The sequence below is a fragment of the Molossus molossus genome, unplaced genomic scaffold (genome assembly GCF_014108415.1).
Source record: "Molossus molossus isolate mMolMol1 unplaced genomic scaffold, mMolMol1.p scaffold_m16_p_13, whole genome shotgun sequence".
NCBI classification, from domain to species: Eukaryota; Metazoa; Chordata; class Mammalia; order Chiroptera; family Molossidae; genus Molossus; species Molossus molossus.
In genome coordinates, this window is record NW_023425348.1 from 91555608 (window position 1) to 92036751 (window position 481144).

Sequence of the window (481144 nt, forward strand, 5' to 3'; positions counted from 1 at the left end):
TGAAGTCAACATAAAGAGGATAACTTTAAAAAATTTTTTTTTCTTTATTGATTTGAGAGAGAGTGGAAGGGAGAGGGAGAGAGAGACAGAAACATCGATGAGAGAGAACAACAACTGGCCGCCTCCTGCATGCCCCCCACTGGGGATTTGTCTCACAACCTGGGCTTGTGCCCTGACCGGGAATCGAACCGGCAACCTCTTGGTGCATGGGTTGATGCTCAAGCACTGAGCCACACCAGCCGGGCAAAAGGATAACTTTTTACGGTGCTTGATGGTTTACATAAATGATTTTATTTGCTCCTCCCAACACGGACTTGCAGACAAGGAGAATGAGAAACGCAGCTATTCAGTTAGTGACTTCCTATTCCTCAAACAGGCCAGGCGCACTCGCCACTCAGGCTCTGCCCTGCTGCCCGCTCGCCTGGAAAGGACTTCCTCCAAACAGCTGCTTCTCCCTCACCTCCTGGTGGGCCCTGCTTTGAGGGTCCCCTCATCAAATAGGCCTTCCCCAACCACCCCATCTAAAACATGTCCAGCCCTGGCCGGTTTGGCTCAGCGGTTAGAGCATCAGCCTTTGGTCCAGAGAGACCCGGGTTCAGTTCCCGCTAAGGACAGGTACCTTGGTTGCGGTTTGTCCCCGGTCCTGGTTGGGTCGTGGGGTGGCAGCCACTTGATGTGTCCCTTTTACATCGATGTTTTTCTCTCTCTCTCTCCCTCCCACTCGATCTGAACCAAAAAAAAATTAAAATAAAAGAGCATGTCCACACACTCCCGTCACAGTCTCTTCCTTATCCTGCTTGTCTTTCCTTAAAAATCCTTAGCTCAGCCCTGGCCGGTTTGGCTCAGCGGTTAGAGCGTCGGCCTGCGGTCCAGAGAGACCCGGGTTCGGTTCCCACTAAGGGCGCGTACCTCGGTTGCAGTTTGTCCCCGGCCCTGGTCGGTTGTGTGGGTGGCAGCCACTCGATGTGTCCCTTTCGCATCGATGTTTCTCTCTCTCTCTCTGTTCCTCTCTCTCCCTCCCACTCTACCTGAACAAAAAATGGAAAAATGTCCTCGGGTGAGGATTAAAAAAAGAAAAAAAAAAAAATCCTTAGCTCGTTACATATTGACGTAAGTTTTCTGTCTCCTTCCACAATAGCATAAACTCCAAGAGATCAGGGATAGCTGTCAGATTGATCTCTGTTATAATCCTGACATCTGGAATAGTGCCTGGCAAATAACAGGTGCTAACTAAATGTTTGTTAAATGAGTAAGTCAGAGAATTGTACCACACACTTGGCTAGACCTTCTAGGGCAGTCCGGGCTTTTTAGGCCACGCCACAGAAATGAAATTATAATGTGCCTGAGATAAAATACCAGTTGTTAAGGTGCTGTAACAAAGTGCTACCTTGTTCACAAATCAGTCCCTGGTCCCCAGGGCAGGGTACTGTCTGTAGTATCCCTGGCTCTCAGCATGGTGCTAACCATGTACTATTAGGCATTTGTCTATATAGCAATAAGAAACAGTGCCGCCCTGGCCAGTTTGGCTCAGCGGTTAGAGCGTCGGCCTGCGGTCCGGAGAGGCCCGGGTTCGGTTCCCGCTAAGGGCACGTACTTCGGTTGCAGTTTGTCCCCGGCCCTGGTTGGTCGTGCGGGTGGCAGCCACTCGATGTGTCCCTTAACGTCGATGTTTCTCTCTCTCTCTCCCTTCCTCTCTCTCCCTCCCACTCTATCTGTAAAAAAAAAAAAAAAAAAAAAAGAAACAGTGCCTTTTGAGCACTACAGACGCGAACAGAACTGGCCATGACACACTTCCAGGCCCCACCCTTGGCGTGCATATCAGGGGTGGGGAGTCTCTGAGGAGGAGAAGGAGGAAGGAGAATGTTCTGGGCAGGGGTCAGAGTCCAAGCAGCAGCAGAGTGTGGCCTTGCAAGCAGGTGTTCTATACAGAAGTGGCTCTGGGGCCATATTGACCTGCAATGCGAACCTTGTACAATTATTTCTGACTCCCAGGGGAAAGCTGGCAGGGTTGGGCTCTCGAAAGTTGAGTCAGTGTGATCTGACAGGACGAACACCCTTATAAGATGAACAGTGAGCCTCTGAGACCAGTGGCCTCTAAGAAATGTGTGGCCCAGCAACAGCTGCCGCCTTCCTCCCTTCCCCAAATCAGGGAGCCAGGCTTGATGGAAAACTGGTGTCACACAGGAACCCAGATCAGGAGTCAGTCCTGAAGCCCTGATGTCAGCTTTCTTTCTTTAGAGAGAGGGGAAGGGAGAGAGAGAGAGAGAGAAACATCAATGAGAGAGATCATTAATTGGCTGCCTCCTGCATGCCCCTCACTGGGGATTTGACCCACAACATGTGTCCTGACCAGGAATTGAACTGGCATTCTCTTGTTGCATGAGTCGATGCTCAACCACTGAGCCACACTGGCCAGGCTATATCTTTTTTTTTTTTTTTTTTTTTTATCCTCACTCGAGGACATTTTTCCACTTTTTGCACAGATAGAGTGGGAGGGAGAGAGAGGAAGAGAGAGAGAGAGAAACATCGACATGAAAGGGACACATCGAGTGGCCGCCACCCGCACGACCAACCAGGGCCGGGGACAAACTGCAACCGAGGTACATGCCCTTAGCGGGAACCGAACCCAGGTCTCTCCGGACCGCAGGCCGATGCTCTAACCGCTGAGCCAAACCGGCCAGGGCTATATCTTTTTTTTTAAATCCTCACCTGAGTATATGTTTTTATTTTTTTTAATTGATTTTTTTTAGAGAGAGAAACATGGATGTGAGAGAGAAAAATTGATCAGTTGCCTCACAATCAGGGATTGAACCCACAACCTAGGTATGTGCCTCACTGGAAATGGACCTACAACCTTTCGGTGTATGGGATGATGCTCCAACCAACTGAGACACACCACCAGGGCATCAGATCTATTTCTTTTCTTTTTTTTATCCTCACCCGAGGACATTTTTCCATTTTTTGTTCAGGTAGAGTGGGAGGGAGAGAGGAACAGAGAGAGAGAGAGAGAAACATCGACGTGAAAAGAACACATCGAGTGGCTGACCAGGGCCGGGGACAAACTGCAACCGAGGTACGTGCCCTTAGCGGGAACAGAACCCGGGTCTCTCTGGACTGCAGGCCAACGCTCTAACCGCTGAGCCAAACCGGCCAGCGCTCAGCTCTATTTCTTATACCTGTTTGAACCTGTGACTCTAAGTGAGATTTACAAATTGCAAACAAATTCACACTAGCATAAATTCCATCATTTGTCCAACTTGACCACCCATGAGTGACTGTTATGTCTTAAATGTAACAAAATACTTAATAGGGACAAATACCTATTTGCCATCCTGTGCCTCACATTTTAACTTAATGTACAGAAATAGGTTTGCAATATTCAATAAATCATAAAACTTTAAAAAATGTTCTGAAACTGAATTTCTGCAGAAAATTTCAAGCTATGTAAGCTATAGTACACACAAACAAAAGCATACAAACATGCACAAGTATTTTCCCCAAAAGCTTCCTTATAATACGTCCAAAGTACACAGCTCAAAATTTAAGCAAATGGCTTATTACAAAACAAATTAAACAGAAAAAAAAATCACAGCATGATTTGTACAGCTGCCACTACTTTTGCCATTTTCCATGGTACAATTGGTATTCATTTTAATTGGTGTTGGTTACACCAAACCTAAGCCTCCTCCCTGTGGGCACTCAAGCATGGGTAGGTATTTAGCTTTTTTCAATTCTCACAGTATTTAGAAAACAACAACAAAACACATTGTTGTTTTTAACTTATACTGCATTCCCTAAAGTTTAAAAAGAGTATTTAGCCATCATTGGAGGCATGGGCTTGACACAAGACTAAATGCACAAGCACAGCCTGGCATCAAACTGGACCAGCTGGTCATCAAGAGATGCAAACTTGGAATATGTGCACCCCTATGTTCATAGCAGCACTATTTACAATTGCTAAGATGTGCAAACAGCCCAAGTGTCCATAAAAAAGCTGTGGTACATGTGCACAATGGAATCCTATGCAACTGTAAGAAAGAAAGATCTCTTACCCTTTAAGATGACATGGAGGGACCTGGAGAGTATTATGTCAAGCAAAATAAGCCAATCAGAGAAAGACAAATATCACATGATCTCGCTTATTTATGGAATATAATGAACAAAATAGGCCCAGAGACATAGAAGTAGGGTACAGACTGACAAACCTCAGAAGAGGGGCACAGGGGTAGGAAAGAGATAAACCAAAGAATTTATATGCTTGGGAGGAGAGGCAGGGACAGGAGGAGGGTGTCAATGGGGGAAAAGGAGAAACATCTGTATCAAAAATAAATCAATAAAATAAAATATCACGTCAAAACAAAAAGAGGGATGCAAACTTGGGCACCTCAGAGGTGGGCAGGGACCCCAGACAGGCTGGCGGGCTCTTGGCAACTGGGAGCAGAGGTCTCGGTTGATGCAAACATAGACAGGCAGCAGGGGTTGCTATATGGGCCTGGTGGGGCCAGATCTCACTCTTCAAGAAAGCCAGAAACTCAGGGTTTTTTTTGTTTGTTTGTTTTAAATATGTTTTTAGCCCTGGCCAGTTTGGCTCAGCAGTTAGAGCACTGGCGTGCGGACCAAAGAGTTCCGGGTTCGATTCCTGCCGAGAGCACGTACCTCGGTTGTGGTTCATCCCCAGTCCCAGTTGGGGTCGTGCAGGACGCAACCAGTGTGTGTGTATCTCTCACATCAATGTTTCTCTCTCTCTCTCCACCCCCCCCCCCAATGTAAAAATATCCTCCAGTGAGGATAAAAAAAAAGAAAAAAAATGTTTTTATTGACTGGCCAGGGTGGCTAACTGGTTGAGCATCGACCCATGCACCAAGAGGTTGCTGGTTCGATTCCCGATCAGGGCACATGCCCAAGTTGTGAGCCCAATCCCTAGTGGGGGGCATGCAGAAGGCGACCAATTGATATTCTCTCTCATCGATGTTTCTGTCTCTCTCTCCCTCTCACTTCCTCTCTCTCTAAATATCAATAAAGAAAAAGTATTTTAGAACTTCCGGTCAAGAGGGCAGGTAGGTAAACGCGGTATCTGTCCTCCCACAACCACATCAAAGTTACAACTAAACTACAGAACAAACCATCATTCAAAACCGCCTGAAATCCAGCTGAGTGGAAGTCCTACAGCTACGGAATTAAAGCAGCAGCCACATCCAGACTGGTAGGAGGGCGGAGGGGACAGGCTGGTCCCATACCCACGTGTGGCGAATAAAAATCAGGAGGCTCCCGCGGCTGGGAAGGTCCTTCCTGAGGACTGAGGGGTCCCCGTCCCACACCAGGTGCCCCGCTCAGGGTTCCAGTGCCAGGAAGAGAATCCCCATAACTCTGGTTGTAAAACCAGCGGGAACTGAGGCTCAGGGAGGCTGAAGCGGCTGGAGCCCCAGGCAGCTCCTCTTAAAGGGCCCGCGCACAGACTTATCGGACTCTCTCCCTCTAAGCTCGGAGGGGAGGCAGCTCGAGGGGCGTCAGAGACACACAGGGAAGAACTGAGCTGTTTGGCGCTGGAGCGAGGGCTGGAGAGGGGGCTTTCTCCGGGACAAACGTGCTGTCAGAGGCCTTTGTTCCTTTGGTGAGCCCTTCCCTGGGGTGGCAGACAGAAGCCATATCTGGGACTCCAGCAATCTGGCTCACACTGGTAGCCCCGCCCTGGTGACTCCCTGAGGCCCCGCCCACCCAACTTTCAGGCCCACCGAAGCTGTTGCCACTTGCTTAACCATAGGATTGGCCTGACTTGGATCCTGCTTCAGGTTTTTCCTAAATTCTTTCAAACGAGCAGCATCTGGTCTCAGCTAGCCCCATACCTCTCGTTAAGTAATACACTGAAACAAACACAGGGAGGCAGCCAAAATGAGGAGACAAAGAAACAGGTCCCAAATGAAAGAACAGAACAAAACCCTAGGAAAAGAACTGAGCAAAATGGAGATAAGCAACCTAACAGATGCTGAGTTCAAAATACTGCTTATAAGGATGCTCAATGAACTTAGTGAGAACTTCAGTGAACTTAGTGAGGGCCTCAAGAGCACAAAAAAGGACCAGTCAGAAATCATGGCTGCACAGTTAGAATTGAAGGAGGCATTAACTGAAATAAAGAATAATTTACACAGCTTCAATAATAGAGACCGTAAATCCAAGGAGCAAACCATCGATTTGGAATATAAGGAAGCAAAAAATTGCCCAATCAGAACAGCAAAAAGAAAAAAGAATCCAAAAAAAAGAGGATAGTGTAAGGAGCCTCTGGGACAACTTCAAGCGTGCCAACATTTGCATCTTGGGGGTGCCAGAAGGAGAAGAGCAAGAACAAGAAATTGAAAACCTGTTTGAAACAATAATGGCAGAAAACTTTCCTAACTTGGTGAAGGAAATAGACATACAAGTCCAGGAAGCACAGAGAGTCCCAAACAAGATGAACCCCAAGAGGCCCACACCAAGACACATCATCATCAAAATGCAAAAGGTTCAAGACAAAGAGAGAATCTTAAAAGCAGCAAGAGAAAGGCAGCTAGTTACCTACAAGGGAGTTCCCATAAGGCTGTCAGCTGATTTCTCAAAAGAAACTTTGCAGGCCAGAAGGGAGTGGCAAGAAATATTCAGAGTGATGAAAAGCAAGAACCTACAACCAAGATTACTCTATCCTGCAAAGCTGTCATTTAGAATTGATGGCCATATAAAGAGTTTCCCAGACAAGAAAAAGTTAAAGGAGTTCATCACCACCAAACCGTTATTATATGAAATGATGAAGGGTCTTTTTGAAGAAAGATAAAATATATGAACAAACAAAATGGCAATGAATACATATCTATCAACAATGGAATCTACAAACAAAATGAACAGGTAGAACAGAAACATTCCCATAGATACAGAGAACATTCTGTTGGTTGCCAGTTGGGAGGGGGATTGGAGGAATGGGTGAAAAAGATGAAGAGATTAAGAAGTATAAATTCATTGCTAGACTGACAAACCTCAAAGGGAAAGGGGTTGGGGGGGGGGAAATAAACCAAAGAACTTATATGCATAACCAATGGACACAGACAATAGTGTGGGAAAAGGCAGGAGGGGAGCGGGAGTGGGGAAGAGGGGGTCAATGGGGGAAAAATGTGGAACATCTGTAATACATTTTACATTCAACAATAAAGATTTTTAAAAATTAAAAAAAAAAAGAAAAAGTATTTTAAAAATAAATGTTTTTTTCTGATTTTTTAGAGAGAGATGAAGGGAGAGAGAGAAATATTGATGTGAGAGGGAAACATCCATCAGCTGCCTCCTGTACACACACTACTGGGGATGGAGCCTGTAACCGGGGCATGTGCCCTGACCAGGAATCATCCTGGGACCTCTCAGTCCATAGGATGATACTAAAATCACTGAGCCATGCCCTGGCCAGTTTGGCTCAGTGGTTGGAGTGCCAGCCTGCGGACCAGAGAGTCTCGGGTTCGGTTCCCACTAGGGGCACATACCAAAAAATAAATAAATTAAATTAAATTAAAATAAATCCATTGAGCCACACCAACCAGGCAGAAACCCAGGTTTTATTGCGAATCTCTAAATTTTTAAATGTTAGCAATTAATTCTAAAAACTGTTTAAAATATTCTATGGGCATGTACACCTGAAACTAATATAAAATAATATTGCCCTGGCCGGTTTGGCTCAGCGGTTAGAGCATTGGCCTGTGGTCTGGAGAGACCCAGGTTCGGTTCCCGCTAAGAGCACGTACCTTGGTTGCAGTTTGTCCCCGACCCTGGTTGGGTTGTGCGGGTGGCAGCCACTCGATGTGTCCCTTTCATGTCGATGTTTCTCTCTCTCTCTCCCTCTCTTTCCCTCCCACTCTATCTGAACAAAAAATGGAAAAATGTCCTCCAGTGAGGATAAAATAATAATAATAATGATAATAATAATATTGAATGTCATCTATAATTTAAAAATTAAAAAAATATTCTGTGGGCCAAACACGACACTCCTGTGGCCGGATGTGACACCCGGGCAGCCTGTGTGTGAGCTCTGGGAAGCAGTGGGTCCTTCCAGTGGGTTCCAGGCCCAAAGCTGCCATGTGTTAACCGCTTCTTAGGGTGGTCACTTCACCTCCCAATCACTTGGCACTGACATCCAGTCAGCTGCCGAAACTACCGAATAGTGGCTGAGGATGCTGATTCCCTTGGGTCCATATCCTAAATACAACAATATACCTGCCTTGTCACTTTGATTGACCACCCTGGGCTTCAACTTCCTTATCTATAAAATTCAGATAATAATACAACCCCTCTCCTAGGGCTATTATGGGATTAAATGAGATGCTACATGCAAAGCACCTAACTGCAGGCTAAGGTTGATGATACTGATCAACTACTGTTATCTGTAAGCTTGGTGCCTCCCTCCTCCTCATCCATTCACAATTAATCAGGAAATTCTGTTAAATAGGACATGAAAACCCTCTCCAATCTATCCTCTTGTTCTCATCCTCATTTCTCTTCCTTAGTTCATAGCCTCATCCTCTCTACCCTGAACTATTCATTGTGATCTAATGATTGTACTTCCTGCTTTACTGAGCACCTGCTCTGTGCCCGACAAAGAGCACCACTCAGTGCCCCACTCTGACCCACTCCCATGCTATACCAGTTGATTAGGATCTCTCCGCTTGGTAAATTATGTAAAGCAAAGATCTGATGGTGTCATTCTTTCTGCCACCCACAGAACAAAGGCTAATTTCCTTAATTCAAGGCTGTCCCTAGGCTCTGCCTAAGTTCACATCCTACCAGTCTCTATAATACCAGTCTCTGCTCCAGCCACACCAAACTACTGCTCTTGTCTTTTCCTGAACAAGTCATGCAGTCCTGGTCATTGTACCTTGGCAACACTATTCTTTATGCTCAGAATGTTTATTTGTCCTCTTCTCACCCAACGTTGACCCTTCTTGCTTTTTTAAAAAAAATATTTTTTCTTTATTGAGTTTTAGAGAGAGAGGGAAAGATAGATAGAAACATCGATGAGAGAGAACATCGATTGGCTGCCTCCTGCATGCCCTCCACTGGGGATTGGGCCCACAACCTGACTGGGAATTGAACCGGTGACCTCTTGGTGCATGGGTCGTTGCTCAACCACTGAGCCACACTGGCTAGGCAGACCCTTCTCACCTTTAAGTCCAGCCCCAAATCGTCACCTCCACCACAAAGTCTTCTCTGATCACCTCCCTAACCAGCCCCACTGTGGTCAGGCCCTCCCTTCCCTGTGGTTCCCACCACACTTAGTACATAGTTCCCTGCTAACCCATCTCACAATGCGTGGTAATCTGCTTGAGACATCTATCTCAGCGTGAGAAAGGAGGCCAAGGGCAAGGACCTGCCCCTGCACCTTGGTTGTTTTGCCAACTGGCACAGATTGCATGTTCACTGTTGGCTGAATGAATGAATGGGACTGACTAAGAGGGCATTTGAATAAAAGCCACGCAGTAATGTCACTCTAAACACATCTTGTTGCAAGAAACAGGAATTTGGGGGAATAAGCAAAAAAAAAAAAAAAAAATAGGATAATAAAAATACATAAAACCAATCAGGAGCCCTCAGTTTCCTGAAATGTGTGCATTTTGGTTGATTTTCGTAAAAAGAGATATTATAAAATTCTAGCTATCTAGGCGATTGAAAATATCTATATTTACAAAGTGGCTGCCATTTATCACGGTGTCTTGATCCTTACTTTTTCTTTCTGTGGCTTTGGTGGAATGCATCTGATATCCCAAGAGAAATGTAATCTGGCCAAAGAAAAAGTTGGATTATTTGGTTCATAATTTATATACTGTTGCAATGCCATCTAAAAGACCCACATAAATGAAAACTGTCTGTCTTGGCCTCATGCCTGTACCGGCCTCTTCTAAGAGAGGCAACAACTTCTTGGTGCTCAGAGAACCACCAGAGGAGGTTAGCAGTGGATGATCTCGGGAAGGCAGAGATCTAGGAAAGAAAATAAACATCTTTGTTTTTTTGCATTTATGGTCTTAAAAACTTGCCACTGAAGCGCTCATTCAACAAGCATTCACTGAATGAATGGAAGGGTTGTTGCACAGCCTCCCCCATGCCCCCACCCCAGCCCAGGCAGGATCAGAGCCCCAGCTTTGTCATGCTAGAAAACTGAGGAGGCCATCTAGCAGAGGAGTTTTCAGTGTGGCTCTGGGGTCAGGCTGCCTGGGCTCAGGGCCTGGCCCTCACAGTTTCTATATGGTCGAGTTGATAGAGTAATAGTTCCTATCTCAGAGTTGTTGGCAAGATTAAATGATAGAGAACATGTAAAGTGCTTAACATGGTACTTATGAAATTACTCTGATTATTACAAGAACTCAAGTAAATGCTAGCTATCATCATTTGTCAAAAAGATCCTACTACTAGACTTGAGCCTTCTGTAGCTTATCTTTCCAACTCTGCCCACACCCAATATCTCTACTTTATTGTCCAACTATGGGATCAGAGTTCCTTGAGAAGGGAAGAAAGAACAAGCTATAAACTTCTGACCAATAAATAAGCAGAAATATGGAGACAAGTAGAGAAAATAGGCACGTACACAGAACATCTGGTCATGTACAATGGCTCAAGCATAAAAATAGATCTGGACTCTCAACGGCTATGTTTGAACAGATAAAACAAAGGGGCATGCCTTCAAACTGCTGAGGGAAAATTCCATACCTAGACAAAGCTCAAGTATGGAATAAAGACTTTTTAGGCATTCGAGGCTTCAAAAAATGTGAGATATTCTAAGGAACAGGGTAAATTATTACAGCAATTCCTCAATAGATGTTTAATAGTATTGAGCCAGGTAAAGTCACTGAATGTGACAGACTATTTCATACCACAAATATATGCTGAGTGCCTACTATGTGTCGGATTGACAGTGACTCGACCAGGTAACCTAAAAGACACACATTGATTCCCTCATGGAGCTTACATTCTAGTTGGGGAGAGATAGAAAATAAACAACACCAGGAGGAAAACTCTGAGTCAGAGAGTGATGAGTGCTATATGGAGAAAGAGAAACCAGGGCTTATAATCCCAGCTTCCAGTATACAGGAACTACAGCAGATAGAAGAATGGACTATAAATAACACCATCTGGACACATACAGATAAATGCAAAATGTTGGGCATGTATAAGAACACAGGCCTAAAATTATTTTTAAAATAAAGGTTGTTAAAACAAAATAAGAGGGAGATTAATGTAGACTAAAAGATTTAACAATCTTATTTTTTAAATGAGTCCTGATTGGATCTTGGGCCAAGGAAAAGTTATAAAAGATGTTTTGGGGACAAGGAAGGACATTTGAATATAGACTGAATATTAGATGACATAAGGAAGTTATTCTTTTTTTTTTAATCCTCACCTGAGGATATTTTTTCCATTGCTTAAAAAAATTTTTTTTTCTTTATTGATTTTAGAGAGAGAGGAAGCCCTGGTCAGTTTGGCTCAGCAGTTAAGTTGGCCTGTGGACCAGAGAGTTCGGTTCCTGCTAGGGGCATGTACCACACACACACACACACGAAAATAATAAGAAATAAATAAATTTACCTATTTAAAAAAAAAAGCCCTGGTCGGGTTGGCTCAGCAGCTGGAGCCACGGCCTGCGGACCAGAGAGTCCTGGGTTCGGTTCCCATTAGGGGCACGTACCAAAAAAAAAAAAAAAATCCTGATTCTCTAGAGAGAGAGGAAGGGAGAGGGAGAGAGATAGAAACATCGATGAGAGAGAATATCGATTGGCCACTTCCTACACACCCTCATTGGGGATCTGGCCCACAACCTGGGCATGTGCCCTGATCCTGACCGGGAATCGAACTGGCAACCTCCTGGTGCATGGGTCAACACTCAACCACTGAGCCACATCAGCCAGGCGATTTTTTTTTTTTTTAGAGAGAGTGGAAAGGAGGGAGGGAGGGGGAAAAAGGAAGAGAGAGAGAGAAACATTAATGTGAGAGAGACACATTGATTGGTTGCTTCAAACCTGCAACCCAGGTACATGTCCTTGCCTGGGAATCAAACCCATGACTCTTAGGTGCAAGGGCTGAAGCTCTAACCATTGAGCTCACCAGCCAGGGCATTCTTCTTTTTTTAATTCTCACCTGAGGATATTTTTTTCTATTTATCTCCAGGTAGAGAGAGAGGGAGAGAAAGGGAGAGAGTGAAAAACATCAACGTGAGAGGGACACATCAACTGGTTGCCTCCTGTATGACCCCGACCAGGGCCAGGGTCAAACCGCAACCGAGGTACATGCCCTTGACTGGAATCGAACCCGGGACTCATTGGTCTGTGGGCCGATGCTCTACCGCTGAGCCAAACCAGCCAGGGCCAGGGCATTATTCTTAATTATTATTTATTAAATTCGAATTTTATAAATATAGCCTTGGCTGGTTTGGCTCAGTGGTTGGAGCGTCAGCCTGTGGTCCAGAGAGATCCGGGTTTGGTTCCCGCTAAGGGCATATACCTCAGTTGCAGTTTGTCCGTGGCCCTGGTTGGGTCGTGCGGGTGGCAGCCACTTGATGTGTCCTTTTCATGTCGATGTTTCTCTCTCTTTCTCCCTCCCACTCTATCTGAACAAAAAATGGAAAAATGTCCTCAGGTGAGGATAAATATATATATATATATATAAATTTTTAAAAATGTATTTAAGTATTATGGATATGTAGGAGAATATCTATATTCTTAGGAGATATGTGCTGAAGTAAACAGAGATAAAGCAAATAGAACAAACTTATCAACTGTTGAATCTAGGTAGAGAAAATTTAGTCGTTCATTGTTCTAGTCTTTCAACTTTTCTATATATATATTAAAATGTCCAATGTAAAAAGTTAGATAAAAAGGAAGGGAGGAGAATACTTAAAAAAAAGTGTAAGTATGACAAATATTTAGAGGAACTCTGCTGTAAAGGAAGGATCTTAGTTTCCTAGAGCTTCTTAATAAATTACCGCCAACTGAGTGGCTTAAAAAAACAGAAATGTATTTTCTCACAGCTCTGGAGACCAGAAGTCCAAAATCAAGGTATTGGCAGAGGTCCACTTCCTGCAGAGGCTCTAGGGAAGAATCCATTCTTTGCCCTTTCAACTTCTGGTGGCTATCAATATTCCTAGACTTGGGGCTGTGTCACTCCTGTCTCTGCCTCTGGGGTCATACTGCCTCCTCCTCTTCTGTGTGTGCCTGATCTCCTTCTGTCTCCCTCATATAAGGACACTTGTGATGGCCTTTAGGTCTCACCCAAGTTATCCAGAATAAGCTCCTCTTCTCAAGATCTTTAATTAGACCACATCTTTTGCTATATAAGGTAATATTCACCTGTTCCTGGGATTAGAAAGTGAATATATCTTTGGGGGGCCACTTTTGCACCTACCACAGGGAGCAGGAAAAATAGGGCAGTATATAGAGGGGAATGTGGGGTCAAGAGAGGTTTTCAGTTTTTTTTAGATGACAGAAGTTACAGCATGTGTATAATAGCATAGTACACTACAACAGTAGGGCAGCAGTCCAGTGTATTTGTTCATTGTGTTAGACACTTTAACATAGGAAAATCCATAAAGTTACTCTCAAGATGAAAATTGGGGTTACTCTTTGAGAATTCCATTAAGAAAAATAAAAATGTAACGAAGGAGACATTTTGTCAAACATGGAAGACTGAACACACAATGTTTATCTCCAAACCCCACCAGATGAAAATAAACAAATATGGTATAAAACCATAAAAACACAGAAGACAGGAGAGCAAGCAACAGAGAATCAGAGAGGTCAACAAACTAAGAGATGAAGTGGGAACTAAGCAGACAGAATGCAGGAAGCTGGGACTTAAATGCTCAAAGAGGAGAGCACAAACAAGAAGATTAATATGCTTACTCTACTTATCTCTCCAAAACTTCAGGACCTGGAGCAACCAGATACTGCAGGTAGAAGGAGAAACGCATGTAACCAAAAATAGGGTAATTGTTTATAAGTCTGTATATAAAACAGTTCAACTCACAAATCTCCTCTCCAACCTATTTTAGCCTGGCAACACCCCCCTGCAGGATACCAGAGGGTAGAGCAACTGGATCTGCAAAACACTGGCTCAGGGATACTGGGCACAGCTGAAGGTAACAGTGAGCAATGAGCTGAAAACAAACAAAAAAAAAACCTGGGTGAAAATATGCATGCTAAATGTTGGATCCACAACCCTATTCCCCCTACCCTGCTGCCAGAACCTCAACAGTGGTCGCCATGCAAATATTCCCCAGATAGGAGACTGGAGAATTCTTCTCTGGGGAAACTGAATAGGTCCTGCAATGTGATCTACAGAATCTGATGTTTGAGGGTACCCAATAAAAAACTCTGCTTGCTCTAGTCACCTTAGAATGAAAGCCATCAATTAGCAAGCCCCATCTGTGCACATAGAGTTTCCAATTATCTCTGCTTATTGCTTTATTCTTAAATATAATAGATAGTCAGATATCCCACATTTAAGGAAAACCTTCAACAACAACAACCACCACACACACACACACACACCAGATAAGGGGACAGTTCAGAGGAAACAACATAAAAAACAGAAGAAAACTTAAAAATAGGAAAATTCCTCGGAAAGATAAAAGACATGTACATGAAACAAAAACAGAAATTATATATATAATTATATATAATATATATTTTATATAATATAAGATATATATATTTATATATAATATAAGATATATATATATATACTTATGAAGCAATCAGTGAACAAGAGAGTTAAAATGAAACATTCGATAGAAAGGATAAGAAGATAAAACTATCCAGAAAGTTAACAGAAAGAAAGGGACAAAAGTAGAAAAAAGTAAGAGTTATAATTCAGGCTCCAATATCCCGTAGTAAACCACAGAAAATGGGATGAGAGTGCAGACTGAGCCATGGAGTAGTAGAAAACAGGTATATGGGAATTGGGGAATAGGTCATATCCACAGAATAAAAATAAAAAGAAGAACAAAACTTCACTTATAAACTGCAACACATGGAAGTTAGAGGATAGTGGGGGAATGCCTTTAAAATTACGCCCTGGCCGGTTTGGCTCAGCGGTTAGAGCGTCGGCCTGCGGTCCGGAGAGACCCGGGTTCAGTTCCCGCTAAAGGCACGTACCTCGGTTGCAGTTTGTCCCCGGCCCTGGTTGGTTGTGCGGGTGGCGACCACTCGATGTGTCCCTTTCACATCGATGTTTCTCTCTCTCTCTCCCACTCTACCTGAACAAAAAAATGGAAAAATGTCCTCAGGTGAGGATGATTAAAAAAAATTAAATAAATAAATAAAATTCCAAGGAAAAAATATTTCCAACCTATAATCCTATACCCAGCTAAACTATTAATAAACTATTAAAGAATAATCAATACTTTCAGACAGATAAGGTGTCATAGAGGTTACTTTCTCTGGAAGCTATTAGATAATGTTCTTGACCAAAATGAGCCTGTAAAACCAGAAAGAGAAAGAAGATATAAGATCCAGGAGGTAGAAGATCCAACACTGAACAGAGAGAAGTTAATGGTTTTATTGATTTTCTTTTTAGAGGGAGAGGGAGAGGGAGAGGGAGAGGAAGTGAAACATCAACATGAAAAATAAACATTGATCAGTTGCCTCCCATATGCACCCCAACTGGGGATTGAACCCACAACCTGGGTTTGTGCCCTGACCAGGAATTGAATAGGTGACCTTTACATGCATGGTATGATACTCAGCCAACTGACCCACACCAGCCAAGAAGAGGTCTTTTTTTTTTTTTTTTTTATCTGCACCCAAGGACATTTTTGCACTTATCTTCAGATAGAGCAGGCGGGAGAGAGGAAGAGAGAGAGAAGCATCCATGTGAGAGAGACACACCGACTGGCAGCCACCCACATGACCCCAACTGGGGCCGGGGACAAACCACAACCGAGGTACGTGCCCTTAGTGGGAGCTGAACCTGGGCCTCCCTGGTCCTCGGGCCGACGCTCTAACCGTTCAGACAAACTGGCCAGGGCAGGAAGAGATCTTTTTGTTAATTTTCAGAAGCCCAGGAAAGCTGCTGTGGAGCAAACCTAGAACACAGCCACCTTACACTAAACCTAAAGGATAAAGGACTCCAAAAAATTGCCAGTGGAAAAAATGGAATTGCTACCTTATCTGTTAGGTTTGACTATATGAACAAAAATATTGCATGGGGCCCTGGCCAGTTTGGCCCTTGGACCAAATAGTCACAGTTTCGATTCCAGTCAAGGGCACATACCTTGGTTGCAGTTCAGTCCCCGGCCCTGGTCAAGATCATTCGGGAGGCAACCAATCAATGTGTCCCTCCTCTCTCTCTCTCTCCCTCTCTTCCCTCCCACTCTATCTGAAGATAAATGGAAAAGTATCCTTGGGTGAGGATTTAAAAATAAATAAATAAATAAATAAATAAATAAATAAATAAATAAATAAAATTATTTTAAAAAATATTGTGCCCTGTCTGGTTTGGCTCAGTGATTAGAGCATCGGCCTGCGGACCAATGAGTCATGGGTTCGATTCCAGTAAAAGGCACGAACCTCACTTGCAGTTGCAGTTTGTCCCCGGCCCTAGTTGAGTAGTGCGGGAGGCAACCAGTCAATGTGGTTCTATCACCTCGATGTTTCTCTCTCTCTCTCTCTCTCTCTCCTTCCCACTCTATCTGATGATAAACAGAAAAATATCCTCAGGTAAGGAATAAAAAAATATATATATATTGCATGAGGTTTACAGATCATTTGGATATTTTGAGGAAAATTAGTAAAGGGTATGTAGAAAACTTAATGATTAAAAACATGAAGCTGGCCCTGACTGGTTTGACACAGTGGTTGAGCATTGGCCTGCGGACTGAAGAGTTCCTGGGTTTGGTTCCCGCTAAGGGCACGTACCTCGGTTGTAGTTTGTCCCCAGCCACAGTTGGGGTCTTGTGGGTGACAACCAGTCTATGTGTCTCTCACATCAATGTTTCTCTCTCTCTCTTCCCCCGCTCTCTCCCTCCCACTCTATCAGAAGATAAATGCAAAAATGTCCTCGGGTGAGGATAAAATACAAACAGCCCTGGCCGGTTTAGTTCAGCGGTTAGAGCGTTGGCCTGTGGTCCAGAGAGGCCTGGGTTCGGTTCCCGCTAAGGGCATGTACTTCGGTTGCAGTTTGTCCCTGGCCCTGGTTGGCTGCGCGCGTGGCAGCCACTCCATGTGTCCTTTTTACGTCGATGTTTCTCTCTCTCTCTCTCTCTCCCTCTCCCTTTCCCTCTCCCTCTCCCTCTCTCCCCCTCCCGCTCTGTCTGAACAAAAAATGGAAAAATGTCCTCGAGTGAGGATAAAAAAACAAACAAACAAAAAACCATGAGGCTGCCCTGGATGGTTTGATTCAGCAGTTACAACATCGTCGGCCCGTGTACGGAAGGGTCACAGGTTTGATTCCAGTTAAGAGCATATAATTGAGTTGCAGGTTTGATCCCGGCCCTGTTCAGGGTCATTAGGGAGGCAACCAATTGATGTGAGATGTCTCTCTCACATCAATGTTTTTCTCTCTTTCTCTCTCTCTCCCTCCCTCTCTTCCACTCTCTCTAAAGATCAGTGGAACCCAGCAGGTGTGGCTCAGTGGTTGAGCATCGACCCATGCACCAAGAGGCTGCCAGTTCAATTCCTGGTCAGGGCACATGCCCAGGTTGTGGGCCCGATCCCCAGTGGAGGGCATGCAGGAGGCAGCCAATCGATGTTCTCTCTCATTGATGTTTCTATCTCTCCCTCTCTCTCCCTCTCCCTTTCTCTCTCTCTAAAAGTAATAAAGAAAAAAAAATTTTTTTAAAAGATCAATGAAAAAATATCATTAGGTGAGGATTAACAAAATATAACATAAATAAAAAACATGAGGTGCCCTGGCTGGTTTGGCTCAGCGGTGAGAACTTCGGCCTGCAGTCCAGAGAGACCTGGGTTCAGTTCCCGCTAAGGGCAAGTACCTTGGTTGCAGTTTGTCCCCGGCCCTGGTTGGGCTGTGTGGAAGGCAGCCACTCGATGTGTCCCTTTCACATCGATGTTTCTCTTTCTCTCTCTCTCATCCTCTCTCTCCCTCCCACTCTATCTGAACAACAACAACAAAAATGTCCTGGGGTGAGGATAAATAAATAAATAAATAAATAAATAAATAAATAAATAAAATAAAATAAAAAACATGAGGCTATTATAAATGTGTGTTATGATACCTGTGCTATATGATGATATGAAGTTTCTACCCCTTAGATATTTGGCAGACTTTTAGAAGTACATGGAGGAGAAAGGGGAAAGCTCCCTTCCTCCCTCCCTCCCTCCCTCCCTCCCTCCCTCCCTCCTCCCTTCCTTCCTTCCTTCCTTCTTTCCTTCCTTCCTTTCTGGTACGTGCCGCTAGCAGGAACCGAAACCAGGACTCCCTGGTCCACAGGCCGACACTCAACCGCTGAGCCAAACTGGCCAGGGCGGTAAAGCATTCTTTCATCTTAACTATCCATGACTGCTTTTTGTCACCTCTTACATCCCTATACAAAAGACAACAGGATGTAAAAGTCTAAGTCTTGACATTGATGTCTTGACCGTGGGCAATCAGGGAGTCTTCTCTCTTCCCTGGGATGACAGTAGACAAGAGGTAGCATGTGGAAGACATAAAAAAAGCCCCAAAGGACACAGACACAAGGGGAAAAGTCCATGTGATTATGTGAATAATTAAAAACAAAGATGAAAACAACAATAATACAAATAACTGAAACAACTTTAAATCAAGTATAAGCAATTCACATTTGATGTGGAGGTGAGGGAAGTCTTTAGAAATGGTGATCCTGGTGAAGTGATTAAAATAGTGGAGCCCAACAATTAATCTGGGAATAACTAGAGGGAAGATCAATGAGGATGGACTTGGTTCAGACATATAGGCCCTGTAAGAGGCCTGTCCCATTAGACTATAAGATTGGCTACATGGGAGAGGAAGGTATAAAAATAGTAAAGAAAATAACTTTAAAATAAAGCTATTATGAAAGTTGGCTTCTTTTTTTTTCCACTTCTTTATTTTATTTATTTTTTTATCCTTACCCGAGGACATTCTTCCACTCTTTGTCCAGATAGAGTGGGAGGGAGAGAGGAGAGAGAGAGAAACATGGACGTGAAAGGGACACATTGAGTAGCCGCCACCCACACGACCCAACCAGGGCCGGGGACAAACTGCAACAGAGGTATGTGCCCCTAGCAGGAACTGAACCCAGGTCTCTCTGGACCGAAGGCCGACACTCTATCCGCTGAGCCAAACCGGCCAGGGCAACTTCTTTATTTTCTTATCTCTTCTCTTGCTTTTATCACCTTAGAGCCTCTCGTTCATCTTTAGGATCCTCTTTCAGAAATTTTCTTTGCTTGCTCCGGCCTGCATCTTCTTCCACAACCTTCATTATTTATCCTTTATTGTGCTGTAATTTTCCATTTTTCTCACTAAGCATTCTCACTATGCAAACCAAATCCTTCTAGGCTATCTTAAATCCATTTCTCAAATATTTCCCTACAAGCTCCTCGGTAACAGCTCTTCTTCAAGAAACTGATATCCAATTTTCCTTTACCTATCAACACATTATGAAACCTTTTCTTTCTCCTCAAAATGTTCCCATCTTCCACTTTATCACTCTTCTTTGTTTCCTTTGGTCTTGGTTTCTGCCTTCACTCCCAATAGCTCTTTTCCACTGTCTTCTCTTAGGCTTAGATGCTCTCTTTTCCTCTCTCATATTTACCCTTTCAGGGTGAATAATGTTCTGTTTGACTCTAATTTCTTCTTATTGACTTGCAATACTTCCTCTGTTTGCTTCTTTCCTTCTTTAGCTTCAATCCTTCATCTGCCTCATTCACCAGTACCTTCATCTATGAACTCTTTCTTTTCCATAGAAACAGGTTCATCAGTAATAACATTCACTTCACCTAAAGCATTCTCCTCAACTTCCACTCCTTCCTCATGTCCCCTCTAGTTCTTGATCATTCTTTTCTACCCTTTCAAAAGGAATTTCCATCTCAGCATCAGTAACTTCTATTGCTCTTTCATCAATAACTTTTACCACTCTTTCAATTTTCTCTTCATTTATGCGCCCTATTCTTGAACCCTTCAACTTCTCTCCACTAGTCCCCAGCTTCTCTGTACTGGATCCCAGCTTCTCTGCACTTGACCGCAGTTTATCTCCAGTAGATCTCAAAACCTCTCAGCTACTTCCCGGCTTCTTTCCACTTGATCCCTGGATCTCTGCTTCTCTCCACCTGACCTCAGCTTCTCTCCACTTGTGCTCAGTTTCTCCTCATTCTGCCCTGCTTTAGTTTATATCCTCTGGATTTCATGTCCTCCCCTCTGGTCCCCACCCCAGTAAATCTCAACATATCTTTAAACCCAGACTCCAGATCCTGTTTTAGTCCTTGTACTCCCAGATTCAACCCTTGTTTTGCGAATAACTTCTTGCTTTCCCCACACTTGCTTGGGGCTGTCCTTCCTCACACCTGCTGAAGCCTGTAATGCACTTGCTACCCTGTGCAGTAGCTCCAGTCATCCTTTCCTGACTCAGGCCCGACTTCTCTTTTAAGAGGTCTTTTCCACATTTCCCAGTCCCCAGTACTCAGAGTCGGGCTTCGGGGCCCACATCCTAGGCTTCTGCCTGTTTCTACAACAGGAGCTCCATTCTCTTCCCAATCACGATGAGCCCATTCCAGGGCACCCACATTTTGTTCTCACAGCATCTGTGGCCCCTCAGCTTCCTGGCTCCAGTAGAAACCACTTGGATGCCCTGGCCGCGGGCCTTGTCGCACCCCGTGCCTCCCTGTGCGGCTTACAGCGCCGCTCCCTCAGGTCCCAGAGCGAAGTCCAAACGGAACCCCTTTCTCTACAGACACTAGTCCTTGCCCTCGTCCGCAGTCCATCATTCCCTCCCCAGCTTCCCTTTACCCCTCACCCCACCCACTCTTCCATTCAGCCCACGCGCCCGTGGCCCCGCCCACCACCATGGGGCCGCGAGACGGTAGTGCGCACGCGCAGACCGCGCGAGCCCTTTGGAAGGCGCGTTCCGGGGCTGAGGCGGGCAGCGGGCAGCCAGCCTGGGGGCGGGGCTGACACGGCACAGGATCTCTGCGACCGGAGCCGGGACCCCAGCGCCCGTGCTGCCGCTGGCTCCCGCCACTCTCAGTTCCGCGACTCCTCTTAAAAGTTGAGGCCTGGACACAGGAAATGACAGGCGTTGAAGCCAATGGCGTCGCGTACCATAAACTCAGTACCCAATCAAAAGACAAGGCTGTGAGGGAGCGGGGTGGGAGCCACGCCCGACTTCAGGTGACTCCTTGGCTGGGAGGAAAGAATGTCTCCATCCGCTGATAGAATCCCCTCTTGGGCCGTTCCTCGGAGCGAGTAACTGGGGACCAAGCTGCGAGAGCGCGCAGGCAGTGGCCAGCCGCGGAATCCTTGTGTGCAGCAGTCGAGGAGCGTGATGGAGGCTGGGAAGGAGAGCAGGTAAAGTAAGGATGCAGACCTCCTCCCAACCTCCACCTCACTCCTTGATACCAGTTATGCCCAATCAAGGGAGCGTGTGTGTGTTCGCGCGCATGCGTGAGCAAGAGCGTAGGGAGCCTCTGTGGCACTGGGGGGGACTGGTGAGGATGCCAAAGGAAGCAGGGTTTACCTTTGTCCTGACAGATGGGAAGGGACCCGGCACTGTCACTCCTCACCTCCCTAGGACAGACTCATGCTGGCTTGATGGAGAAGAGGAGGAGGGAGGGATGGTAGGGGTGGAGGAGGGACTAGAGTACCCTTCTTCTTTACCAAGGTGGGGAGAATCCTGTTCTGCACTAATAGCTTGTGTTCATATAATCATAAGACCATTCGATCTTTATTATTTTCTCTTGACTTCATTCAGCAAATAGTTGTTGAGCATCTTTCTGCCAAAGATGCACACAGGGTGTACACTTTTGGGGGTTGGAGGCATGTACATAGTGAGCTGTGAGGAATAAGGATGGAGCAGCTGTGGTCTATCCTTGAAGTCCCATCTTCCTCAAGCAGTTACCAAGCGGTGCAGGTCAAAGGTCAGAAAGTAAGGCAGCAGGAAGGAGACAGGGAACTTAGGGGCCTACTGCACCAATGAGCTAGATTGTGTATGTTGTGGTGGGGAGCAGTTGGACAGAGAAAGAGCTTTACCTGGGGGTGTCAGAAAAGCCAAGAAGTAAGGAGTTTGGACAGGTGAGAGGGGCTGAGAGACATAAAGCATGGAACAGAAAGTATCTGTTTCAATGTTTATCTATATTCATACTCACGGTTAAATTAGTTAATATACATAAAATGGTTAGAGTAGTGCCTGGCATATAGAAAGAGCAAATATAAGTATTAGCTATTATATTATTATTATTATTATTTTATCCTTACCTGAGGACATTTTTTCATTTTTGTTCAGATATAGTGGGAGGGAGAGAGAGAGAGAGAGAAACATCGACGTGAAAGGGACACATAGAGTGGCTGCCTTGAGCACAACCCCAATCGGGGCTGGGGACAAACTGCAACCAAGGTACGTGCCCTTAGTGGGAACCAAACCCGGGTCTCTCTGGACCGTGGGCCGACGCTCTAACCGCTGAGCCAAATTGGCAAGGGCAGCTATTATATTATTGTTGTTGCTATTGTTATTACCGTTATCATATGGGACGCTATATGCTCTGAACATGTGCTGGGCTAGCAAACTGATAGGTGCATCCCCAATCTTTCTAGGAGTCGGCCTCTAAAAGTCCACTATTACACCTTGTATTCTATAGTAAGCATTACCTTCTCTAAAATTCTCCTTTTTTTTTTTTAATCCTCACCGAAGGACATTTTTCCATTTTTTTGTTCAGATAGAGTGGGAGGGAGAGAGGAGAGAGAAAGAAACATCAACGTGAAAGGGACACATCAAGTGGCTGCCACCTGCACGACCCCAAGGGTCATGTAGATGGCAGTCACTCTATGTATCTCTCTGACATTGACATTTCTCTCTTTCTCTTCCCTCGTCTCTCCCTTCCGCTCCATCTGAAGATAAAATGCAAGGGTGTCCTCGGGTGAGGATTAAAAAAAATAAAAAAACAGAAAAGCAAGATGACAGGGTTTATAGCCAAGTATATCAGTAATTACAGTAATTATGAATGGACCAAACATTCCAATTAAAAACCAAATATTTTCTGATTGGATTTTTGTTGTTAATCCTCACCTGAAGATATATTTTCCATTGATTTTTTTTTTCTTTATTGATTTGGTAGAGAGAGAAAGAAAGGGAGAGGGAGAGAGAGATAGAAACATCAATGAGAGAACATCAATTGGCTGTCTCCTGCATGCCCCCCACTGGGGATTTGGCCCACAACCTGGGCATATGCCCTGACCAGGAATTGAACCAGTGTCCTTGTGCTGCATGGGTCAATGCTCAACCACTGAGCTACACTGGCCAGGCGATTTTTTCTTTTTTCTTTTTAGAGAGAGTAGAAGGGAGGGAAGTCGGGGGGGGAGAGGAGGGGTGAGAGAGAGAAACATCAATGTGAGAGAGACACATTTGTTGGTTGCCTCCCTCAGGCATCCCTAACTGGGGTCCGGGATGGAACCTGCAACCCAGGTACATGCTCTTGACCAGGTATGTGCTCTTGACCAGGAATCCAACTCTTCGGTGAGTAGGCCAACACTCTAATCACCGAGACACATCAGCCAGGGCAGGATTGCCTGTTTACTCGCTTAAGGCTAAAAATCCAATCAGACCCTGGCTGGTGTGGGCCAGTGGTTAGAGCATAGGCCTGCACACCAAAGAGTTGGATTCCTGATCAAGAGCACATATCTGGGTTTCAGGTTTGATCCCCTGCCACAGTCGGGGTACATGTGGGAGGCAACCAATCGATATGTCTCTTTCACATCAATGTTGTTGTTTTTTCTCTCTCTCTCACCTTTCTTCCACTCTCTCTGAAAAGCAATGGAAAAATATCTCCTCCGGTGAGGAATAACAACAACAAAAAAAGGCAACCCATAGAGTAGGAAATATTGTCAACACATAAAACTGACAAAGAGTTTGTCTCCAGAGTATATAAAGAGCTCCTACAAATCAATAAGAATAACATTTTAGCCCTGGCTGGTTTGGCTCAGCGGTTAGAGCATTGGCCTGTGGTCCGGAGAGACCCAGGTTCGGTTCCTGCTAAGGGCGCGTACCTCGGTTGCGGTTTGTCCCGGGCCCTGGTTGGGTCGTGTGGGTGGCAGCCACTCGATGTGTCCCTTTCACATCGATGTTTCTCTCTCTCTCTCTCCCTCCCACTCTATCTGAACAAAAAATGGAAAAATGTCCTCGGGTGAGGATTAAAAAAAAAAGAATAATATTTTAAAAAGGAGAGTAGGGGAGGAACACTTGAAGAGGCACTTTACAAAAGATATCCAAATAGCCAATGGGTACATAAAATGGTGTTCAATGTCATTCCTCCCCAGATAATACAAGTTAATATTACCATACTACCACCAGTATGGCTAAAATTAAAAGGACTAACAATTCTAAGTATTGGCAAGGATGTGGTGCAACTGGAACTTTCATACAATGCTGGCAGGAATATAAATTAGTACAGTTATATTAGAAAACTCTTTGGCATTATTGATGAAAGCATTTTATTTATTTATTTATTTTATCCTCACCCAAGGACATTTTTCCATTTTTTGTTCAGATAGAGTGGGGGAGAGAGAGAGAAACATCGATGTGAAAGGGACACATCGAGTGGCTGCCACCCGCACGACCAACCAGGGCCGGGGACAAACCGCAACCAAGTACGCGCCCTTAGCAGGAACCGAACCTGGGTCTCTCCGGACCGTAGGCTGATGCTCTAGCCACTGAGCAAAACCGGCCAGGGCTGATGAAAGCATTTTAAACACATGCCTATCTTATGGCCAAGTAATTCTCACACCCAACAGAAATGAGTACTTGGGTCCTTCAAAAAACATACAAGTATATTCATGATAGCTTTATTCATAATAGCCCCAAACTTGAGCAAATGTAGAATGGATACATAAACTATGAAGTATTAATATTAATGGAATACTACACAGCAATGAAAAAGAACTGCTGCACCAACATAGATGGATCTCATTAAAAAACATGGACACAAAAAAGTGTATAACATGCATGTATATGAAGTTCAAGACCTGTGGTGATAGAAGTCAGAATAGTGGTCCCAGAGTGTGCCAAAGCCTGGGAGGAAAGAGTGAGGCCTCTGGGTGTGAGAGGTGGGCAGTTGCCTGTTTATGTACTGGTGAACAATGCTTGAAAGTAGAGTGGCTTCTAAGCATCTTCCCTTTTTAGCATCACTTGGCACAATGATGTGGACCAGTAAGTGTTCAATAAATGTTTGTTGAATAGCTCAATGGAAGAATGAACTAATAGCTTGATGCTTCATGAATCTTTTCACTTAGAGAAATACAGTTGTTTTGCCTATAAGCCAATGCCTCTTGGCACTAAAAGTCCAACTCTATACCTGGTGAAAGTGTATCTGAGTTAACCAGCTGGGGAAGGGGTGGGCAGGTAGCTGAGAAAGTGCATGGTTTGGAATTGAGAAACTCTGCCACAGCTGTATGATCTGAGACATGTATTTCACCTCTCTGGGGGTCTCAGCTTCCACATCTATGAAATGGGAAGAATTCTGCCTGCTCCAGAGGAGGAGAGGGTGGGAAAGTGTTGTGGTCATTGTAAATCCCTAAGCAGTGACTCCAGGATCCCTCTGGGGCCAGCCTGTGACCCTGGGGCATTATGGAAGTAATGCTGCTTAGGTGGAGCCAGAAACCTGCATCGAGGATGGGCAAAGGGGCCATGGTTAGTCATGTCAGGGACCTCCCCTCCCCTACAGCCCTCTTCCATATCCGTGAACCTGCAGGGAGACAGCTTCTTACAGGTGGAGAGCTCTGATGCAGTGCGTGAGCAGGACAAGGTGCAATTCACCATTCAAACCAAGGTGAGGCTGCATAAGGAGTGAGGGGACAGTTCAGATGGCCGCCACAGAAAGCTTCAGGAGCTGGAAGAACCTGCTTCCCTCAGCCTCTGCTACCCCAGGGTTCCTTAACCTGGTTCCTGTTCCAAACCCCTCTGACAAATCAGGCATCTTTTTGGGGGGCCATAATCTTGTCTCTGCTTGCCTTTGCCTAAGGCCCCAAGTCCTAACCATCCTCTGTCCTCTAGCTTGACTGAAGCATGGACACTGAGCCCCAACTGGGCCTTATCTGGGATGTGGGATTGGGGAGGCCTAAAAGTAGGTGCCCAGGAAGCTTGATGCAGGGTTTGGGGAGGGGAGGAGAGCCACCTCACACAGGCTTCCTGGCCTCCAGAGCTGCCTTCCTCACTTCACTTCGCCCAGCATGAGTTTATCTGGCTACATGACGTCTGTGGAAAACAAGGAGCATGCCGGCCTGGGCGCTTAGGTGAGGACGGATGGCTGAGCCAGGCTTCTGGGTGTGGGTGATGGCCTTCTCAGCAACAAGGTCTCCCAGCTCTATCCCTCCTTTAAGCAGATCTCCCCAGCTCTTCCAGAGCCAGACTTTGAGGCTTCAAGAGAAAAGCTGCAGAAGTTGGGTGAAGGAGACAGCTCCATTTGTTTGCCAAAACAAAGCAGGAGCTAGAAGTATGAATGCTACCTCCTTTCCTTGTCTATGACAACGCCCCAGCCCAGCCCAGCCCAGCGCCCCCTGAATATTCCCTATGGATGTTAAGGGACTCTGACCCCAGGGCTGCTGAGGGGGCAAGGGGCAGGATGATCAGAACTAAGCAGTCCTTGAGCTGCCTGCCATTCTCTGCATGGAGTACTTGGCTATCTTCAGGAAGACAGTTGCTATGCATGAAGTCTTTCTGCAGCGCCAGGCGGCTCACCCTACCCTGTGGCAAGACCACAACTTGTCTTTTTGGAACACAACCAGGATGTGAGCTGAGCCAGAGTGCAGGGGTCACCCCTGGGGGTGGGAGACAGGGCTCTAAGTGGGCTCAAGCCTCTGTCAACACCTCATTGGCAAAGTGCCTGGGGTGGGGGGTACAAATGCCCACCTCATCATACCCTCTCCACGTGTGCCTCAGCTGAGTGTCTGAGGAAAGAACCGGAAGGAGATCCTTGGGGGTTTTCTGAGGAATATTGTGAAGTCTGCAGATGAAGCTCTCATCACTGGCATGTCAGTGTTCAAGGTGACCCCTGGGCCTGCTCTCTGGATTCAACCCAGGGACCCAAATCCATAGCAAAGATTGAGGCTCAGGATGGCTGTGGGAGGGAAGCCTCTAGTAGGGCCTGGCCTCGAGAAAGATTGTGCCACCCTTGGTTGTCTGTGGTGCCATGTTCCTGGTGACTTAGTGTAAGTGAGTCTTGTCTTAGGAGGTGGATGACTTTGAGCATGAGAGGACCTTCCTGCTGGAGTACCACACCCAAAGGCAGACTGAATCATGCACTCCCACAATTGTATTCAGTGCCCAAGGGGCCCTGGATTCCCTGCCTTCTCTTCCTCGTGGTCTGATTCCCCAGAGAGGAGAGAGGAAATGCCTTGTGTCTGTCCACGGCCACAAACACCAGGGGTGGGGCTTGGCATGCAGACCAATGAGCTCTGATGGAGGCCTGTTCCCCAACAGGCCTGGCAGACCATTATATCCCTCTCTCAGCCCCACTGAGCAGTCTGGGAACACATACGTCAACCAGCTAAAAAAGTGAGGATTCTTTCACCTCTCCTGCCCTTTATGCCTGTAATACTGTGTTGTGCCCACAAGGGGTCACTGTGGAAGCCTATCTACCTGCTCTAGGTGGGAATTGCAGAAGTGCCTACCGGGATTTGGGAAACAGATTTCCCCAAGGGTGGTGTCAGAGCAGGGAGGCTTTAAACACCCACCTAAGGCTCCTTTCCTACCTCCCCACTCCCTCCTCTTAGGCGCTTCCTCAAATTGTCAGAATTTTTTGAAAGACTAAGGGTGAGTACTGCCTTCTGTGTTGAAAGGCCATACAAAGATCCTTTGCAGGGAAGAATCCTGGGAAAGGGTAAAGCTCCAGGATAATTTTGGAATCCTCATGTTCACGATACCCTGGACTTATCCTTCAGACTAGTTTAATAAAGAAGTGGAGTGCAGACGGGGATCCAGTCTCAAGTGTGTGTGGTGTGACGGGAGGAGAGTGAGAACTGGGCTTGGTGAGCATTTACAAGGATGTGCCACCTGCCTCTGGCAGCCTGCACTGTGCTTCCAACATCCTGCCCCAGACCCACTCTTTCTGAATTCTTCTCCAAGAAAGACACTGGAGTGTGCCAGTCTTTTTAAAATGTGTTGGACCTCATTTCTTCCCTGCTCAAGACTCAATGATCCTGCCCCTTCTAGAAACTGCCCAAGACACAAAGCAACAAAGTCCTTAGCTTGCACTTTAGCCTTTTGTGTTCTGGTCACTGCTGTCCAAATGTCCCCACTGAACCTCTGGTTCCCTGAGCACATACCAGGCTTACACACCTGGCAAAGCCTTTGGCTGTTGTTTCATTTCTACTCAACCCCCAAGTCTCAGATCAGATACCACCTCCTCTGTGAAGCCTTCCCTGACCTACTCCCATGAACATCAGGGCTTGACCTAGAGTGGTTATCAAGTGATGCTAGATATTTAAATGAGCAGCAGCCCCACAACCCTTAGCTGCTCCTCAACAAGCTCCCTCTCCTGCCTCCACCTTCCTGATTCAGAAGCTAGAGGGCTGAGTAGCCTCAGACCAGGACCTGAAGCTGTCAGACATGCTGAGATACTACATGGGAGACACAGTCAGCCAAGGTGAGAGGTAGGCAGACCTCAGGACTAGAGGACAGTAGGACAGGAGCAACCAAGGAGGGAAGGTAGATGAGGGTGGTGGGCAACAGTGATCCTGTGTCCCTACTGGCCCCAGGACCTGCTATACCAGTGGCTGCAGTCCCTGGCCGATTACGAGAACGCCAAGGCTTTGGACAAAGCACACACCAGGAACTGGTGTGCGTGTGCCTCTCAGCCAAGCAGGGTGTGATGCATGGCCCTGGAGACCCTGCCACTAGGCTGCCTACCCTATCAGGGTTCCCATTCCTCTTTTCTCTCCAGAACTCATTAACTTCAAGTCTTCATTAACTGCCATGTCTTCCTTCAGCAAGAACCTCATCAGGTGAACCCTCTAGCTTCACTAAGCCTTCTTGCTACCTCCCCAACTCCTACCCTGGGTTCTTTTCAAGTGTCTGAGTGTTGCTGGGAGGGGTCAGGCAACCTTGAGAAGTCCCAGCTGAGGTTTAGCTGTTTCCTCATCTGGGCCAGGACCCTGCCCTTATCAACAGTAGTTATGTCCTCAATAGATGGCAGCTGTTACTGCCGAGGGCAGGGATGAGAGAATGGGGAGTTATTTGAGGCACATGAAGAGCAACACGGTCTCAGGGAGCACGGTGGCACAGGCTGGGGACATCCAGGACCTTTCTCTTCTGCAGGCTATCACCCTGCTTCTCTGGAACATCCTTGTCACCCTCAAAAGGGAGCCTTAGAGCGGCCAGAGACTGCTCTGGGACAACGAGTAAGTCTCAGACCTCCTGTCACACTGGCAAGATGCCTTCTTCCCCACCCACAGCAGCCTCTAGCCATGCCCATAATCTCCCAGGTCAAACCCAAGGCTCACTCCAGGTGCCAAACCCTGCAAGGGAATACAGCAGCATGGGCACCATACCTGTCCACAGGTAAGCAGAGCCCCAAGGCCCTGACCTCACTCCCCCGGGGACAGAAAGGCAGCTCCCACCCACCTTCTGGCCCCAGAGTTCAGTTGTCCCCAGCCTGTCCGAAAATAGAGCCTGGTTTTGTAACAAAGAAGCCTGCTTCACTCTGGCTGGTTTTGCTCAGTGGTTAGAGCGTCAGCCTACGGTCCACAGACCTGGGTTCGGTTCCCGCTAAGGGTGCGTACCTTGGTTGCAGTTTGTCCCCGGCCCTGGATGGGTTGTGCAGGTGGCAACCACTCAATGTATCCCTTTCACATCGATGTTTCTCTCCCTCCCACTCTATCTGAACAAAAAATGGAAAAATGTTCTTGGATGAGGATTAAAAAAAAAAAAATTTTTAAGGCCTGCTTCATCCTCACTTCCCAGTTTCAGGACCCACCAGGCATACCCTGTACCAGGAGACCAGATCCTGGGGGAACATGGGGAGGACCCTACAGCATCCTTAGTCATCTTCCAGAGTACCAACTGATTCTTCATGGGAAGGTGCAAGACCCAGAAGTATTCAAGGCATGGACCACATTAAGACGAGTCACAAATCCTCTACACCTATTTCCTAAACAAATGGAATTACCCCTTTCTGCCTCTCACAGATACTGCCATCTCCAGGAACCAGCTAACTTTAGGCTATTTTAGACTGGGGTGGGGGTGGGGTACAGGTGGGTATAAACCCACATTACCACCCCTGGAGCAAGAGTTCTAGGATACCTTTACCTGCCGGGCAGGTTAAAGCCTGAAGTACAGGTTGGAGTGCCAGCAGCAATGCTGGCAAAAGGCTGGAACCTCTAGCCAACACCCCCTTGATTAAACACGGGGGGGTGGAGCCCAAGACACCTGGGTCTGAAGTCCTGAGCTCCTCCTGGTTAGCCCCACCCTGTACTCCAGCCACACATCTGCAGCAGGCCAGACTCAACTTGGCTTCTGACTCACAGCAGCTACTGGACCCAGCCTGAATAAATGAGTCAGCCCTCCAGGGAAGAAGGTAGTGGCTGGAAGAACTGAGCAGGGCACCAGAGAAGGGGCCTCACTGCCCTGCTGCCTACTAAGGTCAAGGCTACAGAAGAAAACAGTTCAGTCATAAAACCCCTTCTGCTGATATGCCCTAGCTCAGGTACCGCCTAAATAGCCAATCTGGTGCCAACTGTGGCACTACCCATGGAATGAATGGCAACTATCAGAAGAGACTTGGCCAGTCACTGAGGCCACATAATGGTATTGGGCTGGTTGAAGGTAAAGCACAGAGAATGCTGCTCATTCTCCTAGCCTACCACTCTCCACAAGTTCCCCAGGGCCCCAATTCTGAAACAAACGTCCTATTAAGTGAGCCTTTTTATTGTTGTGTTTTTCTTTTCTTTTTTTTAAATTGAGGGTCCCTTACTGGTCCTGTTTCCATGAGCGACCATGACTGGGTGGAAAAGGGGAGGAAACCAGGTGTCATGGGGAGGGGTCATCTCCACAACATTCCATTTATACACAGAACTAAACAGACAAGCACAGAGTCACTATTGCGGTTAGAAGTTGGCAGCATGGGAGAGGGAGAACAGGTGGGAAGTTGGGGTGTCGTTAAAAAAAATACAGGCCCTTCCCCAAACTGGGGTGCTTGGGGTAGGGGGGATTGGTCTGCTTCAACCCAAGAGGAATCAGAAAATCAAAAGCGGTTTGGGAAGGCCAGAACCGTCAAGGGTGGAAGGAGAAGGAAGGTCCAGGGGGTGGGAGACTGTTTGGCAACTGGGTGAAGGGATTGCCCTCCCCCTGCTAGGATTCCCCCAGCCCCTCCGGTCTGGCAGGAAGGGGGGCAGCCTGCAACCCCCACAGGCAGGTCTGGGGCTGCCAGATGCTCCAGGCAGGGGGCTGGAGGGGGCTCACAAAGGCTTGCCCTCCAGGGAGATGACAGCACTGCCCCCCAGCTTCTCCGCAAGAGTGCAGCGGTCCTTGACCTCCTCGTAGCAGTTTGCTTGTAATTCATGCTTGATCCCTGTGGGGAAGAAGGGGGAGTGTCTGTGAGCAGGAAGCATTAGGGTGGTGGCTGGGATCTGGGCAGTGTTATGGCTGGGAAGAAGCCAATCAGAGAAGATAAAAGGGACAAGGTTACCCTCCAAACAGGCAGGGAAGAGGGGACAGAACCTCCTCTGCCACACCAGTCACCCCACCCTGCAGCCAAGGACTGAGCAGAAGCACATGTGGCACCACCAATGTTGGCCCTTACCTGTCAGCTTCTTCTTGATGGCATCCTTGGAGCTGGCATAGATCATTTTGCTCTTAAGGGGTGCAGACTCAGGGGCCCTGGAGAAAAAGAGAGAACTTGCAGCAAAACTCACCTCCAAGACTAGGAAGTGTCCTCAAGTTATAAATGACTCCCAGAAACACTTGGCTTGGCCCCTAGCATTCAAGCTTTTATCAAGTTCCTCATTAACAAGTGTTCTGTTATAATGTACTCCCCTACAAAGAATACACCTCTGGTTAATCAGGAGCTACAGAGTTCCCATCCTGAGAAAAGGGGTTAGGGCAGAACTGGGACAGGTGACAGGAAGTGGTGCCTGCATGAGGAGCTCACCAGAAGATAAAAACCAAATCTTCCTTCTTGCTCTCCTTGGTCTCATAGGTCGCATCATACAGGGCGTAGCGGCAGTCTTTGTCCGGCAGCATCTTAACAAAGGTGGCGTAGGGGTCATCTACTGTCTGGCCTACATCGCCTACCAGGATCTCCTTGCCCTCCTCCAGAATGATGTTCTTCTTGTCTTCACTCAGGCAGAAGAGCACCGCCTTCTTGCGCTTCTTCACTTCCTCTGGTGTTGAAGACTTACGCACCTTCATGTCATTGAACACTTTGATGACTCCATCAGAGACAGCCACACCAGAGGCCTGGGGGACAAGCCACGCGTATCTCATAAAGAAAAGGTTTCTAGAACCCCTCCCTCAAACTCCCTCCTTTGCCTTCTCAGGAGGTCCATTAGTAGTCCTCAGCCCCAAGAGGTCATTAATCCCCTTCCCAAAACAAGTGACCCCATTTTCCCACCCAAGCTACTGTCAAAGAACCCGATGGGGCACAATCCCAGAATGGCAGCTGTGGAAGAGACCTCTGATCACCTAATTCAGCATCATTCCTCCCCACCCTGATACCTTACAGGCTAAAAATTAAAGACTGGTAAGAAGCAGAGCCTTGTCTGAGAAGTTAGCACAGAATTAAAAGACTCCACGGACTACTGACTTGTTTCCTACTCAGCCTCAGCTTTTTGCATAAAAGTGCTGACGCAGAACTTCAGAGAGGCGAAAGGCACATAGGACACTCCACAATGCTAGATGGGACACCAAATGTGCTCAAGAGCTCTAGCAAGCTCATCAGAACTGCTCAATACAGTTATTACACAAATTATCCTCTTCTCTGTTGGGGTCTTCCTCATCCAAAGCAAGACGAGGAAGACCTCTATAATTAGACAAACCCTATTCGACAACTTCCCATTCTTTGGAAAAAACATAGGCCCTAAAGGTCGTTGATACAAATCAACAGGCCAAACTCAAGCGCCACGGTCCTTCAGAGCCCTTTCAACTTTTATTACAGTTCGTGTTGGGGGACACCCGGGAAGGCAACGACAGTCCACGACGAAATCTTCCGCGGCCCCCCTCCCGGAACTGCAGAGGAAGTGGGCCACGTGACTCCGCCGCTTCCGGAGTAGGCGGGGAAAGGAGATCGGCTAGACTCGGCCTCCCTCACCAGAAAAACTTCTAACTAGAGGCCTCAACCTCAAAGACTCGCCTTTACTGGCTGCCATATCAGCCCTTTCGGCTGCAGGCCCGAGCCCGGGCAAGTTACACGACCTTCGGTTCTCGCAGCCCTAGGGCCGAACGCAGGGGGCGGGGTGGTTTCCGGGCGGTGCCCGCCTGGGTCACTTCCCTAAACTCGGCTCCACCCTCAGGCCCCATCCGGGAAAGCCTACGGCCCCGCTCGTCCAGGGTTTTGGGCCCAGCGGCCGGGCCTGAACGTGTGCGCACGCGCCGACGGACAGCGCCGTTCAGCCTTTGCCGGGTGTACAGGGCGGAGAACCCAGCTCGCTTTATGGGCTCGCTCGCTCTGAAGCAGGGCCACGGCCCCTGTGCTGCACGCTCCGTGCAGCGCCGTGCAAGTTCCTAATCCCAAGTGCCCGCGCCCAGACCCCGCCGCCCCCACCCCTCCTGGACGCAGGCATCCCTACCACCTGCTCTCGACACTGACCCGCCTGCCGAGGGAGGGTGACGCGGAGACAAGAACAGCCCTTGGGTGGGGCGCGCGCGCCAAGACCGCTCGCGCGCTTTTCCCTTGCCGCCCCCGGGGTGAGTTTGGATACCGCGTGCTCCGTCGAACGCGCGTTCCCGTGAACCGATTCACTTCGGCCCCACTGCAGCGCGCGACACCGGCTGCTCCTCGAGGGACGAGTACGCGCGCGCCTCGGACCCCTCCCCCACGGTCGGTGTCCGCGCGGGCGCACCAGGGGGTGGGGGAGGGGAGGGGAGCCCAGGGGGCGCGCGAGCGACGTTCGAGGCGGCCCTCCCCGGCGCCCGCGGGCGCGCACGCGCATCCCAGCACCGACCGCCCCTCAGCATGAGACCCTCATCCCGCTCGGGGAGCTGGGGGAGGGGGTGCCGACGTCGCTTCCCCGTTACCTCCCGCGCGCGCAGACGGCCGATTCGCAGCCGCCTCCCCTCAGGCACCGTGGCCTGGCGCTCACCATGTTTCCGGAAGCGAAAAGGAGAGAGTAAGAAGAGCCTAAAAAGCCGAGAGCCGCTGCAGCTGCTGCCGGGATCCGACTGAACGCGGCCTCTCCCGGCCCCTTCCGTTTAGTATGAGCCGCACAATGAGGGGCGGGGCGGGCTTCCGGCGCTCCCACTACGGGCCGACGGGTAATGAAGTCCGAGGGTTCTGCGCCGTCCTCTGGCTCGCTGGGTAGCAGTCTTTTTCGTCAGCCCGCCACACTGCACACCGGGAAATGTAGTCCGAGAAAGGCGGGGCTATGGCACGGAGCGCGCGCCCATTGGCCGGGTTTCCCAGGAAGGTTCTGAGCTGAGAAAGGTGTCGGCGTTCGGCCCTCGGTAATAGACCCGAAAATGAGCCCAGACTTTGCGGCTCCTCGGCTCGTTGCGAAACGGTTTTTCCTAAGAACCATTTTGGCACTTCTTGGGTCACTTGGTCTGAAGATTTTAAGTGAGTTAATATTTTCTTTTCTGAATTGAAGCAAACTATTCATTAACTTGGAAATCAGTCCTTGAGCAAGGAGAATTCCAACTATAAGGCGCCTTCGATCTAATAAACATTTATTGAGTACTCTCCATGTGCAAAGCCAGTCTTGTCTCCTGAGAACATATCTAACTTGAATAAAAGAACAAGAAAATAAGGGAAAGGCTACAAGGAAATTTTTTTAAAACAGAGCTTTGTTCTTGTTTTAAATATTTGGCAAATTCACGAGGCAGGGGTTTGTGCATTTAGTCCAAGGATTATATGCCTTTTACTAGACAGCGGAAAGAGGAAATAGATATTAAATCATACTTGAATCTCGTTCTCGAGTTAATAACCAGGAATATGGTTCACTTAAGACCTACAAAAATTGAGACAAGCTCTGCGGGAGCATAATGCTTCACAAAAAAAACGGATGAAGGACTCTGGAAGATTTTGTTGGCCTCGAACAAAGACCATGGCCTCACACTGTGCAGGCAGAGAAAACAGGATGGCAAACAAGGGAACTAGAGCTATAGACTCCATATGTGGAATAAAGGCTGTAAATGAAGAGCTGGAAGCCCGGTTTTCGCGATCTGGGAGTAACGCCCAGGAGTGGGGTACCTCGCAGAGCATGCCGGGGGTTGTAGTCAGGGACTTTGAGCCGCACCGCCCACCAACCGAGCTTTGGGGAGCCCCAGGTGAAGGCCACAGGCGACCCCCGCCTTTCGCTAGCGACCCTGCCAGAAGAGGCTGGCTCCACCTGTTTTCAGCCTTGGAGTTTCCCAGAGCAACGGGGAGGGGGAGGGGGAAATCGAAGTTACCCTGGAGACGCTCCCTCCCGCCCCTAGCCACGGGATGGCCTAGATGTCCTTATTAGGACAAGAGACTGGAGGGGGCGGGACCAACCCTAACGCTGGCTAGAGGCTCCTTATAAGGCAGCGTCGTGAGGGAGGCGGGAATTCTGAGTAGGCTGGGGGAGCTGGGTCGAGGCTGGGCGGAGTCTGAAAGGCCTGCAGATTCAGACCAGCACCTCGAGACTTCCGTAATAATTGCAGGTAGCTGCCCCAAGTCCCTGGCTGAGACCCTTGTGCTCAACTTCTTGTGATTTTGCTACACGTTTCAAACAAGACCGTATTGCCCTGGCCAGTTTGGCTCAGCGGTTAGAGCGTCAGCCCGCAGACCAGAGTGTCTCGGGTTCGGTTCCAGTTAAGGATAGGTACCTCGGTTGCAGTTTGTCCCCGGCCCGGTTGGGGTTGTGTAGGTGGCAACCACTGGATATGTCTCATGTCGATGTTTCTCTGTCTCTTCCTCCCTCTCTCTGTATCTGAAGATAAAATGTCCTCAGGCGAGGATAAAAACAAAAAAAATAAACAAGAACGTATTGTCCCTCAACCTGGGACCTCTGCGTAGATTTCATCTTAATGAGTCGCTAAAACGTCCAATTGTTCCTTTCCACCCATGTCCGGGCTTCTTACCTTCAAACTGCTCCTCCAAATCTAACTACCGGCGGATCTCAGCCACCCCCCCCCCCCCACCTGACAGGACGCGCAGCACCTCTGTCCCCCTCCCTCCGTCCTTTGGCCTTCCCTGCACGTCCTAGACTTCGCACCACTTCCCCACTGCCCTGTGTCGTTTTCTCCACCCCCTTTTCCTTAGAGGGTCCTTAAGCTCCTCCTGCGTCACCTTTGTGTCTTTATTCCCTGTACACCTTCCTAGATATCTCTACTGAAAATGTAGCTGCACCTGTTTGCCCCCCACACCCCACCTCTCGCGCTCTTCGCAAAGCCCAGTTTCTCCAGCCTCCTCCGCTAGGGTGAGGCTGAAACTGACAGCTTCAGGTTACTTGGTTAAGCACAGCCCCAGCCAGCCCTCCTGGCCACTGGGGGCGCTGTCCCCCTTTCTCTCGCTTGCACAAAGAAGACCGCTCCAGAATCTGTGGTGAGAGGAAGGGGCGGGTTAAGGCTCCGGGGGCCGCGTCCAAAAGACTGGAAGTGGGTGGTGGCTGGAAGGCCGTCGGGACAGCACTGTATGTCTTAAGAGTTGTACAGAGACTGGGAGGGCAGCAGGAGACTATCTTCTAGTTAGTGACCCTCATCAGACCACGTGTTTGGAGAGGTCCCTCCCTCACCCTCTGAACCAGGTGTTGAATCCTTTGTCCAGAACTGGTGGCGTCCCAGTCCCACCGGCGTGAGGCGCCAAAGGACCAGTCCTGGGGCCCATGGCGGTGCCGGTCCGCCTGGGCCGGAAACGCCCGCTGCCGATTTGCCCCAACCCGCTCTTTGTACGTTGGCTGACCGAGTGGCGGGACGAGGCAGCCAGCAGGGGGCGACGCACACAATTCGTATTTCAAAAGGTGGGTCCCAGCCGGGCCTGATGGAGCAGGTGCTGGCGGAGCCAGACCACCAGGCCCGCCCTGACTCGGTGCCGTACCTTGTACCCCAACCTCCCAACCCCCCGCCAGGCGCTGCGCTCACTCCGGCGTTACCCACTTCCCCTGCGCAGCGGCAAAGAAGCTAAGATCCTACGGCATTTCGGAGACGGGCTCTGCCGGATGCTGGACCAGCGGCTGCAGCAGCACCAATCATCAGGCGGTGAGCGCTGGGGGCAGGGGTCGGTGGTTTCCCGAGTCTCCTCCAGGTGCATCCTCCATAACCACCTGGGATACCTTAATTACCCACTCCTGTCCAAGTTGCTGCTTGACCTTGGACCAGCTAGAGGCTCTCAGAGTCTCGCCGCTCTCAGCTATCATATGAGCTGGCAGCGTCCCGGACCCTCCCACCTGCTGGATTCCGTGCGATCTGGGGTTGACCTTCTTCTGCTTCCGCAGGTGATCATGCCCCAGGTTCATCTGGAGCAAAGAGTCCAGCCCCGGAAGAGCCACCTGCCGGAGTCCCGGACTCTTCCATGCCAGTGAGGAGGGGGCAAGGAAAAGTGGGAGCACTAGCAGTAAGATGTTCTGCCTTGGGGGATTTAGCAGGCTTGGATCCAGATTTCCCCACCAGTAATGCCTGGCCGTGGGCAAATTAGTTATTCTTTCTAATAGTTTTTGCACCCGTAGATGAGTATGTTGATTGATAATAGAGTCTGTTGGGAGAGTTGCATGATCAAGCTATTTAGCAGGCCAAGGCCAGTAAATTGTGGGGGTTGCTGTTACTGAGTTTTCTTGTGTTATCACCTCTGTGCTTCAGTGGGTGGTAGAATTGAGGCTGCAGGTCGATTACACAACTTCCCACAACTCTCCATAGTCTCATTTCAGCTTTGCAGGGGATCATCCCATCATCTGGCCTATTTTACAGATGTGGAACCTGAGAGGCAGCTCAGTGACTTATCCAGGGCCATGCAGCCTGCTGAGATAGAACCTGAACCTCAGCCCAGCTAGGGTTTTGGTCTACAATGCGTGTCTCTCTGGCTTTTGTGTTCCAAAGTCCCTCTGTACCTTTCAGGTGCCATCCCAGCCCAAAGTGGGAAGCTCTAGCAGCTACTGGCCAGCTCGGCACTCGGGAGCTCGAGCAGTACTGCTGCTGCTCTACAGAGAACACCTGGTGAGTGTGTGACTACACCTGGAGCCAGGGGAACCGAGGCAGCGGGGCATGAGGTTCTTGGAGGAGACTGGCCCAGGCACTGAGTCTCCTTTGGTTACAGAACCCTAGTGGCCACAGCTTCCTGACCAAGGAGGAGCTGCTGCAGAGGTGTGCCCAGGATGTTCCTGGGGTGAGCACTGAGGTGTGGACGGATGGGGTCAAGTGGCTCTGGATCTGACCCTGAGCCCCCCAGAGGCTGCCCTTCTCAGGAGCAAGCAGTGGTATGGGGCACAGGGAGTTGGACACGTGGCAGCACCAAGGGCTTTCTAAGAGTGTCCTACCCTGTGGACAGGTAGCCCCTGTGAGTGCTCGACCCTGGCCAGCCCTCCGCTCCCTCCTCCATAGGAACCTGGTCTTCAGGACACACCAGCCAGCCAGGTGGGATCAAATACAGGGGTGCAGGAGGCAGGGAGGGGGACCATGCATGGTGTTCTGAGTAGGGCCTGTAGTCACTCAGCAATTCCTAGGCTTCATAATGTTGAAGTTGGGGGAGGCCTTACCCCTAGGAGCCACCAGGAGGATCTGAGATGGAACAGAGAGGGGAGGTGCCACAAATTATTGGAAGAGCAGAAAGGCTTTGCTGAGGACGTGGCATTTGACACGTCTTAGAATTTTGAGGGTAGAGATGCAGAAAAGATGCATTCCAGGGAGAAGGCAACAGTATGGATGAAGTTGGGAGGAAGTCAAGTTTGTCTGAGACATACTTATTGCAGACTTGAGAAACAGCCCTGGGCAGGTCCAGAGGAAGCGGACTTGAGTGGCGAGAACACAGCCTGGAGTGTTGGGGGTGGAAGCCACTGGACTTATATGTGCAGGGTCGCCAAGGGCATAATGAGGCCAGCCTGGCTGGGAGCAAGCAGGAGAGCCTGCCAGGTATGAGTGAAGGGAGATCTGTGTTCATCTTCTCCGCCTACCAGGTACTCACTGACCCCGGAGGGTCTGGAGCTGGCCCAGAAGTTGGCCGAGTCAGAGGGCCTGAGCTCGCTGAATGTGCCCATTGGGCCAGAAGAGCCCTCTGGGGAGGAACCAGAAGTGCCAGGATCAGCCTCAGCTGAGCTGTGAGGAAGGGGGCAGGGAGAGGGAGGATGGAAAGAGAAGGGAAGCAGGAGTACTGGAAATGAGGCCAACACCCCACCCGTCTCCATCACCTACAGCTGAGCTGTGGCTGCACTTCCACTGGGTTTGGAGGGAAACTGCCTTGGCACTGAGGTTCTGGCCTCATACCCTGCTCTCCCTCCCCACCTCCCTGTAGTGGTGCCAGCGAAGGCAGAGTCCAGCAGCCACTACTGGAGCTGAGGCCTGGAGAGTACAGGGTGGTGTTGTGTGTGGATGTTGGTGAGGCCAAGGGGTGAGTGAGGTGGGGGGAAGTGAGGGAGAGGATGCTGGGGGGTGTTACTGACCTACCCTGACCTAAGTCTCCACCATGCAATTCCAGAGCTGGGCACAGGCCAGAGCTACTCCGCCAGCTGCAGCGGCTGCACGTGACGCACACAGTGCGCAAACTGCATGTTGGGGACTTCGTGTGGGTGGCGCAGGAGACCAGGCCCAGAGACCCGGGTAAGGGGTGTGGATATTCAGGTGGGTGTCAGAGGCAGGGCATGGTGGGTGGGGGGACGTGAGCCAATGGGATCCTTGGCCTCTTGGCAGCAAGACCTGGGGAACTAGTCCTGGACCACATTGTGGAGCGCAAGAGGCTGGATGACCTGTGTAGCAGCATCATCGATGGTCGCTTCCGGGAACAGAAGGTACCTTTATCAGCCTCACCAAACCCACTATTTCCTGCCTGCTCTGGGGTCTCCTTCGCAGCAGGGAGGAATCCAGGGGGCACTTCTGGGTATCCTCAAGGCAGAGTTCCCACAACTCCAGCCATACCCCATTAGAGCTGCTCCAGGGCAGCCCCAAAATCAGACCCCTTCAGTCCCCTCCAGGGGCACAGGGTGCCTGGCTGGGTTGAGGAGCATATTAAAGACCCCTGGAGTGTCCAGCCCCTGCAGACTGCAGAACAAGGTGCAAAGATCCAGAAGTGGAATCGCTGTTTCTCAGTACTGGCTTCTGGGCTGGCCCCATAATTAGACCACGTACAGGATGAGGGAGGCTTGAAAAATGGGCATAGCTAAAAATGTTGGATGGGCTTTCCCTGCAAGAGTGACAGTATGAATGAAGGTGTGGAGGCCACTCAGACAAGTAGGAAGACTAGGACAAGAAGGTGAACTGGTGGGACCAGTGTCCCATGAGGATATTGAGTGTGACATGAGAAATGGCCCGGCCTAGGGACATCCAGGCCTGACCCCAACCCCCCACCCCTCTGTTTCCCCAGTTCCGGCTGAAGCGCTGTGGCCTGCGGCGCCGAGTGTACTTGGTGGAAGAACATGGCTCAGTGCACAACCTCAGCCTTCCTGAGAGTACGCTGCTGCAAGCTGTCACCAATACTCAGGTGAGCTGAGAGGGCAGGGCCAGGCTGGCAGGGACTCTGTGGTCTGAGGCTCGGGCCAGGAGCTATCTCTCTCTGTTGGGTCCTCTTCCCCAGGTCATTGATGGCTTCTTTGTGAAGCGCACAGCAGATATTAAGGAGTCAGCTGCTTACCTGGCCCTCTTGACACGGGGCCTGGAGAGACTCTACCAGGTAAGCAGGTGCACATGTCTGACACTGGTCCCTTTCTTGGGCCCTGTGCTCCCTCAAGAAAGGCAAAGTGAGTAAGAACCCAGGTTGGCCCACTCCTTGCCTAGGATCCGGCAAGAACTGGCTGGGGGGTTTTCTCTAGAGCTCAGGCCTGGCCTCAGTCCCCTCTCCCCTCAGGGCCACACCCTACGCAGTCGCCCCTGGGGAGCCCCAGGGGACTCCGAATCGGGAGCTGGGCCCTCCCCAAATCCTCTCTGCTCACTCCTCACCTTCAATGACTTCAACACGGGAGCCATCAAAAACAAGGTACTGCCATTGCCCAGGTCCTCCTCAATGTGGTTCAGCCCCAGACAACCCCTAATACAGTCCTGCCGTGACCCCAGGCCCAGTCTGTGAGGGAGGTCTTCGCCCGACAGCTGATGCAGGTGCGAGGAGTGAGTGGGGAGAAGGCAGCAGCCCTGGTGGATCGGTACAGCACTCCTGCCAGGTAGGCCCCCACAGAGCCCATTGGGGTCCATTGCCCCTGCCTTCCCTGCATGGAATTCAGCTTAACCAGTGCTTTGTGGAAGCCCTGGTTCTGTGAGGGCTGTACAGACCTCGAGATGGACAGACTCAGCTGGATCCTGGGTGTTCATGGAGGTTGGGTGGTAAGGAAGGGTGCTAGCCAGGACCACACAGTGTCTCAGGTACTGGGGAGCCCACAGGAGGGAGGGAAACATTCCACTTGGTGCAGCAGCAAAGGCAACCTGGAGGGGAGGGGTTGGGCCATGAAAACTGGGCCAAGAACTTAGAGAACATTTGCAAGAGCAGGAAGGGAGGGTGAGCAGGATGGGGCAGGGCCTTGAATGCCAGGTTCAGGAAGTACACCAGTGGTTCTGATTCCCTTTAATCAATGCTGACCCCTTCCTGCCTCCTATGACTTTGGCCCAAGCTGCTCAGATGGGCCAGCAGTTAGCCATCGTCAAGCCTTAGAAACTCAAACGCTCCACTCCACCCCTAGCCTACTGGCTGCCTATGATGCCTGCGCCACCCCCAAGGAACAGGAGATGCTGCTGAGCACCATCAAGTGCGGGCGACTGCAGAGGTGAGGCAAGGGACAGAACTTGGACTGAATGGCTGGGACCAAATCTGCTGTAGTCCAGGACCTGACCCTTGTTAGCCTCTCTCTTCATGCAGGAATCTGGGGCCCGCTCTCAGCAGGACCTTGTCCCAGCTCTACTGCAGCCACAGCCCCCTGACCTGAACTATGCCATGAGATGGACCCCAGCCCCTATCTTTCCAGGCTAGCCAGCCTTTTAACCAGAATCTTTTGGGCTACAATAAAAATCTAAGTTTGCAGCTTAATGTGTTGTGGAGGAGATGCCACGCCCCAGGGCCTTGTAAAATACCCAGGTGGTTTTTAAACTGAGCTACTCAGGACCCTGGAGTTTCCTGGTGGAGCATTGAGACTGGCAGGGAGATGGATGGAGTCTGAGGTGTTGCAACTTTGAATCTAGTTTATGTCATCAGAGGGTCCCTAATCAAATAACATTTCCTTTGCTAAAAGGTTCTGTAGCTTGGAAAAGAAAAGTTTAAAAAGCACTAACAGTCCAGTTGCCCCATTTTATGGATTGGAAAACTGAGGCCCAGGGTTTGTCCAAATTGTTAGTTTGAGGCCAAAGTAGGATTGAAACCCAGAGCCTCCTGGTACTATCTAGAGCAGGGTCTCTTAGGCTCCCTGAAAACCAGCCAAGACCAAACTTCTGAGGCCTGGAGTCTGCAGCCTCATTACCTTCTCCCTTCTCAGGGTGATGCTGATGCCCATGGTACATAGACCAATCCCAGCTTTGGGGACACAGGTCCCAACTTCTGTCAATAGGTCGGACCCCCACTTTAGGCAGACTTGGCCCACCTCCCACAAGCCTGGCCCCTTCCCCAGTCTGGGGTTCTCTAGTGTTACCCACCCACCTCAGCCACCAGGACTCCTTCTTTCTCCCTTTATTGCCTTTCTCTCTCTACCCTTCACAACAGCATCTTCCCTTTTAGCAGAACACGGTCATCCCTGAGCCCCAGGCTCCTCGGCTGCAGGGATCTCCCCCTCCCTGAGAACTCTCCCCACTCCTCAGAAGGTGTAGGCCCCCACGAAGACGGTGAGTCTCAGTACAGAGCTAGCCCGGTAGCTCATGAGGGAGTTCATGGTTACCATCTCGAGGTCCAGCACATACTCCCGGGGGCCCGTCACGGGCCGGGCGAGGACCAGCATGGCGCTGACATTGTTGATTTGCTGCAGGGCACAGTGGGTGGGGGGACATGTAGATTGCATCAACATTCATGCCAGGATCCTCCACCAGCACCACCTCCCTGCTCCATGTTTTGTACCTACAACCAGTTGGCTACGAAGTGAAATTGAGCCCTGGCCAGGCTGTGACACCAGGCTGTCATCCGGCTCCATGACTCTTACATCTCATCTCCTGCACCCAAGCTCCTGCCTTCAGAAATCTATTCTTCCCACTCTTCCAGCTAGTTCTTGTCTAACCAGGGTCAACTGATGATTCAGGGCCAGGTGTGAGATTTTGGAGAGTGGTGGGGCCTTTGGTGACCTGGAGCAGGCTGACTCCCCTTCAGTTTTCAATTTCAGAAAGAAAACCAGCACTGATACCAGACAAACCCATGTGCCCTTCTCATTGAGTCACAGCTGGACCCCTCCCTCCTAACAGCTTTACCAGCAGAGTTGACTTTCTGACCCTAGTCGGCTGTACCAACCCCCACTACCCTGCTAAGGCCCAGCTCCACTTGCTTGCCCTTCATGGACTCTGCCTGTAACCTCAGAAGGCCTCTCATGTCAGTTACTTGTTCTAAGGCTAGAAAAATTGGGGCCAGATAGGAAACCAGTAGGGGGACTCTAAGCCCAGATTCTGAGTGTCTTGTTAGAAGTACATTTAACAATCTGTAGTTTGTTCCAAGGGAATTTAGAACTCCTCCCTACCTTTCTACAGAAATCTCGCCTCCCGGGGGTGGGGCTTTGAGAAGAGGCGGGGCATGGTGGCATAAACGAAATCTCCCATTTAAGGTTTCCTGGAATTCAATTTTGGATTATGCATGTCATTTGAGGAGTAGGGTTAGGGGAAAGCCTTACCCTAATGTAGAAGTCCCCCTGTGAGTTTCCCGCACGGATCTGAAAGGCATTGTAGGCGCCAGGGTAGACGGAAGTCGCTTGGATCTGGAATACATCTGCGGGCACACTGCGTTCCGAGGTGATACTCATGTAGCGGTGCACAATGGATGAGGGCTGCTCCCGGCACAGGGGGTTGGAGGCTGGGCAGAGGCAGCGACTAGGGGTCCCGATAAGGGGACATGAATGAGGTCTTTGCCCCTTCCCCAAATTCGGCCCACCTCCAAAATTAAGGATCCCAAATGGATCTTCCCACTCTGTAACAGTGTATATGGTTGTCATGGACTACAATTCCCACCAACCCTTGGGGACTCTTGCCAACCACAGCACCCAATGGGAGTTCTAGTGTGTATGTGGGGGGGGGGGGTTGACTCACTTGTCAGACACTTGGACATAGGGCTCCACGCAGCGGTTGGTGTCCACACAGCGGTAGCCCCCATAGAAGTTGACACAGGTTTGGGCCTCAGAGCACTGGTGTGCGCCGGACTCACACTCGTCAATGTCTGTGCCAGGGGAGAGAGGCTGGAACCTGAACATCAGGCCACTAACCCCTGACACCACCCTGCCCACTCCACCTGGGCAACCTGTACCTTGGCAGAGGCGCGTGGCCAGCAGCTGGTAGCCCTGTGGGCAGTGGCAGGAGAAGCGGCCTGGCTCGTTGACGCAGCGGTACTGACAGAGGTAACTGGAGTAGCTGCATTCATCAATATCTGTGGAAGAACAGGGATGAAAACTGGGTCAAGGGCAATTCTCTCAATTCAGTCCCATAAACGTATATAGAGTCCAGCCCCATGTTAGGCTCCGTGTGGGAAGGCAGAGGGGGGTGAAAGAGCCAAGCAAAGCACAGCTGTGGTACAGAGAATTAAAAAAAAAGGTCTGGCCCTGGCTGGTTTGGCTCAGCGGTTGGAGCGTCTGCCTGCGGTCCGGAGAGACCCGGGTTCGGTTCCCGCTAGGGGCATGTACCTCGGTTGCAGTTTGTCCCCGGCCCTGATTGGTCGTGCGGGTGGCAACCACTCGATGTGTCCCTTTCACATCGATGTTTCTCTCTCTCTCTTCCTCTCTCTCTCTCCCGCTCTATCTGAACAAAAAATGGAAAAATGTCCTCGGGTGAGGATAAAAAAAAAAAAAAAAAAAAAAAAAGGTCTGCCCAGACTGCCCAGCTTGCCAACTGTAAGATGAAAGTAAATGACAGCACTAGAGGCTTGATTTTAAATCCTGCTGATTGAGTTTTGGACACCTCAATTTCCCTGTCAGTAAAATGAGTAGGTTAGACTAGCTGAGCCCTGAGAGCCCAACCTTGGGTTGCCCAATTCCTGCAACCCACAACCACCCCAAGCACACAGTCACCTCCTGCCAACTGATCTGCTCCAGCACAAGCCAGGTTTTCTACTCAGGTTTCCCTCATGCTGCCTAGTCCTGAGCCAGGTACCCTGGGGCCTTATTCGGCAGCAAAGCATAACATAAACAGGGTACGTGGCCAGTTGGCATGGAATGAGAAGTTGGGATGGAGACCTGGCCCTGGCTCACCCTAGTGTGACCTTGGGCAAGTCACTTAACTTCTCTTTGTTGAAGGACTTCACGCTTACTATTTTCTTGTGAGCCTCTCAACAAACCTTGAAGGAGATATTAACATCCTTGTTTTGCAGAGAAAGGAAAGAATTATATTTACCTCATAGGATTGTTGGTAGGATTGAATAAGGCCAAGTAGGTAAGGGAAGTGCCCTGCACAGGGAAGGTTCTGGATAAATGGTATTCACTTTAAAGTGTTTCTGCTTGGGCCCTGGTTGGTTTGGCTCAGCGGTTAGACTGTAGGTCCATGGACCAAAGGGCCTCAGGTCTGATTCCCAATCAAAGGCACATACCTGGGTTGCAGGTTTGATCCCTGGCCCTGGTGGGGGTCGTGCAAGAGGCAGCCAATCGATGCGTCTCTCTCACATCGAAGTTTCTCTCTTTTCTCCTCTCTCCTTTCCACTCCAGAAAACAATAGAAAAATATCCTCCAGTGAGGATTAAAAAAGAAATGCCTGGCTAGTGTGGCTCAGTGGTTGAGCATCAACCCACACAGGAAGAGTTTCCTGGTTTGATTCCCAGTCAGAGCACATGTCCAGGTTTCAGGCTTGAACCCCAGGAGGGGGTGTGCAGGAGGCAGTTGATCGATATTTCTATCTCCCTCTCCCTTCTCTCTGAAATCAATAAAAACATTTAAAATAAAGTGTTGCTGCTTGGGACCTGGTAAAGCATGTTTGTTCTCATTTTCCCACTTAGCTCTCAATACAACCTGTTTTACAGACGAATAGATGGGTACAGAGAGAAGAGTGACTTTTCATAATCCAGGATTCAAATGCAGGTCACCCTGATTGCCAGGGAGTCTCCCCACTGAGCTTCAGAGGGGACATGACTGCTCCCCTCTGTGCCTTCCCCACCAGGCTGGGAGTTGTGATGGGCAGGTCTGCAGGTGCCCAGAGGCCAGCTGGAGGTGGAGTATACAGTAGGTACATGGGTGCAGAATCAATGGGACATGGAGGTATCAAATAGAAGACTGTGTGGCAGGAAGCACAGCATGATGCAGGAGGACCAATGGAGGAACACTTGGCAGGAGCGGAACTCACCACTGCAGGAAAAACCATCCCGGTGTAGCTCGTAGCCCTGATGGCAGCGACACAAGAAGGTTCCATAGGAGTTGAAGCAGCGCTGCTCACATGGAGCCCCCATGTCACATTCATTCACATCTGGGGGTGCCAGAAAAAATGGAGTGAAAGCCAAGGAGCAGCCCAGAGCCCCCACTTCACTTGTTCACCTGGGCTGGTCAGGAAGGGAGCTTCCCACCCCACCTTGCCCAGGACCCAGGAGCCTGGCCCAGCCCAGCCCAGCCTCACCCACGCAGGAGCGGTTATTGGGCCCCAGCTGGAAGCCTGGCTCGCACTGGCAGCGGAAGGAGCCTGGCAAGTTCACACAGCGGTGCTGGCAGTAGCGGTAGCGGCACTCGTCTATATCTGGGATGGAGGTAGGGGAAGGAGGGCAGAGGGCAGAAGTCAGGTGGGGCCCAAGCTGGCTGGGACTCAAGGCCTCAGTATCCATAGTTCCGTCTGTGTATGGGGACTGGGCGGGTCAGATCAGCCAGGACTCACATACACCCAGACAGTGCTCTGTCTGGGACAGAGGTGGTGGGGCCTGGGGGTGGGCTGGAATGGGGATCAGGTGTCAGAGTGAGAGCCAGGGCAGGGACACAGAGCAGAAACTAGCCAGGCTGCTCCTGGACTCACCCACACATTCAGGCCCAATCTTGCGGTAGCCGTCAGGGCAGGTGCACTGGTAGGAACCAGGCAGGTTGTGGCACTCCTGGCTGGGGCGGCAGTCGTGCAGGGCCTGGGCACACTCGTCCACATCTGCAGGAGACACCACTCAGCCCCTGTCTGGGAGCCCATGCACTACCCCACATGACAGACACCACAATGTTTAAGTATACACAGGTCAGGAACCACTCACATGCATGCATGAAGGTGATGCACCCCCAAAATAGAAACACATGGATTAGACCCTCCCAATAGCACAAATAACAGTCCACCAGCCTGGGAGCCAACAGGAAAGGCACCCCTAACCTGTGAGAGCCCGTGCCAGGGAAGCACAGGAAACAAAGCTCTATCCATATTCCTAGGAGCACTGATTCCAGGGCCTTCCTCCAAGGCCCATGGTGCCCAGGGATGGGGTCAGATCAGGAAGGGGGTAGGGAGCAGAGACTAAAAGGCAGAGTTCTTACAGTGTGTCTGCAGCAATGGAGGGGAGGGTCCCGAAGTTTGGCTAGGGTAGTGGGACAGGAGCTAGAGACACCTGTGGCAGGTCCCACACAAAGTGAGGGTCTGGGCAAGGCTCCAGACGTTATCCCAGTGACTCTGAGGAGGCTTTTGAGCAAGGGAGGAACATGAGGTCTGAGTTTTTAACATGCAGTAATAGACGCCTGGTAGGAGGACTGTAAGGCTCTGTGCCAGAGTGACCCTTACCCACACAGCTCTCTTGGTCATCAGGTTCATAGCCTGGTGGGCAGGGGTTGGGGTGTTGAGCAGGGGGCACTGGCGGTGGTGGTCCCTCCCCATGCAGGTCGTTGATGACGGCAGCTGAGCGGGGCAGGCACAAGTAGCCCCCATAATGGTTGATGCATTTCATTTCCCCCTTGCAGGCCTCAGGGATGGTCAGGCACTCGTTGACATCTGCAGAGAGGGGCCTGCTGGGCACAGCCAATTTTCTGGGCTGGCCGTGGAGGGGGTGGGAGGCAACAGCCCAGCTTGGCCTTCTCTAAGCTGTGTGACCCCTGCAGGGCCTTCCCTCTCTACTCAACAAGCTAAGGTTTCCTGCCCAGGACCCCTCTCCAGGACCTGCCAGGGCTGATGACTGGGTGACTGTGGGAACAGCCACCCCATTCTCTTGTCCCTAAAGGAGTTTCTATCCCTCCCCAAAGCTCTGGCCTTGGCTCAGCCCACGAGTGCTAGTGCAGGCCTCCTTACCCACCCCCGCAGACACTGCCCTCCTGGGATGTGATAGGACACAGCTGGGTAGGAGAGTGATTAGAGACGTGAGAAGGTGCTCCTCAGGGCAGTGCCCTGTAGCTCTCCTGCTTATTTAAAGGTGGGGGCAGGGTGTCCTGGGTTTCTCTGAGAAGGAGGGGCCTGGATGGCTTCTCCACCCCTAGCTGAGCTGGCCCCCAGAGAACCAGAGCTGGCCTTGGCAAAACAGAGCTGGGCAGAGGACAGGCCATTGGCCTCCTGCTGCAGCTCTTACAGCTGGGGTTGCAATCCCTTTCCCAGTTCCTGGGGGTGGGTCAGTCCCCCAGACACACTCACCCCGGCAGTGCTGGCTGTCAGGGTCCCACTCATAGCCATCTGTGCATTCCTACAAGGGGACCAGCGGTGGCCAGTGTTCACCCCCTGTCCCCTCCAACTGACCAGGCCAAGACCAGGGCCCTGAGCCTAGCCACCCTCCAGGGGCTGCTCCAAACAATGGCCCCAGTTGCTCCACCAACCAGGGGAGGGGAGAATCTTCCCCAGCAGCAGCCACCCCAGAATCCTGGTCTCTGTGTCCCTGCCCAGCCCATCCCAGGCCAGTGGCCCCACGGTCCCCACCGTGTAGCTGTCGGGCTCCTCCGAATCCTGGGGAGACGCTGCCCCCAAGAGCAACAGCAGCAGCGCCCAGAGCAGTAGAGACCCGGGGAGGCAGGAGGCGAAGGGGAGCATCCTGGGGCTGGGAGGTGGTGAGCAGGGGTCAGGGCGCCTCTGCCACGGCAGCCCCATTCCCTGTACCAGGACTCGGAGCCCTGGCCCCAGCCGCCTCCCGCTCGACACCGCACTTAGGACCCCGGAGCCTCCCAGGGCGGAAGGCTAACTCCTCACGCAGGCCGGGGTTCGGGGCCCTCCCGCCCAGGGCCGCCCCGCCCCCGCCCGGTCCCACAGTGGTGCGGGCAGAGGATCGCGGGCCTCTCGCTCCTCACTGACGCCGACTGGGCCGAGACTCCGGCTCGCGCCCTCCCCCCACGGACGGTCACTCACTTGGGCCCGCGACGCCCCCGCGGCCCGCGGCTCCGGCGGCTCGGCTGGCTCCGGCAGGGCCTGCGAGCAGACGGACGGGCGGACGGCGCAGCTCCCTGGACGCGCGGCCCCAGGAAGCGCCCCCCGCCCGCCCGCCGCGGCGCGGCCCACCCCGGCGCCTCCGCCCGCCCCTCAGCGGATTCCTGAGCCCGCGCCAGGGGGAGGGACCCCGACCCCCCGCTTCTCCGCCTCTGGCCAGCCGCAGGCCCCCACCCGGTCCCCCGCGGCGCCGCCCGGAGCCGCCTCCCGGCTCTGGGCCAAGGTCCTCTAGAGCTCGTTCCTGGGGGCATTGGCCCTGATGCCAGGCCCCCAGACTCACTCGAGAGTCCCCAGGCCCTCACTTTGTGCACCCCAGAATGTCATACTGCGCACCCAGACCCTATCTAATCTGCGCCCCCAGAATTACATCCTGTGCACCAACATTTTAATGTCGGGGCCCCCAGACTCTTTCTGCGCCTTCCAGAATGTCATCCTGGGCACCTACACCTAACGTCACACTGGGTCTACCATGTCCTCAATCTAGACCCTTCAAATTTTTATTCTGTGCACCCAGCCACTCTGGAAATAGCAAAACCTCCTTCAGGGTCCCCAGACCCTCGCCCGAGGACAAGACGCTCTCATCCCCAGAACCGTTCATCTGTCCCCTCTCTCCTCCATCCCCAACGCTGTCTTGAGCAAGGTGGTCCCTTCTCTCCACTCCAAGCCAGCCCCCAGGAGCCCTCAGTCCTGGAGGCTACAACGGTTTGCGGGCGGGGGCTGCAGTTGCCTTTTGGCCCAGAATGAATGGAAGCCCCTGAAAAGGCGGACAGGGCCAAATCGGGCGTGCAGGACGCCAGGGTCTTGCGCCAGCGCCTTCCCCGCCCTCCTCCTACCCGCGTACCCCCGGGGTTTCTGCTCCTCCCCCAAGCGGAGGGAGCGCCTTTGGGGGAGGGGTTTGGGCGGAGCTGGCTCCCAGGAAAGGGCGGGGCCTCACCCTGCCCACGTCTCAGGGCAGAGCCAGACGGGAAGGGCTGCGTGTCCAGGGATCCCCCGCCTCGGGTCAGACGACATGCGGGAACTGAGCCCTCCCTTCCTTTTTCCACCCCAGTTTATCCTCACGATCGCCCCGAACACAGCCCTGCCTGGGAGGGTGTGCCTAGAAGGGGACGTGCGTAGGAAGGGAGGTTTCGATGGGTCCCAAGGTGAGCCCTGGGTTTAGGGTAAACTGGAGACTCTCCCCCATCCTCAAATACTTTCCAGCTGCTTGGGTGAGGAGGCTAAAAATAATAGCTGTTTAAAACCAAAAAGACAGACATTAACAAGTGTTGGCGAGCACGCGGAGAAATTGGAACCTTCATACAATGTAGGTGGGAATGTAAGATGCTGCACCCACTTTGGAAAAAGTATGGCAGGTCTTCAAAATGTTACATGACCCAGCAATTTCTCTCCTAGGTATATACCCAGGGGAATTGAAAACATGTCCACACACAAAAAATCTGTACACCCTGTTCATAGCAACACTATTCATGAGAACCAAAATATAGAAACAATTTCCATCGACATATGAATGGATAAACCAAAATGTTTATGAATGGATAAAAATAATGATGGAGCCCAGCTGGTGTGGCTCAGTTGGTTGAGCTTTGTCCCATGCACCAAGAAGTCACTGGCTCTGTTCCTGGTCAGGGAACATGCCCAGGTTTCAGGCTCAATCCCCAGTAGGGGGTGTGCAGGAGGCAACCCATCAATGTTTCTCTCATAAATGTTTCTCTCTCTAAAATCAGTAAAAAATATTTTTTAAAAATAATGGAATATTATTCAGCCATAAAAAAGAAATAAAGAGCCCTGGCCGGTTTGGCTCAGCGGTTGGAGCGTCGGCCTGCGGTCCAGAGAGACCCGGGTTCGGTTCCCGCTAAGGGCACGTACCTCGGTTGCAGTTTGTCCCAAACCCTGGTTGGTCGTTGCGGTGGCAGCCACTCAATGTGTCCCTTCACATCGATGTTTCTCTCTCTCTCTCTTCCTCTCTCTCCCTCCCGCTCTATCTGAACAAAAAATGGAAAAATGTCCTCGGGTGAGGATAAAAAAAAAAAAAGAAATAAAAAACTGATATGTGCTACCACATGAACGAATCCTGAAAATATTATACTATGTGAAAGAAACCAGGCACAAAGGCTACATGTTCTGTTTATGTGATAGCCAGAACAGGCAAATCTGAGAGACAAGCTAGATTAGTATTTGCCAGAGCAAAAGGTAATGGGGAGTGACTACTAAGGGGTATGGGGTTTCTTTGGGGATGAGCAGAATGCTCTAAAATTAGATAGTGGTGATGGCTGCACACTTATACAGATACACTAAAAACCACTGAATCGTACCCTTTACAATGGTGAATTTTATGGTATATGAATTACATATCTCAAAAAAGTCATTATTTTTATTTTTTTGTTAATTCTCACCGGGGGATATTTTTTCCATTGATTTTTAGACAGAACGGAAGGGAAGAAGGGAGGGAGAGAGAGAAACATTGATGCGAGAGAGACACATTGACTGGCTGCCACTCACAGAACCCCGGCTGGGCTGGGGATTGAACCTGTTACCCAGGTATGTCTGCAACCCAGGTATGTGCCCTTGACCGGGAAACACACCCATGACTCATTGGTCTGTGGGCCAACACTCTAACCACTGAGCAAAACCAGACAGGGCAAGCCATTATTTTTTAAATAATAAAAATAGCTTTGCACAGTGGCAATTTTGTAGCCAATTAGGTTTATCTGAGGCACAATTATTGCTAAAAATAAATTAAATAAATAAATAATAAAAATATTAGTGCTTGATTATCAAGATCTAACTATTCCAGACATCAGGGTGTACCCTCATGCAATCCTCCTGCCAAGCCAGGGAAGGGTACCATTACAACCCCATTTTACAGATGAGAGAGGCTGAGATCCAGAGTGGCACATCCAGAGTGGCAGAGACAGGACTCTAAGACTTCTGGGCTCTAATAAAACATACAACAACAGACCAACCAACCAACCAACCAACCAAACAAACAAACAAGACTCTCTGGGCTCCTTGCCCCACAGTAGAGCATTAAGGACCCACCATTTGAACACCTACTCTGTGCCAGTCAGGGTCAAAGGTGCTCCACAGTGTCATTCTAGTCAAAGGAATTGTCACTGCCACTTAGAGGTGAGAAATGAAGGCCCAGAGGGGAATGGCTGGGTGCACACTTAGGGTCTCAAATTTGGACCTGAACCTCCATCTTTGCACTTATAGGCCTGAGTGCACCTGCCATTCAGCATTGTCTCTTCAGAACTTCTCCTGACCTCTGTGACCCTAACAACTTTCCCTGCCTTCATCTCTTCTGCACTGGGTCACAAAGCCTCATCTTGGTTGGTGTCTCTCTCCTAACAAGTCATGGGTTCCTCCCAGGCAGTGAGCCCCTGAGGCCCCTGGGCCCATGGTCTAGCCTCATTGGGTGTCAGCCAGGAATTACAGGATGAGCAAGTGAATGAACAAATGAGTGAGTGTAGTTCATTCATTCAACAAATGTTTACTGAGTGGCCAACACTGACCAGTCTCTGTGCTAGACACCAGGGACACAGCACTGATCAAAAAAGCTAAAATCTCCTGGCCTCATGGTGCTCACCTTAAGGTAGGGGAGGAGTGGACCAACAAGAAAGACCACCCAGCTCCACACCGTTTCTCCTCCCCCAGTCTCCCCACCACCCACCACCACAGAGACAGAGTTTATGACACCCCCTTTGGTGTCCACACTGGGAACTCCAGCTCTGAGTCTGACACATGGGGTATTAGTCATAGGTCACACACAGTCCAAAACTAGCTGGGAACATATGACTGGGGTCTAGAACCACAGAGCCAGGTGCCCCTCTATGGATGGTCTCTCTACTGAATTTTTTTTTCTTTATTGATTTTAGAGAGAGAGGAAAGGAGAGGGAGAGATAGAAACATCAATGAGAGAGAACATCGACTGGCCGCCTCCTGCATGCCCCCTACTGGGGATTTGGTCCACAACCTGGGCATGTGCTCTGACCAGGAATTGAACCAGCGACCTCTTGGTGCTTGGGTCGACACTCAACAGCGGCTGGGCTGTCTAATGAGTTTTTAAAAAGATAGCATGGCCCTGGCCGGTTTGGCTCAGCGGTTAGAGCATTGGCCTGCGGTCCGGAGAGAGACCTGGGTTCGGTTCCCGCTAAGGGCGCATACCTCGGTTGCAGTTTGTCCCCGGCCCTGGTTGGGTCATGCGGGAGGCAGCCACTCGATGTGTCCCTTTCACGTCGATGTTTCTCTCTCTCTCTCTCTTTCCCTCCCACTCTATCTGAACAAAAAGTGGAAAAATGTCCTCAAGTGAGGATTCAAAAAAAAAAAAGACAGCATGGCTGTTTTTCCAAATAGAGGAGTCCCTCGGCTTACTGTCTGGGGTGGGAGTGAGGGTGGTGCAGCAAAGTGGGGCAGATTCCTAATGAATGGAGAAATGTAGTGAGCACATGAATAAATTAATCCCAGCATCAGAGCCCTCCTCCTTTCCCCTCTCCCACACCTATGGCACCCCTAGAAAGCCAGTTTTCTCCCCCAGCTCTGGTCTTCAGCACTGGTCTGGGGCCCTGGTTCCCAGCCTGGAGACTCATAAGGGAGAGCCCCAGCCTAAGGACCCCTCAGAACTGAGGCAGCAGTGACAGGTGTTAACACCCCTGCCCGGCCCTTGACCTCACAGGCTTTGGCCTTGCTGCCTGAGATGCCAATCCTCCCATCTCTCTGGCCCCTCATCCCCACCCAGACTGTGACAGGAATGAGGAACAAAAGGAGACAGGAGCTGCCACCTGCTGTGCCCTGGACTTGAACTTTCTTGTTTGAAACCCATGAGGTAAACACATGATGACCACTTGCTCAGCCACCCCCACCACCAAGCCTGCTGTGCACGCAGCCACATCCTGGGCGCTGAGGACACAGGCGCCTCAGACAGCTCAGGTGTGGGGAAGCAGTCCCCAGGGGCTCGAGGGGCCGCGGGTTCCAGCAGAGGAGAGCGGGGAAAGCTTCTTGGAGGTGAGCCTTGAGCTCACTAAGCTTTGAGGGATGAGCAAGAGTGTTTCTGCAGGGGCACTGACCCTCCATCCACACCCAGTCATCAGGAACGTGTGGCTCCCATAGTTCCCTGGGCTTACCCATGACAGTACTGATGGCTTTATGTCACTGCCCTCTTAGGACCTGTCGCCTCCTTTCTCCTTGAGGACAGATCCATCTCTGTGTCCCCAAAATTACCCAGAACAGGGTGGGCCGAGAGCCTCTGTTGAATAAAAAAAAGGGGTGGGGGCGGGGAATAGGCAGGCAGAGGGCTGTGTAGGGCCAAAAGCCTGAATGCCTCTTGCTTGAGGGGTTCAGCTCCCCCCCCCTCCCAGCCTGGTTTCCCTTTGTGGTTTCTCCAGCTCCACCCTCTCAGCCCCTCTAGTTTGGTCTCACAGCTTCCTGTCCCCACCACTTTGGTCTGCAGCAACATGGCACCAACTGTCCTTCTCTCCTGCCTCCTGGCCCTGTTGGTGGCAGGTCTGGCCCAAGGCACCAAGGATTCCTTCAGGGTCCAGGTAAGAGCCCACAACTGCTCCCCATGCCCTTCCCTTTGCAAGCCCCATGCCTGGGGCTCACCCCTTCAGAAACAACTGCTTTGTTCCCATTTCTCAGAGGGAGCAACTGAGGCTGAAATGTGATTGATATGCTGATGCTCATACAGGGAGACAGGACAGGTTAACTGGCTGATCCCCTAGCTCAGTCCTTGCTGGAAGCCAAGGTGTGGTCCCAGCAATGACTCCTCACTTAACTCCTTCCCCCCCAGGATCCAGGTCCCCGGCCACTGGAGCTGAGAGAGGTCTTCACTTTGTTCCAGATCCAGTATAATCGAAGTTATTCAAACCCAGCAGGTATCATGGGACCCATACATCTCCAGTCCAATCCCACTCCTCCCATTTAACCAAGGAGGAAATCAAGGTTTAGGGTGGGGTGTGGGCTTGGCTCAAGCCACTCAGCAGAACAGCAGGGCTTGAGGTGTCCTACGTTTCCTGCCACGTCTGGAGGGAGGTGGCAGCTGTTAGGGGTCTGCTCAGTCCTAGAGGACCCTTCGGCTCCACAGCTACTTTCCTGTGACTCCTGGCAGCATGCAGACTCCCATCTAGTCATGAGTTCACTTAGCAAACACCTAAGGCTACCCATTTTGTCCTCAAGCTGGGACTACCTCTCCATCCCGAGTTGCCAGCCCTGTACCTGCCCTCTCTCTAGGTCTCATCTTTAGAGGGATAACCTCCGGGTGTCTTTCAGCCCGTGTGATGCATCTGTATGTCACCCTTCCCCACCCCTGCCATATTCCAGCCCCAGACCTGTGGTCAGAGGTGTGAAGGAGGTGACCTGGCAGCAGGAAGCCTGCCTCCAATCGTTCCTTTCTGAGTCACTCTGCCTTCAGACCCTTTACTTGGCTTCCCCCCAGGTGGGCAGAGAGGCCCCACTTCCTGTCTCCTGGGAAAACCCAACCCCAGGTGGGCTGGGAGCCATTTCCTTGGCCCAGGTATCTGCATCAGAGCCTGCAGGGCCACAGGAAAGGGGCCAGTGCTCATCAGGGTAAGAGTGGGTGGTAGGACACCCAGCCAGTGGCCACTTCCTGCCACCACGGGCTTGAGAGCCAGCCTAGGAAGACCTTCTTTTGATCCAGAGCATGCTCGCCGCCTGGATATCTTTGCCCGCAACCTGGCCCAGGCTCAGCGGCTACAGGAGGAAGACTTGGGTACAGCCAATTTTGGGGTGACTCCTTTCAGTGACCTCACAGGTAATGGGACACCTCCTGGCCCCTAAGTGGTGGGTGGGGAAGCAGAGCCTTGTCCAGGGATACTGGCAGATGGACAGGGCAGACCTTTGGAATTCATTTCCCAGGACCAGAAGCCTGGGTTTATCCCAAATCACTGAGAGCAGGGACAGGTACTCTGGAGGCCTGTGTCCCAGCTCAGCTCAAGGCTGAGGTAGCAGGTGCAGGGAAATACACCTCAGCAAGGAACTTGGTCTCTCTCTCTGCCTCAGCATCCCTGCCTTTGTGTCTCCCAGGGCACTGTGGGGACTCTAATGGCCAAGGATGTGGAAGCCTGGAGTGGGAGAAGGGGTCAATATTGTGATCTTGGTGGTCCCATCTGTCCCCCAGAGGAAGAGTTTGGCCAGCTGTATGGGAATCAGAGGGCAGATGGAAAAGCCCCCAGTGTGGACAGAGAGACAGGATCTGATGAGTGGGAGGGGTCAGTGCCCTCAACCTGTGACTGGCGGAAGGCACCGGGTGTCATCTCATCTGTCAAGTACCAGGTATCTGCTCCACCCAGCCTGCTGCAGTCCAGCCCCAGTGGTGGTAGGGAGAGAGGGGGCAGGGTCGGCAAGGCCCCGCCCCCTTACCCAGCTCCCACCCTTTCCCACTAGGAAAACTGTCTCTGTTGCTGGGCCATGGCAGCAGCGGGCAACATCGAAGCCCAGTGGGCCATTAAACACAAAGAGTCTGTGGAAGTCTCTGTGCAGGGTATGGCTGGAAGAGGGCTCATGTGTGCCAGTGGGGGGTTGGGACCTGGGGCTTGGTCACTCACATTGTCCCTACTTTCACCAGAGCTACTCGACTGTGGCCGCTGTGGGGATGGCTGCAGGGGCGGCTACGTCTGGGATGCGTACATAACTGTCCTCAACAACAGTGAGTGCTGGCCTCTGGGGAACTGTGGGGTGGGGGTGTTCCAGAACTCAGTCCCCTCCTGGCCTTGCTTACTTCTAGGTGGCCTGGCTAGCGAAAAAAACTACCCATTCCAGGGGGTGGTCGGAAAGAAGTGCCAGGCCAAGAAGTACAAAAAGGTGGCCTGGATCCAGGATTTCATCATGCTGTCGGACAACGAGCAGAGTGAGGGCAGGGTGGAGACCCAGATGGATGTGGGGGGAGGCGTGGGAGGAGGATAGACAAACCAGGACAGAGGCAGACAGATGGGGCTATGGACAGGGACGGAGGTATGGGGAGGGAGAGAGGTGGAGAAAACCATGAGCTGAGAGCAGGGGAAACTGGGCAGGCACGGCCTGATGGCACCTCTATCCCCAGAAATTGCCTGGTACCTGGCCACTGAGGGCCCCATCACTGTGACCATCAACATGAAGCTATTGCAGGTGGTATAGGGTAGGGAATGGGGGAGGAACACATAGGGGATGTGGCCCCAGACTTAGCCCCTCTGTCCCTGCCCCTGCAGCAATACAAGAACGGTGTAATCAGGGCCACACCAACCACCTGTGACCCTCAACATGTGAACCATGTTGTCCTGCTGGTGGGTTTTGGTAAGACCAAGTCAGTGGAGCGGAGGCGGGCAAAGGCAGTCTCATCCCAGTCTCATTCTCGTCAGTCCACCCAATACTGGATTCTGAAGAACTCCTGGGGGGCCAACTGGGGTGAGGAGGTGAGTGTAATCTATTGGGGGGGAGAGGACAGGCCTCTCCCCACTTCTGGCCCTGATGTTCTCTGACTTCCTAGGGTTATTTCCGGCTGCACCGAGGGAGCAATGCCTGTGGTATCACCAAGTACCCGATTACTGCCCGAGTGGGTAAACCAGACAAGAAGCAGCGAGTCTCCTGCCCTCGCTAAGCCCGCCCCTCAGCTCTCTCCTGCTATGCCAGCTGCCTCCTTGCTGGTTGAGCCCCAAAGTCTTCTCCTGTCCTCCCAATCTTCTTGCTAGGAGTTGAATAAACAAACATAAGATTCTGTATTCCAAGTGGACTCCGCTGGGTGGGGAAATGGAGAGGAAGAGCAGATACCATTCCTGGACTCATTTTAGTCCCTGCAGGACCAGCGTACACACAGATCCTTACACACCATGACACTTACGATACATATGCATGCACACCTCTCACACATGGACCCCTGGGTGTACCCATGCACAGGCTCCTCCGAAGTCACGGCAACTTTATTGTCAGTGTGAGTAGAGTAGTGGGAGGGGGCCTTAGTCATGATAGAGGCGCAGGAGGCAGCCACGGAGGGTGCCCATGTAGCGGTCCCAGAGGGCCTGGTGCCTGCAATAATAATGGTGACAGTAGTGGCCGAGGCTTACCACAACCCACCATGTCATGGCGTAGCTCTAAGTGCTCTCTACACCTTCACTCTTTAATCCTCACAATATTCTCATGATCCTTACCATTATCATCCCCAGTTTATATATGAGGAAACTGAGGCATGGAGAGATTAATGAACCTGCCCAAGGTTGTCACAGCGTCTTAGAGGTGGACAAGGACTCTGGTCCACAGAAAATTTCACCCCCAGGGAGGCAGAACAGGGAACCCTGCGTCTGCAGGAGGGCCAGACCCTAGCAGGAGGCTGGCTGGGACAAGGCCACATTGAGCAGGAGGCCGGGGTCACTCACCGGAAGCCATCCAGGGAGTGGACTGATGCTGAATACTGATTCAAAAAGAGCCGCACGTCATTCAACTGCCAGTGGTCAGAGCGGCAGGGCTCCACGAACTGTGGGCCCAAGGGAACATCTAGCACTGGGACAGCTCAGAGACAAGCTAGGCTGGGGATGAGTGGCAGTGGGTGGGACAGCTCACCTTCTCCACCAGATCCACAAACAGGTCTCTGACATCCTTATTGTGGGTCAGCTTGGCAGCCACATTCACCAGCCCCCGGGACAGGTTCTGTGAGGCAGGGAGCTTGGGAGTTCTGCCTTCTGCCCCAGAGGCTGGGGGAGGGGCAGGCCCTTCCCCAAATCTATTCACCTCCCTCAATTAAGTAACTCCCCAGTGTTTAGGAGCTAACCCCTCCCCCCATCACAGATGGGCAGAGGGAGAAGCAGCACCACCTGCTGGTCAATCTAGGGCATGAGCAGAGTTGCCTGGAGGCTGAAGATGCCCAAGGGACATATGGGGGCTTGGGCCACAGACCTTGAAGTTGGCTTCCATCTCAGAGAAGACACCAAGCTTTCCCCGGAGGGCAGTGCACACCAGGCTGCAGAGAGATAGCGTCAAGCCTAGAGCTGGTTGAGCCCCCACTTCAGGCCCCACCCCAAGGACACCTCCCAGAGTCACCTCTTATGCAGATCCAGAAGGTCCTTGTCAGCCACCAACACCTTGAGCTCCTTCAAGTCCTGGAGAAACTCTTTGTCTAAGTCCACATCCATGTCATCCACCTGGGAGTCTGAGTAAGGCCCATGAAAGGAGTTGGGGGAGGAGGGATAAAATGCTTTCCTGTGATATCCCAAGCCTTCCTTATGTATCACCATTGCACCCCCATAAGACAGAAGAGAAATCAGAGTGTCAGGGAGGTGGAATGCTTTGTCCCAAGCCATAGAGAAGTAGAGAGCCCTTTGTCTGCAGACAAGGTGTATATGGGGACACTGGACTAAACCGAGGCGGCTGGTGAGGAGCCCTGAAAAAGAGAGGATGCTGGGAACTATGGGCCTACAGAAGAAACTACTGGTGGGGTAGAAGGCCCTGAGAGGGTGGGGAGGTGTCCAGGCACCTGGGTCAGTGGGGGCCTCACCGACGGCTCCAAGGGTCCAGTTCTGAATCATGAGCTCAGCGCAGAAGGCAAAGTCGCCAAAGCTCAGATACTGCAGTTTTTTCTTCCCTGTCTCAAAGCGGTTGTTGGCAAAAAAGACGATGGCTGCATAATCCCTGCAGGTAGGGGAAAGTGAACCTGTCAGAGCTGGAATTCCTTCGTAGCAAGCAGCTCCCACCTGCAACATCAGTTGGGCATCAGAGTTCTGGCCTCTCTCTGCCCTAATTAACTGTGTGACATGTTTCAAGTCACTTTTCTCTGGGCTTCTTCATCTGTGAAAGAGGTTTCAACCCAGGTCTCCTAAGGGATAGAGCGGGAGACCACAAGGGTAACCATTACCATTTACTGAGCACTTTCCAAGCCCCATGGGCTGTGCAATGTGCTTTACACGTGGAACCTCATGACAGCTCAGTTGGTAAATGGCCAGGCTGGGATTTGAAACCAGGCCAGTCTGATCCAATTTACACACTAGGAGTGAGATAACCATTCCCCCAACACAGCCAGGAGATCAAGGGGGTTGGGGTGGGGAAGGTGGACCAGCCTCAGGGTCCAGGGAAGGAGTGTGCAGAATGGGGGAGATAAATAGCTCCTTGCCTGGTCCCTCACCTGGCCAACCGATCGGAGAGAAGGAAGTGTTGCTGGATGTTATCGACCAGGGAGCCCCGCATTTCCTCCACCACCTTGAAGACTCGTTTAAAGTTGTCAAACTGCAGGGCAGTTAAGGGAGGGAGGACTGGTCAGAAGTTGTTCACTCAATAAACTGTTTATTGAACACCATCCCTCACCTATCTACCTATCCAATCAACAGATGCTATATCAGATGCTCATATATATAGCATCTGGAATTCCTTCAATAAGTTATCGATTCAACAAATGTCTACCCGCTTTTGCCATCTTGGTTAGGATAAACATTTACTCACTCCTACTTCTGAATTCACTCCTACTTTTTAGCATCACACGCTCAAGTTCTTCACGAACTTGTGCCGGAAGTGACCCTCCTGGCTAAGGCCTAAAAAGTAAAAAATGAGCAAATGCGAAGCTATACGCAGGGAGCTCACAGGAAACACAGAGAAAAGACAATGAAGGCCCAAAAAAGGGCTACTTTTTCTGGCTGGCAGAGACCAGATCACAGGAAAGTATGAAGGGCAAGGTCAAAGAGTGTGGCTACTATCCAGAAAGGAGTGGAAGCCAATGAAAGTTTATGGGCAGACCCTGGCCGGTTTGGCTCAGCAGTAGAGCATCAGCCCGCAGACCAGTGGGTCCCGGGTTCGATTCCAGCCAAGGGCATGTACCTGGGTTGTGGTTCGTCCCCAGCCCTGGCCGGAGTTGTGCGGGAGGCAACCAGTTGATGTGTCTTTCTCACATTGATGTTTCTCTCTCTCTCCCTATCTCTCTTTCTCTCTCTACCTCAGGTGAGGATATAAAATATCCTTGGGTGAGGATATAAAAAAAGAGAAAGTTTATGGGCAGGAAAAAGCTACAGTTAGATCTGGGACTCCGAAAGATCACTCTGGCTGAAGAGTAAGGGATGGTTTGGAAGGGGCAAAAACAGGGGAGAAGAGCACTGGCTGGCTGGTTTGGCTCAGCGGTTAGAGGGTCAGCCTGCAGTCCGGAGAGACCCAGGTTTGGTTCCCGCTAAGGGAATGTGCCTTGGTTGCAGTTTGTCCCCAGCCTTGGTTGGGTCGTGCGGGTGGCAGCCACTTGATGTGTCCCTTTCACATCGATGTTTCTTTCTCTCTCTCTCCCTCTCTCCCCCTCCCACTCTAACTGAACAAAAAATGGGGGGGGGGGGGGAAACAGGGGAGAAGAGACTAGGTATGAAGTTTCTGCCACAATCAGAGGTGGGAGAGGAAGCTGGAGCTAAGGCAGTGGCCAAAGGGATGAAGTGAAGAGGTGGACTGTAAGACAGAATGTTGTATTGGTGAGGAGGGGGCTGCAGTGCCCACCTGTCTTCGGCAGCTCTTAAGGGTAATGCCGGTTTTGGTGCTGATGTCATCCAGGTCTTTCTTGGTGCCCTTGGACAGCTTCTTGCCCAGAACCTCTCGAACAAAGGCCTCATCAAAGGCATAGTACCTGCGTGGAGGCAGATGACACTACTGACTTTCCATAAAGGAGGGGAAAGGGGGCCTGGCAGAGCCTGAGTTTGGCCCCTTCTGCTCTCATCTTTCTCACGGGCCTGGGTAAGCCCTGTCCCTTCCTGACTTTAGTTTCAGCCTGCAAAATTGGTATATAGTCAGTGAAGATGGCATCCCCACCTCTCGATGAGCAACGCCTGTCGGGAGGGCGGGATCTGGAAGATGAGTTGGTGCAGCAGCTTGGGTGGTGCATGTAGCAGACGCTCCAGCATAAGGAAAGTTCGATAGTGGTCCATGGTGTCACTCTGCAGCACTGCTGCCGTGGCGCCCGTCTGCTCCAGGATTCCCGAGCGCACCCTCAGGGCCACCGCGTCGCTCACTGGGAAGTAAGCGCTAGCATCAGGTCCCGCCCCGCCGACCTCGAAGACCCTCCAGGAATCCCAGGCCCGACTTCCATACATCCCTTACTCTTCCGCCCACTCCCTCTGATGGCGAAGTCCAGGCTCCGCCCCCTCACTCCTCCAAACCCACCGCTCCGCCCGACTGGCTCCCCTAGACGGCCCCCCACAGACCCGAGTAACCATCCAGCCAGAGGCGATACACGTCCTCGTCGATGAGGGTCGTGTTCCCTACGAAGATATCCAGCTCGCTGGTCATGGCGAGGCCCGGACCGGGGAGCAGCCGCAGCGCCCCAGGAGGAGCGAGAACCGCCTGGACCGAGCGCGCCACCGCCGGGCCACTTCCGGGAGCGCGGCGATTCCGTTCCCGGCACCCGGAGCCACGGAAGGACCACTTCCGGGACAGAGAGGGTGGGGCAGGAGCTGCGAGGGAAGAGGCGGAAGCGGTAGAGTAGCCCCACCTCTTCACAGGAGAGGGAATCCCAGTCTCCTCTGTCCCCACACCCATCCCTATTCTGGCCTGCCCAGTCTCCCCTGCCCTGGAATCCTTCCCTGTCACTTCCTCTCGATCGCCACCCCTTCCCGCTTTCTCAGCTCTTTTCCGGGCCTCCCTACTTGGACCTGTATCCTAAATTTTTTTAAAAATTTTTTTTCTTTATTGATTTGAGAGAGAGAGGAAGGAAGAGAGAAACAGCAACATCGCTGAGAGCGAACATGGATTGGCCACCTCCTGCATGCCCCTACTGGGGATCGGGCCCACAACCTGGGCATGTGCCCTGACCAGAATCGATCTGGCGACCTCTTGGTGCATGGTTCCAAGCTCAACCACTGAGCCACACAGCTGGGCTCAGTGTCATACCGGCTGGGCTAGGAGTTTCATAGGACTCAATCCTAAATCTTTTCTGAGCAATAAAGATGTGTAGCTGACTTCCAAAGGCCCTTGTTGGGAGCCCCTCAGTCTTTCCTGCTGCTGAGCATCTCCCCTGGGGTGGAGCACTTGCTCCCATGTTTTTTTGTTTAATTTATTGATTTTAGAGACACACAGAAAGAAATATCAATTTGTTGTTCCACTTATTCAGCCCTTCTCAACCTGTGGGTTGTGACCCCTTTGGGGGTTGAACGACCCTTTCACAGGGGTCGCCTAAGACCATTGGAAAACACATATTTCTGATGGCGATTCATAACAGTAGCAAAATTAGAGTTATGAAGTAGCAACGAAAATAATTTTATGGTTGAGGCTCACCACAACATGAGGAATGGTATTAAAGGGTCGCAGCATTAGGAAGGTTGAGAACCACTGCACTTATTTATGCATTCTTTGATTGCTTCTTGTATGTACTCTGACCAGAGATCCAACCACAGCCTTGGTGTATTAGGACAATGCTCTAACCAACTGGGCTACCTGGCCAGGGCTTTCCCATGGTTTTAACACCCTCCACTCCTCTCCCCACCCCACTCACCACCACCTGGCCACTAATTAATGACCTCTCTTATTCTGCAGCCCAGAGCTCTGCCTGGAAGTCCATAGCAGGAAGGCTGCTTATCTATGAGTCTTTCCACACCATCTCTGCACAGCCCCCCCAACCCCCCAGCTAGATAGACCTGTCCATCTCCCCAGTCTGTTTCTCTCCTGTATTATTATCTCAGTGACAGCCCCATCATTCACCCAGTTCCCATATCAGAAACCTAGGCTTTTTCTCAGACTCCTCTCTCTCCACAGTTTGCTGATTTGCCTCTTGAATATTTCTAGTATCTCTTTTGTTCTCTCTACCCCCACTAGAACTGTCCCAGCTCAGTCCTTTTTCATAGCCTTCCTTGCCCAATGACACAATGTTCTTACTAATCTCCCTGCCTACATCTCCTCCCCATTGTCCATCCCACACAGAGCAGCCTGAATAATCACTTTAAATATATATATTTAAAAATGTTATTCCCCTGATTAAAAACTTTACTGGCCTGTGAAAATGTGCCAGCCTAGTATTGAAAGCCCTTAAGAATCTGGCTTCTGACTACCCTTGTTTCTTCCCTGCCTTCCTCTCGTACCACTTTCTCCACGCCTGCCTTTTAAAAAGAAATCAAGTTACCCTCACTGTTCCTACAGCAGCTAGGCCCTTTCAGACCCCAGATTCTTTCACCACTGTGATTTCCTCTCCCTGAACTAGCTCTCTCATTATTTGACAAAACTATGCATTTTCCAGGGACCTTCAGATATCACCTCTTTTGGAAAACCTTTTTTTTGGGGGGGGTCCCTCAAACCGTGTACCTCCTCCATTTGCTTCTTGTTTAACACAGCTTGTCTACCCTGCCAGATTATGAGTTCTTTGAACCCAGCGGGTGTGGATCAGTGTATTGAGCGATGATGTTCCATGGACTGAGAGATCCCGGTTTGATTCCCGGTCACGGCGCATACCTGGGTTGTGGGCTAGATCCCCAGAGGGGCTCATGCAGGAGCTAGCTGATCGATATATCTCTCTTTTAAAAAATCAATAAAGACATATTTTTTAAAAAAAGACTTCTCTGAGGACAGGATAAGAATCTTGATCAAGTTTATTTTTGTTTGGGTCTTACTCATAATAAAGGTTTAGTGAACAAATGAATCCCTTTACGTTCCGTCGACCCCCACCCCACCCCCCGCTCCCCACCCCTGGGCAGGAAATGCCCCCTGAGAGAGAGTAGGCTAGTGGTAAGCCAGAACGTTTGGAGAAGCTGGAGCGATGCTCAGTGAGCCGAGAGGCTTCGAGCTTAAACTAGTAGGAAGGATGGAATGGGGGTCTGTATGGGTTCTGTGGGGGATGGACGGAAGAGTTCCGGGGCAGTTTTGGTTCTCAGAAAAAGTCAAGAGCCCTAGGCTCGAACCTGAGGACGTTTGGAACCGGGAGGTACGAAGCATTTAGTTTTGGGTTGACAAGTGCGGGTGCAGGGACCCAGTGTCCCCGACTATCAGGGACTCTGCGGTCTAGAGTGGGCGGGGAAGGGGAGCTCACTGCGCTCAGGACCCGCCCCCTTCGGGGAGGCCTTCCCGGATTGGCTGTCCTTCCTTAACGTCAGGCGGCCCCGCCCTGGCGCGCGCCCTGCCGCGTGCCCACCCCCGCGAGGCTGCTGCAGCCTACGCTAGCCGGCCACAGCCTGCCACTGGCGAAGCCCGATCCTGACCCTAAGTCGCGCGGGGCTCGACGTGGGGCACCTGGACCGCGGCGGCGGGCAGGCGATGCTCCAGAGACCTGAGCAGCCATGGAGGCCGAGGCGGGCGGCCTGGAGGAGCTGACGGACGAGGAGATGGCGGCGCTGGGCAAGGAGGAACTGGTGCGGCGCCTGCGGCGAGAGGAGGCGGCGCGCCTGGCGGCTCTGGTGCAGCGCGGCCGCCTAATGCAGGAGGTGAATCGACAGCTGCAGGGTCACCTAGGCGAGATCCGCGAGCTCAAGCAGCTCAACCGACGCCTACAGGCCGAGAACCGTGAGCTGCGCGACCTCTGCTGCTTTCTGGACTCAGAGCGCCAGCGCGGGCGGCGCGCCGCTCGCCAGTGGCAGCTCTTCGGGACCCAAGCATCCCGAGCTGTGCGCGAGGATCTGGGCGGTTGTTGGCAGAAGCTGGCTGAGCTGGAGGGCCGCCAGGAAGAGCTGCTGCGGGAGAACCTAGCGCTTAAGGAGCTCTGCCTGGCGCTGGGCGAGGAGTGGGGTCCCCGCGGCGGCCCCGGTGGCGCGGGGGGCTCAGGCTCCGGGCCGACACCGGAGCTCGCCTTGCCCCCCTGCGGGCCCCGCGACCTGGGGGATGGAAGCTCCAGCACCGGCAGCGTGGGTAGTCCTGATCAGTTGCCCCTGGCTTGCTCCCCAGATGTCTGAGGGCGCAGCTTCCTTCGCTTCGAGGCCCGCCGGGACAGCTCCGCAATCTCCCATATTGCGGTGGATCTCGGGACATGGAAGCCGTCGGGGCTGCATACGAGGGGCCGCTGGCATGGACTTAGACACCCTGGCACTGAGGAGGGCCCCTCGTCTCGCTGGCTGGGCAACAGGGGGACTGGAGGCTGGAGCGGAGGGACTTGCAGGGGCTGGGTGGGGGCTAATAAACTGGGACGGAAGCAGAGCCCATGGGCAGCGTCTATTTGGGACTCGCCGGGGTTAGGACAAGGGCGGGGACGTTGAGACGGGGTTATCCTCATCCGGATGGGCTGCAGAACTAAGGTGTCTGATACCCACCCCCCATTACCTCAAGTCAGGGGCGATGTGGGGCCATGGTAAGTTGCTGGCTACAACTCCCTACCCCCTCTGCCCGCGCCGGCAGGCACCGGGACCCTCGGTGATCCGGCCCTGAAATGGCTCCAGCTCCCTTCCCGGCTCCTTCCTGTCCAAGACAATGGGGCAGGAAGCAGGTGTTGGGGGCCTAGAACCCACTCAGCTGCCTCCTCTCAGGATAGAAGGGGCATAACAGCGCCCTCCTGTGGTACACGCAGGAGCAAGGTGGGCCCCCACCAGGAGGAGGATGACAATCCTCTTGGCTTGCATCCCACAGCACTCTTCATCTCAATGTTGGAGATGAGGCAGAGCAGATGTAGCTTCATTCGTCAGATAAGATAATGGAGGTCCAATAATATCAAATAATTTGTCCAAGGTCATGCAGTGAGTCTGTGGAACTGAGGCCTGAGCCTAGTACTTCTGGATCCAAATGTTCTCCCTTTATCCTCTGAATCCAATGAAACCAGGCCAGAGCTTCAAGCCTTTTATTCCATTTTGGCAGGTTTGTATAAAAATACTCTCTTTAGGAAAATAAATAGCAGCTGCCCTTGCAGTGGAGGCTTAGATTTCCTGGAGCTAAAGTCTTCTCAGAGCCAGGGGCTGCAGCTCAGCTCATCACAGAAGTCTCTGGCACCATCTTGAGCTGAGCCATTTCTGGGAGGACTGGCAGAATGCCCTAGTTCAATCACCTGGTGCTGCTGGCATTGGGGCTGGGTGAGTTAGTGTTCTAGGCTGGAACATATCACCTTCTGTCTAGGGGTAGGGTTGGGTGGATCACTGGAAGAGGGAAATGAAGACTTAGGGGAAGTCTGGAGGGGGTTTGGGCTCCAGGAAACCTCTAGGGATCTATAGGATCTATAAAGTCCTTTGGAGCTGCCAGGAGTTCTCTGGCACAAATGGGAAGTATTCTGTCTCTGATTTAATGCAAATTGTGCTAGAGAGGCCAGCTCTAGGGAAACAGTGGACAGCTTTGGTGGCCCCCAAATATCTCTGCCAGGAGGCAAAATAGGCTCAGTCTCATCTGGAGGGATGGAGAACCTGCTGGGGTTGAGTATGGGATATAGCCCAGGCCAGCTGGACCAATGGATGAGGAGATATTGGTTAGGGTGGCACTGGCAGGAAGGAGGGCCAGAGTGCCTCATAAGGCCAGGAGGGTGGGGGAGCCAAGGGGGTCAGAGGAGGGGTCCCCACTGCTGCTGCTGCTCCTTCGATGTGCTGAGGCACAGGGCTCAGGAGTACTGGGGTAAGTGAAGACCAGACTAGGTGTGAAAGGAGTCAGAGAGGGTGTGGTCATAAGCGTGGGGGTGTGCAATGCTTCGGGTTCAAGCACAGACCCCGGGGAAAGGGAGATACAAGGCACAGGGCGGGAGGGTGCTGGTGGGCTGCTGGTACCGCCTGTGCCTCCAGTGTCGTTCTCCTTGGCTCCTTCCGGGATTTTGCAGATGGGGCGGTGGGCTTCGAGTACCAGCTCTAGCCGCTCTTTCTGCTTCTGCAGCTCCTCAATCTCTCGCTGCAACCCTGATTTCTCGTCCTCCAGCTTGTCCGTCTCCTGTAGGGAGAAGGTCAGGAGGGGAGTCAGGAAGATGAGGGCCGACCACCGCGTCACCTATCGTGGTGGTGGTGGTTGGGCGTAGGGTGAGTGGGGAGTCGCCAGCAAGTCTGGACTACAATTCCCATGAGTCGTTGGGAGAAAAATGTGCATGACTCCAATCAGGCCCGGGGGTATCTTAGGAGTTGTTGGCCGAAGCTTCAGCTCTGCTGTGCTGTGCTCCGAGTACTTTTTCCTGGTCCTTTTCTCCGGAGGCCTGCCTCTCCAGCGCCTCCTGGGGCCTCACAGGCCCACGGGAGCCCAGGCCCCTCGGAGGTTTGGTGGGCCCTCCACTCCGGCCGGTGCTCACCGCCTGCAGGAAGTCGGTCAGTTCCTTCCTCCGGTTCCTGCACTTGGCCGCGGCCAGCTTGTTCCGCTCCCGCCTCACCCGACGGCGCTCCTCCTCCTCCGGGCTGAACTGGGGGACAGAGGGAGCAGTGAGGTGGATCGTGGGCCACTGGCTGCCGGGCACTCACCTAGTGCGGTGGCTCAGTGGTAGGATCCTGATGGCGGGCATGGCAGGGCGGGGGCGCCCTACTTTTGCACTTTAAGGACCACAGCACCTGGCCAGGTTCCTCGAACTCACGCTTTAGTAAACTTGTACCAGTCAAAAACCCAGCTTTTGCCTCCTACAATTCCCCTCTTGAAATGCCCTACCCCGCCCCTCCACAAATCTTAACCCTCTTCATTCCCAGGATTCAACTAAGATGCCTCAACCTCCAAGAAGCTTTCTCTCATCCCCCGGCCAAAAGTGGCCTTTCCTCTTTGGAATCCCTGGGAGCCAGCCACTCTTTTTTGAAGGACTCCTTTTCAATTTCTTGATAACCAAGTCTGTTCTCCAGGAAATGTAAGCGCTGGGGGGGCTAATGAGTGCTTCTAAGCATTTATTTATTGGAAATCTGTGTGCCAGCAAAGTGCTTGTCTGAGACTCTTAACACAACTTTCCATGTAAGGAACTGAAGCCCAGGGAAAAAGAATAACTTGCTTATGATTCTAGAGCAGAAATTAAAATCCACTCACTCTATTCAACGTTGAATGAGAGGCCAGCTGATGGAGAGCATCTCCCTCAAAAGGAACCTACTCACAGCTCACTGCCCCAGTCTAAGAGTGCCCAGGATCAAAGCACCCTCAGGACAGGGCTGAAGGCAGAAAATCCAGAAACCTGCCACTGGGGCCAACACCACAGTGCTCTTCCAGCCATGCTGTGTCTGGGCAAGCCTCCCCTGGCCGACAGCACATCTTTCCTAGGATCCCAGCCTCCCTTCCCCATCCTCTACCCTGCTGTCAGAACAGTCTGTTTAATGTACAAACCTCACCCACTACCGTCTCATATACTAAAATGCTCCAGAGAAAGGAAAGAGGCATCACTCCCTTAAAGACTTTCTATTTCTTTATTTTGGTAAGGACTTTATTAGCAGTGTGCAGGTAGGAACCTTGGTTGGGGAGGCAAAAGTTTCCAGCTCACTCTTCAAGCCTTCTCTTACCTCTGGATGAGACAGTGTGGCTTGATGGTTAGGATCTAACTTTAGAATTGGACAGACCTGTCTCATTACTCACTACTTGTGTGATCTTTGGCAAGTGACTTTACCTCTCTGTGCCTTAATTTCCTTGGCTGTAAAATGGGGAAAACCAGAGTACATACGCCAGAGGGTTTTTGTGAGATTTTAAATGGGATAGGGAAACTGAAGCCCAAGAGTAGCGAACAGGAACCATCTCCTTTCTGTTCTCTCCCCAGCTGTCTAGACATAGATAGCATAAGCCTGCCCTCTTCATACTAGTTTTAGTCCACCTTCATTTTTGCTCCTGCCATCCCCTCTACCTGTAACATCCTTTCTTTTAACTCTATGTATGCAAATCCTACCCTGCTTTCTAGGTTATTATGCCTCCACCTCCAGGAAGCATTCCATGATCCAGAAGTGACCTCTTTGCCTTCTGGATCTCCCTAGAGGCTCTTCTACTTTCCACTTTAGTCAATAGTGACTGGTGGTGCTACCTTCTCCCCACTTCTAAGCCTGTGTTCTCTTTTTGGGGAAGAGCTATCCTCTGCACCTCAGCACCCCTGTGGGTATCAGAACTAGTATAAGGCTTCCGCTTCTTACCTGTTCACAGGGCCGGCGACGTACCCCTGGAGGTGGTCCTACAGCCCGGATGACTCCTGGCCGAGTCTGTGGGTAGCTGTACTGGGGATAGGCCAGAGGCCTGGGGTAGCTGCTGGGTCCCAGGAAGTGAGGCTGAACCATCCACTGCAGTTCTTGGCTTCCACTCACAGCATTGATGCTTGGCACAAGGTGGAACTTCTGAGGGATAAGAAATGGAAGGCCAGGGGTGAGGTCTGTGGGAATTGAGGGGCTCCCAGTGGACAGAAGCCACATTGCTATCCACCTTCAAAACAGGTGCTGAGATACCAGAAAGAGCACAGCTTGGCAGTTAAAGAAACTGAGTAAAGTCATACTGCTCCTGAGCCTTGTGACATTAGGCAGGTCACAACTTCTCTGTACCTCTATTTCCCCATCAGAGCTAATACTTATAAAGTGTGAATTCCAGGCACTGTCCCAACTACTTTACAAATACTGACTCATATAATTTGCACAACAGTATCTTCTTTTTCAGACAGGAAAACAGTTGTTCTTAGACACACAGCCGGGAAGTGTGATGTGGGCCCAGGCAGCTAGGCTCTTTCCCATTGCTGCATCCTGCCTGAGTCCCATTTGCACAAAGAGGATAATTATAGCCCCTAACTCGAGGGTAGCTGTGAAAATCAGGTGAGAGAATGTATGTGACAGAGCCTGGTAAAGGTTGTAGAGGTCAAGAGCTACTGCTCTGGGTTCAGGCTGTCCAGTTCTAATCTTAGCTTGGCCACTTACTGGCTGTGACTCTGGACAAGGTGAGGATTATGGCATTTCACTGATGCTAAGAAGTGCCCTTTAGTAGCTCTGAAATCAGTTTAATTGGTAACTTTTTAAAAAATTTAGGGGCAGCCAGGCTGGTGTGGCTCAATGGTTGAGCTTTGACCCATGCACCAAGGGGTCGCTGGTTCGATTCCCAGTCAGGGCACATGCCCAGGTAGTGGGCCCAATCCCCAGTGGGGGGCATGCAGCAGGCGGCCAACTGATGTTCTCTCTCATCAATGTTTCTATCTCTCTCTCCCTCTCCCTCTCTCTCTCAAACCAATAAAGAAAAAAAAAATTTTTTTTAAATTTAGGGACACAAAATAATGGTGGTTTTTGTTTGTTTGTTTTTGTTTTTTAAATTAATGGGATCTTAGATTCTGGGAAATACGGTAAATAAGGTGAAAACCACCCAGCCTGATGCCTGGCTATACTGTATGCGCTCTAGGTATTACCTGCCACCATTGTCTTTCAGTTAGAGATGTGAGGAATGGGTTGAGATGTGGGTTCAGTGTTCGTGAGCACTGGGTTCAAGCCCTGGGGCTGGGCTCTGGGTGTGGGCGCCCAGTCCTCCGGGAAGAGCCGGCTCAGGCCCAGGCAAGTCCGTACAGTGGTGCCCCTGGCCCAGCTCTGGGGGCCCAGTGACCCCAGTTCCCGGATAGAGGCACCGCCGGCGGCATCTCCCGCTCCCGAGGTTGTCCGGGCCCGGGCCAATCTGGGCCAGGAAGGGAGGGGCGCCCCGGGTGAGTCACCCACCGTGACTCGGCCGCCGTGACTCGGCGGAACAGATGCCGCTCCTTCCCTCCCCTAGCGACACGTGCTCAAAGCCCCTCGACAGGAAATAGGCACCTGCAGCCTCCTGGGTACCCCCAGCCGCCAGTGGGCGCCATTTGGTGCCGAGAGTCGGGGTTGCAGGACTTGCCCGCTTCATGACCCGCACACGTTCTGGCACCTACCTGTAAAGAAAGGTGCCAGGTTGACCCCAACCTGTAAAGGAAGGGGTCAAGAACCAGTCTCCCGGAGCCCACCAGACTCCACTGTTCCGAGAAGGGTTCAGGGATTTGGCGACGGGGTAGAGAGGAACAGACAAACGGACGGACACAGACAGTGCCGAGGATTCCCGGTCTGTCGCGGCTATCCTGCCGATGGATCCCTCCTTACTCCTGTGCGGGCACGTCTCCGCCGCAGTCCGGACTCCAGAACCCACCCCGGGAATTTAGTCCGAGATGAATCAGACCCTGTGATCCTTCAGCGCTAGGACTAGGGCAGGTGCCCGGCCCCCTTTCAACGCAGATGGGATAAATCAGCGGCGGACAGGGGGAAATAAAGAAGGGAAGGACAGAAGGAAAGAAAGACGGAGGGACAGACAGAAGACAGCGAGGGGAAGGGGGACGAGAGGGGGGATATTCTCAGATTTTTGTTGCGCCCCCCGCGCGCGTTTCCCTGGACGGTGGGGAGAAAGTGCCACCGGACGGCGGAGAGTGGGCAGCACTCGCGTCCACGGCCACCAGATGCGGTCCCTACTTCTGCTCCCGACCCCAGTCCCAGCGCGTGCTGGAGCGGGCGGTAGCGTCCCAGGCGCTGTCCCCCAGGAGACCCCAGGCGTCCGCTCCCTCTCACCTGCTGGCCTATCGCCGGGGGCTGCGCCGGGCCGCCGTACGCACCGCCGGCCCCGGAGCTCGGTCCGGGTTCCCCGAAGTCTCGGAACATGCCCTGGGTTGGCTGCTCTATGGGGTCCGTGTCAGCAGCTTGGGTTCTGAGTCACCCGCTCCTCGCGGAGTCTTTTCTTTTTATGAATGAAAATTCTCGGGGCTGAACCACTTCAACTAGTGGGTGGGGGCGTTGCGCAGCGGCGCCGGTCACCTCGGGGCTCCGCCTCTCCCGACGCGCCACCTTTGCCGGGCCGGCCCGAACGCCTCCTCCAGGGCTGCAGCTGCCTCTTCGGGGGGAAAGAGAGGACTCTGCGTTCCCCAGCAACGTCGGTGGGTCCGCCCCTTCTGACGTAGCTGCCCATACATGGTGCAATTTCCTCGCCGCGCCCAGGTGGAGCCGAGGATTCCCTCGCGTCGCTCGGTACCTGGGAGCTGTCAGGAGCCGGCTCCGCCCCGCCCAGCGCCCTGCGCAGACCTGAGGCTGCGCCCACTCTGGGCTGGAGCCCACTGCCCTCTCACCGCCTGCTCGGGCTTCGGTTTCTGTATTCGTGGAAATGGGACGAAATGTTCACGTAGCTACCCTACTGCGCGTGGGAATTGTGATAAAGAATATGAAAGGGGCCCTGGCCGGTTTGGCTCAGCGGTTAGAGCGTCGGCCTGTGGTCCAGAGAGACCCGGGTTCGGTTCCCGCTGAGGGCATGTACCTTGGTTGCAGTTTGTCCCCGGCCCTGGTTGGTCGTGTGGGTGGCAGCCACTCGATGTGTTCCTTTCACATCAATGTTTCTCTCTCTCTCTTCCTCCCACTCTGTCTGAGCAAGAAATGGAAAAATGTCCTCAGGTGAGGATAAAAAAAAAAAAAGAATATGAAAGGGTTTGGAAATTGTAAAGTGGATTATAAATGTGATGGGTATTATTATTATTATTATTGTTATTGTTATTAATTGGGTGCTTATTTCATGCTAGGAACCGTACTATTACCGTCCAAGGTTTCACGTAGTGGCGTGGAGCCCTACTGCTCATTGTTTTAAGGTTCAAGTATAATAAAAAGTGACTAAATGAGGAACCAGAGTTACAAAAATGGTAGTTAATACAAATGCTTACATTGAATAAGTTAATGCTTTGAACTACCCATAAATCCAATGCAAAATAATTGTGCTACTCACAGGACAATTTCAGAAGCTGTAACAAGTTTTAATTCAGAGCTCCTATCAGCATTCAGAGCTCCTATCAGCAGTGAGAACCTGCAGTGGAACACAGGTGCCCTATGGCCTGAAAAACACCATCTTCTTTAAATAATGTCTGTGCCCTTCCAGGCTGTGGCCATCCGCTTTGTTCAGAGATTGTGTCAAAGGTCTGTGTGACTTCCATGGCCTGTGTGGTTGTTGGTTGGAGCATTATCCCATGCACCAAACAGTGGTGGGTTCGATTCCTGATCAGGGCACATACCCAAGTTGCAGGTTTGATCCCCAATTAGGGCATTGTGCTGAAGGCAACTGATCAATGTTTCTCTCTGACATCAATGTTTCTCTCTCTTTCCCTTCCTCTCTTCTAAAATCATTTTTTTAAAAAAAAAAAAAGAAAAAAGATGTCGCCCTGGCCGGTTTGGCTCAGCAGTTAGAGCATCAGCCTGCGGTCCAGAGAGACCCGGGTTCGATTCCCGCTAAGGGCATGTAATGTACTTTGGTTGCAGTTTGTCCCCGGCCCTGGTTGGGTCGTGTAGGTGGCAGCCACTCGATGTGTCCCTTTCACATCAATGTTTCTCTCTCTCTTCCTCTCTCTCCCTCCAGCTCTATCCGAATAAAAAATAGAAAAATGTCCTCGGGTGAGGATTAAAAAAAAAAAAAAAAGATGTCTGCCATTAGAAAGAAAATCAAAAAAGGTCTGTGTGACTCTGAGGCCAGGGTCAAATGTCAACAACCAAAGGAAAACAGCCCTGGCCAGTTTGGCTCAGCAGTTAGAGCGTCAGCCTTCGATCCAGAGAGACCAGGGTTCGGTTCCCGCTAAGGGCACGGTTGTAGTTTGTCCCAGCCCTGGTTGGTCGTGCGGGTGGCAGCCACTCGATATGTCCCTTTCACGTCGATGTTTCTCTCTCTCTCTCTCTTCCTCTCTCTCCCTCGCACTCTATCTGAACAAAAAATGGGGGGAAAATGTCCTGAGGTGAGGATAGAAAAAAAAAAAAGAGGAAAACAACCCTGGGAGGTAGGCACCATCATCATCCCATTTTACAGGTGGGAAACAGGCTGAGAGATGTTGAAATGAAGTGCCTAAAATCACTGAGCGAGTGGCTGAAGCAGGCTGCCAAATCAGAGCTGTGGGAGCTCCAAGCCCAGGCTCAGGCAAGATTTTTCAAAGCTTCACAGACATCTTTCTTTTTTCTTTTGTGGTACGTGCCCTTAGCGGGAACTGAACCCGGGACTCTCTGGTCCGCAGGCCGATGCTCAACCGCTGAGCCAAACTGGCCAGGGCACAGACATCTTTTTACACATGCAGAATGTCAGGGCTGAAAGAACCCCCCCCCCAAAAAGCTTTTTCTCTGCTTCTTCCCATTCTGCTAAGGAAACTGAGGTCCAGAGAAGAGTAAGAGCTGTCAATGTCACACAGCTATAGAAAGAGAGCTGGGCTCTCCTGCTTTCCAATGGTACCTCCTTCATGTGATCACCTCCAGTTTTGTCCTCAGGGGAGGAAGATTTCAGGGAGGTGGGATTCCAGGTGGTCTTCCTTGGGGATAGAGGGCCAGGTGGGCTCCGTGGGTGCACGCAGAATTTAGAACCAGAAGGCCAGCTTGGCCCTAGGCTTACAGTGGCAGAGCTACCATTTTCTGTCTCTGTGACCCTGGTTGTTGACCTTTCCCTCTCAGTCCCAGTCCCTGGGGGAAGAATTGAGCCTCCTGATGACCTCACAGGGCTGCTGTGGGATCAAATGAGGTTACAAATGTGAAAGTGCTTTATAAGCTGTAAATTGCTGCATACTCAGAAGGTGGTTACCAGCCTGGTGCCGCTCCCTCGTCCTTGTTTTACTCAATGCTTATCTTTCTCTAAAAAGAAAGATACCAACAGCAGTTTACAATGAATGAGAGAGAGAGAGAGAGAGAGAGAGAGAGAGAGAGAGAGAGAGAGAGATTTTTGAGGTAGTGTGACCCATGGAAAAGAGCATGCATGCTGGAATCAGACAGCTTTGGGTTCTGGGTTTGAATTCTGTCCCTCATCAGCTGTATGACCCCGATGAGGCACACAATCTCTCAATACCTCTGTTTGTTCATCTGTAAAATGGAGACAATGATAATTACATCTCAGGGTTGCTGGATAATAAAAATAACAATGTCACGTGCTTAGCACAGGTCAGGGTGACACAGGGGACCAAGTAGTGGCACATGCAAGGCTTGTATCGGGTCAGCCTTGACTATACCCATTTGCCTGCTCCAGATACACCCTGCCCGATACCCAAGCAACCTGGGGCAGTGACTGAGCAGAGGCTTAGGTCTCAAATATGTGTGTGATCGCAGTGTGTGTGTGTGTGTGTGTGTGTGTGAGAGAGAGAGAGAGAGAGAGAGAGTGATTACATGACTCTGAAAAATCCCTTCCTGCTCTAACCGTCTCTGTGGAGCCACAAGGAGGTCCTTTCAGAAGCAGCACATTCCAAGCTCCTCAGTCACTAACTCCCGCCTCGTGGCTGCAGACACGTTCCCGGCCCCTGACTTCACCAGCTTCCACCCAGGGAGGTCAGACAAGAATCTCAGGGGGCCACTGATTGGGGGAGCCTGGGTACCAGGAGTTCCCAGAGACCCAGCCCTGTGAGCTGGGCTCAGTCACCCCCCACCCCATCTCTTGGAGCGGCAGTGAGGACAAAGGAGGCACTGGAGGATTGTGCTTTGCACCCAGGGCTTTGGAGGTGATGTTTATATATTTCAGTTTCCATTTACTTTTCAAATTGAGGTTTATTGATTTTTAAACTTGAGGTGAAAGCCACATAACATACAATTCATCATTTTAAAGTATACGCTTCAATGGACTTTTGTGCATTTACAATGTTGTGCAACCACTGCTTCTATTTAGTCTCAAAACTTTTTTTATCATCCCAGAAAAACACCCCATACCCATTAATTAATCACTCCCAACTCCCACCTCTTCCCCATCCCCTGGTAACCACTAATCTGCTCTGTCTCTATGGCTTTGCCTATTCTGGACATTTCATATAAATGGAATCCTTTAAGAAGTGATTTTTTGTATCTGGTTTCTTTCACTTAGCATAGTGTTTTCCAGGTTTATATACACTGTAGCTGGTATCAGTATCCTTTTTACGGCTGAATAATATTCTATTGTATGGATATACCACAATTTATTTATTCATAAGTTAATGGGCATTGGGTTGTTTTTACTTTTTGGCTTTTATGCATAATGCTCCATGGACATTTGCTTACACGTTTTTGTGTGGACATATGTTTCCATTTATCCTGGGTCATATGGAAACTTTTTTAACCTTGTGAGGAAGTGGCAGACTGTTTTACAAGGTGGTTACACCATTCTACATTCCTACCAGTGTGCATGAGGGTTCTAATTTCTCCACATTCTTGCTAACACTTATTATTTTCCATTTTTTAAATGAAAGATATCCTAGCCCTGTCTGGTTTGGCTCAGCAGTTAGAGCATTGTGGACTAAAGAGTCGTGGGTTAAATTCCAGTCAAGGGCATGTACCTCGGTTGCAGTTTGGTCCCTAGCCCCCCTGGTTGGGATCATGCAGGAGGCAACCAATCAATGTGTCTTGCTCACATCGATGTTTCTCTCTCTCTCTCTCCCTCCCTCCCAGACCGCTTGAAAATAAATGGAGCCCAGCCAGTGTGACTCAGTGGTTGAGCATCGACCCATGCACCAAGAGGTTACTAGTTCGATTCCTGGTCAGGGCACATGTCTAGGTTGTGGGCCCGATCTCTACTGGGGGGCATGCAGGAGGTGGCCAATTGATGTTCTATCTCATCGATGTTTCTATCGCTTTCTCCCTCTCCCTTCCTCTCTCTCTAAAAATAGAAAAAAAATTTTTTTAAAGAAAATATATCCTCCGGTGAGGATTAAAAAAAAAAAAAGAAAAAAGAAAGACATCCTACTGGGTGTGAAGTGGTATCTCATTGTGTTTGATTTGCATTTCCTTAAACCCATCATGTTCCTTAATGATCAATGAATATCTTCTCATCTGTTTATTGGGCATTTATATATATATTTTTTGATAAATGTCTATTTGAGTCCTTTGCCCATTTTTATTTGGATTGTTTGCTTTTGTTGTGGAATTTTATGAGTTTTTAAATATATTCTGGCTGCCAAACTCTTATCAGATATATGAAATTTACCCCTATTTTTCTTCTAATAGTTGCATAATTTGGGTTCTTATAGTTAGGTTGTTGACTAAATTGAAGTTTAACATATATACAGTAAAGTGCACTCATCCAACATGTTCAGCTCAATGACTTAAAAAAATTTTTTTTCTTTATTGATTTTAGAGAGAGAAGAAGGGAGAGGGAGAGAGAGATAGAAACACTGATGAGAGAGAACATCAATTGGCCACTTCCTGAATGTCCCCCACTAGGGATTTGGCCCACAACCTGGGCGTGTGCCCTGACTGGGAATCGAACTGGTGACCTCTTGGTGCATGGGTTGATACTCAACCACTGAGCCACACCGGCCGGGCCAGCTCAATGACTTTTTACATGTATGTAAATCCATGGAGTTACCTCCGTGATCAAGACATAGGACATTTCCAGCAGCTTGGAAGCTCCTGTGACCCCTCCTATCCTCACCCTTATCCCCTACCCATAGGTAACCACTAGTTTGACTTTTATCATCATTAATTAGTTTTGCCTGTTCTTGAACTTCATAGAAATGGAACTGTACCATGTGTACTAACTTGGGTTTGGTTTCTTTTACTCACCAGTCTGAGGGCTTCTTCTACATCACTGGGTGAAGCTGTAGCTTGGTCTTTCCTCTTGCTGTGTAGATTCCATTGCACAGACATCCTACATTCGCTCCCTCCATTCTCCTGATGATGACATTGAGAGCTCTTCTAGTTTGGGTCTATTATGAATAAGGCTGCTGTGAGCATTCTTGATATGTCTGTCCTTAGGCAGCCAACTGTACTCACTTCTCTTGGATATGTGCCCAGGGGTGGAATTGTTGGGTCATCGGGTACACATTTGGCTTTGATTTTCTCCAACAGTTCTCCAAAGTGGTTGTTCCATTTCACATCCCACCAGCAGTGGATCAGACTTCTTCCGGTTGCCCCATATCTTGAGGTGACATTTCAATTCACTGCAACAGTTTTCCCCCTTAGTTCTGGCCCTATCCTTCTCTCCACAGCCTCCAGCCCACCTCCCCTCTCTCCTAGCATTCTGAAGGATATTTAAAATCTTGACAATGTTCACAGAGGAATCTTTCAAAATTCTGACCATTTCATCCTCGGACTTAGACCCTTCCAAGCTGTGGCACTTTTTGCATTGCTACACAGGAGGGCCTGACGCCTGGGAAGGGGTATGGTGGGGATGCTTGACACCCCCATTTTCTTTTAGGTTTCATGTTGACTGCGGGGCTTAGCAGGCCACGAGGGTAACACTAGTGACTTACACTCAATAAGCTCTTATGAACCAGACATGGTTCAAAGTAACTGATTAATCTTCACAACAACCCTGTAGAAATAGATAATGTTATACCCATTTTACAGATTCGGCACAGCAACTTGCTAAAAGCCACACAGGCAGTATTTGAATGTAAGCGGCCAGTCTCCAGAGCCAAGCTTCTTGCTGCTTTGTTAGTCTGTCTCTCAAAAGAGGCCAGAATCCTTAACATGGCATTCCAGGTCCTTCCAGCCCTGGGCCGCCTGCCCAGCCTCCTTCCTCATCAGCATCTGGTTACTCTTTCTGCGCCAGGCTCCCTTCTGGACTGAGCTTCTCACCTTTGCACAGGCTGTTCCCTCTGCCTGGATGTCCTCCCTCATCCCCTCACCTGGCCACCTCTCTCTTCCAGCAGGTTTCATTATCCCCACCACTTCCTCAGGAGGCCTTCCTTGAGTCCCTACCTAGGTTAAGTCCTTCATGCAATATAATCCCATACCACTATGCAGGATATTATCTTAAAAAAAAAAAACCTGCTTAGAATAATTGTTTAAGATTTTGCATTTTGGCGAGATCACATATATAGTGTGTAGGAGAAGAAATTATTTTTAAATGTTTTTATTGATTTTTAGAGAGAAAGGAAGGGAGAGGGAGATATAGATGGAAAAATCAATGAGAAACATTGATGGGTACCTCCTGCACGCCCCCCACTGGGGATCAAGTCCACAACCTGGTCATGTGTGCCCTGATCAGGAATTGAACCAGTGACCTCTTCATGCATGGGTTGACGTTTAACCACTCAGCCACACTGGCCTGGCAGAATAAATTATTTTAAAACATGATTTTTATTTTTTACTGTGCCTTATATTTTTAACTTTGTCATTGTATTTCTTTTTCAAGTATAATCCATTTCCATGCTTCAAGATCCAGAGGCTACACGAGGGGGTACAGTGAAAAGCAGCCCCCTCTGTACCAGTGTCTTACCTATCTTTTCACCCGGGAGGCAGCCTCCTCTCCCCCCTGTTTTGCTCCTTGCTTTTTTGTTTCTTATACCTTGGAAATTTTCCACCAAGTGCATATAGATCTTCCCTATTTAACCCCCCCAATCCCAATTACTTTGTTGAGGTATATTTTACATTCAATAAAATTCACACCTTTTAAATGTACTGGCCATATGGCTGACTATGGTACACACCTGTGTAAGTACGTTCCAATCAAGGAACAGAATATTTCCATCCCCCAGAAAGTTCTCTTAAGTCTCTTTACAGCCCCCAGGAAGGAACCACTCTTCCACTGGGGTGGGGTGGGGAGCAGGCTTACTGGCAGAGGAGTATTTGAGGCTGGGGAGACATTCCTGGGGTTGGCGTCAGTGGGCACAAAGGCCAGGGGTAGGGGAAGGGGAGACCTGGGTGCCCCTGTGGTCCAAGGGCATATGATGGAATGTGCTGGAAGGGTAGGCTGAGTGAGGCCTAAGCCAGGGCCCTTAAATGCGAGGCTGAGGATCTTGACTTGGGCAGAAGGAAAGGAGCTGGCTACCATCTCCCCACTCCTTCCTTGGAGTGTCCTCCCCTTACCAGCCACCTCTCCAGCTGGGGCAGCTGGAGGAGCCTCAAAGACCTGATCCCAGCCCTGGCCACCTCTGAGTTGTTACCCCATCTCAGGTCAGCCCCTTTCCCTCTGGGAGCCTCTCTTTCCCCTCCTTGCAGATTAGTGATTTCCATACTGTGACCCCTGAAACCAGAGGTTTCAGTGGAGATCCAGCAGAGGAGGGGCCGGTGGGATCTGGGGCCCCTCACGCCTGCTCCAGCCAGCACAGCTCAGGGAGGCAGTAAGGGACAACAACATGAAGTATGGAGTTAAGATGGCCTGGTGTTGAGTCCCAGCTCAGCCACTTCCTGGCTGTGTGACCTGAGCTATTCCTTTAACTTCTCGATGCCTCAGTTTCCCTACTTATAAAAAGGATATGATAATGATCGTGCCTGTTTTCAGGACTGTTGTGGGAGTAAATGAGATAAGATGTGTTTGGTGCTCAGCACAGGATTGGTACAGTAAGACGTTAATAAATGTTAGCGAGAATTTTCTTGTCGCTATGTTTTGTGCCATGTAGACCATTTCCTCTGAATGGAGGGCATCGAGGGCTCTCTGTTTGTGACCAGGATGGCTCTGCCCACTCAACCTGGCTCTCAGGTTTCTTGGGAGCAGCTCCTGTTCCCTGCAGACCCAGGCCTAGGGCAGTTGGGGTCTGTCACCCAGTTGTTGGGTTCTCTCTAAACTCCCAAACCTGAGGCTTTCCCCCACCCCTGGCCTCCAGGGTGCCAGCTCCCACTCTGGGCAAGGAGGGGGGAGATGGAATACTCATCCTGGGATGAAAGGCTGCAGGGCCTGGGTTGGGCCAGTAAACCGCCCCACCCTCCCTGGGAGGACCTCTGGGCACCCGTGAAAACTGAATCATGGGGGGTGAGGGGGTGAGTCATACAGCCTGTGAGTAGGAGCCAGATGGGGCAGAGTTTGCCTGCGTGGGGCCCTTGGCCATGTCTCATGGAGCCTCAACTCCCTTGCAACACCCAGCAGGCCTCTGCAGGGCCTGGAGGCTGAACGCGTGCATGCGTGCGCCTGGGTGTGAGTGTGTGTGGCGTTGGGGAGGGGTGTGGTGGACCGGAAAGGGAGGCTCTGACTCTGGGAGCAAAGGATTGGGTTTGGAAAGGAGTCAAAGCCCTAGATGGGAACATTTTGGCGGGAATGCTTCACTGCCCTCTTCTGGCCTCTGCAGGTTCAGCTGGCCGCACCCCCAGTCCCCCTTTCCAAAAGCCAGCTTTCTCCTTCTAGCCTGGGAGGAGCCAGGGCCCAGAAGGTGAGACAGGTCTGACTTCTAGGGTTCCGGGAGGGCCAGAGCTGCTCAGGGACCAGGGACAGAGCTCCCTGCCACAGGGGTGTACAAGCGCTCCTGGGAGCTGTGCAGGCTGCCAGAGCATGTCTAGTCTTGGCCATGGCCAAGTTACTAACCTCTTTCTGCTCTAGTTTCCTTCTCAGTAATAGGAGGGCTGTGAGGACTAAAATGAGGACAAACTGCTTAGCGTGGTGCCTGGTGCAGAGGAGGTATGTGTATGTGTTTGCTCTTACTATCTGAGCCTGTTTTCTCATCTAAAAAATGGGTGAGGGGCCCTGGCTGGTTTGGCTCAGCAGTTGGAGCTTCGGCCTGCGGTCCAGAGAGACCTGGGTTCAGTTCCCGCTAAGGGCACGCACCTTGGTTGCAATTTGTCCCCGGCCCTGGTTGGTCGTGCGGGTGGCAGCCACCCAATGTGTCCCTTTCACATCGATTTTTCTCTCTCTCTCTCTCTTCCTGTCTCTCCCTCTCACTCTGTCTGAACAAAAAATGGAAAAGTGTCCTCGGGTGAGGATAAAAAAAAAAATGGGTGAGGGGAGGATGCCAGAGGTGCCCCCCGCCCAGCCATTGTTCTGGTTCCAGTCTGGTGTTATCGCCAGGAAAGCTACCACCTATGCCCTGCAGCCCTTCCCAACTCTGTCCCTCTTTTGCCTGGGGCATTCTCATGCTCTGCCGGGAGGCCAGTCATCAAGGAAAGCTGGGTTTGATGGGTTTCTGGGCTGGGTGCCCTCAGGTTACCCCTTAGTGTCTGTGGGATACACGTCAGAGGAGTGGGGAGTTTCCCTTCTTGGATGAATCAGCCGTGTGACCCAAGCCTCTGTCCCTGCCACGGCCCCTCCCAGCAGGCAGGAGTGGGGTGCAATAGTCCTGCTGGGAAAATCCCCAAAACCTTGCCAAAACTCGGGCTGAAGCTTTCTCCAGATTCAGCTACTGCTTGTTCTCCCCAGTCCAGCGCCCCGTCCCAGCTGGGATCAGGAGTCAGAGAGTCTCCCCAATCCTTGCCAGTCCCTCTTGAGCCTCCTCCCTGGGCCTTTCGGGTTCTCAGTGCCTGTGAGAGAAGGTGAAGAATGGGGGGGTGTCTCCTCTCTCTGACCTCAGTCTTCCTTTCTGGGTTTTGTAAACGAGAGCTTGTCCAAATCTACCAGCCTAGCCCACCCTGGACTGGGCTACTTCCTTATCCCCATGTGGGAAGGGGCCAGCCAAACAGGGCAGAATGTCTTATCAGCTTGAAGGGGTGGGTCTTGGGGAGCCCTTGGCCTGGCAGGAGAGTAATACCCATGGTAGGCCTGGGAGATCCTTCCTGCCCAGGTAGGCTAAGTCACTACTCTCTGGGCCTGTTTTACTACCAGTAAAATGGGACTCTCAGTCCTGGCCCAGCCTCTCTCCCAGGTGGTTCTGAGGACCCAACCTGTGTGCTTTACAAATCAGAGCCCAGGTCCTTTCTGGGTCTTGTTTATTTTTGCAGCACCTCCCCCAACCTCAATAGCACTTTCTGATAGTGGGGATTCAACAACGCATCAGGTACTCTGGAGTTGGATGACCTGGATTCAAATCTTGTCTCTGCCACTTATGGCTCTGTAACCTTGAACCAATTACTGAACGTCTCTGGGCCTCAGTTTTCTCTTCTGCAAAATGGCAATAACAGTAGAGTCAGGGAGGCTTGGGTGAGATAATGCATGAAAACACTTAGCACAGTGCCTGGTTCATGTTATGAACAGAATGAGGACACAGGCCCAGACAGGAGTAACTTTCATCCAATCACTCATTTATTCAATACTGTTCATTTGGCATTTGTGCTAGGCCAGGGTCCTTTGCTGGACACTGAGGCCACCCTGAGGGATAAAGCGCAGCCACTGTCTTTGAGGTGGCCCAGACACACAGATGAGAGCCACAGGTGGGTAGGTGTTATGGGAGCCTGGGGTGCAGAAAGATGGGGGAGGAGAAATCTCTGAGAAAATGAGCCAATGGTGGTGGGACTGAGAAGCAGAGTTAGCCAGGAATGCAGGCAAGGGTCAGGTACATCAAGAGAGATGAGCCCCGCCGGTGTGGCTCAGTGGTTGAGCGTTGACCCATGCACCAAGAGGTCACCGGTTCAATACCCGGTCAGGGCACATGTCCAGGTTGTGGGTCTGATCCCTAGTGGGGGCCATGCAGGAGGTGGCCAATCGATGTTCTCGCTCATCAATGTTTCTCTCTCTCTCTAAAAATCAATAAAGAAAATATATTTACTTTTTTTTAAATCTTCACCCGAGAACATTTTTTTCCCATTTTTGTTCAGATAGAGTAGGAGGGAGAGAGAGAGAGAGAAACTTTGATGCGAAAGGGACACACGGAGTGACTGCCTCCCGCAGGGCCGGGGATGAATTGCAACCGAGGTACAGGCCTTTGACAGGAATTGAACCCGCGACTCATTGGTCTGAGGGCCAATGCTCTAACCCCTGAGCAAAACCAGCCAGAGCAAAAAAATAAAGATGCCCTGGCTGGTTTGGCTCAGCAGTTAGAGCGTCAGCCTGCAGTGCAGAGAGACCCGGGGTTCAGTTCCTACTAAGGGTGCACATCTTGGTTTCAGTTTGTCCCAGGCCCCGGTTGGGGTTGTGCAGGAGGCAGCCACTCGATGGGTCCCTTTCACATCGACGTTTCTCTCTCTCTCTCTTCCTCTCTCTCCCTCCCACTCTATCTGAACAAAAATGAAGAGATGTCCTTGGTGAGGATGAAAAAAAAAGAGAGAGATGACAGCTTGTAAGCAAAGACAAAAGTGAGAAAGACCAGAATATGTTCAAGAAAACCACAGGCAGCTCCTGATTCTGGAACAAGAAGAGTGAAGCTGGGAGTGGAAAGATGGGGCTGGAGGGACTGGCAGGGGCTGGATTTGAGCCGTGTACTCAATTCAGTTAATAATTTATGGAGAGGCTGCTTCAAGGCCAAACACTGCTAGGCTCTGGGGATAGGGCTGAGATTTAGACATTGTTCCTGCCTTCACTGAGTTCACATTCTGGGCATGTGGCTTGGGGGCCAATGGGAGATAGACAGCAATCAAATGATTACATAAGTAACCTCTCCATCCTTGCTGTCCAACAGGTGTTCATGCAGAAGGAACAGCCTGCGGCTCAGGGCTGTGTGCCAGGGGGTGAAGGAAGTGCCAGTTGGCTCCAGTGGGGTGAGCATGGGCAGAAAGAGGCGCCTGAGGGAAGCTGGGGCAGTTGGGAGGGGGGCTAGGTCATCGCCGGCCCAGGAGAGTAGACTCTATATTACAGTCCGAGGAGCCACAGAAGGGCTGTGAGTAGGAAAGGGATGCAGGCAGCTCTGCAGGAGAGCTGACTGGTAGGGGGTGCAGAGGGAGACGTGGGAAGAAAACGGGGCAGAGGAGACAAGTTACAATGGTTTGGGACCATGAGGATGGAGAAGGGATGAGTGTATGAAATGATTCGTTATGGAAGAACCAGGTGGTGCTAACATTTTTTTGTGGGACCCGAAGGCCTAACCAGGATTCCCACAAGCCTTGGCTCACGTTGGTCAAGTGCAAAGCACTGATGCTCTGAGAAAGGCAGGGCACCAGGCTCTAATTTGGAGACCACCCAGCTCTGGGGACTTTCCAGAGTTGGGCTCAGGGGGGATTCAGACCTGGGGGAACTGGGGGTGGGGAGCAAGTTGGGGAAGGGGCCAAGCCAGCATCTGACTCATCCACTTCCACCTAGTCAGCCCAGTGGCATCTCCGCTCCCCTGCTCCAAATTCCAATTTGGTGAGGATGCTGGAGGCTGAGTCAGCTCCGGCACGAGAGCAGTGTCCCAAGGAGCTTCCTGCCAGACACTTTGGCCAACAACCAAAGCCAAGGCCAGGGATGGGGTTGGGAGGGTGCAGAGTCAGGTTCTGAGGCTACCAGAGCCTCAGCCCAGCAGAATCATGTGAGTGAATGTGCCTGGTGGGTTGAGAAGAGATCACTGTGGGAGAGGCCAAGGGCCACACTATGACTGAGGAAGCAGCAGGGATAGGAGTACAAGTCCCAGCTCCAACTGGCTCACAGCATGGCCCAAGGGAATTCCCTTCCCCTCTTTTTTTTTTTTTAATTTAAAAAAAAAATTTCTTTATTGAGAGAGGAAGGGAGAGGGAGAGAGAGAGAGACGTCGATGAGAGAGAACATTGATTGGCAGCCTCCTGCATGCCCCCCACTAGGGATCAGGCCCACAACCTGGGCATGTGCCCTGACCAGGAATCGAACCGGCCACCTCTTGGTGCATGGGTTGATGCTCAACCACTGAGCCACACCAGCTGGGCTCCCTTCCCCTCTTGGCTTCAATTTCCTTGACCAGAGAATAGTGCCAACATCTCCTAAACAAGTTGTGAGAGTTCAATAATGCATGTGGAAGTGCTTTGCAAACTATCCAGTACCCCGTGATGTGAGAATGGTGGAGGGGTGAGGATAAACGGGAGGGCTCCCAGGGCTGCTTATGGCTGTGCAGGCTGTTCACTGCACAAGGATGTCCAGCCCATCCTCTGTTCACCAGACCATGCGCCCTGACCTACGACTGCTAAGACCAGGAGTGTACCTGTCTCTACAGGCACCCTGGGGGCTAGTAGTGGCCCATTGGACTTTGCTGGGCCAAGCCCCTGGATTTATGGGAAATCACTGAGAAACTGATTCTGATTCTTGGGATGGAGGGGAAGCAGGGCTGGCTTTGCAGAGGCTCTCAGAGAGGTTCCCAACTTTGGCATCCAGGTGTATCATATTACTGGTGGCAGTTAGGAGGGCCCAGTCAGGGCAGAGGTGCAAGCTTTCCTGGCCCCGCCTCTCCAATAACCAAAGCAAGTAACCACTAACACAGTATTTTAAAAAACACTCAAGACACAGACCCGAGCTGGGTTTTATTGAAATGCCAAGAGCAGGCACATGACAAGGTAATGAAGGAAGGAGGAAGGGTGGTGCGATTGTGAGGTGACAGGAAGGAGCAGACCCCATGTCCATGGCTCTGGCATCCCCTTTCTTTGCCAGAGGCTAAGTGGGAACAATCACCACCCCCTCTAAAAAATGGCATGCTCAGGCCTGCAGGGCTTCTGCACCCTGGACTGTGAAGGCTCCAAGGAGAGGGACTGGAAGCACTAAGTTTTCAGTTTTCTCTCTTGTGAGGGAGAAAGAGAGGACGGGGGAGGGATACAAGAGGGGAAGGTAAACCCAAGGCTGAGGATGGCCAAGGAAGGTTCTCCTTCTGGGTGTCTGCACCCAGACTGTGGTCCTGGATGGCAGGGGGGAGCAGCAGCAAAGAGAGGCTGAGGGTCCGGCCCTCAGAGAGCCAGAGCCTCCAGTTGATGGGGACTTGAGTCAGCTCTGAACAGAGGGCAGAAGTTCAAGGGGATTGAAGATGCAGGCAGTTCCAGCGTGACCTAATCCTCAGAGCTGGGGGACTTGTCCTCCTTGGGACAGGAAGGAGGAAGACGGAGGGGACGCGGAGGATGGTCTTCCACACATAGCCCCACTAGGTCAGTTCCACATTGTTGGCGCGGTCCAGCACACGGGAGCCACGAGCACTGCCCCCTAGCTGGAAACGACTCTCATAGAGAGTGGGGCAGAGGTGCCAACGGTTGGCCCGGTAGATGCCCAGATAGGTGTAGACATCAGGCTTGTAGGTGAGCAGGCACTTAATGCCCGCTGCACGGATGGCTGCATCTGCCTCCAGCACACCCAAGCGGTCCGTGAAGTCGTCCGTGTAAACACAGATGACCTGGCGCCCACCCTCCTTGGCCCGTGGGCTCACCTTGGCCACCTGAAGCCGGCCCTCAACCACAGCCCGAGCAATGCCAGCCCAGGCATGGTCCAGCTTGAAGCCAGGTGCCAGGTGCATCAGCCACTTGCCCGAGAGCACGTGGTGGGTGATGGCCAGCTGACGGAGGGTACCCGGGGTGATGGGCCGCCCACTGGTCTGCAGAGCCTCCCAGGCTGCTTGCAGGCCCTGCACATCGCCAGAGTTGGGGATGTAGCCCTGCCCATATGCTGCAATCCAGCCCACGGGCTCAGAGTTGGGCGAGCTGGGATCCCCGTAGCGGGTAACTTGGGATGGTGGGTACTTGGCTAACCAGGCATCCAGCTCGGAGGCAGGTGTGGTACGGGCATCAAACACCAACCAGGGGTCCATGTCAGCTGCCATGGCCTCCGCAGCCAGGTGTTCAGCAGTGAAGCCATCCTCACGGCCGCCTGGAGAGTCCTCCTCCTCCAGCTCCTCACCTGGCTCTATCCTGCTATGAGGGAACCGAAGTAGGGTTCATAACAGATCTATAGCTTACTGGGCCCTAGTGGGTGCCAGGCACCGCATTAAACTGTGTGGCCTTGGGCAAGGCTTAATGTCCCTGTGCCTTAGTTGCTTTATGTTTACAATGGATAACTTCTGTTCCTGGCCCATAGTGCTGTTGACAATTAAATGCCTGAGATGGAATAAGTGCTACATAAGGGTTGTTGCTAATGTTATTACTATGCTCCCTGATTTACAGACAGAAAAATGAAGCTCAGAGAGAAGAGACTTACCCAAGGTCACACCTGTAGTGAGCGACTGGGCCGAAATGTGAATTCTGGTGTGGGAGCAATTGGCCCAGCTACACCTCCTGGCCCCGCTAGTGACTGGCAGGTATCCCGAACGCTGGCATTTAATGCAGGGAGGCGAAGGAGCCCTCGTTCGCGCTGCACGGAGGCAGGCCCTACAGGGCCAGGCCTCCCGGGCGGGCGTTATCCGGTCCACTTAAAAATGAGGACACTGAGGCCCAGGAAGGGCAATGACGGGTCCGAGGCTAATGGGGCGATGCCCGGGCTCGAACTCCGGCTTATTAGAGCCTACGGGAGGGCCAGCTTCCGGTCCCGCCGCGCCCCCCGCCATTAGCGCCCACGGCCAGAGCTTGGCCCCCGCCCGGCCCTGCCCCCTCCCGCCGCCCCGCCGTCACCTTCGGCCTTCGCTGCGCTCGGCACCGGCCCAGCCCCGGGCCCGGCTTCGCTCCTGCCGGGGCTCCGCGCCGCCGCCGCCGCTGCCGCGCCCCGCCCCCGCCACGGCCGCCGCCGCCGCCGCCATCTTAGCGCCCTGCCGTCTCAACAACAACTTTATAGACAAGCGCAGTACGGGGCGGGGCCACCGGGCCGGAGCTGCCGCGCCGCGGGGCGGGGCCAGCCAGAGAAGAGGCAGGTCCGGTGCTGACCTCGGGGGCGGGGCCAGAGAGAACGAGGGAGGTGCGGGCCGGCGGGAGGCGTGGCTAACGTTCGCTCTTCTGGCCCTGGGGACGGGCGGGGGCTGTGGTGCTGTCCGGGACTGACGCGCACCGCCTGGGAGGCTCCGAGGGAGGGCACTCGGGCCCTGAGAGCGGCGTCTCTACCGGCGGCGCTAGGACCCAGTGGGGAGCGGCGGGTGTCCAGCGGGCGGCACCAGGACCCAGGGGAACCTCGGCGGCGGGCGGCGAGTAGGCCCCGGGGCCGGGTGGCTGCGGGCGGCGGCGCTAGGCCCGGCACGGCGAGAGAATCCCGGAGATGCCGAGCAAGAAGAAGAAGTACAACGCGCGGTTCCCGCCGGTGAGCACGTGGTCGGGTCCGTGAGGAGAGGGCTCGGCCCCGGGGAGGCTCGGGCCCAGGCCCCGCTGGGGGGCGGACGCAACGCGGTGTTTGGGGGCCTAGACGCCCCGCCCCCTTCCGTGCCCACCCCACATCCTGGTCCCCCTCCCCCGCCCCCTTTCTCCTGGGATACCCGCTCGCTTTCCCCAACTCCCTTTTCTGGGATAGAGGCGATGGGGTCCGAGCGTTCCGCCTTCTCCCCAGGCGCGGATCAAGAAGATAATGCAGACGGACGAAGAGATTGGAAAGGTGGCGGCGGCTGTGCCTGTCATCATCTGTATCCTCTCGGGGACTGGCTGGGTTGAGGGACGTGGGGGGGGGGAGGCCGCCCGGGGTTGCCTTGTGTGGCCTAGGGCCCCACTCCCGCGTTCTCCTTGACGCCCCTGAGCCCGAGCGCTGGAGCTCTTCCTGGAGTCGCTTTTGAAGAAGGCCTGCCAGGTGACCCAGTCCCGAAATGCCAAGACCATGACCACATCCCACCTGTGAGTGGCCGCGGAGAAGGAAGGGCCCTGTGGGGCTCTGCCCCAGGAGTTCACACACTTAAGAGAGGCTGTCCTAGGAGGGCCACTGGCAAACAGGCCCTGGCCGGGAGGCTGCAGGTGGGAGGCTACTGGGAGACCAGCAAGGCCTTAGAGGCTGGTGGGTTTCAACTTGGAGAGAAAGGGTTGGGCCTTACAGCAAAGGGGCAAGGTGGGATGGTGGAGATGGGGTGGAGGTTTTCCAGGCTGCATTCTTCTGACATCCAGAGCTTCTCACTGCCCCTTGCTGAGAGCCCAGACATCTGGGCCCTGCCAGATGCCATCCTCTCCCCACCTCTTTCAGGAAGCAGTGCATTGAGCTGGAGCAGCAGTTTGACTTCTTAAAGGACCTGGTGGCATCTGTGCCTGACATGCAGGGGGATGGGGAAGACAACCACATGGATGGGGACAAGGGTGCCCGCAGGTGGGGAGCCGGGGCCAAGTGTCCAGGTGTAGAAGGCCAAGGCCACAGGGGTTGGAGGTGGCTGGGGGTTGGCAAAGGAGCAAGAAGATGGACTGTACCTTCCCAAAGGGGCCGGAAGCCAGGCAGCAGCAGCCGGAAGAATGGTGGGATGGGGAGCAAAGGCAAGGACAAGAAGCTGTCAGGGACAGACTCAGAGCAGGAGGTAAGTGAGGCCCCTAGCCCTCTGTCCTGCTCTAAGCTGGCTGGAGGCCTGATCCCATCCTCACCTGTGACTTGTGTGTATTTCTGTTTCTTTATGAATGGGGACTGTGGAGGTCAACCTCCTGTCCCTGCCATTCCCAGGGATCTGGGCTCTCCAGTGATGGGCCCATGCCTTTCTTATCATCTCTGACCCCTGCCTTGCTCCCAGGATGAATCTGAGGACACTGACACCGACGGGGAAGAGGAGACACCGCCGGCCCCACCCCAGGCCAGCCACCCCCCTGCCCACTTTCAGAGGTAAGCCGCTCAGTGGCTCCAGGAGGGTGCCAGCAGACATGTTCTTCTAGGCCTCCCTGGCCATTTGCTTCATTTGATGGTGGCAGATTTGGGGAATGGGAAGGGAGGAACTGAGGAGGGCTTAAAGACAGGAGACTGTGCTCTCAGAAGGTCCCTTTCTCTCCTGGGAGGGCAGTGAATGGAGCCTGGGTGGGTGCTGTGGGACTTGCTCTGAGCTCTTCCCTTTTCTGTGCTTGGCCCGCCTTTGGTACAGAGGGTGGTGGGCTCCATGCTGCTTGTGTGGAGGGTGGGGTGGGACGCAGTGGGCACTGGAGAGTAAACTGATCTTTCTCTCCTGCTTTCTGCCCTGCAGCCCCCCAACACCTTTCATGCCCTTCACCTCGACTCTGCCTCTGCCCCCAGCACCCCCAGGCCCCTCAGGACCTGATGCAGAGGACGAAGAGGATTATGACTCCTAGCGCCCTCTGCCCCCCAGGCCATACCCCCTTTTAGTTGGTTTTAGTTGTTCTGGGGGGAGGAAAGAAGGTAGAGCTGTTCTTAAATTTATTAAAAAATAAATAAATAAAAGGGAACATCAGTGTCTGTCCCAGCCTCTGTCCAGGGCTTTGTGGCCACCTTCCCATCCATCCACTTGACTTTCCACACTGAGCAGTGGTGAGCTGGGCAGTGGCTGAGTGAAGGAGGGGCTGGAGGCCATGGATCTGCTAGGGCAGGACCAGGGGTGCTGATGGAAGAAAGGTGGGTGGAGCGGTAGAGGGCCTGAAGCTGCAGGTGCTGGTCATGTTGGGGCACAACCTGTTTCATGCTGTGTGACCCTGGGCAGGTTCCTACCCTTCTCTGAGCAGCCTTTTTTATCTCTCTGATGAAGATCATTTTGCTCACTCTGGGCTACTGTGAAGAGATAGACGGGACGAGTAATAGGAACTGGACAGCTATGCCTGGTGCCACGAAGAGGGGAGGGGCAGTGGGAGCAGAGGTAGGTAGATGAGATTGTGGAGGGCCTTGAAGGCTGGCTTGTGAGCAAATCTGTTACCCAGTCTACACCCATGTCTGAGCAGTCTCTGGAGCTGCAGTGTCCATGAACACGTGCTCTCAGAGCGTGGCTCGGTGAGGCTGGGAGGAGGCCTGGGGAGCATTGGGCAGACTCGACGTCCGTGTCAGCAATGACACCAGGTGGCCGACTGGACGTGGGCTGAGAGGGAGGGAACCCTCAAGGACTCTCAGGTTTCTTTCTGCAGCAACTTGGGCAGGAGCCTTTTCTAGCTGGGGACACAGGAGGAAGAGCAGGGTATGACCTGGCGATCACAAGTTTGGCTGTGATGAATTTTGGGGTGCCTGGGAGGCTGCTGAGGAGAGGTGTGGAATGGTACTTGGATGTAGGGGTCTAGAGAGTAGGTGACCTAGCTCCACCAAAGGAGACTGAAGCCAGACCAAGGGTCCCCAGGAGCCACTGGTGGTGCCCTCCCAGGGGTGTCTGGGAAGAGGGAGAGGCCATGAAAGCCAGGACTCCTAGCGGGCTTTAGGGAAGCCTTTGCCAGAGCTGCCTCGGTAGCTGGTTGGTGAGGAGGCGGGAGGGCTGGAGGCGAGCAGCAGGTGAGCTGAAGCAACACTGCTCAGGGCTATGAAGTGGAGATGAGAGCAGCTCAGTGCAGGGGAGAAAGTATTTGCTTGTTTTTCAAGATGGTAGAAATGCAAGCTTGTGGTGCGGGAGGGGTGAAGAGACAGGATGGAGAAGAATTAATGGAGTGAGGGAAGGGGTGTCCCAGGCGACACCCCCCTGACGAGGGAGAGTTCGGTGGGTAAGTTTGGGTAGGAGGATTGCGGTATTGAGTTTTTTTGTTTTTGTTTTTTTTAATCCTCACCCGAGGATATTTTTCCATTTATTTTCAGACAGAGTGGGAGGGAGAGATAGAGAGAGAAACCTCCATGTGAGAGAGACATGTCGATTGGTTGCCTCCCACACCATCCCGCCCGCCCGGGGCCTCAGCTGTGCCCTTGACCGGATCGAACCTGTGACTCCCTGGTCTGAGAGCCAAGGTTCTTTTTTTTTTTTTTTTTTTTAGTTTTTTTTATCCTCACCCGAGGATATTTTTCCATTTTTTGTACAGATAGAGTGGGAGGGAGAGAGAGTGAGAAACATCAACGTGAAGGGACACATCGAGTGGCTGCCACCCGCAAGGCCAACCAGGGCCGGGGACAAACTACAACCGAAGTACGTGCCCTTAGCGGGAACCGAACCCGGGTCTCTCCGGACCGCAGGCCAATGCTCTAACCGCTGAGCCAAACTGGCCAGGGCATGAGAGCCAAGGTTCTAACCACTGAGCAAAACCGGCTAGGGCTTGAGGGGTTTTTCCCCATTTATTGATTTTAGAGGGAGAGGAAGAGAGAGATAGAAACATCAATGAGAGAAGACATGGATTGGCCACCTCCTGCATACCCCCCACTGGGGATTTAGCCCACAACCTGGGCATATGCCGTGACTGGGATTCGAACAGGCGAATGCTTGGTGCATGGGTCAACGCTTAACCACTGAGCAACACCGGCCAGCCTAGGGCTTGAATTTGTATCTGCGATGCCTGACTTCTGTGAAATAGGAGGCTGCTGGCTGCTGTGGACTGGCCAAGGCAGCTGGAGCATGGGGCCGTGTGGGTCTCGTCTGCCTCCTTTGCTCACCCTCTGGTTATAGTGTCCCTGCTTTCTTTGGAAGAAACATTTCTCCTCTACTCAACCTGTGGTGTGTGTAGCAGATCCTACTCCCTAGGGAGATGGGCGAGACCTTCGCACCAACCTGGCCAGTCACAGCTTCGCACATGCTCTGGCCATGGTGAGTGGTGCAGGCAAGTTGCTAGGATTTTGGGTGGAACTATTTAGAAAGGATCACTGGCTTCTCAGTGGCTCAGGGGACAGTAGGACAGTCCAGGTGAACCCTGGCTGGTGTGGTTCAGTGGTTAGAGTGTTGACCCATGCACCGAAGGGTCACAGGCTTAATTCCCAGTCAAGGGTACGTACCTGGGTTGCAGGTTCTATCCCTGGCCCTGGTCGGGGTGTGTGCAGGAGGCAACCAATCGATATGTGTCTCTCACATCTTTTTCTCTCTTTCCCCTCACCCTTCACTCTCTCTGAAAATCAATGGAAAAAATATCCTTGGTTGAAGAATAAAAAGAAAAGCCCAGGTGAGGGTGACTGTGGCCACACTGGGGTAGCAAAGCTGGCAGAATGCAGGCTGGGTGCAGCTGGCAGCTGCTTCTGGCCCTGGGGGCGATCTTGGCCAGGCCAGCACAGGAGCGGCAGTCATGATGTCTGATGACATCCGAACACCTGTCTGAAGCCTGTGTGCCTTAGCCACGCGAGCCAATAAACATCCCCCCTTTAAAGTCAGCGGGGTTCTGTCACTGGGAACAGCTCTGCTGACAGTCCACGGGAGGTGGTTCCTGCGGGCCCAGGAGCGGGAGCGCTTTTCCCTAGCAGCACACTGGGCTGTCCCGGGGAAGGTGGGCCCCGGGCCCACAGAACTGAGCACACCCCAGGAGGCTGTGAGGAGTGGGGGTGGGAGAGGAAGAGACCCTGTGAGCCTGTTGCTGGGGTCTTTTGAAAAGGAGATTCTGAACTGAGTGTTCAAATGACGGTTGGGTGACGACTGTGGAAGGTGAGGAGGCCAGGGTGCAGGGAGCACCTTCATCCAGGCACGTGTCAGGGAGGCGTGGGTGGGGGTGGGGGTGAGACGGCCAGGAGCCCTCTGCTTCTCGGCCTTTTGGCTCAGTGCTTATGAGTGGAACCTCTAGAACCAGGCCCCGGGTTCAGATTCCGGCCTCTCATTAACCTCAGACAAGTTCTGTTTTCTCATCTGTAAAATGGGGGCTAGTTATTACCTATGTTAGTTATATGTACTATGCTATATATTCTCGTTATACCTATTAGGGCCAAGGTGTGATGTAACAAGCTCAAAATATATAGGCTCAAATGAAGTGGAACTTACTTTGTGCTCATGGAAGATTCGTAATGGGGTTTATTTGGTCACTGGGCGATGCTTCGCCAAGAGGGACTTGAGGGCCCAGGCTCCTTCCATCTTGTGGCCTCCTCATCCTCCACCCACGACTTCCAAGGCTACTGTGGAAACGGAAAGGTCAGGGTCCACGGAAGTTTTTCTAGGCCAGGACTGGAAGTGACCCCATTGCCTCTGTTCGCCTCTCATTGGACTGTCAGGGTTCAATCTGCAGGAGGCTAAGAAAGATGGTCCACCAACCTCGGTGCTTGACAGTCAGTTTCTGGTGCAGGACTTCACAGCTGCTGGGAAGGGCTTGACTCAACCTTGGCCAAGTGTTAGGAGTACAGCCTCCTGCCTAAGAGGACGGGCCCGGGGAGACAGTGCTCCAGGCTGGCCCAGCCTCTGAGTGCCTCCTGGGAGTGGGGAAGAGGGCTCTGCCCGGTGGACACCACTGGGCACTGGATCGGGGCGCCTGTGAATACCCCATCTGCAGAGCTCCTGGGAACCAGATGCATTTCTTTCTTTGTTCTCTATAGTTCAAGAGCCTTGAGCCTCAGGCCAAGTCCTGTCTGAATGCCTCAGCCTGCCTTGGCTGCACCCTAGGGTGAAAGTGTGACCAGTGTATGAAGTGGGGCAGCTTCGGAGGCCAGTGTGGGAGTTGGGGACCTTGACCTTCATGTGAAGGGTGTCGGCCCACCACCCCTGCCAATGGAGAGTCTCCCTCTGCAGCCCATCCAAAGATTCACCCAGCAACCGTTTATTGAGCACCCTGCACCCAACACCATATTGAGCACTCAGCAGGGAAATGAGATGCCCCATCACCAGCCAGAAGACCACAACTAAGAAGTCTGTCTGATCACCAGGTGTTGGAGAGGAGGTCACAACTCCTAACTCACACTGTTGGGAATGTCAGTTGGTGTAACCACCTGAGAAAATGGTTTCTCATTGAGTCTATTAACATACATTTCCCTGTGACACAGCAGTTCCACTGGTAGGCACACGGCCACTATGAGACCCGTACAAGAATGTTCATATCGCCCTGGCTGGTTTTGCTCAGTGGTTAGAGCATCGGCCCGCGGACCAGAGTCCCGGTTTCAGTTCCCGCTAAGGGCACGGACCTCGGTTACAGTTTGTCCCCGGCCCTGTTGGGGTTGTGTGGGTGGCAACCACTCGATGTGTCTTTCTCACATTAATGTTTCTCTCTCTCTCTCTTCCTCCTATTCTATATAAAGATAAATGAAAAAGTGTCCTTGGGTGAGGGTTAAAAAAAAAAAGAAAGAAAAGAATGTTCATATCCCCCAAATGGAAAAGCAAAATGCCCATCAACAGGAGCATGGGTAGCTGGGCCGGTTTTGTTCAGTGGTTAGAGTGTTGACCTGTGGTCTGGAGAGACCTGGGTTCGGTTCCTGCTAAGGGCACGTACCTCAGTTGCAGTTTGTCCCCGATCCTGGTTGGGTCGTGTGGGTGGCAAACACTCGATGTGTCCCTTTCACATCGATGTTTCTCTCTCTCTTCCTCTCTCCCTCTCACTTTATATGAACAAAATATCAAAAAAATGTCCTCGGGTGAGAATAAAAACAAAACAAAACAGGAGCATGGGTATATTGGTGGTAGAATGATGTGTAACAGCAATAAAGAAAAATGAACCACCCTGGCCTGTTTGGCTCAGCGGTTAGAGCATCGGCCCGAGGACCAATGAGTCGCGGGTTCAATTCCGATCAAGGGCACATACCTCGGTTTTGGTTTGTCCCCTGCCCTGGTTGGGTCATGCGAGAGGCAACCAATCAATGTGGCTCTATAACATCCATGTTTCTCTCTGTCTCTCTCTTCCTCCCACTCTACCTGATAAAATAGAAAAATATCCTCGGGTGAGGAATAAAAAAAAAAAGAATGAACCAGTCTTACACATCATGGGTGAATCTTGCAGACATTATGTTGAGCAAAGAAGCCAAGCAAGAGTACACACTATGACATGGTTCATTTACATGAAGTTCAGGGACAGGTGAAGCAAATTCATGATGATGGAAGTCAATATAATGGTTACTTCAGGGGTGGTGGGGGTTGATTGGTGGGGCATGAAGGAGCCTTCTGGAAATGTTCTAAACCTTGAGCTGAGTGGCCATTTGATATAAAAATATATTAAGCTGCACACGTAAGATGCATGCACTTTTATGATACCCTTGTAAAATGTTTACTTATCTCTCTATTGAGATGCTAGTAGGTAGTGGTGATTATGTGAACAAAATGTTCTTGGGGCTTATTTCTGATGGGGAGAGAAACAGTATGTTAAATAGCGTGTCAGAGGTGATTTGTGCCCTGGGGGGAATAAAGCATATTGAGGGAGGAGTGGGGAGTCCTGGGCAGGATGAGTGGCTCCAGCCATTCCACACAGTGTTCGGGGAGGATGATAATTTGAGGTTTAAGTAGAAAACCCCATTAAGGGAGGATGGGCGGGGCACACAGCTGTCTGTGGGGAGAGGCCTCCAGGCAGAGGGTCATGGAGGGCAGAGGCCAGGAGGGTTGCTATGTGCTTCTATCCAATTTCCCTCTGGGGTCCCCTGACTGCCACTTCCTCAGGCACCATGCAGGCGCCCAACTGCAGCCTGCCTCGGTTGAGGGTTGTGGCACTGGCAGCCCCTCAGGACCCCAGAAGCTTCATGGAGGAGAAGAAGGTGTAGGAGGAGCTCCTCCCCACACCTGCCCCAGGTGCTGCTTGACTTGGAGGCCCCAGGGACTGGGGGGCGGGAGTTCAGGGGTGGAAGGTCCTGGCCTGCCATTCACTGGCCTGGGGGTGTGAGATGCCAGCTTTGGGACTTGTGTGGCCTGTGTGGCTTCATCTAGTCACCTCTCCAGGCTTCTCCCTCCACATCCTCTGTCAGATGGGGCTAGCAGTACCGCCTCTCGTGGTTTCTGGGTAGGGCGAGTGGGTCGCCCTCTTCTAGGAGAGGTGTCCTCATCACCCCCATTTTACAAATGAGGAGACTGAGGCTCTGAAAGGGAGATGAGTGGTCTGAGTTTGCTCATTGGCCCAGGGAGGGCAGGGGCTTGTACACAGGTGGGGGCAGGGGGGGTGTCCAGTGTGTGTGTGTGAGGGGCGGAGCTAACAAACTTCCCTGCCTGAGGCTCCTCCTCTCGTCTGTTCCCATGTGCCGTAGGCTTGGCTCCAGGACATAGATTGGACAAAGTTCCCACTCTGCTAGGCTATGAGCTCTGTGGCAGAGGAATGACACATGGTCCACAGGGGCCTGGTCCCTCCTCCTAGGGCACAGCTTTGGGCGAGAGTGTCAGGTGGCTCCGGACTTTCTCAGGGGGCTCCTTGTAGCTGGGGAGTGGGGCAGGGATTGTGTGACGCTGACCTTCCATCATCGGAGCGAACTATCTTTACTCTTGAAATCATGTTTGTGTGTGCGCACATGTTCAAATAAGATTTCTGCATCCACCCCAGCAATCAGAAAACTGCAGAGATCCAACATGACACCCATCAGGTTGGCCAGAACAGGAAGTCAGATAAACCCGATCGCTGGTGGGGAGGTAGGGGAATGAGTCTGGTGTCCGGGGTGGGAATGTAAACTAGCGGGGATGTTTGAAAGGGCAGTTTGGCAGCTAAGTGCCCCCTGGCAGTGGCACTCCTTGGTAAAACCTCTCACAAATAGAAAGACATGTCTTAGGAGTGGTTTGGGGTGGCAAAGAGTTGGAGGCTGGAGGTGTCCATCACCGGGGAACACATGGCAGACAGCAGTGTGGACAAAGCTTAAATGCATAGTGTCAAGTGGAAAACAGAAAAAGACAGAACAAGATCCACAGCACAGCGGTGTTTACGACAACTAAAAACAGAGAACACTATAATCCTGTATATTTCTGTCACTTACTCCGTGATCTTGAGCACGTGACTGAAGTTTCCTCATCTAACAATAACAGCACCTCCTCCAGGGACAGGTGATGATGAGATCTGACACAGAGCTCAGCACAGTGCCTGGCGCAAAGGAAGCGCCCCGTCAGGGGCACCTCCCACTGCTGGCAGGTATGGGAAGCGGGTTGAAAGGGCATGAGTTAAACAAACAGGAGTGGGGACTGGGGAGCAGGAAGAGTGTTGGGGATGGGATGAAGGGGAAAGTCCATATTAAAGAGAGGTTTTTGGGGGACCCTAATGATGCATGGAGTGCCCCAAACCATGGACTGCTCAAGTCTATGTACCCCATGGTTACTGCCCGGCCGGTGTGACTCAGTGGTTGAGCATTGACCCATGCACCAAGAGGTCACTGGTTCGATTCCCGGTGGGGGGCATGCAGGAAGCAGCCAATCAATGTTCTCTCTCATCGATCTCTCTCTCTCTCCTGTTCCCTTCCTCTCTCTCTAAAATCAATAAAAAAAATTTATTTTTTAAGTAATAGTAAAGAAAAACAAAACAAAAATACTGCCAATTGTCTTCCAGAATGGGCTAAATCAGTTTATCCTCCTAGACAGTGTCATAGGACAGGTAAATAGTGGCCCTGTAGTGTACATAGGGTCATATGTGTTTTCTTGGTTCACTCACTCAACAAATATTTCCTGAGCACCTGTTCTGTGCCAGGTGCTGTTCTGGACTCTGGGGAGAAGAGCGCAGAAGAACCCATCAACCTGCTCCCCCAGGACTTCCATTCTCGTTGTGGTGGGGGTAATGGGCAGGCCAGCAACAAAGGCACAGACACCTGATGTCAGGGGCAGTAAGTGCTTTGGGAGAGGGGACAGGGAAGGGCAGGAGTGTGCCTGCTGTTCTAGCAGCATGAGGAGGCCAGGGGCTCTGGTCATTTGAGTTCCACCCCTTCCTTGTTCCTGTGGGGGGTGGGGGGTGGGGGGAGGTACTGCCCTGTTTCCAGCCACAGATTCTCTCCCACCCCCTGCCCTGGTGCTGGGGCTGGTTTCACTTTCCTCTTCCCCTAAGTTCTTCCGAATTTTGTTTCTGCCTTGTGGGTTTCCTGCTCCACCCACCACCTTTGTCTGGAGTCACCTCTGATGTAAAAGGGAAGTCCATCAGCTTGGGCGTGGAGGGGCTGATCACGGGGTAGGGACCTGGGCCCTCCATTCCCCCTCAGAATGCTCCACTCCATCACTCATTTGGTCTGCTACCCGGGGATCCACCTGCTGCCACACTCAAGGGGGCAGAGCACCCCGGCTCAAGTGTGGGCTCTGAGGCGACACTCCTTGTGTTTAATTCTGCCACCACCCTCTGTCAGCCTGGGACTTTGAATAGATAACCTGACCTCTCTGTGCCTCAGTTTCCTTATTATCAATGGGCGTGAAAATAGGGTTGCTAAGGGTTACTTGATATTTACAGAGATCTGTTGACCACTGGTTTTGTGCCAGGCTCAGTTCTAGGCACTGGCATTCGGCTGTGAATGAACCTAGTCCCCCCTGTACTTGACCTTTGGTGAGGGAGGGGTTCGCACCCTGACACATTGGAATCACTGGGGAGTTTGAAGGAGACTGATGTCCGGGTCCATCTCCAGAGAGTCTGATCTAACCGGCTGGGAGGCCCAGGCATTGGTGCATTTTATTTTTAATAGTTTTTCTTTATTGATTTAGAGAGAGAGAAAGGGAGAGGGAGACAGAGATAGAAACATCGATGAGAGAGAACATCAATTGGCTGCCTCCTGCATGCCCCCACTGGGGATTGGGCCCACAATCTGGGTATGTGTCCTGACCAGGTGCATGGGTCAACGTTCAACCAGTATCTACACTGGCTGGGCGCAGGGCACATGCCCAGGTTGTGGGCCTGCTCCCCAGTGGGGGGTATGTAGGAGGCGACCAGTCGATGTTCTCTCATCAATGTTTCTGTCTCTCTCTCTCCCTCTCCGTTCCTCTCTCGCTAAAAATCAATAAAGAAAAAAAATTGTAAAGGCCTCCTAGGTGATTCTGAAGAGCAGCCAGGGTTGAGAACCACTTGGCTAATAGAAGCCAAACAGTGCCTTGCTCCGGCCTCTAGTAAATGATGCTGTTTTGTCAATAATCATTCTAACATTGTCACCTGAATTATCCTAAGAGACTCATCACTGGCCACCCGGAGTCTTTCTCTACTGTGGGGCCAGATCTATCTGTCTAAGCTCATATTTAATCTTGTAACTGCCCTTATCTCCTTGAGTTTGAATCCCATTGCCCTGCAATCCCATTGCCCTGAAATCTATGCAGCCATCACCACTATCCATCTTCATAACCTTTTCATCACCCCAACTGAACCTCTGTCCCCATTAAACACTACCCCTCATTCTTCTCTTCCCCATAGCCCCTAGCAATCATTGAGCTACTTTCTGTCTCTGTGTCTTTGACTATTCCAGGTATCTTAGATAAGTGGAATCATATAATATTTATTCATGTGTCTGGCTTCTATCACTTAGCATAATGTCTTTAAGGATTGTAGCAGGTGTCAGAATTTTCTTTCTTTCTTTTCTTTTCTTTTCTTTTCTTTTCTTTTCTTTTCTTTTCTTTTCTTTTCTTTTCTTTTCTTTTCTTTTCTTTTCTTTTCTTTTCTTTTCTTTTCTTTTCTTTTCTTTTCTTTTCTTTTCTTTTCTTTTCTTTTCTTTTCTTTTCTTTTCTTTTCTTTTTCTTTTCTTTTCTTTTCTTTTCTTTTCTTTTCTTTTCTTTTCTTTTCTTTTCTTTTCTTTTCTTTTTCTTTTCTTTTTCTTTTCTTTTCTTTTCTTTTCTTTTCTTTTCTTTTTCTTTCTTTTCTTTCTTTTCTTTCTTTTTCTTTTCTTTTCTTTCTTTTCTTTTCTTTTCTTTTCTTTTCTTTCTTTTCTTTTCTTTTCTTTTCTTTTCTTTTCTTTTCTTTTCTTTTCTTTCTTTTCTTTTCTTTTCTTTTCTTTTCTTTTCTTTTCTTTTCTTTTCTTTCTTTTCTTTTTTCTTTCTACATGCCCCTAGTGGGAACCGAATCCGGGACTCTCTGGTCCGCAGGCCGATGCTCCAACTGCTAAGCCAAACCAGCCAGGGCTCTTTCTTTCTTTTTAAAATATTTTTTCTTGATTTTTTTTAGGGAGAGACAGATAGAAACATTGATGTAAGAGAGAAACATGAATCTGCTGCCTCCTGCACGCCCCCTACTGGGGATCGAGCCTGAAACCCAGGCATGTTCCCTGACCAAGAATTGAACTGGGACCTCTCAGTCCATGGGGAGATGCTTAATCCACTGAGCCACACTGGCCGGGCAGAATTTTCTTCCTTTCTAAGGCTGAATAATATTCCATTAATGTATATACCATATTTTAAAAAAGATCTTGTTGTTGTTAATTCTCACTCGAGAATATTTTTCCATTGATTTTTTTTCTCATAATTTTTAAATCTTTATTGTTGAAAGTATTACAGCCCTGGCCAGTTTGGCTCAGCGGTTAGAGCGTCGGCCTGCGGTCTGGAGAGACCCGGGTTCGGTTCCCACTACGGGCACGTACTTGGGTTGCAGTTTGTCCCCGCCCCTGGTTGGTCGTGCGGGTGGCAGCCACTCGATGTGTCCCTTCACGTCGATGTTTCTCTCTCTCTCTCCCTTCCTCTCTCTCCCTCCCATTCTATCTGTACAAAAAAAAAAAAAAAAGAAAGTATTACAGATATCTTCCCCTTTTTCCCCCATTGATGTTTCCCTCTCTCTCTCCCTTCCTCTCTCTCCCTCCCACTCTATCTGTACAAAAAAAAAAAAAGAAAGTATTACAGATATCTTCCCCTTTTTCCCCCATTGACCCCTCCTCCTCCTCCTCCCATCCCTTCCATTGATTTTTAGAGTAGAAGGGAGGGAGGGAAGGGGGGGTGGGCAGAGAGAGATCGAGAGATCAATTGGTTGCCTCCTTCATGACCCCAACGGGGCTGGGGATCGAACCTGAAACCCAATGTGCCCTTGACTGGAATTGAACCTGCGACCCTTCAGTCCTTGGGCCAATGTTCTAACCGCTGAGCCAAACTGGCCAGGACATTTAAAAATATATATATATTTTTTTATTGACTTTTTTTAGAGTGGGACGGCAGAGGGAGAGAAACTTTGATGTGCTGACTCCTGCACGACCCCTACTGGGGATCATAGGGATCAAGCCAGCAACCCAGGCATGTGCCCTGACCAGGAATCAAATCTGCAATCTCTTGGTGCACTGGACAGTGCTCAACACTGAGCCACAATGGCCAGAGCTGTACCACATTTTGTTTATCCATTCATCTGTTGAATAATCCATTCTACTGTGAATAATGCTGCTGCTAACACGGGTGTAGGATATCTATTCCAGTCCCTGTTTTTAAATATGTTTTTATTGATTTTTTTAGAGAGAGAGGAAGGGAGAGAGAGAAACTTTTTTTTTTTATCCTCACCTTAGGACATTTTTCTATTTTTTGTTCAGATAGAGTGGGAGGGAGAGAGAGGAAGAGAGAGAGAGAGAGAGAAACATCGACATGAAAGGGACACATCGAGTGGCTGCCACCCGCACGACCAACCAGGGCCGGGGACAAACTGCAACCGAGGTATGCACCCTTAGTGGGAACCGAACGCGGGTCTCTCTGGACCGCAGGTCAACGCTCTAACCCCTGAGCCAAATAGGCCAGGGCAAATATCTCCAAATCTTCACTAACACTTGTTTTTTTGTTTTGTTTTGTTTTTTGCATTTCCCTGAAAGCTAATGATACTGAGCATCTTTTCATGTGTTTATTGGCTATTTGTATATGTTCTATGGGAAAATATTAGCACCCCAACTAGGGCCAGGGATCAAACCTCAACCCAGGTGTGTGTCCTTGACGGGGAATCAAACTCACAATGCTCTAACTGTTGAGCCAAACTGTCCAGGGTGTCTTTTTACTTTCTTTTTTTTTAATTGATTTTTTAGAGAGAGAGGAAAGGAGAGAGAGATAGAAATATTGGTGTTTCGAGAGAGAAACATTGATGGGCTGCCTCCTGCATGCCCCCTACTGGGGATAGAGCTTGCAACCTGGGCTTGTACCCTGATTGGGAATAGAACCAGGACCTCTCAGTCCAGGGGACAACACTCAATCCACTGAGCCACACTGGCTGAGCATCTTTTTACTTTCTTGATGGTGTCCTTTGAAACACAATTTTTAATTTTGGTGAAATCTTATGTATTTTTTTTGTTGTCACTTGTGCTTTTGGTGTCATATCTAATAAACCATTGTCAAATCTAAAGTCATTCCTATATGGTTTTTTTCCCTGAGTTTTAGCTCTTACCTTTAATCTATGATTCATTTTGAGTTAATTTTTGTATATGGTGTGAGGTAAGGGTTCAACTTCATTCTTCTAGTGTGGAAATCTAGTTGTTTCAGCATCATCTTTGGAAAAGGCTATTCTTTCCCATTGAATTGTCATGGCAGCCTGTCTGAAATCAACTGTTCTTCTTTCTGGACTCTCGGTTCTGTCCCAAGGATGTATATGACTGTCCTAATGTGAGCACCACACTGTCTTGATTATAGCATCTTTATATACGTTTTTAAATTGGGAAATGTGAATCTTCCAACTTAGTTTTTTACTTTTATTTTTTATCCTCACCCGAGGACATTTTTGCATTTATCTTCAGATTAAGCAGGAGGGAGAGAGGAAGGAAGAGAGAGAGAAACATCGATGTGAGAGAGACACATTGAGTGGCTGCCACCCACACAACCCCAACAGGGGCTGAGGACAAACTGCAACCGAGGTACATGCCCCTAGCAGGAACCGAACCTGGGTCTCTCTGGTTCGTGGGCCAACGCTCTAACTGCTGAGCCAAACCAGCCAGGGCCAACTTTGTTCTTTCTCAAGATTGTTTGACTATTCTGGGTCCCTCAACTTTCCGTATAAATTTTAGGATCAACTTGTCAATTACTGTAAAAGGCAGCTGAGATTTTGATAGAGTTTGAGTTGAATCAATTTGGAGAGTATTCCCATCTTCTGGGTTTGTTTTTACTGACAGGTATTTTCTCCTGGTTCTTAATCACATTTTGCTCCTTCTTTGTATGTATATTAATTTTTTATTGGATGCCAAACATTGTGAATTTTACATTATTGATCTGGATTTTATTAAATTCCTTTAAAGAGTGTTGGACTTTTCCTGGCAATTTAGTTGTGATGTGTGGATTAGGTTGATCGTTTTAAGATTTGCTTCAAGCTCTTTTATGATGGGTCTAGAGTAGTCTTTATTAAGGGCTGATTTAGGCCCACTTCTAAGGCATGGCCTTTCTGGGTTCTCTACTGAGTTTTCTGTGTATGCAGGGAGGTTTCTCAACTCTGACCACAGAGAATCTTCTTACAGAAATGTCTGGTCCCGCCCTGGCCGGTTTGGCTCAGCGGTTAGAGCGTCGGCCTGCGGTCCTGAGAGACCCGGGTTCGGTTCCCGCTAAGGGCACGTACCTCCGTTGCAGTTTGTCCCCGGCCCTGGTTGGTCGTGCGGGTGGCAGCCACTCGATGTGTCCCTTTCACATCGATGTTTCCCTCTCTCTCTCTCTCTTCCTCTCTCTCCCTCCCACTCTGTCTGTACAAAAAATGGAAAAATGTCCTCGGATGAGGAAAAAAAAAAAAAGAAATGTCTGGTCCCGTGTGAGCTCTGGGAATTATTTGTCTTACAACTCTGCGGTAATTGTTCTCATGACAGGTGCTCTTGTCCAGCTTTGAGGGGTTTCACCCTATGCCCGCACAGATTATATTCCTCCCAAAGCTCAGGTGGGCCCCTCTGCGGCACTTGGAACTTTCTCTATGTAGGTTCCTCCTCTTAGATATTCTACCCCACAAATTCTACCTGCACTTTGCCTCTCCAAACTCTGGTCTCTCTCTCCTTAACTCAGTAAAGCTGACAAATCTTATCTGAGTTCCCTTCCCTGCACTGCAATAAGGCAGTTATATTACCTCTAGGCCAATGGCGGATGGAGGTGACCTGGACAGTGGTAGGGCTCACCTCGTTTGCTTTCCTTTTCTATTTTTATACAGTTGGATTTCTTTTTTAAAAAATTATTTTCTTTATTGCTTTCAGAGAGAAAAGAAGGAAGAGAGAGAGAGATAGAAACATCGATGAGAGAGAACATCGATCGGCCGCCTCCTGCTTGCCCCCCACAGGGGATTTGGCCCACAACCTGGGTATGTGCCCTGACCAGGAATCGAACCGGTGACCTCTTGGTGCATGGGTTGACAATCAACTACTGAGTCACATTGGCCAGACATTTTCCTTTTCTTTGGGATCACAGTCCTGGCTACCAATCTTCTAACATCTGAAAGTAATTATTTCTTATATTTTGTCCAGTCTTAGTTGTTTGGTAAAAGGATCATTTCAGTCCACATTACTTCCTCATAGCCAGAAAAGAAATCCCTCTCACTCCTTGGAACTTCCCAAGTCCTTTGTTCCTTTTTCGAGGTTTTTCCCATGCTCTGATTTGGATTATAATTGTGAATGCACCTCCCCCGTTCGACTGTTTCCATCTCGGGGTAGGGGCTTGTCTTATTCATGTCTGCATTTCCTACCATGTGCCCGACCGATAGGGTCTGACACGGGGTAGGATGTGGCGGGCATGTTTTGTCTGCCCTGCCCTTCTTCCTTCAGGCCACCTCAAATCACATCCCCATCTTTTTTTTTTTTTTTAATTTTTTTTCTTTATTGATTTTAGAGAGAGGAGGGAGAGGGAGAGAGAGATAGAAACATCGATGAAAGAGAACTTGGTTTGGCAGCCTCCCTCATGCCCCACACTGGGGATCGGGCCCACAACCTGGGCGTGTGCCCTGACCCAATAGGTGACCGCCTGGTGCGTGGGTCAACGCTCAACCATTGAGCCATACCAGCCAGGTGGGCACATCCCGTCTTTAGAGAACTGCTCCTCCTACTCCAACCAGCTGCTACTGCCAGGACTGCTGTCTAAGGCCCCTCCCTCCAGGTCCCTGTGATTGGCCCAGAGATGGCATAAGACTCAAAACAGACCATGTCAGGGTCCTGCCCTGGGGTTTTTCTACCCGACGTGGGAAGAGTCCTCTCTTACTCTGGTGGCAAAGGTACAAGGACGGCAACCTGGCGCTGACTGCAGCCAACATTCCCATCAGACAGGGTGAAGCAGACAGAGAAAAATGGAGATAAAATAAGGAAGAGTAAAATACACACTCACACATACACACGCACACGCAAATGACTCAAGTTCCTCCATCCAGACAAAAGTAAGGTCAGCGACATCCCTTATTTTTTTATGATTTAGTAAAGTAAGCCAGTCATTTATGTTATCATTTTTGGCTTAATTTAGTTCTGTCAATTGCAAACCAAACTGACTAGTACAAGGTATTTTCATATATTTGCTGAAAGCGTGGAATTAATTAATTTGCATACCTGCCTCATTCCCAATGCAGCTAAGGTTGCTTCCAATGAGAACAAGGAAGGTAAAATAAAAATAGAAATGGAACTCAAGAATATGAAAATGTAATTAAAAAGAGAAAATGAAAATCAAGAGCAAGAACATAAATGTATAAATCTGCAGCCCGTCAAGGCCTATAAAGTGCTCTATTAGTTGAATATCAAATTTGGCTCTGAGCTTCCTGGCAGCCAAAGCAAAAAAGGGAGACATAGTAATTTAGCTCCCCCTCCACACCCCCAGAGAAAACAGAGCCTACATGTTCCCCAGGGGAAAGAAAACTTCCCCTAGACTTTGGCTAATTTTTTCCTAAACTTTTCCTTTGAGCTCCAAGGGGGAAGTTTCAGATGGGGCTCTGTGGGAAGGTGCTGAGCGGTGTGGTGGAGGCCAACCCCAGCCGCACTGCAACGGCCCGTCTGTAATGAGCCTCCTGTGTTTGATCCTTCACATGTGGGCCCAGGGAACAAGTAAGATTGCCAAATTTAGTTGTTAACTGTCAACCTTGCCTTGACCTCTCAGTAGCTCTTATCACAGTTGGTCACTCCCCGCTCTTTGAAACACTGACATCACTTGGCTGGCTGCCCTCCTTCTCTTGGCTCACTTCTTGCCCACTGGCCTCTATCTGGCCTCCGTGACCGTGTCTCCCTGACCCCTCCTGACCTCCAAGTGGTAGCAGGCCCGGGCTCAGTCTCCAGATCTCTTTTCTTTTTCCTCCCTCTGCCTCACCTGGCCCAAGTCCAACAGACCCTTTCCTGGATGACCGCCCTCTCTCCACCCTGGCCCTCCAGTTTAATCTCTGCACAGCAGCCTGAGGGATCCTTTTTTTAAAAATTCTCACCTGAGGACTGAGGATATTTTTCCATTTATCTTTAAATAGAGTGTGAGGGAGAGACAGAGAGAAAGGCATCTACTGGTTGCCTCCCGCACGACCCCAACCAGAGCCGAGACCGAACCGCAACCGAGGTATGTGCCCTTGACCGGAATCGAACCCACAACTCTTTGGTCTGAGGGCCGATGCTCTAACCGCTGAGCCAAACCAGCCAGGGCCAGAGGGATCTTTAAAAAACATAAATCAGCTCACATCACTCCCCTCTCAAAATTCTCTACTGTAATGGCTACTTTGACCAAACGAGATTCCTGGGCTGTAATAACAGATGACTATTTCTGTCTCCCAGTGTCCCTCTACAATCCATAAGGAAACTTCTCTGCCCCTGAACGAAACCATGACTTTCTGCGCCGTGTGTCCTCAGTGCTATGATCACCTGAAGCCACAGAATAGGTTCCGTAGGATGTTCAGTTTTGTGTAGCAACCAAAACAGTCTCCACAGCCCTCTGGCCCCTGCTGACCGGGGAGGTCAGGTGCGCGCTGCTCCTCCTGCTGCCCCTGGGGGCCCTCTGCTGTGGCAGTGCCCAGAGGACTGAGGGGACCCACAGGGCTGGGCACACAGTTCTTCCTTTGGCCTGGGTAAGATGGCATCTTGCTGTCTGGGTGGCGTCTATTTAAGGCGGGTTCTGGCTCTGTGGGAATTTTTATGGCTCCTTTATGGGCCAACCCCTTGACTACAAATCCTGGGAAGAGGGCAAGGCATCCCTTTTGGCTGGCTCTGGTTTTCTTTCTTTCTTTCTTTTTTAATCCTCACCCGAGGACATTTTTCTATTTTTCACTCAGATAGAGCGGGAAGGAGAGAGAGGAAGAGAGAGAAACATCGATGTGAAAGGGACACATCGAGTGGCTGCCACCCACACGACCCAACCATGGCCGGGGACAAACTGCAGCCAAGGTACATGCCCTTAGCGGGAACCAAACCCAGGTCTCTGTGGACCACAGGCTGACGCTCTAACCGCTGAGCCAAACCGGCCAGGGCTGGCTCTGGTTTTCTTTTGACTGGCACACACAGACCCACAGTGTTGGGTCCTCCCTGCCAGATAACGGAAACCCTCTGGGCAGGACCACCTGCTAGCTTGCCACAGGCCTGTTCCCACTGTGGTTCTGCAGCCTTTTCTGAGGGCTTGTGCCCCTGACCCACTGAGCTGCCACTTTGGGAAGCTGGTCTCCAGCCCTAGAAGCGGCCCCTAAAGCACTTTTCCCAGACTTGGGATCAGAAGGCAGCCCCCTACCCACCCCTGACGAGAGTGCTGAGCTCAGTGTGACACCAGGGCCTTCAAAATCCATCTCATGGCGAAATTCCCCTTTCAGAATCCCTCCTCCACCCCTTTAGACTCTTGAGGTGGACCCGGGGTTTCCAGAGTGGCAAATGGCTTTTTTCCATTTTCTTTAAAGTGTGGATCTTGCCAGCAGCAACTCAGCAGCTCAGGAGCTTCATATCCTTTCTGTTCTGAAGCCCAGCTGCAGCTTCCAACAGCCCGCCCCACTTTCCCCCTGCTTCCGCGGATCCGGTCCTTTCCACGGCCCCCGGGTCCCGGTGACCACTGAGCCCCACAGTAGTTCAAATATAAAACTATCAAAGAGTATTTGGCAATTGCATGTTAGTAAATATAAACATTCAATCAAAGTGAATGCCTTCCCAGAAAAATATGAAATGCCAAAATTGGCCCTAAAATATAAAAACTTCATCAGATCAATAACCACTGAATAAAATGATCCTCTAAGCTGCCAACGTGCAAAGCCCTGATGGAGACACTCTTACAGGGAAGTTCCACCAGACTCCAGGAACAGACGGTCCTTATCTTGTACAAGTTGTCCCAGGACACGGAGAATGGGAGAAAGCGGCTCAGTTCCTCATATGACTCTCAAACCAGATAAGGATAGTAGCAGAGAAGGAAAGTATGAAGCATTTCACTCTGAACACAGATGTTAAACCATGATCTCATGAAATAAATGATAGGAGGGTGCCCACCTAGGGATGGGAAAGGACCGAGTACATCTAAAACACAAACCTGTATTCACAACATTTTAGAGCTATGTCAATATTAAGGATCTCTCTTCCACAAGGCCCTCAGAGAGAATGTTGGCAGGCAAGTGGTTGCGATCTAGCGAATAAAGAACTCCTGCGAGTTAATTGGAAAAGACGAGAAAACGACAGAGAAATGGGCAAGAATATAAACAACCAACTCACATAAGGATTGGCCCAAATGGCAAAAAGAATTAATGAAGGTGTGCTCAAAGGAGTAGTCCGTGCACTTCAGTTAAAATTTAAGTGAGATATCACTTCATAACCACCAGGTGAGTAAAAACTCCTAAGGTGGATTATACCTCGTGTGGTGAGAGTGTGGGCAGATGCAACTCCCTGGTCACCCCTTTAGACATGTAAACTATCAAGCCTCTCTCTCTCTCTCTCTCTCTCTCTCACACAGTTGGAAATGAGGCTACGTTTGTTTCAAGAGCCTGCACACTCAATCCTTGGTAAATCACCCACAGAAGCTCTCGTGCAGGTGTACAAAGAGGCATATTCAAGGGCGTTGACTGCAGTGCCCTTTGTGGAACCAGGAGGTGGGGCAATCTTGGCATCCATCCTTAGGAAAATGGCTTAGTAAAGTGTAATGGAGGCGCACTACGGAGCACTAAGCAACAATCAGAATCAACAGGTAGCTTTCATTTATTTATTTATTTATCCTCACCTGAGGACACTTTTGCATTTATCTTCAGACAGAGGGGGAGGGAGACGGGGAGGGAGACAGGGAGGGAGAGAGGGAGGAAGAGAGAGAGAGAAAAATCCATCTGAGAGAGACATATTGAGTGGTTGCCAACCACACAACCTCAACCGGGGCAAGGGGACAAACTGCAGCCAACGTACATGCCCCCAGAGGGAATCAAACCCAGGACTCTCCATTCCGTGAGCCAATGCTCTAACTACTGAGCCAAATTGGCCAGGGCAACAGGTAGCTTTTAAAAACACAGTGTTCGCCCTGGCCGGTTAGAGCGTCAGCATGCGGTCTAGAGAGACCTGGGTTCGGTTCCCGCGAAGGGCATGTACCTCGGTTGCAGTTTGTTCCCGGCCCTGGTTGGGTTGTGCAGGTGGCAACCACTAAATGTGTTCCTTTTGCTTCATTGTTTCTCTCTCTCTCTCTTCCTCTCTCTCCCTCCCACTCTACCTGAACGAAAAATAGAAAAAATATCCTCGGGTGAGGATAAAAATAAATAAATAAATAAAAACACAATGGTCAGCCTGGCCAGTGTGGCTCAGTGGTTGAGCATCGACCCATACACCAAGAAGTCACTGGTTCAATTCCTGGTCAGGGCACATGCCCAGGTTGTGGGCCAGTGGGGGGCATGCAGGAGGCGGCCAGTGGATGTTCTCTCTCATTGATGTTTCTAGCTCTCTCTCTAAAATTAATAAAGAAAAAAAGATTAAAAAATAATAAATAAATAGAAACACAATGTTCAGCCTTGGCCAGGTAGCTCAGTTGGTTAGAGTGTTGTTGTGATACACCAAGGTTGTGGGTTTGATTCCCAGTCAGGGCACATACAGTAATCAACCAATGAATACATAAATAAGTGGAACAACAAATTGATTTTTTTTTTTTCTCTCTCTCCCTCCCTCCCTTGCTCTCTCTCTCAAATCAATAAATTAAAAAACCACAATGTTCAAAGAAAAGAGTAAGGAACAAAGATGAGATCGATAGCATAATACCCTTATATAAACGGAAACCACAAATGTGATATTAGATGAGGATCCGTTCACATGTGAGTGGGATGGTGATGGGGGTGGGGGTGGGGGTCAAAGCTAAAGTAGGCAAAAACTAAACCAAAAGGAGAGGATGGCCTTGCATTCACTGACGATTCTTCACACTGTGAAATAAAGAATACAATAAACTTAGCTCTTTGCTCCCAAGGATCCAAGAAGTGTGCAAAGCACACAAACAGGCAATTCACAGAGGAAGCACGAGTGGCCCAGAAAGACATGAAAATACACTAACTAATCTCACAGGTAATGAAGGGAATGCAAGTTATAGCAATGAGATAATGTTTTTTCATTTATCAGGTTAACAGCAATTTTTTTTTAAAAGGTTCTTTATAAATTTTTTTTTCTTTATTGATTTTAGAAAGAGAGGAAGGGAGAGGGAGAGAGATAGAAACATCGATGAGAGAGAACATCAATTGGCCACCTCCCACATGTCCCCCAACAGGGACATGTGCCCTAACCAGGAATCGAACCGGGACCTCTCAGTACATGGGACGATGCTCAACCACTGAGCCACACTGGCTGGGCAGGTAACAACAATTAAAAAAATTTTTTTTTCTCTTTATTGATTTGAGAGAGAGAGAGAGAGAGAGAGAGAGAGAGAGAAAGAGAAACATTGATGAGAGAGAACATAGATTGGCTGCTTCCTGCATGCACCCCACTGGGGATGTAGCCCACAACCTGGGCATGTGCCCTGACCGGGAATTGAACCGGTGACCTCTTGGCGCACTGGTCAACACTCAACCACTGAGCCACACCGGCCGGGCTTAACAACAATTTTTAAAAATTATAATATTGATTGAGCCCTGGCTGGTTTGGTTCAGTGGTTAGAGTGTCGGCCTGCGGTTCAGAGAGAACCGGGTTTGGTTCCCACTAAGGGCACGTACCTCGGTTGCAGTTTGTCCCCGGCCCTGGTAGGTCATGCGGGTGGCAGCCACTCGATGTGTCCCTTTCATATCGATGTTTCTCTCTCTCTCTCTGTTCATCTCTCTTCCTCCTGCTCTACCTGAACAAAAAAATGGAAAAATGTCCTCAAGTGACGATAAAAAGAAAAAAGAAATCTATATTGATTGAGCATCTGGAGGAAGCAATTGGGCATTATCAAAAGGTATAGTGCTGCCCCGACAGGGTGGCTCAGCTGGTTGGAGAATCATCCCGTACACCAAAAGGGTTGCAGGTTTGATTCCCGGTCAGGGCACATCCCTAGGTTTCGTGTTTGATCTCCAACCAATTAGTGTTTCTCTCACATCAATGTTTCTCTCTAAAATCAATAAACATACTCTTGGGTGAAGATTTTTTTAAAAAGGTATATTGCTTAGAGCCAGCAAATTTGCTCATAGGAACTTACGTTTCAGAAGCACCCATGTGCAAGAGCTCATTTACGAGGCTGTCACTGCTGCAAGGTCTGAGGGAGGGAAGCTGGCGGAAGCCATGTGCGTATTTGATGGGAGGGGATAGGTTTAGTACACTATGTTGGTCAGACTATAACACTCAATGAGTGCATGTACTGACATGGAAAACTGAGCAGAACATACTACTAAGCAGAAAAAGTATGATCTCGCTTATGTTGAGAAATATATACAGTCAGGCCTCACTGAACGACGGGGATATGTTCTGAGAAATGCTTCACTGGGTGATTTTGTCGTTGGGACCTCAGGGTGCACTTACACAGACTGAGGTGGCAGTCTGCTTCTCACCTGGGCTTGGTGGTAGAGCCTACTCTTCCAGGCTCCTAGCCCGTACAGCACGTTCCTGTGCGAAACGTGATTAAATCAAGCACAAGAGAAACGGATGCACTCTGAAGGCACATTGTACACAAGATGTAGGAGGCTGCCACCGCTGGATCTGAGTCTGACTTCGTGGGAAAGGTCAGGGCTGAGACATGCAAACTTGGGGGTAGCAGATGGTTTTTAAGGCTGTCAGATTGAATGAGCTCACTTGAGAAATGAGTGTAGCTAGATGAGAGGTCTGGATGCCCCTTATGAAAATGTTGACCTGAGAAGCCCAGACCAATCCTCCGCTAAGGAAGGAAGTGGCCCGGACTTCATCTAGGAAATCAGTTGGGTTGGGGTCTGCCAGGGGCTTGTTCTCTGAAAATGAAACACCTGTGCCTTCCACCTGGGGTCCAGTGGGCGACACTCAGCAGAGGAGGGGGATGGGGGATGGGGTGACCACCGGAAAGAACAGTTTCCTGTTTCGAGTGACAATGGATCCTCTCTGGCAGCGGTGTTCAGGCTCTCGGTTGGTTGTGCTCATCGCAGAGATGTTAACTGGGATGATACTGGGACGCAGTCCGAGAGCAGAAGAGGGGCCACAGGCACAGAGGGCTGAGAAAGACATGCCTCTAGGCCCTAGCGTCTGGGGCATCTGCTGGGATTTACTTCCATAATCCATCTCGCTGGGCTGCGTGGTTAGCTAATGAACGACACTCCCATAGCAGTTCGGAGCTGTGGGAATGTTCTGTGTGGATCCGTGTACAGTCGGATTTAGTCCTCGCGGCGGCCCCAGGAGGTAGGTACAGTTATCACCAGCCCCACCTCCCTCGGCGGAACCGGCTGTGAGAAGGCACAACAAGTACAGGGGCTGGGACTCGAACTCCTTTGTGCTCTCGCCCGTTATGTCCCTGCCTCCCGGTAACAGCTGGTTATTGTTACAGTGGTAAAAGCAGATGTTTACTGAGTGCATTGCCTTTGTGATTTCATTGAATTCTTGCAACAAACCTATGGGGTGGGCAGTTTTGCAGAGGGGAAGAAGTGACTTGCCCAAGGTCACAGAGCTGGTGAGAGGCCACTCCAGGGCCTCAAGTTGGCACCATGTCCCTATGCTGCTGGTGATGGTCAGCGCCAGGTGTCCTATAGGGATTTACCATATCAAGGCCTTTGGGTGCTGCTTAGAAGTTTGAGATAAGATTTAGATGCTCTAACTCCCTCCAGAGCTTCCTCTGGGCTCCGGTTTGCCTGCTGCCTCGCTCCTGGACATGGCAGTTAGCTTCTGGGCCCTTCCCACCCTGCCAGGGCCTGGGAGAGCAAGTGGTTTGAACAGATCTTGTGAGTTCAGTTTGGCTCCCATAGGCCTCAGCCAGGGTGGGGCAGCCCCGGAGCCAGGCAGAGTGAGAGGGCCGGCCTCAGGTGCCGCCTGGCCTTCTTCACGGAGTGCCAGGGTCCTTCCAGATGGCTGAGTAAACACAGGCCAAGCAAAGGCAGGGGACTCACACCAGGTCACCTATGAGGCCTGCAGAGGCAGGACTTGGCCCTGGGTTTCCGAACTCCTAGGCTTGGACTATTCCTCAGCATCCTGCCGAACTCTCCCTTTGGGAAGGAAGTTGGCCTCACATACCCTGGCTGACCCTTTGCCTACTGTTTGCCAGAGCCCTGGCTGAGAGCTGGCTGAGGACTGGTTGCCATAGAGATGGTGGAGAGGACTGTTCCAAGGCTGGCAGATGGGGGTGGGGGATGGAGCAGGACACCAATCTGCTAAACACCCACCAACAGTTGGTCAGAACCAGGTCGGTGAGAGCAGGGCAGGACCCCGGGCTCCAGACTCCAGGGATGGCCACAGGGCTGCTCAAGCTTCTGTCAGGCATCCCCCTGGCTGAGCAGGTGAGGGAGGCCCCACCAGGGGCTTCCAACTGCCCAGAGGCAGGCTGGTTACCTGGGGTCAGGGGAGGCCACGATGAGGTGAGGGAGGACTTTGAGACTGAAGCTGAGGCCCAGGTGAGAGTCAGGGAGGCTCGAGGCGAAGCGGGAAGGGACCAGAGGGAGGTCTATGCGGATGGGCAGGATGACTCCCAGGCTCCGGATGGAGCGATTTAGGGAACACTGCGAGAGGAGCAGGTTTGGGGAAAGGTAGTGAGTTTCTTCTGCCTTGGCTTAGCAAGTCCGGGGCCCTATGGGGCGTTCAGCATTACTGTCCAGGGCCCAGAAGCAGCATAGTGTAGTAGTGACAAATCTGGGCTCTGGGGACAGACTCCACATGTTGAGGTCCTGGCTCCATTTACTGGCTGTGTGACCTTGGTCAGATAATTTTACCTCTCTGAGCCTCAGTGTTCTCATCTGCATGATTATCTACCTCACGGCATCCTTGGGAAGGTTAAATGAGTTCATGGGTAAAAGTCCTGAGCATATCCTAAGCTGTTGCTATTTTAATATTATGAATGGAAGTAGCCATCAGTCTGTTTCAGGGGCCAGCCAAGGTGCAGAGAAGTGGAGGGCCCCCTGGTGGAGGTGTGAAGGGGTCTAGGAGCTGGGCCTTCTCTCCTGTCTTTGCCTAGGGGAGTCTTGGGAGTGGTAATAGTGTAATTCGGAGCCAGAGGCAGAGATCTCAAAGCACAGGGCAGAAGGCAAAGAAGGACCGGACACCCAGGGGCAGGAACAAGAAAGGGCATGGCTCTGCTGAGGCTGAGGAGTAAGCAGCGGTGGGAAGGCCTGGGGGGGATGGCAGCAGGCCCCGCTGGGGGCCAGCCCCCTAACCCTGACCTCTGCCCCCTGCCCTCTCCCTCCTCAGTCTCCTTCCCTCTCCTCGGAAGCCCTCTTTCCCTTTCCAATGGGCTTGGGAAAGCGTCATCACAGGTGGCCAGGCTCCGCTTCAGCTGCCTGGCTCTCCCTCCACCCCTGGCCACGGGGCCCTGCCCTTGACCCCAGCGGTACCCCAGCACAAGTCCAGCCGTAAGTCCACAGCCAACTTCCTGGAGGCCCGTGACTTTTGCTGGAAGATGAAGTTGCAAAACCTGGAGAGGAGACAGCAGTTCAGGGCCTGGGGCTGCATCTCCATCCCTTCTAGTGAAGGGGAGGAGCAGGAGCTGGAGCTGCCCAGGGAGCGTGGCCTCCAGCCACCTGGGAAAAGGTCAGGATCAGGATCGGAGTCTGAGGAGGCTGCTGAGCTGCAAGCCTCGGGTGCCGAGGAGGCGGAGAGGGCTCTGAGCCCTGGGGATCTGCTCCAGCTCCCTAGGAGGGGGCCGATCTTGGGGGAGGAATGGTTTGCAGGGGAGGCAGAGGAGGTTGAGGAGGAGAAACACAGGGCCCCCCACAGAAGGAAGGCAGGTTCTCGGAGAAAAGGGCGGAATTCCAGCGAAAAGGCCTCCGAGGAGGGTGAACTGCAGTGCCAAGGGAACAATCCCAGCTCCAACCACCCCCAAAAACCACAGAGGAGGAAGGCAAGGGCCACGGAGCCAGAGGGGCCGTGGGACCTGGGGAAGCTGCAGAGACAGTTACAGCAAAACTTGGATTGTGGTGAGTGTGGGGCTCAATGCCTGGATTCCCTGGGAGGTTACACAACGGGGAGAGAAGTTGGGGAGCCCGTGACCTGGGCCAAGAGTTCAGACAGGGCCGGTCTGTGCTCCAGGTGCTGGGTGGGATTGCCCAATGGGCCAGGAGAGAGGGCAGTCCCTAAATCTCTCACTGTGGATAGGCCCCCAGAAACATCCCTGGAAGGCTTTGCGGGCTGCTGCCCAGGCCTCCAACAGGAGTAGGAAGGACCTGGGTAATAATGAGGCACTCCAGTCTGCCAACTTCCCTAACCGCACCTTCCACAAACGACAGGAGGCCACCAGGTAAGGTGGAAGAAGGAGGGTGGGAGCCAAGGGCAGGGACTAGAGAAGGAGCCAGTTCTCCAAGAGACACTTAGTCATTCATTCTTTCAGTTTTTCCTTCCTTTATCCGTTCACCAGTCTTCTGATCATCCAATCATCTATTGATCCATCCATCCATCTCTCTGTCTATCTGCTTGGCCAACTGTCTATTGACACAAGCAACTTTTCATTCACTTCCCATCTTCTATCCATCCATAATTTATTAACTAAGTGATTAATGAATATATATTGGGCATATCCTCATGTGTCCTCAGGATATAAAGATTTAAGAAGCTTGGTCCAGCCCGGTCGGTGTGGCTCAGTGGATGAGCATTGACCCTTGCACCAAAAGGTCACCAGTTCAATTCCCAGTCAGGGCACATGCCCAGGTTGTGGGCCAAATGCCCAGTCGGGGGGCACTGGAGGTGGCCAGTCGATGTTCTCTCTCATCAATGTTTCTATCTCTCTTTCTTTAAAGACCAATAAAGATAAAAAGTAATAATAATAAAAAACCCAGCTTGGTCCAGACCCAATAAGTTCAAGGTCTGCTGGAAAAGGAGACAGATGGGCAAAGCAGCAACAACGGCAGTAGAGTTAGATAACTGCCGTAACTGGGGCTTCAACAAGAGACAGTGGGAACAGAGAGGGAAGACTGGGTGGGGGCTGGAGGGCTCTTGGCATTGTCTAGGTGAAGGATGATAGGACCTCAAACAGGTAGCCATGGGAGTGGAGAGAGGGGGGTCCATTTGGAGGCTGTCAGTCGGCCTTAGTGACTGATTAGAGGTGGTAGGTGAGCAACCATTCAGCATTCTGATAGCACCTCTCAATTCTTACCCTGTCACCTTTCATGTTTCCCTGTGCCTTTGGGGAAAAGCCCAGATTCCTTGGTAAGGAGGCTTCTGTCACTCATGCCAGCTGGTCAGAGTGGCCGGAATGCCCCATGCTCTCCCTCCTCCTCTCCTGGGACTACCCCCTCCCTCATCTGCCCAGCTGACTCAGAGGCACATTTCAACTCTTAAGTCAAGGGCCCTTCCAGGAATTTCTCCTCTGTACTTGCCTCCATCATCGCTCTAGCCACACCACATTGCCCTGGGCTGTCTGTCCATCCCCGTGTACAGCCTGAGGTCAGGTGCCCAATATTATTCATCGCGGCCTTTCTGGTTTCCTACACAGGACTGCAGCTACCCCTTTGTGTATCTGTCCATCTTTTTTTTTTTTTTTTTATCCTCACCCGAGGACATTTTTCAATATTTTGTTCAGACAGAGTGGAAAAGAGAGAGAGAGAAAAACATCAACATGAAAGGGACACATCGAGTGGTTGCCACCCGCCTGACCCAACCAGGGCCGGGGACAAACTGCAACGAGGTACGTGCCCCTTAGCGGAAACCGAACCCGGGTCTCTCTGGACCGCAGGCCGATGCTCTAACCGCTGAGCCAAACCGGCCAGGGCCATCTTTTTTTTTTTAATATATGTTTTTATTGATTTTTTTTTTTTTTTTTTTTTTTAGAGAAAGAGGAAGGGAGAAAGAGATAAAAACATCGATGTGAGAGAGAAACATCGATTTGCGGCCTCCTGCATGCCCCTGGGTATTGAGCCTGCAACCCAGGCATGTGCCCTGACCAGGAATTGAACTAGGACTTCTCAGTCCATGGGACAATGCTCAACCACCAGTCAGGCTATCTGTCCATCTTTCTATCTGACCATGATTCAGTTATGCATGATTTCACCAATATTGAGTTTCTGTCTATGTTAGGTACTGTTCTAGCTGCTGGGGATACATTGGTGGTGAATGCATCAAGACAGACAAGAAACTTTGCCTTCACGAAGCTTACATTCTACTTGGCATGGATAATTAATACAGAAATGAACAGGGTGTATAGCTAGAGCAGGAAAATACCTGAGAGGTAGATGGGTTGGTCAGGGAGTCTCTTTCCCTGACATTTGAGCAAAAATCGGATTGATGAGAAGGAACTGGCCATGAGACCTCGGGGAAGAATGTTCCAGGTCGATCGAGGTGTTGTCTATTCCACCACTCACACCATCCATCCATTCCTTCATACATCCATTGATCACATCACCATTTTGTTTCTTTTTTCTATCGATTCATCCACCTGCCTGTCCCTCAAGACAAAATGCATTAACCTAGCCCTATATTCTCCCATCTGGGCCCTGACCCTCCATGAGCACCCTGTTCCCCACAGACTTCTCCCATCCCTCTTCTTCCCCCCACCCAAGAAGCCTGCTGCAGGCCTGGGAGCAGCAACAGGAGGAGGAGCGGCAGCAGGCTGAGCAGCGGCAGGCCCGGGAGCAGCGGGTCCAGCATCAGGTGGCCCGCTGCCTGGCAGCCTATGCACCTGCAGGGAGTCGGGGGCCAGGGGCCACCCAGCGCAAGCTGGAGGAGCTGAGGTAGGAAGCTGGGCTGTGGAGGGCCTGGTGGGGACACGGCAGGGAGGCAGTGCTGAGTCAGACAGAAGGACCCAGCAGACCCAGCCCTCACCTTTGCTCACTGCCATCGTCCACCTGGCGGGCAGGCAGGCCGGCCACTTTGCTGTACTGCACAGATAGAGACAAGGGCGCTCAGAAGAAGGGGCTGGGCCCAGATCACCCAGTAAATAACAAGCTCTGAAGATGTCAAACGCTCAGGTTAAATGTTCTACATGCTTTATTACAGTTTCAAATCTTGTTCTTCTGACTTCAAAAACTTTTTACTTACTATAAAAAGTCAGGTATTACAAAATAGTTGATGTAGAATGTGAACAACACCCATGGTTCTCTCCTGGGGACAGCCATTGTTTGCAGTCTGGTAAAGAGTCATCTGTTTTTTTCTCTTCCTATATTTTCACCATTAAAAAAATAAACCACAGCCTAGTCAGTGTGGCTCAGTAGATTGAGCATCGTCCCCATGGACCAAGGGATCCCAGTTCTCCTGGTCAGGACACATGCCTGGGTTGTGCCCTCGATCCCCAGTATGGGGCATGCAGGAGGCAGCCGATCAATGTTTCTCTCTCACGTCGATGTTTCTATTTCTCTCTCCCTCTCTCTCTAAAAAACCAATAAAAACATTTTTAAAAAGTAAATAAACCACAAATGCATATTTAAAAGAAAATCTCTTTTAGACTCATAGCAGATCCATGAGGCAGGCATTATCACCATTCCCATGAGTCTAAAGATGAGGAAACCGAGGCTCAGAGAACTTAATTTGCCAAAAGTAACAAGTGAGCTTCGAAGCTGGGATTCCAACCCAGGCAGCCAGTTAGCAGCCGCCCTGCTACACTGCCTCGGAGGGCTCGAAACCCAGGATCTTCCCCCAAAGCCCTGCCTGGTGAAACACGTAACATTATGATCACCGATGCCATGGATATCGAACACCTACGGGCCCGGGAAAAACTGCAGCCGAGGTACGTGCCCTTAGCGGGAACCAAACCCGGATCCCTCTGGACTGCAGGCCGACGCTCTAACTGCTGAGCCAAACTGGCCAGGGCTCAAGTTCATTGTTTTTCACTAAGGCAGGAAGCATAAGATTGCAAACTCCAAGGGGCAGACGGTGAGAGGAATATTTCAAACATGTACCTTTTACTTTATTTATTTTTGTTAATCCTCACCTGAGGATGTTTTCTCCATTGATTTTTAAAGAGAGTGGAAGGGAGTGTAGGGGTGTGGGGAGAGAGAAAGAGAAACACGGGATGTGAAAGACACATCAATTGGTTGCCTCCAGCATGTGCCCTGACCGGGGCCAGGGATTAAATCTGCAACCCACTGTAGCTTTTATTTTCTACTTGGGAGCAGGTTTTCCCCACAGGGTCTCTCAGCCCTCACAGCCTGTGGACCTCCTCCGCCTGGGCTGCCCTGGAGACCGCCCGGACCGGGAAGGAGGTGCGGAGGCATGCCTTCCTTGCATTCCACGATGAGGAGCACGACTGACATCCACTGACACACTGCCTTTTTCACTCGGGCTCCCAGACACATGCTTTCTCTCAGTGCTAACAGAGCTCACAGAATCAAGCAGGAAAGTGTTCATGACGTCATGGGCAAGACAGGGACCGAATGCCAGCTCACCCCCGCCCCCCGTAACCGATGTCAATTCCCTCTTGAATGGCAAAGACTCCTTCTTTCAGTAACATTTCAAGTCTATCTCTTTTTCTTTCTTTTTTAAAATAATTTTTCTTTATTGGTTTTAGAGAGAGAGGAAGGGAGAGGGGGAGAGAGAGATAGAGATGCTGATGAGCGAGAACATCGATTGGCTGCCTCCTGCATGCCCCCCAGTGGGGATCGAGCCCACAACCTGGGCATGTGCCCTGACCAGGAATCGAACCGGTGACCTCTTGGTGCATGGGTCGATGCTCAACCACTGAGTCACACCAGCAGGGCCGTCTCTTTTTCTTGAATGGAGGAAGATTCCCTCCCTGCTCATAGCCAAGGGTCCAGCAAGGCAGTCTTCTCCAGGGCTCAACCGTCTTGCTGGAGGTCCCAGCACAAGTTGGAGTCTTCTCCCCTTCTGTACTGTCTGACGTGTTGCCATGCTGTCCTCTGCCCCCACCCCCGGGCCTCTCTTATGTGTCTCACAGAGGATGCCTGGGCCTGTGTGTGACATGGCCAGAGGGCCCCTCTACCTGCCAGGAGGCCCAGCTAGTCGAGCAGACACATTTCCGACGAGTGCACGAATTGGGTTTTGTAAATGGATTTGTGCTCCTCCAGTGGAACCTTGATCTTTCCGAGATGTGTTCTTTTTTTATCTTCACTCAAGGACATTTTTCCATTTTTTGTTCAGATAGAGTGGGAGGGAGAAAGAAGAAGAGAGGGAGAGAGAGAGAGACATTGATGTGAAAGGGACACATCGAGTGGCCGCCACCCACACGACCCAACCAGGGCCGGGGACAGACTGCAACCAAAGTACATGCCCCTAGCAGGAATCGAACCCGGGTCTCTCTGGACCGCAGGCTGACGCTCTAACCGCTTAGCCAAACTGTCCAGGGCAAGGGGATGTGTTCTTTTATGTGCAACACATTTTTTAGTTGCTCTGTCCCATTTTCTAAGCTGTCTGCTTATAAGAACCCCAGCAAATGCTGGCAAGCTCATCCAATCCCTGCTATAGTACAGAGAAGAAAGCAGCCCAGAGCCCAGTGCAGGGCTTTGCCCAGAGCCACAGCCGACAGCCTCCTGCTCACAGGTGCAATGTGAGAAGGTGCAGGGTGAGGACATGGGGAGGGGAGAAGCTGTGGAGCAGACACCCAGTAGCTCAGAAGCCAGCACTGGCCCCTCTCTCTTGTGGGTGGCCAGGAGGATGAGTGAGCACTGGTTGCACAGCCTGGAGACTCTGGCTCATGGCTCAGTCACTCATATCTCAGCTGTGCAACCTTGGACAAGTCCCTCCACCCTCTTGTGCCTCAGGGGAGTCATGGGTAAAATGGGGCAAATACTAATTCCTACCCCACTGACCTCAGGAGGAAGCCAGGGTGAGGATGGGAATGAAATGACTTTGTAAAGGTAAGGGCGGGCAGACATAAGGTCCTTAGTGAAGACAAGTGGCTCAGAAGTGGGGATGGGTTTTGTCCATGTCAGCTGCCCAGAGGCCATCTCCCCACAGGCGCCAGGAGCGACAGCGCTTTGCCGAGTACCAGGCAGAGCTGCAGGGCATCCAGCACAGGGTGCAGGCCCGGCCCTACCTGTTCCAGCAGGCCATGCAGGTGAGGCCTCCCCCCGAGAACACAGCTTTTCACTGGATAGGACCCCAGGCTGCTGCCCATCTGGAAGCCCTGACACCCCCTCAGTAATCAGGCCACTTGTCCTGTGGCCCTGGTACACAGTGGGACTCCCTCTCCTCAGGCCAACGCCCGGCACACTGTCACCAGGCGCTTCTCCCAGGTGCTGTCGGCACTGGGACTGGATGAGGAACAGCTGCTGGCTGAGGCAAGAAAGGGGGACCTGAAGGGCACCTCCAGGAAACCCAGGTGAGGCCGTCTAGCCGGCCGATTAACTGGCTCTGTCCAGCTGTGGGGAGAAGAGGTGCCACCACCAACACTCTGGGCCCACAGGGTCTCCTCCAGCCATCTCCCTGCCCCCCTTCGACTTGTGCTAGAAGTCTGGGGAAAGGATGAGCAACCAGGAGCAGAGCAGGGGTTCTGAATCCTAATTCATAAGAAGGGAACTGAGGCTCAAAGACAGAAAGTTACCTCCTCAGGGTCACACAGTGTAGGAGTCCGATTTGAAACCATATCATCAGTGACAATGGCCCTTCCCCTCCTACAGCCCAGGTGTCCTTGGGTGTGGGGGTTGGGGAGCTGCCCAGTCCAATGGCCTCTAACTTTGCCTTTGTGTTTAAGGAGCCACAGGTCAATAGGAGAAAGGACGGAACACTCTTCTCAGAGCCCTCCCCAAGGACAGAACCTACCAGCAGCCAGCCTGAGAGGCACTCCACCCCAAGCCCAGACTGGGAATCCAGTCCCTTAGATAAAAATTAAAGGCTTTTTGGAAAATATCGTGTGGGATTTCTGGTGGTAGTGGTGGTGGGAAAAGACTGCGGGTTGGGAGTAGGAAGTGGCAGGTGGGTAGACAGCAGGTTTAATTTGTCCCCTCACCCCCATCCCCTAGGGGCTCTGGCTGTTCCAGCCGCCAGTACCCAGCACCCACAGCCTTATGTCTGGGTGTATGCTCTTTCGGAGTGGGGCATCTCAGAGAGCAACAGCTGACACTTCACCCCCCATGTCCCCATCCCCAGTCTCCAGCATATATGCTGGGTGCTAGAAATTCAAGAGTGAATAGGACAGGATGGTCTCTGCTTTTGAGAACTCCCAGTCCCATAGGGGAGAAGGGCGGACCTTTAAAGGGGCACACACATCACACTGTAGCAGATGGACCGCACAGGTGCCCCCAGATAGAGCAACTGGGTGACGGGGTTGGGGGTCAGGAGAGATTGTGTGAACTGGGCTTTCAACTTTAAGTAACTTCAAGTTATAGCCCCTCTCCTCAAGAAACAACAACAACAAAACCCAAAAAGCTCACACACACAATTGTGCCAAATTTTGCACCCAGTTTCAGGATGTTCAGACACAGCTCTTTTGTAGCTCCTTAGCCGTTCACAGATCTCAGGTTAAAAAACTCAACCCAGAGAACGTGGGAAAACAGCACTTGCTGACAATACTGGTTAGAGGGACTCGGAGGCTGGGCTGTGGAGCTGGGGGTCTCGAGGAGAGCACGCTGGGTCGTCCAGCACCCGAGGGAGGCACGATCCCAGGGAGTCCATTAGGAGGACGCCTTATTGGAGCGGCGGGAGCTGTCCACGGCAAGTCCGTGAGACAGTAAGCGTCCGGTAGCGGGGGGTGTGCAAGCGAAGGGAGGCCGGGGAGGCGCCTCCAGTTTTGGGGATGCTGGCTCAGATGCCCTCTATGGTCCTTATCGTTCTATGACCCAGTCCTCTCCAGACCTTGTCCCGACCAGGATCGCGCACCTGAAGGAGCGCACGCGCAGTCGGACCACCGGCTCCAAGCCCTCTATCCAGCCCGAGGCCGCTGCGATTGCGCATTCGAGCTCCTTCCCATGAGCCTCTGAGGCAGGCTCCGACGCGAACGACGGAAGCAGCCACTCTCGGTTTCCGGCAACACTACAGCGGCTCCAGGGCGACCCGGAAGTTTTCCCATTTTGCGTGTCGAGGCTCCGTGGCGGCTGGGCTCGGGGCAGACGCTCCACCATGGGGTCATCAAAGAAGCACCGCGGGGAGAAGGAGGCAGCCGGGACGACGGCGGCGAACGGTACCGGGAGCGCCACGGAGCAGCAACCGCGACACCGGGAGCATAAAAAACACAAGCACCGGAGTAGCGGCGGCGGCAGCAGCAGCGGTGGCGAACGACGGAAGCGGAGCCGGGAGCGGGGAGCCGAGCGCGGGGGCGGGCGGCGCGGGACCGAGACCGACACCCGCAGCGGTGCGCACGGGCGGGAGCGCAGCCAGGTCGAGCCCTCCGAGCGGCGCGTGAAGCGGGAGAAGCGCGATGAAGGCTACGAGGCCGGTGAGGGGCGGGGCCTGCGCAGGGGCGGGGCGGGCGGCCCGGGAGTCCGGGGCGGCGGGGGTCCTTGGGTTTGGAGGCGGTGCCGGCCCAGCACTCCAGGCGGAGGCATCCGCAGGCTCCCCTTGTCAGCACTTTTACAAAGGTCTTAAGGGTATTTGGAATTTAAAGGTTGTCTTCCTCTACTAAGCTCTGTGAGGGCAGAGATTTCGTTTTGCTCGATTGGAACATCACAGGCCCTTAATAAATGTTATGAGTGAATGAATGTACGAATGAATGAATGAAGTGGTACCAGCATATACCAGGGGCTGGAGAAAACCCGGTGTGGGGCGGGCGAATTGTGTAGAGCTCGCTTTAGAGACACGAGGCTGTAAAATAGGTAGGGGTCCGGACACAAAGGGCCCGCTAAGCCCTGTTAAGTTGGAACTTTGTCCTGAGGTAGTAGAGAGCCATCCATGCATTTGAATTGGGGCGTGAGTTGATCATATTCATATTTTGTGACGATCACGGCACAGAACTGGGTCGGGGTAGTGAAGACTGGAGGCCAGGTGTGGCCTGCACCAAAGCAGCAGCCTTGTGATGGAGAGACTTGGACAGGTTGAAGAAGTCATTTGGAAGAGGAATTAATACACTTGAATGATGGTGGGAAGGAAAAGAAGGAACTGAGGATGACTGGAAATTTGTCTCGAGCAACTAGGTGGTTGGTGGTGTCATCCACTGAAGTTGAGGAGTTTGGAAGAGAAGCAGACTTTTGGGGCAAGATAATGAATTCAGATTTGGAGAGTGTTGCACTTGACGTGCATAGCAGAAACCTATGAGAAACCCAGGGTCTGGGCTGCCTAGAGCAGTTTGGGAGAGAGACGTGTGTAGCTGGCAAATGAAGTCTCCTGAGAGAGCAGGGAGTGACAAGCCAGGGTCAAGAGTACCTGAGGCCCTGGCCGGTTTGTGTCAGCAGTTAGAGTGTCGGCCTGCAGTCCAGAGAGACCCAGGTTCAGTTCCCGCTGAGGGCATGTACCTCAGTTGCAGTTTGTCCCGGGCCCTGGTTGGTCGTGCGGGTGGCAGCCACTTGAGATATGTCTCCTTCACGTCAATGTTTCTCTCTCTCTCTCTCTCTCTCTCTCTCTTCCTCTCTTTCCTTCCCACTCTGTCTGAACAAAAAGTGGAAAAATGTCCTCGGGTGATGATTAAAACAACAACAACAACAAAAGAGTAGAACTTGAGAAATGCTAATATTTTAGTAGCAGGTGGAGCAAAACACTACAGGAAAGGAGGTAGAATAGCCAAAAAGGTAGAAAAACAATAGAATCTTGTGTCATGGGATTTGTGGGAAAAGTGTATTGTGAGAAGAAGAAAGTGATCAAAGGTGTCACATACCACAGGAAATCAAGTACAACCAGGAAAAGAATCCATTGGGTTTAGAAATAAGGAAGCTGATCACCTTGAAGAGTCTGGAGGGGTTGAGATCCAGGGTCCAGGTGGGATAAAAGGGGAAGGGGGAGGCAGGGAGGATGAGCAGGTGGAGGCAGCTGGTTGGAGGAACTCCATCTGAGGGTGTCCAGCTTCTGTTTGTGTGTTCAGTGAAGTTAGTTTGCTGTTTGTGAGGTGGTTGGAGAAAGTTTGAAATGCTTCTTTATCTCTGTGTTCCCAACATCCAACACAGAGCAGGCACCAATAAGTGTGTTTCTTGATTACATGAATTGCAGAGCACATGGTCATGCTGCCAACACAGTCCCTGCCTTGTGGGGAGTAACAGACCTGGAAATGACTGACCATGCTGTGGAGTTTGAGGAGAGCAGTTCATTTGGATCAGTGTTTGAACAGGACTTCATGAAGGAGGTGTCATTTGGATAGGACTTTGTCAGTCAGAGTGAGGCCAGAGAGGGCAACACGTGTTGAAAACACAGCATACAGACAAGGGAAGAGGCAGCAAAGTGAGGGATGCAGCACATTGGGCATTTTGGGTCAAGACAGGCAGGTATGTGGAAGAGGTGTGCTTCTCAGAGAATGGGGCTCAGGTAGAAGGAGTTACCGGGGTGGGAGGATGCTGCTGTTTTCTGTATCTCAGCAAGGCCTGGTGCTGGTGAGGGGCCCTGCAGCTGGGGCCAAGGATGTGGCTACTTGGCTTTGTGTTCGGCTCCTGAGCCATGCTTCTTGTTGTTCCAGCGGCCAGTTCCAAAACCAGCTCAGGAGATGCCTCGTCACTTAGCATCGAGGAGACCAAGTAAGTACTGTCTTCTTTGTCTCCACTTTTTCCTTCTGAAACAGGTAGGTCTGCAGCAGCTGCTTTAGGGAAGCTTTCACACACTAAGGTGTTCTGGCTGGAATTGGAAGTGCCATATAAATCATGTTAGCCAACCATTCGGGTTATAGAAGAGGAAGGATGGCATTCCACTGGTTAGGGGCAGGCCCGGCCCAGTGCCCATGTTCTCTGATTTGGAGGCCAGTGCCCTTCCCAATGCCCTGGACTGCCCGGGTCAGACTGTTTGGGACCCTTAGGACCACTCAGTCCCGTCCAGTTTTCAACCCCTGGCTATCCAGAAATGCATTTGGTGCTCCATTGTTGTTTTTTTGACAGCTCTTTACACTTGTATCTTTTGTCCTCAGTAAACTCCGGGCAAAGTTGGGGCTGAAACCCTTGGAGGTCAATGCTGTCAAGAAGGGTGAGTGTGTGGCTGAGGATGGGGGTGAGGGAGGACGTTTGGGTGGAAGAGAGGGGGTTAGAGCCCAGGTTCAGTACCAGCTAGTGGTCTTGTGTTTGTGTATGTGCTGACAGACATGGGACTTCTTGCTTTCATAATGGCACTTAGTTTATCTTCCCTCCTTCCTTCCTTCCCTCACTCCCTCCCTCCCTCCCTGCCAAGTTTAAAGTGAAAGAGATTTTATTAGTGAAGCGGTGAGACTCAGAGTGGCTACTCCACAGACAGAGCAGCTCAGCTTATTCTTTAAGTTGGGACAGTTGGCACTGCCGCCTCCTCTGGCTGTGAGATAGCATTAGATGGGCCGAGAGATGTGCACAGTTGCTACACACAGATTGGGGGCTGTGTAGGGGTGGGGTTTTTTAAAGTATGATTTGAGGGGCTTTGGAAGACATGGAGGGTCCCATCATGCCGTGTGGGTGACATGGGAGTGTGGCGATAAAGTGGGAACAGGAAGGTGAAGGGTCCTTCCCCTTTCTCCTGGCCCCTTCTGGCCCCCTGAGCTGGAAGGGGCAGGGTGAGTGGCTCCCTCCTCTCCCCACCAGCCATGGGCAGGCATAGCCTCACGTCTGGGCCCCCCTTCCAGAGGCGGGCACCAAGGAGGAGCCCGTGGCAGCTGATGTCATCAACCCCATGGCCTTGAGACAGCGAGAGGAGCTACGAGAAAAGCTGGCGGCTGCCAAAGAAAAGCGCCTCCTGAACCAGAAGCTGGGGTGAGGGGTCCCAGCCAGAGCGGGCGAGGGAAGGGCCTGAGGAACTGCCAGGGAGCTCTGCGGTCGGGGTGGGCTCCCAAACGGTCCCTTTTTCCCTCTTCAGGAAGGTAAAGACTCTGGGGGAGGATGACCCTTGGCTGGATGACACTGCAGCCTGGATTGAGAGGAGCCGGCAGCTTCAGAAGGAGAAGGACTTGGCAGAGAAGAGGGTGAGGACCTGGGCAGCTGGGGTGGTTGCCCAGTGCCCCTGGTGGCCTGACTCGCTGGTGAGGCAGGACGCTGGGCTGAGAGGTAGGAGGTTTGTGGTCAGTGGCGTCTGCTTTGGGTTCTCAGCAGCTAGCCTGCAGGGCCTGCCCTGTGCACTCCCACTTGATAAAGCCCTGTGTCTTCAGGTGAACCTGAATGGCCTGTGGTCATAGGTCACCCCGCTTTGTTCCACAGGCCAAGCTGCTGGAAGAGATGGACCAAGAATTTGGAGTTAGCACTCTGGTGGAGGAGGAGTTCGGGCAGAGGCGGCAGGTGAGGTTGCTGTGGCAGTGGGGTTGGGGTGGCACTGCTGTCCTTGGTGCTGGGATCCTGGGGTTGGGTGGGTCATAACTCCTGACTTGGCCGGACTTTCCCCCTCCCTCCTAGGACCTGTACAGTGCCCGGGACCTGCAGGGCCTCACCGTGGAGCATGCCATTGATTCCTTCCAAGAAGGGGAGACTATGATCCTTACCCTTAAGGACAAAGGTGGGTGGAGCTGGGGTCCTCTGGTTGGGGGCACAGTTACTGCTGACTTGAGGGCACATGTGAGTTGGCACTGCCCCTGCCCTGTCTCCAGGTGTGCTGCAGGAGGAGGAGGATGTGCTGGTGAACGTGAACCTAGTGGATAAGGAGCGGGCAAAGAAAAATGTGGAGTTGCGGAAGAAAAAGCCCGACTACCTGCCCTATGCGGAGGGCGAGAGTGTGGACGACTTGGCACAGGCAGGCGGCAGCGTGGGAGCTGGGGCAGGGGACCTCCGCAGTGGGGGCTCTGAGGAATTGGTGGCTCTGTGGCTTTTCAGGAGCCAGGCTGGTCCCAACCTGTACCTCTTGCCTTGCAGCAAAAACCCCGCTCTATCCTGGCCAAGTACGATGAGGAGCTGGAGGGCGAGCGGCCGCACTCCTTCCGTTTGGAACAGGGCGGCATTGCCGACGGCCTTCGGGAACGTGAGCTGGAAGAGATCCGGGCCAAGCTGCGGCTGCAAGCTCAGTCCCTGAGCACCGTCGGGCCCCGGCTGGCCTCCGAGTACCTCACGCCAGAGGAGATGGTGAGCCCTGCGGCCACTGCCCACACTGCCCACGCTTGTCACGGGCAGTCCTGCCTCCCAGCAGAACGCGCTCAGAAGGGCGATCTAGTCTTCTGGTGGTGCTTCTCGTGGAGGAGCAGTGATTGGTAGCCCCGGGGAGATGCTGGGGGCAGTGGGTATAGACAGAACAGGGACTGTGAGCCAGATGGACCTCCTTTATGTTGAGGCTCTGCCACATAGCCAGCCTGTGCCTTAGCTGAGTTATTTCACTGCGAGGCCCCCCATCTGAAATGCGGATTGTGGGAGCCACCTCTTACGGGCTGTTGCAAGGTTGATGATACTTTGGTGAGTGGTAATTTTACAGCTGTATGTGGATTTGGGATGACTGTGTGAACACAGATTCAGTAGATTGCGTGGCTAAGTGGCTGAGAGCAGGACTCTGGGGCCATGCCCCCCAAGATTCACAATCCCAGCTCTCCCCCTTAGTTGCTGGGTGACCTGGGGCAAGGTACTCAACCTCTGTGCCACAGTGTTCCTCCTCTCAGCGCACGCACCGCACGTCTTGTTTCTGTGTAAGAAGTGTGCGTTCTTGTGGGCTTGTGGCTGCCCACCTCTCCCCTTCCTCCTTCATGTCTCTCTTCTCCCCTTAGGTGACCTTTAAAAAGACCAAGCGGAAGGTGAAGAAAATCCGCAAGAAGGAGAAGGAGGTGGTGGTGCGGGCTGATGACTTGCTGCCTCTTGGGGACCAGACTCAAGATGGGGACTTTGGTTCTAGGTGGGTTTGGACACAGGGGTGAGGTGTGGGGGCTGGGCTGGCCTAGGGGCCAGTGCTCACTGGGGAGGTCTGTTACACCCAGACTGCGGGGCCGGGGTCGGCGCCGAGTGCTTGATGGAGATGAGGAGGCCCAGGAGGAGGAGGAGGAGGAGAAGGAGCCTGTGCCTCAGCCCTCACAGTCAGATGACACTCGAGTGGAGAACATGGACATCAGCGATGAGGGTGAGGGGACCCCGCCTGCCGAGGGTGGGCAGGAGGGGCAGGGAAAAGAGCCCAGGGTCCAAGAGGAAGAGGATGACCTGAGCAGGCATCTCCTGTGTTTCCACCAGAGGAGGGTGGAGCACTGCCACCTGGGTCCCCAGAGATGCTGGAGGAGGATGAGGCGGAGCTGGAGCTGCAGAAGCAGCTGGAGAAGGGGCGCCGGTTGCGGCAGCTGCAGCAGCTACACCAGCTGCGAGACAGCGGTGAGAAGGTAAGGGTCCCTCGAGGCTGTGCGTGGGCGCAGGTGGGTGTGGGCCTCAGCAGGACTGAGTGACAGGTGTGTCTTTGCTGATCTGTTCTTTCTTTTAAAAAAAAATTTTTTTTTTCCTTTATTGATTTTAAAGAGAGAGGAAGTGAGAGGGAGAGAATGATAGAAACATTGATGAGAGAGAACATCGATTGGCCGCCTCCTGCATCCCCACTGGGGATCCGGCCCACAACCTGGGCATGTGTCCTGACTGGGAATTGAACCGGCGACCTCTTGGTACATGGGTCGATGCTCAGCCACTGAGCCACGCCGGCCGGACTGCTGACCTGTTCTTTCATTTTTGTTATTTGCAGATTTTTAGATATCCGCAATGTTTTCACTATATGATGTTTTAGCTTTTTTTTTATCCTCACCCGAGGACATTTTTGCATTTTTTTTTTGTTCAGACAGAGCGGGAGGGAGAGGAAGAGAGAGAGAGAAACATCGATGTGAAGGGACACATCGAGTGGTTGCCACCCGCACGACCAACCAGGGCCGGGGACAAACTGCAACCTAGGTACGTGCCCTTAGCGGGAACCGAACCCGGGTCTCTCTGTACCGCAGGCCGACGCTCTAACCGCTGAGCCAAACCGGCCAGGGCTCACTATATGATGTTTTAGTGGTCAGGTTTTCCCTGTCTGTCCTTCTGTGAATACATGTTGCATGCCTGCTGTGAGTAAGGCGTTACCCTAGGGGCTGGGAGTCACTGGTAAGCAGCGCAGCCAAGAGGCTCTGTGCTCAGGGAACTGACTTTCTAGTTGGGGGCTAGGGGAGAAACCTGAGTGAACATGAGCAAACAGTAAGTTCTGATAGTAATCAGAGCTGGACAGACAAAACAAGATGGCTTGGGAGAATAAGTGGAGGGTTGGTATCTTGGGCCGGTATTCAGGGAAGACCTTTCAAGGGGTGCCATTTGAGCTGAGACTAAAGTAACACAAAGGAGACGCCCTTGCAAAGATTTGTGGTTAGAGGTAGGGTGGACTAGGTAGGTGGAGGCAGCCAGGACAGCAGATGTCTTTTGGAAAATGACCTTAGCATGCTTGAGGACCCAATAGGGTAGAACAGAGTGAGGGTAGAGCTGAAGTGGAAAGATGGTCAATGGGACCTTGAGGCCAAGGTCACCGCTGACCCTGAAAAGGCACTAACATGTGCCAGGCACTGCTTATGTGCTTTATGTATTGATTCATTGAATCCTCATAGCAGCACCCTATGAGGAAAGTTTTGTTATCTCCATGTTACAGATGAAGAAACTGAGGCACAGAAGCATTAGGCAAGTTGCCCAAGTTTACATGACTGTTAAGTGGCTCAGCTGGGATTTTAACAGCTTGACTCCAGAATCCTCATTTTTTTAAAAATATGGTTTTTAAATTTTTCTTTATTGATTTTAGAGAGAGAGAAACATTGATGCGAGAGAACATCGATTGGTCGCCTCCTGCATGCCCCCAACTGGGGATCAGGCCCACAACCTGGGCATGTGCTCTGACTAGGAATCAAACCAGCGACCTCTTGGTGCATGGGTCGTCGTCAATCATTGAGCCACACCGGCCTGGCTGTAATATGTTTTGATTGATTTTTTAGACAGGAAGGGAGAGGGAGATAGGAACATCGATGTGAGAGAGAAACATGGATTGGCTGCCTCCTGCACGCCCACAACCCGGGCATGTTCCACGACCGGGTATCAAACTGGGACCTCTCAGTCCATGGGACGATGCTCAATCCACTGAGCCACACTGGCCAGGCCAGAGTCCATACTTTTAACCCTACATCTACCACCTACGGGGGGAGAGAGGGGTTGGAGAGAGGCTGGAGCAGTGAAGCAGGGTTGCCTCCGGGGTGGGTAGAGGCGGAGTCCCTGCAGAAGAGTCTGGAGAAGCAGCAGCCCTATGGTGGGAGGAAGACCACAGGAGTGAGGTGTCACAGAAGCTGGAAGGGGTTTTGAGGAGATGGAATAGGCATCTTCTGACACCACTGAGAGGTGGTCAGATGTGGCAGTTGAGACAGTTCCAGTGATTCAGGAGGACAGGAAGAGGTGGGGGTTGCAGAAGTGAGGGCAGCAACTTGAAACACTTCCTCAGAGCAGGAGTTGGCAGGCTTTTTGTTAAAGGGCCTGAGATATATGAGGCTTAAGGGCTTATGGTCGCGGTCAGAACTAAGATTCTTGGCCATTGTGTCAAAAGCAGCCACATACGGTTTGTAAACGAATGGGCATGGCTGTGTTCCCATGTAACTGCACTGGTGAGACAGGTGGCGGGCCATGGCTTGCCCTCCCCTGCTCCAAAGAGAATCAGAGAAATGGGGCAGTAGCTGAAGGGGCTGTGAGTTGAGGAAAGTTTTTCTTTTTCACACTTCATGATTTATAGCATTAATATTAAACAATTATATTCAAGAATCACAGAGTTTATGGCTGAAAGGATTATAAAGGTTATGGAGCCTAGTGATTCTCAGCCTGGCTATACATTTATAATCACCAAGCAAGTTTTTTTTTTTATCCTCACCTGAGGACACTTTTGCATTTATCTTCAGATAGAGTGGGAGGGAGAGAGGGAGAAAGAGAGAGAAACATTGATGTGAGAGAGACACATCGAGTGGTTGCCACCCACATGATCCCAACCAGGGCTAAAGACAAACTGCAACTAAGGTACGTGCCCTTAGCGGGAAACGAACCTGGGACTTGCTGGTCCATGGGCCGACGCTCCGACCGCTGGGCCAAACTGCCCAGGGCCCAAGCAAGTTTTTTAAACTTACCTGAACCATGCCTTGGCTGAGTGGCTCAGTTGAATATTGATTCAAAGTGCAGTAGGGAGCCAGTGATGGTTTTGGAGCAGAGGAGTGATCTAATGAGATTGATGCAGGAGCAGAGTAGAGAGCTATAAAGGTCAGGGAGGATGTGGAGACCATCACAGGTCTGCTGCAGGCAGTGGGAATGGCTTGTCTTGCTGCTACCAGGGAGGATCTTGGGTTCCTGGGTCTCAATGGCACTGCCCTAGAAACTTCTGGGTTTGCCCACAGCTGTTCCCTCCTCCAGGTGGTGGAGATTGTGAAGAAGCTGGAGTCCCGTCAGCGGGGCTGGGAGGAGGATGAGGATCCCGAGCGGAAGGGGGCCATCGTGTTCAACGCCACATCGGAGTTCTGCCGCACCTTGGGGGAGATCCCCACCTACGGGCTGGCCGGCAACCGGGAGGAGCAGGAGGAGCTCATGGTGTGTCTCCAAGCAGCACCTCCCCCACTGACCTGTCTGCTTTTGGCTGAGGACCTGGTGTGGGCAGCAGTGCTGGCCCCAGTGGTCCTCAGTGATGAGCCTGTGTCCAGATGGGCCTCCTGGGCTGACACTGGTCTTCTGTCCTTCAGGACTTCGAACGGGACGAGGAGCGCTCAGCCAATGGTGGCTCTGAGTCCGACGGGGAGGAGAACATTGGCTGGAGCACAGTCAACCTGGACGAGGAGAAGCAGCATCAGGATGTGAGGAGGGGGAAAAGTGAGCGGGGGCTGGGAGGATGGAAGGGACCACACAGCCTCGTGGAGTTGGGGCTGGAGGCAGACCGCCTGGGCTCCAGCCCCAGCTCTGCCCACTCCTAGCTCTGGGGCATTGGGCAAGTTACCAAGTGTCCCAGAGCCTTAGTCTCCTTGCCTGTAAATGGGGCACACAGGGCCTGGGCATGGAAGGGACCGCAGTCGTGTGTGGTGGGGGTGACTGTTGGGTAGGGGGTGAGAAGAGTCCATGTGGCCCACTCACCACTGTGTGCCGCCCCCCAGTTCTCCGCCTCCTCCACCACCATCCTGGACGAGGAGCCCATCGTGAATAGAGGGCTGGCAGCTGCGCTGCTCCTGTGTCAGAACAAAGGTAGGGGCTCCGGGCCGCCATGAGCCTTGCTGGGGCCTGGGTGCTGTGCCAGCCAGGTGCCAGCATGGCTTCCTCTGGTCCCTTCCGCTGTCTTCCTTTTGTTCCCAGTGCTGTGAGCCGTACCCCCAGGACCCACGAGCCTCTCCTTTTGCACCTGGCTGGGGGGCAGTCATGGGAGTGTCTGGCCTGCTCTCCATCACCCTATTTGTTATGGCTGCTCACATGTCCCCCTACGAAGCACCATTTATCCCTCAAGGCTCAGTGTTCCTGAGGAAGAGTGGGGGACTTGAAGCCATTCAGGCTGTGGCACAGAGACCCTGGCATTAGGGTCCCAACTGTGCCATTTACTTGGTCAGTGGCCCTTGACAAGGGCCTGATTTCTCTGAGTTTCTTTCCTCTGTCTGCAAAACAGGCCTGATGCCTCTACTCCCACAGCATGGCTGTGAGGGACCCACAATGCCTTCTGAGCAGTTGGGGGTGTCAGGCTTGCCCTGGGCTGTGCCCCTGCGATGGGCAGGACGGCCTGGCATCTCACTGCACCCTCTGCCCAGGGCTGCTGGAGACAACAGTGCAGAAGGTGGCCCGAGTGAAGGCGCCCAACAAGTCCCTGCCATCCGCGGTGTACTGCATCGAGGACAAGATGTAAGTGTGGCCGGGGAGGTGGAAGGCCAGGGGCTGGCGGTGGCTCAGAACTACCCAGAACCCAGGCACAGTGGGCGGGGTCTGGTCCTGAGGCCCTGTGTCTGGCTCCAGGGCCATTGATGACAAGTACAGCCGGCGGGAGGAGTACCGGGGCTTCACCCAGGACTTCAAGGAGAAGGACGGCTACAAGCCTGATGTTAAGATTGAGTACGTGGACGAGACGGGCCGAAAACTCACACCCAAGGAGGTGAGGCTCTGAGACGGGGCTCTGGTGATGTCACAGGGTCTGGACTCAGTTGGCCACTGGCTAGGGGCCTGGAGAAGTGTCGGGACCTCTGTGCCTCTGTCTCCTTTCTGGTGGGCATAGCAGTCCCCCCTCAGGCCTGGTGGGAGGGTGAGGCAGGTTCCTTGGTTCCTTTGCTCACCTGCCCCCTCAGTGGCTTGACCTGCCTCGGGGCCACCGTTCTGGTGGGCAGTGTCCTGGCCCTGGACTGATCCTGTGCTTACTGACACCAGCTCCTGCTGGAGGCCTCGCCTGCCTCCTGCCTCCCCAGTCTTCCACCCTCACCCCACCGTGCCCTTCCCCACACTCCCTGGGTTTGCTGGCCTCCTCCCTCCTGCCTGTGTCCTGGCCCAGCCTCGGCCCAGCGGATGTCCCTGGAGGTCCTGAGCACCCCCAGCGCAGCACATCCATCTCCTGTGCCCGTCTCCCCTTCTCTCCTCCCCTTCCCACCATCCCAGCTCAAGTGGGTCACCACTGCTCCCCGCACGGGGCACAGGCGGCTCTAACGTGGTTCCTGCCATGTCCCCAGGCTTTCCGGCAGCTGTCGCACCGCTTCCACGGGAAAGGCTCAGGCAAGATGAAGACGGAGCGGCGGATGAAGAAGCTGGACGAGGAGGCGGTAGGTGGCCCGTGGGGAAGACGTGGGGGTGGCTTCCACATCTAGTGTGGCTGCTGGGCTGTGGCTACTCCTTCCTAGTGCTGACTGGCCGTGACCCCACAGCTCCTGAAGAAGATGAGCTCCAGCGACACGCCCCTGGGCACCGTGGCTTTGCTTCAGGAAAAGCAAAAGGCCCAGAAGACCCCCTACATCGTGCTCAGCGGCAGTGGCAAGAGCATGAACGCGTGAGTGGGCCGGGGCGAGTGGGCCGGGCAGGCGGAGGGCCCGGGGTGCCGCACTCCAGCCTCATACCCTTCTTTTCTCTGCAGGAACACCATCACCAAGTGAAGCCACCCTCCCTTCCGATGTCCCCAACTTTAATATTAAATAAAGTTCCTTCCTTATTTTTTCCTCGCTGGTCATGGTGCAGATTCCAGGGTTAGACCTGGGAGGAAAGACAGGCGCTGCTGGGAACATCGACAGCACCACAGGCAGGCTCAGTGGTCAGCTGTGTGACCTCAGGCAAGTCACTGAACCTCTCTGAGCCTTAGTTCTGCCGTTTGTACAGGATGTCTTCTGAAGATTAAATGAGCTCATTCATTCATTCATTCACCTGGAAATCAGGTGAGCAAGACCCCTCTGAGGTGGCTTAGAGTCTGGCCTCTGCAAGGTGAGACTTGATCATCAGACGAGACACGAATAACTAAACAAGATGAACAGAGAACTAGCCTGGATCTTCTAAGACAGTCCTTCACCCCCACCCAGGGCACCAACCAGCAGAAGAGAAGCCAGTGGTTTATCTTCTTAATCCCCTGTCCACACCTCCTGGCCACTGTCGGAGGTCCCGCCTCCCTTACCTCTTACTTACCCTTGTCAGGCTTTCCCGTAAGAGATGGAGGATGTTTTAGAGACGTGGGCACCCGGGCTCTCCTAGCGTCCAGCGCTACACCAGCCGCTGCCCCCAGGGCCCGGGACTGCTCAGCCTGGCAGGGAAGGGACTGGGCTCTGCGCAGGATGGAGGTGCCACCCCATGGTCCTTGCACCCCCTTGTGTGTGGAGGAGAGAGCGCCTTGGGGCGGGAGGTCCTTACAGTGCCTCCCAGGACTGGCCCCAGGAGCAGCTTCGGCAGGGAGGGTGAGTCCTCCGAGTGGACTCCGAAGGCTTGAGGAGCTGCTGAGGGACGAGCCAGAGCCCTGGAAGGGAAGTGACGTGGCTCCCATGGGTGTTGGACAGAACTGGCGTCCTGCCCCCACCTGCACCCAAATATGTTCCGGGTGGTGCAGATTTTTTAAAAAATGAATCCAAAAAATAAGTAGGAGAAAAGAGTGAATTAAAGAAAAAATAATTGGGTGGAAAAATGTAAGCAAAGAACAAAATACAGTTGCCTTAACTAATTGCTTTTGATGACAGTTTTTGCATGACAAACTCACCCAGCACAGACTCTTGAGCTCGGTGCCTCCCCAGCTCCCTCAGGGAGGTGCCCACAGGGTATCTAGACTGGGTATAGGATTTGGGGAACCTCAGTCCATTTCTTCCAAAAGCCTGTGAGGCCCATCAAGTGTTGACAGGCAGTCCAGTGACCTTGGCATGGTAGCTCTGGCTCTGCCAAGCTCATGTTGCAGCTCACGTTTATCTGTAGGAAATGGCTCATTAGGAGGCTGTCGCCATCATCAGAGCTAGAAATGCCTAGAGCAACAGTGGACCAGGGTTGAACGACCAGATTTGGCCCAGGATTCCTCTTAACTGACCCTAGTGACTAGGGTAGACACTAAATGGTGAGTCAGGGACTTGGAAGGTCTTTCAGAGATAGAGGCCTCCTCCAGGAAGTCTCCCAGTTTGGAACCATTTGCCAGCTTCCTGTCCTGTGGCTGCCAACCCCCAGGCCATGTGCTTGCCCTTCCCCGCCCTGCAGGCTGGTGTGAGGGTCAGTGAGCTCTTAGCTGGGGCTTGGGGGCGAGCCAGCTGGGCAGTAACTCAGGGTATTTTTCCATTTACTCACTGGCTGACCGGAGGCAACAACTTGCTGCTGAATCTTGGTGTTTTTCTCTGCAAAATGGGGAATGTGATTTCAGACTTGTGGGGCTCGTATAAAGCATAGTTGGGAACGTTCGTTCTTTTGTTACTTCAACACGTTTTACTGAGCATCTGCTGGCTGGGCCTGGGGATAAGGAGCAGAGCCAGGCAGTCAGCCCGGGCCCACGGGGCTCTGATGGGAACAGCTGTTGAACAAGGACATCACCAGGTGTGAAGGGGTTGGGAGGCGGTCCAGCCCATGGCCCTCTATGTGGCCCCTGGCCCCTCAAAAGGGCTCTAAGAGCCCAGATTTAAGCCACAGAAACCCATTAACCTGCCCTCTGTGCCACCAGCACACAGGGAACCCCCACTGATAGGGCACCTTCTCTACTCCCTGCCCTGCCTTCCCCACCCAGGGAGGCCATTCTGGGCCTGGTGATGCCAACTGTCCAAAGCAGGCGTGGCCTGGGCATTGAGCAGGGGCAAGGTGGGTCCTGCCCCCTCTGGCTGCCCACCCCTTCCAGGTCCTCCAGACCTCTTCAAGCCCCAAGGGCCACACAGCCTGTGACTCCACCTGTCAGCTAATGGTCCCTGTCTGTGTCCCCCCATGGTGTGGGGAGGACTGGCAAGCCCACGGGACCAGGAACCTGCCTCCCCCCACACACACTTCTCTGGTGCTGGCGGATTTAAGACAACCTCTCCAATTCATATCCTGGGTGCCCAGGCAGGGCCCTGCATCCTAGGTCCCCTGGTGCAATTGGAAAAAGGTGCCCCTCTAGACAGCCCCTCGGAACATGGCTGGTGGGCTGAATTCCCACCCATCTGCAACCAAGGCGCTATTCTATTATTATTATTATTATTATTCTGGAGGATTGAGAGGAGAGAAGTGGACTGAGAGGAAGGAAGTCCCAAGGTGCTATTATTGGCGCCCCTCAGTACCAAAGCCACAAGAGCCCCTAGGACTGAGGCCCCCTATCCTGGCTTCCCCAGCTGGTCCTGTCTTTGTCCCATGGTGAACTCAGAAAGGAGTCAGCCAGATACAGACTTGGGGTAACTGAAAGCCAAGCAGGGTGAGGGGCTCGCTCTGCAGGGTCAGGCTTCTAGGGTTGAATGTCATGGGCATGGAGGGGGCTGTTCCCTAGAGGAGGGGGGATGTGGCACAGGAGGAACACTCAAGTTCCCTTTCCCTCCTTGGTCACTGGGCTGGGTCTCCCCCCACTCACCATCTGCACATTCCTGGCATGTGCCCCGTCTCTAGAGCCCTACTTCCTTGGCTCCCACGTGGGGGTGGTAGCTGCTGCTTCCAACTGCTCAGTGATATCTCATGTTCACTTTTTGCCTTTACAATTCTCAGAGATCATATTAACAATTCTTTAGATCAAATTCTCAGTTAAATAACAGTTTCAGTCTGCTGACTGGGCTCTGACTGATACCTGTATGTCTTTATGCTGAAATTGGTTTAAAAAGAAGAGGAAGAAAAAAATCAAGAATTGTCCTGCCTCTCCTGTACTGGTTGTATTTCAGAATAACCAAATAGCTTGTAATGGGAAGCTCTTATAGAAAAATTCCAACTAAGAATACAGAGCTAAGGATATAATTTGGAAATCACCGTACTGCAACGCCTCTTGAATGAAGGATGTTGGCAATAATGATCAACTGCTAACCCTTCCCGTAAAAATTGATAGGAAACTTGATAACAAATGCATGTTGCCATCGATTCCTGAGGCCACGAATCACCTTTCACATCATTAGAAGCAGAACAAGCCGGTCAGCCGTGTGGCTCAGTGGCTGAGCATCGACCCATGCACCAAGAGGTCGCCAGTTCGATTCCCGGTCAGGGCACATAATAAATAAATAAAAGCAGATCAGGCCTCCTGATGTGATGCAGTAGCACCAGCACCTCTGAAACTTTCTGTCCAAAATAATGGCCTCTAGGTTTACCTACCAGATTCCAAGAATGATGGGGGACAGAGGAACATGCTAGATGTCACCACTAGGATGCAATCAGCCAATCAGGCATGTGGGAGATTCTACAGGCAAAGGAGCTGATTTTATAAAAAATAAAAGACATAAGACCTGGCCAATGTGGCTCGGTTGGCTGTTGCCCATGTACCAAGAGGTCTTGGATCCTGTTCGCAGTTGGGGCACATGCCCAGGTTTCGGGCTCAATCCCCAGTGGGTGGTGTGCAGGAGGCAACCAATCGATGTTCTCTCTCATCGATGTTTCTCTCTCCCTCTCCCTCTAAAATCAATAAAATCATATTTAAGCAAAATAAATAGCTCTGGCTGGTGTGGCTCGGTTGGGCATTACCCTGTGAACCAAATGTTGCTAGTTCGATTCCCTGTCAGGGCACATGACCAGTTTGTGAGCCCGATCCTCAGTGGGGGGCATGCAGGAGGCAGCCAATTGATGTTCTCTCTCATCGATGTCTCTAGCTCTCTCCCTCTTCCTTTCTCTCTCTAAAATCAATAAAGAAAAATTTTAAAGAAAAACATTTTTTAGATAATCAGGGAAATTTGAACAGACTGGCTATTAGATGGTATTTATTTTGTTAGGTATTTTGTTAGGTACTGGCAAGGTGGTTAAGAAAAAAAATCTTTATCTGTTAGAGATACATGTATATATGAATGTAATCTACATACTACATATATATATTATCATATATACAAATATTAGAATGTAATGAGATCTGAGATTTGCTTTAAGTTACTCCAATATTAAAAAATAACAAAAAAAAAAAAAATATGGGGAGTGGGTATATATGAAGCAGGACTAGCAAGATGTTTATAGTCACTGAAGCTGGGTGATGGGTACAGGGCAGTCATTATTCCATCCTTCTACTTCTGAGTATTTCAAAATGTCCATTATAAAATGTTGTTTCAAGAGAGCTAAAAAATGTTGGCTTCGCAACAGAACAATGTACATATGTTCAGCCAAAGACACGAACAAGAATGTTCAGAACACCACTATTTATAACCATCCCAAACTGGAAGCAACCCAAATGTCCATCAACAGTAGAAGGGATAAATGATGGCTATTCCTCTAACAGAATGAATAATATGGATGAATCTTGGACGTGATAGAGGTAAAGATCAGACATAAAATTATACACACTGCCTGCTTCTGCTTCCATTTAATACAAAAACAGGCGAAATTAATCTATGCGATTAGAAGTCAGCACAGTGTTTCTCCAGGTAGAGCCTGAAAACGAGCCAGAAGGGCCTGAGGAGTGATGATGTACGAGGGCAGAAGATGGATGTCCCTGCTCAAACACTAGTTTCTTCCTTCATAATTTTTGTTTGTTTTGGTTTATTTTTCCTATTCCTATTCAGGCTCTCAACAGACTGAATGACGCTTACCTGCACTGGTGAGGAGGACTTTCCTCAGTTGCCGACTCAATGCTAATCTCTTCCAGAAACACCCTCACAAACACACCCAAGAAGTACTGTTTTACCAGCTCTCCGGGCATCCCTTAGCCTAGTCAGGTTGACGTGTAAAATTAACCATCACAATGAGTCACCTAAAATGGTCTAGAAAATTACTTTTCTGCTTAAACAAAAACAGAGTGGTCACCCTGGCTGGTTTGGCTCAGCGGTTGTAGCGTCGGTCTGTGGACCAGAGAGTCCTGGGTTCGGTTCCCGCAAGCGTCACGTACCAAAAAACAAAAACAAAAACAGAGTGTTTCTGTTCTATACAAGCAATACTTTTTCTTTCTTTTTTTTATCCTCACCCGAGGACATTTTTGCATTTATCTTCAGATAGAGCTGGAGGGAGAGAGAGAAACATCAATGTGAGAGACTCATTGAGTGGCTGCTGCCCATGGGACCCCAACCAGGGCTGGGGACAATCCGCAACCAAAGTACGTGCCCTTAGGGGGAACCAAACCCGAGACTCTCTGGTCCGCGGTCCGACCCTCTAACCGCTGAGCCAAACCGGCCAGGGCATATATAAGCAATACTTTCTATTTGTCCTGCCTTCTATTGTTTTTCTCCTTCCTTGCTTTGAGTTTTTACCACCTTTTCTTTTTACTGGCTTGGAAGTTATGCACTCTATTTCTGTTTTCCAGATCACCTGAGCATTTTGACATATGTATTAACAAAGTCTAAACTTAGCCAGTAGATCTTTTTACCTTCAAATTACACAAAACTTTCTGAACCCTTTCATTATAACCACTCCCTCTAGTCCTGTTTTGTTCTCAGAACTGTATTTTGACTTTTAAGAACTGCCCCTGAGTCAGCAGCATCATCAAGAAACTTGCTCCTCGTTCCTTCTTGCTTCTCAGGTCTCTCCTCGGGTCATCTTCATTCTTTCTGAAGTTCAGCTTCTAGAAGTTCCTTCTGTCTGTCGGTGATAAACTCCCATATGCTGCTGGCTGGAATGCCTTCACCTTGGCCCAGGATGGGAATGGCTGACCTCGCTCATAGAGCTGTGGTGAGGACCAAAGTGGCCCCCTTTGGCCATGTCTCTGAGGCGCAAACACCCTAGGAAGATGGAGGTGGCCTCACTCGGGGCCTCCGCTCCGGCTGGCTGGGTCCCAGCCAATCCCGCAACACTCCTTCCCTGACTCTTGAGGGACCAGATCCTGCCATCTCAGGTGATTCTCATCCCCAAATCCCTTAGCGTGGCATTCCAGGCCCCGCACCTTCCACACTTCACCTGCCCGACACACACCACATTACCTGCCCGTCTCGGGACTCCTGGCCTTTCCTTCCTCTGTGCACCTGCTCTAGGAGACAATTAGAGAAGCCAGTTTCCCTCTGTGCCAATATATGCTCCATCTTGGGGAGTGAGGAAGAGAGACAGGAGGGGTCCCCAAAACTGTGTTAGCTCTGGACAGAAAGGAGGGACCAAAAAAAGGGGAGGACCTCACTGCAGAGGCCTCCTCTCACAAAGCTGTGGCCAAGGGTGATGTGTAGGATTGATAAGACAGACCTTGATTGTCAAGATGCTAACTTAGGGGAGATATACGGTGACTTGGGGGCCGACGTGAAGGAGGCAGGCATTGAAGTTTCCGTGACAAGGCAAAGATGAATCTGAAAGCTTCAGCAGTTTCTAGAAGGGAAACAGTTGAAATAGGGGGGTGAGCAGGTCCCCGGGAAGAAGACCCCTTTAGAGATTAGAGTTCTGAGGTCTCAGCCCCTCTGCCCAAAATACAATGTCCCACCGCTTTGAGTCCCATGCTATTTTCTGAAACAGGGTTTCTGGAGGGGACACACACAGCCACCGACACTGCCATGTGAGGCCCCCTGCACCTGGTCTGGGTACTTTAAAATGGAGACTAGGTCAGGCCAGTGTGGCTCAGTGGGTTGAGCATCCTCCCATGCACCAAGAAATTACTGGTTCGATTCCTGGTCAGAGCACATGCCCAGAGCACAACCGCACAACCCAGCCAGGGCCGGGGACAAACTGCAGCCGAGGTACGCGCCCTTAGCAGGAACCGAACCTGGGTCTCTCCGGACCGCAGGCCGATGCTCTAACCGCTGAGCCAAACTGACCAGGGCGGAAAAATTTCTTAAATGGAGACTAGGGCAGCCCCTGCCTCACTCCTAGAGTTCGTGAGCACATGTGGGTCTGTATATGCCTGAAGGGAGGGGACTGGTAGGGCCTGTGGAAGTGAATTCCCCTTGGGGGTGTGGAACGTGTTACCAGCGGTGGCAGTCACAATTGCTGTTAGACCTTTGGTTGGACAGAGACTTGCTTCTGGACTGTATAACTGGGATGGATGTTTTGGGATGCTGCAGCCCAGGGCAGTTGCTGACTTGCTGGTAGAACGTGCTTACTGTGACCCCTGCTGGTAGCTTCTATAAATGAGGACTATAGAGCCAGGAACTGATGCCACCTCACACCAGCCAAGGTCCTGCGGTTGGAACTACCGTGCATACCAACCACAAGGAGTGCCCTTCTCTGAGAATGAATGAGAACAGAGCCAGCCCAGCACTCCCTCCAGGCTCGCCAGCCTGGGATGCTAGTGACAAAGGTTTCTGGTACTTGGCACGTCACAGTGAACAAGCGAGGGCTGCACAGCAGAGTGGATACTTCAGCACTCTCAGGCCTCACAGCAGTAACTGTCACAGGACGACATTGCTGCCACCAGTCCCTGGCACTCGGTAGACGGCCTCGGCCATTGCTAATGCTTTATTCCCGGGTCGCCCAGCAAGGCGTGCGACGTGCCTTTACAGATCCCATAGGGACTTTGGTTTCTCTTATGTCAGTGGACCAAATTCAAACACTGTATGAGCCACTGTTGGTGTCCTGACTGTCCATGACATTGGGAATACTCTGACCGTGGTTCCTGCCCAGGAAACAGCCCCCACTGCCTTTCATGCCCCTCAGATACCGATTGGTAAGCAGAGATGATTGGGCCTTGCATGAAGACAAAATCCAGGGAGATGCAACCCAACTCACCTCCTTGGGGGACATCCGGGGCAGCTACTAAGGATCCACTGCTGGCCTGAGCCTCCAACTACAGAGAAGAGGCCTTACACCACTTTGACTTCTTTGTACATTGAAGATGACATACTCCACATTTAAAAATTTTACAAAAGCTGCCCAGTTGGTGTGGCTCAATGGTTGAGCATTGACCCATGCACCAAGAGGTCACCGGTTGGATTCCCAGTCAGGGCACATGCCCAGGTTGTGGGCCCAATCCCCAGTGGGGGGCATGCAGGAGGCGGCCAATTGATGTTCTCTCTCATCGGTGTTTCTATCTCTCTGTCCCTCTCTGACTTTCTCTCTAAAATCAATAAAGAAAAAATTAAAAAAACAAAACCCAAAGAGTGCCAAAAAGAGAAGAAAGGAATTATCCACACCTACATACATCATAAAGAATTTAAGAATATCAGAGATAATGCTTAACAGAGAGAAAAATCACATCATATACAAGGGAACAAGAATTAGACTGACATTAGGCTGTTCAATAGCAACCCTAGATGCAAAAATATTTTCAAAGTATTGAAGGAGCCCTGGCCGGGTAGCTCAGTGGGTTAGAGCGTTGTCCTGATGTGCCAAGGCTGGGGGTTTGATCCCCAGTCAGGGCACAAACAAGAACCGACCAATGAATGCATAAATAAATGAACAGCAAATTTATGTTTCACTCTCTCTCAAAAATCAATAAATAAAAACTAAAAAACAACAAAGTATTAAAGGAAAATAATTTAGAATCCAGAACTTCATATCCATCCAAACTGTCTTTCAAATATGACAGATGGGTCCCAATATATACCAATGATTATAATGAGTTGAATGAATTAAACATATCAATTAAAAGACAAAGAGTGATTCAATCTTTAAGAATCCGGGTAACACCCAGCAGCATCTAACGCATGGGGATGTGCACTGATTGAAAGTCAAAGGATGGTTGACTCATGAGGCAAAAATACTAACCAGAAGAGATCTGGGGTAGCTATACTAACATCAGGTGAAATAAACTAAGATACAAAGTATCTGTAGGGATGGAGTCACTCTTTCCTATCTTAAACATGTTTTACTTAATAACATAAACTGTAGATGTATTAAGCAAAAACTGAGACTACAGGAAGAAATCATAAACCCACCTCAGAGATCCACTGTCGGTAGATGTCAATAGGCACAGCCACTTTGGAAACATTTCCCAGCACTGTCTGAGGTTGTGACAGCGGAAGTGCACGCCTAGGAACTGTCACAAGAGAAACTCTCCCACACATACAAAAACACATACAAGAATGTTTTACAGCCCAGCCGGTGTGGCTCAGTGGTTGAGCGTCAACCCATGCACCACGTCACCGGTTCGATTCCTGGTCATGGCACAGACCCAGGTTGTGGGCCCGATCCCCAGTGCAGGGCATGCAGGAGGCAGCCAATCGATGTTCTCTCTCATCGATGTTTCTATCTCTCTCTCTCTCCCTTCCTCTCTCTCTAAAAATTCATAAAAAAAAAGAGAATGTTTTACAAAAGCAAAAATGTGGGAAGAACCCAAAGGCCATCAACAGAAGAGTGAATGGATACAATGTGTTACAGACCAACAAAGAAATAATATTGACAGTCAAATCAACTACAGCAACCTACAATAGGGAGAGACAAAAACGTGCGATTAAATGAAAGAAGTCAGCTCGCAAATATGACATTCAGCATGTTAACCTTTTCGTAAGGTTAAAAAGAACTTTAAAAAACTTTTTAGCCCAGCTAGTGCGGCTCAGTGCACTGAACTTCATCCCATGGACGAGAGGCCCTGGTTGGGTTCCTGGTCAGGGCACATGCCAGGGCTTTCAGGCTCGATCCCCAGAGGGGGCGTGCAGGAGGCAGCTGATCGATGTTTCTCTCTCACATCGTTTCTCTCTCTCTAAAAAAATCAATGAAAACACATTTCAAAAACTCTTTAAAAATATGTTTCGATACAAGAAAAAAATATAAAAAGAGATCAAGGGCATATAAAATTCAAGACGATGATTACCTTGGGTAGGAGAACAGAGGATGGGATGGGGGGGGTAGGGGGAGGTATATGGTTGACTGGGTTGTTGTCAAAATCCTAGCTTTTGTGGTGGTGGGTCTGAAGGTGCTTACACTATCAAAAATAACCAACTAAATACTTAAATACATTTTATAGGCCAAAAGAGGAATCATAAGAGAAATCAGAAAACACTCAAAACCAAACTATAATAAAATTCTAGATACCTCACGCCAATCAGGATGGCTATTAAAAGAAAAACAAATAAACAATCAGAAAATAACATGTTGTTGAGGATGTGGAGAAACTGGAACTCTTGTGCATTGCTGGTTGGAATGTAAAATGGTGCGGCCCCTGTGGAAAACAGGATTGCAGTAGCTCCTTAAAAAATTAAACACAGAATTACCATATGGTGCAGCAAATCTGCTTCCAGGCACATAACCAAAAGAACTGAAAGCAAGCTCTCTAGGAGACATTTGTTCACCCATGTTCAAGCAGCATTATTCCAACGGGTAAAGGTGGAAGGAATCCAAGTGCCCACTGACAGCTGAATGGATAAACCAAATGTGGCATATTAATGGACATACAGTGGAGTTCAGCCTTAAAAAGGGAATGAATTCTGACACATGCTACAATACAGATGGACCTTGAGAACTTTATGGTAAGTAAAATAAGCCAGACAAAAGGACAAATACTATATGATTCCACTTCTCTGAGGCTACCTAGTCAAACTCATAGAAACAGAAAGCAGAAAGGTAGTTGTCAGGGCCTGGGGGGAGGGGCACGAGTTGTTGGCGGGCATAAAAATGTTCTGGAGATTGGGTGCACAGTAATGTAGATGTACTCAACACTGCTGAACAGGGCATTTAAAAATGGTTAAGATGGAAAATTTTATGTGTATTTTAATACAATTTTTAAAAAACAAGATACAAATATACACAGAGCTGCATCAAGGGAGATTTTAGCCTACTCATAGCTTACCTTCTCACAAAGGGGAAACAGTACCTTTAAAGGAAAACAATCTAGAAACTGTCCCTTTCACCCAGTGATCAGTTTGATACCTGTACCGCATGCCCTGTGAACTGCAGTAAGTGCACATCAGCTCTAGGCTGTTTGCTAAAGCTGTTCAAACCAAATCTGAGCATAAAAAAGCAACCACACGAACCAAAATGAGGGATAGACTTTATTTTTATCCTTACCAAAGGGTATTTTTCCATTGATTTTCTGATAGGGGTGAGGGGGACCGCGCGGGGAGGGAGGGAGAGAGAGAGAGAGAGAGAAACATCCATGTGAGAGAGACACATTTATTGGCTGCCTCATGCACGACCCTGACCAGGGCTGGGGATCGAACTGCAACTGAGGTACGTGCCCTTGACTGGAATCAAACCCGCGACTCTCTGGTCCTCGGGCCAGTGCTCTAACTGCTGGGCCAAACCGGCCAGGGAGAGGAACAGACATTTTTATAACATAATTGGCCTGAACTTGCCAAGAGACCATTTTATAAAGAACAAAAAACAGTGAGGTGTCTTCTGTTTTAAGTTAAAAGAGGCTAAAGAGATGTAACAAATGTAAAAACTGTGTGTTGTGTCTACAGAGAGAGAATATGGCAAATGTTACAAAACTGGTGACCCCGATGAAGGGTATCACAGGGACTTACCTTACAATCCTTTCACCTTTTCTTTAAGTTTGAATATTTCCTCAACAGTTTGGGGTGGGGGAGGAGGTAAAGGTGAAAAATATGAGCTAAGCACCCAACCAAAAGGGTTAGAAAACCACAAAATAAACCCAAAGGCAGTATAAGTACAGGGGAAATATGGCAAGAACAGGAATTAAAGAAATACAAGGAAACTAACAATGGAGAGGAATAACGACAAAAGTTAGCATTTGGAAGAGATTAATAAATAAACTTCTGTCAGACAGACAGGATAAAAAAAAAGAGGGAATACAAATGAATAGTATATATAAATAAGGGAACATAATTTTGGATACTGCTGAGATTACAAACATAAGGCAATTCTATAAACAATTTTGTGCCAGTAAGTTTGAAATCTTAAATGAGGAAATATGGAAATATTTTTCCTTGAAAATATAACTGATTCCAGAGCAGACACCTGAGCAATCTATTATTAATAAAAATCTACAGTTAAAAATCTATCCACCGTCCCCCAAATGCCAGGCAGTTGGTTTCACAGTAAGTTGTACCAAAAGTTTTGAAATGCAAAATTCCAATCTCATACAAACACTTGTAATGAAATGGAGAGAAAACACGCTCCAAGTCATCCCAGGAGGTTGGCATAACTTTAGTGTACACACCAGACGAGGGCAGCACAGGCAGAGAAAGCTCAAGCCATCTCACTCAGGAATCTGGATGCCAAAATCCCCCCAAATATCAGAAAACCAAATCCAGCAACATACTGGAAAATGTATCACGACTCCTATTCTAGGAATGCAAAGATGTTTCACATGAGAAACTATGTCAAGATATCTCAACACACACCCTTCACATTTACAGGTTAAAGGAGAAAAACCACGTGGTTAGCGTGGATGGTCAAGTGTGCTCCTTGGCATATATACAGGGTAGGGCAAAAGTAGGTTTACAGTTGTATGGAAAACAATACAATAATTAATAACAAGAATACAAGAATAAACTTCGTGTTTTGTGTCCTCACAGCTGTACACTTACTTTTGCCCCCACTTTATATATGGGTGGCTGAATGACCAGGGAAGAAAGTGAGCTGGGCTGCATAGGGAAGCCCTAGTGGAAATGACCTGGCTGAAAAGGTTGGTCCTAAAGGGACAGAGGTACAGAGTCTGAAGGGCCACAATTCTCAAGCCCGACTGCAGGAGGGGTCAGTACTATCAGGCGGCCAATCACAAGGGCTGTCCACAACATCAGGGAGGGAAAAAAGCGCTTAGAACACTGAGCTCATTCTGGGAGATCTATTCACATGGTTAGATTCCACCACTGAGTTGGGAAATACAGAATTCAGCTTCAGAGGATGACAAAGGGGAGAAGCATGCAGAATACAAGGACCCTACCTCCATCAGGATTATGAGCTACAACCCCCAGGAGCTAAATGGCTGAAAAGAGAAGAAGTGGAGATGAAAAGGTTCGGGGGCGGGGAGGTCTATTAGATAAGTTGCAAAATTGCTGAGAGTTGGAGGAAAATGTAAGGCCAAGCATCACACACACACACACACACACACAAATCACACACAGTGGGTAACAGTCAAAAGAGTACTTCGAGGAAAACTTATAGCCCTAAATATATTAAAATACAAGATTGAAATTAAATTAAATTAGCAAAACATATAACTCAGAAGCTAGTAATGAGAAAATAAACCCAAAGAAACAGAAAGAGGCCAATGAAGTTGACAGATATTTTGCAAAGCTAGTCAAAGAAACTACACAGAAACCAGGACAGATGCTTATTGGTTTGATTTGCTTTCACTCCTTGTCCCTTTTGTGGTATAAGAACCTCCTATTCCATGGCAAACACATGTCATGGATCAGGGGTGCTCATCTTGCCTCCTCCCAGCCTCCTAGTCCCCTAGCCCCCTACTCAGCTCTGGCCACAATGATTGCTTAGGAGAGGGCAAGTGACTGGGCAGACCAAGTGGTCTCCCCTGAAACACAGGAATCCTGATGAAGGAACTCTGTCTGTAAGGACTGAGTGGAAACGGGAGCGTCTTGTAAAACACACTTGTAGGGAGAAAGGGATAGATCAACTGAGAGACAATGCAAGAAACAAGAGGAGAGAACTCAGATGGAATCATGCCGGCCCCGGGTCAGCTGTCTAAAGCTTTCAGACCTCAGGCCGACGAGCTTGTTTGCTTCTGCTAATTCAAATGAGATTCTGTCACTTATAAGAAAGTCGCGAATGCAAATTATTACGCATGACTTTTTGCCACCAAAACTTTAAATATACATTAAATATATGATTCTAAAAAAAAAAAAACTTATCAAAATTGACTCAAGGACAGAAAATTTGAGTAGATAAAATGCCACAGAAAAAATTAAAAGGCAAAGATCCACCCCTAAAAAAAGGCATCAAGCACAGATGTTTTAATAAATTTTACAAACAATGAAGAAACAAAATTCCTTTTCTATATATTTAAACCCAAAGAAAAAGATTAAATGTTTCTAAACCCATTCCAAATGGTAGCATAATTCTGTTATCAAGGTGGGATAGGGAAATCAGCTCATTAAAACAAAAAGTGAGCCCTGGCCAGTGTGGCTCAAGTGGTTGGGCATCGTCCTGTGCACAAGGTCGCTGGTTAGATTCTCCACCAGGGCACATGCCTGGATTTCAGGCTCAATCCCTGGTAGAGGTGTGCAGGAGGCAACCGATGGATGTTTCTTTCTCTTCCCCTCTTCTTCTCTTTCTAAATATCAATTTTAAAAAAAAATTGCCCAGAGAAAGATATAAAAATCCCAAATAAATAAATACTATTTAAAACTAAGCAGGGTTTACATCAAAACATGAGCATGGTTCATATCAAAACATGAGCATGGTTCCACATGAGAAAACCTATTAATGTAAATCAGTACAATAAAGTAAAATTTTTTTTATCTCAATAGATGTCAAAATTCATTGTGATGTGTTGAATAAACAAAAAACCAGCCCTGGCCGGTTTGGCTCAGCAATTAGAGTGCTGGACCGCAGACCAATGAGCCGCGGGTCCGATTCCAGTCAAGGGCATGTACCTCGGTTGCGGTTCGTCCCTAGCCCTGGTCGGGGTCCTGGGGTAGCAACCAGTCGATGTGTTGCTCTCGAATTGATGTTTCTCTCTCTCTCTCCCTCCACCTGACTCTATCTGATAATATGAAAAAATATCATCAGGTGAGGATTAAAATAAATAAATGCCCGGCCGGTGTGGCTCAGTGGTTGAGCATTGACCCATGTACCAAGAGGTTGCCTGTTTGATTTCCAGTCAGAGCACATGCCCAGGTTGTAGGCCTGATCCCTGGTGGGGGGTGTGTAGGAGGTGACCAATCGATGTTCCTTCTCATCGATGCTTCTCTCTCCCTCCCTCTCCCTTCTTCTCTCTCTAAAATCAATAAAGCATAAAAAAAAAAAAAAAAAAAAAACCCGCAGCAAGCTAGAACAGAAGGAAATCTTTTAGCCTACCAGAAGAAATGTAGAAGAATAATCATATTTCTTTTTTTGTTGTTAATCCTCACTGGAAGATATTTTTTTCCATTAATTTTTTTAGAGAGTGGAAGGGAGGGAGGAGAGAAAAATAGATGTGAGAGACACATCAATTGGTTGCCTCCCATACTCACCCCTACCTGGGCTGGGGATCAAATCTACAACCCAAGTACCTTCCCTTGACCGAGAATCGAACCCACTATCCTTTGGTATATGGGCTGATGCTCTAACCACTGAGCAACAGAGGCAAAGGCCAGGAATAGTTTATTTTAAAAGGCATTTTTAAATCAATGAGGAAAGAATGACCCATTCAACAAATGATACAGGGACAAGTGGCTATACCTTTAGGAAAAAAGTTAGCTATCTCCCATAGAAAATAAACTTCAAACATGTTAAAAATAGATATACACACACCCCTATATCTCTCTACCTCGTCTGAAGTTTACTTTTTGTGTGTATATAAACATCTTCAAATGTATGTATATACACATGCATGCAAATATACACATATATGTATATGTTTAAAGGTACACTAAGCAACGTAATAGGAAGTGAATGAGAGCAGATAAACGGGACGATTGAAGTCCTATCGGATTACAATAGAAAGTAAAAAGACAGAGAGATCCACGAGGACATTTGTAGGGTTGGTAATGGGAGGCGTGAGTTCTTACCAATGGCCTATTATTCTTTAGTGAAGTGTAAGCTGTGGTCACTAGCAGGGGAAGGGGGAATGGGTAGACAAGGTAAGTGTTGAAATGCACCCGAGGAGATCTGCTAGGTAGTGCTGAGAGTTCATTTGAGGTTTGTAGTTATAAATTTAAGGTAAAACTAGTGAGCCCAGTTGGCGGTTTTCTCTAATAGTTATAGGCACAGAGGTGAATAATTGGGTTGGCTGGGGTTAGGTTTTAATAGCTGAATACAATGGAGGAAGACCAGGGAGTGGAGGTGTGGGTCATGGAATCCATGTTGCAGAAGGAGGAATGTGAAGATAGGAGAATAATGGTGAGAATGTGGTGGGACCGAAGGATGAAGATAAAGAATTTTTGCAGAGAGGTAGGTGAGCAAGTAAGCAAGAAAGTCAGGAGGTGATGACTGTACGGGTATTTGAATTCAAAAGGTGCTGTAATTCCTACTGATGTCAGGGCTCTAGGGAGGAAAGATGTAGGCAGCAGTGATGGAGATACCAAGGAACTAAAGGGTCACAGTGTTGAACAGGCTCATCCATATGATGTAGAAAATAATGACTAGGCAGAGGTAAAAGACTCTAATCCAGGAAATAAACTCTTCAATGTCTGAGCAGTGACCACAAAGACAATGCCAGCAATGAGGGAGAGTGTACAGGCAGAGGTTAAAAAAAAGGTAAAGCGGGATGATGTGGTTTACAAGAGGGCTGAGGGGTGATGGTCTGAGTTGCCACAGGGTCTGGCGACCAGGGGATGTACATTGCAGCCTGGATGTAGCACGGGTGACTAAAAAGGTAGGGAAAACAGCTTATGAGGCACTACAAAATTCATCCTGAGTATATCTTAGAGGCAGCTGGAGACTGGGTCCTATGGCTGTGATCCTGAATGCCTAAATTTGTATTGAATGTGAGCAGGCAATAGGGGGAGTGTTCCCATTATAAAGTACATGCAAGGAGAACAGCACAGGGCCCGCCACTTACCCAGTGCCCAATGAGAGAACCTGGGAAAGACTCCAGTCATTCCCTGTTTCCTGTGCAGTCAGCCCACGTGCCCATGGGGCCTCTACCAAGGAACAATTAAAAAAAAAAATTTTTTTATCCTCACCAGAGGATGTTTTTGCATTTACCTTCAGATAGAGCAGGAGAAAAGTGGGAAAAAGAGAGAGAGAGAAATATCGATGTGAGAGAGACACATCAAGTGGTTGCCACCCACACGACCCCAATGGAGGCGGGAACAAACTGTAACCGAGGTACTTGCCCTTAGCAGGAACCGAACCCGGGTCTCTCTGGTCTGCGAGCCGATGCTGTAACTGCTGAGCCAAACTGGCTAGGGCCCAAGGAGCAATTTTTAACTTCACCACAAGTCCCTCCTCCTTCCAGAGAGCCACTCAGACACCAGCACAAGTGACCACCCACCAGGGGTTTAATTCTCCTAGGTCAGAAGATCAGTTCAGAGAGGAGTCCTGCCTTGTCCCCATCTGGGGGAGGGGATATCTGCAGAGCACCCTGGGAATGTCCAAGGACTAGTCTCTGAGCAAGAGGAAAAGTGGGTCTGGGGCCTCAGGCTGTCTCCTCCTCTTCGCTCTCCTCGTCACTCTCGTGATACTGTCTGCGGTTGGTGTTAACAAAGAGGTCAGAATCATCATCAGAGCTGGACTCTTCTCCTGATGACTGTGGCTCAGCTGGGAGTTCTGGCTGAGTCTGTCTTCATGGGGTAAAAGGACAGAGTTAGCCCAATGCCTTCTGGGAAAGCCCAATCTGCAATCAAGGAGCCTACAAAAAGAAAAACCTAGGGCCAAGCAGTCAGGGTTCAGCAAGTCAGACAGGGACAGTCACAGCAAATAGCAGGAAAAGTTGGCCAAGGAAAACAGGCTCAAGACAATCCCCCACCCTCAAAAGTTCACTAGAGCAACTGATTTTAATGATAATGATTCTACCAACGCGCAATGGACCCACACTGCATACCAGATACTACATTAAGCAATTTTATAAGCATCAGCTCCTTTAATCCTTACAAGGCTCCCATTTTTTAATATATACATATATTTTATCCTCACCTGAAGACATTTTTGCATTTATCTTCAGATAGAGTAGGAGGGAAGAAGGAAGAGAGAGAGAGAAACATCGATGTAGACACATCGACTGGTTGCCACCTACACGACCCAACCGGGGCCGGGGACAAACTGCAACTGAAGTACATGCCCTTAGCGGGAACCGAACCCAGGACTCTCTGGTCCATAGGCTGACGCTCTAACCGCTGAGCCAAACCAGCCAGGGCAAGGCTCCCATTTTATAGGTGAAGAAAGCCAGGCTTAAGAGATTAAGGAACCTGTGTAAAGTCCCTCATTTATAAGTGGCAAAGCCAGTATTTTAACCCTCAGCAATGAACTTTTAAGCCATACCTATAACCACATATTTAGAAGTCTCACCAGGGAGACAGGAAGGCTCTATTTCCCCCTACAGCATTAAAGCTTGAACCCTTTTTTCTGTCTTCCCTACCCTGAGGCTTGAACCTCACCTGTTCCTGTTGTTGTGTTTCTCAGCCACTTCAGAGAAGGCCTCAGGCCTGTGTCAAGATAAAAAACAAGGGTCAGAAAGAACAGAGAAATCTTTCAGCATAAAAGCTGTTTCCAGCTATCCCTGCCTGGGATGCCAAGATATTTCCTCCCCAGTTTCACAGCTAGGAAGTCAATCCCCCCAAAAATCAGGCAGCCAATGACCAAGAGCACCACCTACCAGAGCCCCTCCTTCTGCAAAGAGCGCACATGGTCTTTGCAGAGCACAAAGGAGATCTCGGCCTTCACCTTTTCTCCCTCTTCAATAGGGTCAACAATGAGAAAGTCCCCTGCAGGTAGAGAGGACAAGAGGTACAGTCAGTCCAGCTTGCAGTGGTGGAAGCCAAGGCCACAAGAAATGGTCCTATCTTCTAGAGGGCCGCCTCTCTCACCTCTCTTGATCCAGATGTTCTTGCGATATTTGGAAGGCATGCTCACCAGGAAACGCTGCCCCTGGGCTGTCTCCACTTCATGCAGATTGTTCCCTGGGGTCCTGAGTACCTATTCCAGGAGACCAAGAACCAGTTGGTCTCATCGGCCAGCTCAAAGACCCACTGAGCTGTACTGTACCCTCCCCCCACTGCAGGGGCCCAACAAGAGTGGAGGGGTGGGGGCAGAGCAGCTTGTGTTCAATGCTACTCACCCTCACGATCTGCTGCTGGTCAGAGGGTACCATATGCTCCCCCAACACCTCCTTCACTACATGCTTCCTCTTGGTGGCCTGAGACATGCTGAGTCCTGTCCCAATGTGGTGAGGGAAGCAGAGGCCGTCAACCCGTCCTCCCGAGTTTCTTGGATGGCAGGCTCAGAATCCAGGACTGTTTTGAAAATGGGGAGGGACCTTTTACTGAGGATATAACACTATATCCTGGTTAAGAACGAACGCTCTGAAATCTAATGCCTTGGATTGAAGTCCTACCTTGACTATTTCCTGAGGACAAAAAAAGGGGTTCTATGGAAAATGACCTCACAGGGTGATCTGATAATAAATTCCTAACTGGGCAGGTCATGATGGACAGTCATGCCCCAGGCCTGTAACTTTTTTTTTTACTTAACGATTGATTTTAGAGAGAGAGGAACGTCGATTTGTTGTTCCACTTAGTTGTGCATTTATTGGTTGCGTCTTCTATGTGTCCTGACTGGAGATCGAACCCACAACATTGGTGTATGGGGATGAAGCTCTAACCGACTGAACTACTTGGCCAGGACACAGGTTTATAACTTCTTTAGTGAAAGGTTTTTAAGGCATGACCAACCTCAAAAGAGCATGTAAGCTCATTAACATCCTGTAACCCAATCCTAGCTTTGCCTTCTCTCACCCTCATGTAATCATCCTTAGCTCCCTCCTTAATTTCAAATTCAAAAAAGGAACTGCAGAACCGATCATCTCCAGAGCGTTTAAGTTCTTGCTCCCTGGCATATGTTGCCACTTTGGCTCAAACTCTTATAAAAATTCTCCACAGGTTTGGAGGTTCTTAGGCTGACAGCCCTTACTGTTCAAATCTCTAGACCGCTGAGAAAAATAATAGCCAACGCAGAACACTGTTATTAGGATGAGATGATAGAAAAGCACTTAGCACATCGTATGGCATGTAAAAACAATTCACGTTATCATAAGTACTGGTATAATTATAAATACTACAGGAAACCATTCTGGCACTCGCTCGGGAAGAAGGGGTCAACTAAACCGTGTCTTACTCAATATGCTTGACCATCCCAGTGTAGCACTGCCACACGCCACAGACGCTCAATCCCTCTCAACACCCTACGGGGAGAGACCGGCCAGGAGACCACCCCAATGGGCCGCGCCGGGAACGAGCTCCCTAACGGGAGCGGCAAGCCGGGTCGGTCGGGGCATCTGCTATATTTCTGACTTCGGTTCTGAGATGACGAGAAAGAGACAGACAGACAGACACCCCGGCACCTACCTTCTGGCCCTCTTCTCCCACGGGCGCTGCCGGAACGGCCCCGTTCTCCAGGCTGGACGCTGGAGTGGCTCGTCCACGACTCACTCCGCAGCTGCGACAATGAAAGCACAGACAGTGAACTTGCCGGTGGTGACGACGGTGGAGTTTGCTTGGACTCAGTTCTTCGGCACCCCCGGTTCCAACACGATTGCTAAAAACCCGACACAGGTTGGCCTGAGTCGGACCCTTCGGAGAGCGTACTTCCGGTGCTCTGTGGTTAGCCTCCGGCCACCCTCCTCCCTCCTAGTCCGTGTGTCTTACTCTTCCCACCGCCTGGTCGCCCAAGGCTAGGTCCTTGAGTTCCGGATGTCGGGCGGCGGGGAAATGAAGTTTTCTCCACCGAGGCCTCTGCTCCCTGTGACTGGAAATGCTGCCCGAGAAGCGAGACCACATACAGCAGCCCAGCTTCCTGCGAATCGGCTGGGAAGAGGGCCCACTAAGGTCGCCGTGGAGGTCCAGAGCGCCTCATCTCTATGGCTCTAAGCGGCTAGAAGTGCCAAATTTGTGTTTTTTAGGCGACCCGGAAGCGGAAGTGGAAGAAAGTTCTAGTGGGTTGAGGCACGGCGGGAGCAGCCGGGCGGCGGGAGGAGCCGTTACGGGAGCTGGAGCTGCCGGTGAGCGCCAGCCGCGGAGCAGGGCCCGGTCTGGGACACAGAGGAGGTGCACGGAGGAGAGGAGAAGGGGTAGCAAGCGCTGCGCCCTCGGAGAGGGCTCGGCGGCGGGACGCGGCGCGTGGGCGCGGCAGCGCGTGGAGAGGCGGGGCGGGGCGGCGCGCGTTGGGGGCGGGGCTGGCGGGAGCCCAGGCGTGCATCCGGCAAAGCCGGGTGGCTGGTGTGCAAGCTCTGCGCCTGTGAGCGTCTCTGAGGAGGGTGGGGCAGGGGCACCTTTTGTTTGCCTGTCATGCCTGGTAGCCGTTCCAGGCTGGGTCAGTGCTTTTTTCTCCCAGCCAAGGTCACAGAGGGCGTGACACCTTCGGGGCGAGCCCTGGCCAGTGCCCCGCGTGCGCCACCTGATAGGGCCGGATAGTCTGTCCTTTAGGGCAATACCAAAACCCACTTCCCGCAGGGAGTGGAAGAAATTTGTTTCTCTCAAATAGTGAGGGAAACTCTTTTTGAACCTCAGTTTTCTTATCCGTGAAATGAGGGAAATCGGGTATGCCACCATAATGGCTGGTTTAGCTTTCTCTTAATATGAGACGGGCCAGTGGGCCTTTGGGAGTTTCCAGGTTTTTAGCCCTAACCTACTTTTCTTGGAATTCCCAGATTAATCCGTATCAAGATGACAACCTCACAAAAGCACCGAGACTTCGTGGCAGAGCCCATGGGGGAAAAGCCAGTGGGCAGCCTGGCCGGGATTGGTGAAGTCCTGGGAAAGAAGCTGGAGGAAAGGGGCTTTGACAAGGTGTGGAGTAGTTGTGTGCAGCTGGGGAGGCCTGGGGTTGGCCAACTACAGTATTGCCTGGCAGTTTGGGGGTGAGGAGAGTGAGTTTACCTAGTCGGGGTGGACAGTGGTACATAACTTGAGGAGATAGCCAGATCCTGCTTTCTCCTAGGCTCATGTGTTTTGAATGCCACATAAGTGGTTATATTGTTTTTGGTCTCACAGATCATTGAGCAGCTTGCCCTTTGCTTTTCCTGTCTTGCAGGCCTATGTGGTCCTTGGCCAGTTTCTGGTGCTAAAGAAAGATGAAGACCTCTTCCGGGAATGGCTAAAGGACACATGTGGCGCCAATGCAAAGCAGTCCCGGGACTGCTTCGGGTGCCTTCGAGAGTGGTGTGATGCCTTCTTGTGATGCTCTCTGGGGAGCCCCCAATCCCTAACACCAGTCTTGAGTCTCCAGAGTTTGCAGCTGAGTGGGGGCTACTCCCTTGTCCTCTACAAAGGAAACGATTGCTGTCTACACACCTCTGATGTCCTCCAGGGTCTTTGGGGGAGTTCTCTCCCCTCACCATTTCAACTTTTTTGGAATTCCTGCTCTTGCATGTCCCTTCTCCTTCCCCTGCCAGTTTTAGATCAGTTGTTAACCAGCTTTTCTGAGTGAATTTCTGGCCCCCACCCTCACCCCCACTCTCACCTCTGGTCTGTTTTATGCCATTTGGCTTCTCTTTTGGCAGGACAGTCACTGTCCATATAAAGTTTTTTAAGTCAATAAAGTCAGTGGCCTTCAAGACTGGGCTTTGTGGTTTGAAAAGCAGGTGGGCTGGGAGTCACTTCTTTCCCAAGGGCTGATCAGGTCTGCCATACTCCTTATCAGTGCAGATCGAAACTGGCAGCTTCCTCCTCACTGAGGGACAGTCACCCTAGCCTTGAAAGCCTCAGGTGCCTTGGAGTGTCTCAATCCCTTAGTAATGTGGGAGAGAGTGTGGGTTGATCTCTTCCTGGGATCCAGATGGGCTGTGGTGTTTCAGATGTCAGTTGAGTCAACAGCTGGGCTAGGCAGCACCTGGTGGAAAAGTCAGTGGGAGTCAGATACCATGAAGGAGGGGACCCAATATGGATAAAAGTTCATCTGCTAATTGTCATGTCTCTTGGCCTCGGAGGAGTGGGCAGGGCTCTTGCTGTGTGCCTTGCCGTCTTTGGGAGGCAAAAAGAGCATGGGTACCACAGCTGGGAGTGAGTTACACTTTTACCTGGTACATTTTCATTCTGTTTTTGCTTGAACACTTAGTGAACCGGGCCCACAGCTAAGATTTTTGTAAACATTTTTCAGTAATAAGTAATTGTTTTCTCTTACAGGTGAGGGAACCAGGGGCTCAGAGAGACTAAGTAGTGAGGAATATGCTCATGGACTTACTGGTAGGAAGTACCCAGACTGGCCCTCAAAACAGCTTGGAAGCCCATGTACCTGAGAGCCCTATGTTCCTTGGTCATGTCACTCAGCCTCAGTTTCCCCACTTGGAAGTGCAGTTGTAATGACCGGATAAAATGCTAGCTGTGCAACACTCAGCCTTATTGACTTTCAATCTCAGTAGAGCAAGAGGAACTACTCACAGATTTTCTGAGTGTTACTGTCAGGTTCTTGAGTGCCAGTGTCATGGGAAGGAGGACGGAACTCAGTACAAGACCAAGCGGATCGAGTTTATTGAAAAGAGCTTGTGCACAAGGGAGTCAACCAGAAAAAAGTCGAGCTTCCCAAGGGATTCTTGTGGGTGGTATATGGGGGCTTGGGGTGGGTGTAGGGCTTGAGAATGAGGGTGAGGCCAGTTGTCCCATGATTGTCATCTGGCAGTGGTTGATTCTGAGGGGTAGTCATGAGATGCTTTCTATGGTCAGTGGCCACTTAAAGGGCCTGTGAAATAACGTTCATGCAGATGTTCTAGTTACTATTTAATTGACTAAACAACTATTTTGCAGAATATGATGTTAAGGGATGTTACAGCACTTGATACTAACCAAGCTATCTGTATCCTAGCCTGTGGCAGAGGCTTGTGATGTGTAGTGATAGCTGGGTTGAAGAAGTGCAATATTAAAACAAAAGCCTTGAGTCTTTAAGCCCAGTGTGTAAAGATAACACTCTGAGTTATAACTCAATGGCACAACTGGAGAACAAAGGATGTTATCGTACATTCTTTCCTGTAAGGATGTGGTTAGGTTAATTTCAACTACGGAATTTTACTGAAAGCAAGGAGTCATAAGCAGGCCTCTAAGATGATGTCGAGGTGGAGTCCAGATGTTACCCTTGTACTGTCACACGAGGGCTTACAGTCTGGTCAGGAGAGACTGGCAGATACTAAATTTAAAAATTGAGATAATACGATCTCAGTAGGGAAATTTTAAGAAAAAAAATTGATAAATTCAGTTTCATTAATAGAAATTCTTTATCTAAAGATACCATGAGCCCTGGCCGGTTTGGCTCAGAGGTTGGAGCATCAGCCTGCGGTCCGGAGAGACCTGGGTTCGGTTCCCACTAAGGGCACGTACTTCGGTTGCAGTTTGTCCCCGGCCCTGGTTGGTCGTGCGGGTGGCGGCCACTCGATGTGTCCCTTTCACGTCGATGTTTCTCTCTCTCTCCCTCCCACTCTATCTGTACAAAAAATGGAAAAATGTCCTCGGGTGAGGATAAAAAATAAAGATACCATGAAAAGAGCGAAGGGATATTTGCAACACAACAAAGGGCTGTTTCCAGAGCACGAACAAAACAGTGAAGAAAAAGCAACTAACAGTAGAAAACTGGGTAAAAGACTTGAAAGGCTGCTCTGAGAGGGATACTCAAATGATGAATAAGCCTGGGAAAAGGTGTTTAATTACACCCAAAATCAGAAATGCAAGTGGTGCTGTTTTGCTAATCACTGGATTAGCAAAAATTTTTGTCAGACTGTACGGAGAGCTGATGAGGGAATGGAACCACAGGAACGGGTATCTAGCTGGTGGTGATGTGGAGTGGTGTGAACACCGGGCAGTACAGCTGGGTGTTTTCTAGTAAAATTGAAGACCCACCCTGTGACCCAGGAACTCTATGTTCCTGGGGCCGTGGCTGAGGACTTGCTCGTCTACCTGCTCGGGCACCTATGTGGGCCTTCACTGCAGCTTGTGACAGCCCCCAACTGCAACAGCCAATGGCTGTCAACACCTGCGAATAGGAACTTACAGTACAAGGGTAGAATCTCAATACCAAGCAATCAGAAGAAACATCAAGCAATGTGATTCTGTCCTGTAAAAGCTGTCAGTTCTTGCTTGGGAATCTCTACATAGGTAAAACTAGAAAAAGGCTTACTGCAAAAGTGCACAGTGGTTGCCTTTCCGGGAAGGGGGTGGGTGTGGTGAGTGGGACAGCCTGGGGGTGGGAGTGGCCGTTTCCATATCTTGACCTGAGTGGTGATAACACAGGCACTGACTAATTATTTGTTAAAGTGAACAGTATGTTCTGTGTACTTTTCTGAATGTTAGTTGCACTTCAGAATAGTAGAAAGGTGAAAGGGAAACAAAGACCTGGGGGTACAGCAACTATGCGAGTAGTTGGGAACTGATGGTTATTAGGGGTGAGGATTCAGTGCAAGGCTGGGTCTGGGAAGTGTGAGTGGCTCATTGGAAGGATACCCACATGGCCAGAGCAGTGCCCAGCTTGTGTTACAGGCCACTTCTTGAAGGTGCCAGTCTAAAGCCCAGGCTGAGGTCATATAGACTGTCCCAGGAGTTTCTGGCCATACTGTGTTTCTGATGTTTTCCTGGGTGGGTTCAGGGTCACTTGACCCTTGTGCTGTGATGCCACACAGGCCTGGTGTGCTTTTCGGAGAGGTGCTCAGCAGGATCACAGCTCGGCCCTGACTGCCAGATTGTTTTTGGCACTCAGAGGTAACTAAGACTGGCTCTTCATGACTTTTGCCGCCCATGGCTCTAGCACTGGGGCCCCAGCAGACTGATGTGCTGCCTGCTCTGCTTCTGCTTCCTAGCCCTGGGCTCTTCCCTCCGCCCACAGGCTTTGTCTCCAAGGGGCTGGAGCTGTGGAGCCGCTTTCTCGCCTCCCTCGAGACTTGGCCGTACCTGCCACAGGTTGGAAAGGCCCCAGACTATCTGGCCTTTTAGTACATCCCACACCTTCCTGGATCAATCCTGGAGCAGCAGGACAGAGGGCATCTAGAATGGCTGTTGTGACAATGTGTCCTTTCAGAGATCCAGCCCCAACTCAGTGACAAAGGGCCCCAGGCCTGGGATGTTAAGAGATAACAGACCTAGGTGGGGATGGGTAGAAATCAGGTTATCTAAATGTCAGCCCACATTGCCCAATGCCCAACACGGGTGCTTTGTTGGAGGGCATGGGTAGGCCTGGAAGTCAGCAGGTACTGATGCAGTGTCATTGTCCCACTGTCAGAGCTTGACCCTCTAGGCAGCCAGTCTAGTCATGAGTGCTCAGATCAGGCCCAGAGCTTGGGGTGAACCCAACCCATGCACTCTGGGGTCCTGAAGGAATCCTGCTTCCAGAAAGGAAGGGGGAGGCTATAGGATGAACCCAAGCCCAAGACATCTGCCCTGGTGGTAGCTCAAATAGTATGAAAGGCTCACAGTACGTGTTTATGACTGTCAACCCCCTTCCACATTGCCCCTCTCCTGCAGGGACCCAGGCTCTACTGTCAGTCCAGACCTTGACTGGTGGTACCCTGAGAGAGCCAGCTAGGCCCAGTTCTGGTCTCAGTTCCTCCTCTCTTCTCTGGAACGGGAAGCAAGCCTCCTTGCTCTGAGCCTCAGTCTCAGCTGTGCAGCTTGGTGAAGGTTCACCGGCCGCTGACTAGAAAGCCCCTGCACTTAGGAGAGTACCTCCCCCAGGGGAGTTTTCAGCTCTTGCTCACCCCTTTCCTTGCCACAAGGTCTCTTTTCCAGGGTGTGGTCAGACAGGGAAAGGGGAACAGAACCCTGGGGAAGAGAACAAAGGTTAAAAGTTCAATGAAGAGGATTTGGCTTGGTGGGCAGCATGAAGGCCTTATCTCAGGGTAAAGGGAATGGCAAGGGCCCACCCTGGTCAGTGAGATCCATTGGCCAGGGGCTAGAGTGTGGTGCCACGGACAACTGGGTTGGGATGTCTGGGCCACAGCAAAACGAGGCTGTGCCCTGTGGCCAGTGGGGATGGCCCACCCCGAGCTCACCTGGTTCAGGCCTTCTGGAAGCAGAGTGGTCCAGACAAGGTGGAATCCAGGCTAAGGGCTCTTCTCCAGATGAGACCCAGCCCTGGAAAATCCTCCCAGTTACCCCACCTGCAGAGGTACTCCCCTGCCCACACTAGGACACTGGCACATGGTGCTACCCCAGACCCCACCCCCACTGGCCCTTCCCCTCTCACCCCTCCCCCATTTCTTGTAAAAGGAGGAAATACTGCCTCTGCAGAGCTGTTAGGATGAGAAAACACATGCTGAGTCCCTGGTACATAGCAAGAGCGCAGGAACTACTCGTTTCTCTACCCCCATTGCTCTTTTTTCACCAAATCACTGTCAGCTATATGACCTGAGACAAGTGTCCTGACCTCTCTGATTAACTTTCTTCATCTGCAAAATAAGGATGATGCTTACTACTTTGTGGTGCTGTGAGAATAGAACAGTGCGTGAAAGGTCTGGTAATTGTTAGGTTAAGGTGCAAAAGACTCATCAGCATCACACAGAGAAATGACAGGAAAGGTAAGGGCAGCTGAACTGGGGACTGGGCCTTGGCTAACTTTCCAGGGAGTTGTGGGGGAAAGTGTGGTCATGGCTGAACTCCAGGTGACAGGAGAGCAGACCTGGGAGAGCCCAGGGAGGCTGCTGGCCCCTTGGGGCTGCCTTTCCTCTCCCTGTTGCTGTCCTGGGCCTTTTACTGTCCCCCCTCCTGGCTTCTCTCGGGTCAGGTTCCTTCGTGGCCTTGCCCTCTTCATCAAACTAGTCAGCTCTCCCACAAACTGGAGTCTGTCCCTTTAAGGCAGATGCCCGAGCCTGCAACAAACTTGTGACAGTTCCTTGGAATCCCAAGATTGTTTTCACACCTGGGCTGAGAGGGTGGAGTAGCAGCTGGACTGGGCAGTGACCACACTCTGGTCCTGTGAAATGCTGGATGCTTTACTCATCATCACAGTACAGCTGATCCTTGGACAATGCAGGGTTAGAAACAGTGACGACTACCCCCAGTAGAAAATCCACCCATAACTTTGACTCTCCCAAACTAATATGTCACTATTGACCAGAAGCCAATAACACAAACTGTCCATTAACACATATTTTGTATGTTCTATGTATTATATACTGTATTCTTACACTAAAGTGAGCTTGAGAAAAGGTATTAAGAAAATTTTAAGAGAACATTGTATAAGTAGAAAAAAGTCATGTATAAGTAGACTCATGCAGTTTGAACTTGTGTCATTCAAGGGTCAACTATAATAATTACCACTTATTAAGCACCAGCTGTTTGTCACATACTATAAACTACCTCTTCCAAGTCCCAATTAAGATCCTTGACCCTAAGCACTGACCAGATTTTAGTGTCCTAAAGGCAAAAAGCCTGCCCCCCCCCCCCTCCGCAGCATGCTTAAAAGTACGGACTGTACTGATTGCTATAATGCAGAGAAAGAATCCCAACAACATCCAGACTCCCATGTTTACTTCAGTGCTATTTTTTATGTTATCAGATTATTCCCCCAAGTTATAGTACCCTATTTTGTTGGTACCTCCAGCATGTGCACAGGGTTCCCTATGGGTGACTCAGTCTCTGGTCATTAATAGTATAACCTTAGAAGATAATAGTTGTCCCCTTTCTTCAGATGACACTGAAGCTCTGGGGAGCTCGAGGACTTGTCAGAAGTCACCCAATTAGTAAGTGGCAGAGCTGGTATGACACACACCCCTCCTGGCCTATTCTCATCCTTTGGTCTCAGTCTGGTTTAAGAGCAGAGACCTGAGTGAGACTGCTTGGGCACAAAAACCAGCGTCGCCATGTACCGTTTACCAGCTGCGGACCCTGGGCAGATCAGTTGTCCCCTGTGCCTGCTTCCTCCTCTGTACTGTGGGAATGTAGATTCCCACTTCGTGCTGGCTATGAGGGCTACACAGCGCCCAGCTCAGCACAGCAGTGTCCCTACTTACCTGCCGTTAACACAGTACCAGGCCTCCTCTAAGCACTTTACCTATGGAATCCTCACAGCACCTCATTTCACAGGGCAGAAAACTGAGGCAGTGAACCGAGAGGTTACCTTCTCCAAGGTTAGAGTTAGTAAATGGTGGTGATGGTAAGAGCTTGCCCATAGCTGCTGTTGGTATTTCATACTGGATGGGCCTCCAGTGAACTGTCCTGATGGTGGCACTTATTGCTGGGGACTGCCACTGCCCTTTTCCTCAGAAGACTGGGTGTGTCCTGCAGGGTAGGGCTTCCAGCATCTTGGTACACAGGTGTGCTGGGGCCTGGCTGCTGCTCCCATTGGTTCTGGGAAGGGGGCCTGGCCAGACTGCTGACGTCAGTGTTTCCTCCCCGAGCAGGCCGGGCGCAAAGCGGCCGAGGGGCGGGGCCGAGGGTGTCGGGCGGGGCCGCGGAGCCCGGAGAAGCCCGTAAAAGCGGGCGCTGGCCACCGGGGCCAGGCATCGACGGCTATCCACCATGGCACGTCTCAACCTCTCGCTGGCGCTGGGCCTGGCCCTGCTCGCGTTCTGTCTCCTGGCGCTGCCCTGCGACGCCCGGGCCCAGCCGAGGGAAGTCCTGTTGGGAGGACGGAAGGACCTGCAGCCCAGCGATCCACAGGTGATGAAGGCGGCGCAGGCGGCCGTGGCCAGCTACAACATGGGCAGCAACAGCCTCTACTACTTCAGGGACACGCGCATCCTCAAGGCGCAGAGCCAGGTGCGTCTGGGCTGGCGGGACACAGGGGAGGGAGGCATGCCGCCGGGCGCCAGATTAAGGGGGAGTCACAAGAGTCATCAGGGTATTTTAACACCATATATGTTTTAAAATCGAATTAATGCAAAAATTCACAACGAAGTAAACATCTAAATTTCAAATAGACAGGATCCAACCCTGACCTTGCACAGCTACCTCACTAATCTTTGCCCTGCCCAGTTAATTGGGGAGGGAAGGATGGAAGGGAAGGGAGATGAGGCAGTGGGCTTCAGGTTGGTGGGTGCACTTGGGTCAACCTCCTGCCTGGCCCAGAACTCTGCCTCTCCCCCCAGGGATCCCCACCAGAGTGCTCCTGTCCCAGGTTTGAATCCCAAGACCACTGTGCTGGTGTCCAGGGGAGGGGGAGGGGGGATGGGAGGCTGTGAAGACAGGTGAGGTCTGGGTCAGGGGTATTGTCCCAGCACCCGACCTGCTCCTGCCCTTCGTCCCAGCTGGTGGCTGGCGTCAAGTACTTCCTGACTGTGGAGATGGGGAGCACAGCCTGTCGGAAGAGTGCAGTGACTGGAGACCGCATAGACCTCACCACCTGCCCCCTGGCAGCGGGAACGGAGGAGGAGGTAACAGCCCGCACGCACACATACCCCACCCCGTCCCCCAGCACCCGAGGCCCTCAGGTTGCCCAGCTTGAACTGGTCGGGCTGGCCAGTCTGAGGAAACTCTGAACCTGTCCCTGCCTTCCGTATGAGTCAGCACCAGGTCAGGGTGGGGTGCAGAGAGGAGATGGGCTTCCCCCTGGAGTGAGAGAGTTGACTAGAAAGATCTGGGATATAGTCTTGGCCATCTGACTTGTCCCTTGGGCCAGTGGTTGCCCCTCATTGTGGGCCAGTGCTTGACTGTTGGGACGAGGCAGGCCTGGGCCCGGGTTCACCCTCCTTCTTTCCCCATGATTTGTCTGCAGAAGCTGCGCTGCGACTTTGAGATCCTAGTGATTCCCTGGGAGAACTCCTCCAGCCTCCTAAAGCACCACTGCGTGCCCGCGTAGAAGACCTGCAGTGCACCCTGCGGCCATGGGAGTGGGAGGGCACAGGCCCATCAGTGGAGGGCACTTCAGGTGCCATATTGTTGCAATAAATTGCTAACACTGCTTCTTGCATGTGTCTCTTCTGAGTGCTTCACTCCTCCCTCTCTCCCATCCTCCACTCCCATTCCTGGCAGCTCGTGCCCCTTCCTCCCCAGCTGAGCTGCTGAACCAGCCCATTCAGTGCTGAGGGGTACAGGGCTCAGCCCCAAATCTAGGGTCCTCCAAACATCCCAGTATCACAGATGTAGAGGAACAAATCTCCAGATTCTCAATATCCTTAGAGTTCAGAGGTGAGAGACAAAGTCACAGAGAGGATGGGGCGCCCGAGAAGAAAGGGTAGGAGTCAGTGAATACTCTGAGGAGCACCTGAGCGCTCCTCCTCCTCTGCCCCCAGGACAACTCAGGGTGGCATTAGGAGGGGGTGTCAGCAGGGCCCCAGGACTCTGAGCTTCCAGCCTGTGAGATTTCTTTACCCACATGTGGCCCAGAGATGCAGACCAAGAGAACAGGAGGGCTGGGACAGTGACTCTCAAGTACACATTGTGGGCCACGTGCCAGAGGGAGTCCCAGACTTTGCCCTGGGCAGGATCCCAGGAAGGGACTGGACAAGGAGCTCGAAGGGGCTGAGGTCAAATATGCTGCCAACAGGAGAGACGAGGGTTAGGTATGATTTAAAGAAAACAGTTATGATATTTTTTGCACACCTGAATTTGCAGCTGCAATTCATACTCGCCACACACACATACACACACACACCCAGAACTCCTTAACACACCAGACACACACATACAGAGAAACCCAAAACACACACACACACACGGATGTTCCCAGACACCACAAACATCCAGAAAAACACAAACACAACCTAGCAACCCAGAAGCACAGACACAACACACAGAAGCACCCCCGCCTAGAAACAACCTGGAGATGTATACATGGATCCCCACACAATCCCAGAGACCCACATGCTCCACCCAGAGTTGTCCAACCACCCACTCCGGGACAGGATGGGCAGTGACTGGATCCCTTGGGAGCACTAGGTGTGGGCACCATCGGCCCAGGCAGGCAAAAGGCGGTGGCTGTGGAGAGCGTCCCTCCAAGCAGGGCCTCATACCCTGCTGTGCCTGCCGGGTCCCCTGTCCAATGCTGGGACCTGATGAGGAACAGGCTCAGCTCCCAGGCCCTGCCCTGTGCCTTAGAGTTAGAGACGGAGGTGAAAAGTAGCCGCGACTTCCACAGGGAAGACTGAGGAGCTGAAGGCTGGGTTTGACAGGAGTTAGGGATGCAGGAGAAACTTCCAGTCCTGCTTCTGCTCAAGCCTGTCAGATGCGGCAGCTCAGACAACCCAGGGACATGTGGTGGGGCTGCTGCTTGGAAGGGCTTCCATGTGCCGCCAAGCAGGAGCTTCCAGCATGGGACTGGCACAGGGTAGGTGGCAGGAAAAATGCTTGGTGAATGAATGTGTGAGGTGGTGGAGGGAGGCGAGGTCTGGAGATATCTGCCAGGTGGCCTCTTCATCCCCGGAATCTGTGCCCAAATCCCAGATGGCATTTTCTTGGCACAGCCTCTTCCTGGGCCCTGAGCTAGCCAATGCCCTCGGCCAGGCCAGGGAGGGGAGGTGCTGCTTCTGTCCTGAGGCCTGGAGACATTGTCACTATCATTTCCAGCTTAGAGGTACAGGGTTGGTTAGTAAAACTGTGACTCCTCAGGCCCCACCCTGGAGTTCCACTCCTGACACCCTCCAGCCTGTACTGCATGATGGCTTCTATCTACTAGAGGTGGTGGGTGTTGCAGACAGTGGAAGACCCCTCCCCTGGATGGGAGTCCCCAGGGCCAGGGCTGGGCTTATGCTGGACTCGGTGCTAGGTCTCCAGCACCTAGCACAGGCCCAGGCACTTGGGGACCTTTGGGTTCATGATATCCTTATCACGGATGCTGAAGGTGCTGGTCGGCCTGAATTCCTGCGCTCCGAGCCCTTGTTTCTAGAGCCTGCTGGTCCCCCACATCCTGAGAACAGAGGGCTATTCCAGCTTCTTCTTTCTCTCCTGACTCCTGGGCCTGAAGGGCCTTCCTCCCAGAAGCAGAATGACTGCCCACCCTCCCTCCACACTGAGCCTGGTCTGCTTTCCAGGTCCCCCTTGGGCTGCTGCCAATGCGCTTGCTGGGCTGAGCTAAAATGCCCAGCCCTGGTGGGCTGCAGGGCACCACGAGCAGTGCCTTTCACCTGCAACACTCACGCTCACACGCTCGGGTGTGCACACACGCACGCACACACACCAGTTCTCCTGCCTTGTGCCTTGGCCTAGTCAGTGAGGAGGCAGGGCCTGCTAGGGTTTTAAAACTCTCTTGGGGCCCAGCTCTTCAGGCCTCAACAATCATTCCAGCAGGTCAGGGGACTTGTCCCGACCCCCCACTAAGCAGCTTGCCAGAGACTGAAGTCTGTCAGCTGTCCCTGTCCAGGGATCACTTCCTGAAGTCCTCTTCTCCAGCCTGCAGGGTGGGATGAGAGGGTGGCTCTGCCTCATCCAACGCCATGGTACTGTTGCTCAGGGCCACTTCTGAGCACGACCCTCCTGCCTGGCTTTCCCGTGTCCCTCCTCCACCCTGGCCCCGCCTTCCTGGTCCTGCCTGGTTCACCTCAAATGCAGTGTCCACGATCTCATCAATGACGGATGCCTGGGAGCGGAACTTCTGTTGATAATGCTCCACCCCAGCGGACAGCTGCAGGAAATGGAACAGGAGCTCCTGCTGTCTGGAGGGTCAGGGGGCAGAGGTGAGCCCTGGCTGATCAGCGGTTGCACCTTTGAGCCCTCAGAGCCCCTCTGATGACTCTTGTTGCTTGCCTCCCCCCACCCCCCATACATTCACATGACCTAGACTCCATTTCCAGCCACGGCCCTTTTCTTCGTGTGGCCTCGCCCCCCACCCCACTCTGCCTGTACCACAGAGGGTATTCATTGTGTACCCCCCCAACCCTCCATCCCTCCATGCGTCTACCACCTGTCTGTGGCTCCCGCTACCCCATACCTCTCCACACCGACTCACCGCCTAGCCATCCATCCTCCCATCTGTCTAGCCATCCAATCACCCCACACTTTCACTCACTCACCTATTCCTCCTCCTGCCCGCTCTTCCCTGGACCCCATTCCACCCCCTCACCATGCCGTGCGAATGTTGACTACCCACATCAACCCCCACCCATTCCCCCACCCTACCAGTCATTCGTTACTGCCTTCGCTGCTGCCTGTCTTACCAGCCCGCCTATGAAATGACACCGAGTCAGTTACACTGCAAGGTGCTCCAAGAACACAGAAATGAACAAGAAACAGCCCCTGCCCTGGAGAAGCGCATTCTGCGGCAGAAAGCAAACCACGTGTGTTTACGCTGTAAGCGTGAACACGGCACTGAGGAAGGGCTTCCCGAGGAAGTACCACAGCTGAGTTTAGAAGATGCAGGCCCAGGCAGGCCTCCCGGTTCCCTGTTCCGGAACAGCAGGGCATACACTGGGGGCTGGGGCAGGCCTCAGGGAAGGGGGTTCTGGGGTATGGTGGATTGGAGGTGGAGACACCCAGGAAAGGTCAAAGCAAGGTGCCTGGACCTTACCCTCGGGGAGGCAGGAGCCCTTGTAGGGTTTCAAAATCAGAGGAGGGAAAACAGCCCATACTGCTTTTAACACAGACCACTCTTTAAATAAACAGGAAAAAATGATGTAAACAAACGAAAACAACACAGAGCACTCTTGGTGGAGGTGGACTAGTGGAGAATTTGGAGGCCAAGAGACCCCCAAGGAAAGTATAGCAGAGGCACAAGGGCCCAGACTAGGCTGGTGGCCAAGGAGCTGGCCAGGAGGTGAAGTAAGAATGACTGGAACTCAGCTCTCCCAACTCTTCGTCACTTGAGCCTGGGATCGGCAGCCAGAGAACATTCCAGGAAGAGAACAGAGTGCGCAAAGGCCCAGAGGTGGAGAACTATGCGCTGTGCTTGGGAAACAATGTGAGTGAAGCAAGGACGCGAGGGGGTGGTAGAGGCTGCGACGACATGAGAGAGGTTGGCAAAGGCTTGGGCACGAAGGCCTTTGGGGCTTGGGCTCTGTTGGTGGGTGAGGAGAGCCCGAAGGGAGCCAAAAGTCAGGCGGTCTGTCCCCTGTTTTGGAGCCAGTCTTATGAGGTGGGGTGAGGCCTGGTTTTCAGAGAGAGGGCTGAGCCAGGCCTGAGACCTAGGCAGCAGTAATCTGTCCAATGTTCCCCTGCCTCGAGCACAGCCCTCAGCCCCTAGCTGTCCTGGCTTAGACGACCACTCAAGTCAACAGAAATAGGGTATTGCCCATCAGCCTTGACCCAAGCTGTTCCCTGACCCACCCTCCTCATCCCTCCACTGAGCTAAAGTCCACCCACCCTCCATGACCGTGCACAACTCTTTAGAGGTGGAGCCCTCATGGACAGGTGCTAGACTGTGTCCTCTTTGTGTCCCTGGAGACCTCACAGGCCTGACCCAGAGCAAGGGTCAGGATGCTTTTTCAGGAAGAAGATGAACAGAATCACTGCTGCCTCTGCCCTTGGCCCTTGGCCTCCGAAGGGCTCTCATGGTCCTATAGCTGCTGCTGGTGGGATTCTCTTGGTGGCACAAAATAACTCTTGGTGAGCAGAAGCTATTCCTGTTCTCCACGTCTGGCCCGCAGGCCTTGGTACTCCACTCCCTTCCACAGAGGTGCGCAGTGTCCCTTTTCCCACCAGCCCAGCTGTCAGGCCCCAGAACCCTCCCGAGACCCGAGGCCTCCCCGCTCCTTTTGGATCTCCTTACTTCTCAGTCATGGTCCCAAATTTTTTCTCGATGAGGTGTTTCTGTTTAGAATGTTCACTCATCACCTCTTCAGGCTCTGGGTATAGAGAAAGAAGGGAGAGGTCAAGGAGAAGCCTGGATTGAGCGGGAGGAGGAGAATCCCATGTGCCATGGAGCTATTTATTTATTTATTTATTTATTTATTTATTTTTGTACAGATAGAGTGGGAGGGAGAGAGAGGAAGAGAGAGAGAGAGAGAAACATCGACATGAAGGGACACATCGAGTGGCTGCCACCCACACGACCAACCAGGGCCGGGGACAAACTGCAACCGAAGTACGTGCCCTTAGCGGGAACCGAACCCGGGTCTCTCCGGACCGCAGGCCGACGCTCTAACCGCTGAGCCAAACCGGCCAGGGCTTTTTTTTTTTTATTATTATTATTATTTTTTATCCTCACCCGAGGACATTTTTCCATTTTTTGTTCAGGTAGAGTGGGAGGGAGAGAGAGGAACAGAGAGAGAGAGAGAAACATCGACGTGAAAGGAACACGTCGAGTGGCTGCCGGGACAAACTGCAACCGAGGTACATGCCCTTAGCGGGAACCGAACCTGGGTCTCTCTGGACCGCAGGCCGATGCTCTAACCCCTGAGCCAAACCGGCCAGGGCATCCCATGTGCCATGGAGCTATTTAAACAGGGGCTAGCACGTTTTGCCCAGGACGCCCTCAAAGAGATCGCTTCTCCAGGCATGGAGCGTATAGCAGCTTTGTATGTTCGGCTCAGGGTTGGCCAGTCAGAACAGCCTATCCTTTTTTTTTTTTTTTAATTTTTTTTTTTTCTTCATTGATTTTAGAGAGAGAGGAAGGAAGAGGGAGAGAGAGATAGAAACATCGATGACAGAGAACATCGACTGCCCACCTCCTGCATGCCCCTCACTGGGGATCAGGCCCACAACCTGGGCATGTGCCCTGACCAGGAATCGAACCGGCGACCTCTTGGTGCATGAGTCAACGCTCAACCACTGAGCCACACCGGCTCGACAGAACAGCTTATCCTTTTAACTATAGTGATTGGTTCAGAGATAGGCAGGTGATCAACTGGAGCAAAAGAGACTCATTTCTGGACTTTGTTGGAACTTCCGGTTGAAGAGGACCTCTCCGCTGAGAGTGCTAGAAAGGGCTAAACTGTGAGGATTTGAGATTGGAGTTGTAGCTGGTCATTTTCCCACCACAAGAAAGGAGCTGCCCTAAGCACAAAACCATGCGGCGGGCTACAGATCAGAGAGGTGAAAGGAGACCAAATTCTGATCGTCATTCAAGTCCTGGATCCAGCCATTCCTGAAAGCCCACGAACTTTCAGTCTGCTAAGTAATTTGAGCCAATTCATTTTTCTTTTTGCTTAAGCTCTTTAAAAGATTTTTTTCCTTTATTGATTTGAGAGAGAGAGGAAGGGAGAGGGAGAGAGAAATAGAAACATTGATGAGAGAGAACATCGATTGGCCGCCTCCTACATGCCCCCCACTGGGGATTTGGTCCACAACCTGGGCATGTGACCTGACAGGGAATCGAACCAGCACCCTCTTGGTGCATAGATTGACGCTCAACCACTGAGCCACACCGGCTGGGCTGCTTAAACTCTTTTGCACTGACTGTCTGTTTCTGGTGGAATGGGCAGGTGAAGGACCAGCTGACCCTCAGGTCCCTTATTCCTCTGGTGTTAATGATCCTAAGAGTGGGAGTCTGGAGCTCAGATTCTAAAGTTCTGAAGATCTTTAAGCCAAATCAATTGGCTCAAAATCAATTCATCCAGAAAGACTTATGTGTAAGTATGAATATATACAGAAAACTTCATTTTTGTAGACTCTCGATCCACTTTGAATGACTCTGGACAAGTATGTATCCGATTTTTTTTTTTATCCTCACCCGAGGACATTCTTTCTATTTTTTGTTCAGATAGAGTGTGGGAGGGAGAGAGAGAGAGAGAGAGAGAAACCTCGACGTGAAAGGGACACATCGAGTGGCTGCCACCCACACGACCAACCAGGGCTGGGGACAAACTGCAACCGAGGTACGTGCCCTTAGCGGGAACCGAACCCGGGTCTCTCAGGACCGCAGGCTGACGCTCTAACCGCTGAGCCAAACCGGCCAGGGCCCGATCTTGACAAAACCCTCAGACAGCTGAAACTATCGCATGTAAAACCACTGCTATAAACTTAAGTTATTAGCAGAAATGAGTGTTTGGTAAATCATAATTTGGCTAATTAGTCATTTTGCCAACTGGTCTTTCAAGAATTGACTCTAAGTTTCATTGACTTTTGGAGGATTGTCTCTGTGCTATTTGGACCAAAGTGCTAAGCTTTGAAGGTTCTGCTGAGTCTCAGACTCTAAAACTTTAACACTGAGCCAGGAATCCTGGGTGTGGAAGGAGGGCCAATACCTGTTTTGCAGAGATCCGTCAGCGATTCAGCCAGCAGCCTCTCATGGATCTGGGTGGCCCTCTGGGAAGAAGAGGCCTCAGTCCTGTCAGCCCCATGCCTGCCTGTCCCTGGAGCAGCCTCCTCCCTTCCATCCAGCCTCTGTGCTCCCTCCTTGTGTTTCCGGGTCCGTCCACCTGCCCCACCCGCCTCTGTACCTCCTGCTTCACTTTCTCCAGGCCTTTGAGCAGGGCCATCTGGAAGTTATCCACCAGGACAGCAATCACCAGGCTGGAGGTGGGGGGACAGTGGGGTATTCTCAAGGAGGAGGCTGTCGGAGAGGCCGGCACCCTTCTCTGGGTTCATCATAGCAAGGCCAGGGTGCGAGGGCTGGGAAGGGGTTGCCCCAGGTTTGGATGGGAGAAGGGAGTGAAGCTGGGAGCAGAGCTGGGGCAGCATCCTCACTTGAGGAAGATGAAGTACTGGATGATGATGTAAATCATGAGAATGGGGATGATGTACCAGGCGCCTGGGAGAGACAGGGTAGTGGGAGCCGTGAGCTCCTTGCCGGCCCTCACCACACTGCTGCCAGCAAGCATCAGAACCCACAATGGAGATGGGGTCACCAGCCCTCAGGGTCTCCCCCCCAGCCAACCTCCATCCTGCCACCAGCCTGGGGCTTTTCCCACCCTGGGCCCGGCTGTCCAGGTAGATTAGGGACCAGTCGTCCAGCGTGAGCAGAGTGAAGAGGGTGAAGATGGTGGTGAAGATGTTCTGGAAGTGCTTGGGGTCGGAGTGGCGGAACATCGCCCGGAGCACCACGGAGAAGAGGACTGGCTGTTCAGGCCAAACCAGGCTCAAAGGGCCTATCTCACCCCGTTCCCTGCCCCTGGGCCCCCCCTCCTTTCACCACAGGACCTCAGGCTCCCGCCCCAGACCCCACAAGCCAGGATACAGAGGCAGGTAAACATGAGGATGAGGATGGCGGTGATGGATGGCAAGGACTGAACTAGGGTCCTGGTCACTTCCTGGAGGCTGGTCAGGAAGCTGTGGACAGAGGTTGACAGGGAGGCTGAGTCTAGTGGTGGTGGGGGTTGCGGAGATCTGTGCCCAGGAGCCAGAGCTGATGCTGAACACAGGAGGTCCCTGACTTACAAGAGTCCCAGCCCTTCTCTGGAAAATGAAGAGAATGACCTGGCAGGAAGCTTATGCAGCCTCCCCTCCCCCACCCCTGCAACAGCTCACAGCAATTACTTGGGAGTCCAGGCCTGTGTCCCCTCTTCCTTCAGAGTCCCCATACCAGGGTGGGCAGCTGTGGCCCAGCTGACCTGAGCCTCCGCAGGACCCGAATGGCCCTCAGGGCCCGCAGGCTCTTGAAGATCTTGAAAATCCGGAAGACACTTTGGTTGTAGATGGTGCGCTTGAAGGAGCGTGAGTTGAGCTGCACGAGCATGAACTCCAGCACGGCCATGACCATGATGAAGAAGTCTGAGGGCACAGGGCACCTGAGTGTGACAGGTTCCTGCCCAGGTCCCTAGCCCCAGACCCATACCCCTCCCAATGCCATCACCCCCTGCCCCGTCCCCTTTTGTCTTCAGCCTCCCCTAAGCAGTTCAGTGGCTCCCACCATACACACACACACACACACACACACACATATGCATACACACACACGCATACACACACAGGCACACATGCACACGCACACACACACACATGCACGCACAGGCACATGGACCCCATCCCCACACACCCAGAATGTTCCAGGAGTCATAAAAATAGTCGAGGCCCATAGTAATGATCTTGAGCATAGCTTCCACCACGTAGATGCAGAGGAAAATGGAGTCAAAGGCCACGAAGTACCATTCTGCGGAGACACCAGGGGCTTGCTCAGGCCATCCCCTGAATGCTCTCGCCTCCTCCCCCTGGGAACCTTCACACGGCCATTTAGGGAGAGCCTGGCTTTGCCCAAATAGCTGTGTGTTAACTGCTCTGTGCCTTAGTTTTCTTGTCTGCAAAATGGTGATAATAACAGCCTGCCTGATAGTTTCCATGAGCATGAAAAACACTTAACGCAGTAAAATACTTAAAATGGAGCCTGAACTAGTGACTATGCAGGAAACATCAGCCACTCTTCTTCTCTCCTTAGTTTAAGTCCTTTCCTTCACCCTGCTCCCCAGGGCTTTAGGGGCTGCCTTCTCAGGTTTTCCCCTCCCATCCCTCCTGGGTGTCCTCAGAATCTCCTGGCCCTTCTAGCCCACCTGAGTTCCTGGCACCCTGCCCAGCAAAGCGGCATATTTAGAGCAGATACGCCTCCTAGTGGCTGTAGTCTCAAACAGCACATCCTCTAGTTTAGCGGACCTTTCTCTGGCTGCCTGGCTGACCTCAGCATCAACTCTGAGACTCATCTCTCATACCGGGTAATGTCATCTACTTCCCAGGGGTGAAGAACAAATAAGTTAAGTTATATAAATCATTCAGCACTGGGTCAGGTCGACAGGAGCCCTGAAACATCAATAGCCTTCTCCACATGAATGAGGATCCCCAGCTCTTACCACCCCGGATCTCTACTTCGGTGAAGGTCTGGGCCACAAGCATGATGATGTTGAGGCAGACAACAAGGAAGATGAAGGCATCAAAGATCAGGGACTCAGTCAGGATCCTGAGCATTTCCCGGAGGCCATGAAAGAGTTGGCTTAATTTTTCCCACAAGTCCACATTGTGCTGCTTCTTGTGGGCTCTGCCAGCTATAAGGGGGTCAGAAAGTCAAGTCTGTGTGGGAGTGGAGCTTGGGGATCCCAGGCCTCCTCTCAGGCTGGGTAAGGTGCCTCTATGTTAGCTCTGTATTGGTACTGGGGCCTCCAGCCTGACTCCTTCCATGGTAGATGCCAGCCTTTTTGGGATTTGTGATCTGCTTGAACACACCTCGAGGGCTCATGCTCCTACATCTCCATGCCTTTCTTTCTTCACACGGCAACCTATGTTTGGAAAACCCGATCCTCCACACCACCCCACCTTCTTGGTAAACTCTCCCTCTCCCTTTAAGATTCTACTGAAACATCTTCTCTTGTCTGCTTTTCCTACCCCATCCATTAGATGTTACCCCTCTCTGCTTGTTCATGGGGCTGTTGCCATGTTTACTATACAACTAGGGGTTAAGTTTGGGGGATTGGTGCATTAAAGCCAAGGTCCCTCCCTGCCCTCGAGCAATGCCCTCACCCAGCCAGTGTGGCTCAGTGGTTGAGCGCCAACCCATAGACCAAGAGGTCACCAGTTCGATTCCTGGTCAGGGCACATGCCCAGGTTGCAGGCTTGATCCCCAGTAGGGGTTATGTAGGAGGCGGCTGATGGATGTTTCTCTCTCTCTCTCCCTCTCCCTTCCTCTCTCTCAAAAAAATCAATGAAACCTATTTTTTAAAAAGGCCCTCATTCAGGCACTGCTCCCCCGGCTCTGCCTCGGGAAGCTCACAGTCTAGTGTGGGAGGTATGAGCAAATAGAATCCACAAATGTTCTGACGTGGCGGACAGGCCTCCATCATGGGACAGTCTGGGGTTGGCTGGGTAAGTGACCACCCCTAGCCTTAGAGCCCTCGGGGGCTGGTCTTCCCTGTGCTGCCAGGGCCCAAGTAATCCAGGTCCCATATTAGATAAGAGGAAATGGTTGAAAATTGAATGTGCGAATGAATAAAGCAGTGACCGAGCGAACAAAAAACTGATGGCCTGAAGGGGTGCCCAATTCTGGAAAGGAACGAGCAGATGATGAGCAGTCAGGTGAGTGAGTAGCCAATGAAAAGTGCCTGCAGGTGAGAGTCCAGCCTCATGATCTGTGCAGGGTTGGTGCAGGGCCTGAGTTAGATCTACAATCTGGGCCAGGCAGTGAGAGTTGGGGGTGGGGGAAGGGTAGGCAAAGACTCACTTTTGTGCTTCTGAAACCGTGCCTCTTTAGCCAAGGTTTCTGAGGTTTTAGAGGAGGAAACCTGAGGATGGACTTTGTTGGAGCTCCTGGAGGTATGTGGCTGAACTGTACTGCGGGAACGAGTCAAGCTGCCGGCCACGTCCACTTTGCACACACTAGGTTGAACGGCTGCTGCGCGAGAGTGTTGTGAGCTGACCCTGGCCTTGCTGCGGGGACTGTGTGGGCCAAAGACTTGGGAGCTGCCGTGACGGTTCTCCCCATAGTGACGATCACTGTGGGAGTAATGAAGATGACGTGCGCCGTGGTGGTGCTCGCTGGGTGTGCTGTGGTCGGGGGCTTGATAATGATGGTGCCTGCTACGGTCATAGGCTTCATAGTGGTGGGGCGCACTATGCTCACTGGCCTCACTGTCATAGTCGGACTCATTATGGAGCCCACTATGGTGGAAAACTTTACTAGGGTGGTGAGACTCACCGTGGTGGTGGGACCCCCTATGGTGGTACGACTCACTCTGGTGGTGGGGCCTACCATGATGTCTCCTGCTGTCACGGTGGTTCTCATCATAAAATAAGTCCTCATCATTAAAGAAGTCCTCATCATTGTAATGGTGGGAGAGGACAGTGCCACGGGAAGCATCCAGGGCAAGGGATATGGAGCGGTGGGCTCCACCATGATGGGGGGTGTGGCGGTGGTGGGAGGAGACATTGTCAGGGAAGTCTTGGAACTCATCATGGTGATGAGATCCATCACGATGATGGGACTTCTGATGGCCGTGGACTCCACTACGACCTGGCCTTTGTGGGGTTGATAAGCTGGGGTAAGAGAACACATCCAAGTCACTGGTGTCTGCCTCATTTTGAGCCTTTCTGGCCACCGAAGGTTGATCCATGACTATGCTGGGAACCCTGGAACAAGAAGACTCGAGACATAGGCCCAGCAGGCCCCTACCTGGATTGCCCTTCTCACCTTAGCTCTGGCAATGGGGCTTCCAGGAAAGCCTGATTCTTCTCACAGAATTCTCCCCTCTATGATGTCACCAGCTGGCCCTCATTCTCAAATGCCTCCTACTGGCTATACAGCTCAGAATCAAGGATCATTGTGTCTGACTCCTTTATTGTAAAATTAGGAAACCAAGGTCAAGTAAAGGGAAGGGAATGGTCCAAAGTGACCCATTAGGTCAATGGCAAAGCTGGACAAAGAGCACAATAATCTCTTATCACACACACAAATCTAGTGGCTTTGCCCTTCCCATGGGTCCATTGATAAAGCACCAATGTGCTTGGAGAAAGAGGCTGACCGAATCTGTAGGATGGGTCGTCTTATCTAGTGAGGACTCCTCCGCTGATTGCCTCCTGATGGGCGTTTACATGAGACATGAATAGCTTCCTATTCTGTGAGCACTTGAAGAAGCCATCCACAGCCCTGGCCGGTTAGAGCTTTGGCCCGCAGGCCAGAGAGACCCAGGTTCGGTTCCCATTAAGGGCACGAACCCTGGTTGCAGTCTGTCCCCGGCCCTGGTTGGGGTCGTGTGGGTGGCAACCAGTCGATGTGTCTCTCTCGTGTTGATGTTTCTCTGTCTTCCTCCCTCTCTCCCTCCTGCTCTATCTAAAGATAAATGCAAAAATGTTCTCGGGTGAGGATTAAAAAAAAAAAAAAGAAGCCACCCACAGACCTCTCTCCTAGACCATCATGTCACCAAGTTCCCAGTTATGTTCTTTCCAAGTCTCTGCAAGTAGCCAGCCCATCAGATGTTGCTCCTGAGTTCATACCATTCTGCACCACAGGCCTTCTTTCCTTCCACACCAAGTGGATAACACATGCACTGCCCAATGTGCTGCCTACTGGGAGGATTTTCCTTCACCAGCATCTTTCAGGGCCCCCTTGGAATGGGGCTGTATGCAGCAGACGTCCGATCCTGCTGGCAAAGCCTCCCATAAATCAGACCTGTCCTTTTTCCTCTTCCCCTTGAAGCTGTTGAGCGGAAACTAAGAGAGAGGAGGTGAAGCCATAGAAACAAATGCGATGGGACTCCCAAGCACCTGCTTGGGAGTTGGGCGGTTCATTTGTGCTTTTGGGCTCTGCTCGGACCCGGCGTCATATACACCACTCCAGTTTCTAGTGAGCTGCAACTGTACAAATACAATTTCATGATTCTGTGGCTCAGATAACACTCAGTTCATGAAGAACATGTGGGTCTGATACTTACTTGGTGTTTCATAAGTCAGGCATTCAGTCTTTACCAAGGTCCAGTAACAAGCCAGAAGCTGCTTTTTAGAGTTGGCAGAGGCTAGCATAGCCAAAACTCTAAGGGGCATAGCTATGATACTCCTACTGGGACTTGCCAGAGGCACCACAAGGCATCTTTGGCAGACACCTAAGTCAGGCACGTGGATCTACCAGGCGTAATGCCAAAGTGGTAGAGCCACTTGTATCATGGCCTGAACTTTTGAAGAGCTTTTTCTTTTTATATCCAGACCTAACATTGTCAGATTTATAGGTTACCTAGTAAATGAGTCAAAGCACTTTGTCCAAAGGTGATACGTGTTGGCTCCAAAATCCCAAAGACATACCATACATCACTCCTCTTTCTTTATGGTGTATGGTGTAGGGGACAGCATCTTGTATCTCACAGAAGATATCTGACATCCCCCAGACCTCTGGTCCTCTAGAAACTTTCCTGATGTGGCAGGCCCTTGAACTTCACAGGGTTCACCTCTGACTCTGGCACACCTATGTCCAAGGCACCTAGGATGCTTGCTGTTTCCTGCTCAGAGTCCACTTAGCATAATGGCATCAACTGAATGTATCAACATAGTGTTCTCTGTTGTCAAGACTATCATAGTCCCTCAGTTTGCAGGAGAATGGCAAAACCCAGGGGCAAGACAGTGAAGGTATGCTGTTATCTCTACTATGCAAACTGAGTATAACTTACCATACTCATGGGAATGTAAGAGAAAGCACTAGTTCAATAGCCACACACCAGTTGCTGGATTTATATTGATTTTCTCCAATAAAGATATCAAATCTAGCCCTGGCTGGTTTGGCTCACCTGTTAGAGCATCAGCCAGCCAACTGAAGAGTCTCAGTTTAGCAGTCAAGGGCATGTACTTTGGTTTCAGGCTCAATCCCCAGTCCTGGTCGGGGTCATGTGGGAGGCAACCAATCAATGTGTCTCTCTCACATCAATGTCTCCCCCCCCTCCCCATCTCTATCTGAAGATCAATGGAAAAATATCCTCTGGTGAGGATTTAAAAAAAAAAAAAAAGCCTTTGATGCTAATTGGTCTTCATGGGTATAATATTCAAATTAGCATCTGAAGCTGCAGTGAATTTGTAGAGTGTCATTTTAGCTAAGCTGGACCTGTTTACCTGAATTCTCTTCCCTGCAGTCCTGACTTAGTGAGGGCCACAGGTGACATTTTGTGCAAGATTTGGAGAGAAGTGAAACAGAAGTTGTATCATTTTTGCACTAGAAGGTTGGTGTAGGGCCAGAAGCAGTTGCAGCTCATTCACAATGACCCTCACTTGCTAGCTCACCTTGTTGGCGTGTGACAGCAGCTGGGTCCACAGCTCCTCTTTGCTAGATCCTCCAATTTCTGTCAGTCCTGTTCCAGGTGTATGTGTAGCTCCCTGAGGATGTGCCAGCTTCTCCTGTAGGTCATGTGCATCATCAAAGTTGGAGTCTCAGATGCAGCAAGAGACAGATGTGACTTCTGGTCCATCCTGTGGGTTCTAGCTCATCTTCACAGGTACAAGCATATTCTTGCTTCCCTCACCCCACATCCATCCCAACTGTTCGCCCGCTGCTTTAGCTCCAGCACCAGCTAAAAAGACAACAGTCTCATATAATTAGTTCTTGCAATTTTTTAGGGTCTTTTTCCTATAATACATCTTTACCATATATAATCACTCCCAATAACTTTGTTTCTCTGACCAAATCCTGGCTGATACAGTAACTTTAAAAGACATACAAACTGCCAGTTTTCTTTGTTAGAAGAACTTGAGAGCTCCATCCATGTCTTTCGTGCCCTTCTGCACAAAGACAAATAAATCAATGTTTCTGGTAGATTCCTTATTTTAACAAAGTGCTTATGACAGGTTTGGTTTTGCTTCTCAGCAGTGCTGTTTGAACACTGAGTCAGGAGCTGCTTCATTGCTTGAGGAAAGGGGAAGGTAGTGAAAGAGTGAATATATAAACAGCCCAAATTCTGCCCAGCCTTTTATCCAGAATGCCCCTTGAAACATGACTTTGCAGTACCTATGTCCCACTTTTCAAATCTAGACTGGCTGTGACTTGCTTTGGCCAATCAAAGTGGCAGAAGTGATGCAGTGTCTCTTAAAAGACTTGAGAAAGCCCTGGCTGGTTTGGCTCAGCGGTTAGAGTGTCAGCCTGCAGACCAGAGGCTCGGGTTCGGTTCCTGCTAAGGGCACGTCGTACCTCGGTTGCAGTTTGTACCCGGCCCTGGATGGGGTCATGTGGGTGGCAGCCAGTTGATGTGTCTCTATCACATAGATGTTTCTCTCTCTCTTCCTCCCGTCTCCCTCCAGCTCTATCTGAAGATAAATGAAAAAGAAAAAAAAAGACTCGAGAAAAATTGCCTGTTTTCTCTCACTCTCTTGAACCCACACTTGGCCAATGAGAACAAACCCAGGTTCATCTGCTAAAGATAAGAGAGACCGTGTGGAGCTCAGCTGAGTCATCTCGCTGAGACGGTCTTAGACTAGCCAGGCCCCAGTCACCCTGCCAGCTGATCATGTACCATGAGTGAGTTCAGCGCAGTGAGGTCAATCAAGCTCACTATGGGACACCAGGATGACCCACAATGTAGTGAAAAACAGTAAGTTCTTTAGCCCAGCTGGTGTGTGTCAATGGATTGCGCATCAGCCCATAGACCAGTGGTTCTCAACCTGTGGGTCGTGACCCCTTTGGGGGTCGAACAACCCTTTCACAGGGGTTGCCTAAGACATAACAGTAGCAAAACTACGGTTATGAGGTAGCAACAAAAATAATTTTATAGTTGGAGGTCACCACAACATGAGGAACTGTATTAAATGATCGCGGCATTAGGAAGATTGAGAACCACTGCCATAGACTGAGAGGTCCTGGTTCGATTCCCGGTCAGGACACATGCCCGGGTTGTGGGCTCAGTTCCCCAGTAAGGGGTGTGCAGGAAGCAGCCGATTGATGCTTCTCTCTCACATCGATGCTTCTATATCTCTCTCCCTTCCTCTCTCTCTAAAAATATAAATCAAAACATATTTTAAAAATAAGTTCTTTAAAGCCATTATGTGTTGGGGTATTTGTCATAGCACATAGCTGACTGGTACAGGCAGCATGGGAAAAGGGACATTTGAATTGGGTTTTGAAGAACAGGTAGGAATTCTCCAGGTGGACAGAATTAAAAAAAGCACTGTGGGCAAAGAATGCAGGTGTGAACGTGCCTGGCACCTTTGGGCAGTGATATACAGGTAAGTATTTAGTACCCATCACTCCCTGTGTAGCTCTGATGTGAATGCTGGTTGGTATTTTTGTTTTTGTTAATGAGTAACAAGCTTTTCTCATGAAGGGTCAAGTAGTAAATATTTTAGGCTTTGGGGGCCATACAGTCTCCATTGCACTACTCAACTCTGCACTGTATGTAGTGCAAAATGCCTCAACAATAAGCAAATGAAGAAGTGTGGCTGTGTTTCAGTAAACTTTATTTACAAAAACAGGTGGTTGGCCACATTTGGATTGTACTGGGCTAGATGACAACCAAACAATAAATCAATCTTTGATTCATAGTGTTTGTTGACTTGTAGTATGATGACTCCCACCATGGCTGATTTCACGCCACCAATGTAAGATCACTGAACACTGTTTGGATGAGACGCGTGTAAGTATAGGATTTCCACCAGACACATACAATAGATACAGATGCCCTTAAGAGCAAAAATAATAGTAAAATCTAGCAAACTAATTAGAAAGTAAGAAATTGTATTTATTACCTTAAATGGTAATAAGTACAATTTAATGGTAAGTTTAGATAATTTAAGTGAATAATACAACTTTTAATTTTTCATATAATTTGTGTTCAACAACTGGCTGGTAAAATTCAGCTTTCAAGAGAATGGTGCGTAATCCAGTGTGGTTGGAACCAATGGGGGCTGGGGGACAATGGGAGATGTAACTGAAAGGTTTTTGGGGGTCAGGCTAGGCTGGCCCTGTGGGCCTGGTAAGAGAGGGCAGTGTTTCAACAAGGAAGCGATAGGGTCAGATGGCTTCAAGAGGGCCATTCTGCACACAGAGAGGAGAGTGCATTTGCTGTGGGGAGCCTGATGCAGGTCGGTCAGGTAGAGGCTGTTGATGTAACCAGTAGAGAAACTCTGATGGCTTAGACTAAGGCAGATGTTGTGGGGAAAGAGAGGTGGTAGATGACAGTCATTTAGGAGTCAGAATGTACAGGACATGGTGTCAGGTAGGTGGCGCTGGGAAAAGGGTGAGGGAGACATTGAAGAGACACCATGAATTGAGGCCCGAGTGTCTGCTTGAATAGGGGTGCCAGTCCCTGAAACTGAGAGCACTGGAGGAGCTGGTTTGGACAGAAGATGAGGTGTTTGGTCTTGAACACAGTACTTTTTATTTTTTTAATTGGTTTTCTTTTTTAGAGAGAGAGGAAGGGAGAGAGGGAAACATCAATGTGAGAGAGAAACATCAATCATTTGCCTCCTGCATGCCCCCTACTGGGGATGGAGCCTGCAACCTGGGCATGTGCCCTGACCAGGAATCAAACCGGGACCTTTCAGTCCATGGGAGCACACTCAATCCACACCGGCTGGGCTGAACACAGCACATTTGATGAGCCTGGGGAACACCAGGAAGAGAGCTCTGGGCTGGAGATACAGTTAGAATAAAGGATCCAGAATCTTGCCTCTTGCAGCTCCAGTTCATGGGAGTGTCCTCACTCCTGTCTCCGGCCTAGCCCTAGGCCACCACTGGAAGCCACATCCCCTCTCTGGGACTCAGTGTCCCCATTTGTAATGGGGTACTGGGCTCTGACTCTGGTGCCTTGCCAGTGTTGTGAAAATCCCATGAGATTGGTATGAAGGTGGAGGAGGCTGTTCCTGCCCTGTCCTTTGCCCACTGGAGCATGCCAGGGAACTCTTGGGGAGGAGAGGGATGACTGGCTGGGGTCCTCAGATTCCTGCAATCCCGCTGGTTCAAGTCTATGAGATTGAGAAGGGCTGTGTGCTCACCTCCCTGCATCGCATCCCTTTTCCCCTCCATCCCCTCCTCTGGATGGCCAGCCCCCTCCTCAGGAGCTTTTGCCCTCCAGTTCCCTTTCCACTCCACTAGCACCTCCTGGGAAGCTGCAGATCACCAGCTTCCTCTCTCTGTGCCCTTTCTTACCTCTGTCCCTTCCTCCCACTCAGCCCACTCTCAGGGGGCTTATCTAAGAAGGCTCTTTAATAATGAGCCTGCAGGGGCTGCTGGGTGTGTGTGAGAGGTGGGACAATGTATTGCAGTGGTGGAAATGGGGGCTTGGGAGCCCGAGCACTCTGGTTTCTGTCCTTGCTCAGCTTCTCCCAGGTGGGTGGGCCAGGGCTCTTCACCTTCTTTGTACCTCAGTTTTCCCTTCTTTGAAAGAAGTACAAGAATAATACTTATCTCACCAGGTTGTTGTAAAAATCAAGTAAGTTAAAATATGCAAAGCACAGAGAAAAGCACCTAACACATAGCAAATGCTCAATAAATATTATCTGGCATCATTGCTCTTATTAATGTGCCTTCTCCCAGCAGCACTTGCACTTTATTAAAGGTCTTTCTCCTGCCAGCTCTTGTAGATGACGGGGAGTCACACGTGTCTGTACCTCGGGTGCCGCTGTGTCAGGAGTGGGCTACAGATGAGCTAGAGATGGTGACCCCCTCTGCTCTGGGGACAGCATGGCTTCCCCTGCTGGTCATCTCTGGCCATTCCATTTACTCCAGGATCCCATGCTGAACACTCTGAACTTCTAAGCATGACATTCAAGGCCTTTCATAATCTGGTGTTGGCACCTCTGGAGCATGCTTGCCCGTCCCTGTTCTCAGCTGGGACATCCTTCCTCCAGAGAGCCACTTCAGACACTCCTGTCCTCCTCTTTGCTCCCACCACACTGCACATCCTTCGATAACCATCAATAATCACGGTCGCCTATACAGTGCCTTTTACCTCAAAATGTTTTCCTCTACCTGCTGGAAAACTCTTGGAATGGATGTGCCACCCCATAACATCTACAATGTGAAGGCTGTCAGTCCTGGGGGAGTCCTGACAACATCAGAGCTCTGGGAACATTTCCATGTGCCAGGCACCGTGCTAGGTGGCTTATGTCAAATACTGTTCACTCCCCAGGAGGGAAATGGTTCATTTCAAAGGCGAGCAAAGTGAGGCCCAAAGGCTAAGACCAAGGTCATGTAACCAGTAGGTGGCAGAGCCAGGGTTTGAACTCGAAAGCACCTGTGGAGGTAACCGCCTCTGTCAAGTTGTCATCCCGGTTGCTACTTACACATCTGTCTGAGATGTCAGTTTGAGCTCCTGCAGGCAGGGACCACGTTTCACCCACTGCCAAACCTCTGGTAATGTGTAGAGTGGGCAGAGTGAGCAGCATCAGGATGGAAGTGGCCTCTTTGCAGGGCATTGGGGTTCCAGGGGCTAGAGCCTGTTCCCCTGGGATGTGGCTGAAGCTGGAGATGTTTGGACCAGGGTGTCCCAGGGGGCCCCTGCTAGCCACTGAAGGCTAATATTTGATTCAGTGCTTCCTGAGGGTCTGTCCTTGCTCCTACGGCATACAGAGAAACCATCTTCCAAGGCCTGATGTTTCCAGTTAGTCTCCGAATCCAGATATTTCTGAGTCCAGAGTTGTGCCCTCTGCTGAAATGGGGCAGGTTTGTAAAGGACAGTCCACCTGCCTGAGGGTCAGGGAAGGCAGGAGAGACCTGTCAAGGCAAATCTTAAAGGAAGGTCTGAGTTTTCCAGGAGGATCCAGAGCGACGTGAAGGATGTTCCTGGCAAAGATATGACCAGAGGCTAGGGCTGGAGACAAGGACAGGGGGAAGAGTGGCAGACAGACATCTTCTTGTCTATGTGTAGATGATTTTGAGTCTAGTAAAAATTTTTACCGCTGTTTAATGCCGGAAACCTAATTATGCATTTGCATGTCTATAATTATTGCTATTTTTGCCTTTCCAGAGCTCTGCTGCTAAAAAGTGGGGTGCTATCAAAATAGCCCCCTTTCAAGCCCAGGGAGTGTCATACAACCTGCCAACCAACCACTGCAATCTCCATTGCCCACACAGGTCATGACTCTCCACGAAAAATAAAAAGGAGCTGATAGCAATGGCAGTTTCTTCACTTGACATTCTTTTGGGGGAAGGCCCTGGGCATCAGCCTGGCCTGGGGCGTTTGAACTTTATTTGCATGGCCATGTGATAGCACTCAGGCGCACAGACTCTGAAGCTACGCTACCTGGGATCAAATCCTAGTGGCCACTTTCTAGCTGTGTGACCCTGAGTGTCACATAATCTCTCCAGGTCTCAGTTCCATCACTCATGAAATGGTACCTATCTCACAATATATATAAATCCCTTAAGTGTTGGCTGGCACATAGCAGACCATGTTGGCTATGTTTACTTGTCCAAGTATGTCAGTGTAGCTGTACATTGTAAAGTAGAAAAGAAAGTAACGGGAAAAGTCCTGAAGAGAGGTTTCATTTGAAGGTGCTGGATGCCTTGCTGTGCGCTTAAGGACATCAGGGGCAGGAAATGGTCCTCATTTAAGTCAGGATCGTCTTCTCTGTTTTGGGAAGGAAGGACAGTGGTAAAGTCAGTGACTCAAAAAGGAGAGGTAAAATTCTGAGCTCAGCATCTCCTTAACCTGGAAAATGATCCTCCTTCTGGCCTCCGCTCTGTCCAAGGGGCTGCTGTTCTGTTCAAACGCCCTGTAGTCCTTCCTCTTTGTTTACTGTCTGCTCCAGTTTCAGTGCTTCCCCATGAGCTCCATGAGGAGAAAGGCTCTAGCTGCTTGGTTCCCCTGTGCCCCGTTACAGAGATGATGCTCAGTAAGTGTTGCTGAGTTGAATGAAAACGATTTAGATGTTCTCAAAGGAAATGAGTGGGGCTGAGGTGGCTCAGTCAATAACGTTGCGCCTCTGAGTAGTGGAGGAAGGTGATGGAGGCTGGGTCCTGATCCCCATGGTGACCACAGCTATTCTTGGGCATCTGCCTCATCAAATGTGGGCAATCTGGCTTTCAGTGACTGACATATAACTTGCACATTTTGTTGTTGTTAATCCTCACCTGAGAATATTTTTTTCCATTGATTTGTTTTGTAGAGAGAGTGGAAGGAAGGGAGATGGAGGAGAGAGAGATAGAGAGAGAGCGAGACATCGATCGGTTGCCTCCCACTTGTGTACCTACCATGGCCCAGGATTAAACCTGCAATCCAGGTACCTGACCTCCACCTGGAATCAAACCTGTGACCCTTCCCTGGCCACTGACGCTCTATTGATTGAGCCACATCGGCCAAGGCTAACCCGCACATTTTAACGATATTTTATTTAAAAAAAAAAGAAAAACCAAACAAACAAAAACCCCAACCCAAGAACTCGTGGTTCTGGGAGTCTGGGAGCAGCTTAGATCTGTGGTGAGGGTGGAACCTGGAAGACAGATGGTTTGGGGACTTTTGAAGAGCGAGAGCTCGGGGAGGCTGGCAGGCAGAGCCCCTCTCTGCGGCCTGGGTTCATCCGCCTGGAAAAGAGGGCTCAAACCCCAGAAAAAGGCAGAATGGACAGTTATGGACAGGTCTCAAACCTCCAGTAAAAGTCACCAACCAATTAGGAAGGAGAGGATGGCCCGGGGCTCGATCGGGCCTATCAGCACCCTCCCAGAAGGCGGGGTTCAGCCCACCGTAGGGAGGCTGGCTCAGATAGGGTGATGCACCCCCAAGTACTGCGAGGCGCTTAAGCCCCTCCGGAGTAGGGTCCTGGATGAGGCAGGGCTTGGAGGTAGCCCCAGGTCTGACTACCAGGGCAGACTCCCGGAGTTCAGTGGCCCGGGGGGCCGCGGGGCAGTGCCCGGATGGGCCGAGGCGGCGGGGGATTGTCCAGGACCGGTTCGGGCCGGGCCCGCATACCGATCCGGCGCTTCTGCTTGCGCAGCAGGTAGTTGGAGTACTGTACCTCGGGCATGGCCAGCTTGAGGCAGGCCTCAGTGGCAGGGCCGGCGCCACCGCTGGGCAGGTCGTAGCCCATGATGTCCACCTTGCGGCTGGGCTGCCACGGCTGCAGCTGCTTGGTGCGGATCTGCGCGGCCGGCCGTAGAACAGGCTCGTCGCCGAAGCAGCGCCGCAGCAGGCGCTCTCGGGCCTCACGCAGCTCGCGCGCCTCGCGCTCCACGCAGGCCCGGCCGGCGCGCGCCACGCGGCGCCAGAAGGTGGCGTTGAAGTAGTCGTAGAGGCCGGCGTCGAGCGCGTTCCAGGCGCGCGCGGCCCGCGCCAGCGTCCCGGGGATGGCGGCCAGGCGCGAGCTGGCGGCGCGGGCGTTGAGCTTGGCGTAGAGCACGTCCTCCAGGTCCCAGGCCAGCAGGCGCCGCAGCAGCACGAGCGACTCGTCGAAGTACTCGGCGATCATGACCAGCGAGAAGACCTCCTCCACCTGGCGGATGAGGCCCGCCAGGTAGGCGGCGTCCTCGCGCGGGCTGCGCTCGTGGTCGCCGCCCAGGTCGTAGGCCAGCGTGTTGTGCGCGAACATGGCGAAGTGCTCGCCCGCGCGGTAGTAGGCCTCGGGCGCGCGCAGGAAGGCCTCGAGCGACGCGTTGGGCACGCGCCGGAAAGCAGGGCAGTACTGGTTGTAGTAGCTGAAGAGGGACTCGAACATGGCGGCCGGCTCACGCAGGATGGTGATGTAGACGGTGCCCGGCGGCATGAGGCGCTCCAGCTCCGAGCGGTCGAAGCGCAGGTGGCTGGCCAGCACGTGCGGCGGGCGCGTGGCCGGGTGCACGAAGTGCACCGAGAAGTTGCGGGGATAGCAGAACTGGTGCTCGCAGCTCGGGTGCGGCAGGGCCACCGTCAGGTTGTGGCGCTCGGCGAAGCGGAACAGGATGTTCTGCACCGTGGTGCCCGCAGTCTTATGCGTCTTCAGGAAGGCCACGGTCATGTGCTTGGGGCGCGGTGGCGAGTCCCGCAGAGGCGGGCAGCTCAGAGGGAACAGCTTGGGGTACCTGCAGGGTCCAGGGAGGGGTGCAGGGAGGAGGGTGTGAGAGGGTGTGACCCCTGCCCCTTCCCAAGGATGGTGGGGTGGGCTACAGAGCAGCCCATTTTGGGCTTTACCCACAGAGCAGTAGAGGGCTATGGTAGGCGGCCTCTAAGATGACCCACGTGATCCCTGCTGGCCTCCTGGTATTCATGCTCTTGTGTATTTCCTTCCCCTTGAGTATGGACAGGACTTATTGATGCCTCTAAGGAATAGAATAGGGCAGAAATGATGGATGTCACTTGTGAGATTACATTATAGCAAGGATATGGCTTCTATCTCTGTGTCTTTCTCTAGAACAACAAACGCAGGGGGAAGCAAGCTGCCATCCTGTGAGCCACCCTATGGGGAGGCATCACGTGGCAACAGTTCCCAAGGAACTGGGCCTTCAGTCCATCCCCCTGCTTGAGGAACTGAAGTCTGACAACCACATGAGTGAGCTTGGAAGGGGAGCCCTTCCAATCAGACCTTCAGATGAGACTGTAGCCCCAGGAGAGACCATGAGTCAGAGGGACCCACCTAAGTCCCACCTGGATTCCAGCCCCACAGAAGTGAGATAATAAATGTTTGATGTGCTCAGCTGTGAAGTTTTGAGGTAATTTGGTTACATAGAAATAGATAAATAATAGAGGGACAGTGGCCCTTGGAGATCCTTGAGGAAGTCCACTTTACAGTTGTAGAAACCGAGGACCAGAAGGAGAAACATAAATCTGGCAACCCAGATAAAGTCACCAAATCCTCCCACTCTCTTCTTTTTCATTTTTACATTTTCACTGGCTCCTCACCTTGTGGATGAGTGGCATGGGCTTTGAGGCAACCCATTTGTCATATGATTCTGTTAAGACCTCTGCAGCTTTATTCATTCATTCAGACTATTTTTTTAGCATCTCCTACGTGCCAGGCACTGTTCTAGGCTCAAGAAATATGATAGTGTAAAAAACAGATAATAATCCTACTCTTCATGAAGCTTTCGTTTCTGTTTCCTTGTTCCTGAAACAGGGTGTTTGGGATTACAGGTGACCTGTAAGATCTTTTCAGACTTTGAGTCACTCTTCTGTTTCTTTTCTACCATCCCAATCATAATGTAACAAGGACAATTCTAAGCAGCTTTGAAACACCATTAAGAGTTCCTATCTGTGGCTGATTTGGGCTCAGAATAATGTCTACACAGATGCCTTTTCAAAGACCAGCAAATCATCTGGAAAGGGGGATTGGGCCCACTCACACCATTCTCCTAGGAGGACCATGTAGACAATGGGGAAGTTGAAGCCCTTAGGGGTGCAGGGATTTACTGGGTTCACACCGGAGCCAGGAGTAGGATCAGGATTCCTATTAGTTGTCACATGGTATCTTTCGTCAGGGTGACTAGCTGGGTCACACATACCATCATTTCTATTTTACAGATGAGGAAACGGGGGCTCAGAGAAGTGAGAGGACTTGCTCAGCACGACAGTAGTGAGAAATTGTTTGCAGTCCTTTGGGAGGCACCCTGAATGTGATGCCGTGCAGACTTGGGCTGGGTTAGAGTCCAGCTTAGTCACTGACTAACTTTGACTTTGAGCAAGTCACTCCCATTTCAGTGAAGATCAATCCCTGCCCCGGGAAGTTGTGTGGATCTAAAGAGGTGTATGGAAAGCACTTTCAGGATGGAGGGAAGTAACAAAGCCCAGCAAAAAACAGACTCTTCTGGCAGGTGCAAGAATGGGAAGAAACGCTCTCAGTTCTGGTGCTAACCAGGCAGCTAGCTAGCTGCCTGAGGACTGCAACTCCCCTGGGCCCCGCCCCCCTCACCGAGGCCCCAGCCCCTTACCAGCTGAGTTGTGCACCCTGGTGGATGAGGAGGCTCAAGGTGCTACACCCTAGCACCAGCAGCAGGATTTTCCTGCGGCTCATCATCTTGGTGGCCTGCTGTAGGCGCTGGAGGATGGGTGGCATGATGGAGTAGCCACCCCTGGACTAGCCAGGGTCTTGCTATCCAGGACACCCTTCGCCAGCACTCATGGGGGCTCCTGAGGCTCTGGTAGCAGGGCCAGTGTTCCTGAGAGGCCTGGCAGAAGAAGGAGGCAAACAGGTTTGTAGTGGGCAGAGGAGATGGGCTCCGAGCCCCAGCAGAGTGCTGCAAAGGAGAGCTCCCAAGAGTGGGGTGAGCAGAGAGGCCAGGGAAGATCAGATTCCTACCTCCCGTCACCAAGACCCTATCTCCACACTGCTCCAGATAACTTAGTCTTGGGTGGAATTACAGGCTCTGGGGTGTGGCCAACCCTTCAGGCTGTAGCCACTCCTCCCTTAAACCCTGTCTCTGTTTCTCTGCCTGCCCCTAACTCGTCTTTGTCTCGTGTCCATTTGTATCTGTCTCCCAGATTTGCCTTAGCACCAAGGCTTGGCTCAGAGCACAGAAGTCTCAACTCAAGGTTTCCCCTCCTCTAGGACTCTTTACCTGATGGCTTCAGCCAAGGGTTGGTCTTGACACCCCAGAAAATGAGCCTTTCAGAAACACTGACCAAGCCTTCCTTCACCTTCTAGTCTCTGACGTGGGGAGGGGCCAATACAGCAGGCTTACTATTATATACTTAATTCTGTTTAATCACCTCAACCCTAACAGGTATTATCCCCACTTTACAGACAAGGTAACTGAGACTCTAAAAGATGATGTCCTTGCCTGGGCCACACAGCTGATCTTAGCAGAATCTGGGGTCAGACCTGCTCTTTCTGGCCCCAGAGTCCACACCCTTCGACAGGTGCGCTGCTTCTACGGAGAACTGATTTCCACAGCCTGCCTGGATTCTGGCACTTCTGAGCCCTAAGCCCTCCTCCCTAGGCTCCCGCTCTGAGGGTCCAAGACCAATAAATCCATGAGGGAAAGAAAGGAAGGACATGAAATCCTGGAACCCTATCTGGGTTCCATCCCCAGACACCTGAAACCCTGACCACCCCATCAGCTTACTCTACAGTGAGAGACGGGTGCCTGGCCAAGACAGTGGAATGGCAGCCTGGGAGTGAGCAGGGGTGTGGGAATGCAGAGGGGCTTCCCCTTGTTGCCCTGCTGAGAATCTGGAGAAGGTAGGCCTGCATCCCAGGTGACTGACAGGTGTAAGAGGCAGAAGGGCCTGGTTTCCAGCCAGTCACCTGTCCCCACCCATGAATGCCTTGGCTCAAGGGCAGCCCAGCCCTTGGCAGCTCCTGTGGAAAGTCAGCTTCAGTAGCAATGCCTGTACTGTCCCCTAGCTAGGGTGAGGTCTCTGCCCCAGGGGCCTTGATCTCCAGGTTCTGGTTCAGTTTTTGCCTCATACACCCCTTTGTCCAAAGGGGGGGGGGCTGGAACTTTGTGGGCATGTGCATATGTGGAACTAGGACACCTGGGTCCCAGGAGGGGTGAGGTAATGTGAAAACTCTTTGACCATCCCCTTCCCTGGGGGCCCTGGGCTTGGCTTACAATCCTTCCCCCCACCCCAATTAATCCTGGATTACATTTAAACCTGTTTGGGTGGAAAGATGTCTTGGTTATGCCTTTCCCTTTTGTCCAGGCCCCATCACCTTGTTTCCTAGTACCCACGTGCAGACAGACTTAATCTGCCTGGAGCCGAGGGGGGTGAAGAGTCCAGCCACAAAGGACAACCAAGGGCATAGCAGAGAAAGCCCGCCCCCTACCCCCGGCCTGGCTAGGGCAGAGGAGGGCTGGCTCTGCCTTGGTGGGCAGCCTTCAGGAGGAAGTCAGAGCCAGTGGTCCTCAGGATGCAGGCCCTCTCCTTTGTCATTTATCCTGCCTAGAGGATAGACACATCGACTGGTTGCCTCCTGCACGACCCAACCAGGGCTGGCGACAAACTGCAAGCGAGGTATGTGCCCTTGACCAGAATTGAACCCATAACTCATTGGGGCTGAACCCGTGAGTCACTGGTCCGAGGGCTGATGCTCTAACCACTGAGCAAAACCGGCCAGGACCAAAACCACTCTATTTTTTCCCCCTCACCCAAGGATATTTTTGTATTTATTTTTTTTTTTTGGTACGTTCCCCTAATGGGAATTGAACCTGGGACTCTCTGGTCCGCAGGCCGACGCTCCAACCGCTGAGCTAAACCGACCAGGGCTTTTCTATTTATCTTCAGATAGAGTGGGAGGGAGAGAGAAGGAGAGAAAGGGAGAGAAAGAAACATCAATGTGAGAGGAACACATTGGCTGGTTGCCTTTTGCACAACCCCGACCAGGGCCAGGGACGAACTGCAACCAAGGTATGTGCCCTTGGCCAGAATCGAACCTGAGACTCATTGGTCCGTGGGCCGAAGCTCGATTGTTGAGCCAAACCGGGCAGGGCACCACCCTATCTTTGAGAGGACTCTGGGTCACCCTAAGATGTCAAGCCTGGAGGGAGCTACAGTGGAGTTTTCCCTGGGAGACGCTTCAACCAGGCCACACAGAGGGTGATGGGCTGCTAGGTGGACCTCTCCAACCCATTCCCCTTAGCCCCAGGGAGCCAGCCAGCCAGACTCCAGTGTGAGGCTAACGTGGAACAGCGCACCTTCAGCACAAGAATTCCCCAGGCACCAGTTTCTGCTTGGCCACCGTCAATGACGGGATGCTCATCATCTTCAGATACAGCCTGGTCCATTTCTGAGCAGCCTTGGCTGTTCAAAAGTTCTTTCTGGGATGGCTAGGATCCTCAGCTTGTCCCCTTCTACCTTCCACTCTGTATGGTTGCTAGTGCTGCCCTCCCTGACCACATGGCCAATTTTTCTCCATGACAGACTTTCAGGTGTTTGAAATCAGTAACCCTGTCTTCTCTGGGTGGCACTCGGCCAGGATCAACATTCCAGGGCCCGAGAGAGTGCTGCTTGGACATTGGAGGCAGCCTCCCTTCCCTCGGCAAGTTCACTCCTGGGTGTCTCTTCTGGAGATGGAGTAAGGGTACTGGTGCCCCAGGTGGGACTGAGTTTTCCTCTGTCTCCAGGCTGGTGTGGGGTGGGTCTGCTGGAGCCAGGCCCTGGCTCCTGCCTCTCTTAAACATCAAACTACTTCCCGGCTTCCCCTGTGTCTTCTCCATGGAGAGTTTCCCTCAGGAATCCCATACAGGTCAATGTGCCCAGCCTCATCAGAATATCAGTGCTAATTTTAGTCAGAACAACCTACCTCGGGCTGTTGCCCAGGTTTGCAAATTGCTTTCCCTTCTCCAGGGAACCAAAGAAGAAATGGGATAGCTAGCCAGAGCTCTACAAACTGGCTTGGATGCCACCCACTCCCAAATGAGCCCCTTTCTCTCTCCCCTTCCAAGCTCTAGGGCTGATACTGGTGCATGTAGAGGAGGGCGCCTTGGCCTGGACTGCCTGGACCTGAGGACCTGACCTTTGGCTGACCTGGAAATTTCATCTTTACTTGAGGATGGCACAGTCCAGTAAACAGGGAAACTGCCCAGGGCACTAGAGAGGAAGGGGCCAAAGGATGAGGAGGCTGCAAATTAGTGTCCTAGGAGATCAAATATCTTTCCACCTCCCTCCTTTCCTTCCTTGCCCCACCAGCCTGCACCAAGTCCCTCCAGTCCCCTTTCCCTGTCATCCACCCCAGCGTCATCCCTGCCTCCGAATTCCTCTTGCCTTCTTTCTCTATCACGACCTACCTCCCCCACCTCCATTCCCTGTTTCATCCCAACCTCCCCCAGGGATGTCACCGGAATCTGTTCACCATAGGGGATAGGCCAGATTCGTCCTCTCACCCAGTCTTCTCCCACTCCCCAGGGGGCAGGGTGCCCCCTCTGCTCTCCAGGCACCGGGCCCTCAGGACACTCTCCCGCCCACCCTTCGTCCCCCATCCTGGACTGGTCCACCCCGCCTCCCAGCTCCAGGTTGGCTACCGCAGTACTCACGCACGGACTCTGCCTCAGACTCGGGTGGTGAGTGGTCGCCGCTACCTCCCAACCCTTCTCCTGAAGTCCGCTGCGGGTCCGAGGGCGCCGGGGCCCTGCGCACGGAGTGCCCGTCGCTCTCCTCTCCGCGCCTGGATGGGATCAGGTGGCGGCGTCCGCCCCGGCTTCTCTGCTCCGGCTCTGCCCGCTGCCCGCCCCCCATCGCATACTGGAGGCGGGGCGGGGGCGGGGGCCCAGAAGCAGCGCAGGGATGGGGGAGGGGAAGGGGAGTGGGAAGGGGAGGGGGCAGCCCTGACTCAGAGGCTGCTGAAGAACATTCTCTGGGTGGCATCTTTGGATGCAGGCATCTTCCCCTGGCAACATTGCTGAGTCGGGACACCAATGTGGCCAGCTCCCTGCCCTCACTCTACAAAGGGGAAACTGAGACCTGGAAGTTATCTGTATACCGTGGCATTGCTGGACATTCCTGGGCCCCTCTGGTCATCCTTGGGCTGGTGGGTCTCGGTGGAACTAGTGACATAGATACATTTACAAGCACCCACATGCCCCCTCCCTCCTCTTCTGCTCCTCTTTCCCCCTCCATCTGAGAACCACAGCTCCAGCACAGCTGGTCCAGTCTGCCCTCACACTCCTGGGGCCCCCTTCCCCTCCTTGCCCCTGAAGCAACCCCTTGCTGCTGACCCACTCCATCTCTCCACCAGGACCTCAGACCAACTCACTCCTGATCAGAGCCTTAGTGAGCCTGGGGCCCCTGCCCAGGCAAAGTTGCATCCAGCTGATTGATGGGGAGTTGTTCTGAGACTGCAGAGACCATACATGTGAAGGCTCTGTGTGAGCTATGTGTGGGGGCTGGTCTTGAATTTCCTACTGCTGTCTTAGTTCCTAGCTCCTGTACCCTGGGAGCTGGGCAGCAGCACCTCCCAAAGTTACACCAGACACCAAGAGCCTCACATTTAGTTCTATGGCTCTCATGGACTCCTGCTTTCTCTTGCCCTCTTGGCCTGGTATGGCAAGGCTCCTGGAGCTGAGGCAGCCACCCAAAGCTGCAACTTGAAGGGACTAGATTCCATTTTACGCCCACACAGGTAGGTATTGTGTGAGGGTCCTTGTTAAGGAGGAGAAGGGAATGGGGACACTCAGAGTCAAAAGAACTGCTTGTCCCAGATTGGCTCCTCAGTCTTCTCCTCTGAACAATGGGGGTCCTAACCCTGCCTGGGTCCCAGGGCTTAGGATAAAATGGAGCCTTTCTTGGGCTGTTGCTTTCTGGCCTAAGCTACACCATCTCCTCACCCATCAGCCTTTAGTTTGTCTTGCCTCAGAGAACCCCCATCTGCTTCCCCAGCACATACATATGCCTTGGGGTTTCTAGCCTCAGATGACCTGCCATTGGCTCTCCAGTTACAGGGAGCAGAAACACACTTCCTTTGTGTCAGGAATGGTTCTGCTTGAGTGGGTTGACAAGCCAGAGGGGCGGGTAGCACTCTTCTCTCTTCTGTCCTTTCTGGGTTTGTCCTCTCCTCTGGGAGTCTTAGGAGACTGGGATGGTGGTAGTGATAGAAGTGGGAAGGGTCAAGCTTTGGGCAGCAGTGAAGAGAATTTCCTAGCCAGTCTTTCTTCCTGGCCCAGTCCTCTTCTCTGTCTCTCATAAACCTGGCACCCCATTCTTTTTTCACTATTCCCAGCTATTTCTCTGTTGGAGGCAGTTGGTGAAATGGAGCATGCCAGAGATATGAAGGGTGTGGGTGTGTGGGGGAAATGAGACCATTTCACTTGAGTTTCTTGGCTCTGTCAGCCAATGTGCAGGCGCTCGCTCGCTCGCGTGTGTGTGTACACACACACACACACTCACACTGAGCCAGTCAGTGCAGAAATAGAATGACAGAGGGACCTCGATGCGAGTGGCAGAGGTAGGGTCAGGAAAACAGTACCTGCCCATTTCTCCCTCAGGAGCACAGGCCACTGGTGGGGATGGGGCGGGAGGGTAGGGGGCAGGTCGACCTGTCCCCACCTCTCCCCCAGGAGACTGGTGGGGATGAGGAAAGAAAAGGTCCTGGGTTTATTTTGGAGACTAAAAAAAGACCCAAATCCTGTGGCTAGAAAGACTTCCACCCTGCCTCCCCCAGTAATCATTGATTGAGCGTCTCTTGAACATCAGGCCCCTGCTCACGTTCTTGGGGACTGCGATGGAGAGGAGCAAGAAAGACTTCAAAACAAATGGAGGTTTGAACGTGTTATGGGAGCTCCAAGGAAGGAAAGGAAAGCGGGAGAAGGTTTAGCGGAGACGACATTTGAGCCGGCCTGGAAGATGGAAAAAGGGGCTTTCAGTGTGGCCCTTCCCCCAGTCGGGAGCTGGAGTTCAGCCCGGGTGGGTCCGCTCCTCTCCTGGCTCCGATCCCCTTTCAGCGCATTCATCCACACCTGGGCCGGGGCTGGGCCGGAGCTGGGCGGGCAGACAATCAGACACGGTTTTATCACAGGCATCGGCGGCAACCTTCCGCTCTGGCGCCCGCAATGCGCGGCCGTTGGGGAATGAGTCCTTCGGGACTTCCTGAGGACGTAAGCGTCCGGGCCTCTCACGCTGGATCAGGGAGTCTGAAGGCAGGAGGTCGCGCTCGGGCCTGTCAGACGCTGAAAGCACGCCCTCCAGGAGGGACCAGCTTTCTCCGCAGCCCCGCCCCTGCGCCCGTGCCCATTGTTCTCGGTGCAGTGGCCGGGCACCGTACTACAACTCCCAGGAGGCTTCGCGTCGAGGCCTCCTTGGGACCATTGGAGAACGACAGGGGGTGGGACTCTATCTGATCAGCCTTCCAACCCTGGAAGGGACGTGGCGTACGGCGCTGCCGGAAGTTCCGGGAAGTGGGCCCCGAGCCTGGCGCGAGCTTCCGGGTTGGTCGCGCGCTTGCTTTTGCTAAGATGGCGGCCGAGCATCCAGAGCCTCCCAAAGGAGAGTTGCAGCTGCCGCCGCCGCCACCTCCTGGGCACTATGGCGCCTGGGCTGCCCAGGAGCTTCAGGCCAAATTGGCAGAGATCGGAGCTCCGATCCAAGGTGAGTAGCACTGGAGGTCAAGAGCCAGCAGCGTAGCCCAGCGGGGAAGCGGAGCCTGGTTACCCCGGAGACCCGAGGGCTGGGGGCGGAGGCGGGCCGCTGGGGCCTGACTTGGACGGACGCGCCTGACTTGGGTTCCCTGGCGAGCTCGGCCTGACCTACTCATTGCTCCTGTGCTTTGCCCAGCAGGGAGTCGCGAGGAGCTGGTGGAACGGCTGCAGGGCTACACCCGCCAGGTAAGTGTTGGCGGCGGGATGTTGGGATAGGCCGAACTTCTGGAGGAGGCCTTCATGACCTCTCAACTCGGCCTTCATTCTTTGTGTATCTCGTCACAACTAGCGGGTCTTCATTTTTGCGTGTTATTGTCGTGCCCTGTTGTAATCGTTTCTGTACACATATTGGTCCTCCCCAGTGCCCAGCCCGAGGTCGGGCAGACAGGCACTGGGTATATTTTGTTGCATGAATGGGAGCGAACGTCGTTTAGTGGAATAGCTGCTCTTGGAATGACCTAGCATCCTGTCTCTTTTGTAGACTGGTATCGTACTGAATCGGCCGGTTCTCAGAGGTGAGGATGGGGACAAAGCAGCCCCCCCTCCCATGTCAGCACAGGTAAGGAGGTTGTTCCACTTTATAAGATCCCTTCTGCTTAGGGTAGCCTCTTCTCACAAATAGTGTATTGAGGATACAGCTAGCAGATAGGGCAGGGAGGTGCTGCAATGACAGAATTAGGAACTCTCCAATTCTCCCTTGGTCCTGATCCTTGCCTCCTTCCCCAGTGTGTCTGCTCCTCTAAATTCTGCTTATCATTTATTTTTTAAAAATGTTTTTCTTTATTGATATTTTAGAGAGAGAGGAAGGGAGAGGGAGATAGAAACATTGATGGGAGAGAACATTGATTGGCCACCTCCTGCATGCCCCCCAATGGGGATTGGGCCCATCAGCTGGGCATGTGCCCTGACTAGGAATTGAACCAGCGACCTCTTGGTGCATGGGTCGATGCTCAACCACTGAGCCACACTGGCCAGGTGAAATTCTACTTATCATTTAAAGTTCAGCTTGAATATCTGGAAGCCTGACTTGATCCACCTCCACACCCCTACCCCAGTCCCCACCCCCATCCCCAAACTGGCTGGAAGTAATTACTGTCTTCTTTGTCCTTCTGGGACATAGTTCCTTTGTTATTCATTGGGACATTAGGGCTCACTCCTTGATTTGATTTCATACCCTTTACATTTAGTGAGTCATTGGGACACACTGTCTCCTGTTTATTTAAATCCTCAACTTGAGTGTCCTTTCTGATCCAGGATATGACTCTTGTTCTGTAGAGCAGTGGGTCTGACCTGGGGTCCATTGACTTTTGTGTAAGATGAGGAGTCCTTAGATGGCTTTTAGAGGTGTCCCTGAATCTCCTGAAATTGTATGCAAAATCTGTCTTCATGATATTTTTCTGAGGAGAAAATCAATAGCTTTCATTGGTTGGTGTCTCGAAGTTAACATCTTCTCTTGGTATTGTTATGGTATTGTCTTAAGTGTAAGGACTGTATATCATTTGACTTTGAATCCCAGCACCTGCCAGATAGTAGATCCCCAGAAAATGTCTGCAGTAGATAAATGCTTCCTAGATTATGATCATGTATTTTTCCACAGCTCTCTGGAATTCCCATGCCACCACCACCCATGGGCCTCCCCCCTCTGCAGCCTCCTCCACCACCCCCACCGCCTCCACCAGGCCTTGGCCTTGGCTTTCCTATGGCAGTTGGACCCCGTCCACCAAACTTGGGACCCCCGCCTCCTCTCCGGGTGGGTGAGCCTGTGGCGCTGTCAGAGGAGGAGCGGCTGAAGCTGGCACAGCAGCAGGCAGCGTTGTTGATGCAACAAGAAGAGCGCGCCAAGCAGGTAGGGCAACTGGCATCCTGGGTCTGGGTCCTGAAAGGGGAGGAACCTCAGAGAGAACTGGATTCTGGAGCCAAGCCTTCTAGGAAGGTCTGTACCAAAGACTATAGAACTTAGGCACTAGATTATAAGAGGACGCCAGGAAGCAGAATGTGGCAGACTAGCCTGTGAGGTATTGGTGCTGGTATGAGCTTGTTTTCTTTTTTTAGCAGGGAGATCATTCACTGAAGGAACATGAGCTCTTGGAGCAACAGAAGCGGGTAATGCCCCTCATTTTAAATGCTTTTTTTTTTTTTTTTTTTTTTTTTATCCTCACCCAAGGATATTTTTCCATTTTTTGTACAGATAGAGTGGAAGGGAGAGAGGGAGAAACATCGACGTGAAGGGACACATCAAGTGGCTGCCACCCGCACGACCAACCAGGGCCGGGGACAAACTGCAACCGAAGTACGTGCCCTTAGCGGGAACCGAACCCGGGTCTCTCCGGACCGCAGGCCGACGCTCTAACCGCTGAGCCAAACTGGCCAGGGCTTTTTTTTTTTTTTTTTTTTTTTTAAATGTTTTTATTGATATTTTAGAGAGAGAGGAAGGGAGAGAAAGAAACATTGATGTGAGAGAGAAACATCACATTAGCTACCTCCTGCACGCCCCGCACTGGGGACCAAGCCTGAAAATTGGGTTTGTGTCCTGAGAGGGAATCGAACCAGGACTTCTCAGTCCGTGGGACCACGCTCAATCCACTGAGCCACACCAGCTGGGCAATGCCCCTCATTTTAATCTTTGACCCCATGGTCCAATTCGTTGGCTGTTACTTCTAGTGCTTAGTGTCCAAAATAAGATGCACCATTTAAGATTACTTCATTCTCAACTAAGTTTCAGTATCTCCCAAATAATTTCCTCTTTCTTATAGCTGAGGGGTTGGTAAATTGTAGACTGCAGCCTGTTTTTTTACTATGGCCTGCAAGCTAAAAATGGTTTTTGTATTTTTTTTTTTTTCCTTTATTGATTTTAGAGAGAGAAGAAGGGAGAGGGAAAGAGAGATAGAAACATTGATGAGAGAGAACACAGATTGCCCACCTCCTGCATGCCCACCACTGGGGATTGGGCCCACGATCTGGGCATGTGCCCTGACTGGGAATCGAACTGGCGACCTCTTTGGTGCATGGGTCAACGCTCAACTACTGAGCCACACCGGCTGGCTATTTTTTGTATTTTTAAGGGATTGTTAAAAATATAAAAAACAAAAACCTAGAGTATGCAACAAAGTCCATACAATGGCTCATAAAACCTAAAATATTTACTGTCTGGCCCGTTACAGAAAACATTTGCTGATCCCTTCTAGTCCTATATGATGTCATTTTAGGTACCTTAGAGAGGACTCTGGGCTAATTTAGTCATTTGTATCAGATTTAGATTAAATGTGATGGGATGTAAGGTAGGGAATGATACATAGGACATTTAGCCCCACAGGTACATTGTATCAGTTACCTAATGGCTTACTCAGGAGTATTAGAAAATAGGCATTAACAGCACCAGATGTGGAAATATTTATGAAATACTATCTTTGCCTAGATTGTGCTAGATCTCAAGGGGGAGATATAAGAAAAGAATTCACTGTTTCTTAGAAATAACTATCTTTTGGGAAGAAAACCCTTGTTAAAAATAGAAGTTAGTGTTTATACTAAATAGTAGATTCTCTACTAGGAATCCAGGCTTTTTCTTGGTGTTATTTCCAGGGTTTTGTGTGTGTGTGTGTGTGGTGAGAGGGGCTCCTGTTTGGATCAGTATTCTGGAAGTGTGGAGGAGATAGGGATGTCAGAACTCCAGTGATACCTGCTTGTTTTTCTCGGGCCTGTTACCTGGCTGAAAGAATGCATTTGCCAGGGGCTGTCTGCTTAGTGGATTTCCAAGCTGTGTTTCCACTTCTCTCTTGTAGGCAGCTGTGTTACTGGAGCAAGAACGGCAGCAGGAGATTGCCAAGATGGGCACCCCAATCCCTCGGCCCCCACAAGACATGGGCCAGATTGGTGTTCGCACTCCTCTGGGTCCTCGAGGTAAGACCTCAGAAATGAAAGGAAAGGGCAGGAAGGTGATGGAAATTTTACTTTTTTAAGTATATATCAAAAGTATACAGTTCAGTGAATTTTCATAAACTGAACACACCCACGCAACCAGCACATGGACCAAGAACCAAAACATTACCGGCACTCCAAAAGCCCCCCTGGCTCCCTTCCAGCCACCCCATCCCTCTAAGGGTAACTTTTACCCTGACTTTTAGCAAGGAAGATAATTTTTAAAATCAGTGTTTTTGGTGGTGATTGTTGTCTCTTTTGACATTGGATTTTTGGATTTCTTAGTTGCTGCTCCAGTGGGCCCTACTCCCACAGTTTTGCCCATGGGGGCCCCAGTTCCCCGGCCTCGTGGTCCTCCACCGCCCCCTGGAGATGAGAACAGAGAGGTGAGATTGGTGATTTCTTCCTAGAGAGAGGAGAGGGTGGTTTAGAAGGGGACTATCTGGATTTTTAGAGAAGGACTCTGAGAGAAGATGGGAGACTTCTGGGGGTGGGGGTGAGGGTGAGGGGGCATAGGTAGTTCAGACACATTTAGGTAGGACAGGAAGACATTTCTGGGGCAGGGTTCCGTGCTTTACTTTTAGGGATGCTGAGGGATGATTGAGTCCAGTTGGTGTTGTCCGCTCTCTGCTGTTGACGTCATGTGGCCAGCAACCTTTCTAGTATAAGAGGTGGAAATCGTTGGGAAAGGGGCACTGAGATTACCCCCCTCTGCCTGGGTTGTCTCTGTCAGATGGACGATCCCTCTGTGGGCCCCAAGATCCCCCAGGCTTTGGAAAAGATCCTGCAACTGAAGGAGAGCCGCCAGGAAGAGATGAACTCTCAACAGGGTGAGTGTGCTGTTGTGTCCTGAGGGCTGCAGGGACAGAGCCTGCAGAGGCTGAGGCCAAGTCTGCTTTTCTCCCTCCTGTTCCGGAGGTAGGTTTAGAGAGAAATTGGCTGTTGGTCAAGAGGGGTTACAGTGAGCAAGTAGCAGGGCAGTGGCCATGAGGGGACACTAATGACCACCTTCCTTCTTTACAGAGGAAGAGGAAATGGAGACAGACACACGCTCATCCCTGGGCCAGTCTGCATCAGAGACTGAGGAGGACACAGTGTCCACATCCAAAAAAGAGGTATGGGATGGAGCTGGGTCTGGAAGGAATGGCAGGAGACAGGATTTGGGTGCTGAAACAACTCCCATTCTAAGTTTTCAGGGAGCAGCAGCTGCTGTTTGTGCCAGTTGCTGTCCCCAGCATCATGTAGATATTTTTTATTTGATCGCCATAAGTCTTTTGAGTTCTGAGGACAATGCATGCCTGCATTTTAAAGCTAAAATAACTGCCCTGGCCAGTTTGGCTCAGCGGTTAGAGCGTCCGCCTGCGGTCCGGAGAGACCCGGGTTCGGTTCCCGCTAAGGGCATGTACCTCGGTTGCAGTTTGTCCCCGGTCCTGGTTGGTCGTGCGGGTGGCAGCCACTCGATGTGTCCCTTTCACATCGATGTTTCCCTCTCTCTCTCTTCCTCTCTCTCCCTCCCACTCTGTCTGTGCAAAAAATGGAAAAAATGTCCTCGGGTGAGGATTAAAAAAAAAATAAATAAATAAAGCTAAAATAACTGATTTTCTGACAAGTATGGTAATTTACACAGAGACACAGAACTTTGAAAGGAGTAAAACTTTGGAGTCTAATTTCAAGGCCTTTGTTCTCAGCCTCTTGGGGGAGATTAGAAGTTGGGGACAGGCATGGTGCTTGGATTCTCTGATCCAATTGGTTTTACTTGCTTTGGCAGAAAAACCGGAAGCGTCGGAATCGAAAGAAGAAGAAAAAGCCCCAGCGGGTACGGGGGATGTCATCTGAGAGTTCTGGGGACCGAGAAAAAGAGTCAACCCGGTCCCGTGGCTCTGAGTCCTCAGCTGCTGATGTTGAAATTGAGTATGTGACTGAAGAACCTGAAATTTATGAGCCCAACTTTATCTTCTTCAAGAGGATTTTTGAGGCTTTCAAGGTACAAGGGGCAGAGTTGAACAGGAAAGGGGCATGGACGGGGAAAGGTGGGGTGGGGAAGGAGGACATCTTTTCAGGGTCGGTTTCAGGAACTAGGGAGGGGCACGGGGCTAGGGTTTCCCCGTTGTCTGCCTCCTCAGCTCACTGATGATGTGAAGAAGGAGAAAGAGAAGGAGCCCGAGAAACTCGACAAACTGGAGAACTCTGCAGCCCCCAAGAAGAAGGGCTTTGAGGAGGAGCACAAGGACAGTGATGACGATAGCAGTGATGATGAACTGGTGAGGCCCGCACGCTTCTGTCGGGAGACAAGGACTTGGGACGGCTGGTTGAGGCATCCAGCCAGGGACCATGGGGAACTCTGGCAGAGGAGAATTCCTTTGGCAGCTGAAGGTTTGGGGTAAGCTGGGCAGTCTGAGTGACGCTGATGAGTCCTGCTCAAGAGATAATTGTTCTATTCTAGGAAAAGAAACCTGAAGCCCCCAAGCTGTCCAAGAAGAAGTTGCGCCGAATGAATCGCTTCACTGTGGCTGAACTTAAGCAGGTGAGACCGAGTTGATGCAGCTGGCCCTGGAGTTCCTAGACCCCCACAGCAGGGTATGCTTTGGGGAGCAGAGCTTTGAAGGAGGTCTGGGTGACTTAGTTATGGGTCCTTTGAGAAAGAGAAAGAAAAAGCTGTTGGCTGGAGAAATTGGGGTTCTCTTGAGGTGTGTTGTTATTTTTCAGCTTGTGGCTCGGCCCGATGTTGTGGAGATGCATGATGTGACAGCACAGGACCCCAAGCTCTTGGTCCACCTCAAGGCCACTCGGAATTCTGTGCCTGTGCCACGCCACTGGTGTTTTAAGCGCAAGTACCTGCAGGGCAAACGAGGCATTGAGAAACCTCCCTTTGAGCTGCCGGACTTCATCAAACGCACAGGCATCCAGGAGATGCGGGAGGCCCTGCAGGAGAAGGTGAGGGCCTGGCTGGGGCTCAGATCTTCCCTGGGGGAGCCACATCTTTAATAACAGCCTTCTTCAAAATGAATCTGGTTCCCCAAACCCACCTTCTTGATTGTCTAATTATCCATTCTCCAGTTTAGAAGTCAGAGCAGGAAGGGCAGTCATCTCCTCTGTCCTCCTGCCTCACTCGGAGACTTCTGGTTCTGAGTGGCTCCATTTTCCCCCTTTTCTCCTTGCCCCCTGGCCTGCACTTGGCCAGCTATCTTTGATCTGCACATGGTGCCTCCTTTCTCTGCAGGTTGCTTTTGACTTTGTCTGTAGTTCTCTTTCTCTGATGTGAGCCTGATACACTCTATGGCGAGAGATTTGTGGTGGTTGTGTGATTTCTCAAATTAAAAAAAGTTTTTTTTGCCCAGCCAGTGTGGCTGGCTCAGTGGTTGAGCGTCGGCCCATGCGCCAAGATGTCGCTGGTTCGATTCCCGGTCAGGACACATGCCCAGCTTATGGGCCTGATCCCTAGTTGGGGGCATGCAGGAGGTGGCCAGTTGATTTTCTCTCTCATTGATGTTTCTGTTTCCTCCCCCTCTCCCTTCCTTTCTCTCTAAAATCAATAAAGGAAATAAAAGTTTTTTTTTTCTTGGTTAATCCTCACCCAAGGATATTTTTGTCATTGATTTTTAGAGAGAGGAAGGGGGAAAGAGTGAGAGAGGGAGAGAAAGAGAGAAACATCGATTTGAGAGAGATACAGCTGTTGGTTGCCTCTTGCACCTGCCCTGACTAGGACCAGGGATCGAACCTGCAACCCAGGTATGTGCTCTTGACTAGGAATAGAACCTGAAACCCTTTGATGTGCAGGCTGATGCTCTAACCATTGAGGAACACTGGCCAGGGCTAAATTAAAATTTTGTAATTAAATACTTTGAGTAGGCAATAGTTGCATGTCCTGCAAAAACGCAGGAGGTACAAAAGTCCCAGGTGGAAACTCAGCCTCCCAGTTAGACTCCAGTCCACCAGTGCTCTCCAGAGGCAACTTATGAGGTCAGTCTCTGGACGAGATGGCTTTAAGACATTTATTGACATAAGGATAACTTCATATAATACATATATTTTGTGCAAGACAGAATTTGTAACTTTGAGGAGTTTGAGCAAGAAGGATTTTGGTGACTTTCTGAATGAGATAAATGAGGTTTCACTTTAGCTTTTTTGGGAGTGGGGAGCCAGATCTACTAAGAGTTGAACTTGCTAAATCCCTTTTATAGTGTGTCTTGCCATTCTCCACAGGAAGAACAGAAGACTATGAAGTCAAAAATGCGAGAGAAGGTTCGGCCCAAGATGGGGAAGATCGACATTGACTACCAGAAACTGCATGATGCCTTCTTCAAATGGCAGACCAAGCCAAAGCTGACCATCCATGGGGACCTGTACTATGAGGTCTGGGAGTCGGGACTGGGGAAGCAAGGCTGGGCCTTTGGTCACGGCTCTGTAACTCTTGGGTGGAAGGGCTTTTGAAGCCAGTATAGTGGCTCCTCAGCCTCAGAGTTGTCCAGTAACTCTCCTTGAGTGAGATGGAATTTGAAATCTTCAAATGAGGTGGTTTTTTTTGAGAGGTGAAGACCGTATCTTTGAAGTGATACTTGTTTATGATGGGTGTTTAGGGATAGGGGCAGATGCTTTTAGGGAACATTTAATACTGGGGGTGGGAGAAAAATTTTTTTTTCCTGGTCCTTAAAGTATTAATGACTGTACCATCCTGGAATTGTTTTTTTTTATAAATAGGTTTTTAATTATCCAGTTACACATCAAAGAGTTCTTCTGATTTTTTTTTTTTTAAATCCTCACCCGAGGACATTTTTTTCATTTTTGGTTCAGATAGAGTGGGAAGGAGAGAGAGACAGAGAGAGAGAGAGACAGACAGACAGATATTGACGTGAAAGGGACACATCGAGTGGTTGCCACCCGTACGACCCAACCAGGGCCAGGGACAAACTGCAACTGAGTTACATGCCCTTAGCGGGAACCGAACCCAGGTCTCTCCGGACCGCAGGCTAACGCTCTAACTGCTAAGCCAAACCGGCCAGGGCTATCCTGGAATTTTTGAGGTGGAAGGATCTTGGCTATCATCCAGTTGAATGCCCTTATTTTACAGATAAGAAAGCAGGTCTGGAATTTGCCCATGTTCTCATAGTGGGTTAACGATAGGACTGGGAGTCTTGCTGTTCCCCTCCTTCCTGGCCTTTATTCCTTAACCTACTCTAGCCAGGAAAGAAGCGATGGGAATCAGAGTGGGAACTAGGCAGCCCTCAGCGGGGTTGTATATCTGATGTGGATTGGGACCTCATCTTTGTTCTCATGTCTTCTTGCCATTGAGCTCCCAGTGTGTGTCTGGTGTTCACAATACAACGTGCTCTATTTTTTCCTCAGGGGAAGGAGTTTGAGACACGTCTGAAGGAGAAGAAGCCAGGAGATCTGTCTGATGAACTAAGGATTTCTTTGGGGATGCCTGTAGGACCAGTGAGTGCCAATACCTGACGAGAAGCAGAGAAGAGGGTGGGAATTGGAAAGGAAGGGACATTAAAGGATAGGGCTGGGCAGATGGTATTTTGTTCTCTTTTTCCTGCAGAATGCCCACAAAGTCCCTCCCCCATGGCTGATTGCCATGCAGCGATATGGACCACCCCCATCGTACCCGAACTTGAAAATCCCTGGGCTCAACTCACCCATCCCTGAGGTGAGCGCTGTCCTTTTTCATTCTCTGCGGCCTCTACTGTTAATTATAGGATGGCTTTGTTTTCTCACATTCTACCATGAGTATTTTTTTTAAGAAAAAAGAGTAAGGGGTTTTATTTTTTAAAAAACCTGAAATGCCTTATACAAAATAATCACCCCCAATTTCACCACTCAGAAATACCTGGACTTAACATTTGGTGAATGTGTTTCCAGATACCTCTCTGGTTTATACATGGATGGACATATAGAAAAACTTCATGTCAGGAATGATATTAAATAAATTCATTCTTATTTTTAAATAAAAAGTAGTACATTTAAAAAATGATCAGACAACAAAGTCATTGAAATGAAAACAAAATAATTGTTAAGCTTCAGAATTTCTTAAGAGAAATAGATTCTAAAAGCTTTACAAAGGTTAGGAAAGAATCCGTAAGAAGTGAGAGTCACTTTTACAGAGCATGTTTCAGTTTCAGACAGTATGGGTTCTACCACCAATGCTGAGGTTATTCACTTACTTTCTGACTCCCATTTCCCCGTCCTATAGCCTCCAGATTTTTGTTGCTTATTACTTTTGCTTTTATAACATTTAATTCTCTAAAATCCTGTTTTTCAGAATCCCCAGTGTTAGTTCTATACTTTGGAGTGTGACTTTTTTCTAGGGCTTCATTGTTTCTTTAGGAGCTTAGGAGTAAAATTGACTTCCATTTTCTCTCTTGTAGAGCTGTTCCTTTGGGTACCATGCTGGTGGCTGGGGCAAACCCCCTGTAGATGAGACCGGGAAACCACTCTATGGGGATGTGTTTGGAACCAATGCAGCTGAATTTCAGGTATGGGCCATGGCTGGCAAGTTTGATTTTACTTAAGGTCATGAAGTTGAGCTGGGTGTTGTGAGTTTTCAAAGTCTGAAGAAGGGCATGCATTTTTCTGAGCTGTGATGTAAATATAAGCTCCCCACTAGAATATGAGCTCTCTGTGGGCAGACATTGTCTGTTTATTCTTCTATCAGTATCAGTTCCCCTCTAAAAGAGCTTGATAGATAATAGGTAGTAAATATCTGTTGAATGAACGAGTGATCTCTTTCAGACCAAGACTGAGGAAGAAGAGATTGATCGGACACCTTGGGGGGAGCTGGAGCCATCCGATGAAGAGTCTTCAGAAGAGGAGGAAGAGGAGGAAAGTGATGAAGACAAGCCAGATGAAACAGGCTTTATCACCCCTGCAGACAGGTGGGAAAGCAGAGTCTGCCTCTCGAACTGGTCTGTCTTTGGGAACCTTCTCTTGATTCTAAGTCTTATTCCTCTCTTCACAGTGGCCTCATCACTCCTGGAGGATTCTCATCAGTGCCAGCTGGAATGGAGACTCCAGAACTCATTGAGCTGAGGAAGAAGAAGATTGAGGAGGCCATGGATGGGTGAGGGAACCAGGCAGGACCGAGAGGGAGGACTTTCTCTTCCCTTCAGCTTCTAGGTTGACTGGCTGACATTTGTCATTCCACATAATTATTTTATTTTTTATTTTTAAATATGTTCTTATTGATTTTTTAGAGAGAGATGAAGGGAGAGAGAGAGAAACATCGATGTTAGAAACATCAATCGAGCCCTGGCTGGTTTGGATTATCGGTTGGAGTGTCACCCTGCGGACCAGAGAGTCCTGGGTTTGGTTCCCGCTAGGGGCACATACCAAAAAAGAAAAAGAAAAAAAGAAACATCAATCGACTGTCTCCTGCACGCCCCCTACTGGGGATTGAGACTGAAATCCAGGCATATGCCCTGATTGGGAATTGAACTGGGACCTCTCAGTCCATGGGACACTAAGCCATACTGGCCTGGCTGCACACACATAATTATTGAACACCGACTCTGTGCCAGGCTCTGCTGTAGGCATGGGGACTCAGCAGTGAAAAAGATAGGCAAGATACAGTCATTAGAGAATTAGGTAATGTCTGATGTGGATAAGATGAAGCAAAGGAAACAGGGTAATGGGATGTAGAGGGATTGGGTGGTGGGAGGCCTTTGGGAAGGCCTCACCGAGGAGGAAGAAGTATTTGAGCTGAGAGCTGAATATTAGGAGCCAGTCATAGGATGATAGGGGGAGAAAGAACTGTAAGTGCAAACAGTGTGAAGGCCCTAAGACAAGCACAGATTTTGCTTGTTCATGCATTTTGAAGCTCTCTTATTAGGTATATAAACTTGTGGGATTGTTTTTTGTTTTAAATTTCTCTTTTGTTTTTCTTCTTTATTGATTTTAGAGAGAGAGGAAGGGAGAAGGAGAGAGAGAGAAACATCAATGAGAGAGAACATTGATTGACCGCCTGCTGCATGCCGCCCACTGGGGATTTGACCCAAAACCTGGGCATGTGCCCCGAATAGCGATTGAACTGGGACCTCTCAGTCCATGGGATGATGCTCAGTCTGCTGAGCCGCACTGGCCAGGCTCTCTCTTTTTAAATTTTTTTATCCTCACCTGAGGACATTTTTTCATTTTTTGTTCAGATAGAGTGGGAGGGAGAGAGAGGAAGAATGAGAGGGAGAGAAACATCGACGTGAAAGGGACACATCGAGTGGCTGACTCCCACATGACCCAACCAGGGCCAGGGACAAAATGCAACCGAGGTACGCGCCCTTAGTGGGAACTGAATCTGGGTCTCTCTGGACTGCAGGCCGATGCGCTAACTGCTGAGCCAAACCAGCCAGGGCCAGGCTCTCTCCTTTTTAAAAAAAATTATTATTTTTTTAATTCTTACCCAAGGATATTTTTTCATTGATTTCAGATAGAGTGGGAGGGAAGGGAGGAGGGAAACATTGATGTGAGAGACACATCAATTGGCTGCCTCCTGCAGGACCCCTACTGGGGCTGGGGATAAACCACAACTGAGGCCCTTGACTGGAATTGAACCTGAGACTCTTTGGTCCATAGGCCGATGCTCTAACTGCTGAGCCAAACCAGCCAGGGCTAAACTTGTGGGATTATTAAGTCTTCTTGATGAATTGATCTGTTTTCATGAATTGCACTTCTCTTCTGTTCTTTCCTTTTTTACTGTTTTCCGACTTTTTGGATTATTGAACATTTTTTATTCCATTTTATCTTCTTTTTTGACTTAGTAATTGTAAGTCTTTGATTTATTATTCTTTCATTTTTTTATTTTTGTTAATCCACACCTGAGGATATTTTTCCATTGATTTTTAGATAGAGTGGAAGGGAGGGAGGGAGAGAGAAGTGAGAAACAAACATCAAAGTGAGAGATACATCCATTGGTTGCCTCCCGCATGACCTCTACCAGGGCTGGGGATTGAACCTGCAACTCAGGTACGTGCCCTTAACCGGAAATCAAACCTGTGACTCTTTGGTCTGTGGGCCAGTGCTCTAACTGCTGAGCAAAAATGGCCAGGGCTGTTTTATTATTTTAGTGATTGCTTTAGCATTTAGAATATCCGTCTTTATCACAATCTACCTTCAAGTCATATACCACTTCCTGATAGTGTTAAGACCTGACAAAAGTACATTTGCATTTTTTCCCTCCTGACTTTTGCATTATTGTCATATGTTTTATGTATGTCAGAAATCCTATACTGTGTGGTTATTAGTTTTGTTTCAATGGTCAGTTGTCTTTTAGAGAGATTTATATAAGAATCATTTATTAACCTACCTAATTAACATTTCCAGTGTTCTTTCTGTTCTTTGTATATATCTAGATTGATGTCTAGTATCATTTTCCTTCTGCTTGAAAGTCTTCCTTCAGCATTTTTTGTTGTGGGTCTGCTGGTCGTGAATTCTTTTAGTTCTTGCAATCTAAAAATCTTCAGTCTTCATTTTTGCAGTCTTGCAATCTTCATTTTTGAAAGATTTTTGTCAGGTATAGGATTCTAGATTGATAGTGTTTTTTCTTTCAAGGACTTTAAAAATGTTGTTCTAGTGCAGTGGTTCTCAACCTTCTTTTCTTTTTGTTTAAATTTTTATTATTTATTTATTTTTTTTTTATTTTATTAATTTTTGTTACAGATGTTTCTCCTTTTTCCCCCACTGATTCCCCCCTCCCTCTCCCTCCCTGCCCTTTCCCCAGATTGTTGTCCATGTCCACTGTTCATGCATACATGCATATAAGTTCTGTGGTTTATCTCTCCCCCACCATCCCCCACTTTGTGGGATTATCAGTCTGTACCCCGCTTCCGCGTCTCTGGGACTACCCCATTCCTCAGACTGTTATGTTCATTATATTCCACAAATAAGTGAGATCATATAATACTTGTCTTTCTCTGTTTGGCTTGTTTCACTAAGGATGATACTTTCAAGGTCCCTCCATGTAGTCTCAAAGGATAAGAGATCTTTCTTTCTTACAGCTGTGTAGTACTCCATTGTGTATATGTACCACAGCTTTTTGATCCATTCGTCTATTGATGGACACTTGGGCTGTTTCCAGATCTTAGCGATTGTAAATAGTGCTGCTACAAACATGGGGGTACATATATTCTTTCTGATTGGTGTTTTATGCTTCTTAGGGTATATTCCTAGAAGTGGGATCACTGGGTCAAATGGAAGATCAATTTTTAGTTTTTTGAGGTAACACCATATTGTTTTCCATAGTGGCTGCACCAGTCTGCATTCCCACCAGCAGTGCACTAGAGTCCCCTTTTCTCCACACCCTCGCCAACACTTGTTTGATGATTTGTTGATGGCTCTCAACCTTCCTAATGCCGTGACCCTTTCATACACTTCCTTATGTTGTAGTGACCCCCAACCATAAAATTATTTTTGTTGCTACTTCATAACTGTAATTTTGCTACTGTTACGTCTTAGGTGACCCCTGTGAAAGTGTCGTTGGCTCCCCAAAGGGGTCGTGACCCACAGATTGAGAACTGCTGTTCTAGTGTCTTCTTTTATTGTTTCTGATGAGAAACTTTTCATCCTTCTTCTGTTCCTCTGTACATGTTACTTTGGCTGCTTTTAAGATTTTTCTCTCTGGTCCTAGCTGATTTGGTTCAGCGGTTAGAACGTTGGCCTGTGATCCAGAGAGACCTGGGTTCGGTTCCCGCTAAGGGCGCGTACCTTGGTTGCAGTTTGTCCCCAGCCCTGAATGGGTCGTGCAGGTGGCAACCCCTCGATGTGTCCCTTTCACATCGATGTTTCTCTCTCTCTCCCTCCCTCCCACTCTATCTGAACAAAAAATGGAAAAATGTCCTCGGGTGAAAATAAAAAAAAAAGATTTTCTCTCTGTTTTGGACAATTTAATTATGCTGTGCAGTGTAGGGCAGTATATTGTGCTTTTTTTTTTTTTTCATGTTTCTTGGAGTTTTTTAAGCATCTTGAATCTGGATTTATAGTTTTTATTAATTTTGGAAAAATTTTGACCATTATTTCTCCAAATAATTTTTTTGTTTTATTTTCTTCTTTGGGAACTCTAATACATCTGTTAGATCTCTTAAAGTTGTCTCATTGCTCACTGATGCTCTGTTTGTTTTTAAAATACCTATTTTCTCTTTTATTTTAGAAAATTTCTGTTCCTATGTCTCCTAATTTTTTTTCCCTGCGGTTTCTAATGTGACTTTAATTACATCCAATGCAGATTTTATCTCTAGCAGTATGATTTGGGCCTTTTTATATCTTCTGTGTCTTATTTAACTTTTGAACATATGGAATGCAGTTATAATAACACTTCAGTGTACTTGCCTGCTAATGCCAACATCTGTGTCAGTTCTGGGTTGATTTAAATGGATTATTTTCTCATTAAGGATTGTTTTTTCCTGTTTCTTTGCATGCCTGTTAGGTTTTTTTGTTTGTTTGGTTGGTTTTGTTTTTTGGAGAGAGAGAGAGGGAAACATTGATTGGTGGCCTTCTGCATGCACCCTGACTGGGGCTCAAACCTGCAACCTAGGTATGTGCCCTGACCTAGGTATGTGCCCTGATTGGGAATTGAACCCACTACTGTTCAGTGTACGAGATGGTGCTCCAACCAACTGAGCCACCTGGCCAGGGCATGCCTGTTAGTTTTTGTTTTTTTTTATCTTCACCCCAGGACATTCTTCCATTTTTTGTTCAGATAGAGTGGGAGGAGAGTGAGAGGGAGAGAGAGAGAGAGAAACATCGACGTGAAAGGGACACATCGAGTGGCTGCCACCCGCACGACCAACCAGGGCCGGGAACAAACTGCAACTGAGGTACATACCCTTAGCGGGAACCGAACCCGGGTCTCTTCGGACTGCAGGTCGACGCTCTAACCGCTGAGCCAAACCGGCCAGGGCTGCCTGTTAGTTTTTGATTGGATGCTAGACTTTGTGAAATATACCTTGTTAGGTCTACGATACTTTTGTATTCCTATAAATCTTTTTTAGCTTTGTTCAGGGATAAAGTTAAGGTACTTGGAAACAGTTTGATTCTTTCAGGTCTGGCTTGTCAGGTTCATTAGGGAGGACTGAAGCATTGTTCAGTCCTCTTTACTACTGAGGCACAAGACGAGGTTTTTCAGTCTGGTGGGACTAGGCACTGCTCCCTGTCCCGAGTAAGTGGCAGGTGTTGTTACCACTAACCCTTTCAGGTGGTTCGCTCCCTGGCCTGGGTAGTTCCTCACATGCAGTATTCACCTGAGTACTTGAGGAGGGTCCTCTGCAGGTCTCTTGAGTTCTCCAGTCTCTGGGCTGCTTTTTCTTCTCCAGTACTGTGTCCTATGATCTCTAGCCAACTTGGTCTCCCTGTAGTTTCAGCTTCATCCCTTCATCTCATGGAGTCCTCTGGCTTCTACATGGGTTACTCTTTGTTTTGTGGTCTGCAGACTCTCCATGTAGTAGGCTGGGTAATTGAAGGATTCACCTTTTTCTCTCAGGAAATCACTGTCCTTCATTGTCCCATGTCCACTGAGTTGAAAACCACTATTATACCACTTCCAGATAGTATTACGAACCTTACATCTATTTTGCCCATTTTTTATTTTTTGGTTGTCAGGTGGGAGGGTACATCTAGTCCCTATTGCTCCTTGTCAGGAAGCAGAAGCCTCAAGTTTTACATATTCAAGAAAGAAAAAGAAGGGTACTGTGGCTGAGTGTAATGAGCGGGAATTAGATAAGGGGCTGGCTTATGAACCCTTTAGGCCATAGTAAAGAGTTTGGACTTGATTCAAATCATGATCAAAAGCCTCAGTGGATTTTGAGCAAAGGATGGACAGTATCTGAATTCCATTTTAAGGCGTTTGCTCTGGCTGCTGTGTGAAAATAGATTGTCACCTCTTCTGGGGAAGAAGTGGGGATGAAGCCATGTCTGGGTTAATATTGGTAGATTTTTTTTTTTCTTGTTTCAAATGGCATCCTTGAAATGGGTGGTGAGGCTGGCTGTGGATGGTTTTTGCACCAATGGAAGGGCTGAGAGTTTGAGTTCTGTATGTTAAAATTTCAAGCACAATGTTGGGGAGGAACTGCTATAGCTTCCTCTCCTGCTAGCCTCTCTGTACCAGAGATCTTTTGGAATCTTTCAGTCTCTGACCCTTAGCCCTTCTTTTCATGTGGGAGTCTTGGTCTCTGATACCCTAAACTTGGTTCAGGGGATCCCTTAACTCAGTCTCTGTACTCCTTCCAGGCTGTATTCCCTGGAATTGGCACCAACCCAGTTCTATCCTCTCAGGTGTTTCCATGACCTGCAGAGGCAGCTTGGGCATCATTTTCCCCCTTGGGTGACTTGGAATCTCTAGGGTGCTGGGTGGAGGTGATGTCGTGTTCCTTTTGCTTCCCCTTCAGGAGACTCTTTCATCCCTTCCATTTTTGTCTTGACCCCTTTGTTCTTTGCAGAAGTGAGACACCTCAACTGTTCACTGTGTTGCCAGAGAAAAGAACGGCCACTGTTGGGGGAGCCATAATGGGATCGACCCACATCTATGATATGTCCACAGTGAGTACTTGGAGGACACTGCTTTTGGGGGCAGAAACTAGGACTTTTGAGCCTCTTTTTGGAGATGACAAGGCTCTGATCCCTTTTCTAGGTTATGAGCCGTAAGGGCCCGGCTCCTGAGCTGCAAGGTGTAGAAGTGGCCCTGGCACCTGAAGAGTTGGAGTTGGACCCCATGGCCATGACCCAGAAGTATGAGGAGCATGTACGGGAGCAGCAGGCACAAGTGGAGAAGGAAGACTTTAGTGACATGGTGGCTGAGCATGCTGCCAAACAGAAGGTAGGAGCTTACACCAAAAGCCAGGGCTGGGGACTGGGACTCCTTTTTCAGTGGAGTGGTGTCCTCTAGTGGTGAGAGAGAGGGAGGACTCAGTGCCTGCTGTCCTGAGCTTCCTTGGTGCTGGAAGCCTTAGAAATAAATGCTCTGGTGCGCTGCTCTCCTTAAGGATGATGAAACAGGCATAGGGAGGGGAAGGAACTCATCCAAGTCTGAGAATCCAGTTTCAGCACTTTTTCCACAGACCTATGTGGCTGTGTCAGGCTGTGTCCACCCTTGTTTTGGGGATCATTGGGTTGTTGAACCTGTTGTAACCTGTTTCTCTTTCTCTCCTTTAGCAAAAGAAACGGAAAGCTCAGCCCCAGGACAGCCGTGGGGGCAGCAAGAAATACAAGGAGTTCAAATTTTAGCCCCCCCGCCCCATCCAAGTCCTCCTTTAGGCCCCCTGCCTGGATGCCTGGGCTTCTCACATGGGTCCCCAAGAGCCAGCTCTCCCACATTCCCAAGGGCTTGTAATTTCATGTTCTTATTTTAGACCTGTTTTGTAAATAAAGCTGTTTCCCAAGGGAAGAGATGAATATGTAGCACTCCTGATCCTCCTTCTCCTTTTAGTCCCCTCCCACAAAAGAACTAAAACAGCCTTTTCCTCCACCTTCGGGACTGCCCCAGTGAGCAGGGGCACGCACCTGGATCAGATGTTGCACTTGAGATGTGTGGAAGCCAAAGTGTGTGGAAATTGTGTTTTCCTACTGCCTGCCTTTGTAGGAAGGCTCTGGGGGAAGTACCTGAAGGTCTGGTTTAACCTTACTACTTTGTCCTTGGGGGCTAAAAATAGAAAGCTTAGCACCCTGGCTGGGCTGAGGAAGTTCAGTGGGCTTGGGAAGTAGGCCAGGTCAGGCCTTCCTAACAGACTTTGTGGTCAGAAGAGTCAAAGTCCTTACAGCTCAAAATCTAGATTGCCCTGAGTCTGTGTGATCCCATGCGAGGTTTTAATCAACCCATCTCCAGGTTTTAGTGCGTGTGGGGGCCGGGGCCTTGCTTTCCCTAAGTTCTGGTTCCCCATCCCCAGAAGTCTTCCTGACAGGCTACACAAAGGTGGACAGCTGGGTTCAAAGGCGTTTGCCGCATTCGGGGAGATGTCTCCTGCTGCTGCTGCTGCTGCTGCACCACTGGTGTTGGTGTAACTGCACCATCAGAGGTGTGATGTGCAGGAGGCTTCAAATGGTTTCTGGAGGGGGAAGTGTGGGAGATCCCAGGGAGGATGTGCCAGTTGAGGTAGACTTTGGGAGGAATAGAATTTTAGATATTTCTTAAGTGATGAAGTAGAAAAATTCCAAGAGCAGGAAATTGAGGGCAGGGAAGGGGGCCTTGGGCCTCTATAATGGTTCTTTGGGAGAGCGGGGGCTGTAGGGACAGAAGAGGGTTGGTCCCAGATGGGCCAAGGCTTAGCTTTATAATTCACCGGCTAAGGGCCTTTTGGACTCTAAGTCCCTGAATGCTCCTCCCTACATTGGAGAAAAAAGCAGGGGCGGAAACTTGACGGCCCTTGGGTTCCCGTGGCGGCGGCCAGCCGCTAAGTCTCCACCGCTCCCATCGTTGGTCTTGGCGAAGAAACCCCGGGGCTGGGTCCGCGGTGGGAAAGCGGCCTGGGACGCGCAGCGGGTTCTTCCGGGCTCCGCAGACCCGAGGGGGCCGAGGCGCGCTCCCGCGGCAGCCCCTCCAGGCCGGGGCCGCGCCCCGGAAAAGCGGGGTTTCCGCTGGCCAGGCCGCTGCGGCCGATAGGACGACGGGGGAGGGGAGGACCAGGCCGGACAGCTGACACTCGCACCGTGGTTTGACGGGAGGCCGGCTGTGTGCACGCGGGCCGCAGACCCCTCTCTTAGGCAGCAAGGGGCGCGCGCCCACAGACCCGCCGGGAAGCGCGAGCGCGAGCTCGGGCCCCGCCCCTCGAGGCTGGGTGGGGCCGGCGCGAGCCAGGGCTCCCCGCCCCCTCCCCGGACACGCCCACTCAGTGTTCTGGCGGCGCGAGCCGCAACAGGCAACGGCGGGTGAGCGCGAGGGCTGCGCGCCGTGAGGCCCCGCGCCTGCGTGCAGCTTCTCGCTCGCTCGCGCGCTCGGGCGGGCGGGCTGAGGAGACGAGTCGAGCCCCCGCCGCAGCCGCCGCCGGGGGAAAAGCCTAGGCGTCCGCTTGGCGTCGCCTCGATTCCCGTAATCTCCGCGCCCCTCACCCCCGGCCGGACCATGGCGGAACGTGGAGGGGCAGGCGGTGGTCCCGGAGGCGCCGGGGGTGGCAGCGGCCAGCGAGGCTCTGGGGTCGCCCAGTCTCCGCAGCAGCAGCCAACGCCGCAGCAGCCAACGCCGCAGCAGCCAACGCCCCCCAAGCTGGCCCAAGCCACCTCGTCGTCCTCGTCCACCTCGGCGGTCGCCGCCGCCTCCTCGTCCACCTCCAGCTCCATGGCCGTCGCGGTGGCCTCGGGCTCCGCGCCTCCCGGCGGCCCGGGGCCAGGCCGCCCCCCCGCCCCGGTGCAGATGAACCTGTACGCCACCTGGGAGGTGGACCGGAGCTCGTCCAGCTGCGTGCCCAGGTGAGAGGCGGGCGGGGGGACCGGGCCCTCGGGGGCAGCCGGGCCAGGGCTGTGCTAGGCTCTCCTCCTCCCCCGGCCTTCCCATTCCTCTCTGTCCCACCGCCCAAGGGGACCCCCCCGCCCGACTTCCCGCAGCTGCTCCGCTGCCCGGCTTGGCCCTTGCCTGGCCTCCCAAGACTCCTCCTGCGGGGACCCCGCCCTCTCCTGGCGGCCCCACCTTCTGGCTCGCACCGGGACCACCCTTTTCCCCTCCCAAAGCGGGGCCTGGATTTTCAGCCCTGGGCCTTCCTCTGGTTGATCTGACCTAATCCGGCCTTCCTGACGGTCAGTTTCACCGCCTAAGTCAGACTCGACTCTGCCTTGCCGGTGCCCGTGGGCTGTACATATAGTACATAGATGTGGTATAGATCTCTTTTGATATTATTTCCCAATATACTCAGCATCTGCCCAACTCCCTGTCACCTTCTGCCAGGTAAAGCCCATGTCTAATAACCCTAGGGGCCTTTAGTTAGTCTTCAGCATACATGTTCATTTGGACTTCAAATTGCACACGTTCTGTCCCGGCCTCAATGGTCTCGTAAAAGTCCTATTTAGTGTGTCTTCATCCCCTCCTTCTCCCTCCAGTTATTGGTCACAGATTCCCCTAGCCCTGCAGGACTACATAAAATTACTGCCTTGTTCCTAAATTCAATACATTCCTGACTGTTGGAACCATCTGGGGACTTTCCTTCTTTCCGGAAAACTTGCCCGAGTTTGGGATATTTTCTGTTTCTATATTGGCAAGGCAATCTTTCTACAACTCTTTGGGGACGGTGTGCAGTGTCTTACAGTTTACCCCTTGAATAGACACTGTGGAGCTGGTTTTGCCCATTAAGCCCAGAGAAGTGCCTGGGGCAATCTTTTTGTCACCTCTGAGTTGATTCTGTTGCCTTGGAGTCTTGGGCTCACTTTTTACTCTGTTAGCCCCGCCTTGGGCAGATGGATGTGTAAGTGGGAGATAAGGGGCATTGTCTGGTTCTTCCCTCAACTCTGTTTTTTCTTTTTTTCCACCCTTATTTTGAATTACTTCATGCATACAAAATTTTATATATATCCTAGACAGACTATTAAAAAACAACGAGAGAAGTACATCTCTATACTTGACTCAGCTTAAGAAATAGAGTATTACCAATTATGTTGAAGCCCTCAAGGTGCCCCTTCCTGACCAAATTCCCTTCTTTCCCCACAATTATTCTAAATTGTGTGTCTATCATTTCCCTTGTATTTTAAGACTAGTTTTATTATATATATATATATCTATATATCTAAATGTTTTTAAATTTTGAATGTTTTTGAAGTTTATGTGAATACTATCATATTGTATGTGTTCTGTGATCTATATTAGTGAGGGGGTTTTTTGTTTTGTTTTTTTTCAGTCCTCACCTGAGGGTACTTTTTCTTTGAATTTTTAGACAGAGTGGAAAGGAGGGAGGGAGAGAGAGAGAAAAAAAAAAATCTATGTGAAAGAGACACACCAATTAGTTGCCTCCTTCAAGACCCCAACTGGAGCTGGGGATCGAACCTGCAACCCAGGTATGTGCCCTTGACCAGGAATTGAATCTGAGACCCTTTGGTCTGAGGGCTGATATTCTAAGTGCTGAGCCAAACCAGCCAGGGCAAGGGTGTTGTATTTTTTTTTTAACACTAGGTTTGTGAGAATTACCACTGTTTTATGGTAATTCTACTGATGTATAGAAGAATTTCATTATATGAATATGTCATAGTTCTCCTTTTGATGAATATTTGGGTTTCTTGTTTGTTAACATAAATAGTCATGCTTAAGTAGTTTTGTCCAGGATTCCTGGTGCTCCTTGCAAAAGTTTCTTTCGGTTGTCCTTATATGTAGGCGTGGAACTGTGTTTGCAGGCTATATACATCTGAAACGTTTAGAGATAAAGATAGTTTGTTTTCCATTTGCCCTACTCTACTCTTCAGGGCCTTTGTGTTTCAACATTAATTTTACTGACTTAAACTTTCTTTTTTCTCTGTCCTTTAGGGCAGTGGTTCTCAACCTTCCTAATGCTGCAACCCTTTAATACAGTTCCTCATGTTGTGGTGACCCCCAACCATAAAATAATTTTTGTTACTACTTCATAACTGTAATTTTGCTACAGTTATGTCTTAGGCGACCCCTGTGAAAGGTCATTCGACCCCCAAAGGGGTTGCGACCCACAGGTTGAGAACCGCTGCTTTAGAGTAATCAGGAGCCACGTTTAGTTTGCTTTGGCCAGCGCCCTAGCACAACACCAAACTCAAGTGTTCCTCTCTTGGTTCTAAGTAGACCTCTCTTTTTTTATAGGCCCATTTCTAGCTGAAGTATTCTAATCTGCATCTTTCAAACCTAAAGGCACTGTGCCCTTACCTTATGGATCTGGTGTGTTAGTACATACTTGCCCATTCTTCCTTCATAGCTATCACTATGTTCGGCAACATTTGGACAGCTGCCTTCTTTAGCTTGTTAGATTGAAAAGGAATGAGCCCACTGGAAAGAAGTTGCAAGCTGCGGTGCAACAAGTGGTGAGGGATGGATGGTGTGTAAATAAAATTACTGATTGCTTTAGAGTTTTGGTCTGCTCCATTTAGTCACTGAAAAGTACTGTTTTAAGTTATTAGCCCAAGAAACAGGCAGGCATCCTGATCAAAACTGGTAATTATTATGCTAATTTGGTGTGAGAAGCTTAAGCTGGCTTGTTTTTACCTGCAGGGAGTATGCAGTGTGTCATGTCTACTGACCAGTCCTTGAGGTTGTCAGCTGTCCTGCTCTGACTTTGTTTTTCAGCCATCACCCTTGTGCCTCCCGGCTCCTTGTGGAACACTTGTGCTCTTTGGAGCATGCTGTTTTATCTGCAGGATGGAAAATAACACCCTGTGGGGAGAAAATGGTTTGCTATTGCCCCTTCAAATTATTAGAGTCATCTGGTTAATTTGAAGTCTCCTTAGTGTACTTGTTCATGTTGTTTAGAATATATTGGCATTGTGCACTCTGTATATAGGCTAGGATTAACATTCTTGTCTCGTGTAACTCAGTGAGGCATAAACATGAGATATATGGATTTAAGACATGTAAACATGATTGTGGATCTAAGGTTAGTTATATGTAAGAATTTTGTGGGATTCAGCCTTGTGAAATGTGATTTTCTGCCTAGGGCAGAGAAGAGAGTTGGAAAGATGAGTGTTAGGGTGGTCATGCTTCTTTCCTTGATCCCTATAGAAATATAATTTGCTTTTGAAAAAAAAAATCCCTTCCCCTTTATTAAATATTTAAATAAAAATGTGCATTGTAGTTGTTTCTCAGATACGTATTCTGCTCTTATTTAACATCTACTAAGTTACCTTCGAACCTATAGTAATTTTTAAAAACTTTTTATGGTCCTGGCCAGTATGGCTCAGCGGTTAGAGCGTTGGCCCAAGGACCAGAGAGTCCCGGGTTCGGTTCCCACTAAGGGCATGTACCTTGGTTGCAGTTTGTCTCTGGCCCCGGTTAGGGTTGTATGGGTGGCAGCCACTCTATGTGTCTCTCTCATATCAATGTTTCTCTCTCTCTCTCTTCATTCTTCTCTCCCACTCTATCTGAAGATAAATGCAAATAAAATAAAATAAAGTAAAATAAAATAAAAAGATTAATACAGCTCAGCGGTTGAGCGTCGACCCATGAAGAGGTCCCTGGTTCAATTCCTGGTCAGGGCACATGCCCAGGTTGTGGGCCAAATCCCCAGTGAGGGGTGTGCAGGAGACAGTCAATCAGTGTTCTCTCTCATCGATGTTTCTGTCTCTCCCTCTCCCTTTTTCTCTCTCTCTAAAAGAAAAAAAAGATTAATATATGTCCACAATTGGAAATTTTAGCAGTACAGAAAAATGGAAAATGTAAAGGAAAAAGCCCTAGTCTTATCTCTGTTCTCACTCCCTAGAGGTAATCACTGGGAAATACAGTTGGCTTTTATGATTCTGTTATGAGCAGGTAGGTCTATTATTGTTCTTTTATGAAATTCACAGTTTTTGAAGTTGGCATTGTTTTTCCTCCGGGCTAAGTTGTACTTCTCAATTGTGGTCCATGGTATGTATAGTGGTATGACACCATTGTAGACACCATGTAGCATGTTGCTTGATGTTAAAGAAAGGGTTTTAGAGTCTCATATTAATCCCTTCGCTTTAGTCTTTGTATGAAGTTTTCCCTGATGTTCTTTTCTGTTTTTGAATTGCTTAAACAGAATGTGATGCATTAAGGTGATGCAGAGAAATTATTAAATTTCACAAGTATACAACATTTCCTCAGTGGCATAAAACTGATTAATAGACAGAAAGTGTTCTTCGTATCACTCACAAACTATATCACATTTGCCTTTGAACAAAGCACATTTGCATATCCTTATCTGTATGTTTACTTAGGGAAGGAGTTCAGTAGTTATTAGTCACATTTCTCCTTAGACTACATTTTTTTTAAAGTGGGTAATGATGTTAACCCTTATTATACAAATGGGTTAGAGCCGAAGGAGGTGGCTATGACTGTGTTGTCATGACTAGCCTGCAGTAGAAGTGTTTCATGAAGGCACTTGGGGGCATTTGCTCCTCTAACCACAAAAGCACTAGGCAAGCCAGGATATATTGCTGTCTGTTCTTATTGTATACCAGGGCAGACTATTCCATACTTTAGATTTTCGTCCATTGATTGGGAGTACTTTTATTTACCATCCATTCTAAGATGTAGGTGAAATAAATGTAAAAAAGGACCTATAGATCCATAAGAGAAAGTACTTAAATGATAGATATAAAATAAATGTAATTGATCAAATAAGAGAGACTTGGTGAAATTCCTGTTATTTCTCTAGCATTAAAAGTCTTTAAAGCATATTTGTACTTTAGAAGATTTGAATTTCACATTGTAAGTGTTGTAATAGGATATCCTCTCTGGCGGGGTAATATTATCCATCGTCCCTTTGGAAGCTCAGATTCCTTAAGGCAGAAAGAGAATGACTTTTCACAGAGTGCGTTTTACATGTATTGATTTACAGAGCTTTTGGACACATTAGTGGTTATGTGATTTCTTTTTATACTAGTTTTTCAATTTCTTAGCTGAGCCAGTAAACTGCCACAGTTACTGTTTGTGCTTGCTTCAAAGGTGCAAGTCAGAAAATGTGTGGGCTGTGTCTTTTCACTACTTCACCCCTGGAGGTCTCGTCCTGTTTTGGCCTGGACTTGAAGGCTCAGTGGGTCCTCTGAAATTTGGAGTCAGCGTGGCTTGCATCTGCTGCATTCTGGGAGTACTTTGAGGACCCAGGGTAGATGTGGGAATGTTTGCAAGAGCTGATCTTTTTCCAGCCTGGGTTCAGAATGGTATTAAGGGCTCTTGAGAAAGGGTATTAAGGGTTTGAAGTTGGTCTTAGATCGCCTTTCAGAGGCCCATTGGGCTTGAATTGAACAAGGTTGTTTGGCTCCAGATTGGCAAACACTGACAGAATCCTCCCTTCTCTAGGCCTAGTTAGAAGAATAACCAGCAAAGCTTCTGAGAGTTTTAGAAAATTAAGATGTGCCTAGGCACCAACGCTAGTGTGTTTCCCTCTTACTGCCATTCACAGGCCAGTTGTCTGGTTAGAAAGCCTGCTGGACATGCATCCCCTTTTATCTTACTACAAACCAAGAACAGCTGTAGTCATAGCTCAGGGAGCCACTTAGGCAGACCTGTACCTGGCCCCTACCTGGGGTAGCACAGTAGAGATAGCCAGTAAATGATGATACATTGTTGCTCAGCTTATATATTTTCTAGAAAATACTTTCTTAAAACATTCCATTTGACATTCAGTTATATCGTATGGTCATAAGCTGTTTTATCTTTAAAGCTGTGCCCAGCCGGTGTGGCTCAGTGGTTGAGCGTCGACCCATGCACCAAGAGGTCATCAGTTCAATTCCCGGTCAGGGCACATGCCCAGGTTGTGGGCCAAATCCCTAGTGGGGGAGATGCAGGAGACAGCCAGTCGATGTTCTCTCTCATAGATATTTCTATCTCTCTCTCTCTCTCCATTCCTCTCTCTCTAAAAGTCAATAAAGAAAAAAAAATAAAAAGAAAGCTGTGCCACTACCTGCATGTGGCTATTAAAATTAAAATTAATTAAAATTTGCCCTGGCTGGTTTGGCTCAGCAGTTAGAGCGTTGGCCTGTGGTCCAGTGAGACCCAGGTTCAGTTCCCGCTAAGGGCACATACCTTGGTTGCAGTTTGTCCCCGGCCCTGGTTGGGTTGTGAGGGTGGCAACCTCTCCATGTGTCCCTTTCAGGTTGATGTTTCTCTCTCTCTCTCTTCCTCTCTCTCCCTCCCACTCTATCTGAACAAAAAACGAAAAAATGTTCTCAGGTGAAGATAAAAATAAATAATAATAATTAGAATTTAATGAAATTTAAAATTATCTTTCTTCAATTAACCATATTTTATATTATACTATTCACATTTGGCTAGTGACTTCCATATTGGACAGGGAAGATCTAGATCATTTCTAGGACCACAGAAAGTTCTATTAGTTTTAGGGAGAAAATTGTCTAAGTATGGCATTTCTAGTATTAATATTTATGGTTTCTTCTTATTCATTTAATTTAACTAAGTACTTTTGTCTTTTTCCAAATTATTTTAAAATGCTTCTCTCTCCACTATTTCAAGGACTCACTAGTTTTCTTTTGTTAGTTTTTGCCCTTTAAATGGTTTTTATTGTATACTAGGTACCTTCTGGTCTGCTCACTTCGTCCTGGAGGGAATTTGCTTCCTGGTGCCTTCCTGCCATTTATTTCCCACATGATTAGATCTTAATCAATATCTGTTAAGAAAACCTCCTGGAAGCATTAACTCCAAAATGGTGTTTAGATGGTAGGATTATATATGATATTAATTTTTTCCTTATATATTACTTAGTGATTTTCTAAACTGTCTATAGTAAACATACATCATAGAAAATACCAGTAAATGTTTTAAAAATACGTATTTAGCCCTGGTCAGCGGTTAGAGCGTCGGCCTGCAGTCCAGAGAGACCCGGGTTTGGTTCCTGCTAAGGGCGCGTACCTTGGTTGCAGTTTGTCCCTGGCCCTGTTTGGGTTGTGCCCGTGGCAGCCACTCAATGTGTCCCTTTCACATGGATGTTTCTCTCTCCCTCTCCCTCCCAGTCTATCTGAGCAAAAAATGGAAAAATGTCCTCAGGTGAGTGTAAAAAAAAAAAAATGTTGATACTACTTGATTTTACACCTCAAAGGAATGAACTTTACGAATGTTATATCACAATAAAGCTGTAAAAAAAAGTACATATTGCCCTGGCTGGTTTGGTTCAGCAGTTAGAGCGTCGGCCTGCGGTCCGGAGAGACCTGGGTTTGGTTCCCACTAAGGGCACGTACCTTGGTTGCAGTTTGTCTCTGGCTCTGGTTGGGTCGTGTGGGTGCAGCCACTCGATGTGTCCCTTTCACGTCGGTGTTTCTCTTTCTCCTCCTCTCTCCCCTTCCCACTCTATCTGAACAAAAAGTGGAAAAATATCCTCGGGTAAGGATTAAAAAAAAAGTACATATTGAGTGGGTGATGACATGAGGGACTAAAATTTCATTACACTCATTACCTTCCTTATTTGGTTTTAGAGTTGCTTGTTTATTTTTATTGATAGCAAAAATGGTGACTGGAGAATGGTTCCTTGTGGTGGGTGGATAGTAAGGCACAGGTGATAAGGTAATATTGATAATGGCAAATTTATTTATTTAATGTTTGTGTAGGTTTTTTTTTTAAATCCTCACCCGAGGACATTCCTGCATTTATCTTCAGATAGAGCAGGAGGGAGAGATGGAGGAAGAGAGAGAGAAACATCGATGTGAAAGGGACACATTGAGTGGTTGCCACCCTCACAACCCAACCAGGGCCGGGGACAAACTGCAACCGAGGTACATGCTCTTAGCAGGAACCGAACCCAGGTCTCTCTGGACCGCGGGCCAACACTCTAATCACTAAGCCAATTTGGCCAGGGCTATGTAGCTTCTTTTAGATTATAAAGTTTTAAATGTACACTAAAGGCAAGAATATCTGAGTTTAGTTCTAGCTTCACCAATTTTTCTGAGCCCTGAATACTGTTCTTCTTCTTTTCTCTGTGGGATTCATGATCCTGTGACCTCCTAGAATAAATCTGTCTCATTTATCCTTTTAGCACTTTTAGTTCTGTAAACATAAACAGTAGGTAATATTCCATAGATTATTTTTGCAAACAGAATTTTGGAACGGTGATGTGCATTTTAGAAATCACACTGTGAGTAACTTGCCCTGAATGTTTTTTTTAGTGACCTGATACAGATACAGGTAGATAAGAAATAAGACATGTTTTTAAAACTTGATCCTTGCCCAGCCATTGTGGCTCAGTGGATTGAGCATCGTCCCATGCACTGAGAGGTCCTGGTTCATTCCTAGTCATGGCACATGCCTGGGTTTCAGGCTTGTTCCCTGGTAGGAGGCAGGAGGTAGCTGATCAATGTTTCTCTCTCACATCGATGTTTCTATCTCTCTCTCTCTCTCTAAACAATCAATAAAAAACATAAAAAATAAATAAAATTTGATCCTTACTACAATACCTCTTCCCCTCTTTGGAGACTGCTAAACTTCTCCAAATGACCGTCTGCATCTCAAAACCTTATTGTGAACACGATTTCCCCCATTTAACATTTTGGATGGAAATGGCATATTAATTGTTCCTGAGGAAATTATGACTGGTTATTGTGCTTAGATATAGGCAGTTGTTTTTCTTTCGAAAACATTTTGTGTGTGTGTGTGTCTGCCTGTCTTTGAGTTTCCTTTTGTTCTCCTTTTCATAGGTGAGATAGTCTTTGTAGCAGGTTTTTAATATATTTTTTTAATAGTTCAGAAAACACAAAAGGCTTAGGACATCACTTGTCATTTATTTGATTTCTCCTTACTTACCTTTTCCTGTCTCTTGTTTAAAAACACCAAATGGCTGGGGACATGTGTAATATTTTCAACAATAAAGATAAGAAAATAAATAAATAAATATACCAAATGGCTTAAAGATTTAGAGAGTAGCATTTTCCTCCTGTTTCTCTGTTTTATGGTACCTCTCAAATATATTGTACTATACTGTTTGTAATTCTACCCATCCTCTGCCACCCTGATCTCAGAACGTAATCACTGGTAGTAGTTCAGAGTGAGAGTTAAAAATGAAAATCAGATCATGTCACTCTCCTCTTCATAATCTTCCCAGTTCATTCATTTAGCAAATGTTTATATACCAGCTGGTATGTGCCACAAACCAAAACCTTGATTTCATAGAGTATACATTCAAGTGGTTGAAGATAAGAGACACTATAAAATAACTTTTCATCATTGAATAAAACTCCTTTTTATGACTTAGGAGATACTTCCTGATGGTGGCCCCTTCCTTTGTCTCTGACCTCATCTTTTACCACTCTTCCCTGTGCTTAGTCTCTGGGCAAGCTGGACCTAGGCACAGTCACCACTGCCTTTGGGCTTTTGTACTTGCCTTTCTCTCTTCCTGGAAGCTCTGTACCCAGATCATCACGTAGCTGGCTCCTGAGTGTCATTAAGGTCATCATTCAGTTGACCTATCACCTTGAAAGCTGTCTTGATCTGCCCAGTCCATTCTGGCAGTTTATAAATCTTCACAATTAGTTATCATCACTTGAAATAATCCTGTTCATTTATGTAGTTGCTTTGTAGATGCTTAATAAATACATTTGTTGAATGAACACTGACTTTTTTTTATGTTTATTGAGTGAAAATCTATTATACACAATTCATTCATTTAACAAATTCTTTTTTTAAACCTCATCCCGGGACACTTTTTTTCATTTTTATCTTCAGATAGAGTGGGGGGTGGGGGAGGGGAGAGAGAGAGAGAGAAACATTGATGTGAGAGAGACACATTGATTGATTGCCTCCCGCATGATCAGGGCTGGAGACCTAACCGAAACCTAGGTATGTGCCCTTGACCGAATCTAGCCCAGAACTCTGGTACGTGGGCTGATGCTCTACCACTGAGCCAAACTGGCCAGGGTGTATTTTTTTTTGTTTTTTGTTTTTGTTACATATGTTTCTCCTTTTTCCCCCCATTGACACCCTCCTCCAGATCCCCTCGCACCTTGCCCCGTCCCCAGTATTGTTGTCTGTGTCCATTGGTTATACATACATGCATATAAGTTCTGTGGTTTATCTCTTTCCTCCCCACCCCCACCTCCTCTTCTGAGGTTAGTCAGTCTGTACCCTACTTCTGTGTCTCTGGGTCTATTTTGTTCATCTGTTTTGTTAATTATATTTCACAAATAAGTGAGATCATGTGATATTTGTCTTTCTCTGATTGGCTTGTTTCGCTCAGGATAATACTCTTCAGGTTCCTCCATGTGTCTCAAAGGATAAGAGATCTTTCTTACAGCTGCATAGTATTCCATTGTGTATATGTACCACAGCTTTTTTATCCATTCATCTATTGATGGACACTTGGGTTGTTTCCAGATCTTAGCTATTGTAAATAGTGCTGCTATGGACATAGGGGTACATATATTCTTTCTGATTGGTGTTTCAGGCCTCTTAGGCTATATTCCTAGAAGTGGGATCACTGGGTCAAATGGCAGTACAATTTTTAACTTTTTGAGGTAACACCATAGTGTTTTCCATAGTGGCTGCACCAGTCTGCATTCCCATGAGCAGTGTACTAGAGTTCCCTTTTCTCCACACCCTTGCCAGCACTTGTTGTTTGATATTTTGTTGATGGCAGCCATTCTGACAGGTGTGAGGTAATACTTCATTGTTGTTTTAATTTGCATCTCTCTGATGATTAGTGATGTTGAGCATTTCTTCATATGTCTCTTGGCCATTTGTATGTCCTGTTTGGAGAGGTGTCTCTAGGTCCGCTGCCCATTTTTTAATTGGGTTCTTTGTCTTCCTTATGTTGAGTTGTATGAGTACTCTATATATTTTGGAAATTAACCCCTTATCTGATGTATTGTTGGCTATTATGCTCTCCCATATAGTAGGTTCCCTTTCCTTTTTAAAAATTATTTTTTCTTTATTGATTTTAGAGAGAGAGAAAGGGAGAAGAAGAGAGAGATGGAAACATTGATGAGAGGGAACATGGATTGGCCACCTCCTGCATGCCCCCGACTGGGAATCAGGCCCTCAACCTGGGCATGTGCCCTGACTGGGAATCAAACTGGCGACCTCTTGGTTCATGGGTCGATGCTCAACCACTGAGCCACACTGGCTGGGCTCCCTTTCCATTTTGATGGTTGTTTCTTTTGCTGTGCAGAAGCTTTTTAGTTTGATGTAGTCCCATGTGTTCATTTTTTCCTTTGTTTCTCTTGCCAGGGCGTATTTTTTGAGTACGTATTTCTATGTGCCAACCACTATTTTAGGTGCTGGGGAAACTGCAGCAAACAGGTTGACAAAATTTATTCTCTCCTTGTGTATATGCTAGTGGAGAGAAATAGATAATGAACAAGTAACTTGATCTTTCTGTTTGTTAATCCTCACCCGAGGATATTTTTCCATTGATTTGTAGGTAGAGTGGAAGGGAAGGAGGGAGGGGGAGAGAGAGAAACATATTTGTGAGAGAGACACATTGATTGATTTCCTTCTGCACAACCCTGACCAGGGCCAGGGATCAAACCTGCAACCCAGGTACATGCCCTTGACTGGAATTGAACCTGTGACCCTTCGGTCCACTGGCAGACGCTCTTAACTGCTGAGCCAAATCATCCAGGGCTAAATAACTAGATCTTTAGTAAATAGTCAGGTAGTGAGTAGTGCTATGATGAAAAATAAGGCAGAGTAGGGAATTGAGATTGTTGCAGGAAAGGCTGTGATCAGAGAAGCTCTCTGGTGAGGCAGCATTTGGGCTGATGCCTAAATGAAGTGAACCTGACTAATTGAGCACTTATTATGTACCACAGTAACCTGCAGAGGCATGTATTGAGATGCCTTTCCAGAAAGGGAGATTGAGGTCCAGTGAGGTGAGGGTATTTTTGCAAGGCTACATAGTTTAGAGGTAGGTGGAGCAGGACTTTGTCTTCATGACTCATGATTGTCTGACACCAGAGCCTTTTCTTTTTTTAACCTTGATGTCCCCCAAGCCCTGTCTGATTCTCAGAGTTGACATATAACATTTAATGTTTTATACGTTATCATGTTGGAATTATAGAATGCTGCTCTATTACCAAATTATAGATAGTGGGATGATTCAAAGTGACTGTGGATATATCTAGTTCCAGAGCCAGTAGCTAGGAATTTAATACTGACTCTGTTGTTTACCATTTGGGTGACTTGGGCAAATTATTTTACCTCTCATGCTTCAATTTTCTCATCTGTAAAATGAGTATAATAATTATCCCTACCCCTCATTTATTATGAGGGTTAAATGAGTTTAATAAAGTTCAGTGCTTGTGTGGCATATAGAAAATACTTAAAATATAGCTATTACTGCCCTGGCCGGTTTGGCTCAGCGGTTAGAGCGTTGGCCTGAGGACCAGAGAGTCCCAGGTTTGGTTCCCCTAAGGGCACTACCTCGGTTGCAGTTTGTCCTGCCCTGGTTGGGGTCATGTGGGTGGCAGCACCTTGATGTGTCTCTCTCGTGTCGAAGTTTCTCTCTCCCCCCCCCACTCTGTCTGAAGATAAATGCAAAAATATCCTCGGATGAGGATTAAAAAATAATTTATATATATATATATGTATATATATAAATAGCTATATATATATATAGCTATTACTGTTATTATTGCTATCTTAATGTCAATCTAGCTTCTCTTTCTCCTCCATACCCTCCAAAAAGTGCATTCTTTCTAGAATTAGGGCAACTGTTGATATTCTGATCTCCTCAGTAGGATCCTTACAGTCTTGAGTTCACTTTAGATATAGATCCTGCCAAACCCTAAGCTTAATAGACTAGAAAGTCAAAGCAAAATATTTTGGTTTTCTGAAGCAGTGGCTGAGTCTGGATCCTGTTTCTACATCCTGCCAGCTTATATGAACGGAAGAGATGGTGCAGGCCCCGCCTGCAAACCACAACTGTTTTGAGCCGACTTGACTTGACAGCTTCCCTATTCTACCTGCTGACTTTAGCCCTGCTTTGGCAGCCAGGAGAGCAACTAAACCGGTTTACAGCTAGCCATTTATCACCAATAAAAGCTGAGTGACTCCAAGGAAAATTGAGGGTTTAAGTGGAGTTGGCATTTTTCTCTTGTCTCCTTAAGCTTTCCTTTTTATGTCTCAAACTATAGAAAAACTATACTCTCCTTTCACAGGAAAAACCTGGTAATACGTTTAAGGCCTATCATGAAACATTTAGATCTTTGTATATGTGTTAATTTTCTCCATTAATAAGCACCAAGACTTTATTTTCCCACTTTGGTTGGAAATTTAAAAATATATTTACATGTTTCTGGTTATTCTTTAAGAATATATAAAACAGATTAACTGCGTCTTAAGTGTGGATCATGATGATGAATGGGATCCTTGTGTGAACGTCAGGGCTTGAAATGAGTGCAGACTGGTACCTGGTGTGTGACTATTTTTTTTTTTTTTTTATTCCTCACCTGAGGATATTTTCTATTTATCATTAGATAGAGTGGGAAGGAGGGAGAGAGAGAGAGAGAGAGAGAGAGAGAGAGAGAGAAACATCCATGTGATAGAGCCACATCGATTGGTTGTCTCTGTGTCACATGACCTGACCAGGGCCAGGGACAAACCACAACTGAGGTATGTGCTCTTGACCGAAATCAAACCCATGACTCATTAGTCCACAGGCTGCCACTCTAACCGCTGAGCCAAACTGGCCAGAGCCTGCGTAACTATTTCTAAACTGATGTTTGCTGTTTTAGTTTTGTTTTTGTCTTTGTTTCTCTCCATGACTATCGATATGCCTTCTTTCTGCTTTGTTGCTTCTAATAATATACCATGGGTTGAAGAACTGGATAATCAATATGTTAAGAATGAATGGGCTCTGAAATCAAGGGGCAGTAAAATACAGCATAGGGAATATAATCAATAATATTCTAGTAACTATGTATGGTACGAAGTGGGTACTGGAAATATCAGGGGGGTCACTTTGTTTTTTTGTTTTGTTTTTTTTTTATCCTCACCCGAGGACATTTTTTCTATTTTTTGTTCAGATAGAGTGTGGGAGGGAGAGAGAGAGAGAGAGAAACATCGATGTGAAAGGGACACATCGAGTGGCTGCCACCCGCACGACCAACCAGGGCCGGGGACAAACTGCAACCGACGTACGTGCCCTTAGCGGGAACCGAACCCGGGTCTCTCAGGACCGCAGGCCGACGCTCTAACCGCTGAGCCAAACCGGCCAGGGCTCGGGGGGGTCACTTTGTAAAGTATTTATTGTCTAATCTCTATATAAGAATGAGTGGACTCTGAACATAAGGCTAAGAGTAATGGGCAGTATAATCTGAGAACATGAAGTCACAGCTGGGGTGTTTAGGGGTGAAGAAGAAACATTTTGCTTACTTCTTGGTTTGGGTTGTGCTCCATAGAGGGAGGATTGCTGGTGAGTTTAAGGTAAGGGTTTAATCTTCTAAAGTCTTAGGGAGTCAGAAACCCTGTTGAAGATACAGTTAGATATACAAGTCAAATTTTACATTTGGATTGGAATATTATGCATTAGTAAATAAGGCCCTATAGCCCTATAGCTAATTTTTTTTTATTACCTCTGGGCAAGTCACTTTCCTTCCTAATTTTAAAATTGAGAATACCTTTTTTTTTTGCTTTGTTGATCTGTAATGAAGAGAAACAAAATGTTTGAGCTTCTGTATTCATAGATTTCATTACCTTAACATCTTTTTTTTTTTTTATCCTCACCCGAGGACATTTTTCCATTTTTTGCACAGATAGAGTGGGAGGGAAAGAGAGGAAGAGAGAGAAACATCGACGTGAAAGGGACACATCGAGTGGCTGCCACACGCACAACCGACCAGGGCCGGGGACAAACTGCAACCGAGGTATGCGCCCTTAGCGGGAACCGAACCCGGGTCTCTCTGGACCGCAGGCGGACGCTCTAACCGCTGAGCCAAACCGGCCAGGGCCATCTTTTTTTTTTAATCCTCACCCGAGGATATTTTTTCCATTTTTTGTTCAGATAGAGTGGGAGGGAGAGTGAGGAAGAGAGAAAGAGAAACATTGATGTGAGAGAGACACATTGAGTGGTTGCCACCTGCACGACCCAACCAGGGCCAGGGACACACTGCAGCCGAGGTACGCGCTCTTAGCAGGAACCGAACCCGGGTCTCTCTGGACCGTAGGCTGACAGGGTCTCTCCGGACCGCAGGCTGACACTCTCACTGCTGAGCCAAACTGGCCAGGGCTCATTACCTTAACATCTTTGAGTAATGTCAGTGAATAAATGTGATAGTATATTTTAGACCTGATTCACATTAGTCATCATTTACATTGTCTTCATAGGTAGGTTTTTTTGTTTTGTTTATACTCACCCGAGGACATTTTTCGATATCTTGTTCAGATAGAGAGGAAGGGAGAGAGAGAGCGAGAGAAACATTGATGTGAAAGGGACACATCGAGTGGCTGCCACCCACACGACCCAACCAGGGCCGGGGACAAACTACAACCGAGGTACGTGCCCCTAGTGGGAACCGAACCCAGGTCTCTCCAGACCGCAGGCTGACGCTCTAACCGCTGAGCCAAACTGGCCAGGGCCATAGGTAGGTTTTTGTTTGGTATTTTCAGCTGATATCCAATGGAATGTGGCAATGTTATCTACCTTAAGTCTGTTGTTTAATAAAATTGTCTCATCATAATTAAAAGATGTGGAAAGTAGTCTGCAACATTCTGTCATCTCTGCCTGCTTCATGTTTGCTGTGGATGAAAATGAATAAGCAACCCTGGAAACCAAGATCCTCTGGGAACATAAAAGCTCTTGTGGCTATTAATGGATTTAATTGTATTTCCTCTTTGCCACCAAAATGTGCAATAAATTGTTTATGCCCTTGCCTTTAATAGGGATGTTCATTAACTGTATGTAATATCATTATTGTTTTGTTTTTATTACTTGTAGATAATCCCCTCTATCTTTCCTTTATTTATTTTTTAAAATCCTCACCCGAGGATATTTGTCCATTGAGTTTTAGACAGAAAATGGGGGCGGGGGGGAGAGAGAGAGAGAGAGAGAGAGAGGCATCGATGTGAGAGAGACACATCGATTGGCTGCCTCCTGCATGACTCTGACCGGAAATCAAACTCGAAACCCTTTGGTCCGAGGGCCAGTGCTCTAACTGCTGAGCCAAACTGGCCAGGGCTATCTTTCCTTTAAAAAAACAAAATAGTTATAAATAGGGATAACTATATTATTATTAAAAGTTTTTTTTTCTTAATCCTCACCCGAGGACATGTTTAGAGAGAGGAAAGGAAAGAGAGAGAGAGGGAGAGAGGGAGAGAGAAAAACATCCATGTGAGAGAGAAACATTGATCAGTTGTCTTCCATATGGGCCTTGACCAGGGATTGAACCTGAAACCCAGGTATGTGCCCTGACTGGGAATCAAACCGACAACCTTTCAGTGCACAGGATGACGCTCAACCAACTGAGCCACTCTAGCTGGGCAGGAATAGCTATAATATTATTAAACATTGCCTGTTAATATTTATTTTTATTTTGAGAGTATGTTTATTAAAGCTGGGGACGGTGAAACAAGAAAGGGCTTACTTAGGATAGAAGAAGCAACAGGAGAGCCTAGATGGGGCTGCTTTGGTTCACTGAGAAGTCAGCAAAAAGGGGACCTTGGAGACAGATTCAGGGGGTTAGCCTGGGACAAGCTGCTGTTGCCCATTGCTCCCCTGGTTGCAAGTCTTGTGGGGTCCCTTAGAGGTTAGGACTAGATGCACACCTGTGGGGAAAGAAGAGGGAGAAGGGAAAGGTGCCGGCGTGCTCCTGGGAGCTAGAGCACACTGCCCGTTAATCTTTTCTGTTGATTTTTCTCTCCATGGAGAAAAAAGAATCTCATTGCAGAAATAAAAACTTGGGATGAAAGTGGGTAATGCTCTTCTAAACTAAGATTTGGTATACATAAGATTAGTTTGGTATGCTTTGGACTTAGGCCAAGTGATATGTTTACTTAGTTCTCAGGCAGCCTCACTGATAAACGAATGTCATGTCTCATTTGAGTTCATTTAAGAGAAGGTTTTATAGCCCTGGCCAGTTTTGCTCAGTGGTTAGAGCATTGGCCTGCAGTCCAGAGAGACCCGGGTTCGGTTCCCGCTAAGGGCACGTACCTCGGTTTCAGTTTGTCCCCGGCCCCGGTTGGGGTTGTGTGGGTGGCAACCAGTCGATGTGTCCTTCTCACATTGATGTTTCTCTCTCTCTCTTCCTCCCTCTCTCCCTCCCGCTCTTTCTGAAGATAAATGCAAAAATGTCCTTGGGTGAGGATAAAAACAAAACAAAACATGAGCCCCAGAAGCTTTGGCTTTAGAATTCAGTCTCATGGCTTTACCTCACCATGTGGGTTTGGATAAACCTCTGTAACTCTTTTTCTACCTAATCATAACTTCATTTAGTCAGCAGATATATCATATACCAGTGACCATTTTAGACATTGAGGAGAGAGCAGTTAATAAAACAGACAAAATTCCAGCTCTCCTGAGGGTTACCTTCCAGGAGCAGGGTGGGCAGCAAATGAGGGAGCCACTAATAGGGTATGTCAGTGGGAAAAATTAAAGTTGGAAAGGGGGATAAGTGGGGCAGGGAGTGTTACAATTTTGAATAAGGTAATCTAGAAGACCTCAGAAGGTGAGCAGTCCTTGTGGAGCACACATTTAGGCAAGTCAGTAGAGAAAACAGCAAGTATTAGTAGATTCCAGGAACATCCCAGAGGCCAGTGGACTGGAGCAAAGTGAGCAAGGCAGAGAGTAACAGGAGAGGAAATCAGAGAGGTAAACAGGACCAAATCTTGTACACAGGACTGAATCTGGCTTTGACCTTGAGTGAGATGGGAAGCCATTGGGGGTTTCAGCCAGAGAAGAGGCATGCTAATAACTTCTACATTAAAATAAACACTGGCTACTGTATGTAGAATAGCCTGTAAAAAAAGGGCAGGAGTGGAAGTAGGGAGTCCAGTTAGAAGTGTTATGATGATGTAGTGGGAGCTGATGAAGGCTTGAACCAATGTTGCAGAGGTGGAGGAGATGAGAAGTCTTCAGATTCTGGGTATATTTTCAAGACTAAAGAATTTGCTGTGGCCCTGGCCAGTTTTCTCAGTGGTTAGAGCATTGGCTCATGGACCAGAGAGTCCCCGGTTCGATTCCTGCTAAGGGCATATACCTTGGTTGCAGTTTGTCCCACCCCGGTTGGGGTCATGTGGGTGGCAACCACTCAATGTGTCTTTCACATCAATGTTTCTCTCTCGCTCTTCCTCCCTCTTTCTCTCCTGCTCTATCTGAAGATAAATGCAAAAATGTCCTCGGGTGAGGATTTAAAAAAAAAAAAAAAGAATCTGCTATGGATTGGATTTGGGGTATGATAGAAGAAAAGGATTCAAGAATGACTTCAAACTTTCATTTAACTTTTTCTTGTCAATTTTCTGTCCCCCTCCCAAAATTGATTATTATCATCTCTTTATCTTAAATGACATTATAGAGATCTGTGTTACAGAACTCTTAAGAGCTCTTGAGGAAGTTTGTTCCTACTTTTGCTATTTGTAATTGGGAATACATTTCCTTGGGAACTTACTGATGATAATAGTCCATACGTTGGCAACTGATTGTGTTAAAAATCTAGCTAGTTGAATTCTTTTTATATTGTGGGCCATGTTGAAGCTTAATGGAGCAGCTGATTCTCAACATCCCTAATTATTCTACTGTCCTAGTTGCTTGGTCTGGTATCTCCTCTGTGATCCTTACTTATTTGATGGTTTTTGATGAGGGGAATCTGTTGCAGAAGCCGTGAACTATAGCACATATCCCTTGTCACTAACCCAGTGAAACTGAAAAGTAAAAAAAATCTCTCTCTATATATATATATTTTTAATGACTGGTTTGCTACAGTAGACAGCTTTTCTGTGCTTCCTAGGAGCTGATCTGTAAGGAGGAATCTTGCTGCAGAATGATCTAATTTGTGTAATCTTGAAGGTGGAGCTATTTTTGAAAGAGAACAGAAAAATAATGGAGCCCTTTGCTTGTGAAAGTCAAATTGGGTCTAACTGGAAAAGGGCTCAGTTAGATCTCGTAGTTTGAACTCTTGTTTTCCCTTGTTCTGCTCACTACATCTAGATTCAAGTTTATGATAAATATATGTATAGGTAATTGCTCTTGAAAATGGCAGCTGAGTTTTTCTCTCTCCCCTCCCCCTCCCCCTCCCCTCCCCCCTTCCTCCTCCTCCTCCTCCTCCTCCTCCTCCTCCTCCTCCTCCTCCTCCTCCTCCTCCTCTTCTTCTTCTTCTTCTTCTTCTTCTTCTTCTTCTTCTTCTTCTTCTTCTTCTTCTTCTTCTTCCCCCTCCTCTTCATATTTTAGATAAGTATAACACTTAACAGGAATTAGAATTCTCTTGCAGTTCTTTTGATAGACTGATGGTTTATAACTGGTTCTCAACACTTCCAGACTTTATGGCCTCTTTTTTATCCTGAAATGAAATTTCCAGACAATAAAACTTACCAACAAGTCTGCAGCATTTTAATTGTAATAAAGGAAAAATGAAAGGAGGGCTAATATGTATTTCTAAATGTAAATTCCCAGAAGACATCTGTATATGTTCACAGCACATTAGAAATTATAGCCGTCAGGTGCTTGCAGGTACACATAGCTTATCTCTGTGAACATGACACCCATAAATAGAGACTGATACAGGTGTATTGCGTGGGTGACTCAGATGGTATGTGGCAATGCCATCCGTGTATGATTTTCTAGAATAGTGAATAATCTTTATCAAGTTCTGTACAAAACAAAATACAGTCTTTTCTCTATTTACACAGTAGTTACATTCCTGGAAAATTCAGTGTACAGTCGTCCCTCATCACGTCGCGCTTTGACTTTCACGGCTTCACTCTATCAAACCGCGATAGTTTCAGTGTAAAAGTCTATTCAGTTCTAGGTTTAGATAATTATAAACTGCTTTTTATTTAAAATACATATATATGTGCCCAGCAGGACCAAAGGCAGATTTATTATGAAACTACTGAAGCTTAAGCTTCAAAGTCCTTCATGTACATAGGCTACTTTCATGGCCCTACACCTAATTTTTAAAGAAAACTTTTTATTGAAGTTTAATACATACGTAGAAAAGTATAGACTAAATACAGTTGATGAATTTTTGCAAACTAAACATATCCACATAACTAGCACCCATATTAAGAAACAACTTTAGCCCTGGCTGGTTTGGCTCAGCGGTTAGAGTGTCGGCCTGCGGTCCAGAGAGACCTGGGTTCGATTCCCGCTAAGGGCACGTACCTCGGTTGCAGTTTGTCCCTGGCCCTGGTTGGTCGTGTGGGTGGCAGCCACTCGATGTGTCCCTTTCACGTCGATGTTTCTCTCTCTCTCTCTCTCTCTCTCTCTCTTTCTTCCTCTCTCTCCCTCCCACTCTATCTGTACAAAAAATGGAAAAATGTCCTCAGGTGAGGATGAAAAAAAAAAGAAACAACTTTACTAATATCCCAAAACATTGCCTTGCCCTTTTCTTTTTTTAATCCTCCCCTGAGGATATTTTTCCATTGATTTTTAGATAGAGTGGAAGCGGGGGAGGATGAGAGAGAGAGAGAGAAACATCAATGTGAGAGAGACACATAGATTGGTTATCTCCCACACAATCCTGACCGTGGCCAGGAATCAAACCCGAGACCCATTTGTCCACAGACCAACACTCTAACTGCTTAACCAAACTGGCCAGGGCAACCTTACCCCTTTCTAATCACTACTTCTTCCCTCCACCAAAGATGACTAGTATCCTAAATTCTAATAGCATAAGTTAGTTTTGCTTGCTTTTATACTTAATATAATGTACACTTTTGCCTCTAACAATTTAAAAATTTTTAAAAATGGATTTTTAGGGGGAGAGAGAGAAACATCAATTTATTTTGTTTCACCTATTTATGCATTTATTGGTTGATTTTTGTATGTGCCCTGACCAGGGATTGAACCTGAAACCTTGGTGCATCTCTGGACGACACTCTAACCAACTGAGCTACCCAGTCAGGGAGCATCTAACTTATTTGCTCAACCTGATATTTGTTTGGTTTTTGTTTTTGGTTATTTATTTATTTTTTATCTTCACCCGAGGACATTTTTTCATTTTGTGTTCAGATAGAGTGGGAGGGAGAGAGAGGAAGACAGAGAGAGAGAGAGAGAGAGAGAGAGAGAGAGAGAGAGAGAGAGAAACATCGATGTGAAAGGGACATATCGAGTGGCTACCACCCGCACAACCAACCAGGGCCGGGGACAAACTGCAACTGAGGTACATGCCCTTAGCGGGAACTGAACCCGGGTCTCTCTGGACCACAGGCCGACGCTCTAACTGCTGAGCCAAACCGGCCAGGGCTCAACCTGATATTTGTGTGATTCATTCAATTGTTTCATGTACTTGCAGTTCATATATTCTTATTGTATAGCATTCCATGTGTGTCTATATCACAAAATTATTTAAACATTCTGCTGGTGATGGTCATATAGAAGATTTCCAGTTTAGGGCTATTATGAATAGTGCTACTGTGAACATTCTTGTACATGTCTGTTGGTGGATATAAACACTCCCATGTATTTAATTTCATTTCTCTAGAGTTTATAACCAGGAGTGGAATTGCAGGGTGAAGGAGTAGCAATGGGCGAGAGTTCCAGTTGTGCCACATCTTCACCAACAGTTGGTATTCTTTGTCTTTTTCATTTTAGTAATTCTGGTTGGAGGTAAAATGGTTTCTCCAGTGGTTTTAATTTGCATTTTCTTCATGGTTTTGAGTACCTTTTCATAAACTTATCAGCCACTTGGAATATCCTCTTTTATGATGACCTGTTCAGGTCATTGTCCATTTTTCTGTTGGGTTTTCTGTTTCTTGCTGACTTGTAGGAGATTTTTTTCTTACAAATATCTTCTCATACTCTGTGGGTTGCCTTTTTACTCTTTTCTTATGATGAATAGCAATTCTCAATCGTAATTTAGTCCAATTTCCTTCTTTATATTTAGTGCCTTTTATGTCCTGTTTAAGAAAGTTTAGTCTATTTCAAGATCATGAAAATATTCTCTCATATTTTCTTCTAAAAGCTGTATGGTTTTACTTTTCACATTTAGATCTACATAAAGTCATCTGGAATTGACATTTGTGTGTGGTATGGAGTTAAGATAGATTTTCCCCATGTGGATATTCAGTTAACCCTGCACCATTTAAAAGATCTTTTTTCGCCCAGCTGGTGTGGCTCAGTGGTTGAGTGTTGGCCCATGCACTAAGATGTCACCGGTTCATTCCCTGGTCAGGGCACATGCCCAAGTTGTGGGTCTGATCCCCAGTGGGGGACATGCAGTGCAGGAGGTGGCCAATCGATGTTCTCTCTCATTGATGTTTCTTTCTCTCTCCCCCTCTCCTTTCCTCTCTCTAAAATCAATAAAGAAAAAAAATTAAAAGACCTTTTTTTCCCCTTGCTCTGCATTGTCACCTTGATCATAAATCATGTGACAATGTACCTTTTATACTTTCTGTTCTGTACCATTGGTCAGTTTGTCAGTGTTTGCACTAATGTCTCCCTGTTTCTTTTACCATATTTTAATAACAGGCCTGTTCCCTGGTGGTCTGAGTCTCAACTTTGTGCTTCTTCATGATTGCCTTGACTGGACTTTGTTAAAATTATCTTTAGAATCAACTTTTCAACTTTCTTAAAATTTTTTGGAGAATTTTATTAGGATTTCATTGGTTCTGTCGATTAATTTGGAGAAAATGAAAAAATTTTAAATTGTGAGTCTTTTCATTTATTTAAATTCTCTTGAATTGATTTTGTACTTTTTAGCATATAACTATTGTATATCTTTCTTTAGATGTATTCCTAAATATTTGATATTTTAAAATCCTAGACCTAATTTTTGTAATTGTAATTTTGTATGCTTGTATAAGCTTTAGACCCTACAAAACCTGGTTCTACCTTGGGTGGAATGTTTTCACTTAAAAGAATGTTGGAAATTGTGTAGGAAGCTAGTCATTTTTTTTTTTTAATCCTCACCCAAGGATATTTTTTCTATTTATCTTCAGATAGAGTGGGAGAGTAGGAGGGAGGGAGGGGGAGAGAGAGAGAGAGAGAGAGATACACATTGACTGGTTGCCCCCCCCCACAACCCTACCAGAGCCATGTATCGCAACCGAGGTCGTGCCCTTGATCAGAATTGAACTCGAGACCCTTCGGTCCGTGAGCCGACACTTTAACTGCTGAGCCAAACCGGCCAGGGCAAGCTAGTCATTTCTTAATTCTGCAGGGCTTAAAGGAATTGTATGTTATAGAATGTCTGGCATTCTTGTTTTTTTCAGCACTGAATGTCCCTGATTATTGTGACAATCCAGAAAGCACCCTAGATGCATTACTCTACCATTACTCTGTTGAGACTGACTGTTAAAGACATTTTGACTTTATTATAGTTATTATAATCCATAAATGTAAGACTGCTTGAATGTCCTTAAGCTGTTTGACTTTTTGTTTTAGGAGGAGACCTAAAAATGTAAGCCAACATTTTCACATGTTGCCATCTATAATCTAGACTTTAAAAACTAGCAAGTAAGCCTGGCCTGTGTGGTTCAGAGGATTGAGCACCCTCCCATGGAGGAGAGCTCCCGGTTGGATTCCCCTCCAGGGCACATGCCTGGGTTATGGGCTGAATCCCCAGTAGGGGGCGTGCAGGAGGCAGCTGATTGGTGTTCCTCACATTGATGTTTCTCTCTCTCTTTCCCTTTCTCTCTAAAAAAAAATAATTAAAAATATATTTTAAAAAAATTAGCAAGTGATTATTCTTCATAGACTTCTGGTTGCACAGATATACTGGTAGAGTGGACAGAACACTGGACTGGGAGCCAGAAGAATTAAATCTTTCCTTTAACTGTTTAGCTGACTACTCATGGTTGTTGGGAAAAACAGATGAAACAATTTGTAGATAGATGCTTTGTAAGTCTTAGAGTACTATAGAAATGCCATTAATGTCGACTCATGAATTTACTAACTGTTCTTTTGCCAGGACTGTAGGCATAATTAACAAGATAAAGCCTCCTAAACAGTCTGGCTCTGCCCAGTTTGGGGTTCTTTGGAGTATAGAGATAACTTATTCATGGAAAGTGGCATCTGTTTTCTAAAAGCTTGTGTGTTTAGAGGAAAGCAATAAGAGTATTACTCTATTGAGATTCCTGTCTTAATTCTGGTTTTCAAATGAAAGTAGGCAAACTACTCACTTTCCATTTTTTTCTTCATCTTAACTGCTTAGCATTGCTTTGAGGATTATAGTAAAATCTAAGTTTATGTTCCTCATTGAAAATTTTCATGTGAATGTAGATAATACAATATTACAATTACATTCTCATATTAATTCACTATAACTCTGGCCTTCTGGTCAGTGGATTGAGAATTGAACCAGAGACCCTTTGGTCTGCAGACTGATGTTCTAACCGATGAGCCAAACTGGCCAGGGCCACACATTCTATTTTCTGATTTGGTTCTTTGATCTTGAAGGAATAAGAGACTAGACACAGAGGGAGAGACTTTAAAGAATAGGTAGATGGAATGAGACAGTGAGAGGAGCACTCAATAGACCAGAATGTCATCTAAGGAGACATGGAAGTTGGAAAAATGTGGTGGGGAGGTACGTTGGTTTTGTCTGGGGAATACATGTTTTTGCATATAGTAAAATTGCTTACCATGCAATTGAAGACACAGGACTTTCACACAAGTCCAAGGGTCGGACTGGAGTTTGATCTGATAGACAAAGCTGTGAGATAGAGGATCACTCGAGAGAGAGAGCTGTGTCTTGCCAGTGTGTGCTCTTTGTTAGTGGATTCCCAGGAAATGACAGATTTCTTCCTTCCAGCCAGGACCCTGTGTATTTACACTTGATACAATTAAGTTCTGTTCTTTAAAAAACTGTCCCATTTTTTCAGAAGCAGAATTTTTATTTATTTTTTCATTTTATATAATACAGGCTGAGAGAACCTTTTGTTAAATGTAACTGTGAGTTTACTAGTCTTTTGGAGACTTTTAAGACATTTAAAATTTGAACCAAAGCTGCCTGATTGGGAACTTCCTTGATCTGTCAAATGAAACCAACCTAGGCTACATGTGTAATTAGGCTACATTGAATTGTCTTCTTTTATGTTTGAGGGAGGATTTCTAGTATCTCTAAGTAATGGATGTATAATGAATAGTACAGACCCATGATTCTACTGAGACTTTTTTTCCTACTGAGCCACTTAAGCCTTGATAACCACACTAATTCCACCGGGATGATGAGGATGTTTAAAATATTGATGGCCTCAAAGTCAGTAGTGGAAAATAATTATATCATCTCCTTTTTAGGAATAAAAGTCTAGCCCTCCCCCCTTTCAGGAATATTAAGGGGAATGGTTGCTATTTTCTGCTTTTAGATTGGATTACTGAAGCTCCAAACTAGAGATAGCACACAAGCTCTATGTGAATGGTACAGTTAAGTGATATAGGTCCTTCTTTTGATTTAATTTTAATTGAGGGAGAGGGAGTAAAAGGTGCTTCTGTTGTTTTTCCTTCTACTCTCTTTGGTTTGGGTCTTTTTTCAGATAACTTCAACAGACAATATCAAATTTCAATTATATGTAAAATATGCTGGGAAAACTACAAAGATGACTATGTTACAGGTCTGTCCTTAAAGAGCTCACTGTCTTGTCGTAAACAGCTAACAGCAATACAAAGTTGATTGAAATAAGTAAGAAATAGAGGTAGTACAGGAGAAAAGGGCATTAATTCCTCTGTAGAATCTGGCATTGGAATTTGGATTTTTGCTTTCAAATTTTTGTTGTGGAAAAAAATTTAAATGTACAAAAATAGAGAAAATGGGTAATGAATCCCTGTGAACTCATCATCCAGATTCATTATCAGCTCAAGATTGTGTCATCTGTTTCCCCACCCCCTATCCCACTTTCACCCTCGGATTATTTTGAAGCAAATCCCAGACATCATAGGATTTCTTCTATAACAATTTCAATGTGTATCTCTAAGAGATAAGGACACTTTTAAAAATACATCACAACAAAACCATTATCACTCCTAAAATAATTAACAATAAGTGCTTAATTTCTAATTTACAGTCAGTTGAGCTGGACTTCACAGAGAAGATTTTATTTATTATTATTATTTTTATTTTTTGGTACATGCCCCTACTGTGAACCAAACTCGGGATTTTCTGGTCCGCAGGCCGACGTTCCAACCGCTGAGCCAAACCGGCCAGGGCACAGAGAAGATTTTAATAGGTGGTGAATGAGAGGAAGGGGATTCAGGTTGAGGAACAGCATGTGCAAAAGTGAAAGGTCATAAAAGTCTGATTCAGGGCTGTACCAGTGGAAGTGGAAAGGAAATGGCAAGTATGAGTCATTGCGGAGGAAAACTCAATGGGATTTTCCAGTTGAGGATAGGATGTGTATTTTATTTGGATTTCTGGCTCACAGTGTTTGAGTGGTCATTTTGGGCCATATAGAACAGGGTCAGCAAACCAAGTCCCACTCTCAACCAGCATTTGTAAATAAAGCTTTATTGGCACACAGCCACATCCATGGATTCAGATGTTGGCTCGGGCTGCTTTTGCCCTACAGTGGCAGAGTTGAATACTTGCAAAAGAGACCCTATGGCCTGCAAAGCCCCAAATATTTACTGTCTGGTCCTTTATAGAAAAAGTAAATTTCTCTAAGAATTTTTCTTTCTGTTTGACGGCTGTTTGGTTGTTATTTTGTTTATTGTCTTTCTTTCCCCACTAGAGGTAAGGTTAGGAATTTTTGTGCCTTTTGTTCACTGCCCTATCCTTAGTGCCTAGATCAGTACCTGATACTTATTAGGCACTCAGAAAATAATTGAATAAGTGAATTCATTAGTCTTTTTGTTCCTCTTCTGTGTTAGGCACTGGAGCTCCTTGGGGGGGACAAGGATGATGTATTTTTAGGTGGCAATGATGCTATTATGTAAATCCGTTATAATTTTCCCTCAACAAGTTTAGAAAATTGTTTTGTCAGTACAATGGAGTTTTAAGCATCAATTAAAGCTAGTGATTATGATGAACCAACAAAAAAACCTAGTAATTTTGAAGATCGTGGGAATGTGGGAACATGTTTTTGATGGGTCAAAATCTTATACATACTGCCTTTCTAAAATATATATGTATATGGACAAAGACTAGAAGATAATGCAAAAATTAAGTCATTGTTTTAAGACAGTGGATTTTTTGGGGTGTTTTGCCTCTCCAAAATTTTTTTAAGTACTACAAGAATACCTTGGAGAATTGTGGGTTTGGTTCCAGACTACCACAGTAAAGTGAGTACTACAATAAAGCAAGTCACACGAATATTTGGTTTCCTAGTACATATGAAAGTTATGCTTACACTATACTGTAGTCTATTAAGTGTGCAATATAGCGTTATGTCTAATATAAACAATGTACATACCTTAATTAAAAACACTTTATTGCTAAAAATGCTGACCATCATCTGAGCCTTCAGCAAGTTGAAACATTTTGTCAGTGGAGGGTCTTACCTTTAATCTATATAAAGTGCAGTATCTACCTGTAAGCATCCTTGATTTGAGACTGATTTTGGGTTTATATGTTTTCATTTAGACAAAAGCCCTTTTATTTGAAGTAGAGCATGAACAGGCATGGTGGAAAGGAGTGGTTTGGGTGAGAAGGTCTTATATTTGTGTTTTCTCAAAGCATTGTTCCTCTCATCTTTGGAGATGCATGTTCTGGTTAGCTTTTTCCATGGTGCCATGGACAGCATTTTCTCATGGATTCAATCATTTGGAGTAGTCATTCAGTTTTCTTCCCATTTCACTTTCAGGCTGCCTTTAAAAACCATGGATAAGTCTTTTCTTTGTACCTCTGTTTCTCTGTGTGCAAAATTGTTCTCTCATCTTCCAAGGATGTGGTAAGTTTGCGGTCCTTTTATCTAAATAGACTTGTGTTGCCCGGCCAGTGTAGTTCACTGAATGTCTACCCATGCACCAAGAGGTCGCCTATTTGCTTCTCAGTCAGAGCATATGCCCAGGTTGTGGGCCATATCCCCAGTGGGGGAGCATGAAGGAAGTGGCCAGTCAATGTTCTCTCTCATCGATGTTTCTGTCTCTCTCCCCCTTTCCCTTTCTCTCTCTAAAATCAATAAAGAATAAATAAATAAACAAACAGACTTGTGTTTGTTCTACTAAACTATACTTCTAGATTATATATAGTTGGGCTTCCAGTCATTGCCTCTAGGCTTCATGTGAGTATCTTGTTGGGGCAGCACAAAGCAAAATACAGAAAGATTCCACAGTTTCAAAAGCTTACTCTCATAGTGGTGGGGAACCTTTTTTCTGCCAAGGACCATTTGGATATTTATAACATAATTCAAGAGCCATCCAAAATTATCAACTTAAAAATTAGCCTGCTATATTTGGTCAGGCTAATTTGGTGAGGTCTGTGATGTTAGCTTGTATGGATTTCCTTATGTGGCCCGCAGTCCAGACGTTCTCCACCCCTGCAAGGGAGTATTACCTCCTAGGTGCAGCAAATAGGAAGATGATGATGAAGTACCTTCTCTCATTTAATTTAAGGTAAAACCCAAAGTCCTTGCAGTAGTCACAAGAGTCTACATGATATGACTCCCTGCTCCCAATTACTAATCTGACCACCTACTACTTCCTTGTAGGTCATCCCATTCTAGTCATACGGACCTCTTGCTCTTTATGTCCCATACATTTTACTGTGTTCTTTTAACAACCGATGACTTTTCTCTTCATACTCTATTGAAAGTTACTAACTTTTTTTGTGTGTGATTTCTTTTCTTAAGTTGAGTTGAACCTGGCTTTCTCCAAAGGCAATTCCTGGTGTTAAGTGAAAACTGTTCCTGTCAGAGCCTACTGTTTTTCCATTAATGAATGATAAAAGATGTCAGCCAGCATTAATACTCTGCTTATGAAATTGCAATAACTGATGCTGCATTTTGTGAAGTTCTTACTATATAAATGGTACAAGTAATTTGATAAGTTGTGCCTCCAGAGAATTCCTTGCATAGTAAACCAACATTTCTTTTTTTTTTCTTGGAGGGATACATGTAACATTAAATAACTTTGTCTTGGTTACCATACACTTTAAACTGAGCTGGTTTTCCTACCTGTGCTGAGACACATTTATGAGAGTGTAATTGATTTCTCTAATAGTATGGAGATGGAGGGAGTAGCCTTTTCCTGCCTTAGTCTCATTGATGATTCACAGCCTTCAAATAATCAAAAGGCACTTATCACATGTATTATTGCTTCATGATCCTTTGATAAACTACCAAAACTCTTACCAAATGCTTTCAGATTTTAATGGCATATGTTTACTTCATAGCACATTCCACAAAATACTGAAAGTCTGATGCACATTCTCTGTGATCCTTCTCTTTGATTCTGTTCTCAAGTCTGTATCATGTTTCTTGTCTTTTGTTGTTAACTTCCTCAGACAGGTGGTCTGCTGATAGGTAAGTTAAACTCAGTTTCAATAGCTTTTATAATTGTGTTGTAGAGGCTTTTATTTTTTTGTTAATCCTCACCCAAGGATATTTTTCCATTGATTTTTTTTTTTTTTTTTTTTAGAGTGGAATGGAGGGAAGGGAAGAGAGAGAAACATCGATGCGAAAGAGACACATCTTTTGGTTGCCTTTCACACAACCCTGGCCTGGGATCAAGCCTGCAACCTAGGTAGAGCAAACCTGCAAACAAGAATTTTACTTGACCAGGAATTGAACCTGTGACCCTTCGGTCCGAGGGCTGATGGTCTAACCACTGATCCAAACTGGTCAGGGCTCTTTTTCTGGCCTTTTAATCTGCTCTCTATTGTCTTCATGTTCACCTTTTCCTATGGCCTCTTTTTTTTTTTTTTTATCCTCACCTGAGGACATTTCTCCATTTTTTGTTCAGATAGAGGGAGGGAGAAAGAGGAAGAGAGAGAGAGAGAGAGAGAAACATCGATGTGAAAGGGACACATCGAGTGGCTGCCTCCGGCACGCACGACCTAACCAGGGCCAGGGACAAACTGCAGCCAAGGTATGTGCCCTTAGCGGGAACTGAACCCAGGTCTTTCTGGACCGCAGGCCGACGCTCTAACTGCTAAGCCAAACCAGCCAGGGCACCTCCTGTGGCCTCTTGACTACAAACTTATGAGAAGTGAAAGTAATTTCAGGTGCCCAAAGATGTTAGTTGGAAATTAGTTACCATCATTTGAATATTTGGAGCTAACTATATTGACTCTTAATAGTCTGGCAGTCCTCAGAGATTAAATATTTTAACCATTTCTCTTTAGATAAGTTCTACTCCTGGATGTATAACTAAGAGAAATGAAAACGTGTCTGTATAAAAACTTGTACATGAATGTTCATAGCAGCATTACTCATAATAGCTACAAATTAGAAACAACAGAAGTATCCATCACCTGATGGAGAAATGAATAAAATGTGGCATATCCAAAAAGTAAAATACTATTTGGCAATAAAATAGAATTAAGTATTGATTCATGCTATAACATGGATGAATTTTGAAAATATGCTAAGTGAAAGAAGCCAGACACATACTTTGTGATTTTATTTAAATGAAATGTTCAGCCCTGGCCGGTTAGTTCAGCGGTTAGAGCGTCAGCCTGCGGTCCAGAGAGACCCGGGTTCGGTTCCCGCTAAGGGCACGTATCTCGGTTGCAGTTTGTCTCCGGCCCTGGTTGGGTTGTGTGAGAGGCAGCCACTTGATGTGTCCCTTTCATGTCGATGTTTCTCTCTCTCTTCCTCTCTCTCCCTCCCACTCTATCTGAACAAAAAATGGAAAAATGTCCTCGGGTGAGGATAAAAAAATAAAATAAATGAAATGTCCAGAATAGGTAAATCCACAGAGACAGAAAGCAGATTGGTGGTGGCCTAGGGCTTGTGGAATTGAGGGGAAATAGGGATTGACAGCTAGCTAATGGGTATGGGATTTCTTTGGGAATGATGAAAATGTTTTAAAATAGATTGTGGTGTTGGTTGCATAACTCTGAATACAGTAACAACAATTTGATTTGTACACTTTAAGTGGATGAATTGTATAGCATGAGAATTATTATATCTCCAAGAAGTTGAGTGGCAGTAGTTCTGATAGAGTTCTCAGTAAATGGTAGTTTGCATCCTTCTCAATAAGTTTTGCCTTCTTTTCTTTCTTTAGCTATTCCCCATCAGATAAAAATAAAGAGAAATAAAACTAAAAAAGAAACACTTTCCTTTTTCTCTGTATCAGTCTTTTTTAGTCCAAATTTCAGTGCTTTCCTGACGATTCTTACCAATCATGTTCAGCATTTTCATATGTAACTTATATTATTGTCCATTTATTTTTTATTTTGAATCCTCATCCGAGGATATTTTCCATTTATTTTCAGTTAGAGTTGGGGGGTGGGAGATAGATCATTGTGAAAGAGACACACTGATTGATCGACTGGTTGCAGCTGAGGACCAAACCGCAACCAAGGTATGTGCCCTTGACCAGAATCAAACCTGTGACTCTTTGGTCCGTGGGCCTATGCGCTAACGGCTGAGCCAAACCGGCCAGGGCTATTATTGTCCTTTTATACATTTATGTCTTATGAATCTCATTAGACAGTGAGACCCTGGAGAGAGAAGCTATTTGGGGTTAATGTTTAATCAGAGGCATTGCTTAAGTGCATTGCACGAACTCTGTCATTGATCCCCTGTGAGGGTTCCTGCCTCCACAGCTAGTAAGCAGCAAAGGAAGAATTTGAACCTAAGTCTGCTTGACTCTAAAGTCTGTATGCAAGTCTATGTCCTTAACAAGGGTACTGCTCTGTCTTTTCATAATCTCCACAGCTGAAGGCACAATGATCCAGTCGTTAGGTTACATTTGCTGATTAGTTGTTATGTATTCTGATGCCTAATTTTTTTCCTGAAACACTCCAAGAGGCAGATGGAAATGTATCAATAGGGGTCTTATATAACCCAAAGACTGCCTGCTACAAACCCAAAATTTCTTTGAAATCCTACATTTAATCTTGAAAAAAGTTTAAATTCAGCATTTTACTCTTTATGTGTGTGTTTAAATATACAATTTATTCCTCCCTACTTCTCTGACCTCCATTCCAAGTAAAACTGTTCTCGGAGCCCTGTTTATCTGGTGAGATCCTGGTGCACTGAGGTATATGTATACTTCTTTCAGAAGCAAAATTATATAATCTGTTTCTTGATTTTAGATGCTATTTTGTATTCTACATATCCAGCCATCTGCTTTTCCTCTTGGCTCCAAACCATATATCCAAGTATCTATTTGACATCTGCATTTTTTAAATTTTATTTTTATTGTTGACACTATTTCAGATGTCCCCACTTCCACCCCTACCATTCTGCCAACATCTGCATTTAGATGTGCACTCAGCATCACAACTTTACATGAGTAGAATAGAACTCTTTTTGTTTGTTTATTTTTGTTAAGCCTCACCTGAGGATATTCCTTCCATTGATTTCTAGATAGAGTGGGAGGGAAAGAAGGTGGGGGAGAGAGAAACATTGATGTCAGAGAGACACATAGATTGGTTACCTCCTGCACAACCCCCAACCGGGGCCTGGGGATTGAACCTGCAACCCAGGAGTCTGCCCTTGACTGGGAATTGAACCTGCGACTCTTTAGTCTGAGGGTCAGTGCTCTTAACTGCTGAGCCAAACTGACCAGGGTAAGAATAGCACTCTTGATTCTCCCCACAATTCCAAACCGATTTTCCCCCCAATTTCCCCCATTTCAGTAAATGGTACCGTCACCCACCTAGTTGCCTAAGTCAAACACCTAGGAATTATCTTATATATTTTTAAATATGTTTTTATTGACTTTTTAGAGAGAGAGGAAAGGAGAGAGAGATAGAAACATTGATACAAGAGAGAAGCATTGATCAGCTGCCTCCTGTACGCTCCCCAACTGGAGATCGAGCCCACAATCTGGGCATGTGCCCTAACCAGGAGTCAAACTGGGACCTGTCAGTCTATGGGACAACGCTCAGTCCACTGAGCCACACTGGCTGGGCAGTAGCCACCCAACTGGTCTGCTTCCACTCTCCCCCTTTATAGTTCTCTACCCAGCAAGAGTGACCTTTTTTTGTTTGTTTGTTTGTTTTATCCTCACTTGAGGACATTTTTCCATTTCTTGTTCAGATAGAGTAGGAGGGAGAGAGAGAGAGAGAGAGAAACATCGACGTGAAAGGGACACATCGAGTGGTTGCCACCCGCACAACCCAACCAGGGCTGGGAACAAACTGCAATCGAAGTATGTGCCCTTAGCGGGAACCGAACCCGAGTCTCTCTGGACCGCAGGTCAATGCTCTAACCGCTGAGCCAAACTGGCCAGGGCAAGAGTGACCTTTTTGAAATGAAAATCTGGTTATTTTACTATCCTGCTTAATACCTTTCAATAAAACCCAAACTTCTTATCATGGCCTACAAGATTCTGCTGGGCTTGATTTCTGCCTGCCTCTCCAGCCTCATCTCTTACCTCCCTTCACCTAGTTCACTATATTTCTATCACGCTGGCCTTTTTTCTGCTCCATGAATAGGAGAAGTTCATTCTGTCTTTAGGGCCTTTACATTTGCAGTTCTCTGCCTGCAATGCTTTAAGTTACTTGGCTGTCTCGTGTCATTCAGATCTCACCTCAGATAGGCCTTCCCTGGTTGCTCCATCTGATTTAGACATTTGTGCCTCTAGTTATTTTCTTAATATATTACTTTAAATTTTTTTCTACTACATATCCTGTCTAGAATTATCTTGTTTATTTTTGTCTGTCTCCCTTTCTGTACCCCCACCCCTTTAAAAGACTGTTTTATAGAAGGATTATACTTTCTTATTCATTACTATATCTTTGGTGCCCAAATATTTCTGGCATACAGTAGGTTTCTTATATATGTTTGTTGAACAAGAAGTTGCTTTTCCCATTGTGCATTGGGCCAATGTGAGGGTTAAAGTTGTGGTGAACTAAGAGTGTGTGGCCAGTGCTGAATTAGAAAATGAAAGCAATCAGAAGTCTCTGATGCCTTGCATGTTCATAGCGGATTTAGTCATACTAACCCAGAACTGGAAACAACCCAAATGCCCATCAACAGATAATGGATAAACAAAGGAATATTATTTCGCCTTAAAAAGAAATGACATAACATGGATGAACCTTGAAAAAAATTATGCTGAGTAAAGGGAAGCCTTACCAGAAGAGCACATACTTACTCCATTTATATGAAATTCTAAAAAAGACAGATCTAATGTATAGTGACAGAAAGCGTTTAACTGGGGCCAGGCATGGGAGCAGATTGACTGGGATGGGACACAAGAATATTAGGTTTTAGGGTTATGAAAACTTTAGGGTGGTGATTACACAGGTGTATACATTTGTTAAAACTTAACCAAAATGTACAATTAAAATGAGTCCATTTTATTACATATATACTATATCTCAATAAAGTTGATGAAAAAATTTCTGGTGCCTGCATGCACTTGAATTTCTTTTGTCTTATTTACCTTCTTGCTTCTTGGGCAGATGATTTTAAATGTCAGGGTCCCCTAGCCTCCTGCTGACTCATCCTAGACATGCTGGCATTCTCATTTCTGAATAAGTATCAACATCCTTTGGGTCTCTTGTTCTCTATCTCTAGTTGGTAAAGCATCTTTCTAATTGCAGTACTATTGGTTATTTTCAGATGTGCTATTGGAACTTGGCTAGTTGGGCTTCAGTACCAAAGAACAAATACTTCCAATGAAAATATGGCTGTTTTACAACACAACCAGAAAAGAAAATGCAGTTCACCTAGCTTGAGAGGAAAACATAAAAAGTGTACATTTTAAAGTCTCAGTTGTTTTAGATATGATGACTTGCGTATTTTGATTATAGTGTAGATGTACCACTTCAGAAATTTTTTTTTTCTTTATTAATTTTAGAGAGAGAGGAAGGGAGAGGGAGAGATAGAAACATCGATGAGAGAGAACATCAGTTGGCGGCCTCCTGCATGCCCCCCACTGGGGATTTGGCCCACAACCTGGGCATGTGGCCTGACCGGGAATCGAACTGGTGACCTTTTGGTGCATGGGTCGATGCTCAACCACTGAGCCACACCGGCTAGGCTGAAATCTTATTCTTTATGATTCATTCTGTTGCTGTCAATTTAGTGGCTGCACTGAAAACTATCTACATTGAGGTGTGGTGACTAGAAGACTGTTGACAGTCTGCTCTTACACTAATAGACTTTAGTATCTATCAAGCATGTTTTTATTTTATTTTTTTCCCCTTTATAGAATTATGTAATTCTTCCTTTATTAAGACTTTTTTATTCAGAAACAATATATGAATACAATCTTATAAAACATTTAAACCATATATAGAGTACAATGTGAAAATTCTCCTAGCCCGGCTGGTGTGGCCCAGTGGACTGAGCAACTGAGAAGTCCTGGTTCTATTTCAGGTCAGGGCACATGCCCGGGCTGTGGGCTCGATCCCCAGTAGCGGGCATGCAGGAGGCAGCTGATCGATGTTTTTTTCTCACATCGATGTTTCTATTTGTCTCTCCCTTCCTCTCTCTCCAAAAATCAGTAGAAAAAATATCCTCAGGTGAGGATTAACAAAAAAAAAAAAATTTTTTTTTGTTTTTGCATATATTTGTCTAGATCTTACCCTAAGCATTTAAAAGCAATATATATAGATTCACATAGATATTTTGCATAAACAGAACCAGTAAGAGTTGATCAACTTGCTTATTTCCCATAACAAGGTATCTTGGAGATATTTCCATTTCTGTACTTAGAGGTCTCTCTCATTCTTTTGTTTTTGTTTTTTTGTTAATATGGAATGCTTCACGAATTTGCTTATCATCCTTGCTCAGGGGCCATGCTAATCTTCTCTGTATGTTCCAATTTTAGTGTATGTGCTGCCAAAGTGAGCACTCTCGTTCTTTTTAATGGCTGTATAGTATTCCATGGAATGGACAAAACATGGTTTATTTAATTAATCCCACTAAATGAATATTTAATTTATTTCTAATTTTTACTGTGGCAGTCAGATAGTGAATTTATAATAATGTAAATACTTTGTGAGGGTTTTTTGTTTCTTTTTTATTCAGTTATGTACTTATTAAAACTACATTTATTTTTTTTTTTTTATCCTCACCCGAGGATATTTTTCCATTTTTTTGTACAGATAGAGTGGGAGGGAGAGAGAGGAAGGGAGAGAGAGAAAGAGAAACATCGACGTGAAGGGACACATCCAGTGGCTGCCACCAGCACGACCAACCAGGGCCGGGGACAAACTGCAACCGAAGTACGTGCCCTTAGTGGGAACCAAACCCGGGTCTCTCCGGACCGCAGGCCAACGCTCTAACCGCTGAGCCAAACTGGCCAGGGCAAAACTACATTTTTAAAAAGCTTATTAAAGTTAAAAGTATCTCTGATGCTGTAATGTTGAAATGACACGGTTTGAAAACCTTTGCAAGAGAAGGTTGAATATAAGTTCTCTGAGATTGTGGCCTTTATTTATCATCGTATCTTCAGGGCTCTCTCTTAGGTGTGATTACAAAGCCATAACACTATAAGTAGTTAGAAAATCATCTTACAGTTTTTACCTGGTTAGTTCAAAAGCATATATCTCTAAGGATTAGACTCAGAACCATATAGGAAGCCAGCAGTTGGTTATAATGTTTGCTCTAAGTTAATATTTTCCCATTGAGCTGGAGTAAGCATATGTGAAAAATCTTTTTCCCCCCTTTATTTTTCAAATTTTTTTTTTTATCCTCACCCGAGGACACTTTTCCATTTTATGTTCAGGTAGAGTGGGAGGGAGAGAGAGGAACAGAGAGAGAGAGAGAAACATCGATGTGAAAGGAACACATCGAGTGGCTGCCACATGCACAACCGACCAGGGCCGGGGACAAACTGCAACCGAGGTACGCGACCTTAGCGGGAACCGAACCCGGGTCTCTCAGGACCGCAGGCCGACGCTCTAACCGCTGAACCAAACAGGCCAGGGCTTATTTTTCCATTTTAAATCCTATTAATATATATATATATATCATTGTTGTGGAACTTTTTGTTATACTCTTGATGACCAGCTGTTACTGGTTTGTTAGCACTTGAAATATTAAAAACATATACACAAAAAACCTGTTTCTTCACATTTTCTTGTCCTGTGTATAGGAAGATCCACAAACATGGAAAATTGTGATATTTAAGCAGAATTAGAAAGTTACATTTTGAGCAGAGGCGGCTCATGATACAAGCGCGTTTCCTCAGCTGTGCTTTTTGGCAAATAGTGGGGGTGGAGAGCAGGCTGACATTTGTTTTAGCCACCCAAGAAGGGCCAAGCCACCTTCCTGTTAGGGTTTGACTGCTTGCTTAGTTATGAAATAGTCTGAGGACACTGTTTTCTTTCACATTAAGTGACCTCATCATTAACCTCATCTTTCCTCCCCCCTTTCTTTTTTTTGGTTTTTGGTTTCCCTTTCCAATTTATCACACACTATAGAGTGAAGGTGTTGCAAAGTTGGTAGAAATTAAGACATTTCTGTGGTGGTTTGAGTTGTCTTGACTTTAAACTTCCTTCCTCTTTGGACTATATGAGACAGACTTTTATCTCTGAGAGTTTAAATTCTTGTTAACCTTTTACTATATTGTGATTAAGATGAATTTTAAAAGAAAACCATTTCCTCTATTCAAGAATTGCCTTGGCAAGAAGTTGGAAATTCTAGAACCTTGTTGCAAAGAAGTGTGTAAGCTATTTGTTATGAATGAGTGTGCTTAGCTCCCTGAAAGCATCTCTTACTATTACTGTGTAACTGGATATCTTTAGTGGAAAAGAGACTCTACTTTAAGGTAATATAGCAAAAGCTTCAGAGGGCAAAGGGTAAAGTGAAGGGACAGAGTTAATAAGGAGGAGACCTGGCTCATGGATGTTGTTCATTGACTAATCTTGAGGCATTTAACTTTACCTCACATTGTTTCTGCTCTCAGTCATTAGATACTAAGTTTAATGTGGATGAATGAGATTATGTTTATAAAAGGGTTCCAGTGTCTACCAAGAAGTTGTTTGTATATATGAAGTATTATCTTTTTTTTTTTTTATCCTCACCCGAGGACATTTTTCCATTTTCTGTTCAGATAGAGTGGGAGGGAGAGAGAGAGAAACATTGACGTGAAAGGGACACATCGAGTGGCTGCCACCTGCACAACCAACCAGGGCCGGGAACAAACTGCAACTGAGGTACGTGCCCTTAGCAGGAACCAAAGCCGGGTCTCTCTCCAGACTGCAGGCCGCTGAGCCAAACCGGCCAGGGCCATATTATCTTTCTTAAGGATGACAGGTTCAACTGCCTTTGATTCATCTTCCAGTATAGCTCGTAGGACATAGGGAGTTTATTTAATAATTCAACAAATATTTGCTGAGCATCTATTGTAATCCAGGCATTTTGTAGGTTTTGGGAATAGAGTGGTAAACAAAATAGATAATGTTCCCTGCCCTCATAGAAATTAGATTTTAGTTGGGAAAACATCAAAATGAGACAACACAAGTAAAATACCATGTATAGTATATTAGATAGTGATAAATGCTAAACAAAAAATAAAGCAGGGAAAGAAGATAGGAAGTGGCAGAGGAGGTAGTGTGGCTTAATTATTATCGTAACGGGTTTCCTTATTTATTTATTTACTTACTTACTTACCAGTTGGCCCCAGGTCAGGGGCAGGAGCAGGGGACCAAGGGAGGCACTGCTCCCACGAGGCTTCCTACTGGTGGGTCACAGTGGGCACCATCCCACCATCGCAGCACACCGCCTCACGGTGCCCCACTGATTTCCTTTTTCAAATTGCATAATATTTTATGCATTCAAAAACATTGTTCTGAGAAGAGGTCCACTGGTTTTTCCAGACTGCCAAAAGGACTCATGGCAGAGAAAAGGTTAAGGACCCTGCAGTGGAGGGTCATTCATCCAAGCACATGAGATTGAAATATGTTTATTTCTCTTCTGTGCTTGATGTGATAATAAGGTAGACTTCTCCATGTTGATTTTCATATTATATCTGGTAATTGCGGCTTTTCAGGTTTTCTTTAAACAATTTGAAGCTATCATTCATTTTTGAGGCTAGTGTTGTAGGACAGTAGTTTTGCCATTTGTGTTCTGCAGAACCTCAGGGTCCCCTGAAGCCTTTCTGGAGGACCCGATGGTCACTTTAAATTAATGCCTAGATCTTTAGTTAGTCAGATGCCTGGCCTTGAGGGAGGCAAAAGTAAAGAGAATAGATTGAAGGGTTGGTGTATATTATGGGACACAAACAACATAGATTGTTAACAGATGCTAAAGTGGGTGAACCACTGATTTAACTTGTTAGGTATGTGTCACTGAATCACTATCAAGACCTTGTTCTGATATCTGTTGTCTGTATAAAGGTAAGACTTTCTGCTTGGCTGGTGTGGCTCAGTGTTTGAGTGTCCACTCATGCACCAGGAGGTCACCAGTTCAATTCCTGGTCAGGGCACATGCCTAGGTTGTGGGCCTGATCCCCAGTGGGGGGTGTGCAGGAGGCAGCCAATTGATATTCTCTCTCATCGATGTTTCTGTCTCCCTCTCCCTTCCTCTCTCTGTCAAATCAATAAAGAAAAAAAATTTTTTTTAAAAGGTAAGACTTTCTGAGCTTACTCCTCTTTTATTTTCCTCCTCAACCTTCCCCAGTTTTTGTTTTCTTGAGTATCATGTCAGCTAGGAATATAGACTAAATATAAACAAAAACATCTTTACTCTTGATTTGGGGAGGTACAGACAATTGAATAATCAACAGAATGTGTTAAGTGATAGGATAGAGATAGGCCCAAGTTTTAGTGAGAACACAAAAGTGGGACACCTCTCCCAAGTGGGAGCGGGAGGATGGTCCAAGAAGGTCTCCAGAATCAGTGGCACCAGAACTGAGTCAAGAAAAAGCTATAGCCTTGCTTTATTGTTCATTGCTGTTTCTTTGATCTCTTCTGACTGACAGTACTTCTTTTGTTTTAATCCTCACCCAAGGACATTTTTCCATTTTTTTGTTCAGATAGAGTAGGAGAGAGAGAGAGAGAGAGAAACATCGACGTGAAAGGGACATATCAAGTGGCTGCCACCTGCTCGACCCAATAAGGGCCGGGGACAAACCGCAACCAAGGTACATGCCCTTGGTGGGAACCGAACCCGGGTCTCTTGGGACCGCAGGCCGACGCTCTAACCGCTGAGCCAAACCGGCCAGGGCGACAGTACTACTTTAGTTTTTAGTCAGGGTCAGCAGATGCTCTCTGGCCCACAATCTGTTTCTCTGTGGTCTGCAAGATATACATTGTTAAGTAGTTGAAAAAAATAAAAAGAATATAATATTTTGTGTCTTGTCTGTGTCTATAAATTAAACTTTATTGGGACACAGCCACATTCATTTATGTATTGCCCGTGACTGCTTTTTTTCCTCCCTAAAATGGTACAGTTGAGTATTTGCATCAGAGATTATATGGTCCACACGGCCTCAGATATTTAGGCCTTATACCGGACAAGTTTGCTGACTCCTGCTTTAATGTTTTTAATGCCCTAGTGAAATAAAAGAGGCTGAAAAAATGCTGGTGGTCAAAAGCATGAAATCTGCCCTGGCCGGTTTGGCTCAGTGGTTAGAGCGTCGGCCTGTTGTCCAGAGAAACCTGGGTTCGGTTCCCGCTAAGGGCACGTACCTTGGTTGCAGTTTGTCCCTGGCACTGGTTGGGTCATGCGGGTGGCAGCCACTCGATGTGTCCCTTTCATGTCGATGTTTCTCTCTCTCTCTCTCTCTCCCTCCTACTCTATCTGAACAAAATATGGAGGAATGTCCTCGGGTGAGGATTAAAAAAAAAAAGGCATGAAATCCTGTTATCTTCTGTTGGCTAATTGCAAGTCGTGCACAGGAAATACTTGAGACTTCTCTTTCCCTGTCTCTCACTAAAACAATGCATGCACAGTGTGCATAGTGACAGGAATTCACATCATTCTTGTTTTGTTTATTTTGAATTTAATTATGGGTTTGTTTGTTTGTTTGTTTGTTTGTTTTATCCTCACCCGAGGACATTTTTCCATTTTATGTTCAGGTAGAGTGGGAGGGAGAGAGAGGAACAGAGAGAGAGAGAGAAACATCGATGTGAAAGGAACACATCGAGTGGCTGCCACCCTCACGACCGACCAGGGCCGGGGACAAACTGCAACCGAGGTACGTGCCCTTAGCGGGAACCGAACCCGGGTCTCTCAGGACCGCAGGCCGACGCTCTAACCGCTGAGCCAAACCGGCCAGGGCGGTTTGTTTGTTTTTTAATCCTCACCTAAGGATATATATTTTTTTACTGATTTTCTGAGAGAGAAAGAGAGAAAGAGAAAGAAACATTGATTGTTGCCCCCTGCCCCTTGTGCCCTGACTGGGGAATGAACCCGCAGCCTGGGCATGTGCCCTGACCTGCAACTGAACCCAAAACCTTTTGGTGTTCTGGACAACGCTCCAACTAACTGAGCCACCAGGCCAAGGTAGGAATTTTAAAAAATATTTCTGAAAAAGACAGTATCTGTTTTGAATTTATTTATGGGAATATTTTTAATATTTCTCAAAAAAAGAGTGGTATGGCCCTGGCTGGTTTGGCTCAGTGGTTGAAGCGTCAGCCTATGGACCAGAGAGTCCCGGGTTCGGTTCCCACTAGGGGCACGTACAAAAAAAAAAATAATAATAATAATTTAAAAAGAGTGGTATGAATCAAAATGGTTACAGACTGTGCTTGCCTGAAGGATAGGAAATATGGGGGCCACTCCCAGCTGTGCTGTAAACTAGCCAAAGGACATCAATCGGGAAAGTCCTTTAATTTCCCTGCAGGCCTCTCTAAATAATAGGGTGGCTGGGTGAGTAAACTAGATAATCTCCAGGTATCTTTCAGCTCAGTAGAGACATTGCTGCATGGTGGAAGGAGCACGCTCTTTAGCATCAGACAGACCTGTGTGAATCCTGGCTCTGTCACTTCTACCCAAGTGACCTTGAGCAACTTGTCTAAACTACTTGTGCCTTAAGTTAGCTCATCTGAAAGTGTGGCTATGAGAATGACCTTAAAAGAACAAAATGAGACAGTTTTCTTAAAACTCCTGGCACTGTAGTGGTGGTAAATAGTGATGGAAGGAGACTTGACTCAGGGTAGTGAACACATAATACAATATACAGATGATGTATTATAAAATTGTACACCTGAAACCTATATCATTTTATTAATCAGTGTCACCCCAATAAATTCAATAAAAAAGTTTTTAAAAAAACCTCCTGGCAACAATATGTATTTAATCTAGTGTAATTATGATAATTATCATCAGGCTGTGAACTCTTGTTGTTTGTTATGAAACATTTTAAAAAGCAAAGATGATCTCCCTGTAGTTTTAATGATTTATTAATAGCCCATCAGCTGTGATTTAGTACATTTGTGTTTTAGCTGATAAATTGCTTCCTGAAACACTGAGTTCTTTGAATCAAGACTTTCCCAAACTAGTAAATATTTTCTAGCTCATGTTTTAACTTAAATTGGCACATACAGTGTATGCCTAGCCTTGTAAACACATCAATCATATTATCATTTTACCATGCTTAAAGCAAATGATAACAGGGAAGAGATTTTGTGTGTCCTATCATCTTTTCTCTGTATTGATTACTTTCTTTCCTCTTCACCTATTTTTAATAATTGAGTTGTTTAAGGAATAATTTTAATTTTCACTAGGAAGGTTAGTTTTGATGAGACTTAAACCAAGGCGTTCTAATGTTTGTTTAGCATAATTTTGATGGTTTAGAGGTAACATAGTTCTAGTATATTGAATACTAATTATATATTTTATTTCAAGCAAATAAAATATGAAATATTTGTGTTTATGATTTGCTTAATGAAAAAGATATGGGTTTCTTTTATTTTGTATTTATTTATTTATTTTAATCCTCACCTGAGGACACTTTTCCATTTTTTTGTTCAGATAGAGTGGGAGGGAGAGAGAGGAAGAGAGAGAGAGAGAGAGAGAGAGAGAGAGAGAAACATCGATGTGAAAGGGACACATCGAGGGGCTGCCTCCCGCACAACCCAACCAGGGCTGGGGACAAACCGCAACCGAGGTATGCGCCCTTAGCGGGAATGGAACCCGGGTCTCTGGACGGCCAGGGCGATATGGGTTTCTGTTAAATAGCCAGCTTTCCCAGTAGAATCAAGATAATTACTGTTTGAATTACATACAACTATGTAAGATTATATCATTGCATAGTAAGCTAAACAAGTATTAGACTGTGTGGTTAAGAGCACTGGCTTTGGAGTCATATAATGTAGCTGCTATTCAAAGCCTGGCTTTGCCATGTACTTACTAGCTGTGTGTGATCTTACTTCCTCTTGGGAATAATAATACTCAGGGTGATTGTGAAGATGAAATGAAATTACACAGATGAAGTGCTTAGCCTGGTGTCTGATGTACAGTGAGTGTTTCATATTCAGTTACTAGATTATTTTAGAGGTGTGTGCAACATGTTGCTCTCTTTGAATATGGACTGAATCTTCCTGTCTTTCAAGCTTCATTTGTTTGCTACCTAATCTCAAACTCCAGCCTTAGTGACCTAGTGATAGTTCCCCTAAAATTTCATGACCTCTTCTCTATACGTATACTATGGTCTGTCTAAAACACCTTTCTTCTCACTTCTTTTTCTCCTGACTTGCTTATCATTCAGAACATAATTCTTTTTTTTTTTTTATCCTCACCCGAGGACATTTTTCCATTTTTTACTCAGATAGAGCGGGAAGGAGAGAGAGGAAGAGAGAGAAACATCGATGTGAAAGGGACACATCGAGTGGTCGCCACCCACACGACCCAACCAGGGCTGGGGACAAACTGCAGCCAAAGTACATGCCCTTAGCGGGAACCGAACCCGGGTCTCTGTGGACCGCAGGCTGATGCTCTAACCGCTAAGCCAAACCGGCCAGGGCTAAAGTATAGTTTGTTTGTTTTTGTTTTTGTTTTTTGTTTTTTGGTACATGCCCCTAGCGGGAACTGAACCTGGGACTGTCTGGTCCGCAGGCCAACTCTCCAACCACTGAGCCAAACTGGCCAGGGCTCATTCAGAACATAATTCAAGGGGCATCTCCCCGAAGCCTTTCCTTACCCTCTGTCTTCTTGTGCCTTCAGAGTCCAATGCATCCCTCTCTCTGCCTCCCACATCACATTGTAGGGAACTGTTTACTTGCTGTCTGTCAGATTGGGGAGCCTCTTAAGGGCAAGGCATTGGTGCTCAGTTTTGGAAATACCGTATGGTGGGTGGATAACACAGAATGTTCTCAGGGCCTGTACATCCCAGTGGGAAAGACAAATATTTAAGTTGTTGCAAGTGTACACAGTGCTGTGATAGAGTACAGAAGGCAGTGGATATAGTAGAAGCTTTGAACCTTGTATGGACACATCAAAGAAGTCTTTTTCTTTCTTTTTTTTTATCCTCACCCGAGGGCATTTTTCCATTTTTTGTTCAGGTAGAGTGGGAGGGAGAGAGAGGAAGAGAGAGAGAAACATCGATATGAAAGGGACACATTGAGTGGCTACTACCCGCACGACCAACCAGGGCCGGGGACAAACTGCAACTGAGGTACGAGCCCTTGGCGGGAACCAAACCCGGGTCTCTCGGACTGCAGGCCGATGCTCTAACCGTTGAGCCAAACCAACCAGAGCAAAGAAGTCTTTTTCTAAGGAAGTGAAATTGGAATTATGTGTAGCAGCTATTTAATGAAAACGAGAGAGTTCCAGGTGGAGAAAAGTACCTGGATGGGGTGACTTTGGGCAAGTTAATCTGCTCTGTGCTTCATTTCTCTTGTTTGTAAAATGAGAATAGTGTAACTTCCTCATAGCGTTGTGAACATAAATACCGTCTTTACAATCATCTTCTAATTAACATTTCTGAAATGAAACACCATTAGTTCATCGAGGCTAGTTTATAGGTCCAAGTTTATTTATTGAATTGCTAAGTGTATGGATCCACTGACTGCATTTTCCATACAGGTCCTTTACCTGTCCTAAAGTCTTTCTCATGTGTTAATAACAAGAACAGGGTATTTTGTTCCGTTTTATTTGTTTCAGTTATAGAGATCCAACTCTGCCTTTCATTGCTGCATATGTCTCATAATGTGCCAGACTTTTTAGGTCAATAAGTGATACCAGTTAGAATGTTTCCACTTTCAAGAAACAGAAAAGCCATCTAGATGACTTAAACACACACATACTATATCCCATAATAAAAAGTCTGGAGACAGGGGCATTCCAATGCTGGTTACTTCAGCAGCTCAGGACCCAGGTTCATTTTCTCTTCCTGCCCTTCTATCCTCTGTATGTTGGCTTGTCCTGGCTGGCTCCCCATGGTCTCAGGTAGTCTGTTGTAATTTTATGTGTCACAGACAGACCTCAGAATATCCAACTGAAGAAGAGGGACTGTTTTTTCCCCTATGTCTCTCTCTTTATTATGGACATTTGGGCTAGAGGAAAGGAAATCAGGTCGATTTGCCAACTTCACACAGCTGGTTTGAGACAGCAGCAGTGACCTGCTCAGGAAAGCACCAGGCCTGGAGTGTGAGTTGCTTGTTTGGGGCTTTACTTCCCCCTTGATTCCTAGTAATCCGGGTGTTTCCTTGTTCTGAAACACATTTGTTAGTCACCACAGGGTTTCCAGCAGAGCACTGACTGGAAACAGATTCACAACTGGCAGGCCAGGTAATCCCTGAACAAGTAAATCCCAGTGGAACCAGAAAACTGGGTCCTGCTTTCCTTAATTGGATCCTGACTTAGAATCAGATATTGAACTGAAAAAAAATAGTAATAGTATTAGCCATTAGAAAAAGAATTTAAATTACTGTCTGGCTGTATTTAGAATTTCTTGCAGTCATTTCCACTGTATGTAACACTGAAATCCTTTGTGGTTGTCTGCTGTAAAAATGAATCTTTGACCTGGCAACTTTAAATGCTTTTGACACCATTGGGAATTTTGAGACTTCTTAATTTAATCTGTGCTTGTCCAGGGGTGGGGGCAGGGATGAGGGAGAGCTCTGTTCTTTTGTATTGAAGATTGTGCTGTTAGTAAAAAGAGGCTTTTGCTTCTGGAACTTATGTTACCAGGTAGTGAGTATCATAGCCTGACTTTTATTTCTGGAGGAAGTAAAGAACCAGCCAAGCACAGAGATGAGTAGGAGGTGGCTGGCAGTGGAGGGCCCTGTAGCTATTAGAGCAGCACTGTGCTGCAGGTGGCAGAGGGTTTTATCAAAGTGGGAAGAAAAGAGGCCCCAGTGTTCTGTTAATGACTCTAACTTCCTTTACATAGCTCGGTAATAAGATGCCTGTCTCTGGGCTTCCGTGAAGTTAGAACTAAACTGCTTTTCTCTTCTTCCCCATCCCAAACTTCATGGATTATCCCTTTAATTGAACTGATTCTTATTCTCTTTGTGATAACTTTGCTCTTGTCAAGCAGGGACTTGTCCTCCCAAAGAAAGCAAGAAGGTCACTTTACTGGGCCTTCTGGTTCCTTCTCTAGGCAATGTCTGAGCCCTTTCTCCTAGACACTCATATTGTTTAGACTCTCGGGTCTCCCTGAAGGGAAGGAGGAACATTGAAGTAGAACCACACTTAACTCAGCAGGTTTTTCTGAATGACCAGTGAGTTTTGAGTTCTCATTGTAACCTTCCACTAAGTCACTGTTCATATTTCTTCTGTGTACCTCTGTTTTCTGATTGGTAAAATGTAGATATAGCTGACTCTGGAGGAAGGTTGTGAAGAACTAATAAAAGAAGCTGGACTGCATCAAAGCTAGAGGAGGGCCTTCCTTAGCAGAGAAGGGCACAGCTGTCATCACTCATGAGTGCTGGCTGTGATAGGAATTGAGTAGAGGTGTGAGACTGCAATTCTTCTCTCATGAGCTAAAAATATAATTGAGGAGATATGACATCTATAGAAAGATGACATGGCAGTGTATGTTCAGCATATAACTTCAAATAAATGATATGCAGAAGTGATGGGTAGAGCCATCTAAGTTTTTCAGACAGCGACTGAAGTACTTTTTTCTTTGTAGGGCTTGATGGCTTATACTTTTACACTTTCCTAGGTTAAATGAGTCTGGTACACTATAAATAAATGTTTTTATTAGTTGAGGAAAGGACTATATATTTAGAAAAGTGAGACAAAAAAGAATGTATGACATTATATATGAATATCTCCTGATGGATGTGTACACCACCACCAATAAGGTAGCATTGCCAACTAAAATAGAATCTGAATTTGTTAAGACTTCTAGATCTTACTACAAATTTATGGGAAATACAAGATATAGAGAAGTGGTATATATATTTTGGAATGCAGTCAGCGAATTCCAAACTGCAGGTGCTTTATAGGAAAACAAATCAGTTTCCTTAGTAAATAAATGATAAGGAGGGCAAAGGATGAAGGGGGAACCTATAGATAGACTTAAGAGATGAATGAACCAATAGTAATATGTGGATCTGATCAGAGAAACAAAATGAAGAAAAAAATGTGAGTCAATCTGGCAAATGTGGATACTAATTATTTTATGGTATTAAGAAACGTATTGTTAATTATTTTAAGTGTGAAAATGGTATTATGGATATGTTTTAAAAGAATATCACTTAGAGATGTATATTGAAATATTTATATATGAAGAGAAATGGTGTCTGATTTGCTTCAGAATAAGGCAGGCCGAGGAATGGCAGGAGTATGGATGACAGGATGGGTCATGCATTAAAAATGGTTGAAGCTGTGACCTGGCCAGTGTGGCTCAGTTGGTTGGAGTGTCATCCTATACACCAAAAGGTTGCAGGTTTGATTCCTGGTCAGGGCACATACCCAGGTTTCAGGTTTGATCCTGGTCATGTGCATGAGGGAGGCAACCAATCGATGTTTCCACTCTCACTTCGATGTTTCTCTCTCCCTCTCCCTTCCTCTTTTTAAAAATCAATAAAAAGCATGCCCTGGCCACTTTGGCTCTGCAGTTAGAGCGTTGGCCTGCGGTCCGGAGAGACCCGGGTTCAGTTCCCGCTAAGGGCGCGTACCTCAGTTGCAGTTTGTCCCCCACCCTGGTTGGGTTGTGCGGGTGGCAGCCACTCGATGTGTCCCTTTCACGCCGATTTTCTCTTCCTCTTTCTCTTCCTCTCTCTCCCTTCTAGTCTATCTGAACAAAAAATGGAAAAATGCCCTCAGGTGAGGATAAAAAAATAACATAAAAATCAATAAAAAGTATGTCCTCAGGTGAGGATTTTTTTAAAAGCTGTGTTAGACAAATCAGGTTCATTATATTGTTTTATGTGTATATTTGAAATTTTCCAAATATAAAGTTTATATTTGAAAAATATAAAGATTGTCCTGGCCGGTGTGGCTCAGTGGTTGAGCATCGACCCATGCACCTCGAGGTCACCGGTTAGATTTCTGGTCCGGTCGGCGCACATGCCCAGGTTGTGGGCCCGATACCCAGGGGGGGCATACAGGAGGCGGCCAATCGATGTTCTCTCTCATCAGTGTTTCTATCTCTCTCTCCCTTCCTTTCTTTCTAAAAAATCAATAAAAACGTATTAAAAAATAAACAAAGTGGGTCCATTTTATTCTGTGTAAATTATACTGTACTCAAGTTGATTTAAAAATATTAAGGTTTTTCACATTTGTATACATAGTGTCAAATGGCAATTTCAGAGATTTGATGCTACTTCACACTGCCAGGCAGCAGGATTATCTGACTTGTGCTGCATATCTTTTTTTTTTTTTATCCTCACCCGAGGACATTTTTGCATTTATCTTCAGATGTAGCAGGAGGGAGAGAAACATCGAAGTGTAAGAGACACATTGAGTGGTTGCCACCCACACGACCCCAACCGGGGCCTGGGACAAACTGCAAACGAGGCATGTGCCCCTAGCAGGAACCAAACCCGGGATTCTCTGGTCCGCAGGCCGACGCTCCAACCACTGAGCCAAACTGACCAGGGCAACTGCATCTCTACTTTTAACCCCTACTTAAAATAAACTATTATTCACATTTTTTTTTTTTGCTCTAGCATCATCATCTTTCTTGCAGTTATAGCATGCCCTGGCCGGTTTGGCTCAGCAGTTAGATTGTTGGCCTGCGGTCCAGAGAGACCCGGGTTCGGTTCCCGCTAAGGGCATATACCTTGATTGCAATTTGTCCCCAGCCCTGGTTGGGTTGTGCAGGAGGCAGCCACTCGATGTTCCCTTTCACATCGATGTTTCTCTCTTTCTCTCTTCCTCCCACTCTATCTGAACAAAAAATAAAAAAATGTCCTCGGGTGAGGATAAAAAAATAAAGAAAATCAATAAAGAAAGAAAGAAAAAAAAAAAGCCCAGAGAGAGGTAGGTATAAGAGGCCCACAGATGCAGGTTGACTAGGTGGTTGATGGTAGCCTCCACCGAGGTGGAATAATGCTGAGGGATTTAGGAACTCATGGTTGTTTAACAATGAGTTAAGGTCAGAAAACGGTGTTGGGCCCTGGCCAGCAGTAGAGCGTCGGCCAAAGGACCAATGAGTTGTGGATTTGATTCTGGTCAAGGGCAGGTACTTTGGTTGCAGTTCTTCCCTGGCCCTGGTTGGGGTCCATTGGGAGGTAACTCGTCGATGTGTCCTTCTCTCTCCCCCTCTCTCTCTCTCCCTCCATCCCACTCTATCTGAAGATAAGTAGAAAAATATCCTCGGGCCCTGGCTGGAGTGACTCGGTTGGTTGATCATCCCATGCACCAAGGGTTCGCTGGTTTGGATCCTGGTCAGGGCACTTGTCAGAGCACTTGCCAGGGTTTCGGCCTTGATCCCCAGTGGGAGGCATGCAGGAGGCAGCTGATTGGTGTTTCTCTCTCTTTCTCCCTCTCTCTTCCTCTCTCTCAAATCAATAAAAACATATCTCTCTCTCTCTCTCTCTCTCTCTCTCTCTCTCCTTGGGTGAAGATGAAAAAAACAACAACAACAGAACAGACAAAAAATGGTGTCGCCCTGGCCGGTTTGGCTCAGCGGTTAGAGCGTCGGCCTGCGGTCTGGAGAGACCCGGGTTCGGTTCCCGCTAGGGGCGCGTACCTCAGTTGCAGTTTGTCCCCGGCCCTGGTCGGTTGTGTGAGTGGCAGCCACTCGATGTGTCCCTTTCACGTCGATGTTTCTCTCTCTCTCTGTTCCTCTCTCTCCCTCCCACTCTACCTGAACAAAAAAATGGAAAAATGTCCTCGGGTGAGGATAAAAAAAAAAAAAGGTGTTGACTGGTCTTGGGAGCTGAGAATGACTGAGATTGTTCCAAAGGTAGTGACAAAGAGAAGTTGGAGAGTGGTTAGAGGCTGAAAGAAGGGGGGGTGTCCCTGGGTCTGTCCATCCAAACACTGTTGAAGCGAGAGAGAGATCCAGGGACACTGAGTGTACTGTCTATCTTGTTTTAATTAATATTTCTCTGATTACTAGTGAGGATGCAGATTTCTACCTTGTTAGTCTTTGGATTTTCCTTTTATGAATGATTTGGTCATATTCGTTTCCTATTTTTTCCAGTGAAGTTCCTTATATGTTCCAGATATTAATCCTAAATCAGTTATAAATGTTGCAGATGTGGTCTTCTGGCATACCCATATGTTAACTTTGTTCATGGTGTTCTCTATTCAGCAGAAGTCCTTTGTTTTGATGTAGTCATTTCCTCTACTTTTTTCAAGTAAAACATTTGTGCCTTTTCATATCTTATTTAATAAGAAATCTTTTCCCATTCTTAGATCACTAAGAAATTACCCTATATTGTCTTCTAGTTAGAAGAAACATGAGTGTTATATGTTTCTCTTAAATTTGTTTCCAGCTTGATTTTTTCCATTGATCTCTAAATTTGTATTCCTACTGTGTACCTGATAGCTCTATCTGAATAACAGATTACTCAAACTTAACCTTGCTAAAACAGATCTATTTTATCTCTTATTCATCTAAGTAAATGGGCACCACCATCTACCCTGTTGCTTAAGCCAACAACCTTGGGGTCAACTTTGTTTCTTTCCTTTTTCATGTTCTCCACATTCAATTTATCAGCAAGTTCTGTATATTCTAACTCCAGAATCTATTTACAAACCTATACCTATCTTTTTATTTTTTCCATTTATTTTTAGATACAGTGGAAGAGAGGAAAGGATAGGGAGAAAGAAACATCAATGTGAGAGAGACATATCGATTGGTTGCTTCCCATATGATCCCAAATGGGGCCGGGGATCAAACCTGCAACCCAGCCAGGCATGTGCCCTTGACTGGAAATTGAACCCACGACCCCTTGGTCCGAGGGCTGGTGTGGTGCTCTAACCACTGAGAAAACTAGCCAGGGCCTATGCCTATCTTTTTAGTTTCACCTGCCACTATCCTAAATCAAGTCATCATCATCTATCTTCTGGACTCAGGCAATGGCCTTCCTATTGGCCCCTCTACTTTCCCTCTAGGCTCTCCAAATTATTAGTAGCCAGAGTAACCTTTCCAAACACTAGTCAGAGCATGTTACTTCCCTGTTTAATAAAAACCTCTGATCATTTACAATCAAAGAATAAAATGCAATCTCTTCACCTTTGCCTCAACGCCAACCAGACCTATTCTGTGTGTCTGTCTGACGTCTCTCTTATTCCCTCCCTTATTCTACTCCAGCCGATAGGTTTATATTTTGTTTCACAACACACCAGTTTCTGCTTTAGAATATTTGCTACCTTACTTAGAATGTTCTGCCCCTACCTGTTGGCATGGCTGGTTCTTATCTTTCAGTTCTTAGCATTTCGTTACCACTTCAGTGTGGCCTTTTCTAACCACTCAGTCAGAATTAGGACTCCTGTCCCATTCTCCTTTCATTTTTTTAAAAATACTTTTTTCCTTTATTGATTTTAGAGAGAGAGGAAGGGAGAGGGAGAAAGAGATAGAAACATTGATGAGAGAGAACATCGATTGGCCGCCTCCTGCATGCCCCCTACTGAGGATCAGGTCCACAACCTGGGCATGTGTCCTGACCTGGAATCGAACCAGCAACCTCTTGGTGTATGGGTTGACGCTCAACCACTGAGCCACACCGGCCGGACCCATTCTCCTTTCTGTATCTTCTTTTTTAGTAGTCATTATTACTCTCCAATGTTTGTTGTTTGTTGTATTTATTCATTGTGTCACTACCTCGCCCCAACTTTATAGCTGGCTTTACGGACTAGGGCACTGGGTCTGTCCCATTCATGGTTGTGTCAGCACTTGCAATCATGCTCTAGTACATGGTGGCAGCTAGTGAACATATTTTTAATGAATGAGTGGGCTTCAGAGGCATTGTCCCTTGCAGTCGGGAGAGTCAGTGGCCCACATGCTGGCAGCTAGAGGAGAGAGGAAGGCAGCTATCCTTTCAGAGCCTGAGATTTGAATCTGGTTCTACTACTTACTGGTTTTGAGACCTTGAGCAAGTCACTTATCTTCCGTAGGTGTATTTTGTCATTTATGAAGTAGAGATAACAATACATACATTATTGGTATTCTGTAAGGAATAAATGAGATAACTTATGAAAACACCTAGCAGACATACTGGCAGTGTGTGCCCTGCCTCTGTCTCAAAACCCTCTATCTCAAAGCTGCCTTCCTAATTCTGAAAGTTTATTACCTCTTCTGGGCCAGCTCCCAAACACCAAGTGTCTGATGTAAAAAACAGTATTTCTAAGAGGTTATGTTATGTTATGTAAATTTTAAGGTAATATTATTAAATTGCACAGATGAGTAACCATTCTTACCCACTGCAGGAAGAGGTGAAAACGACTAGCAACCAGGGATATCACTTAACGACGATTCACGTGGCACTCTGTGCAGTCTAAGTTACTAAATCTGTTTTTGCCCTTTCTACTAATTTTGTGTACTTTTCATTTTTATCCTCTCCTTCTTCTCTCCTCTCTGCATTTCCCTTAGCCGTCTTTCCTCTGTGTCCTCTGTGGCTTCTCTAGTAGCTGCTGCAGGCCTCATTGTTGACTGACACTTGGGGCTAAGGATGTTACTAACCCCAGTACAAGTCATCCTAACAGCTAGTAATGCTCATGGTTTATAATATAATATAGATCAAGAGATGTCTTAGAAAGATTTCACCTGCCAGCAGGTTTGAGGTCTGAGAGCCACACAAAGTAGCTTCTGAAGAAACAGATTTGCTTATCTGTTTATGTATATATATGTTATGTATATGTATATTAATGTCCAGGCTCAGATATTTGGCAGACCTTTTTGTTAAATGCACCTTGAAATAATGCTTTCTTCCCTTTCTTTTCATCATGAATTTAATTATTTACAAATTGTCTAATGGAATAAAACTGGACCAGTAAGAGTTATACCAGTACTACTTGTCCTGGTTAAGTGTGCTACTAAGACATTTAACTTCCTTTTTTCCCCAGATGCCTATGATATATACATCATATCTATTCTAATTTCTCAGAAATATGAAAAGCTAGTTTTAATATATCCATAAAACATACTTATTCCTGAAGTGTATATAAATTGTTCCAGGTCTGTTACCTCTGTCCTGGCCTGAAATCTCTGTTTACTTAATTCCCCTACACCACAGCCTGGGCTGAGGGGCCTCCACCACACCATGAGCTGACCCTCCTGACTTTCTGCTGAGTTCAGAGCAAGGACTCTATGAAGAATTTTCTTCAGCTCCCTGGCCTGCCTTGCTTCTGAATACCAAATGACAATTTATCATTGCCCTTTCTGATTTGGATAAGCAAATATAGAAACAGATGGCAGATAACTAGTATTGCTTGTTTGTTTTTAGTGTTCTTTTTTCTCCTTTAACCTGGCTGTGAATGCATTTCTAATTGTTTATAGTTAGATATAGTATTCTCAATTTAGGAATAGCTTGTAAATAGGGCAGTCCAATTAGACATTTCTTCCTGTACCCTGGCAACAGCCAGATTGTCCTGGACTGATGGTGCCCCCTAATGGCCTGCATAGAAACTCAGTCACATGTCTTCCTCTTTCCCACACCTTCAAGGAGGAATTCTCTCCCTACCTCTGTCTAGCTGCCCCGCCACAGCCCCAGGGCTTCTCTGTGCCCCACATCAGGATGTGGGGGAACTTAACTTTTTAAATACATACAGTGTTCTCTGTGGGCAGCACCGGGGTGGTTTGAATGATTTGTTGAATCATGACTTCTGTACTCAGGAGATCTTGATTTTTTTTTTTTTAATGTTTTTATTGATTTTTTTTTTTTTTAGAGAGAGGAAGGGGGAGAGAGATAGAAACATCAATGTGAGAGAGACACACTGATCGGCTGCCTCCTGCATGCCCTCTACTGGGGATCAAGCCTGAAACCCCAGCTTGTGCCCTGACCAGGAATCAAACCAATACCTCTCAGTCCATGGGACAGTGCTCAATCCACTGAGCCGCATGGACTGGGCTGGAGATTTTGAGTTTTTTGGTGGTGGTGGGATGGGGTAATCTTGCTTCACTCACCCCACCTCCCACACCTCACCCCAGGCTTCTCCAGAGTGAATTAGGGTTGGAAGATCAAGGATGAGGTCTCAGTAGTAGGTTCTTTGTTGTGTAAAACCCATAAGCCATAACCCACAGGAGATACTTAGATATCAATATCACTTTCACTACAGTCTGATTAGGAGCTAAAAAGCACAAATATTATAAGGTACAACTTACAAATGGGCTGTATTCTAGAATCTAGTTCACAAATCAGTTGGGTAGAATTTGAAACAACTAAAAATACAGAGAGCAGGAGAGAAGGAAAGCCAACCTGTCCGCATATACTGAACCCACAATGTGTCGGATACTGAATGCTAGTAATTATAAAGTAAAATAAAATTAAGAACTGTTTTACTTACCGTGAATTCTAATTCTTTTTTTTTTTTTTTTTTTTTTAATCCTCACCCGAGGACATTTCTCCATTTTTTGTACAGATAGAGTGGGAGGGAGAGAGAGGAAGAGAAAGAGAGAAACATCGATGTGAAAGGGACACATTGAGTGGCTGCCACCCGCACAACCAACCAGGGCCGCGGACAAACTGCAACCGAAGTACGTGCCCTTAGCGGGAACCGAACCCGGGTCTCTCCGGACCGCAGGCCGACGCTCTAACCGCTGAGCCAAACCGGCCAGGGCGAATTCTAATTCTTAAGGGAAGCAGATTTAATTGGAGAAGGCTTGAGATGGTTAACAAAATCTGTAAAGATGCTGAAGGGAACTCCTTAGGTGTCTTTAAAGCTTTAAAAGTTGGCAACAGTGAGTCTGTTCTGGCATTGAATTTCACTTCCAAGTCTAGTGCTTCCTTTTGCCGTAATAAGGATGTGCCACTACGTAAGTGCTTTTAGCCATGACTGTGGAAAATTTTTAGTTCAAAAGTATATAGTGAAAAGAATGAGTGAGGAGAAGAAATAGACACTTTTGAGGTAAGAGAGCAATAAATAACAAATAAGCCCAGTGTGGCTCAGTCGTTGAGCATTGACCCATGCACCAAGAAGTTGTCAGTTCGATTCCTGGTCAGGACACATGCCCAGGTTGTGGGCCCAATCCCCAGTGGGGGGCATGCGGGAGGCAGCCAATCGATGTTCTCTCTCATCGATGTTTCTATCTCTTTCTCCCTCTCACTTCCTCTCTCTCTCAAATCAATAAAGAAAAAAAAAATTTAAAAAACAAGAAAGAAGCCCAAAGAGGACACAACAGGATTATCTCAAGCATAAATGTCTAAAACGCAAGATAGAATAAAAGTGTGTAAATGAGCATCACAAAGGAGCCCTCGGCTATGGGGGCAGCTAGACGGGTGGGATGACTGTGCGTCTGGCCTGGTTGGGTGAGTTGGAAGCAGAAAGATTTGCTCAAGGGGTGGCTGATTGCTGCCCCAGTTAGGGGGGACTTGCACCCTGCTTCCTTCCTACCCTCTAGCCCCTGCTGTGACTGACCCCATCAGCCTGTAAAACCATCATCTCTTTGATCTGAGGGGTGAAAAAGGCTGCCTCGGGGCACCCAGGGCTCCTGGCTCCCTTCTTCCAGTTGGGCTTCCTTTTACCCCGGTCAGGTATCCTGTGGGGGAGCAGGTGGGGAGATTGGGGGGTGGAGAAGCCCAGTTAGCCATGTTGAGGTGGGATTCCTTTCTTCACCTCGGGGGCCAGGCAGGGTGTGAGGGGGATCCTGAAGAGCCCTCATCTCCCACTGTGGCCATCTCAAAGCCACAGTCTCTCTTCCTTCCAGAAACTCCCACTGCCCTGGAGCATACCTCTCTAGCTCCCCAGGGACCCAGACTGGGCGACTCAGGGTATGGCCCTTGCTTGACTTAGTCTAAGCTTGGGGGATGGTCCAAGGGTGGAAGGGTAGGTACAGGGTACAGGCTGCTGGGTTGTCTGGTGCCTTTGGGAGCTGTGTTGCTGGGGTCTTGACTCCTGTAACCCCAGAGACCCCACCTCCATCCAGGAAAAGCCAGTGGACTGAAGAACCACCCTATTCTCTGCTCCTTTCCTCTAACTGGGCTTGGAGTAACAGTGCTAGGAAGGAGAACATTGTTAGGCTAGTGGAAAGGCAAAGGAGTATTTTGCACAACAGAGAAGCCAGAAGGAAGGGGTGGCCCAGACTGCTAGGAGGGCTGAAAAGCACAGGGGAGAAGTTCTCCCACAGGTGAAGGCAGAGCCCGTAGCTTCATGGTTGGGGTCAGGCCCTGAGTCTGTCACCACCTGGGCACTCGAGAGGTGAAACGGAAGGTGGACAGGGGTGATAGCACTGAAGACCACTCCTTTAGGTTTGTGAAGCCCTTCCCCAATGCCTAGTGTTGTGTACAATTTTATGTAAAAATAAGGGACATTTGGTCAGAGGAAACCCCCTCAAACCCAACCTGACCCAGTCACTGTTTTTCTAGAGGGGACCTAGTCAGTTCCCACCCTTTACTTCAGAGCATGTCTCTTGGTAGAGGGAAGGTGTATGGGGACATATTTAGGGTCTCTGGAGCATCCCTCACCTTCGGGGGCTCCCAGATCCAATCTCTCCCTTTGGGAGTCTCTGGAGGAACATATATTCCTGCTGGAGACCATGGCAGCATATCACTCCCCTACTCAGGCTTTCTGGGGAATCTGTTTTCCTCCCAGGGCTCCTGGGAGTACTTAAGGTATGCCAGTCTTGGGCCATCTGTCTTCCCAGGGATGAGAGCGATCCTTGAAGCATGTCTGGGAAGGGATGTTCCTGGCCCTCCCTGCATCTCTGCTGTGGTGGTCTATGACCTGCAGCACTTTGGGAAGAAACTGGACAGCTCTGAGTTGTCTTTTCTAGGGGCTCTGGAGTGCCTCTCTCTCCTGAGGGGCCCAGTCTTTGGAGCCATTTCTTCCCTGGGTAGGGGTTGTCTTCTGGTGGTAGGGGGCCTGTGTTGGCCATGAGAAAGTCTCTTGTGGGCCATCTCCACAAGAGACTTCTCTGGGGATGGGGGTGTGTCTCTAGTGTGTTGGGGGTGGTGTCACAGTGGGAGGTTTGGGGCATAGCAGGTGCACACACTGGGATGGTGTTTCTCTTGGTTAGTGCCACTTCCCACCATCTTGCCACTTCCCACCATCTCGCCCCTCCCAGGGAGGGTGTCCGCCTTGCCCCCACTCCACCCCCTTGTCTGGCACTGCCAACACAATCCCAATGATTTGTAATGATTTCTGTCTCTTTCTGACTTTCTATTTCTTTGACCTCTGCCCCCTACCTCCTGCGGTCTATTTGTTTACTGAGCTGTCAATGAAAGACCTTTGTAAAATTTTTTCCAAGCTTTACAAAAAGTTTGAAAACCGGGGGAAAAAAGTTAAGAGTGATGAGCATCATGGTTTTCATTCTTTTTGGTGTTGTGAGAGCCTATCATTATTTGATTTCATGCTCTTAACTTTTTCAGAGCTGATGCACTTTTTGAGATAGAATTATATAATTTTAGAGTTTGATGGAACCTCAGTGATTATGTAGCTTAGTTTCCCATCTAATGTGATCCTCCCTTCCGAGAACTTCTTTAGAAGTTGGCTGTTTAGTCTTGGCCTGAATCCATTTATGGACTCTCCTAATTCTTAGAAAGTTCTTCTGTATGTTCAGCTGACATTTAACTCATGGGAATTTCTACCATGAATCCTGATTCAGCCATTTATAGCAAGAAATGGCTCAAATTTTTTCACTGTAACATAAGAATGCCCTTCAGCTTGAATAGCTCTCAGTCTCCTTAGTCTCTCCAGACAAGCTTTCTCTTCACTTGTTGCTCTATTTTTCTTAATGATTTGGGGAGTTTTTCTACAATAAAGAAAATAGCCCTATGTCTTTGATATAAGTTGTAAAATCTCCCCACTCCACCCCCATCTTTTGTCATTTGTCTTTGGGCTTTGTTTACAGTGGTGTTTTACCATACAGGCTTTTTTCTTAGTGTAGTGAAGTTTATCGATTTTTTTTAAATGGCTTCTGGATTTTATATCCTTAGATTTTTAAAAATTTATTTATTTATTTTTATCCTCACCCGAGGACATTTTTTCATTTTTTTATTCAGATAGAGCAGGAGGGAGAGAGAGGAAGAGAGAGAGAGAAACATTGATGTGAAAGAGACACATCGAGTGGCTGCCACCTGCATGACCCAACCAGAGCCGGGGACATACTGCAACTGAAGTAATGCCCTCAGCGGGAACCGAACCCGGGTCTCTCTGGACCACAGGCCACTGCTCTAACTGCTGAGCCAAACTGGCCAGGGCTAGATTTTTTTTTTAAGGATTTTTTTTTTTTAACCTTAGGAAGGCCTCTCCCACTTTGAGGTTATTTAAAAAATATTTTTCTCATATTTACTTTAGTACTTTAATGGATTTGTTTTTATGTTGAAATCTTTGATCCTTCTGGAATTTATTTATTTATCCTCACCCTAAGACATTTTTACATTTATCTTCAGATAGAGAGGGGGGAAGAGAAAGAGAGAGAAACATCGATGTGAGAGAGACACACCAAGTGATCGCCACTCACATGACCCCAACTGGGGCCGGGGGCAAACTGCATCTGAGGTACGTGCCCTTAGCGGTAACCGAACCCGGGACTCTCTGGTCCACAGGCCGATGCTCTAACCACAGAGCAAACCAGCCAGGGCTGGGATTTATTTTGATATAAAATGTGAGGTAGGTAAGGATTCGGATTTATTTTTTTTCCAGCTAGCAGTCAATTACTCCAGTACCATTTTTTTTTTTATCCTCACCCGAGGACATTTTTCCATTTTTTTGTTCAGGTAGAGTGGGAGGGAGAGAGAGGAACAGAGAGAGAGAGAAACATCGATGTGAAAGGAACACATCGAGTGGCTGCCACCCGCACAACCGACCAGGGCCGGGGACAAACTGCAACCGAGGTACGCGCCCTTAGCGGGAACCGAACCCGGGTCTCTCAGGACTGCAGGCCGACGCTCTAACTGCTGAGCCAAACCGGCCAGGGCTCCAGTACCATTTATTAAATTACTCATTTCTCTCGTTGATTTGAAATGCCATTATATTAAGTTTATGACATAGTTTTGGGTCTATTCCCAGGATATTTCATATGTTTTGATGCCAAGCAAACCTTCACACATCTTATACCTCTGTTATTGAAATTTTTAGCCTAGCCCGGCTGGTGTGGCTCACTGAGTGAGTGTTGACCCATGCACCAAGAGGTCGTGGGTTCAATTCCCATTCAGGGCACATGCCCAAGTTGTAGGCCTAATCACCAGTGGGGGGCGTGCAGGAGGTGGCCAGTGGATGTTCTCTCTCATTGATGTTTCTATCTCTCTCTCCCTCTCACTTCCTCTCTCTCTAAAATTAATAAAGAAAAAGAAAGAAAGAAAATTTGTGTAAATATAAAACTTTTTATATACTTATAGTTAAACATTCAGCCGATCATCTATCCTGTCAAAATGGTTTGACTCTGTTGCTTCTTGCATTAGCAGCCTCTTGCTTTGTGCCACCTCCAGGTTAGTAAGCATCTCTTTTATGTCACTATTCAGGCCACTGATGAAAAAGAGTGACAAAAATGTTGGCCATTGGAGAGCCAATACTCATTATTTCCTATGTCAGAGATGCAACATGGTAGGAAGAGCTTAGAAGTTTAGTTTCAGTTGCAAGACTTTATTTGGGCATCCCTTCTACTCTTTCCTTCCCAAACTTGAATGTGCATAGGGTTAACCTGAGAATCTTGTTAAAATGAAGGTTCTGATTCAGTAGGTCTGGGGTTGGGCCAAGAGTCTGTATTTCTAATATGGCCCTAGACCAGCGGTTCTCAACCTGGGGGTCGAACGACCCTTTCACAGGGGTCGCCTACCCTTTCATAGGGGTTTCCTAAGACATAACAGTAGCAAAATTACAGTTATGAAGTAGCAACGAAAATAATTTTATGGTTGGGGGTCACCACAACATGAGGAACTGTGTTGAAGGGTCATGGCATTAGGAAGGTTGAGAACCACTGCCCTAGACCATGCTGGTACTGCTAGTCCATAGACTGCATCTATTTATGCAGGACCAAGGACAGGGTGAGTCAAGCAAGGTACCCTGGATGCAGTATTTTAGGAGGCACTTATTCTCCGGTTTGTACAAGTGCCAACCTTGTTCTTGTACAGACCTGAGAGTGAGTGCTTCCTTCATTTTCATGCCTCAGGTGCCTCCTATTCCCAACGTTGATATCATGTTTTTAAAACTGATAGAATCACTACTGATAAACCTGTTAAGTAGGTTCCTGAGAGGTATGACCTTGTATGATCTTTCTATCTGCATTTTTAAAAATCCTCACCTGAGGACATGCTTATTGGTTTTAGAGAGGGGGGGAGTAGGGAGAGAGAAACATCCTGTATGCTCCCTGACTGGGAATCAAACCTGCAATCTGTTTGGTGTATGGGACAACACTCCAACAAACTGAGCCACCTGGACAGGGCACTATCTGAATTTTTAAACAAGTGAGAGAAGCACTGAAAAAGAGATTTTGAAATTCTGACTTTTAGGATTAATTTTTTAAATCCTGTTGTGACACTAATGTTTACAACTTGTGAACATCATGGCACCATTTACCTTTTGTGTTTATGATGCACTTGAGATAGGAGTGGCTAAAATGAAGTACAGACAGTGGTTACTCAAGTAGGTAGTGCCAAACCACAGATGAAAGCCCTCAAATTTAACAAAACGAGCCTGCACACCATGAACTGATGATTCTTTGAACATGATTTTCGCTCAAATCAAACTTATATGTAGTAAACAATTTAATTGCAACTGTGCTATAGGTCATTGCTTCTAAAATGTTAATGTGTATATAAAAATCTTGTTAAAATGCAGATTCTGATCTAGTAGGTCTTGGATAGGGCCTGAGATTCTGCATTTTTAATAAGCTCTTAAGTGATGCTGAGGTTTTTGATGCACAGCTAAGACCACGAAAACAAGGCGGTCGTCCCCCCCCCCCCCAAAGTATTAGAGGGTTTTGGTTAAGAATGTTTGGAGAAGTTTTTCATGGATTTTTCTTCAGTAAACAAGGAAGGATCTTAGTTGTTTCTAATTTCCTGCTATTACAAACAATGTTGTAAAGAATAACTGTATTACATTCATATATTTTATGTATAATATACTTTTTGTTATTTGTTGTGCAGCAGTATGATTCCATTTTATAGTCCTAAAATTTATTTATCTTAAACTTTTTATATATTTGCCCTAGCCAGTTTGGCTCAGTGGTTAGAGCGTCAGCCCGCAGACCAGAGAGACCTGGGTTCGGTTCCCGCTAGGGGCACGTATCTCGGTTGCAGTTTGTCCCCGGCCCTGGTTGGTGTCGTGTAGGTGGCAACCAGTCGACGTGTCTCTCTCGTCGAAGTTTCTCTCTTTTCCTTCCTCTCTTCCTCCCACTCTATCTGAAGATAAATGCAAAAATGTCCTCGGATGAGGATAAAAAACAACAAAAACTTTGTATATATTTAATGCAGTGTTATTATTTTTATATCTTTAAGTTCTCTTTTGGTGGATTTGGAAAGTATTTTCTTATTCCTAATTGTTATTAACAGTGAACAGATAAAAAAAATATATATATATATGTATATTATTTTTATATCCAGGTAGAATGTGTTCATTTCTTTAAGAATCAGCATCTTAAAAAAAAAAAGAAATCATTTCTGTCAGATGTAAACCTGATCTTTCTATAATTCAAAGCTATTAGTTTAAAGCAAATCAAATGAAACTCCTGAAAAAAAGGGGGAAGGTTCGAACAAACTGCCTTCTAACACTGCTTACCCCAGTAGAGCAGCCCCCAGACGCATGTTGATGTCAGTGGTGTCCAGGGTTTTCACATTCTACTCCGTTACATGTTAGCTGCCTTCACTGGAAAACCCCAAAGCCATGAGTGGTCTTTGTATCTGGCGTGCCATCGCTGAGAAAACAAAATGAATTGCAAACTGAAGTTTAGCGTACACTGACTCCGGCTGTATGGCTTGACTAGAAATTTTGCTTTTTACAGGTAAATTGGGTCCATCTGTCTAGTTAAGAGACTATTTTTTCTGATGCAGCTTTTTTTTTTTTTTTTTTTATCCTCACCCGAGGACATTTTTCCATTTTTTGTACAGATAGAGTGGGAGGGAGAGAGAGAAAGGGAGAGAGAGAGAGAAACATCGACGTGAAGGGACACATCGAGTGGCTGCCACCCGCACGACCAACCAGGGCCGGGGACAAACTGCAACCGAAGTACGTGCCCTTAGCGGGAACCGATCCCGTGGCTCTCTGGACCGCAGGCCGATGCTCCAACCGCTGAGCCAAACCGGCCAGGGCCTGATGCAGCTTTTTAAACTGTAGTCAGGTGGTTCTGTTAATGAAAATGTCAAACATAAAGAGTGATTTCCCTCCCAAGCAGTATTAGATTATGGTACTGTCAAGAGACTTGCAATTGAATTACCTTCATGTAATCAATCCCCCCTTATCAGTTAACACTACTTGTAATGGACTTTTGGCTTCCAGAGACTTTGTGTGGATTATTTAAAACTCCTTGCTGTCTGGAAGAGACGTTATCTGTTGCATGTCCACCTTCCTCAGGCGGCCCATGTTCCTATGTCAAACACTCATGAGGCTGGCACTGAGAGAGCATTCTGGAGCAGTTGCAGGGCTCACAGAGAAGTGCCCTGTGAGGTGTCATCTTACAGCTGACCCTTCACCGTGTGCACTCATCTAGCCTGGATCTGGTGACCTTTCTTTTGGTCTTGTCCTTCGACTATGCCTGTCAGGTTGTACTGCCAACTCAAGGGAAGAAATGAAGGAGAAATTTGATTTGCCATGAGGTTTGCCCTGATTTAATGTATAGTGCTCAGCTTGGGAAGCCATTTGTTGTTGAAGACTTTTGGGGGGGGAGGAAAGCATTTTAAGAAGTTTGAAAAGTGATATGCAATTAATTTAGGAGGAGTTGTGTAAAAGAAATGCTTTGTCACAATCGTACAGTACCAAGTTCATTCTCAGAAGTCAGAGCGAGCATCTCACAGGCCACAGGAGGAAGATGGGGTGGAGTTGCATGAAAATTAAGAAGGAGCCAGAGAAGCCAATCTACCAGAAGATGTGTCTGCTGCTGCTGCGTGTCTTCAATGGGCACCACTATTGCATAGATGAGTACTTACTCAGGAACGTGCCATTCAGCACGCTGCAGAGCTACACCTGGATGGATGCGATCTTGAAAGAACTGACTAGTTTAGTAATAGAAGTCTACCCAGAAGCTGGAAAGAACACACACTTCAATTTTGCAATTGTTTTTACAGATATTAAAAGACCTGGCTATCGAGTAAAGGAAATTGGTAGCACCATATCTGGGAGAAAGGGGACTGACCGTGATTCCATGACCCTGCATTCTCAGAAGTTTCAAATAGGAGATTATCTGGACATAACCAAATCACCCCTCTGAATCTGGCACCACCTCCTTTAGGGCACATGAGGCCATATTAAACTTTATTGGCTAGTTTTTGAATTTTTTTTTTTTTATCCTCACCCGAGGACATTTTTCCATTTTTTAGTTCAGATAGAGTGGGAGGGAGAGAGAGAAACATCGACGTGAAAGGGACACATCGAGTGGCTGCTACCCGCACGACCCAACCAGGGCTAGGGACAAACTGCAACCGAGGTACGTGCCCTTAGCGGGAACCGAACCCAGGTCTCTCTGGACCACAGGCTGACGCTCTTAAGCGCTGAGCCAAACCAGCCAGGGCTGAAGATATTTTTTCATTTATCTTCAGATAGAAAGAGGGAGAGAGGGAAACATCGACGCGAGAGGGACACATTGGATGGCTGCCTCCTACACGACCCCGACCAGGGCCAGGGACAAACTGCAACCGAGGTATGTGCCCTTGGCCAGAATTGAACCTGTGACTCTTTGATCTGCGGGCTGACGCTCTAACGCTGAGCCAAACCAGCCAGGGCAAATTTATTTATTTTTAATAATTTTTTTCTTTATTGATTTTAGAGAGAGGGGAAGGGAGGAGGAGAGAGAGAGAACCATCAATGAGAGAGAACATTGATTGGCCACCTCCTGCATGCCGTCCACTGGGGATTGGTCCCATAACCGGGGCATGTGCCCTGAGTGGGAATTGAACTGGCAACCTCTTGGTGTATGGGTCCATGCTCAACCACTGAGCCACACCAGTTGGGCTGTTGGCTACTTTTTTAGTTTATTTTTTATTCAGTTATGTTAAACAAATTTATGCTTTTTCCTCCCCTCATTATTGCCATTAAGACTTTAGTCCTGGCTAATGTGGCTTAGTTGGTAGAGTGTCAACACATGCACTGAGTGGTTGCCAGTTCAGTTCCTGGTCAGGACACATACCTCGGTTTCAGGCACAATCCCCAGTGGGAGGGAGGGGGCGTGCAGGAGAGTGCCGATCAATGTTTCTCTCTCTCATCAATGTTTCTCTCTCTCCCTTCCTGTCTCTCAAAAAAAAAAAAATCAATAAAAACATTTCTTAAAAATGACTTTAAACAAATTGTAATGCATTTATTTAGGAGTTGGGTTTGGCTGTGCTGTGGTATAAATATTAATAGAAAGTCTATGTTTCAGTTTCTTCTGTAAAATATGAAGTACTCTTAGCATTCTATGTAAAACTGTCGTTAAATAAACAATAAAAATTTTACAGTATTAACATAGCAATACTATTTAAAAATGCTTTTAATTTTGGGAGGTTGATAATCATAGAACTAGGAGTCAGAAATTCTTGAACTTTGATTTCTATTTGCCTCTTACCGATAACTGACTGTATTTAGCTTTTTCTTGAGTTGGGTTCTTATCAAAGAATGAGAAGACTAACAATATAATACCTGTTTGCTGAATGACCGGACTTTGCAGCTTTAGTAGGGTGAGGTACATCAGTAGGAGCCATTTCTATTACAGAATAAAACTGTATTGTGTGAGGAAGAGAACGGGTATATTAGAATAAGGGAAATAAATCTTGGGTTTGTTTTTGTGCAGATAAATATAGAAATCAGGTAACCAGCTTTCAGTGGCTTATGGTTGACTTCAGATTTGAGCCAATAGAGAGAATGCATGACCTATTGGAAAGGAAAACAAAAATAGCCAAGCTGCTTGCTTTCCTAAATGAGTCATGGTAAAACCTGTTCCTGGTACCTAGATAAGACTTTAATGAACCTGTCATTTGGTTTACTTTTAGACTGGATAGGGTTCTTTTAAAGCCATGTTTTAGGAAGTTATAGTTTGCTTTCTCAAGACCTAGAAGTATGTGGTATAATAGTGTAGGAAGAAAACTGAACATGAGGAATGTTTGTTTTCTTTGTGATCTCGCAGGATTTATAATGTAGTTTTATGTCATGTGACTGTGTGGTATACTTGAAGACGAAAGATTTAAAAGTAGCTGAGGACAGAGGCAAGATTTTGGTGGGTGGAGTGAGGAAGTCAAATCTCTCAAAAAACAATAATAAACTGGATAGAGTTGTCAAAAACAACCATTTGAGGGCTCTGGAAATAGAACAAATGCAAACAACAAATTGAGAAGCATTTATCCAGACTTCCGGTCAAGATGGCGGCGTAGGTAAACACGGTATCCATCCTCCCACAACCACATCAAAGTTACAACTACAGAACAATCATCATTCAAAGTCGCCTGGAATCAAGCTGAATGGAAGTCCTACTACTACGGAATTAAGCCGCATCGAGACTGGTAGGAGGGCAGAGGCAGACAGGCTGGTCCCACACCCACGTGTGGTGGATAAAAATCAGGAGGACACCTCGGCTGGGAAGGTCCTCCCTGAGGACTGAGGGGTCCCCGTCCCACACCAGGTGCCCCGCTCAGGGTTCCAGTGCCAGGAAGAGAATCCCCATAACTCTGGTTGTAAAACCAGCAGGAACTGAATCTCAGGGAGGCTGAGGCAGCTGGAGCCCCAGGCAGCTTAAAGGGCTCGCGCACGGACTTATCGGACTCTCTCCCTCTAGCTTGGAGGGGAGGCAGCTTGAGGGGTGCCAGAGACATACAGGGAAGAACTGAGCTGTTTGGCTTGGAGCAAGGGCTGGAGAGGGGGCTTTCTCCTGGACAGATGTGCAGTCAGAGGCCTTTGTTCCTTTGGTGAGCTCTTCACTGCGGCGGCAGACAGCGGTCATATCTTGGACACCAGCAACTTGGCTCTCACTGGTTGCCCCCCCTGGTTGCAGGCAACCAGGCCCTGGTTGGGTTGTACAAGAGGCAGCCACTGGATGTGTCCTTTTACGTCGATGTTTCTCTCTCTCTCTCTCTTACTCTCTCTCCCTCTCACTCTATCTGAACCAAAAATGGAAAAATGTCCTCGGATGAGGATAAAAAAAGAGAGAGAGAGAGCTCTGGCTGGTTTGGCTCAGCGTTGGACTGCAGACCGAAGGGTCGCAGATTTGATTCCCATTCAGGAAGGGCATGTACCTGGGTTGCAGGTTTGATCCCCAGCCCTGGTAGTGGTCATGTGGGAGGCAACCAATCGAAGTGTCTCTCTCACATCGATGTTTCTCTCTCTCTCCCTCCCTCCCTCTCTTCCACTCTGTCTAAAACTTGTGGGAAAGAGAGAGAGAGAGAGAAGAACGGAAGTATATGCTCAAAGGATGATGGACCCACAATACACACATTTTTTCCCCAGACATTGTTTTGTAACCCGAGGATACTTTTCCATTGGTTTTTTAGAGAGAGTGGAAAGGGGCGGGAAGAGAGGAGAGAGAGAGAGAAAAAAAAAAAATCAATGTGAAAGATGCGTCGATTGGTTGCCTCCTACATGTGCCTCGACTAGGGCTGGGGATTGAACCTGCAACCCAGGTACATGCCCTTGACTGGGAATTGAACCCAGGACCCTTTGGTGCAGGGGCCAACACTAACCACACCCCCCAGACTTAACAGTGATTCTTTCCACAGGTTTATAGGGACATTTCTTTTACTTTATATGTCCAAAATAAATTAGGTATCTTTTCTACAGTAATGCTTTGTAAGCATACACACAGAGACACTTTTTAGAAAGTTACTTATAGCAGCCTTGGCTGGGTGACTCAGTTGAAGTGTCCTCCTGTACACCAAAAGGTTGTGGGTTTGATTCCTAGTCAGGACACATACGTAGGTTTCGGGTTCAGTCCCCGGTTGGGGCATGTATGGGAGGCAGCCATTGTTTCTCTAATATATTGATATTTCTTTCTCTCTCTCTTTCCCTCATTCCTTCCTCTCTCTAACATCAATAGAAAAGGCATATCCTCACCCAGCTGGTGTGGCTCAGTGGATTGAGCGTCGTCCCATGGACTGAACAGTCCTGGTTCAATTCCCGGTCAGGACACGTGGCCAGGTTTCAGGTTCGATCCCCAGTTTTTTTCTCACATCGATGTTTCTTTCTCCCCCTTCCTCTCTCAAACAATCAATAAAAATTTTTTTTAAATAAAATAATAAAAATTTTAGAAAAAGACATACCCTCAAGGTGAGGGGGGAAAAAAATTACTCATAGCATAACACTAATTGTGATTTGGAATTGTGAGGTTTACTAAATTAGGCACTCAGTCTATAAACAGCACTTTTACCTCCATTCCACCTGCTGTGTTCCTCTTCTATTTTTTTTGAACCATGTCTATTTAGTATATTATAGAAATCTTTGGGAGGCAAAACTGATACTCATATTTATTCACTTCTCCCCATCCCATTTCTCTGTTCCTATTATGCATTGTACATAGCAAACTATCTGTAAATATTTATACTTCATTAGAGGTATATAAATAGTAATTATTTCATACAACAGTTGGAATTAATACTGTAATCTGTAGTACAATTACTCATTCCACATTCTTTCTTTTTCCTCTTCCCCGAAAATAACCATTGTAGCTATCAAAACAAAACCCAAAACAAATAAGAGCTCTATTTCCCATGTCCTCCAGTTACCAAGTACAAAACAGACTGAGTTGTGGTGACTCCTAGGCAGGAAAAAGATTCCTTTTTCTAGGATCAGAATTTTAGTTTCTAGCTTCTGAATTTGGGACCTGGACTATATTTCTTTTGTTTTACGTTTCCTTTTCATTAAAATAGATAAAACAGTTCCAAGCCTTTTTGTACCTTTGACTTTATCACATGTGGCACATGGACTGCCTGACTTAATAAATTTCTAAGGACAATCAAAACTTTACCATTGAGATGTTGATATTCATTACTTTGACTTACAAAGGTTTTGTATATAGCACTATGCTTTTAAAAGTAAGATGTTATTTAAAAACCTTAAAAGAATATTTAATTGTAAGTATTCTCAGCTAAATTAGATGAAGTTTCCAGTAAAGAAGGTAGATTGAAATGGTTACTCAAATCCTCCCACAGATAACAATTAGAAAATCTGGACAAAATATAACTAACTACTAAAAGCATCTAAAAACAGATAGATGCTGGAGGAGAATTGACTGCTAAAAAATTGTAATTGGAAGGAGAAAGACTTGAAAGTTTGTGGCTTTTTTTGCCATAAGATTTGCTCCATACTCCATGGTGGCTATAGTGGAAGGAAATGACAGTGGAAAATTGCAGCCTTATAGGTAAGAGGTAACAGAGAACAGAGGTCAAGGGTAGAACAGCTGGAAATTTAAGAGGGAAATCCTGGAAGCAAGAAAGTACTTGCCAAAAGGGTGAGGCCCAGCATCTGAGTAGATTCTGCCCATGCCCTGGTTGGTGTGGCTCAGTGGGTTGAAGTGTCACCCCGTACATCAAAAGGTGGCAGATTTGCCCTGGCCAGTTTGCTCAATGGTTAGAGCATCAGCCCATGGACTGAAGGGTCATGGGTTTGATTTCTGGTCAAGGGCATGTACTTAAGTTGCAGATTCAATTCCTAGCCCTGGTTGGGGTCATGCGGGAGGCAACCAATCTATGTGTCTCTCTCACATCGATGTTTCTCTGTCTCCCCATCCCTCCCTTTCATTCTATTTAAAAAAAAAAAAAAAATCAATGGAAAAATATCCTCCGGTGAGGATTAACAACAACAACAAAAAAGAATGCACTCCCTTTCAGTCTACTAGCAGTATGGAAAAAAAGAAAAAAAGGTGGCAGGTTTGATTCCCAGTCAGGACACATCCCAGGTTTCAGATTTGATTCCTGGTTGGGGCATGTGCCAGAGGCAGCCAATCGATCATGTTGCTCTCTTACATGGATGTTTCCCTCTCCCTCTCCCTCTCCCTCCCCCTCCCCCTCTCCCCCCCCTCCCCCCTCTCCCCTCTCTCCTCTCCCCTCTCCCTCCCTAAACAAACAGGCAGAGGCAAGAGAGATATCAGTCCTTGAAAGACAGACCTATACTATCTGAGAAGTATAAGTTTGATGCTTTTTTTTTTTAATTGAATGCATTTCTAAACTGAACAGTTCAGGCAATAGAAAGCTAAAGCCATATTGGCTTCAGAAGACAGACCCTGAGACTGGCAAAGCAGCTGGAAAATTAGAGGGAAATTACAAAAACACAAAAATTACAGGATGTGAACCATCAAATCTGAATAAGCTGTCCAAATCATTGGCTGTCTGCCAAACTACACAGGTGCAGGGAACACCCCAGTGAGCCAGGCTAAAAAAGAAGTAGCTATAAGCTATAAGAACTGAGCAGATTTATCAACTGTCGCATACCACAGGAGTGACGAATTTATAGTTTGCATCAAAGCAAGTTAACTGCCTACTAGAATAAAAACAATAATCTTCAGGACACAGCAGAATCCCCAGTTGCTACAGCATTTTATCTACAGTATCTAGTTTTCAACCTACAATTGCTAGACATAAAAAAAGTATAACTCATACTTAGGAAGAAAGGCAGTCAATAGAAACTGACTCTGATAGTCTAAGTGGGTACAGATGTTGGATTTTTCAGGCAAAAGCTTCAAAGCAGCTACATCTATATGATCAAAGAAGTATAAGCCCTGGCCTGTTTTGCTCAGTGGTCAGAGCATCAGCTTGCGGTCCTGAGAGACCTGGGTTCAGTTCCCGCTAAGGGTGCATACCTCGGTTGCAGTTTGTCCCTGGCCCTGGTTGGTTGTGCGGGTGGCAGCCACTCAATGTGTCCCTTTCATGTCGATATTTCTCTCTCTTTCTCTGTTCCTCTCTCTCCCTCCTACTCTACCTGAACAAAAAATGGAAAAATGACTTCGGGTGAGGATAAAAAAAAAAAAAAGAATTATAAGAAATATGATCAGAGAGCCCTGGCTGGTTTGGCTTAGTGGTTAGAGCGTTGGCCTGCGAACCAGAGAGTCCCAGGTTCGGGTCTCTCTAAGGGCATGTATCTCGGTTGCAGTTTGTACCCGGCCCTTCTTGGGGCCGTGTAGGTGGCAACCAGTCGATGTGTCTCTCTCACATTGATGTTTCTCTCTCTTCCCCCTCTCTCCCTCTGGCTTTGTCTGAAGATAAATGCAAAAAAAATGTCCACAGGTGAGGATATAAAACAAAACAACAACAAAAAAGAAATATGATCAGAGAATTAAAGAAGAAATAAGTGAATAGAAAAGTTGTAACAATGCAATAGAAACCATGAAAAAAATGAAAGTTTTAGGGCTAAAATAAAACAGTAACTGAAATAAAAACTCACTAGTTGTGCTCATTAGCAGTGCTGGAATAACAGACAAAATAATCTGAACTTGAAAACAGAACAATAGAAATTAAATTTTTTTTAAAAGATTGAAAAAAAGTGAACAAAGCCTCAGAGACTTGTAGGATAATATGAAGTAGTCCAATGTAGCTGTCATTGAAGTCCCAGAAAGAGAAGAAAAATAGGTAGAAAACAATATTTGAAGAAATGAATAGCCCAAACTCCCCAAATTTGGTAGAAAACATTAACTTACACATCCAGAAAGTTCAATGGATTCTAAGCTGACTAAACACAGAAAAGCACTACTGGAACATTACAGTTAAACTACTAGAACCAAAGATAAAAGAGAATCTTGAAATCAGAGAGAAATGACACATAACATGAAATGATCAATGTTATGCCTTGGCCAGTTTGGCTCAGCGGTTAGAGCGTCAGCCCACAATCCAGAGACACAGGTTAGGTTCCTGCTAAGGGCACGTACCTAGGTTGCAGTTTGTCCCCGCCCTGGTTGGGGTCATGTAGGTGGCAACCACTCGATGTGTCTCTCTCACATCGATGTTTCTCTTTCTCTCTTTCTTTTTTTTTTTTTTTCCAAATCTTTATTGTTGGATGTAAAATGTATTACAGATATTCCACATTTTTCCCCCATTGACCCCCTCCTCCCCACTCCCGCCCCCCCTCCCACCTTTTCCCACACTATTGTCTGTGTCCATTGGTTATGCATATAAGTTCTTTGGTTTATTTCTTCCCACCCCCCAACCCCTTTCCCTTTGAGGTTTGTCAGTCTAGCAATGAGTTTGTGCTTCTTAATCCCTTCACCTTTTTCACCCATTCCCCCAACCCCCTTCCCAACTGGCAACCAATAAAATGTTCTCTGTATCTATGAGAATGTTTCTGTTCTTCCTGTTCATTTTGTTTGTAGATTCCATTGTTGATAGATATGTATTCATTGCCATTTTGTTTGTTCATACATTTTATCTTTTTCTTCAAAAAGACCCTTCATCATTTCATATAATAACGGTTTGGTGGTGATGAACTCCTTTAACTTTTTCTTGTCTGGGAAAGTTTTTGTATGTCCATCGATTCTAAATGACAGCTTTGCAGGATAGAGTAATTTTGGTTGTAGGTTCTTGGTTTTCATCACTCTGAATATTTCTTGCCACTCCCTTCTGGCCTGCAAAGTTTCTTTTGAGAAATCAGCTGACAGCCTAATGGGTACTCCCTTGTAGGTAACTAGCTGCCTTTCTCTTGCTGCTTTTAATATTCTCTCTTTGTCTTGAACCTTTTGCATTTTGATGATGATGTGTCTTGGTGTGGGCCTCTTGGGGTTCATCTTGTTTGGGACTCTCTGTGCTTCCTGGACTTGTATGTCTGTTTCCTTCACCAAGTTAGGAAAGTTTTCTGCCATTATTGTTTCAAACAGGTTTTCAATTTCTTGTTCTCTCTCTTCTCCTTCGGGCACCCCCAAGATGCGAATGTTGGCACGCTTGAAGTTATCCCAGAGGCTCCTTACTCTATCCTCGTTTTTTTGGATTCTTTTTTCTTTTTGCTCTTCTGATTGGGGATTTTTTGCTTCCTTATATTCCAAATCGATGGTTTGCTCCTTGGATCTACATACTCTATTATTGAAGCTGTGTAAATTATTCTTTATTTCAGTTAATGCCTCCTTTAATTCTAACTGTGTATCCATGATTTCTAACTGGTCCTTTTTTATGCTCTTGATGCCCTCCCTAAGTTCACTGAGGTTCTCACTAAGTTCATTGAGCATCCTTATAAGCAGTATTTTGAACTCAGTATCTGTTAGGTTGCTTATCTCCCTTTCGCTTAGTTCTTTTATTGGGGTTTTGTTCTGTTCTTTCATTTGGGACCTGTTTCTTTGTCTCCTCATTTTGGCTGCCTCCCTGTGTTTGTTTCTGTGTATTACTTAATGAGAGGTATGGGGCTCGCTGAGACCCGGTGCTGCTCGTTTGAAAGAATTTAGGAAAAACCTGAAGCAGGATCCAAGACCGGCCAATCCTATGGTTAAGCAAGTGGCAACAGCTTGTTGAAGTTGTGTGGGGCGGGGCGGGGCCTCAGGGGGTCAGCAGGGCGGGGCTACCAGTGTGAGCCAGGTTGCTGGAGTCCCAGATATGGCTTCTGTCTGCTGCCCGCCCCCGGGAAGGGCTCACCAAAGGAACAAAGGCCTCTGACAGCACGTTTGTCCCCGAGGAAGCCCCCTCTCCAGCTCTCGCTCCAGTGCCAAACAGCTCAGTTCTTCCCTGTGTGTCTCTGGCGCCCCTCGAGCTGCCTCCCCTCCGAGCTTAGAGGGAGAGAGTCCGATAAGTCCGTGCGCGGGCCCTTTAGGGAGCTGCCTGGGGCTCCAGCCGCTTCAGCTTCCCTGAGCCTCAGTTTCTGCTGGTTTTTCCAGCCAGAAGTTATGGGGATTCTCTTCCTGGCACTGGAACCCTGAGCGGGGCACCTGGTGTGGGACGGGGACCCCTCAGTCCTCAGGAAGGACCTTCCCAGCTGCGGGATCCTCCTGATTTTTATCCACCACGCTTGGGTGTGGGACCAGCCTGTCTCGCCGCTGCGCGCTCCGCCGCCGCCGCGCCGTCACCCCCCCTCGCGCCGCCGCCCCTCCTACCGGTCTGGATGTAGCTGCTTTTTTTTTTTCCTTAGTTCCGTAGTTGTACGACTTCCATTCAGCTTGATTTCAGGTGGTTTTGAATGATGGTTGTTCTGTAGTTTAGTTGTAACTTTGATGTGGTTGTGGGAGGACGCGATACCGCGTTTACCTACGCCACCATCTTGACCGGAAGTCTCTCTCTTTCTCTCTTTCTCCCTCTCTCCCTCTTGCTCTATCTGAAGATGAATGCAAAAGTGTCCTCAGGTGAGGATTAAAAAATAAATAAAATAAAAATTGATCAGTGTTACAAATATATCTTATCAGAGACAGTGAAGGTCAGAAGACAATAGAACAATATTTTCAAATATTGAAAGAAAAGAAACTGTCAACGAAGAGTTCAATATCCAGAGAAACTATTTCAAAAATGAAGGATAAAGACATTTCCAGATAAACAAAAGCTGAGAAAATTCATCGCCAGCAGACTTACACTAAAAGAAATTTCTGAAAGAAAAGAAATGATACCTGCCCAGCCGTGTGGCTCAGTGGTTGAGCATCAACCCATGCACCAAGAGGTCACTGGTTCAATTCCTGGTCAGGTCATATGCCCAGATTGTGGGCCAAATCCCCAGTGGGGGGCATGCAGGAGGCGGCCAGTCAATGTTCTCTCTCATCGATGTTTCTGTCTCCCTCTCCCTAATATCAATAAAGAAAAAAAAATTTTTTTTAAATAAAAAGAGAAATGATACCAGATGGTAACTCAGATCTATGGGATGAGATGAAGATGAAGAGCATTTTTTAGTAAATAATGTGGGTAAATGTAAAAGACTGTATTTTTTCTTCTATAATTTCTTTTTTTTTTTTTAAATCCTCACCCGACGACATTTTTCCATTTTTTGTTCAGGTAGAGTGGGAGGGAGAGAGAGGAACAGAGAGAGAGAAACATCGATGTGAAAGGAACACATCGAGTGGCTGCCACCCGCACAACGACCAGGGCCGGGGACAAACTGCAACCGAGGTACGTGCCCTCAGCGGGAACCGAACCCAGGTCTCTCAGGACCGCAGGCCGACGCTCTAACCGCTGAGCCAAACCGGCCAGGGCTCTTCTATAATTTCTTTAATAAACATGACCACTGGCTGGTTTGATTCAGTGGTAGACCCTTGGCCTGCGGACCAAAGAGTCACAGGTTCAATTCTGGTCAAGGGCACGTACCTCAGTTGCCGTTCAGTCCCTGGCCCTAGTTGAAGTCATGCAGGAGGCAACCAATCAATGTGTCTCTCACATCAGTGTCTCCCCGCCCCTACTCTATCTGAAGATAACAATGGAAAAACGTATCTTCCAGGTTAGGATTAATAAAGAAACACATAACTTTAAAATAAATATTATAACACGGTTGCTGGGATTATAATGTATATGAAGATGTAGCACAATAACAGTAGCAATAAGATGGGGTAGGGTAAATGGAAACTTACTGTTGTAAAGTTCTTGTATCTTACCTGCTTATAAGAGACAAACTTTAGCCCTGGCCAGTTTGGTTCAGCGGATAGAGCGTCGGCCTGTGGACCAGAGAGTCCCGGGTTTGGCTCCTACTAAGGGCACATACCTTGGTTGCAGTTTGTCCTTGGCCCTGGTTGGGGTCCTGAGGGTGGCAACCAGTCGATGTGTCTCTCTCACATTGATGTTTCTCTCACTCTCTCCCTCCCGCTCTATCTGAAGATAAATGCAAAAAATGTCCTCGAATGATGATAAAAAAAGAGAGAGACAAACTTTATATACAAAGACATTTCAGTTGAGAGTAAAAGGATGGAAAAATATATATTATGTAAACAGTAAGCATAAGAAAGCTGAAGTAGCTGTTTTAATATCAAACAAAATAGACTTCAAGACAAGGAATAGTATTAAAAATGAAGAAGGGCATCAAGGAGATATAAAAATCTTCAGCCCATAATAACAGAGCTTCAAAATATTGCAGCAAAAACGGATGTAATTAAATGTAGACAAATCCACAATGATAATTGGATATTTAACATTCTCTTCTGGGTAACTTGGTTGAGAAACTAAACAAAAACTCTTTGGTCTGAGGGCCAACACTCAAGCCTCTGAGCCAACCGGCCAGGACAACAATTCCTAAGTTTTAAAACTCATGCTGTCCTGCTCCATCCCACCAGGGACATAAGTCTTCCCTTTGTTTAGGGTATCCTGCCTATTGTTACTTAGTAGCCACCTGTTATCAGATCAGCTGTCATCATATTGCAGTGCTTGTGTTTAAGTCGCCCTCATTTACTTAATAATGGTTCCAAAGTGCAAGAGTAGTGATGCTGGCAATATATTTGGAAGGGGGCAAATAATATTATTTTAGATAGAAGTAATCCCAAAAGGCAAAATAAAATGACACTTTTAATTTGGAGCCCTTAGAAAAGTTGACGTCAGAGACACAGAATGTGTCTATTAGGCAAATTTATAAACATATCCATTAAATCTGCCATTAGAGAATAACTTAAAAACCATACTAAAAATGATACAAGTTTTATTTCATATTAATACAAAAAATGATTGTGGTTCTTCCTTTGAGAATAGTCATTGGTAGAGTCTGATCTGATGTCCTTCTTATCCCTGTATCTCAATCCCACGCAACATTTATAATTACTTTGAGACGAGACTTATTTTATTTTCTTGCCTCTAACATTTCTGATCTAAAGCTAAATAACTTTTCAAATCATAGGTCTAAAATGTGTACTTCATGCATTGCGGTCCCAGTAAATGGACTTTAAAAATGCTCATTCTTATTCTGGCCTCCTCCTTTACAGGGTGGAAGGTCTTTGAATAGCTAGCTATGATGTGGAGAATATTCTTACTTGATGCCCTGTGGTTGGTTTCAAACAGTAAGATAATGCTAGTTCCTTGCTGTGAAGTTCTTTTTCAAGAATGTCTAAGGATTATCTTGTCCTGTTACCTGACCCTGAGAGCAGCTGTTTGTTTCTGGAAGCAAATGTGGGTCCTGCCTGGAGGGGTGTGATGGATCGGGAGATCAGAGGAAGATGGAATTATCTCTGGAAAAAAAGAAGCCAGCTGGTTATACAACACTTAAAAATGTATTATTTAAAGGTAAAATAGCAAGCTGTTTCAGCCCCCAACATGACCTACTTTTTAATGTTTAATTGTCTAAAGAAAGACATCTTGAGTCCAAATTACACAATTTTCTTGTTTGTTTAAACATTCTAAGAATCTGCCAAAGGCTGGATGTTTTGAGGTGGGAATAAAGGAAAGAAGCAAATAAGAACTGGAAGGGAGCTGAGGCAGCAGTTTGGTGTTTCCTTCCTGAACCCCCAGTTTTTGTGAAGCAGCAGGATCTGGACAGCTGTGATGACTCCATAATTGGACATGAGACCAGAGATCTTTGGTTCTAGCCTCTTGCTGTTTGTTACTGTGCTTCTTTTGAACTTTATGAAGTTAAGATTTCTTCCTTGTGTTATTCTATTTACCAGTCTAGTCTCTGGTTTGGCTCAGTGATTAGAGCGTTGGCCCCCCTCTACTGAAGGGTCTTGGGTTTGATATCCGGTCAGGGGCAAGTACCTGGGTTAGAGCATCGGCCCGCAGACCAAAGAGACCCGGGTTCGGTTTCCGCTAAGGGCATGTACCTCGGTTGCAGTTTGTCCCTGGCCCCGGTTGGGGTCGTGTGGGTGGTAACCACTCAATGTGTCTTTCTCACATCGATGTTTCTCTCACTTCCTCCTCTCCCTCCCACTCTATCTGAAGATAAATGCAAAAAAAAGTGTCCTCTGGTGAGGATAAAAAAAAAATTTTTTTTTAAAAATATAATGTTGGCTGATTCCATCCAGGTTTCCAATCACTTCTCATCCCTACATTCTCAGATAAAACTTAATTTCTCTCTTCCCCAGGGAACGCTGAGAACCACAAAGGATCTTAGATAAGACTCTTTGGTCCTGACATCTTAATAAGCAGCTGAATGCTAGAAAACATGAATGGAGACAAAGTTCCTTCTCTGTACTACTTTCCTCTTTTTGAAATCTTGTTCTCTATCCTCACCTTCATCTGCAATTGCTTATATTTCTGAGAAGAAAGGATACTTCAAGGCTTTTGGTTTTTTTTTAATACTCAGAACCCAGAAACATCTTTGAGCTTTCTTTTTCCCCATGCCCTGCATTCAGTTTATCAGCGAGTTCTATCAATTCTACCAGAATGTTCCTGAATTCCACCCTTCTGTCCACCTCCACTGCTACTGCTACTGCCTCAGCTCAAACCTTCTTCCTGTCTTACTTGGACCCCTGCAATAACCTCCAGACAGGTCTTCCTATTTCTACCCTCTTCTTTCTGTGGTCCATTATTCACATAGCAGTAGAGTAAGCTTGCACAAATAATTTTATATCATCCACTTATTTATAATTCTTCATTGGCTTCTCATCAAAACATAAGGTCTTTACTACATAGTTCAGCCTCCATTTGCCTTTCTAACCTTTCATCTATTATTGCTCTCCCATTCACCCCATTCACTGGGCTGTAGACACACTTGCCTCCTTTATTTTCTTCACACACCCCAAACCTCATTTTATGCTTCCTTCTCATGCTCTTTACAGGTTTCCCTATATGTACTTCCTGAAACAATTTGTAGCTTATTTTTCTTGGTTTTGAATTTGATATAGTGTCATACTCTATGTAGTCTTCTACAACTTTGTTTTCACTCAGTGTTGTGTTTTGAGATAATTACATGTTGAAGTCATTTTCACTGCGGGATAGCACTTGAGTGTATTAATATGCCAGATTTTTGTCTGCTCTTCTGACAGTGTACATTGGGGTTCTGATGGGCGTAACACAAATATTACCTAATTTACTGAGAGCTTACTGTGGGGCAGGCACTGTTCTCAGTGCTTTTATACATATGAATCCTCACAACAACGCTCTGAGTTGGAATTACAATCCTTATTTTACAGATGAGGAAACAGAGGCATAGGAAGATGAAGTAGCTTACCCACGTTCACACAGCTAACGAAGGCTATGGACGCTTTTGTGTGTGTCTCCTGGTTCATAGGGCAAGCGTTTTTCCAGAAGTGAAATGGTTGAATCCTGGATTTCACACATGTTCAGCTTCACAGCATGGTGCCTAACAGTTTCCTAAGTGCTCAAGTTCCAGCTGATACACCCACTAGCAGCATATGAGTTCCCGCTGCACCACTTACTCACCCACGCTTAGTTTTGCCAATTTTGTGGGTGTAAAATGATATTTTGATTTCAATTTGCATTTTCCTGGTTCCTAATGAGGTTGAGCATATTTTTGTATATTTATTAGCCATTAGTGTTTCTTCTTCTGGAAACATGAAACGTCTGTTCATGTCTTTTACCTACTTTTCTATTGATTTGCCAGTCTTTTTTCTTATTGAATTATTGAAGTTCTTTGTATTCTAGACCCTTTGTCAGTATTATGAGTTTCAAATATCTTTTCTAAGTTCGTGATTTGTGTGTTATTTTTTTAATCCTCACCTGAGGACATTTTTGCATTTCTCTTCAGACAGAGCAGAAGGGAGAGAAGGGAGAAGAGAGAGAAAGAAACATCGATGTGAGAGAGACACATAGAGTGGTTTCCACCTGCACAACCCCAACCGAGGCCTGGGACAAACTGCAACCGAAGTACATGCCCTTAGCGGGAACTGAACCTGGGACTCTCTGGTCCACGGGCCAACACTCTAACCGCTGAGCCAAACCAGCCAGGACTGTGTATTAACTCTATGGTGTCTCCTGATGAACAAAAATTCCTAATTTTAATATAATTAAATTTCTTAGTGTTTTCAGTGTCTTATTTTAAAAACCTATTCTTACCTCAGAGTCAGAAAGATATTTCCCATATTTCTCTTATAATTTTGCCTTTCACAATTAAGTATTTAATCTACCTAGATTAGCCCTGGCCAGTTTAGCTCAGCAGTTAGAGTGTTGGGCCCCAGACCGGACCAGTTCCTGCTAAGGGCATAGTTTGTCCCTAGCCCCAGTTGGGGTTGTGTGGGTGGCAACCACTCAATGCGTCCCTCTCACATCGATGTTTCTCTCTCTGTTTTCCTCCCTCTCTCCCTCCCACTCTATCTGACGATAAATGCAAAAATGTCCTCGGGTAAGGATAAAAGATAAATAAAATACCTAAATTATATCTAGTGTGAGGTAAGATCTAAATTTATTATTTTTATCATGTCATAGCTTATTCTTTTCCTAGTTATTGTTTAATACTGCTCTTATATCAAGTTTCTGTATAATTGTGGGATTGTTTCTAGGTGCTCTGGTCTGTTCTGTCGATCTCTTTTTCTGTTCCTTTAATACCATGCATATTGGTTTTGGCTTGAGATAAATGGGCCTCCAGGAAGTTGATAGAATAATGTACTTTTTTGACATTTCTCAAGTACAAAAGTTAAATAAAAGGGGTGGATGCTCGCTTACTGAAAGAAGACACAGTTTGGACTGAGAAGGGCATTCTGACATTCTTACTTTAGATAAAGTAGTATTTCCCTAACAGATTGTCAGTCACTTTTCTCATAAGTTCCTTATGTTTGACTGCATCTTCTTTCTCTACGTTTTTCTAGGCTGTTCAGCTTGACCCTGAAGAAGCTCGTCATGTTAAAAGAAATGGACAAAGATCTTAATTCAGTGGTCATTGCTGTAAAGCTACAGGTAAGTTAAACAGGATTGTTCAGGGTTCAAGGAAGCTGGATAACTTTTGCCCACTGTTGGGACTTCAGAAATACTGATAGGGACCATTTCTCTCTCATTTCACTCAGCAAGGCAAGTGCAACAGGGAAAGACAGTTGAGCTCGTGAGACCTCCCCAGTCCAATGCTGTCTCTTAGTTAAAGCACTCAATTTATTTAAACCTCAGTTTATCTGAAGAATAAAAATGGCTCTTTCCACTCTGCCTGTCCAACAGGATTAATGTGAAGGTCAAGTGATACAGATGCTAAAGTGCTTGGTAAACCATTCAGAAACTACTAGGGTGGCTCATGTCAGTTTCAGCCTTATTCCCAGGATTTATAGGCCAAGCAGATGCATGGGTTGGGTTTTCTTTGGAGGTTTTCTATAGGGTAGAAGAAATTTATAGATTATTATTTCAGAATTGGAAATTAAAATTTTACTGGGATATTTTATATTCTGGGTAATTCTCACATTTGACTCCTTATACTTGACTCAGTATCTTCAAAGGACCCAAAATATTTTACCTCTCTTCATATGCTAAGCATTTCTGAATTTCAGGAAAAAAGGGAGAAACTGAACTACCAAGAAGTTAAGGATTTTATCTGTTGCCAGCTAATTACTGAGTGGCAGAAGTGGGACTGGAAACTAAAGAGCAGATAATTTGTGTGGTCATCAAACACCATTACCAAACCTTCCTTAACCGATAAGTCCTATCTAATGAGACTCCCTAGAGTTTACCGGAGATTCTGAAGTACCTCTGGAGTCATCAAATAGTTACTGAATTCTTCAGGTGAAGAATGGTATATTTATTGAATTCTTATTCATTGAAAAATAGTGAACGATATGGTAACTCTCTACTAACCAGAATATTTTATTAGCTAGATCAGCTATTACGCAGCAATTTATTGTACTAACATTGGCTTCATTAATATCCACATCTAGCCCTGGCCTGTATGGCTCAGTAGTTAGAGCATCAGCCCGTGGACCAAAGGGTTGTGCTGATTCGATTCCTGGTCAAGGGCACATACCTGGGTTGCAGGTTTGATCCCGGCCCTGGTTGGGGTGTGTGCAGGAGGCTACCAATCAATGTCTCTCTCTCACATTGACATTTCTGTCTCTCTCTTTCTCTCCTCCCTCCTTTCTACTCTCTCTAAAAATCAATGGAAAAAATATCCTCAAGTGAGGATTAAAAAAAAATCTAGCCCTGGTTGGTTTGGCTTAGCGGTTAGTGTGTCAGCCCGCGGCCCAGAGTCTCGGGTTCAGTTCCTGCTAAGGGCACATACCTTGGTTGCAGTTTGCCCCCAGCCCTGGTTGGGGTCGTGTGTGTGGCAACCCATCAATGTGTCTCTCTCACATCGATGTTTCTCTCTTTCACTTCCTCCTTCTCTTTCTCCCACTCTATCTGAAGGTGAATGCAAAAAAAGTGTCCTCTGGTGAGGATAAAAAAAAAAAATCCAGATCTATAACACTCATAGTATGTGAACCATATACCGAGGTCCTCAGCTCTGTTTCTGAGATAAAATGATCTTATTAGTCCTCGAAACTTAAAACATTTTGATTACTACTTATGAATTCCTGTGTGTCCCACCATATACTCTAACTCCCTGTTCATCATTGTGCATAATTCTTACCAGTTCTGTGAGACGTCCCCAGACACTACAGGTTGAAACAGCAAGTCTGGAACAATTATGTGCAAGTGGGAACTTGCAGTATCTTTCCCTCCTTTCCTGATTTTGCACCCATTTTTAGGTCACAGACAGTGTCCCAGTTGGGAATGTAGCTTGTTTTCTTTACTTAAAGCTATTGCTTTCTAGTACAAACACTGTTGGTATGATTTTGAAAGTTCCCTGCTGCTCTTGCCATCCCTGCAGTTAAATGCCTTTGCCAAAAGAAATAATTAATTTTATTTTCTGATTAAATATTTAACAATCTATAAAATTTTAAGTTATACCAAAAAACTACAAATAACCTGAATTTTTTATTGCTTTATTTCCAAGCAGATGAAAGTAATTACAGATGTTATCACATTCATTTATCTAGTCAGTTTTTCATTTCTTCATTCATTTAATATTTATTAAGTACCTATTATATGCGTTGTTTGAGGCACAGGGAATATAGCAGTAGGCAAAACAGACCAAAATCCCAGTCTTTAAGGTCCTTTACATGCTGGTAGAGCAGCAGTTCTCAAAATGAGGTCTACAGACCCTGGGCTCCCTAAAATCCTTTCAAGAGAGACACGAGGTCAAAGCGATCTTCATGATAATGCTGTAGCATTATTTGCCCTTTCCACTGTGGTAACATTTGCACTGAAGTGGGCAGTAGTGGATAAAACAGCAGGTCCTCAGTGCACATCAAGGCATTTGTCTCAGATGTTACCAGTAGTTATCACGTTGTTTACCATCAGACTCAAAGGAAGAGAAAAAAGGCCAGTTTTGCTGAAGAATGGCCTTGAAGAAGTAGTAAAAATGGTTAATTTGTTATATCTCAACCCTGCAGTTCATGCCTTTTTAACATTCGGTGTGATGAAATGGGAAATATGCATGAAGCACTTCTGCATCATAACGAAGAACACTGTTGTCTCGGGGACAAGTACTTGTGTTGTGAATTAAAGGCACTGCTTTTCTCATGGAACACCGTTTTTACTTTGAAAGAAGGGCTTACAAACTGGTTATTCAGACTTGGGTATTTGGAAGATATTTTCTTGAAAATTTTCTTGAACTGTCACTTCGAGAGAACCAACTGAGAATACTTATGACCAATGATAAATAAAATTTGATCTTTCAAGTGAAAATCAGAATTTTGAAAAATTTGTCTCTGTCACTGTAAGCTTAATAGCTTCCCAATTCTTACAGACTTTTCTGAAGATACTGGTGGTTATAGTAACAATTGTGATTTAAAAAAAATATTGTATAGTAAAATGTGTAGCTTTTGAAAGATTTATTTAAGTCAGTGAACCATTATTTTCCAAATGACCAGTGCATGGAGTAACAGAATTATGCTGAGCCAAATATTCATTCAAAGATCAAAATAGACCAATAGATTGGATTTTGTTTGGAATAATTTTAAATTTACAGAAGACATGCCAAGTAGGACATTCCTGTATACCCCTCACCCAGCTTTTCCCAGTATTAGCATCTTTCTTAACCATGGTATATTTATCAAAACTAGGAAATTATCACTGGTACAACACTGTTAACAAGAATTAAAGAGTTTATTTGGATTTCCCAGTTTTTCCATTGTTGTCCTTTTTCTGTTAATTGGTGGGATTTTAATATAAAAACGTATAAAAAGCCTTATTGGTATGGTTTTGAATTCTACTTTGCAACTAGCCTTTAAGAGACTACCACTTATAGAGTTTTGGTGTAGTAACAGCCAAAAGGCTTTTAAAATGCTCTTCTTTTTTCTAACTCTTTATCTCTTTGAGTCTGGATTTTTTTCATATATTCAACCAAGACAATATTTTGCAGTAGATTGAACACAGAAAACGGGTATGAGAATTCAGCTGTCTTCTATTAAGCCAGACATTAAAGACATTTGCAGAAATGTAAAAGTATGCTATGTCTTTCATACATTGCTGTTGGAAATGTAATATGGTACAGTTTCCAGACTTCAGAAAACAGTCTGGCAGTTCCTCAAAAGATTAAACATAGTTACATATGACCTAGCAGTTTTACTCCTAAATATTACCCAAGAAAAATGAAAACGTCCACATATTACATACAGATGTTCTTGGCAGCATAAGAGCTAAAAAGTAGAAACAACCCAAGTTCATTAACTGATGAATGAATAAAATATGGTATATCCATACAATGGAATATCATTTGGCAAAAAAGAGCCCTGGCCGGTTTGGCTCAGCGGTTAGAGCATCGACCTGCGGTCCTGAGAGACCCGGGTTCAGTTCCCGCTAAGGGCGCGTACCTCGGTTGCAGTTTGTCCCCGACCCTGGTCGGTCGTGCGGGTGGCAGCCACTCGATGATTTTCTTTCACATCGATGTTTCTCTCTCTCTCTCTGTTCCTCTCTCTCCCTCCCACTCTACCTGAACAAAAAAATGGGAAAATGTCCTCGGGTGAGAATTAAAAAAAAAAAAGAAAGAAAAGAAAAGAATACAGTACATTCATGCTATAACATTGATGAAGTTTGAAAACATTCTGCTAAATGAAAGAAGCCAGTCACAAAAGACCACATATTATATGATTCCATTTATATGAAATGTACAGAACAGGCAAATCCAGTATCAGAAAGTAAATGACTGGTTGCCTGGGGTAGTGGTGGGGGTGGGGGCGATTAAATCAGTAGGGCGAGAGCTAAAGAATATAGGTTTTTGCCCGGGCCAGTTTGGTTCAGTGGTTAAAGCGTTGGCCCGCGCACCAGAGAGGCCTGGGTTCGGTTCTGGCTAGGGCCATGTACTTTGGTTGCAGCTCGTCCTCGGCCCTGGTCGGGGTTGTGTGGGTGACGACCAGTCGGCGTGTGTCTCTCACATCGATGTTTCTCTCTCTTCTTCCCTCTCTCCCTCCTACTCTATCTGAAGATAAATGCAAAAGATGTCTTTGGGCCCTGGCCAGTTTGACTCAGCGGTTAGAGCGTCTGCGTGTGGTCCAGAGAGACCCGGGTTCAGTTCCCGCTAAGGGCACATACCTTGGTTGCAGTTTGTCCCTGGCCCTGGTTGGGTGGTGTGGGAGGCAGCCACTCGATGTGTCCCTTTCACATCAATGTTTCTCTCTCTCTCTCTTTCTCCACCTCCCACTCTTTCTGAATAAAAAATGGAAAAATATCCTCTGGTGAGGATTGGGGAAAAAAAGATGTTCTTGGGTGAGGATAAAAAAAGTATAGGTTTTCGCCCGACTGGTGTGGCTCAGTGGTTGAGCATCAACCCATGCACCAAGAGGTCACTGGTTCGATTCCTAGTCTGGGCACCTGCCCAGGTTGTGTGCCAAATTTCTAGTGGGGGGCATGCGGAGGCAGCCAATTGATGTTTCTCTCTCTCTCTCTCTCTCTCTCTCTCTCTCCTGTCCTCTCTCTCTTAAAATCAATAAAGAAAAAAAAATTCTTTTTAAGAAGTATATAAAACACCAGTGGTACCCTGGCCAGATAGCTCAGTTGGTTAGAGCATCATCCCCATATACCAAGGTTGCAGGTTTGATCCCCAGTCAGGGCACATACAGGAATCAACCAGTTAATGCATAAATAAGTGGAACAACAAATCGATGTTTCTCTCTCAAATCTATAAAATAAAAACTTTTTTAAAAATCCTCACCTGAGGATAATTTTCTATTTATCTTCAGATAGAGTGGGAGGAAGGAAGAAAGGGGGAGAGCGAGAGAAACATCAATGTGAGAGGAACACATCGACTGGTTGCCTCCTGCATGACCCTAACCAGGGCTGGGGACGAACCACAACCGAAGTTTGTGCCCTTGACCGGAATTGAACCTGAGACTCATTGGTTCACTGGCCAATGCTATAACCACTGAGCGAAACCAGCCAGAGCTAAAATAAAAACATTTAAAAAATAAAAATAATACACCAGTGACTTAATTTTTACTACATTAATACTCATTAACAGGTATTTTTATGTGCTGTAAGTAATGCTATTGTAGTATTAGATATAAGTTGTTTTGCTTCTATACTGCAAACAAAGGTATGCTGTTATATAGATTTTACATAATATGTAAAGATACTAAGGATAGCCCTGGCCAGTTTGGCTCAACGGTTAGAGCATTGGACCGCAGAGGGTTCAATTCCCAGTCAAGGACATGCGTTGTGTTGCAGGTTCAATCCTGGGCCCCAGTCGGGGTTGTATGGAAGGCAACCAATAGATGTATCTCTCTCACATCAATGTTTCTCTCTCTTTCTCTCCCCTCTTCCTCCCTCCCTTCCACTCTATCTAAAAATCAATGGAAATATATCCTTGAGTGAGGATTAACAACAACAACAAGATACTAAAGATAATTTTGAAATTGGACCCAAGTTGGTGCCCCAGGTACCTGGAACAAGCAAATACTGGGACCCATGAAGGCCTTAGTCTTTGGAGAGGGTGGGAAATATGAGAGCAGTAACACACCATTCTTTAAAAGTGTGAGAACTACCCTGGCTTGTTTGGCTCAGTGGTAGAGTGTCCACCCACAGACAGAGAGTCACAGGTTCTATTCTGGTTGGGGGGCTTGTACCTCAGTTGTGGTTTTGTCCCTGACTCTGGCAGGGCCGTGTGGGGGGCAACTAATCGATGTCTCACATTGTGTTCCTCCCCCCGCCCCCTTCCTTCCTTCCCTTCCTCTTCTTCCAACTCTATCTGAAGATAAATGGAAAAATATCCTCAGGTGAGGTTTAAAAAAAAAAGTGCAAGAACTATCTACTGTAATCTCCATCCTGTTACCTTACCTGCACATGTGATCATTTTAATGGGTTTGCAATTCAGATAATGCATTTGGGATAGAAATGTTTACAGGTATTTATAGTACATATTTGGATAGTAACAGTTCAAATAATGAGGGCTACTGTTATTGGAAGTTGATATGTCCTATGGAGAAATAAGTAAATAATGTAAGAGAAAGAGGATGGAACATGTGTGGGGGGTGCATTATAAATTACAACTTATATGTGGTGCTCAGGGTAGGCCTCACTGAGAAGATGACATTTATACAAAGACTTCGAAGGCAGTAAGGAAAGGAGCCATGCAGGTATCTGGAGAAAGAGCATTCCAGGCAGAGGCAAAGCCAAGACAAGGCGCTTGCTAAATGTGTCTGGGATGCTTGTGCCTAGCATGTCTGGCAGAAAGGAGAGGAAGAAGAGGGAGCCCAGTGAGGCTGGAAAGGAGTGAGAGCAGTAGGATATGAGGTTGAACAGGGAGGGAGAGAGGATATGTGTAGATTATTGCAAAGTCTTTGGCTTTCATTCTGTGTGAATTGAAGGGTTTTGAACAGAAAAGTGATAGGACCACTGTGGCAATGTATGGAGAATAGACTGAAAGAGGAATCGGGAAGAACAGTTAATAGGCTATGACAGTGATTCTGGCAAGAGATGATGATGGCAGCAGAGTTTTGTGTGTGTTTGTTTGTTTTTTATCCTCACCCAAGGACATTTTTTCATATTTTGTTCAGATATAGTGGGAGGGAGAGAGAGAGAGAGAAAAAAAAAGCATCAATGTGAAAGAGACACATCGAGTGGTTGCCACCCACACAACTCAACCAGGGCCGGGGACCCAAACTGCAACTGAGGTACATGCCCTTAGTGGGAACTGAACCTGGGTCTTTCCAGACCGCAGGCCAATGCTCTAACTGCTAAGCCAAACCGGCAAGGGCGGCAGCAGAGTTTTGAATTAAGCAGCAGGTAGGATGGAAATGCCACTAAGTAAGATGGGGAAGACTATGGGTGAAACAGGTTTGGAGGAAAAGAGCCAAAATTCAGGTTATCATTTTATGTTTGAGATGCCTATTAAACATCTAGGAGGAGATGTTGAATGTATGAATTCATAGTTCAGGAGAGAGCTCGGGTAGAGAGAAGTCATTTGGAGAGTTATCAATATATTTAAAACCATAAGATTAGATGAGATCATCAGGAGTGGAGTGAATATAAAGAAGAGAACAGATCTGCCCAGCCAGTGTGGCTCAGCTGATTGAACCTTGTCCCATGGACTATGAGGTCCCAATTTGATTCCCAGTCCTGGCACATGCCTGGATTTCGGGCTCAATCCCTGGTGGGCAGGAGGCAGCCAATTGATGTTTCTTACAACAATGTTTCTATCTCTCTCTCCCTTCCTCTCTCTCTAAAAAAAATCGATGAAAACTTTTTTTTTTTTTTAAAGAAGAGAGCCCAGTTGGTGTGGCTCACTGGTTGAGCATTGACCGATGCACCAAGAGGTCACCAGTTCAGGTCCCAGTCAGGGCACATGCCCAGGTTGTAGGCCAAATCTCCAGTGGGGGGCATGCAGGAGGCAGCCCGTCAATGTTCTCTCTCATCCATGTTTCTCTCTCTACCCCTCCCTTCCTCTCTCTCTCAAATTAATAAAGAAGAAGTATTATTTATTTATTTATTTATTTTATTCCCACCTGAGGACATTTTTGCATTTATCTTCAGATAGAGCAGGAGGGAAAGAGGGGGGAAGAGAGAGAGAGAAACATTGACATGAGAGAGAGACATCGACTGGTTGCCACCCACACGACCCCAACCAGGGCTGTAACTGCTGTACGTGCCCTTAACGGGAACCAAACCTAGGACTCTGGTCCATGGGCCGACGCGCTTAACCGCTGAGCCAAACCGGCCAGGGCAAGAAAAAATTGTGTTGTTTTTTTTAAATAAAAAAAGAAAAGAACAGGTCTAAGTATTGAGGCTCCAGGCACTCCAATATTAAGAAGTCAGGGAGCCCTGGCCAATTTTGCCCAGCGGTGAGAGCATTGGCCTGCGGTCCAGAGACCCGGGTTTGGTTCCCGCTAAGGGCACGTACCTTGGTTGTAGTTTGTCCCCGGCCCTGGTTGGTCGTGCGGGTGGCAGCTACTCAGTGTGTCCCTTTCACGTTGATGTTTCTCTCTCTCTCTCTTCCTCTCTCTCCCTCCCACTTTGTCTGAACAAAAAATGGAAAAATGTCCTCGGGTGAGGATTAAAAAAAAAAAAAAAGAAGTCAGGGAGAAGAAGGACCTGAAACCAAGAAAGAGTAGCAAGAGGATAAGAAGAAATCCAGGCACATATGATGTTCTGGAAGCTAAATGAAGGAAGTGTTGCTGGATGTAGAGAGTGATCAACTCTATCAAAGCTTCAGGTAGGTTCAGGAAGATGAGAACAAGTAATCAGGTTCCTCCAAGTAGAAGTTAGCTGAGACCTTGTCAGTACAGTTTAGGTGGAGTGCTGGTATAGGAAGGCTGACTGGGATACATTTAAGTGGAAATGAGAAAAGACTTCAAAAGAGCAAAAATAGACAACTCTTGAGTTTACTATAAAAAGAAGGTGAGGTAGGGGTGGTAGCCAGCAGGACATGTGGGGACAAGAGAAGACTTTTCTTTTTTTAAGAGAGAAATAACAGCATGTTATTGCTGAGGGAAATGATCCAGAGTAAAGAAAGTTGATTATGTAGGCGTGGAAAGAATGGCTAGAACAGCCTTTAAGTAGGTTTCAAGAAGGGATGAGAGCCCTGGCCAGTTTGGCTCAGCGGTTAGAGCAGCCTGCGGTCCAGAGAGGCTCGGGTTCAGTTCCCGCTAAGGGCATGTACCTTGGTTGCAGTTTGTCCCCAGCCCTGGATGGGTCGTGCGCGTGGCAACCATTCGATGTGTCCCTTTCTCGTCGATGTTTCTCTCTCTCTCTTCCTCTCTCTCCATCCCACTCTATCTGAACAAAACATGGAAAAATGTCCTCTGGTGAGGATTTAAAAAAAAGAAGGGATGAGATCGCAAGTGGGGCAGTTGATAGGATTGATAGGACAGGAACAGGGGTTCATCTGTGTCCTGGGAGGGAGGAGAACGTGAGTACAAATGTCGTCAGGAAGTAAGTGAATGTGGCAGGAGTTGTGGGAATTCTTTTTCTAGTGTTTCAGTTTTCTCAGCAAAGTAGGAATCAAAGTTATCAGCTTAGAGTGAGGAGATGGGACAAGAGATGTGGGAGGTTTGAGGAAAACAGACAGGAAAGCATCATCTAGTAGAGTGGGAAAATGGAAGGACTTGGAGAATATAGTGTGATTGGCAGGCAGCATTGCAGGCCTACTTAAGATTCGGGGTCATAAATTTAAAGTCAGAACAGTTAGTCTGATTAAATAATTCTCTCCAGGCATGTTCAGCTGGTGCAGTTGGATTTAAACAGGATTGTAATTTACCAAATGAGTACATCAGAACAATAGTGGGCATGGGCAAGGACATGTTTATAAAGATTGATGATGGCATTTAAGCTAGGCAAGGAGGAAAGGAGGGACAACAAGGGCATGAGGAGGAGTGGAAGGATAGGAGGATCAATGGATTGTAGGCCCTGGTGGGTTTGAAGGATTATCGTTGTTGACAAACTAGAGAAAATGAGCTGAAAAAATAGGAAATACCCATTAGAGAGGGAGTGAGATTAGGTATTGGTTATAGTTATTGGTAATGATAAGGTCCTGAGTATGATCATGTGAGTGAGTGGCTAGGACAAGTGTGAGAACAAGATCATTGGAAGAGAACTGTGGGATTTAGAGGTCAGGATATTGGAAAGTTCATACATATATTGAAATCATAGAGTTAAGCTCTGGCTGGTTTGGCTCAGCAGTTGGAGCATCGGCCTGCAGACCAGAGAGTCCTGGGTTCAGTTCCCTCTAAGGGCATGTACCAACAAAAAAAGAAAGAAATCATAGAGTTATGACTGGAGTAGTGTTGGGGAGAGGAACAGTAAGTGAAAAGTCAAAATCAAGACATGAGCAGGAATGACTGGCAGTTCTGGATGACAGCAAGAGCAAGGAATAGAGGAGAATATAAACTTATGACATCAATTCAAAGGGGGAGATTTTAGGGAGGTGGAAGAGATAATATTCTATAGCTGGTGATGATGCACAAGAGGACACCTGTGCCACCTCCAAACCCAGGGGTGTGTGGGTTGTGGGAGAAGAGCAGCCACCAGGAAGAGCGCACCCAGGAAACAGGGTCTTCAGGGGAGATGAGGTTTCAGTTGTGGGGGCTGTCCTGTGTACTGTAGGATGGTCAGCAGCAACCCTGGCCTCTACCTGCTAGAAATGTCACACACACACTCACCACTTCTAACAACCAGAAATATTTCTAAATAATACCAAATGTCTTCTACCCCAGCAGAAATTATATAAACCACATTTTTTTGTTGTTTAATCCTCACCCGAGGACATTTTTTCATTTTTTATTCAGATAGAGTGGGAGGGAGGGAGAGAAAGAGAGAGAGAAACATCGATGTGAAAGGGACACGTCGGGTGGCTGCCACCCACCCGATCCAACCAGGGCCGGGGACAAACTGCAACTGAGGTACATGCCCTTAAGCGGAAACCGCACCCGGGTCTCTCTCAAGCGCAGGCTGACGCTCTAACCGCTGAGCCAAACCGGCCAGGGCTCCTCCATTATTATTTTTAATTGGTCTAATGTTATTCTTATTACAAAACATTGTGAAATATATTTAAGATATTATTTTTTCTGCATTAAACAAAATCTGCATTTTATTTTTTAAAAATTAGAAATGGATAAGAAACCTAAAAGTAAAAAATAAAATAAAAAATTTCTAAAGGGAAAAAAATAGAATATCTTCTATGATAGAGCAGAATAACAATGCATTAAATATAAAAAATAGTAAAGTTGACTAGATCAGAATTAAATACTTCATTAAAAGATTATTAAGAAAATGAATAGGCAGATATTTACAATACACATATCTGACAATAGTGTGTATAAATTTACAAACTTAATAGCAAGATGAGCAACCTGGACAAAGAAATTTGATCAAGTATGTGCTTCATAAATGGAGATTTAAAAATGACCAATAGCCCTGACCAGTGTGGCTCGGTTGGTTTGGTGTCATCCTGTGTACTAAAAGGTCGCTGGTTTGATTCCCGGTCAGGGCACATACTTGGGTTTTGGGCTTGATTCCTAGTAGGAAGCATGCAAGAGGCAGCCGATTAATATTCTACTGTCACATCGGTGTTTCTCTCTGTCCCTCTCCCTTCCTCTCTTTCTAAAAATCAACAAAAATATTTTTTAAATGACCAATAAACTAATGAAAAGGTGCTCAATATTAGTAGTGAGGGAAATGCAAATTACAATCACAGTGATATTCCACTGAACACACCCATCCGAATCCACGATTCAAGGACTGACCACACTTAGTGTTGGTGAAGATATGGGGCAACCAGAGCTCACGAACTGCTGCTGGGGAGTAAGATGACACCACACTTTGGAACTCAGATTGGCGGTTTCTCATAAAGTTAAACATACATCTGCCCTAAGACCTAGCAGTTTCTCTTATAGGCGTTTTCCCAAGAAAACGCAAAATACATGTCTCCACAGCCTTGTACAAGAATAGCAGCTTTATCCATAGTGGTCAAAAACTAGAAATGATTCAAATGTGAATGTTCAACAACAGGAGAAAGCATAAAAAATGTGGTACACATGTCCCTAGAATAGAATTTTACCTACCAATAAAAAGGAATGAACTATTGATACACATAACAAGCTGTTATCGACCTCAAATGCATTATGTTGGGTAGAAGAAGCCCTGCCAGAATATTTTATACTAATGGTTCCATTTCTGTGGAATTCTAGAACAGGCCAAGCTAATCTATGGTGAAGGAAATCAGAGCAGATACTGCCTCTGGGAGTGGTGCAAGATTAGGAAGGTTCAGAGGGTTTTCCTGGATCAATAGAAATGTTCTACATCTTGATACAGATGTGGGTTACACAGTGTATGTATCTATCCATTCACCAGTCTGTGCTCTGGAGACCTGGGCACTTCACTGTATTTAAATCAAACCTCAATTTAAAAAATTTATTGGCATTCCTCAGACTCTCCTGTGTATCTCTTTTTATAGTTTAGGAATAGTTTGGCCTTACTTTATGTGTGTGTGTATGTATGTATTTATTTTAGAGCTAAAAATACTAGTGTCTAGCCCAGTTGAAGTTGCAGCGGGGAGGGTGGTTAAAAGGAAAGCTTCCAATACATATAGAGTGCTCATACAACTCCACAAAAGGAAGACAAAGAACCCAATTAAAAAATGGGCAGAGGAACTAAATAGACACCTCTCCAAACAGGACATACAAATGGCTAAGAAACATATGAAGAAATGCTCATCATCACTAATCATCAGAGAGATGCAAATTAAAACAACAATGAGGTATCACCTCACACCTGTCAGAATGGCCGCCATCAACAAATCATCAAACAAGTGTTGGCGAGGGTGTGGAGAAAAGGGGACTCTAGTATACTGCTGGTGGGAATGCAGACTGGTGCAGCCACTATGGAAAACAATATGGTATTACCTCAAAAAATTAAAAATTGAACTTCCATTTGACCCAGTGATCCCACTTCTAGGAATATAGCCTAAGAAGCCTGAAACACCAATCAGAAAGAATATATGTACCCCCATGTTTGTAGCAGCACTATTTACAATCGCTAAGATCTGGAAACAGCCCAAGTGTCCATCAGTAGACGAATGGATAAAAAAGCTGTGGTATATATACACAATGGGGTACTATGCAGCTATAAGAAAGAAAGATCTCTTATCCTTTGAGACGACATAGAGGGACCTGGAAAGTATCATCCTTAGTGAAACAAGCCAAACAGAGAAAGACAAGTTTCATATGATCTCACTTATTTTGTTTTTTTTTTCTTCTTTTTTTTTCCACATCTTTATTGTTGGATGTAAAATGTATTACAGATGTTCCACATTTTTCCCCCATTGACCCCCTCCTCCCCACTCCCGCCCCCCTCCCACCTTTTCCCAAACTATTGTCCGTGTCCATTGGTTATGCATATAAGTTCTTTGGTTTATTTCTTCCCACCCCCCCAACCCCTTTCCCTTTGAGGTTTGTCAGTCTAGCAATGAATTTGTGCTTCTTAATCCCTTCACCTTTTTCATCCATTCCCCCAACCCCTTTCCCAACTGGCAACCAACAAAATGTTCTCTGTATCTATGAGAATGTTCCTGTTCTTCCTGTTCATTTTGTTTGTAGATTCCATTGTTGATAGATATGTATTCATTGCCATTTTGTTTGTTCATACATTTTATCTTTTTCTTTAAAAAGACCCTTCATCATTTCATATAATAACGGTTTGGTAGTGATGAACTCCTTTAACTTTTTCTTGTCTGGGAAAGTTTTTATATGTCCATCGATTCTAAATGACAGCTTTGTAGGATAGAGTAATTTTGGTTGTAGGTTCTTGGTTTTCATCACTCTGAATATTTCTTGCCACTCCCTTCTGGCCTGCAAAGTTTCTTTTGAGAAATCAGCTGACAGCCTAATGGGAACTCCCTTGTAGGTAACTAGCTGCCTTTCTCTTGCTGCTTTTAGGATTCTCTCTTTGTCTTGAACCTTTTGCATTTTGATGATGATGTGTCTTGGTGTGGGCCTCTTGGGGTTCATCTTGTTTGGGACTCTCTGTGCTTCCTGGACTTGTATGTCTGTTTCCTTCACCAAGTTAGGAAAGTTTTCTGCCATTATTGTTTCAAACAGGTTTTCGATTTCTTGTTCTCTCTCTTCTCCTTCCGGCACCCCCAAGATGCGAATGTTGGCACGCTTGAAGTTGTCCCAGAGGCTCCTTACACTATCCTCATTTTTTTGGATTCTTTTTTCTTTTTGCTGTTCTGGTTGGGCGTTTTTTGCTTCCTTATATTCCAAATCGATGGTTTGCTCCTTGGATTTACGTACTCTATTATTGAAGCTATGTAAATTATTCTTTATTTCAGTTAAAGCCTCCTTCGTTTCTAACTGTGCAGCGATCATTTCTGACTGGTACTTTTTTATGCTCTTGAGGCCCTCACTGAGTTCAATGAGCATCCTTATAAGCAGTATTTTGAACTCAGCATCTGTTAGGTTGCTTATCTCCATTTCGCTTAGTTCTTTTCTTGGGGTTTTGTTCTGTTCTTTCATTTGGGACCTGTTTCTTTGTATCCTCATTTTGGCTGCCTCCCTGTGTTTGTTTCTGTGTATTACTTAATGAGAGGTATGGGGCTCGCTGAGACCCGATGCTGCTCGTTTGAAAGAATTTAGGAAAAACCTGAAGCAGGATCCAAGACAGGCCAATCCTATGGTTAAGCAAGTAGCGACAGCTTGGGTGGGCTTGAAAGTTGTGTGGGGCGGGGCGGGGCGGGGCGGGGCCTCAGGGAGTCAGCAGGGCGGGGCTACCAGTGTGAGCCAGGTTGCTGGAGTCCCAGATATGGCGACTGTCTGCCGCCCCAGGGAAGGGCTCACCAAAGGAACAAAGGCCTCTTACAGCACGTTTGTCCCGGAGAAAGCCCCCTCTCCAGCCCTCGCTCCAGTGCCAAACAGCTCAGTTCTTCCCTGTATTTCTCTGGTGCCCCTCGAGCTGCCTCCCCTCCGAGCTTAGAGGGAGAGAGTCCGACCAGTCCGTGCGCGGGCCCTTTAGGGAGCTGCCTGTGGCTCCAGCCAGGTCAGCTTCCCTGAGCCTCAGTTTCTGCTGGTTTTCCAGCCAGAAGTTATGGGGATTCTCTTCCTGGCACTGGAACCCTGAGCGGGGCACCTGGTGTGGGACGGGGACCCCTCAGTCCTCAGGAAGGACCTTCCCAGCCGCGGGATCCTCCTGATTTTTATCCACCACACTTGGGTGTGGGACCAGCCCGTCACGCCGCCGCGCCGCTGCCACCGTGCCGCTGCCGCCACCCCTCGCGCCGCCGCCCCTCCTACCGGTCTGGATGTAGCTGCTTTTTTTTTTTTAATTCCGTAGTTGTAGGACTTCCATTCAGCTTGATTTCAGGCGGTTTTGTTGATGGTTGTTCTGTAGTTTTGTTGTAACTTGGATGTGGTTGTGGGAGAACGCGATACTGCGTTTCCCTACGCCGCCATCTTGACCCCCCCATATGATCTCACTTATTTGTGGAATATAATGAACATAACAGTCTGAGGAATGGGGTAGTCCCAGAGACGTGGAAGTGGGGTACAGACTGACAATCCCCTAAAGAGGGGGGTTGTGGGGGAGAGATAAACCACAGAACTTATATGCATGTATGCATGAAGAGTGGACATGGACAACAAACCGGGGAAAGGGCAGGGAGGGAGGGGGAGGGGAGAATCAGTGTGGGGGGGGGAGAAACATCTGTATCAAAAATTAATTAATAAAAAAATAAAATAAATAAAACATAAAATACAAAAAAGGAAAGGTTCCTGGAAAAATATTGTATCTGAGCTGAGACCTGAAAGACAAGTTGGTTAGTTGTGTACAGAAGCCTGAAAGAGCATCTAAGAGGGCAAGGAAAGCATGCAAAAATGACAAGACTGTGCCACTTGAGGGGTCAATTAGAGAGGGAGAGGCAAGCTGAGTTGCATTCACTCCACATCCTGGGGAACTAGTACCTTCCCGCCTCTCCCTCCTGGGTGTTGGGAGAACTCAAATGCAATAACATCATTTTTACATGAAAACCCTTTATAAATGTACAGTATAATACATGTAAAATCACATCTATGGTGGTGCCTGGGTTCTAATACATACAACAAACACTGGTGAAGTATTGGGACTGGTAAGAATGTTTGTAGAGCCCTGGCTAGTTTTGCTCAGTGGTTAGAGTGTTGGCCTGCGGCCCAGAGGGACCTGAGTTCAGTTCCCACTAAGGGCACGTACCTCCATTGCCATTTGTCCCTGGTCCTGGTTGGGTCGTGCGGGTGGCAGCCACTCGATGTGTCCCTTTCACATCGATGTTTCTCTCTCTCTTCCTCTCTCTCCCTCCCACTCTATCTGAACAAAAAAATGGAAAAATGTCCTTGGGTAAAGATTAAAAAAAAAAAAAAAGAATGTTTGTAGAGTTAAGAAGTTTGCAAATGTTGTATTTCCTTCGGTTTGATTTTTGGTGACACAGCTTTGACATTGTTTTTCTCTTGGTTTCAGGGTTCAAAAAGGATTCTTCGTTCTAACGAGATCATCCTTCCAGCCAGTGGACTGGTGGAAACAGAGCTCCAGTTAACCTTCTCCCTTCAGGTGAGAATCTACTCAATCTTAGGTCACTAATATGCCACATCCAGTCTAGTCCCCAGACAGCCCTCTAATTTGGAAACTGTTTTATCCAAGAGTAGACATAGTCCCATGAATTAGTCACCCAATGAATTAGCCATAGTAGGAATGGATTAAAGTCATCTTGAGCTTCCATGGCTAGCCTGGAGGGCCAAAGTAGTCACTTAGCCAGCCACAGCAAGGGTGCTGAGACCCAGGTGGGGCTGCTGAAAAATACACTGTGTCTCATTCTTCTCTTTCCTTTCCTTTGATAAGGCTGTTAGTCCACCCATCCTACCACTCTCTGCCCCATCACCTCTTTTTTTTTTTTGGTCCCATCACCTCTTAGTGATCCACACAACACATACCCATTTTGTTCCCATAATGTAATTTCCATCCATTCTCTTCTCCTCCTTATGTCTGCCTCTCATCATAATCCCAGAAGCCCAAATTGAATGCATGGAGGAAACATATGAGCACATGACAAGGAGAGAGGCAGTTTTCTGAACATTTGCTCTGTGTCAGGCACTGCTCTAGGCATGGGGACTCAGCAGTGAAAAATACAGGCAAGATACAGTCATCAGAGAACAAGGAAATATCTGATGTGGATAGGACTGTGAAGCAGAGGAAACTGGGTAATGGGATATAGAGGGATTGGGTGGTGGGAGGCCTTTGGGAAGGCCTCACTGAGGAGAGGAGGAGGTATTTGAGCTGAGAGCTGAATATTAGGAAAGAACCAGTCACAGGGTGATTGGGGGCAGAAGGAACTGGAAGTACAAACAGTGTGAAGGCCCTAAGACAGGCATAGGTTTTACATAGTCATGCATTTTGAAGCTCTGTTATTAGGTAAATAAACTTGTGGGATTATTAAGTCTTCTTGAGCGCAGAGCTGTACAGTGGAAGCAGGTACCAAGCAGAATCAGAACCCCAGCAGCAATTTAATGACACTTCCTTCACCCTTACTCCCCTGTGAACAGACTGGAGATAGTGAAGCACAGAAAGATGTGTGCCCTCTAGCGGGACCAAAACCCACCAAGGACCCCGTTGCTCATTAACCATGCTTGACTCTGTATTGTACTTGACAGTACCCTCACTTCCTGAAGCGAGATGCCAACAAGCTGCAGATCATGTTGCAAAGGAGAAAGCGTTACAAGAACCGGACTATCTTGGGCTATAAGACCCTGGCTGTGGGACTCATCAACATGGCAGAGGTGAGAGGAACACAGTCTCCAGCCTGTCAGCCTTTAAATCAGAGTCTCAGAGACACCAGGCCCAGCCATGTAAGCCCAGCAAATGACTTTCCCAACCTGCTAGTGGATGCTTTATTTTACAAGTTAATTCTTTTTTTTTTTTATTGTTTTTAATCCTCACCTGAGGATCTTTTTCCATGTATCTTCAGATAGAGTGGGTGGAAGGAAAAGAGAGAGAGGGAGAAACATTGGTGTGAGAGAGTCACACTGATAGGTTGCCACCCTCACAACACCAGCTGGGGCTGGGGACAACTCGCAACTGAGGTACATGCCCTTGGCTGGAATCGAACCTGGGACTCTAGTCCACAGTCCAATACTCTAACTGCTGAGCCAAACCAGCCAGGGCTATAAGTCAGTTCTTATATTGGAAATTCAGGATATTCCTCTTTTTTCAAGTACTTTCTCCTGCACAAGACATTTTTTCTTGAACTTTTTTTTTTTTTATCCTCATCCGAGGACATTTTTCCATTTTTTTTTTTTTATTCAGATAGAGTGGGAGGGAGAGAGAGGAAGAGAGAGAGAAATATCAATGTAAAAGGGACACATCGAGTGGCTGCCACCCACACGACCCAACCAGAGCCGGGGTACATGCCCTTAGTGGGAACTGAACCGGGTCTCTGGACTGCAGGCCGACGCTCTAAGCTCTAACCGCTGAGCCAAACTGGCCAGGGCGGAAAACTATTCTTTTTTTTATCCTCACCCGAGGACATTTTTCCATTTTTTGTTCAGATAGAGTGGGGTGGGGGAGAGAAACATCGACGTGAAAGGGACACATCGAGTGGCTGCCACCCACACAATCCAACCAGGGCTGGGGACAAACTACAACCAAGGTACATGCCCTTAGTGGGAACCAAACCTGGGTCTCTCTGGACCGCAGGCTGACACTTTAACCGCTGAGCCAAACCGGCCCGGGTGAAGTTTTTTTAAAAATTCAAACTTACAGAAAAGTTGTAAGAATAGTATAAGGATTTTCATATACCCTTCACCTAGATTCTTTAGTATTAACATATTACCACACTTGCCTTATTTTTCTCTGTATATAAATGTATGCATATTTTCTTTTCTGAACCATTGAAAATAAGTTGCAAACATGATGCCTGCCCCATTGCACATTAATATTGCACAGTGTTAATTTCCTGAATTATGTGAGCACCATGCCTTCTTGAAGATCAGGACAGTAACACTGATGTAAGATTACCATTTAAGCCACAGTCCCCAATCAGATTATGCTAAATGCTTCAGTAATATCATTTCTAGGCCCAGGATTTAATCTAAGATTACGTGTTGCATTCATTGTCATGTCTCTTTAGTTTCGTTCAACCTACAACCGTCCTTCATATTGTCCTTGTCTTTCATGCCCTTGACATTTTTTTTTTATCCTCACCCGAGGACATTTTTCCACTTTTTGTTCAGGTAGAATGGAGAGAGAGAGAGAGAGAAACATTGATGTGAAAGGGACACATTGAGTGGCTGCTGTCCACACGACCAACCAGGGCCAGGGACAAACTGCAACCGAGGTACACACCCTTAGCAGGAACTGAACCCGGGTCTCTCTGGACCACAGGCCGATGCTCTAACCACTGAGCCAAGCCAGCCAGGGCGCCCTTGACATTTTTTAAGAGTATGGATTATTTACTTTATGGAATACTCATTTAGGTTTGTGTAATATTTTCTGAAGATTAGGGTTAGTTTATGTATTTTTGACAGAATTACCACATAATTAATTTTGTGTTCTTGTCAATGTGTCCCATTACTGGTGGGGTTAACTATTATCACTTAAGATGGTGTCTGCCAAAATTTCCAGTATAAAGCTAGTAAATATTTTGTATTTACCAATGAAAAACATTTTTTATTTCTTTTTATCTTTTAAAATATGTTTTTATTGATTTTAGAGAGAGGAAGGGACACACTGAGTCACACTGGCCAGGGCAAAAAAAACTAAGTCACACTGGCCAGGGCAAAAAAAAAACTTTTTGTAGAGAAATGTTTTGAGAGTATGTAACAATCTCTTTCCTCCTCATATATTCAAAAACTAGTTTGAGCATCTATGATTCTTGCCTGAATCAGTTACTACTTTGATGCTTGTAGACAGGGAATTTCTAATCCCACCATTTCTTCTATATTATTAGTTGGCTTTCTGTTATAAGATGGAGCTTTCCCTTCTTCCCTGTTTATTGATTGATTCATTCATTTGTATCAGTAATGGACCTATGGATGACTGCTTTATATATTGGGGTCTAATCTGCTATTGTCATTATTTATTTTGATGCTCAAATTATCTCAAATTTGGCCTGTGGGAGCCCATTCTGGCTGGCTCCTACATCCTTTTTCAGGTGTCCCATTATTCTTTATATACTTCTTTAATTTCTGATATAAAGTATTGGGCTCATCTTATACTCTTCCTGACCCAGCCTTGGAATGAACTGATTCTCTGGAGAGCCCTGGTTCCTTTTAGTGGAATATGGTATTTAGAAACCAAGATCTGGGTACTAAGAGTGCTCATTTTCCCAGCTGGGGTATCACTGCTAGACAGAGACAGGAAATACATGTACATATATGCATATGCCCATATGTGTCCATACACATCATATCTTTTTCTGCATCTGTGTTTACCTATCTAATCATGAGCTCACATTCCAGTCAATCCCAGTCCAACACCATAGGGCGTATTCTAGCCTTTTCATACCTCCAATTCTCTTCTCCAACAACAAGAAGCCAGGCTCCTATGATCCTCGGTGTTTGCCCAATTGTGCAGTTCCCTACATGGTAGGCAAATTCTCTCAGCCCTGACAAGGGGAAGCAGAAGGGGCCACAGATCAGTTCTAAAACTCATTTCTGGCCCTGGCCGGTTTTGCTCAGTGGTTAGAGTATCAAGCCATGGACCATAGAGTTCTGGGTTCGGTTCCTTCTAAGGACACGCACCTCGGTTGCAGTTTGTCCCCGCCCCCGCTGGGGTCATGTGGGTGGCAACCAGTCAATGTGTCTCTCTCACGTCGATGTTTCTCTCTCTCTTCCTTGCTCTTGCCCTCCCACTCTATCTGAAGATACATGCAAAAATGTCCTCTGGTGAGGATAAAAATAAAATAAAATAAAACTCATTTCTGGCCCTGGCCAGTTTGGCTCAGCGGTTAGAACGTCGGCCTGTGGTCCAGAGAGACCCGGGTTTGGTTCCTGCTAAGGGCACGTACCTTGGTTGCAGTTTGTCCCTGGCCCTGGTTGGGTCATGCGGGTGGCAGCCACTTGATGTGTCCCTTCCACGTTGATTTTTCTCTCTCTCTCCCTCCCACTCTATCTGAACAAAAAATGGAAAAATGTCCTCAGGTGAGGATAAAAAAAACTCATTTCTGTACTCTAGTACATTAAATAAGAAAAAACTGGCTCTAATAAATAGAATATGTGGGGTAGTCCCATCCATCTTTGTATCCTCTTCAAGTTTGCTATCAGTTTGAGGGACTAGGGGGAGTGAAGTGATATGGACGCCACATTCCCAGCTGTGTCAAGCCCTTTCATTTTCTCCTGTGCTGTAGATCCTTTTCCTCACTAAGGTGAGCAACATCTGCAGACTGGCCCCACCCAGCCTAGAGAACTAGTTTCTCTGTGAAGAATTTAAGCATAAATGTCATCCTAGGGATTGGCAGTTGTTTTCAATCTCAGGCCTTGGTTTTTATCTTTAAGCATATGGCCTGACCAGTGACTGGCACTTCTGGAGACAGTTTTTTTTTATCCTCATCCGAGGACATTCCTTCTTTTTTTGTTGTTCAGATAGAGTGGGAGGGAGAGAGAGAGAGAGAGAGGGAGAAAGAGAGAGAAACATCAATGTGAAAGGGACACATCGAGTGGCTGCCACTCGCACAGCCAACCAGGGCCGGGGACAAACTGCAACTGAGGTATGTGCCCTTAACGGGAGCCGAACCCAGGTCTCTCTGGACTGCAGGCCGACACTCTGACCGCTGAGCCAAACCAGCCAGAGCCCAGAAACAGTTTTAAAGTAAGCCCTTGACAGCAGGAGAGTAGCCATAGATATGAAGATGGTGAGAGAGGAAATGTATTAGCAGAATGCCATTTCCATTGGCTTGCATATCCACTTGGATTTATGAAAATGGATAGCTCTGCAGACCTCTTCTCAGTAAGGTGTTTCCATTGCTCCTCTGTGATCTTAGGTGATGCAGCACCCTAATGAAGGCGCTCTGGTGCTAGGCCTGCACAGCAACGTGAAGGATGTCTCTGTGCCTGTGGCAGAAATAAAGATCTACTCCCTGTCTAGCCAGCCCATTGACCATGAAGGAATCAAATCCAAGCTGTCTGGTAAGATGTTAGCAGGGTCCGGAGGCCCTGCGGATCAAGAAGGAACCCACCACCTGACCTCCATCTGGAAAAGTTGAATGAGCTAGTGCCTAAAATGTCCCTAGGAAGGAAAAGTTTAGAGAGCCCTGAAAATATAGCATGGTCTACCATGGCCATGGCTCTCCTCCACCCCTGCCATGTTTCTACCCAAGGAGAGTCATGATTCTGGCTAGTCAGTCTCGTGGCCAGACCTTCCCATTATGAGGTTATCTTACTGAGCTGTCTGTTTCCAGATCGTTCTCCTGATATTGACAATTATTCTGAGGAAGAGGAGGAGAGTTTCTCATCAGAACAGGAAGGTAGTGACGATCCACTGCACGGGCAGGTATCTTTCCACACACCCTCACATGAAGTGTTTGAGAAGCAATTCCAAACCCTCTGGGATCTCCTGACCTCATTCTATTTCCTACCCACTTAGGACCTGTTCTATGAAGATGAGGATCTACGGAAGGTAAAGAAGACTCGGAGGAAACTCACCTCAACCTCTGCCATCACACGGGTGAGCCTCAAAGGTCTGGGGAATGTTTGAGCTAGGGCTTTTAATTAGGGGCAGGGGGAGAATGGGAGTGATCTCCTCAGGGTTTTAAAACCTGCACACGGTCATCCCCTCAATACGCTCCTATGTACCTCCTCCTCCACTGCCACCTAATAAAGAACCATGGTTGTAAAGAACCAGCATTACTTGTAGGGATGTTTATATTCTTCAGATTGTCTTAAGATAGAAAAAAGTTTGAGAACCATTGTTTGAGACTTTGGAGCAGGTAATGCTTCCTTGGAGAGCAGAACACCTCAGACACTCCACCTCTGCCCTGTCCAGGTGATGACTTCTAATATGTACTGTCCACTTCATGGAGAAAACCAGTCCTCTCTGGGCTAGTGCTTGGAACTGGGTTTTGATAAAGTTTAATTACATTAGATACTGTTCCTGCCTTAATGGGTCCATAACCTGACAGACAAACGCCTTTGGATTATATATCTTCTGCATGGGATTTCCTCAGGAGTCACTATGTTGGATGAAATTAGAGTCCTGAGACACTTAATACCTGAATTTCTAGGTTAACTTTGACTGATTCTGGAGTTCCTGTGCTAAAGTGTGGGACAGGCCAAAGTGCTTGGAGTTTTTCCGAGAAGAATTCCATAGTTTGATTTTTCCCCAGAGGTTTCATGATTCTCTTCAGTGCAGAGCTAGTCTAGGGACCCCAAGAGCAGCGATTCCCATCACCTTCAGGAGTAGAGTAAATGTAGGCCAGACCTTCCAGATGTGCTGTTGTATCTGAGCCTGGTGTCCACCATGAAGTGACACTGTTGTTTCTTCAGTCCTCCTGAGGTACCACTGGCTTCAATGTGAATCCTCAAGACTGTGGCCTTGGTTTCCCCCTCTGAGTAATGGCTGGAGAGTGCGAGAACTGCTTCATGGTCCTGGGGGGATCTAATCCTTCATTGGCTCTCTAATGCGGCCAGGTTGGGGCGTGTCACCAGAGCCATTGTCCTCTGGGAGAGGCTAGAGAATTGTTCTCTGGTGTGGTTCGTCCTGCTAGGTTTTTCTTTTTCCTGCTCTGTAACCACAGTGGGCCTACTTTCTTCTCACGGGGTGTCCCTTGGAGCTTTAGAAACCACCTCTTCCTGTGGACTCCATAGCTTCACTCAGTTACATGGCCAGACTTCACTGCTCCTGTTAATACCATGTACTCTCCAAGGGGTTTTGTTATTAGTTACAGGCACTTTTCAGTCAAATTCCCAAAGATTTACTAATTGTTCTTTAGTTTCTGACTCCTCTTGTGCACAAGCTTGATTCTCTCCCTACCAAGAACATTTTGTTCTAGAAACACAAATCGACTTGCTGTACTCTGAATATGCCTGTGCTTCTGTCACTGTGAACTCTGTGAATGACCTTTCCACCTTTGGAAGCTCTGCCCTTTCATGAAGGCATAGCTCAGTCTTACTTGCAAGTTGGTCTTTCCTATCCCCAAAGAGTGAGTCTGTCATTCTGGCAGGAAGTCCTTACGGCCACAAGATAGGCACTGTGCCCAGAGTTGGTGACATAGAGATAAGGAAGGGCTGGTCCATGCCATCTAGGAGCTCACAGTGTCTAGTGACATGAATACATCTAAACAGCACAATGGGATGGATGCTAGAAGATAGAGCTTTGTGTAAGGGACAGAGGTGGCCTAAGGGGAACGTGACCAACTCTGAGCAGGAGTGCCAGGAGAGCTTCCGTGCTTCAGGAATGAGATGCTGAGGCGTGGGTTGCTAAGGATATATAGAACTTCGCCAAGTGGACTTGGGGACAGTGGTTAGTCTAGGCAGGAGATACCAGTAGAGAGGCCCTGAGGTGCACAACAACATGCAGCTTTTCACAGGGCTGTGAGAGTTCGCTCCACCTGCGCACGGGCTCGAGGGGTTGAGGGGTTGAACGGTGAGATGAAGCTAGAGACAAGCAGAGCTAGCCCTCAGGCAGACATTGGTTTGACACTTAATCTCTGTTCTCTAGGCAGTACAGGCCCACTAAGACCTCTGGTTGGAGAGTAACATGATTAGATCTGCATTTGGAATGGTCACTGTGGATTTTGGAGGGGACAGACTGGAAACTGGCTGGATGTGGGTGGGTAGGAGGTGCCAGCTAAAGGTGATAGAGTGATCCCAGGGAAGAAAAGAAAGGCCTGTGGTGCTACAGATGGAGAGAGGGTAGGAGTTAAGGAACACAAGGCTGTGGGGAGAAAATAGAGGGAAAAGACTCCAGGTTTAGACTCGGGTAATTGGCAGACGGTGACCAGGGTAGGGAATACAAGAAGATGAGTTCTGTTTTAGCAATGCTGAGGTTGAGGAGCCTGTGTATATGCTAGTGGGAGTCCCCAGTCAGCTCCGTGGATCTGAAGGACAAGAGAAAGTAATGAGCTGCAGGTGCACAGGTGGATGTTACCAGGGCAAGCGTGGTGCAGGGCCTTGGGGACCCATGAGACCTCCTCCTTGCACCTGTGCCCACAGCACCAGGGACTAGTGCCGTGCACTGGAATTAGTCACACACATGCCTATCTTCCCTTATAGCTTTTAAGTGCCAGAGGGTAGAAACTGCCTCTTCCCGCCTTTGTGTCCTCCCACAGATCCTCACAAAAGTGGGGTCTGCCCGGCTGGTGTGGCTCAGTGGCTGAGCATCAACCTCATGCACCAAGTCGCCGGTTCTTTTCCCGGTCAGGGCACATGCCCAGGTTGTGGGCCTGATCCCCAGTGATGGGCATGCAGGAGGAAGCCAGTTGATGTTCTCTCTCATCGATGTTTCTCTCTCTTTCTCCCTCTCCCTAAAATCAATTAAGAAAAAAGAAATTTTTTTTTTTAAGATTTCTCATATTTATGGGGGGTGGGCTCTGATCCCTCTCTTTTGACTTGAATTGATCACTGTCCACAAGTAGGTGTTGTTTGAGAACTGTTTTGCAATTTGTCCCTACAGCAACCTAACATTAAACAGAAGTTTGTGGCCCTCCTGAAGCGGTTTAAAGTTTCAGATGAGGTATGACCCCTTACTCTCGAGGTTGATGGTGAGTAGATTTCCCTGAGTTGCACCCTCGTTCCTGGAGTGCACTCTTTGTTGCCACTGGGAGTCAAGATTCCAGGACCCCCAAGCAGAGGGTAGCTAAAGAAGGGCTTTAAGCTACCTGAAAGGCTTCACATGTAGCGCCCACGGCTTCTCAGTATTTGGAGATGGGGTGCCAGGTTTACACCCAGCCATTGCTTACTACCCAGCCTCTGGTATGAGGGATCAGTAACAAGTCCAGTTGTCATCACAGGTTCCCTTTTCCTCTCAGCCCCAGGGGGACTTTGTGAACAATAGCCTGTGAGGTGGTGTGTCCTCAGTGTTCAAACCTCGATAACCAAGAATTGGCCATTAATAGAGCAGCTGTCTCTCCCTGGGCTCTGGCTGCCCTGGTGCCAATTGTCACTGGGTCACGGGCTTCTGGGTTTTCTTGTGCCCATTCTTTGGGAGAGGTATGTTAGCACTTCCACTTTTCTTCCTCACACCAGGTCTGGTTCATTGTGTGGAGTGTTAGAGGCACTGAAGGAGGAAGGTGGCCTCCCTATATCCTTGCTCTCAGTGTTGGATCACAGCTAAGGACATCAAGACTACCCTGATGAGTGTGAAGCTATGGCATGTCCCTTAATAGGGACTAGTTGGACAGGCCAGTGGTACCTGTCCAGGAGGAAGGAGTTGCACGTCTACCATAATTGTTAATAGGGGTTACCCCAAACTGAAAGATTTTTTTTCCCTGCAGGTGGGCTTTGGGCTGGAACATGTGTCCCGGGAGCAGATTCGTGAGGTGGAGGAAGACTTGGATGAACTGTATGATAGTCTGGAGATGTACAACCCCAGCGACAGTGGCCCTGAAATGGAGGAGACAGAGAGCATCCTTAGCACTCCAAAGCCTAAGCTCAAGTGAGGCCCAACCTCCTCTAGTAAATTGTCTCCCCATACCTCTCCTTCCAAGACCCCCTCCCTCACTTCCCCCCATTTCCAGGGAATCTTGGTTCTTCATTCTTGTTGAACCTTCAGCTATCTGGATAAAGATCATTGTTTTTGCCTGATTGACTAAAGTCCTGATAGGACTGTCCTGAAGTCCTTCGGTCCAGGTCCCTACTTGTCCAGCCTCTGCTGTGTCCTTCCTCACCAGTGTCCTTGAAGCCCAGGTCATTGATCTTTCTTGAACACCAGTTTTACCCAACTCTTAAGGAGTAGCTGTTCTGGGCCCTGGTGGCCACTGACCATGGCTGTGCTTCCTCACTGCAGGCCCTTCTTCGAGGGGATGTCGCAGTCCAGCTCACAGACGGAGATTGGCAGCCTCAACAGCAAGGGCAGCCTCGGCAAAGACACCACCAGCCCTGTGAGCAAGACCAATGGCTATGGGGTAGGGGAGAGGAACCTGGGAAGTGTTGAGGCTTAACACTCTGCACCCTCTGCTCTTGGCTCATTTTGTGACCTCAGAAGAGCAATCTCTTCTTGTTTCAACCTGGTTTGTTTTTATCTCAGTCCTAGCCGGGAACTTAGTTCTCTGAGGGCATTACTGTGACCGGTGGGGTGTTCTTTTTGGTCTGATCCCACCAGGGCTTGAAGCCTTCCCTCCCAGAGCACACAGTGCCTCAGAACCTCCCCCTCAGTGTCTGTCGCATGGTAGCTGGGAGTATGGCATCCGGCCAGTGGTAGGCAATTCGGCATTCCAAACTGGGGAAAGAACAGGTGCAAAGCGGGCAGGAAGCCCACAGGTCTACTCAGTAGGTTTATTCATAGAGCGGGCAGTGCTCTCAAATAATTTAGAATTTAGTGGACAGGTTTCCATTTTGCCTGGTGAGCAAGGGGAGAAAGGAACTAATGGCTATAGCACTCCAAGAGCCCAGCCTCACCCTGGACCAGGCTCTGTCCCTGCTTGGGAAGGTTCTCCCAGCAGTGAGTCAGAGGCAGGAACCCAGCTTGATGCTATACCTACCTCAGGCCCTGGGAAGCTGTCTCCTCGTTTACGACTAAAGGCAAGAAGGCGTGCATGATTTTAGCCCAATGTCTTTCCTTGGATCAAAAAAACTGAATCCTGTAAGTTCTACTCTTGCTACTTTAAGAGGGAATACAAAATTCATCCTGCAAATAGGTATTATCTGTGGGGAAATAAAATGAAGCATGTGAGGCGCCCCAGCCCCTGTAAAGCACTGCCTATATGGAAGGGCTGCTACCTGTCCCAAGTGTCAGCAAACCATCAGGTGGGGCAGCTGGTGGGCTGCCTTACTGCCTGCTGCCACCAGGTGGGGCTGTCTTCCACCTAATCCCTCTGCCTGGTGTAAATGCAGCAGGCAGTCTGGCCTTAAACCGGTGACACCAGGTGGCGTTAGTGAGGAAAGGTGGGATAGAAAAGTGCAGCCGGCTGGGAGAATCCCATCACAGAGAAACCTCAGGCCTGCCACTTGCAGACCACACACTCACAGCAACTCTCCAGCCCAAGCTCATGTGATCTGGAGCTGAGGAGGCCTCCCTTTACTGTTTATGTTTAGGATGTGGCTGCTCTTTCTCCTAGGGCTGCAGGATGTCTCTGCTGTATTGTTACTGTCCCTGGCCACTAGAGCCAGATTCCATCTTACATATAAATATAAGGGGTGACTCTTCTAGAGAGAAACCTGGGATCTGGCCAAGGGAAGACTATTTCAGTGTCCTAGGTATGCAGAACAGGGCTCTGTTGTAACAAGATGCAATTACATGATTAAGTAGCATAGAACTTAACAGGGTGAACACTCAGTAAATGCTGGGGATTGTTGGTATTAAATCAGTAAGAGAACTCTTTTATACTAATGGAGGTGTTTCTTGGTTGATTTGTATGTAGGCTTTACTTTAGTCTTGTTATATGGCTTATGAAATTTAGAGAGAAAAATCTCCATAATTCTCTGAGCCTCATGTGCCTTATTTGTAAGGAAAGGGGGGTGGCATAGGAGCCTAGTTTGCTCAAAAGTCAATTGAGTATCAGTATTTACAATATAATGGCCTAAACTAAGGGTCCCTGTTTAGGCAAAACATTTTTGGGGGGCAGGGTAGGGCTGGGTTAAGAGCATATGCTCTGTAGTCAGACTTCTGAGTTTGAATCTGACTGTGTACTTGATCAGTTACCACACCTGTGTTTCCCCATCAGTGTAGCTGTATAAAGCACATGCCTGACAAGGCAGTGTGAAGAAACAATGAGCGGGTGCAGATAAACCCCTAGCATGGTGTTTGGTTGATGGATGAATTGATTTACTGCAATTGATAGAATCTAGATGTCTCTCTAGTGAGTCCTTCAAATTCTAGTTTCCTTGGCCAGATTTCAAACTTGCTTTGCTGATTCTCTGTGATATTTCTATTTTGAAGAACCCCATATGCCTTGATGTGGGTGTGGAACTTTGAAATTCTTTCATATGAAAGGCACTTTGGGAAAGAACTACAGAGCGAGGGTGTGCTCTTACACGGAGAACTTCTAAATGTATTAGGAAAAAATACTGAGACTGTGATACGTAGGCAGGCCTGCACATGCTGCCCAGCTTGATCCTCTGTTCCTGATTTCCTAGCATTGTTATTTATTTCTCTTAATCTTTCTTTTTGTTCCCCAAATTTTAGAGGATTTAGTTTTTCACTAGAACCAGAAGGAATTTCTGCTGATACAATTTATTACAGTTGTCGCCCTGGCCGGTTTGGCTCAGCGGTTAGAGCATCGGCCTGCGGTCTGGAGAGACCCAGGTTCAGTTCCCGCTAAGGGCACGTACCTCGGTTGCAGTTTGTCCCTGGCCCTGGTTGGGTCGTGTGGGTGGCGACCACTCGATGTGTCCCTTTTGCATCGATGTTTCTCTCTCTCTCTCTCTCTCCCTCCCACTCTATCTGAACAAAATAGCAAAAAATAAATAAATAAATAAAAATAAAAATAAAAAACTGCTGTTTCCATAACACTGTAAATAATGGTGGTAGAGACTAGCACTTCATAAAAATGATAGTCAAAAGTATCCCCCCATGCTCCCCCTCCACACAAGAGCCGGTGCACCCTCTGCAGTGGCCAGCATCGCCCCATAGGCAAGTGCTTCAGACTAGCATCTGCCTCCAGTGCCACAAATTAGACAGACACGGCTACTGTACTGCTGGTATCCCAGGGTCCTGCAGTGAGAAAAGCCCTTATTATTTATAGGAGCAGGGATAGAAACTTGGAGAGTCGGAGTTTGTTCCTAGCAGGGTTGTCAGGAACATCTAGGAGAGTCAGTAAATAGCTGGCAGGTGCCCACCAACCCCAACCCAAGTTAAAGATCTTGTTGGGTATGGCTGGTTTGCCATGGAAACATACTGTAGCTGTCATAGGGTTTGACTCCATGGCATGCTACTTTAAAACCTTCCAGCAGAAGGGTGTTATAAGTCCCACCTTTTGACGTACCGAGATCCAAAATTGAGTGAAGTCCTCTTCAGTCTTAAGTAGGACCAGGACTTAGGCCATGATTCTACTCCGTTAACATTGGTTATTGCACTGTGTGGAAATGACCTAGCTGTGCAGTCTGGAGGCAGCCAATTGTGTGTGGCTCTGAGCCAAACCATCTCAAGAGCTGAGACCCATCTCAAGGTCACTGGGTCTCATTAAAGTATGTTGGATTAGTCTTGCCAGATGGTTTAGTGCAGTGATTCTCGACCAGGGATGATTTTATCTCCCAAGGAACATTTGGCAATGACTGCAGACATTTTTGGTTGTTACAACAGGAGGCAGGATGGGGATAAGGGGCTGCTACTGGGATCTAGTGGGCAGAGGCCAGGGGTGCTGCTAAACATCCTGCAGTACATGGGACGGCACCCCCTCAGGGAAGGATCTGCCCCAAATGTCAGCAGTGCTGAGATGGAGAAAGCCTGGTTCAGAGTATGACACAAGGGCCTACTTTTTTTTTATCCTCACCTGAAGATATATTTTTGTTTTGTTTTCACAAAGAGAGGAAGGGGGGGGCATCAAAGTGAGAAACATCAATCAATTGCCTCCTGTACGTGCCCTGACCAGGAATCAAACCCGCAACCTTTTTGGTGTACAGGACCATGCTCCAACCAGTGAGCACAGTGCATAGGGTCCTACTTTTGTGATTCTTGTATATTAGTTTACCAAGTGACCCTTGAGCCTATTAGTCTGATATTTCTCAATACTCTTTAATTTACTCAGGGGAAGGACTTTGAGTAATTAGGAGGAAGTGGGATATCCTTAATCTTTTCCGACTTCCTGATGCCCACAAGAAGCAAAGAGATTCATTGAGACCAATACCTTTTCTCTGAAGCATTTGAGATCTTTCTCCCTGACATTGTTACCAGTTTAGCTTAAATAAACTCTTGTAACAGTTTTGTTTCTTTGTGGGTTTTTAAAAATCCTAACCCAAAGATATTTTTGTATTTATCCTCATATAGAGAGGAAGAGAGAGAAAGAGAGAAACATCGATGTGAGAGAGACACATCGACTAGTTGCCTCCCACACGACCCTGACCAGGTCCGGGGACAAACCACAACTGAGGTACGTGCCCTTGACCTGAACCGAACTCGGGACTCATTGGTCCACAGTCTGACACTAACTACTGAGCCAAACCAGCCAGGGCTGGGTTGTTTTGTTTTTAAATACTTTTTATCTTTCTAAGTCCCACAACCCTTAACTGCTCATGACTTTCACATTGGTATATATATGCACAACCGGAAGCAATATTAGCAAATATGAAAATTCTGGCTATGTAACTGTACTTGCAAAATAAATTTTTAATATTTATGAGAAATGCTGATAGGAGTTGGGGACAAAGGGAGAATCACACTGAAAGGGCTTAACATTGGGTATCTTTTTGCTTAGTATATTCTGTTTTAAGAGTTTTCTAGCCCTGGCCGGTTTGGCTCAGCGGTTAGAGCGTTGGCCTGCGGTCCGGAGAGACCCGGGTTCGGTTCCCGCTAAGGGCACGTACCTCGGTTGCAGTTTGTCCCCGGCCCTGGTTGGTTGTGTGGGTGGCAGCCACTCGATGTGTCCCCTTCACATCGATGTTTCTCTCTCTCTCTCCTCTCTCTCCCTCCTACTCTATCTGAACAAAATATAAAAAAAAAAAAAAAAAAAAAAAATGTCCTCGGTGAGGATAAAAAAAAAAAAAAGAGTTAAAAGAGTTTTCTAGATGTTTGTACCAAGCAAAAAGCTTTTGGCTACCATGGATGTCTTTAGCCTCAAATCAAAGACCTGAACAATAAAATCCTCCTTTCTTCTCAGCAATTTCTGACAACCAGAAGAGGTCCCATATGTCCCTCCTGGGTGAGGGAATTTACTGTGTCCAGGGCAGGACTTTATGGATTCCATAGCAAGCCCTCTAAACTTTGAGATTATCTTCCCTAGTGACAGCTTGTGAGAGTGAAAAACTCTGGGTTACATATTTCACGGTGTTGTTTAATGATTGTAGAAATAGCTAATCTCTCTGAGGCTTAGTTTTCACCAAAATAACCTCTTTATAAGATAAAAATCCTAAAGGTTGCATTAGGTCTTCAGATTAAGTGAAATATTTTAAGTTTCTTAGGGACCTATAAAACAAGTTAGTGGTAGGTAATTATTTGGATTGGTGATGACTAATTATTATAATTTTTACAGATGGAATTGGCTGCTCTAGAAAAAGTCAAATCTGCTTGGATTAAAAATCAAGATGACAGCTTGACTGAAACAGATACTCTGGTGTGTATGGATCAATCTTCTATTTCAGCTGTTTAAAATCGATTTTGTATCTTTAGGAAAATAAAGGCAAAAAGACCCTGAGGACCACCATGGAAACTTTGCCTAAATTTATGGACTTATGAATGTCCTGTGTTCTCTTTCTCCAGCAATCCTTACCCATGGGATGTAACCTACCCTGGGAGACCAGGTTATTCCCCAGTTAGTAAAGCACAAATGTCTCCATTCTGCCCTGTAATTATTGCTGACCAAATGGTAATTTGGATCATTTCTCACTATCTGTCTCCCTCATTTACTTCTGAGAAATGATGACCAGTATCTTCCCCTAAACAACCATCTTTTTCGCCCATGTTGCTCTTACTATGGCCAGGCAGCCACAACATTACATTTCCAAAGAATTCTGGTCAACTCCTTGCTCTGAGAGATGCTAGGGCTGCCCAGGAGAGCAGGCCAAGCCCTAGTGGAGTGGATTGAACTGGCCAGGGTGCACGATTTAATTTAACATTGAATTCCACACACACACGGGGCAGCTGTATGTCCTGAGCACTGAGAATGCAAACATGAGAACGCATTTCTGCCTTTGAGATGAAACCCCCAGGAGAATGGCCAACCCGTGCATGCTCCGTGTAGAGGCCAGGAGGGAGAGTGACTCGACTGTGGGGAGGACATCTGACCCGGGCCTCACAGGATAAGCTGCAGTTCATCCAGTGGGACTGGAGGCTGGACCTGTGGGAGGGAGCAGAGGACTTTACAGAATACCTTCTGGGGGTATGCTACGCATCAGCCTCACAGTGAGACCTGGTAGTTGAGTGGAGTCCAAGAAAGAATTATTTTAGACTTACGTTTCCTATAGTAAAGCTGCATTAAAGACCCTGGTGTATGAAACATTAGGCTTGATTCAAGATTAATTTAAAACTTACTATACAACTTGACTTTGTATTCACCAGTAATCTAAATAACCCTGCTTTCTCTCTTGCCCACTTTGGTTCATACTGCACAGTGGTCATTTCAAAATGAAATTTAAGCCCTGGCCGGTTTGGCTCAGCGGTTAGAGCTTCGGCCTGCGGTCCAGAGAGACCCGGGTTCAGTTTCCGCTAAGGGCACGTACCTCGATTGCAGTTTGTCCCTGGCCCTGGTTGGGTCGTGCAGGTGGCAACCACTCGATGTGTCCCTTTCACTTCGATGTTTCTCTCTCTCTCTCTCCCTCCCACTCTATCTGAACAAAATATGAAAAAATGTCCTCGGGTGAGGATTAAAAAAAAAAAAATGAAATTTAATCATGTTACTTCCTGATTAAAACTCTCTCCTTCCCGCCTAGAGAAGCAATATCTTCAGTTCAGGTTTGTGTATTGAGAAATGGTTCTTAAATGTAGAGGACAGACTGAATAGCAAGACAGTGTCTAGCAAAGTGAGTGCACTCAGTCGTACAGTAACAGTGTTCTTACCAGGTGAGGCAGGAGCTTAGAAAAAGAGGGAATGACTGACTCTCTCCTCATGGTGGTGATGGGCCCTGGCAGGACTCTGCGAGGCTCCTGCTGGCACTGAGTGGGCAGTAACCCTTGCTGCTTTCTTTCATCCGTGGCAGGAGATCACTGACCAGGACATGTTTGGAGATGGGAGCACAAGTCTGGTTGTGCCAGAGAAAGTCAAAACTCCCATGAAGTCCAGCAAAACAGATCTCCAAGGCTCTGCCTCACCCAGGTACTCAGGATGGCAAGAAACTCTGAAAACGGGGTAGAATGAAGGAAGCCGAACAGATGGTACGAGGCTGTGGCTATACTTCGCAGAGGCTCATGGCCTGGGGAGGAGTGGGCTGGTGGTGGCTTGGGGTCAGAGGGGCTGCTTCACCCCTCCTTTTCACATGTCTGGCAGCAAAGTGGAAGGGGGGCACACTCCCCGGCAGAAGAGGAGCACACCCCTAAAGGAGCGGCAGCTCTCCAAGCCCCTGAGTGAGAGGACCAACAGCTCTGACAGCGAGCGGTCCCCTGACCTGGGCCACAGCACACAGGTACCCTCTGAGCATCCCTGGGCCTTGGTTTCTGTTTGTTCGTCTTCCTGGGCAGCTGGGTGAGAGGAAAGGAGGACTACTTTGAAATGCTCTAAATACATCTTGAAAACAGACCTAAATAGAGAAGTCTAGCATACTAATTATTTACCACTAGTGTGGAATTGGCTTCGGTGCTGTTGGCAAGGAGCAGGGGATGGAGCAAGAAATGCCAGCATTGACCCAGCCTGCCATCAGTCCCATGTGGCAGTTCCACCCCGTCTGGTCTCTTCTGCCTCCTCTGCCTTCATTGTGCGGTGACTTGGGTTCTAGAAGATGGCAGCCCTCAGAGTCTCACTGGACATCACCAGCCTGAACTCTGATACCTTCAGTACTGCTGTGGACCTGTTATTCTGGTTTCAAGTTGGCAAATCAACAAGAGGAAAAGATTTCGATGGAAAGGCCTGAGTGGAATAGGAACACATAAGAAACTGGACCTTGGGGACTGTGTTTTCCTTTTGAAGGCCAGTGGAACCCAGGGGTTGGTGAAGGACTTTCCTTAAATTGACCCCTCATGCAGCTACTGTCTCTGGAGCTAACAGCAAGCCTGTTCATTTACTCGATAAATATTGAAAGTTTATGTCAGTGTGACTTCCTGAGTTTGACACTATTACCTAGCTGGAAATGAACCAGAGACTAGAATGGCCTAATGCCTGGGTGACGTGTTGTTTTTCTGGTCAGATGTTGGTCCTGAGATGCCTTTTGTTCCCGTGGCAGCAGGGCTCCCCACACAGTGCTCACTGCTGCTCTCATTAGCTCTCTCCCCAGTACCCTCATTTTCGCTCCTGTGAGCACCTGCTCACCGTGCTCTCTCCTCTCCTCTCCTGATCCTTCCACGCTGCCTGTCCTGCCCTGTCTGCCTCACTACCCTCGTGGGATGCCAACTTTGTCTGCTCTCCCTGTCAGGACGGCTGCTGTGGCCTTGTTCTCATGTCTGCATTGTTCTCTGCGGACTCTCTGCTTATTCTTTGTCCTCCTCTCTGTCTGGGTCTGGCCAGTGGGGTACTGGGTGTCCTCGACAAATGCCTAGTATCTCCAAATACCCTGCTCCGGGAATTCTGTGCTCACCAGCTCACCCAGCGCCACTCTCAAGCTCCCTGGTGACTGCCTCACAGACATTTTTGTCCCTGCAGATTCCAAGAAAGGTGGTATATGACCAACTGAATCAGATCCTGGTGTCAGATGCTGCCCTCCCAGAAAATGTGATCCTCGTGAACACCACTGATTGGCAGGGCCAGGTAAAGCACTGAAGACCACAGGGCTGGGAAGAAAAGTTCTGGAAAACAAGCAACACCATGGGGCATGATTTGGGAGACAGGGCATGGAGGAATTGGAAGTGATCCCCATACCTCAGGCCCCTCCTCCCCTGAACTAAGCCCACAGCTCTGGGCTCTAGTCCCATATCTGTCATTTTCCAACCTGTGGGGCCTTAAGTTACTAACTCTCGGTACCTCAGTTTCCTCATCTGTAAAAAAAAAAAAAAGGCGCCCTGGCCGGTTTGGGCGGTTAGAGCGCCCGCCTGCGGTCCGGAGAGACCCGGGTTCGGTTCCCGCTAAGGGCATGTACCTTGGTTGCAGTTTGTCCCTGGCCCTGGTTGGTCGTGCGGGTGGCAGCCACTCGATGTGTCCCTTTCACATCGATGTTTCTCACTCTCTCTCTTCCTCTCTCTCCCTCCCACTCTGTCTGTACAAAAAATGGAAAAATGTCCTCGGGTGAGGATAAAAAAAAAAAAAAAAAAAAGCAATATCACCTATCCTACCTTCTCCCAAGGTGCTTGTGTGTGTCAGCATCACAGAAGGAAGGTACCTTAAGGAGTGCAAAGTGCTGTAAAATCCAGCGGTTGCCCATAGTTGCCATGAAAGTGGTTCAGGAGGAGCAGAACAGCAACCCCACTCCCCTGCTCCCACTCACTGCTGTCCACCCAGTTAGACCCCAAAGCCTGAATCCCTCTTCCCCAGTAGTCTAAAGGACAGGGGACAGGATCTTGCAGCTTAGTCTGGGCCCTGCTTGCTCTCTTGGCTCCTGTGGGGGAGCAGCATTTCTGCCCCGTGGCCTTACCAGTGTCCCTGCCCCTTTCCTCCCCACCCCTAGTATGTGGCGGAGCTGCTCCAAGACCAGCGGAAGCCTGTCGTGTGCACCTGCTCCACCGTGGAGGTCCAGGCTGTGCTGTCTGCCCTGCTCACCCGTATCCAGCGCTAGTAAGGGCTTGACTCCTCTCCTGCCCTTTGGGGTTCCTCTGACCTCATCCTTCCATCCTGACTTCCAAACGGCGACAGGACCTTCTGGCCCCATCAGACCAAGAGTTCACATCGGTGCATGGTCAGGCCTTGGCAGGTCATGGTGCTTTGATGTCCCTATTGGCCCCAGAGGGTCAGGGCATGAAAAATGTCATTCTCCTGCCCTCCCTGCCTTTCCATCTGGATACCTGCCATACCCTCTTCTTAAACCCAGGATGAAGAAGGCCAGGAAGAGAGAACCCAGGGTTTTACAGAGACCCCATACTTCGTTCCTCTACCTATACTGTACTGCTTGGTATTCAGAGTTGGGGCTTTTCCTCTGAGAACCTCCCATGGAGCCCAGAGTCCCTGCCAGGGGAAGGAGACTGCAGGCGTCCTGGCATCTGGGTTCACGTCCACCACTAACCCAAGGGCATCGCTGAGCTGTCTCCCTGTTGGCTTCAGTCAACTCCATCTTCCTTTTAGACAGTGGCCCATCCTCTCTGATCCTGGATGTTTCCCTAATTTCAAAAGCACTGGTTTATTGCTTCTCTGTACTATTCCTTTTGTTCTTTTCCCCTGTGGGTTGTTGAGATCAAGTCAAGTCTGAGCTTGGAGCCTTCCTCTGAGCAGGCTGCTGGCAAACCTCCGGAAAATGGTGGTGACTGTCCCCTTGCTCCCCAGCTGCAACTGCAACTCCTCCATGCCGAGGCCAGTGAAGGTGGCAGCACTGGGCAGTCAGACGTACCTGAGCTCCATCCTCCGGTTCTTCGTCAAGTCACTGGCCAGTAAGACCTCCGACTGGCTTGGCTACATGCGCTTTCTCATCATTCCCCTCGGTAAAGATGCCAGATCTCACTCCTGAAGTGGGGTGGTGGGTTGGGTCTGTGGAAGGGGCAGTCAGGGATCAAAGGCCAGGCTGTCATCCTGTCCTCTAACCAGTTTACCTTCTCTGGTCTCTACCTACCAGGTTCTCATCCTGTGGCCAAATACTTGGGCTCAGTCGACAGTAGATATAGCAGCACCTTCCTTGATCCTGGCTGGAGAGACCTGTTCAGTCGCTCAGAGCCCCCAGTGTCAGGTAACATGCCCTTGTAGGGGATGGAGTGCCGCCTGTCAGGGAGAGCAGTCCTGGCCCAAGGAGGCAGCAAGCATGGTGCTCTCCCTGTAGCCCTGACTCTCCCAGTCACTTCGCATATTTGTCTTTTCAGTTTTATTAAGAGGAGACCCATTAAGTGTAGCCCTTCCACCTAGATGATTTCAGTCTCTGCCACTTGCTCTGCCCCTGTACATCTAGAAATAAGGAGGCCATGGGATGCTGGGGAGGATGTGCCTAGTTGTGTAGATCAGACATAAGCAGAGAATAGCTGTGAAGCAGCCTGCTGATAAGTGAATTACCCCACCAGCCATGTCATCCTGAACCACAGAGCAAAGTGGTAGGAATTGGGCAAGCTGGAGCTCTGTGAGGGTGAGGTGGCAGACCTGAAGGAAGTGACAGGCACAGATGGGTAGAGAGGAGGGGTTCCTCTGGGTTACAAGGGTTGTGTGAGCAAAGAAGGAGGCGGGAGCGTGGTTAGCCTGGGAAAGAGCAAGGCTGTGGGGGACAGCAGGCAGGGGTTCGCAAGGAGAGGACAGTGCTTTGGTCCATGATAGCTTAGCGTCAAAACCATCAGATCTGTGGAACCCTTTCTCTACCTCCACTGCCAGGTCTCCCCATGAGTCTCAGAAAGGGGGCTCTCTAAGCGGGTGTTGAGTTTGCTGGCTGAAGTCAGTTGGCATTCTCTCCTGGCTTTTCTGCAGAGCAACTGGACGTGGTGGGGCGGGTGATGCAGTACGTCAATGGGGCAGGCGTGACACACCAGCTTCCTGTGGCTGAAGCCATGCTGACCTGCCGGCATAAATTGTAAGTTTCACTTTGAGGGATTTCTTAAAAATAGCTGGGGTGGGCTAGATCAATCTTGAATCCTCTTTGCTTTTTCACATTTTCCTTCCTACCCAGTTTCCCTGTGTAGGAACCCAGAAAAATGTGAGAGACAGTATTTTTACTGCCTCCCACCCAGGCCCACCCTCCCTTGCCTGATCCTTCGTACCCCTCTGGGTGCCCATAGTACAAAGAAGCCCATCTCAGGGACTGAAACTCTGAAGTGGCTCCTCATGCCATCCTGAAACCTGATGGAAAGATGTCATGTAGTGGTGTCTGGATCACTTAAAGCTGAGATAAATACCTCAAGTGTATGTCCCCAGCTCTCCACGCAGTCTCACCCACTAAGTAAAGCTCTCCTGTCTCTCCCAACAGCCCTGATGAAGACTCATATCAGAAGTTCATCCCCTTCATTGGCGTGAGTACTGACTCTCCTCTCTGTGTCCCACCCATTCTCCTGGCCCTCCTGTCCTCCCCCCCTGCCCCCCACACATATGAAAGACTCGTCTAGACAGTGGTTCTCATCCAGAGGAGATTCTCCCCCAGGACATCTGGCAATGTCTAGAGACATTTTGTTGTCACAGCTGGGAGTGGGGGTGCTGCTGGCATCTAGTGGGTAGAGCCCAGGATGCTGCTGACATCCTGCAGTGCATAGGACAGCCCACAGCAAAGTATGGTGTGGCCCAAAAGTTAGCAGAGCCAAGGTGGAGAAATACTGGGCTCGCACATGTACCGATCTGTTCTTTTCAGAGTCCTCCTTTCCAGGATCATGGACCAGAGACAGATCATCACTGTATCTCACTTACTGCACCAGGCCCTGAACCTGGGGCCTTGGCCTAGGGAGTGATGTCCAGAGCAGAGCTTCTGTAGGCCCAGGGAAAAGAAAGCTGCCTCAGAAAGAATGGTAGATGGTATTCTGAAGAGAAGTCCGAGAAATAGGATGTTTCCATCTTTAGGGTCAGATAGACCTCTGGGAATAATGGTCTATTCTTTCCCCTCTTATTTAGTCAAGGGAGAATCCCTGTACTAGTGGATTTTGAAAATAAGGGGAATGCCTCATGGATATCTTTGGTGTCAGGTGATACTGACCCTTGGTTGATTTGGTGGTAGCTGGGCCACAAGACAGAGACCTACCAAGAGAGGGAGGCCCAAGGGGACAGAGCTGACCTGCAGGGGCCAAACCATACCACAGAAGCATGGCTGAAACCCAGATTTTTATGTATGAGATGGTTGAATTTCCCATCCAAATCATTTTGTTTCTTTTTTTGTTGTTAATCCTCACCTGAGGATATTTTTTTCCATTGATTTTTAGAGCGAGTGGAAGGGAGAGGGTAGGACAGAGAGAGAGAAAAAGAGAAATATTAATGTGAGAGAGAAACATGGATTGGTTGCCTCCCGCACTATGCCAACCAGGCCAGGGATCAAACCTGCAACCCAGGTACATGCCCTTGACCGGAAATTGAACCTGTGACCCTTCGGTGCTCGGGCCAGCGCTCTAACCACTGAGAAAACCAGCCAGGGCAGCTTGTATCTTTTCATATAGTCTCCTTGAGGACCCTCCTAGCTTCTGGGTGAAGGGGCAGGTGAGGGTCCAGCTTCCACTGTCCCTCTTCTCTGCTCAGCCCAGATTCTGGATGTCTTGAGTGGTCTTGGGAGATGCCTGTGCCTGGGAAAATTCGTTGGCCCTTTCTCATGCCTTACACAGCCTCCCATCTGGCTTGTCCAGTCAGTCCCCATTTAGCCACTGGCCCTGCTTCCATAGGTAGCTGTCTTGGAGACCCCAGGCCATGGCCTGTAGCCTGGGTAGTGTTCTGACTCACATCTTCATGGAGCTGTGGATCACTGCCCACTCTGGCCTCACAATGAAGAGATAGATAAAAAAAAATCTAAAATTTGCTTGACCGGTGTGGCTCAGTGGTTGAGCGTCAACCCATGCACCAAGAGGTTGCTGGTTTGATTTTTGGTCAGGACACATGCTCAGGTTTTGGGCCAAATCCCCAGTGGGGGGCATACAGGAGGCGGTCAATCTGTGTTCTCTCATCAGTGTTTCTCTCTCTCTCCCTCTCCCTTCCTCTCTCTCTAAAATCGATAAAGAAAGAAAGAAAATCTAAAATTCAAACAAACAAAGGAGGTGGCATCCTCATGCAGTGCCAGAGAAGCAAGGGGAGTCGTATCCAGAAAGCTCAGAGTGTTGCCGTTTTACTTTCTGGGATCTAAGAATGCATAGAAGAGTTTACGAAAGACAGCATTGTGTTCTGAGCAGCCAGCCTCAAGGGGACCATGGGCACATGAGCTCCACTTCACACCAGTCCCCAGGGTCCACCTTCTGTGGCCCCCCGCTCTGCTGAGCCTCTGCAAGGTGCTAGGCTCTGGGCCTGCCAGTACATAGGACTTCTGTCACTTGACACCGCAGCAGTGACATTGAAATAGTTTGTCTCTGTGCCCTTTTCTGGCCACTGGAGGGTGCCCTATACCCTTCCCAGAATTCACTATGAGCCATCTAAAATTATTTGGGAAACTCTAATGGACCCCACTGCCTTAGGGGGTTGAAACTGGGACCCCTCCTCACTGGTATTCCTCCAGATTCCAGGAAGTCTGAAAAGGAGGGAGCCTGCAGGTATTAGCATGGCTGCGTACTCCCCTGGCTTGCCCCTGCCACACTCCTGTCTCCCTGGCTGTCTCAGGATGGCTCTGCATCTCTCTTTCTGATGTGAGAAGATGGCATCCTACCCACATGATCTTTCTTAGACGAAAGGAGATCAGGATTGGAAATGGTTCCTACTTTCAAGGTGCCCTTGCCCTTATCCATAGAGAAGAACAAGGAGGTCTCCTGTGTCCCCACCTCACTTTTTGGAACTGGGTGTTTTCACATTTCTTAAAGTTCTGGGCTGCTCTGGGTTCACAAAGATTTTAAAAGCCTGCAATCAAATAATGTGTAGTAATGTCTATTGTTCCCAACCATCTGCTTCCGGTTGGATCAGAACATGTGCAGCTTTGGTGAGAGGACCTCATTCTGTCTCTTCTTTTCTCCCAGGTGGTGAAGGTGGGTCTGGTTGAAGACTCTCCTTCTGCTACAGGTGAGCCAGTGGCCCCTTTACTTCTATGGAATGAGGGTAGTGCCTTCCCGGCCTCCTCTCTAGTTCAGCAGGCCAGAAGGTAAAGACTTTGGGTGTCCTAGGTCAAGTCAGAGTTTGAGCTGGAGCACTGTGGGTACCCCCACTCCCCAGTGAAGCGTTGGCAAGGGATGGTGGGCAAGTATCTAAAGCCCAGAGGAGAGCAGGCTACCACTGAGACAGAGGGGCACCTCAGTTCTTTGCTACCTACTGGTCAGGGGTGGCTTCCTCTGGCCAACTGTGTTTGTCACCTGGCAGGCGATGGGGACGACTCACCTGTGGTCAGCCTTACTGTACCCTCCACATCACCACCCTCCAGCTCAGGCCTGAGTCGAGATGCCACAGCCACCCCTCCTTCCTCCCCGTCCATGAGCAGTGCCCTCGCCATTGTGGGGTAAGGCTCTCACCGGTACCTGTCTTTCTTGCCATGCCCTTCCATCAGGGTCCAGGACATCCCTGCTACCCGCAGCATCATGGGACAGTGACAGCACACTGAGTTTAGAGGGTGGTGTGGCGGTGGCAGCACTGGAGTTAGTATTTAGAGATTTGGGTCCCTGGCTGGGCGAGTCATCACACAGCTCTGTCTGCCCTGTCTATCTCAGAGCTTCGGGGTTGGACAAGAGGCCCTTTTTCGTCTGTAAAGCACTGTGTGTACATCTTGAGTTGAGACTGCCCAGCGTGGTAGAAAGTGTTTGGGCGTGGGAGTCAGACACACCTGGGTTTGAGCTGTGGTCCTGTGTTATAGTCAGCGACGCTTGTTAAAGCACAGTAAGACTTTTTTCAAGGTGGGGACTGTCTTGATAGGGATAGGGACCACTGCAATGGGATTTTGCAGTGGAGGGAGAGATGGGCTTATTTCCCAATACAGCATAAACAAGTGAGGATTTATAGCCAAGGAACAGTGTGGGTTCAATGAATGGAAAATTACTGAGAGGAAGCATCAGAGTTGGGGGATTCTGGCTAAACTAACCTAACAGGATTCTTGATAAAGACAGGCCAAGGCACCAGACATCTCCTTGGGGTTGGGGGTGGGATGCGGAACCTGACCATATATCCAGGGTGATCAGATATGGGTGATAAGGGGTTCTTGTTCGCTGACTTAGCAAGGTTTTTGCTAAAACTGGATTTTATAAGGAAGTGCACAGGTGGCCTAGAGAAGATTCAGGAGCCTGACTAAAGTTGGATGGGTCAAGCAAAGAATCTTTGTCCCTTGGACAAGTTACTAAGCTTCATTTCCGACTCCATGGGAGGAGAGGTGAAGTAGTCAAGTCACAGTGTTGTGAGGCATGAATAGGAGCGTGTGTGTCAGTGCTGGCATAGGGGAGGCGCTGCTGTCTTTCACGCATCCAGTCTGTCTGTCAGCACAGTGGAGCTGTCCAGTGAATGAGACAGGCGGTGCCCTGTCCTGGAGCTCAGGGTGCAGAGTCCCAGCAAGGGGGAAGCAACGCAGAAGTTCCAACTGCGTAGATTGCACAAGGTACTGTGGATTGTAGTTGGGGTGGTTATGAAGGGGAGAGAATTTCTTTAGGACCCAAAGGATCCAGAGTTTATTTTATTTTATCCTCACCTGAGGACATTTTTCCATTTTTGTTCAGATAGAGTAGGAGGGGGAGAGAGAGAGAGAGAAACATCGACGTGAAAGGGACACATCAAGTGGTTGCCAACTACACAACCCAACCAGGGCCAGGGACAAACTGCAACCAAGGTACATGCCCTTAGCGGGAACCGAACCCGGGTCTCTCTGGACTGCAGGCCAGCGCTCTAACCGCTGAGCCAAACCAGCCAGGGCAGGATCCAAAGTTTAGAGCTCATGGTCAGGGAGGCCTCCCTGCAGGCAGCTGTCCTGCTGAGGCCTGGGGCAGAGGAGCCGGTGCTCCATCATGGGGAGCTGAGGGGACGGGCTCTGAGGTGGGAGAAGAGCTGGTCTGGGTTAGGAACAGAAAGCAGCTCCTGCTGCTCCTCCCTCCAGTTCCCTTTCTTCTGCCTTCGCTGCTTTCTGTTTCCCCTGGTGGTCCTTGTAGCAGCAGAGAGGGTAGGCCCTGGCCGGCAGCTTTTCCAGAACCACCAGTGGCAGTGTGGGTCCCCGAAGAGTATGAAGTGCTCTTGGATGGTGAGAGGGCTGCCTTGGAGCTCAAATCCCAACCCTGTTCTGCCCCCCCCTTCATTTCTTGCCGTGAAGGGACAGTGCAGGAAAAGGAAGAAATCCCACATGTGGCTCCAGTGACCTCAGGTTCCAGGCTTCCTGGGCAGCCTGGGGATCAGCCCTTACTTCCACCTCCTTTCCCAGCCAGTTTAAGCTCGTACTTCCAGTACTGCTGAAACCAGGCAGAAAGAGAAATGTCAGATGATTTTTGTAGCCTATGTTCCTATTGTGTCTGACGCCTCCTTTCAAGAAAACATCAGCTCTTTTTCTCCTTGGAGCTAAAATTATCCCTGAGCTAGAAGTACCATAAATAAGAGAAAGCCGCAGGTCAGCATCCATCAGCTCTCTCGGGGCTGCTGCAGCCAGTACTGCCGCCTCTGTCCCACTTAATCGCCCAACCCCTGGCTGGGTTTCGCCCGGGCTTTGCTTGCTGTGTGTGCACGTATGTGGGTGCCTGTTTGCATGAGTGTGTGTGTGCGTGCACACTTGAAGCTTCCTTCCTATTTCCCTCATCCCTGTGACTTACTTTGCCTCACCCTCTCCTGACTTTGTCCTCAGATCAGCCTGACTCTCACTCCCACGTGAACCACTTCTGTGAGGCTAGAGGGAACCTGGAGCTGCATAGTCGACCACCTCCTCTCGCCAACCCCACAGGCTAGAGGGAACCTGGAGCTGGTCCCCACTTTGCCCCCACCCCCACCTAGCCATGCAGTTGGGAACTGAGGGCACAGCTTACTCTCCATTATTGTTTCCCTTCTCTAGGAGCCCCAACAGTCCATATGGGGATGTGATTGGCCTCCAAGTGGACTACTGGCTGGGCCATCCCGGGGAGCGGAGGAGGGAAGGTGACAAGAGAGATGCCAGCTCCAAGAACACCCTCAAGAGCGTCTTCCGCTCAGTGCAGGTTTCTCGCCTCCCCCATGGTGGGGAGGCCCAGCTTTCCAGCACCATGGCAATGACTGTGGTCACCAAAGAGAAGAACAAGAAAGGCAAGTGACATTTGAGGCCAGGGACAATCAGGGCCACCAGACCTACCTGTCTCCTCTCTCAAGGTCTGAGATGAAATCTGCTTCTGAGAGACCTTGGATGAGGGTGAAGCAGCATAAGTCTCATGTGGTCTAGCCTGGAGTTCCCGGGGGTCCTGCCTAACCTTGTGGGATAACCCATTCATTCCTCTGTCATTGGTCCCTGTCTGCTGAGCATCCTCACCTCAGGGACCAAGGCATTTAGTGCTGCCATAAGGAAGCGTGACTTTTGGCCACTGCCCTCAGGGATGGACTGTGTGACACAGGAAGACACCTCCATGACACAGCCCCAAGGTCACCCTGGCCCCATGGAACAGCTTATTCACATCCCACCCGGGAAGCCACTCCAGCCTTCATGAGCTTAAGGGCATAGTTGTTTTTTAAGAGTTGAGAGGAGCCCTGGCCAGTATTGCTCAGTGGTTAGAGCGTCATCCCGCGGACCAGAGAGTCCCAGGTTCAGTTCCTGCTAAGGGCACGTGCCTTGGTTGCAGTTTGTCCCCAGCCCTGGTTGGGGTCATATGGGTGGCATCCACTTGCTGTATATCTTTCACGTGGATGTTTCTCTCTTCTCTTCCTCCCTCTCTCCTTCCCGCTCTATCTGAAGATAAATGCAAAAAAAATGTCCTCGAGTGAGGATTAAAAAAAAAAAAAGAGGAGCCCTGACCGAGTGGCTCGGTTGGAGCATTGTCTCATACACCAGAGGGTTGCAGGTTCAATTCCCAGTCAAGGACACATACCTAGGTTGCATTTTCAATACCTGGTCAGATCCAGTATGGGAGGCAACCAATTGATGTTTCTCATGAAGATATTTCTCACTCTCTCCCCACCTCTCTTTCTCCCCCCTTCTCTCTCCCTTCATCTCTCTCAAATCAATAAAAGCATGCCCTTGAGTGAGGAGGAAAAACAGACGTAAAGGGAATACAGCCCATTCCAGATAAGAAGGGTGACTTAAGGCACCAGAGGAAGAGTCAGGGTGGCCCTGGGTCCTGTGCTCTGGGAGACAGGCAGGAACCCCCTACCAGGCCAGTGCTGGGGCTGCGCGTGCTGCTGTCAGTCTGGGTTGTAAACCCGCAGATCTGGCAGTGCACCTGCAGTGGCAGGCCGGGGTGACTCTGGGAGCCTCATAGCACCCCACCCCTCCAGCTGTCAGGAAAGTTTCCTTTTATCTGCTGGACCCCCTCCCTTCAGCGCTTCCAAAGCAGCTGGGTCGCCTTCTGTTCATACCTCTGTTCCACAAAGACCCCTGAGGGGCAGCAGGGGCTGTGCTCCGAGGCTGGCCTGGGTGGGCTGTCAGCCCAGCGGTGCCCTCCTGTTCTTGCCTCCTCCCAAGCAGGAGTGGGGCGAGGACTGCATCCCAGGCAGAGCTGTACGAACAGCTGCAGAGGCAGAGCCCTAGCTGCCTGCAAGTCCCCCCAGGCTGCCTAGAACATTCAAGTTGGAAGGGACTTCAGAGACCATCTGGGCCCAGTTGCTCATTACACAAGAAGATATCGAGGCCTGGAGGGTGGGAGAAACCCTTGCTGGGACAGGGCAGGAACTCCAAGATCCTGGGAGCAGGGAACAAAGGATTGGCTTTCTGCAAATCACTTCTCCTTCCCACAGGAAGAGGAGACAGTAGGGTGGGGGAGGAGAGGATTGGCTGCTTTACCAAGGGCTGTAACAGACGGCTTCCTGCTTGCTTTCCAGTTCCCACCATCTTCCTGAGCAAGAAACCTCGAGAAAAGGAGGTGGATTCTAAGAGCCAGGTCATCGAAGGCATCAGCCGCCTCATTTGCTCTGCCAAGCAGCAGCAGACCATGCTGAGAGGTGGGTGCAGCTGGGAGAGGAGGGACAAGGGACTGTGGGACAGGGAGGTGATGCCCCCCAGGAACCCTGGGAAGATGGCCTTAGCAGTCCTGGTCACACCCTACCTTCCCCTGTCACCCCTAGTGTCCATCGACGGAGTCGAGTGGAGTGACATCAAATTTTTCCAGCTGGCGGCCCAGTGGCCCACCCATGTCAAGCACTTTCCAGTGGGACTGTTCAGTGGCAGCAAGACCACCTGAGGGCACTGTCTCCTGGCCACTCTCCCTCCTGGCACTGCCACCCGCCTCACCGCCTGCGGGCAGGGGGAGGCCAGCAGGCCCAGCACCTCCTTTCCTGGCCCTGGGGCCAGCATCTCCCTTGCCCAGTCCTGAAGACATTGCCACTGGGAAGGCTGCCCCCATTCCCACTGCTCAGGCCCATCCCTGGGCAGAACCCTTCCTCCTCCTCCCCTCCCCTCCTGCTGGCCTGAGGCATGTTGATTTTGCCTTCAGGTTCCAGTTCCTGGAAGTGAATCCTGGCCTGCCCTTCCCTGACTTCCAGTGTCTTTCTCCCAGGTGGCGCTGGTTTCCTTCCTGGAATCCCGGCCCACAGCAGGAAGTCCAGCCCTCCTCCCCTTTTCTACAGCCCAGCTGCCAGTTGCTGCTCAGCCTGAGCCCAGGGGACCCCTCCCCTCCAGTCACAGGGGCAGCTCCCACTCCTCTTTCACCCCAGGACAGTGTTTCTGTGGCGATGCTGTGTATTGCTGTGACGGAGAGGCCTTCCTGGTCTCCCCCACACATATCCTCACCACCCCCAGGTTCCCTGTAGATGTGGCCTGTGTCCTGATCATTTCTTTGGTTCTCTCCACGGCCAGTCTCTTGGTAGTTCCATGTGACCCACCTGGGCACTGGTCCCTGTCCCGTGCCTCCCCTTGATGATTCTCCCTCTGCCTCCCACCCCCTTCACCCAGCACAGCTCTGCCTTGTCCTGAAACTCTGGACTCTGCAGAGATGGGAGACAGACCCCCACCAGTGTATTGTCTGTGGCCCCAGCCCCTTCACCCCTGTTCCCACCCATGTCCATCTGTCTCCCTTTCCCCGGTCTGTTCTTCCCCACCTCACTTTTGGGCCACTGGTCTGGGCGGAGACCATCCTCTCAGCCTGGGGTCCCTTTAGCAGGCTCCATTCCTTTCCTCTCACTGCAGACTCAGGGTCTGAGCCCCTCCTCAGCCTTGACTATCAGCCTTCTCAAAAGAGGCTGAGCACACTGGGTCAAGGTCCCAGCCGCAGTCCTTCATTCCCCACCAGCACCTCCAGAACTTGACTGTTGCCCTCTCACCCCTTCCATAAGTTTGCACAGAACTTCATTTTGAAAACTGTCTTTCTCATTCTCCATACCTCCCCCAAACTCCTCCAGCCTTTACCCACAGCTCAGCCCTGCTGTCCGGAGCATCTCCTGGGCTGTGCCATTCTCCTGACCAGAGAGAGTGGAGTGGGAGGGACTGAGTGGATGCTGGATTTTTCATTCAATAAACTGGTGATTTCTTACCAACTAGCAAGCCTTGGACATCTTTGCCTCTCATTGTGACTCAGGATCTGTCCAACCCCTACCCTTTTGCACAACGCAGCCAACCCCGATCAAAACCAACTAGGAACAGGCTTTGGAAAGAAGCAAATCCCATATTATTAATTGTAAAACAGAGGCATGAAGGTGTCTTACCAGTAGGGGGCGAGCAAAGGTTAGAAACAACGCCATTCCCACACAAAGTCCCCTTTTTCCCTGGGAGTCACCATCCCCAGTCCCACTTCCCAAAGCAATGACATGTCGAAGGCACTCTTCTGATTGAAGATTGGAATTTGACTTCTTTCCTGTACTAGGCTGATGTCCTGCCAGTTTCTGAAAGTTGGGGAAGTCTGAGGACAAGGAGATCTCTGCATGGGGTGGGGCTGGGGTCCGTCACAGGCTTTCCTGCCACCCTTAACCTTACAGATGGCAAACAGTCCTAGCCCCTGCTCCCTGATGCCTGGTTCTCCATACACTCCCAGGACAGAGGCCTGCTCGCCAAGCCTCCTCCTGTGAAGAAGTGCCCAGATGCGGACTTGGCATCTTCACCCTGCAGGACAGCCACAGAGGGATGGATGGCTCAGTGGGGTAGGTTGTCACTAGCTCCCCAAGCCCCTGTGGCCAGATGACCTAACAGAGGGAGGCTCTGGGACCCAGGGGTGTAGCCCTGTGCAAACTCTCCTAACCTGAAAAATGAAACTAATCCTGCCTCCCAAAGGGGACAATTTAGTGCAGTCTATGAAAGTGTCCCAGAATGCAGCCTGCACAGTAGTTACCAAACAAGGTGTACAATCTGGTTGGTGAGAGGAACACCTCAGATGTGCCCGAGGTGACGAGAGAACATGGGTGTTCCTTAGGGCAGATTGAACGTGCCCACTGGTGCCCACTGGAGTGGGCAGTGGCGGGTGCGGGCAGAGCATGGGGTTGTGGGGACCTGGGAGCCAGTGGGAGTCCCAAGCCGGAGGGGTGTGGGGCAGGCGGACTTGAGTCCCAGCTCCTCGCCCTCTCAGGTTCCAGCTCAGAACTGAGAAGAGGGTCCTGGGGAGATGAGAGTGAGAAGGCATCTGACGCCAGGGCCCCCCCTCCCAGGGCCCCCGCCTCCCGCTGTGCATCGCCCTCCCCTGCTCCCACCCACAGTCCCTCCCACCTTCTCCATGGCTTCATCCTGCACTTGCCCCTCTATCCTGTATCAGCCCTTCCCACTCTGTGGCTCTTTCTTTCACGAACACACAGTAATAGCTTCTGTGTTAAAAACAACTTCCCTGGCTCTGGCCAGTTTGGCTCAGCGGTTAGAACCTCAGCCCGAGGACCAGAGAGTCCCAGGTTCGGTTTCCACTAAGGGCACATACCTCAGTTGCAGTTTGTCCCTGGCCCTGGGTGGGGTTTTTGCAGGTGGCAACCGGTCTCTCTCACATCGATGTTTCTTCCTCCCTCTGTCCTTCCCACTCTATCTGAGGATAAATGCAAAAATGTCCTCAGGTGAGGGTAAAAAAAAACAAAAAAACCCCACAAATTCCCCAATTTTTTTTTCTTATAAAAACGGGTATTTATTTCTCACAGTTCTGAAGGCTGGCAGTCTAAGATCAGGGGGCCAGCATGGTTGGGTTCTGTGACAGCTCTCTCCCAATCACAGATGAGCATTCCTGTGTCTTCACGAAGCAGAAACCACTTCCCTGATTTTTTTTTTCCTTTATTGATTTTTTTAGAGAGATAGGAAATGAGAGGGAGAAATAGATAGAAACATCAATGAAAGAACATCGATTGGCCGCCTCCTGCATGCCCTCCACTGGGGATTTGGCCCACAACCTGGGCATGTGTCCTGACCGGGAATGGAACCTGTGACCTCTTGGTGCATGGGTTGACGCTCAGCCACTGAGCCACAAGGGCCAGACTGATTCTTTTTTTTTAATCCTCCCCGAGGATATGTTTTTATTGGTTTTAGAGAGGGTGAGAGAAACATTGATGTGAGAGAAAAACATTGATTAGTTTCCACCCATACTCACCCTGACTAGGGATTGAACCCGCAACCTGTGTATGTGCCCTGATTGGGAATCGAACCTGCAACCTTTCTGGAGTATGGGGAATGATGCATCAACTAACTGAGCCACACCGGCCAGGGACACTTCCCTGATTCTTAATCCCCTTCGGCTGCCACACTATGTCTTCTCAGAGAGAAATTCTTCAAAAGAGTTTGTTCATGTCCTCCCATTCCTTCAGGCTGTTTTCTTCACAAGCCCATCAAAAGTCCTCTTACCACTCGGCCGGTGTGGCTCAGTGGGTTGAGCGTCCTCCCATGGACTAAGAGATCCTGGTTCGATTCCGGGTCAGGGCACATGCCCATGTTGTGGGCCTGTTCCCCAATGGGCGTGCAGGAGGCAGCCAATTGATGTTCTCTCACATCGATGTTTCTATCTCTCTCTCCCTCTCACTTCCTCTCTCTAAAAAATCAGTAAAGATCCCTGGCCGGTTTGGCTCAGCGGTTAGAGCGTCAGCCCGCAGACCGGAGAGTCCCAGGTTCGGTTCCCGCTAGGGGCATGTACCTCAGTTGCGTTTTATCCCTGGCACTGGTTGAGATCATGTGGGTGGCAGCCACTCTATGTGTCTCTCACATTGATGTTTCTCTTCCTCTCTCTCCCTCCCACTCTGTCTGAAGATAAATACAAAAATATCCTCGGGTGAGGATTTAAAAAAATAATAAAAATAAAAAATCAATAAAGAAAAAAAGTTGTTTTAAGTCCTCTTACCAAGGTCACTGATGACCTGGGCTGTCAAATCCAAGGGTTCGTTTTCTTGTTGGACCCATCAGTAGAAGCTGATGTACATACTCCCTGCTGGAATCCCTTTCTCCTTGGCCTGTGGCCAGCACTCCTGTCCTCCCACTCGACTGGCTGCTCTTTCTTAGCCTCCCTACTGTCTCCGCATCTGCCCAGCCTTGGAACACTGGACAGCTCAGGGCTCCCGCCTCTGGCCTCTCTCTCCTCACTCACCCTGCAGTGTGAAAGACTCCCTGTACACAGACTTCTTCCTCCATTCTTCGTTGCTGAGGCCAGAAACTTGGAAATCATTCTCGACTCCTCTTTCTCTCATACCCAATATCCAGTCCACCAGTAAATCCCATAGGCTTTGCCTTCAGGGCAGATCCAGAACCCAGCAGCTCCTCACTGCTTTCATGGCTGCTGTTACCTCCTGTCTGGATCCAGCAGTCGGCTCCACCTACTCCACCTGCAGTCTATTCTCCACACAAGAGCCAGAGAGAACCTTTCAAAATGTTAATCAGGCCTGGCCAGTGTGGTTCAGTGGTTAGAGCATCGGCCCCCCGGACTGAGGGGTTGTGAGTTTGAATCCCAGTCAAGGGCATGTACCTGGGTTTCAGGTTTGATCCTGACCTGGGTTGCAGGTTCAGTCTGGCCCGGTCAGGGTGGCAACCAATCAATTTGTCTCTCTCACACTGATATCTCTCTCTCTCTCTCTCTCTCTCTCCCTCCCTCCCTCCTTCCCTCCCACTCTATCTAATGGGAAAAAAATTAAAAAATATTTTTATTGATTTTTATTTTTTAATCTTTATCAAAAGTATTACAGATGTCCCTTTTTCCCCCTCCTCCCTGTTCCCATCCCCCTCCTGCCTTCCTTTTTATTGATGTTTTTTAGAGAGAGAGAGAAACACTGACATGAGATCAAAACATCAATCAGCTGCCTCCTGCATGCCCCCTACCGGGGATCCAGCCCACAACCCAGGCATGTGTCCTGACCAGGAATCAAACTGGCAACTTTTTGGTGCATGAGATGATGCCCAACCAACTGAGTCACCCGACCAGGGCGATGACAATGACAGTTTTGAGGAGTACTGGTCAGGTTTTTAGAGTGCCCCTCAATTGGGTTTGTCCGTGCATCATATCAAGGGTCATGACATCTTGCTGATGTTCACATGGATCACCTGGCTGAGTAGCATTGACCAGTCCAGGTGCAGCCCCTGTCCATACTGTGCTCCGGGGAAGGCCGGCACTGAGCAGAGCCACGCTCAGGAGTGAGCAGCTTCCCTCTCCATTCATTATTTGGAATTCTTCCATCATCTACTGCCCTGTCCAGGGACTGATGGCATGAATAGCCCTGTCGCTGTCACTTCCTGCCAGGCTGCTGCCGAGTGCTTCACATGGTTTACCGAATCCTCGGAGCTCAGAGTGGCCCTAGGAAATCAACTTGGCCGCTACTTACTTTTTAACGAAAAGCCAAAGGTCAGCGCTCCCCTCCCAATTCGACTCTCATTTCTAACATGTACTTGACTCCAGTACTCACAGGCATCTCAAACCTCATATGGCCCAGATTGCCCTTAGTCCTCCTGGTTGTGGTAAGTGGCAGCAGCATCCATCCTATCACTTGAGCCAGAAACCAATGAATCCCTATGTTGTCCATTCTGCCTCCCAAAGACTGTTCCCAAACATAAGCAAGAGTGCTCCCTCCCTTTCTGGAGTCCTACAGAGGCTTCCTAATGCCCTCTGAACACAGCCACCCAAGCCATGGTCCAGCAGGCCTGCAGGCCTGGCCCGCCTGCCAGTAACGTCACTTCCGATTGCTTCCTCCCCTGTGCGCACCACCCTTGAGCCACAGCTGACCTTTCAGTAATCAGATCCCTCTTCCCTGCACACAGGCTTTAACATGCTGTTTGTGCCCCTTAAATGCTCTAACTGCCCCATATTTATCCCCTTTGCCTACTCATCATCTCCTCAGAAAGTTTCTCCCAACCACCCTGTCCAAAGTCTGTCACCTGCCATAAATATCTTTGTAGCACATTAGAATGCGAGTTCCAGGAGGGCAGGGACTTGGGCTGACTTACTCATTGCTGCATCTCCAGCACATCACTCTGGCATCTGGCAAACAGCCAGCTAAAGGAATGAGCTGGGGATGTAGGCACTTGTCCAAGGCACACAGCCCAGCGGAGAAGGAGCCAGATTTCTAACTCAGCTCGTCAGACTTCAGACCATCGCTCAAGGTCCTACTCAGATCCCAACTTCCCAATATCCATATGTCCTACATGTAGTAAGTTCCTACTGTGGGCCAGCTCCTATCCTAGGTATGGTGGTACCAAGATGGACACAGGGTTGGCTCCTTACCTATACGAGAACTCTGAGGCTAGCAGGGGAGACAGACAAATAGGCAATTGCCACACAGCATGGCAGTTTGCATAGCAGCACACAGGAGGGGATGTCTGAGGTGTCTCCAAGGAAATTACACCTGAGCAAAAGATGCCTAACATGATGGATGTTCTAGGTACAGGAATAGCAACAACTAGAGCTAAGAGAGAGTCTGGCCCATTCTGAGACCTGAAGGTGGGTTAGTGAGGCTGACAAGTAAAGGCAGGGGTAAGTAACAGCAGAGAGGAAGGGAGCGGCAAGGGCAATAAGGAGCCTTGTAGCTGTGATTACTACTGCTCTGTGCCAGACCATAGACTGTGCACTGTATCCTGAGATCAGTGAGGAGCCAAGAAAGGGTTTTAAAAGGTGGACTGGAGAAAGATCACCTTGCTACAACACGTGGAAGGAAGCAAGACTGGAGACCAGAAGAGTTGGAAGGGAGTTACAGCAATTTAGAAAAGATGTGGCCAGCCCTGGCCAGTTTTGCTCAGCGGTTAGAGCATCGACCTGCAGTCCAGAGAGACCCAGGTTCGGTTGGGTCATGTGGGAGGTAGCCACTCGATGTGTTCCTTTCACGTGGATGTTTCTCTCTCTCTCTCTCTCTCTCTCTCTCTCTCCCTCCCACTCTATCTGAATGAAAAATGTCCTCGGGTGAGGATAAAAAAAAAAGGAGAGTCAAGGATCAGGACTGGCCATGTGCCATGGGTGAACGGGCAAATGGTAGAACAGTCCTGGAGGAGACTGGGAGGTGGGAAGTTTGGGGCAAGGAGGATGTATTACTCAAAGGTGGGCATCCAACTAGAGTTGAATATATAGGTCTGGATGGAGCTCAGGGGAGTGATGTGGGCTGGATGGAGAGTTGGGCTTCCTTAGCATGTAGGAGAGCTGACCTTAGGCAGAGAGTGAGATTGCGTCTGGCCCAGCTGAGCTCCCTCCATCCTGACCACACGGCGCCTACGTCCAGCACCAAACACCTTAGCACTTGTTATATTCAGACTTGCTTTCTCTTTGCAGCCCTGTGTGTGGTTCGCTTTCATTCTGAATGTTTTCTCTCCAACACCACCCTAAGCAGAGAGTGCCTTATGTTTCATGTTTTTTCTCCCCACTGTCCATTCACTAACACTGGATCCGTTCAATAGTCAGCAGATGGTGTTAACAAATAACTACTAGTGATGGAGTCTGTTAGGTACAAAGCATAATATTAAGATCTGAACTCTGCTACTTATTCCGTTCTCTTGAGGACCCTACAAGGTAAGAATTAGGAACCTCATTCTACCAATGAGGAAACATATTAACAGCGTGTATAAATCTGCACAGCTGGCAAGTGGAGAAACATGGCCTTGAACTTAGCTCAGTCTGACCCTAAAGCTGTGTGCCCTCCCACTGAGCAGGGCAGGGACCATTCTAGTCTGGCTGGGAGGCCTCAGGATGCAGATTTGCCGTGTGCTTATGTGCATATATGCATGAGCAGTGGACATGGACAACGGACTGGGGAGGGGGGGGGAGGGGGAGGGGGAATCAGTGGGGGGGAAAGGAGAAACATCTGTAACAAAAATTAATTAATAAAAAAAAAAAAAAGATTTGCCGTGTGGCTGCCAGGACAGGAGCCAGAAGCCTCTCAGGGAAGCTCTGAGCAGACTTGATTCTTGGTTCAGTGACAGAAAAAACTGACAACCGGAGGTGTTTGCAATGGCAGAAGCCCCCCCCCGCCCCGCCCCCAGGAAGTGGTGAGATGTGCATTAGGTGGGGAGACATGATTTTTAAGGAGACTCCAATCTTGAGCATTTATGGGTGACCTTGTGGACATTCCAGGGTAGGGATGATATGCTTGGTAAAAGTGCCTCCCAACCACTTCAAAGAAAAGGAGTGAAGCTAGCCAAGGGGAAAAGAATCATTTAAGAAAGCAGACTTCAGTGGGGTGAGTGCTTCTGAGGATCCAAGGGCAAGGCTGGGAGCAGAAGAAGGGATTTTTCAGGGAGAAAACAATATTAAAAGTAACAAGAACAACTTCCCCAGGTTTGGGACCAGCGGGCGTAAGTCGACGAGCTCTGCAGAAAATGGCAAAAGGCGCTGAATCACCACTGAGCATGGGCTCCTTGCTTTCTTCTTCCTTAACTGAGCACCCATCAGCAGCCTGGCATGAGACCAGCAGCTCTGGGGGAAAGGGGTGTGCAGAACACAGCGGGTGAAGTAACAGTCCCTTCCTGTGGGAGACTCACAGTATAATCTTCAGAGACAAGATAAAAAGCTGAGTGGTTGAAAAGGTTTGAACACATGCAAGGTCAAGCTCTGAAAGCAAGATAAGAGTCTGAGAACTGGCAGGGCAGGCCCGGCCTTCCCTCTGCCAGGCAGGCCGGGAGGAACAGGGTCAGCTGCCCAGAGAGAATCTCAGAGAAACCACAAAGCCTGCAGGGAGTTAGCAGAAAAGCCAGAACAACAACCCAGCAAAAGTCACAAAGGGAGAATGGAAAATGCTCTTTCCATCCACCTGGAAAAAGATGATTTAAAAAAATGTGTTCCTTTATTAGATGGGAAGAATGCACAAGGGAAGAAAGCAGGGTTGTGGATGTGTGCTTGTGCTTGGCCATGTGTGGTTTGCACCTACGTGTGTCCATAAACGCACGTACGTGGAGGTGTGTGTGCGGCACACAGGTGTTCAGTGCCTCTAGGTGAAACTGCCTGAGGCCATGTGCAACTGCTTTTGTGTAGGTGTGAACAAGCAACTTGACTTTGGTTCTCTTGACCTCTGCTCCATGCGATCAGTGTTGTCTTACACACTGGTACAAAATGACCTGGACTCCAGATTAGGGAAGGACACAGTGGTCACTGGGAGCCTGGGCTCCCCGGGAACATCAGGCTCCATGCAGCTGCCTTCCGCTCTCTGGGCCTCAGTTTCCTTCCTTGTAAAATAAAACAGGGGCTTTCAACCTAGGGTGGACATCATGGGCAATGCTTAAATTTTAAAATAAGAGATGACCAAAGCCTTGCACCACCAAATCCCAATCTCTAGAAGAGCCTTATAACAGTTTCTTCACGGGATTCTGAAACCTAGCCTTGTCAAGAACCACAAAGGTGCTTTGGGCTCCGGATTCTAAATCCTTCCTTTGAACTCAGAGGCAAGCTAGGAGAGCAGTCATAGCTGATGGAGACTCCGTGCATGGAGGCAGGCTTATCACATCACAGCCAGAGCGCCTCTGGGGGACAGGGCCAATGTGAGGGCTAAAGGACACCAGACCCCAAATGCAAATGACTCCCATCCTCAGGGTCCTGGAGGAAAACTGACCAAATGACAAGGATAAACAAGCTCTGTACTGAAGCAAACAACATAATTGATGGACACAGAAACTGGTAATAGCAGGTGTTTCTGGACACGGGAGCTACATGGCTAAGGACAGTGCTCAGAAAGAAAGAACTACATTTCATTGTAACTTGTACCTGCCTTTTGAATTTTGTATCATATGACTGTATTAGCTACCTTTAAAAATCAATGGAGCCCTGGTCGGTATGGCTCAGTGGTTAGAGGGTCAGCCTGCTCACCCAAGGGTCACTAGTTTGATTCTCAGTCAAAGGCACATACCTGGGTTACAGGTTCCATCCTCTGCCCTGGTTAGGGCATGTGTGGGAGGCAACCAATCGATATGTCTCTCTTACATTGATGTTTCTCTCTCTTTCTTCCTCCCTCCCTTCCACTCTCTCTAAAAATCAATGGAAAAAAATATCCTTGGGTGAGGATTAACAAAAATAAAAATCACTGGGGAAAAAAATAATTGGCAGAAGCACAGGTCTGGGGAGAAGAACCTATCTGGATATAAATGGGACACACACAATCTAGGGTTTTAGCTCACAAGCTCATCCTCAGCAGACACAGTGTGGTGGCTATCAGTCAGCCCGACTTACAACTTCACGGTGGACAGGTGGCATGTTCATTAAGAGGGCACCATCCTGTGATCTGTGCAATTCACTCCCTGCTGGATCCCTGGGCCCTGGACTGAGCACTGCATTCTAATTAGTGTCTGAACAGACATGCTAAATTACACTCAGAAAAGAGAATTCAGGGTGGAGAAGAGCCAGGGGTGGGAGAAGGGACAAGGATTGTCAGCCCAGGGAAGGAGAACATCACGGTCTCTGAGTATCTTCATTGGCAAAAGGGAGCAGAGTGTTCTTCCTGAGGGCAGAGCTTCAGTTTGGTGTGGGGAGAACTGCAGGAAGGTACTTTGTGGCTATCTAGGGAAAAATTTTCTGTCCTTTAGAGTGGTCTCACAGTAGAAGGTAGTGAGCTCTCTGTCACAGATGTACTTAAGTTCGGGGCACCAGGCCATTTCTCTGTCAGAAATGATGCCAAGGAGACTGGCATCCATAGGATGCTGTGGAATCTGAGTCTGAGTCCACCCTGACCCATAAGCAACACCCAGATCCCTGGCACTAGCTTTGCAGGTTTTGTCCTTTGGGGAGGTTATCCTGCTGTTACTCATGACATTGACCTTGGGCAGTGCCAGGTAGCCACCAATCCAGGGCTGCAGAGCACCAGACCAAACCCTGAGCCTGGCAGGGACCTGACAAGGGCAACAGGTGCACCCACCTGCCTTTTTTTGGTTAATCCTCACCCGAGGATATTTCTTCCACTGATTTTTAGAGGGAGTGTAAAGGGGGTGGGGGAAAACAGGAACATTGATGTGAGAGAGACACATCGATTGGTTGCCTCCTACACGCATCCAGACCAGATGGGGGATCCACCCTTGACTGGGAATCAAACCGGAGACCCTTTGGTAAGCTGGCCAACGCTCCAACCACTGAACCACACCCACCAGGGCCCTTCTGCCCTTTCCTAAAACTAACAATTAGTGAGGGCTGCTATGTGGCTGGCCAGGGAGTGAACAAGACAGGCAGGCTTGGCCTACATTCTAGGGAGGAGACAGGAAACCAACAAGAAAAATGTTAGAAGGGATAAATACGACAGAGAGAATTAAATAGGTGCATGAGATGGACTGGAGGGCTGCCCTTCATGGGGGGTCAGGAATCAAGGAAGGGCTCTCTGAAGAGGTGACATTTCATCTGAGCCCCGAATGACATCATCACCTTGTCTTGACCATCCGGCCACTAGCATCTGTTGTGGTATTCACAGGCAGACACATGAGTCTTCGTTTTGGCAGATGCCAGGCTGCCCTTTGCCACCCCTTTCTCCCTTAGAGCCAGAAGCCTCCGTCCCTTCCCCGCCAAGAAGCAGCTCTCAATTGTCGTGAATCCGGGGAACGAACAGCTCCGAAGGAGTTGGGTGGGGCACAACCAGTCTCCAGTGCCAAATGAGCGTGAGGTGGGCCAGATGTGAGAGATGAGGATAACAGCAGTGTCCACTTGTGGCAACTGCCTCAATATATGTCAGTAAATGTCCACTGATTGCTGTGGACTCCGGGCCGGCTCCCTGTGCCTCAGCTTCTCGCGCAGTCCTCTCTGGCCGCGGTACCGGCTGCGTTCAAGTTCACAGACTCCTAAGCCTCTCCACACTCGGGCGGGCTCGGAGCCGCGCACAGCGCGGGGAACCCGCGCCCCGGGCCAGCCCCCGCCCCGCCCCGCCCCGCCCCTGCTGGCCACGCCCCGGCCCTCCCACCGCTTCCCTGGAGCAGGCCCGGCTCCGCGCTCCTTTAAGGCAGCCTGCGGGCGAAGAAGAGCGTGTTTCGCCCCCTCCGACGCCGCTGAGGTAGCGGCTTCACCTTTAAGGCGGCGCGGAGACTGTTGGGAAGGGCGGCGGGATGGAGGCGGTGGGACCTGCTCACAGCGGCCGGTCCGACTGAAGCGGGGCGGGAGCCGGAGCCAGAGCAGGAGCCGGGCCCAAGCGGGAGGCGGGCCGGAGCAGGAGGCGCAGGTCCGCGAGGGCCGATTGGGCCGAGAGACGAGGCTGTGGGTCCGGCCTAGGGGAGAGGTCGTCACGGGCGCGGCCTGTGCTAGGGCTGCGCCCACCCTCGCGGAGGGGGCGCGGTCCTGGGTGGCCGGGGGCGGGAGCTCGGCCTTTTCTGGGGGAGCGTCGGCTGGGCGTCTCGCCGGCCTATTGAGAGGGTCGTCGTGGGCGGGGCTTAGGGTGACGGAGAACCCGAGGTCTCAGCTCCTCTAGGGGAAGGGTCTCCCCAGGGTCGCCTGACCCAGAGGAGCGGCTCTGTGGCCCGGCCGGCCTGTTAGGGATGCGGCTGCCCAAGGGGCTGGGGCTGGATCTCCGGAGAGACCGGGGTCTCCCGCATGGGAGTGAGCCCCCACGACCCTCGTAGGACCCTCCTCTGGCGCCCCCTACCCTGGCTAAGAGAGTATCCCGAGGAAGCCCCGAGACTGGGCTGCCTAAGCCGACCTAAGCCGGTGGTCTGGGCCGAATCTAGGTCCAACCTCACCGGCCTCACCGCATTGCGTCTCCCGGGCTGAGACGAGCCGGGCGCGCCCCCTGTAGGCCGAGCGCAGGCACGGTGGGGGCTGCCGGCTAAGGGAGCCGGGCACCCCGGGGACCCAGGCGTCCAGGGACTGGAGGTGTTTACCTAATCCGGGGCTGACGGTGCTGTGGCCCCAGGCCCGGCACCCACCTGCCCACCCCCTCGCTTTCACAGGCGGCAAGGCCATGGCCACGATGGTGCTTCCGCGGGAGGAGAAGCTGAGCCAGGATGAGATCGTGCTGGGCACCAAAGCTGTCATCCAAGGGCTGGAGACCCTGCGCGGGGAGCATCGTGCCCTTCTCGCTCCCTTGGTTGCTCCTGACGCTGGAGAGGCCGAGCCCGGCTCACAGGAACGCTGTGTCCTCCTGCGCCGCTCCCTGGAGGCCATCGAACTGGGACTGGGGGAGGCCCAGGTAGGCCTGTCTGGAGTGCTCAGGTCGGGGGTCACAGGAAAGAAGGTTGGAGCCTTCCAGAGGAATTCTGGCAGTGTAGGAACAGAATCTGAGTAGGGAACCATCTGTTCCCTCAAGCCCCATGGAAGGACCCCAGTAAATATCTGTTGAATAAATGAATGGACTTTAGAGACTCAAGGGTGGCCTTGCCCCAGTAGAAGCCTGATCATCTTTTCCTAGCTTCTCTGCTAGGTTGCAAAGACCCTGTTCCTAGCTTCTCTGCTAGGTAGCAAAGACTGAATGGCATAGGAAAACAAAAAGGAAATCCTTAAGAACCCTCCTTATTCATTCTTTTACTATTCATTAACAGGTAAGTTAATCAAATACCTACTATGTGCCAGACTATGTTAGGTGCCAGGGATACAGGTAAGATCCCTGCCCTAGTCCAGGAGGAAGACAGTCAGAAGAAACACACATACATTTGTTACACATGGTGATAAGTTCTCCAAGTAAAAGAACAAGATATTGTAATAACTTTAAATGGGAAGTCTTATCTATTGGTCAGGCAAGACTTCTGAGGAAATGACATTTAAACCAAGACCTGAAGGAATAAATGAACTAGTTTCCAGAAAAGAGAGGAGGGTAAAAGGTCACGTGTGCAAAGGTCCTGTGGTAGGAAAGATCTTGTAATGGGAGAATTGAGAGAAGACCTATGTGACTGGAGCTTCATAGGGAAGGAGAGAGGGACAGAAGAGACCTATGGGGAAAGCATGGGCCAGATCATGTGGTGTGTTTTTTGTTTAGATTTTATTCTCAGGAAATTGGAAAGCCTTTGGAGGGCTTTAAGCAGTCAAGGGAGCCCTGGCTGGTTTGGCTCAGTGGTTAGAGTGTTGGCCCATGGACCAGAGAGTCCCGAGTTTGGTTCCCGCTAAGGGCACATACCTCGGTTGCAGTTTGTCCCAGCCTCAGTTGGCCTCATGTGGGAGGCAACCACTCGATGTCTCTCTCTCACATCCATGCCCCCCGACCCCGTCTCCCTCCCGCTCTACCTGAAGATAAATGCAAAAGTGTTCTCTGGTGAGGATGATAAAAAATAAAGAAGTCAAGGGACACAGTATGACTTAGGTTTTATTTACTTTTTTATTTTATATATATATTTTTATAAATCCTCACCCGAGTATATTTTTCTATTTCAGAAAACTCCCTTGATGAGAGGAGAACCTCAAGTCCTTTAGATAGAGTGGGAGGGAGGGAGAGAGAGAAACATCGACATGAGAGGGACACATCAGTTGGTCACCTCCCACATACATGACCCTGATCAGGGCCAGGGATGAACCACAAAGTATGTGCTCTTGACTGGAATCGAACCCATGACCCATTGGTCCGCAAGCCAACATTCTAACCGCTGAGCCAAACTGGCTAGGGCTTATTTTATATTTTTAATAATTTTTCTTTATTGATTTTAGAGTGGGAGGGAGGGAGAGAGAGACATCAATGAGAAAGAACATCAGTTGGCTGCCTCCTGCATGCCCCCTACTGGGGATCAGGCCCACAACCTGGGCATGTGCCCTGACTGGGAATCGAACCGGTGACCTCTTAGCGCATGGGTTGACACTCAACCACTGAGCTACATCAGGCGGGTGGACTTAGGTTTTAAAATCACCCTCGGGTTGAGGTATGGAGAATGAACTATAGTGGGTTAAGGATGGAGGCAGGTAGAAGGAAGCCACTACTGGAATTCAAATGAGAAATGGTGGCTTGGACTAAGGGGGTGGCCATAAGTATGGAGAGAAGGGGACCAGTTATAGATGTTCTGGATGTAGGTCCAGAAGGACCTGGGAATGGGGTGGGGGCGGGGCAGGGGAACTCCCAGGTTTGCAGTTTGAGCAAATTAAGAGAATGAGAGCCTGTCTGATTAGGAGTTCTGTTTTGGCCCTCTTAAGTTGGTTTTATTATTATTTTTTTAATCCTCATCCGAGGACATTTTTCCATTTTTTGTACAGACAGAGTGGGAGGGAGAGAGAGAAAGAGAGAGAGAGAGGGAAACATCGATGTGAAAGGGACACATCGAGTGGCTGCCACCCGCACGACCAACCAGAGCCGGGGACAAACTGCAACCGAGGTACATGCCCTTAGCGGGAACTGAACCTGGGCCTCTCCGGACCGCAGGCGGACGCTCTAACCGCTGAGCCAAACCGGCCAGGGCAGCCCTCTTAAGTTGGGGCTGCCAGGACAATATGCAGATGGAGAAGGAGTTAGGCTCTGGGGGGGAAGAGTCTTGGCCCCCTCAGATCTTGGCTGAAACATTGGCTGGTTCTGTGAATACTGAGCAGGTGGTATCCTCTTGGTTTCCTTGACTTTAAAATAGGGATCATGCCATCTGCTATATATACTTCCAGGCTGTTTAGGGAAAATTTTTAAAAAGCTAGTGGTTGTGAAAACACTTGTCATTTAGGCATTTGCTAATCAACTAGAATGCACAGGGTCCCAAACTGCCTGGCCCTCAGGAGGGGCAGTGTGTTGATCATTCACCCCTTGGCCAGCTGGCTGCCAGGTGCAGAGATGAACACACAGCACCCCCTACATCCTCAGTGTGTGCAGGCACTGGCACAGATGGGCAACAGGATGGCTTGGAGGGCATGGAAGGTGCCCGGCATAAAGGGGCATAAGAGAGAAGAGGCTTCATTGTGGAAATGACCCTGAATGTGAAAGGTGAAGAAAGGGTGGAGCTTATGCAAGGCCCCAAGGCAGGAAGAGCCTAGAAGCTTGAGTCATAGAGGTTGGGGAGAGGGGTAGGACTGAGGTTAGGCTTCTGGGTCTCCTAACCTACCCTGTGGTTTCCCAGATCATCTGCTGGGATATGTGCCCCATCCCTCCCTGGGAGCTGCAGAAGGGCAGGGGCTAACCCAGACCCTTGGCAGAGTCGGAATGGGGTCTTTCAGTCATCTGTCAAGGTTCTTGGGGAGATTTACCTGAGCAGGGGGCAGTGGTATAGTGGCTGTGGCTGCAGGGGCTTGAGTACAATCCCCAGGAGAGACAAAGGAAGAAAATGGCTAGCTTGGGGAAAGCACAGCACCCTAACTCGCTCTCTTCACCTTCAGCCCAATGAGGTGGGAGCTGGACGTCCAAATGCAGAGGACTAGCTGGAGGCCCAGGGAAAGGGATAGACTTTCTTAGAGTCCAGCAAAACTGGCCTAGGAACCCAGGGCTTCTGACCCCAGAAGGAAAGAATTGGGGATCCCAAAGCTGCCTGAGTTCAGGTCTTGAACTATGGTCTGTTTGGGGCCTTGGGAGAAAATTCCCTTGATGAGAGGAGAACCTCAAGTCCTTCAGTTCTGCAGCTTCTCATAGGCAGGGCCAGGGCTAGCCCTTCACTGGGCCCAGCACCCTAGGAGATCCAGGCTGTGGGTGGACAGGGCTCTGATCCACATCCTGCTGGCCACCACAGGTGATTCTGGCACTGTCAAGCCACCTGGGGGCCGTAGAGTCAGAGAAGCAGAAGCTGCGGGCGCAGGTACGGCGCCTGGTGCAAGAGAACCAGTGGCTGCGAGAGGAGCTGGCAGGGACACAGCAGAAGCTGCAGCGCAGCGAGCAGGCCGTGGCCCAGCTTGAGGAGGAGAAGCAGCACCTGCTGTTCATGAGCCAGATTCGAAAGCTGGATGAAGACACCTCTCCCAGCGTGAGTCCTACCACAGCCACTGGAAGGCCAGCAGGCAGAGGGGCCTGGGAGCTGGGAGGGGGCAGCATGGAGCACACTTCGATCCAACCACTGACACCTGGGCTGCCTTGTACTTCCTTCCCTGATGCTCATCCTGTCTTCCTGCCCAGGAGGAAAAGGGGGAGGTCCCCAAAGACTCTCTGGATGACCTGTTCCCCAACGAGGAGGAGCAGAACCCAGGTGCGGAGGGGCAACTGGTTCTGGGGGTGGGGGATAGAGGGCTGAACAAATTTTGGTCTTTGGGACCCAGAGGTCACCAGAAACAGGGATCAAGTAGCTGCCGTGTTCTTTCCTGCCTTATTTCTGATCATCACATCCCAGCATGTTAGAGCTTAAATGGCAGATGTCACATGTTGCTTCTCTCCTCCTCTCAAGATCTATGAGAGTAGGCACTGCAGTTTAGAGCTTTGGAGCAGTCCATCCTGGGTTCAAGTCCTGCTGTGCCGCTAGCTGCTCTGTGACCACTGGTAGAGTTTTGCCTCTCAGCCTCTTCTGAGGGTTAAAGGAGGATGCGTGTGCAATGCTGAGCCCTGGGCCAGTGCTCGCCTTGCTGATAGTGCCTAGTGCATAGCAGGTCTCCCTTCTGCAGCTGAGGAGGCTGAGGCTCGGAGGTCAGGGGGTTTGCTCTAGGACACACAGCTTGAAATACTGGAACTGGGACATTACCCACTCTTTCTGGGGGATGACTAGATCCACTCTACAGATGGAGAAACTGAGGCAAAATAGTTTGTCAGGTGAGTTAAAGGCATCGTTGGCATGTACCAGCCCAGCCCAGGGGGCAGCTAGGTACATCTGAATTCCTGGCCTTGGCCTTGCAGCTCCCAGCCCTGGAGGAGGGGATGTGGCTGCCCAGCACGGGGGCTATGAGATCCCAGCACGACTCCGCACCCTGCACAACCTGGTGATCCAGTATGCCTCACAGGGCCGCTATGAGGTGGCTGTGCCACTCTGCAAGCAGGCACTCGAAGACCTGGAGAAGACATCGGGCCATGACCACCCTGACGTGGCCACCATGTTGAACATCCTGGCACTGGTCTATCGGTGAGGCTCCTCTGGCCACAGGCATCCATGGGAGTGCCTGTGCTCTTCCTGAAGGCTCCAGCCTTGGGTCACAAACCCTCCGTGCCTGCCATGGGCCAGGACTCGGGCTCCTCCAGGCAGTTAGGCAGCAGAGAGAGAAGCTTGTGCCCAGAAGGGGCTGAGCCCACAGGGTGCCTGGGCCTCCATGGGCCTGGGCTCCAAGTGTGAATAAGCCCCAGTCTAGTGGAGGGGAAAAGCTTGAAAATAACCAGGGAGGGGACAGTACATGAGGACCCTGGGGCACCAGGGAGTCAGCATACCTGTAGGCCCCATGGCTTGAGTAGGGTCTTTGGTAAAAGGTGAGTCTTCCCAGAAGATGAGAGGATTAGAAAAAGGCATGAGGCAGTGGGGGTGGGATCTGGGGGAGTTTGCCTCATAGCCCAGCACTGTACTCCCTGGTGAGTTGTGAGTTAATTACCCAAAGCTCCCCAAGCTCCTGGAGGGCAAGGGCTGACCAGGTTTTCCTGTGCTCTGGGTCATAATCGTGCCCACTCAGTAAACATAGGAGTGACCAAGGGATCTCACATTGCTAAGGGCAGGACCTCACCATACTTCTGCCTACCCCCAGGGATCAGAACAAGTATAAAGAGGCTGCTCACCTGCTCAATGATGCCCTGGCCATTCGTGAGAAGACACTGGGCAAGGACCACCCAGCTGTGAGTGAGAGTGGGTGGAGGTGGGGGGCTGCTGCTGCTCTCTGCAGCTCCCAGGTTCCAGAGCCCCTGCTTAGCAGGGCCCCGGGTCACAGAGCCTCTTTTCATTCTCCAACCCCCCCAGGTGGCCGCAACATTAAATAACCTGGCAGTTCTGTACGGCAAGCGGGGCAAGTACAAGGAGGCTGAACCTCTGTGCAAGCGGGCGCTGGAGATCCGGGAGAAGGTGGGAGCAGGCAGGGCTGGGCAGGCCAGGCAGGGGGCCTAGGCCAGCTCTGAGCCCAGCCACTGGCTCCTGCTCCCATCTCAGGTCCTGGGAAAATTTCATCCAGATGTGGCCAAGCAGCTGAGCAACCTGGCGCTGCTGTGCCAGAACCAAGGCAAAGCTGAGGAGGTGGAATACTACTACCGGCGGGCGCTGGAGATCTATGCCACACGCCTCGGGCCTGATGATCCCAACGTGGCCAAGACCAAGAACAACCTGGTACCCTGGGCCAGGAGGGGCTGCAGCAGGGAGGAAGAGGAGGCTGGGGGAGGAAGGAAAGGAAAAGGCTCAGCTCCCTGCATCCTACTTTTCCTCTGTCCCCTGCCTCTCCAGGCTTCCTGCTACTTGAAGCAGGGCAAGTACCAGGATGCAGAGACCCTGTACAAGGAGATCCTCACCCGCGCTCATGAGAAGGAGTTTGGCTCTGTCAATGGTGAGTCCGTGGCTGCCATGTGCCCCTAGGTCACCTAGTGCAGGCTCACTCAGCCATCAATATCCACAGCAGCCAGGCAGGCCCTTACGCCTGGTGTCTGGCTGATTCCCAGCACTCATGTGCACATGTGAGCATGTACACATACCTCCTGGGCCCTGCCTGTGCCGTACATACCCATGCCCTTGGTACAGAGTCTTTCCCCTTTCTTTACTGGGCAACTTCTGCTCATCATGAAGGCTCAGCCCAAATGTCTCCCCCTCCGAGAAGCTACCTTCTGGCCCTGATGGTCAGTCATTTCCTGCTCTGAGATCCTTCAGCCTGGCCCATCATTTAGGCTCAGCACATGTCTTAGGCTATGGGCCTGAGATGTCTAAGGGTCTGCTCCTTCAAGCCTCTCAAGCACAAGCCTGTGCCACAGTCACCTCTGTTTCAGAGAAGGGTCAGTAATGTTTTAGGTCTGATTCTTGATCCTTCATTCAACAAAGCCCAACCCTGGTCCTTCCTGGCTACCCCTGACCCCTTCCCCAGACTCCAGTTCTATAACCAGCCCAACCAGGAGAGGCCTATGTGGGAGGCTGGTAACAGCCCCCTTTCTCTCCCTAGGGGACAACAAGCCCATCTGGATGCACGCAGAGGAACGGGAGGAGAGCAAGGTAGCAAGCATGGTGGGGCAGGGCTGTGGGGGTGTCCAGGGAAGGAGGGTGAAGCTGGGGTATAGAGAGAGGAGGGCTTTCTCTTCCCACCTCCCCTGACCATTCTTTCCCCAGGATAAGCGCCGGGATAGCACCGCCTATGGAGAATATGGCAGCTGGTACAAGGCCTGTAAAGTAGACAGGTGAGGATGGTGGGCAAGGCTGGAGGTAGAGCAGGTAGCCAGGAAACAGTATCCTGGGTGGGGGCTGTGGCCGGGCTGCAGACTGCTAACACCCAGGACCACACCTCTTCTCTATCAACTTGTCTTTCAAGACATGGCTCACAGGCCACCTGTCCTAAAATGGCTTTCTGTACTGGGAAAGCTTGATTATCTCATTCTTGGGTCTCCCAGCTTTTTTTTTTTATTATTGTTTTTTTTTAGAGAGGGGGGAGAGAGAGAGAAACAGAGAAACATCAATTTATTTTTCTACTTATTTTTTTAAAATATGTTTTTATTGATTTTTTAGAGAGAGAGGAAGGGAAAGAGAGAGAAACATCGATGTGAGAGAGAAACATCTATCGACTGCCTCCTGTATGCCCCTCACTGGGGATCAAGCCCACAACCCGGGCATGTGCCATGACTAGGAATCAATCTGGGACCTTTCAGTCCATGGGACGACGCTCAACTCACTGAGCCACACTGGCTGGGCTGTTCCACTTATTTATGCATTCATTGGTTGATTCTTGTATGTGCCCTGACTGGGGATTGAATCAACACCTTGGTGTGTCAGGACGACGCTCTAACCAACTGAGCTACCCAAACAGGGCTTGGGTCTCCCAGCTTTTAGTCCTAGTGGCAATATCCTACTTAGGGCCCTGTGTCCAGTTCCCCAGACCTGCAGTGATTCCAAGACAGGAGAGAGCAGTTGGGCCTCCTAGCACAGGGCTTGACACCTAAGAGGGATGAGATCCTGGTTGGCTGGATGGTTCTTTAGAGCCCAGTATGGGCTGGGTGCCAGGATAGGCCCTGGTTCCTGGGGAACACAGAATCTGAGACTGCCCTGCTGTTCTGTTCACAGTCCCACAGTCAACACCACTCTGCGCAGCTTGGGGGCCTTGTACCGGCGCCAGGGCAAGCTAGAAGCTGCACACACACTGGAGGACTGTGCCAGCCGCAGCCGCAAGCAGGTGGGGTGACAGACATGACGGGTGGGCAGGGACCTGCTTGGCCCTGTGTTTTCCAGTCAGAACCTGTTGCTCCACCTAATGTGCCCTCCACTTCCTTAGGGCTTGGACCCTGCAAGCCAGACCAAGGTGGTGGAACTGCTGAAAGACGGCAGTGGTGGGCGGGGAGACCGCCGTGGCAGCCGGGATGCGGCTGGGAGTGCTGGGGCTCGGTCTGAGTCTGACCTCGAAGAGGCAGGGTCTGCAGCCGAGTGGAGCGGAGTGAGTCTAGGGGTTGGGGTGGGCCAGGAGGCTCTGTAGCCAGCATGACATAGAGACAAACATGCCCACCCCACAGGATGGCAGTGGCTCCTTGCGGCGCAGTGGCTCCTTTGGGAAACTCCGAGATGCTCTGAGGCGCAGCAGTGAAATGCTGGTGAAGAAGCTGCAGGGTGGTAGCCCCCAAGAACCCCCTAACCCCAGGTCAGCCTCTGCCCCAATAAGTCCACCACCCAGAGTGAGCTTCAAGAACCCACCCAACAACCCCAAATGAGCTCCTGACCCAGGGTGAACTCCCTCATCCCTCTCAAGCTCCACCACCCATCAAATCTGTTCCCCTCTCGGCCTCCCTCCCAAAACCCAACCCAACCCCCTTTCCCATCCTTCCTCAATTCCACCATGGCCACATCCTGGCCGTCCTCTCCCCTCAGGATGAAGCGGGCCAGTTCTCTCAACTTCCTCAACAAGAGTGTGGAAGAGCCAGCCCAGGTATGAGTGGGTAGAGGCCCAGGCCCCAGGGTTGGAGGCCTGCATGTCCTATGTACCTGCCGAACTTCTCAAGCATGTCTTCATCCAGCAACATTTCCTGTCTCTGTCCCAGGCCTGACTTTGGGCTGGACACTGAGGAGACACTGGGTGGACATGCAAGTGGCCAATGCCAACACAGTCCTGTGAAGTGGGCAGGGGTGTCAGAGTACCAGGGCCGGGCATGGGTGGGGCTCAGGAATTCTGGCTGGTCAGGCCCCTTCCCCTTCTGGCCAGGGAAGCACAGACTGGCAGCAGCACGAGGTTGAGCCATCTGCCCCCTCTGCCCACAGCCTGGAGGCACAGGCCTCTCTGACAGCCGCACCCTCAGCTCCAGCTCCATGGACCTCTCCCGACGAAGCTCCCTGGTGGGCTAATACTGAAGCAGCAGCCGGTTGCCAGAGCCTCCACCCAGCACTGCCCCCACCCTCCGCCCTGCGCATTGGCCTGCTGCTTGTCTTGCCTGTCTCTCCCAAGGACCCCTGTCTTTTCTGTTCAATCTCAGGGTAACCTCCTCCCTTGTCATCTCAGCCTGAGCCCTGGAGGCTGGGCCTGCCTGGCTCCAGCTCTACCCCTTATTTATTCCTTCCAGCAGGGCCCCCTCTTCCCTAGGTTCAGGGCCAGTGAAAGGCTGGCTGGGGTCTTCCAGGTAGAGACTGAGTGGCCTGCCATCCCCTGACCCAGAGCCAAGAACACTAAGCACCTGCTGTCCGGTCAGCACCTCTGCCCTACCCTCGGCCGTTGCTTCTGTATATAGAGAAATAAGTTATTGGCCGCTCCCCTTCCCTCAGTCCACGGTACTGCCTGGGCCTCCCCTCACCCCACCCTTTCTAGTGGTACCGCCCAGGCCTTAATCACCCCCATTCCGCGCGGTGGTATCTCCCAGGCTCCACAACACATCTCGGGGATCTCCCTAAAGGGTTTCCTGGGCCTTGTCGTGCCCCTCCCGGACTCTGAGGGGTGCGTCCTGCCCCGCCATCGCCCCACGCCCCATCTCCCCTTACCTGTCCCCTCACCGCCGGGCCCTGCCCTGCATCCCGGCCTTATGCACTGCCCCTCTGGCCCGACCCCACCCAGGCACTGCCTGTTGAGCCATCCAGCCACGCCTTCTCCCACGCCTGCAGCTTCTCGTGAGGGACAATGATGTCCCTGCTGTGGCAGGAGGGGCCGCTCCAGTTGTGGGGTGAGGTGGTCGCTCTCTATTTTCAAATGTTGCTGTAGAAATAAAGATGGTTTGAATCTGAGCCGGGCTTGTTTTGGGGCTGAGGCCCAGGGCTCCCAGCATCTAGGTTGGGGGTGGGGTCAAGAAAGGCTTCGAATGAATGGGGGTGGGGTGTTGCTCATATCCTGCCTCTCGCAGCTGGAACCTAGATACTCTAATCCTATTGTTTGGGGGGCCCGGTCCAGGACCTAACAATCTTCATCTCTGAGGTTCTAGAGACTGGGGGCTTTGATTGAGCTCTGCCCCTTACTAAGCTGTTAGACCTTGAGCTAGTTCCCGAAACTCTATTTTTCCATCTATAAAATGTGGATGACAACACTTTCCTCTGAGAGCTGTGGCTATGAATTAGGAGCGCCAGTACAAGAAGAACCCTGGATAAATAAATTTTTACGAATACAGTTCCCGGAGGTGGGAGGTTAGGGATAATTGCCTCTGTCAGACATGTGAAAAGTGTCAACCCCAGCCCTAAATAGATCTTCCAACTCCGGGACGCCGGGAGGCTCCCGAGCTCTGTCCTCAAGCCCAGGTACTAGAGAGTGAACTACAAGTCCCAGAAGGCAATGCGAGGTGGTAAGGAGTAGGGAGGAGGCTCGGGCTCTTCGGTTTACGCCTGCGCAGCGTGGGTGTGTTGGACAAAGTAAGGAGACTACAAGTTCCGAAAAGCAACGCGGCGAAGCCCCAGTAGGGAATGTTTGCGGCTGCGCGCTGCGGGCGGGGCCTCTGGGGCGGAGCGGCCACCATCTTGGAACGGGAGGCGGAGCAGAGCCGACTAGGAGCGACCGAGCGGGCCGCCGCTGCCGCCATGAACCCCGAATAGTGAGTGAGCCCCGCCCGCGCCGTCCGGCGCAGCCTCGATCCCGAGTACGGGGCTGTACGCTTACCGGGGTTGTCCGACCCGGGTCAGGACTGCGCGGCGCCCCCACATCCGGGTCCCTCTTCCGCTGACCTCCCCCCCTCACATCCGGGTCCTGCCCCTCCCCTGGGGGCCCCAGGACCCTGGCTCCACACCCCGAGTTCTTGCACCCGGGGGCCCAGAGACTGCGACCCCGAGGGGCACCACTTGGAACCCGAAGGACGGGCCCTACCAGGCCTGATGGGTCAGGTGACTCCGCAGCCTTGGCCTCTCCACGCCTCAGTTTCTCCACCTGGTTGAAGGTGGCGATCTAGGTGCTGACAATGGTCTCAGCGTTATGGAGCCCTCACCAGATGGTTCCTGGTCTCGGTCCAGGCTCGGGCTCTTTAGGTCGGGCCGTAAATCCTTCTGCTCTTCCCATTCTCCCGGAATCCGGTTCCTGGGGCTGGCCCAGGGACCGGTTAGACGCGGGAGGCCCCCCAGGCGCCGCTCTGGGTAGCTCTCCCGCAGATCCTCCCTCTGCTGCCTTACCCCTTGTCTGGATCTCGCTGTCCTGCCGCTCCGGCGGCCGGTCCCTTCCCGCCCTCTCCTCATCTTAGTGCAGCCCCCAGCGCCACCTCCACACCCCTTCCCTTGGCTGTCACACTGCTGATGAAGTTTAGATGTATGTGGCATTTGCTTCCTCCTCTTCCAGTGGGATTCTCCTTTCCTCAAACTCTCCGTTTTGGTCACTCCCCCTAGGGGTAGGTGGCCCACATCTCTGTCCCAGACTTCTCATTGACAGTTTTCCCCAAGTGTCAGTAATCCTCTTCCTTCTCTGCCACTTCCTTTTTCTCCTCCAGATCCCGGCCTCAGAGCTCCTTGGGGAAGGGTGCAGCTCTGGGGAGTAGAGAAGGGAACTGACAGGCTCTCGGAGACTTTGGAGTCTGAACCTGGTTTCCAGTCTTAAGTTAACAGCTGGCTAAGTTAGGGCAAGTCACTTCCCTTCTCCAAACTCTGGTTTCCTCCTTTGTTGGGAATAACAACAACCCACTTCACTGGACTGTTGTGAGGCTTAACTAAAGGATGCATTTGAAATACTTAGCACAGGGCCAGGCACAAGTAGGAACTCAATACATTTTAACTACTGTCTGTTGTTATTGCCACCTCTTCTTAGAGGCTTCATACCATGCTCTTTACATAGCCATTCACTTAACAAGCTCTAGGCTGAGCCCTGGCTTCCACTTCTGGGGCCTCCCCTGCCAAGACAGGTACACCACAGGGCAGTGTAGGTGGGTTCCCTAAATAGTCCCTATTGGACTCCAGACCATGGAGTCTGTCAGGAATCAGGGTGGGATACCCAGCTCTGTCACCTAACTTTGTGATCCTCAGCAAGTCACGTCCCTCTCTGTGCCTCAGTTTCCTTCTCTGTAAAGTGGGAATTTATACTCAGGCCTTTGGGCTTGCTGTGTTATGGGGGTGGTCAGCTCTCCCCATCCTGGGACTTGTGGGAGGAGCTTGTGAACACCTTAGTACTCTAAATTGAGGCATGCCCCAGTGTAGGAGAATGCTACAGCTGTGACTCCAGGATGATGGCGGGTGGGCTCCCTACCTCACTTCACACCTTCCCATCCTTTCTCTCTAGTGACTACCTGTTTAAGCTGCTTTTGATCGGCGACTCGGGCGTGGGCAAGTCATGCCTGCTCCTGCGGTTTGCTGTGAGTAAGAAGCCTCCCATACCATCCATCTGGGTTTCTGGCTAGTGGCCGGAGGGAGAAGGGGCAACCCAGAGTACAGTAGTTGCAAGACCTGGGGGACTAAGGATGAAGTTGCAGGACTTGCCAGCAACATAGCTGACTGAACAATGGCACAGGGCTGGCAAAATGGTGCAGTTAGGAGCTTTGCTAGGGGAAACTTGAGGGAGGTTTTTTAGTTGGGCCTCTAGCCTATTCACTCAGGCCATTTCACTGGCCCCTGCTCTTCCAGGATGACACATACACAGAGAGCTACATCAGCACCATCGGGGTGGACTTCAAGATCCGAACCATCGAGCTGGATGGCAAAACCATCAAACTTCAGATCGTGAGTGCCACTCTTCCCAAAGGCCCTGGTGCAGAGGCATCCACTGTGGAAGGGGAGGGGCTCTGGGCATGGAGCCCAGGGCTGACGTGCTCTTCTCGTACTGTCTTGTAGTGGGACACAGCTGGTCAGGAGCGGTTCCGGACCATCACTTCCAGCTACTACCGGGGGGCTCATGGCATCATTGTGGTGTACGACGTCACCGACCAGGTACTCCTGGGCCAGCTTCCCCAGCTTTGCTTTCTCAGCCTCAGGTCTTTGACTCTGGCTTCTTTTTACTCTTCTCATTCTCTCTTTCTGATGCGGCCTGGAAAGGAGACTGGACTTGGACTCATTTCACCAAGAGGGAAACGGTGCAGAAACTGATCTTCCTGAGGCCCTGCTGCAGGATCTTGGCAGAGCCAGGCCTCCCCCGTCCCCACCAAACCTGCCACTTTGTTTTAGACTTTCCAGGCACCTGTGTTTTGAGGGAATTCAGTCAGTTGCTGTGCTGGGCCCATGGCCTCCTGTGTAAAGACCCTAGAGAAGCAATTGGAGAGCCTTAGACAAGGAAGCGAGAGAGCCCTGCACTCTGGGCCCAGTGTGACAGAGGTCTGGGAGCCCTGTGTCTGTTGTGGCAGCATTAGTCGTATGTCTTTAGCAGCAATGTGATGTTAAGACCAGAAGCAGTCCCAGCATACCTTATAGTTGACAGAACCTGCCACCACCTTTTGCTGTTCATAACACTCTAGAAGGCTGTATTGTGTTCCCATTTCACAGATGAGATGGGTCAGGTTGGTGAGGAGACATGCTCAGAGTCCTGCAGCTGGTCAAGTGGCAGAGACAGAAAGCCCAGATCTACCGATTCTACCTACTCTGTTCTTGCTACCAAACCTTGTTGCTTAGTGGGGACCAGGCTCGGGGACATGGAGATGCTTACATCATCCCCGGGCCAGGCGGAGTCCCTGCTGTGAGGGGCAGCCGGGCTCTCCAGCTCACCAGGGACTCGTGGTGGTGCTGCCTGGGCAAGCTGTGGATGAACTGTACTCCACTCAAAGGTCACCAAAGACCTCTGACTGCCAATCCTGTGCTCTCATTTCAGTTCTCGCCCAGATCGACCTCTCACGGCCTTTAGCTCCTTCTTCCCTCTCCTTGAAAACTGCACTGTCTCCAGCTCTCCTAGCTTCTGCTACATTAGATTCTCTCTTTAGTGGCTTTTTACTAGTTCATCCTGTACTGACCCCCCTAACCCAGTCTTCTGTGCTTCCTGACCTTGCCCCAAGCGTCCTCCTGACTCTCCCTGCACAGTTTTGGCCTCTTTGTGGTTTGGCTTCTGTCTTATATTCTATGATTCCTCCATCTGAACATCTATCACTAGATTTTCTCTGTGTCCTCCGTTCTGCTGGTACTTTGTGTCTATATTAATTCTAATCTTCACAATATTACCCAGTGAACTAAGTGTTGGGGTCCCCATTTTCCTGGTGAGGAAACACACTCAAAGAGGTGTTCAGTAATTTTCCCATGGCCTCGTTGCCAAGAAACTCAAAGCCAGTGTTTGAATCCCTGGTTCTTTGCTTCCAAGTGCACCCTTTCCTGCTCCTAGATAGCCTCTCCTGAGCTCCAGACCATCTGCGGAGCTCGGCTTGTCCAGCACTGGCCGCCCTCTCTCTCCCTGAACTGGCTCTTGCATCCCTGTTAGCCTGACCAGAAAACTCTTCCCTCCTCCATCCTGTCAGTTCGAGGTCCTCTCTGTTCTCCACCATTGTCTCTGTCAAATCTGTCTTGTAATAGCAGCGATGGGGATAATATCAGCTCCTTCTAATTAAGCACTTGATATGAGACAGGCCTGCATTCATTATCTCATGCTCACAACAGCCCCACTGGGAGGTACTGTTTTATAGAAATGAAGGAACTGAGGCTCAGGTCAGGTGACATATCTAGGGTCACACAGTCAATGGCAGAGCTGGGGCTTCACCCAGGATGGTCTTACTGAATCCTGTGCACTTCCCTGCCTCACTTCCTGGCTCAGTGCACAGCTTTTCTTCCCTGGATTATTCCAGCCACCACCGTTGGTCTCCATCTTCTTGTCATTGCTCTGGCCTCTCCACTCCTCCCAGGACTGTCTTCCCAGAGCACAGTTTTGCTCCTGCCACTCCTTCGTGAGAAAACCCCACTAGCTCCTGGTTGTCTAAGATGCAACCAGGTTAAGCCCCTCCGGGCGCTGGCCTGCCTCCTCACTCTCTCCTTCCCTGCTTGGGGCCTGTCTCCCAGCAACAGTTAGCTCCTCCCCACTCTCCAGACACCATGCCCCTCTCCTTCAGTGACCTAGCATGTTGTCTCCTCCCCTTGCACCTTTCCCCATCCCTTCGCTTGCTTTCACGCAAGGCTGGTTTGTCCCTGCAGGCATAGGTCAGTTGAGCCTCTCCCCAGGTAGAAGTGGTCCTAGAGCCCCACAGCTCCTGCCTCTGTCCCTGCAGCACTCATTACCTGTCTGGCCATTGTGTATGTCCTGGTCTAGTCCTACCTTTCCCGGGTGTTTTAGGGCAGGGCCCAGGTATCATTCCCTTCTTTATCCCCAGTGCCCAGCATAGGGCCCAGCCTGGAACATGGTAGGAGGTGGAAGTTTGAACCCTAGTAATATCTATCACCAAGCTTCTGGCTCCTAAGAAGAGAAAGTGGCCCTTGCTCCAGCATAACCCTAAAAATTCCATCCTTTCCCGCATGCCCGGAGGGCGGTGGGGAATGGCAAGTTGCCAGGAGAGCTGAGTGAGGAGGCTGTTGGTGCCAGTAGGACAGATGTTAGATTCTGTGCTGAGGATGCCTGTCTCTCATAGGCAGGGTCTCCGCTGCGAGCACCCTTTGCCTGCCACTAGGCTCCAAGATTCAAACCTTAAAGGGACTCTAAGGCCACTGTGAGAACTTTGTGATTCTTGCTAACCTGTTACTCTCCGTTTCCATCTCCTGCTGGCCTCTCTTCTGATGCCATTTGCTCCTCACATGTGGTTAAACCTCTTTTGTGTCGCAGGAAAAGGCGAGCAGCTGCAGACCCTTAGGCCTAGGCTGTTTAGGTGTTGGGGCTGTTGGCAGAAGCTGGGGCTGGCTTGGGGACCTCAGACGGAGGAGGGCAGGGAGGAGAGCTAAGCATGGAAGAGAGCGCTTCCTGTGGGTCCCCGAGTCCAGGGCTCCTGCCTCTCATGAGCCCAGGGCAGCCCCTTCCATTCAAAGACCCTGTTCTCCAAGCCTAGGGCAGGCCTGGGAGTTGGGAGCAAAGTAACGTTTGACCCTGGCTGCTCTAGGAATCCTATGCCAACGTGAAGCAGTGGCTACAGGAGATCGACCGCTATGCCAGCGAGAATGTCAATAAACTCCTGGTGGGCAACAAGAGCGACCTCACCACCAAGAAAGTGGTGGATAACACCACAGCCAAGGTGAGCGGGGCCTGGGCCAAGCCTCCCGGGTGGGCTGGGGTTGACTGCCTCTTACCCCTTGCTTCCCTCCTTTTCTCTCCTTTCCCCTTGTCAGGAGTTTGCAGACTCTCTGGGCATCCCCTTCCTGGAGACGAGTGCCAAGAACGCTACCAATGTGGAGCAGGCATTCATGACCATGGCTGCTGAAATAAAAAAGCGGATGGGGCCTGGGGCTGCCACAGGGGGTGAGCGGCCCAACCTCAAGATCGACAGCACCCCTGTGAAGCCAGCTGGTGGCGGCTGTTGCTAGGAGGGGCACATGGGGTGGGACAGGAGGGGCACCTCCTCCAGATGATGCCCCTGGAGGGGGTAGGAGGTGCCTCCCTCTCCTGGGGCATTTGAGTCTGTGGCTTTGGGGTGCCCTGGGCTCCTCATCTCCCTCTGGCCCATCTGCCTGCCACCCTGAGCCTCGGTTCTGACAGGGCCCCCAAGGGAGAACACCCAGGACCTGTGGCTGGGGTGGGGGTGGGGGCTTGCTCTGCTGCTGCCTCTAGGTAACTTTAAAAGATAGCCCACCGTACACTTTTCTTTGGGTTGAGGGCTCCTCTGTCTGTCCCCTTCTACCCCCCATGTATGCTGCAGTGGATTTCTCTCCTTATCCTTCCTTTTCTCCCCCGCCCACCCTTTCCCCAAGAGCTGAGGGCCTCGGCCTCCACTGCTCCTGGCTCAAGTCAGTGCCCAGGGCCAGGAGTGGGACCAGGGGATCCAGGACCTGGGATCCAGGGTCCTGGGCCGGACCTCAGGACGGGCCTTGGGGCCACAGGAGCCTGACAGCCCACCCTTTCCCCTCCTCCCTACCTGTCCTCCCACCCCTCCCACACTCACAGCTCAAGCCGTCCAGCTGCAGTGAGGTCTGAGCACAGCTAGAGCAGGTGGGCGGGCAGTGGAGCTAGGCCTGTGTCTTGTGCCCAGAGGGAGCCTGCTCTTGCCGCCCCCTGCCCTGCCAGAGCCAGGCCCATGTGCCGCCTGCCCACCGTGCCCCTTTGTCCCCAAGGCAGGCGGAGGTGGAAGGCGCATGGTGCCAGAGGCCAGGCACCAGCCTTAACCCTCACTCTGCCAGCACCTCCTCCCCTCCCTGAGGCAGTGAATCTGGCTTTCTCTCCCCTTCCTGGAGCCTTCACGGCAGGTTTTCATCCTCTGTTGCTACTTCTCTGGGGAATATGGGTGCAACCCAGGGCTGAGGGCCTATCTGCTCACCCCTCCCACCCAGGATCCTAGCCCCTGGCCCTCTGACACAGCTTCTTCCTGCAAAAAAACAAACAAACCTTGGTCTCTACCTGAGAAGCCATGTCCCTTGTGCTGTCTCTTGCCTGTCCCACCTGTGCCCTGCCTTCCAGCTTGTATTTAAGTCCCTGGGTTGCCCCTTGGGGTGCCCTCCCCCACTCCCAGGTTCCCCTCTGGTGTCATGTCAGGCATTTTGCAAGGAAAAGCCACTTGGGGAAAAGACAGAAAGGATAAAAAAAATAAATTTCCACTGGCCCTCGGATGAGCTGAGGGTTTTTGCAAGGAAGTTGTGGTGGCTGTGTGTGGTCTATGGTGGGAGGTGCCTCGAGATGGGGGGATGGAACTGGGGCCCTGAGCACGGTGAGCTACACAGGGGTCTTGGCTTGGGCTGTGTCCAGGGATTGCTGTTGAAAGCCCTTGACCCACTTCCTGAAGCCAGTAGAGCGCCTGCTTGTGCTTCCAGGGTCTGTCCCCACAGGGCCCAGCACGGTTCCACCAGGGGAGGAGGTGGGCAGGTGGCCATCAGCGAGTGTCTGGTGATCACTAACACTCAGGCACACGACCAGGATGTGGAGTTGGGTGATAGCTCGCAGCCCCAGACTTTGGGCCTGGCCCACATACCTTCCGGTCCTCTCACTCAGCCCCCTCGGCTTCACTGGATTCAAGCAGGTGTTTCTGCCCCATCAGACAGTGACTAAGACCTCTTAGTGTGGCCTCCTGACTGAAGCTCGTGGGTGAGAGCAGGTGTGTGTGTGTGCTGATCCAAGTGGACCTAGTGTGATTGTGGCTGTGGTTGGTTCGTTGTGTGACACAGTGGGCGGGTGGAGGGGCGGACATACCAGAGTTGGGAGTCCCTGTCTACGTGTCCCTGAGGTTGGGACGGATGGTAGCACCCGGGCCAGGTTGGATAAGCGGCCAGGCTCACGGGGACACGGCCCCGCCCGAGGGCGCTGGCACGGCGGCCCCGCCCCCGGCTCCGCCCCGCCGGCTTCGCGGGCTGGAGAGAGGGAGCCGCGGGCGAGGGATCGCAGGATGAGCGATCGGGGCCCGGGCAGTCGGCAGCGGACGCGCCGCCCGAGCCCACCGGCCCGCGCCCCGCGGCCCCGCGGCCCCGGCCCCGGCCACGCCACCAGCGTCCCCCGAGCCCTGCGGGCCATGCCCGGCCGGCCCTAAGCGCGGGCCGGGGGGGGCGTCCCCTTGCGCCCGGGACCCGCGCTGGCGCCCCCCGGGTCGCCGCCGGTCGCGGGGGCCATGGCGTTCACCTTCGCCGCGTTCTGCTACATGCTCACCCTGGTGCTGTGCGCCTCCCTCATCTTCTTTGTCATCTGGCACGTAAGGCCGGGCTGGGGCTGGGGGCGGGGTGGGGGGCAGGGGCGCACGGAGACGGGGAGCAGGAGAGAACCAAGAAGACGGATGGTCTCAGGGCCCAGGGAAACTTGGAGACTCCTTTCCGCTTCCCCATCGGCCGGGTTCTGTCGGCCCCCATTGACACCCCCATCATCGGCTGCCTTCCCAAGAAGGCCCCCTTTCCTCCGCCGCCCCCGCCTCTCTGTGGGTTTGTCAGTCGGTCCCTGACCCCTTTTCCTGCCCCAAGCAGCCTTGAGGTGTAGGGTGGAATTCTGGGGTTCTTGCTTCTTTCTTCTACCCTCTCCTACCATTCAGTTGCCCCCATTTCCGTCGTGCAGTTTGTCTGTCTGCTCGTGCTCCCCCCCCCACCTTTGTGGGTTTTTCCAGCCAGAGTGATGGAGCCGGTTGCTATGGTAACTGCATCTGTTTACAGGACCCACAGATCGGCAGAGCCCAGTAACCCTTTCCCTTCCCACCCCCCACCCCGACCCAGCAGCGATTCTTCTAAGCAGCCCCAGAAACCTGGCCCCCACCACCAGCTCACCTTGGGTTTCCCCACCCCTCCTGTCAGGGCTTTCCCCCACCAGGCTTCCTCCCCACTTTCCAGCTTCCCTCCTCTTCCTGCCCCCGCTTGCTCCTTTGTCTGGTGTTCCTTTGGTTTGTCTCTCACTCTGGCCTGGCCTCACACCTGGCCCCTGAGAATCCCCGTTTCTCATTCCTTTATCCTGATCGCCTTCCCTTAGATAGGGTCTTTTTTCCCCATTCTCTCTCTGGGGCCCTCAGGGGGGCCCTGCCTGGCTCCCTTCCTCTCACTACAGAACTATCCATCAGCTTTCGGCTTATTGTTTGGGGCCTGTAACCCCCCTTTGCTGCCCTCCCTCCTCCTCTGTCCCTCCTCAGCCCGCACCTGATCCCCTCCACAGCCAACCCACCTCTGCCCTGGCCCACTCAACTCGGCCTCCTCTGCTCACACTTCCAGTACACTCTTCCCTGACCTTCCCCCTCTGGGCAGGTCCACTTACCCTCCTCAAGTCCTTCCCAGCCCCCCTTCCTTCCTTCTTCTCACTTCCTCCCCGTTGTCTCACCTGTTTTTTTCCTGGTCTCCCCACTTCCTCTCTCCTTTCTTTTCCTGGGACTTGCTGCCTGCCTGCTCAGTGGTCTTCCCCAGCTCTTGACCAGTCTCTCCCTTTGCCATCCCCTGCTGCCCCTTTTACATCAGGACTCCATGGACTCAGACTGTCTCTCCTGTGAGTGAGCCCCCACAGGCACCTTCACACACATACACACCCCATCTCTAGCCCTCTCTCCCCGGCTTTGTCTCTCTCTCCAGGTCTCTCAGTTGCTTCTTCTTTTCCCTCCTCCTTTTTCTGTTCTCTTTCTCTCCCTCCATACCCGCTGGGTCCACCTTGATCTGAGTCTCCTATTTTATCTGGGCCTTGGACAGTCCTATAGAGTAGGGGCAGGAGGGCTGGGGTCTGGAGGACTGGAAGGAATTGAGGCTGGGAACACAGAGCTAACCAGCTCCTGCGAGAAAGTCTCCTGCAATTCAAGAAGCCCCGGTCCATATGTTGGGGGTTCCTGTCCTTAGGGGGTCCTCAGAGAAATTCTCCATCCAACTAACTTGTATCCATGCTTCCTGAGGATCAGCTCTGGGTGGCTTTGGGGAAGTAAAGGATGAATAAGACTCAGGCTTTGCCCTTGTGGGGTTCCCAAGGTGGGAGAAGGGGCTCAAGCTTTCTTCAAATATTTATTGTGCACCTGTTATGTGTCAGGCACTGTGTTGGCTCAGCTATCTAGCTGGGTGATCTTAGCAAGTCCTTCATTGAGTTTGTTTCCTTGTCGGTAAAATGGGCTTGTGGTGTGTACATTACAGTGCCCAGAGCAGGGCCTGCTCGGGATGGGGAGGGGACAGGAGGTGTGGTTCTCAGTCCAAATTGTAAGAACTAGAACCTTCCAGTGCAGGACCCCAGATACCACCCCACACCCTGAGCTTAAGCCCAACTGGTCGCTAGGCAACCCTGATGGTGAGTGATGTGTGTCAGCTGTCACCGTGGGGGATTGTTTGTTCCGGGGTGGGGGTGCTGACTCAGTGCCAGGCAGTCTGGGGGGTGGGAGGCGAGACACCCGCCTCCTGCTGGTGGTGCCAGCTCTGGGGCAGACAGACAGCACCATTTTACTCCCTGCCGGACTCTGTTGCTGTGCCTGGCAGGCAGGTGGCTGCCCAGAGTCAATAGGGAATTGGGGGTGCTGCTCCAGATGGTCCCAGCTCCCTTCAGGAAGCCCATGTTCTCTCCCTCCCAGCTGTCTGGGGTCTGGGCTGCTTGGGCATGGTGGGCCTGCTGCCTCATCCTAAGGCTGCTGCAGAGGAATGGGGACCCCAGAAGGCTCCTCTGCCAGCCCTCCCCCCATGCCAGCTCCCCCCAGGTCTGTCCCATCATCCCCTCAAACACCTGCTCCCCCCAAGTTCCCCGTCCCAGTGAGGATACTGCCCCACCAGGTGCCCTAATATCCAAAGGGATCTTAGGCCCTTCTGCCTCCACTTCACTGCTATTCAAGCCCTCAGGAGTCTGGCTTCTAAACAGCTCTGGAATCCATCCACACCTCTACATCCCCACTGCCACTCTCTCCACTCAGATCACCATCAACGCCAAACACTTTTTTATTTTTAATTTTTTTTTTCTTTATTGATTTTAGAGAGAGAGGAAATGAGAGGGAGAGAGAGATAGAAACATCAATGAGAGAGAACATCGATTGGTGGCCTCCTGTATGCCCACCACTGGGGATCGGGCCCACAACCTGGGCATGTGTCCTGACCGGGAATCAAACCGGCAACCTCTTGGTTCATGGGTCGCCACTCAACCACTGAGCTACACCAGCCGGACAATGCCAAACACTCTTAACAGTCCTCTCATTGATCTGTCCTGAATATGATAAAATGGTTAAGGATTATTTTTGTCGTGTTAATAGTCACCCGAGGATATTTTTCCATTGATTTTTTTGGATAGAGTGGAAGGGAGGGAGGGAGAGAGAGAAACATCTATGTGAGAGAGACACATCAATTGGTTGCCTCCTGCACAACCCTGACCAGGGCCGGGGATCAAAACTGCAACCCAGGTACATATCCTTGATGAGAAGCGAACCTGCAACCCTTTGGTCCGCAGGCTGATGCTCCAATCACTGAGCCAAACTGGCCAGCGCAAAATGGTTAAAGATTTTAACTCTAGCGTCTTGAGTTAGAATCCTGACTTGCTACTGAGCTGTGTGGCCTTGGACTAGTCACTTAACTTCTCTGTCTCAGTTTCCTCATTTGCAAAATGGAAATGATAATACCTATATCATCAGGTTGTTGTAAGCATTAAATGAGTTCTTAAACATAAAGTCTGCTGGGATAGAGTAAGCACCATGTATGTCTTGGCTGGAACTGTTAGCCAGTTTGTAATTCCTGCTCCAATTCTACAACATCAACCTGACCACCCCACTCTGCTACATTATATCCCTCAATGGCTCCCCACTACTTTTTTTTCCCCTTATTGATTTTAGAGAGGGAGGGAGGGAGAGATAGAAACATTAATGAGAGAGAACATCGATTGGCTGCCTCCTGCATGCCCCCCACTGGGGATCAGGCCCACAATCTGGGCATGTGCCCTGACAGGGATCAAACTGGTGACCTCTTGGTGCATGGGTCGACGCTCAACCACTGAGCCACACAGGCCGGGCAGCTCCCCATTACTTTTATGTTAAAGTTCAAATAACTGGTCCAGCCTCACAGGGCACCCATGTCTGGCTCTGCTGACCTCTCCAGCCCATCTTTCACCATTTTCTTCTCTGTCCATTCACCTCACACTTTCATTCTAGCCCCATAGAATCTGCAGCTTCCTGAGTATTCTTTCAACCCTCTGCCTTTGAACCTCTGTTCCTGCTGCTCAGACTGCCCCCCCCATTTGTTCACCAGACAAACACCTACTCAGAGTTCAGCCAGAACCCCGCATCACCCCCACAATGGGTCAGGCACCCACTTCAGATTCTCCCTGTGCCCTACAGCCCTGATCACCCTGGAATGTAGTCACAGTTCTCACAAGCCTGGGGTTCTGCCTGGGCTGGGGCTGTGTTCCAGGCCTATGGGGCCCCAGTGCTCAGGACAGGGGTCGGCAGAGAAGACATCTCAGGGTGTTTCGCATGTAGGTATCTTGGACATGGCCTGTATTGGGCATCACCAGGCTTCCATTCCAGACCGGGTAGTCCCCGCCCCTCCCTAGGCCTTAGTTTCTCCACTTTTGCAGCAAGCTCCATCTGGTCTGGCCCCCATGTATGAATTACTGTCCCACAGAAGGATGGGTGGGGGGCCGTAAGCTGCTGCCCCAACCCTGACAGACACATGCCCCTCCCCCAGATCATAGCCTTTGACGAGCTGCGGACCGACTTCAAGAACCCAATCGACCAGGGGAACCCAGCGCGGGCAGTAAGTGATACATGTGCTGTGCCGAGGTGTGTCAGTCCGTCTGTCTTTCCATCTGTTGTGGGATAAGGGGATTAGGGGACGGGAAGACGGGTCTGTGTGTGGGAGGCTGGGACCTGCGGCCTTGCCCCTTCCTCTGTCCTTACCCCCAGAAAACACCTGGCGGGGCAGCCGTTGCCAGGCTCTGTGCCGTTGCCGTGGTGACGCGGGTGAAGGTCCCTCCATGGTGACGGTTGCCATGGGGATGGTGTGGCTGCTTCCCTGCCGAGCCGACAACGCCGCAGAGACTGCTCTGGTGCCCCCTGGCGTTCACATGCAGGGCAGTGCAGGCGTACGGGAGGATGGTGGGGCACCCCCAATACCTGTTCCTCCACTTCCCCTATCCCCATCTCGGCTTTTTCCTCCCCCTACAGCGCGAGCGTTTAAAAAACATCGAACGCATCTGCTGCCTCCTGAGGAAGGTCAGTGTCAGGGTTGCGGGCAGGAGGCTCCTAGCCCAACTCAGCCCCTTTCTGTGCCCTTCCCCCTCCGGAGCCTGTTTGATCCACTCTACTACTTGGGAGGGAGTGGGAGGCTAGAGCCCTTTAGTTCTGAGGTCATGGTGGGTGGGCAGTTTCCAAACCCCTGCTCCCCTTCGTGCCTGTGAAGCTTGGGTTTGTCCTGGCACCAGGCCACTGACCTCTTACCCTCACTCCCCAGCTGGTGGTCCCAGAATATTCCATCCACGGCCTCTTCTGTCTGATGTTTCTGTGTGCGGCAGAGTGGGTGACCCTGGGCCTCAACATCCCCCTCCTCTTCTACCACCTCTGGAGGTGAGGGAAGCAGCTGCCTGAGGGAGGGTGAAACGGGGAGCAGGGGCAGGATGGGGGTGGGGGCCTTGATGGCGGGCACTCAGGCCCCTCCCTCCCCCAGGTACTTCCACCGCCCTGCGGATGGCTCTGAGGTCATGTATGATGCAGTCTCCATCATGAATGCTGACATCCTCAACTACTGCCAGAAGGAGTCCTGGTGCAAACTCGCCTTCTACCTGCTCTCCTTCTTCTATTACCTGTACAGGTGAGGCCCTGCACGTTAGCAGTCAGAAGTCAGGGAAGGGGTGCTCCAGGCACCATGCCTTCAATCCCAGAAGTGGTTGAGCTCCAAGTTCTTGCCCTTTGCCCTTGAGGACTGAGAGCAACCCAGGGTGTGACAGGATGGGCAGCCAGTAGCTGGGCCTGCTCAGGACCTGGCTTACTGCCTTGTCTTCCCACAGTATGGTTTATACGCTGGTGAGTTTCTAAGGGGGAAGCCGGCCAGGGAGCGAGCCCAGAACGGACCGGACGCCTGTGCACCCCCAGCCCTGCTCCTCGGCCGCAGAGGCCTCAGCCCTGGGGAGGGAAGGGGCACTGGTGCCCCCAGCCTCCTCTCCACCCCCCAAACTGCTGCTGCGGGGACCTCCCGCCTTCAGAGCCCATTTCCCTTGGACTAGGGCTGGGCAGAGCTCTAAATGGGGCAGGAGCTCTTCTGCCAGCCTGGGAGCATGGCAGTCAGTCCTGGAAGGGGTGGAACCTCTGGCCTTGTCCACTTTGAGGGGGACCTTGGGCCCTGCCAAGAGACAGGGCTTAACCCTGGAAGTTCTGGGCCACCCCCCTGCACCCCTACCCTGAGGCTCCCCCTGCAGGTGGGGGGGTACCCGCACCCAGAATGAGCAGGCTCAGCAGGGGGGCAGTCCCACCCCTAGTCTGCCCTCTCCCCTCCCCAGGCTCTCTTCAGACTCCTTCCTGTCCCCACTTGCCCCAACCCCAGCCCACTCTGTCTCTTGGACCTATTTTCTATGTTGCCTGGAGGAGTCCGGCACCCCCTCCCCGGCCATTTGTGACAAAATATGAATAAACTACTGCATACACATGGGCCCCAGTTCTGCTCCTGAAAGGCTCTAAGAGGAGATGGGGCAAAGGGACTGTACAAGGGAGCTAAACCCCTAGCACAGCTAGGCTTGCCCCCCCAGCCTACAGGTCTCTCTGGGGACCCCCTCAGATGGATCAGAGGCCTTCAGGATCTCCGTGGCAGCTTCCCCCTTCCATTGCCACCTCCCCAGACACAGATAATAGCTGTTCCTAATGAAACTCTTCCACTGGCCTTTCAAGGTAGTATCAAGGTCACCAACCCAGGACGCCCTCCCTGGGTCCCCCTTCTTCTAGACAGTATCAAACCTGTTCCCCTGGACACTGTAGAGGCCCAAAGGGTCATCAACTCCCCCTCAGGCCCCAAAACAGGGTCAAACAAAATCAAGGAAATCAAATCTTCAATGTATGGAAAAATCAGTGCCAGTGGGGGCCAGGGGTCACCGGACCAGGTGGAAAGTCAGCCAGTATATGATGAGGGGCTGGAAGGCTGCAGCTCCCAGAGTCAGGTAGAGCTGGAGACGCTGCCGGGGGGCCGGGTCCCCCATGCTGTCGGGGCCCAGGGCCGCTGTTCGCAAAGAGCGCACCTGGAAGAAAAGAGAGCTGAAGTCGAGCTGGGGGCAGCGGAGGGCTCAATCCTAACTCCAACCCAGGAAGAGGGGGCAGGGGCAGCCCAGACTCACGATGAAGTACATGAGTGCCGATGAAGTCCAGGCCAGTGCCACGTAGTAGCCATCGCTGCCAAAGAGCAGCCCTGTGAGCACACTGAGGATCATCCTGCAGGGCCAAGAATGAGGAAAATGCTGGCAACCCCCAGGGGTCCAGGCCTGAGACTGGCCCTACCAGCCAGGGCCGAGCCCAGCATAGACCCCACCCACCACCACCTAGAACACTTAGACTCAGAATGAATCTGGAAGGCCCAGGACTCAGCCCAGGACCTGGATCTGAGACCTCCTCCACTACCCTAGCTCAAGGCCCTTCTCCCCTGTGCTCCCAGGGTGGCTGACTGTACATTCCTGACCTCCTGAACAACACTACACAGTTCCTGAAGAGACTGCTAGAAAGAGCCGGATCCTCTGTAACAGAGGAGATACAGGCCAAGAGAGGGGCAGAGGCATGTTCAGGGTCACCATTCCAGGCTACTGCTATGCAGGGAACCCAGGGCACAGAGCCCTCCCCAAGGCCAACCTCCCACCTGGCTCCCAGGTGCTCACCCGACATATTTGTAGCCACTGTAGGCCAGCAGGTGGAAGGTGCTCAGGTCACTGCGCACGGTGGCCAGGTAGACACCCAGGAGCAGGGCTAGCACCTCCAGCACGATCCACACCAGCGCTGTGCTTGCACACAGGCCCAGCACCTCTGGGGAGAACCTGTGGCCATGTGGGGATAGGGCGGAGGGGACTGAGAACCAGCCATCCTGTGGAAAGGATAAGACTGGGGGCTGGGAGTGGGTTTGGGACCTAACACAGATCCCCTAAGATGCTGTGGAGAAGAGCAGGAATGGGGAGGGGGTTGGCACTGACCTTTTCTGAATCCCCAGTGCCATCCCAGCCAGCAACACATAGGTGATGAAGGCCATTGCTGCCAAGAGCCAGAGAGATGCCATTAGTCTGGTTTCCTCAACCAGAGCCCCTCCCCAACTAGGCATTTGAGACCACAGACACCCCCTATTTCCCCTTCATATTTCCTTCCCTGCATATCCCAACCTGGCCAACCTTCACACTCAGCCCGCCAGTGCCCTGCCTAGGATGCCATTCCCAGTTCAGCCCACTACCCCTGTGTAAATGCCACCTGACCCTTTTCTCAGGACCACCAAGCACCTGCCTTACTGTCCCTGCGCTGGGAAACGCACCAAAGTTTCCTGCTGTGTCTCAAACTACAGCACTGGTCAAAACTACTGCTCATCCTAGACCCACTGTCAGGGCCAAACTGGTTTCAGGAAAGACCACAGGACCAAAGTGCAGGCTGGGCGCACCACCCAGGCTGTCCCTGGAGCCCAGGCCATGGGGTCGACCTTACTGGAGCCAGAAATTCTAAGTTTGGGCACTGGTGAGAGCTACCGCTCTGGCCACCCTGCCAATGCAGAGAGCTCCACAATGAACTGTTTTCACAAAAGCTCAGAGCCAGCGCCAGCTGCGCTTTCACAGCTTCAACGCATCAGAACTAATGTGCCCACCAGAGGGCAGTGTCTGGAGTCAGGAAACCAGCTCTACCACCTGTAAGCTGTGTGGCTTCGAAGATACTCAAGTCTCTGGGTCTTTGTTTCACCATGTTAACTGAGAATGGAGTTCCCACCTTACACGGTGGTCGTGAGAGGGAAAGGAATGAAGGATGGAAGAAGAACCCATGTCCCTGCTGGGACATCAGGGCTGGCTAGCTGCCCTCCCAGCAGCTCCTCTGAGGGCAGGCCTGGGCACTCTCACCCGTCTCCCAGTGTGTCCACCATGGGCCTCGCCTTGTGCAGGCCACAGAACAGGGAGGAATCAGATGCAGTCTGCCAGCCACAACTACAGCAGAGTGTGGGCAGCCTGACCTGTGCCATGTGGACAGGCAGTCTAGGAACTCAGAAGGGAGGGGGTGTTTGAGCAGGCCTTGGGGGACAAGTAATGATGATAACAGCTACTATTTACTGCATGCTTCCATGGGTCAGGTGCTGTGCTGAGTGCATGCCACCTCACTAAGCCTCCACAACAATCCTTTGCAGTAGGGATTGTTATTATTTCCGTTTTACAGAAGAGTGAAAGTAACTAGCCTGAGGTCCCACAGCTGGAAGGTGCAGGGCCAGGTCTAAATCCAAGGCTCCAGGCTGGGCAAGGACACAGTCCAAGTCAGGAGGCAGGAAGGTGTCAAAAGGGTGTACCTTGAGGTCACTGAAGGCACACCCAGGAAACTCCTTACTGATCACCCCGCTGTCTACCTGGTACCTAGCGACGACCACACACAAAAGCACCAAGGGCAGATGCTGAATCAACACATGAACCACTCCTCATTGGTACCTCAAGACACAAGTTCCCCACCACATCCCCCAGTCCAGGTCAAAGACTCACTGGGAATATAGAGGTCAGGGGCGTTGAGGTCTTGTCGTGGGGGCAGAGGGACGTCACGACTGTACTGCACTTCCCAATTCTGGCAATGGCAGTGGCGGTCAGGTCAGGAGGAAAAGGTAAGAAGAGAGAAAAGAAGAGGGTTGAGGTATGGGGGCCAGACTCTGGGGCAGGATGAAGGAGGCAAGGGGGCCTGCCAGCTCACCTGGTGTGTGTAGGGGAAGACCAGTAGCCCTAGCTTCTTGGCCACATAGGCTGTGTCCACAGCAAAAAAATACTTGAGTTTGTTGACAGACACAAAACGGTGCAGCTGGGAGAGGAGAGAGGAGGCTGTGGGCAAGCTGCACCCCAAACTTCAGGGTGCTCTTCTGTGTGCTCCTTCCCTGAGGGCTGCTGTGAGGATTAGGTGGGATCCTGTGACACCCCAGCCCTGGCCAGAAATCCTGCCACCCTTGCCCTGGGGGAGGGCCACACCTCCTTGTGCACCATGTCCTTCCCATGGGATGCGATGGAACTGCCATAGGCCATAGCCACGTTGGCCATTGGGTCCCCAAACAAGTGGTTGACATTGAAGGCCACATCAGCTCCTGGGACTGGGTATCCCCCTGGCTGGCTGGAGTAACCACCGCTTGTATCATCGAAGAGGGGAGGAGGATCTGGAGCTGCCCGGGCCCTGTGCTTGGAGCCTGTGGGTTCGTAAGTACCAAAGTAGGTGACAGGAATACTAAGCAAGAGCCCAAACCACCGTCCCTTCCCCAGAGGTCCTTTTCGAGGTGCTAAGTGTAAGCAAAGAGAGAGCTGAGGCAGTGCCTGGAAGTGGCTGCCCACCTGGGGGTTCCTGGGGGCTTCTCAAGGGAAGTGATCTCTGAACTGAGCCTTGGAGAGTGAGTAGGTTTGCTAGGTGGAGAAGACAATTAATTGCAAGGGCATCCTCAAATGAATACATGTGGGAAAGGCGACAGCTGGGTACCCGAAGACTGAGCTGTGGTCAGGGACTCTCCAGGGCCATGACAGGGAAAGGAAGTTCTGGAGACGGGCCCTAGTCGTGCCCGGGTCGGGCACGGGGATCCCAGCCGTGCTGTGACTATGCGATCTCAGGATTGGGCCGAGAGGGCGAAGTCCGGGACGCGTTGTCGAGTCGCGCTGGGCAGGAACCCTAATGACACCCACCACCCTGGGCAGCGGTCACGGCCGCCCCTTTCCCTCAGGGTGAAGGGGTCGCGCCGCCGACTCTCCACAGGCGGGTCGGCCGCGCCCCACCCGCCCCACGCACCGTGAACTCCGTAGCCTGAATGATAAGCCATTGCCGCGACACTCGCTCCCCCGGAGGGCTCGCTGCGCCGCCTCGTGGGTACGAATACTAATGAGGCAGCTGCTCCACTCCCTGGGCACCGACCGAAGTTACAGAGTAGCCGGACACGTCCCCGGATTGCACGACCGCGGCCACCATGTCTGTAGCGTCATCCTGAGCCGCCTGCCATTGGCTCTTCGGTGGCGTCGGCACGCCCCTCCCCTCTCCCAATTGGCTACTGACAATCCGTCGCCGAAGCGGATTCGGCAGTAGTCAACTTCCGGGAGGGGTGAGAGGCGGAGCAACACAAGGCGCTCTCGGATTGGATAATGGGTTTGCTGGTTCGGAGGGAGCAGCCAATAGACAGGTTAAGGTAGAAGAGCGTTGAGAATTACTTCCGCGCCTGCGCAGTAGAAACTTAATGCTAGTCTTGCCACGACTACACCAGGCGGACACCAGGTGGACACCAGCCGTAGGCAGGCTGCTGCTGGGGTCTGGGAACGAATCTTCACTCGCGGCACGTACTCCAGGAGAGAAGGGGGCGGTGAGGCTCTGACCAAGCCCCGCCCCCTGGTCTTTGCCCCCCGCTTTCAGTGCTCGCTTTCCTCCCCCTTTCCTCACACTCCCCCAAGTCCTGGCGTGGAGCCCAGGTTGCCTGGGAGGTGTTGGTGACAGCACCAACCAGGCCGGGCCCGGCAGTGACAGCACTACTCCTCTTCCCACCCCTTTTTTCCACCCGGGTGCTGTCCGCCGTCTGGTGCTGAAATGCTCTACCGCCACTGACGCCATCCTGCAGACCCCGGGAGCCTGCTGCTGGAAGGTCCCGGGCTCTCGATCCACACAAACACCGTTGCACATATTGAAAAACTAAAGTCCAGAATATCTGAAGTCCTGGAGATTGGATGGTGTAGCTGGGACAGGATCCTGACCAGGCCTGTCCCGTGGTCCAGCCGACTTGGGGGTAGAGATGTGCTGATTCACCTCCTGAAGCTGCAGTTGAAACACCTCAGTCATTGCTGGTCCTGCGGTCATCTCAAAGTGAGACTCCCCCTACCCCGCCAAGCCTCACTCGTTATCCCGGGGACTCCATTTTCTCCACCCAGTTTCTGACCACTCTCACCCTCCCCAGACAGTCCTCAGTCCAATTTTCTCACCTTCAGCCACCATTTTCTAGAGAGCAATATCAGGTCCTCTGTGACCTGCCTCTAGTTAGCTACCCAGTGTCCAGTTACACGAGGTGACCTTCCTGCTCTCCAAACCCAACCCACATGATCCAATCTCAGTGCCTTTGCCCAAAAGTCTCCTATACCTGGGATGCCCTTCCCCCTCATGTCCACTTGTCCAAAGTCTAGCTATCCTTTGCCAGTTCAATTTGTGCCTCTCAGAGAGACAAAGGGAACAGAAGCCTAACCTGGCTTTGGGTAGAGGCTGAAGGTCAAGCTCTAGGCTCCCTCTGGGTATACCAGTTTGTCCTGGATGTAACTTCTATGAGGACAGGGCTGGTGTCATTCTCCACTCCTACTCTTGTCTTCACAGTGGCAAGCCTGGTACTTGCATATAGAAGACACCCAATAAACATCTGTGTCAATAAATAAATAACGAATGGATTAAACTTTGGGTCAGTCCTTTCCTCTCTCTACCATTTCAGTTTCCTCATCTTTAAATGGGTAGGGGTGTTGAACTGAATGGCCTTTGAGTTGCCCTTTGGGGGTTGGGGGGAATCACAAAATAAAAACTGCCAGCATTGCAGCTCCCTATGCCCCACCCACTGATTGTCTAGCTTGGGGGCTAGGCCTAGATCCAGAGACAGGTGTGAAGGTGTGAGGCCTCTGAGGGCCAGGAAACAGCACCGGGGCCATCAGTACCTGGGAGGAGGCCTCCCATGCAGGACAGGTCCCACCCCCCTGTACCGGATGGTGAATGTTTGTGCATTGATTGAATCTAGCACCCTTCCATCTCCATTGCTCAGGTGGAAAAACTGAGGTTGTGGATGGAGAGAGCCCACCCAAGGTCACACAACCTAGGCCCTAGGTCTCCTGGCTTCCAGACTGACTGCTCTAAGTGGAACCTAGAGCCTCTGTCTAGCAAAGAGGCTCTTTACATCTGTCTCGGATGTAACTCCTACAAGCAAGGCTTCCCGGGTGGGGTCTGGGTGAATTGGACCTAGGCCTGCTCCTCAGAAGTACGCATCCACCTTTGAGATTTTCCTTCCTCATTTTACAGTGGGGGAAACTCAGGCCCCAGAGAGTCAAGACAGGCCCAAGTTCGCAAGCGCGGCAGGAGGAGAACCCAGGCGTCGGTCCACCAGCCTGGGCTTGGGGACTGGGACAACGCCCGCGGTACCAGGCACTGCTGGAGGCGCCGCCGGTGCCGCGAGGGCGGGGTCAGCGGAGGGCGGGGCGCCGGGCACCGAAGCCGCCAACGCCGTCGCCGCCGCCACCGCGCTCGAGCGAGATCGGCGCACTCCCTCCGCGGCCGCCGAGCCGAGCGGACGCCCTCCGGGGCCGTGCCGCAGCCCTCCGCGCCCCCCCCCTATCATGCCCGGGGCCCGGGCCCGGGCCGCCCAAGCAGCCAGGACACCATGCCCGAGGGCGGCGGTGTTGACGGCGGGGAGGTGCCCGCACTCATCACGGAAGGCGAGCCGCTGCGGGAGGAGGTACAGCTCTGAGTGGTGGGGGCCGGAGCCGGGTCGGAGCGGGGGGGGGGGGGGTGGACAAGGGAAGGGACGAATCCCAGGACGAGGGCTCGAGTGGGAAGTCCTGGAGCCCTGCGGCCAATGACGTCATTGGGGTAGCCTGCGTCGAGGGGTCCCTGTGCCTAGGGACCGGCGTGGGTGCAGGGGTGGGGCAGCTGGGAAGGGATGTGGGGAGCGATTACTGGCCCTCACATCCCCTGTTTCAGCTTTGCCCTCCTGTGACGTCAGCGCCTGGCCCCTTGCGTCCCCATTCCGCAGCGCTGCCCCTCACCCCCAGGGCCCAGAGGTCAGGCCCCCAGCCCGTCCTGGCCGCTCACGAGGTGCCCAGGCGGAGCCTGCAATGCAGCAGCAGTAGCAGGGACTTGGGGGGGAGGTAGTGGAGGGAAGAGGGAAAAGAGGAAGGGAGGAGGTCTCTGGTACCCCTGCACCCTCACCCAGGTGTGAGGCCCTAGGGCCCATCCTGCTGACTGGGACCCCCAGGATGGCCCCTCCTCAGCCCTAGCTAGCCAGAGGATCCTCAGAGGTGTGGGGCCCAGTGTGGGGTGTTGGGGTGATAAGTGGTGAGTGAGTCTATGTGTGTTTGGGTGAATGTAGTGTGCTTGTAGGTGTGTGAATGTTGGTGCATGCTCCCCACACCTTGGGTGGGACATATGAGCTCTAAAGTCAGGTGAGGGTCTGGTGGGTCCTTGACTTGGATCAAGTGGTCATGTGTGAGTGCATGTAAGTGTGTCTTGCCATGGGTGGGTCTTTCCTGTAGAGTCTGTAGGGTGTGGGTGTCAGATTGCAGTAGGGATAGGGGTGGAGAATGTACTCTGTGGTCAGGTGAGGGTCTAATGTGTCCCTGGGCTCCAGTGAATGTATAATGTGTACGTGCATTGTGTGTCCTGTGGTGTGTGTGTGCGTGTGCACCTGCACACATTATGGTGTGGGGATAGGGGGCTGTTTTCTGGGCACAGGTGAGGGTTTGGTGTGTCTTGGATGAACAGGCAGCATACATATCTGTGGTGGGTGGGTCTGTGACAAATGTGTGGGTGGGGGGTGTGGATGAGTGGGTATATGTATCTGACTGGCCCTGCAGGTCAGGATAGTGGTGTGCACCTGTGGTGGGTGATGTAGGGGAAGGGCAGGCTCCTGGGCTGGGATGGGGGTGGTTCTTTTCTTATTAAGTCTCTCAAGGCCTGGGGGGGCTGGGGTGGGAGAGATGACCCACTAACCCCACCTTTGCTGTTTCCACCAGACCACCTCTCCCTTCTCCCCTTTTCCCCCTCCTCTCCCCACTGCTTCCCCCTTTCTCTCTCCATAGGCACCTTGGGGATGAGGTGGATGCCAGGCTGGCAGCCCTGCCAGGAAGGGAGGGCCAAACCCTCTGGGCCAGGCAGTGGCCCCTGCTGCCCAGCAGCTGTGTCCCACCCCCTCCATCAACACAGATGGGGAGTGGAGGCTGGCACTCCATCTGCTCCCCCCAGACTCACACCTCCCCCATTCCCAGCTCTTCCTCTTTCTCACTTTCTTAAAAACCTCTCCAAAGTCTCTTGCTGTCCCTAGTGAATCAAGGGACTGGAGGAAGTCTCAGGGTAACAGTAATAATATTTATTCCCACGGCCAGACCCTGTGCTGAGATCTTCACACATACGATCTCGCTGAATCCTCTCAACAACCTCAGTTTACAGATGAGGAAATTGAGGCCCAGAGAGGATGAGGGACCTGCCCAAGTCATACAGTAAGTGGTGGAGCCAGCACTGAATCCTGGGCAGTCGGGCTCCAAAGCCCATGCTCTTTACCCTTACGACCTCTGCCATCCTGGCCTCCCACACCACCAGGTCTAGGAATTGAGGCCCAGAGAGGGCAGGGATATGACCAAGACTACACAGCAAGTTTGGGGCAGAGCTGGGACCAGACTCACTTTTCTCAATGGCCAGTTAGGAGGTTCTTCCTTTTCTTGGCAGAGATAGGTTTCTTTTGTCCTAGATGCCCTTGACTGAGAAATGACAGGGCACAGTGGAGGACAGACTGGGGCAAATAGGCCTGGGTTTGAATCCTGCAGCTCTACTGTGAGTTAGCTAGAAGGGTGAGGCCTGGGGTGCATTATTCAGTCTCTCAGAGCCTCAGGTTCCTCATCTGTAGAGCACTGGGCTTAAGCAGAGGGGCAGGCACAAGTGACAGTCCATCCTGAGCTGCCTCCCTCTCTGCCCGCCCTGCAGCAGCGGCCCCTGAAACAATCTCTGGGAAGCTCCCTGTGCCGCGAGTCCCACTGGAAGTGCCTGCTCCTCACGCTGCTCATCCACTCCTGTGGCGCTGTGGTGGCCTGGTGTCGCCTGGCTACCGTGCCTCGGTTGGTCCTGGGGCCCGAGGCAGCCCTGGCCCATGGGGCTGGGGGCCCACCGCCCACCTACGCAGCCAGCCCCTGCTCGGATGGCTACCTGTACATCCCGCTGGCCTTTGTGTCCCTCCTCTACCTCCTCTACCTGGCTGAGTGCTGGCACTGCCACGTGCGGTCATGCCAGGCGCCACGCACTGACGCCAGCACCGTGCTTGCTCTGATCCACCGGCTGCAGCAGGCGCCACCCTGTGTCTGGTGGAAGGCCACCAGCTACCACTACGTGCGGCGCACCCGCCAGATCACCCGCTACCGGAACGGCGACGCCTACACCACCACGCAGGTCTACCACGAGAGGGCTGACAGTCGCACGGCCAGGGGCGAGTTTGACTACTCGGCGCACGGCGTGCGTGACGTCTCCAAGGAGCTCGTGGGCCTGGCTGACCACGCGGCCACGCGGCTGCGCTTCACCAAGTGCTTCAGCTTCGGCAGCGCCGAGGCCGAGGCCTCGTACCTCACGCAGCGGGCCCGCTTCTTCGGCGCCAACGAGGGCCTGGACGACTACCTGGAGGCCCGCGAGGGCATGCACCTGAAGGACGTGGACTTCCGCGACTCGCTCATGGTCTTCGCCGACCCGCGCAGCCCGCCCTGGTACGCGCGGGCCTGGGTCTTCTGGCTGGTGTCGGCGGCCACGCTGTCCTGGCCCCTGCGCGTGGTGGCGGCCTGCGGGACTGCCCACGTGCACTACCAGGTGGAGAAGCTGTTCGGAGCCAGCTCGCCCCCACACGGGGCCGTGCCCAGCGGGCCCCCGCTGTCCCGTGTGGCCACCGTGGACTTCACGGAGCTCGAGTGGCACATCTGCTCCAACCGGCAGCTGGTGCCCAGTTACTCAGAGGCTGTGGTCATGGGCGCCAGCTCGGGCGCCTACCTCCGCGGCTGCCAGCGCTGCCGCCGCTCGGTCAGCAGCAACTCGCTGCCCCCGGCCCGGCCCAGTGGGCCCCGCCTGCCCTTCAGCCGCAGCCGCCTGTCGCTGGGGGCCGGGGGCCGCGCCACACCCGGGGTCTTCCGCAGCCTGAGTGGGGGGCCGCTGGGGCGCCGCCGAGAGGACACAGAGCCCCTGGAAAGCCCGCCATGCTACGAGGACGCCCTGTACCTCCCGGTGCTCATTGTCCACGGGGACAGCGGCTGCCAGGGGGGTGGGCACGGTGCGCTCTGAGACCCTCTGGCCCCAGAGTGGCCCCTCCCCACCATCCCACCAAGGGCTTCAATGCCTGAGTAATTGTGGTCCAAACCAGGAGGGAACACAGACCAGCACACAAGGGGAGGGCTGGGGTGGCGTCTTTAAATAGACCAAAATGCAGTGACCCGGGGTCATTTGGGGGCAAGTGAACACCACTGAAGTTGAGTCTAAGAACAGTCCCAGCGTAGCTCCTGCCCACCACCACCACGTTCCACCCCCTGCAATGGCAGGCATCTGTCTTGGGAGCCTCTCAGGCTGGGCAGGGGAGGAAGTTTCCAGAAAGCCAGAATGGAGGAGTCCTAGGGACAGCTGTTGCCTGCAGCACAGGGCCTCCTGTGGGTCTTCCCTGCATGGCCGAGGCCACACTGGGATTCCTCGAGCAACTAGAGCACATATTGATGGTTTGGGGCCATGCCCAGCTGGGCTGACCTCCATGAAGCTGAAGAGGTGATTACATGATTACGGTAGCACCACAGCTTGACCCTACTACCCATCCAAAATCCTCATCCTCCTCCCCTGACAGTCCCCCCCACCCCCCGCCACCTGCCCTCTGGCCTCTGCTTGGGGCCAGTCCCTGATCAGACCCTGCAGCATGGCCCCTCTACTGGGGGCCTGGTTCTTGGAGCACAACCTTGCCCCCCCACCCCCCGTTTCCCTGGTGGACCCTCCTCATCCCGCATCCAGCACCCCCTATAACCCAAGGCTCCTTCTCAAGCTCACCTTGATCCCACATCCCCTGGTCCCCGTTCCCGCCCCACCGAAGTCCATGTCTGCTTGTCAGCCACACACACACCCTCTGGGCTTTGTCCTCACTGCCCCCTGGACTTCTCTGCTCTTCATTTTCCTGGTGACCCACAGGGCCCGGGCCACAGGGCATCCGAGGGGCCTCAGCCTGACACAGCCTCCTGGACGATGCCCTTGCTCTGCCATGAAGGCCTCTGCTTCTCCGACAGTAGGACCTGGCCCAGGGGACATCATCCCTCCCCCAGGGAGGAAAGAGCAGTCCCTTCCCTTCCAACTGGGGCTTCCACCCCCTCTCAGGGGCTGGTGGGGGAGGGAGGAGGCAGTGAAGATGCAGATAAAATAAAAGGTATGAAGTGGAAGGTCTCGTGTGCATTCCTGAGGGGTGGGTCCAAGGCCACCACTACCAGCGCACTGGGCCAGCCCGGGTTCTGGGAGGGGAGGCAGGGTTGAGCTCCAGCATTCCCAGGAGCAGGGTAAGCTAAGAGGGAACCTCCCTGCCCAGCCTGGAGTCACTGAGACTCAAATGCGAGTGGCTCCGAGCAGCTGATTCCAATCAACTGGTATCTGCGTCACTTCCAAGGCTTGTCGAAGTGGTCCCTCTTCGGTGCAGTGGGGGGTTTCCAGTCTGCTGCTGGCTGTGCTGAGGACTAAGGGGGTGGTGGCTGGCCCCCAAAGTGAGGACAAAGAGCTGTGGCCCATGGCGTGAGTTCAGTTCCCTGGGGGAGTGGGCACTGAGCAGGCTGGAGGACACAAAATGGGAAACAGCGACCCCAAATCAGGGCTTGGGAGCTGAAGACAGAAGTGAGCTGAGGAAGAGCCTCGCCTACTGATGGAGGTAGAGTGGTCCCTGGAAGCGGCATCTTCACACATACAGCTGTGCAGGGTGTTCCCGGTGCCAGGGCACCAGGCTGAGGGGCATGTGCGGGTGGTATCCAGCCTCGGGCCACTCCTCAAGCCCTGGCATGGCACTGCATCGCCTCAATAAAGGGTGCCCCTTTCTAACTCGTGCAAAGGCTCCATAAGGGCTAGTGGTGGCCCTAGAAGGATGCTGAGAATGGGAGGGATGCTCCAGGCTCAGGCAGGGCAGAGAGTGTTCTGGGAAGCGGGAGCTGCCTGCACAGAGGCCTGGGTGCAGGCGTCTTAGTGAGGCATGATGAGGAGGTAGAAGCAAAAGCCATGGAAAATTTGGCTGAGACCTTTGATACCACCCCCCCAAATTTGTTCTTAAATGGGGGCAAACTGGAGCCATGGTTGAGCAGAGAGGTGACAAGGTCAGGACTGCATGTCAGGATTTTAGACCAAAGTGCAGCTGCCCGCTGGCAGTGTGGGGAGGGCGGGGTAGAGCCCAGAGCTTTCCCTGTGCCTCAGCTCACTTTGGGAGTGAAGTCAGTTCTTTGTAAAGAAGCAGCTTAGATGGAAAACTCTATGGTGCCCAAGCATTCAAGGAGGCTGAGTGTACTGGTGCTAGCTCCCCCGCGTGGGGAAGATTTCCCTCTGCATTGTCCTGCTCTATCACCTAGCACCACCACCCCCACCCCGCCCCTTCTCCTCTCCTCAAAAACAGAAAGCCGGTTTTTCTTCATATGGCAGTGAGCCCAGCCAAAAGGCAACATTTCTAGCCTTCCTTGCCCATATAAGTGTGGCTTTGTGACTTAATTTTTAAGATATGAGCTATAAGCAGAATGTATTGCAAGAGATTTCTAAGAATTCTCCTTGAAATACAAACAATATTGGCAAAGGCTAATGCTGTCCTCTTGCTTCTTTTTGCATTCAGTGTGGAATGCAGATGCGATAGCTGGAATTCTAGCAGCTATCTTGGATCAGGAGGTGACCTTGAGAATTCCAGCCAAGTGCTAAGGATAGCAGAGCATAAGAATGTACCCCAAAACTCACCCTGGCCAGTTTGGCTCAGTGGTTGGAGTGTCAGCCCTTGGACCAAAGAGTTGTGGGTTTGATTCTGGTCAAGGGCACATACCTTGTTTGCAGTTTGGTCCCTGTCCCTGGTTGGAATCATGAGGGAACATCGGTGTTTCTCTTTCTCTCTCTCCCCCACTCTGTCTGAAGATAAATGGAAAAATTATCCCTGGGTGAGGATTTAAAACAAGAAAAAACACACAAAAAAACAATGTACCCCAAAACTTAGTGACTTAAAAAAATCAATAATTATTATTGTCTCTCCGTGTTTCTGCGGGTCAAGAATTTGGACAAAGCAAACAGGGATGCTTGTCCCTGCTCCAGGACGTCCGGAGCCTCTGCTGAAAGCCCGGAAAGCCGGGGGCGGGGGGGTCATCTTCCGGCTCCTTCACTCACACGTCTGGCCTTGGTGCTGGCCGAGAGCCGAGGGCCTAACTAGGGCTGGAACGTTCAAAGAGGGCTGCTCTGCTGGGCTTGAGCTTCCTCATAACATGGTAGCTGAGTTCGAAGAACAAGTGTACCAACAGGGTGGAGGCTGTATTGCCCTGTTTGATTTAGTCTCAGAAATCACACACATCGCTTCTGCCCCTTTCTATTAGTTGAGGTTATTATGAAGTTCCACGCAGTTTCAAAGGAAACATAAGACCCCACCTCTTACAATATCAACATCATGTCGTAAGATTAGCATGTGGGAGAGGAGATATACTAGTGGCCATTTTCAAAAATGCAATCAGTCACTGAGCCAAATGCCTTTCCTAACTGATAATATCTACAGAGTGGTCTGCAAAATGCATGCCAACCTTTTATGATGCTGTTTTGAGGGAGAAAGGTGGTCGTGTGTCAGACGTGGGCCTACTGAGGGCAGAATGACCTGCTCTGGTCACTTTGGGGACCCTCTTACCTGTGGTAGATTAAATAGGGCCACAAATTCTGTTCAGCTCCTTTCCTCAAGCAGTGGGATCTGAGTCCGGACTGGCCTCGAGACTGGCCTGGACCAGCAGTGTGGTGGAGGCGAGGCTCTGCGGCTGCTCCCGTCTCTCGCGGAGCCCTGGGACCACCATGCCGGGACGATGTCCAGCCTAGCCTCCTGACAGACGAGAGGTCACACGCAGGAGAACCGAGGCCCCCAGCCAAGAGCCAGCATCAGCTTCCGGATATGAGAGAGGCCGTTTGGACTTGCCACAGATGACTGTAGCCACAGGAGCGACCCCAGGTGTAACTAGCAGACACACCACCATGTCGATTCCAACACAAATTGCTGACTTACAGAATGGTGAGAAATAAATCCTTGCTTACACTACTAAGTTTTGGGGTGGTTTGTTATGTGCATAATGCATAGCTGATACAAGACCCTGGACCCACTTTCACCTCGTGATGGAGGGTCCCTGGCCTGCACAGCCAGGTGGAGAAGGGAACAAGGACCCCCAGTGTCTGCTAGACAGCTCCCATCTCCCAGCCTCCCAACATCTCTTGTTCACACGTTTGTCCTGTTACTGCTCCACTCTAAACCACTCTCAAAATGATAATAATACCTAAGGAAGGGGGCAGAACCTTGCTCCCAAATCCCAGAGGCCTCTGCCTCTGCTGTCTGATTGAAACCTGCCACGTGGGTAAAACAGGACCCCTGAGCTCCAACCGCTCCCCGCCTGCTCCTCTCTGTCTTTCCCATCGCAGTAAACAGAGCCACTGTTCACCCAGTGGCTTACGCCAGGCGCCTGCGTGGCAATTCTCTCCTTCTTCTAAACCTGTGTTACGTAAAATGTCAAACACCACACAAGCAGAGATTGGTGCAGGGAGAGCCTCTGTACCCAGCACCCAGAGCTACAGCCGCCGTTCGCCATGACCGTGTTTACTTCACACGCAGCCCCACTGCTCCCTGCTCCAAACGGGTCATTTTGAAAAAGGTCCGGAAGCTGTAGCATTTCATCCATGAACACTACATCACCCCCACATGGAATCTACCAGCAGGATTCCCCCTACCATGTACCTCTCTGGAGAGCTCCCAGGTCCTCTGCACCCCAAGCCACCACCGTGCTCCAGGCCCCCGGGGCCCTCTTCCAATGACGGTCTCAGACACCAGGAGTCCTCCCCTTGGAGTCCCCTCCAGCCCACGAAAAACCGTCTTAAAAACATTAATCAAATCACATCTCCACCTCACTCAAAACACACCAGTGTCTCCCGCCAAACATGAAATAAAATCCAGACTCCACCCAGCCCTTAGGTCCCTGGGGGATCTGGCAGACATCCCCAAGTTCACCTTGAATCTGCTCTGCTTCCCTTTGAAAGCACAGGCCATGCCCTGGCCGGTTTGGCTCAGCAGTTGGAGCCTCCGCCCGCGGACCAATGAGACTCAGGTTCGGTTCTGGTCAAGGGCACGTAACTGGGTTGCAGTTCGTCCTGGACCCTGGTCGGGGTCATGCGGGAGGCAACCAGTTGATGTGACACATCGATGTTTCTCTCTCTCTCCCTCTCTCTCTCCCTCTCTCTCTCTCCCTCCCTCCCTCCTTCCCACTTTATCTGAAGATAAATAGAAAAATATTCTCGGGTTAGGATTTTAAAAAATAATTTAAAATTTTTTGGAAAAAAAAAAAGAAAGCACAGGCTACAGTGTGCCTGATCCTAGAACAAGTCAGGCTCCTTCCCGCCTCGAGGTCTTGGCACGTGCCCTCCCAACTCCTGGAGCCCTCCTCTTTCCCCAGCCCTCCCTGCTCCCCTCATGAAATCTTGTGGGCTCAGCCCACGTGTGTGAGTCTGAAGCCGCCCCCCATGGACTCCACAGCTATTCTTTTTTTATTTTTAATTCTTACCTGAGAACATTTTTGCATTTATCTTCAGATAGAGCAGGAGGGAGAGAGGGGAGAAGAGAGAGAGAGAAACATCTCTGTGAGAGAGACACATCAAGTGATTGCCACCCACACGACCCCCACCGGGGCCGGGAACAAACTGCAGCCGAGGTACATGCCCTTAGTGGGAACCGAACCCGGGACTCTCTGGTCGGTGGGCCGACGCTCTAACCACTGAGCCAAACAGGCCAGGGCTCTACCGCTATTTTTGATCTTAGCTCCCCTCCCTTTGCATTTCCTTCTGCCACTCACCATACATTTCAATAAAATGTTTATTATGTATGAATCTATTATCTGTGTCTTCTATTAAAACTAAAGCTGTGGGAAGCACATGGTCACAGGCGCAAACCTTTCAGTTGGATGGAGTCTCAACTCTGCCACCACGACCTCAGTTGCCCTGGGCTGGTCACTTATCCTCTCTCTGACTCGTCTTATCAGCTGCAAAATGGGGGATAATAATACAATCTACTGACTTCAGAGGGTGGTTTCAGGATTAAATATGCTGCCATGCTTAAACAGGGTCTCAAGTATAGTAAGTGCTCAGTGAATTCAGCTATAATCATCATTTGTATTGTTATTATGAATGATAAGTAGGCACTCTGTATTGCACACACAGCAGCCGGCACAGTGCCTGACACACAATAGATGTCCAGTCAATACAAGCTGAGTGAGTGATTCCTGAGCTCCTGCCGACACCCCAGCCTCCTGGGGTTGCTGGGTCCTTGGACGGAGCCCTGCAGCTGCTTGTCCTGGCCCAGACCAGCCGAAGAAGCTCTGCATCACCGAGCCTCACTCCTGGTGGAGCTGCAGGACCCTAGACGAAGGGGCACGAGAAGGAAAGCGTATGCTGAGTCCCCAGCCCAGAGCCACCACGAAGTGTGTTTCCTCTGTGGATCCAGCCCCGGGACCATGGACCCTAACCCTCCCTGGGTGGGGCCCCTGCACCTTTTGAGAGTTTCATCTCCCCTCTTACGTCACGCTGCCATCCCTTGTGGAGTTACTGACACATCTTAGTGTCTCCACAGATATTGGATAAACGAGTGAACTGATTATTCCTTTAGTGGGCAGGGTTTCCAGCGGCCCCCACCTGACCCTTTCCCTGTAACAGTCCTGGTTCCCACGGGGATGTGGGCTCGGTGTGTGTCAAACGTGTCCTAAGTGACGCACACAGGAAGCAGGCAAATAGCCCCAGGCAGGTACTCCGGGAGTGAGCCCTGCACTGGGGCACCTACTCGTGTGAAAACAAAGTCTACTTTGTTTAGTGTTTGCTTATTAGTGAGAGAAACTGCCACTTAAAAGTTGCTTGTCGCCTGGCCCGAGTGGTGCGTTTGGTTGTGTTGTCCTGAGCACCAAAGCGTTGTCAGTTCAATTCCAGGGCAGGGCACATACCTGAGTTGGGGGTTCAATCCCCAGTTGGGGCGTGTACAGAGGGCAACTGATCAATGTTTCTCTCTCATATTGATCTCTCTCTCTCTCTCTCTCTCTCTCTCTCTCTCAGCATGTCCTTGCATGAGGATTAAACAAAAAAGTTGCTCCCAGCCGGTGTGGCTCAGTGGTTGAGCGTCGACCCATGCACTAAGAGGTCACCAGTTTGGTTCCCAGTCAGGGCACATACCCAGGCTGAGGGCCCGATCCCCAGTGGGGGGCATTTGGGGGGCGACCAATCAATGTTCTCTCTCATCGGTGTTTCCATCTGTCTCTCCCTCTTCCTTCTTCTCTCTCTAAAATCAATAAAGAAAAAAAAATTTTTTTAAAGTTGCCTGCCACTTTAAACCCAGCTGGTGGGTCTGCAATCGGAGGCCTTATCCTCCTTCTCAATAGACAAAACAGCAGGCACATTGCCCAAGAAAAGCTAGATGGATGCTCCTTCCTTGGAATGCAAATTTTAGGCAAAGTCTCAAGGATTTTGAGAATGGCTGGGGACCAGCATCTGGCAATGGCCTGATCGCAAAGGTCCAGAGTCCCTGCTCCCGCCTCTCAAGCTACCTCAGCTTCCGCTTGTTTCCAGCTCTGACTGTCCACCCACACTCACCCCACAACTCCCAACATCCCACTGGAGATTGCTTTTTATTTTGCTTGTCATCAAAGGGTCCTGACTGGCTGGGGTCAAGGTGCCCTGGGAGAAGAGCATCTGAGACCTCCTCTCCTTTTAAGGTTTAACGTTGTTAAATAGTCCCAGATGGCTGGAGACAGGGACCAGATGGCAGGAAAGAACCTCAAGGGCCCCCAAGAGAGGATGGGCAGGAGGGAGAAGGGTGGCAAGACACACATTTAGCACCAGGGTCTAGATGGCTCCTTGATGAAGGCCAAAGCGGGAACGCCTGCTGACTCAGCCCCTCCAGTGACTGACAGCTGTGGCGGCACAGCCCCCATCAGCCACGTGGCCACATGACCAGGAAGGACAGCTGTATGGTGGCCAGCAGCAGCTGCAGCTGCCCCGGCTGTTCGGACTGCAGGACAAAGTGGCCGGTAACTTTCAAATGGCAGTTTCTCTCTTTAATAAACAAGCCAACAACAAGACGTAGATGTTACCTTCTGTCCTTCTGGGCTCTCCGCTGCGGGGGCCCTGTGTGGCTAGTGGGATCGCACACACCAACCTAGAACTATTTTCCTGCTTCCTAAGTGTGGCCCACATTCTAATCCCAGAACCTATGAGGATGTTACCTGACATGGGAAAGGGGGCTGCCCTGGCCAGCGTGGCTCAGTGGAGAGACACAGCATCAGCCTGAGCACCAAAGAGTCGCAGTTCAATTCCCAGTCAAGGGTACCTTACCTGGGTTGCAGGTTCGATCCCCAGCCCTGGTCCGGGTCATTTGGGAGGCAATTGATCAGTGTGTCTCTCTCACATCGATGTTTCTCTCTGTCTCTGTTTCCCTTCCACTCTCTCTGAAATTCAATGGAAAAAATATCCTTGGGGCCCTGGCCAGTTTGGCTCAGCGGTTAGAGCGTCGGCCTACGGTCTGGAGAGACCCGGGTTCGGTTCCCGCTCAGGGCACGTACTTCGGTTGCAGTTTGTCCCCGGCCCTGGTTGGTCGTGCGGGTGGCAGCCACTCGATGTGTCCCTTCACGTCGATGTTTCTCTCTCTCTCTCTCCCTTCCTCTCTCTCCCTCCCACTCTATCTGTACAAAAAATGGAAAAATATCCTCGGGTGAGGATAAAAAAAATATATATATATCCTTGGGTGAGGATTTAAAAAGAAAAAGAGACTTTGCAGATGTGATTAAGGTTAAGGACCTTGAAGTGTGGAGATTATTATCCTGAAAGTGCCCCAGTGGAGCACCCATTTTAACCAGTCCTTTGGGGCTTCATTGATCAGCCTATTTTCAGTGGCCACTAAATGGAGAGCCATTGGGACCCGGTGAAACAGTCTGTGGGTTGGGTCACTAACAGGTGATTAGGTTACTTTTACTGTTCCTTTCTCCCCAAGCTTTGGGATTCTTTCCTCTGCATTATTCCAAGGGAAGGCTGGGAAATTATTCCTCTGGGAAAAGTTGCTCCCAGGTGTCTGTGTTAGAGCAATAACACCCCGCTTACCTGAAGGCCCCCCAAGGCAATCATGTGTCAAGACCGAAATACTTTCTGCGGCCTGGTAGCACACCCCAGAATCCAAGTCTGTGTGTTCTTCACAGACTTCCGTTATTCATCGTGGATGTAACATCATTGTCCCAGTCTGACTCTGTTCAGCACCCACAGGCTCATTTTGTGTTTAGTGTCCACCCTGTCATCAGCTGCCATGCACAAACCTGGCAATGAAGGAGAGAAGGCAGAGGGGCAGGGCTAGAGGCACTGTCAATCTCGAAACACACCTTGTTCCCAGCCGTCCTGGTGTCCTGTCAGGACCCTGGTGTCTAACGAGAACCTTCCTTTGATGTAAGGCCCCATGCCCTGCGGCACACTCACAGGGACACCACAGGGACACCGTGAAATGTTACAACACTTTGAGAAAAACAGAGGTGCTGACATCTGTCAGACAACTGGCAAACTTCCAGCTTGAGGCAACTCACAGTTTCAACACTGGACTGTGCTAGCTTCCTTTGGATGATAATATCTTTGAGAAACTGGGTTTTTTGTTTTGTTGTTGTTGTTAATCCTTACCCTAGGATATGTATATTTTTCCATTGATTTTTGTTTTGTTTTGTTTTTAGATAGAGTGGAAGGGAAGGAAGTAGAGAGAGAAAACAAAAAACAAAAAAACATCGATGTGACAGAGACACATTGGTTGCCTCTTGCAATGACCCCAAATGGGGCCGGGCATCAAACCCAAGACCCTTCAGTCCTCTGGCCAACGCTCTAACACTGATCAAAACTGGCCAGGGCTGAAATTGGGTTTTGGAAGCTGCCATGATAAAAAGCAAGCAAGGGAAGTAGACAAGGAACGGAAATGAAGGTTTTAATGTCCAATCTGATTCCCAGTTTTGAGAAGTTGTGCCCAGCACACACCCCATTAGCTAGTGATTGTGGTTATTTGAGAATAAAATATTTTTGGTTTTACTATGGATGTGTATTATTTTTTTCAAATGACTACTGAGGTATTAAAACACAAGTACTTCTTATGTTGTTTGGACCTAACTATTTTTTTTAATCCTCATCCGAGGACATTTTTGCATTTATCTTCAGATAGAGCGGGAGGGAGAGAGAGAGAGAAACATCGATGTGAGAGAGACACATCGAGTGGTTGCCACCTTCATGATCCCAACGGGGGCCGAGGACAAATAGCAACCGAGGTACATGCCCTTAGTGGGAACCGAACCCGGGTCTCTCTGGTCTGCGGGCCAATGCTCTAACCGCTGAGCCAAACCAGCCAGGGTTGGACCTAACTATTTATTAAATGAAATTTATTATTTATTAAATGAAATTGTTTGTTATTTTTCGGGTTGAAGGGACCATGAAAGAATCACTGAGACACTTAGGACGTGGGGAACTGACAGTGTTTGGGAGCCTGTGCTCTGGGGACTTGGTGGGTTTGGTAGGTCAGTTTGCTCAGACTGAGCTCTCGCATGATCAGTTCCTGGAGTCTGTCTGCAGGACCCCCGCTGCCAACGAGAAGGGACAGCACTTCTCACAGCAGGTTCATGCACGGCAGGGTAGGTCCTCCTTGGCTTCCAGTAGGAAACCTTGACTTTCTTCACAGTCTTTTCTCCTTTTTTTTTTTTCCTCACCCGAGGACATTTTTCCTTTTTTTTTTTGTTCAGATAGAGTGGGAGGGAGAGAGAGAGAAACACCAACGTGAAAGGGACACATCGAGTGGCTGCCACCGCACAACCCAACCAGAGCCAGGGACAAACTATAACTGAGGTACGTGCCCTTAGCGGGAACCGAACCCGGGTCTCTCTGGACCACAGGCCGACGCTCTAACCGCTGAGCCAAACTGGCCAGGGTCTTTTCTCCTTTTCAATAGGTTATTATGTCTATAATGGGTACATAGTACACACGTTTTTTTTCCAAATGAGGAGGTGTGAATAGGAGACCTGCCTAAGGACCCGCAGCCCTCAAGGAGTAGAACCAGAACCAAAGCAAGTCTGTCTGGCGCAGAGTGCCTACTCTTTCTTTTTTTCCTTATTAATTTGAGAGAGAGAGGAAGGAAGAGGGAGAGAGAGAAACATCGATGAGAGAGAACATGGAGTGCCCGCCTCCTGCACGCCTCCCACTGGGTATCGGGCCCACAACTTGGGCATGTGCCCTGCCTGGGAATCGAACTGGTGACCTCTTGGTGACACTGACCCACACCGGCCAGCCCAGAGTGACTGCTCTTAATTGTGGTTAGTTGGCCTCCTGGCTAGAAAGCCCTGAATTCACCAGAATCTCACAAGAACATGGCCACTGCCAGATTCCCTAAAGCTGCGCCTAGTATTGGCCGCTTGTCTGGATCCCACGAGGTCACAGGCACGAATACCTCGCTTACCAGCATCATCCACCAAAACCAACACCAACTCGCCTTGGGTGGGGAAGGCTCCTCCTACCCAATCACAGTGTGATCAGCCTGAGAGTCCACATTTTGTAGACTCACCCTTAAAAGGTCCCTGGGAGGTGACAAGAGAAAAATTAAGAGATGTCCTAAATCAAATGACAGCAGGCAGGAGCATGAGAAAGGGACAAAAGGGGTTAATTAGTTAACAGAGTCACTGGCCAAAACCAAGATTGCTCACATTCTTGAATGTATGTTGAAACTTGGAATCAATTTCCAGGTGGTTGTTTCAGCTTTTATTTGGAGAGGACAGAGACCACCACACACCACTGCAGCCTCCTTACGCAGGAACTTTCTGGACTGTTGCCCATAACCAATCCAGAAGCATCAAACTCTTATTCGTTATCCCAGAACTCTCCCTACCTCACCTCTCCCACCCCACTTATCTACAGCTAATATAAATTCTTTCACAATAATTTAGATCTTTCTTCTCCAAACTCATTGTATAAAAAGATCCTTGTAACCCTGGCCGCTTTTGCTCAGTGGTTAGAGCATCAGCCCACGGACCAGTGAGTCGCAGCTTTGATTCCAGTCAAGGGCACGGTTGTGGTTCGACCCTGACCCTGACACGCGGGAGGCAACCAGTTGCTGCGTCCCTTTCACCTTGATGTTTCTCTCTCTCTGCTTTTCTCTCCCTCTCTCTCCCTCCCACTCTAGCTGAAGATAAACAGAAAAATATCCTCAGGTGAGGATTTAAAAAAAAGAAAGATCTTTGTCAATCCCAGGACTGCGGACACATTGTCCTCCCCACCTGGCCCTTGCTGCTGTGGTTCAGACTGCATGTCCTAGGACCTGGTCATTTCTCTGGCCAGCATGTGGCTCAATAAACTCTTTCAGAAAGGCTTTTGGACTTTTTGTTAACAGTGGGCATTTTCTTTTTTCTTTGTTAATCTTCAATGAGGATATTTTCCCATTGATTTTTAGATAAAATGGAAGGGAGGGAGGGAGAGAGAGAGAGAGAGAAACGTCAATGTGAGAGAGACCCATCGATTGGTTGCCTCCCACATGTCAGAGTCAGGGATCAAATCTGCAACCCTTCAGTCCGCAGGCCAATTCTCTAACCACTGAGAAAACTGGTCATTTTCTGATCAGAGACATGGCTATCATTATGGAACAGCCCTGCTCTAGGGGTGAAGACCACAGAATCTACCTGGGTTCAAATCTCCACTTACTAACTCGATCAAAGAGGGCAGGTGGCTTAAAGCAAGGCACTCAGGCAAGTGTCTTCAGCATTTTCATCTGTAAATTGTGATAAGAATAGCACTTACTTCATGGGAGTTGTTATAGATCTTAAATGGATTGACATGTAAAGCCCTTAGAATAGGACTAGGAATATTATAAGTGTTGCAAGCATTCGCTATTATTTTTTTTATTATTTGGCACAAAACCCTACTCCCATCCATAGCAGCCACAGCACCAGACCTGGAATCTCAGTTGAAAACTCTCCCACTCCCCAGGCCTAAGTTTGTCAGTAGGTGGCTCCACCCAGGGCTTAATGCAGGGAGTTCAGGGTGCTAGTACCTAACTGAGCTCAGCAGGTGTTAGTTCTGCCCCCACCCCTTAGCTACCACCATCTGTCCCAGTAACATTTGAAAAGCATTTGAGCTCCTCGAACTGAACTCAAGTGCCTTGGCCTCCTGGAGCCCCGGTGGGAGTGAGCAGAGGAATATTTTCAAATGCACTGATGAGCTCTGAAATAGAGATCTGCCCTGAGATCAACTGCGCTCCCCAAACTGTGACCCTCAGCTCCCACGTGAGAGCCTCAGAGCCCAAACTCACTCCATCCCACCAAACACACACCCCTAGGGAAAGTGTCCACAATTTGAAGTTGGGGTACCAGAGGACATTGCCCTACCAATTCTGGGCCTCCAGGTGAGAGACTGTGCTTTCGCCCCTGGAAAATAGAATTCGTGGGGAAGGCATAGCAAGAGTCGAGTCCCACCAGCCTCTGTAAAGACTGGCAGGCGCCATCTCAGCTCAAAGTGTTGAGGGCAGGTGTGAAGCCCCTTTGAGGTCTTCCAAATACAACGGAGGGCACCTGCAAGCAGATCTGTTATTTTGCCCAGGGGCAGGGGTGGGGGGAGGTGGCAGATATTTGAGTAACACAAACATTTTATAAATTAAGCGACTATTTACTGAGCTCTACTAGTGTACTTTGGGAGAGAGGCTGGACCAAGGCCTCCCGCTGGCTGCAAGCCGCGGTGCGGAAGGCAGGTGGCACCAAAGGCCCGTTCATCGACGCCGTCTGCTGAGCCTTCCACCGTCTCGGAGCTCCCTCCAGAGATTCTGCGATCTAGACCCACAGAAGCCGTCGGTGGGGAAGGAGAGAGGGCTCCTGGGCTGGGTTCAGGGGGAACCTGGTGGTTGGGAGGGGTTCCGACCTACCAGTCTGAGCAGAAGATGGTTAAGACTCTCCGAGAGTCCCACGCCCGAGCCCGAGGGGCTTGAGTCCCGAGAAGGTGGAGCCTAAGGTAGGCAGGGCTATACATAAGCAGGAGGAGGAGCCTGGGAGAAGAGGCTGGGTTACTTTCTCTGCGTCGGCAGTACTTGTGCACAAAGCCCCTAAAAAGGGCCGCTCTAGGTGGGTGGGACTTAAGGGACCATCAGGGTTCGGTTTGTGGGCATTAAAAAATGTATACATATATATATGTTTTTATTGATTTTTTTATTTTTTATGTTTTTATCCTTGCTGGAAGACATTTTTGCATTCATCTTCAGATAGAGTGGGAGGGAGAGGGGGAGGAAGAGAGAGAAACATCATGTGAGACACATGGCCTGGTTGCCACCCACACGATCCCAACAGAGGCCAGGGACAAACTGTAACTGAGGTACATGCCCTTAGCGAAACCGAACCCAGGCCTCTCTGGTCAGCGGACCGACGCTCTAACCGCTGAGCGAAACCGGCCAGCGTTGTTTTTATTGATTTTTTTTAGAGAGAGAGGGAGAGGAGCAGGGAGATAGAAACATCCATGATGAGAAACATCCACTGGCTGCCTCCTGCACGCCCCCTACTGGGGATCCGAGCCTGCAACCGGGCATGTGCCGCGAGGAGGAGTCCAACCGGTGGCCTCTTGGTGCATGGAACATGCTCAATCCACGGAGCCACAGTGGCCGGGCAATGTGCACGTTCTTACTGGGCGGCCTGGGGGCTCCGTGTAGGTGGGCCATTACCTTAGCCGAAGGGAAAGTGTTAGTGTGCGTGGGCGGAGTTCTTACCCGCGTGAGGCCAGCCGGGGCCCCCTCCCTACGATCTGTGCCCCTAGGTGAAGGGGCGGGGCTTGTAGTTGGGTCTGGAGTTTGCAGAGCCCCTAGAGAGGAATGCGTCAACCGGAGGGCAGAGTTTGCATCTCTCCGACAGTTACTGTGTCTGCGGATTCCCTGCGCTCGCGGACCTAGTCCCCGGCTCTAGGAAAGGGAGGAGTTTTGGTGCTGTTATGCGGTGCTGCTTGAGGAAAATGTGTAAACTCTGGGCGGAGTTCATACCTCCTAGAAGCGAGAACTAATAACTCCGCTAGTCTGCGCAAATCGAGCTGAGGAGGCGGGGCTTATGGCCTGGTGGGCGGGGGCCATTGGTACTGCCTTGGCCTGGGCGGAGTTAACAGGGGGGCGGGGCAATAATTCTGAGACTCTGAGCTGGCAGGGGCGAGGCTTGTGCCTTTGATGGGCGGGGCCTCTGGAGCGCTCCCGAGGAGGCGCTTGACAGCAGTGAGTGGGCGTGGCTCGTAGCTCCGCGAGACCAGGCTGACAGTGCGGGGGTCTGCAGGCCTGAGAGCCAGTGGGCGGAGCCTGAGACACAGCTCTGGGCCTGGGCGGAGTCCCGACTCAGCGCAGGCGGGGGCTCGGCCCTGGGAGGCCGTCTGTTTAGGCCCGCACGCAGCTCCGCATCTGGTGCTCATTACAGGATGACAAAGAGCCGGCTCTGGGCCCCCTTCCCCACTCCCATCTCCTCCCAACGACAGCAGTGCATTTAACTCCTTCCTGCCCTCGAGGCGCTCTGGGTCTCCGGCCCAGGGTCACAGAAGTGAGCTCCAACACTTCCCGTCCTGGCAGGCTTTGTCACCCCCAAGGCTGCGCACTCACTTTCCCAGACCCAGGCCTTTGGGCCACCCCACCACCCCGACTCCCGTGCAGTAAACCTCTCCAGTGGCGTCTCCGAGGTTAAAAACTTGGGCAGGATTTGATGGGGCTTCTGGTTTGAGTTAGGAAAACGTGAGGGGGGATGAGGGTGTTGCGTAGCGTTCCCTCCGCCCCCGCCGCGCCCCCAGTCCCCAGGTTGGTCCCCAGCTCCGGCCTCTAGTCTCTTAGTCCCTTGGGGCTCAGCCCAGCCTTCCAGCCTTGTGACATAGACGGTGGCATAGGGAACCTGGTAGGGAAGGGGACTCTGGGTCACCCCTCCTCGCCTCCCCGGGTGGTCGTGGTGGTTCTGCTCCGTCCTAATTAGAGGTCCCTTAGAAGCTACAACTGAAAAATTACAGAGGCAGTGGGAACCGGTGCCTCCCTGGCCCAGGTTCCGCCTCTCCCTGTCCCCAAGGCAGTGAGCCCAAGATGCTGGAGATTGCACAGTTTTCCCAGTCTGTGATGTTTGACCATTTCCTTCTTCAGTTTATGGGTCACTTTATCCATGAGCAACCTGAACCTTCATTCAAGCTGAGGTCTCCTGGGTTCTTTCTGTCCCCGCTCCACCCACAAGGAGAAGGGCAAAGTGTAGCCCAAGATGGGAAGGCCTTGCTCAGGAGGCTGCCCAGGGAGCTGGACATGGGCTCTCTCCTGGGTTAGTCAGCCTAGCCTGCTGGGTTCTGACGCCCACCTCCTTCCTAGAGCAGGCAGGAGGAGTGCTCCATAGTACCTCCGGAGGGGTGGCAGTACCTTAAGTGACCTGAGCCCCAGCCACCAACTTCTGGACAGCCTTTAGGGATGGGAAGGGAAGTACCAAAAGTAAGCTCATCCACTAGAGTCTCTTCACTCCCAGGATCACCCGGCCCAAGGTTTAGCTTTGACCTTTAAATCCCAGTTTTGCTCCAGTTCAGCAGAAGGCCTCGTTCCAGAACCCTACTTTCTTGGAGTATTGGTGTAAAGAACAAATATGGACTTCTCCATCCCAAACCTCCCACTCCTGGGTTTTCTGTGTAGCCTTGGGCAAGGTTCTGCCCTCTCTGGGCTCCTATTTCCTTGAGAATCTCTGAAGTATACCCTCCCTTAAGGGATCTTACCTTATTTCCTTGGGGGCCCAAACTGAAGGAAGGTACCCTCTTTTTTCTGAATCCTCCCAGACCCTCCCCTCAGGCACCAATGGGGGTCAGAAGCTTTGAATGAGGTTGGCACCTTGTTTATTAGAAAAGACCTCAGCACCCACCCCCTGAGGTCCTGGGGGCCTTGACATCTCCTCTGTCATAAGTGCCAGGCCAGGGAGCAGAGTTTTCTTGAGTCAAGTCTAGTGGTTGACTGACAGAGGAGCCTGGCTATGCCCTGGGGAGCAGGATGCCCTCTGTCCATCTGGGCAGCCCCCATGGGTCACTGGTGTAGCCTGGGCCATGTGTCCAATGTATGCCCCTTCCTCCCACCCCACAGAGTGGGGTACTGTACCCCATCACACGCTGGTTCTGCAGGTCTGCACCCCTGTGAGGCTGCCCCGGTGGGGCATGGGTTCCGTTGGGCCCTTGTTCCCAGCCTGGGTGACCCAGCGATAGCAGTCCGTAATGCGTTTGTTGGGTGTGTGGGGGCCACAGCGGGTGCAGTACACAATGCCCAGTGCAAGTAGGACCACCAAGAAGACACATGTTGGCACTAGGAGTGCCACAAGCAGCCATCGGTCATCCCTGCGGCTTCGGCCTGCAGAACTGGCCTCCCCCAGGGCTGTTGGGGCTGCTGTGGGGGCTGATGAGGACAGCCATGGGGTCAGCTTGGGATCAGAGGCACCTTCTCTTGGGACCTGTGGGGCTTTGGAATAGATGTGAGTAGGGCTGATGGGAGTGGTCTGGTTAGTGGGGGTCTGAGGGGGCAGGGGAGTATGAAGGACTGGGGGCTGGGTGGCAGCAGGCACAGGGACTTGATGGGTGGGGGGCACAGGGGATCTGGAGGTATTGGTCAGAGATGGCTGGACAGTCGAGGTTATGGGAAGGTGGGTGGCCTGGGCTTTGAGGACTGGAACACCTGGGGTTACAGGGGGGTGATGAACACTGGAGGTGGTGACCAGAGGGATGTGATTCGCTGGGATTCGAGGCCAGTGAGTGGTGGTCTGGGGATCAGCCACCTGGGTGTCTGGAGACATGGGGGACTGGTGGGCTGAGATAACTGGGGGCTGGTGGGCAGGGGGCCGTGTTGGGATAGGGGCAGAGATAACAGGTGGTTGGCGGACAGAGGGAATATTGGGATAGTTGGTTGAGATCATGGGGAACTGGTGGTCAGGGGGCAAAACTGGGTTCATGGCAGGGACCTTGCGGGGCCGAGGGTCAGGGGCCAGGGGTGGGTGTGTGGCAGAAATAATAGAGGGCTGGTAGTCAGAAGGCAGTGTGGAGCGTGTGGCAGAGACCACCACGGGCCGGGTGACGGAAAGCACTGAGGAGTGATAGGGGGCCCTGGGGGCACTGAGTGGGGGTGGCCAGGTAGGGTCCAGGTAGGGCATCTGTGGCTCTTGGTCCTCTGGGAAGCTAGGTCTATAGGCCAGGCCAAAGTCAGGCAGCTGTGTGGCCTCCATCCACGGTATCCCAGGCATCTGTGTCCAGCCACCATCGAAGTCCTCCCAGGCCTCACCTCTGAGTTCTTCATCCTCTCTGTCATCCAGCAACTCGTCCTCAAGGTCCTGGGAAGCCTGAGCACTCATGTCCCCCGCAGGGCTGCAGCTGATGCCATCAGCCTCAAGCTCATGGCCCTCGCTGCAGTAGCACTCAAAACCACCGACGTAGTTGACACACATCTGCTGGCACACACCAGCGATCTGGCACTCATCCGTGTCCACACAGCGGTGGGGCTCATCCTCGGCTGGCCGGAAACCCAGGCGACAGTGGCAGCTGTAACCCTGTGGCCCGCCAGGCTCACACTGTTGCTCACATGGGGCATGGGCGCAGGGGTCTTCGCAGCTGCGCCCGTCTGCTGCCAGCCGGAAGCCTTCACTGCAGCGACAGGACACATGACCATCCACCTCCTCCACACACTCGTGTTCGCAGCCCCCATTGTCCGGGTTGCAGCCTCCAGTACCTGGGCACAAGGGCCCAGCCCGAGACCAGCTCACTCCACCCTCAGGCTGCTTCACGCACAGCAGGGAGGCTTCTCTGCCAGCCTGGCAGGGCACAGCAGCCACAGAGCCGAAGGGCAGCCACTCGAACTCGGTGGAGACCAGGTGAAAGGGTGTGGTGTAGATGGCTGGGCCCGCCTGGCCAGCCTCCTCTGGTAGTGCTGGGCAGGAGCCCTCAAAGCCAAACTGACACAGGTAGCCATCCACGGCCAGCGTGCAGGAGCCCTCGAGCCAGCGATGCTCGCCGTTCGCCTCAAGCGCCGCACAGCGCTGGGCCGGGCAGGGCCCGACCGTGGCAGGCTGGGCCCAGTTGGTGAAGGCCGTGTCGTGGTCTCCCGTGGTCCACGTGAAGCCGCGCAGTGGGCGCTGTGGCTGGCATTGCCGGGCCTGCCGCTGCAGCCCTATCCACAGCAGGCGGCTGGCTGGGCCGGCACCCACCAGGCTGTCCACGCGCTGGGCCTCCTCGGGCGTTCGCGGAGTGGCCAGGTCGCCCCCCAGCTCTCGGCAGGCCCGCCAGGCTTCCAGGAAGGTGCAGCGCCGCGGGAAGAGCGCGTAGCAGCTGTCGGGGCTGCAGGCGGCGCGGGGCTCTGTAGCCCAGGGGCCCTGGCCCAGCGCGGGCACCGCAGCCGCCCAGGCCAGCAGCAGGCGCAGCAGCATCGCGACGCCCCCCGACTGGCCCGGGCCGGGTCCGCAGCCGCTCTTGACAGGGGGAGGGACTGGGGCCTCTGGTGGGCGGTTCGGGGGCGGGCCCCGCCGGACTAGGGCCTTTTAAGGAGTGGGCTGGGGCTGCCGCCAGCTCCCAGCTCCCGCTCCCCGGGGGTTGCCAGAGCAGGAAGCAGGCGGGCGGGAGACAGGGGTAGGGGTCCTGGGGCGGGGGCGGGGGCGGGGAGGAGGCGCACTAGGGGTTTGGGAGTCCCGGCGGGGCACCCGCCGGCCCGAAGAGGCTGGACGACCCTCGGGAAACTCCCGCGCACTCTGGGGCTGTTGGTGGTGGGGTGAGGTCACTTCCCAGAGACCGACAGTGACCCAAATCTGGACACACCAATCTCATCACACCCGTGAACAGTCTCATAGCCTAAAAGCTTGCCATACATGTAGAAATATGCTCTGACTCATGCCCTTCACATCATACACACGTGTGTATGCACCTCTCCCCACCCAGGAGCTCTCTCCACAGTCCGCCCGTTCCAGATTTGCACATACTCTGACATGCTAAGCCCTTCCCCTCACGATAGACGCACATGGGCCTGCAGACCCCCTTCCCACATGTTCACATGCTCTGACATGCTACCTCCTAGGTGTACATATGAAGTGTGTGTGTTATTCTACATGTCCTAACACATGGGAGCCACCTTGATCATGGCAGGCACAGACATCTTTTTTGTTGCTGTTGATTTGAGAGAGGGGAAGGGGAGAGAGAGAAAACATCTATTTGTTGCTCCACTTATTTATACACTCATTGCTTGATTCTTGTATGTGCCCTGACAGGAGATCAAACCTGCAACTTTGGTCTGGAGGACACTCTAACCAACTGAGCTACCCGGCCAGGGCCAGGCCCAGATATCTTCAACCCTCATTTATGTACTAAGCTCCTGCCTCAACCTCCCCCTCACCCCAACCTTCCTGGCTCTAGCTGCACTGGGAGTGTGTGGGGAAGGAAGAGGAGCTGGGGCTGCTCTCCCTTCACCTCTGCTCAGCCTGGGACCCTGGAAACCTGGGGTTCGAGGGAAAGGAGGCCACCCTCAAACAGGAAATGCTTCTCTGATCTCCTGCAGCTGGAGGGCAGTGTGCAGGAGGAGGGGGCCAGCAGGGGATGGGCTGCACTCAGGATGAGCAGGGCTAGATGCAAGGGAACGCATAAGAGGCCATGTAAGGGCATGGGGCACACAATGACACACGTGTGTGTGACACAGGCATCTCATTTGTGGGGCTCTCCCTGCCCTCAGGGCCTGCTCTGTAGGCCTGGCCAGGGTCCTCTTCCTGTCCCTCTTAGAGGCCTCTGGGGGGGGGGGGGTTGTGCACTAAGTCCAGGATCCAGGATGGTCCTTGGGGAGCTGGTTGGCAGATTAACCCATGCACACCCACTGCACTCTTGGTAGAAGTTTGAGCTGGGAGTGGGGACATCAAGGAGAGGTTCTTCCCCTCCATGTGTTGCCCTGGTCTAGCTTTCCACTCCAACACTGATCTGCTATGTGCCTGCAGGGAAGTCACTGACCCTCTCTGGGTCTCCATTTTTATCTACAAAATGGGGATAATGTGTCAGGGCCTTTCTGCTCAGCAGGGATATTGTATCACGGCTCTCGGTGTTTGCAAATGTGCTTTGTCAGCTGCAAAGCACGAGGCAAGTGTTAGTCTTCTGAGCAAATCTGAGTGGGGATGGGCCCAGGGCGGCTTTGCTAACCAACAATTCCAGGGCTTGCCCTGCAGACACAGCCAGTCCCTTGAGAACCAAGGCTTTGGAAGTGCTTGCTATCTTCCCGGAAGGTGCGTCTGTCAAGGTCTACATCTGTGAAGCACGCAGAATATCTACCCCCTTCCCGTGAGAGGAAAGTCAACATGGGCAGTTCAGTCTTCCATTGGCTCTGGCCCAAAGCCTTGAGATCATTCTTGACTCCTCTTTCTCCCACACCCATGTCCAATCTCCCAGCAGGTCCTGTCAGCTTCACCATCAAAACAGACCCAGAATCTGACTGTCTCACCACCTTCTTTACCACCCACCTCTGGCCCCTGCCACTATCTTCTTTCATCTACATTCTTGCAACAGCCTCTCCTCTGGCCTCTCTTGTGCCCTCTCCATCCTGTCAGAGGGAGCCTTTGAGAACCTAAGTCAGGTCCAGTCGATCCAGTGACGCCCCTGTTCAGAACCTCGAGGTTCCCATCTCACTCAGAGGAAAGGCCAGAGTCCTCACCACAGCCTCCAGGCCTATGTGATCTGCTCCCAAAGTTCTCATCCCAATCCCTCCACCTCACTCCCTCTTCTCCAGCAGCTCTGGCCTCCTAGCTGTTCCTGAAACTCACGGGTTCATGTCTCCCTCTGTGCCTTTGCCTTGGCTGTTCTCCACCTGGAATACTCTTCCTGCAGTGTTCCTCACTCCCTTCAGGTCTCAGCTCAAGAGCCAGAGTCCCTGACCACCTCCCCCTCCCCATCCCCAGGGCTCCTTGGCCCCCAGTCTTGTTCTGTTTTTCTCCTTTGCCCTTATCATTATCTGAAATGGTATATATTTACTTGTTGGTCTGAATCCGCCAATAGTCAGGGTTTCTCAGCCTTGGCAGTATTGATATTCAGGGTTGGGTAATTATTTGTTACAATGTGCTTTATAGGATGTTTAGCATCATCCCTAGCTTCTGTCTAGTTGCCAGGAGCATCCCTCCAGTGGGACAATAAAAAAACATCTCCAGATATTAGCAACTGTCATTTTTCCTGGGGGCAACATTGCCCCCAGGGGAGAACTGCCCTGGAAGACTGTGAGCTCCCTGAAGACGGGGTCACTATCTTGTTCCCTGTTGAATCCCCTAAGCCTGGAAAGCTCCTAGCCCGTAAATGTTGCTAATAGGGGGTTTTGAATGAATGAATGAATGAATGAATGAATGAATGCGATTCAGCTAAGTAAGGAACCTGGCTCAGGACAACACATGGGGGAAGCTGGGGTTCTGCTCAGAGCCAAAGGCCACTTGCTACCTGCACTTGCCCAGCCTTCCCCCGAAGTCAGACGATCCTAGAATTGGAGTCCCTGGAAATCAGCAAGCCTTCTGCCGATGGGGAAGCTGAGGCCCAGGGAGTGTCAGAGTGAGTCGGTGGCAGGGCTGGGACTCAGGCCTCCTGGCTCGTATTCTAGTTCTCTGGCTGCAGCACCCCGAGGGGTCATTTGAGCACAGTCTGAGTGGGCATGACATCAAGGAATGAGGATGGGAGGAAGGCATAACAGGAAGAAGGCACAGCCTAGACACAGGGACTGAGGTGGAAGAGCTCATGATGTGTTTGGAGAATACGAAGGACTCCACTGGGCTGGACTGAGGGACACCTAGAGGGACAGTGAGGAGTGGAGAGGCTGGCTAAAAGGCTGGCCTCTATTGTGGAGGCCAAGGTGAAGAGGCATGCCTGGAGATCCCTATGGCTCGTGTGTGGTGGGTGGAGAGGGGACCAGAGGCCAGGGACCAGTTAGAAGGTTGTTGCAATAGTCTGGGAGAAGGGAGGGAGCTGGCTGGAGAGCTGGGCAGCAGGGCGGGCCAGGCTGGGGGAGGCAGCTCTGGAGTCTCCTTAGGGATGGGCCAGAGCCTGGTCCAAGGGTGTGGCAGACCCAGTCATGATTCAGGCAATGGCCAGTGCTGGGGCGTCTGAGGGGAGGCTGCAGGCCGGCTGGCTAGTGGGCGTGTCAGATCAGAGGTCAGGACTCCAGCCTCATTGGGGTGAGGGGTTTGAGGGTCAGGCAAGGGGAGAAGGAGGAGGGGTCAAAGGCCAAATTCCAGATGGTCTGGCTGGGCCTACTTACAAGTGGAGGGAAGCTTGAGCCAAGAGTGAGGAACAGTGGTAAGAAGGAGTGGGGAACACCTAACCCCTTATTGGATCATGCCTCTTTCCCTTGACCCCACAATAGTGGGGTTTGTAGAAAATGATACTTGGAGACATATCTGGGTACCCAGGTTGGGTGGGTGTCTGACCCTCACCTGCCCCATCCAGGCTGAGAGAGGTGAGGTTGAGACAGCCTAAGCACTTCCTGTCCTAGTCAGGATGGGGGATACAGGGGGCACAGCATCAGGGATCTGTGAGAGGGTAGAGAGGGGCTGGTTGTGGTCTTACTCTTTCTGTTGGTCTCATTCAGCCAGACTCACTTGGCTCCTCCGTTGCACAGAGAAGATATTCATTGATGCGGTAAATGCTTGGAGGTTGGGTAGGTGGGTACATGGATCGGTGCATGGATGCATGGAAGGATGGTTAAGTAGGAGGATGGGTGGATGGGTGGATGGGTGGAAGGGTAATTAGGTAAGAGAATCAGTAAAGGCTGGGTGGGTGGTAGAGAGATGGATAGATGGATGGATGGAGCAATGAGTAAGTGGAAGGACAGATAGATGGCTGAGTGGATGGGTGTGTGGACGAGAAGGTGTTTGGATGCATGGTTGGATACGGGGATTCAGGCAGAAGTGTTTATTCACAATGAGCCACCACCATGATGGACGGCGATCTCCGAATGTGACTCGTGGGTTGGTCGAGTGGAGCCCACTGGCAGGGATCACGAGTGGTGCTCACTACACTGCCTACTTTCTCTGTTGGGGCCTGAGGCTAATGTGCCTCCCTGGCTGGGGAGAGGACAGCTCAGGGTGCCAGGCTCAGCTTACATAGGGGGTCAAGAGTCTGGGGTTCCCTGCTCTGATCATGGCCCTTATGGGGATAGCTCACCTCAAGAGGGGCATAAAAACAGAAGCCCACTTCCCCAGAAGGAGGCTTGTCTTCCGGCTACTGGGACAAGCCAGATGGTGGTTTTGGATGCAATGTGTGGGACCGTGGGGGTGGGGTGGGGGTGAAGGAGCCTGCAGGGGGCTGGCCTGAAGAGGGCCCCGTGGAACAACCAGGATGTGGGGGTCGAGTGTGATTGGGGGCGCCCCCTGGGCAGGCGTCCTAGAGAGCCTTGGCACGCCCTGCTGCTGAGCCAGCACATTGCTTTGTGTACAGATCACCTCCTTCCCTCCTTTCCTTTTGTCCCCTTCCCCCCACCTCCCTCCATGTCTAAATTCTTCCCAAACCACCCCGGCGCTTGGGCTGTCGGGAGTAGAGGCCGATGGGTGGGCAGGAGGCGCCTGTTGGGTGGGAGCCCCAGGAGAGAAGGTGGGAGAGATCCCAGGGCAGGAGTCGGGAGGGATAGGAGTCTGGGAGGGAGGGAAGCAATTTTGGCCTCCTCCCCCTCCCCACATGCTGGGCAGGCCGCACCCTGTGTGCTTCTGGGTGGGAGAGCCCCGTGGGAAGAGCGTGGTGAAAGACTGGACCGGGTGGGAAGAGATCGGCTTGGGGAAGGTGGGGCCCAGGAATAAGGGGTGTTGTCCAGGATCTGCCCCTGGGGTAAAGGGTTCTGCAGCTGGAGGGGGCCGAGGGTGTCTGCCCCGGAGGGAGACTGTGTTTGTGGCTGTGCTCGGTATCCGTGCGTGACCATGTGCGTGTGTGCGCTTGCGCAGGCCCGGCATTGCTGCGGTGTGCACAGCTGGGTGATGTGTGTGTCCCCATGGCCCGCACCTGTGCCCACAGCTGTGCGCGAGAAGCATAGCTGCTCCCTGATTGCCCAACCTGGGCCCAGCTGGGGCCCCAGTCCCTTCCCTGGCAGAAGCCTGACCTGAACATCTGGTCACATCTGCCCATAAGGAAGGGAGTCCTGGAGCCCCCATCAGAGCTAGAAAGGTCAGCCCTCCCCTTCAGTGTACAGCGCCCAGAGACGGTCCTGGCTTCTGCCAGGTCACATGGAGGATGAAGACAGAGCAGGGACTGTCCCTAAATCTGGGGACTCTAGGCCAGGACAGATGTTCTCCAGGTCCCCACTGCTCCTGTCCTCCCTCTTGTGTCCTTCTGCCATGAGGCTGCATGGAGAGGCCTTGAGGCGGCCCTGCCCTGCCCTTGCCGTGTGCTCCAGGGAAGTCACAGCTGGCCCTTCTCGGGCCACAGCTTCCTCTTCTGTGTGAGAAGTACCTATGGGAGTGGACTCTGGTCCCTGCAGAGGCCTGTCACCTAGGGTGACCTGAGGACTTTTCTGCACTGCCGGTCCCCTGTCCTGGGAAGCCCCCCAGCCCCAGGCAAACAAGGACGATTGGTCACCCTGTTGCCAGGGACATTTCTCTCTCCACCAGGCCCTTCCCACTGCTCCCCTGGTCTCAGCCCGCCCCCCGGGAACTCCCTTTTTCTTTCTGTCCAGCACCCTCTTTCTCCTGCCCCATTACTATCCCCAGGGCCTCAGACTGCAGAGCCTCTTCCTCCCTGATCCTCTCCCTCCCGTGTCAGATGTCTCTGGCTCTCCTGCCAGTCTCTGGATTTCTCTGCTCTGTTCCCAGGATTGTCACCTTGTTGGTTTCTGGAGCCTGTCTCTCCCCTCTCTGCCCACTTCCATGTCTCCCTTCTCCATCTGGTGTTTTGCCCACTCTGTCTCCCTGATCCTACCCACGGTCTCTGGCTCACCACCTTCCCTGGGTGGTCCAGGCCTCCCTCCTCTCCCCTGGCATGCACCCCCGGAGCTGGCTGGGGTGGGAGCCAGGTCTGGGGGCTGTGACCGGCAGGGAAGGGGAACCCAAGCAGACATGATATTTATGTTAGGACTTCAAAGTGAAGCAGAGCCTGAGGCAAGGACGGTGGGGGCTGGCGGGGGTGAAAGGCAATGGGAGGGTGGCAGGCAAAAGCCAGACAAAGGTCAGCTCTGGTCCCTCCCTGGGGAAGGTCTCCTTGGTGACACATACCTCCTGCATGGGACACTGAGACCCAGAGTAGGGACAGAACAGGCTATTTTGGTGCAGAGTTCCAAGAAAGGCACTTCCTGTGCCCCGGCCCCATCCTTTCTTCCTGTCACCCTGTAGGAACAGCTAGGTTCTCTGAGCATCAGCCCGGCCAGGAGGCAGGGGCTGGGGTGGCAGGAGCAGAGGGCTCCCTCTCAGCAGGACATCCCGGATGCCAGCCCTGCCTTCTCAGCTCTCTGGCAGAAACCTTTCCTGGCAGGGCAGTGAGGGTCAGTAACCCTGGTGACTTGACAGAGCCAGGCAGGTCCAGCCCCTCAGGGCCTCTGGGGTCCAGTTGGGCTGAGAGCCCAAGGGGCCAAGATGGCCATGAAGGTCATTCCTCCCTTGCCCCCACCCTTGGCCTAACCCCTGCTAAAGACACCCAGGGGCTGGGCCTGGGAAGGCGCGGGGTCAGGGGCCCAGGCTGGGTGGGAGGGGCCAATTGTCTCATCCTGGGCTCTGCTCTGTGTCCTTGCCCCTCCCAGGAGCCAGGCCCTGCAGACATCGCTTCGGGCTGAGCTGCCCCTCAGGAAGCCCCTCTCCCAGACTAGAGGCTTGCTCTGGATCCAAGACCCCCTGGTCTGAAGGCCATCAAGGCCCCCAAAGCCCCAGCCCCTGGGTCAGTCCCCCCCTCCCCAGATCCTCCCCAAGCTCTTCCGGTGAATCACTCAGGCTGGAATCTGATGAGCTCAGGCCTCCCCACCCAGTGCTGCTGCTCCGTCTCCTGCCTGGCCAGTGGGTCCCCACACCCCTCACAGGGGTCTTTTCAGCAGCTCACAGCCCTCAGCAGAGTCCCCCATGGGGCAGGGTGGCTGAATGGAGAGGCCAGAGCTGGAAGTGAGATTAATCAGAAGGGTTTGGATGTCTTCTGCATGATCAAAAGTGTCTTTGTGTCTGTGACTGAATTTACGTGTGCACGTGCGTCTTCATTCCGTGTAGATGGGGAGGAGGAGGCCTGTGTGCCATGTCTGAAGGCAACCTGGGTGTGTCAGTAGCAGGCCTGGTGGAGTGTGTGTCATGAGGTTTCTGTGTAGCAGGTCATCACAGGTCTGTCAGCCCGTTCCTGTGTGTTGGGGAGTTACAGTCTGACCCGCTGAGGACACGTCTGGGGGAATATCTGAGTTTGCAGGCCTCAGGCTGTTTGTGGATTGGAGGAGGGCCTGTGTGTGTCACTGTGTCCCATCCTGCAGGGCAGGGCCCGATGGTGAGCAGTGTCAGGGTGTTCCTGTTAAGGTGGGGTTGTGCAGGTGTTACTGTACATGACTGTGGCAGGCAGTGTGTCACATACTCTGCAAATGAGTCAGGGCGTTTCTGTGTGGGTGTGAACATGGGCCACAAAGCCATGGCAAGGTGTTAAGTGCTCTGTGTTGAAGGTGGGTCAGGTGTGGTCATGGGTCTCATGACTACCTTCCTGTCCACCCCTCCCGAGCCCCCTCTCAGGCCATCTCAGGCGCCCTCACTCCGGCCTGCCTGGTCTGGAGAGCCCTGGGCGGCAGGGGGCCGCTTCCTCAGCACTTTCTTGACCTCTGGTCTCAGGATTCCTATTTGCAGGTTGGTCCCTGGGCCCCACTGCAGGGCTGCTTCCTTCCTGGCACCTGGGCATGGGTCCTCTGAGTGCCCTGGGCTCCTAGGGAGCCCCAGGTGGGAAGGGGACCTGGCCCGTGACTGGGAACAGGACATGCTTGCTGCCTGGTGGTAGCCACGGAGAATGCACTGCCCGCGCCCAGGAGCTGGGAGGAACTGTTCAGGCTGAGTCTTCCCAAGTCATTCACTCTGTAAGTATTTCCTAAGTGCCAATTCCGGGCCAGGCATTGTCATAGGTCCTGGAGGTTTGGTGGGAACAAGGACTACTTGGCTCTGGCCTTCTAGTGGGGAAGGCAGACAATAAACAAGCACATGGAACTTCAGTGACTCTGGAGGTGAGAAGGGCAGCACTGCCAAGCGAGGAAATGACTCGGTGCTCAGAGTTCCAGCACTGAGCTGCCGCAGTGGACTGGACAAGGTGACAAGGCGTGGCGCCTCGCAGAGCCTTGACTTCCTCTTCTAGAGGTCAAAGGTGGGGAGGCTGGAGTCCTGGGGGAGGGGGCAGTACAGAATCTGAGCACAGTAGGCTCTTAGTTACAGCCCAGACCACATCTCTCTCCCTCTGGTTGGGGCTTGGTCCAGACAGACGATAGGGTACTGCTGAGTGGACCAGTATATAGTTTGGAGGATTGCAGAATCAGAAGCTTCGCAGACCCTGGTGTCAGAGCCCTGCAGCCTGTAACAAGCCACTTTCCTTGAGCAAGATTTAGTTTTCTCACTTGTAAAAGGGAGATGAGACCAGTCTTAGGGCAGCCTATCATTGCCTTCCCTGCCTGAAGCCCCAACCCCTGTGTAGCGACCCTTGTTTATGCTGGTTTACCTGGTGTGGACCCCTGACCAATCAGAATCTCATGAGAAGATAAATCAAAGGACTCCCGACACCGACAGCGGCAGCAGGTAGGGGCTTCGCCTGCCCTGCTGAGCCCCTGCAGGAAGGGGGGCATGCGGAAATCCCAGAGCCAGGATTAGGACTCAGCAGGGAAGGGGTGAGAGGGGCTTGCAGAGGCCCCCAGACAGAGGCCCAGAAGCCTCAGCCAGTCCTAGTTTCTGTGAGACCTGCTCCGTATCCAGCCCTGGGGTTCTCCGAGCACCCTCTGCAACCATTCCAGGTCTTTCTTCCAGGAGTGAACTCGCAACATCCTGTGTTTGGTTCTGAGCCCAGCCCTCCCTAACCTCCCAGCCTCCCACCTCACCGCCCTCCACCTTAGTTAACGAACTCCAATCGATGGGCAGTATTTATTGAGCGCCTGTGGAGTGCCCAGCACTGTGCAAGGCACGGGGGTAGGGGGTCGGGCATGGGATAGGGAGGACATACAAAAGCCAAAGGGGAGACTCCCCAGCCAGTGAGAAGCTGGGGGTGGGGGTGGACGTGGGAAGTGTTGCCGGTGGCCTAGCGAGAAATTTGGGAGCCCTGCACGTGGGTTGTCTGAAATCCCAACACCCAGGATTTCCACCTTCCAGTTGTCACGTTTGTCTGACAGTAGACGGATGTCCCTTAGTGCACAGCACCCGAGGGACCGCCTCCGAGACTAGCCAGGGCCCTCCCTCCACCAGGGAATAGTTCCTTCCCAGGTAGCGGTCCCAGTGAGGCTGGCCTCATCCAGACCCGACCCCCAGGGAGCTGGGGGCCAGCAGTCTCAGCCCCTGCTGTCCCCAGCTGCCTGGTGGCTGGCTGCAAAGTGCAAAGTCTGTGGATACTTATGCTGCTGAGGCCCTGGAGCCACCCTGGCCCCTTGGTGTCACCCATTCTGTAGCTTCCTGGGCTGCAGGCACCTCCTTGTGGCCATTGCCGGCATTTTCTTTGCTCAGATGTGCTGCCTGCTCTACTGGGTTCAGAGCGTTAGTTTACTGGTGGCTTAGAAGGGCTGAGGATGCAGTTGGAACCTGACGCCCTGGCTTGGGTGGGGGAACCCCTAATGGCCTGCTGTGTGATATCGTGAGTCGCTCTCCCGAATGTCAGTGTGTAATGAGCATGGCCACCCATAAAGCTCCGGTGAGGCCCAAGAGTCAAGTGCAGAGAAAATGGTTTGCAAGCTCCCCTCCCCCACCCATTTGGAAGCCTGTCTCCCTGTCCGATCCCCCCGGGGATGCTGAGGGTCTGGGAGGACGTCCCATCGTGGGGAAAGACTCGAACGTGAGTGTTCCTCCAGGGTGGGGGCAGGCTGACGAGGGTATCAGCCTTTGGCAGCATTAACATCCCCCCTCCTTCCCCCTCCTTCCCACAGACTGAGCTCTGCTCTGTAGCAAAACCATCCATTTTGGCTCCTGGAAGGCTTCTGGGAAAAGACAGGATGGCAGGGCACCCCCCTTTACAGTGAGGACACTGAGGTTTGGGGGTGTGAATCCTCCAGGTAGGTGGTGGTCTGGAACAGGACTGGGCCTCGGCTCCTGCTGCCTCCTTGAATCCTCCTGACACCCAGGAGTAGGCGGAGCCTTTCAGGGTCTGGGGATCCCGCTCAGAGGGGCTGCTGGGCAGTGGCCCCTCCCCGGCTGCCAGAGGTTGGGCACACTCACCACTGCAGGCGGGCCGGCCTCCAGCTGGGGTAGAAGGGCAAGAGGCAAAGGACCTTGGGCCCTTGGTCTGGGTCGCCCAAGCTCCCTCGACTTGACTCAGTGTCCCCGATGTGGCCGTCCAGGCGCTCCCCCAGCAGGCAGGTCACAGGAATAAGTGTCGGCAAAGGCAGGGCAGACACCAGAGAGGCCAGCGGGAGAAGGCTAAGGGGCTATGGCCTTGGTCAGCGAGGCTGATGGCTCCAAACGGCCTTCCCAGCAGGCTGAGCTTCTTGCCCCCAAGGGCCATTCTGGCCACTCCCAGCTACTCTTCTGCTGCCTGGCGTCCCTCAGCCCCTGGCCCGCCTGGCTGGGCAGGGCCTCCCCCGGCCTGGCTCTCGTCCTGCATGGCAGTTGTCACAGACTGTCCCCTACTGTCTCTTTGACTGGCTTTGACCTCAGTGTCCCCATCTCCCCGGCCCTCTTTCTCCTCCTCCTTGCCCCCTGCCCCTGGTTCCCCACTGCCCTCCTCTGTTGCACCCCCAAGTGAGGCCCCCTGTGTCTCAGGCCACTCAGCCTGGCGGCAGTACACGAGGTAGCTGGTTGTGGGAAGCTTGTGGGCCAGGGCTCCAGGGGGCAGGCGGTGATAGCCCTGCTCCTTGTACAGGAAGAGGCCAAAAGTCTCAGGCTGGGTCACTCGGAACTTGGTGGCACAGAGCTGGTTCAGGGTGGCAATCGAGGTCTCTGGGGGCACAGCCAGGGTCTTGGAGGTGCAGCCACTGCTGGGGTCCTGGTAGGCTACTCGGAGGAGATGCTGTGTAGGAGAAGCAAAAACAAGAACTCAGCCCTGGCCGGTTTGGCTCAGCGGTTAGAGTGTCAGCCTGCGGTCTCGAGAGACACGGGTTCGGTTCCTGCTAAGGGAGCGTACCTCGGTTGCAGTTTGTCCCTGGCCTTGGTTGGGTCGTGTGGGTGGCAACCACTCGACGTGTCCCTTTCACATCGATGTTTCTCTTTCTCTCTCTCTCTCTCTCTCTCTCTCTCTCTCTCTCTCTCTCTCTGTCTCTCCCTCCCACTCTATCTGAACAAAATATCGAAAAATGTCCTCAGGCGAGGATAAAAAAAAAACAAGAACTCAGCCCTGCCTGGTACATATCTGGCTGCAAAGCCTGAGGCCCCAGGTCAGGCTCTGCAGAGACGGGGGCGGGTGGTATAAATCCAGTGGCAGAACCAAATGCAAAAAGCTGTTTGGATAAGGTGAGGTCCCACGGGTCCCTGAGGAAGGGAGAGATTGCTTGGGCTCGTGGGTCACACTACAGGCTGCAAAGATGGCCCCCAGGCCTCTCCAGCCTGACACTCATGCTCAGCTGGAGCTGACTCTGTGTCCTGAGCACTTGTCCTGCATTAACTCATTTAATCTTCACATCAGTCCCAGGAGGCACATACTGTTATCTCATTTTATATGTGAGAAAGTTGAGGCTCAAGTTGTTTTCCTAAGTTGCCCAAGCTCCCACAACCAGAAAGTAAGAGTCAGGATTTGAACCCAAGATCTGGCTACAAAGTCTGGACTCTTAACCAAGGCTAGGAAGGACGGAGAGGAGGGTGAAGGGGCAGGGATAGTGTCTGGTCTGAGAACACCAGGCTTGAGCCCAGATGGGAAGGGGGGGCGCATGGGCTGGAAGCCAGGATTTGGGGATTGAGCCTGCCACCTGTGTCCCCTTCCCTCTCCATGTCATGTCTCAGTTTCTTCATCTATAAAATGGGGATGATGATGGCCGTTTCTGTGAAGACTCAGGGCTGAGTTCCTAGAGCACAGTGTGGCACACTGAATGGACTCTCTCTAGAAAGGCTGGCCTTGAGCCCTGGCCGCTTTGGCTCAGCAGTTAGAGCATCAGCCCGCAGACCAGTGAGTCACAGGTTCAATTCCAGTCAGGGGCACGTGCTTCAGATGCAGTTTGTCCCCAGCCCTGGTCGGGTCCTGTGGGAGGCAACCAGTTGATGTGGCTCTATCACATCGATGTCTCTCTCCCTCCCTCCCACACTATCTGATGGTAAACAGAAAAATATCCTCGGGTGAGGAATAGGAAAAAAAAAGGCTGGCTGGCCTTGACGTTTGTTCTGCATGGAGTGCCGGTGCTGTCGCAGGTGACGCAGGACCAGCCTTCCCCTGGGTCTCAGCTCGGGGTGGAGGCTGTGCAGGTACCTGGAGGCTGTGGGTGGCGGGCAGGCGGCGCTGCTCCCAGAGGCTGAGGGAATGCTGCAGCTCCTGCGAGGGGCTCCGGGGGAGGGTGTGGGCCTGGCCCAGGCCACGCAGCAGGGTCAGGCTAGCAGACAGGCTGGTCAGGTAGTAGCCACCTGGGACATGGGGAAGAGTGCAGCTCAGGGCGGGTTTGGGTGACATGTTCGCTCTCCCGTTCGCTCTGGCCACGCAGCGCCTTGGCGCTCTAGCTCCACCCAGAGTGGCGTGTGGGGTCCTCACTCTCTCCGGTAAGCAGGGCAGGCTCCAGCAGCTCTGACATGTACTCGGCCTCCAGCAGCAGCTCAGGAAGGTTGCACTGGGCCAGGACCAGGCTCAGCAGCGGGAGGAACTCATCGGCCCCTGCGCCCTCTCCTGTGGGGTGGAGAAGAAAGCTTCAGGCGCCTCTGGGGCCTCAGAGTCAGAGTCCTCGTCCTTGTCTTAGACAGTGACCCTCCCCTCCACCCGCCAGGCCTTGGGCAATGTGGTCACTACAGTAATCAGAGCGGGGGCTGGGGAGGACGCTCTACCATCTGGGCCTCAGTCAGACCATCTGTGAGACGGGAGTCAGACCCGTCTTCCTCTGCTATGCCTTTCCTGGAGTCTGCCTGGGGCCTGCCTCTGCCAGCCGGGGTGGGGGGCGCACCCACGCGGGTCCTCAGGGTCGTGTAGAGCAGCTTGCAGGTCTGTAGGAGCCGCTTGACCTGGGCGCTGGGCGAGGAGGTGCGGAGCAGCTGCAGCAGCTTCTGGCGAATCTGCTCCATCTCTGCCGGGGAGGGCAGGCTCAAGTGGGACCCGAAGGCTTCAGGGCCCTGGGCCCGGGCCAGGCGGAAGCCTTCAGCCAGGTGGCCCAGGGAGCCATCGGCAGAAAGCCGGCGCTGGAGTCGGGCCACCAGGATGGGCCGGAGAGGCTTGAGCACCGAGCGATGTAGTGACTTCTCCAGGACATGTTCTGAGGAGCAGAGGCAGGGGTCAGGGGAACCACAGCGGGTGGGGGGCAGAGCTCCGAGGAGAAGGGACACAGTCCAGGAGGGACAGGGATGAAGCGAAGAACAGGAGAGTGGGGGAGGTGAGAAATGGGGCATGGAATTCACTTGAAGGGTGGTGAGACGAGAGAGACAGGCTGGCACTGCGGGCAGGAGGAGAGAGCAGCGTGGGTAAGAGTTGCGACTCGAGAGACAGAGCTGAACCAGTGAAGGCCTGGGCTGGAGTCTCACCCAGTCTATCGGGCGGCAGCAGCTTCTCAGGGCCTAGCTCAGCGCTCAGCATGACCCGGGCCTTGCTCAGTGCCTCACGGATACCCTGCAGCTCCTGGGGCTCCGGGCCAGCCCGCACCTGCGTCAGTAGGTCCTGCACCAGCTGGCCCACAGCTGTGTGGCGGTCCTGCATCAATGCCGAGGCTGCCCGGTCCACCTGCCGCTCAGGTGCCAGCAGAGAGCAGAAGGCAGCGCTCATGGACCGAAGCAAAGGCCGCCTGCGACCCCTGCGACTCAGGCAGGGTGAGGTCACTGGACTCCCCTGAGACCCCCGTATCCCCTCCTCCTCGGAGCTGCTGGGGGAACCACAGTCTACCTCCTGGAGGGAGGGAAGCGGAGGGAGGCTGGGGCTGGCACCCCCTGGCACACGGTACCCCATTGAGCTCTCCCTCCGCAGCAGCTGGTGAGGGGGCAACCTTTTTGTATGGTTGGGGGCTGCCTGTGGCAGTACTGGGACAGGGGGAGGCGGCACAGCGGGTGGAGACAGGGGGCTAGAGGTCTCTGTGGATACGCATACTTTGAAACTCCTCCTGAATTTCTCCCGCTTGGTGGGGCCCAGATCCCCTGGGAACAGGGGATTGAAGAAGCACAGGGCAGCTCCGGTGCCCTGGTCCAGCTCCTGTGGGGAGCGGGGTTTCAGCCGGGGCAGCGGTGGGCCTTCGCATGGGCCTGGCTGAGCCTTGGTGTTGAGGGAGGAGCTCCAGAACTCTAGGGAAGAGAAACCGACTGGGGCCTCAGGGACAGTCAGGCAGTGTGCCCAACGGAGGGCAAGACACGGGCTCAGGCTCTGTGCCCGAATGCCTTCCCTTCTCCCTTGGCCTCAGTTTGGCCATCTGTGCAATGGGCAGCAGGGGAGAGCCCTTACCAATGCCCAAATGGGAGATGGCTTCCAGCTCCTTGTGGGTGGCTGCCTGGCGGATGGCTCTGGGGAGCTGGAGCTGGAGGAGGAGGATGTCCCTGAGGCCAGAGAGGGGGCAGAAAGTCAGAAGTGAGGGATGCTTAGGGCTGCAGGGGCGGGGAGGACAGGGTGTCCCATGGACACCAGGCACCTGCAGGCAGGCTCACCGGGTGTGGCAGTAGGCGCAGATGAGCTGGACTAGGTCAGGGAAGACGAGCTCAGATCCCTCCAAGGAGACGCCTGAGAGATGGGAAATGAGGCTGTTCTCTGTGGAATCCCCCTGCGCCCAGCCTCTGCTTCCAGCCCCTTCCCTCTAGGCGAGTCCCTCTCACCCCCGGGCCTCTCCTGGATGTAGTAGCTGGAGACGAAGGAAGGGCCACTGGCCTCAGGCAGCCGCACGCACAGAGCTTGGCACTGGCGAGTGTTAGATTTCCGCACCAGGAATGTCTGAGAATGGATGGGTCGGAGGCTCAGGACCTTCGTGTCCAGTCTGTCTCCCTCCCCCCTCCGCTGGCCTGTCCCTGGGGGTAAGGGCAAGACTCACCCCGGGGGGCTCGACTCTCAGCACGTGCAGCGCAGCCGCCGCGTTGGCCCGTAGCTGCAGCCACACTGGCCGTGTGAGCAGCAGGCGCTCCCGCAGGCTCACGGCGCGCCCCGGCCGCTGGGGCCCACCTGCCTGCACCCCGCCGGCACTGGGCACGTCGTACAGCGGGTCCTGGGCTGGCCTGGAGGCAGGCCCCAGACCTGAGCAGGCGGCCAGGGGCTGGGATCCTTGCCCAACCCTTTCCCCCTCCTCTGCCCTGGAATAGACCCCGCTCTGCAGTCCCTCCCAGCCCCGCCGGGCCACCCTTCCAACTTCACTAACTTTTCCGTCTCCAGGTGCCCAGGCGCAGAGGAGTTGGAAGGGCTGGGGGCTCCAAGAGGGCCTGCCCCAGGCTCCCCAGGGGTTTCCATGGCAGGGAGCTCCTTCGGTTACTTCTGGGACTCAGGAAGACAATCCAGCCCCAAGGCAAGAGCATTCCCGGTGGTGAGTAACACTTCCTGAGGGCGGTGCGCCCTGTCACACCCCACCAGTTAACTCTTCTGTGTCCACTCAGCCTGGGCAGTGCCCACTTCCTCTGTTCTGGGCCCAGCCCCGGGGGACAGGGATCCTTTCCATGCAAATGCCACTCTGAGGAGGGCCCCAGCTGTGGGGCTGCTGCCGCCGCCACAGGAGCTCCCTGCAGCAGCCTTCTCGGACCACAGCGGGGAAGGGGTTAAGCGGGGCCGGTCTCCTCCCCACAGGCCCAAGCCTTGCCCTTGAGGCAGCTTTTAGTGGTCAATTGCTTAACTGTCCGCCTTGGGGTCAGCCTTGTGAGAGAGTGCCTCCTACTGGTCACAGATGACTCATTCCTAAACCTAACTGGGTTTTGGAATTTCAGGTTGCCATGGAGAAAGGATGTCCTGTCTCCATGGAAACGAACCCCTTTGCTTAACTGAGGTTCTGGGGGTGGTTCTAACACTCAGCACTAAACAGGAGAGCCTGGCTGTGAGGTGTCAGCACATGGCACTGCTGCCGGCTGCCTCCCACGCACACGGGCCCTGCCAGCCTGCCTTGCCAATCTGCCAGGGACTGGGGCAGGTGCAGGCATGACCCAGTCTCCAAGCACGGAGCACCCAAGCTCCCTTCCGCACCTGAGGCCACGTGTTCGGCCTGTGCCACATGCTGCTTCAGACTGTCACCAGCACCAGGCAGTCCAGGGCCCAGCACCCCTGCCTCTTGGGGGGGGGTAGAAGAGTCCCCCTTTCCCCAGTCCATACCCCAAGGCAGAGTGGGCAGGCTCCTGCTGGGCAGTGAGAGGTACAGGGAGCCCAGGAGAGACTGCCTGTGTCAGCACTCCCCATGGGAGCTGTGATTGCCTTGCAAGGTAAATCAGACGCACGTGGGTCACGCCAGAGACCCAGGAAATGTTTTAATTCCAGTCCCCACAACGTGGGAGGCGGGCGCCAAGGGCTGCCTTGAGGAGACCTGGGGAGCTTGTCTTCTCACCGTGGCAGGAGCCAGGACAGGGCCCCAAACTGTAATTTCTGGCTCAGAGTTCCTATGAAGTGGGACCAACTCACTGGCTCGGTGACGGAGCCAGGTCCAAGGTCAGCAGGAAGGATGTGCTTAGGAGGGGCAGGTCTTTGCCAGGGCGGATCGGACCGAGGGCCGGACCTCTGGCAGGGAAGGCAGGGGCTGGTTGGGGATGGAGGACAGTGTTGCCTGACTAGAACAGCTACGGGCCACAGCTGTCCAAGCCCTGAGGGGCAGGAGTCCAGACCGGTGATGGCTGGAGGGCAGGGCACCGGAGGACCCTGAGGGGCTTGTCAGTCTGCCTTTTGGCAGCAGGAAAATGCAAATCCTGGGTTTGGTGCCTGATGCTCCGAGGTGGCAGGGCCATTGGCTGTGAGTCACAGGGTCAAGGTCCTGGGGGTATGTGGGAAGGGGAAAATCATTGCAGGTAAGAGGAGGCTGAAATGAGAGGGAGGTAGCACTTCATCTGGGGAACTAAGAGGAGTGGCCTTGGCCTGGCCCTCACCTGTGGGCCCATCAGTACTCTGGGTCCCCAGAGCCCCCCAGCTGCTGGGGCTTAGTATTCCAGCCCTCCCTGACCAACCCTGGTGGGAACTCCTCTATCCCCGAGCCCCATCAACTCAGGGCTTCCCCACCCCCACCCTGGTTCCTGCTCCCAAACTCCCACAGTGCCCCCAAACCCCACTGTCCGGACTCTGGGCCACTGATCTGACACAGCCAGTGCCTTTCGCTGGGCTCCTTTCTGGAGGCAAGGCTGGGGAAGGGGTGGAGGAGGTGGGAACGCCCTGTGGTTCTTACCATCTGGCTTTCTCTTCTGAGGGGATACAGCTGCCCTAGCCTGGGTGGGGGAGAAGAAAAGCCCTGCTGAGAGCCTGCCTCCAGCTTGGCAAGTCCCCTCCACACCAGCCGCTCCGGGGCAAGGGCTGCTGGGCCAGTGTGCACTGGTTGGGAGGGGAGCACAAGACACTTTTTAGACAAAGCTCTGATGTGACCTCCTGTCAGAGGCCTGGTTAGCCCAGCCGCTTTGCCAACATCCCTTTCTCCCACCCTCTACAGCCTGCCCTGGAACAAGAAAGAAGCTCCCTCCTCCAGAGCAGCCTTGGGCAAATGGCTTATGGGCTGGCAGCAACACCAGGGAGGCTCAGAAAGCCCGGGGTAGAGAGCCTGCAGAGCCGAGCTGGTGTCCGGGGTGGGACCTGCACTGCCAGGCCCTTCTGAGACGCACCTTTTTGATAGCTGTCCAGTCCTCCAGGATGTCGATCTCCTGCAGCATGTACACGATGTAAGGGCCTGCAGCAGGGTCAAGGAAGCAGAAAGCACAGAGCAGGGGACAGGTGACGGCCTGGGCCCAGGAGCTCTCAGGACCGCAGGCTGACGCTCTAACCGCTGAGCCAAACCGGCCAGGGCAGGGCCCAAGAGCTCTAACACCAAGAGGTAATGCTTAGGACATGGGTTAGAGCTCGGGTTCCACCTCCTACCTCTTGGCCCCCCGGGTTCTCTGGGTGGGTGTGTGTGGCTATGGCCTATTCACCGAGTCTGCTGCCTCCCTATCTGGGCTCCTGCTCACCTCCTCTCCCCGGTCTCCAGGTCAGTAGGCCAAGGCCCATCCCACCTTAGGGACTTTGCTTCTTCTATTCCTGTCCTCTCATCTGGCCCCTTTCCCCATCTACACATAGACTCCAGTCTCTTCCATTCTGGTAACAATCCTCCTTTGGTCTCACACGCCCCTCTGGGGACCATCCACTCTGCCCTCCTGTACTCTGTACCTGACAACTCCACACCCTCACCTCCCATTCACTCCTCAAGTCCGTGCAGTCCAGATTCCTCCCGCCCTTCCTTCCTGAACCTGATTCCTATCACCAGGCGGTGGATGCCTGTAGACTGGTCACTGCAGGAACGTGGGAAGGGGTGGGAGCAGGGGTGAGAATTCAGTTCGGCTCTGCGCTGGGCTATGCCAGAAGGATAAAGGCACAGCAGGCCCTGAACTGAAGGGGCTCATGCCTAAGGTGGGGCGGAGGCAACTGCTCCCATATGGGATGCGGGTGGCCCGGGTTAGGCCACAAGGATGCAGATAAGAAAAAAGCCATAGCCCTGGCCGGTTTGGCTCAGCGGATGGAGTGTCAGCCTGCGGACCAGAGTGTCCCAGTTTCGGTTCCCGCTAGGGGCACATACCAAAAAGAAAGAAAGAAAGACAGAAAGAAAGGAAGAAAGACAGAAAGACAGACAGACAGAAAGACAGAGACAAAGACAGAAAGACAGAAAGGAAGAAAGAAGCCATAGCTACTGGGAGAAGGCTGAGAGGCTTCACAGGAGAGCGCGTCTGAGACAAGCGCTGAACAGGCAGACAGCAGAAGGCGCTCCACGACGAGGGCATGGGGTGGGAAGGCCTGGGACTGGGGAGAGCCAGAGGGCCTGAGGGAAGTCATGGGAGGTCACTGAACGGATGTTTCTGCTTTGCCAGTCTACACAGCCCAGGAGAGACCCACACCCCACAAAAATTCCTGACAGCTGGGTCTGCCTGAGCACGGCCACATGAGGCCAAGTGACCACAAATGTGTCTAGTCTGACTCTCTCTTCCACGCCCTTCCACTCCCTCCCCCGGCTCTGGAGCTGGCCCGGCCATCCTGCCCCGCTCAGGCCCTGTGGGTGGAAGGATACCAGAGACGAGGGGTGCCTTCTTCCTCTTGCTGGGCGGCAGGGAGTCCCAGGTCTTTGAGCTGCCTCTGGCGTGCAGTTTGTCATCCCACCACTCTGTGTCCCCAGACCCAGAGTCAGGATCATGGTGCTGGCCCTCCCAGGACAACCCCACCCTCCGAGCCTGCCCTTCCCCATTCACCACCTCCCAGGACAGCAGAGAGAACCCTGGACTTGGGGGTTGGAAGCTGAGTTCAGGTCCCAACTGCACGGATATACAACCTGGGAAAGAGGTCACTGCATGTCTTTGGGCCTCAGTTTCTTCATTTGTTTAGTGAACAGTGGAATGATGACAATTCCTGCCTCCCCAGAGCCCTGTACAATGGTAGGCACTATGGATATGGAGGGGACTATGGCTACTGTGTGTGTGGATGTCAGAATGTTACCTCCTGTTCTAGAAAGAGAGCAGGGGCAAAGGGGAACAGGGGGACCCACTCTTCCTAGACCCCCACTGTGTGCCAGGCACTGGGCCAGGCCCCTTCCGTGCCTGGTTTCATTCGGTCCCCATAGCCACCCCTCTTACTATCCCCTTGAGCAGGCAGGGAGGCTACGGTCCAGGCAGGAGGTGGGCACTGACAGAGCCAGGCCTGGGACAAGGGGCTCAGGGCCACCCCTTGCCTCACCAGAGCTGATGTCCAGGCTCTGGCGGTCCTCCTCCAGCCTCTGGATGCGCTCCTGCAGCTCCCCCTGCAGGGTGTCATAGAGCAGCAGCTTCTCACTCTGGAAGAGGAGGGAGCAGCTCAGCCAAGAGGGACAGGTGGGCCACTTCAGTCCTCCTCCCTAGGCGCCCATCAGTCACCTCCAGGTGCTGTTTAGCTCCCTGCAGCTCACACTCATACTTATTCCTGATCACATCCAGACAGAAGCCCTTGTAGATTCCTGCAGAGGGAGGGAGGGGGATGAGAGGCCCAGCTTGCCCAGGGACCCCAGTGCCCCAAAAGTAGTGCCATGGGCAGGGCAGGGGTGACAGGAAGGGACCATGGGTTGGTAGGGGAACAGGGAGGGAGACTGGGGGCCACACCCGGGCACAGGACAGCCCACAAACCTGCCACCTGAATGCGAATCTTGAGGCTCCGCTGCAGGCCCCCCAGGGGCTCTGTGTATTCAGGCGCTCTCTCAGCCCCTACTTCCTCCAGCCGCATCCGCAGCTGACTCAGTCGTTCCCTGAACAACCTGGGAGGTAGAATGTGCTCATCCGTAAACACATATGGAGGACCTGACCCATGGCAGGCCCTGCATTAGGCTCTCGCTCACTCCTGGCCTCAGCCACCTCTGCCTGCAGCCTCCTCACCCCAGCGGTCCGAAGACCCAGCCCCAGGTGTCCCGCGCTCACTTCTCCTTTAGCTCTGAGAACTGCTTTTCCAGGTCCAGCATCTCATTGACGCATTCGCTGCGGCGCCGTTCGTAGTCCTCATCGTCCATCTCTGGGACAAGAGGCCAGTCAGGGCCAGCTGAGGAGTGGGCAGGCACTCGTGTGTGTGTGTGTGTGTGTGTGTGTGTGCGCGCGTGCGTGCACACGCGCGCGTTTCTCACCTGAGCTCTCCTCCTCAGACTCGGTCTGGCTTCCACTTCGTTCCTCCTCACTCTCTTCTTCCTCCCCATTCATCTCAGCGGCTGAATCGCCCTCTCCTTCCATGTCTTCTGTGTCTTTGCTTGGAGGCTGGATCGGCATCTGGGCTCTGGAAGGAGGAGTGGAGCCATCACTCCCCGTTGCCCACAGCTCCAAACAGGAAAGTGGCCACTAGAGGAGTCAAGTGAAGCCCGACCGCAGCTGGGGAAGTGACTGGACTCGCCACACCCTGAGCACACACTGGGTGGAGAAGGTGCAAGTGGCCCTGCCTGCACATCTCCCAGAAGCCATGGAAATGCTCATGACCCTGGACACTGTTGGTGATCTCAATCCTGGGAATCCTGACCAAGGTGATGATCCATAAGATGGGAAAGGCCAACGGTGGGCTCCCCACTGCCTGCGGGACTGGGCCCGAAGTTCTGACTGCGGCTTTCAAGGCCCTGCACAGACTAGAGTCGAACCACTGGTCCAGCTCCTTCACCCCACCACCTAATAGCCAAGTCTTGAATACACCAGGCACCTTGTGCCGTTCCTTCTGCTTATAATGCCCTCCATGTCTCTTCCTGAGAACGCTCTACAACCTCTTGTCTTCTCACTGTGCCCTGGGCCGTCCCATTCTTGCTTCCTCTGGGCCTTCGTCTGCAGCGCTCCCTCCTGGCAGTTCCTTTCCGTGGAACTTGGGACATGCTCAGGTAATTTCCCACCATTTAGGAAAAGCAGAAACCTCACCCCATTCCATTGAACTGCTCCCCATTTCCACCTCACAGCTACACCTTTCGAGGCCTGTGCATACTTGCTCTTCCTGCTCTTTCACCTCCTTGTTGCGATTTGTTTCTGCATCCCCACACAGCTGACACTAATCCTGTAGTTAACCCACAACCTCCTTGTGACTAATGCCAATATTTTTCAGTGCTTATCATAGCTGCTTTCTCAGCAACACTGCACACTGTTAAGCATTCCTTCTTCTTTTGTTTTGGTACGTGCCCCTAGCGGGAACCAAACCCGGGACTCTCTGGTCCACAGGCCAATTCTCCAACCGCTGAGCCAAACTGGCCAGGGCAGCATTCCTTCTTTTATTCACTCATCTAATATTTATTGAAGTGAATATATTATTCACTCATCAGACACCATGGTAGGTGCTGGGCACAACTGTGACAGACAGTTGTGTTGTTTACAAGTTCCTGGGGAAGAAAGGCAAAGAAACATCGATTAGTGTGGTGAGAGAAGAGCTGAGAGCGGGGGCGTGTGGGAGAGGCATCTAACGGGGCCCTGGAGCTGCTGCAGCATGAGTGCTTGCAGACGAAGGTGAGCCAGACAGATGAGCTGATCTGGTCGACGGAGGGAGCATTTCAAGTAGAGCAGCACATGCAAAGGCCCCGAAATGACAGAAGGGGCACATGAGTCTCAGCCTCAGAGAAATCTGGGCTGCAGAGATCTGGTCAATGGCACAGAGAAAGTTCTTCAGACTCTGAGAGAGGGTGCAACCAGCAAGGCATAATGTGAGGAGTGAGAAGACATCCGTGATAGAACTCTCAGGGTCACCAAAGGGGCCGAAGATGAGACCTCTGCAAAGGAGAAGGAAATTACCAAGAGGTGGAGGATGAAAAACTCAAAGTCATGGAGAGAATTCCAGAAGGAAGAGGTGGCAGTACCAAATGCTGCCAAGAGATCATCTAAGAGGAGACTAAATAGGCCTCTCAACAGATAATCTCTCTGCCTACTGAAGGTTCCGTTACACTGTGATGTTCTTCCAACTTCTCTGTGTACTGTTTTGTAGTCCTTTAGGTTGGAGTAGACCCTACTCCAGGAAGCCTTATTTGCTTACAATTCCTCTCTATTTGCCCATCTCATGAGACCCCAAACCTCACCAGGGCAGGGCTGCACATGTGCCTTATTCGCCTAGCACAGTACTGACTCACTTGATGACTGGAGGATTCGAAAATACAAATTAAACAAAACAAACTTTTGAGAGGCAGGGGTTGGCTTTTACTACTGCTAGCCCCAGGCCCCTGTAGTGGTAGCAAACCCAAAGTGTTCTGTTAACCTTCCTTGAAAGCAATTCCAGTTTTGTAAAATAACTGGACTTGAGGAGAGTTTAGTCACATTCCTCAATGATTTCACAAATAGCCTGAACCTGATCTGAAAACACCCCGATTCTCCAAACCTGTCTCATCGTTTCCATTCTCAAGCCTTAGTTCCAGCAGTTTCCAAATTCTGCAATTCCTCTTCGCTGTTAAGTATATTTACTTGGCAAGATGCAACGTAATCGGGACCAGAAAGGGCGGGGGTGGAGAGGGGGGTAGTTCCTCCAGGTGCCTCTTATTCTACTGAACGAGCCCAATTAAATCACAATCTCCTCTCCTTACCCCGGGTAGAGAGGGAATAACCACTGCTACTCTGAGTGTTGTAAAGATTGCTGGGGTAAGGGATGGAAAAGCAAATTGTAAGGCGCTGTGCACATGCAAGTTATTTTTTCAGAAAGTGAGCATCTCGAAGGCAGGCCTCCACGGTCCCCACCCTCGAAGAGGACAACTCAGCCCCTCCAAGGCGCGCCCGGGGCCTCCCGCCCCGCTCCATCCCAGTACAGGCTGGCGCGAGCAGCAGAACCACTGGCTCTTCCGCTGCCAGCTTGGGGCCCGCGGCCCTGCACGCGTCCGGCCGGTTAAGTCTGCGCTTCGGCCCTGGAGATTGGGCGGGCTCCAACCGACTAGCTGGAGAAACCGAACTGGACACCATGGGTGGCGTTACGCACCGCAGGGAGTAGAGCCTCCGGCCTCAAGTCCGAGACTCTCTGACAGGTGCCTGGTGCCCGCAGTTGCGGGTGCTGGCCGCCGCTGCCCGACTCCCGGAAGCGCTGCGCCCGTCCCTCTTTACCGGGAGGCGGGGCCTGCCCGCGCTTCCGTATTCGTCATCAACAGGCGCCCGTTGGGAACCTCACAATTGGACAGCTGACGTGAAGCATGCTGGGATACCGTGCACTGGTTTCTATAGCAACCGGTCGACATTCACACCGAAAAAACCCTTGTGGTTTCCTTGTTTTACAGCTGGTGCCCCTTGGTTTGCGGTCATCTTCCACCAACTCCCCGCGGCGTGAAAGAGAAGAACCCGCGACCCCTCCGCCTGCCCGGTTCAGGAGAGTAATGGAGCCAGCTGTGGTTGTGAACACTCATTTATTTACAAATTGTCATTGGTAGGCAAATAACCCAGCCGAGCCTATTCGAGGGTACAGAACTTGCAGACCCTTCCCTTCTCCAGAACTCCCGAGTCCTGGGAGAACCAAGAAGTTTAGGCTTCAGCCCAAAAGCTAAGAACTAAATTCAAAGCCTTTATCTGATTTCTTTCCCAAAAGCCCATTTTGTTAAGTACTCAAGTCTTCTCATCTCTGCCCCATTCATACTTTTTGCTCTCCTACTGCCTACCCACCCAAGATTGTTAATAATAACAATAATAACAATAATACTGTAATAATACTAATAATACTTCACATTTGTACGAAGCTTACAGAATGTTTTCACATATAGCATCTCATCTGAGCCTCCCAACAGTTCTGTGAGGTAGATATTTTCACCTCCTTTTTTACAGACGGAGTAACTGAGGCTCAGAGAGGGAACAGGATTTGCTCAAGGCCACACAGCTAGTTAGTGGTAAAGCTAGGACTTGATCCCAGCACCTCATATTCAAGTCCAGTGTTCCAACACCACAGCTACCACTGGAAAGTGGAGTGACGTTTCTTACCCCTGTCAGGCCTGAGGGGTGGCCTAAGGAGAGAGGAAACTGAGACTTCTCAGACTAGGGCAGGGTAGGACTCAGCAATGACGGGGGGAGTCGGGGTACTTGGCCTTCAACTCCTGTTTGAACTGGCGGTAAAGAATCTTATTGTGTTGATTTTCAGCCTCCTTTTGGGGATGGAACTTCAAGGCTTCTTTGAAGCCTTTATGAACCAGGAAACCTTCATTCAGCACCTCGAAATCAAATCCTGCCACGTGCAGCTCACAGGCCTGTGGGGGGGAGAGATAAGTCAGCAAAGTTTGATGACATTCCTTAGGGCCAAGACTGACATCCCTAAAGCCAACTCCAGCATCCCTTCTCTTCTGGAAGAGCATCCTGGATCTTCCACAACATCCAACCACTACTGAACTATGATCCTTCCTGCCTCGATGCCCCCTTCCCATCCAGGGCCACTCATAGCTTCTTGACCTCGCACCCTTCCTGCCCCATTTCCCCTACCCTCTCCCTTATAGGCACCTGGCTGATACGATTGAAGCCGTACTGACGAAAGCGTTCATCGAAGGTGGGAACCTTGCCTCCAGCCACGTAGAATGGCTCCCACGGATCCTGCCAAGGCACCACGTAGGCAGGCCTCAGCAAGGTCTCTTCGGGAAGGTTAACCCAGCGGGAGTAGTTGGTGGGCGCCTGGCAGGGCGTGCACAGCCCATAATAGAAGGGCCGCACCTCGCCCACCTGGTAGAGCTGCAGCAGCTCATTCTTATTTGTGGGCATGCGGCGGGCTCGGCGGATCTCAAAGGCAGGCACCACCAGCGCTGTCCCTGCCCACTGCTTGCTCTGATCCAGCATTTCTCGCAGGCCTCTCCACAATCCCTCGCTGGGCACCATGTCCACATCGATTACCAGAGCATAGTTGGCCCCCTCACGAGCCAGATTTCTCAGCAGGTTATTGGGGTAAGAGACATTGGTACCCAGCGCGTAATTGATCCCAGGCTGGGCCACCCTGGCTAGCTTGTCAAAGACCTCCTGGCAGGACCGCAGCAGGGCAAACTCCCCTGGCTCCCGGGGATCGGGCACAGCAGCCTCATAGCGCGAGGGACACACGAGGTGCATGGCGACTCTGGCACGCATATCGGGGCAGTGGCTGCTCAGCGCGTAGGTCAGCACCGTGGCCAGCTGCGCCTCCTCCTTGGTGGCTGCGAACACTGACACGGATAGCGGGCCCTCCCAGCGCTCCAACAGGCCCGATAGATGTAGCAGGTTGTCCACGCTGGCGTGCGTGGCCAGGATCACATCATTGGGGTCCATGGTGGTCTTCAGTAGGCCCCTATAGACGCGGTAGTCGCCGCTGACGTCCAGGACGCCTCCGGAGGCCAGCGCGGTTCGGAGTTGCGCCTTGACCTGGTCCACGGACCGCGGGGACGGGGGGAAGAACTCAAAATACTGATCTTGCTCCTCCTGTCCGTGCAGCCCGGACAGCAGCGACAGGTAGAGTAGCTGCAGCATCGCCACAAGCATTAGCGCGGCCAGCAGCAGCTGGTAGAAGGCGCACCGGATGGCGTAGGACATCTGCATGGTTCTCGGGGCTCGGGGCTCGGGGCTCGGGGCGCGCAGTAGGGACCACCCGGCCACAGCCTTGCCAGCCACCGCAAGCCCGGATTTACCGCAGCCCGCCGAGCGCAGCCGAAGCGAGCCGAGGCGAGCCGAGCCCTGTGCACAGCCCCTCCTGCCCGCACGGACCAGCGGGCGCGCCAGGTCGCCCCCTGCACGCGTGGAGGAGCTACTGCAATCGCAGCTCGCGCGGCGCGCTTTGCAAATGCTGGAGCTGCCCGCAGCCGCACCACCGGGTTCCCAACGACTGCACCCACTCCCTCCCGGCCAGGGCGCGAGCCCCCTGGACCGAGCGCGTCCTGAAACCTAGGCGCGTTCGTTCCGGACTCAGGGAGGGGAAACCGTGGCAGGACTCAGCTGCAGCTTGGTGAAGGATGGTGCGGGTTCCCGGCTGCTGCGGGAGAAAAGGAACACACACACACACACGCACATGCACACGCACACGCACACACAGACACACAAAACCTTTCTGCTGTCTCTCCCTCCTGCAGATCCTACAAAGGCTGCACTAAAAGTGAGTATAGAGGCTCGGAGAATACGGAGGAGGTAAGAGATAAGGGAATCTGGAAAAGGAGCACTTTTACATGGGACGAGGTGGCCGAGTGGTTAAGGCGATGGACTGCTAATCCATTGTGCTTTGCACGCATGGGTTCGAATCCCATCCTCGTCGGTTGTGTTTTACACAGGAGATAAGTCTTTATTTTCTATATCCCGCGGGTCTGGAGAGAATTAGACACAACACCGGCCTCTTTGTTCACCATGCCTCTCCTCCCTCTTCGGGCTTTTCATACTCTGCATCTGAACCTTCTGAGCAGGGTTAGAGGTGTGCTTTTCTTTCTCCCTGGACAGAGGGCCCAGCGTTCCGTGGCACCTTGAAGACCAGAACAGGACTTCTGGCCAATGCCAAATTAGGGGCTAGTGTATTAATCAGAGAAGCACCCCCTTACTGTCTAAAGCAGTGGAACTTAAGTGGTGGTGGTGGTGGTTAGGGTGGAGTTGGATCATTTAAATTACTACTCTATTCAGCCCAAGGATTCTCCTCCCCACAGCAATTCTCCCAGGAGGGAGACCTTGTATCCACTACACACACACACACACACACACACACACACACACGGTCTGGGAGACCTTGTATCCACTACACACACACACACACACACACACACACACACACGGTCTTGAATATTCTAACACCAGCCTTATACAGAAGGCACTTAATGAGTGTTTGTGGAATAATTGAATTGACCAGTGGATTTTTAGAAGAGGAGAGGCTGTGGGGAAGGGCAGGTACTTTGACTGAATAACTATCTGAGCGTTGTGAGTCTTGAGAAGGTGCTCTGGGACAGCCGGGAGGGCCTGGAGTGTGAGGGTAAGGTGTTTCTCCACTACGCCATGGATGGTGGGGAGCCAAGGTTGTCGAGATGAAGACTGACCAGGAGACCTATATTCCACAGCCCCCAGCAATAACACCGACTGAGCTGCCCAGACCAAGGACTGTGTTAGGCACCCGGAATGAAGTCTTGCAGGAAACACAGGTACTGTCCTTGAAGGTGTTCACGGTGACCTGTGCCAGAGGCGAAAGGTTAGCACAGATTCTTTCAGCTCAGGCCTTGCAAACTGAAGACTCAGAAGCCAGATGTGGTTTTCTTTGACCTGCTTGCTCAGTATTTAAAAATAACAATTTGTTTGTTTTGGTACGTGCCCCTAGCGGGAACCAAACCCAGGACTCTCTGGTCCGCAGGCGAACGCTCCAACCACTGAGCCAAACCGGCCAGGGATAAAAATAACAATTTGAATTATGTTAGTTGTTAACTTTGGTGACCAGGAGATTTGACATAAAATCCACATTTCCAACTTCTGTTTTCATTCTGGAAGACCTGGCAATACCAGGCCTGCATTTCCCCAAGGTAACAATTGGCCAGAGCGTGAGAGTCTTTGCAAATGGTCTTCTCTTTGCCAGTCTCCACACCTTCCCTGCCCACCCCCGGCCCTTTGAACATTTGTGTTTCATCTACAGAATGCACACAATACCTATTTTCTACCTCAGTTTGCTGGGGCATCACCCACAATACTCCTCCCTCACCTACTGCAATGCTAACCACACAGCAGGCATCAGTTCATGTTCACTGAATGGCTAAATCAGAGGCTTCTGAAGTGTTCTCAGGGGTTCTAGTCTAAGGGGGGTCTGGAAAATAGTGACGGGGCTTGGCAGGTGTCAAGGAAAGCCACATGGAAGGGGACAGAGGAAGGCCACAAGCCTCTATTGTGGGCAGAGAGACCTGGCCAGGGTGAGGGTTGGCTGTGATGGACTAGGGCATGGCACATTCAAAGAGCAGAGTTAAAAACCATTAACAAGGGGTCTGCTGCCCACATACTTTGCCCTACACTCTTCCAGCTGGCTGGTCGTGACTTATAGCCTTTTATAATAAGCCTGTAATCCAGTAAGAAAATGTCTCTCCAAGTGTTGTGAGCTGCTCCAGCAAATTAATTGAACCCCAGGATGGGGCAGGGGGTGCTCGAACCTGATTTATAGCCAGTTGGTCAGAAGTGCAGGTTACAACCTGGACTAGCAAGCCACTGGCATCTGGAGTGGGGCTGTCTTGTGATCTGAGTTCTCACCTTGTGGAATCCGATGCTCTCTCCAGGTAGATAGTGTCAGATTGAGTTACATTGTAGGATGCTCAACAGGTGTCAGAGTGTGACCTAGTGAGGGGAAAACCCACTCATCAGAATTGTATGTGTAGAAATACAACTATATTCTGTGTTGATCTTTTTTTTTTTTTTATCCTCACCCAAGGATATTTTTCCATTTTTCGTACAGATAGAGTGGGAGGGAGAGAGAGAGAGAAACATCGATGTGAAGGGACACATCAAGTGGCTGCCACCTGAACGACCAACCAGGGCCGGGGACAAACTGCAACCGAAGTACGTGCCCTTAGCGGGAACCGAACCCGGGTCTCTCCGGACCGCAGGTCGACGCTCTAACCGCTGAGCCAAACTGGCCAGGGCTGTGTTGATCTTGAATCCTGCAACTTTGCTGAATTTATTAGCTATACTCGTTTTGTATGGGTATGTGTGTGGATTCTTTAGTATTTTCTGTGTATGTATATACCACTTGTGAATCTGGGTAATTTTACTTCTTCACTTCCAATTTGGATGCCTTTTATTTTTCTTTCTTGCCAAATTGCTCTGGCTGGAACTTCCGTTACAAAGGTAAACAGATGACTTGGTGAAAGTGGGGATCCTCTTCTTGTTCCTGATCCTGGGGGGAAGGCTTTCAGTCTTTCACCATTGAAAATGACAGTTATGGGTTTTTCATAAATGCCCCTTATCAGGTTGAAGAAGTTCCTATCTTTTCCTTGTTTGTTGGGTGTTTTCATCTTGAAAGAGTGTTGGATTTTGTCAGATGCTTTATCTGCATCCATTTAGATGATCATGTGGTTTTCTTCTTTCATTCTATTAATGTGGTGTATGGTGTGTTTTTGTGTGTGAATCACCTTGCGTTCTGAAGGGGCCTGGCTTTGAACCCGACTCTGGGTCAGTGAACATGCACTTAACAGCTAAGCTAAATGGCCTCTGCAGAGGCGGACACCCGCTTCTCTCCTGAATCCCTCCTCCACTCTCTAGTCCTCATCACTAAGGTCCTTTATCACTTGTCCCCAACCCAGTGCGACAGCCTCATCTTCTCTTCTCCCTCCCTCACATCCTAGGGGCTTCCTCACCCACTGCCCGCCAGAAGTCCCACTGTTCCCTGAATATTCCACATCTATGCCTTCCACATAGTCTGGTACCTCTGTCTGGGATCCCTTCCCCCACTCCAGCCCAGCAAACTCATATTCATGCCTCAAGGCCCAGCGGGCAGAATGCCTCCTTTGGGATGCCTGCCCTGACTTCCCAGTAGGATCAGTGGCCCTCTTCTGGAGTCTTACATTACACACTTCTGCAGGCTCCTCACAAGCCCCATCCCCACAAGTTACATTCTGCTTCCCATAGTCTTGGGAGCAGGGGCCATGTCTCCTTTGTTTCAGAGTCACCAGACCAGCCAGGGCCTGGCACACTGACTAGTGGTCAAAGAAATGAATCCTCACTTGAGATTTCCCTGTGGCTTTATTTCAGCTGTCAAAGTCATGTATTGCTTCACTTTCCTCTTTGATAGCAAACAGCCTCTGGCTTCTGAGCAGAGGGCTATGCTGGCTCAGCTCCTGGCATATAACAGCTGCTCTGTGAATGTTCATGGAAGGCAGGAGGGCAAGTACGCAGCAAGGCCAGTGCCTAAAATGGCAAAAACAACAACAACAACAAAACCCTTGCCTTTCTCTGGGCTGGGCAGGGCAGAACAGTTGTGTGGTGAAGCAAGCCTCTCCCCCATCCCTCTAGAGAACTGGCTGACTGCCTCTGTAAAGCGCCATTTCTGAGAAGGGGAAGCCTGGGGCGGCAGAGACCAGAGGAAGGGAAGAGCGACAGTCGTCCTTGCAGCCAGGTGCTCTGCCCAGGAGTACAGGGCTCCTTGCAGGCCAATGCCCCTGAGCCGTCACAGGGATGCCCACAAAACTGCCCCTCTTGGGGCCACAGTCATCCTATCTGCCAAATGGCTATAATCGTTCCCCTACCTCTCCAGCTCATCAAAGCCAACAGAGCTGAAAGCACTTTGGAAAGAAAGACTCAGTGAATTCATTATACAAATGACGAAGATTGTTATTGGACCCAGGAGCAGGGTCAGAGAGAGAAACAGCAGAAAGGTGGGTTCTGCCCTGAGTCCCTTGAAGAAGAGAAGCAGGAATCAGGCAGGAAGAACAGCACCTACAGGGAGGAGGGAGGCGGGGCTGGGTCCCAGCTCTGCCACGAACCAGTCATTTACCCCTGGGACTGTTTCCTCACCTGTACAGAGGGGGAGTACAACCCCTGCCTGGCTCCCTCCAAGGGCCCCAATTCAGCTTCGTGAGAGAGCAGGTGGGAAGAGCCTTCCAAACTGTAAAGTGTAGTGCACACATACAGGCTAACTACAGACCTGGGGCCAGGCCCAGGGGGCTCTGAGGAGTGGAGACAGTTAAGTGTTGGCAATGAAAATACTGTTTGAGGCCCAGAGAGTCCTTCGAGCTCCCTCCGATCCCTAATACTCGTGCTCTCTCTCTGCTCCCCTCACCTTCCCTGCATCTTCTGTCCTGGGGTCTGAGACTGACTGTGGGGTCACGGAGGGCTGGGAGAGGAAAGTCCCTGCCCTGGGCTGGCCCACACATCCACTCTGAACCTGAGGCCGGGGCCATACCTGCCACACCCTCGGCGAGGCCCCGCCTGTGGCCTCCGACCCCCCTTGATGAGCAGGTCTGTTTCCTGTGATGAACAAATAAATACTCCTGATGGTGAGGAAGGGCCGTGACCCTCGGCCTTCTTTTCCCTGATTGCCACCCTTTCAATGAGGTCTTATGTGTGTCTAGATTGTCCATCTCTGTGTGTCACCTCCATCCTGGTGAGGGTTGGAATGATTGGTGGAGAATTCTTCCTCGCAGCCCCCAAGTGGCTGCCAGCCTGGGGAGGAGACAGCATCTGCCTCCTCCTGGTACCTCCAGACCAAGGAGCCGCAGCCCAGCAGAGGCTTGAGCCCGGCTCCCCATTCCTCTGCGCTGGGTCTCAGCTCCGAGGCACAGCGAGAAGAGAGCTGCTGGGAGAACCCTACATGGAGCCTTCAGAGCAGCGCCTTGAAGAGGAAGGAGAGGGATGCTCCACAGGACAGCCCCAGGGCCAGGAAGAAGGTCATGAGGGCGCCGGCCACCTCCCTCTCGTGTGGCAGTACCTGCCTAGAACACACAAGGGCAGGAGCTCTTAGAAAATGCCTAGCCAAACCTGGACCCAGCCCCAGTGTCCCCTGCCCTCCTTACAAGACACCTGAGTTCTAGTCTGGGCTGACCCAACCTCCAGGTCATGGAAATTAGGCCCCTCTCTCTGGACTTGTTTCCTGATCTGTGAAATGAGGACCCTGGACAAGGATAACTCTGGATCCCCTGGGGTCCACTATTATAGGATTCTAGATTCAACTGCCTTCCCTCGATAAAATGTCCCCAAACTGCCTGCCCCCGCCACCTCTCTGGATTCTCGACTCCACTGTCCCTATAGTAAACAGCTCACGCCCCCTGCTTTTGAGCAAAACTTCAGCTCTCCTTCAACTGAGAATTTGGGGAGTAGCTAGGCCCTAAGAAATGATAGTCCAACCCGTATATTTCACAGATGGGGAAACTGAGGCCCAGGGAGGAGGCCCCAGAACCAGTGCCTAGGTGACTTTACTGGGCAGGAACCTCCCTAGTGGAGTCACCTTCTTCCCAGTTCCTGCAGTTAAGGCCTGACCCCACAGGGCGGCGCCAGCAAGCCTGGAGACAGCTGGGGCTGGGCTGGCCAGAGCAGAAGGGCCCTCCCTTGTCCCCCCTCAGAGAGCTAGCCCACCTCCCCATTCCCAGTCCCTCCCAGCCATCCCCAGACCTGGGTGCCAGGCACATGGTGAGGGACACCAGGTAACCGTTGGAAATGGCAAAGAGCAGCATGAAGGTGATGAAGTAGGCATCCTGTGGGAAGAGGATGGGCAGCCGGGACTTCTCGGGCACATGGCACAGCATGAAGAGCGGGATGAACAGGACGCGCAGGCAGACTAGCAGGGGCAGCAGCCGGCTGTCCTGGTCCGGCTGCGGCAGAAGCTGGGGTCAGGACAGTCCTTGGGAGCAGGGTCTCTGCTTCAAGGGCACCCAGGATAGACTCATCCCTCACCTCCTCTGAGCTACCCTACATGTGCCAGTAAGGAGCCAGCTCTGAGGCCTTTGGAGAGCAAGGGGCTGGGCCAAGGCCACCCAGCATTCAAGGACTGGCCTCTGCCTCTCCTGATCTCCAGCTTGTGGTCTCTCCATGGAAGAACTGGAAGAGGACCTAGATAGCATCTTTGATTTTCAAACTTGTTTCCTCCAAACACCCCTGGGGGTTCCACAGACCCCTTTGAGGTAGATGGGGTTGCTGAGTGGGACTGGAAGCTGGGGATCCAAGCCCCATCCTGCTTGGATCAGAGAAGCTCCCCTTTGATCTACTTTATTTGTTGTGTCTCCTTGAAAGATTTCATTTAATAATGCAGCATCTTGGCTCAAAGCAATCCAAACACTAGGAATCTTGTCTCCCCTCTCACGTGGCATAGGAACCTCCACACAACAGCCTCTGAGCACTGAGGGCTGGGCCCTGGGCTGGATGCTGAGGACACAGATCAATTGGACATAGGTTCTGCTTTCAAGGAGCTCACAGTCCAAGCTCTGGCCTGGATACCTCTTGGAGCAGGGTGCTCACTACCAGCTGGCGGGCTGTCCCATTGCCAGGCCCAGACTAGTTGGACTATTGGGACATCACCTTTCTGTGCTCCTTCACACCCTCTGATCCCCAACTGCTTCCTAAAACCATCAGATCCCCACCCAGGTGTGCTTACCCACAGGAAGTAAGAAGTCAGGCTCCGTCCCAGCCAGTCCATGATGTTGAAGAGAAGAAAGCAGCAGATCGGGTTGAAGAACTGACCTGGGAGAGAGAGAGGGCTCATCCTGGTCCCGACTCTTGTCTTCCTTCCCTCCCCTTCACTCCCCTGCCCAGCCCTCTCTGCTTCCCAACACTCACTCCACTTTCCAGGACTGGTGGAGCTGGTCACCATGGCTGTGATGGCGGGGAAGACAGACAGGGTGACTGTGAAGACCAACACAAGGCACAGCGCCGTCAGCCAGATCTGGGAGCCGGAGGCAGGGGTGTGAGCAGGTGGGGCAGACCTGAGGCCTAACACTGCCCCGACCCCTCTGCCAAAGCCCTTGGGAGCAGGATACCTGGGGCCTGGCCCAGCTGAGTTCCCGCCTCACTAGGACTCTGTCACCTTGGGGTGGACAAGGTGAGTACTAAGGCCCCATTCCATTCTGGGTCTCCAGGGAGGGCTGAAGAGAGCAGCCGTCTCTTTCCCCAGGGATGGTGGTTGGGGGTTATATCCAAGCCAAACCTTTCGGAAGACAGTGAAAACGGAAGGTTTCCCTGGCTGCTGGGCTTCCTCTGTCTCCACCTCCAGCTCCTTCTCAGGGTCAAGACCCAGAGTCAGGGCTGCCTTCTGAGGGCTGTTGGGAATCCCGTTCTTCTCATCTGGGGTAAGAAGGGAGGGGAGGGTCATGCCTGTGACCCTCACTGTGACAGGGAGATTTCCAGCAATGAACACAAGCGACGCTGCTTCAACCCAGGGTTTAGGCAAAGAGAATCAACAACAGAAGTATGCTCAGCTGCTATTTATTAAGCACATACATGTGCCAGGCAGATTAAGCACCTCAAAAAATTATCTCACTACCATTGCTCTACAAATAAGGAAATGGAGGCTTAGAGGGGTTAAGTGACTTGCCCAGTGTCACACAGCTTGGATGTTGTGAAGCCAGAATTCATACTGAATCCAGAACTTGCATGCCTGAAGTTCAACTGCCTCCTCGTTTTATAGAGGAGGAATCCGGGGCCCGAAGGGGATGACTTTAATCCCATTGACTTCCATTCATGATCTTTTTTCTGCCTCTGCTCAAATAAGGCTACTACGAGGGGCGAGGGCTGTAGTTGGGGACAGTGAGAAAATCTTCCCCAGCAGAGGTGGATCTAGCTTCCTCTGGGTCTCCACCTCCCCAGGAAGGTCTGGGGCTCACCAGACTGGAGGAGCTCAGCTTTGGTCTCCAGCTCCTGACCTTGTGCCAACGATGGTTTCTTGGCCAGGTAGTAGCGGGCGAGCTCCTGCAGAAGGAAAGCGTTGGTCCTGCCTGGTTTGGTTGAGGTCTCTGGATCCCTCCATACCCTGTTGGCTTAGATAGAGGCTGGAGTCCCCTCTACCTCCCCTGGCATCTCTTGGGGCCTCAGACTCAGGTCAGGGCTGTATCTGAGATGCTCTGAAGTGCAGCCTCAAGTTCAATGCCAGGCTCACCATGTAGGGCAGACTCAGGTAACACATGATGGACACGAAGATGCCCACACAGGGTGTGATGAAGTACACCAGGGCAGAGGTCTGGGCATCCACGCCACCTGTGCAGAAACACCAGCTGCAGCGGGGAGGTAGTTGGTCCCACTTGCTCCCACAGGACTAACAACTTCCCATTATGACCTTCTCAGGTTCCTCTCCCAGCCTCCCCGCTCCTCTCCCTGGCAGACGGGGATCTTGTGCAGGCCCCACCCCAGCCCTTTACCTCTCTCACTCTTCCCTACGTGCCATTTTTTTTGAGCACCCACTATGTGCTCATTATTATCGCATGCTCCTTACAATCTGAGGTGGAGCTATAATAACCATTTCGAGGGGGTGCTGACACAGATTAGGTGTCTTGTCCAATGCCCCCCACTAGGGAGCAGTGGAACTGGGATTTGAACACAAGTCTATCTGAAACCCAAACCTGTTCTGTTCCTCCTTCCCTCAGCCTCATACCAGTGCTGGCCTCAGGGATCCTGCCCCTGGCTCCAAGGTAACCCAATCCTCACCCAGTCACTCTATCACTGCAGAACCCAAGGGCCCTGCTCCCTGCCCCAAACCCAATCCCCCGCCCCCCTTACCCCGTCACCTCTGGCTCTACCCAGAACCCAAGGCATCTCACTCCTGGCACACTCTCCCTACCCCCCAGAATCCCAGGGGCCACCCTTGCCTATCAGCCACGCAGGTCTACTCACTGGCCATGGACAGGAGCATGGCAAGAGCAGCGAAGATCCCAGCTAGGCCCTGGCCACTGAGGAAGAGGGTGCTGTAGGTGGAAGGCATGGTGCCCAGCTGCCCGAAGAGGCTGCCCTGCAGAACTGCACAGAAGGCTGTAGAGGGACAAGAATGGGGGCTGCCACTCAAGTAGGCAGGCCTCGGGGGCTCCCTGGAGGAGGTGGCAGCAGGGGGCACAGCAGATTCTGGACAGGTTGGCAGGCAGAAGACTCCTGGTACTCTGGTGTAAGTACTCCCTTCCCTCCTTTTCTGAGGTTCGTCCATAGACCTGCAGGTCTAGGAGCTGGAGGCCAGTAATTAGGTCACTGTGGGGCCTGGCACAAGTGACTTTCCTCTCCCTCTGGGCTTCAGTTTCTCATCAGGGATATGATGCTGCTGCTGCCTTCCCTTTTTCAATACACTGGACCCTTTCAGTTACAAAAAGAGGCTGAGTGAAACCCTGGGTGGGCTGGGCAGGGAGGTGGGTAGGGGCAGTGCTCACAGTTGATGAACCAGACAGAGGCCATGGTGATGGAGAAGAAGGGTCCAGGTCTCATGTCCACCTTGACCAACGCTGCTGTCAGGGCAAAGAGCAGCAGGATGACCAGCAGGCTGCCCAGAATCCGCACCGTCTCAGGAATGCTGCTCATGGGGGGGGGGGGGAGCAGAGTGGGCATCAGCTAGCTGAGCCCAAGGAGGTGAGCAAGAGGTTTAGCCCAGGGCCCAGATGGAGCTGCCTCAGCAGGGGCAGGGCGGGGACAACAGAGGATGGCCTGGGAGGGAACCCAGAGACGGGCCTCTCACCACTGGTACAGGAAGGAGTTGAGGAGTGTGAAGAGCAGCAGGGGCAGCTGGGACAGCAGCGTCACCCAGTTGTTGAAGTTGAAGGTGTCTGCAGGGCTGGTGTGGTTGGTGCCCAAGGTCCAAGCAGTGCTGTTGGCCCCTGCCAGCCGCCCTTGGAAGTACTGCCGGGATGCCGAGAGAGGGAGGACAGAGTCACCCTACAAATACCCTCAGGAATCCCCAGCCTCTTCCTTGCACATCACCCCCCTTGGGATGGCTGTTAATTTCTGTGGGGACTGTCCCTGTTTGTCCTTATACTGTTCCCAGCACCTGACACACAGTTGGAGCTCAGTGACTGTGCACTGAATTGAACAGCAGAAGTCTGGGACAGAGCCCAAACCCTAGAACCCCCAAATGGGCCTTTGCTCCATCTCCAGATCACCCCTCTTCTTCAGTGCCCTGGTTCCAGCCCCCACTTCCACTCCTACAGCAGCTTCTAGATTCCTGAGTATTTATTGAGCGTATAGTAAGCCAGGCTCTAGCCTAGGTGCTGACCAACTACATTTTCTCTGGAACACACATCCTGCTTAACTCTCCCTGCCCTCTGCCCATGGCTCCCTACTGCCCACAGGGCAAAGCCTCAAGGTTTTGGAAGAGCACCTGAGGTCCTTCTGTACCAGACCCCGGCCTCCCTTTGTGCCCCATCTCCTGCTTTGTTCCACTAAGCTCCCTTTCTCTGAACAAGCTGGCACGCCCCTGCCTCTGGGCCTTTGCAAGGCTGCCTGGAATGCTCTGCCCTCTTTCTCCACCTCCCTCCCCAATGCTTTACTACCTTTCTCCCAAGTTACAAATCACCTCTTCCCTGAAGCAGACGGAATTGTTTCCTCCCCTAGGGACCCACAGGACTCTGCTCCAAGCCTGGGATGCCAAGTGTCAAGTGACATTTCTAATAGCTCTTTGTCATCCATCTTGCTTTCAAGACCAGGGGCTGGTTCCATTTTGGGTCTCCAGGGCCCAGCACCGAGCCAGGCACTGAAGAGCATCTGGAAAGTTCTGGTACTGAATATACATGAATAACCCAGTCCCAAAGAGACATAAGCCCTACATTTCTGCCTTCCCTTGAGAGCACATAAGTTCTGTGAGGATGGAACCTTCCTCTGTAATGTTTCCTCCTGTACCCCTAGTGCCAAGACACGGCCTGGACCACAGTAGGTGCACATTAGCTATTTGTTGGATGAATGAATGTAATTTGTACTATTTTAAAAAAAACCAAAGGCTTGGATAACCCAGTTTTGGAGTCACTAGTCCAGGAATAATGACACACAGGCGGAGGTTTCACAGAACTCCCTGATCCCTGAAAGCTTGGCCTTCCTAGCCATGAGAGAGGCACCTCCCCTCAAAGGCTCCATGCTTCGGCAGACACGCGGCATTGCAGAGTCAAAGGCGGCGTGGTAGAAAAAGCGCCTGTACACCACAGGTCCAAGGCGGCTGGAGGGACAGTGGTGGTGGCCGTGGGGCTGTCACTCCGGCCGCGAGTCTCACCGGGATGGCCGTGATGAAGAAGTTCCAGGGAAGGAGAGTGCCCAGCCCAAGGATAAAGAAGCTGATCCCGACCAGGTGGTAGCTGTGGGAATCAGTCGGAAGGTCACCCCGAGGACGCACCTCCTCGGCTACCCTTTCCACCCCCTCTGGAGAGTAGACTACAGCGCCCATCACCCGGCCCAGGCAGAGGAGGATGGCGGCTGATGGGAACTGTAGTTCCATCCGGTCTGCTTTGAGCCTTAGAGCGCCCAGAGGAAGCAGGTCTGCGCTGCCTACGGCCGCCCAGATTTCCGTTCGAACCCCACTCAGCCCCCAACTTGCCTGTCCCGCGGGATGTCTCCTCGCGCCATGGCCGCCCGGCCGGATGCGCCTGGGTGGAGAGAGGTGGGGGGCGGCACCTGCACCTGCACCTGCGCGGAGCCGAGGACCAGAGCACCCTGGAGACTCGTTCTTGCTGGCGGTGGGCAGAGGGAGGGGTTCGGGTCTCCCCGCAAGGGGAGGGGAGAGGCGTGAGTCGGGTAGGGAGCTGCAGGCCAATTTCCCGGAGTCTAACCCACCGCAGTCGGACCTCGGCTCCGCCCCGGGGCGGGGACAGAGCGTCGCCCCGCCCCTGTCCACCTCCAGGGTCAGGGACTCCAGACGCGGACTTCGACCCTGGCCTGGCTTCACAGTCCCTGGACCCGCGGCTTCACGCGCAGCCCATTGCGGTGCGGAGGCGGTTGGTCCGGCAAGGTCCCGTGCGCCTCGGCTCTCCGCAGGCGCCTGTCCCGGTCCTGCCCCGCCCCGCCCCGCGCTGGGAGCCCCGGAGCGGACCTGACGCGGTGCTCTGCCCCCACCGACTCCCAGGGGGTGCCGGAGCCGCGCTAGCGCCCCCTAACGTGGGAGCCCACGGAGGGCCGGCCGGCCGCGGGCCTGCCGAGCCCAGGACCAGGGAGTAACCCGAGAAGGGCCAGCGCCCGGGAAGGCCAGAGACCGTCTCGCCGGAGGTCCTGGCTGGTTGAGCCGAGCAGGGTGCTTCAGAAGGCCGAGGAGAGGGCAGGTGCGGGTGCTGGCTGAGCCCCCAGGCCGGTCGGGAAGACAGGCGGCCCCTCCTACCCCAGCGGGTGCCGGGAGCTGCCGGGTCTTCGGGCCGCACAGCGCGCGCCGGGGCCGCAGTGGGGCGTCCGAGCCGGCGTCCCGTTGGCGGTGAGGCTGAGCTGTGTCCGAGCAGTGGGGGGTTCAGCAAAGGCTCCGCGGAAAGGGTGACCCGGCGGTGAGTCCAGGCTCCTTCCTCAGCCTCGTCTCGTGCCCGTCCACCACTGCCGCTAGAAAAGAGAAAAAAGAAATGACTTTCGGTGGTTCCAGGTCACATCACATCAAACATATTAACATGCACCCACCTCCTTTTTTTTTTCTGTGAAAAACTTGGAAAGATTATAGACCGGCCATTGTAATTTTGAAATTAATTTACTTTAACTCATACAATATGTCGTGGTTTGTTTTCTCTGCAGTCACCGTGCATCTAGAGGATGCGGAACTGAGAGGCTCTAACTTGCACATTATTCATAAGACATATTATGGCCACTCCCAGATTACTTGTGTTTTCTTCCTCCAGCCGACTGTGAGTCTGTGAGGCAAGGACTGTGCTTGCCTGGTTCAGTGTTTTATTATTGCAAACATCTAGCGCCACAACCTGGTCCATAGCAGGTGCTTGGTGAATAAATGGATCGCAGTGATACAGAAGAGATTTTTGGGAGAACAGAGACGGCATGAAATAACACTGAAAGAAAAAGTTTGCTTTCAAGTCTTTGCAATATCAACGGGGGAGGTCTCAGTTCAGTACTAACATGTTTCTAACACTTGTTAATCTCTCCCTCTCTCTAACGAAGAGCTGGCCTCAGAGCTTCGGCTAATAGTTTGATCTAAATAGACATTAATAACTTTCATTAAGTTTCTTCTATTTTTATACTTGCTCTATTTTTAGGGCTATTCATGCAGGTTTCCTATTTATGGTAATGATATGTACTTTTCTTTGAAAAATAAAATTATATGTAGTTTAATAAATAAACTTATTAATTTATTTTAAATTAAATACAATTAAGTATAATTACATTTAAAAATACACTTACCAGCCTTGGCCAGTTTGGCTCAGCGGTTAGAGCGTCGGCCCACGAAGCGGAGAGTTCCGGGTTCGGTTCCCCCTAAGGGAACTTACCTCATTGCAGTTTGCCCTGAGCTGGTTGGGGTCGTGTGGGTGGCAACCATTTGATATGTCTCTCTCATGTGGATATTTCTCTCTCTCTCTCTCTTCTTCCCTCTGGTTCTGCAGATAAATGCAAATGTTTCCTCGGGTAAGGATTAAATAAATAAATAAACAAACACTTACTAGAATTAAATACAAATTAAATGTAAATAAATTAAAAATATAAATCTGTTGCCCTGGCCGGTTTGGCTCAGTGGTTAGAGCGACGGCCTGTGGACCAGAGAGACCCGGGTTCGGTTCCCGCTAAGGGCACATATCTCAGTTGCAGTTTGTCCCTGGCTCCATGGGGTTCTGTGGGTGGCAGCCAATGGATGTGCCTCTTTCACATTGATGTTTCTCTCTCTTTTCCTCCCTCTCTCCTTACTGCTCTATCTAAAGATAAATGCAAAAATGTCCCCGAGTGAGGATAAAAAAATATATACACACACACACATATACATATATATAAATTTGTTGCCCTGGCCAGTGTGGCTGTTGGTTGGGCGTTGTCCTGTGCACTGAAAGGTTGCTGATTTGATTCCTGGTCAGGGCGCATGCCCAGGTTTCCAGCTCAATCCCCAGTAGAGGGCCTCCAGGAGGCAGCCGATTAATGTTCTGCTCTCACATCAATGTTTCTCTCTCACTCTCCCTATTTCTCTCTCCAAAAAAAATCAATTAAAGTATTTAAAAATATATAAATTTGTTCAAATAAAACTTTTAAGAATTTATTTAAATTTAGCCCTGGCCGGTTTGGCTCAGTGGTTAGCGTGTCGGCCTGCGGTCCAGAAAGACCCGGGTTTGGTTCCTGCTAAGGGCATGTACCTCGGTTGCAGTTTGTCCCCGGCCCTTGTTGGTCGTGCGGGAAGCAGCCACTCGATGTGTCCCTTTCACATCGATGTTTCTCTCTCTCTCTTTTCCTCTCTCTTCCACTCTATCTGAACAAAAAATGAAAAATGTCCTCGGGTGAGGATAAAAAAAAAATTATTTAAATTTAAAAATAAATCTGTTTATAAACTTAATGTACATTAAAATTATTTAAGAAAAATGGGCCATTTAGCCCAGCTGGTGTGGCTCAGTGGTTGAGCATTGACCCATGCACCAAGAGGTCACCAGTTCGATTCCTGGTCAGGGTACATGCCCAGGTTGTGGGCCAAATCCCCAGTGGGGGGCATGCAGGAGGCAGCCAATCGATGTTGATGCTCCTCTCTCTCATCGAAGTTTCTATCTCTCTCCCTCTCCCTTCCTCTCTCTCTAAAATCAATAAAGAAAAAAAAATTTTTTTTCAAAAAAAAAGAAAAATGGCCATTTAAAGAAAATTAGGGAAACGGCAGTGCAGGTGGGGCACAGCCGTGGCCCAAGTTTCAAAGGAAGGATGTGAGGAGCTGAGGTTGGAGGAATGCAGCATTCGTTGAGACTGTGTACGAAGAGGATTGAGGGCATTTCAGGGAGAGAACAGCGTGTACCAAGACCAGGGACATGACAATACTGACGCATTTTGGGGCATGCAAATAGAACCCTTTGGTAGGCACCGTGGAAGGATGGGCAGAGGCTGGTTATGACAGGCCTGAGGGCTGAGAAAGGAGTTTGGATTTCACTTTAAAGGTGAGGTTCTCAATTCAATCAGACTCAGTCACCCTTTTAATAACAAATATTTTGGCCCTGGCTGGTTTGGCTCAGCGGTTAGAGCGTCGGCCCATGGACCAGAGAGTCCCCGGTTCGGTTCCTGCTAAGGGCACGTTCCTCGGTTGCAGTTTGCCCTGTGGGTGGCAACGACTCTATGTGTCTCTCTCACCTCGATGTTTCTCTCTCTCTTCCTCCCTCTCTCCCTCTTCCTCCCTCTCTCCCTCCTGCACTAACTGACGATAAAAGCAAAAAAACAAAAAACAAATATTGTTACTATCCTCCAATGAAATTAATAGATAATAAAAACCTACCTAGACACAGCAAGTTAATGTCAATATAAAATCCTGGTGGTACTACACCGGATAAAGAAAAGTATTTAGTAATAAATGCTTGTGTTTGAGATGTGAGCGCTCAGGCACAGCGAAGTTCTTTGGAGAACACAGTGAGAACAACCGCTGCAAACGCGCGCATAACAGGTGAGGCGCCCCGCTCAGAGACCTAGTCTGCTGCTAGAGATGTGATTTTCTGAAATGGTGACCAAGTCTTGGCAAAGTTCCAAACAAAACAGAGTGCAGCTATCCCTCTACATAGATAGTAGCTGCGTGGCTGAAAAATGCGGTGTATATTCAAATCTTACAAATAATACATTGTGTCCGTATGTAAAATGGGGTTAGGATCTAGGCTCCTAAAACTACCAGCATGGTTTTAAAAAATATAATAATAGATTTTATTTTAGGACAGTTTTAAATTCCCAGAATTTAAGCAAAGTACATAGTTGAGCAAAGTACCTAGAGTTCCATACACTCACCCTCCCACCCCATTCCCGTTTCCCTTATGACAGTCAGCAGCATAATGACGTCTTTGCGTTAACCACAAAGTGCATATGGGAGAGTTTCTATGGATCAGGGTTTCTCAACCTCAGCACTATTGATATTTTAGATGATTGATTCTCTGCTGTGGGGCTGTCTTGTGCATCGTAGGATATTTAGCAGCATTCTAAACCACACCCATCAAATGACAGTAGCACTTTCCCCAGGCGTAAACAACATGTTAAACAACATGTCCACAGATTGCCAAATGGCCCGGGGACAGCATTTCCCCTAATTGAGAACGGTTGTTTGGGCATGCCTTCTCAGCTCTCTCGGACCCAACACCCTCTTTTTTTTTTTTTTTAAGAGAGAGAGGGGGGAAGAGAGAGAGAGAAACATCCACGTGAGAGAGACACATAAACTGGTTATGACCTACAGGATCCCAACCGGGGCTGGGGACAAACTGCAACCGAGGTACCTGCCCTTAGCGGAAATCGAACCCGGGACTCTCTAGTCTGCAGGCCGACGCTCTAACCGCTGAGCCAAACTGGCCAGGGCTAGATTTCTTAATACATATTTACAATTGTTTTTTTGTGTGTGTGTGTTTGCAGTATTCACACTGGTGCAATGAGAATCTTTGAAATAAATACATTGTTGGAAATACTACCATACATTATTTAGTTCTTTCCAAAGAAATGGTGATAAAAGTCATAATTGGATCCCAACCATGCATAAGTAGATTGATTAAATCATGCTTGGGGCTCAAACATACTCTCCATGTCAATGTCAGCTAATGCTCAAGATCTGCTTCAGATGGTTTTAATCCCAAACTAGTCCTTTAAACTCAAATTTATCCTTAAATCTGGTCATTGTGTCTGTGTTATTTAAAATAGTATCTAAGGTCCTGGCCGGTTTGGCTCAGCGGTTAGAGCGTCGGCCTCCGGTCCTGAGAGACCCGGGTTCGGTTTCTGCTAAGGGCGCGTACCTCGGTTGCAGTTTGTCCCCGGCCCTGGTCGGTCGTGCGGGTGGCAGCCACTCGATGTGTTCCTTTCACATCGATGTTTCTCTCTCTCTCTCTCTCTCTCTGTTCCCCTCTCTCCCTCCCACTCTACCTGAACAAAAAAATGGGAAAATGTCCTCGGGTGAGGATTAAAAAAAAAAGAAGAAGAAAGCTAAAATAGTATCTAAGCCCTGGCCGGTTTGGCTCATTGGTTAGAGTGTCAGCCTGTGGTCCAGAGAGATCCGGTTCCCACTAAGGGCACATACCTTCGTTGCAGTTTGTCCCTGGCCCTGGTTGGGTCATGCGGGAGGCAGCTACTCGATGTGTCCCTTTCACGTTGATATTTCTCTCTCTTTCTCTTACTCTCTCTCCTTTCCACTCTATCTGAACAAAAAATGGAAAAATGTCCTCGGGTGAGGATAAAAAATAAATAAATAAATAAATAAATAAATAAATAAATAAATAAATAAAATAGTATCTAGTAGCCCGGCTGGTGTGGCTCAGTGGTTGAGCATCGACCCATGCACCAAGAGGTCGCCAGTTCGATTCCTGGTCAGGGCACATGCCCAGGTTGTGGGCCAGATCCCCAGTGGGGGGCACGCAGGAGGCGGCCAGTCGATGTTCTCGCTCATCAGTGTTTCTATCTCTCTCTCTATCTCCCTTCTTCTCTCTCTAAAAGCAATAAAAAAAAACAATTTTTTAAAATAGTATCTAATAGAGAATCTTAAGGCCTGATCATATCAAATTGCTACAAAAATGGAAACTGGAAAGTCTCTACAAGGAAGGCTATTTTAGGTCTCCGCCATTTTGTGAGTCTACGACTCGGAGCCGTCGGGCTGGTTCCTGCTCTTCCGGCGCCGCCACCCCGTCCTCGGCGGGCTCTTCTGCGTGCAGTGGACGGCACTGTCCCAGACACGGCAGCTGGTACAAAGCGGGCATCTGACGAGCTCCTCTGCCTGCGTCACTAACGGGCCCTTTGTCATGAGCAGCAACTCAGCTTCTGCAGCAAAGGGAAATGACAGCAAGAAGTTCAAAGGTGACAACAGAAGTACAGGTGTCCCCTCCAGAGTGATCCACATCCAGAAGCTTCCCAGCGATGTCACCGAGGCCGAGGTCATTTCCCCGGGACTGCCCTTTGGGAAGGTCACAAACCTCCTGATGCTGAAAGGGAAAAACCAGGCTTTCGTTGGGGTGAACACAGAGGAGGCAGCCAACACCATGGTGAACTACTACGCCCCGGTGACACCTGTGCTTCGCGGCGGCCCATCCACACCCTGTTCTCCAACCACAAGGAGCTTCAGACCGACAGCTCACCTAACCAGGCTCGGCCCAGGCAGCCTTGCAGGCCGTGGGCTCGGTTCCGTCAGGGAACCTGTCGCTGGCTGCCTCGGCCGCGGCTCTGGATGCTGGGGTGGCGACGGCCGGCCAGAGTCCAGTGCTCAGGACCATCGTGGAGAACCTCTTCTACCCGGTCACCCTGGACGTGCTTCATCAGATCTTCTCAGGTTTGGCCCAGTTCTGAGAATCATCACTTTCACCAAGAACGGCCCGTTGCAGGCTCTGCTGCTGTATGCCGAACCCCTGAGCGCCCGGCACGCTGAGCTGTCGCTGGGCGGGCAGAACATCTGCAGTGCTTGCTGCACACTCCGCATCGACTTTTCTAAGCTTACCAGCCTCAACATCAAGTCAACAACGACAAGATCGAGACTACACCCGTCCTGACCTACCCTCTGGTGACAGCCAGCCGTCGCTAGATCAAACCATGGCAGCGGCCTTTGGTGCACCGGGTATAATGTCAGCCTCTGCGTATGCAGGAGCTGGTTTCCCTCCCCCCTTTGCCAGTCCTCAAGCTGCAGGCCTTTGTGTTCCCAATGTGCATGGAGCCCTGGCCGCTCTGGCCATCCCAGCGGCAGCAGCGGCAGCTGGCCGGATGGCCATTCCAGGCCTAGCAGGGGCTGGGAATTCTGTTCTGCTGGTCGGCAACCTCAACCCTGAGAGAGTCACACCCCCAAACCTCTTTATTCTTTTCAGCATGTATGGCGATGTGCAGCGGGTGAAGATTGTGTTCAGTAAGAAGGCGGATGGGAGCCAGGCCCAGCTGGCCATGAGCCATCTCAATGGGCATAAGCTGCATGGAAAGCGGTGCGCATCATACCTCCAAGCACCAAAACGTGCAGCTGCCCCGCGAGGGCCAGGAGGACCAGGGCCTCACCAAGGACTACGGGAACCCACCCCTGCACTGCTTCAAGAAGCCAGGCTCCAAAACTTCCAGAACATCTTCCCACCCTCAGCCACCCTGCACCTTTCCAACATCCCGCCCTCCATATCCGAGGATGATCTCAAGATCCTCTGCTCCAGCAACGGTGCAATGGTCAAAGGGTTCAAGTTCTTCCAGAGGACCGCAAGATGGCACGGATCCAGATGGGTTCAGCTGAGGGGCCATCCAGGCACTCATCGACCTGCACAACCACGACCTGGGCGAGAGCCACCACCTGCGAGTGTCCTTCTCCAAGTCCACTACCTAGGCCCCACCCCCAGGACCAGCCTGCTGCGTAATCCTGGCATCAACTTCCATCATTCCAGAAAATAGCCACTTGAAAGCAGCTGAAGTGACCTTAAAAGACCAGAGATTTTATTTTTTTAAAAGAGAAAATCAGCCCTGGCCGGTTTGGCTCAGCCGTTAGAGCGTCGGCCCGTGGTCCCCAGAGACCCTGGTTCGGTTCCCGCTAAGGGTGTGTGACCTCGGTTGCAGTTTGTTCCCAGCCCTGGTTGGTTGTGCAGGTGGCAGCCACTCGATGTGTCCCTTTCACGTCGATGTTTCTCTCTCTCTCTTCCTCTCTCTCCCTCCCACTCTACCTGAACAACAACAACAAAAAAGGAAAAATGTCCTCAGGTGAGGATAAAAATAAATAAATAAATAAATAAATAAATAAATAAATAAATAAATAAATAAAAATCAGTTTACCTGTTTTTTTTTAAAATTAAATCTAATTTACCTTGCTCACCTTGGGGAGATGGGGTGCCAGCCTCAGGCTCCTGGTGATGCGTGGACAGTACGCCTGCGCCTTCTGCAGCCTGCAGTGTGGTCATTCCCAAACCTCCACTTGGCTTTCTTGTGCCTTAAAACCCTCTGCTCTGGCAGGGCCTTTTTGCAGTAGCAAATGCATAAGGGTTTGGGGACCAAGGGGACGGCCTCCCACAGGGATCGTGTGCCTGGCATGGCAGGAGGCTGCCAGCTGCAGGGTCTGCTGAAATCCTCCATTTAATCAAGTGTCTGATTCTCCCCACCCCTGGCTTGAGGTGCCCCTCCTGGGCCAAGACCCCTGAGGGTGCGTCCCTGGCGCTTCTTCAGCTTGGAGCTTTGTTTCATCATAAATCTCTATTGTGCTTTGATGCGGTTGCAGACATCTGTGCCTAGCAATATTTCCAGCCGACCAAATATTCTAACCTTCACTTATATGCAAAAGACATAGTTTTAAGTAACCTTTTATATGGCAAGATGATAAAAATGGAATGAGCGTCATCTAAATTTCCTCCTTATATGACCTTGTATACTGTACTTTTTATTTTATTCCTTGTAATTAAGTTGCAGGGCAGGATCTAGTCTCCAGGGCAGATGCAGTGGGGGCCACTGAGGAGCCTGGGTTCCTCCTAGAAAGTCCCAGGCCTAAGACCTTCAGATGCCTTAACACCTCACCTGTCCTCTGCCTGGGAGGACAAGGGCTCTTAAACTGTCAGGGTTTCTTTTGTCCTGCAGATTATGGACCAGTTTTTTTTTTTTCTTTTTTTGGTCTGCCTCTAACTCTGGGACACCTTAACGTGGGACAATAGCCCTTGAGTCTTAACAGTCTCCTTTACCTTGTGTAGTCCCGCACTCTTGGGTGCAAGGGGCTTCCCTGTGCACAGACCTTGTGCTGGCCCGCCCCTTTTCCTGGGGCCGGAACCCTCGAGTGTTCATGTTGGGGTGGGGACAAGGGTTTAGATATTTATAATTTTTTATACCTGTTATAAGACATGAGGGGCAGCAAATGCAGTTTTTTGGGTTTTTTTTAATCCTCACCAGAGGACATTTTTCCATTTTTTGTTCAGAGAGAGTGGGAGGGAGAGAGAGGAAGAGAGAGAGAGAAACATCGATGTGAAAGGGACACATCGAGTGGCTGCCACCGCACAACCCAACCAGGGCCGGGGACAAACTGCAACCAAAATATGTGCCCTTAACGGGAACCGAACTCGGGTCTCTCTGGACCACAGGCCGATGCTCTAACCGCTGAGCATAACCAGCCAGGGCGCAAATGCAGTTTTTTATGGTGACACATATATTTTGATACCAGCAATTACAGGCACAGTATTGTCATGTGGAGCATGGCACATTCCACTGCCCGCCTTCCTGCTTGTAATGTTGAGAGAACTGAATTAAAGTGATTTGATAACAAAAAAAGAAGAAAAGAAAGATTATTTTAGCCCTGTCCGGTTTGGCTCAGCAGCTGGAGCGTCGGCCTGCGGACCAGAGAGTCCCGGGTTCGGTTTCCGCTAGGGACATGTACAAAAAAAAAAAAAAGAAAGAAAAGTTATTTTATTATTTTTATTTATTTATTTTTATTTTTTAATTACAGTTGACATTCAACATTATTTTATGTTAGTGTCAGTTGTTCAGCATAGTGGTTAGACAATGATATGATTTACAAAGTAATTCACCCACCCCATAATTCCAGTACCCACCTGGCATCACACACAGTTATTATATTTTATTGACTCTATTCCCTGTGCTGTACTTTACATCCCTGTGACTATTTTATAACTACCAATTTGCACTTCTTAATCCTAGAAGGGTTGTTTGTAAATCTCATGATTATTCCCTTCATTTTAGTGGGATTTTTCTCCTTTTCAGCAGATAAATTCAAATGTATCTAAAGCTGTATGGCATCATTTTGCAATATTTCAGTTATGATGTCTAATTATGTCCTTGAATTGAATAATTCCCCAATAATAGCAAAGAGTAAAGAAAATATTTTTGAAGAATTCCTTTGGAGAGCCATTTTACTTATAAGGGTTAAGATAAAATAATGACTTTGATATTTTTGAGGAGTACTGGTCAGGAATTTTGTAGAATATCCCTCAAATTGTTTTTTGTTTGTTTGTTTTTACTTTGACTAGACTGGTATCATGGGTCAAAATGCTACAGTGTCGCCCTGGCCAGTTTGGCTCAGTGGTTAGAGCGTTGCCCTGTGGTCCAGAGAGACCCAGGTTCGGTTCCCGCTAAGGGCACGTTCCTGGGTTGCAGTGTGTCCCCTGCCCTGGTTGGGTTGTGTGGGTGGCACTTGATGTGTCCCTTTCATACGATGTTTCTCTCTCTCTCTCTCCCTCCTACTCTATCTGAACAAAAAATGGAAAAATGTCCTCTGGTGAGGATAAAAAAAAAAATGCTACAGCGTCAAGTGCCCTTCTCATCACATATCAGGGAGTACCTGATATTAACATGACATCACCGGCGATGTTAACTTTGATCACTTGGTTTAGGTCACAGTGCCAGGTTTATCCTCTATAAAGCTACTATTTTCCCCTTCTCATGAGCTCAAGGGGGAGGAGCCACATATATATTTGGAATTCTTCTGTAAGTGAGGATAATGGGCCGTAGGCCCAAGCGTGGCTGAGTTTGTTATTTTTTTAGCTTTGAAGACTTTCTGCCATAAAAAGCAAGAGACAAGGCTAGGCTGATGGTTTGCAGAGGCGCCATCTCAAGGAAATAACTTACTAAATCTACATGTAACTTGGGGAATCACTCTGCAAATAAATTGGGCTGCATCCATTTTGCTCCCTTGCTATGCTCCCCCTCACTCCTACCAGCGCGTGCTTGTAGCTCATTGCGTCGAGCCAACCCCCAGCAGGCCGAGAGAGCCGGCGATGTATTTTCCCCCTTGGAGATGAAACTGCAGGAATTTGTGAAAGACACTAGAGGTACAGTAAGGAACTACAGAGTGGGTGATCGGCTGGACCCAGGTGCAGGTGGGAAGCTTGCCGAGGTGATTTTCCAGCTGAAGCTGATGAGAAACACCCCTGTGGCCTCCAGTGTCCTCCGATGCAGTCAGGGTCAGTGACCTCACTCAGCTTCGTTCTGGATCTATGTCAAAGACGTCACATGTGTCTTTCTTTCTATTTCTATGTCCAGTTAGTTGGGGAAAGTGGAGAAGAAGCTGGATCACGATGACAGCTGTTTGAAGTTAGATAAAAGCACACAACTGTTCCTTCTAACACATCTGAGACATTAGCACCACCCGAGAAGCTTCTCGTTTTAGTCTTGGGGAACAAGACGTGGTTCACAACTCATAGGAATTTATGTCTAGATGGGCCCTCTGAGTTGATTTTTTTTTTTTATCCTCACCCAAGGACAGTTTTGCATTCATCTTCAGACAGAGCGGGATGGAGAGAGGGAGGAAGAGAGAGAGAAACATCGATGTGAGAGAGACACATCAAGTGGTTGCCACCCACACAACCCCAACCAGGGCTGGAGACAAACCGCAACCAAGGTATGTGCCCTTAGCGGAAACCGAACGCAACGCGGGTCTCTCCGATCCATGGGCCAATGCTCTAACCACTGAGCAACCAGCCAGGGCCTGAGTTGATATTTAAGCATAAATTGGCATGTACAAAGTCTGCATGGCACAAGATTTTCATGTTATTGTTTTTGGACCAAGGGGATGCAGCCATGGAAAGATGATAATATTATTGCCCTACTATGTCAACAGCATACTAAGGCTGTATGTCGACTAATGAATCCTAAATTGTGAAACAGTATGGGAATGGTGAACTAACCCAGCTGTCTTAACCGATGAATGACCACGGTGTATGCCAGTGACTTTCTTTCCATTCCATGTACTTCTGCTCTTTTCGTACAGTTTATTCTCCTGTGTCATTTGTGTAATAAACATAAATGAATACAAATAAAACCACAAGTCTAGCTGGTGTGGCTCAGTGGTTGAGTGTTGACCCATGAACCAAGAGGTCTCCAGTCCAATTCCCAGTCAGGGCACATGTCCAGGCTGTGGGCCAAACTCCCAGTGGGGGGCATGCAGGAGGCGGCCGATTGACGTTTTCTCATCGATGTTTCTCTCTCTCTCTCTCCCTCCCCCTTTAAAATCAACTAAGAGAAAGAAAAAAAAAATTTTTTAAATCATGAACATTTTCTATTTTTTAAATCGTAAAAGTAATATTCATACATTTCTAATTGAAACTCTATGCGCATGCTTCCGATACAAAACCTAATCTAGGCTACCAATGTGCTGTAATCAAAACAGTGGTGCTGGCTGGTTTGGCTCAGCAGTTAGAGCGTCGGCCTGCGGTCCAGAGAGACCCGGGTTTGGTTCCCGCTAAGGGCACATACCTCAGTTGCAGTTTGTCCCCAGCCCTGGTTGGGTTGTGCAGGTGGCAACCACTCGATGTGTCCCTTTCACATCGATGTCTCTCTCTCCCTCCCACTCTATCTGAACAAAAAAATGGAAAAATGTCCTTGGGTGAGGATTTAAAAAAATTCTGCTTCCCCGCTGAGCTTGAGCCTGACCTCATCACACCACCTGATGACAGAGAGTGACTTTGCATGCCTACTCTGTGTGCCCACCAGTGAACCCGCAACCTTTTTTGGTGCATGGGGTGATGTTCCGAGCAACTGAGCCACCCAGCCAGGGCTATTTTTTTTTTTAATTTCTTTTAAATAAAGCAGTATTTCTCAACCAGGGGTGGTTTTGACCCACAGAAGACATTTGACAATGTCTGAAGACATTTGTGATTGTCACGACTCGGGAGGAGCTCCTGGCATCTAGCAAGTAGAGAGCAGGTGCCACGACATACCCCACATGCGCGGAAAAGCCCCACAAAGAACCATCTGGCTCAAAAAGTCAGTTGTGTCAAAGTTAAGGATGCCTGATAGACAGTATGTTAGTGGTAGCTCATATTTTAGTCCGTAAATTACAGGATATCAAGATGGAACTGGGACCGAACCAAAGGAAGATAAACAACACCCAGAAATGGATGTGACGACAGATGGAACCCTGAGTTGTCACTGTGCCCTTTTAAGGAGGGAGCGTGTGCTTTTACGTTTGTGCGCGAGTCACATTACGCGGGGCGCGTAGATGTTGATGTGTTGCTGGGATGTCTGAGGATGAGGAGGACATGTGGATGGCGAGTGACTGAGCGGGGGAACTTGGCAGATGTGGTAAACGGCTTCCCTCAACATCTCACCCAACCTCTTGCTGGTGTGCTTTCCTGCACTTCGGAGACTGGAAAGAGAAACACTCCACCCCCAGGCTTGCTTAGAGCTCGGGTTCTGGGTGTGGTTTTGATCCTGCGGCAGGTCCCCACGTGAGCCCTGACAGCAGTGTGGGTCAGGCAGCTGGCCAGCGCTCAAGAGGCAGCGTGCCAGGCATGGTGGGCTCTGGAGCCAGCAGTTCTGACACTGACTTCCTACCCACAGATGCCAGACAAGGTTCCCAGAACCGACATGCTCAACACAGCTTCCCAGTGCTTAGCCCACGTGGTGTAATTCCAGAGCCAGCAGCTGGGACAGGATTCTCCACCCTCCGGGCAGGCTCTGCAGGCCCCAGGGGTGGGGCAATTCTGCAGGAGTGTTTTGAATGTCATTTCTGAAAGCCCAGTGGAGAGCCCATGTCTCCAGTCCTTCCAATTATTTCATGAACATGAAATCCCTACACAGAATCCCTCAATGCTTAAAATTGCAAGAACAGTTTCTGCATTTGGTCCAGCCGGTGTGGCTCAGTGGTTGAGCATCGACCCATACACCAAGAGGTCACCAGTTCGATTCCCGGTCAGGACACATGACCAGGTTGTGGGCCCGATCCCCAGTAGAAGGCAGGCAAGAGGTGACCAATCGATGTTCTCTCTCATCGATGTTTCTATCTCTCTCTCCCTCTCACTTTCTCTCTCAAATCAATAAAGAAAAAAAACACAACCCTTTGTTGTCATTTCAACAATCTTTAAAAAAAAGAATAGTTTCTGCATTTGAACCCTGACTGACACAACCATAAATCGTATCCACAGTATAGAAAGGGGACCTTTCCTACTTAGCAATAGGAGAACAAAAAACTAAGCAAAAGACACGAACACGCTTGCCAGAAGAAAAGATATGAGTGGTCTATAGACATGAAAAGATGCTCGACCTCATCGTACTCTGGGAAACAGAAAGGCTAACCGCACAACACCCCCTTCCACGCCCACCGGACCGATGATCTTGACAGTGCCAGGTACTGGTGGGGTCACAAAGCAGCTCTCACACATTGTTGGCCAGAACATGCATTGAACCATTTAGGTAACAATTTGGAGTTATTACTAAAATAGGACTTTCATGCCCCCAAACCCAAAGCTTCACTCCTAAGTAGCCCTGAAGCAGCATTTCCCAACCCTTCTTACACACGATACACATAGAAAACCACAAAATCTTATCAGCACGTTGAGTAAAAAGAGGGGGTGGCTCACCGATAGAGATGACTGGTCAGGGGGCCCTGGACCTAGCAGGCGCCACCCAGCCACCCCATGGCTGAAAAAAGCGGTGTCCTAGTACGCCTGTCTGTGCGCCCGCCTGGGCACTGGCCCGGAATCCCTTGCGTGCGTGCAGTAGAAGACATGGACAAGAATGTCCAGAGCAGCGACGTTCACAATGGCAGAAAACTGGACACTACCCAGGTGTCCAGCAACAGTAGACTATATCAGCCAAGTGTGGCGTATTCACACAATGGAGCCATACAGAGAAAATGAATGAAGTACAGCCCACGCAACATCCAGATGAGCCCTGGTTCCAGTTATCAACTGACTGCCACTCAGCTCCCATCAACCTGTCTCTACCTGCTCTGTGATAAAGGAGCCGGACGCTGTGACTGTCTCTTTTTTGCCAGCTGGCACATTGGACCTTATTGGTAGAGACACTGGTTAAACACTGCAAGAAGAAAAGGCTTGTCTTCCTGGTTCTGGTGCTTTTAGTTTTTCTTCTACCACAATGCAGCCAGCAGATGTCTTCCCAGGGACCAGTGCCAGCCCCCCGCAGCTGGCTTTCTGCTTGCGGGCTCAGCTGCTGGCACCTCAGTGAGCTCCTCATCAGTAGACCACTACCCGCCCGCAACTCAGTGGGGCCTGGATTTCAGCCGTGGTTGGGGAGGGCTCTTCCCAGTTATTCCTTCCTCGTGTGCTTTCTCAGCCCTGAGAAAGTGGCTACTTCACACTCAACTAGTCCCATCTACTTTAATTTCTCTACTAACCCTCTTAGTAGTCAAACCATGTTTACTTATGAATAATTCTCCATATTAAAATTTTTCTATATAAATTATGGGTGTGATTTCTATCTCCTGATTGATACAACCCCCCCAAATTTTACTGAATAAAGAAAGCAAGTTGTAGAAAAATATATCCTCACCCGAGGATATTTTTTCCATTTTATGTACAGATAGAATGGGAGGGAGAGAGAGGAAGGGAGAGAGAGTGAGAAACATCAACGTGAAGGGACACATCGAGTGGCTGCCACCCGCACGACCAACCAGGGCCGGGGACAAACTGCAACCGAAGCACGTGCCCTTAACGGGAACCGAACCCGGGTCTCTCCGGACCGCAGGCCGATGCTCTAACCGCTGAGCCAAACTGGCCAGGGCTAGAAAAATATATACAGTGAATTTGAAATTATATAAAATTCAAAAGCAAGCAAAACTAGGCAAAAAATTGTTTAAGGATACATACATATATGATAAAAAGTCTATAAAAAAAAAGCAAGAGGGCCCAACCGGTGTGGCTCAGTGGTTGAGCATCGATCCATGCACCAGGAGGTCACCAGTTTGATTCCCCGTCAGGGCACATGCCCAGGTTGTGGGCCAAATCCCCAGTGGGGGTCATGCAGGAGGCAGCCAATCGATGTTCTCTTTCATCGATGTTTCTCTCTCTCCCTCTCTCTTCCTCTCTTTCTAAAATCAATAAAAAGAAAGAAAGAAAGAAAGAAAGAAAGCAAAAAGAAAGAAAGAAAGAAAGAAAGAAAGAAAGAAAAAAGAAAGAAAGAAAGAAAGAAAGAAAGAAAGAAAGAAAGAAAGAAAGAAAGAAAGAAAGAAAGAAAGAAAGAAATAAGTGCAAAAGGCCCGGCCAGTGTGGCTCAGTGGATTGAGCGTTGTCCCATGGACTGAGAGGTCCTGGTTCGATTCCTGGTCAGGGCACATACCTGGGTTGCGGGCTCGATCCTCAGTAGAGGGTATGCAGGAGGCAGCCGATTGATGTTTGTCTCTCACATAGATGTTTCTATCTCTCTCTCATTTCTTTCTTTCTAAAAAATCAACAAAAATATATTTAAAAAAAGAAAAAGAAAAGCAAGAGGATGAATTAGGAAAACTTGGAGTACCGGCTGTGAGTAGAGTGGAAGGTGATGTGATTGGAAAAGGACAAAGAGAGGGACTCAAAGATGTCAGTAATATTTAATTTCTTAAATTGGGTTGTGAGAACACAGGAATCCAGTTTATTGTGCTTCTTTAAATTGTTTGCATTGTTATATTTGTATATGGTTTATTTTGAAATAAAAGCTCTAAGAAGTAATATAATTCTAAGAGTAATTTTATGCTAATCAGAAAACTTACATGAAATGGACAAGTTTATAAAATTCATAATTTAGAAAACTGATTTCAAGAAGAAATAGAGAACATGAATAGTTTTATAACCACTAAAAAATTGAATCAGTGATTTAAAATATTCCCATAAAGAACAGACTTAGCTAAAATGATACTGTAGAAGCAAATTATTCCCATCTAAGCTCTTCTAAAACACACAATATTAGAGATTGTTCTCCAACTCATTTTTTAAAAAAATTTCAGCTTTACTGAGGTATAATAAACATATAAAATTATAAGGTATTTAAAATTTTTTCTAACTCATTTTAGAATTCTGGTATAACCTCAATTCCAACACTAACCAAGAACAGTACAAGAAAGAAAAAATCAGAAGCCAACCTCATTCATGAACATAAATGTAAAAATTTTAAACCAAATATTAATAAACCAGATAGAGCATTGTCCCATGGACTGAGAGGTCCTGGTTCGATTCCCGGTCAGGGCACATGCCCAGGTTGCGGATTCGATCCCTGGTGGGGGTGTGCAGGAGGCAGCTGATTGATGTTTCTCTCTCACATGGATTTTTCTCTCTCTCTCCCTTCCTCTCTCTCTAACAAATGAAAATAAAAATAAAATTAGTGATAAACCAGATAGAGAAGCATGTAAAAATATAAGTTCGGATCTAGTAGAGTTTGTCCCATGAATGCAAGCATGGTGTGAGAGGTGAAGATGGCTGCAGGGTCTACCATTCAGCAGTGAGGGTCTATGTACCTTCTCCTTGAATCTGGGTGGATTCCGACTGTTTTGACCATTCAAGTAGATGAGAAGTGACAGACTGCATTTCCTTTCCTTAAAAGTCTGTCGGCTCCCATGTCTTTTCTCTTGGAATGCTTGCTTGAGCATGGCCTGAGCTCCCAGGACAAGAACTCCAGCTGTCCTGCTGGAGGGAGCATATGGAGAAGGAGCGTGCCAATTGCAGTCTCCCAATCATGCCCACCAAGGTGCCTGGCATGTGAGTGGAGCCATCTTGGACTCTCCAGACCAGACCATGTCCTGGATGAATGCCATCAAGTGACCACTGAGTGACCCAGTCAGTGCCACATGGAGCAGAAGAATCAGCCACCTGAGGCTTCCCCAAATTCTTAACCCACAAAATCATGAGGTAGAAGAAAATACCCCCTCGTGTCCATCTTTGGTGTTGACTTCCTTGACGCCCTTGCCGCTCTCCCATTCCACCGTCCGCAGCCTTTGATAAAGAAACGCCGCCTAGCCCTGGCCAGTTTGGCTCAGCGGTTAGAGCGTAGGCCTGCAGTCCGGAGAGACCCGGGTTCGGTTCCCGCTAAGGGCACGTACTTCGGTTGCAGTTTGTCCCCGGCCCTGGTTGGTCGTGTGGGTGGCAGCCACTCGATGTGTCCCTTCACGTCAATGTTTCTCTCTCTCTCTCCCTTCCTCTCTCCCTCCCACTCTATCTGTACAAAAAATGGAAAAATATCCTCCTCGGGTGAGGATAAAAAAAAAAAAAAAAAAAAAAGAAACGCCGCCTATCCATGGCGACCCAGTAGAGAAGGAGCTGGGAGGTTTCAATACCTCCACCTCACTTTCCTCCTGCCTCTGTTCTTTTGCCGATGACTCCTGTTGGCCACGTCACCTGGCAACAAAGAGGCAAAGGAGCCTCTCCAGGCATGGCACAAGCTGGAGGAGGTGGAGAGTGGGTCTGGACGTGCAAATGGAAAATATTCAGCATCACTGATTATTGGGGAAAAGTTCCCTCTCTTCTAAGAGAGAGATCCAGGAATAGGAAGACCTAGTCTCTCCTTCCCCCCTGGATGTTGTTATATCTGGACACAATGCTTGGGACCGCTGAAGACAACTTGGTCCCATTCGAAGATGACTCACAGTGAGCCCAGCAGGACAGAGAGATGGGATGATCCTGGGTGTTTGATGATATCCTCAGAAGGCTAAATCAATTGCCCTTCATCTGGATTTCCCCGTTTGTGAGATGTTGCATTTAATCATTTTTTTTTTTTTTTTATCCTCACCCGAGGACATTTTTCCACTTTTTGTTCAGGTAGAGTGGGAGGGAGAGAGAGGAACAGAGAGAGAGAGAGAAACATCGATGTGAAAGGGACACATCGAGTGGCTGCCACCCGCACAACCGACCAGGGCCGGGGACAAACTGCAACCGAGGTACATGCCCTTAGCGGGAACCGAACCCGGGTCTCTCGGGACCGCAGGCCGACGCTCTAACCGCTGAGCCAAACCGGCCAGGGCGCATTTAATCATTTTTAAGCCACTTTGAGTTGGTAACTTGCAGTTGGATGCATGATGCATAGATGATGGTTAGCTGCCTGGAGAGACACTCTACTTACTAGTGAATACCTTTCCATGGATTCAAAATTTTCTATTTATATGTGGTGCCTATGAAACCTAGTAATAAAAGTTCAGAACCTGTTTAAAATATATTGCTAAACATAAATGCTAAGAATCTGATATAGAATAACGATGCTATTAGAGATCAAGGTTGGGCAGGCATAATTCACTGTCACCATGATTGGCTGTCATAGGGAAACTCGTGGGGTCCGTGGTACGTCACTTGTATTCATGGTCCCAATTATTGGTCTCTTTCTATCCAAGCCATTTGCCCTGTAACATTGTATCCTCCTCCCACCCTGACGCTGAATTGAATTTAGGACTTGCCTGGCCAATAGAATGTGGAGAAAGTAACATAGTGCCATCTTCCATGTCTTGGCCTCAAAAGGCTTTGTGTGCTACCTCTCCCTAGGGGTCCTGCCACCTCCATGTGGCAAGCCCAGGCTAGTCTGCTAGGGGGTGAGAGACCATCTGGAGCAGAGCCCAACTGTCCCATTTGACACTATGCTAGAACAGCCTGCAGCCAGCTGACCCCCAAACATATGAGAGATGCCAGCAAAGATCAGCAGAGTTACTATCCAACTCGCAGCTGATCACAAAGCATGAACTGAATACATCCAAAACCAGAAGAACTGCCCAGCGGATCCAAAGACTTGTGTACGATAATAAATGTGTAGTGTTTAATGTTTTGGAGTTTTTTTTTGTTTTTTTGTTTTTTACAAAGCAATAGCTAACTGATACAGAAACTCAAGGATTCACAAATTAAATGGGTACAATGCCACAAAAATCGGCCCCACTGACTATAGAAATGATGTGGAAAAATGTATTCTCGCCCTGCCCGGTTTGCTCAGTGGTTAGAGCATTGGTCCATGGTCCAGAGAGACCCAGGTTCGGTTCCTGCTAAGGGCACGTACCTTGGTTGTCCCCGGCCCCGGTTGGGATTGTGTGGGTGGCAGCTAGTTGCTGTGTCTCTCTCACATCGATGTTTCTCTCTCTCTCTTTCTCCCTCTCTCCTTCTCTGAAGATGAATACAAAAATGTCCTTGGGTGAGAATAAAAAAAATGTATCCTCAACTAGTAGTCTATGTGCGTCATGAAGAGTATGGCTGGTTTATAAGAATTTACTAGATGTGGCTCCATTTGAAAATGCTCACGAGAGAGTTCTTGGCCCTGCCTAGTTGAAATCAGAACTGAACAGCCACAGAAAACCACAGCCGAGAGGCCTCTGTGCCCGTCCTCACTCCCACTGTCACGGTGCTAAAACCGGGGTGTGGAGCACAGCCCTGGGAGCCACTTGGGGACAGATATGGGATGGGTGGGAGACACAAATGGACAATCATAACCCAGTGGCAGAATGGTGAGTGGATAGGGAATTTAACAACAGATCCCACGCTGTTGCCCCTGGACCCACTGGCTGTTCCACAGGACATTCATGTCAGGAGACGGGGGGGGGGAGGGTACGTGGGATAACTGGAAACACAGCCTTTGTAAGAGAAACTTGGGAGTCAGAAAGAGGGAGTACCCCAATATCAGTCAGCAGCTGGAGGAAACAGTAGGAAAACAAGTAGGAGAAGCTACTTGGGGACCCATCCGGGGGAGTCTAGACGGTGACCTCTGGATGGACCTTCAGGATTGCCGTAATTGCAGCAAGTTCTGTTAATGAACTCCTGGGGAGACAGCAGAGCCAGCCAGGATGAAGGAAACAGGTCGACTGACTTGGTGCCCCTTGTGTGGGGCAAAAATGGTCACTGACAGGCTTGGAAGTCCAGGATCTAATAAACGGAGTTACTGTCACCCACATGGGGACAACATGCCTTGTAGCCAATGGGTTGCTGTAAATTTTTGAAAAATCTAAATCACGCCGCCAGCGGTCTCTAACTGGAGCTTTAGAAACTGTGAGCACCGGCCCCTTGGCTTTCTGTTAACGGTTTGCACGCAAACTCTTGTCATCCTCAAGCGGCTTAGCTAAGAGTAAGCGGAGGACAGCACCTGTGTGTGTGTGGGGGGGCACAGATTTGACATCTCCATAAACTTCCACTTAAAATCATAGCAACTAGATAACAAAACCAATCATGTGGTCAAGTTTACAACAAAACTAGATGATAATGTGTGCTCATTCACCCCAAGATACAAGCCAGTAAGAACCAACACCAGCGATGCCCAGAGACTTGCATGGAGTCAGCATCTCTGCAGGAAAATAAGAAAGCAATATATCTGACGTCAGTTATTCACTGGAAGACAGGGAAGATCAATTTAAGAAAAGAAAGTTGAGCCCGGCTGGTGTGGCTCAGTGGCTGAGCGTTGACCCACGCACCAAGAGGTCACAGGCTCAGTTCCCAGTCAGGGCACATGCCCAGGTTGTGGGCCCGATCCCCAGTGGGGGGCATGCAGGAGGCGGCCAATCAATGTTCTCTCATTGATGTTTGTTGTTTTTTTTAAATTTATTTATCCTCACCTGAGGACATTTTTCCATTTTTTTGTTCAGACAGAGCAGGAGGGGGAGAGAGAGAGAGAAACATCAACGTGAAAGGGACACATCGAGTGGCTGCCACCCACAGGACCCAACCAGGGCCGGGGACAAACTGCAACTGAGGTACATGCCCTTAGCGGGAACCGAACCTGGGACTCTCTGGACCGCAGGCCGACGCTCTAACCACTGAGCAAACCAGCCAGGGCTCATCGATGTTTCTATCTCTCTCTCCCTCTCCTTCCTCTCTCTCTAAAATGAATAAAGAACAAAAATTAAAAACAAAAACAAAACAAAAACAGCAAGTGGAGACCGGGAAGTGTTTTTTCACCCCAGCAGTAGATACGTGCGAGGGGCCCAGCATAAGCAGGAAGGTGACATTAGAAAACAACAAAAAGCGAATGGAGAGGAAATGGAGCACGGAGCTGCTATGAACTCTCAAAACCCTGGGAGATGGGAAAGTCCCTGGCCCTCTCCTGACCTTGGGCTGCTGCATTTGTTAGTGAAGGAGGCTCTGGAGGAGCTAGTTCCTAGGTCTCCCTTACCAAGTAGTAAGGTCTCACAGGGCTGTGCTGGACTCCCTGTTATCCTGCCACCTCATCCTAAGAAATCTCTCGATTAGGGTCTCAGAGACCTGTGCTCTTCCCGTGGCTGCTGAAACTTCAGGCAAAACATTTCACTTCTCTGAGTCTTATTTCCTTAACTGTACAGTTGGAATAATTGAAATAAGTGCTGTCTTGTTTATCTCAAGAGACTGAGGTGCATGAAAGGAGACCATGGGTTTGGAAGAGGGGGTCAAGCACTATTCACCCAATCGTGAGTTCAGGTGGCAACTCTCCCCTTACAGTTGTAGGATGTTAGGCAAGCCACAACTTCTCTCGGCTTGTTTTCCTCACCTGGGAAATGGCAGTAGTCGTAGTAGTAATCGTCATCATCTGCAGTGCAGGGTTGCTGTGAGAATAAAATGAAGTGATACGAGAAAGCACTTGGCAGTGTCTGACACCCAGGAGCACTCACTAAACGTTCACTACTAACGTTATAGTGATGCCTTCGTTAATTAGGGTCCTAATGTGAAGACTGCTGAGATAGTTTATGCTCTTCCCGATCGTAAACACCAGAGGGCGACATAGACAAGGAACCCCAGCCACAAGCCTGCCTGATGCAGTTCCAACACTGGCCATACGGTGGCGCCTTAAGCACATGCTGTCTGCTTTTTCCCCCCCGCAGAGTTTGGGGAACAGAGAGAGCTAATGAAGTGAGAGGGGACATGGGGGTAAAGGGGAACCCTGGGAACTGAGGAGCACTGAACGAAAGGCTTGTGGAGGGGGGGGTCCCTGGACCAAGTAGCTCTTGGGTTCCCGGGACACAAAGGGGTCTTGGAGTCTTTTTTAATATGAGGGCGCCCCCTTCCTCTTAGCGCCGGGTCTGCATCTCCTTACCCAGCGCAGCCTCGGTGCCAGAACGCCAAAAAGATGCTCTCTCCTCCTCCCTCGCTGTAGCTCATTCATCTGCAGCCCTGGTACGCCGTTGCCATGGAGACCTGATGCAGGCGGTAGGGAGGGAGGCCCTGGGTGACGTCCGCACTGCTCGCAGTTGGTCTCCCGTGGCCTCCCAGTTCTTGCCTATTTTGGAAGAGAGCCGCAGCCCTTCTGCTGATGCGCGCGCGCTGGCGCCTTTTAAAGGCAACTGGCGGAGTGGCGGCTCCGCCAGAGCCCGGGAGCTGCCCCCGCCCCCGAGCCGCGAGACGGGCGCGGGGCCTGGGCCCGGGACGCTCCCTGCACCATACCCCCCCCCCCCCCCCCCCCCCCGCCTCCAGAGCCCTCTACTCACATTGGGGAAATTTCAACCATGGAGAAAGCAAGTCCTGCCCTTGTCCCTCGTCCCACCCTACCCCCCCAACAGGGGAGACTCTTGTTCCATAGGAGCCCTGGAAGAAACAAGATGCCAGGCCTAGCGCGTTTGGGGATCCTCTCTGGACAAGGCCACAAGTGAAAACACCAGGTGAGGACTTCACTGCCCGCGAGGCCAGCCCCAGGCCCCCTCCAGCTTCCTGCCTTTGCCTTTTCTCCTTAGGCTCAGCCTGGGGTCAGGTTAGGATCTTAGGTCGAGGGCGCTTAGCAGTTTCCCCAACCCACTCATTAAATTGAAAGGGAAACTGAGGCCCAGAGAAAAGTAGTGACTTGACCAGGGTCACAGGGCCTGTTTGTTCCTGGAGCACATAGGCCAGAGTCCAGGGATGCTAACTTCCTAGACAGAGGTCAGTCTCCTGTTCCTTGACGTTAAAAATAGCTGGCACAGAGTGACAGTCTCTGGCCCCTGCCCTGCACCCAGCAGAGGGGCCAGAGGACGCCCCTTCCCACTGTGACACCAGCTGCTGTTTCTTCCCCAGCAGAGTCCAGACCTAGGTGGGCTTTCTGGATCCATCTCCTTCTGGACCAACTTCTGGATTACCATGGACTGTATAACCAACCAACCAACCGACCAACCAACCGACCAACCAACCAACCAGGTTGCTGCTTGTGAATGTCTGCTTCCATCAAAGGCTTCCTGCAACCTCCCAGCTCTCTGGAACTTTCTTGAGCCAAACCTTTTCCAGACGGCTTACAAGCACCAGTAGGCCTCTGGTTGGAGGTGAGGCCTGCAGGCTCTGGCAGGGTTCCCAGGGCCATGTGGACCCAGCTCTTTGGACTTCCCTGCCCAATCCTGATGATGCCCGTACTCTTCCTGTCGCACCCACAGGGGCATTTGATTAGCACTTGTGGAAGACAGCCGTGAAGTACTTGACCATGCCCAAGGAGCTGTGTAGGGTCCAGATGTCCTGGGCCCCTACTCTGGATCAGGGATGGGGACCCAGCGGCGGATCCGACCCAGCCCAGCTGTGGGGACCAAGTCTGGCAAAGGAGAGAAATTCATGCTCTGGAGCAGTTAGCCCTGAGCCTTGAATGGATTTTTCAAGGGGCATCCATT

At 50.0% G+C, this 481144-nt stretch overlaps 29 protein-coding genes, 3 non-coding genes and 1 pseudogene across 51 annotated transcripts; 18 read left to right on the forward strand and 15 right to left on the reverse strand.

Annotated features, from left to right (window-relative positions):
* The first annotated feature begins 25763 nt into the window (after positions 1-25763).
* SNX32 (sorting nexin 32) lies at positions 25764-29044 on the forward strand. The gene is given in 13 exon segments (XM_036259675.1): positions 25764-25979; positions 26533-26614; positions 26790-26909; positions 26912-26937; positions 27089-27193; positions 27378-27426; positions 27429-27461; positions 27629-27682; positions 27685-27703; positions 27922-27961; positions 28709-28793; positions 28848-28855; positions 28906-29044. Coding segments are annotated over 13 exon segments (867 nt in total). The 5' UTR covers positions 25764-25847; the 3' UTR covers positions 29020-29044.
* Positions 29045-31056: 2012 nt separating this feature from the next.
* On the reverse strand, positions 31057-34747 carry CFL1 (cofilin 1). The gene is given in 6 exon segments (XM_036259437.1): positions 31057-31715; positions 31947-32023; positions 32295-32602; positions 34444-34649; positions 34652-34681; positions 34684-34747. Coding segments are annotated over 6 exon segments (798 nt in total). The 3' UTR covers positions 31057-31602.
* Positions 34748-36937: 2190 nt separating this feature from the next.
* On the forward strand, positions 36938-42456 carry MUS81 (MUS81 structure-specific endonuclease subunit). 2 transcript variants are annotated; one of them, XM_036257995.1, is made up of 16 exons: positions 36938-37281; positions 37390-37519; positions 37756-37874; positions 38372-38470; positions 38571-38639; positions 38802-38887; positions 39427-39567; positions 39762-39857; positions 39945-40066; positions 40157-40254; positions 40827-40943; positions 41037-41132; positions 41307-41435; positions 41513-41616; positions 42130-42213; positions 42306-42456. In XM_036257995.1, exons 1-16 carry the CDS (start codon positions 37147-37149, stop codon positions 42370-42372), a joined length of 1692 nt encoding a protein of 563 aa, XP_036113888.1. In that variant the 5' UTR covers positions 36938-37146; the 3' UTR covers positions 42373-42456. The 2 variants fall into 2 exon arrangements, with proteins under 2 accessions (XP_036113888.1, XP_036113889.1); XM_036257996.1 differs by having other exon boundaries at positions 37756-37838; positions 42306-42455.
* A 142-nt stretch (positions 42457-42598) lies between these two features.
* On the reverse strand, positions 42599-56550 carry EFEMP2 (EGF containing fibulin extracellular matrix protein 2). Of its 2 annotated transcripts, XM_036257997.1 has the most exons (11): positions 49817-49928; positions 49394-49511; positions 49115-49163; positions 48278-48484; positions 47543-47665; positions 47156-47272; positions 46889-47008; positions 44871-44990; positions 44657-44783; positions 44245-44440; positions 42599-43392 (listed from the first exon to the last, which is right to left on the reverse strand). In XM_036257997.1, exons 2-11 carry the CDS (start codon positions 49502-49504, stop codon positions 43231-43233), a joined length of 1332 nt encoding a protein of 443 aa, XP_036113890.1. In that variant the 5' UTR covers positions 49505-49511; positions 49817-49928; the 3' UTR covers positions 42599-43230. The 2 variants fall into 2 exon arrangements, with proteins under 2 accessions (XP_036113890.1, XP_036113891.1); XM_036257998.1 differs by lacking the exons at positions 49115-49163; positions 49394-49511; positions 49817-49928 and adding an exon at positions 55015-56550.
* On the forward strand, positions 55331-58600 carry CTSW (cathepsin W). Of its 2 annotated transcripts, XM_036258000.1 has the most exons (10): positions 55331-55431; positions 55680-55764; positions 56547-56660; positions 57027-57181; positions 57293-57389; positions 57474-57554; positions 57633-57755; positions 57948-58012; positions 58093-58296; positions 58371-58600. In XM_036258000.1, exons 1-10 carry the CDS (start codon positions 55345-55347, stop codon positions 58479-58481), a joined length of 1122 nt encoding a protein of 373 aa, XP_036113893.1. In that variant the 5' UTR covers positions 55331-55344; the 3' UTR covers positions 58482-58600. The 2 variants fall into 2 exon arrangements, with proteins under 2 accessions (XP_036113893.1, XP_036113892.1); XM_036257999.1 differs by having other exon boundaries at positions 57293-57554.
* Positions 58601-58692: 92 nt separating this feature from the next.
* LOC118627635 (FGF1 intracellular binding protein) lies at positions 58693-63190 on the reverse strand. 3 transcript variants are annotated; one of them, XM_036258002.1, is made up of 10 exons: positions 63034-63190; positions 62642-62840; positions 62333-62459; positions 60993-61093; positions 60348-60502; positions 59915-60023; positions 59771-59834; positions 59438-59524; positions 59254-59351; positions 58694-58906 (listed from the first exon to the last, which is right to left on the reverse strand). In XM_036258002.1, the coding sequence occupies exons 1-10, from the start codon at positions 63116-63118 to the stop codon at positions 58837-58839; spliced, it is 1095 nt and encodes a 364-aa protein (XP_036113895.1). In that variant the 5' UTR covers positions 63119-63190; the 3' UTR covers positions 58694-58836. The 3 variants fall into 3 exon arrangements, with proteins under 3 accessions (XP_036113897.1, XP_036113895.1, XP_036113896.1); XM_036258003.1 differs by having other exon boundaries at positions 58783-58906; positions 60369-60502; XM_036258004.1 differs by lacking the exon at positions 59254-59351 and having other exon boundaries at positions 58693-58906.
* A 2751-nt stretch (positions 63191-65941) lies between these two features.
* CCDC85B (coiled-coil domain containing 85B) lies at positions 65942-66937 on the forward strand. The gene has a single exon (XM_036258540.1). The coding sequence runs from the start codon at positions 66091-66093 to the stop codon at positions 66697-66699; it is 609 nt and encodes a 202-aa protein (XP_036114433.1). The 5' UTR covers positions 65942-66090; the 3' UTR covers positions 66700-66937.
* A 1192-nt stretch (positions 66938-68129) lies between these two features.
* On the reverse strand, positions 68130-73359 carry FOSL1 (FOS like 1, AP-1 transcription factor subunit). The gene is made up of 4 exons (XM_036258539.1): positions 73186-73359; positions 70777-70974; positions 68988-69095; positions 68130-68638 (listed from the first exon to the last, which is right to left on the reverse strand). Exons 1-4 carry the CDS (start codon positions 73273-73275, stop codon positions 68228-68230), a joined length of 807 nt encoding a protein of 268 aa, XP_036114432.1. The 5' UTR covers positions 73276-73359; the 3' UTR covers positions 68130-68227.
* Positions 73360-87345: 13986 nt separating this feature from the next.
* Positions 87346-89741, reverse strand: CUNH11orf68 (chromosome unknown C11orf68 homolog). The gene is made up of 2 exons (XM_036258729.1): positions 89617-89741; positions 87346-88920 (listed from the first exon to the last, which is right to left on the reverse strand). The coding sequence occupies exons 1-2, from the start codon at positions 89739-89741 to the stop codon at positions 88164-88166; spliced, it is 882 nt and encodes a 293-aa protein (XP_036114622.1). The 3' UTR covers positions 87346-88163.
* A 359-nt stretch (positions 89742-90100) lies between these two features.
* On the forward strand, positions 90101-92265 carry DRAP1 (DR1 associated protein 1). Its single transcript, XM_036258968.1, has 7 exons — positions 90101-90232; positions 90476-90548; positions 90660-90753; positions 91094-91213; positions 91322-91415; positions 91623-91711; positions 92064-92265. Exons 1-7 carry the CDS (start codon positions 90191-90193, stop codon positions 92167-92169), a joined length of 618 nt encoding a protein of 205 aa, XP_036114861.1. The 5' UTR covers positions 90101-90190; the 3' UTR covers positions 92170-92265.
* Positions 92266-116190: 23925 nt separating this feature from the next.
* Positions 116191-124658, forward strand: LOC118628502 (testis specific 10 interacting protein). Its single transcript, XM_036259493.1, has 8 exons — positions 116191-116241; positions 116913-117046; positions 117146-117870; positions 118049-118190; positions 120445-120615; positions 123794-123893; positions 124033-124157; positions 124530-124658. The coding sequence occupies exons 1-8, from the start codon at positions 116191-116193 to the stop codon at positions 124654-124656; spliced, it is 1575 nt and encodes a 524-aa protein (XP_036115386.1). The 3' UTR covers positions 124657-124658.
* A 1173-nt stretch (positions 124659-125831) lies between these two features.
* SART1 (spliceosome associated factor 1, recruiter of U4/U6.U5 tri-snRNP) lies at positions 125832-138813 on the forward strand. Of its 2 annotated transcripts, XM_036259692.1 has the most exons (20): positions 125832-126209; positions 128370-128427; positions 128811-128866; positions 129489-129615; positions 129719-129824; positions 130057-130134; positions 130249-130348; positions 130440-130582; positions 130702-130908; positions 131538-131662; positions 131745-131884; positions 131992-132134; positions 135196-135369; positions 135519-135629; positions 135924-136011; positions 136563-136653; positions 136765-136900; positions 137466-137555; positions 137658-137779; positions 137864-138813. In XM_036259692.1, exons 1-20 carry the CDS (start codon positions 125894-125896, stop codon positions 137880-137882), a joined length of 2430 nt encoding a protein of 809 aa, XP_036115585.1. In that variant the 5' UTR covers positions 125832-125893; the 3' UTR covers positions 137883-138813. The 2 variants fall into 2 exon arrangements, with proteins under 2 accessions (XP_036115585.1, XP_036115586.1); XM_036259693.1 differs by lacking the exons at positions 125832-126209; positions 128370-128427 and having other exon boundaries at positions 128815-128866; positions 129448-129615; positions 137864-138812.
* A 16256-nt stretch (positions 138814-155069) lies between these two features.
* On the reverse strand, positions 155070-158796 carry EIF1AD (eukaryotic translation initiation factor 1A domain containing). Of its 2 annotated transcripts, XM_036258897.1 has the most exons (7): positions 158589-158796; positions 158289-158379; positions 157004-157178; positions 156753-156861; positions 156542-156650; positions 156324-156371; positions 155070-155510 (listed from the first exon to the last, which is right to left on the reverse strand). In XM_036258897.1, the coding sequence occupies exons 3-7, from the start codon at positions 157088-157090 to the stop codon at positions 155366-155368; spliced, it is 498 nt and encodes a 165-aa protein (XP_036114790.1). In that variant the 5' UTR covers positions 157091-157178; positions 158289-158379; positions 158589-158796; the 3' UTR covers positions 155070-155365. The 2 variants fall into 2 exon arrangements, with proteins under 2 accessions (XP_036114790.1, XP_036114789.1); XM_036258896.1 differs by lacking the exon at positions 158589-158796 and having other exon boundaries at positions 158289-158527.
* Positions 158797-158846: 50 nt separating this feature from the next.
* BANF1 (BAF nuclear assembly factor 1) lies at positions 158847-160495 on the forward strand. 2 transcript variants are annotated; one of them, XM_036258994.1, is made up of 3 exons: positions 158847-158941; positions 159590-159728; positions 159973-160495. In XM_036258994.1, exons 2-3 carry the CDS (start codon positions 159606-159608, stop codon positions 160117-160119), a joined length of 270 nt encoding a protein of 89 aa, XP_036114887.1. In that variant the 5' UTR covers positions 158847-158941; positions 159590-159605; the 3' UTR covers positions 160120-160495. The 2 variants fall into 2 exon arrangements, with proteins under 2 accessions (XP_036114887.1, XP_036114886.1); XM_036258993.1 differs by lacking the exon at positions 158847-158941 and adding an exon at positions 159366-159479.
* A 1208-nt stretch (positions 160496-161703) lies between these two features.
* On the forward strand, positions 161704-161868 carry LOC118629177. Its single transcript, XR_004959418.1, has one exon.
* A 5422-nt stretch (positions 161869-167290) lies between these two features.
* CST6 (cystatin E/M) lies at positions 167291-168756 on the forward strand. The gene is made up of 3 exons (XM_036259179.1): positions 167291-167612; positions 168101-168226; positions 168568-168756. Exons 1-3 carry the CDS (start codon positions 167373-167375, stop codon positions 168649-168651), a joined length of 450 nt encoding a protein of 149 aa, XP_036115072.1. The 5' UTR covers positions 167291-167372; the 3' UTR covers positions 168652-168756.
* Positions 168757-171153: 2397 nt separating this feature from the next.
* On the reverse strand, positions 171154-180688 carry CATSPER1 (cation channel sperm associated 1). Its single transcript, XM_036259676.1, has 12 exons — positions 179800-180688; positions 178439-178630; positions 177637-177750; positions 177212-177371; positions 176839-176930; positions 176573-176716; positions 176349-176412; positions 176102-176174; positions 175907-175967; positions 173491-173566; positions 171328-171442; positions 171154-171180 (listed from the first exon to the last, which is right to left on the reverse strand). Exons 1-12 carry the CDS (start codon positions 180686-180688, stop codon positions 171154-171156), a joined length of 2007 nt encoding a protein of 668 aa, XP_036115569.1.
* A 9662-nt stretch (positions 180689-190350) lies between these two features.
* On the reverse strand, positions 190351-198078 carry GAL3ST3 (galactose-3-O-sulfotransferase 3). The gene is made up of 4 exons (XM_036259734.1): positions 197920-198078; positions 196575-196581; positions 193876-194112; positions 190351-192033 (listed from the first exon to the last, which is right to left on the reverse strand). Exons 3-4 carry the CDS (start codon positions 193998-194000, stop codon positions 190860-190862), a joined length of 1299 nt encoding a protein of 432 aa, XP_036115627.1. The 5' UTR covers positions 194001-194112; positions 196575-196581; positions 197920-198078; the 3' UTR covers positions 190351-190859.
* A 2739-nt stretch (positions 198079-200817) lies between these two features.
* Positions 200818-219300, forward strand: SF3B2 (splicing factor 3b subunit 2). Of its 4 annotated transcripts, none has more exons than XM_036259069.1 (22): positions 200818-200965; positions 201152-201201; positions 201497-201574; positions 202613-202861; positions 203068-203118; positions 204795-204912; positions 205216-205316; positions 205664-205760; positions 205954-206045; positions 206699-206914; positions 207054-207191; positions 207374-207454; positions 207637-207864; positions 209134-209283; positions 210274-210363; positions 210473-210580; positions 211299-211406; positions 211663-211805; positions 211889-211990; positions 218349-218448; positions 218540-218725; positions 219061-219300. In XM_036259069.1, exons 1-22 carry the CDS (start codon positions 200833-200835, stop codon positions 219130-219132), a joined length of 2691 nt encoding a protein of 896 aa, XP_036114962.1. In that variant the 5' UTR covers positions 200818-200832; the 3' UTR covers positions 219133-219300. The 4 variants fall into 4 exon arrangements, with proteins under 4 accessions (XP_036114962.1, XP_036114963.1, XP_036114964.1 ...); XM_036259070.1 differs by having other exon boundaries at positions 201155-201201; XM_036259071.1 differs by lacking the exon at positions 203068-203118.
* A 1440-nt stretch (positions 219301-220740) lies between these two features.
* On the forward strand, positions 220741-350484 carry PACS1 (phosphofurin acidic cluster sorting protein 1). Of its 3 annotated transcripts, none has more exons than XM_036258116.1 (24): positions 220741-221307; positions 301731-301818; positions 318352-318441; positions 319539-319664; positions 323864-324008; positions 324281-324372; positions 324466-324546; positions 327493-327552; positions 328313-328473; positions 328825-328918; positions 334163-334243; positions 335826-335941; positions 336113-336248; positions 337418-337522; positions 338376-338482; positions 339185-339339; positions 339471-339581; positions 340301-340403; positions 340797-340839; positions 343456-343498; positions 343793-343928; positions 346440-346666; positions 348389-348508; positions 348632-350484. In XM_036258116.1, the coding sequence occupies exons 1-24, from the start codon at positions 220964-220966 to the stop codon at positions 348745-348747; spliced, it is 2880 nt and encodes a 959-aa protein (XP_036114009.1). In that variant the 5' UTR covers positions 220741-220963; the 3' UTR covers positions 348748-350484. The 3 variants fall into 3 exon arrangements, with proteins under 3 accessions (XP_036114009.1, XP_036114010.1, XP_036114011.1); XM_036258117.1 differs by having other exon boundaries at positions 221243-221307; positions 328825-328942; positions 348632-350482; XM_036258118.1 differs by lacking the exon at positions 220741-221307 and adding an exon at positions 298066-298254 and having other exon boundaries at positions 328825-328942; positions 348632-350482.
* LOC118629108 lies at positions 257354-257459 on the reverse strand. The gene has a single exon (XR_004959358.1). It is a non-coding gene; the product is annotated as a U6 spliceosomal RNA (small nuclear RNA).
* Positions 350485-360806: 10322 nt separating the features above from the next.
* Positions 360807-371975, forward strand: KLC2 (kinesin light chain 2). Of its 3 annotated transcripts, none has more exons than XM_036257982.1 (16): positions 360807-360874; positions 361764-362002; positions 365430-365660; positions 365810-365879; positions 366518-366740; positions 367348-367435; positions 367557-367658; positions 367743-367916; positions 368031-368130; positions 368734-368783; positions 368898-368965; positions 369843-369951; positions 370051-370209; positions 370286-370410; positions 370638-370695; positions 371025-371975. In XM_036257982.1, the coding sequence occupies exons 2-16, from the start codon at positions 361775-361777 to the stop codon at positions 371106-371108; spliced, it is 1869 nt and encodes a 622-aa protein (XP_036113875.1). In that variant the 5' UTR covers positions 360807-360874; positions 361764-361774; the 3' UTR covers positions 371109-371975. The 3 variants fall into 3 exon arrangements, with proteins under 3 accessions (XP_036113875.1, XP_036113874.1, XP_036113876.1); XM_036257981.1 differs by having other exon boundaries at positions 360847-361039; XM_036257983.1 differs by lacking the exons at positions 360807-360874; positions 371025-371975 and adding an exon at positions 360929-361039 and having other exon boundaries at positions 370286-370379; positions 370638-370674.
* Positions 371976-372651: 676 nt separating this feature from the next.
* Positions 372652-379820, forward strand: RAB1B (RAB1B, member RAS oncogene family). The gene is made up of 6 exons (XM_036257984.1): positions 372652-372769; positions 374431-374503; positions 374772-374867; positions 374979-375074; positions 378140-378271; positions 378366-379820. The coding sequence occupies exons 1-6, from the start codon at positions 372756-372758 to the stop codon at positions 378558-378560; spliced, it is 606 nt and encodes a 201-aa protein (XP_036113877.1). The 5' UTR covers positions 372652-372755; the 3' UTR covers positions 378561-379820.
* Positions 379821-380512: 692 nt separating this feature from the next.
* CNIH2 (cornichon family AMPA receptor auxiliary protein 2) lies at positions 380513-387228 on the forward strand. The gene is made up of 6 exons (XM_036259029.1): positions 380513-380866; positions 385272-385340; positions 385751-385798; positions 386037-386149; positions 386250-386393; positions 386590-387228. Exons 1-6 carry the CDS (start codon positions 380786-380788, stop codon positions 386615-386617), a joined length of 483 nt encoding a protein of 160 aa, XP_036114922.1. The 5' UTR covers positions 380513-380785; the 3' UTR covers positions 386618-387228.
* Positions 387229-387604: 376 nt separating this feature from the next.
* YIF1A (Yip1 interacting factor homolog A, membrane trafficking protein) lies at positions 387605-391722 on the reverse strand. Of its 2 annotated transcripts, XM_036258696.1 has the most exons (9): positions 391538-391712; positions 391093-391161; positions 390739-390950; positions 390470-390574; positions 390268-390346; positions 388744-388801; positions 388435-388590; positions 387904-387997; positions 387605-387807 (listed from the first exon to the last, which is right to left on the reverse strand). In XM_036258696.1, the coding sequence occupies exons 1-9, from the start codon at positions 391566-391568 to the stop codon at positions 387661-387663; spliced, it is 951 nt and encodes a 316-aa protein (XP_036114589.1). In that variant the 5' UTR covers positions 391569-391712; the 3' UTR covers positions 387605-387660. The 2 variants fall into 2 exon arrangements, with proteins under 2 accessions (XP_036114589.1, XP_036114590.1); XM_036258697.1 differs by lacking the exon at positions 391093-391161 and having other exon boundaries at positions 391538-391722.
* Positions 391723-394136: 2414 nt separating this feature from the next.
* TMEM151A (transmembrane protein 151A) lies at positions 394137-398212 on the forward strand. The gene is made up of 2 exons (XM_036259508.1): positions 394137-394211; positions 396452-398212. The coding sequence occupies exons 1-2, from the start codon at positions 394137-394139 to the stop codon at positions 397781-397783; spliced, it is 1407 nt and encodes a 468-aa protein (XP_036115401.1). The 3' UTR covers positions 397784-398212.
* Positions 398213-414636: 16424 nt separating this feature from the next.
* CD248 (CD248 molecule) lies at positions 414637-417162 on the reverse strand. The gene has a single exon (XM_036258963.1). The coding sequence runs from the start codon at positions 417160-417162 to the stop codon at positions 414862-414864; it is 2301 nt and encodes a 766-aa protein (XP_036114856.1). The 3' UTR covers positions 414637-414861.
* A 9640-nt stretch (positions 417163-426802) lies between these two features.
* On the reverse strand, positions 426803-433466 carry RIN1 (Ras and Rab interactor 1). 2 transcript variants are annotated; one of them, XM_036259214.1, is made up of 10 exons: positions 433296-433466; positions 432975-433155; positions 432763-432877; positions 432598-432670; positions 432398-432489; positions 431494-432240; positions 430923-431042; positions 430520-430651; positions 430244-430395; positions 426803-428857 (listed from the first exon to the last, which is right to left on the reverse strand). In XM_036259214.1, exons 1-10 carry the CDS (start codon positions 433382-433384, stop codon positions 428369-428371), a joined length of 2190 nt encoding a protein of 729 aa, XP_036115107.1. In that variant the 5' UTR covers positions 433385-433466; the 3' UTR covers positions 426803-428368. The 2 variants fall into 2 exon arrangements, with proteins under 2 accessions (XP_036115107.1, XP_036115106.1); XM_036259213.1 differs by having other exon boundaries at positions 430923-431228.
* An 859-nt stretch (positions 433467-434325) lies between these two features.
* Positions 434326-441617, reverse strand: BRMS1 (BRMS1 transcriptional repressor and anoikis regulator). Of its 3 annotated transcripts, none has more exons than XM_036259215.1 (10): positions 441503-441617; positions 438714-438859; positions 438514-438631; positions 438226-438353; positions 437980-438059; positions 437804-437900; positions 437145-437237; positions 435712-435776; positions 435285-435324; positions 434330-434879 (listed from the first exon to the last, which is right to left on the reverse strand). In XM_036259215.1, exons 2-10 carry the CDS (start codon positions 438850-438852, stop codon positions 434872-434874), a joined length of 768 nt encoding a protein of 255 aa, XP_036115108.1. In that variant the 5' UTR covers positions 438853-438859; positions 441503-441617; the 3' UTR covers positions 434330-434871. The 3 variants fall into 3 exon arrangements, with proteins under 3 accessions (XP_036115110.1, XP_036115108.1, XP_036115109.1); XM_036259216.1 differs by having other exon boundaries at positions 434334-434879; positions 438514-438604; XM_036259217.1 differs by lacking the exon at positions 437145-437237 and having other exon boundaries at positions 434326-434879.
* A 286-nt stretch (positions 441618-441903) lies between these two features.
* On the reverse strand, positions 441904-444169 carry B4GAT1 (beta-1,4-glucuronyltransferase 1). The gene is made up of 2 exons (XM_036258633.1): positions 442996-444169; positions 441904-442748 (listed from the first exon to the last, which is right to left on the reverse strand). The coding sequence occupies exons 1-2, from the start codon at positions 444049-444051 to the stop codon at positions 442557-442559; spliced, it is 1248 nt and encodes a 415-aa protein (XP_036114526.1). The 5' UTR covers positions 444052-444169; the 3' UTR covers positions 441904-442556.
* Positions 444170-444675: 506 nt separating this feature from the next.
* Positions 444676-444757, forward strand: TRNAS-GCU. The gene has a single exon. It is a non-coding gene; the product is annotated as a tRNA-Ser (tRNA).
* A 4802-nt stretch (positions 444758-449559) lies between these two features.
* On the reverse strand, positions 449560-456750 carry SLC29A2 (solute carrier family 29 member 2). The gene is made up of 11 exons (XM_036259836.1): positions 456110-456750; positions 454589-454749; positions 454287-454426; positions 453766-453900; positions 453035-453132; positions 452763-452847; positions 452087-452223; positions 451720-451825; positions 451538-451623; positions 450559-450758; positions 449560-449882 (listed from the first exon to the last, which is right to left on the reverse strand). The coding sequence occupies exons 1-11, from the start codon at positions 456329-456331 to the stop codon at positions 449771-449773; spliced, it is 1482 nt and encodes a 493-aa protein (XP_036115729.1). The 5' UTR covers positions 456332-456750; the 3' UTR covers positions 449560-449770.
* Positions 456751-459832: 3082 nt separating this feature from the next.
* LOC118628748 lies at positions 459833-464287 on the forward strand (annotated as a pseudogene).
* Positions 464288-481144: the final 16857 nt, after the last annotated feature.

Bases quoted from the DNA above. Each gene is read 5' to 3' on its own strand.
- MUS81 (XM_036257995.1), top strand. From the start codon at position 37,147: ATGGCGGTGCCGGTCCGCCTGGGCCGGAAACGCCCGCTGCCGATTTGC. The intron at 38,471-38,570 runs GTGAGTGTGTGA...CTTTGGTTACAG, and splicing joins TGCTCTACAGAGAACACCTG to AACCCTAGTGGCCACAGCTT. The intron at 42,214-42,305 runs GTGAGGCAAGGG...CTCTTCATGCAG, and splicing joins AAGTGCGGGCGACTGCAGAG to GAATCTGGGGCCCGCTCTCA.
- EFEMP2 (XM_036257997.1), bottom strand. From the start codon at position 49,504: ATGCTCCCCTTCGCCTCCTGCCTCCCCGGGTCTCTACTGCTCTGGGCG. The intron at 49,164-49,393 runs GTGGGGACCGTG...GTCCCCTTGTAG, and splicing joins AGGAGCCCGACAGCTACACG to GAATGCACAGATGGCTATGA. The intron at 47,273-47,542 runs GTGAGTCCAGGA...CCTCCATCCCAG, and splicing joins GATTGGGCCTGAATGTGTGG to ATATAGACGAGTGCCGCTAC.
- CTSW (XM_036257999.1), top strand. From the start codon at position 55,345: ATGGCACCAACTGTCCTTCTCTCCTGCCTCCTGGCCCTGTTGGTGGCA. The intron at 56,661-57,026 runs GTAATGGGACAC...TCTGTCCCCCAG, and splicing joins TCCTTTCAGTGACCTCACAG to AGGAAGAGTTTGGCCAGCTG. The intron at 57,555-57,632 runs GTGAGTGCTGGC...GCTTACTTCTAG, and splicing joins CATAACTGTCCTCAACAACA to GTGGCCTGGCTAGCGAAAAA.
- LOC118627635 (XM_036258002.1), bottom strand. From the start codon at position 63,118: ATGACCAGCGAGCTGGATATCTTCGTAGGGAACACGACCCTCATCGAC. The intron at 62,460-62,641 runs GTGGGGATGCCA...GCCTCCACGCAG, and splicing joins CAGGCGTTGCTCATCGAGAG to GTACTATGCCTTTGATGAGG. The intron at 59,525-59,770 runs GTCTGTGGCCCA...CCTGCCTCACAG, and splicing joins AGATGGAAGCCAACTTCAAG to AACCTGTCCCGGGGGCTGGT.
- CCDC85B (XM_036258540.1), top strand. From the start codon at position 66,091: ATGGAGGCCGAGGCGGGCGGCCTGGAGGAGCTGACGGACGAGGAGATG.
- FOSL1 (XM_036258539.1), bottom strand. From the start codon at position 73,275: ATGTTCCGAGACTTCGGGGAACCCGGACCGAGCTCCGGGGCCGGCGGT. The intron at 69,096-70,776 runs GTAAGAAGCGGA...TCTGTCCCCCAG, and splicing joins GTCGCCGGCCCTGTGAACAG to TTCAGCCCGGAGGAGGAGGA. The intron at 68,639-68,987 runs GTGAGCACCGGC...TTCTCCCTACAG, and splicing joins TGACCGACTTCCTGCAGGCG to GAGACGGACAAGCTGGAGGA.
- CUNH11orf68 (XM_036258729.1), bottom strand. From the start codon at position 89,741: ATGGCGGCGGCGGCGGCGGCCGTGGCGGGGGCGGGGCGCGGCAGCGGC. The intron at 88,921-89,616 runs GTGACGGCGGGG...CCCTCATAGCAG, and splicing joins GAGCGCAGCGAAGGCCGAAG to GATAGAGCCAGGTGAGGAGC.
- DRAP1 (XM_036258968.1), top strand. From the start codon at position 90,191: ATGCCGAGCAAGAAGAAGAAGTACAACGCGCGGTTCCCGCCG. The intron at 90,233-90,475 runs GTGAGCACGTGG...CCTTCTCCCCAG, and splicing joins ACAACGCGCGGTTCCCGCCG to GCGCGGATCAAGAAGATAAT. The intron at 91,214-91,321 runs GTGGGGAGCCGG...ACCTTCCCAAAG, and splicing joins GGGGACAAGGGTGCCCGCAG to GGGCCGGAAGCCAGGCAGCA.
- LOC118628502 (XM_036259493.1), top strand. From the start codon at position 116,191: ATGGCCACAGGGCTGCTCAAGCTTCTGTCAGGCATCCCCCTGGCTGAG. The intron at 116,242-116,912 runs GTGAGGGAGGCC...GTCTTTGCCTAG, and splicing joins GCATCCCCCTGGCTGAGCAG to GGGAGTCTTGGGAGTGGTAA. The intron at 124,158-124,529 runs GTGAGGCCGTCT...TTTGTGTTTAAG, and splicing joins GGCACCTCCAGGAAACCCAG to GAGCCACAGGTCAATAGGAG.
- SART1 (XM_036259692.1), top strand. From the start codon at position 125,894: ATGGGGTCATCAAAGAAGCACCGCGGGGAGAAGGAGGCAGCCGGGACG. The intron at 136,654-136,764 runs GTAAGTGTGGCC...GTCTGGCTCCAG, and splicing joins TACTGCATCGAGGACAAGAT to GGCCATTGATGACAAGTACA. The intron at 136,901-137,465 runs GTGAGGCTCTGA...CCATGTCCCCAG, and splicing joins GAAAACTCACACCCAAGGAG to GCTTTCCGGCAGCTGTCGCA.
- EIF1AD (XM_036258897.1), bottom strand. From the start codon at position 157,090: ATGTCTCAGGCCACCAAGAGGAAGCATGTAGTGAAGGAGGTGTTGGGG. The intron at 156,372-156,541 runs GTAGGTGGTGCT...ATCTTGACACAG, and splicing joins TTGCAGAAGGAGGGGCTCTG to GCCTGAGGCCTTCTCTGAAG. The intron at 155,511-156,323 runs GTGAGGTTCAAG...TACCCCATGAAG, and splicing joins AAACACAACAACAGGAACAG to ACAGACTCAGCCAGAACTCC.
- BANF1 (XM_036258993.1), top strand. The intron at 159,729-159,972 runs GTGTGGAGTAGT...CCTGTCTTGCAG, and splicing joins AGGAAAGGGGCTTTGACAAG to GCCTATGTGGTCCTTGGCCA.
- CST6 (XM_036259179.1), top strand. From the start codon at position 167,373: ATGGCACGTCTCAACCTCTCGCTGGCGCTGGGCCTGGCCCTGCTCGCG. The intron at 167,613-168,100 runs GTGCGTCTGGGC...CCTTCGTCCCAG, and splicing joins TCCTCAAGGCGCAGAGCCAG to CTGGTGGCTGGCGTCAAGTA. The intron at 168,227-168,567 runs GTAACAGCCCGC...ATTTGTCTGCAG, and splicing joins CAGCGGGAACGGAGGAGGAG to AAGCTGCGCTGCGACTTTGA.
- CATSPER1 (XM_036259676.1), bottom strand. From the start codon at position 180,688: ATGGATCAACCTTCGGTGGCCAGAAAGGCTCAAAATGAGGCAGACACC. The intron at 177,751-178,438 runs GTAAGAGCTGGG...GTGTCTCCGCAG, and splicing joins CGAAGTAGAGATCCGGGGTG to AATGGTACTTCGTGGCCTTT. The intron at 175,968-176,101 runs GTACAGAGGCGG...TCTTCTTCCCAG, and splicing joins TGGAGAAAGTGAAGCAGGAG to AGGGCCACCCAGATCCATGA.
- GAL3ST3 (XM_036259734.1), bottom strand. From the start codon at position 194,000: ATGCCACCCATCCTCCAGCGCCTACAGCAGGCCACCAAGATGATGAGC. The intron at 192,034-193,875 runs GTAAGGGGCTGG...TGGACCCTGCAG, and splicing joins CAGGGTGCACAACTCAGCTG to GTACCCCAAGCTGTTCCCTC.
- SF3B2 (XM_036259069.1), top strand. From the start codon at position 200,833: ATGGCGGCCGAGCATCCAGAGCCTCCCAAAGGAGAGTTGCAGCTGCCG. The intron at 209,284-210,273 runs GTCTGGGAGTCG...TTTTTTCCTCAG, and splicing joins ATGGGGACCTGTACTATGAG to GGGAAGGAGTTTGAGACACG. The intron at 211,407-211,662 runs GTATGGGCCATG...GATCTCTTTCAG, and splicing joins CCAATGCAGCTGAATTTCAG to ACCAAGACTGAGGAAGAAGA.
- PACS1 (XM_036258116.1), top strand. From the start codon at position 220,964: ATGGCGGAACGTGGAGGGGCAGGCGGTGGTCCCGGAGGCGCCGGGGGT. The intron at 337,523-338,375 runs GTAAAGCACTGA...CCCCACCCCTAG, and splicing joins CCACTGATTGGCAGGGCCAG to TATGTGGCGGAGCTGCTCCA. The intron at 343,929-346,439 runs GTAAGGCTCTCA...TCCCTTCTCTAG, and splicing joins AGTGCCCTCGCCATTGTGGG to GAGCCCCAACAGTCCATATG.
- KLC2 (XM_036257982.1), top strand. From the start codon at position 361,775: ATGGCCACGATGGTGCTTCCGCGGGAGGAGAAGCTGAGCCAGGATGAG. The intron at 362,003-365,429 runs GTAGGCCTGTCT...TGGCCACCACAG, and splicing joins TGGGACTGGGGGAGGCCCAG to GTGATTCTGGCACTGTCAAG. The intron at 370,696-371,024 runs GTATGAGTGGGT...CTCTGCCCACAG, and splicing joins GTGTGGAAGAGCCAGCCCAG to CCTGGAGGCACAGGCCTCTC.
- RAB1B (XM_036257984.1), top strand. The intron at 374,504-374,771 runs GTGAGTAAGAAG...CTGCTCTTCCAG, and splicing joins GCCTGCTCCTGCGGTTTGCT to GATGACACATACACAGAGAG. The intron at 375,075-378,139 runs GTACTCCTGGGC...TGGCTGCTCTAG, and splicing joins TGTACGACGTCACCGACCAG to GAATCCTATGCCAACGTGAA.
- CNIH2 (XM_036259029.1), top strand. From the start codon at position 380,786: ATGGCGTTCACCTTCGCCGCGTTCTGCTACATGCTCACCCTGGTGCTG. The intron at 380,867-385,271 runs GTAAGGCCGGGC...CCCCTCCCCCAG, and splicing joins TCTTCTTTGTCATCTGGCAC to ATCATAGCCTTTGACGAGCT. The intron at 385,341-385,750 runs GTAAGTGATACA...CTCCCCCTACAG, and splicing joins AGGGGAACCCAGCGCGGGCA to CGCGAGCGTTTAAAAAACAT.
- YIF1A (XM_036258696.1), bottom strand. From the start codon at position 391,568: ATGGCTTATCATTCAGGCTACGGAGTTCACG. The intron at 388,802-390,267 runs GTGAGTCTTTGA...GGCTCTTGGCAG, and splicing joins CCCTGACCTCTATATTCCCA to CAATGGCCTTCATCACCTAT. The intron at 388,591-388,743 runs GTCAGTGCCAAC...ACATGGCCACAG, and splicing joins GCACTGGGGATTCAGAAAAG to GTTCTCCCCAGAGGTGCTGG.
- TMEM151A (XM_036259508.1), top strand. From the start codon at position 394,137: ATGCCCGAGGGCGGCGGTGTTGACGGCGGGGAGGTGCCCGCACTCATC. The intron at 394,212-396,451 runs GTACAGCTCTGA...CCCGCCCTGCAG, and splicing joins GCGAGCCGCTGCGGGAGGAG to CAGCGGCCCCTGAAACAATC.
- CD248 (XM_036258963.1), bottom strand. From the start codon at position 417,162: ATGCTGCTGCGCCTGCTGCTGGCCTGGGCGGCTGCGGTGCCCGCGCTG.
- RIN1 (XM_036259213.1), bottom strand. From the start codon at position 433,384: ATGGAAACCCCTGGGGAGCCTGGGGCAGGCCCTCTTGGAGCCCCCAGC. The intron at 433,156-433,295 runs GTTAGTGAAGTT...GCCTGCCTCCAG, and splicing joins GGGCACCTGGAGACGGAAAA to GCCAGCCCAGGACCCGCTGT. The intron at 432,241-432,397 runs GTAAGGGCTCTC...TCTCTTCCCTAG, and splicing joins CATCTCCCATTTGGGCATTG to AGTTCTGGAGCTCCTCCCTC.
- BRMS1 (XM_036259215.1), bottom strand. From the start codon at position 438,852: ATGCCGATCCAGCCTCCAAGCAAAGACACAGAAGACATGGAAGGAGAG. The intron at 438,632-438,713 runs GTGAGAAACGCG...CCCACTCCTCAG, and splicing joins GTCTGAGGAGGAGAGCTCAG to CTGGCCCTGACTGGCCTCTT. The intron at 437,238-437,803 runs GTGAGGCAAGGG...CTGGGGACACAG, and splicing joins GAGCCTGGACATCAGCTCTG to AGTGGTGGGATGACAAACTG.
- B4GAT1 (XM_036258633.1), bottom strand. From the start codon at position 444,051: ATGCAGATGTCCTACGCCATCCGGTGCGCCTTCTACCAGCTGCTGCTG. The intron at 442,749-442,995 runs GTGCCTATAAGG...TCCCCCCCACAG, and splicing joins GCTTCAATCGTATCAGCCAG to GCCTGTGAGCTGCACGTGGC.
- SLC29A2 (XM_036259836.1), bottom strand. From the start codon at position 456,331: ATGGAACTACAGTTCCCATCAGCCGCCATCCTCCTCTGCCTGGGCCGG. The intron at 454,427-454,588 runs GTGAGAGGCCCG...CCCCATGAGCAG, and splicing joins AACTCCTTCCTGTACCAGTG to CATTCCTGAGACGGTGCGGA. The intron at 452,224-452,762 runs GTGAGCCCCAGA...TTCTTACCCCAG, and splicing joins AGCTGAGCTCCTCCAGTCTG to ATGAGAAGAACGGGATTCCC.